At 42.1% G+C, this 509,149-nt stretch overlaps 5 protein-coding genes and 2 long non-coding RNA genes across 15 annotated transcripts; 4 read left to right on the top strand and 3 right to left on the bottom strand.

Moving 5' to 3' along the window:
• The first annotated feature begins 38,324 nt into the window (after positions 1 to 38,324).
• LOC140895255 (ropporin-1) lies at positions 38,325 to 52,160 on the top strand. The gene is made up of 5 exons (XM_073304694.1): positions 38,325 to 38,440; positions 40,864 to 40,981; positions 42,141 to 42,302; positions 50,912 to 51,087; positions 52,094 to 52,160. Exons 1-5 carry the CDS (start codon positions 38,325 to 38,327, stop codon positions 52,158 to 52,160), a joined length of 639 nt encoding a protein of 212 aa, XP_073160795.1.
• Positions 52,161 to 58,732: 6,572 nt separating this feature from the next.
• Positions 58,733 to 77,226, top strand: CCDC14 (coiled-coil domain containing 14). 2 transcript variants are annotated; one of them, XM_073305135.1, is made up of 13 exons: positions 58,733 to 58,906; positions 63,540 to 63,595; positions 64,114 to 64,189; positions 64,489 to 64,561; positions 64,653 to 64,793; positions 65,124 to 65,369; positions 65,487 to 65,581; positions 66,991 to 67,570; positions 68,556 to 68,697; positions 72,657 to 72,736; positions 73,962 to 74,180; positions 74,267 to 74,399; positions 76,102 to 77,226. In XM_073305135.1, the coding sequence occupies exons 1-13, from the start codon at positions 58,742 to 58,744 to the stop codon at positions 77,084 to 77,086; spliced, it is 2,991 nt and encodes a 996-aa protein (XP_073161236.1). In that variant the 5' UTR covers positions 58,733 to 58,741; the 3' UTR covers positions 77,087 to 77,226. The 2 variants fall into 2 exon arrangements, with proteins under 2 accessions (XP_073161236.1, XP_073161237.1); XM_073305136.1 differs by lacking the exons at positions 58,733 to 58,906; positions 63,540 to 63,595; positions 64,489 to 64,561 and having other exon boundaries at positions 64,119 to 64,189.
• A 7,806-nt stretch (positions 77,227 to 85,032) lies between these two features.
• On the bottom strand, positions 85,033 to 101,711 carry LOC140895254 (tetraspanin-7). The gene is made up of 9 exons (XM_073304693.1): positions 101,637 to 101,711; positions 99,422 to 99,610; positions 98,366 to 98,367; positions 92,828 to 92,891; positions 91,995 to 92,069; positions 89,958 to 90,053; positions 88,767 to 88,916; positions 85,758 to 85,841; positions 85,033 to 85,155 (listed from the first exon to the last, which is right to left on the bottom strand). The coding sequence occupies exons 1-9, from the start codon at positions 101,709 to 101,711 to the stop codon at positions 85,090 to 85,092; spliced, it is 801 nt and encodes a 266-aa protein (XP_073160794.1). The 3' UTR covers positions 85,033 to 85,089.
• A 19,600-nt stretch (positions 101,712 to 121,311) lies between these two features.
• MYLK (myosin light chain kinase) lies at positions 121,312 to 445,756 on the top strand. 6 transcript variants are annotated; one of them, XM_073305128.1, is made up of 32 exons: positions 121,312 to 121,620; positions 221,307 to 221,479; positions 261,337 to 261,544; positions 269,366 to 269,414; positions 277,956 to 278,121; positions 282,978 to 283,143; positions 290,457 to 290,493; positions 293,206 to 293,783; positions 295,926 to 296,129; positions 297,367 to 297,501; positions 309,051 to 309,203; positions 334,279 to 334,416; positions 339,790 to 339,987; positions 341,480 to 341,726; positions 352,307 to 352,387; positions 352,816 to 353,606; positions 365,370 to 365,486; positions 366,243 to 366,329; positions 381,028 to 381,078; positions 382,169 to 382,296; positions 386,454 to 386,607; positions 402,863 to 403,165; positions 407,589 to 407,621; positions 407,722 to 407,815; positions 409,214 to 409,417; positions 415,099 to 415,316; positions 421,098 to 421,221; positions 437,902 to 438,054; positions 439,265 to 439,388; positions 440,662 to 440,791; positions 441,768 to 441,899; positions 443,604 to 445,756. In XM_073305128.1, exons 2-32 carry the CDS (start codon positions 221,315 to 221,317, stop codon positions 443,849 to 443,851), a joined length of 5,616 nt encoding a protein of 1,871 aa, XP_073161229.1. In that variant the 5' UTR covers positions 121,312 to 121,620; positions 221,307 to 221,314; the 3' UTR covers positions 443,852 to 445,756. The 6 variants fall into 6 exon arrangements, with proteins under 6 accessions (XP_073161229.1, XP_073161228.1, XP_073161231.1 ...); XM_073305127.2 differs by having other exon boundaries at positions 121,313 to 121,620; positions 352,747 to 353,606; XM_073305130.1 differs by lacking the exon at positions 295,926 to 296,129 and having other exon boundaries at positions 121,313 to 121,620; positions 352,747 to 353,606.
• On the bottom strand, positions 272,347 to 281,528 carry LOC144930965 (uncharacterized). 2 transcript variants are annotated; one of them, XR_013636479.1, is made up of 4 exons: positions 278,260 to 281,528; positions 275,736 to 275,835; positions 273,526 to 273,645; positions 272,347 to 272,820 (listed from the first exon to the last, which is right to left on the bottom strand). It is a non-coding gene; the product is annotated as an uncharacterized LOC144930965 (long non-coding RNA). The 2 variants fall into 2 exon arrangements; XR_013636478.1 differs by having other exon boundaries at positions 273,526 to 275,835.
• On the bottom strand, positions 282,731 to 344,894 carry LOC144930966 (uncharacterized). The gene is made up of 3 exons (XR_013636480.1): positions 344,521 to 344,894; positions 285,260 to 285,319; positions 282,731 to 283,122 (listed from the first exon to the last, which is right to left on the bottom strand). It is a non-coding gene; the product is annotated as an uncharacterized LOC144930966 (long non-coding RNA).
• Positions 445,757 to 449,635: 3,879 nt separating the features above from the next.
• HACD2 (3-hydroxyacyl-CoA dehydratase 2) lies at positions 449,636 to 493,512 on the top strand. 2 transcript variants are annotated; one of them, XM_073305125.2, is made up of 7 exons: positions 449,636 to 449,809; positions 458,509 to 458,626; positions 459,099 to 459,117; positions 478,146 to 478,234; positions 485,141 to 485,262; positions 487,267 to 487,445; positions 490,191 to 493,512. In XM_073305125.2, the coding sequence occupies exons 1-7, from the start codon at positions 449,676 to 449,678 to the stop codon at positions 490,271 to 490,273; spliced, it is 744 nt and encodes a 247-aa protein (XP_073161226.1). In that variant the 5' UTR covers positions 449,636 to 449,675; the 3' UTR covers positions 490,274 to 493,512. The 2 variants fall into 2 exon arrangements, with proteins under 2 accessions (XP_073161226.1, XP_073161227.1); XM_073305126.2 differs by lacking the exons at positions 449,636 to 449,809; positions 459,099 to 459,117 and having other exon boundaries at positions 458,538 to 458,626.
• The last annotated feature ends 15,637 nt before the right edge of the window (positions 493,513 to 509,149 follow it).

Here is a 509,149-nt window from a genome sequence, read left to right as displayed (position 1 = left end):
GGAAACCATTTCCCCAATTCTTTTAGTAATTGCTACCAAAAAGGAAGTTTTCATAAATAAATGCAATAAAAAGTAGGTTGCCAGGGATTCAAATGGAGGGCCCAATTAGCCTGCCAAAACCACAATGAGATCCCATAGGGAGCAGGGTTGCTTATTGATAGAAAAACTATAAATCAGACCCTTAAAGATTGTAACCATAGTGTGGAGGGGCAGGGGAGGAAACTGTGTAGCTTTTAATAGGAGGGTGGCATGCAGAAATGGCAAGTGCATACTAATTGAGGTAATCAACGATCCAGAGCATTTCAGGGACAGTAAATAGTCAAAATAGTAGAAATCAGAGACCTCAACAGTTGTAGCGAATGCTGTTCACATCAAATCGTAAATCTCTTCCATTTAGCAGCATAGGTTTGTTTGATGGAATCTTTTCTACTTCCCAAACTGTTTTGGACATCAGAGGAACATGATATTTCTATATTTTACTTCAATCCAGCAGACAGTCTTCGAGGTTGAGGGAGGATGGATTCAGATACAAGATGTTCCTGTTGTCTTCTGATATTAAGTCCAGCAGAAGAGATAAGGATTTTAGTAGATAAATTATTAAGAGCATCAATTCTGGGTACCAAAACTACCTCAAGCAGACAAGATCAATATGACCATGGCAGCAGCTTGTCTGATCTTTCCAAATATCCTAGGAATCAGAGGAATTGTAGGATAAGCATACATCAGTCCTGGGACCACAAAATGAGGAATGTGTTCAACAAAGATTCTAGGCTTAGATGCCCTCTGGAACAGATGCTGAGGCATTTGCTGTTTGCTTGTTGTGAACAGATCTAATGATAGATGACCCCATTCCTTGAAAACAGATTTGATTAGACATTGTTTGATCATCCATTTGTGGTGTAATGGGGAAAAAAAAAGATTACTCACCTTTCTGTAACTGTTGTTCAAGATGTGTTGCACACATCCATTCCTCTGTAGGTCTTTATATGCTCCAGTGCCCAGTTGTCAGAGATTTTTTACCCTTAGCAGCACCTGTTACATCAGCCTGAGCACCTGCTGCTGTCTCATGCACATCACACAGGCATAAAGGGCTGAGCCATCCCAAACCTACTCCCCCATCAGTTCTTTCCTTCTGGAATGACTCAGATAGAGATGGGAAGGAAAGTGGGTCGTGGAGTGGACACTTGCAACACATGTCAAAAAACAAAACTTACAGAAACGTTAGTAACCATTTTTCTTCTTTGAGTGATTGCACAAGTCCATTCAAACAGTTCAACAGTTCAAATAGACTCTGTTCTCACTTTCAAATAGACAAGGCTTGGAGGACCCTTCATCCAAAATTTAACAATCTCTAGGTTGTTGAGAGATTGCATAGTGCAAGGCAAACATGTGACATGATGACCAGGTTGCCACCCTGCAAATGTCCAATACTGGCACATTAGCCACAAATGCCACAGAAGCCACCCGGAATCTAGTTGAATGACTCAAGATGCTATCCAGTGGCTCTGCATTAGCCAACTGGTAGCACAGGAAATACAACCAGATATCCAAGCCAAAATCCTCTTTGTGGAAACTGGGCTGCCCCTCATTCTGTCCACAAATGCAACAAACAATTCAGATGAAGATGTGAAGGGCTTAGTCCACTCCTGACAAAATGCTAATGCTCTTCTAACACCTAGAGTGTTGATCTGCAGAAGGTTGCAAGTGAGAACAAAAGACAAGAGGACTTGCAGCCAGAAAGAAAAAAAACAGAGAATTACCAGGAAGAGGCAGGTCTTTCATAACTGGGGACTCTACTAAGAAGGACAGGCCAGTCACCAGAGTTGATCCAAAGAACAGAATGGTATGCTGTCTCTGGGAGCTAAGATACAGATGTGGACCTGAGGCTGAAGATGATCTTACTGGGAGCAGGAAAGAATCCACTGATTGTCCTTCACATGGGAACAAATGATATTGCTGAATTCTCACTGGAACTCTTCAAGAGACTATGCCAGGCTGTGGAAGACACTTAAAAAAATGGAGGGTCAAGTGATCTTTAGTGGGATTCTACCTGTCCCTTAAGGAGGAGAGCAAAGGCAAGAAAAGATTATGATGATCAACTGGTGGCTCAGGCCTTACCCATAAGGAGGTGGTGCTATAAGGAAGGATTTGGGGTGTTCAACAACTGGGAGGCATTCACTGACAGAGAATTGTTCTCAGAGGATGGACTCATCCGTGAGTAAGGAGGGAAATAGACTTCTGAGATGAAGGTTGGCACAAATTGATTAAAAGAGCCTTAAACTAGTAATTACGGAGAAATGGTTGGGAGATGATCATGTAATCTCCACTCCTGAGTCTAATACTGAGCAGGAGGAAAATCACGTAAGAGAGGATACAGAAACAGAGAAAGGAACAATAGAGGATAGGAGTGTGGACATCAAGAGGAAAGATAGTGCCAATACCAATGACACTAACAGTCAGGAAGGAGATACTGGCAGTAAAATGGCTGTACCTAATTGGGTAAAGAAACTGGGCAAAGCCAAGCAGAAACAACTAAGATGTCTGTACATCAATGCAAGGAATCTGGGTAACAAAATGGAGGAACTAGAACTGCTGATGCAGAAAGTGAAACCATATATTATAGGGATAAGAGAAACAAACAGGAATGGAATAGTAGTCATGACTGGAATACAGGTATTGAAGGGTATGTGCTGTACAGGAAAGACAGAAGTAAAGGTGATGGAGTAGCATTGTATATTATAGATAAGGTAGACTGTAAAGAAATTAGAAGTAATGGAATAGACACAACAGAATCTGTTTTGGTCAAAATCTCATTGGGGAAGAAAGCTAACAAAGAGACTCCACTGGAACAGTGCTTGGGATCTGCTACAGATCCCCAAGATCCAATTTGGATATGGCTAGAGACTTCTTTAATATATTTAATGAAATAAATACTACGGGGAATTGTGTGATTATGGAAGACTTTAATTTCCCAGATATAGCTTGGAGGAGAAATGATACTAGCCATGGTAGGAACCAGATATTCCTGGATGTGATAGCAGACAGATTTCTTCACCAAACTAACAGGGCGTGATGCCATTTTAGATTTAGTATTTAGATTTAGTATTAGTAAGTAACAAGGACCTCAAAGAAGAGCTGGTTGTAGAAGACAACCTTCGTTCTAATGATCATGAGCTAATTCAGTTTAAACTAAATGGAAGGATGTACAAAAATAGGCTTGAAATTAGGGTCCTTGACTTCAAAAGGGCAAATTCTAAAAAATTAAGGGAATTAGTTAGAGAAGTGGACTGGACTGAACAACAAGAATCTGAATGTGGATGAGGCTTGGAATTACTTTAAGTCAAAAGTTGCAGAACCTATTTGAAGCTTGCATCCCCAGCAAGGGGGAAAAAAATCAGAGAGAAGTGTTGCAGCCCAAACATCTCGAACAGGTTAATAAGAGAAAGCAGAAATTCTGTGTCATAACCATATGGATAAGGGTGGCATAAAATCCCTCCTTTACCAGTAAAGGGTTAAGAAGCTCATATAACCTGGTTGGCACCTGACCAAATTGACCAATAAGGGAAGAAGATCCTTTCAAATCTGTGAGGGGAGGTTTTGTTGTGCTCTCTTATGTTTTGTGTTCTCACGGGACAAAGAGAGGGACTAGGTAGAAAAAAAACCTCTCCTAAAACCCTACCTGAAATAAGCATCTAGATTACAAAAATTGTAAGTAAAGCAAGGAAATGCATTAGCTTATCTTTTGTTTTTAGCTTGTGAATTTTCCCTATGCTAAGAGAGAGGTTTATTCCTGTTTTGTTTTTTGGTAACTTTGAAGTTTTGCCTAGAAGGGAATCCTCTGTGTTTTAAATCTTATTACCCTATAAAATTACCTTCCATCCTGATTTTACAGAGGTGCTTCTTTTACTTTTTTCTTTATAATAAAGTTCTGCTTTTAAGAACCAAATTGGTTTTCAGTGTTCTAAAAACCCAAGGGTCTGGTCTGCGCTCATCTTATTTATCTATTTTGTTGGTATATTATTCTCAAGCCTCCCCAGGAAAGGGGGTGAAGGGGCTTGGGGGGATATTTTGGGGAAACAGGAACTCCAAGTGGTCCTTTTCCTGAATCTTTGTCTAACTCACTCGGTGGTGGCAGTGATACCGTCCAAGGACAAGGAAGAACTTGTGCCTTGGGGAAGTTTATAACCTAAGCTGGTAGAAATGAGCTTAGGGGGTCTTTCATGCGGGTCCCCACATCCATACCCCAGAGTTCAGAGTGGGGAGGGAACCCTGACAGTCTGCAAGGAATGGAAGCTGGGAAGGATCAGTAAGAAAGCTACCTCTTGGAGGTCAGAAAGTGCATGGAAAAAGTGAGAACTACCAAAAACCAAGCAGAGGTAGAACTTGCAAAGGAAATTAAAACCAAAAGTAAAAAAATTCTATAGCCATACAAATAAAAATGAAAACAAGAAAAGAAGAAATGGGACCACTGAACACTGAGGATGGGGTAGAGATTAAAAATAATCTAGCCATGGACCACCACCCAAATGAATACTTTCACTCAAATTTTAATAAGGGTAATCAGGAGCTTAGGGTTCATGGCAGCGTGGCTAATGGAAATGAGGATATGGAAGTAGAAATTGCCACATCTGAGGTGGAAGTCAAACGTAAACAGTTTAATGGGACCAAACTGAGGGGCCTGGATAATTTCCATCCAGGAATATTAAAGGAACTGGCACATGAAATTGCAAGCCCAATAGCAAGGGCTTTTAATAAATCCATAAACTTGGGAGTCATAGCCTATGACTAGAGAATTAATAATATCTACTTTTAAAAAAGGGAAGAAAAGGTGATCCGGGGAACTATAGGCCCGTTAGTTTTCCCTCAACTGTATGTAAGGTCTTACAACAAATTTTGAAAGAGAAAGTATTTAAGGACATAGAGGTCAATGTTAATTGGGATAAAATACAACATGGTTTTCAAAAGGTGGATAATACCAGACCAACCTAATCTCTTTCTTTGTGAAGATAACTGATTTTTTTAGACAAAGGAAATGCAATAGATCTAATCTTCCTGGATTTCACTAAGACATTTGATACAGTTCCGCATGGGAAATTATTAAATTGGAGAAGATGGGAATTAATAGGAGGAATGAAAGGTGGATAAGGAACTAGTTGCAGAGGAAACTACAGCGGGTCACATTGAAAGGTAAATTGCCAGGCTGGAGGGGGGTTACTAGTAGAATTCCTCAGGGATCAATCTTAGGACCAATCTTATTTAACATTTTCATTAATGACCTTGGCACAAAAAGTGAGTGTGCTAATAAAATTTGCAGATGACACAAAGTTGGGAGGTACTGCCAATATGGAAGAGCACCCAAATATCATACAAGAGGATCTGGATGACCTTGAAAACTGGAGTAATCAAAATGGAATGAAATTTAATAGTGCAAAGTCATGCACTTAGGGACTAACAAGAATTTGTGCTATAAGATAGGGACACATTAGCTGGAAGCAACAAAGGAGGAGAAAGACCTCGGTGTATTGGTTGATCACAGGATGACTATGAGCCACAAATGTGATGTGGCCATGAAAAAGGCTAATGCAATCCTAGGATGCATCAGGTGAGGTATTTACAGTAGAGTCAGGGAAGTATTAATGCCATTATACAAAGCACTGGTGAGACCTCATCTGGACTACTGTGTGCAATTCTGGTCTCCCATGTTTAAGAAAGATGAATTCAAACTGGAACAGGTAAATTGAAGGACTACTAGGATGATCAGAGGAATGGAAAACCTACCTTACGAGAGGAGATTCAAGGAGCTTGGCTTGTTTAGACTAAACAAAAGAAAGCTGAGGGGAGATATGATTGCTGTCCATAAATACATCAGAGAGATAAATACCAGTGAGGGAGAGGAGTTATTTAAGTTAAAAGCCATGTTGACACAAGAACAAATGGATATAAACTGGCCATCAACATGGTTAGCTTGAAATTAGATGAAGGTTTCTAACCAGCAAAGGAGTGAAGTTCTGGAACAGCCTTCCAAGGGGAGCAGTAGGGGAAAAACAGGCTTCAAGACCGAGCTTGGTAAGTGGAGGGGATGGTATGAAGAAACCTCCCAGACCCCGGTGCCCCTTTTCCCTCAGAGTTTTGCCCCAGCACTACCCCCCACTCCCCAGGGAACCCCAAGCCCTCTAAAATCACCTTGCCTCAGTGGCTACTGCCAGTCATCATCTAGCCCCCTCTCACTTGGGCATACTGCAGTCTGTAAAGGCCACTCATTATTGGCAAGGGGGTCCAACCAGCTGCCTCTGCCTAACCTCAGGCTGCACGTCTGCAACCCCTGTACCTGCTTTGGCCTTTAGCAAGGCCTGCAGCCTGAGGATTTGTCAGGCTGGAGCTCCCAAACTCCTTTTACCTTTCCCCAGCACTGCTCTACTCCCAGTACCCTGAGCTCCCAGGCAGCCAGGTCCTTCTCTCTCCACAGCTAGAGAGAGACTCTTTGCATGCTAGTCCTGTAGCCCTTTTATAGGGCCCAGCCTGGCCCTGATTGGCTGCCTCTCAGCCTTTTCTGATTCGCTCTCAGCCCCAGCCCTCTTCAAGGGCTGGCTTTTAACCCTTGCTGAGCCGGAGCGGGGTGACTGCCCCACTACAGAATCCCAGCCTTGGGCTGTGACTGTCCTGCTCTAAGCAATTTGTCCTGAATTGATACTCTTGGGAGTGTCCTGCTAAAAGGCTGCACCATTATAACTCCTTGGACTTCTCTTCTCCACTCCCACTCACTCTCCTCCAAATTCAGTGTGTGAACTGATCAATTCCCAGAGGAGGGATAAATCCTTGGTAGATGTGAAATACGTGAAACCTCCCTTAGGATGGTATTTTGAATTTACACACCATTTGCTATAATCTGGTTCTTCCTAAAGGCAAAAAGATTTATCCATCAGAAGCATCTTTATGAGACGGGGTAAGTAACCCCTAACAGTGATGATTTGGCATTATCCAGAAACAGGGATGAACTCCACCAAAGGCAGGGGAAACCCTATTTCCCCTTCATTATGAACACGGCAGCCTTCCCCTACTATGTCAACAGAACAACTTCACTGTGACAAGAAATCCTCCCTGCCCATTTCAATGTATTCAAAAACGTAGGGACTTTCATTCTATTTCAGTATAGAGTTTCACTGTATCTTAATTCACTACGAAGTGCCCCAAGATACAGCCATGTCAGTGAGTGAATCTTTGGTGTTTTGTCTCTGTTGTGTATTGATGCACAACATATTTGTACTTTTATATTAATAATTTATCTAAGTGGTAAAGCTTAATGTGATGCATACCCCATTTTCATTACTAGCACAGCAGCAGTCATAAAGTGCTATACTAGCCTCTCCAATGCAAGACAAACATGATAATGCAGGACACTGATCTCGGTACTTCCAATGCAAGTCAATGACATTAGTGGAGTCACTCCTGTTTTCCACTGGTGTTAATGAAATCAGAATCTGGCCATCACTCTAAAAGTACATATAACAACAAGAACAGTCAGAACTTCAGTTCGTTTCACGCTGACAAGTCTGCGGTTATTACTGTTTATAAAAGAGCAGTTAAATATGGAATTAAATATCGATTGCAACATATAAAAACATGTTTTTATATAATTGCTATGATAAGTGTCTGCAGTTTTCTTGCAGTAGAAAACACCATAAAATTTAGAAGAATGTCTAAGCCAAAACATACCAGTCTCATTGATAGACACTGGTTTTAATCATTTTCAGGCTCTGCGAAGCTGAAATGTTCCATATCCCATCCACACACTAAAACAACCCATTTAACTAGAGAATGGCCCAAGCTGCAAAATTCAGACCTGAACTTCCTCAGAGTCTGGGGTGCTCAGAAGTAGGGTTTTGATTTAAGGCCTTTAATACTTTCAAGCATTTCTACAGAGGTGGGGGCCAGCTAAGCAAAACCATTTTTGAGCCAGGTCTGCTGGGACCACTTACATACAGCTACAGTTCTGGAGCCTTACAGTTCCACTTCTCTCATAGCATGGGATTGTCTTTTTATAAGGAAACCAGTGAAATTCACGTTTGTGGGCAGCAGATCTCCTGTATGAGTGGTACATTTTAAGGTCCTGGGACTGTATACTACTAAAAATGGATACAGCACATTTAGAGAACACATACTGTAAGAGATGGGTTCCCTGCACAGACAACCTTATTTAAAGCCTAACTTTGAAAAGCACAAGATAACCATTTTGGTTCAAGAGGCTACAGAGACAGTCTCAGTCAGGAAACCATCTTACCAGTTTAGATGGGACGCCTCAGTTATCATAAAGTCACAAGTACCATCATTTGAGCTGTAAGTCCATCATTTTCAATGGCATGATCCTACATATTAATACCCATGTGTACAAAGAGAAAGCCTGAACAATGGAGACGAGAAGGCATCTAAGGCTGCCTTGGAGTGGATGATAAATTATTTGCAGCTACACTCTATGATATGTCAGGGAAATGTCCCACTACAGGGGACCCGCACTGCCACAATGTCTGGTATTAGAGCCCATACCACAGGTTATACAAGTGCTTCCACTGCCCTTGAATCATGCACTTATTTCAAGGAACACACTAGAAAACCCAAGGCCATCCGCAGAAGTATGGGGTGGAAGTTTTCCAGCTCTATTCTAGATTCTCTGGAATACTGCAGAGGAGATTCTGCAGGTCCCCAGTGACAGGAGCCATGGAGTGGCATTCTGGGCAGGACCTAATAGGCCAAAGCCATCTTTCGTATGTTTGTAACACATATACTCCCTCATCAGGGAATAGAATTTATGCATACACCCCCCACGTCCATATACACACAATGCAAATTATTCCTATTTTTAGTACACAGATTGTGGGGAAGGTCCATGCATAGGACTGGTCTCACCATGAATATGACTGCACATTAATAATACCTTTGCAGTGCATATACACTTGGCAATTTAGATGAGTTAACCTTATTTCAGAACTTGGCCACTGATTCTAGCCACTACTATTGGTTTCTCATCTTCATAAACTAACCAGCCCAAATAAAATGATGTTACCAGTTGCAAAGATATTTCTACAGTTATGCTATAGTTTATATCAGTGATAGTGACAAGCAAGAGGTATGATTATGTAAAATATTATATCCCTGGAAAGCCAGCAACTGCTGCTTCTGTAAAATGTTCCTATTACTAACCTTGTCACAAAAACTTAGATGGGGTAGCAGGGAGCAGAATGGCTCAAGAGTCTTAGAATAGGATTAAGCCTTTCTCCTTTAGGTTACTAGTTTTAGTTTCAAAGAAGTAAATGATGACTGAAAATCTTTATTTCCTGGCAGCTATTTGGTGCCCTATGTAAAATAAGTTGTTGATCTCAGCTTAGTTCCTAGTGGCTGTGTCAATATCACAAAAAACATCATCACAGTGAAAACCCTTGCTGGCAGTCTCAGAAGAGAGGCCAAGAAGTGTATGGGCTGGAGACTGAACTACTCTTTATAGAGGTGGTGCCCCTAAATCAGGTTGTATAAACACTGGCAGAGTAGGATAAGGAAACTTGCATTGGCTATATCCATGTTGTACCTTTCTGTGCATAAAGGTTTTCAGTCTTGAGTGTTGTCAATCCAGAACCTTTCACCACCACTACATTTAATTCAAATGTTTCAGCCTGCTTCTCGAAATCCCAGTCCCGTGGAACAGGATTCACTCACATGAGTCCCATTAAAATCAATGGAACTACTCTCATGAAGAAGTCCTACTCAATAGAGTAAGAGTTGCAGATTTGGGCCAAAACCAAAAAACAAGGCAGTGAACATTAAAAAGTTATTTAAGAAAACACAGAGTACATTTTTAGCATTTATACTAGCTATTCCAAAAGTCCTTTTTAAGATGAAGTATGCATTAAAATTAAACACTCACTACCATTTTATTCCCACATGCATTCATTTCAGAGCACTTGTAGGATATTAATTTCACACATGATTGGGCATAAATACAAACCTGTTTTCCATTTTACCCTTACAAACTGTGTGCCAAAAATAAAAAGTTCTTGTCCTGAGTAAAAGAAAAATGTTCTTTTTTAAAAATAAAAAGTGAGGTCAATTTATTCCACCAATTATGCTTATGTTGTATTTACAGAAAATTTTAAAATATTCTTTGATTAAACCTTGGAAGAAAAACTTAAGTTTTTTAAAAAGTAGACTCATGAAAGAAGTCCTGATAAATCTAAAAATTACTGGCTAAAAAATATTACTATTATCTTATAGGAGTACATAAGGAGATTAATTCATTCTTATCAGATCCGCTTGAAGATCCTTTCATGTCCTTTTAAAATCTAGCATGTTTTTAGACCTCCTTTATACAAACTACACTCTAAAGTCTTCATAAATCCTGTGAGAAACCTGTACAGATACTGTATCAGAAGAATATTTCATCTGCTCAGTGCTTTGCAGTATCTATACCATTAAAAATGCACATTCTAAAGCTTATGTCACTGGACTCAGTCTAGCAACTGGAATGCATTTGCTTGAATTTCCCAAATGAATGAGTCTGACCAAATGAGTTTCCAGCTCTGTTAATATCAGAAGGACACCAATTCAAACCATGTGTAACAGGTCGGAATGAGCCTTATATGGAAAGCTATTAGGAATTATTGCAAGGTGTCATTCAAATTTTTATTTTTGAAAACAGAACTAGTCAGTGCTACTGAAGATCACTATCGGTAAGTTAGTGAGGACTAGATTCTGTACCCTGAGAGTGTTTTTCAATGACTCTCCATTGTCCCCCCAACTTTGCGCAGCCACTTCTCTCACTGGCACTGAGGGGGAAGGAGCTGTTCAGTAACTCTGCTCCCTACACCATAGCCACTTCTCTTACTGAAGCCAGAGATGCAGTGGTGGTTATTCAAAAGCTCCCTGATTTCCCCTTATACCTGACCCCACAGCTGCTTCTCTCAATGAAACTTGTGGGGAGGGGTTGTTGAGCAGTTCTTTGCTCCCCCCACTGCCTCCCATGCCACTTTCCAGACTTAGTACTGTGACCCGAGGCATTTCCTCAGTGGTTCTTCTACTCTCTGGCTGGAGGTCCCTCTTCTCCCATTGTGTTTTCTGGCTTATTAGACTTTAAGCTTTTTTAGCAAGGACCATATTTTCTTCTGTGCCTTGTACAGGCACATCATCAGCACATAAAGAAAGAAAGAAGGAAGTCTAACCAACATTTTAAAAGTGTGGGTCTTTGTCCTCTTTTAGTGGCTGGTCCACATAAGAGGTTGATGAGTCTGCAACTTCTTTCAGCTATGAATAGGGCTCTACCAAATTCACGGCCATGAAAAAAGCATCACGGACTGTGACATCTGGTCTGCCCCCATTAAATCTTGTCTTTGGCATGCTTTTACCCTATACTATACAGATTTCATGGGGCGTTTCTCAAATTGGGGGTCCTGACCCAAAAGGGCGTTGCAGGGGATTGCAAGGTTATTTTAGGGGGGTCACAGTATTGCCAACCTTACTTCTGCGCTGCCTGCAGATCTGGGCGGCCAGAGAGTGAGTGGCAGCTGCTGACTGAGGGCCCAGCTCTGCAGGCAACAACACAGAAATAACAGTGGCAATACCATACCAGGCCATCCTTACTCCTGTGCTGCTGCTGGCAGTGGCTCTGCCTTAGAGCTGGGCTCCCGGCCAGCAGCCGCCGCTCTCCAGCTGCCCAGCGCTGAAGGCAGCACCACCACCAACAGCAGCGCAGGAGTAAGGGTAGCAGTGCGGCAACCCCCCCACTCTGATACAGCAGGGCCAGAGGGCAACAGGAGCCTGATAGATGGGGAGTATATAAGCCCCAGGATGATCAGTGCCTTATTCCCTGTGGACTGAGGAGAGGTTACTACAGGTTAATTAGAGGACCTGGAGCCAATTAAGGCTCTGCCAGAGACCTAATTAAAAAAACTCTGCTTCAGTCAGACAGGAGAAGAGAAGAAGAACTGAGTGTAGTTTGGAGGAGCAGTGTTATTAACCAGAGGATCAGAGTACCGGGGAAGGGAAACCATGCCCAAGCAGGGCAGAGGGACTCCCCTAGCACAGAAGACCAAGAGAAACCCTGTCCAAGGGGAAAGAGGGTAAGAAGCCCGCAAAGCTGAAGGGGTTGGGACCTGGAATAGGGAGTGGACCCGGGTCCCTTCCCCACTCCCCTTCTCTCCCCCACCAGGGCACTAGCAGAGCCGTTAACACCCAAGAATAGGGGCAAAGGATGGCGCCCTAACCCATCACAGCAAGGAAAAGTGAGGGACCCACCAAAATAGCATTGGCCACTTGCCACACCCCGTACAGTAACCTTGCGACCCCCCTCCGCCCACAACTCCTTTTTGGGTCAGGACCCCTACAATTACAACACTGTGAAATTTCAAATTCAAATAGCTGAAATCATGAAATTTATTATTTTTCAAATCCTATGACTGTGAAATTGACCAGAATGGACTATGAATTTGGTAAGGCCCCAGCTATGAAACTTAGGGTGAAATCCTGGCCCCACTAAAGTCAATGGAAAAACTCCCATTGACTTCAGAGGGGCCAGAATTCACTCTTAATATTTTAGATCAAGCAGTAGAACATCATGCATTTAGTGCTGAAAGTCCCATGTTCAAATGACACTGTCAGCTGAAGCAAAGTAAGTCACAGATACATCAGCTATCTAGAAAATGCCACTGGGACCAATCCTAAAGTCCTCAGTCAGGCAAAACTCCCATTGACTTCAATGGGAGATTTCCCTTTAAAAGGAATGAGTCAGGATTTGTCCCATTCTAAATGTTCTTGTATTATTTTACACCTTTTCTTAATGCAGTCCAGCATCCTCTTCACTCTTTTCCTCTGCTGCCCATTGAATAGGAATATACATTAAATTGCCCATTGTGACACTTGAAAAGTTGCAGCTAGTTCAGCGCATATGGGCAATTTAAAGAGAAGAAAATTATTGTTCAGTTTCATCTGGTTCAGCTTTTCTATGCAGTCTAATTGCTACAGGAAGAGGACATAGATTTAGCTGTGATGAATTTGCTGAACAGGAATATGGTGAAAGTGTTTGGATATTTTTGTGAGGGGAGGAGCCTTCTGTCCTGATATGCTTGAAGTTGAATCCTTATATTTGTAAGTTTTTAAATACTACATTGACTGTGTCGGATTGAATGAGCCTCCCCTGAACTCCCCAAACACATCTCATTTCCCTTGATGTCAGTCTTGTCGTCTCTGCTCTTTCCACAGAAAGTTAGTGGTATCTATGGCTTTTGCTAAAGTATGATTTAGAGGTGCAGTGTTAGAACATGTTAGCTAACATGTTTTAAAAGTCTTATGTAGGCAAAAAGGTGTAGGCGATACCATGAGCTAAGCCAGTTGAGTTAATATCATTACACGTGTTAAATACTGTGTGTCTTGTCTACACTAGAATTTTCAAACATGTTAGCTATCACATTCTAACAACATCGCACTTTAAATCCTAGTCCAGACAACACTTATTTGTCAGAGCAAGAAACAGCATCAGGAATCGTGGGTTCTTTTAATGGCTCTGCTACAGATTTGCAATATAGTTATGAGGAAGTCACTTCACTATTTTAAAAACAACAAGGAGTTGTTGTTTTTGTGGATACAGACTAACACGGCTACCTGACTTTGCTATTCTGTGCCTCACTTTGTTTCTATAAAATGGCTATAACAATTCTTACCTGCCTCATACAAGTGCTGTGAAAGCTTAAAGGGGTTTAAGAAATGCATAAACTTAATTAGAATTTGACTAAACATTGTTATCTTTTAAATTATAAAACAGCTTTAATATGTCAAGCTTCTTCAATAGGTCAAATCTTTTTCAGTTACATAGCAACAAATAATTCATTCTGACTTGGTACAAAAATGCATTTTTTTCTAAACTGTGACCAAAAAAGTGTGTTAATGTAAAAGGGCTTAACATGGACTAGAGCCTTTTGGAGACCTGAAAATAAACTCAAAAGCAATCATGACGGTTAAGCTAGAGAACTTACTACTAAGCATGCATCGTACATACTTTCCATAACATTTTATCCTCTTATCATAATACTAATTGCTTCAAGGTTTTATGATGTAATTATGATACCATAATAGAGGCAAAACAATCTCTGTCTGGTTCTGTCAAGATAATGTTATGATACTAGAAAGGAGCAATGTCAATGCAAGCGAATGGAGGCAATATTACGTTGTCAAAGTGAAATGAAAGAATGTAGCTGCAGATCTTTATAGCGCAATCTTCAAATGAAATTAAAAAGAAAATGAAAATGATACCAGCGTGAGTCTACAAAGATGACATGATGTCCAAATTAAATAAAACAATGTCAACGAAATTCCATTTAAATCATGTTATGGATGAGAACAGTTTATTCCTTTGTGATTCTTTTTTTTAAGTAAGCCAGTCACAATATATGATTATAGTTTGACAATTCCACACTGAACTGCAAGGTGATCATTTGAGTCATAGTTTTAAAAAATCACCTTCCAAGGGGAACTTATGGTGCTGTTATAATTTTAAAAGAGAGTCCCGAAAGATTGCATTCCAGGGGTCAATATTTATTCACTCTCAGTGACTTTCAGAACAAGGATCTAATCCTATACCCCTTGCACACCAATTTCTATTATTATTATTTATATTGCAGTGGCAACCAGAAGCTCCAGCAAAGACTGGGGCCTCGCTGTACAAACACAGTTAGACATTCCCTGCCCAGAAGAGTTTACAATCTAAATAGTAGCCCTGGTCAGGAATTTTCCATTTAAATGTTTTTTTAAACAGAAAATGCAGTTTCCACAAAAATCAAAATTTTCCTTGGAAATTTTTCAATTTTGCCTCAATATTTCAATTTTCAGTCAGGAAAATATAAACAAAAAATATTTCATTTCAGGCAGGGTCAACATTAATCTGCCAGCTCTGATGCAGTGCCTCTTGGAAGCTGTACTCCAGGTACCGCATGACCTCTCCTCTAAGAGGACGAGGCTACCAGTCTGGACTACATCTTCCATGACACACAACAATTTCCCTTCTATCATGGTACACAATGGGAAATATAGTCTAACTGGGGACCCTGACTCATAGAGGGGATTTAGCCTTTCTGTAACCCCACCAAAGTTACGAGGATTACAATAGAGTATTAAACAGACCAGCATTTGAGCAAAATTCCACTTTCAGTTACATCTGTACTGAGGCCTTGCATCAAATTCTTTGCCAACAAGTGCTGCCTCTTTATGATAACTTTAGTCAGGCTGACCAGCTTATAAGCCAGTACCAAATTCATTCTCTTTCCTTCAAAGAGGCATTTTTATATAGAGGAACACAATCAATTGCAGTGACACCTCTCTTAAGAGATCACACAAAGGACATATGAAAATGGATTGTCTAGTAATACTGGTCAGATAAAATCAATCTGGAAAAGAGGCTGCCTGTTACAAATAGCATTAAGGCAGGTCTCATTGAATATGGATACATCCACTTACCTGTCCAACATTATTATCATAATTTTTCTGACCAAAGATACTTGCAGTTAAACAAAAAGTGCCTGATCCACAGGCCAACTCATCTACTCCTACTTGACCCTCCCATGAAGGCATCATTACTCCTGGGAGGAATTCTGCACCACTGCATGTGCGCATATTTCATGTGCCGTGCATATTTTTAATTATTTTTTGCAGAAAATAGCTTCTGCTGAAAAGTTGCTGCAGTTCTGCCTTTTGCCCACCAGAGAGTACTGTGATGCTAGAACAGAGCAGCCACTCCTGGCAAGACCCAGTCAGGATAGGGAAGAGAAAAAACCTGCCTTCTTCACAGTGCCTGTCAGGCTAGGTCAGGAGACAGGGGATATGGAGAGACAGATAGTGTGGGACTGCTGGGGCAGGGTCACAGACAGGGGCTCATAAGGGCTAATGGGTGAGGATAGACTGGGGCAGGGGCTGAATGGGAATGGAGGTACAGGGCCACAGGAGGGAGGGAGGTGCAGGGCCACATGGGCAGAGGGGGAGGGGGTGCAGAACTACAGGGGGGAAGGAGGGTGGCTGAGTAGGGGCACAGAGACATAAGGACAGGGGTTGATGTGCCTGACTGAATGGGAGAAGCTAGGGGTCAGCCACGGTCTGCATGGGGAAGCTCCTAACAATCCCTCCCTACCCCCACCCACCCCCAAAAAAACCCTGTTCCATACTTTCCCCACCAGTACCCAATAACCCTTCAAGTTTATACCGAGGCTCCTTCTCAGCAATTACTTCCCTCTCCCTCAATTCCTCCATTACCCCTGACTCCTCAAGCCTTTGCACTGCTTCTGAGGGGTGCAGAAAATATAGTTCTGTACTGTCATTTAAATGAATTATTACTCACAGTTCTGTATTAACATGCCTAGTAAGAAATCTATTTGTCAAAAAACATTTCCTGAATCTTTTTTCTTGTCTGTATTGTTACAGACATACTTGCTGACAGGTATTTTGAAATAAATTACCAAAATAATTGAAACTTGTGTGATTATATTGTGTTATTTTGACAAATAAAATATGCAGAATTTTGCAGAATTTTAAAATATTGTGGGTCGAATTTTTTTTTGGTGCAGAAATTTTATTTTTTTGGTGCAGAATTCCCCCAGAAGTACATCATGAACAAGTTGTAACATCATAATTTCTATACCAATATGAAAATGGTTTTGTTAAATGGGTATTGTGACACCTAATTTATTATGTTTTAAAGCATTTTGAGGTAACTGAAAGCAAGGTGCAAAAGATAATGATTTTAAACAAAAATAAAGACACCAGCAGGAATTCTAAGGTAACAGCCGAAAGAAGGAATGCCATGTAAAAAAACTAAGTCTTCTGTACAGCTTATCCAGCCGTATCTTCATGCACAACTCCCTGAGCTGTATTTTCAGCTTCTTATAAAATAAAGCTCTTTTAATAGTTAATGTGAATCATTAGGGGAACTTTACTGCATAAAGAACCAAATCATTTAATTTAATTATTATTCTTTTTTACATACCTATATAAGACTGTGAGAGTGCTGCTGATTTGGTGGCTAAACAGAAATAGGGTAGCTATGGTGCTATTGCTCCCTCTAGTGTAAATATTCATTATTTATTACAAATGCTATAATCAGAGTCAATAAACCTCTAACTCAGCCTGTAATAAAAAGCCACAGGTTGTCAAAGGATATAAGAAAAAGGATGCATTCCACAGCGATGATGTGGAAACAGGATCCACTTAAACTGGATTTTAAAAAGAAAATTCAAGCCAGCTGTAACTTTAAATACAACCCAGGGTCTTAGGTGAGCGTTAAATGGGCCTCCATCCCCTTTTAAAAAGTGACTGGGCCTGCCTGATAGTGATCTCAGTACTGCTGGTAATCATTGAAATTGGAGGCACCTGGTGTCCAGTGGGAAGTGATCTGCTGAACTCCTCCCCTATATCATCACTAATGTTGGGGCACTCAGAGAATGAGACAGATGAAGGGGAGTGTAAGCAAGCAGGGCATTTTACCAGATGGGACAGAAAAATAAAAATAAAAAATAAAAACCACCAAACTAAAATCCCAACGTCTTTCTGGTGGCCTGTGTCCTTTCAAAGGCTTTTATTTCACACAGACATTCAGAGGGCATTTCCAGAATTCAGAGCCACAATAACCTCTCAAGCCTGTAGTGAGCAGGCAGACAGTCCACCCTATCCCCTCCTGTCTTTCCAGCAACTACTCTTATCCTGCTAGAGAATCTGATTGGCTTGCAGTGTCCCACCTGGTCTCATTAGCTTCCTCTGGCCTGAGACCTGTGCCAAGAAGAGGGGGAAACTGGGTAGCAGTTAACCCCCTGATTGTCAGTATCCAAACTGTTCCCTTGCACCCTTTCACAGTGCAACAGGCTGAGTGCAGAGAAGACTCTGAAGATGAAGCTATGTATCTACCAGACACATCTGCAACCTGTCTAGCTTCAATCCTGTGAAGTGCTAGCAGCTGCTGAGCTCTCTCAACTCTTGTTACATGGAAAATAGCATACATAGAATCATAGAATCATAGAATATCAGGGTTGGAAGGGACCCCAGAAGGTCATCTAGTCCAACCCCCTGCTCAAAGCAGGACCAATTCCCAGTTAAATCATCCCAGCCAGGGCTTTGTCAAGCCTGACCTTAAAAACCTCTAAGGAAGGAGATTCTACCACCTCCCTAGGTAACGCATTCCAGTGTTTCACCACCCTCTTAGTGAAAAAGTTTTTCCTAATATCCAATCTAAACCTCCCCCACTGCAACTTGAGACCATTACTCCTCGTTCTGTCATCTGCTACCATTGAGAACAGTCTAGAGCCATCCTCTTTGGAACCCCCTTTCAGGTAGTTGAAAGCAGCTATCAAATCCCCCCTCATTCTTCTCTTCTGCAGGCTAAACAATCCCAGCTCCCTCAGCCTCTCCTCATAACTCATGTGTTCCAGTCCCCTAATCATTTTTGTTGCCCTTCGCTGGACTCTCTCCAATTTATCCATATCCTTCTTGAAGTGTGGGGCCCAAAACTGGACACAGTACTCCAGATGAGGCCTCACCAATGTCGAATAGAGGGGAACGATCACGTCCCTCGATCTGCTCGCTATGCCCCTACTTATACATCCCAAAATGCCATTGGCCTTCTTGGCAACAAGGGCACACTGCTGACTCATATCCAGCTTCTCGTCCACTGTCACCCCTAGGTCCTTTTCCGCAGAAAAGGAAATTACTGAGCAATATACTTTCTTCACTTATCATAGCTGTTTTCTTTCTCAACTAACTGTATTTATCAAATATAAATGCAGAGCATGCATTCATCACTGGTGATTATCCACTTGCCATGTTTGACCTTTACATCCAAACTATTTTTGAGTTATAAAGTTCAAAATAAAAAGGGTGTGCCAAATGTCTGGAAACAACCTTTGGCACCTTGACAAATCCCCAAAAGGCTGAACTTAATTTTATCCATAGTCTAAAAATAAGTTGCCCTTCTGCAGAGAACATGAATGAGAAGTTTCATCACCAAGAGGAGTTTGTTTGTTTTTTTCAGAAAGCTCAAACTCCTTGTAGAGAGGAACTTATAATAAAAAAGTGTCTTCTCATCCACCCTCTATAGCATCATACTAATGTTGAATAAGAATATATCTGCTAGATTTTCACACAGAATCCATCAAGAAGATAATACAAAACTGCATTAATTCCTTTGGGGTCCTTTAAGCAGCAGCAGCAAGGGAGACCCAGGCAATAAACAGAAGCCATATTGTCAAAGGAATGGATGCTACTGAAGCCAGTACATGTTCTTGCAGGCAGCTCTAGCATCATGAAGCTGACGATGCCCTTTTCCACGGACCCCCGCCAAGAAGGAAGCCTCTCGTCCTGCAAAATCACCCCAAATCTCTCCCGCTTGGTAGGGAAGTTTGATAAAGGAAGTTCACAGAGATAATTGCATTTTTGGCCCCCTCCCAGATGTGTCTTCACAGGAGGATGTAATGTGACCCTTACCCATTAAACCTAGCAGAAAATAATTAGTATCACAAAGGGCAAATCTCTTCAACTGATTCCTTCTACTATGCCATTGTCCACTTCCCTGTTAGAGTCTTGCACCAACTGACTGTAGCTCTTGGGCTCGATCCAGTGCCTATTAAGCCAATGGAAAGACCCCTTTTGACTTCAGCAGGCTTTGGATAACCCGATGTACTACTGCCTTTAGGGATTCAAAATTGTTATCTCAGCATATAGGTATTTTTCCCATATGCAGGCAGGTGTATGTCAGGCACTTCCAATCATCTTGTTCACACCATGCCCTGCTGCACAAGGAAGCGTCTGGCCCATTGTCTTTAAAGTCTCATAAATCTGCATTAGTTTAAAATATCTGAATATAAACTGTGCTCCTAAGGTTCTGAGTTTAGCAAAAGAACTCAGGATCCTTTCTGTGCTCTTCTGAATCTGACATTATGATGATTCAGAACAGAATACAGCATGGTTGTGCATTTAAAATGTATCAGTCTCTGCTTTTAAGGCTCCTTTTCTGTGGAAAAAGAGCTCTTCTAAAGTTTCAATGCATTTGTTTCTTCTTTTTTTTAACCTTCATGGACAAATAGCTTGTGCAAATTAGGTTATCCAAAATAGCAGCACCATCACTTGAATCTAATTAAAACCATTTGTCAGAAACATATATTATAATTCAATGAGACCTGTAAAACCAGCCAGGAGTTCAAACTACAGTTATCTTGCCCTGGGTATAATTAGAATCAGAGGGATTAATGAGCACATACAATTACACCTACCACCTTCCCTCCCTGCTCCCCCGCCATACTCACACACACTCAGGTTTTGCATTTTAGTGAAGGAACGAAAGATGTGATTGAGGGAGGAGGTAAAAAACAAAAGGAAGAGTGTCAATGTCAGATCAAGGCAAAATGATAAAGCGGTAATGTTTGGAAGATAAAACAGAAGAGTGTTCTTGCTCTAAATGAAAGATTGGGCAACATTTTGGTTTATGAAATGCTCCTAAACCTGGTACATTTAAGTTAACTTGGTAGTTCTTTTTTAGGCAGGGATGCATTTTTCAAATTATCCATGAGCATTTTAGATGTTTACTCACTAACTAAATTAATAGCAGTCATTCAGTCCAAGCAAAGAGAAAGCGTACAATAAAATGCTGCAATCATGCTAAATCATAGAAAATAGAGGTGGAAAAGACTGAATGGAATGAATGGAATGGAAAAGACTGAATGTAAAAGACTCCATTCCCAGTTAGTCCATTCCTGTGTTAAACACAAGGAGAGAGGGAGAGGGATGTGGGGTACAATGGTGGTTCTACCCGTTAGTTAGATGACCCTCAGGGTTGCGCCAACCTATGCTCTGCTTTGTGCCATAGGAAGCAGAGAATAGCTGGAGGGCAATATATTCCACCCACAACCTCTCATACTTCTGGCTCACCCTCTCCTTCCCACTGCAAGTTCCCAGCCCACCTATCACTCCTACAGTAGGGACTGAGAGTGGACAGGCAATGGTCTGCTCCAGCAGTTCTACACCAGAGAGGTAGACCACTTATACAGGAATATACCCTATTTCCTCCTACATTAAGGCCCCATTATGCTACCAGAATAGTGTAAAGGACCTTAACAGAACAAAGACTCTGCACATTACACACACCCCCCATGCAGAATTGTTCTCTACAGTGTTTTAGTGTTTCATCCAGTTTTGTTTTAAATGTAACAAGCAACGCATGAGACAGAACTGCTCACATTTTATTGTGCTGGGTCAAGTTCAAAACTGAGGTGACACACTCTGACAAAAGAATCCTATGGGGATGCTAGAGGATTCTATAGAAAATAAAACAATAGCATTGACATTTCTATAGCATAGGGGCTCTTTCTGAAAGCTCAGTTCCAGTTAATTTATTCCATCAAAAGTACAATATTTTGGACGTTAAGCTAATTCCAACAATTCCTTTTGCCCCAGCGGAGAAAGATATTTTTAAAAAAAGAAATGAAGGTTTGCTGTCATTCATGTTAATGGCAGCAAAGCCACATCTTTTAAAACTGTTATTCAGTTCATTGAAAACAGGCTGACCCTCAACAGTAATTATGATTTAGTGAACAAAGCCTGTTCTCTAAAACAATAAGCTTTCTCACTTGGCACTCTCTTTTTTTCTCTAGGGAACCTTCTATGTCCCTGCCAAAGCTTTGTGGATTTGTTCTTTTCCTTACTTTAATCACTGATATTAGAGACGGGAAAGATCTATTAAGTTCTTTAATGCACTAGGTTCAGACTGGATCTAGAATAAGCAAAGTAAACCTTGACAGTCTGTTGATATCTCCAGGGGAAAATTCCGAGTTAAACACCATGGGCCTGATTGTTCTCTCACAGTGGTGTAATTCAGGAATAACTTGACAGAAGTCAGTGGAGCCATACCAATATAAAACTGGTTTAAGTGAAAGAAAAAGCCCTGTTTAGAAAACATTATTTTCATGCCCTGGAGAATATTCATATTTCAGTTTCACATACAACACCACCAAACCTATATTACGGAAAATTATACTAGCCAATCTATGGATTCAACTGTATGAGCCAAAGGGTTAGTACCCACATGGTCAACAAACTTGTAAATCAGGATGCCCCAGCAACTGATACAGGTACATAAAATAGAAGGCCTGAAGCAGAGGTAATTCATTCTGATTCCCCTCTCACCGTATTTCTGATCATATGGGACCCTAAAATTATACTGTCATCCCTGCTCATTAGTCATTTCCTTCAACCCCTTCAGACTCTTACCATGTTACCTGGAATTTCTCATGTAGTTCTTTTTTTTATAACTTGATGCTTTGCAGGAAATGCAGTAGTCAGATACTACAGTTACCATGGGAGGGAAAAGATGCCTCAAACACCAATATTCAAAGAACACACAGTAATTTGCTGTGCAAATTGCTTTAAAGATTTTATTTGGAGTCCTTCACTGTACATAGCAGTGAGGAAAGACACATTTCTCTTAGTACCATCCCAAAGGGTTTTCAAACACCTACCAAAGACCAGCTGAAGCCAAAGCTATTACTATTTTTATACTTTCACAGCCCACAGTTCCCTGGTCTAAATGACAAAGGACTCTCCCATTTAGCTGTGTCTCTTTATTTTGCCCTTGTCTGCTATTTCTCCCACTAGTTCTATTTCACTCTCATTTTTTTGATTCAGTTCCTTTCTGTCTCTCTTTCCAACTGTGCACCATTATTACCTCTCTATTTCAGTACTCTCCCCAGCTGTGGAAAATTATCATCCTTTCTTCTAGTACTTGGCTTCATACCCTTTGATCCCTTGCCTTCCTAGTAAGCCACCTGACCCTTTCATACCTCATCCACCCACTTTTCACTCATTCATTTCCTCCCTTCCATTCTCTATTGCTTTCATCTTTTCTAAACTTTGTACACTGACTCCCCAGTTACTCTTCTCTTCAACTAAAAATGTTGATTTTTTCCCCACTGCCTGAGAAAAGCCCAGAAGCCAAAAATGCAATCTGTAATCTTACTTTCTATTTCCAGCATAATAGTTTGGTTTTGCTAAAATAATTTTTTTCTCCAGAACATAGTGACATAGCACTTTTTGGGAATAGAGTAAAGAATTCAAGGAATTAAAAGCAAAAGCTATCAGACTTTAGATTCTTTTGCAGTGTGAATATTTCTAATTAGTCTGTGTCATGATCATTTTAGATCAAATGAAGCAAGTGTGTGTGTGTGTGTGTGTGTGTGTATCTCAGAGCAGTGATTCTCAACCAGGGGTAAGTGTACCCCTGGGGGTAGGCAGAGGTCTTCCAAGGGGTACTCAACTCATCTAGTTCAGTGTTTCTCAGCCTTGGTGTTGTGACCCCACGGGGATTGCAGGACAGGTTTAGGGGGATTGCAAGTGCAGGGCTCGTGTTAGGGGGTAGCAAGTAGGGCAACTGCCCAGGGCTCCACGCCACAGGGGGTCCCGGGAAGCTAAGTTACATTTTCACCTCCAGGGAGTAGGGCTTGGGTTTCAGACAAGGCTCACAATGAAAAACAGGCTGAACTGAAATGTCACACTGAAATGAAAGTCCAATATATTCCAATCAATTTATTTTATAATTATATGGTAAAAATGAGAAAGTAAACAATTTTTCAGTAATAGTGTGCTGTGACACTTTTGTATTTTTATGGATGATTTTGTAAACAAGTAGTTTTTAAGTGAGGTGAATCTTGGTGTCTGCAAGACAAATCAGACTCCTGAAAGAGGTACGGTAGTCTGGAAAGGTTGTGAACCATTGTCTTAGAGTATCTGTGTACGAGTTTATATCATGCGTCTCTTTGTAGCTCTTTGCCCTCTAGTCTATTTTCTTTAATGACAGAGTGATTAAAGTAGATCAAAATTCTGATGCTCATCTGTTGCCAAGAGGATTGATATGACATTGTGAATCAACACATTGTAAAAATGCACCTGGCACAGGGAAGACAACAGAGAAGGGAACAAATATATCTGAAAAATCTCCATGTCCCCAGACATGCTCAGAGCCAGTCCAACAAAAGTGTGTGTTTCTGTAAACATATGTGTGGAACTGTGCAAATCACAGTGGAGGTTTTATGTATGCTTCCAACAACCCTCCACACACAAGGAGAGGCAAGTGAACTTACAATACCATTTTGTTTCCACTTGCGGTGCATAAGAAAGTAGGCAGGCGGAGGACTCCCAGCAAACCATCAGGTGCTGATGCTACTGCACCTACTGGTGGGATGGTTTAGCACCCCATAAATTCCCTAACCAGAGACAAGATCCTCCTGCTGCTCCCACTCCAGAATTTCCATCCTAATGAGTCCTGATTTCACCAGCTGGTTAAGAGGCAGGAAAGGGGGATTATAGCAGAGCTACATCCACCAAACCCAGGAAAGGAGAGGAACTCTTCCTATGCTGGTAGCAAAGGAGAGGGAGCTTTGCTCCCACAAACATCCCCTTAATTTAACCCCTGCTTAGCCTCTTCAACTTGCTGGGACAACATGAAGACAAAAGCCTCTTTAAAGTTACTGGTTTAGCCCCTTTAATATGCTGAGCTGATCTCAAGGCACATATTTCTGTGAGGTCTCTGGATCAGTATCCCTCACTTACTGATCAGAAGCAAAGGCCCAAACCTTTATGAGATTATTGGCTTATGATTTCTCGCTTGATAGGCTTATGCAAAAACTTCTGGGAGGTAACTGGCCCACCCGCTGCAGCTTTTGAGGTTTATTGTCAAGGAAAGGCCTCTCTGAGGTCAACAGAACAGCACTCTCAATCTGCTGGGCTGATGTCAATACTCAGGCCTCTCTGAAGTTAGTACCTCATCAGCTTTTGCCTTCTGGGCTGTGTCAAGGCCCAGCCTCTGAGAGGTTGCTAGCTCCACAATTCTAGCTTCCTGAGCTGGTTTCTAGGCAAAGGCCTCTGTGAGCTGCCTGGCTTAGAACCTCCAGCTGGCAGGTCTGAAGTCAAGGCATTGGCCTCAGTGAGGTTACTCCTCAGCAACAATTAAAACATATTAAAAACTAGACGCTTCAGTTCATAATTTTGTTGGTTATACATTAATGCCATTATTAATATGATTAGAGTAGCACTTAAGCCCCCAAATCAGTTTGACACCATGGTATGAAGTGACATTGCATTGTCATAGATTCTAATCTCTCTGGGGCAGGGACCATCTTTTGCTCTGTGTTTGTACAGCACCTAGCATCATGGGGTCCTGGTCCATGTCTGGGGCTCCTAGGTGCTACCACAATACAAATGATAAATAACAATAATAATCAAATTGCGTGAGAGGACTTGGCAGAGGGCGGTGGAGGGGGGGCCAGGGAATAAATGTATCAGGAATGGCTCCTTGTTCCCAATTGGACCCGTAGCAAGTATTTGTGCCTGTACACAGCGGGTGGGGCTGTGCAGGGCAGTAGTGGCCTACCTGTTGTAATTGTCAGTCTGCCATGGAGTCTCTGTCATGGTGGGGAATCGGCCCTTGTCCTGCACAGTCCGTGGTCCCACACCAGCTGCACCACAGCTCAGGCAAGCGCTGTTGGGGCTTCAGTGCCTAAGGCTCTATGGGCCACAACGTGGGGGTGGATCCCCCAATATGCACCCCCAGCTGCCTTGAACACCACATTCCTCTCAGGGCTCCAGACATCCTGCTCAGTGACCCACCCCTCCCAACTGCCCTCCTAACTGCCACAGAACCTTCCCCTACTGGCGACCTAACCCCTCCACAGACAGAGGGAAAGAGCAGCACGCTGCCCTCGGCTGCCCTATCTCTGCTCCGTGGATTTGTCCCACAGCCCCACCCTCCTCACATCATGTTTTGCTCACGGGGGGATCCCTGACCACAGGGCTGCCTGTGACACTCAGAACACAACTTGGGCCTGCCTGCACATCACTCCCCACCTATTGTGGTCATACAACTGTGGTTCTTCCAAATGTGCCAATCATTTCATAAGGGTCACTGGCAGAACAGGACTTGCTTCACCTCTTGACAGACTTATGCCAGCCTGGCCCATAGTAGTGGCTCTTGACTGCCTTAGCAAGTTCCCTGTGTCCTCTGTACTCTCCAGCTGTGATACAACATTGTGACCCCCAAACCTCAGGCTAGTGCCTGAGGACTAATGGGGGCTATTCTGGTGTGTAATAGCCCCTGTCCCCATGTATCAGTGGTCCCCAAATTTTTTATCTCATCCCCCCCCCCACTTACTCCTGTCCATGCCCCTCCCAGGAGCCAGCTCCAGGAGTGGGGCTGCGGTTCCAGGAAGGGGGGACACACACAGATAAGGGGGCGAGGCTGGGGCCACAGCTGCAGATGTGGGTGTGGCAGGGAGCAGAGCCTAGACCAAGACTAGCCCTGGCCCCAGCCACACCCTCCCCCCAAACATTCCTCCACGCCCCCCTGTGGGGGTGCACCCCACAGTTTGGGGACCTCTGCCATGCGTCCTTTGCCTCCCAACCAAAAGACCTTTTTCTAAGTGTAGAACAGAGTGGGAAATGCTCACGATTTTGGCCTCCACTGGAGCCAGTCTTGCAACAATGCGGAAGCTGCATCTCTCATGAAATTTCACCCTGCAGGGGAACGAAGGGGGACCCCCTGTGACTGGTTGCCTTCCCCAGATGATTAGGACTCCTATAGGGAGCAGATGGAGCTCTCCCCTCTCCTCTCAGAAGCCAAGAGAAGATTTTGGGTGGGGGAAGGAGCAGAAAGGGCCTAGCAACTCCTTCCTCCCCTGCTTGTGAAAAAGGGTCAGTCTGCTCTTCGTTTGTCAGCTAGGGATAGCCAAAGTACGTTCCCAGTCATTCCCCTGGCTCTCCCCCAACATGCCCCTGTGTCAGGGGCTGAGGGGAAGAAAATGTGGGAGCTTTACAGGCGTAGGCACTAGACAAGCTCTTTTCCTGGACTCCGGTTAGGAATGGAGAAGCCAGTATTGGGGTCTATCTTTTCACCTGGAGGAGAAGGGAAACTAACAGGGGGACAGATCTTCATGTGCAAGAAAGGAGGCAGATGAGAGAAAAAACCTGTCCAACTGGACATCCCCTATCAGGTTCTACTACTTACTCCACTAGGTGGAGTACTCACTGAGTGGTGAGCCCTCTCGGTGCTTACTTCTTTGTTCACAAGTGCATAGGGTAAAAAAAGAGGCCGGTGTTAGCAGCTAATGAGTGAAGACCGGGGCTTATGCATAGTCCTCATCATGCTAATAATAACTCACTTGTTCCTGCTACAATTAGTATGATGGCCATACAACTGCACTCTCATTGACAGACAAGCAGTCCCTGCCCTGCTCATCACTTTTTATCTTATGTTTATATTTACAATATTCAACATCTGTGCTGTGCAATATCAAGCTTTCGTGCTACTCTATAAGCCAATAAAACATGCAATGATTCAGTAAGGTTATAGACTATACTGTACAGTGAGCAATTATTACAGAGAATTAAACAATAGAAATAAAGAGAATTAAACAAAATGAATAAAGCCACATAAATTATTTGATCAAACAGAAATAAAACCAGAGTAACAGAATGCTATCAAGGGATAAGTGTCTCTTGCTTTGCCAACAAATATCTTCAATTCAGTTTTATTTGCCATAAATGTCTAGGCTTTGTCTCTGCGTTTCTGAGAAGCAAGAGAAAATTAACCTGTGCCCACATTCAATTACATTTGTAACCTCTCAGCAGTAATTTAAATGTTATTAGCCTCCCGTGAGTGTTTGCCCAATACTGGTAATTATTATCATTTTTCTGCAGATGCAGATATTGTATAATGAGATGTTTTAAAAGAGGAAAAAAACACAAACCTAGCACAGACACACTGAAACTTGCAAGTTCTCTCATGAAATCCTGCTTCACTGGGGCACACAATGTGTTTCTGAATCAGCTAAGTCAAGCTCAGATAGCAATAATTGCCTCTGCATGCAGCAGGAGTGGCACCATTCCTGCATTGCAGAGAGCTCTCAATGGGTCCTAAGATGGGAGAAGGAGCAAGAAGGGGATGGCAAAGGAACTGTAAATCATTTCCCATGTCCCATGGGACGTGCAAACAAAAGATAAAATAGCCCAGTCTGTATTTCCTTTTATTCAGAGCCACACAGGCTCCTCCATTTGAACCATGTTGTGAGGAGTCTGAAGAAGGTCAAAGTCTCCCTCATGGACAGCCAGGAGTCTCCTGTACCTCCCACTAGATCTACAAGATTTGGAGGCTGGACTCCTGCAAAAGGCAGGAGAGGAAAGGGCAATCAAGAAGAAATTCAGTGAGTCACAAATTTGCAGAATTTGTCTTTCTTCCAGGCTACTCCAACAGGTTTCCCCGTGAGACAGTACAATCTGGCCCTTAGTAATTAAGGCAAATTACTCTAATCAGATTCAAGGACCAGTTTCCACACTGACAGCAGGATCATGAACTATGTATTTTTCCACTGGAAAAAGAGAAAATCATATTATTCCAAAGAGCTGATGTGAATCAGTGAGCAACAAATATCACTGGTACACATGAATCCCAGTTGCCACTTGAACTACTTAGTAATTTGCAATATCCTGTATTTGAGGATGCAAAACCCATCAAGAAATCCCTCTGCAGTTATTCAGCTAGTTTAACACAAATCCATAGAATATTCTGGCTTGATGTGATATTGGCATAATTTAGTTTCCTCATATTTGTGAAACAGGAGAATCTATTTGGGAGAGGAGGGTTGCAGTTATGTCATTTAACTCTTATATGCAGCGTATTTCTTTCCAGCTCAAGGAAATAGCATTGGGGTTTAACACAGTGGCAGTGAGAGGAAGTAGGTTAGGAGGAGAGAGAAACTTCATTTTTATTAATAAAATAAACATTCATGTTTCCTTTGTAGTATAAAAGGCATAATAATAAGCATTGCCAGCTTCCTTTGGCAGTGATCCAGGGCATTCTTCTGGACAAACTTCACTGGAAGATGCAAGAAAGCAGCCTTCTGATCACCTGAAACTATGGCACAGACCCCTGTTGAATATAAAGGATGGTTACTGAAATGATAACATTCCAACATCATCTCAATGCTTAACAAGAAAAAAATTATTTCATCTTCTTGGCATTAGACACAATTTCTGTATACACGCATTACCAAAGTACTCCCCTTCCCATAACAATACAGTGCCATTACTGTCGGCAGCACTTTTGTTCACAGTCTTTTGAGGAATGGATCAGTTGAGACCTATATTTCAGATAGGACAGCTCATGCTATTTCACACTCACTTTTCATACTTTAAAAGGCTTCTTTCATTGGAGGAAGCATCCAAAACGATTTTCAAAGGAGATATGCAGTCCGACATGGGAAATACTTACAGCATTCTTGCTTGTTAACTTTTGGGCTAAAAATGGGGCATAGCATCAGAGCCAAATTAAGGCAATCTGAGGCCCAGACACCACCCACATGTGGACCTCTTCTATGACACTGTTGTTCCTTGGAGTGGCAACAGGTTTCAGTTATAATGAATGGACAAGTTCATACCTCTTAGAGCTATTGTTTTAGACTGTCTGCAGTGACAGATGAGCATCATTCGCCCTTGAATCATGTTTTCAACCTTTTCTTTGCATCCATGAATGTTAAAAAAATAATTTAATAAAAAATAAAAAATGAAAGCTCAGATTCTGATCTCATGTGACTTCAGGAGTTGGGGCCTTAGTCATCCCCACATCCTGCACTGCATGCTGGGAGTCATCATGCCCACAGGCTGTTCTGGGATCCTTTGTCCCTCCCTGGGCTGTACTGGGAGTCATCATCCCCATGGACCACAGCTCCCTGGATAAGGCCCAGTTTTACACCATTCAGTTGCAGGACTCCTGGCATATTGCCCACATTGCACCTGTCCCTTCCACATACACACATCAGTTGCTAAGTTTGGTCATCTCTTGCTGTAGCCAGCATCTGCCGCTGCCAGACACCTTTTCCTCAGGCAGCACCTTCCCTCAGGAATTTGGCCTCTTCCTCTTCTTCTCATACCTGTCTGCCTCCTGACTACCCTGCACAGATTTTAAGTCACAGACCCTCAAAAAACCAAAGAGGTTTAAGTCCACCCTTCATTGCCTATCCAAGAAAATAGATGGAAATTTCAAGGTTCCCATCCTCCAAGGTTTCATGCATCCCCTTACCTGGTGAACTCCAGATCTATTGTAAGTAACTCCCCACTGCAAACCCTATGACCATTTCAAGCCCTCCGCCTTCTCTTGGCAGCAAGTGCAGCTGACAGAGTCAGAGCCTTTGTGAGGTGGGCATTGGTTGCTAGGACACTCAGGGATTCAGGGAAACAAAAGGCCCAGTCCTGAGTCACTGCAGCCCCCATCTTGGATGTCAGCTTCCCTGAGTCACACATAGAGCCAGGTCTGACTGTCCTCAAACCAGGGACTGGCGGAGCTCCACAGAGAGGCTGAGATTCCTCAGCCTCCGGTAATGGTGAAAAATGGGGAATGAAGGGTATAGTTGGGGTGAGGGCAATTGTCATGAGAGTGGGGGGACAATGATGGGGTACAGAGTAGCTGAGGTGGGGCAATCAAAGGATGGAGGCAATTGTGAGGAAGCTGTCTAGGAACAGGAATGAGAAGAAAATTGTCGAGTGTTGGGAGTGACAGGGGTGGGGGCCGCTGTCCAAGGGTGGAGCAACAGTTAAGAGCTGAGAGTTTATTGTCAAAGTGTAAAGGGCAATTGTCAAGGGATGGGAACTTAACCCTGAACAGTTTTGGGGAAAATTTGTCAAAGGAAAGTGGCTAATTGTCAAAGAGCCAGGGTGAGTGAGCCACCAAAGGGAGGTTTCAGAGTAACAGCCGTAAAGGGAGTAAAGCTGCTAGAGAGTCAGGGTAAAGTTGTCAGATAATGATGGGCAATTGTCAAAGAGTAAGGCTGAAGGTGCCAAATGACTTGGTGGGGTATTATCATGAAAAGATTGGGCATGAGCTGTGGGATTAACATTACTGCCATGAAAGCAGAGGACTTTCTTTAAGAGACCTTTTTAGCGTCTGACTTTTCCAGCTTGGCTCCCTGGTCTTTGGCAAGCTGAAGTCATTTTGTTGGCCTTCTTTCTTGCTCCCCAAATCAGACTGACATACTGTGTAGTGGATACCAAATTGTAGGAGTATAGGGATGTGATACCAGAAGTGGTTATGTTTTAATGTTTTTTGAGGGAACACTTTTAAAGTTCCCTTTCTTCTGTTACTAATCACATTGTAGTTTATTACAACTGAAGGAATTGTTTTAACTAACGTTGACCAATGATGGTCTTCAATTATCTTTTGCTTTCACTCAGCTTGAATAACAAAAATAGACTTGTTATTTTCAAGATTTTTTTATAGTCAGTTTCAGTTTAATTCTCTGGTTCTCATGCAGGGGCTTAGTGATGTAATGTTGAGGTTCCAGCACTGAAGAAAATGTTTAAAACAAACAAAAACTACTTTCACTGATATTCAAAAAATGTGACGACAACTATATTTTAGGATTTGTGAAACTTTTAGAAAAATAAAAAACCCTAAATTTTAAGCCTAATATACCTAGTAATGTCCATTCAGATAATGCTAGCGCTGGCGAAAGAAGCCAGCCCATTTCAGTGCAAGGATGATGGGAGGAAGACATCAAAACAATGCCCCTTCAAATGAGGGAGGGGCCATAGAACCCAGAATTATAGGGGACAAAAAATGAAAAACAGGGAAGGGCTTGTAAGTCACAGGTTCAAAATGCGGGGTGCAGAGGATGACACTGAGCAGAGAACCAGCCTATTTGAAATCCTGGATGGGTAGGCAGAGCCCACCAGGACAAAATGCCCACTTTCTCAAATGGAGGAAGAACCCCAGAGCTAGGAATCAAAAAAACATAGGGGACAACAAATATTAAACAGGAATGAGAGTATAGGGCACAGGCTCAAAATGAAGGATCTAGAAGGGGACACCAAACAGAGAACCAGCCTATTTGAATCCTGGGAGAATAGATCTAAGTCCACCTAGGACAAAAGGCCTGCCTTCTCAGTTGAGGTAGCGGGTCACAGAGCCCAGAAGACCACTGATTGCATGGGACAACAAAACAGGAACAGAAGTGGAAAGTCAAAGGTTCAAAACAAGAGTACCAGACAGAGAAGTCAAGCAAAGAACCAGATTGACATCCGTAGAGACTGTCCCATATATGCATAGAAAAAAGGTCCAGTAAAGGACCTTGTCCAAAAGGACAACAACATAGCAGATGAAATTCAATACTGGTAAATGCAAAGTTATGCACACTGGAAAATATAATCCCAACTTTACAGACAAAATGATTGGGTCTAAATTAGCCGTTACCACTCAAGAAAGAGATCTTGGAGTTATTGTGGTTATTTCTCTGAAAACATCCATTCAATGTGCAGCAGCAGTCAAAAAGGCTAACAGAATATTAGGAACCATTAGGAAAGGGATAGATAAGAAGTCAGAAAATATCATAATGCCAATATATAAATCCCTGGTACACCCATACCTGAGTATTGCATGTAGTTCTGGTTGTCCCATCTCAAAAAAGATATATTAGAATTGGAAAAGGTACAGAGAAGGGGAACAAATATGATTAAGTGTATGGAACAGCTTCTGTATAAGGAGAGATAAAAAAGACTGGGACTGTTCAGCTTGGAAAAGAGATGACTAAGGGGGGATATGATAGAAGTCTATAAAATCATTAATGGTATGGAGGAAGTGAATAGGAAAGTGTTATTTACCCCTTCACATAACACGAGAATCGGGGATCAACCAATGAAATTAATAGGCAGCAAATTTAAAACTATCGAACGAAAGTACTTCTTCACACAACACATAGTCAATATGTGGAACTCATTGCCAGGGGATGTTGTGAAGGCCAAAAGTATAACTGGGTTCAAAAAAGAATTAGATAAGTTCATGGAGGATAGGTCCATCAATGGCTATTAGCCAAGATGGTCAGGGATGCAACCCCCATGCTCCGAGTGTCCCAAACATCTGACTGTCAAGGGTCTGGGATGGGACAACAGGGGATGGATCACTTGATAATTGCTCTGTTCTGTTCTTTCCCTCTGAAGCATCTGGAACCAATCAATGTCAGAAGATAGAATGCTGGGCTTGATGGACCATTGTCTGACCCAGTATGGCCATTCTTATGTTATTATGGATATAAGAGTTCATTCTTCCCCATTCAACCCCAACAATGTGCCTCAACCCTAGCCTGAAGAGACCTATGATAAAAAAAATTCAGTTTCCAGGCCTACATATTCCCTATCTTCTCTGCTGAGTGGGTTATAAATGGTACCAATTAGGGTAATTTGGACATGTATCCATTAGAAAGAGAATTGAGATCACCAAATTCATTTCATATAGGACACCAAACAGCCTTCAGATGGTAAAAGCTCTCTCACAACTGAGCTGGGCAGGATTTAAGCCACTGATCTGGAGAGAGGTATGTTTGGTGGTAGTGGTGTGAAAGCTCCAGAGCAGGATTTTCATCATCCCTTGCCCAAGATTTTAAGGAAGCAAGCCACTGAATTCTTTAAATACCTGCTCCACAAGTGGGATTGGGGAAAAAATTGCATGAATTTTTTATTCAAGAATTATTGTAGAGAAGATAGATGGAGGAAAGGAGATGTGTGTGGAAATGATGGTGTGAAGGCTAGTAAATAAATATATGGTGCTATTCCCCAGTATATAGGACCCAGATTGGGAGGAACTCTGCTGTAGAGAAAAAGAGTGTTTATCCCTATTGCAGAGAATTTATTAAATTGATAATTGTCTCCTCAGATAATAGGAAAATTGTAGGTGACCAGACTGGTGGTTTGATGCTCTTTACTTCTTCACCTGAATAATTTAGGATTAGGGCAGCATTTTACCTCTATGTTTCTACTTGCAGTATCTCCTGGTACAGTTTCAGTGCTAGAGAGTGATGTGTCTGGATCTTGCCTATTTCCAGTCATTTAAAGTCCCTTTGTATAGTTTCACTGGAGCTGCCATATGCCATTGTATGTGTTCTATTTCTACACTTTCCACAGTATGCATCCGATGAAGTGAGCTGTAGCTCACAAAAGCTTATGCTCAAATAAATTGGTTAGTCTCTAAGGTGCCACAAGTACTCCTTTTCTTTATGTGTTCTATGTTGTTATTCTGAAAGAGCCTGATCGAAAGCCTATTGAAGTCAATGCAAAGACTTTCAATGATTTCAGTTGGTTTTGGGTCAGGCCCACAGTTACTGAATACACTTGAACCTTGTTAAAGCCTGATCTTGCAGTCCTAACTCAGGCAGAGCTCCCACTAATTAAATTAGGAACACAGAGCCAGTTTCTCAGCTAGTATAAATCAGCATCACTCCACTGAAGATAAATGGAATTATGCCTATTTGCGCCATCTGAGAAACTGTCCCCATTGGGCTGCCCCCTTTTTTGCATACTTCAGGGGAAATGTAAGACATGACAATTAAATGATGCTTCTAGATTTCACAGGCAAGGGACACTGGAAATTTGTTGAAAATTTCAGGGAATTTCTCCACTGTTTGGCAGAGCTGTTCCAAGCAAGTTTTGTATTTTTTCAGAAATGTTGGCAAAGCAGAGGGAATATACCAGACATAGAACAGCAGTAAAGGTGCTTTCCATCCCACATTCCTGGTACATTTGTTAGCAAAGATGACTGGAGTTAAACCTTCAAAAATTATAATAAATACCATGAGTTAAAAGGTTCAGTGAGAGCCTGTCTCTCCTCTACCCCATTGTCAGAATCTAAGCTATAAAAAAGTAAGAGCCTAGTTCACTTCTGCACTAGAGCTGGTCTACACTGGGACCTTACCGCAGCATAGTTATGTCTCTCCGTGGCATGAAAAACTCACACTCCTGACAAACGTAGTTATACTGACCTAATTCCCCTGTGTTGACAGTGCTAGATCGATGGAAGAATTCTTCAGTCCACTTAGTTACCTCCTCTCGGAGAGGTGGATTACTTATGCCACAGGTAGCATCTACACTGAAGCGCTGCAGCTGCGTTTTTGTAGTGTTTCAAGTACAGACATACCTTTACACCAGCATAAACCTGGAGTAAAGCAGTAATGAATCAGGCCCAGTGTCTCTAACCCTTCTGGTTATGAAGATAATCTTGCAGTGTCCTTAGAGGGAAAAATCAACTCTGCAATCAGCCTGAAACAATACCTCAGAGACATGTGAATTCATACCAATGAGGCGTTAACTCTGAATCATAATGATGACAACTGAAAAGTCAATATTGTTAACTATTCCACTACTGATGAAAGCAGACAAGAAAGAAAGGTGAGGACTCATTTTGGCATCTAAGTGGATAGTTGTAGGTTTGTGGGCAAAGCTTGGAAGGGGATCTCTTTTTTCAGGCAGAGCCCTGGGTGTAGTCAAGGAAAATGAGTTGTGTCTGGACAAAGTGCAGCACTGCCTCTCACTGAATGACAAGGAGGCACTACATTTATCTGCATGGCAGCCTAGCAAAGAAAACCAGTAATATAAGTGCATTTGCAAGTGGAGAGTCAGGGCTCCCACCCCTTACACTCAGAGGCGGGAGGTTCCAGGGCTACTGCTGCGTAACTGAATTTTTTTATCCAGGTAATGTGGTTTCCTTATAAAAAAGTGGGGCTCAACTGTGGGGAACTCAGCCACAATTCTGAAATAATGTGCTCCATGCTTACACCTCCCTCTCCTTTCCCCTCCTCGTTTTTCTTGCTTCTTTCATGCCTCTGATGTTTCGTAAGCTCTCTCCTTAAACTAAACAAGGTTTAGAATGTAAATATCCAAGGCGGCAATCTGGCATAAGTGGAATATATTGCACAGAGCCTGCCATTCTTTCAAACAGGTCATGTAAAAAATAGAATCCCTCCAATGCTCATCCTGATATGCTCTCATAATAAAAAGCACAGCTCTGCCCACTCCTCTGAAACTTTTTCCAGTCATGCAAGGTGATCTAGGTTATTCAAGTCACTTTCTCTCCATTCTTTTTGATCCTCAGCCCTTTGCTACTTCTCCTACTCTTCCTAGTGCTAGACGCCACCTTAATAATAATAGTTAATTAAGTTACCCACATCTGGTTATTCCCTTCTGGTCTCCTGGTCCTTGATCTCCTCCAACTCTTCTGAGCTCCTTTTCTAACATTATATTCTAAGTTTCTAGGCTGGGATTGTCAAAAGAACCTAATGGAGCAAGGTTCCCAAATCCCACAAATATTCAATGGGGATTGAGCACCTAACTTCCTCTGGTTCTTTTGAAAATCCTAGCTCTAATTTCCAATTGTTCATACCATTCGACCTTTGAAATTGACACTTTCGTTTTTTCTGTTAAACATAGCATAGCTGGAGCCTGATCAAACACGCACTGATGAGATAACAGAACGCCACTAGCCGTCACCTTCAGCCCCCAACTAAAACCCCTCCAACGCATTATTAAGGATCTACAACCTATCCTAAAGGATGACCCAACACTCTCACAAATCTTGGGAGACAGGCCAGTCCTTGCCTACAGACAGCCCCGCAACCTGAAGCAAATACTCACCAACAACCACATACCACACAACAGAACCACTAACCCAGGAACTTATCCTTGCAACAAAGCCCATTGCCAACTGTGCCCACATATCTATTCAGGGGACACCATCACAGGGCCTAATAACATCAGCCACACTATCAGAGGCTCATTCACCTGCACATCCACCAATGTGATATATGCCATCATGTGCCAGCATTGGTACATTTGGCCATGTACATTGGTCAAACTGGACAGTCTCTACGTAAAAGAATAAATGGACACAAATCAGATGTCAAGAATTATAACATTCATAAACCAGTCGGAGAACACTTCAATCTCTCTCGTCACGCAATCACAGACATGAAGGTCGCTATCTTAAAACAAAAAAACTTCATATCCAGACTCCAGCGAGAAACTGCTGAATTGGAATTCATTTGCAAATTGGATACTATTAATTTAGGCTTAAATAGAGACTGGGAGTGGCTAAGTCATTATGCAAGGTAGCCTATTTCCCCTTGTTTTTTCCTAACCCCCCCCCAGACGTTCTGGTTAAACTTGGATTTAAACTTGGAGAGTGGTCAGTTTGGATGAGCTATTGCCAGCAGGAGAGTGAGTTTGTGTGTGTGTGTGTGTGTGTGTGTGTCCCTGGGAAAAAAGGGGGGTGGGGTGGGGCGAGAAAGCCTGGATTTGTGCTGGACATGGCCCACCTTGATTACCATGCACATTGTAGGGAGAGTGGTCACTTTGGATGAGCTATTACCAGCAGGAGAGTGAGTTTGTGTGTGTATGGGGGTGGGGGGGTGAGAAAACCCGGATTTGTGCTGGAAATGGCCCACCTTGATTATCATGCACATTGTAGGGAGAGTGGTCACTTTGGATGAGCTATTACCAGCAGGATAGTGAGTTTGTGTGTGTGTTTTTTGGAGGGGGGTGAGGGGGTAAGAGAACCTGGATTTGTGCAGGAAATGGCCCACCTTGATTATCATGCACATTGTGTAGAGAGTTGTCACTTTGGATGGGCTATTACCAGCAGGAGAGTGAGTTTGTGTGTGGGGGGTGGAGGGTGAGAAAACCTGGATTTGTGCTGGAAATGGCCCAACTTGATGATCACTTTAGATAAGCTATTACCAGCAGGACAGTGGGGTGGGAGGAGGTATTGTTTTATGATCTCTGTGTGTATATAAAGTCTGCTGCAGTTTCCACGGTATGCATCCGATGAAGTGAGCTGTAGCTCACGAAAGCTCATGCTCAAATAAATTGGTTAGTCTCTAAGGTGCCACAAGTACTCCTTTTCTTTTTACTGATGAGATGGGGAGTCTTCCGATGGACTTCATTGGGTTTTGGATTAGGCCTTTATTTCCTATTTTTAGTACAGGAGAATACTGAAGTTTATCAGATGCCATGATGCAATAAATGTTAGCTTTTTAATGGCAACCCTTGTAGTTCAATCCTCGGTCTGATCCAAATCTACAAATTCCTGTCATACATAGTCTGTAGTACATAGTATATTTACTGTACATAACACAGTACATTACATTAGATATGACTATAAATCATAATTAGCCAGATATTGTAAAATGGACAGAAATTGTCAGAAAATAAAAGTTAATAGTGATCATTTCACTTATAGAAATCTGTGTCTTTTTCATCTGGTTTTATAACATGTGTAGTATAGTGCCTTATTTGTTCTTATTTATAGCCAGCAACTGAGCCACCAAAATAGTTCACAAATTAAAACAGATCTTTCCAAAGTATTGATTGCTTTTCTAACAAGATTGTATTACTTATTTTTAAACACATTTTCGGCATAGACAGAGTATGTTACAAAACTGTTATTTTTCCCCATAGGTGCAGTAATTATGCCATATACAGATAAGCAAATATGCATCCCTCCAGAACTGCCAGAACTGCTGAAACAGTTTACAAAAGCTGCTATTCGAACCCAGCCTCCAGATCTGCTCCAATGGGCGTCTGAGTATGTTCATTTTTTCCTAACTTAAAAAAAATCAAACCCCCATTATAAAAGATTTGCTGGCCACCATGGAAAAGTTAATCACTTCACTGGATCTACCCACTGAACTCAACTTCAGTGGATATATCCATTGGAGCTACATTGATTTACACCAGTTGAAAATCTGATTGCTGCTGCACAATAGCTTTTGAGATCTACTGAGCATCTGGCAACACTGTGAAGTCAATGTGAATTGGAGGTGTTCATTTCCTCTCCAGATTCGGCTTGTCTTGTGCTCCAAAGTTAATATTTGTGAGAGACCCACACTTACCTTTTCTTTGTCCCCACTACGGCTGGAGATCTGGTATTTTAAGTGTCTCTACAGCAGGCACACTATTAATTTAATCTAGTCAAAGGTTGAGATGCTGGTGATCACTGTATGTTCCCAGATGTACAGTTGCCACTTGGAATTGAGACAGTTTAAAATGAAATTCCTCTGAAGAGTGAGTCCCCAGATAAATTCAGCACTTTAATAAATTATGGACATTTTAGAAACACTGGTCTATAACACTCAAAACTCTTCACCATCCAGGGGCAATGAGAGTAAGGTGTATATCACACGTGCACACATCTATTGTGCTAGTTCATTTTTTAAAAATGGGTTCTATGCTAATCTGGTATAAATCAGCATAGCTCAATTTAAAATTGATGTATCTATACTGATTTACACCAGGATATGACCTCATATCTTTGCAATCCATCCTCCCTTTTCTTTAGCGCGGAACAACTCTCCAGTGACCACTAAATTAGTGAGTGGCCTGATTTGAAGTGCCCCCAGAACAACAGAAAGGATAAATTGTTAGTAAATCCAATAGATTACAAGGTGGTTTCATTGTTTTGTTTTTAAACAATGTTCAGCACTGCAGCAATCCCAAACTATGCGTTAAATTTATTATCCTTTTTCAAGTTTAAATGCTGTGGGGACTGAATTACTGCACAAGGAGTTTTTCCCAGGGTAATTCAGTGCATGGAGTGGCATGAGTGTTTAAATCAATTTGACATGTAATTTGTCTAATGAACATGCCTATCCTGAAATGTCAACTCCCTCAGCTGATATTGGCATATGTGGGTGATAGGTTAAAGTGTTAACTTTCTCTAAGTAAAAAAAGTAGCTAATTACAGTTGATAAATAGACTGAACCATAAGATTTTATTTATTTACTTTTTAAATAATAGAGTATCAGGGTTGGAAGGGACCTCAGGAGGTCATCTAGTCCAACCCCCTGCTCAAAGCAGGACCAATCCCCAATTTTTGCCCCAAATGGCCCCCTCAAGGATTGAACTTGCAATCCTGGGTTTAGCAAGCTAATGCTCAAACCACTGAGCTATGCCTGCCCCCTCAGTCCTATTGTCTTTCACCTTATTCAGTATAAGTTTAATGTATTATAGCAGCGGTACCTAGCCTACTGCCCATGGGTCGTACATGGTCCAGCAGAGCACTCAGAAGGCCCACAGCCTACTTCAACACAATATACTAATGGCCAATTCATTTACATTTTGTCGTTATGTTTGCATTATTTTAGTTTACACAAGTGTGTAAATAGGTTGTTTCTGTGCACAGTATTGTCTATCTAAATACATACAAAACAAGCTGAACTTAAAATATAAATCAATACTGCTGACTTTACATCTTAATATATGTAAGTTGTGCTTAGGCTTATGTGGCCCTCCTGTACAATAAGCTTGGGCACCCATGTATTATAGCTAAAGCCGGTCTGTATTGTTTCCAGAATACTAGTTTCCTTTGGAACAACAATAAAGCATTTTGAATGTAGTGCTGTTCATTATTAAGGAGAAAAAGATGTATACTGTATGACCATTAATATTTTATTAGGAGGAAAGTTCTCTTTTATTGTAACATATTTGCTTCTATTTGATAATATCATAGACTTGTCCTAAAATTTGTGAGAAAATGTATGGTTTCTTTAAAAGATGATTTTCATTTAACGACCCTGATTCAGGAAAGCACTCTTATTCATGAAGTGCTCTTAAGCATATGCTAACATACTATCCTGAATAGGGATGGATTTACACTTATGCTTTAATGCTTTCCTGAATCAGGGCCAAAAATTAGATGTCCAAAGAAATACTATGGGCTGAATATAAAGACCATTGAAGTCAATGGAAGAACTCCCACTGACTACAACGGGAGATGATTCAAGCCCTAAAAATACCACTTATATGCAGGAATGAAAGGAAAGTTGTTTGATAGCACAGTACTTCTCTGATTAAAAGCAGTGCTGCTTAAACAGAAGCTGCTGCATCAGATAGTTGAAATCCAATTGTCTTCTATTTAGTAAGCATAAATCATATGAACCATTATGTTTAATATCTGCTTCTGTTAAAAGCATTTAGAAAGCAAGCATCTGTCTGTCTTTCTCTGTCTAGTTACTTTAGTGCTGTGGCCCGTGGTGATCTACCTCCAGTAAGAGAGCGATCAGAAAGGGTACCTTTGTCAAACTGGGCAGAACTCACTCCAGAGCTCTTAAAGGTCTTACACCAACGAGTAAGAAACATCTAATTTACTTTCTGGGGCAAATATATAGAGACAGAATATTTACATCCATATGCTATTTTGCTTCTTTAATAATGTTACGGATACTACATTTGCAGTCTGAGAAAATGTATTTGCTTTCAATGTTATCTCTGCAAATACTCTATTCAATGAATACAAGTAAAATGTGTATGGAGAATACTAATATATTAGCTGGTATCTTTGAAAAAAAATCACAGGTTTCTACCAATGAAGAACTGAGAAATAAGACCTTTAAAAATGTGACTCCTTGGCTAGATGCAACAGTACAAAATAAAATATTCCTTGAATTGTACTCCCTTTGGTCCTGATTGGGCAACCTTTTCCAATGCGGTGAACACTTACTCACACAAGTAATGCCACTGTACTCAATGGAATTATTTGCATAAGTATTCAGCAACAGTAAAGGTTATGCACTCAGGCTATATGTTCATAAAATTGAAGTCCTGCCAGATGTAGCAGAAACAATTTGTTTCCTTAACTCACACTGTTAATTATATCAAAATTTACAGCCTGGAATCATCACTGTCCTCAGTCTTCATTTCTATTTTCTATATGGATCAAATCTACAAATAGCTTTCTTAACCCTGCCTGCAAAATGTGTGTCAGACATCCAGTTGCTCCTGAAGGCTCTCTAGCATCATCAGCTCTTTCCATAAATCCAATTCAAAGTCAGCCCAGACTATTTCAAAAGCAAAAGTCTAGAACAAATCTAAGTAAAGTGCCCCAGCTGGGCATCCTGCTCTGTTAGTGTAGATTCAGTATGGCAAGGCCTGAAGCTGAACTTCAGCACCCTCAGAGTGCCCATTGTGTCAAATACTCTGACATCAACACTGTCTTTATTTTGACATAGTACCCTGGTGGTACTTACCACTGACCCAAAAGACTAATTTACTTCATGCCAAGCATAGTGCAAGGACTTTGTTAGGAACCCATTCTGTTCTTTAGATTTCTTCTGTTCTGTACTTCTTGGAGAAAATGTTCAAGCCCCTCAATGACTCTCCAGATTTCATAGTTAATAAGGGTGGGGATGTTTGGGCTGAGATTTCAGTTTAAAGAATAGCAAAACTGGAAATGAAAGGGAAAGATATTTCTTTACCTGTGATGCATATTATTATGTATTTATTTCCAGGTGAGTGGCAGACTGATAATCCATGTAGATGAACTGGCCCACATGTGGAAGGTGCTGAATCTCCCAACAGACTTATTTGAGAGTGTTATGAATGTTGGTCGTTTTACCGAAGAAATTGAATGGCTTAAGTTTTTAGCCCTGGCATGTAGCTCTCTTGGAGTTGTAAGTTTATCTACACTTTTTCATTCACGTTTCTATATTCTTTACATAGCTGATCTTGATTTAGTGTTTCGGGTTGAGATTGGAGGTTGAGCAATTGGATATTTTACCCAGGTCATGGATCAAACACACCTCCTGGCTTTGAGTTCAGCACACACCTTTCATTTTGGGATGAGGGAGTTATTTTGACCATCTGCCCTCAGAGGTCAAGGAACCAGAGCATTTATAGAAGGCTCTGCAAGAGTATTGCTCCTCCAACTGATCAATGTCATATTAGGCTTTTATAACAAGATTTATTTTCTCTACCACTGATATAGTGGTACCTGGATCCTCTTTCCCAACCTCATTATAACAGTTCACATTGTTTTACAGATGATTTGCAACAATAGGGGAAGACAGCTAGGAGTGACAGTGGCAGAGTTATAGACTTTATCTGATTGTAACATAAAGGTTTTTCTAGACACATATGTCATAACTACAAGGGAGGCAAAAAGAGGTTGTCTCCACCATAGCATCCACAATATTTCAGTCAATAGATTTGCTTTGGGTGATGGATAGCTTGGTTTATTCTGGCTTTCTGCACTGAGAGTCTAAATTCCTCCCAGTGTGAGGAAATGTATAGTTCTTTTAAGAGAAAAATTATGCACATTTGGAGCAAATTCTCTGCTTCCATGAAGGCAGAACATCATCTTGTCACTCCACATAAATTTCACCTGTTGGTGCTGAGATTCTAAAAGTGTTGGAGGGAACTTGGTACCACATCCTATGTTCTAGATTCACATTTTTCCTATCCGTTTGATCTGCAACCCTCTTGGTTTAGAAGTGTTAGGAAGTGTTCCCCATGAGGGCCCCTTGACTTTGGAACTCATTTTCCTGCTGGGTCTGAAATAGCCACATTCTGTTGGCCTTCAGGGTATGCTGCAAAATTCAAAATTTTAATGAAGCTTTGGGTTAAGAGTTTAGATACTTGTGTTTGGTATATGGTGGGGTTTCCTGCTGGATTTGTTATGATGGACATTTTAGGAAAATGTCAGGGGCTCTTAGGACCTAGGATAGGTGCCCGTTTAGATTCTTATAATTTGAAATAGGCATTAATAAATGTACATTTTTATTAACATATATTTATATTCTCAACATACCTGGAATGGCTTAATGGAGCAGCAGAACATGTTGTGCTCTGTGGAGTGGCTGCATGTTCAAATCCTATCTGATCTATTGCAGAGAAGGTGAATGTATTCTCTAAGGCAAACTTTAAAAAAAAAAGTGAGGGTGGTTAGCCATTGGAACAAAATACTTAGGCATGTGGTGGATTCTCCATCACTTGCAATCTTTAAGTCAAGATTAGATATGTTTCTAAAAGATATGCTATAGCTCAGACAGAAGTTATGGACTTGAAGCAGAAGTTCTAGGATGATCTTCTATGGCTTATAGTTAGCAGGTCAGACTAGATGATCATAATGGTCCCTCGTGGCTTTAAAATGTATCAATCTGCTTCTGAAACAATAAATATAACAGTGCTTAAAATGAGTTAATTAAACCTTTACAAGTTTTACATCAGTGGTGATTGTGTTCAATATGATCAGTCAGTATCACTAGGAATTTTTGCATCATAGCAAATCTTAAAAATCATTCCATTTAGAGATAGTTCTATTTAGAAATCCTATTTTCTGTATTTCACTTCTCTTTTGTTTCATTGGGGACCTTTTTATGAAAATGGGATATTTGTGCTTAGGCATTCATCTCTTCCTTCAGCATATTCCTCAATTAAATTCATAATATTCTAATTGTGACATTAGACTTAGGTTTTGTGCAGATAATTTTGATGTCACAGAAAATTTTGACTTCAGGTGAGCAACAAACAGTTGGAGTCAATGAAGTCCCAGACAATAAAGCTCCTGTTTTCATGCTAATGCCCCTACTAGTGAGAAACATTCACATCAGCAGAATTGTCTCTAAGTAAAAAGTTTTCCATGAGGTGCCAGTGACGCTTCCATGAATCCAGTTAAACAAAATACATGTGTATTAGTTTATTTCAAAGAAATAATGAGGGACCCTTTGTTGGTCTTAGAATAAGCGTAGGGCTGGTCATTATACAATAAATTGGCTCCATCTTGTGGGATTCAAGAGTCTTGCAACCTTCTGTGCAATATATAATATTAAACCGCTAACTGGAAAAAAAAATATCTATACTGTTAAAGGTGTCAGCAGCTCATAAAGTTCAAAACATTGTGGCCCTTAATGATGTGGTGTTCTACAAATTAGATAATTCTTTAAGATTAATTATCCCTAACCTGTTCATATATTCCTAGTGAACACTCCTGTTAGCATCAGTGGGAACTAAAGGTGGGATTTTATTGACTTTAATGAGATCAGAATTAGGCCACACTCTGGGGGGAAAAAAATCTCTAATTGCATGTTAGGATATCAGGATCAACCATTTGTATGCTTCCATATTCAACAAAAGGCTTTAACTGATAATCCTTTATAGGATAATGACTGTAACCATTTACCGCCTCCTGAGCACCCCCTCATGACTAGGGTTGCCTCTTTGGCCATTCCACCTCTATTTTCCCTTCATCTGGACCCTGTAAGAATTCAGTCTCCAGTAACCGTCTAAGCTCAAACCCTTTAATTCACTCTCCTGCAGTTCTCCTCAGGTTGGCACTAGAGTTTGTAAAATACAGAACTCAAAAGTCCAAAAAACAAACATGTTTCAGCTCAACTTCCCTTCTTAAACTCCCATTCACAGGCTTTATCTGGCTAGTGTTCTACAGGAACCAAACGTGTTCTTCATAGCTGCTCTTTCCACTTTCTCCACATAAACTCCTCTTTTCTGAATTTACTGCCAGACCTCCTGGCTCTAGCAATCTCAGCTACTCTCTCTCTTAGCCACACCCAGGGGTGAAAGTGAGCCGGTACTGGCCGGTACGGCATACCGGGAAGAACCCGCACCGGCCCGTATGCAGCCCACACTAAAGCATGGCTGCAGCAGCGGCGTCCGGAGCCCCAGGCCCTTTAAATCGCTACTGGAGCGCCAAGTGGCCTGGAAGAGCGGGTGCTGACCCTCAGCCCCGCCCCTTCTGCCCGAGGCCCCAGCCAAGGCCCAGTACCGGTAAGTGTCTGGAGTTACTTTTACCCCTGGCCACACCCCTCCCTGCAGCTTCCTGTTGCCCTTTATATTAGAATCACCACCATCCCAGCTCACAACCATCCCAGCTTCACCAGAGCTCTCATGATCTGAAGGATGTTTCACATCCCTTCATGATTAAGGTTAATATTTTTACAGCATTCAAAAATGAGTTCGGTGCTTTTCAGAAATATTTCTTAAAAGTCAAGATTCCTGGCCAGGAGGGCTTGAAATATAGTTTTATATTTCAGACCTTTACATTAAAGGTGAGTTTTTACAAATGATGAACTCTAAAAGGTTATGGTTAGTGGCACACAATGGAAAACACTGGTGCATCAAATTAAGTCCATCATCCATTATACAATTGAACCTCTCTTCATCAGAAGTTTAGATGCACACAGAATGCAGGGTGGGGGCCCCCAATGTGCAAGGTAGTCACTGTAAAAACAGTACCAACCAACCAGGCATGCTTTACACTGTATGAATGGTGTGATCTTATATCTATTGTAAGAGAGAATCCACCACAATCCTCAGTAAATTATTCTAATGATTAGTTTCCCTCACTGTTAAATTTGCACCTTATTTCTGCTCTGAATTTGTCTAGCTTCAACTTCCAGCCATTGGTCCTGATATACCTTTGTCTGCTAAATTGAAGAGTCCTCTATTATCAGATTTCTGTTCTCCATGTAGGTACTCATAGGCTGTGATCAAGTCAACCCTCAACCTTCTCTTTGTTAAGCTAATTAGATTGATCTCCTTGAATCTTTTTCTAAAAGACATGTTTTCCAATCCTTTAATCATTTTCATGGGTCTTCTCTGAACCCTTTCCAATTTTTCATCATCCTTCTTGAAGTATGGACACCAGGGCCAAATACAGAAGTAAGGCAATCTCCTTATCCCTATTTATACATCAAAGAATAATTTGCCCTTTTAGTCACAATATCACTCTTGGAACTAATGTTCAGCTAGATGTCCACCCTGACCCCCAAATCTTTTTCAGAGTTACTGCTTCCCACGATACTGTCCCCCATCCTGTAAACATTTGGTCACATTGAAACACATTGTTTGCTGGCACCCAGTTTACCAAGTGATCCAGATAACCCTGTGTCAATGAACTGTCCTCTTCATTATTTACTACTCCCCAATCTTTATGTCATTTTATCAGTAATTATTTTGTTTTCTTCCAAGTTATTGATAAAACTGCTAAATAGCATAGCGTCAAAAACCAATCTCTGTAGGACTCCTGGAGAAACAGACCGGTTTAATGAGGATTCCCTGTTTACAATTACATTTTGAAACCTATCACTTAGCTAGTTTTTAATCCATTTAATGTGTACCATTGTTGATTTTGTATTCTTCTAGTTTCTTAATCAAAATGTCATGCAGTACCAAGTCAAGCACCTAACAGAAGTTTAAGTATATCACATCAATACTCTTACCTTTATCAACCAAGCTCATACTCTCAAAACAAAACAAAAATAGATTAGTCTGACAGGTCTATTTTCTATAACACCATTGTATTCTTTAACTCTGTGTAAATTGAGTCCTATATCAGCCATTCCATTATTTTGCCAGAAATCAATATCAGACTGACAGGCCTATAATTAACTGGATCATCCCATTTGCCTGTTTAAATATTAGCACAACATTAGCTTTCTTCCAGTGCTCTGGAACTTTCCCACTGTTCCAAGACTTATTGAAAATCCACAGTAATGGTCCAACGAGCTCCTTAGACAATTTTAAATCAGCAGGCCCAGCTAACTTGCATCCAGGAGTTTTAAAAAAAAAATCTCACTTTAATAGTTGCTATTTAACATCCTCCTTTAGTTAGTGTTGGAATGGAAACTATTTAATAGTCATATGATATGACTACATCATTTTTTTCTCCCCAAACAGAGAACAGAAATATTTATTAAACATTTCTGCCCTTTCTGCATTGTTATTGACAATTCTACTATTTCCATGTAATAATGGATCCGTACTGTTTTTAGGATTCCTTTTCTTCCTAATATACTTAAATTCCTTCTTGACCATAACTTTGCTGTCCACAGATTTTGCCTTTTGTCCTTTTGCTTACCTTATCAATTTACTTCAACTCCTAGCTTCCAATTTATATTCACTGCTGTTAGTCACCTCTTTTTCTCATTTGTTATATATTTTTATTTTTTATAGCTGTTGTCACTTCCTCTCTAAATCAGGCAGGTTTTTTAACCACCATAATCTTCCTCCTCAGTTGTGCCTTTTTGTACATGTAGTAAAACCTTCTTGAACAGTTTCAAGTTTTCTACCCGCTGATTTGTCTCTTGTTTTCAGTTTTGTGAAACTGGTCCTTGTAAAAACACCAAGTACGTATATTACTGGTTTGGAATTTATTGTGCTTACACATAACAAATATAGCCAAGTCATGATCGCTTACACCTAAGCATCCTCTGATTTTTATGTCTGTGATCAATTCCTCTTTATCTGTCAAGAGGTGGTCTAATATATATTGCCCCATGTTGGATGCAACAATTTTTGAGTTAGGAAACAGTCATCTATAATTTTTATAAATTCCAAGGATGTTTTAGTACTGGTGGCATGAGACCTCCAGCATGTGTCACTCAGATTGAAGTCCTTCATGATTATGCAGCTTTTTTCCTATCTTATAGATAATTGCCGATAGAGCTGGTCATCCTGTTTTCTAGTGTGATTTGGTGGCTTGCAGCTCTGCTTCTGTTGTTCCTAGATCCTTCCTTTTGTTCATTTGTTTCCTGTACTTTCCTAAGCAAAAGAACTTTGTTTCACCTTAGCTGATGACAGCACTCATAAAAAGGTGAGGTTCCAGCTCCCCAGAGTATACTATCCTAAACAACTCTTAGTTTTTCTTGTTGTTTACACATTTCAGATCTTGCAGACAGTTTTTATTTGTTGTACTGTACCAGTCTGTCATCTTATATTGTAAACTTTTTGCAACAGGGACCATTCTTTTGTTATGTTTATATACTACCTGCCTGTAATGGGGTCGCACTCACCTCTCGCAAGTGCCCTCTGGCCAAGTGCATGTGCCTGCACTCTCTCTCTCTCTCTTTGTGGTGGGTCTTCGGTGACTCAGCCCTCTGGCCAAGTCACACACAGTCGGTGTAATAAAAGCAAAGCAAAACCCCTTCTGGGGTACAAGCCCAACAGGGGTCTCTCTCAGTGCCCTCTGTAATGTCTCCCACAAGTTGTCCCTGCTCCAGGATAGGGTAGTGCCCCAGGGCTCCCTCCCTGGCGATAAGGTCTTCACTCTCTTAGGGCCTTTCCATTAAGGTGACCAGATGTCCTGATTTTAAAGGGACAGTTCCAATATTTGGGGCTTTTTCTTATATAGGCTCCTATTACCCCCACCCCCGTCCTGATTTTTCACACTTGCTGTCTGGTCACCCTACTTTCCGTCCACAACTCTCCAGCTGGGCTGTTGCAGTTTATTTACTTGCCCTGGGATGCCTCAGTGTCCAGGCCACTTCCCCCAATGGTTAATGGGGATGGGAGGGACCAAGGCCCATCCACTATTCCAGGTGCCAACCCAAGGACCCTGTAGATAGCAGCTGTCCACTGTGTCCCTTTATCTAAGTCCCACCACTGTTCTAATTGCTTGGGCCACTTCCCCGCAGCCCTGTGCCATCTTCACCCTTACCTTAGGGCCTTGTCCTGATGGAGTCCCCGCAACCCACTCAGGAGTCCTTCTCACTCTCCCCAGCTTCTGGCAGCACTACCTCATCCAAGGTACTGCAGATCCCTCAGCCATCCACACACCATCCAGCTCTAGCAAGGAACTCCCCCACTCTGGCCCTGCAGCTCTTTTTACACTAGTCTGTTGGGCCCTGATTGGCTGCTTCCCTCACAGCCGCTCTAGGCAGTTTGGAGGACCGCTTTACTGCCCTTTTCTGGGATGCGGTGTGGCAGGGCCTAGTCCACCCCATCACACCGCCCAATGGGGTTGAGATCTCAAATGACACCACAACAAATAATTATAATATATTTCATTACTCATAACATAATTTCATAATTTACATAATTTCTTCTTTGAGTCTTTTCTTATAAATTAATTCCTACAGCCCTTAAATAATTTTTGTTGCTATTCTCTGAATTCCCTCCAATTTGTCAACCTCTTTCTGGTATTGAGAAGTATAGTGTTGCAGGCGCAATCCCACCTGAATCATAAACTGCACAGTAGGATTGTTATTCCTACATGTAATTTCTCTACATATGAAAACCACATTCACAGTGGAGTGTTTTGTGCCATCATATTGCTGTTCACCACCACCACTTTGTCATTACTGTGCTCTAGATTTGTCCTTCCCATTGAATAGCTGAGTTCCCACTCCACAAAATATTTTAGTTTGCATTTTTCCAGGATGAATTTTATTTTAGTATTTCCGTCCCATACTGATAACTTTTCAGGTCCTTTTATATTAGTTGACTTTAATGGGAATTTTGCTTGAGTCCAGATTATAGAATTAGATCTTGTTTGGAATACCTCCCACTTTTGCAGGTTTCAGAGTAACAGCTGTGTTAGTCTGTATTCGCAAAAAGAAAAGGAGTACTTGTGGCACCTTAGAGACTAACCAATTTATTTGAGCATAAGCTTTCGTGAGCTACAGCTCACTTCATCGGATGCATACTCTGATGAAGTGAGCTGTAGCTCACGAAAGCTTATGCTCAAATAAATTGGTTAGTCTCTAAGGTGCCACAAGTACTCCTTTTCTTTTTGCTTCCCACTTTTGCACTAGACTTTGACTTGGATAATAAATGCTTCCACACAGGAGAATAAGACGGAGTTTGAAAACCTCTTACACCCCCTTAACTGGTTAACCAGACCTTAAATTGAAGTGCACAGGTGCATAATCTATGCCCATTTACCTAAGGCAGGTTTGGATGGAGGGGCTGGTAATTGGCAAAGCCTTAACTCCATTCCCTAATGCACCAGCCAGCACAGAGTGTCAAAATTTGCTGCTGGTATAGGCCAAAAGTAAAGTGCTGCCCAGCCAGAGTAACAAGAAAAAAGAGAGGGAGATGAACCACAAAGGTTCAATGTCTCTTAGAGCTATTCCTGAAATGCAACCGTTCAATAATCAGCCCTCACACAAAGCTGGGCCTAAAGACAAAATCTAGCCCTCAGTGTCACCTGCAAAATAAATGTACTATTTACAATATGAATAATGTCACATTTATAATAGTACTATCCATCAAACAATCTCCAAATACTTATCTCATCTTCCAGACCATTAATAAAGAAGTTAAATAAAATAAAGCCTTAATCCCGCTCCTGGAGATCCCAGCAGACCTCTCTATTTATTCGTTACATTGTCATTTATCATTCAGTCCTTTATTTATGGCTTTTCAGACAGATTTTTGGTGTCTTTATGACAGTGTTTCTCTCCATACCAAGAAAAGTAGGCCTCTAGTCTCTTCATTGATAGTGCCAAAAGTGAGGCTCACTTATTTTATTTTATTTTCCCAATAGACTATTGCAAAAACACTGAAGATTATATGTGAGGTTTTATCCAGCGATTATGACAGTGGACCTCCACGTATTCCTTTTAGCACTTTCCAGTTTCTCTACACATACATTGCTGAAGTGGACGGGGAGATTTCAGCATCCCATGTCAGCCGAATGCTGAATTACATTGAACAGGAGGTGTAAGTAAATCTCTGTCAACTGTCAACCACAGTTAAAGCTTCCTTCATCAGAGGCATGTATTTATGCTGTAGTTATTAAACTGCAGGAAGGATGGAGAAACAAACGAGGAAGGGAGACAGTAGAAAAGAGAGGCAGAAGGTAGAGAGAGAGAAAGAAGTGAAGTGAAAGGAAGAAGTGAAAATAGTAGCAGTCATAAAGAAAGAATTGTTAAAATGAGGGAGTGAAAGTTAATTATGAGGGAGCAATAAAGACCAATAATAATGGGGGAGTGAAGAGACAGGAAAGAGGAGGAATCATTATTATTTATTGTATAGCACCAAAAGGTGTGCTAAATGCTTCAAAGGAGACAAAAAAAGATGTTGTCCCAGCACCAAATTCTTTCAGTCCAAAGAAAAGCACAGAGTTCAAATGGCAGAGTCCTAAGGATTGTTACCATTTATTATTTATATAGAACTAAACAAGTAACAAGCCCCTGTCCCAGATAGCTTACACTCTAAGGGGCACTGATTTCAAAGAAGCTTTGACAATTTACGCCAGGTGAAGCTCTGCCCCTGAAGTTACAACAGTACAATATAGCTAAATAGAGTAAAACAAGTATGCCCAGAATGACGAATGGTCATTATAGTAAATGGTATAACAATATAACATTATAGAAAATGCTTCATGGATTGTTAGGTGTATTTTGAAAAAGGGAAGCATCTTGATGTAAATAAATTAAAAACTTGTTCCAAGTGTACAGGATGCCATGGGAAAAGTCATGATCTGGGATGGATGAAAGAGACAAAGGATTCCATCCAACTCCCACTAAAGTCAATGCAAATGTTTTCATTGACTTCAACTGGAGTAGGAGGAGGGCCAAAGAGCACAGTTTGGAGAGAAGAGAAGTTTGACTACAGCACAGGGAGCACAGATTGGGTGAACATAATTAGTATTATGTTTTCTCTTACAACTATCATGAAAATCCAGGTCTCAATGAATTTAATATATATTCCATTTTTTATGCAGCATTGGACCTGATGGCCTAATCAAGGTGAATGATTTTACCCAGAATCCACGGGTCAGACTGGAATAGTGGCACAGCTTATCAAGTACTTTGATAGGAAAATGAAGAAACGTGCTTCAAAATAATGGTTACTATTAGGCCTTTCACTGTCTTTTTTCTTGTTTCTATCAATAAACAATTTGGCCAAGAAGTCAATCACAAATGTGTGAGTGTGGATTAAGAGACTGTCAGTGGAATGGAACATTGTCACAGGTTAATGATTAGAGCTGGTCAATTTTGTATTTTATTTATTTATTTATTTATTTATTTATTGTGCTGAAAGTTTTCCCTTTGAAAAATACAGTTTTGTTGAAACAAATTATTCATCAGAATATGTCAATTACAACAAAAACATTTTGCAGAAAATTTCTAAACAAAAGTTCTCATTTTGAATTGATGTTTTCATATGAAAAAATGTTCGTTTCCATTTAAAATGCCATTTGGTTTCAGTTTTCGGTTTAAAAAAAACCATACATAACATCTTAATCAAATTAATTCAAAACTTCCCATGGGAAAACTGAAATGTTTTTGAGCAAAAATTGAAAGATTTTCATTCAAAATTTCTTGCAGGAAAAAATTCCAGTTTTCCAACCAGTGATTGGAAACTAATGATTTTTCTGCTGCCAAGTAAGGCCAATGAGAGCCTTATGGAAAATTATCCTGTGACAGGGATATGGTGTTATAGCAGTATCTCATCTAATATCAGTGCTCCTGACACGGAGCATGTCAGTGCTCCTGACAAAGAGCTAGATCACTCCTGAAAGAGGTGAAGCAGTACCACCACAGTGCAAGCACCAAACAACATTCTGTCTTTCCTGCACTCCCCAGAAACACACCCACTATTACTCCCTTTGTGGATACAGCTTACTCCATCGTATGAGATTGGCTCCACTCCATGGGCTGGGGCAAAGTGGAGAACAGCGACAAGCTCTGCCTCTTCGCCATAACTACTCATCGTATTTAGGGTATTGTAAACTCCTGACGGACTACAGAGACCAATCCTTGAGCTCCCCATATAGCAGGGACAGTAATTTTGTCTGCCTTTTATGCAAGGCCATGAAAAGGGAATGAGAAAGGCTTCTTCTGTCCTAGCCCATTTGTGCAAAATGACCACAGAATCTGTCTCTATGTTTTCTGATCCTGCTCCTTAAGTTAATTGAAGTTTTGCCATAGGAGCTGGGCCTAAACTATTATTGACCTTCTGTACCCAAACTGACTTACAGAACAAAACTATTGTGTATTCAGATAACAGCTTAGATACTGAAGTGCAGCTTATTTAAAGGTCTTTTTAAAGTTTGTTTGACTGCTTGAGTGTTCTATTTGTGTTAATTTTATCTCTAAAGAATGGTCAGCTACCCACATACTATCTTGGCTAGGAGATCCAATATAAAGTATTTTAATTTAAACTGGAAATATACATATATTTTTCTTTTAGTACCACCCGCCTTTAAGGCCTCATGCTCCAGCCTAAATCCTCTGGCCAAAGAGAATGGGACTGGGCCTTCTCATAAGTCTTTCAATATTATCCCTGACTTGGTCATAGAGGACACTGTTGAGTAAGAGAGGGGCACTTCCCCCCCCGCCCCCAGGAGTGATTATACTGGCTTTATAGTACTCCGTTTCTGCAAAGAACAAGAAATTACAGTTGAGGCTCATCAAGGGCATAGCTGACTTGATCTTCTTTCTGGAGATGAGTTAGAACATCCAGCAAAGATTGGACCAAATATAAGCAAACATTTGTTATCAGTTATGAATGTGTGAGGTAACGATATATTACTTGATTATTTATAAAATCTCATGATTTTAGGGGTCTGTTTCATGATTTTTGATCACTTGTGGTTGGCAATACTGTAACCTCTAGTCACATCACCTCATTCTATTCTCCTCACTCACTTTCAATTTTAAAAAGAAATCTGGTTGCATATGTCTCTTCTGCTAATATGCATTGTAGAATACATCTCTGAAAATCATTCTAAATGAAGGGGGGGAAGAGGAAGCTGTTGTTTGTTTTTAAATAATTTAGATTAGTTCTTTCTTTAATTATTCAAGCCTTTGCATTCATGGCCATCAATGATCAGTTTGGTGGACGCTCACCCTCATGTCGAGTAGTAGTTTGGTGACTTAAAGCATCTCAGAGAAAATAGTTGCACCATAAGGTACTTGACTTTAGTTTGATAATTGCCCATCATCTTCTGTGAACATTCTCATCTTGTTCTTTGCTTTTTTTCCCTTTAGCACCTATGACTGGCAAGGTGTTAACAGGCGCACGAATGGTCCCTTGAAATATGTGTTAAGTACTTAAAGTAAACAATCTGTTCCACCTTGTATTTTTCTGTGACACTCTGAGTACATTTCCCAGATTTGAAGAAGAGCTCTGTGTAAGCTTGAAAGCTTGTCTTTCTCACCAATAGAAGTTGGCCCAATACAAGATATTACCTCACCCACCTTGTCTCTCTCTCATATTCAATTTGCGATCCGCTATAATCTGCAAACCCTTTTCAGAAGTACTATCATCTCGCCAGTTATTCCCCATTTTGTAATTGTACACTTGATTTTTCCTTCCTATGTGAAGTACTTTGTACTTATCTTTAATGAATTGCATATTGTTGATTTCAAAGCAATTCTCCAATCTGTCAAGGTCATTTTGAATTCAAATTCTGTCTTCTAGTGCTTGCAACCGCTCCCAGTTTGGTGTCATCTGCAAATTTTATAAGCATACTCTCCACTCCATTTTACAAGTTATTAATTAAAATACTGAATAGTATTGGAGCTAGGACTGACCTCTGGGGGATCTTACTAGATACACCCTCCCAGTTTGACAGTAAACCATTAATAACTACTCTTTGAGTAAGATATTTCAGTCAGTTGTGCGCTCACCTTATAGTAATTTCATGTAGACTACATTTCCCCAGTTTGCTTATGAGACTGTTGCATGGGACTGTGTCAAAAGCCTTACTAAAATCAAGGCATAACACATGTCCTGCTTCCCCACAACTAGTAGGCCAGTAACTCTGTCCAGGAAGGAAATTTGGTTGGTTTGGCATGATTTGTTCTTGACAAATCCATGCTGACTATTCCTTATAACTCTATTATCCTCTCTGTGCTTACAAATTGATTGTTTAATAATTTCTTCTATTGTCTTTTCAGATATTGAAGTTAGACTGACTGGTCTATAATTTCCTGGATCTTCTTTGTTCCCCTTTTTTAAGGGAAGTATTATGTTTCCCCTTCTCCACTCCTCTGAGACCTCACCCATCCCCATGAATTCTCAAAGATAATTGCTAATGGTTCTGAGATTGCTTCAGCTGGTTCCTTAAGTACTCTTAATTCCCTGAAGTCCTGATGCTACTGTGAAGCTCACTTTCTATTTTTTTCTATACACCACGTTCATCACCATAGTAGCCAAGTGCCTTCCAGTAGTGAATTAAGCAATGTGACTACACATCTGTCACATGTTGTTTGTTCTCTCATCTTCTCCCCACGGTAAGAAGTGTATGCAATGAAGTGTCTTTTTGTGATAGAGTTTAGAGTATTTTTTTTTAAATATACATGTTACTATGCATTTGTATTAGAAAAGTCAAGGTCAAATAAATGCATCTTTTACTTGGAGAAGAAGGTGGTGAGGTTTGTGACGGTCCTTAGTTCCTGAGAGAATTTGTTTCACAGTCCCAGAACTGCACAGCTGTTTTGTCTGGTAGAAGCAACTGTTACACTGTCCCATTTACAGTTGTGAATGGACCATAGAAATGGCATGAATATGTATTTGTCTTACTATAATTTCATTTTCCTGAGTGGGGCAGCATATCAATTGTAAAACCATCAGTGCCAGGCCTACCTTACAAGGCTATCAATGCCATTCCCTAAAAGGATCCTCCCTTACCAGCATCTAGGATCTCCTACGAGGTCAATGCCCTTCTCTTCCCTTTTCCATTCCCAGCTACTGTTTTAAATGTATCTACTGATCTTTCAATTTTTGTAAAAATATTTGATTGCAATTTCATTGTAACCTCTATTCCACTAGGTGGCACTTGTTGTCTACATAACGAGCCTGTAGCCTTCAGTTTATGATATTGTCCAAGTAAATCATCTGTTCAGTGGCAATAAATAACTGATGACATCAGATTTTATATTTATTGCACAGTCCTTCCATCTCTCATGAAAATGCATACACATTGGGTAACATCCTGCATCTCAATAGATATTAATTATACAGTTCTGTGTTTCTCAACCTTTTCAGGTTGGCAACCCTTTATTCAAAGTAAACAAAATATCACAACTCTCTACCTTACATTTACTATAAAAGTAAGAATAAAAAAAGAATCAAGGATAACAATAGTAACCGTATATAATTTATTTGTTTGTATGTGTCTGTGTAGGTTGACAGAGCATACTTGACTTTGAAATGTAAGGTGTGTGACCAATGGGGAAGTGAGATTTTTCTTTACTTTAGATTGTAATAGAATTTGTAAGGCTTTCAATTAATTGCAGTTAACTCAAGCAATTAACTCAATACAAATTAACTTGATTTAAAAAATTAACCGTGATTAATCACAGTTTTAATTGCACTGTTAAACAATAACAGAATACCAATTTAAATTTATTATAAATATTTGGCTATTTTTCTACATTTTCAAATATATTGATTTCCATTACAATGCAGAATACAAAGTATACAGTGATCACTTTATATTATTATTTGTATTACAAATATTTGTACTGTAAAGAAGATAAACAAAAGAAATAGTATTTTTCAATTCACCTCATACAAGTACTGTAGTGCAATCTCTATCCTGAAAGTGCAATTTATAAAACTTTAGAGCCTACAAGTCTACTCAAGCCTACTTCTTGTTCAGCCAATCGCTAAGACAAACAAGTTTGTTTACATTTGCATGAGATAATGCTGCCTGCTTCTTATTTTTTACATCACCTGAAAATGAGAAAAGGTATATGCATGGCACTGTTATAGCCAGCATTGCAGGGTATTTATGTGCCGGATAAGCTAAATGTTTGTATGCCCCTTCATACTTTGACGAGTAGATTGCACTTTTTTACAGTGCAAATATTTGTAATGAAAAATAATAATATAAAGTGAGCACTCTACACTTTGTATTCTGTGTCGTAATTAAAATCAATATATTTGAAAATGTAGGAAAACATCCAAAATATTTATAATAAATTTAAAATGGTATTCTATTGTTTAACAGTGTGAATAAAAATGCAATTAATTGTGATTAATTTTTTTTCCGCTTGACAGCCCTAAAAATTTGCAATGGCTCACATCAATCCGACTGCCTTTTGTGACACCCCCCAATAGCTTGCAATCCACCAGTTGAGAAAAATTGATAACTCATCATGCTCTGATGTGTCCCCTGCACCACAAGGTAAAACAACTGCTATTGCCAGAAGCTGGGAATGAGCGACAAAGAACTGATCACTTGATGATTATCTGTTCTGTTCCCTCTGAGGAACCTAACATTGGCCACTGTCCAAACGCAGGATACAGGGCTAGATGGACCTTTGGTCTGACCCAGTATGTTATGTTCTAACGGTCACAAATCTTGAATGACTTTCCCCCACCCAACATTGGTTACACTTTACTGTGAATGCAAAGAAGTATCAGTTCAACAGTGGGGCCTGTTCAAGAGAAAGTAACAACGTCCTTGTTAAAAGGAGTACTTGTGGTACCTTAGAGACTAACCAGTTTATTTGAGCATAAGCTTTCCTGAGCTACAGCTCACTTCATCGGATGCATAAAGTGGAAAATACAGTGAGGAGATTTATATACACAGAGACCATGAAAAAATGGGTGTTTATCATACACATTGTAAGGACAGTGATCACTTAAGATGAGCTATTACCAGCAGGAGAGTGGGATGTAGGGAGAGAAAACCTTTTGAAGTGATAATCAAGGTGGGCCATTTCCAGCACATTTCCAGGAGTTAACAAGAACTTCTGAGGACCCGTGGGGCGGGGGGGGGGAGAAAGAGGAATAAACAAGGGGAAATAGTTTTACTTTGTATAATGATTCAACCACTCCCAGTCTCTATTCAAGCCTAAATTAATTGTATCCAATCTGCAAATTAATTCCAATTCAGCAGTCTCTCCTTGGATTCTGTTTTCCAAGTTTTTTTGTTGTCCTTGTTGGGACAGCAACAGCCTGTTTACTAGGCGAGAAAGCTGCGCAGGGGCGGGACATTCCAGGAGGTCGAGGGCGGCGCTGCGGGGTAATCTCCGAAAGGGGCGCCAGGAGCTGGGGGCGTGGGGCTGAGGGGCCCAGTGTCCTGAGGGGACCCGGAGCGGTTAGGATTATGTGGTGAGGCAGCTCTGACTCAGAGGCCGCGTGGACCGGGCTCTGAGGACCAGACCGAGTCCCTGCCCTGCACAACAGGCAGCGAAGGATCTGGTGACGCTCCCGCCGACTGAGTGAAAGAGCGAGCTGCTCTCTGACGTGGCCGGTTAGCCCGGCTTCTCTCTTACTATTGGTTCGCTGGGCCGTGGCCTCCACCAATCCTGGCCCTGGTTTCCTGACTCCGCCCTATTCCGCAGCCCGCTCCGGCTGCCGCCGGCGCTGCGCACGGAGGGAAGGAGCCGGAAGAGGCGGGGCTGAGAGGATGACGGCTCCTCCCCTGCCGCGGCAGCCGTTGGGCCTGTCAGGCAAGTCGAGCTCAGATTGGCCGCACGGTTCTGCTCTGGGGGATGGCTCGGTAGCTCCGCCCCCAGGCTGGGGACGGATGGACGGAGCGATGGCGAGGCCGGGCGCCCTCCGGCATCACAAGGTAGCAGCCGTGGGGGTCGTTGGGGGGCCGAGCGCTGGGGGGTGGGTCGGTCTCCCCTGGAGGTTGGGGGCTGGGCGCGGTGTATTCTCGCTCTGGGATCCTGAGGGGAAGGACTGTTATGGGGGGACTGGGCGCCTTCAGCGGCGGTTTAGGGGTCGCTTTCTCTGCGGGTTGAGGGCACTGGGCGTCTGGGGCAGGGAGAGGAGGGCGTCTGGTTTCCGGGGCTCCTGGGGGCTTGGAAGGGACTGGGTGGGCTCCCAGGTCAGGGGGTGGGGACTTTCCTCTGGGAGTTACTAGGGGTGGGGGGGTGGGAGGTGACTGGGCTCACGGGTCAGGGGAGCTCTCCTCTGGGGGTCATTATGGCTGTGGGGGTTTGGGAGGTGACTGGGCTCATGGGTTGAGGGGGCTCTCTGGGGGACACTCACGGAGGTGCCTGAGCTCATGGGGGCTCTTCGCTGGGGGTCACTCTGGGGGTTAGGAGGTAACTGGCCTCACAGGTCAGAGGGGGACTCTCCTTTGGGGGTCACTAGAGACTTGGGGGAGGAGTCGGGAGGTGACTGGGCTCTCCGGTTGAGGGCTGTCCTCTGGGAGACACTAGGGATGTGTGGGGAGGGTTGGCAGCTGTCTGGCCCCACAGGTCATGGCAGGCGCTCTGGGGGACACTAGGGATGTGACAGGGGATGAGTTGGGAGGTGACTGGGCTAACAGGTCAGGAAGGCTCTCCTCTGGGGGACACTCAGGGTGGGAGGGTTTGGGAGGAGACTGGGATCATAGGTTGGGGGAGCTCTCCCCTGGGGGAGTTGTCAGGTGACTGGGGACACTAGTGGGGCTCTCTTCTGCAGGGGTTGCAGGTGACTGGACTCATAAGTCAGGGGAACTCTTTTCTAGGGGTTACTAAAGGCAGGTGTTACTGGGAGTCTAGATGAGGGATGCAGGACTCCCCGCTTGTGAATGCATGGGTGACCGAGCCTCTCCAGGAATAGCACTTAGGTGACTCTTTGGAGCTCCCCTGGTTGGTGGGGCTGGTGTCACTTCCCCCTACCCTATTACCTATTGTATTCAGTTCCTGCACAGGTGACTGCCAACAGCTGCTTTGCTTCACCTCTTGTTGGGGGTTGATTCCCAAAGTACATTTCCCTGCCTTGTGATCTGGGATATTGCAAAGTGTTACAACAGGACATCTGAAGTCTCCTTCCAACTTACTTAGGCTCTCAATCATTTAGATTCTCCCATTTTTGAGAGCCCAGGGTTGCTATCTGCCTATTTCAGAGTAGCAGCCATGTTAGTCTGTATTCACAAAAAGAAAAGGAGTACTAGGTGCCACTAGTACTCCCTTTTCTATCTGCCTATTTGTGTCAGTCTTAAGGGGACAAAACTGTGTGAACAACATTCCCGTGTTCACATCACTAATTTGCCCAGTGATGTTGGATTTTTGTATCCTAACATGAAGACATGTTGGCATGACATCACATTGCTATATGAAACTTGAGACATATTTGCGAGGTGAGGCAGATCTATGAAGATCAAGGGTAGTGTTGTGAATTTTGGGGTGGGCTTCAGCCCTTGTGTGCGTAATCCATATTTGTTGTGGGCCTGATCCTGCAATCTTTATGCCAGTACCCTCATTGAGGTCAGTGAGATTATTTACATGAGTACCACACACACACACACACCATTAGGCCCTTGCTTGAACTTGTCTTCTGCTATTAAATATTTCAGCTGCAAATATTTGAGCCATGGCAGCAGCTTATTGGTAAAAACTAGTGCTGTGCATTCAGTTGGAAAGAAGTGAATACTTTCTCCTTTGCAATATATTATAAAGCTCTTCACAGTCATGTTATATCACACCTTAAGCCTGTTACTGGTCTGGGTCTGAACTCTTATGAAGAGTCTATGGGATTTTTAATAAATGCAAGTAGTCAGGCCCTCAATTTTACAATATCCACTAGCTCCAGTCTAAGGTATTGGTTCAGTACTGACTTGCAGAGAAATGTTTTGGGGAATTACCAGCACTACTTTCTGTACCACTCTGGGTTTTTCATTGATGTCTCCCATTCAGGAATGAACTTGGCCTGATTTAGCTAAACTTGTGAAATTTGACATATCAAAAGAAGATAAGGCTGTAGGCTATAGACAGTGACAATGGTGCTAGAGGAAAGTGGAAGGGCTATACTGAAATAACTTCTGTCCACAAAACAAACTGATATGTGTCTACACGTAAACACTGACCCTGTAGTTTATATGTGGGTGGACTGCTGCATCTGCACAGAGTGTCATGAAGTCAGTGAAGCTCCATGCATTCAGGACTCTACCTGTGCATTGTAAATTGCAGGATTGAGGCTCAGGCCTGGTCTATGCTAAGGGGTTAGGACGAATTTAGCTACGTTAAGTCGATTTAAAAATGACTGTGTCCACACAATCAACCCCGTTCCGTCAGCCACTAAAGGGCTCTTAAAATCAACTTCTGTACTCCTCCCCGACGAGGGGAGTGGCGCTAAAATCGACCTTGCTGGGTCAAATTTGGGGTAGTGCGGACACAAATCGACGGTATTGGCCTCCAGGAGCTATCCCACAGTGCTCCATTGTGACCGCTTGGGATAGCACTTTGAACTCTGATGCACTAGCCAGGTACACAGGAAAAGCCCTGGGAACTTTTGAATTTCATTTCCTGTTTGGTCAGCATGGCAAACTCAGCAGCACAGGTGACCATGCAGTCCCCCCAGAATTGTAGAGCATAGAATGTTTCTGCGCTCCCCCTATCATCCCCATCCCTGAGATTATTGCAGATTAGAAGGCAAAAAAAACACACTCGCGATGATATGTTTTCCAAGCTCATGCAGTCCTCCCACATTGGTAGGACACAGCTTAATGCGTGGAGACATTCAGTGGCAGAGGCCAGGAAAGAATTAAGTGAGCGCGAAGAGCGGAGGCAGGACGCGATGCTGAGGCTAATGGGGGAGCAAACGGACAAGATGAAGCATCTGTTGGAGCTCCAGGAAAGCCAACCAGAGCACAGACCCCCGCTGCATCCACTGTACAACTGCCTACCCTCCTCCCCATGTTCCATAGCCTCCTCACCCAGACGCCCAAGAACATGGAGGGAGAGGCTCCAGGCACCCAGCCACTCCACTCCAGAGGATGGCCCAAGCAACAGAAGGCTGTCATTCAAACAGTTCGATTTTTAGTGTGGCTACAATAACCAATGTGGCCTTGTCCTTCCCTCTTCCCCCACCCCACCCAGGCTACCGTGTCAGTTATCTCATTTTTTTTTTAATTAATAAAGAAAGAATGCATGGTTTCAAAACAATAGTTACTTTATTTCGAAGGGGAGGGGGACTGGTTTACAGGGAATTAAAATCAACAAAGGGGGCGGGTTTGCATCGAGAAACACACACAACTGTCATACGGAAGCCTGGCCAGTCATGAAACTGGTTTTCAAAGCCTCTCTGATGCGCAGCACGCCTTGCTGTGCTCTTCTAATCGCCCTGGTGTCTGGCTGCTCAAAATCAAACACCAGGCGATTTGCCTCAACCTCCCACCTTGCCATAAATGTCTTCCCCCTTACTCTCACAGATATTATGGAGCACACAGCAAGCAGCAACAACAATGGGAATGTTGGTTGCGCTGAGGTCTGACCTAGTCAGCAAACAGCGCCAGTGAGCTTTTAAACGTCCAAAGGCACATTCTACCACCATTCTGCACTTGCTCAGCCTATAGTTGAACTGCTCCTTACTACTGTCCAGGCTTCATGAGCCATGGGAGCAAGGGGTAGGTTGGGGTAGGTGCGACTGCGTGGTCTGAATCTCCATGAGATGAAACTTAAAGAAGAGAATGACCTGGAGTCTCTGGCTCCCATTTGGTGCTCTAAGAGGAGAATAACCATGTCTGTCCAGGCGCCCCGATTGACCTCCCTGAGGTCTGCCAGGAACACCCAGGAAATGTACGACAGCTATCAATCCTAGTGCATCATCTGCCGCAAAGACAAAGAGTTGTGCTTTATAGCAATGCAGTACCATGTCTGCCAGCAGCACCCAGGAGATGTACGGTGACCGTGAGCTAAGTGGGCTCCATGCTTGCCGTGGTATGGTGTCTACACGGGTAACCCAGGAAAAAAGGCACAAAACGATTTTCTGCCGTTGCTTTCACGGAGGGAGGGACAGAGGGATGGGGGCCTGATGACATGTACCCAAAACCACCTGCAACAATGTTTTTGCCCCATCTGGCATTGGGAGCTTAACCCAGTATTCCAGTGGGCAGTGGAGACTATGGGAACGCTGGGATAGCTACCCACAGTGCACTGCTCTGTAAGTTGATGCTAGCCACAATAGTGAAGATGCACTCCGCCGACTTAATGCACTTAGTGTGGACATACACAATCGACTGTATAAAATCGGTTTCTAAAAATCGACTTCTATAAAAGTGACCTGATTTCGTAGTGTAGACATACCCTCAGTGGTCTTTGCTGTGTTCCCCCTCATTACTTAAAAAATATAAATTAGCCTTTTTAGACTTTATTTATTGTCTCAGATTTAGCAATCCGATGGTATTTGGTATACTTCTATTATATTGCAAAAATAATTAATTGAAATTAAAATAATATTTATTGGTGTATATTTGTGTAATAATTCAACAGGTACTGTCTTCTGGAAGGCTAACAGGAGCAGCTAAGTTAGCAAGTGGAAAAAAACAGTAAGAATTTAATCATTAATACTGTCTAGTGGTGTACCTGTAAGCATTCAAAACAACCATACAAATCAAAAGCCAGCAACTCTTTGCGTTTATTAAATGTCAGCAACTCTTTGCATTTATTAAATATTAAGTCCCAACTGAAAGATGCTGCAAGTGGCAGATCCTGCTGTCCTTGGACAGGCAAAACGTCCATTGAAGTTAGTGGGAGTTTGGACTGTACAATGACTAGAGGGAAGATTAACCCCTTTAGCAAACAACATGCCTTAGACTTCCATTTCGCATTTATGAAATATTAATTAAATTTCCCCCCTAGATTACTGAATGAATATGGGGACTAGTTATATGTAAGCTTTCTGAGTAAGGGCCAGTCCTACCCTAACATATGCTGGTAATGTCTGCTGCAGTTACTTGCTTATCTCATTACAGCATTTGGCTCTATTGTAAAGTGCAGCACATTGTGTATGTAGTTTTTTGTTATATATTTATAAGAGGAAGTAAACAGGGAATGTCTTTTTCAGGATTGGCTTAAGAAAAGCATGCAGTTCTGATGTGGGCTCTGGCTACTCTCTCTATTCCAGCGACTCTGAGGATCAGGTAATTTGAGATGAATTGGCTCCCTTATACATGCAAATTAGAAATTAACTAAAATTACTGTAACATTAAATTCATTTGATAGAAACACAATACAATCTCTCAAATATAAATATAACAAATCAGTAAAAAAATTTCATTGATGGCATGTAAATAAATATGTGACTCAAACCCAGTCCAGAAATAACTGTGACTCAAACACTTTCCAAATAGGAACTTCTTGACTTTATTTCATTGCCCTTACTGGTTTTGTGTTACAATAAATCAGTGCCTGTATTCTGACTGCAACATTCTTTCTGCAGGTTGTAACTATACATAATGGGCTTGATCGCTGTGCAGCTTTACTGCAGGATATTTTGCAAAATGAGGCCACAGGTTGTACCTTATTGAAATTTTGAATTAAATGTTAGTTCCTGTAGGTCTCTTATTTATTTTGTTGAATGGCTTTTGTTTCAAATAACATTAGGAATGGAGACGGTAAATCGAAAACCAGGGAAAGTAACTTCTGTTAAGGCTACTATCAGGCCTATACTAGCCAAAGGAAATAGTTCAAAAAAGAAAGGACTGAAGAGAAATATTCTTGCTGCCCATATTCACAAAGAAATTGGTAAGCGCTTGTCCTTGGTTTGGCCTTTACTTAAACAATGTTTTCATCCATAACTGTTTTATTTCCTCAATAAATACAAATACGTGTTCATTGTTACCTCATCTGCAGAATTAATTAATGTGGTTATAATATTGTGCAATTTATTTTGGTTTTAAACTCTGGTTTAATAAAATAAACTTACTATGGCTTGATTGTTTCTGTCAATTTTAATCAAATTAATCAATCCAAATGGGTTCATAGCATTTGATTCTTGATGTCAAGAATTTTCATGTAAACATTTGTGTTAGTTTTCCTTTAGCACTATACAAACTTCAACTTTATTTTCTATAGTGCCGGTGTCAAATAGGAAAGCAGCCTCTTGTAATACACCTGCTGTTGACAAAGAGGGAGAACTTTCCAGCTCAGTACAAAATCAGCCTGTTCAACCAATTCATGTGCCTTTTAATCAACACTCTCCTGTGATGCATCAAAAACTGTGTGAGCATGTGCAAACCCAAATGTCTCTGATAACTGGCCAAGTTCCACCAAGCTGTAATGGAATTCCTACTGTACCTGCTTACCCTGTTTCAGATCCTGGTTAGTATGAATGTTATCGTATAGTTAGACACTATTTTGGGGGTTGTTTTTAGGTTTTTTTGGCAAGAAAAAAAATCTTTAAATTTAACAATGTTAGTTTTTGTGTATTTGTTTCAGGATATCAAAGTGTTACAGCATTTAATTATCGTTTACCTACCTCCACACCAAGTCTGTCCCCGCAGCATTCAGCTAATCCTTTACTCATTCAGTCTGTAAGTACACGATTTAAACTATAAATAAACATTTAAGTTAGTGTTGTCATCTTTGTCTTATTCTGTGGCTTTCATTTCTACTGAAATCTATACACTTTCTTGGCCTTAATAGGAAATTTTCCCAAGGAAAAAGAAACTCAGTGCATTTTATGTCTCATAAAATCTGTGATGAAAGTATAGATATGGTGGTGCTTATAATATATTATGTGATGTAAAGGTGATTCACAAATATATTGTTAGCAAGCATTGCTACTTATATTGTGCCTGCAGTAGACTCCAAAAATGAGGTAAGCGGCATGCCAGTGGGGGGACTGTTCACTTCTGTTTGTTATGCTTATGTTTTTTTTATGTTGAATTCTGTGAAGTATCCATTTCCCACCCCTTCCTGAGGAGGACTGATAGTTACTGATCAGTGTAACATCCCAATCTCACTGCACTGATGATTGTGTCATTAACCTAACCTTGAATATTTTAACCTATTAAAAACCACAGTGACTAGAAGTGCTAATGTGATCAGTGGAAAGTAGTGTAAAACCCATTGTTCTCAAATATGGTTTGTGTGTTAAAGCTTTGCATTTTAATATCCTTATCTATTTCAGGGTACAACATTAAAAAACAACAACAAAGCAAACCCCCTCCTGCAGTTTTGGGAAGTGTGGGAAGAGGGTTTACATTGCCCCTATAGTCAGATTGCGGGTGCCACCATTGTTCCATAGCTAGCATGATCTTCAATCAGCACTCTATGGGATATCATCTCATTTGCTAGAAGTTTTGGACTGAGGGAAGTCTGTGCTTCACAGATCGAAAAAAACACTATGTAAAATTAAGTTATTGTTAGAAATATGTTGACTGTCTTCTTATGTTGTTCGTAGCATTCAGCACATACATTTATAGTATATTAGTCAAAATGCCAAAATACAGAAAAATATTGACTTGTACACAATGTGTTTGTTTTCCTCTGTGTCTGTGGGTACCAGCAATGAATACTAGTTATAAAGATAGGGAAAGTAAGGAAATATATCAGGAAGATTCTTACAAGCACACTGAAAATGAATTCCCACCCCAAGAAAACAGAATCCTTTTGTCCCTCCCCAATATAAAAAGATGAAAACATCAATTTAGCTCTATTGCTGAATTACAGATAACATTTAAGATCAGACCAACTAGTCTTATTGGTAATCCTAACTATATTTGCCTTTTAACTACTCCTGAACACAGTGAAAGGTCATACACTGCAGCCTGAATGAATTTGAGTACTATTTTAACTGTTTTTTAAATGACAAACAGTGAGCAACATCACATTAAATAAGATTGGCTTCCAAATGTTGAAAGAAACCTCACTACTACATTTAGGTGCCATGAAAATACAAATAATAATAATTTGTTTAATATGTATATTCTCTGTTTAGGGTGTTCCTGCTCACAGTTACAACCAGTGTGCACCACAAGCAGGAGGAACTGTGTTTTTCCCTGGAGTTTCTGTTCCTGCTTCTATTTCTTCACAGGCACGGTCTGTCACCACTGGTCCTCAGATGACACCCTGTGCACCAGTAGCTGTGCCAAATAATTCCACAGCATCTACATTTCTTCCAGCATTTTATGGCAGCGAGGTGATTTCAAACCAAGGAAATCATGAGCAACGGGTAAAGGAGGCAGACTTGATAAGATGTATACAAGCTCACCTGGCTCTCTTAGAACCACATGAAGCAGAGAGTGACAGAGTTGGTCAGAAGTACCAGAAGTTTGATCCAGCACAGTCCAAGGTCTCAGATACCAAAGAAGAGGAAACCGCTGAGGAACATAGTGAGGGTACTACCAGTGAAGAAGAGGACTTGAATGCAGTTGACATAGCACCAGTGAGGGAGACAAGCTGTCAGACAAGTTTTGATAAAGTTTTAAAGCCTAAAAAAGCAAGCCCAGAAAAAACAGCCCAAAAAGTTAAAACAGTAAAATATCTTTTGGGAGAGCTCAAGGCACTGGCAGACCAAGGTAAAAATGTTTTTATCAGCACAGTAGAATATATATCACACAGGTGCTATGCTACATGAATGGATATTCTTAGAAATCCATAATATACCATTGTGTGATGAATTATTGTAATTCAGATGTTACAAAATTACAATGTGCAATAGTTTTCTTTTTAATAGAGCTGTATGTTTTGATCTGAAGGAAGATAAAGTGAGTGTTTCAATGTGTGTCTGAGATCTTAAAATTGTTATAGCAATTAGTAAAAGTAGTGTTTTCATTCTGCGTATAGTCTGTGGGAAAGCTCTGCTCTTACACTTCCCAGAAGAGGTGATCGGGGAGTGGTGTGGAAAGGTTCTAAAAGATTTCCCTTCAGAGATCAGTTGGAAAGATGGTGGCTGTGATTTAACGGGGATCTAGACCAATGGCTCTCAATCTTTCCATATTACTATACCCCTTTTCGGAGTCTGATTTGTCTTGCATATCCCCAAGTTACACCTCACTTAAAAACTACTTGCTTACTAAATCGGACCTAAAAATACAAAAAAGTGTCACTGCACTATTATGGAAAAATTTCTTACTTTCTCATTTTTACCATAATAAATAAATCAATTGGGATATAAATACGGTACTTACATTTCAGTGTATAGTATAAAGAGCAATATAAACAAGTCATTGTCTATATGAAATTTTAGTTTGTATTGATTTCACTAGTGCTTTTTATGTAGCCTGTTGTAAAACTAGGCAAATATTTAGATGAGTTGATGTACCCCCTGAAAGACCTCTGTGTACCCCCAAGGGTACATGTACACCTGGTTGAGAACCACTGATCTAGACCATATTTCACAGCCAAATAGTAATTTAAGAAGTGCAAATAAAGAGGGGTAATTTAAACATTAAAAGCTCTACACATCTTAAAAGGTAATAGAATTTATGTTCAGCCATCTCATAAATTGCTTAATTGTGTATATATATGCAGCTGTTTTGTGTTTAATTTTTTTTCTTATAGATGATTCTGAAATATTGAGGCTAATACATGAGGTAGAAGACTGTGTTTCATTACTGCCAGCAGTAGTTGGAAGTACCAATGTACAAGCTGAAATAGCACTTGCTATACAACCTCTTAGAAGTGAAAATGCCCAATTGCGTAGGTCAGTAAACATTCAACAAGTGAGCAACCTATTTCAAAAATACGTATGGTGTTAGCTAACTTCATTGTTATAAATTGCATGTTGTAGTATAGTTACAATGTATTATTCTTAGATCACATTCTTGTTTTCTGTTGTCTATATTGTATTCACATGCAGGGGTTTTGTTTATACTATGCTTTGTATGGTATATTGCTTCTGAAAAAAATCTTTAAGGTATTCATATTTAGTGCATGGATATTTGAACAAGCTTCTTGCTACCGATGAATAGGAATGTTTTACTTCTTCCATCAGTTTTCCTAACTGAATGATGGTCTCTTGTTGAAATGCAGCACTGAGTCAGGTGGTCTATCTCTTCCATGGACTTGCTCTGTGCCTTTAGGTAAATCACTTAACCTAACTGTATTGAGTGCATTAGTCTGCCCCAGAGAGGTATAGATTCTAATTCGCACAGGATGGCATGCACTAACTGGCTCCTGTGGAACCTGGTGGCATGCACTAGAAGTTCCCTAGTGTGTGTTAATGTAGGACTGTTTGAAACAGTTTCACCTATTTGTAAAATAAAATATTAGCCTAGAGAAGAACTGTAAAGTTGAATCCACTGTTCATAAAGTGCTTTGCAATTTTCAGCTGAGAAGTGCAATACAATTGCAAAATTGAATGAAAAGTTGACATTTCAAATTAGAACTCAAATAAAGCATTTTGACTGCAGGCAACAGATTTCACAATGTTTAATATAGATAGGACAGATGTTCTCGGTGTTACCTTTGAAATTATTGTGCTTAGAGCTCCAGTAGAAGGGATGGAATTTTGAAACTGGAAATATCAATTGTGTGAGAAGTCCTTTGGAAAAGGTGAGCGTGCATCTGTCTAGGAGCAGCAGACTACAAATAGGTTTGGCAGCATTCAGTTTTAATTGATGTGTCAGTAAACATTGATTTCAGCTGACATGCTGAAACTGACACACACAAAAATTGATCAGTAACAGTGTAGGAGGTTCCCCCACCACTCCCCCTCCCCCCCAACTCCATTTTGCACCTGCAGAGATTGGGTGTCACCGGCCCTGTAACAGGTTAGAGAGCTCTCTGCAGCCCTGCTATCACGGCCAGATTCCCTCATTCCATGACAGCAGAGCTGCACAGCGATCCCTGTGCTGCTGCAGAGCAGGTGACATCCAATTCCTGCAGGTACAAAGAAGGCTGTGGTCCTGGTTGAGCAGAGACCTCCAGCCAGGACTGCAAGGAATAGTAGGAGGATGAGCACCTGGCTGCAGGAGAGACCACCTGCTGCTGAATGGCTCTTTCCCTGGGCAGGAACCATTCGGTGGTGGGGTGGCCTCCCCGGCATCCAGGGCTCATCTTCCTCCTTGTGGCCCTGGCCGGGGGGTCTCCGTTCTGCCCAGCTAGGACTACAAGCCTTGCCCACACTTATGCCTGCCAGGGATCAGGTGTCTGCAGCTCTACTGTCATCGACCCACTCACCAGCTGGCAGTGTCAGAGGTCTGACAGTGGGGTTGCAGAGGGTTCTCTTCACAGCCATGGGGCCACTGCTGCCCAATCCCTGCAGATATAAGGTGCAGGGAACGCTGCAGTCCTGACGAGGCAGAGTAGAGACCTCTGGCCAGGGCTGCAAGAAGCTGCAGGGAAGGCCTCCCTGCTGCTGAATGACTCCAGGCTGGGGATAGAGCCATTCAGCAGCAGTGTGGCCTCCCCCCTGTGACCAGGGCTTGTCTTACTTCTGGTAGTCTTGGTCAGGGATCTCTGCTGAACTAGGAGTGCGGTCTCCCATGTACCTTGCATCCAGTTGTTTTGGACTGCTCAGCTGTGCAGGGAGTCCTCTGCAGCCCTACTGTCAGTGCTGCCCCAACCCCACCCTTAATCCTCCTTAATTTCCAGTAAAAATACACTAAAAATCCTTAAAAATAAAATCATAGAATCATAGAATATCAGGGTTGGAAGGGAACCCAGAAGGTCATCTAGTCCAACCCCCTGCTCGAAGCAGGACCAATTCCCAGTTAAATCATCCCAGCCAGGGCTTTGTCAAGCCTGACCTTAAAAACCTCTAAGGAAGGAGATTCTACCACCTCCCTAGGTAACGCATTCCAGTGTTTCACCACCCTCTTAGTGAAAAAGTTTTTCCTAATATCCAATCTAAACCTCCCCCACTGCAACTTGAGACCATTACTCCTCGTTCTGTCATCTGCTACCATTGAGAACAGTCTAGAGCCATCCTCTTTGGAACCCCCTTTCAGGTAGTTGAAAGCAGCTATCAAATCCCCCCTCATTCTTCTCTTCTGCAGGCTAAACAATCCCAGCTCCCTCAGCCTCTCCTCATAACTCATGTGTTCCAGTCCCCTAATCATTTTTGTTGCCCTTCGCTGGACTCTCTCCAATTTATCCACATCCTTCTTGAAGTGTGGGGCCCAAAACTGGACACAGTACTCCAGATGAGGCCTCACCAATGTCGAATAGAGGGGAACGATCACGTCCCTCGATCTGCTCGCTATGCAGCTACTTATACGTCCCAAAATGCCATTGGCCTTCTTGGCAACAAGGGCACACTGCTGACTCATATCCAGCTTCTCGTCCACTGTCACCCCTAGGTCCTTTTCCGCAGAACTGCTGCCTAGCCATTCGGTCCCTAGTCTGTAGCTGTGCATTGGGTTCTTCCGTCCTAAGTGCAGGACCCTGCACTTATCCTTATTGAACCTCATCAGATTTCTTTTGATATTAACTGAGTTTTGCCAAGTCTAACTATAAAAGTTCTGCTACATGTTTTTGTCTATATGTGAAAGCATAGTGACTGTAATTTAGCCTATCTCTGGAGAATCCAGGAGGAATATAACTTTTAAATATCCTCTTTGTTGAACAATTGCTGCTTGTTCTTAGACATTAGTGCAGGGGAGGGCAAACTATGGCCCGTGGGCTGGATCCGGCCCATCCAAGCTTTCAATCTGGCCTGCGGGATTGCCAGCCCTGTGGCGTAGTGGGGCTAAGGCAGGCTCCCTGCCTGCCCTGGCCTTGCGCCGCTCCCAGAAGTGGCCAGCACCATGTCCCTGCGGCCCCTGGGGGAGGGAGGAGCGGTGTGCTACATGCACTGCCCTTGCCTGCAGGCACCGCCCCCCGCAGCTCCCATTGGCAGGGAATGGGGAACTGCGGCAAATGGGAGCTTCGGGGATGGTACCCGCAGGCGAGGGCAGTGTGCGCTGGAGCTGCCTGCCCCACCCCACCCCCAGGAGCTGCTGCTGGACATGCTGGCCACTTCCAGGAGTGGCGCAGGGCCAAGACAGGCAGGGAGCCTGCTTTAACCCTGCTGCATGCCATTGCCACCCCAGAGCCACACGAGGTAAGCAGCACCGGACTGGAGCCCGCACCCCAAACCCCTCCTGTAGTTTATCTTATTAACTGATCTCTAACCATAACAGCATAACAAGGGTCTAGAGAATGCTTTCCCAAAGTATGCAGAAAAGCATGTTGAGAACTAGGAGGGAGTATTATTTTCTGTGTGTATTTTTCCATTTGAAACCTATTGCCATCTTTTCTCAGGACTGACCTTTTTCCTAGAAATACCAGTGAGTTCTCTAACTTTTAAACTGCAGGTCCTAAGTAGTTAGCATGCATATGTCTTTAGACAGTCTGTTCTCAAATGCAGAAAGAATCTCTTTTCAGGATACATGCTTAATGTAAAAGTAGACACCCCTTTCCTCTGAGCTAAAATGGAGCAAAGTTACCATGATTTTTGAAAAGAGCTCATTCAGCTAAAGAAAGGTGGAAATGCAAACTTTGACAAAATAGATTATTAAAACTTTTTTTTTAAACTTCCAAAATTAAAAACATTTTTGTTACGGTTCTATTCTAATTAAATTAGCAAACTTTCATATACAAACCAATTTCGATATTCAACCTTTTGAACTTACTCTGTATTTGGACTTTCTCCATTTATGCTTTATCATTCACATTTAGGAGATTAAGAATATTGAACCAGCAACTCCGGGAGCGAGAGAGAGCTGAAAAGGAATCCAGCCTGGATTGCAACTTTGAATGCAAGTGTATATTGCAAGTGATGGTGTGGGAAATGGGGGTAAAGATTTTAGCTCCACTGAACTCAGCAGAGCACCACGCAGACAGTGGGATCCTCCTGAGCAGCTCCAGTGTAGGATTTGGAACTGTAGCCTTACTATAATAAGGATGAGACACCAGACAACTGATGGGTATAAAGCAAACCTCCTTGTATCTTGCAAAGGTTCCTACTTTTATCTGCAAACAAAGGTCACATTATAACAGAGTTTTTGAACTACGTAACTCAGTGCATAAGGCATCTGATATTAGAGTCTGACTTTAAAGTAGAAGGGCAGTTTTCCTCTATCTTCCTTTGAGAGAACTGGGCAAAAAACCCACAGCACATCATTACATGACAATTACAGCTTATCTGCTGTGAATTAATGTGACAGTGGGTAACGTTACCATGACACCCATCTAAAAATATTTTACTAAGCCCTGGGGAAAGAAGGGAAGGCAATACCGCTTTGCAAAATTATACGTGCAAGTTCAGTACTGTACTCAAAAGTACAAGTACAGAATTAAATAACTAATTTAATTGCATGTTTTAAATATAGAAAACTGCACTCCACATTCTATCACTGTGATAATGGGGACTATTATCCGCACAGGCTTGAAGTTTTAGGCCCTAGTCTTGTAGTGAGCTGTGTACAAGTGTATTGAAGTCTCTCCGGCTCTGAATGGATGTACTCATGCTCATGTCACTGCAGGATCAGGGCCTTAGATATCACTGAGCAATACCAAGTCTTGTGGTCACGTTTTAAAGAGAAAATTAATCCTTAAATATTTTATTGTAGGTAGCTTGTCATAGGATATGAGACAACATTTTTTTATTTTGATGAAAATAGTGTTGCGTTATCTTGGTGGTAGGTGCAAATACATCAGTTACAATGTTCTTTATATCTTGTCATTCCAGTACAGGATAATAGGATTTAAAGATTTAGCACTAATAAAAATCTTTCCAAATACACCACTTAAAAACATGTAAAATATCTACTGGTAGCTGAAGAGAATTCCTTCTCTACAGTTTTGATTTATGCTTATATTCACACACAACTTCTGACTGTAACATAATAGATATTGTAATCTGTTGTTCTTAATTTCTAAGAATTTGAATGATGATTTCGGCTTTAATAGTTACAAATTACATTTCTTTTGGGCATAGAAATAAAACATTTAAAAAAACTTGCTATGTTTCTCTTCCTATAGTAATTTCACTACAATCCCTGAATACGACACTCCAGAGTCAACTCAAGGAATCTTTAAAGGGCCTTGAATCACTGCACAATAAAAATGAAGAACTGCTTAAAATAATCGAAAACCAAAAAGAAGAAAATAAACAGTTTGCAAAAGTTATCCAGGAGAAAGATAAAGAACTGCTTGAAAACAAACAGCAGTATGACATTGAAGCTACAAAGCTGAAAATTGGTGCGTGTTTTGAACTGACTTGATTTTTTCACTTGGTGCTTTTACATTTAAAAAAAGACTAAATAAAATTGTACTTGGCATTTTAGAAGTGGATGAGGCACTGGCAAATGTGAAGAGCTTCCAGTTTAAGTTGGAAGCCTCGGAAAAAGAAAATCAGATCTTGGGCATAACATTACGTCAACGTGATGCAGAAGTAAACAGACTGCGTGAATTGACTCGGTAATATTGGTCACACAGTTTTTCTTCTTGACATTTCTTCCTTATTTTGAATTATTGAAACAATGTTAAAATAATACTGCAGTCTCTCCCTACGTTGTCTTTGTGTTAACTTTGTGTTAAGGTCTAGTCCTAAAGATCTTATAGCCTATCTATGAGTCTTGCAATTTATTTACTCTTTCTAGAGCCTAGAAACCCCAATCAGGGAGCAGGGCTATACTGATGCTGTACAATCAGATAACAAAGACGCAGTACCTCCTCCAGACAGCTTACACTAAAGGGGTCAGAAAGTAAACAGGTAGACAAGATAAACATGTGGGGTGGGTTGTGTCAGATGATGGAACAATAAAACTAATAATTTAGCATAAAAGCAGAAGTTTTGGCTTCCCCTTTTCTAACTTATGCAATAGTTAGAAATAACTATCATGTCAGGTAGGTCAAATGCCACATGCTGTATTCATGGGAGAAGGCAATGACTTTGTTTGTCTCTCTAGTCGTGGCTACCCAGGTGATCCTTCCCTAGGACCTGCAGCGTTTGGGAACTAGTTCTGCAGCCTGTTTGAAGGGGAGGCAGTCTCCCTTTTCTTTGTGAAAAGACCTGGAATAAATCTTCCTGAGAAGAACCTTGCAGATACTCTCCCTTGTGGGCCCACAATTAGTTTTCCTGTGGGAAGAAACGATCTCTCTCTGTTAAAGACACACTTAAAATGAAATTTATGACTAGATTTCCTTCATTTTTGAGAGCTTTAGATCCTGAGTGAAGCTGCCTTAATCACATTTATTTGTGAAGTTATTTTATGGGGTTTTTTTATGAGTTCATGGTGGCAAGGTTTGGAGCTTCACAATCTTTTGTACACCTATATTGTGTGGTTCTGATAATAGATCTCTCCAGTTACTTGACTTGTTTTGGATTATTTATATTTTACTGATGTGCACTAGGAGTTTTACTATTCAGTTGGGTTATCCAAAATTCAAATTTTACCAGCCCCCATAATAGTGTACAGTATTTTCCTTAGTGTATATACACCTTACATATTTTCCTGTCGCTATACTAACTGCTGACCACCAGATGGTGATAGCCATATGTACATGTAATGAGCTGAGTCTTCATTTGTCTTGGCATAGAAAGCAGAAAATGAGTAACTGTGATTGCCCTTGTCTATTTCTGTATTTAAATATTTACTTAAGCATTGTATACAATTTAAAGGAAGCATTTTTTCCAAATTGCTTTCAAAAGCAGACCTCCATATCTTAACACAGACTTTGAAAATCATAGAATCGTAGGACTTGAAGGGACCTCGAGGTCATTTAGTTCAATCCCCTGCACTTATGGCAGGACTAAGAATTATCTAGACCAAAATCAGTTATACTGTGTCCTCTAGTTACTTTATAAATGTTAAAGTTCTCTTGTCTTAAAGTCATTTAATCTTCTCTTCATAAGGGCACATAAGTGAGAAAGAACCTCATTGCTTGCTATTAATTTCAAAGGTACATTTCATTGAATTGAAGAATGACACTCAATAGAACTTGGGTAGTTTAAAATTTGTATTGATTTTTTTTGTGCTGTCTTGTGGAATATGAATTAGGTTTTTAAAATGATCATTGCAATCTTAAATTGATAAGTATATCTAAATATTAAATTTTAAATATGGTTTATGAAAAGTCATGATACATAGTGGATGACCTAATAAATTGCTCTTAACAGAACCTTGCAGAGCAGCATGGCCAAGCTTCTCTCTGACCTCACTGTAGACCATGTTAGACACAGACCTGAAAAAGGTCTTACAAAATCTCTTCTGGAAGACTATGAGAAACAGCTGAAACCCAACCCATTCCCTGTGAGTACTTCCATAATGAGTTACCTCAAAAAATTAGAAAGTGATCAAATTTTGACAAATACAGAACTTCAATTTTCAAATAAAACTGAAGAATTGGAAATGCCAGGTCTAGCCTGTGAAAAGTTTGTTGCTGAAGGATCTTATAAAAAAAGTACACTCTTAGCAGAGGAAATAACTGCTCAAAGAATTCTTCCTACTCTGTCAAAGCAAGATACAGAAACAATTAGTGATTCTGGGACTTTAACAAAGGAAGAACACAAACTGGATGAGACCATTTATATTCCATTGACTAGCAGTGTCTCTAAAAAACAGCCATTGATATCTGAAAGAAAAATGTGTGCACAACACCAGGTCAGCGTGGCTTCCAAGAATTTGAACTATAACTGTGGGCTCTCTGATTCTCAGAAGCAGAATGGATTTGGGATGTTGGATGATAAAAAGATTTTTGATAAAGTCAATGGGGGCTACGACTTGAGAAAGACAATAGAAAATACATCTGAAACCACAGGGAAGACAACTGAGCTGGAAGGAGACAAGCTCCTAGTAAGGCCAAAAGAAATAATTGGAACTGCTAAAGATTTTACAGACAAATCAGCTAAACCTCAGTCTGATAAATACCTTTACACTTGCATGCCACATCAAAAGGAGAATTTTCAGAAAAAAGGCACTGAAATGTCTGACTCTAGTTTCTGTACTTTTGACTGCATATCAGGAAAATCTGAATGGAGCATGTCTTCCTTCTCAACATTTACTTCACGAGATGAAGAGGACTTTAAAAATGGGCTAGCAGCCTTGGATGCCAACATAGCTAGATTACAAAGGACTTTGCAGACTGGCATTATGAAACAGTGAATGAGGAAACTAAAGACTATTTTGTTCAGATAATTGTTAGGTGGTTTTTTTTAGTAATTTAATATGATGTATTGTTTTTGGAATGTCAATATTTGTATTGTCTTTTTGTATAAAATGGCTGGTTCCTAGCAGTTAAATTATGACTGGAATTTATTTTCTTAGTTAATGAATTAAGGTGCTATTTCCCTTGTGAAAACTACCATAATTAGTGCAAGGGAAGAGTTTATTTAAAATTCCTAAATGCAGACATTAAAATTAAGTTTTATACTGTAGGAAATAAAACCTTTTTCTATTAAATGGTGGATGAAATATTCATTTGGTTTCAATATACTTTTCAAAGTAGTAAGTAGTTTATATTCAGATAAAATCTAATATCTCATTAAGATGACATGAGTCAGAAGGTGACCTCCCTGGCTTTTGTGAGAAATAGTAATAACTTGAACTTTATTTTTAAAAATGAATAGTATATTCAGTGTTACATGCTAGTGACCAAATCCAGTCAAGTGGAAAGTTAGTAGGAAGAACATCCCATCTCAATATAATGTACTTTATGCCATTCTCTTCATACAGTAGATTTTTGTGGCTAAACATAGACCAAATGCTACTCTGCTGTAGCAGCATAAATGCTAGAATAACTCAGAGCAGAATTTGTTCCAGAATCTTCATTAGATAACTACAGATGCTTGCTGAATACCTGCCCCTGGGTTTTGCAGAAATCATCATATCATGACTACAATGATCATTTTAAAATTAATCCATGTCACTTAGAACAAGTTTTTAGACTAGCAGTAAACTTTCAGCCTTCATGATATCTGAAATATATTGTTCCTGTACTACTTAGTTTGCTTGGTCATATTTGTGGTTTACAGAAGTACAAGACATGTTTTGGGTATGTATGGAAACAAATGAGTTAATATAAGGATTTCTACCAAAAAACACAATCTACATGTTTTATATTAGTATAAACAGAATTATCCCTTAACTATTGATATGATAAATTGCAGCTTAATTACTGTGGCTGACAAGCATGAAGTTGCTCATCGACTGTTGAAGATATTCTCTGATGTGGAATATTGGCTGATCAATAATAGTAGGCAAAACCTATCAGAGAGGCTGGGGTATTCTTTGATTGGATTATAGTATCAAGTTTCACCAGCAATTAACATCAACACTAACATAGCAAAAAGGAAAAACAATAACTGTGTAAGCTATGTGGGCAGTTCAGATGAGGGTACAATCAGTTCCTCACTTAAGATAAAGTAATTGATCAAGCATTAACATTTACAGCAGGATGGTAAAAGTTTGTAAGAATAAATACAAGTAATTGTGACTCATTCATTGCAACTGCATGGTTTCTACAGTAGTTTGTTGCTAAAAGCAGGGACGGAGGGTGGGAGAAAGTTGAGCTGAAAATTGATGTAATCCTGGTATCAAATAATGATGCCTCAGTCTACAGTTAGTGCAAATAGCCTACCCCAGAACTGTCTTAAAAAGGAGTACTAAAACAATATCCTTGTTCAGTAGTAATAAGCTACAATGGTGCAAATACTGCCTGCTTCCTTTTCCCTAACCATTAAGAAATAGACTCATCCATATCACAACCTGCTGAAAGTTGCAAATGATGTAACTGTATATTTTGCTGAAAGAATATTTTCCACTGGAGATCAGAAATCAAATGCAGATACGACTTGCTTAGTTCCACAAATAACTAAAGCAGTGACTTAATCAGCATGTTTATTACTGTTACTATAATATAAAATGTATTACTGGTTAATGTACAGTAAGGCTGTGATGAATGGTCAGGATCACTTTCTTTTTTGAGGACTGGAGAAAACCAAATGCAATAACTATTTTCTTACTACCTCCCTATAGCTCTGACTTCTCAAAAATAAGTCAGTGGTGCAGTAAGTTTGTTGGCTAAAAGCTTCTTAGTAGGCTACATCAACCACCATTGTTTGGTTGTATCAGTTTTAGTTTTCCCAGTGTCTCCTTAAATATTTCTAGTAGGACTTTCTGAAGACACTTTTAGTCATCATTATGGAGAGGGAGATCCTGAGGTGGCATGTGAGGTATATAAGACATATCAATTTTGAAGGTTAGAATAATGAATCATGTTGACTAACAGGTTTGACAGCAGCTTCACACATTGAGTGGAAGACAGCAGTCTGCATTCACCCCTGAAACTGTCATGGTGGTTGTCTCTCCACACTGTGGGAAGATAGTAGAAAAATCAAGCTTTTTCTGTCTGAATACATATTGTTCGAGTAGCATAGCATAAGTGATTGGACACAGATTTGCTAGTCTCTTTACAGCAGTTTGGAGAGTGGCACTGACTAAGGTGTAAAGAAGACAATGAAGAACCGTGTAAATTCATAGGTGGTATAGAGTGTTTTTTACATCTGAACTTAAATCTAGGACTTCTGCCTCACTCAGAGATGGGGAATGGTGTGCTCTCTGACTACATAAAATGGAGGGATAATTCTAACCCTCATCTTTAGATTGTACATGGTGAAAAACAGATAATTTTGATAGGATTAGGGTGAGGGCTCGCTAATCTCTGACTGTCCCTTTGACATTACATAACTTGAAAATTAGGGCTGTCAATCACAGTTAATTCACACAACTCAAAAGTAATTGTGCTTAATCAGTTCTAATTGCACTGTTAATAGAATACCAACTGAAATGTATTAAATTTTGCCACATTTTCAAAAATATTGATTTAAATTAACACAGAATAAAGTGTACAGTGCTCACTTTATATTATAATATTTGCACTGTAAAAATGATAAATATTTTTCAATTAATTTCATACAAGTACCATAGTACAATCTCTTTATCGTAGAAGATTAGGGGTGGAAGAGACCTCACGAGGTCATTTAGTCCAAGCCTCTGCTCAAAGCAGGACCAGTCGCAACTAAATCATTCCATCCAGGCCTTAAAAACCTCTAAGGATAGAGATTCCACCACGTCCCTCGGTAACCCATTCCAGTGTTTCACCACCCTCCTCGTGAAATAGTTGTTCCTAATATCCAACCTTGCCCTCCGTCCCCCACTGCAACTTGAGACCACTGCTCCTTGTTCTATCATCTGCCACCACTGAGAACAGCCTAGCTCCACCCTCTTTGGAACTCCCCCTTCAGGTAGATGAACTTTGTCTACATCCTCTGTGTAGTGAGGGGCCCAAAACTGGACACTGTACTCCAAGATGTAGCCTCACTGGTGCCGAATAGAGAATAATCACTTCCCTCTATCTGCTGGCAATGCTCCTATTAATGCAGCCCAATGTGCTGTTAACCTTCTTGGCAACAAGGGCACACTTACCTCATATCCAGCTTCTCGCCCACTGTAATTCCCAGGTCCTTTTCTGCAGAACAGCTGCTTAGCCAGTCGGTCCCCAACTTGTAGCAGTGCATTCTTCCATCCTAAGTGCAGGATTCTGCACTTGTCCTTGTTAAACCTCATCAGATTTCTTTTGCCCAATCCTCCAATTTGTCTAGGTCACTCTGGACCCTATCCCTACCCTCCAGCATATCTACCTCTTCCCCCCAGCTTAGTGTTATCTGTGAACCTGCTGAGGGTGCAGTCCATCCCATCATACAGATCATTAATGAAGATCTGGAACAAAACCAGCCCCAGGACAGACCCCTGGAGCACTCCGCTTGATACTGGCTGCCAACTAGACATCGAGCCATTGATCACTACCCATTCAGCCTGATGATCTAGCCAGATTTCTATCTGCCTTATAGTCCATTCATCCAGTCCATACTTTAACTTGCTGGCAAGAATACTGTGGGAGACCGTATCCAAAGCTTTGCTAAAGTCAAGGTATATCAGGTCCACTGCTTTCCCCGTATCCATAGAGCCAGTTATCTCATCATAGAAGGCAATCAGGTTGGTCAGGCATGACTTGCCCTTGGTGAATCCATGTTGACTGTTCCTGATCACCTTTGTCTCTAAGTGCTTCAAAATGGATTCCTTAAGGACCTTCCTACTCCATGATTTTTCCAGGGACTGAGGTGAGGCTGACCTGTCTGTAGTTCCCCGCATTCTCCTTCTTCCCTTTTTTAAAGATGGACACTATATTTGCCTTTTTCCAATCGTCTGGGACCTCCCCTGATCACCACCAGTTTTCAAAGATAATGGCCAATGGCTCTGCAATCATATCAGCCAACTCCCTCAGCACCCTCGGATGCATTAGATCTGGCCTCATGGACTTGTGCATGTCCAGCTTTTCTAAATAGTCCTTAACTTGTTCTTTCACCACTGAGGGCTGCTCACCTCCTCCCCATACTGTGCTGCCCAGTGCAGCAGTCTAGGAGCTGACCTTGTCTGTGAAGACCGAGGCAAAAAAAGCATTGAGTACTTCATCTTTTTCCAAATTGGTCACGAGGTTGCCTCCCCCATTCAGTAAGGGTCCCATACTTTCCCTGACCTTTTAGTTGCTTACATTCCTGTAAAACCCCTTCATGTTACCCTTCACATCCCTTGCAAGCTGCAATTCCCAATTGTGCTTTGGCCTTCCTGATTACACCCCTGCATGCTTGAGCAATATTTTTATACTCCTCCCTATTCATCTGTTCAAGTTTCCGTTTTTAAGCTTCCTTTTTGTATTTAAGCTCACCAAAGATTTCTCTGTTAAGCCAAGCTGGTCACTTGCTATTTTTGCTATTCTTTCTACATACACATCAGGATGGTTTGTTCCTGTGCCCTCAATAAGGCTTCTTTAAAACACAGCCAGCTCTCCTGGACTCCTTTCCCCCCCCCGCCCCCCCATCATATTACCCTTCCAGGGGATCCTGCCCATCAGTTCCCTGAGGGAGTCAAAGTCTGCTTTTCTGAAGTCCAAGGTCCGTATTCTGCTGCTCTCCTTTCTCTCTTTTGTCAGGTGGCTGAAGCATGAAGGGACATATGAATCTTTAACGCTTCTGGCACATAAATATCTTGCAACGCCGGCTACAACAATGCCACACGAACACCTGTTCTCACTTTCAGGTAACATTGTAAACAAGAAGCAGACAGCATTATCGCCTGCAAATGTAAACAAACTTTTTTGTCTGAATGACTGGCTGAACAAGGAGCAGGACTGAGGTTCTGAAGTTCAGAAGTTCTGAACTTCTGAAGTTTTACAGTGTTTTATTTTTGAGTACAGTTATTTTTTTGTATATAATTCTACCTTTAAGTTCAACTTTTATGATAAAGAGATTGCATTACAGTACTTGTATGACGTGAACTGAAAATGCTGTTTTTTACAACACAAATATTTGTAATAAAAAAGTGTACAGTGCTCACTTTATAGTTGTTTTAATTAAAGTCTATATTCTAAAATGTAGAAATAAAAAAAATCATTCTATTGTTTTACAGTGCAATTAATCACAATTTTTTAATCACTTGCCAGCCGTAGTGAAAATTAAAGTTTACGTAAAGGATGAGCACATTATTGATCAGTTTCGTTCTTGTGCTCAAAGACACCACACTGTGGTGCATTAAAAATTCATCAAAAAAAAAATCCATTGCAAACAAATGGACCATGTAAGTACACTGTGGGCTGCTGCAGAGGCTGCATGGAAAAGTCTTCCATACAGCTTAGCTGCCTGCATAGGTAATGGAATAGTGTTCTGGGGCTTTCTAATCATGATTACAGAAGGCTATATCCCTTTTCAATAAGCTTGCACAGCCACATGATTTCTATGCAGAAATTATATAAACAAAGTAGTTTATTTATAGGTATTTTGCTTTCTTCCCTCCTCCAGAACATGGAATGATGGGTGAAGCATCTGAATTAGCATTGGAGGGCCTTGTGCAAGGTAGATTAAGATCCTTTTAAGAAATAGTTCATAGCTTCCTACCACCTGCATTCCACATTGCACAAGGAGGCCATGCTGAATTCCTTACCACTAGCTCTTGCTTATGGTTAAGAAATGTCATAGGAATTATTTATTTGAGCTCCTTGCTTTAAGAAGTCGGATATTCTACATTTGGTCTACAGAATGCAGCCATATTAGAAAGTCTGCAAATGTTGCATCAGTGCCACAATTAAAAACATTGCTCTGCTTGTGTTATCTCCCTTTCCCATCTTGACTATTTAAGTAAGCTCTTCACAACACAAAGGGTCAGACAGTGTAGAAGGCCTAGTCTGATTAGGTCCTGATCTCTAGTAGGGGCTCTTGACATTACTCTGTCTTTTCAAAGGTGTGTCTAGTTTTCTAGGAGCTGGTATGTTTGCTGTTTGTTGCTGCTCTCACCCGACTACAGATAATGCCTTCCAAAACTACTTCTTTTCTAGGTATGATTTAGACAAGTGAGTGATAGTTTGACATGGTCTCTACATTGGGGAAAAAATAGTCAAAAGTGAGGTTAACAGTCAAAATTCACACCCAGTTTCAACTTTGAAGAGATTCTATAAGATTATGAAAAGGCACATTCCACAATTGGGACGTTTGTTAAGTTATGCTACCTAGCAGTTTTATAGAAATGTGATTATTTAAGTTATTGCAACAGATTGGTAATTAAGGCATGAGATGGCAGAAAGTGACTGTAAGGAATGCCAATTGGCATTCCTACTTAAGAAAAATGAAGTTAGACTAAATAGTGACTTCAGTGATTCAGAATGCTTTTAAGACTTGGCCTGGCCTTCTTATTCCTTCAAGACATTGTTCATAGTCAGATTTCAAAGTCAGGCTGATGACAGAAGATAAGGCACAAGAAATTCTATTTATAAGCAGTTTAACTGTGCAGTTCATAAGCAAAGTGGCATTGGAAGTTTGGGAACCGTTGAAGATATAAAACAAAAATTTAGGACTTTCCTCCTACTGAGTTGGTGTGGGAGGGGAAGAGGGATAGCTCAGTGGTTTGAGCATTGGTCTGCTACACCCAGGGTTGTGAGCTCAATCCTTGAGGGCGCCATTTAGGGATCTGGGGCAAAAATCGGGGATTAGTCTTGCTTTGAGCAGGGGGTTGGACTAGACCTCCTGGGGTCCCTCCCAACCCTGATATTCTATGACTTACTAGAGTACATATACATGCTCATACCAGAAGTCAGGAACCTCCAATATGCCAGGTTTTATAAAGGTTGAATGGCTTAATACATTTTTGTAAAATGGGTGGCTGGAAAGTGAATTTCCCCCCAAAATGTCCTGTTACCACTTTGCAAACAGGTGATAAAACATGCTGCGATTCACTGGGTGGGGGTTTCTAGATTGTCATAGGATACTGTAAGTAAATAATCAAACTATGTTAATACTTTTATTTTGTCCATAGAAGGCAGACGAATCAATTTGATATCCTAATTCAAGAGATTTTTCCCAAGGCAGATGTAGCATTTCTGAAGGGAGACAATGGTAGCTGTGGATTGCAGAGAGAAGCTATGACAGCTGAGCTGTCAAAGTGTCTCCCCCTCACTTTGAGGGCACCACTGTTCGTTGTTATATGCAGAGGAGGAGAGTTGACTGATGTAGTACTATTAGACAAGTCATATGCAGTTAAATTTAATCCCCTCCTTCACATGCAGTAGTATATGGCAAGACTATCACTGCAGCACTCCTCAGGGAAAGGTTTTGGTTTGTTTTTTGTGTGTGCACACGCAAAAGCGTGCACAGGCCTCCTACAACCAAACCAACAATAAAAAATTCTTTCCTCACAGTCTGTTTTGGACAGCTAGTATAACTTAAGTAAAAGAAATTGAAATAGCCCTCAGCTAGGCATGTTTTTTTTACTAGTATGTGCTATAATCCCAACAAGTTTTTCCTGAACAAGACAGTTAATTTTCCACCCTTTCATTCTAACTTTGTAAAGGCAATTGAACCTTGAGCTTCTACAGTTGATATCTACCACCTCCTACCATGAAAGCTAGCAGTGTAACAGATATCCATCGCATCTCATGAAGACAGGTAATTCTTTTAATTGTTCAATTTATGCAACATAGCCTTTTAAGCATAGTCGGATCAAAAGACAAGTAAGGAAACTCATAAAATTCATATATTAAGTTGCACAATCATTCTGAAGGCTCACAAGTTCACATAATCTTCATTAAGTAGTCTCAGTAGCATGTAGCTAAATAAGATCCCAAGTAACTGAGGGGGAAGAAAAGGGTAGAGATAAGAAATTAAGCTTAACCTTGCTAGTGTTTAAAAGTAGTTTTTAAACAATTTACCCATACATTTTAATGGACCCATTGTTGGGAGAATACCATTTCACTGCAGATGGGATCCACTAATACTACTAGACCTAAAAATTCCTTTTTTGCCACGGCACTGATGCGTAGAACATTTGTGTAGATTTAACAGAATCATAGAAGATTAGGGTTGGAAGAGACCTCAGGAGGTCATCTAGTCCAACCCCCTGCTCAAAGCAGGACCAACACCAACTAAATCAAAGTTGTCTAGTGCACTGCTGCCATTCACACGTTAGTCAAAATATGACCAGTGCTTTCTCAGTCCATAGCTCAGTCAGTCATCACAAAGCAAGGGTGTAGTGGACCAAGTTTAAAGAGACTTGCTTCTTTCACAGGGTTAAATCATTTACTATCCAGTAACTTATGTGCTAATTTAAATCTGTTTAGTTTATTCTGCCTCAGTATTTCAGGTATTGAGCCTTGTACTTCTTCCCATGTTTCGTTTGCATGAGGACCACCACCTGCAGTTTGAAGACAAGACAGGCACTACACAATGTTTACCTGTGCAAATCCAACACTTATGCAGACCCCTCCAATAAGAGCAATATGTTCTTCAGCCCACTTCTTCAGCTTTTGAATGCATCCCTGGAGGGAGGGGGGAAAGAATGTTTGCTAATTACTGCATCTGGCATGTACATTGGAATCCAGTACCCATAAGAGTAGAAAGTGAACTGCATATAAATATGGTACCCCTTTTAGAAAGATCTATTACAATGGGTACAGCAGCCCCATTGTACCATCCATAAAAGAGATAATCCAAACTTTGTTGCAACTGTAACTGATCAAGTTTTATTAAAGATATTTATCAAAGAAAAGATGGCTTGCAAGAGACAAAAAATTGACAGTAATTAATAAGGCTACAATTTCAAATATAGAATATCAGGGTTGGAAGGGACCCCAGAAGGTCATCTAGTCCAACCCCCTGCTCGAAGCAGGACCAATTCCCAGTTAAATCATCCCAGCCAGGGCTTTGTCAAGCCTGACCTTAAAAACCTCTAAGGAAGGAGATTCTACCACCTCTCTAGGTAACGCTTTCCAGTGTTTCACCACCCTCCTAGTGAAAAAGTTTTTCCTAATATCCAATCTAAACCTCCCCCACTGCAACTTGAGACCATTACTCCTCGTTCTGTCATCTGCTACCATTGAGAACAGTCTAGAGCCATCCTCTTTGGAACCCCCTTTCAGGTAGTTGAAAGCAGCTATCAAATCCCCCCTCATTCTTCTCTTCTGCAGGCTAAACAATCCCAGCTCCCTCAGCCTCTCCTCATAACTCATGTGTTCCAGTCCCCTAATCATTTTTGTTGCCCTTTGCTGGACTCTCTCCAATTTATCCACATCCTTCTTGAAGTGTGGGGCCCAAAACTGGACACAGTACTCCAGATGAGGCCTCACCAATGTCGAATAGAGGGGAACGATCACGTCCCTCGATCTGCTCGCTATGCAGCTACTTATACATCCCAAAATGCCATTGGCCTTCTTGGCAACAAGGGCACACTGCTGACTCATATCCAGCTTCTCGTCCACTGTCACCCCTAGGTCCTTTTCCACAGAACTGCTGCCTAGCCATTCGGTCCCTAGTCTGTAGCTGTGCATTGGGTTCTTCCGTCCTAAGTGCAGGACCCTGCACTTATCCTTATTGAACCTCATCAGATTTCTTTTGGCCCAATCCTCCAATTTGTCTAGGTCCTTCTGTATCCTATCCCTCCCCTCCAGCGTATCTACCACTCCTCCCAGTTTAGTATCATCCGCAAATTTGCTGAGAGTGCAATCCACACCATCCTCCAGATCATTTATGAAGATATTGAACAAAACCGGCCCCAGGACCAACCCCTGGGGCACTCCACTTGACACCGGCTGCCAACTAGACATGGAGCCATTGATCACTACCCGTTGAGCCCGACAATCTAGCCAGCTTTCTACCCACCTTATAGTACATTCATCCAGCCCATACTTCCTTAACTTGCTGACAAGAATACTGTGGGAGACCGTGTCAAAAGCTTTGCTAAAGTCAAGAAACAATATATCCACTGCTTATACAAATTCTTATGGCTGAGAATTTACTACTGTTCAAGGAACAACAATTTTTAAAGTGAGAATTATTGCATAGTTAGGAAAGAAACAGACTAAAGATAGGGGGTGGAGGGGGGAGAAAAAGTCAGAGGGTGACCTCTGTGGTGCTTAAAGGTCCTACTGTCAAAAGCCCATGTTTGGATTAGCAAACCAGAAACAGTAGCATGAACAGACATGCTAGACGTGTAGACTCTAAGCACAGGGCAAATTCCAAAGTACAAACAATGGGATATCAAAAGAACTTCAGGCATAGGAAGAGGGATGGGGATTTTGATAGACTGGTTCCCCCTACTGAAAATAGTTTTTCCATAATTATGCACTTCCTTCCACCATGCAGTTTTTATAGCTGCCTAGTCAAAGGGATAGTGGAGAAGACAAGGTGATGCCAAATTAGAAAAGATCCAACTGACTCAGTTAAGCATAGCTTTAATTATAGGTAGTTCACCAGTTTTTTCAAGCATTACAGCAGGCAGAACCAAATGCCATTGCAATCCAGCAAAGTTTCCGAGCCCACTCGGCACAAAAATGATTTTGCTGATTGTTAGCTGCTTCAAATCGCATCATGCTTGCTTCCTCCATGCATATTTCAGCCTTCTAATATAGGCTAGTGCTGAAAAGTGAGGGATATATTTGGAGTGAAGAATTTCTTTGGTATACAAAATATTTTATGTAAGAGCCATTGGCTAGATTTAGAAATTCTGGTGTCAGTTTAGTTGTGAAGCAAGATTCTACACCTCCCCTATAAAAGTCTGGATGAGGGGGGCAAATGAGCATCAGTCATTTCACTGTTAAAATGGATCCCACCACCTCTAATAAGGTTACTTGAGCAATTGTCTGAACCGACCAGGAACAGAAATCCTAAGTGTTATTTTTATTCTACTTTTATCATTATATTGGTACTAAGAGAACAAGAGTTACCTTGTCACCTTTTTAGACAAGTTCACCTCCTGCACATTCAGCCACAGATATATACTTCTGGACCTCTCTCTTTAAAGAACGGGGAAGGCCTGTTCCATGCCTAGGGTGCTAGCTTGGGACTTGGGAGGTCTGGGTTCAGTTCCCTGGCCCCTGCCACAGATTTCCTGTGTGGTCTTGGGCAAGTCACTTTCTCTGTGCTACAGTCTCTCTCCCCATTTTACAGATTTGGAGGGGGAGAGGGTAGTGGTAATTCCCTACTTCAGAGAAGTGAATAGAAGATAATCTCAATATAGTTGAGAGGTACTACAGTAATAAGGGTATACAGATGCCTTAGACAGGTTTGTTCTAAAGGAATGCTTACCTGTTCTTCTGAAACAGCCAGCTGCATTATAGACAGAGGCTGTAGGCCATAGTTTTAGTAATTTAAAGTTTCCCCACTGAAGGTGACAGGAGCACTGACAAGTTGGCATCACATGCTACCTAGTAAGAGAATTTGTTGCTAGAGCTGAGGAGTAAAGATACCTGTTGGTTAATGTTAGCAGTATCGTTGCTTAGATTCATTCCACAACTTTTCGTTACCATCTTGCAGCAGCTATTTGGAACAGCTGAACTGAGAGATCCAAATGTAGTATTGAACCAGTCGGTGTAGTTCTGAGCACCACAGCACTGGAACTGGAACGAACAACAGTTTAAGTAAGTGAAATAGTGGAATTTTAAGCAAAAAAGATTTCTGCTACAGTGATTTTTGTAACACCCTGAGCCCAAGGCAGAGCTCTTAGGAAGACTTCCAAAGCTGTTCAGATTATTACAGTAGCAGCAGACAGTCCTGGGATGACAAGTTACCTTCCAGCTGGTCTATGTAAGTGGCCTACTTCCCAGTTCTAAAACAGATAGACCTGGTCAAGTTGTTAAGTGAGACTTATTCAAAGAGTTTGTCAGAAGCCATTACTTGCCTTCCCTTTGAGTTTTTAAGCTTTGTGGAATGCCTTTTTTATGCCTGGTTGCATTATTCATTGCAAAACAATCTAACAAATTATAGCATGTTTCTTTTGACTAGATCTTCATTGAGAGAACTCCTTAGGTTATTGTAGTTATAATTGATCATCATTCAGCGAGAGAGAGAGAGAGAGTTCAGATTCTTGCCAACGTGAGGCAAAGATCTTAGATTTCTTATGCTTTTGGTTTGAACACACATTAGTTCGGTTTAGTTTGTTAAATCTCAAGCCTAGACTTGTTTTCTAACCCTTCTGGAGGAAGCAAGATTAAGTCTATTCTTATTTACCCAAAATTAGACATGTTCTAGATATGAAGAGCATTCTTTTTAAATAGGATTTCAGTTAGTCAAGTCATCTTGCTTGGTGATCTCCTGTGGGAGAAGAACTCTCCCATCTCATTCTTTTATTACAACTTGGTTACACATGTCTAATGCAGTTGTACCAGCCCCAAGAAGCTGAACGAAACAAGTAGGATCACTTCATAGTTTGAGCAGAAGCAGATTCTGTACTTGAAATTCATTAACAGACTAACCAAAGCAAGATGTAGGTCTCTTATGAAGGGGGTAAGCAGAACAAATTTGGGGGCTTTAGATTAAGAGAAAGATGGAGAGCCCGCAGAAGTGACAGCCTCCATTTTTATGTGCCCTCAAAGGCATACAATACAAAGAAAGTTATAGTGAATTCCTCTATTCATTGTAGCATAGGAGAGATCACTTACATTCTCCTGTAGGTGGTCTATTCCTTTGGTTACTTGGGATTCTCTGTTATATTTGTCAAGAGTCTTCAGGAAGCTTCTCAGTAGGTTGTCATGCAGCTGTAAGTAAAGTAGAATTGGTTATATATGCATACAGAAGAGACGTAACTGTGGACAAGTTCCTGCACGCTGCATTGTCCTCCAGAGAATCATGGAAGTACTGGACCCACATAGCGTGCTATTTCTGGCAATGTGTTTTCACCACAAAAATGGCAACATTAACTAGAAGGGGTATTAAAGAATAAGTGATCTTTGAAAGCTCACTAGGAGACCTTGTATCAAACACAATATTTGCACTTGGAACCTTTCACATGCAAATTTCAAGATCAGACATTAAATTGAACTATTAGCCAGACATCCTGTCTCTGCACTGTTAGCCATATTTAAGTGCAAGTCCCAAGTCAAAAAAAGAACTTGTTCCATAAATTTCTCCATTTTGTGTGTGTGTGTGTGTGTGTATATGTGCACATACATCCCTAAATGCTTGTTATTGCTGAACACAAGACATTAGTCATGGCACAGACCGTTATGTAGTACTGATTCAATTTCTGCTAGTAGTGAGGCCTGCTGTGGACGAGTTTCTTTGCACCCCATTCTCAGCAGTTGGTTCATTGAGCACCTCTAAGCTCTGGTTCAGAGATGCTAGTGAGCATTGTCATTTCCCTAACTAGAAGGACAATTCTTAAGCTGCTGGAAGAAAAGTAGCCATCAGTCTTACAATTAACATTATGTGGCTTATGCAGTTCGAAAACATTTCCAGCCAGATTTAGACATGGGAGCATTGTTCTTTTTAAGGCTTCTGGTTTTGCTCAAGCCCATAATGAGTTCTAGCTATTTGACTGCTCCAGTAATACAGCCAAAATATATTTTTTTCTCCATACCGCCTCCTCCCAGATTCTATTTTGCATTTAGAAATAGCAGTGGTGATTTTGGACTTACATTTAGTTGAACATCATAATGGTAAAATATGTTTTCTTGGCAGAAGATGCGATATAAACATCTTTACCATTAGTTTCAGGTTATCCTTATAACTCTAGGGAATACCAATTCTAGTTAATACTGGAGATTAAATTTTAAGATCACCCTCGCTTCCAACCATAAGGAAAACCTAGCTGAGTTCGTAGGGAAGAATTAGAATTCTGCCAATATAAAAGTATTGCTTTGTATACTTCTATTTCGACACCTTTGCATTTGCTGATTTCCCGCTTGCCCCACCTGGTGAAGAGCCAGCTGCATGCTTGGTGTTTGGTTACCTCGAGTACTAGTGCTCTCTTTGACCTCCCCTTTAGAGAGGTTTTTCTCCATACTGTTTTATAGCTTTTAGTGGGCCAAGGCTTGAAGTTCTAGGTCTACCCATCTCCCTTCTCTCACCTGCAACCTATGCTAACACCAATCACTGGCAGTCTAGCATGCTGCCACTCAACCCAACTAGGTTTTCAGACCAATTTTAACTATGAAGCTTTGTCAGAGAAACCTGTGGAACTGTAACCTGCAAGTTATTATGCTAATACTTGGTGTCCTTACCTCCCTGGTCGCAATGGTGGCTACTGGTTCAGAAACTTCAATCTCATATGCAAAGCTTTCAGGTAGATACTTCAGCATGTGGTTATACTATAAAAGAGACTCGTGATTCCATAGGTTGTTGCTCCATCTGTCCCAATAAAATTCAACCTAGAATCCTGAAGTGTAGCTGTGATTTCATGGATCTCTAGTAACAGATATTCTACGTTTGGGATTAAACTATAGTAATGTTGCTGTATGGAGAAGAATTCAGTGCTAAAAAGTAGAGTCACTCAACTCAGCAAGTTAATTTTAGAGTTTTGTTGAGCAATTAGTGTGGCTTTTTATAGAAGAACTTCTTAACCATAAATACACTTTCAGCAAAGAAATCTGTGATGCCAACTGGGGTTCCTGGAAAGGACCCTGTACTTGAAACCTCTCACATAAAGAAAGCATGGTATTTGTTAGCACTACACATACTTTAAGTTTCCACACACCTACCTTCGCTCTGTAAGCATAGGCAGAGATGCCAACTATGATTTCAATCAAGAAGATAATCAGCAGCATGCCTGTGAACTAACAATAATAATTTCAGGTAGCATTCATCTTCTCACAATGCACAGTTAGCACACTCTTGTTTTAGATTAATCCAACCAAACATATCACTAGTCAGTGTTACATATACTATATCAAGAGGCACTGGCATCTTTACTTTGGTTTTATTTTTCCTTGCATCATCCCATAGCTCAATTTTAAATGTATATAAAATTGGAAGATCTATCATAGGAAATGTAAGCCTAAGGGGCCAGCACACTGTGCATCCATCCAAGTCACTTCTGGAAGTAATAGATTATGACAAATAATAAGATGCAAGTAAGTCAGTCACAAGTAGCCAGGTTGAGGGTGTTTGAACACATCCAGAAAGATTTCATGTCAACCCATAATTGTTAAGAGCTGCTATAGTTAGTGCAACTCAGCAAATATTCTGGGGATTGTGTAATTGTCTACAGTCAGATTTCTGTCTCAACTGCAATTAAGTTTTGTGGCATATGACAGACAATATTTTAAAGTTACTAGATGGCCTTAAAGGACTGCATTGTAGGTGTTCAGTCTTCACTAAAACCAAAAAAACATAAAAAACTGTATATTGTGACCAGATGCTTAACACGATTAACATTAACAACATGGGGAGAAGGACAAAGCCCAATATGAAGAAAATAGCTTAAAGAATATTTAGGTAGGATAGATGTATTCAAATTGGCAGGGCTTGATGACATTCAGCCAAGGATACTTAAGGAACTAGCTAAAGCAATCTCAGAACCATTAGCGATTACCTTTGACAGTGTATGGAGGACGGGGGAGGTCTCGGAGGATTGGAGAAGGGGAAACATTGTTCCTCTTTCTAAAGATAGGTACTGAGAGGACTTGTGAATTATAGACTGGTCAGCCTAACATCCATACCTGGAAAGATACTGGAACTAGTTATTAAACAGAAAAATTTGTGAGCACCTAGAGCAGGGGTGGGCAAACTACGGCCCGCAGGCCGAATCTGGCCCCTGAGGGCTTTGGAACCGGCCTGCGGGACTGCCCCCCGTGGTGCTGCAGGCCCCACGCCGTTCTCAGAAGTGGCCAGCACCACGTCCCTGGGGTCCTGGGTGGGGGTGGGGAGGACAGAGGGCTTCGTGTGTTACCCTTGCCTCCAGGTATCACCCCCCGCAGCTCCCATTGGCAAGGAACGGGGAACCACGGCCAGTGGGAGCTTCAGGGGAGGTACCTGGAGGCGTGGCAAGGGCAGCACGTGGAGCTCTGTGCGCCTCCCGCCCCCCAGCGGCTGCACAGGGACGTGGTTCCGGCTTGAAACCGGAGTGGCACGGCGTGGGGCCAGGGAAGGCATGCAGGGAGCCTGCCCTGGCCACGGTGCGTGCCGCTGCCACCCCAGAACTGCTTTAGGTAAGCGGTGCTGGGCCAGAGCCCGAACCCCTCCCCCCTCCCCAACTCCCTGCCCAGAGCCCCCTGCTGCACCCCAATTCCCTGCCCAGAGCCCCCTGCTGCACCCCGCGCCCCTCCTGCACCCCAACCCCCTGCTGTCCCGCTGCATCCTGAGCCCCCGTGCACCCCAACCCGCTGTCCTGAGTCCCCTGCACCCCCATGCACCCTAACCGCCTGCCCTGAGCCCCTGCCGCACCTTGCACCCCAACCCCCTGCCCTGAGCCTACTGCTGCACCCCACACCCCTCCTGCCCCCCAACCCCCTTCCCTGAGCCCCCTGCCCTGAGCCCCCTGCTGCACCCCAGCCTCCTGCCCTGAGCTCCCTCCCCTCCTGCACCCCAGCCCCCTGCCCTGAGACCCCTCATACATCCCGCACCCCTTCTCTGTCCCAATCCCTTGCCCTGAGCCCATTCCTGCACACTGCACCCCCTCCCACACCCTGCACTCCCTCCCACACTCCAACCCCTGCCCTGCATACAATTTCCCCACCCAGATGTGGCCCTCGGCCCAAAAGGTTTGCCCACCCCTGACCTAGAGATAGTAGAATTGTAGAGGAAAAGCCAACAGGGATTTTTCAAGAACAAATCATGCCAAACCGGCCTAATTTCCTCCTTTGACAGGGTTACTGGCCTAATGGATAGGGGAGAGCTGTAGATGGGATTTATCTGGGTTTTAATAAAGCTTCTGACACAGTCCCACATGACACTCCTAAGAAAATTCAGGAAATATGGTCCAAATGAAATGACTATAAGGTGAGTGAACAACTGGTTGAAAAGCCATACTCAGTAGTTATCAATGGTTGTCTGTCAGACTAGAAGGACAGATCAAGTGGAGTCCTAAGCTGGGTCCAGTACTGTTTAAATGTTTTCATTAATGACTGATAATGGAATGGAAAATATGCTGAAGATTTGTAGATCTTTCGGAGGCAGGGGCAAGCACTTTGGAGGACAGGATTAGAATTCAAAGTGACCTTGACAGTTTGGAGAAGCAATATATAGTCAAGTGCAAAGCACAACACTTAGGAAGGAGAAGAATAACCACCACCAACTACAAAATGGGAAATAACTAGCTAGGCAAGAGTACTGCAAAAAAGGATCTGGAAATTATAGTGGATCACATACTGAATGAATACAAGTGAACAAGTGATATGCAATTGCAAAAAAGGCTAATAGTCTGGGATGTATTAACAGGAGTGTCATAAAATAGACATTGGAAGTTATTGTTCTGCTCTACTTGGCACCAGTAAGGCCTCAACTGGAATACTGTGTCCAGTTTTGGGCACCATGCTTTAAGAAAGATGTGAATAAATTGGGGAGTCCAGAGGAGAGCAACAAAAATGATAAAAAAGGTTTTGAAAACCTGACCTATGAGGAAAGGTTAAATAAAACTGGGCATGTTTTGTCTTGAGGAAAAAAAAAAAAAAAAGAGACTGTGCATGGGTCTAACAGCCCTTAACATATTTGAAGACTTAACCAAAGGACTGTGTTCAATTGTTCTCCATGTCCACAGAAGTAGTAGGACAAGTAGTAATAGGCATAATCTGTGGCAAGAACATAAGAACGGCCATACTGGGTCAAACTAAAGGTCCATCCAGCCCAGCATCCTGTCTACCGACAGCGGCCAATGCCCCAGAGGGAGTGAACCTAACAGGTAATGAACAAGTGATCTCTCGCCTGCCATCCATCTCCACCCTCTGACAAACAGAGGCTAGGGACACCATTCCTTACCCATCCTGGCTAATAGCCATTAATGGACTTAACCTTCATGAATTTATCCAGTTCTCTTTTAAACCCTGTTATAGTCCTAGCCTTCACAACCTCCTCAGGCAAGGAGTTCCACAGGTTGACTGTGCGCTGAGTGAAGAAGAACTTCCTTTTGTTTGTTTTTAACCTGCTGCCCATTAATTTCATTTGGTAGCCCCCTAGTTCTTACATCATGGGAACAAGTAAATAACTTTTCCTTATTCACTTTCTCCACACCATTCATGATTTTATATACCTCTATCATAGCCCCCACCCTCCCCCAGTCTACTCTTTTCCAAGCTGAAAAGTCCTAGCCTCTTTAATCGCTCCTCATATGGGACCTGTTCCAACCCCCTAATCATTTTAGTTGCCCTTTTCTGAACCTTTTCTAATGCCAGTATATCTTTTTTGAGATGAGGGGACCACATCTGTACGCCGTATTCAAGATGTGGACGTACCACAGATTTATATAAGGGCAATAAGATATTCTCCATCTTATTCTCTATCCCATTTTTAATGATTCCTAACGTCCCGTTTGCTTTTTTGACTGCTGCTGCACACTGTGTGGACATCTTCAGAGAGCTATCCATGATGACGTCAAGATCTTTTTCCCGATTAGTTGTAGCTAAATTAGCTCCCATCATATTGTATGTATAGTTGGGGTTATTTTTTCCAATGTGCATTATTTTACATGAAATTTCATTTGTCATTTTGTTGCCCAATCACTTAATTTTGTGAGATCTTTCTTAAGTTCTTCACAGTCTTCTTTGGTCTTAACTATCTTGAGCAGTTTAGTATCATCTGCAAACTTTGCCACCTCTCTCCAGATCATTTATGAATAAGGTGAATAGGATTGGTCCAAGGACTGACCTTTGGGGAACACCACTAGTTACCCCTCTCCATTTTGAAAATTTACAATTTATTCCTACCCTTTGTTCCCTGTCTTTTAACCAGTTCTCAATCCATGAAAGGATCTTCCCTCTTATCCCATGACAACTTAATTTACTTAAGAGCCTTTGATGAAGGACTTTGTCAAAGGCTTTCTGGAAATCTAAGTACACTATGTCCACTGGATCCCCTTGTCCACATGTTTGTTGACCCCTTCAAAGATCTCTAATAGATTAGTAAGACATGATTTCCCTTTACAGAAACCATGTGGACTTTTGCCCAACAATTTATGTCCTTCGATATGTCTGACAATTTTATTCTTTACTATTATTTCAACTAATTTGCCTGGTACTGACGTTAGACTTACTACTCTGTACTTGCCAGGATCACCTCTAGAGCCCTTTTTAAATATTGGCGTTACATTAGCTATCTTCCAGTCATTGGGTACAGAAGCTGATTTAAAGGACAGGTTACAAACCATAGTTAACAGTTCTGCAATTTCACATTTGAGTTCTTTCAGAACTCTTGGGTGAATACCATCTGATCCCAGTGACTCGTTACTCTTAAGTTTCTCAATTAATTCCAAAACCTCCTCTAGTGACACTTCAATTGTGACAATTCTTCAGATTTGTCACCTACAAAAGACAGATCAGGTTTGGGAATCTCCCTAACGTCCTCAGCCGTGAAGACTGAAGCAAAGAATTCATTTAGTTTCTCTGCAATGACTTTATCATCTTTAAGTGCTCTTTTTATATCTTGATCATCCAGGGGCCCCACTGGTTGTTTAGCAGGCTTCCTGCTTCTGATATACTTAAAAACAGTTTGTTGTTACCTTTTGAGTTTTTGGCTAGCTGGTCTTCAAACTCTTTTTTGGCTTTTCTTATTACATTTGTACACTTAATTTGGCAGCGTTTATGTTCCTTTCTATTTACCTCACTAGGATTTGACTTCCACTTTTTAAAAGATGCCTTTTTATCTCTCACTGCTTCTTTTACATGGTTGTTAAGCCACAGTGGTTCTTTTTTTAGTTCTTTTACTGTGTTTTTTAATTTGGGGTATACATTTAAGTTGAGCCTCTATTATGGGGTCTTTGAAAAGCATCCATGCAGCTTGCAGGGATTTCACTCTAGCCACTGTACCTTTTAATTTCTGTTTAACTAACCTCCTCATTTTTGCCTAGTTCCCCTTTCTGAAATTAAATGCCACAGTGTTGGGCCGTTGAGGTGTTCTTCTCACCACAGGAATATTAAATGTTATTATATTATGGTGTCTATTTCCAAGCAGTCCTGTTATAGTTACCTCTTGGACCACATCCTGTGCTCCACTCAGGACTGAATCAAGAGTTGCCTCTCCCCTTGTGGGTTCCTGTCCCAGGTATTTTTTGGAGGAATTATATGATCCTAGGTTTGATTCTTGTGGCTTTATGCTTATGAATGTTACAACCTCTCCCTTTCCTTCCTGCCTTACAAATATTCCCATTAGGAGGGGTTCTGTTTCCTGCTTAATTCCAAAGTCTCCTTTGCAGTCTGCCAATTTAATTCTTATTGGAGTAAGATGCTACTTTGGTTACCCATTGGAGTGATCAAATATTTAGAACATAGTAGTTTGCTAACAAACTAGCCACCGGCATCTAGATGCCATTGTCTGCTATAGAGTCCAGGGACCCATATTTCCAAGCCACATTTCCCAGAGAATGCTCATTTAAAAAACAAAAAAGTGATTTCCTTCAGCTTAAGTGAAGTTTGAGTATTTAGGGCCCAAACCCACAAAAACTCTGCATCTCTCCTCCTAGAGTCAGGACCTATATATGCTGGCCAGGTCATCCAATTTTGTTTACAGTGCTTAGTACTTAAGACACACTGTTCAAGAAAAATGTAAGATACATGAAAACTTTTTTGTAACTACTATTACATGTAACAGCTATAAGTTCAATAGCTGATATTTGGCTTGTTCTTTCCAAAACTAGGAGGTTTATTTCAGAAGCTGATTTGGCTACAGCTGTAGTCTGCTGCTTCTATTGATTTGAGGGACTTAGAAGGTCCTGTCTTCTAAGAAATGTGCTCAACTCCTAGTGGCATTAGTGGAAAGAGAGACCCCATAATAGGCAGGAAAGGAACTGTAGGATGGTAAACCCAGTATGTGGAGAGTGAGCAAGGAGAGGAAAGAGGTAACCTAGTACTTTGCATATTTGTTATAGACAACAGGATTGTTTAAACTACTAAAATAGCCCTGGAAATCAATGGGCAACATCAACATCTGTACAGACCACTGCGTATATTGTTCTATTGTTTTTGAACATCAGAATTGCACACTGGTTTCAATGGAAAGTTGTGCTGCAAAAAGATGTCTGCAGCATCTGAATCAACACCGTGCATGGGGGGAAAAAAAAGCTTCCCCACATAAGAGGATTAACCCAAGTATGCTGAACTCCCAAATCCATATTTAGGCAAAGCTTAAGTGTCAGGTAGACACAAATCCCACTGAAGTCAATAGGAGATGCACATCCTCAGCAATTTTGAAAAGAATCAAGTTATTCATTTAGTGCCAGAAAATGACTTGAGCAGTCTAACTTAGAATCATAGAATCATAGAATATCAGGGTTGGAAGGGACCCCAGAAGGTCATCTAGTCCAACCCCCTGCTCGAAGCAGGACCAATTCCCAGTTAAATCATCCCAGCCAGGGCTTTGTCAAGCCTGACCTTAAAAACCTCTAAGGAAGGAGATTCTACCACCTCCCTAGGTAACGCATTCCAGTGTTTCACCACCCTCTTAGTGAAAAAGTTTTTCCTAATATCCAATCTAAACCTCCCCCACTGCAACTTGAGTGCTCATGTTTGAAAAGTTTGGCTGTAGCCCTTTAGAAGCTAACTTTTTGCCATTATCCCGTCCCACTAAAGTAACTGCACTCAGCTCAGAGACTGGAGTGTTAGTTTTATATATAAAATTCAGAATCTGGGTAGCCCTGCAACTTGAATGAGCGATATACTTGTTTGTTCTCCAATAATTAGCCCTTTCACACTCATAAGCACTGGCAAGTCAGTTCCCAAACATGTTACATTTGAGATAAAAGCTTATTTCACTTCACCCTATAGTACCACCTTAACCTTCAGAGATTTGTAAACCAACATCAGATGCATCAGTGTTAGAAGGCAGGTGTGGACAGTGCAGAAGTGAGTATGTGGGGTTCAGCAAGGCACCCTCAACATATAGCCACTGCTTTCACCCTATTGCTTAAGGAATATTTCTTTAACCTCTGAAATTTACACTCTAGAGCCCACATAGACAAGACATCAAGCTAAAGATGGTTTACCACTTTGATCATCGTATGACTGGACTTCAGTATGGCAATTGCACCAAAGGCTGAGACAGAGATGATCACACCACCAACAATGGTGATAATCACAGGGACACCAGACGAGGTTTCATTCACCAACACGAAAGCATCATGGAGTTTCATCTGAACAGAGACTCCTATGCACAGGAGCACAACCCCAGAAACCTGGAAGGAGTAGGGGGAGAGAGCAGATAACATTAAAGTCTGTCAGATAGGAACAATCTGAATGATCAAAGATCCTTTATCAAAATGTAGCTCCCAATAGCCATCAGCCCACTGAAGAGACTACAATACAAGAATCCTCTTTGAAGAGATTTTACTTGTTGGTATCTCATGTTGAGCACAATGGAACATCATGCTATTTGTTCAAGGCAATAGTCACAGTAGTTTCCAGCTCTACAATGAGGCCCATCTCCAAGTGTACCATAATAGCAAGTTGCGCCTTTCATAGACTTTGGAGGGATGGGTGGGGGAGGAAAAGAGGCAGGGCATCCAAGTCTGCTTCTGGCTAGGTCTGTCTACACCTTCAACATTGAGTCAATCCCTCTTGACTACCCTAGCTTGAATGAAAGCAGCCAGACTGTGAAACAACACCTGAGCTGCACTGTGGTTGTGTTAGCAGCTAATGAGTTGGGCTAACTCCAGCTGTAGCCTGCACTGCTTCTGGGGCCAGGTAATTCAATTTAGGCCACCATGATCACACACAAGAATCCTTGAATGGAGATGGGCTTGCATTGGGGCAACACTTAAGTTAACGCTGCAGTAAAGACATTCCATTGCCTCTCTCAAGCATATGGGAATGGACAGAACAAGACTTGTTGAGAGACTCCTCTAAGCAAGATTGGTGGAGTCAGCAGTGGTCACTGACAAAGTGAACTGCAACAAGAGTTGGACTTTTGACATCAGTTGTTCTAAAGTAGTGAGCAGCTCCCATCTTCCCCATTTTAGTTAAAGGTGGGAAGGAGTGTAGGTTAGGAAAGGGATAGGGAAATGCCTCCTATTATATAACAAGGATCCCTCCAACCAAGAAAGAACCACCTTTAAACAGATCGGAGAGGGAGTCCCTTACAGTCTAAGAGGAGAAAGAGAGAAGACGACTTTTAAGAATATCTACCCTTGAGACACACACAATAGCTGATTAGGTCCTCCTCTCTCAGCATGAAACCAGACTTGTAACTAACAAAGATTCCTATTTTAAAAAAAGTAGGTTTATATGTAAGGCTATGGTAACATAGCGTCTTTCTTTACTCTTGTTGGAAAACCGCCTCCAGAATGTTGCTGTTTAAAGTTTGCGTGTGATTAACTGCTTTCTCTGGCGAGAGATTAGTTTTTCACACTAGTAACTGGTTAATTACACAAACCAAAACAAGACTTTCAAATACTCAACTCTTGGGAAATAAGCAGGTCAAGCTTTAATACACAGTTTAAAATAGATCAGCTTCATTTTCCGCCAGGCCCCGTAAAGGAAAAAAGTGCCTTCCTAATAGTCTTGAATCCTCTTTAAATCAGGTTCAGAGTTGATATAACTGGTGGAAGCCACTCATTTAACAACAAACTACTGGAGGATAAAAACTAGAAGTAGTATCCTAGACAAGCAACTAACTGAAAACTTTAAAAAAAACAAAACAAAACAAAAAAACCAACCAAACAACCACCCAGCACATCACCTACAAAATAAATAAATCCTTGTTACAGTGAATCACTCTAATGCTATAGCATCACTATTATAAAATATAGTACTTTGTATCACTACTATATATACACACACACACTAAGAGAAATTGAGACATATATACACACACACACACTCACCCTACAAACCCATAATTACAGAGCATCCAATGCAATAATAAAAACTGTTAGGAGAACAAAAAAACATCACCACCACAAAACAAAACAAAACCCACAGAACGAACAAAAGCCCAACAACAAATGACTACATAGGATTAGAAGAAACATTAAGACTTGATTAGCATTTCCTATTACACACTTCAAAATTAATCTTAACATTCATCTAGGAGTTATATATTATTATCAAACTAAAAAGGTATACATAAATAGTTATATTTTTCATTGAATTCATTAGTGTGATAAACATAACTTTTCAGATGACAAGAAGTTTCTTAAAAAGTTAATCAAGATCCAAACAGGATTAAACAAAAGATAAGTCAAAAGATAGTAAAAATCTTACCCAATAAAACAAATCAATAAAATATAAGCAAACTTTAATTAATATTAGCTTCTTGCTAGAATCTATTTTCCTCATTTTGCCAGCTAACCACTAGACCATTCCTGCTAGAAACATCACAAGAGACAGAAATAATATTTCTGATATGGGTTTGTAATTGCCACCCTTGTCAGCAATTTAAATCTAGTTCTGTTCTTATTGGCAAATTTCAATTAGATTAAAGATCCACAGGTGTAATTGTTAAGGACCACATTCTGACATGCTTATGCGCCTATTGAGTAATACATTACTCTGTCAGTACCCCCATTGGTTCCAACAGGAATACTCAAGGAATAAGATACTACATATGGGGAGAAAGGGTATCAGAATTTGCCCTTATGTACTAGCTACATCAGAGGTGGGCAACCTACGGCCCGTGGGCCACATCCAGCCTGTGGGACCATCCTGCCCAGCCCCTGAGCGTCTGTCCCCGGAGGCTCACCCCTGGCCCCTCCCCCGCTCTTCCCCTTCCCCCGCAGCCTCAGTGCTCCAGGCTGCTCCGCGTAGGAATGTGCTACTGGTAGCAGTTATGAAGAGCAATTTACTACAACACCGGCGCAATGCTCTGGGCGGCAAGGCTGTAGCGCAGCCAGCCACCATTGCTCTGTGCTGCACGGTAAGGGGTCAGGGAATGGGGGGGTTGGATAGAGGGCAAGGCAGTTCGGGGTGGTGGTCAGGGGTGGAGATGTGGATGGCGTCGGGGCAGTCAGAGGGCTGGGAACATGGGGGGTTGAATGGGAACAGGAGTCCCGGGGGGCAGTCAGGAAGGGGGGATGTGGTGGTGGGGGGCAATCGGGTTCTGGGGGCGGTCAGGGAGCGGGTGTGTGTGTGTGGAGGATGGGGTAGGGGTCCTGTGGACGCCATCAGGGAACGGGGGGGTTGGATGGGGCAGGAGTCCCGGGAGGGGAGGGGCATCAGCAGATGAGACGCAAGTGGGGGGGCAGATATGGGGCAGGGTTACAGCCTGGCACAGCCTCCCCTAACCAGCCCTCCATACAATTTCTGAAACCCGATGTGGCCCTCAGGCCAAAAGGTTTGCCTGCCCCTGAGCTACATACAAAAAGCAAAATGGGTTCCCAGCAATCAGACATTTTCCTTTTAAAGGTGCAGTGGGAAGTATTTCAATTTGTTTCTGTCTCTCTACAACAGAGGTGGGCACTCCAGGCCCATGCCACTTCCCGCAGCCCCCACTGGCCTGGAGCGGCGAAAGGCAGCCAGTGGGAGCCGCAATGAACCGAATCTGTGGACACAGCAGGTAAACAAACTGGCCCAGCCCGCCAGGAGGCTTACCCTGGTGGGCCAGATGCCAAAGGTTGCTGATCCCTGCCTTAGACTCTGATCCATCAAAAGCTAGCATGTGAGGCAGGAAGCCACTTCAGCTAGCCAATAGGATGCCAACCAGAGGGGTGTGTGCTAAGGTCCACCCCTCTCATGGAGATAAGTGGCTAAGTCCAGACTTCAGGAAGACACCTGTCTCTGCTTGCAAATCCACTAATAGGAACGGGCTGCCTAAACTGCTTCTTGCAGAAATGAGTTAGCTACTGGCCTCACTCTACACAAAATGGCTCACGGAGGAGGAGCCCACCTTATAATTTTTATCCCAGTAGTTAGAGCACTCACCTGGGATGTGGGAGACCCAGGTTTAATTCCCCCCCTTCACTACCAGAGAAGGCAGGGATTTGAACAAGGAATCTCCTACCTCTCAGGGATGGTTGAGCTAAGCACTGAACTAAAGGATATTCTGATAGGGACTACTTTCTGTCTCTCCGTTTGAACCTGTTCCATTGTAGAGTAAATAAGGAAAGAGTGGTTGGCATTGGGGGATTGGGTCTCCTACCTCCTAGATGGGTGTCCCAATCACTGAACTATTCATAGAATCACAGAAGCATTCTCACTCCACTCTTCTCTCTCTGGCCCAATGACTGTTCCCCTGTGGATAAGTACTTAAATAGTCAGGGAGAACAGAGACTGCTAGGAGTGAGCAGGCTCCAGCAGAGTCCTGGGACGTGGGACAAAGGGTATGTCTACACAGCAACTAGACACTCAGGCTCGCAGGGCTCAGGCTGATTCATTGTTGTGTAGGCTTCCAGGCTCAGGCTAGAGCCTGGGCTCTAGATCCCTGTGATGTGGGAGGGTCCCAGAACTCAGACTCCAGCCTGAGCCCGGAAGCCTACACATCAATGAAACAGCCCTGCAGGCTGGGCCCCACGAGCCCGAGTCAACTGGCAGGGGCCAGACATGGGTTTCTCGTTGCTGTGTAGATATTCCCTTAGACTTCAGCAAGAAATGGCTGGGAGTGGCCTGCTAAAGCAGGAGAGCCCCTGAACCAACAGGGAAAACAGTGCAAAAGTTCTCCAGGCAGGGAGTCTTGGGAGAGAACCTGAATAAGCAGGGGGACAAACAGAAGGGTCTGCAAAATTGTTCAGACAGGGAGGCCCGGGAGAGACCCCGAAGCAGCGGAAGGATTGCAGAGCTCTCCAAGCAAAACAGCCAGGGAATAGGAAGAGAAATGTCTGTTTGTTGGACTTTAATTTGGGACTTTTGTTTATGTTTTTCTGTGAATAAACTCAGACCTCAGAGGGGGTGTTTTGACCACAGGAAAAGTGTGCGCAGTCTGCTAAAGGGGCCTGAAATTGGGGAAACAGAGGCAGGGTACTACAAAGTGACCTTTGGCCATGAAGGGGCACTCAGGAGGTGGCTGACCCCTGTCATTGCATCCAGCTGCCTGGAAGAAGGCAACAGCGTACATGCTCAGAGGCAGAAACATAGATGTGTAGGGAACTTTTACTCTAGAAACTAAGGTGCCGAGTAAATTTAGGCACCTACAGGGTTCAGCAGCAGTTTTGTGGATCCCAGTGGAGCCTAAACCTGGGACTTAGGCACCAAACCTGAGACTTAAGTGCCTAAGCACCTTTCTGGAACAGGGCCTAGAAACCCAAAGATATAGATAGGGACCTAGTCGAATTTTCAAAATTGCCTAGCTGCCTCCACTGAAATCAGCTATGTGCCTGTCTGCATCTTTATGCACCTATGTACCTTTAAAAATGTGACTCCAAATCACTTTTGAAAATGGAACGTAGGCACTTTAAAAACGTTTACCCTGTATTACCACCATTCTAATGAACAAATTGAGAGATGGAAAAAACTGGGCTGAATATTAGGAAAATCTTCCTGACAGGGAGATAGTCTCCCAAGGATAGTCCCACTGGTAGCACTACTCGCATTCATAAAGCTAAGCACCTGCATATGTCTTTACAGGATCATGGTTCAATCATATAGCTTCTTTCACTGTCTTAGGTGCCTTCTCTGTAAAACGGGGATAATGATGCTTTTACACACATCTATAAAATTCTTTGAGGTCTATACACGAAGGGCAGGATTTTCAGAACCACTCCTCATTGGCTTAACTACATTCCCATTGAAATCAACAGTAAATTTCCATCAGTATCAATGAGAGCAGCTAGACCAATGCTAAGCACTACTGAAAATTCCTCTTCCTCCCTCCTGCACCTAGTAAGTATTATTTAAGTGTTAAATAATACTTATTAATGATGGTTAGACTGTGCCATTAGTCACAGTTTACCAAAGCTATTGCACAAATAGCTCTTTTAATCTTTCCTCATATGTCAGTTCTGTTACTCCCTCAGAGCATTTTTGTTGAGCATTTTCTCTGATCTGCCTCCAAAGTGTCAGTATCTTTATGGTTAATGAGGTGCCCAGAACTGAACACAGTATTCCAGATGTAGCCACCCTCTCGCCATAGACAGACTATTACTTCTCTGTTCTGTGATGTCATGCTTCTATGTAGACAGCCCAAAAATTACACTGACTTTTTTTTTGCTAAGATATCACATTGCAAAGTCATAGTCCATTATGCTGTCCACCATGACTGTTAGGTCTGCTTTACCCTCATTACTTCTCAAGTTTCTTCTTCCTATTGAATATTTATATTTCAGGTTATTTTTCTCTACATGTATTTATCAGGCTGTCTGGAGTGGCTCATGAACATAGGTGCCAACCTCAGGGCAGACTGTTACAGGGCACAAACACCAACTTCACTGTGTGTTCTATAATTAGATTTCACCAAGTATCAAGTATGAACTTCTCAAGCCCTATAACTGCCTTTGGCACTCCAGTCTGTCTTGCCACCCAGGCAAGCTTGCCCTTGTGGCTGATGGTCCCTTACACCAAAAATCACAATATTCAGGTTACTCCCAGTCCCAAAGGACCAGTCATTTATGCCAGGTCAATTGTATTTTAGATCTCTTACCAAAGACAACGCTTGTAGCCAATCCTGTAATAAACTAACTAAAGATGTAGTAACTAAGATAAAGAAATGAGAGTTATTTACAATGTTAAAGCAGGCAAACATGCACCCACAAATGAGCTACAATCGTAGGTTTCAAAAGGGAATAGATGCTGCTATAATAGGCAAGCTTTATATGTCCTTTAGGGCTAACCTAAGCTAAGCCGCTTGGAAACACCTTGCTTAGAAATACTGCACTCTCCAAATTCCAAGCAGCATAGTGATGCAGTTCCTTCTGGTCAGGAATTTTTATTCCCTTCACTCAGAGTCCAAACTGTGATGGAACAAGGATGTATGTCCCCTCTTTATGGGTAGGGGGGAGCAACCAACAAAGTCTTTGGTCCACTGAGGTTCCACAATGGTTCCTCTGGTGTCTATGGGCCTTCTTTTGTTGGGCAGAAGATGATAACTTTTGTGGTAAACGCATTCTTATAAACATAATATCTATTTTAACAGTGCTAACACACAGGTGAGCCCGACTGGTTTCCAGCAATGCTTTTGTCAGTGTTCATTGAGGCCTGGGGGCCTTGGCATGAGCTGGCACTTGGTCTGCCAGTGTCACAATATTAGCTTGCATTTTTCTAGCTGAATCTTATTTTGTTACTTTCTACCCATCACTTTGCATTACATTTCAGTCATCCCTATTTTTTGCAACTCTTTCCAATTTAGTATCATTTTAGAATTTAATTAACTACCTGTTTACTTCCCTTCCCGATCATTAATGGAAATTTTAAATAACACTAGAGTTATGAATTCTGCAGTACTCCACTACAGGCCTTGCCCCAATCTTGTTCTTCTTTGTTTGTTGTCCACTAGCCAGTTTTCAGTCCTCATGACAATGTTCCATTCCAGTTAGGGACTGGTCCTAAACAATGAGAGTTTATATCATATATACATTTTTATGCTATCTAATGTAGCTGAGGATGTTCTTATTACCCATATAAATGGTTAATCCTTGTTTGAGTCCCACTAACCTTTTGGCCTCCATAATATATTGTGGCAGTGAGTTCCACAGATTAATTGTGTGCTGTGTATTTCTTACTTCCATTCTAAATATGTTGCCTTGCAGTCCCCCATTTCGTCTGAAGTCACCTTATTCCGACATTAGGAGACAGGATAAATAAAACAGAGTGATTTGCCATTTCTATACCATTCATCTCTTTATCATGTCCTGTCTTATTTGTCTCCTCCCTAAACTAGGGACTCTCAGACATGTTAATATTAAAAGCAAACCATGTTAATTGCATGGAATATGGTATTTTTTGTCATTCAGCTTTACGGAAGCCAATTGAGCTGCTGGACAAAGCTGGTTCCTGGAGTGACAGGTTATATGTGTTGAGAAGAAGGGCTTCCCAACAGCTGTGGAAAAGCCTAAGGCCTCAAGGTATGTTAATAAGAGTAAAGCCATTAATACTTCACCAGTTTTCAAAATTTAGCGAGAACAGGCAAACTTTATGTCTAGCATGTGTTTTTAAACTTTGATGATTAATCACTGTTTTCAGTCCACTGTTAAATTTGCCTTAACAATGTTAATTTATTAAACATCATAATTCCATGAATGAAATAACTCATTTGGACATTCTCTAGCCATTGGGCAACATGCATTGAAATGTTTTCAGCAGAAAGCTGGGGCCCTGGAATAACGTTTGGGGAGTTGGTTTCAGAAGTTTGTTGCAATTCATTGAGAGATTGAACTGACTCCCATTTACTTCATTGGGAGTTTGATCAGGCTCTTTGTTGGTGAATTATTTTATTCTACTAATTGATCACTTCATAAAAAACACAGTCTTTGATTATAATTATTCATATTGCAGTAATGCCCTTAGACCCACTCCACTAAATGCTGTACAAACATATAGGAAAAGACAGTCCCTACCCTGAAGAACTTACAATCTAAAGAAACAAGACAAAAAGTATATGTATGGAAGTATTATCATCATCCCCATTTTACAGACAGGGAAATGAAGCATAGAGAGTTTAAGTGACTTGCCCAAAGTCACTTAGGTAGGCTATGGATGAGCTGAGATTTTAATCTGTATTTCCTGAGTGCCAGTCTGGTGACATAACCACAGGACCATCCTTACTTCTTGCTTTCAAGCATGCTGATTTGACTAGGTTACTTCTAATATCCACATCTCTATGATGGTCATATTTTTTACTGTTAATTAAGTTGTCATATAGTTGTCAATATTTCCAACTGATAAAAGTGTTAAACAGCTCCACTTTGAAATGAAACTTGAGCAGCAAAATGTATAGACTGATTTTATGGGCAATACCAGTTTTTCAGATGTTTCTGGGGCAGGATAGCTGCAATGTTTGAACTGATATATGCATTCAAAGACAGGCATCGGATGCAAGGCATACCAATCTCCCTTCCAAGAAGCAGGAAAAGGGAGCCAAGTCTCACTGAACAAAAGTGGGTGTTTGTGTATGGGAAGGCCATGAGATCTCATTGGTTTTTCCATAAATTCAGATAAACAGTCACACATTAGGATGTTTATCTGAATTCCAAACCGTTGGATGTCTTTTGACTTGGGTCCTGTATGTATTTTTGCTATCTTGGTGGAGTGTTTTGCAACATTGCAATGAAACATCCCATACTGACACAGTGTCATCACACAATCTGTGGAGCAGAGAAGGTAAGATTTAGTACCTATTTTCATCTCTTTGAGAAGAGCTTAAATATGATATTAAGTTTCTGGGATCTGCTAATAAGATATTTGTATTTAGCTCCCTTACTCCTAAATGTGAATGCAACCCTCTGAGAACTGGTGACCATGATAGCCCAGATACTCCAAGCGTATTCAGAAAATTGCCCTTGGTAACAATTTCCAGATGTTGTCAGCTGTGTTGCTATGGTACATCAGTCCCTTTTGGTGGAAAGAGTCAACTTGAATGCCTTTGCCAGATTAAATCAGAGAGATCTAGTTATCCTCTACTTGGTGGACACAGGTACCTAACTTGCATTAATGTTACCTGTAGTCAGATATATTCATCAAAAGACAAATAAACCCCAGAGCCTCACTTTTATTCTTAATACAATTTTCTAGTATTTCTTGTTAATCTTCAAGGTGAATGATGAAGTATTAGCGGCAGTTTTCAGTATCAGGAGCATTGTCAGGGAACAAATTTACGAAATGAACACTTTTACCAGATTTGAATTCCAGCTTCTCCAGAGGGGATCTATTCCAAACGTCCTGATGAATGCCAGGTCCATAGCTGCCTTCCTTCCTCTGCTAACAGCTTGTGCTGGAGCTTCATCAAAGCTGGCTGCAAGCATAGCAATGTATGCACCTGCATAGAGTAATTACTGTGGCTAGTGCCACTGTATATTAGCTTTAGTGCTCTTGTGAAAAAGCATGGATTAACTCATCTCATTCAGTTTATTACAGCTTTCTCAGTGCACATCCAGAATGTTACATACACTTGTAAAGCAATAACCATCCCCTCTAACTGATCCTTTTTTTATTTCTGGTGAAGGAGTCTTTTTTCCCTCATCGCTTCCACTGTGGAATGCTGCAAGGCTACATCCTTAGCCGCTCCTCCTTTGGGTACTTTTATTGTCAATTTCAGTACTGGGCAACTGTTCTCTGCTGATGACCCACCTTTCTACGTCACCCTCTATGTGTTTTCTGATCCCTCTGCATCCAATCTGTCTGCTTATCAGCTCTTGGCTGCGCTCGAATATTCTACTGCTGAATGTCTCAGTGCAGGTTATTTCCTTACCGTCTAACAAATGAGCCTCAAACCTGACCAGGAAGGATCACTGAGAAGATGGCTCAATGAAATCAATGGGAGTTAGGCACCTAAAATACCTTTGAGGGCCTCAGACCTCCTGGAGCATTCAGAATTTGGCCTCTTTGCTACAACTTACAACAGGTTTGTCAAGAAGGTGCTGATTGTAGTGGATGCCTGTTTCCACTAACTCATTTCTCATAATCCAACAAACATTTAGGTGATAGTGATTTATGGTCACTACTGTCCTGGGCTGGATTAAGTTCAATGACATAAAAGTGTAAAACTCCAGGCCCTGTTAACCATCCTCTGAGAGGGCCAGACCCCCATTTCAATTTTTTTAATATATATAATAGTGTATTCCTTTCTTGTAGAACTTTCAAATAAGCAAGTAAAGTTGGACCATAGTATCCTATGTGCTCTGAATCGTTCTTGCCTAGATTGTAAACTCTGAAACAGAGACTGTCAATATTGTTTCTCTTGTACAGCACTGAGCACATATTTAAATATTGACAAAAATTATAATTAATAATAATATTTTGCAATGAACATTTTTGCGCATTTAACCTAAACATTGAGATCCAGATTCTGTGGTCTAGCCAACCTGAACTCAGTGCAGGACTAAGGATAGCAGGACAGGCTTTATACCACCTCTGTGTTCACCCTGTGCTGGGGTTGGCTGGATAACTGTCCCCTGTCTTTCAGCCTTTAATCGCAGACCACACCACTTCAGGTCTCCTTCACCACCATCACGTGTTTTTGTGTTGTTCCAACCAGTACACTATTTGCATATATTTACAGTCCTCAGGCTAGCTACTCCACTTGCTTCTGGGGAAAGCAGTCCAGTCTCTCCCCCTCAGGGTTGCCTTCCTCTTAATTTATATGCTCCCATCTGCTGCGGTTGCTTTCCACCCACCCCTCCCCTCAAATTAGCTGCCCAGCTGTAGCTCTGCTCAGTTAATTGATCTTCTTCCAGTTAGATCCCAATGAACCTATATTGGTTGGGATTTGAGTGACAGGGTGCTGAGTTAGCTCCTGTTACAAAAATGCTTCAGCTGGTGGCACAACTCAGAGCAGTCTCAAAGGTGCATAAAAGTTGTGTGGAAGCACAGCACTTTACATAACTGTGTAAGTTAAACTCACTACTATATGTCATTCTGGTAACCAGGAACTGTAGGAGCACAAACTTGCCAGGATGCCTCCTGGCTTTCAGGGATGTCTCTTATACCATGACATGCCTCCCCATGACACCCAGAGATTCCCTGACGCAAGGATGGTTAAGGTGTAGCAGAGCTGAGAATCTAGTCCTGAGACTTTAATTCAAAGTGACATTAGATTACAGCAGCAATCGGTACATAAAGTGAGAGGACACAGGTAGATGCAGTATATTACCTGGGCAAGATGAAGGATGGGAAGCCCCCCCAGGCAATGCAGGGTAGGTTTAAATTAGCTGCCTTTCTTTATTGGTGCCATGTGCTTCCCTGGGGTATTGGTTGTTTTCACACTCAGTCTCCTCCCACAAAGTTCAGGGTCACTCTGAAGTCATTTTGTACGTAGGTCAGAGTTGATCATTTGGCAAAATCAGCCGCTTCTTATCCCCTCCTTTCCTTTATCCTTGCAGTCGGGGCACTGGTGGGATGAGGGAACGAGGCCTGCTGGTCAGGATAGGGAAGCAGGTCTCTGGTTTGTGAGCTAGAATTCAGCTGTGCATTCATTAATGGCTGCTGTACCAGGCTGGCAGTCACACAGACTAGCTCATTATCTCAGAGAAAGACATTTCCCATGTGTAACATTAAATATGGCAGTTGTCTCCCCTGCAACCACTAAAACTATAATAATAATTGATAAAGACATATGATTTTCAGCACTACAGTTTCTGTTGGTGGGAAATGATTACTCCTTTCCCTCAGCCAGCTGGTGCTGCAGCTTTATAGGAAACCATCTATGCAGTGACCTGTTTTATTCACAGTATAATTAATTTTCTACATATAATAAAAATTCATACTCACATATATAGATAGCACTTTTCATCTTCCAAGTGCTTTGCAGATGTAAAGTATGGAATCTTAACAGGTCACATGGGAGGCAGACAAGTATTGTTATGGCAGGAGTCATCAGGTGGCACTGTTTTCACATAGTTTTAGTATCAAGCAGTATACAGTCTTTGAAGAAATGTTATATTGCTTTAGGTATATAAAGTTTCTTTTTGGGAGAGCTCTCATGAACAGCAAGAGAGTTTGCTCTTTGCTTTAATCTTTCCAACTAGACTATTCTTGGGGCAGAGTTGCTTCCTGGGAACAAAACATTTCTGTTTGGGTTGAGGTTTCTGAAAGAGTAGATTGTCTGCATGCTGTTTATGGCCACCTCCGTTCAAGGACTGGTGCATGTGTAGTATAAATAAAACAAGTTCACTAAGAAAAATATGGATTCCACATCACTGATTTCTACTCCAGTGGGAAACCAATCTGCAAAGCCCTCCTATCTGCTACCTCTCAGCAAAGGGGTGACAGTGTTATTTTCATTTTTACAAAGATGGAACTGACAAGTGAAGTGATTTGACCAAGGCCACACTTTGGCAGAGGCAGTATTAGAACTCAGAGGTTTTCATGGCTCCCAGTCCTGTGTTCAGACCACTTAGGAGCTGCCTATCCTTAAACCTTCCTCAGTGAGTTAGACAAATCAAATTGTTTTGTCAGATACAAAACTTCTTCCAGACACAGGCATTTATTTTTATATTTACTCTTTTTATTCCCACCAACTGACAGAAGGCCAAATGATGTCCTGCAGACTGTGTAAATGATGTAAACTGTGGAACTCATTGTCAGTGGAAGTTGTTGAGGCAAAGTATTTAGGAAGATTAAAAAAGGGATTGGATATTTACATGGATGTCAAGAATATCCAGAGTTATCCTAATTAACAGTAATATTTTTAGAAGGGATATTAAACCTTGTGTTGAGAGCTTATGCCAATCTCTTACGCAGAGCTGAAGAAGAGCTCTGTGTAAACGTGAAAGTTTCTCTCTTTCACCAACAGAAGTTGGTCCAATAAAAGATATTACTTCACGCACCTTGTCTGTGTTACAAGGTGTCCTGCAGTAAGACCTATGAGGAATAGAAGCCCCAGCATGCAGCAGAAGATATGTCTTTGTATTAAATATCAGGGCAATAGACATCTCAGTTTCTTGCAAATAACATGTGGTCCTTGGGCTCCTAATATGTTGCTGATGTGACTGCCCATTGGACTAAATAAAATGCATGTTCAACAGAGCAGAATACCACCACTTTCACTTCTGTATTGTCCTGAAAAACAAAGAATTCAGGCAAATGTGCTTGTTTAGCAGTTTCATTTGTGTTTCTTGTTTTTGATTCCTCATTGTGAGCAACTGAACCATCACTTAGTCCATCCACCTTAGCTCTTAAGAATTAATTGAAGCCTTCCCATGAGCAAACTGGATGCCAAAAGCTTTGTTGTAAGAGACTTTGCAGTTCTTCAATTCCAATAGGTTATGACTTGACTGAATCAAAAAATGCTAGAGTATGAAATAAAAAAAAGAGTTTTGCAATGAGGTGTTTTGCCAAGTAAATGACTGGACTTTGGATTACTGGTTGTTATTTGCATTGTGGTAGCACTGTGAGGCACTGTTGTGCTAGGCACAGCCTATAACTAAAAGGTGAAAATCTATAACTAAATGGTGTTCTCTATCATCAAATGAGTTGGGGGAAATGTATGATATGGTTTGCAAGTACAGTTTAATTGTTTATCTTTTTCTTAATCATGGCTAGTGAACTAGGACAAGTATTTGACAGGAACTTGCATTATTTAGCTTCCAAATCCTTCCTCTAGTTTATCCCCTGAATGAATTGCTCAACAGATTAGACAATGTGTAGGACCTGTATGAACCTCTTACTCACATTGATGATCAGACATTCACACAAACAGATGCACTGACTCAATGGGACTCTTTCTGAGCCAGATCCTAACATCCTTACTCAGAATGATCAGCTCCTTTCCCCATGTGTGATCCTGATGAGTTCAATGGGACTGATAGTGGTGTATGGTACTATTCACAACGTGAGTCTGGGTCTCTGTGACTGGTCCTGTGTGAGTAGGGGATCACAAGCTGGTCCTTAAGCAGTTAAATAAGTTGCATTAAAACAAATGTAGCTTCCTCCATTGGGCATAGGAGATCTAGGATATGCTTAAGCAATTTGTTGAAGGAAAAGGAGCCAAGAGCCTGATCATGCAACAAACTTATTTTCATGCTGGTGGAGGACTTTTAGGATATGGCATAACATTCCCAACTGCTACACAGGTTTGAACTCTTGTGTGTATTATCAATAATTGCTGATGTGCTGCATGCTCTGTTAAACAATGTGTTGGGGCTAATTAGATTTGAAGCAAACTTATAAGACTTTCATGGTCTCGTGTCATTCCTAGTATGTTGATAGAGCAGTAATGAAAAGCTGTTTCAGCTGACCTAACAGGATATGAAATGTGAGTGGTCTTGTGGGTAAGGCACTGCAGTGGGATTCAGGAGATGTGGGGTCAGTTACCACCTCTGCCACTGCCTGTAGGCAAGTCATTTATTCTCTGTGCCTCTGTTTCCCAGTTCTAAAACAATGGTCTTGTCTATTTAGATGATCTACTCATTAGAGCAGGGACTGTGTCTTACTATGTGTTTTTACAGCATCTGGTTCAATGGAGCTCTGATTTTAGTGCTACTGGAACACTCGCATTAACCAAAATAATTAGTTATTTTGGTTATTCACTATATCTAGTTAGTTTTTTCTTAATTAAACTTCGGAATATCATTTTAATCTTGGAAAATAATAAAATATAGTGGTTCTTCTGGAAACCAGTCTAACATATTGTCTATTTTTATTTCAACCCATTACATGCAAATTCAGGAATGTCCACAGTTCATTGTCCAAATTTCCACATCAGGCTACTTCGATAAAAGACTTTCTGTGAGATTAAAGAGTTCCATAATAAACAAATACATTTGAGTACCACTGCAGAGTCATTCCACTGCCAATTCCACCAGCCTGTCTATAAAGAAAGTACTGCTTTCTAATGCCAAAAGAGTGAAATGCCTTTAGATTAGAATTTGAGATGCCCATTTGCCAACATTTTTGTTTATTATTTGTATTACCGTAGTACTTAGTCCTAGACCAGGACAGCATTGTGCTAGGCACTCTACAACTAAGGTAGGTTTTAATATAGTATCTTTTTAGCATCACAAAAGATCTTTTTGGTTCAGAAGCCCTGTGAGCTGACTTAAAAATGTATGCCCAGATAACGGGAAAATAATAGTCACTGGAAGGGTTTTCAACACAGTACTTGGGATATTTAACTAGACCTCATGACTGAAAGTTCTTATGATCATCAAAAGATCAACATTCCAACACATTCCTAGTTGTGATCTGTTTATTAAATGTTCCCTTTTTTGGTGCTAAGTGTGAATGTTTGGAACAATGCTACAGCTCATACAACCCACTTGACCTCGCTAGTGCATTTTAAAAAAAGAAGGAAAAAATGTGGATGCCACTGAAAGTTATAGGGGTCTGGCTTTGGAGAAAAACAGAACTCAGGCCAACAGTACAGTTAGGCTGGAACCTATCCACAACTATAAAAGAACAAGACTCTAACTGCAGAATCTTTTATTCAGAAGAAGAAAGGGAATTCATTGAAAAGAGGAACAGAGTGTGGTTTTATAAGTGTGTAAAACACATTTCTTTCACAGAAGCCCAGCTATGTCTTAAACACAGTCCTGGCTAGTTAGTCTGTTCAATTTCACTTTTACTTTAAACACAGAAAAATGTGAGTAACACATTACAGGGGCTTAGAGTTCATAGAACTTCTTAGCTGAAGTGGAATTTGCTGACAATATTCTCTGCTAAGATTAGCAGAACAGGATTGGTTTATTCTCTGGAGCTGGATTTTTGACCTGCTGTTTTTCACTGATAATATTATATGGTTTTATAAGCTCCACCTATTCTTTTTTTCTACAAAGATGATACATTGATTATTCCTCCTTTTCTTCAGTAATTTGGCAACATAAAGAACATGTTGGCTTATCTCCTAATTATTATTAACAATTATGTCTACACTTATGTAGTACCTTAAGCCCCAGTGGGGCCAGAACATGTATGGTAAGTATAGATATATATGGTCAAAGGCTGATGTGAAGCATGGAGGCAACAGACAAGGTACACAGAGAGCACCTGGTAGAAATCCCAATACTGCCCACTTTATGTGTCCGCATATGTTTGAGCATATGTGCTTCTATATTAGCAACCAAATACTACATTTAATGATAGATAAGATTACATCAGGACACACCCCATCCACTCAAACCCTGAACAGCATGGAAAGACGAAGTTCAGGGGAAATGCATTCCTTTCCCCCTTCATATTGCCTACCATACTGTAAATAACACACTTCAACATGCCTCAAGGCTTCTACTTCCATATCCAGTGGATACCCCCCAAAAATACATACCTGTTGTGGCTTTTGCTCATTACACAACAATAAGAAGAAGAAAACAAATGGGCACAGCTGGGTCCAGGTTATCAAGTTTACTAAATCTACAGAAACATGAGAAGACTGGTGTTCATAACTCTGTTCTGCTGCAACTAGAGTTACAAAATGATCAGTCAATCACACACCTCATTTGGAACCAGAAGTACACAATCAGGCAGAAGCAGAGAGACACACACACACAAAGCAAATAAAGTACAGTACAGTGTTAAATGTAAACTACTGAAAAAATACAGGGAAAGCAGCATTTTTCTTTTGTATTAAGTCAATGTTCAGTTGTAAACTTTTGAAAGAACAACCATAATGTTGTTCAGAGTTACAAACAACATTCATTCCCAAGGTGTTCATAACTCTGAAGTTCTACTGTATATACATATTGCTTCCAAAACACAGAATACAGTGAACATCCTTGGAGGGCTCACAAACTATTTAAAGGGGTACAGCCCAATTCCTATTGGGGTACAGCCCAATTCCCCAGTTTCATAAAACTTGCACTCTAATGTAAAACCCCAGCTGTACCCTCATATGCTTTTGTCTGTCCCACATTCTGTGCATTTAGGAAGTTATTCTGCCTTAACACTGCTGAGGTCACTGTTGCATTAGAGTGTAAGTTTGATGAAGCTTCCTGTCTCTTCTATCCATTCCCAAACCTCCCGGCTGCTGTAAGAAGGGGAGTCTCTACTATCGCTACTCCTGCCTCCATTTCTTGGGTCTTCTTCCCCCAGTATAAATCTCCAGTGTGCCACAACAGCAGCAGTGAGAAACTGATATGATTCTTGACAGTTTTGCAGCTTTCTCTGTTACTGCTTGGAAAACCTAAGAGCAGCAAATGAGGCAGTAGAGCAGACTCAGGAAGACGATGCTACATCGGTTCATATTTGGAAAACTATCTCCACAATCACAAAGGCTAGAAACTGTTTTGTATTTTTAAACAAGAGTTTACATTCTGCAGAAATAGATGGCTTAGGCCCTCACACTCACCAGGGAGAGAGAGAGAGAGAGACACTTGGCACTAGTGAATGGTCAAATGCATTTTTTTCAAGTCCTGAACATTCAGGGGAGCCCAGCTCTCTATGTTGTTAGGCTTTATAGACATGTCTGTCTACCTGGTGGGTTGTTCTGTAGCTTCCCAGCTCTAATTATGAGTCAGACCAAATACTGATCATATTCTCAGTTACTTTCTGGAGAAGAAGTTTGAGTGAAAAGAAGAGAGTATTAAATGCTGCCAGCCCTGAATAGATGGGTCGTGGCACCCCCTGAAGCTTGTCCCAACAAGGGACCCTAAAAGTTTCTACAGAAGCACCCCCAACTTATAATCGAAGAATATCCTCCCTCCCCTTGCCCAGTGCTATGCTGACTGTGATTCCTTTGATGCAGCTCTGCTCCTAATTACCTGATAATCATCTGAACTGCAGCCTTTACAGTTCAACCTCAATCACTTACCCACTGGAAGTGTTTAGGTAAGTAACTTCATCCTTCATTTGTTTCCTGAGCATTGCCCTACAGAAGCTGTGTAAGCTCTCTGAGGGCTTTGTTGGTTACAATCCATGGCTTGCACATTGCTGAAATATAAATGTTAGGTCAAGATGCTCTGACAAGTTTTAAATCCATCCAGCTGCTGTTTCCTAAATGTGTCCCTGGAGCAGCTGCATGAAAGATGTTTACAATTAAAAAACTGAAGTAGCCAGTTAACAGCAGTAGAGAATTACTCTACCCGGCACCATCCATTAAGTATATTGGAAAACTCATTGTCAAAAGCATGATCTCATTTAGTATCAATGCCAAAGGAGCAGAAATATTTACTTTCAGTTCATCCTGTGGCTTCTGGGGGCCCTTTAAAGCACAGGCCCACCCTGGGAGATGCATAGCTCCTGCAGGGGCTCTGGGAGGCAATGTGACTGGAACATGGGAGCACATGGCGCCTGTGCCAAGTTTAACAAGGTGCTGCATTCACTCCCTTCTGGCATTAGCCTGTTCCAAAGGCCAATGGAAAGAAGAGCAGGGTGATACCTTTAGTTTGTCCCCTCCTAGTTTGACCTGTGGAGCCAAAAGCACCAAGGGACAGAATAGAGCATCTGAGCTACACTAAGGGGGAGCCAACGCTCTAGAGCCCAGCAGGGACCTGACCTGCTGTAGTGCTGGTTTGTGGGGCTAAGTGGCTTTAGTGGCCAGAGCTCCTCCCTTTGCTGAAGGCAAACATCACTTCCTTGGTGACACTCAGGTCATGCCTTCTTTGTGGTTGTGAAGGCTAGAATTATCTTTTAAATCAAAAGTGAGATTATGGTGTAATTGCAGGACTGTGAGAGCTGAGGTGCAAGACATGTCTTTTGTGTCTATGCCCTAATCCATCCCTGCCACTGGCTGTATCCAAAACCCAGTGAAGCTAAGCCACGCCCAGGGGGCTTAGTAGAGCTTTTATGATCATTTTTGAACATCTGCACAATCTGTTGTGAGGGTGGCCTCGTTTTGGCATCCCATTTCGGGGTCCCAAGTGGGTGGAGCTTTGGAGAGTACCATCTCATTGTGGTGTCTCAAGTGGGTGGAGCTTTGGAGAGTACCATCTGTTTGTCTCCCCCAAAGCTGAGCAATGGTAGGGAACATTTTCATTTCCTCCCTATGCCTTTGGAGAAAATAGCATCTGTAGCTGTGGTTCCTGAGCAAAGGAAAGTGAAATTCAAGGTTCAGAGAAGCATGAGTGGGGATAGAGTGGCACTGGCTTCGAACACTTGGTCAAAACTGCTGTACAGATGAGAGCTCCATCCCCCAAAGGTGCTCTCATTACATAAAGAAAAGGAGTACTTGTGGCACCTTAGAGACTAACCAATTTATTTGAGCATAAGTTTTCGTGAGCTACAGCTCCCTTCATCGGATGCATACTGTGGAAAGTATAGAAGATCTTTTTATACTCACAAAGCATGAAAAAATGGGTGTTTACCACTACAAAAGGTTTTCTCTCCCCCCACCCCACTCTCCTGCTGGTAATAGCTTATCTAAAGTGATCACTCTCCTTACAATGTGTATGATAATCAAGTTGGGCCATTTCCAGCACAAATCCAGGTCCCCGTCCCTGCTCCCCGGATTTGTACTAGAAATGGCCCAACTTGATTATCATACAAATTGTAAGGACAGTGATCACTTTAGATAAGCTATTACCAGCAGGAGAGTGGGGTGGGGGGAGAGAAAACCTTTTGTAGTGGTAAACACCCATTTTTTCATGCTTTGAGTGTATAAAAAGATCTTCTATACTTTCCACAGTATGCATCCGATGAAGTGAGCTGTAGCTCACGAAAGCTTTTGCTCAAATAAATTGGTTAGTCTCTAAGGTGCCACAAGTACTCCTTTTCTTTTTGCAAATACAGACTAACACGGCTGTTACTCTGAAACCTCTCATTACATAGATGCTGGTTAGTTGGGGCATGGAAAAAAACTAAGACCAGCTCTGTGTGGGTGAGTAGGTGCATGAAAGCTCCCTCTCTTATGCCAAGCACTTGTATATGTGCATAATGGGAGGGGTGCCATTCCCTGTCACTGCCATCATGTGAATGCCTTTCCAGTTCAACAGCCATTGTGTACCAGTGGCTATGCAGATTATGGAAGTTGGGCTCTGTATATGTCTGCTTTTGTTTCTATATGATGAAGATTCAAACTAGCTGAAGAAGGGGTCTTTTTAGCCCTGCAGTTTAGACACAGCACCGCAAGAGAGAACCAAAAGAGAGGTTTCTTAGACTAGTTGTGTTACTTCCTCTTCTTATCTACCAGCAGCTAATGCTCAGCGAGATAGATGACATACCAGCAAAAGTGGTATCCAATGCTGCCCCCTTTTAAAGGATGCTCATTGTTTGTTTTCGTGCACAAAATTAATCCCAGGATTAGAATGAAGAATATGTAAGTCTCTACAAATATTATGCTGTTGATATCACTTGAAAGTAATGCACAGAATTGGTGCTTGTTTTTATGCTAGATGGTTTTTTGTTTTTTTGGGTGTAACCATGTTTAAGTGTGGAGGCATTTAAGGAACACCAAGGAGAAAACAAGATTTATAGCCTGAATTGTGTTCTGTACACTTCAAAATATCCAGGGGAAGCAATCCTTCCATCCCTTCCCTTTAACAAACAAAGAAACAAACCACAACTAAGAGTCACATTTCAAGGGGCCTGCATTTGATGGGAGCAATACCTGCACACAAGAGGAGGATTTATCCCAAAGCTGACACTTCTGTGCCCATCCACTACATGCATGTTTGCAGGATCAGACCCTTAAGTCATTAAAATTGCCAATAAGAAACAATGAGCATTCTTGCATTTATTTAAGGAATAAACTTAATATGTTTTAAAGTCTTATTTGGTAATATGCAAGTAATATTAGACAGAGGCCCTGATCCTGCAGTTGGCTATGACCCCATGACACCCATATCCAAAATCTATACATCTAGGGTTTAAAACAAGGATTGCATATACTTTTCTGAACAGGATTTATATTGTGCCTCCGCTAATATCAGTTTAAAACTTAGTGTAACTGACTTTGAACTGTAAATGGTTTATTAAAACCAAAACATCATGTCTATAAATTTAAACCTTACACAAAATTCTTCTCTCTCATAAACAACAGAATTGGAGAAGCAGCCTTTCCAAGTTTTTTCCACTGCTTTGTACCTTGTGTTGTCACACCTGTGCCAAGAGGGTGTAATAACACTGTCACAGGTGTGAGGGAGGGAGCTTGATTTGATAGTGGTTTTACACTCACAAGGGACAAGACAGCGGGAATGAGACCTTCCCCATGAATCAATCTAGCCATTTATCTCTGTAGACGTGTCTCCTTTGATCTCTGTGTGCTATCTGCTTTTGGGAGTAAGACTCCTTTCCCTGGGATCTCTCCAATCCGTTTCTTTTCTGTGTACTGCCTGATTCTTTGATCCCTGGGACAGCGCGGCGGGCTGCCTGCTGTAGGGATCTCTGAGCTGCGGAGGAGGTGTGCGCTCTGGGCACGGAGCGCTCTCAGGTCAGGCAGCTGCATTCGTCTCCACTGCACACACACAGCTTCCCTTCTCCCCCCCTTGTAGGTCACCAACGTTTGTTGTCAAAAGTGCAGCAGCCTGTCTCTGAAACTTTCCCAGCGCGTGCACAAAACCCGCCTTCCCCAGCCCAGACCCATGCACACATTTCCTAATAAGGCTCCCGCTAACGCTGAGGCATTAACTGGCCCCATGTTTCTTGCTGTTCTGAGGAGCAGGGGAGCTTAAAACCCCCCACTTGGATGGTGCAATTGAGGAATTCTGCAGGAGGAGGAAGGGAACTGGCTAAAGTTCCCTCCGAGTCTCTCGCCCTCTGTCCCCCGGGAGGCTTCCTAGAGCAGCCGCGGCAGATCGCAGTGAGTAACAACGACCTCTTCGCTCATTCATTCCCCCGGCTCTCGCCGCTGCTCCTTCCGGAGCCACCCGTTCCTATTGCTGGCTGTGGAGAGACATTGTAAATTGCCCGGCGCCGGCGGCGAGCCAGGGAGCGGGTTGTGTCTGAGCAATTCCGCCGGGGGTAATGCTCCTCTGCCTGCAGACTCGGCCTTATTGGACATTACTTCTGCAAACAGGGCCCGCTTCAGCAGCAGCATGGGCGCACGCGGCGGAGCCCAGCTCTCCGGCTAAGTGGGTGTGCTTTCAGCCGCTAGCAAGCCCTGCCTGAGATCCGGCCCGAGCTCGCTCTGAGCTCGGAGCTGCGTTGAAAGCTCTCGCATCTGAATGCGTGGTACTGCATGGCTTGATTTCCCTGCCCATGCAAACCAGCTTGCCCAGGGATTTATAAAGGGTTTGTGGGAGCGGGCTCGAAACCAGCCTGTGTGAAATGCACGGGCTGGATTTAGAGCGGGGGGGGGGGGGGGAGTATGAAAACTTTCCTTTTCCCAGCCCTCCCCTCCCTAGCTCTGTGCGAGGGGCCGTTTGGAAGCGAGTCGCGAGGTGACAGTGAGGGGGACAGACAACAGGAAGCGATATTGCAGAGCCTGAAGCTGTTTTCAGGGTAGCAGCCGTGTTAGTCTGTATCCGCAAAAAAGAAAAGGAGGACTTGTGGCACCTTAGAGACTAACCAATTTATTTGAGCATAAGCTTTTGTGAGCTACAGCATCCGATGAAGTGAGCTGTAGCTCACGAAAGCTCATGCTCAAATAAATTGGTTAGTCTCTAAGGTGCCACAAGTACTCCTTTTCTTGAAGCTGTTTTGCATCGCTTGGGATTTTGTGGACAGGGACTTTGCAACTAATTTGCTGAGCGAAGGTCAGAGCTCCTCCTTGGCTAACACACACTGCAGTGCTATTTATTTTTATATCGTCATCCTTCATACAAAGTAGCACATACTCCTAGAGCCACAGTGGATTTTGTGAATAGCTTCTTTCATACTAAGTGTATTTCAAAAGGCTGCCTGGGGCTGATTTCTTTCTCAATCTGCCATTGTGCTGTTTAAGTGGCGCACTGAGGCGGGGGAATAAAGAGATGTGTTTCGCTGAGACTGGAGATGCTGAGGAAGAAAGGTGTTCCGGATGGCAGGAGCTGCAGGGAAGAAGGCTCTTGTGCCAAGTGTGGGGGAGGGAGGAAGACAACCACAGGGGCAAATCCTCATCTGGTGTAACACACCTTAGCTCTGTTGAAATAAAAAATGCATTGAAGTCAGTGGAGCAAGGGTGATTTACCCCATCTGGGATCTGTCGCAGGATGTACCCTAGTACTAAGTGGGAGTGTTAGAAAAATACAGTTCATGCTTCAGCAGGCCCTGATGCAGACACACTGATGCACAAGAACTGGATACTTGAGTAGTCCTGCTGAAGTCAACAGGGACTTCTTGCATAAGTAGAGAAGCATGTACTTAAGCCCTTGGAAGATCGAAGTCTTGGTTTCCTACAAAATTATTAAGATCTCTCCAGCAATGGTGTGATCTCTGAAGTCCTTTCTCTTGCAAAACTCTCATAGGAGTTGTGTATCATTTGCTCAGGATAGATCTCAGAAACTAACACCTGGCTCTTTATTGGTTCTGGCCCTATATTTTTTGAGGAGGGTTTTTTGGTTTGGCTTTGTTTTTCTTATCAAAAGCTTTAGGGCTTCCCATGAAGTTCTGCATGAAAAAGGACTGCACGACTGAGCCCAGATTACCAGGAATTCATTATTTTGAAAAACAGGTAGTACAGCATATCCTCTCATCAATGATTAATTAAAAAAAAAACAAATGTCTTCTGTTTGCTAGTGGCAAAGACTTGTCTAGAGCAGATTTCAGAGGGTTGGGTTGTAATTACCACTGCAGCTACTTTCACTCAAACATCTTTTGGGTCTTTAAAATATAAAGTGTGTGCATTCAGATACATAGAAATGTTTCTTCCAATGTATACTTTGAATTTTTAAGAAATTTTTTTATTGTAATATTGTGGACTGTTAATGTAATTTTTATTGTGTTGCACAAAGCCCTGAGAGCCTCAACCAGGGTTAAATTCTATTGACCTCCTTCAGATATAATGCATAAATAGTGGGGGGAGGGAGTGGGATACTTAAAATTATTAGCTTGCTGGGGGGTGAAATTACTTCTCAGCACTCTAACTTCATGCCATAGAGTAGCACATTTGGAAATTCTTTTCCACTTAATCCTCGCACCTCCTGTCTGTGCACATCTGGCCATTAGCTTGGCATCACTTCCTGGATGGAAATGGGAATGGAACGGCATGAAATTGACTAGCAGAGTCTGGAGATCCCTGATGCAAAGATAGGTGTATTCTCCCTCTAAACTATCTGTTCCTTGTTTGTAAAGTGCAAATCAGGTCCCCAGACCAAGTATTCTGGCTGGGTGCAGGGAGATGCATAAGGAGAAATACTCCTTCCAAGGCTGAAGAGTGGTGGCAGAGTTGCTCCGGAGCCTTGAGTATGCCCTCTACAGGGGAAATGGCTGGAGGATAAATGCTGAATTGGGTTCCCCTTTACCCTGTCCCTAAATTCTTCTAAGCAAGGAGCCCCTGCTGAGCTGAGCTAAGTGACCTGCAAGGAGGTATACTCCTTCTGCAGTGGTTTTCCCCCAAAATTTGCCCTCTGCCCCTTGGTGGTGGAACCATGCTGGTCCCACCATTGGGACCCCTCTGACCCTGGAGATAGGGGTAGACTTTGCACCTAAATGTTCAATAAATTCCCAGCCTTCAGATACATTTTCCTCCTCTGGTTTTCCTCACTGGTTGGATTATTACTGTATTTGCTAAACATACTTTGGTTTGCAGGGTTGAGATCTTTTCCCCTCCCACAGCTAGGAAACTTACAAATAACTGGTGGAGTCTAGGAGTGTCTTGTGAATTGGGAGGATATTTTTCTCTTAAGCTATTGTTTATTTACTAGTAATTCTGTCACCTGGCATTTTTCTGTAATATTCAGTTTGATCCACCCCAATATTATGCTTACTGTTTCCTCCTTATCTCTATACAGGGAGAACTTTTAGAGCATTAGTTATTATCTGCATTTAAGTTTTACTGTAGAATACTCAGTATAACCTTTCCATAATGAACTTCTGCCTCAATGGAGTATGAACCTTATAGCTCATAGCTCAACCCTCTATCACTTGAGCTATAGGAGTAACTCCATTAGCTAGTACCAGTAGTAGGCTGTTTGCTACATGGGGATGTGATACACACGGTGCTAGTGTGGCTTACTGTAATAGTGCTTACTGCTTTCAGTGCAACTAGAACATGGTTTAAGGCACATCACAGCTAGGATATTATGTAAATGTGAGAGGCTCACTCCGGTTAATGTCCTTACCCTAATCTTTATGGGTCTTGTAGGGAAATCTCGAAGGGTCTGCTACCAAGGAAGTTTGCAACTTGATACTCTACTGTTACAAGCATTTGATGTGTCTCCCCCTAAGTGTACTTTGCCCCACTATATGATGCAAGAGAAAATGCGGGGAATGGTCTTGTGAGATTCCTCTGACTAGCCTGTGTAATGCTGAAGGTGAAAAAATTCCTTAACATGTGACTGTGTACCATTTGCTTAGGATAGACTCTTTATTGGTTCTGGCCCTGTTTTGGGAGGAGGTTTGGGTGGTGGTGGTTTGTTTTTCTTAGCAAGAACTATAGGATTTCCTTTGGTCAGAGATTTTACCCTTAAGGCCAACCGAGAGCCCTAACCAAGACATGCAGGCTAAATGTGCAGTGCTAGAGAGATTATACATCAAGTTACAAATGACTTTCAGAACCCTCCTAAAACTAATTGCAGATGCAAATAGGGTTGAGTATTTGGAGAGAGTTCCAAAGCACTCAAGCTGGGAGTGATGGCATCAACAAGCACTTGGAGCTATGATGATGCAGGCTATACAATAAATATCTATAGATGGGTATATGCAGAGTTTTGGGCTCAGCTCATTAGAGAGATTGGAGCCAACATTTGTATTCTGAGCCCCTCTCTGCTCCACAAGGAGCTGTTAGCTGTTGTTCAGATTCAGGGATTTGGTTTGAGCCTTAGGGTGTCTCACAGTAGAGAACAGAGACAAGGTGGGTGAGGTAATATCTTTTATTGGACCAACTTCTGATGGTGAGAGAGGTGAGCTTTTGAGCTTACACAGTGGATCTGAAGAAGAGCGCTGTGTAAGCTTGAAAAGCCGTTTCTCTCACCAACAAAAGTTGGTCCAATAAAAGATATTACCTCACTCACCTTGTCTTGTTAATATCCTGGGGCCAACATGGCATGTCTCATAGAAGAAAAGAGACCGGAGTAATCTGTAGTGAATGTATAGGCCAAGGCCACTGAATTTAGGCTATGCCTACACTTAAACTCTGCACCACTTTAGTGCTTCAGGGTAGCCTCTTACTACAGCAGCAGAAGAGTTCTCGCATCACTGTCGTTAATCCACCTTGGAGAGGTGGTAATTAGGTTGACAGAAGAATTCTTCCATCAACCTACAGCTGTCTACACTGTGGGGTAGGTTGGCTTAACTACATTGCTTAGGGGTGTGAAATGTTCACATTGCTGAGCAACATAGCTGGGTTGACTTAATTTTTTAGTGTAGACTGGCCTCAGGTCCTTTTGATACCCTAGCTCTCAGACAAATTAAACACATCCTGTAGTGTGCAGCCTGCGGTCACACTATGGGGTCTTCTTAAATCTTGGCCTGGACTCTGCAATCATGGGTGGGACTGTGGACTACAGTACATAGTCTGTCTATAATAATATCTGCATATAAATGCCTCCCCAAATAGAATAAAATACTAACTGTGAACCCATATCAAAGATGAGAATAAAGATGATGTTACTCGGCTGATTAATGAGTTGCTGAACATTAATTTCTGATTGCAAACTTGAAAGGCTGATTGATAACTTTAGGCATGGCTACACTTGCAGATGTAGAGCACTGTGAGTTAAACCAGCCTTCGGAGAGCGCAGTAGGGAAAGCGCTGCAGTGTGTCCACGCTGACAGCTGCAAGCGCACTGGCGTGGCCACATTTGCAGCACTTGCAGCGGCATTGGGAGCGGTGCATTATGGGCAGCTATCCCACAGAGCCCCTCTTCCCATTCTGGCGCTGTGCCTTGTTGGAAGGGGGCGGGAGGTGGGGGGCATTCTGGGTCCTGTCCCAACACCCCATGGTGCATCGGTTCAGATCCCAGCAATACCTGTGCTTCCGTCCACATTTGGCGCCCTCTTTCAACGTTTTTCGTACTGCGCGCTCTGTCTTCCCTTTCGGTCTGCGGGAATGGAGCCCGAACTGCTGAGGAATATGCTGATGAGTCTCGCCAGCACGTCACGTGTGGCAGTCGAGTTACTCCTTAAGATCCAAACTGACAGTGAGGACTCTGACAATGATATTGATGTGAGTAACGCATATGACACGAGACTGCTTGTGGCATTCACGAACATGCTCACCACTGTGGAACGCTGCTTTTGGGCTTGGGAAACAAGCAAGCACTGAGTGGTGGGATCACATCGTCATGCAAGTCTGGGATGATGAGCAGTGGCTGCAGAACTTTCGGATGAGAAAAGCCATTTTCATGGGACTGTGTGAGGTCCAGCACCTCGCCATTGCTCCATATTGGGGATCACCTGGCACGTGGAGGCCTGGTCACCTGGAAAGATTCACTGAGAGCACTCCACACCTGGCTGAGCAAACAGGAAGGGGATTTTCAAAATTGCCAGAGAATTTAAAGGGCAGATCTGACGGTTGGTCACCTGAGGGCAGGTCAGTAGAGTTCAAAGTGATGACCAGAATGGCTAGAACAGGCATTGTGGGACACTTCTGGAGGCCGATCAAAGTGCATTAACAGACCAGGGCATCCACAGTGGCGCTCTGGCGCTCCACTGGGGGCGCATCAAGCGTTATTCCACTCGCTGAAGTGGATTACCAGGAGCGCTCTAGCCGTGGAGTCCGGGCACTCTACGTGCCTTGCCAGTGTGGATGCGTCGTGAGTTAGGGCATCCGGGGCTGCTTTAATGCTCTAACTTGCAAGTGTAGCCAAGCCCTTTGTTCATAAAACAGGCATAAGGTACCAAGTGAGACAGTCTTTTAATGAGCTAAATCCAGCAGTTCTGATGCAGGCAAACTCCCATTTAAATTAGTGGAAATCTTGGCTAAGTTTTGTGTGTTCATAATTATTTATCAACTGTTTCTGCCTCTCGAGATTCTCAGGGACTGCTGTTTCTCTCTCTCTCTCTCACAGTGATGGAGTTGCATGGATGTAAGTGAGAGTAGAATCAAGCCCTTAATTAACAATTGAGGGCCTGATTCTCAGAGATTAGAAGTCAATGGGAGACACAGCTGCAACCCTGAAAATTAAATTTTGGAATAAATTTAGCTTGCACTTCTGTAGAGGGGGAGATTCAGTGAGAAACTTTCTCTCAGCGATTTATTAACTGAGTCTTTTCCGGTTTACTGGAATTTAAAATGTGAGCCTAATCTGCCTTTTGTTCATCCAGCTCACAGGATTTAAGGTTTTAAGAGGGTCTACAGAAGCTTCTCCTTCAAACTGCTTATTTAATTAAAGCGGCTTTGTGCATTATTTACATCTGAACCCCTCATGTATCAGAGAATCTTCCATCTGAGGGAACAGTGTTTTAGGGATAAACATCTTGAAAGGTGTCTGGTCAGTGCTTCATTGTGAATAGAATCAAGAAAAAGAAATAGACATTTGGGCCATAATTTTGAAACTCGAATGCCTACAGATTGGCACCTGCATCTGTATTTAGACACCTCCGTAGCAGTTGCTTGAGTTTCTGAAATGCTGACTTAAATGGGAATTAGGCGTACTCGGCAACTCTGAAAATCACAGGTACCTAAATGTGGATTAAGGTGAATGTGCTTAGACACCCAAACTGAGGGAACTTTGGCCTTAAAAGCAAGCTGTCACTGGCTTCCATGGGAATTCTTCAGAATAAGCACACAGAGGATCAGACTCCTCATATGATGGTATTGGTTATGCTTTAATAGTTCAGGAAATATAAGCTGGAGGCTGCAATCTTCTCCCCCCCCCCTTTTCCAGGGTGGATTTGATTTAAATCACTAGTCAGGAAGACTCAATTCGGTCATGGATTTCTACATAAAAGTGCATTCTTGTTGGTTGTTATAACCTTAATGTATATTCTTCACAACTCAGAGATAGATGTAGGTTTCATTTTTAGAAGGTACACACCATACAATTTTAAAGTGATTTATTTTGAAAACTTTTCAGATTAGTTTTACAGCCATATCAGAAAATGAATGATTGTTTGGTTATTTCATTTACCAAAGGTAATTGAAGCAAATATTTATGAAGTCATTGGGAGGTGAACTATCTCCAATTCAACAAGTTAATCATTAATATTTGGAGGATTTTCTTGCCATGCTGTATTAGGAGGAGACCATCACCAGACAGACATTTACATTGTTTTATTTAACTAAAACAACAACATTATATATTCTAGATTTTTTTTCTTCAACAGCAAACATATAATATTTTAGTTAAACATTCAAGTTTTTTAAAATCAGGTTTGTTTTTGTTAAAATTGTTTTTAACTAAAATAGTTCAAATAAAACAACAAAAATTAAATTGACTATGTCAGCCAGGTCAACATGAGAAACTTAAAATATTGGCTTCTGCAGCTAACTCAGTCGTCTTCACCTTCATTTTGCTGTTTGTTCATAATCTGGAAAAGGAAAAACAAGCTTTTCTGCTTTTTCAGGTCCCAAACAAGTTCTCAATTTGGAATGAATTAGTCCAAAGGAAAAAATATTCTTTCGACACCGGCAGAAGAAGCTACTGGTGTTAAAAGTGAGATTATCACTTCAACAGTGTCTGAATCCAAGTGCTTAAGTGACATCCACCAGTTCACTGGTGTGACTTTCTTAAAACATCATCAGCAAACATATATTTCTTGAATGGTTTATCCTTAGTTCTGAAGTTTATTACGGTTGGCATTATGGAGGGATGATTTGCTGGATGTCCATGACATCACCAGCTCCTCTTCTTCAGCAGTTAAGGTTTGACCCTGGTACCAAGTACTGAGGATATTTGCACGAAAATGAGCTGGAGATAGTGCTTGTCCCATTTGTTTTTTTTTAATGCTTGTAATTTAAATCTGTCATTGCATATTTCTCTTTATAAGATCTCACTCAGTTCCTTCCAAATTTCAACAGCATCAGCAATAAAACAGCTATTTCCCTGCATTTTGTTCAAGGCAACAGAAATAGGCTCCAGGGTACTCCGCATGTGTTCAACATTTCTCTTAGGCCCAGTGTTGAGAACTTTGGCTGTGACAGTGCCATCTCTTCTTTTTTTTTTGTTTTTTCCATGATTTTGTTCACAAACTGTCATCAGATTAGGCCAGTTCTTGATATAGTGCTCAAAACAGTCCACTACTGCGTTCCATCTCATGTCTTGTGAGAGTCTTAGCTTGGCTCCTCCCACTTTTTTCAGAGCAGCTGCTGCAAAGTGGTTGTTACAGAAGTATTTTGCAATTTCAACAACATTAGCCTTTATTTCTGGAACACTGAAGTCTTTGGCTAGGAGGTGCATCAAATGAGCACTACAACCGTATGTTATTACCTTGGGACTCTCCATTCTCTTCAAAATAATTTCTTCTCATTTTGGATACATTTGCAGCATTGTCTGTGATCAAGCTGAATACTAGACATTTGAAAATTTTTTCAGTATGTTATGGTTTTACTGCTATTTCTTGTAAGCTTTCTGCTGTGTGTACATTTCCTGATGTATCAGTTGTTTCTGAAAGGAAGGCATTCCCTTCTTCTGTTGTCACACAAGCACATACAACAGGATCATTGTGGACATTACTCCACCCATCAAGACTCAGGTTAACAGCTTTGCCCTCTAGACTTTTTGCACCCTGCTCGATTTCTCTCTCATACACTTTATCCAGCAATTTGCATGCGACATCTGCTCTGTTGAGTGGACTGTATCCTGGTCTTAATGACTAAAACATGTTAACGAAGTATGGGTTCTCAATCATACGGAAAGGAGAGTTTGTTGCATAAACCGGGCAATTTTTTTTAATCAATTACCTATTTTTGTAATCTGCCGGTTCTTATCTACGGTTGTTTCTGGGTGATGGAGATTTTATTTCTTATTGCTACAGGTAATATACTGTGGCTATGTGACAGAAACACTATCATTGGCAGATAACTTGTTCGTCTCTAAGGTGCCACAAGTACTCCTTTTCTTTTTGCAGATACAGACTAACACGGCTGCTACTCTGAAACCTTTGAAACTATAGAAAATGATGGTGATCTTGAAGGTGGATAGTCTTCAGAATCCTGTATGTTTGAGGATGGATTCTCCTAAACAATAATTAAATAACAGCATTGACTTATTTTATTACCATAGTGCTCATTTAGTATTACTCATGGCATTCACTGACACTCAGTACTGCTTTTAAGATGAAATTGTAAAAGGAAGATCTGCCTGTTTCAGCTACTTATTTTTTATCACAACTGCATCTAAAATGATAGTACCATAGAGTAACAACTATATTTTTTGCTCAAACCTGAGAATTCAAGAATAGTCCAGAAGGAAGACAGGCAGTCCTTAAGAAAGAAGTATGAAATAAAAAAGTTTACCAACCTGAAGATCCTGCATGTTCAGACATGCTCCTTTCATCATCTTCAACGCAGCTTCCTCTTGAGAAGGAACACTTCTCATGATGTTGTTTCATCCGGGCAATCAGGCCTTGCATTTCTTTGTTACGCTGTTTTGCATTTTGCACGCATGCCTGTCTTACTCACAGGTAGAGGAACATCGTTAAAATATTCCCAGACTGGGTCTCTTTTACGGATTGCTGCCATTCTAGGTTATCCCTTTTAGTGAGAGAATGGTATGGTAGAATCTCAAATCAATGAAGGCTACACTCGGAAAGACCTCAAGACTTCTGGAATATGCTGCTCAAACAGTTTCGCTTTTGTTTCTACTGCCTGTCCCTCCCTTCTCACATTTATCTCCAGACTTCTTCTCCTTGTCCAGATCTATTCCGCCCACAACAATCTTCTATTCAGTGAACTTTCTGAAACTTTGCACTTTTAGAGAGAGGTAAGGGGTTGACTCTGTTCACAAAATTGCAGAGGGACAATAGGGTTGAGGTCTGTTATGTCTCACCTCTATATATTTATTTATTTTAAAACTTTTTGCTGTTAACAAGCATTGTTACCTCTGGGGAGACACAACCACAGTTTGAGAACTGCAAAACTAGACCTCTCTGATGGTATCTTCTAGACTGAGCACTGAGTCCCATTGGGTAGATAGAAATAATCTATACAGAAGCCTGTGGAACCCCATAAGATTGGGTCCCTAATCCATGAACTATTGGCACTCATTTTCAAAACTTTTCTTAAATATTACATGAATATATTGTCTCATACTATAGAATTAGACTTTATAATCCCTATTCCATGATGAGATATCTTTGAGCTACAATGTATCTTAATTAAAACTATGTTTAGACAGGTTTTTTCCTCAAAAAGCATTTTATTGAAAACATTTGATTAATTTTTTTAAAAATCATTGATTTTTATCCATCCTGCCCCCTTCCCCAAATTTATGGTTTATAATTTCAAGCATCAAGTTGTCTTCTGAATGAAAGCAATGAGATGCATCTCTTGCCAAATGCAGTTAAGTGCTTAGTATTACACTGCACATTCAGAGTACTCTCTTACTGAATCCCTTTCCCCTTCAGTTTGCTGCCACGTGTTTTTGTATAATGACCCCAATATTGCTAAATTTCATTGCACTGTGTCTGTTCTTTCAAAGCTCTAGAGATAAGGCCAGCAAGCAAACTGCTGTTCTTGCACGAGCAGTTGTTTTGACCCTGTCACCTCTTCTGTAATTGTATTAAATATGTTTGCTTGCCAAATATTTATTTGCACTTGTGCGATATTAATTCTTCAGCCAAGAAGTGCCTTTTGAGTGCATGGGGTTTGGCTGGTTCTGAGGGCCGACGGTGCTTTCAGAATTACTATGCCATACTTGCTGATATAGTTGATGTGCCACAGGATTCAGAATGCTCATTGACTGCTGGTTTTCAGTTACTTGTTATACTATTAAAAAAAAAAAGGGCAATTAAAATAAGCCCTCCCCATCTATCCCAATTGTCGTTCATTCCGGAATAACATAATCTGTGTAAGGAAGAGGAAAGGTGGTTAAAATCCACAGAAACCCTACTCAGGGCTGTGCCTTAACTGTGTAATCTAGACCCTGGTTGAGAGCCATGCCAGTTAATTCTGTCCCTCAGGCTTCTGGCAAGCTGTCGGGATCATGATTCGCTGTTTCTTGTATGATTTACATTAATAAAGATGGGCCGATACCAGGTTTGTGTGGGATGAAGGGAGTCCATCATAATGGGGGACAATTGAGAAGAATGAGCAGGACGGTGTCTTTTTTTTTTGGTATCGTCTGTCTTGATGTTAGGCCAAATTCAGAAGTCCTCATTCAATTTTGCCTCAGTCCTATGACCTGCTTAGGCAAAACTCTCACTGGCGTCATTGGGAGATTTACCTGAGTAGTGCCTTAGGCAAAGCTGAAGGTAGGTTTCAGGATTAGGCTACTCTAGAATGAACTAAGCACATCACACAGAAACTGACCCAGCAAATATTACTATTGAGGAAGTCTATGTACAATGGTCCTTGATCACCCCTAAATTCAGTCCGTTACATCACTATTATTGCTCATTGTCATAATGATCCGTGAAATATGATGAATATCTTGTTGTATCTGGTATCGGGGTAGCCATGTTACTCTGTATCCACAAAAACAAGGAGTCCGGTGGCACCTTAAAGACTAACAGATTTATTTGGGCATAAACTTTCGTGGGTAAAAAACCACTTCTTCAGATGCATGGAGTGAATTACAGATGCAGGCATTATATAGTGACACCTGGCTGGATTTAAGGGAGGCCAATGGCCCTGTTTAGAATAATACTGTTACCAAGCTCTTATATTGTATAGTGCAGTGGTTCTCAACCAGGGATATGCGTACCCCGGGGGTACCAGAGGTCTTCCATGGGGTGCATTGACTCATCTAGATATTTCCCAGTTTTACAACAGGCTACATAAAAAGCACTATCAAAATCAGTCCAAACTAAAATTTCATACAGACAATGACTTATTTATACTGCTGTATATACTATACACTGAAATGTAAATACAATATTTATATTCCAGTTGGTTTATTTTATAATTATATGATAAAAATGAGAACGTAAGCAAGTTTTCAGTAATAGTGTGCTGTGACACTTGTAGTTTTTAAGTGTGAGGTGAAACTTGGGGGTACACAAGACAAATCAGACTCCTGAAAGGGGTACAGTAGTCTGGAAAGGTTGAGCGCCACTGATACTGTGCTTTTCTTCTGAAAGCACCTTACAAAGGAGGATTAGTGTCACGTATTCCCATTTTATAGATGTGGAAACTAAGTCATACAGAAGTAAAATGGCTTGTCCAAGATCACACAGCAGATTAGTAACTGCAGAGCTGGAAGATCTCCTGACACCCAGACCCGTACCCTATCTGTTGGACCATAATGTTTCCCAGTATCCACAGGCTACTTAATTCAGCTAATCATCTAGAGAATCTAGAACACAAAGAATTGGAAAGTAGAAAAGGCTGGGAATGTTGAACGTTCAACATAAAAAGAGAGAGAGCAAAGAGAGTGCAATTTTCAGGCTTTACCTCTCTCATATCAAGCACTTCCTGAAATTAGAATTCTCAAGGTTCCTATACATAATCATGCTATAGTGCTCCTAATGGGAAGCTATTTAGCATAACAGTGGAGGTGTAGTCATTGATGATGTTTGAGGAAACAGAACTAATATAGCATATGTATTTTTTTTTCTCATAAAGCTAGTAAACTGTCAAGGACATATCCGTTCTTGTCATAAACTGTTCTGTGACAAACAAAACTAATGATGTAGCTTTTCAGTGCTTTTTGCGTGTTGGTTTATTTAGTTTTATTACATGGGAAACACTAAAGTGTATAAAGTTTGTGGAGATACAGATTTTAATAGCTGATGGATTAGGGATCTTTGTCAAACACTTCTTGTTTTTTGCTCTGTCTATGATACAGAGAAAGTTTTACAACAAACCAAGAGGCAAAAATAACTTCTGGAGCCCTGGAAGGAAGTTTGTTAAGTTACTATGAAGCTAAACATAAGCCAGGACAAAGATTTCATAGTCTTAAAGAGGAGCTCCTTATAAATGGAGCTTTTATATGCTATCTTTTCCTGCCAGGTTCTGTTTTATCCCACAAGACCGGAAATACAACTTTGCTGATTTTTGATGAGGTATGTAACTTGCTGTCCTCTAAGACAGTTTCAGCTACGTTTGACCAGAATGAAGTGGTTCGAGATGATTGAGTGGACTGAAAAATCCTGTTTTCCTATAATGATAGGATTTCTGGATGTCTTTATTGATGTCTGTAGTTTATTCCTTTAAAAAAAAAAGGAATTGAAGCTCTTCCACCAATATGGAATCATTCAGTGGTTTTTCCTCTCTCCAAATAACTATAATTTAGTTTAGTCTAAGCTGTTGTATTTCCTTTCTTTGCGGCCCCCCACCCCCCGCCACGTTGGCCTTCCATAAACTTGCCCATTTTCTTAGTCTATAATAAAATGGGTTAAACAAAAATTGAACGCAGAGGCTGCGTGTGTGTGTGTGTGCGGGGGGCGGGGACCCAACCCAACCCAACCCATGTTTTTGAAAATGGGTGGATATGCCCAGTTATCATTAGAGTCTCTCTGAGACAATGGCCAGAGTGGGAAATTACTCTGTCTGTGCAATAACGTTAATCTGCATACTCCTGTGGTAAATCATGTGGCAAACTTTAGATTGGTTGGCAGGTTGACCCCCTGCCAACCTTGAAGGATTTTGGTAAAAGCTTGGCATCATGAAGAGTTCATGCAATATTGAGCCTAACAGAGAAATAGATTGTGACCTGTAGCATCTGGTACTGTGGCCTGGTTCACCTGGTACTGCAATCTAGATCACCAATCTCTTTCAGTGTTTGTTTGATTTTTAGTCTATATTTAGTAGTAGTCTGGATTGCTGCTGCATTGGAAAATTGCTTCTTTTGCTAATATGATGAGTAGACTGTCCTTTCCACAGGAAAGCAGGTAAAGATCAAAGGAGTATTTCTAATAGTATCATACATTTTAACTGCATGGCAGTCATTGATTAGTACTGTAATACTGTGTGGGAGCCATTGATTCATATGGTTAAGAACAATCTCTGTGTAATGCTATTCAAGGAAACCCATAATCTTGCACATACTCGCCCGCCTCCCCTCTCTATGTGCAAGACTATGAGTTTCCTTGAATAGCATTAGTTCTTAACCATATAAACCAATGGCTGCTACACAGTATTACAGTACTAATCAATGACTGACTGCCATGCAGTAAAAATGTATCATGCAATCAGAAACACCGATATATACTCTCACACACAGTATATAATACATATTTTGCATTTATGTGGTAGTTCCATTGGAGGACCTCTTAAGACTTTACAAATTAATTAATTAGTGCTATAACATTCTGAGAAGCAGGTGAGCTTTGTTTATTCATATTTTACAGAAGTGGAAACAGCCAGAAAGTGGTTTCCCTATGGTTACACAAGAAGTCTCTGGACACAGCTACAAATAGAGAACCCTGGTGTTCCTGATAAACATTCCTGTGCAGTAACCACAAGACCATCCTTCCTCCATAAAGAAATATGCTTATATCAAACGGGAAACCAGTGTTAAGCAGAAGCCTTATAGAAGTATTTGTCCGAGACAGACACATAGGGAAGATGAACTTATGTTGGGTGAAGACATTCAAAATGAATTGTGGTCCAAGTGATCTGCTAAATGAAATAAGTTTAAACAGATGATGTTGCTTAGCCAATTCCAGTTAGTGTTAACCAACAACAGTGCACTAACCAAGTAACCTAACTTCTCCAATAGTGTAAAATTACCAGTTGCTACTAGTTGTTTTTTTTTTACTAGCCTTGCATTTTGTAAACTTTGCTGGAAACATTACTTGGCTGGCATTGCTCTGCTCCTTGATCACTTTCTGTTCCTAGTCTTGTTTTCCAGACTATTTTGATGTCTTAGAACTGATATTAGCAGGGTTCAGATCAGTGTTTGTAAACTTTCTCTAACGCTTTTGGCAGCTTTTCATGTTCATGAACTCTTTGTGATTCTGTAGCTCAGCATCTTGAACAAGCTGTTGAGGGGAATGGGAAGACTTACTCTGGTAGTAATAAGCATCCATTTTGTGGTGCTGGAAAAACCATATTTACCACATTGGAATACCAGAAAATAAAGGTATTGTGCATATCCGTTTCACCTTGTCTATTGAGTTGCAAGCTCTTTCGCCCCAGGACTTTCAGGTAATCTGTATTTGTACAGTGCCTAGAACAATGGGGCACCATTTTCAATTGGTCCTTAGGCACTATGGTAATAAACATAATTAATAACAGTATCTCAGCGAGGCTGGTGATATTGCCTGTCCGAGTCAATCCTAGCATGTAAATGAGGAATTGCTGATGAAGAAACTGAGGCAGAGAGAGGTAAAGTGATCGAATGTAAAGGTGAGTCAGTGACAGAACTTGGAACCGGGGAATCCTTTTCCCCAGGCCTACTGCTTGCTAACCTGTCATAAATATAAAGGGAAGGGTAACCACCTTTGTTTCCAGTACTATAAAATCCCTCCTGGCCAGAGGCAACATCCTGTTACCTGTAAAGAAGAAGAAGCTCAGCTAACTAAGAAGCTCAGCTAACTTGGCTGGCACCTGACCCAAAGGACCAATAAGGGAACAAGATACTTTCAAATCTTGGCGGGGGAGACTTTTGTTTGTGCTCTTTGTTTACGTGGTTGTTCTCTCTCGGGACTGAGAGAGGCCAGACAGAAATCCATCTTCTCCAACCCATCCTAATCCAAATCTCCAATATTGCAACCAGTATAGGTAAGCCAGGCAAGGCGGATTAGTTTATCTTTTGTTTTATGTGAATTTTCCCTGTGTTAAGAGGGAGGTTTATTCCTGTTTTCTGTAACTTTAAGGTTTTGCCCAGAGGGGGATCCTCTGTGTTTTGAATCTGAATACCCTGTAAAGTATTTTCCATCCTGATTTTACAGAGGTGATTCTTTTACCTTTTCTTTAATTAAAATTCTTCTTTTAAGAACCTGATTGATTTTTTCATTGTTCTTAAGATCCAGTGGTTTGGGTCTGTGTTCACCTGTACAAATTGGTGAGGATTATTATCAAGCCTTCCCCAGGAAAGGGGGTGTAGGGCTTCGGGGGATATTTTGGGGGAAGATGTCTCCAAGTGGTCTCTTTCCCTCTTCTTTGTTTAAAATGCTTGGTGGTGGCAGCATACTGTTCAAGGACAAGGCAAAGTTTGTACCTTGGGAAAGTTTTTAACCTAAGCTGGTAAGAATAAACTTAGGGGGTCTTTCATGCGGGTCCCCACATCTGTACCCTAGAGTTCAGAGTGGAGAAGGAACCCTGACATAACCATTAGACAGCACTCCCTCAGTAGGAGCAAGTGACCTAAAGTGGGAACGAGAATTAGGATTACAGAAATCGGGATGTAAGATAATAGCAAACCTCAGGCTACACAGTGAGAAATCCTTGCTATATTTTTATCATGGGGGAGGGCTAATGCTTGATGATTGTTCAATATCTTTAGGTGCTGAATTGGGTAGAAATATATCCTGTATTCCTAAGGATAAAAACAATATTGAATAAAGAGTATTCCTGGGACATGAGGGTGCAGCCCAGCAGACAAAAAGTCCCTGTATTTTTTTCAAACAGCAAATTTCTGGTGAGGGGTGAGTTTATTTGCCATGGAAAATATTGTGTAGATTATACCTCCCCCATCCTCCCATCAGTAAATGTATTTCAACCCCAAGGGAACTGCAGTTTGCCTTTTAAGGCCAGAAGGAGCTATTATGATCATGTCACCTGATCTCCTCCTGAAAAACATGGGTTATAGAATCTCACTCGGTCACTCTAGTATCCACCCTAACTTCTTGTGATCTAATTCAACCACAACTATTGGAAAGAAATCCAGTCTTTTGATTTAAAGACTCCAAGCGATGGAGAATCTATCGCAACTCTTGGTAACCTCTTAGAATGACTGATTACTCTCTTTTAATTTTTAATTGTATCTTATTTCCTGTTTTGAACTTTGCTGATTTCAAATTCCATTGGATTTTACTTTGCCTTTGTTAGATTTAAAAGCCCTCTGTTATTGGATATCTTCTCTCTTTCGTACTTACAGTGGTGAGTGTCTCAACATCTTTAATGTATCTCACACCATCCCTGTGAGGTAATGACTTCAGTGGCGGTTAGGTGCCTAACTCACCTGGTGTCTACTGTGATTTTGAAAATCACAGCAATCTGCATTTTTAGATGTCTAAATTTTTATGTAAATCTGTCTCTAAGTGACTTGTCAAAAGTCACACAGAAGCCTGTGGGGAAGAACCCAAGTCCCCTAGCCCCACTGGACTATCCTTCATTAGCTCAAGCTATAAAGATCTGTGCTGTATTGCTGAATGTCTAGGTTTCAAACCCTGCCGCCAATCCATTTGGACTATGGGGTTGTCACGGTTGGACATGTTCTCTCTGTGTGGTTAGACCTTCACAGATCCCTTCAGTTTGACCTCTGGGGGACAGACTTCTGAGAGTCATCAGAATACTTTACTGCCTGAACAGCTTAGTAATAAAGTGGAGCTGTACACTGCAAAAATGAAAGTGAAATCATCCAAGCTGATTGAAATACATTAATTGTGAGAGACTATATCTTTAAAATAAACTTTCAGTTGAAGTATGTTAGAGAGAATTTGGGAGCAGGGACTGGAAATCATCCCCCTCCTGCATTAGAAACTCGTGAGGGGGAAACAACATAGAATTTCTTCTGAACTCTTTTTTCCATCAGTGAGTGGGGTTAACCCATCTGCTCTGCAGGAGCACCGGGGCCTCACACCCACTGCTGTGAGCCACCCCTCAAGATCCTTGCTGTTCTTGGGGATTCACCGTAGACCCTGTGTCTTCCCAGTAGCTCTGGGTCTCCTTAGATTGCTGAAGAATCCCTCAGAGGAGGCTGTCCCTTTAAGGCAGGATTTAGTGAGCTTAAAGTGGAAGGGCTTCTTACAGGGACTGTGCAACCTCTTGTGCAGGTTACTCATAGGATTGTGTGGCACTTGTCTCTTTATGTTGCAGTAGCTCCAAGAGGCCCCAGTCAGGGATCAGGGCCCCATTGTGCTGAGTACTCTATGCGCATGGTCGCTATCCCACATCTGACAGTGTATGAGAAGAGGCAACTGGTGGAAACAACAAGCAAATGGGGATGGAGGGGACGACAGTGTAAAAGCAGAACAATTGTGTTCGTATAATAAGCAGCAGTAAGAGGTGAATCCTCCTTGCTTTGCTTCAGCACTCCTCCTTCTAGTCTATCACCTTCACATGTGTAGATCCAGGAACTTGCTGAGACCTTTCCACGTGTTCCAGGAATGGGCCAGGGGAGGCATCCTGAGCTTTCCTATCATGTGGGTGATCTTCCACAGGTGCCCTGATGGAAAGATTAGGTTCTCTAGGTGTCTCTGTAATCATGTGGATGAGGAAACTAAGGCACAGAGAGGTAAACGATATGCCCAGGTTACATAGGCGTTAGTTGTAGGGCTGGGGCAGGATGCAGAGCTTCCATTCTCCTGAATAAAGACCAGTAGTCTAATCCTGGAAATCTTACTATGCTCATTGGCTTCTACAGGACTGCTTGAGTGAGGAAGTGCCTGTAAAGTGATCAGACTGTAAAGGGCTTTTTTCTACTTTCCATATGTCAGTATGGATGTACAGCAAAAGGATATAGCTAATATATACAGCCCAGCTGGTCAGACTTCAGTTGCCTAATCTATTGTTTTGGTTGTTTATGCTCTTGATGATGTACTAATTATCTTTAGTCTAAATCGAGAGAGGTGAGTTTTTTGTTTTTAATCTGAATCATTTTGTAGAGTTCCCACTGGAATATTTTTAGCATCGCAGTGTAATAAATCTGATAACTTTTCTATATTCCATTGTTGTATGCTGTGTAGCCATGTTGGGCCCAAGATACTTGAGACACAAGGTGAGTGAGGTAATATCATTTATTGGACCAGTTTGTGTCTCACCAACAGAAGTTGCTCCAATAAAAAGATATTCTTCACCCACCTTGTGTCTATACTGATGAAAAGTGCTATATAAGTTTTGACTTGAAAGTGCTTTTCAATGAAGGTCAGTATCCTTATTAATTTACAGATGTGGAAACTGAGGCACAGGGCGAAGTGACTTGCCTGTGATCACCGAACAGGTCAGTGGCAGAGCAAGGAATAGAACCCAGACATCCTTAGGGGTAATCTCATGCTCTGTCCACTAGACCACAGTGCCTCCAATAGCAATCTCAATTATTGCTTGACTGCAGAATGTCTTTTGTTTCATTTTGCTATAACTTTAGCTTGTTCTGTGTGGAGATATACCTTTTTAAGTATGAGATACTAATTCCTGCTGACGATCCCTTATGAATTTCAGTATTGCATTGTCTGTTGTAACAAGTAAGCCAAGGTCAGTGTCTAATGTTAATATGTTGCCATTCCGATTCTATTCCACTAACCACAGGATGCCTTTGCAAGTCACTTTTGCTTTCAGCTGGCTTCTGTTTTTCAGTTCAGTTAGGTATGGGTATGAATGTGCTGTGTGTCCTGGAGGTTGCTATGGTAATACTGTAGCAAAGCCCTGTGTTACTATTTAACATGCAAATAGAACGTGTGCTAGAATGGCTACCTTTCTGGGAGAGCAGCAAAGAATATAATAACATAGCCTTGGGGACAAGGGAAGGAGGGAGGGAGGCAAAGAAATGTGTTGGGATTGGGTTTTCTCTGAAGGAAACTATAGTTAGATCTTTTTTCTGTAGTGCTTTTCGTTGTCCAGGAATTCTAGGATGTAGGGGAGAAAATGGCGTGGGGGTGGGGGAGGACATCCTAGTTAGTTAGACCATGTCTAAACACAAAACAACACTGATGTAGTTGAAACAGTATACAACCCCTGAGTGGACAGACTTAACTTGCATACAAGGCAGGCTTATATCACTGTAGTTTAAGTTGATTCCTTACTGAAGTCAGCTAATTCAATATGAGTAGTTTTTAAAGAAATTTAAGACTGTCCACACAGGGGCATGCACAGGTTTAACTAAAAACACATCTTTAGTTGAACCAGCACAACTTTAGTGGTAATATAGACAGGCCCCAAGTCAGCCCTGTATTCATTCCAATAACCAGTATTTGACTAATAAATATCTTCCAGAAAGAAGACATCCTGTCTTGATTTGAAGACATCAAGATACCGAGAAATCCACCACTTCACTGGGTAGTTTGGTCCAAACCCTCAATTCCTTTTTTTTTTTTTTTTTAAAAGCCTTATTTCTATTTTGAATTTGTGTGGACTTAACTTCCAGCCATTGGTTCTTGTCCTGACTTCTCTTTCATCTAAAAGAGCCCTTTCGTACCTGGTATTTTCTTCCTGCGAAGGTGCTTATACATTAATCAAGTCCCCTCTCAATCTTCTTGATAAGCTACACAGACTGACCTCGTAAACCATCTTAAATGTAAGATGCTTCACCATCCAGCTCTCTAATAATTTTTGTGGCACTTCTTTGCACCCTCTCCAAATTTTCAATATCCTTTGGAGGGATTAAATGAATCTCTCAAGAGTCAAGCCAAAGCTCTTCTCCCCCTGCCCCCTCTCCCCCCCGACTCTTGTGTGATAGCAGTTACATTTGCTGAGGGGATGCAGTAAATAGGTCTGTTATGATCTTATTGTCAAATGGACTGTAATGCTGGTTACACTAGGTGATTCTCTGAAATGGTGAATTAAACCCAAATGCTGGAAGAAAAATGTTGATGCTGGATGTTTTCTGTGTCGTTAAAAAGTAAAGTAGGCTTATGGGGTTGATCTTGATTGTATGTTCTTTCCACAGCTCAACCCCTTCCAGTCTGTAAAGATGCTTGCAATCATTGACCTCTAATGACAATCTGGTTAATGTGTTGGGTTATGCTTATACATTGTGGTGATATTGTTTCCAGCTGGCTTCCTGGCAGGCAGATTGGCAATGAGACAGTCTTTGTGGTGAGGGGGGCAGATATATATGGAGCCTGTCTCAGCAAATCAGTACCAGTCAGAGTCACCCTTTCAGAAAAACAGTAGCCTTGTAGTAAACTCAGTTATGTAGCTTTACATTATAAAGTGGAATATGGTAAAACAACACAAGTTCTATATTGTTAATGGACACTTTTTTTTTTCTTTAAAACCAAGGTATAATATTTACTCATCTTTCGGCAGGCATGGGTCTGTGTCTTCCAAGGTTCAACTCACCCTAAGCACGTGAAATGCATGTGGTAATCTCAGAACATTCCATGTGGTTAATACAGTACTTCACAGAACCATCAGTCAGGGCATTTTAATTCAGTTGGCACCTCTGGCAACAACTGTGATGAAAGATCCTTGGGGGACTACATTTTTATTCCTCCAGCCTTTCGTGGGGTTATGTTTTAATCAAATCCAAGTGATTGGGGTCAATAGAGGGATTATTGGGTGAAGTGTAATGGCTTGTGATATAAAGGAGGTCAGACTAGATGATCTAAAGGTCCCTTCTGGCCTTAAATGCTATGAATCTGTGACACCAAGTCTGGTGCCCTGTCCAGTTGATGGGAGGGCTGCTCCTGTCAACATAGCTTCCGCCTCTTGGGGAGGTGCAGTACCTACACCAATGGAACAAGCCCTCTGTCGGCATCAGTAACATCTTCACTGAAGCCCTACAGCGGCCCTGCTGCAGGCCTTTCAAGTGTAGACCAGCCCTTAGCCGGAGGTCTACATCACTGAAGCATCCCAAAAGGCATTGGCATCTGGGGAAAGTCGCAGAAGACCAAGGGAAAACTGAGGCAAAGCTGCTGCAATGCCTCACTATGTCTCAAGGGGATGTGGTGGGACAGAGTCTTGTTACATTTCCTTTAATAGGTTGATCTAATTAAATCCCTAAAGGGACAGTGGTGACAGGCCCCTGAAGAGGGAGGATGTAAAATCCCCTGCCTTCTAGGGAACTGCTAACAGGTGTTGGCCTCGAAATGAACTGTTTCTCTTCCTAAAGCTGCTTCCTCTGCTTCTATCAAATGTTGATGTCTAGTCTGGCATTAATCACTATATTACAAACCAATGGAGACTAGGGGCTTTGGAGGAGGAGGGTGTGGGAAAGGGGTCCTCTGTCAGTTCAGAGATGCCATACTTTGAAAGATTGTCTTCGTACTTTAAAAAAGGCACAAGACGGTGCTGTCTAATTCTTGATGCAGTGTGCTTTTAGTGGCAGCAAGGGAGATGATGGATGGTTATAGAAAGAAATGCTTTGGTCACAACTTGAATCTTTAATAGCAGGCTTTGCTGTGAGAAAGCTTTGAGGCTGTGGTGGTTCTTGGCCAGCTAGTACTATAAATTTGTGTGATTTTTAGAGAGAACTCAATAATAATGTTGTCTGAGGTTGGGATTTCTTACAGCAAATGTGGTTTCTTCTATTGCAATACCTCACCTCTATCCAAGGGCCTGGCACTATATTCCTCTACTTCCTGAGCCAGCTTAGCTCTCACTCTGAAAACCCTCGCTCCTTGGAGACCATATTGTCAATGCTTCCATTCCCTTCTAGACCAAGAACTGCAGGCTTCCATCCCTCTCAGGACATGCCGCCTCCATGCCCGTGTGTACTATTGCCATTGTCTCTGCAGCATTCTTTGCTAGACAAAATGCTTTCAAAATGAGGAGCAACATTTGTCAGAAGAAAAGGAGCAAATCAATCCTCTTCCCAGGGTTATAAAACAACTTCATTCCTGGTGCAACTCTATTGACTTCAGTGGAGTTGCATCAGAAGTACGGCTGGCCCATTGTTTCATTGCAGTAACTAATGGCAACTCTCGAGCCTCTAATCCCTAGGAAAAGGCACACTAGAACCCTTTAGTAAGAAGGCTCTTGAGGGGAAATTTATCCCAAATCCATCTTGCTCATTTAAATGTGTTTTGAGGACCCACAGCAGTTTATAGAGTACAAGAGAGTATGAATATCTACACTGCGGAGCTAGCCTGAATCATTAGATGGAGCCAGTCACCCTGACCTGTGGGAAAATCCTGTGGTAGTGTTAGAGGCTAATATCCTCCATGGGAGAAGAAAGGATGGTGTTGAATATTACATACTTAATGCTATAGCTGTTGGAGGGGAAAAAACAAAGGAATTTTGGCTTGATCCACCTAAACCCAGGAAATCCAAGTTAAGGCTAACATTCCATACTTGATTCTTACAGTTGTGGGCAAGAAAGGGAGAAAGCTCAGTGGTATGAGGATAAAGGCAGAGGGCCCAGATCCGCCCTCAGAAATGTAAGCACAACCTTTAATTTTAGAGGAAACTGCACAGCTCAATTTGAGGGCAAAATGGAGCCTCAGAAATATCTGTTTTCAGTTGGAATCTCCAGTGTCTTGATGGCTTAACCTAGATCTTTGTTGTTCAGAGTAATTTCTTTGCATGTAATTATCTTAATAAGGGATGGGAAATAAACAAGGCTGCAGTTGGCAAGATCTCTTTCTTGAGGGATGTTTGTAACAAGAAATAAAATTTGTTAATAGATAAAGCGTAAACAGGAAGCTCCCCAAATTGGGCTTCAACCTAATCCTACACCCATAGGTGTAGAACCTGGCCTTCCCAAAGACACTCTCCCAAGCAGCCATGCATATAGATCTGCCCATGAGACGCTTGTACGCAGTAAGGGATAAGCTGAGCTGGCACTAGGCCTTTGTACACCTGACAATTCTCCTCATGTTCATGCTCTCACACACTGAGCTGTGGCAAGAAACCAAAGAGGAACTCTACTAGCTGGTCCTGGGTAGCTGTAATTATGCAGCATCTCTTGAAACCTTGGAAACAAGTGTGGTGTTCATGCTCTCACTGTTGAGAAACCTGTTGTGCAGAGCAGTAGTTTATGGAGATGACCTGTAGTGATGGATGATGAACCTTCATTTGAGAAATTGGGGTTGAAAAGAAATTGTCTGCAGTTTGTTCTACTTTTCATAGCACCTAGAAACTCTAAATTCCCCCCTTATTGTGCCAAAGAAGAAACTGGGAAGGAGGTATGTTTATTCTTTGGTTCTTGATCTCTTTTGTGAAGATTTTTTTTTTTTCAGAAGTGTCTAAGTCTCACTGAAAGTCAGTGAGACTTGGGCTCCTCAGTAGCTTAACTACTTCTGAACATTTTCCCATGTGTCTTCGATCAGAGCTAATCTGTTTGTATGATACCTCTCCCCAAATAAGTGCTATGTTAGGAGCTCCCAATTCTGCAGACTCTTGAGCATGTGCTTATTTTTAGTGAGACAAGGTGGGTGAGGTAGTACCTTTTATTGGACCTGTGTCTGTTGGTTAAAGAGACAAGCTTGTGAGCTTCTAAGTAGCTCGAAAGCTTCTCTCTTTCACCAACAGAAGTTGGTCCAGTAAAAGATATTACCTCACCCACCTTGTGTCTCTCATATCCTGGTATCATCGTGGCTACATCCACACTGCAAACAACTTATGTAGCATCATCCTGCACCGTAGAGCTCAATAGGAGTTCTGCAGTTGACTGTAATAGGAGCACAATCATCTCTGTGTGTGAGTAACCCCTTTGAACCCAATAGGGCTACTGGTTTGCGTGACTGTTTGCAGGTTGAGGCTCTTAGCGGTTAGGCCAGGGTGACTGGCAGTCTAGACTCACTTCTAGTCTTGCATCCATCACTGCCTTGTTACAGAACTTCAGACAAGTCCCCTAACCCATCTGTTCCTTGGTAAACCAGTATAATATGTAAAATGGGCAGAAGATATTTACCTGCCTCTGAGAATGTGATGGTTTAAATGTTAAAGCTTGTAACAGCATTTGAAAGGCCCCATATAAGTGCAGCCCCCCCCCCCCCCAAATAAACAGAAACTTTTATTTAAACAGTATAAGGAAGTAGTTTGCTTGATACCTGTTTAAAAAGTCTGTCCTGTTTTTGTTGTGGAAAAACTAACTGAATCTGTGTGAAAACACATTTCCTTTTGAGGACTACATCTTGAGTTCTTTCACGCTCTCAGCTTAACTGAAGCTCAGAAATAATTTAACATTCAAAAAGGGTAGATATTTCTCTTCTTTTATTCCTATTCCTCTTCCCCAAGCCACAGCATTGCTGTGCTCCAAGCCAAAGTGAAACTGAAACTGATCTGGATGTTCTAATTTCTGAGGTGGGGAAGGAGCATTTGGTCAGCTAATCATTATTGTGCCTATGGTGTTTACACCATCCTTCTTGTGTTTTCTAATAGTCTCAACATGACATACCTTAGAACACATCAAATCCAAACCAGCCAACACCACCCCACTCCACCCCACGCCCCAACTCTGAAAAAAATCAATCTCAAAAGTAAGTTAATGAAACCTACCCTGGAAAAGTGCCAGAGGCTCCATGAAATCGGCTAGGCACTTTGCTATTTACATGGAATGTGCTCTGATTCTGTAGCACTGGGCAACCATATAAAACCCTTAGATAGCTCAATAATACAGTTTGGCTCATCTCCATTTAGACATGGAGGAGTGTGATTACAGCCCATGGTTTATCATCTAGTAGTAAGTGCCATGGGGTCCATAGCTAACCCTTGCTGATCTCCTCTGATGGGTTAATTTTGAAATTGTATCTAGTGCAGGTGCAGAACTATTATATCCATTAACTCTGTTTATCACATTTGGGTGCAATCAGTTGTACAATACCAGGGCATTGTAGGGTAGAGTTGCCCTCTTCCACTTATAAACAAATCCCTAAGGAAGAAAAAATGATGGGAACTCTGATAGAAATCTGCAACTACATAATTTTGTGTGCATCTGGAGTTGCTAGCAAACTGGGTTACAAAGAAGCCTATGCAACCCTCTATATCTCTAACTTAGGAATCCTCTGAGAGAGGTATAAGCATGTGATACAGATATAGGAAGATGAATTTTTAGCAATTGAGGGAAAAACAAAAAGGCAAGCTGCTGAATGAGTGGAATCTGCATTAAAAACAGTGTGAGTGTTTTATACTTACTGTCTTAAAGATCGCTAGCTAAGAACTGAAGAGGTGAAACAAACAGGCTTGTTTGTGTCAGGCCTTGGTAGTGTGGGAGAGAATCTTTTGAAGAGTGGGGTGGGGAGTTTTAAAAAAGACTAACCCCAACAGAATCTTAGATTAGTTGAGGTTCAGTGAATGGCTTTGTTGAAAATTCAAGGGGAGAATTTAAATAGAGAAGAGCTGATAAGGTGCAGGGCATCACAGATCTGTTTCCATAGTGACATTGTTCAAACAGAGGCTTAAAAGAACAAGAATACCATCTCGGTTGAATTCTATAAGCGATACCAATTTTCTAGTGGGGGATACCATGCGTTGTTTTGTGTGATGGTTTTCCCCTCTAGATGGGGTGGGGGGGTTGTGAGGTAGACAAACAGTTGGCTTGAATGGCTACACTTTTCCCCTCAAGCCACTTAGGTTCATTCTTTCTCTCTTTTTGATTGGCATAGAATTCTTAAGGAATATCCGTATAATATGTAATAAAGTTCTACCATCTCTTCCTCTCTCTTCCCCCCCCCCCGAGTCAGTGTGTGTCTCTGTCTCTCTCTCTAATATGAAAACTTGGGAGTATGATTCAAGAAGGGGTTCTTATTTTGCTTCTTATCAATATTCCTTGCTAGTTGCATCCTTTCATCAGATGCAGGGGAAAATTAATTGTAAAGTAGCCTGGGTATAATTGTAACTTTTTACCTCTCCACTCCACCTGGCCCTCAATCCCAAAACACAGCATATCTGATGGAAAATCGAACAGTAGCTTCCTTTTCTTCATATAAAGGTCCTGATGCTCTCCCATTGATTTCCCTGGGAGCAGGCCCTTAGCACATAGCTGTTCCAAGTTACAAACATTGTGTTTTTTTTCTTGTCAAAAACTGCACTACTGCAGATTTCCTTTCCATCACAAAGTAAGCTCTGAAAATAATCATAAAACCATCAGTTATAACTTACTTCCTGCATATTTTGAGATGAAAAGCATACCAGTCATGTCTGTCTGTCTAAAATATAGGATTTAAAAAATTATTAAAAAGACTATAGCTGGTTTTGGATACACTTGCACATTTTTTTTATAACAGGCTGAATGAGCAACCTAACAAAGGAGTTCAGTTTAGTCATGGGGGATAGGGCATGAGTGAAAACGCTGTCCACTTCCTCTTTAAAGGTCTGACTTAAACTGCAGTGCTTAAAAAGTCTGGGGTAACATTCAGACATACGTGGAATTTGTCAGGATTAGAAACTCCCCACTATAATACAGGCCTGAGTTTGTTGATAGTCTGGTTGGCTCCTTTGCTGCTTAACTTGTGTTTTTATGAACTTTCTTACCAAATTATCAGGGGCAGCCAGAAGTCATTGGTGTTGCACCTGATATGAATTTGATCGCTATCCCTTTGTGATCGAGGATCAAAAATAGTTCAAAGTGGAAAATCTTTATTAGATCATTGAAGCTCTTCTCCTGCAGGACAGGGGCTAGTGCACTAAAAATACCCATGGTGAAATTCTAGGCTTATTGAAGTTAAAGGAAGTTTCGCTGTTTAACTTCAGTGGGGTGCTACTTTACCCCTAAACTCTCCTTGCTGCATGTTACCAAACAATTAAAATGTAGTACATTCACAGACCAGCTGTTGTCAGAGAAGAAATATTCCTTAAAGGTGTTTCAGAGCAGAAGGAAGGCATAAGGGATATTTTTAGATGTGCAGTGTCTTGGTATGAGTACACTTTTAAAGGAACAGGTCTAAATATCTCACCTTTATTTCTGTTGAAACTGTTTTAGGACATACATGTCTTTTAAAACAGCTGTGCAAGAAAGGTTGTCGTGAACAGACACAATCTATTCATTTGACCTTTATAATGCTGATGCCAATAGCGCTGGCTGAAATTTTTTTTAAATCAAATTTTTTTTGCAAAAATCTTTAATTTTTCAATTTTTTAAAAGAGAAAATTAGGGCTTCCTTCCCAGCACTCTTTAGTGGCAAAAGATGGGGAATTGATAAGCGTAATCCCTCCCCCTCCCAAAATGAAACCACAAATTTTCAATGTAAAATTTTTTGAAAAAAATTCAAATGGATGAAAAATGTTCTTTTTGAAACCTGTGAAAGAAAAATGACTGGTTCGTTGTGAAACTTTGAAGAATTAAAAAATGGGTACTTTACTCCTCAAAATAACTTTCTCTAGGTGACTCAGCAAGTAGAACTTGGGTCCTTTGCCCCACTCCTGCCTTCGCCCTGAGGTGTCACAATCAGGAGTCCCCTATCGACTCCTCCTCCTTTAAAGGATGACCTGCCAGCTGAATCACTCCCCTCTGACAGGAGATGGAGTGGTCTCATTGCCACTAGGTACCTCACCCACTCTTAAGGGGTAAATCAGATAAATCTGTGGGAGAATTTATGCAAAATCATTCTTCTAAGTTACCCTAAAAATCTCATATAATGCAGGGAAATGCATTTAGTAGAAGAGGACCTGTGTTTTTCTCTGTGGTGTTTCATCAGGGCAGGTTCTCCATCACAGTCAAGTCTAAATTTTATGGCATTTATAGGAGCAGGAATGGGGAGCAGCAGAGGGCTGTACCTACCAAGCTCCTTCTCGCTTTCTCTAAAAACACACATGCTGGGTGTCTGGCAAGGATCTTGCTTAGGGATCTGGACTCCTTAAAGATACATTTATTCGTCATTCCATTGCTACTTCCTGTCACAACAACATGTCCGGCTTTGTTTATACTGCTTGATATAGTATACGCTGAAATGTTAAGTACAATATTTATATTCAAATTGGTTTACTTTATAGTTATATGGTAAAAATGAGAAAGCATGCAATTTTTCAGTAATAGTGTGCTGTGACACTTTTTTTTTGTATTTTTATGTCTGATTTTTGTAAGCAAGTAGTTTTTAAGTGAGGTGAATTACACAAGACAAATCAGACTCCTGAAAGGGGTACAGTAGTCTGGAAAGGCTGAGAGCCTCTGAACTAGAGCATGTCTTCTAGGAAGGCTATCCAGGCTGGGACTCTGAGGGAGCCTAACTTTAAATATCCAAGATGACTGTCAATGGGATTTGGGCACCAAATTCCATAGGAGCCAGATGGACTTCTGTTATTAAGGCTGCCAGTTGGTCATGGAAGTAATGGATTCTGTGACTTTCCATGACTTCTGCAGTGGCCGGTGCGGCTGGCCTGGGGGCCGCCTGAGCAGCTTGAGCTGCACCGGCCGCTGCTGGGGCAGTCTCGGGCCACCCCCGCACCACCACCAGCAGCAGAAGTTTTGGTGGGGGGCTAAGGGTTGGGGCATGGAAGGGGGTGAGGGCTCCGGGTGGTGCTTACCTCCATGTGGGGGCTCCCTGGTAGTGGCAACATCCCTCAGCTCCTAGGGGGAGGCACAGCCAGGGGGCTCTGCCTGCAGGCACCCCCCTGCAGCTCCCATTGGCCACAGTTCCTGGCCAATGGGAGCTGCAGAGCCAGTGCTCAGGGAGGAAGCAGCATGCAAAGCTGTGTGGCCACGCCTCCGCCTAGGAGCTGAGGGGTGTTGCCGCTTCCACAGAGGCGTGGAGCTGGGGAGGGCAACCCCTCTGCCCAGCACCAAAGGTCCTGGGCTGCGCGCTGCTGTTGCCTGCCCCTCCCTCCCAGCACCAGCAGACGTCCTGGTCCCCCCAAGAACCCATGGCACCTCTGGGCCACCTCCATCTCCAAGATTTAGTCAGGGTATATAGTACAAGTCAGAGAGAGGTCACAGGCCATGAATTTTTGTTTACTGCCCAGGACCTGTCAATTACTTTTACTAAAAATACCTGTGACTAAAATGTAGCCTTATCTGTTACACTAGCACCTACACACCTCTTAGTCTTCGCTAAGTTAGCGACTTTGTCACTAGATTTAGTGACTTTTTTTTGTTTCCCTATCGAGAAAATAAGTGTCAAAGTGACCAGTGACAAATCTAGAGACTTTCACTGCCAATTACAGTGACGTTCAGAGAAAGACGTTGCCAATATGTATAGTCACAAAATCATTCACAAGCAGCTCAATAGTGTTAATAAAATTCTGTTGCACACCAAGTCAATGTCATTACATCTCAACTGAGCATGTCCTCGGAAGGAATCTCATTCCAGGGCTTCCTGGGCTGAGATCACTATAATCTGCAGGCGAGGAAGAGAAGTTTGTGGAGGCTGATTAAATACTTTGCAAAAGCCAGGCACACTTTGGAGAGAGCAGCATATTTGCAAGGGTTTGTTTTTATCCAAATGTGTTTTCTCGCCGTTCTTTAGTAGGTAGTGCACCCTGTGATGCAGGGAAAGATGGCTAATGAAGCGGGCTGGGCAGGGGAGGCAGGTTAGCCAATGAGGAGAGCTATGCGGATGGAAGGTGGGGTGGGATGGGATGAGACGAGGCCATGTGCCCCAATGGGGCGGAGGAGGGAAGCACCATGCCTCCAGGGATGAAGCCCTTACTCCAGGATCAAAGGTGAAGCTAGCTTGATTTCAGTTCCCCTTTACTCCTTCCCCTGACTTGGCCTGGGGTTAGCTGTCCAGCTGTTTTCAGAAATGAAACCCTGGAAGGGGGGGAAGGAGTCCGGCTAGTGGACTTCTGTTTTTAAATCTACTTTCTTGGCTCCATGCAGTGCCGAGCTCAGGTCAGGCAAATGCCCTCTTCCCCCTGGTTCTGAGCTCTCCCTTTTACTAACCTGTCGGCTCAAATCCAGGCTGGCAAGGCTCAGCTGAATTAACCAACCCCAACCAACCTGGGCTGCCAGCTACAGAGCGCCCTTCCCAATGAGCAGAAAGCGCCCTCCTGATGATGACCGTGTACTGTTGTAGTTGCTTCTGGTGTGCAACTGAATGTAGTAAGAAGAGCATGGAATGGATTTTATTAACACTTATGAGCTGCTCATAAATGATTTTGTGATTATACTTGCCTTTGGGTGTGTGTGTATGTGTGTATATATAATTCTCTGTTGAATCTCTGGAAATTTTGTTCGGTGACATTTTTGTACTCCTTTTGAGTGCTTAAACAGCTACATCTAATGACTTTTCATGGTTTGTCTGGTGAATTCCTGCTATGTGAAGTTGGCCGCCCCATTGTGCAAGGCACAATACAAACACACAGTAAGAGAGAGAGTACCTGCACCTAAAAGTGTATGCTCAAAATAGACACACAGACAAAGCGTTGGAAAAGGAAACTTTTTTGTCTTGATTTGATAGAGTGGTTAAGTGACTTGCCCAGGATCACATAAGAAGTCTGGGGCAGGTCCAAGTCCAGTGCCTAAATCACAAGACCATCCAAATCTATTACTTGATGATTTTTAAAATGTTTTAACCTCCACAGTAAAAAAAATTCTCTATCCCAAAATTGCTGGCAAGGATGTTAATTGTGAGGTTGGGATTTTCCCCTGGAATGGAACGTGCTTCTTTGCCATAAACCATCAACAAGCTTTCAGAGGGTAATAATTTTTCAGTTATTACCCATCCTGGCAGGATTTGATCTGCTGACTTTGTATCCTGTTATCAGGCCTCTGAGCCATCCAGTTCTTCTGATTGCAGTGTTGAATACCAGGATCCTGGATGCTGTCACTGGACTGATCGATATTAGCTTATCTTAACTCTTCTGAAGACCTACTGTATGATCATTAGTCTTTAAAAATGGGATGACGTTGGTCAATATTATTTTTCAGGGTTAGCACTGAAGAACTAGAAAATAAAGAGCTTTCTACACTCCTTCTTTCCCTTCCAAAAGAACGTGCATTGGCATCACTCATTACAGTTGTTTGAAATAAGAACATGACCTTCCTTCGTAGCGTGATGATGTTCTTTTTCGTAGTCATTAAATACAGTGAATAATTTTGTGAAGGAAACAGTCCTACTGAGAAATCTGACACAAAGATTTCTGAGGGGGTGGTGGTGGGTTTTTTCCTGCTTTTAAGTGGTGTGGAAAATGTTGATGCTAAAAAATAACAGATGAAATACTGATAAATGTGGGAATAATTTTATTTAAAACAGAGGCGAATTGGAAGGCAGCTGGTTTTCATCTTGTTTTGTTAACTTTTAAGGAGAAAAAAAAAAGAATTGACTGTATTGATTTATGTCCCCACTGTTGTGCCCTTGAAAAAGTAATATGCATGAGTTCTGTGTAGACGAAGCAAGCACGCAGTGTTTCTTTGGGCTTATATTCATCATAGGCTGTCTCTTCAGAAATGCAGTAGACTTTTCTCACAGGACCCCATCCCGATCCATCAAAGTAAATGGTAAAACACCCATTGTCAAGGATGATAAATATAATCCATAATAAAGAAACTTTAATCACAGAACTTTGCATTAAATGGAGGCTTGGCTAGAAGTGGGATTGGAGTTGTCATCTTGCAAAGCCTGGGTAGAATTCAGGGGTTCCCTTCTTAAGGGAAGTGGTGATGCTGATCTTTGTGGTTAGGTAAAAATTCCCCTTTAGGTCACTGCGTTTTGCCTACTAAAGCTACTCAGGCTGGGATACGGTATTCTTTCGCTTCCTGGAGTGAGGTGGTGTGCTTTTCAGCACTTGCTATCTTCCAAAGCTCAATCTGTGTGTTGGGAGACAGTGATCCCTATACAGTATCCTAACCTACCAGCCAAGTTCTGAGGCTTAATTAATTGACTTGTGAAAGCTAGAGATGAAAAGGACCCATCTGGTCCATTTCCCTGTAAGTGCAAAACTATTCTCTGAAGGACACTTTTCTGCGCTTGATCTGATCCAGGCTTAAAAGTTCCAGATGACCAGAGGTATGGTTTTGTTTTTGTTTGTTTTTTTTCCCTTCCCAGAGAGTCTATTCCACATGACTTTCAACCTAATTCTTGCCCTTTCTTAGTTACCACAAGTTACCATATATCAACCCAATTTATATCAATCCTTCAGATATTTGAAGGCTATTATGAGGATGAGGTAGAGGGCCGTAAAATGTGCTAATCGAAAAGAAGGATGGTCCAGCGGTTCAGATGTTGGCTTGAGTCTTGGGAGACCCAGGTTCAATTCCCTGATCTACCACAGACTTCCTGCATGACCTTGGGCAAGTCACTCAGTCTGTGGGTAGAGTAGCACTTCTCTAATTCATAAAGTTGTTGTGAGAATGAGAATAATAAAGGTTGTGAGGTGCTCAGAAACTGAGGTAATGGAGTCCACATCTCAGGTAAGGTATTGTATAATGATAAATTATCCTATTTATTACTTTCCTTACTGCTACAACATCATCAGTGACTTGATTTGAGGGTGGGTTCTGTTTCCAGGGAATTGATTTTGTTTTACTAGACTGTTTTTAACATTTTATTGAACACATGTTTAAAAAAAATTTAAAAATTTAATATTTTACAACTTAAAAAAACCACAACCCAACCAAACAAGTCTTCATTGTAACAAACTTCCTTTTCTCTCTCCATTCTATTTTGTATAGTCTTTTGTGTAAGTTTCTTAAATGGCCCCAGATGTTCCTTTTTGGGGAGAATTGACTTGAGTGAGTAACTCTTGAGTTATGTTGTTTTTGAAGTCTGACAAAACAAGACTACTTTCTAGTGTAGGCCAGGCTAACCTCACCTTCAAAGATGTGGAGAGACAAAAGAACAGCCAAAGATCAGGAAAGGCAGTTTTCCCCTCTGGGTTGCAGTTCAGTTGCTTGACGACTTCAGGCACAGTACACTGCCTATGACCCAAGTAACTCTGGCCTCTGGACCCTGGCCTAACCTCCCTGGCTCTGGAAAATATTTGGCTAGGTTGCTGTTATTTTGTTACTGTGTGGGAGGGAAGGATTTTTAACATCCCAAACTGATTATGGCAAAGAGCGGCAAGGTTAGGTCTCTTGTCCTTGACTAAGCAAAAGTCTTATCAACTAATGAGCAGAGAGAAGGAGAATAAATGAGGGTGGAATTGACATGTTAAGAGCTTTAGAGGTCGCTCTGGACACACGTGAACATGGGTTTCCCTTTCCAGGATCTGGAAAAGACCCAGCTGGGTGATGGTAAATCCTAGTGGGCTGGTTGTGCTAATGATGTTGGAGTGGCAGTGGTGTCCCAAGACAAGTATCAAATTGCCAAGTTATCAAGTGCTCTCGGGGGGGGGAAAAATGCTTCAGATGGGTGGCCATCTTGTTCCATCAAGCATATCCAATCAAATTAAACTTCCAAGTGTCTACTATGGATACAGTATTCCTCTCAGCTTAGGATATTGGTTTGCTGCTGTGACAATTCTGTAACTTCATTAGAAGTTGTGAAAGCCCCACATCAGCAATTCTTTTAGTCCAAGCAAACTCTATTCATTCATACCATTTGTCAACTCCTGGGAGCCACATGGAGCCAGGCAGGGAGTCTGCCTTAGCCCCACTGCACTGCTAACTGGACTTTTAATGGCCAGGTCAACAGTGCTGACTGGAGCCGCCAGGTCCCTTCTCAGCCGGGTGTTCCAGTTGAAAACTGGACACCTGGAAACCCTAGGTGCCACTGAAGGAGGGGGCTTCATTTTCTTGAAGTGGGGGAGTCCGTTTTCAAAAGTATGGGAAAACACTGCTTTAAAGGCACAATTCCATCCCACATGTTTGCTAGTGATATATTTACATAGAGGCTGGACGGGTCAAGGCCCCAAGCAACAGTTAATGAGGGACAACATGCAGTGATCACAGAGAAAAAGGATGCATAGATTTTTATTTCTTTATTTATTTTCATAAAATGTTTCCACTGGGGTCAGTCATGCATTTCTCTAGTAGTCCATTTCATGCTCTCTGAACTTTTGGATGCTGTGTCTAAGGTATTCTTGTGTATACTTCAATTTTTGTCTGTGTACCAGACTTGGTGCTGATACTCTAAGCAGCCTGCAGGAGGAAGAGATACATTTACTTTCCACTTGAGAGAGAGTAGCAGAGTGTTCATCTTAATTTTATTTATCACCAAAAGAAGTTAAATCAAGTTGATGGGACAGAGTGATGCTGCTTTGCACTCGTGCTTAGGAGGAGTTTGGAGTGACTTTGTCCTTCTAAAAAAAAAAACAACAACATTTTTGTGCTCCTCTAAATTACAGAGCACTGAAGAAATTGCTTGTAGAGGTTCATGTTTCAAGGAAGCTCCAGCTGCTAAATTACCAACTCAAAAGGCTGAATTGTACTAAGAATCTAATATTCTCTCTCTCTCTCTCTCTCTCATATCTCAAAGAAAGTCCCAGTCTTAAATTGCAGGTTGTTTTTAATAATTCCAAATTGCTATATAGTTAAAGGACTTTTGTGTTCCAATTCAGAGGAAATGGCTGTTGGTTGGTTAGAAAGTGTTTTAGTATGGAATTAAGTCCAACAGCACCGTAGTAAAGCAGTTCAAAACACACAATCTGGAAAGATTAAAATATATCCACAAAAAATAGTTATTTGATTAGAGCGAAAAAAATCTCTGCATAAGTAAGAGCAAGGCTCTGGGAGACTGCAAAGAACACAAGATAATAAGCCAGTTTGACGTTAATGATGGCAAAGTCCTATTAGAGTGCGTCATCCCATTGCAAGAATAGGATATATCGTCCCATTGACAGTCCATATCCAATATTAATCTGATACTGTTACTGATGTTAACAAAAAGGCCTTAGGAGGTGCAAAGCCAGCTCATGCTGCGCCTGATCCTAAGCCCATTTAAGTGAATGGAAAGATTTCCATTGACCTTGGTGGGCTTTGGTTTGGGCCCATGAATCCTGTTCTAGTTCTGAGTCTTTCTCTCTAAGTGTTGTTAGTTTTATTTATATTAAGGTTTTATATGGCCACCCATTGCTACAGCATCTAAACACCTTACATCTAAAATTTTTCTGCAAGTGGGAGGTGGGGATGTTTCCCTTTCATTTCTTTGCAGGCTCTTGCTTGCCTTTCATCTTGGTCCACAAGCCCCTGTGCACACCCTCAGCTGTAAAACACGTTAAGGTAGGGTTGACAGGTGTCCAGTTTTCAACCGGAACGCTGGGTCAAAAAGGGACCCTGGTGGCTCTAGTCAGCACCACCAACCGGGCTGTTAAAAGTCCAGTTGGTGGTGCTGCGGGTGTAAGGCAGGCTAGTCCCTACCTGTCCTGGCACCGCACTGCGCCCTGGAAGTCCCCCCGCCTAGGAGTTGGACCTGTTGGCAGCTTCTGGGGCACAGCGCGGTGCCAGGACAGGCAGGAAGGCTGCCTTAGCTCCCTGCTGCACCACTGAATGGGAGCCACCTGCAGTAAACCCACACCCAAACTCTGAGCCCCAGCCCTGATCCCCCTCCTGGACCCCAAACCCCACATTCCCAGATCCAGCCAGAGCCTGCATCCCAACCCCCTGCCTCAACCCGCAGCCTTCTTCCACACTCCGAATCTCTCAGCCCCATCTCCCAGCCTGGAGCCCCCTCCTGCATCCCAAACCCCTTATCCTCAGGCCCACCCCAGAGCCCGCACCCCCAACTTGAGTCCTCACTCCCTCCTGCACCACAATTCCCTGCCCCAGCCCAGTGAAAGTGAGTGAGGGTGGGGGAGAGCGAGCCACCGAGGGAAGGGGAATGTAGTGAGCAGTGGGCAGGGCCTCAGGAAAGGGGCGGAGCTAGGATGTTCAGTTTTGTGTGATTAGAAAGTTGGCAACCCTACGTTAAGGAACCCTGGAAAGGTAATGCAGTTGCATCTATTTATCACTGTTTCACGGTTAACTTCACATTTGGCACCTCCCCACTCTGTTTGTACTAGAGGGCACCCACTTAACGTTCAGATCCCAGTAATCACTTCTTTCAAGCAGAGACACATGTCTCCCTCCCTCCAGTCCGGGGTTTTAGGCTTTCAGTCCCTCTGCATTGCACTGTGGTTTCCCCAGCAGGTCTGATTGGGGTCCAACACCTGTGGCTAACCTTTCTCCAGGAGCTACAACAGTGTACCCCAGTTACAAACAAGTCTTCACAAAGCAAAATAAATTTATTCTTAGGGTAAAAGCATTACAGAGAAAACAACATAAACACCCATCAATCTTATTCCCTAGTAAGCCCAAGTCTTCCACCAATATTGGGCCCCCTCCCTTGGGCAGAAGGTCCTGTATGTTTTCTGAATCAAAAGAAGGCCCTTTATTAGTTTAACCTCAGACTTTTGATACCAAAAGCTCTTTCTTTGTCTGTTCGGTCTCTGAAAAACCCAGTTTGAACCAGTATAAATGAGTCTCTGCAGGGCATGGTACCTCTCTGGATGTCTTTTTTCTTTTTTTTTTTTTTAATTCACCTTAATTATGCCCTCCTCCCCCCCACACTATTTTTGGTTCCTGCAGGAACTGTGGTAACTCTCCTCTCCCTTTGAGGTGCATACAATTCCTGGCTCACAGTGATACGTAAACCATTCATAAACTTAATACAAGATGGTCCCCAAAGATATTGCATGTGCTTGCAATATCTGTCACACCATCTATACAGCATAGCTTTGCAGCTGCGTAGAGCTGTGTTTTGAGGTATGCTACGTTCAAACTCCATTCTGATTTGACATAGGTCATTGCCCCGACTTATACATCTGTTGTGGATTCAAAAGGGAAGAGACTGACCTAAATGGTAGACTTGTGGAAGGTTTTAAATCTAAGCTCTGCTCTATGTCCTTTTGTCCCCTGTATGTCCCAATCTCTTTCTTGCCTCCTAATTCCCCTCACCACGAAAGCTTATGCTCAAATAAATTGGTTAGTCTCTAAGGTGCCACAAGTACTCCTTTTTTTTTATTGTTCGCAGACTTTCCCCCACCACTGGATCCTTCCCTTCCACCCAAGACCTCCTGCAACGTGTGTGTCACGTCCTTGGTTGTCGTCTGGCCTTCTTCCCCCATAAGCATCTGAACCAACTCTTTCCTCCAACCCATGATGGAACACAGACGTGCATGCACTGGTGATCGTATGGCCCTTTGTGTAAGGGTATTGCAGTTTCCTGGCCCAATTTCTACATTGGGTAACCGAGCTCTAAGTTGAGTAGCTACGGGATTCTGTGGCTGTATGTAGTATCACCACCTGCTCTAAACAGTTTTGATGATTTGTTGTGTACCTTATCCCAGAAGTGGCTGCATTTCAGTGGTGGGTGTAATGATTCACATATGAAAACTGTAATACTCATAAAAAGCTCTGGAAAGTGCCCTATACGTTTCAGAGATTATTAATTCTACTGTTCTAGAAGCCATAGTATCTTCCCGGCAGGGCAGACCCAAAGATCAGCTTTGTTTTCCTGGCACTGAATTCAGCCAAGACCACTCATATCCAACTTCCCAAGAGATTGGAAACCACTGAAATGGGTTGGTTTAAACTCTAATAAGTAATTCCTTATTACCATGAAGGATGCAGTTACTGCCAGCATTGTATGGTTCCGAAAGGGGATTACATTAGCCCTTTGTTTGAAATCAAATGAGTTTACAACTCCACTTCAGAGTCTTCACAGCTCTAGAATAGAGCCAACAGAAACTGTTTAACAAGTCAATGCTTCTATGGGATTTGCACTGTTCTATCTTTAGCTTTCTGTAAGAGGGAGAGATTGTATTTTCTTGTGCTTTCAATTCACCCAGGGAAAATGATGCCGAGCATTAAAGCCTATTCAGTTTTGCCTTGCAACAGGTAGATAGCATTCATTCAAGTGCACATGCATCTATACATAATGAGTGGTAGCTTCCTCATAATGCTCCAGGTCTTTTTTATTTTATTTTTTTTAAAAGCTTCCTCTGATATGAGATGGCTTTATTTGAACAGACCAGTATTTGCAACACCCCTTTCTAATAAGCAGGTTTTTTATTATGTAGGGATTTCTTCATCCTCTAATGCACCCATTAGAGAAAGTACATTTTATTTAATTTCTTATTATTTCCTTTCTATGGTAGGAGAAGCTGTTCTCCCAAGGACCCAAGGAAAGTGGTGTCATTGATTTAGGGCAGTTTGGTGCATCTTTAGAGTGGCTGTGTGATCACCAAAAACAAAATACCCAACTCTGTTACTGAATCTCTGGGTGGCAAGTTCTCCGCCTCCTGTTCGGACCATTAGTGCTGTGCTTTTCTGCACTGCTTCTATTGAAATCAGAGAATAAGAATTTCTTAGCTTCAACTGCGATGAATTCTGCTGAAAAAATAAGACATGAGCTGTGTCCTATATAGTGTAGGGTGTTTTTTACCAGTGCACATGATGAAAAGGCTTGTGTCCAATGTAAAGGCCAAAAAGGGAAACAGAGGTGGGTGGATAAGTGCCATTGTTTCACTGAACATTTGTGTCGTGGTTCTCTTGGTCATAACTCATGGGTGGAGGAAGACACAGTGAGAGAACACCATCCCTGCCTTAGAAATGGGATACCTATTGTCCGTAGCATCTTATGTAGCCTGTCTCCAGGTATTTGGTATGTATCTCTTCTTAGTAAGAGGCCAGAAGTAGGAGAAGCACTTCAGGACTCCCCTTTCACAGGCCAGTGGTTTGGCAATGAGCAAAGAGATACATTGGCTCTAAGAAAAGGCAAATCATAACTGCCCCATATTTAGGATTGAGAGAGTGGTTCAATCCTTGATTATACTCAAAGGGAACAGTAGGCTTAGAGATAGAAGTATCAGGGTGTACTGTCAGTTAGAAATACAAAAACAAATAGGGAACAAGACATTGTTAGCTTTCTAAAATTTTCCCGTCAAAGTTCCTGCCCAACCAAAATAGATTAAGGCCTCTATTCTAGTCAACCTTGTAAGCCATAACCATTGCCATGGTATCTCAGTGCCTCAGTTTAGTCCAGGAGTGGGCAAACTTTTTGGCCTGAAGGCCACATCTGGGTATGGAAATCGTATGGGGGGCAATGCATGCTCATGAAATTGGGGGTTGGGGTGCAGGAGGGGCTGAGGGTTCTGGCTGTGGGTGTGGGCTCTGGGTGGGACCAGAAATGAGGAGTTCAGAGTGTGGAAGGGGGCTCTGGGCTGGGGCTGGGGTGCAGGGGGGGGTGAGGGCTCCAGCTGGGAGTACAGGCTCTTGGGTGGGGCTGGGGATGAGGGGTTGGGGGTGCAGGAGGGTTCTCCAGGCTGGGACCAATGGGTTCGGAGGGTGGGAGGGGGATCAGGGCAGGGGATTGGGGTGCAGGAGGGGGTCAGGGGTGCAGGCTTCAGGTTGCGCTTACCTCAAGCAGCTCCCGGAAGCAGCGGCATGTCCCTCCTCCGGCTCCTATACAGAGGCACAGCCTGGTGGCTTGACGTGCCGCCCCATCTGCAGGCACCGCCCCTGCAGCTCCCATTCACCATGGCTCCCGGCCAATGGCAGCTGCAGAGCCCCTTGGCTGACCCTAGGCATAGGAGCCGGAGGGGGGACATGCCACTGCTTCAGGGAGCCGCACAGAGCAACAACACAGATGGAGTGGGGCAAGCCCCTGGCTGGAGTGCTGGAGCGGGGCAAGCCGCAGACCCCACTCCCCAGCAGGAGCTCAAGGGCCAGATTAAAACGTCTGAAGGACCAGATGTGGCCCCTGGGCCATAGTTTGTCCATCCCTGGTCTAGTCTCGTAGTTTGTGCATTCAGTTTTTTGAGTGTGCATTAATTTCTCTTAGATATTGGTGGTCTTCTTGTAGTGTGCAGGTTCCCAACCACTGAATTAAACATGAGTGACACAAAGTACCTACAAAAGCTGGGGGTTCAAAAAGGGATCTGTGGTTTAAAAAAGCTGGCCCTTAAGCTGTTTGTACTTGACTTTAGTAAATACTTGTCTTTAGTAAAGCTTTTGATACTGTCTCGCATGACCTTCTCATAAACGAACTAGGGAAATGCAACCTAAATGGAGCTACTATAAGGTGGGTGCAAAACTGGTTGTAAAACCATTCCCAGAGAGTAGTTATCAATGGTTCACAGTCATGCTGGAAGCACGTAACGAGTGGGGTCCTGCAGAGATCAGTTCTGGGTCCAGTTCTGTTCAGTATCTTCATCAATGATTTAGATAATGGCATACATAAAGTTTGTGGACAATATCAAGCTGGGAGGGGTTGCAAGTGCTTTGGAGGATAGGATTAAAATTCAAAATGATCTGGATGAAATGGTCTGAAGTTAATAGGATGAAATTCAATAAGGACAAATGCAAAGTACTTCACTTAGGAAGGAACAATTAGTTGCAGACATACAAAATGGGAAATGACTGCCTAGGAAGGAGTACTGCAGAAAGGGGTTGGGGGTCATAGCGGACCACAAGCTAAATATCAGTCAACAGTGTTACACCTTTGCAAAAAAAGCAAACATCATTCTGGGATGTATTAGCAGGAGTGTTGTAAACAAGACATGAGAAGTAATTCTTCTGCGCTGATTAGGCCTCAACTGGAGTATTGTGTTCAGTTCTGGGCGCCACATTTCTGGAAAGATGTGGACAAATTGGAGAGAATCCAGAGAAGAGCAACAAAAATGATGAAAAGTCTAGAAAACATGACCTATGAGGGAAGATTGAAAAAAACTGGGTTTGTTTAGTCTGGAGAAGAGCAGACTGAGAGGGGACATGGTAACAGTTTTCAAGTACATAAAAGGTTGTTACAAGGAAGAGGGAGAAGAATTGTTGTTCTTAACCTCTGAGGATAGGAGAAGAAACAATGGGCTTAAATTGCAGCCAGGGAGGTTTAGGTTGAGCATTAGGAAAAACTTCCTAACTGTCAGGATGGTTAAGCACTGTAATAAATTACTTAGGGAGGTTGTGGAGTTTTTTAAGAGCGGGTTAGACAAACACCTGTCAGGGATGGTCTAGATAATACTTAGTCCTGCCATGAGCCGTCCCTGCCAGTCTTATGATTCGCACTTGCAACACTAGTTGGCAATGGGATCAAACCTGGTACTACTTGATGTGAAAACATGAGCTTCTACTGCTTGAGCTAAAGGACCCACCCTTTTAGCTTAAAGGCTGTAGCTGACTCATTGACCTCTAGGTGGTCCAACCACAAAAGGACAGAGCACCACACAGTGTAAGTGTGAGTCGCATACTAGATCCTGATCTTGCATTAAATTTAAGTAGTAGTTTAGACAAAATACAAGAAGCTTTTATACTTTAAGCCCTGGTCTACACTACGGGTTGAGGTTGAATTTAGCAGCGTTAAATTGATTTAACCCTGCACCCGTCCACATGACGAAGCCCTTTTTTTCGACTTAAAGGGCTCTTAAAATTGATTTCTTTACTCCACCCCCGACAAGGGGATTCGGCCTTGCTGGGCCGAATTTGGGGTACTGTGGATGCAATTAGACGGTATTGGCCTCCGTGAGCTATCCCAGAGTGCTCCATTGTGACTGCTCTGGATAGCACTCTCAACTCAGATGCACTGGCCAGGTAGACAGGAAAAGGCCCGCAATTTTTTAAATTTAATTTCCTGTTTGGCCAGCGTGGCAAGCTGCAGGTGACCATGCAGAGCTCATCAGCAGAGGTGACCGTGATGGAGTCCCAGAATCGCAAAAGAGCTCCAGCGTGGACCAAACAGGAGGTACGGGATCTGATCACTATATGAGGAGAGGAATCCGTGCTATCAGAACTCCGTTCCAGTTTTCGAAATGCCAAAACATTTGTCAAAACCTCCCAGGGCATGAAGGAAAGAGGCCATAACAGGGACCCGAAGTAGTGCCGCATGAAACTTAAGGAGCTAAGGCAAACAGCCACTCCAGGTCAGAGTCCCAAACATGCTGCTTCTATGATGAGCTGCATGCCATTTTAGGGGGTTCAGCTACCACTACCCCAACCCTGTGCTTTGAATCCTTCAATGGAGAGGGAGGCAACATGGAAGCAGGTTTGGGGAATGAGAAAGATGATTATTGATGATGAGGTTGTAGATAGCTCACAGCAAGCAAGCAAGTGGAGAAACCGGTTTTCCCGAGAGCCAGGAACTGTTTCTCACCCTGGATCTGGAGCCAATACCCGCCAAACCCACCCAACGCTGCCTCCTGGACCCGCCAGGCAGAGAAGGGACCTCTGGTGTGTGTACCTTTTAAAATAGTACAGCACATGGTTTAAAAGCAAGTGTGTTTAATGATTAATTTGCCCTGGCATTCGCGGCCAGTACAGCTACTGGAAAAGTCTGTTAACGTGTCTGGGGATGGAGCGGAAATCCTCCAGGGACATCTCCATAAAGCTCTCCTGGATGTACTCCCGAAGCCTTTTTCAAAAGGTTTCTGGGGAGGGCAGCCTTATTCTGTCCACCATGGTAGGACACTTTACCACGCCAGGCCAGTAGCATGTAGTCGGGAATCATTGCAGAACAATGCATTGCAGCGTATGTTTGCTGGCATTCAAACAACATCTCTCTGTGTTATCCTCAGGAAAGTGATATCATTCATGGTCACCTGGTTGAAATAGGGTGCTTTTCTTAAGGGGACATTCAGAGGTGCCCATTCCTGCTGGGCTGTTTGCCTGTGGCTGAACAGAAATGTTCCCCGCTGTTCGCTGAGGGGAGGGGTTAGCAACACGGTGGGGGGAGGCAAAATGCAACTTGGAACGAAAGCACATGTGCCATGTATGTAATGTTAACAGCAAGGTTTACCGTGAAAGAGTGTACCCATTGTTCTATAAAATGTGTCTTTTTAAATACCACTGTCCCCCCCCCCCTTTTTTTTTTTTCTCAACCAGCTGCATGTGTTTCTAGGATCACAGGATCTTCTCCTTCCCAGTGGCTAGCAAAGATTAGAAGGTGAAAAAAACACACTCACAGTGAAATGTTCTCTGACCTCATGCTGTCCTCCCATACTGACAGAGCACAGACGAATGCGTGGAGGCAGACTGTGTCAGAGTGCAGGAAAGCACAAAATGAACGCGAGGACAGGTGGCAGGCTGAAGAGAGGGCTGAAGCTGATACGTGGCGGCAGTGTGATGAGAGGAGGCAGGATTCAGTGCTGAGGTTGCTGGAGGATCAAACTAATATGCCCCAGTGTATGGTTGAGCTGCAGGAAAGGCAGCAGGAGCACAGACTGCCGCTAAAGCCCCTGTGTAACCAACTGCCCTCCTCCCCAAGTTCCATAGTCTCCTCACCCAGACGCCCAAGAATGCAGGGGGGGGCCTCCGGCCACTCCACCCCAGAGGATTGCCCAAGCAACAGAAGGCTGGCATTCAATAAGGTTTAAAGTTTTAAACTTTTAAAGTGCTGTGTGGCCTTGTCCTTCTCTCCTCCACCACCCCTCCTGGGCTACCTTGGTAGTTATCCCCCTATTTGTGTGATGAATTAATAAAGAATGAATGAATGTGGAGCAACAATGACTTTATTGCCTCTGCAAGTTGTGATCGAAGGCGGGAAGGGAGGGTGGTTATCTTACAGGGAAGTAGAGTGAACCAAGGGGGCGGGAGGGTTTCATCAAGGAGAAACAAACAGAACTTACACACTGTAGCCTGGCCAGTCATGAAACTGGTTTTCAAAGCTTCTCTGATGCTCACTGCACCCTCCTGTGCTCTTCCAACCTCCCTGGTGTCTGGCTGCGCGTAACCAGCGGCCAGGCGATTTGCCTCAACCTCCCACCCCGCCATAAACATCTCCCCCTTACTCTCACAGAGATTGTGGAGCGCACAGCAAGCAGTAATAACAATGGCAATATTGGTTTCGCTGAGGTCTAACCGAGTCAGCAAACTGCACCAGCACACTTTTAAACATCCAAATGCACATTCTACCACCATTCTGCACTTGCTCAGCCTGTAGTTAAACAGCTCCTGACTACTGTCCAGGCTGCCTGTGTATGGCTTCATGAGCCATGGCATTAAGGGGTAGGCCGGGTCCCCAAGGATAACTATAGGCATTTCAACATCCCCAACAGTTATTTTCTGGTCTGGAAATAAAGTCCCTTCCTGCAGCTTTTGAAACAGACCAGAGTTCCTGAAGATGCGAGGGTCATGTGCCTTTTCCGGCCATCCCACGTTGATGTTGGTGAAACGTCCCTTGTGATCCACCAGTGCTTGCAGCAGTGTTGAAAAGTACCCCTTGCGGTTTATGTACTCGCTGGCTTGGTGCTCCAGTGCCAAGATAGGGATATGGGTTCCATCTATGGTCCCACCATAGTTAGGGAATCCCATCGCAGCAAAGCCATCCACTATGACCTGCACATTTCCCAGGGTCACTACCCTGGATATCAGCAGATCTTTGATTGCGTTGGCTACTTGCATCACAGCAGCCCCCACAATAGATTTGCCCACTCCAAATTGATTCCTGACTGACCTGTAGCTGTCTGGCATTGCAAGCTTCCACAGGGGCTATTGCCACTTGCTTCTCAACTGTGAGGGCTGTTCTCATCTTGGTATTCTTGTGCTTCAGGGCAGGGGAAAGCAAGTCACAAAGTTCCATGAAAGTGCCCTTATGCGTGCAAAAGTTTTGCAGACACTGGGAATCATCCCAGACCCGCAACACTATGCGGTCCCACTAGTCTGTGCTTGTTTCCCGGGCCCAGAATTGGCTTTCCACCGCATGAACCTGCCCCATTAGCACTATGATGCCCACATTGCCAGGGCCCATGCTTTGAGAGAAGTCTGTGTCCGTGTCCTCATCACTCTCGTCACCGTGCTGACATCGCCTACTTGCCCGGTTTCACTTTCCCAGGTTCTGGTGCTGCATATACTGCTGGATAATACGCGTGGTGTTTAATGTGCTCCTAATTGCCAAAGTGATCTGAGCAGGCTCCATGCTTGCCGTGGTATGGCGTCTGCATAGAAAAAAGGTGCAGAACGATTGTCTGCCATTGCTCTGATGGAGGGAGGGGCGACTGACAACATGGCTTACAGGGTTGGCTTACATGGAATTAAAATCAACAAAGGGGGTGGCTTTACATCAAGGAGAAACAAAAACAACTGTCATACAGAATGGCCCCCTCAAGGATTGAACTCAAAACCCTGGGTTTAGCAGGCCAATGCTCAACCCACTGAGCTATCCCTCCCTGTGGTATTTCAGGCAGGACTGAATCTCTATTAAACTTTTCAAGGTGCCCCTGACCGACCTCACTGAAACAATTGTCAGCTGTTGATTTCACAGAGGGAGGGAGGGAGGGGGGAGCAAATGAATACAAAACAAATCTGGTCTATTTCTTGTTTTGATCCACTCCATCTATCTTTTACATCTTTGGCTGGCAGCAGATGGTGCAGTAGGACTGCTAGCCATCCTCCTCTCCTGGTTGGTCACCAGAAGATGGTGCAATAGGACTGCCAGCAGGACTAAAGAGAATGACCTGGTCGAGTCACTCCTATTTCAGTTCCTGTGCCCATGTCTGCCCAGGCGCTCCTGACCGACCTTACCAAGGCAGCCAAGAGCACCTCGGACATGATGACGATGGTTATCAGGCCTATTGCACCATCTGCTGCCACAAGGTAATGAGCTGCTGTTGTGTAGCAATGCGGTACCACGTCTGCCAGTACCCAGGAGATGTAGGGTGACAATGAGCTGAGTGGGCTCCATGCTTGCCAAAGCGTCTGCACAGGTAACTCAGGAAAAAGGACACAAAACGATTGTCTGCCATTGCTTTCACAGAGGGAGGGAGGGCCTGACGTACCCAGAGCCACCCGCGACAATATTTTTGCCCCATTAGGCATTGGGATCTCAACGTAGAATTCCAATGGGTGGCGGAGACTGCGGGAACTGTGGGATAGTTACCCACAGTGCAATGCTCCGGAAGTAGACGCTAGCCTCGGTACTGTGGAAGCACTCTGCCGAGTTAATGTACTTAGAGCATTTTGTGGGGGGGACACACACAATTGACTATATAAAAACGATTTCTAAAAAAACAACTTCTATAAATTCAACCTAATTTCATAGTTTAGACATATCCTAAGTTTACATCCTAAGCAGGGATGATCTGTGTCTTTACCATTAACTGCTTTCCATGTGCTTTGTTAGCGGTCTCCTCTAAAAGCTGGCTACTGCAGCAGTAAAAAGTTTTCTAATACCATGTTGGGCCACTGGAGACGACAAGGGAAGAGAACCACCTGCTCTAGGCCACAGCACTCCTTCCTTAAGGTCTCCCATCCAAGTGCTGACACAGCTCATCCCTGCTTAGCATGTAAATTTAAAGTATAACAGCATAATGTGATTTGGCTGCAGACTACTTGCTCCTGTGTAAGATTTTCTCAGAGCTGGTTTTGGACAAATATATCTTTTTAGCTATCAGTGCTACGTTAGCTGATATTTAAACTTAGGAAGTTTCCAGTTTCACTAATAAAAGAGTTGGGGAGATGTGCTTGTAAATATTTCAGAGTAATTGTGCTTGGCTGACTCGGTTTCTAACAGTTAATTTTTTCGATCTTACATTTCCTTTGAAATACATTGTGCCAGACACTGAACAGCATGACAGAGAAGGTATTGTAGACATAATTTTGAATGACTAGATAGCAATTTTAGTTGTATGCCCCAGGTAAGAAACTTCTCACTGTGCACTGGGTATGTATGCATCATTCAATAAAGATTCAGATGAGGTTCACATGAAATTTTAGCCACTGTTATTAGACATCCTTGATAATCATCTGAGCAGCTTACAACAAAAGTACTGGCTAGTCCATCAGCATTTGTAATGCACTTGTCAGCATACTATCATAAAGAGTGCTGGATACAAAATGAAGTATCACAGATACATGTCTATAAATGACATTTACCCACCACCACTACAGTGGGGGAGTGTAGTGCCTATCTCTATAAAAATTACAACCCATGGGGAGATCTGGTTGAACAGTTATTTGCTTTGTGTCTGACAATTAAAGCAAGGGTCTACTTCGTAGTATAGTCACAACCTTATTCTGTGCCCTACCAAAGTATGCTAAAGCCTTGGGCTGTCCTTGTGCAGACAGACGCAGCCAGATTCACATAGCATGAGGTTGCGGTGTCAGTTACACAGCGAAATAGAATTTTCCTTTAATGTAGTCGGGGGACAATTGTATTGAAAGTCCATCCACAGGGTTGTACTTGTGAGGTACATGCCCCTTGCTCTCAGTCACTTCCCAATATCAGAAAAGGAAGGAAAGCATAACTAGGCTTGCCACCTTTCTAATTGCTAGTAACGGGACCCCTGAGTCCCTTCCCCCTGCTATGTCTCTTTCCCCCAAGGCTCCACCCTTTCTCCACCTCTTCCTCCCAAGGCCCCACCCCCATTGCTTGCTCCTCTTCCCCCCTGCCCCTCCATCGCCCACTAGATTGTCTCGAGGAGCCTGCCTGCAGGTAGGAGGTGGTGCTGGCTGAGTGGGGGCTGGTGCGGGTTAATGGGCTGGTGCCTTCACCTACCCTGTGGTACCGTACTTTTGGTTCAGGTGCCATTTAGAGTTGCCAGGTCCGCAAAAATCAGGCACCTGGCAACCCTAAGTGACACCCGGAAACAAAAGCCAAAAACTGGATATCTGGGTAAAACCTGGACAGGTGGCAACCTTAATCATAACATCAAGGGAGCCAGTGAGGGTTGGATTTTCCATTCTGAGGTCATAATTTCTGGATAAAATATCTCAGCCTTTTCTAAGTGTGTCGGGCTGAAACCCAGAATGTAGGTTGTGAGCATAGAGGCTCTTATTTTGGCCCTCTACTGAAGCTTTGTAAAGAAGCCAGGATAGACACAGGCTTGTGCTTAATCTAGTGTTATGAGCTGGATGGAACCTTATTATGGGTTGAGGTAAAAAATCCCACCTACTACAAAAGAAGAGTGTGAAACCACCCAGCAACTGGTTTTTTTTTTCTGAATATTGTTTAGGGAGGGGGTGTGTGGTGGGGGGGGGGGAGGCAGAAGTCACAGAAAAACTGGCAAAGAGAGAGAGAGTGAGAGCCAAAAGGAGCAGCTAAGAGCAGCAGGCTGAGCCTGGAAGATGTCCAGGGAGAGGTTTTTTGTGTCAGGAGTACAGGCTGAAAAGGGTGCTCTTGGTGCTATGAGCAAAAGAAGCTCTTTCCTGCTATTTGATTCCCTCTGTGTTCAAAAACACAGGCTTTTGTACACTCTTTGTAAGTAAACAAAACTGCATCAAAGTCCATCAATTTCTACTTCCAACTGGAACATCCCCAGGGCCCCAAAACTTTGACTGGCTGCTCAGATCAAAAATGGGCAACGCTAGAAAGCATGTCCGAGTGCTACAAAAGTGGCGTTGAGTGAACAATGAGATGTCTACAGCAGGTTCCTAAATACTTCTCTCTTCTGCAGTCACATTTATCTTTTAAAGCAAGCTCTTCTGCTGCAAGCACTGGGTGTCAGGTCTGGTACAGAAAACTCATAAGTGCATTGTGCCTGGGAGCACTTTTTTCAGAAGGAAGAAAAAGGTTTGATGCTATTTGTTTAACTCCGCCGGAGATCTACTGTTTATAGTCTGAAATATCCTAAATGTGTTCTCAATTACCTTGTGCATATTTTAAAAGAATTAAATTTCCATCAAAGGATTTTGTGAACTGTTTGATCTTGCTGTGTCTAAAGAGCCCAATCTGACTGGAGATAATTTTGTCTGAGCACATATGGTACCATTGTAATGAATTGTGCTCATTGTGGGGGTGTGACTTCAAGGGAAACCAGTCCAGGCTTAGTGAGCTCTGTCTTTTAATGGTGGGTGTGGAATGAGTAGCCTAGGACTTGGTCCTGCAGCAGGACTGAGGTTCTTCATACTATTTGGTGATTTAAGCTTTTATTTCTACATGATTTGTAACCTGGAGGGGGATGCTCAGTTATTTAGTCATCTCTGGATGGCCTTTGCTGAGTTGTGGAACCCTAACTTGTTATAAGAAGCTGAAAATAAAAGAGGATTTGGTGCTGGTTGTGGTATTGTTTTTGTTCCTATAGGCCCCATCTGAGATTGGGACCTCATTATACTAGATACTGTTCAAACACATAGTGAGAGACAGTTCCTGCACTGCGGCTCTTACAGTCTAAAGAGACCAGACAAAGTGGGGAAGGGAAAAAAGAGGCACATAGAGAGGAAGTGACTTGTCCTAGGTCATGAAGGAGGTTAGTGGTTGAGCCGGGAATAGAAGTTGTGTAGCCTCACCCCTAATTCAGTGCTCTATCTACTAGGCCATGCTGTGTTCCAGAAAGCCAGCTGTAATACTGTAGAGGTGGAAATCAATCTTCCATTCCTCACACAGGCAAATGACATTCACCAAACAGACAAAATATTGATGTCTTCTGTAGATTTCTTGATTATCCTAACACATTTCACATTATGCAGAAATTAGATCCCAATTACATGAAATGCCTTAGAGAGCTGCTCATGCCCCCATGAAAAGCATTGACTGTTTAGAAGCAGTTCTCCTGCTGCACTGTACCATGCAATGTCTTTTGTTCTTCATTCCCTTCATTCTTCAGTACTGAGAGATCTTGTGTGAAAGCAGGATTTTTATTTCTTGGGAATTCTGTCTGCCTCCACTGCTTATTCCCCATCTGCAATCCTAACACTCTCTCTTTGGTGATCTCATCCAGAAAGGTTGGAGGGAAGCTGTCAGTATTGCTGTTCGTATTGTACCAGTACAGTTTCCAATGCTCTGCTAGAAATTTAAATTAATCTGTACTAAGTTAACTAATTTTAAAATGTACTGCACCAAATTAACTTAGGGACATGTGATTATATGCATTTATATGGCAGCTTTAATTACCAAGCTCTTACTGACATGATTGCTCAGGAAATGTCTGATGTCACAAGCAGATGTCATGTGGAAAATAAGCAGCAGCAGGTGAACTGTTAAGAAACAAAGATCCTTTTTATGCTGACATCTTCTATATTAAACAACGAGGGGAGAGAAAACCAGACACTCTGTAAAGCAAAAGCATAATTGTTTCTAAACAGAGAAGGGCTTATTTTCCAAAAATTTCACCTAGTTATGGGAAGGGCTGTAATGAGATACAGAGCTGCTTTTCATCCAGTTTGCAAATTCAGCTCCAACAAAGATGACAAATAAAAGTTCCCATTTATGAGGTTTTTGCACAAAAAATAGCTATTAGCAAAACTCTTGCTCTTTTTCATTTCCACTTTGTGATATTTGCTACCTGTCTGACTGTGTTATTACTATAAGGCTATGGAAGACTGTATGAAATTATATCAGTGGAAAATCCCTAAATCATTCACTAGAGCTTTAATATTCCTGGAATGGGAAAATAGTGACACGTCCAGGGGAAAAAAAACCAACAAAAACCTAATTTTTCAACCAGCTAGGTGTTCACTACTGTTATTAACAGAGTAAATGGGCCAAATTCATCCCTAGTGTAACTCCATTGGCATTATAGAGTGAAATGGGGATGAATCTATCCCCTTTGTGACGGTGTCAGTAAAGATGCAGCTAACAGAAATTTCCAAGAGGGCAATGGGGTTAAAACCAGGGTTGGATTGAAATCATTATTGATTTTTAATTCATACCAGTGTGCATCAGACCAGCCCTGCTACAAAGCCCATATAAAAACATAGGATCTGCTGACTCTGGATTCCACTGGAAGTCTCATATCACTGTTTTTTATAAAAGGCACTTGACTAGAACATGCCAAATTCTGGTTCCAGGGAACTGGCCAGCTCTAGGGATTTCATCGATTCATTGTCTTGATTAAGGCCCTAGAAGAAAATACAAAATCATTGCTGGTAAAATTTGCAGAGGACACCAAAAATTAGAGTGGTAAATAATGGGGACATGTCAGTTACACGGGCAAGCCAAGTGCTGAGGAGGGCTCATTTGAACAGCATGCTCTCAAGGTCATACATTTAGGAACACAGAATGTAGTCACATTTATAATATGGGAAAACTATGTCCTGGAAAGAAGTGATGCTGAAAAGGACTTACAGGTAATAGTAGATAACCAAGTGAACCTGTGGTCCCTGTGTGGTGTTCAAGCTACGAGAGCTAACATAATCCTTGGACGTATAAGCAGGGGAATATCAGTAGGAGTAGGAAGGTGGCATTAACTTTGTATAAGGCATTGGTGAGACCATTACTAGAAATCTGTCCAGTTCTGGTGCCCACACTTCAAAAAGGAAGCCAAAAGCTTGGAAAAAGTTCAGAAAAGAGCTGCAAAGAGGCTTAAAAAGGGTCTGGAAAACATGCCTTCTAGTGAAAGACTAAAGGAGTTCAGTAGAACTATTTTTTCAGAAAGAAGGTGAACAGATTACTTGATCATGGTCTACAAGTACCTGAATGGGGAAAAGATTTACAGTATCTTTAATTTAGCAGAAAAATCATGAGTGAATGTCTTTCTAAAAGAGAGCCTATTGCCTCACCAGAAATCATAGGCTTAATGGAGAAATTATTGGGTGTGGCTTTTTGGCCTGTGTTATGCAGGAGGTCATTCTAGATGATCACAGTCATCCCTTCTGCCCTTATGATCTATTAAAGTTCTTGGTCATTCATTTGAAATTAGTTCAAAGCTTCAGTTTATGGTTTATTTTATATGAGCAAAAAAACAGAGGAGTACTTGTGCTGGGTTTTAGCTCACGAAAGCTTGTGCCCAAATAAATTTGTTAGTCTCTAAGGTGCCACAAGTACTCCTAGTCTGTATCAGCAAAAAAAAAAACAACAAAACAAAAACTCACACGGCTACCACTCTGAAACCTATTTTGTATGAGGAATCTGTATAATCTGAAAACCCCTGTGAAATAAGATAATGATTTAGACCTATTTGAAGAGGACATGGGTCTGTGATAAAAAGCATCATCACAAGTAGTGTCAGGAGAGAGCCTCTTCAGAGAGGCCATGAATTGAATGGGCCTGGTGAACAATGTTGAGGATTAATTTAATTACTGTTATCCTATTGATTTACAACTAAACTTCTATGTTAAATCACTAGGCTGTCTTCCCTCAGATCACATAGTTAAGTGCTATAGCCCAGATGAGGGCTAGAATCTCCTTTTGCTTGTATTGATGTAAATCAGGAGTAATAATTATACTGAAGTCAGTGGAGATGAAGTGGGGCTAAACTGGTATAAGTGAAGAGATCAGGCCTATGGCTTAGCACAGGATTGACACAGGATCTCCTGAGTTCTAACTCCATCTCTGTGCCATTGAGCAAGTTACCTTGGCACAAAATTTTACAAGTGAGCCTGCAAAAGTCTGTATGTCTGGCCAGCACGCATGTAAGTCTGGGGTTTGCACTCAGATATACCTGGGGATTGTGTGTGCACGCATGCGCATGTAAATCAGACTAGCTTATGAAAATTTCAACCTTAACTTCTGTGCCTTTTCTGTCATCTCTAGTTGTAATTCTCATTTATAAAGAGCTGAAGATGGAAAGTTATAAGTGCAGGGTTTCATTATTATTAACTGTGTCAGCCACAGAGAGATCTATCTTTTCCCACAAATGTCATATAAAGACTGGATGGATTTTAAAATCTCCCACTTCTCCACTCACACCCAAACTTTAAAATAAAAAATAGCTTATAAAACTCAGGAAAGAAACCTACTTTATGGGATAACCATTGATAGACATTGAAAACATTGGGTACATTGTACCAAGAGAACAACTCTCTTAGACATTATTTTGAAACCCTCTTTAAGTCACATTGTTAGAAGCTTCTTTGCAATATGTAGACAACACAATGCAAGTAAAATATTATATGGTTTGAAATATTGATGTCCCTAATATATAATTACATTATTTAAGAAGTTGATTATACACAGTAGCTAAAAACAATATTGTTACTGATTTCAGAGAGAGAGAGTACTGAAAAACAACCAGGTTTGCTAAGCAGAGATTTCAAGTGAGTAATAGGGCAGTATTTCAGCCATCAGGCAAAAAATTGGCCCGTGTCATTGCTTTTCCATGCAAACAGATTTTTTTCAAATAATGGTATTTCATCAGACTGTTTTATTCCAAGACATAAATCATTCTTGGTGAAACTGAGCTTTGTTTTTTATTATTTATTCAGGTTGGAAATGGCCTCAGTATCACTCTCAGGCCCATATAAACTGAATAACTTAGTAACTCCATGGCACATTTAATAAAAACTTCAGCAAAAAGGTTTTATTGGAGACTACATCTAATGTGGACAGAAGAAGGAAGCTGTCCCTGTCAGTCACTTGGAATGGACAAGGAGGTTCTTGAAGATGAGGTGGTGAATGCTTCATGAAATCATCTTCTGTATGCAGCCCAACCTCTGCACTTCAGCTTTCATATAGCATTTTTTCCTGTATGCCTTATGGGATTTTCACTGGTGGACAGCATCTGATGTATAGATTGGAATATAATTCTCTGCTTTGGACATGACTTTGCTAAGCAAGACAGTTTAGTGCTGCATGTCAAACATGTTAATCATTGCTACTACCAATATCCCTTTCTCTGGAAGAGACTGGCTAAGTGTTAGATTCTTCCTTGTCTGTTTAGCATTTGGGACGCTGAATTTTGGCACAGAATTCACAAGCCCTTATATTTTTGAGAAGAATAGTCAAGAAGTATCTGTCAGTGGAGCCCTTCAATAGCTGGTCCTCAGATCTTTTCTCAGTAAAGTGTTTTCAGGGTCTTAAGTGAGGTTAAGGAATAAGGTGGTTTGCTTGCCCTGTCGCAGGTCCGGAATATCTCCCTTTAAAAGGAGCCCTGGGTGGTGTCATCTCTTCTTTCTTGCAATTCACCCATAGAAGAGTGCCTTAGAGATCCATTTTATAGTAGAGCCTTCCCAGCTCTCCAGAAACAGGAGAGAATTCTTTCACCCACCTCTGTATTATGCTGGGGATCCATCGTGATACTGTGGGAAGTCCCACCAAAACAAGTCCAGAACCACCATCTGTGTGCGTCAGTGTGGGGGAGAGGAGAACCTCAATACTCTGCTGTTTCCAGAAGAGAGAAAAGGCTGGAAAATGCTGTTGTATTCTGTGTGGTCTTGAGACAGATGCATTGGGAACCTGAATGTTTCCTCCACAGAGACTGACTATTGCTAACATTAGGCGGCAGCCCTCTATCATTCTGATAGATAGGGAACTGCTTTCATGGGAGGTACTGAGTGTCTATAATCAACGCATCCTACGGCTCCCTAGTTGTGTGGACACGAGTTAAACTGTACACATATGGCATTATTCCACATCTAGCTGCAGGAACACATGCTCATCATCCTGGTCACTTGCCTTTTATCCCTTTCCCCCCCCCCACCTTTGATCTTTCCCTTTTTTAGGGTGTAAGTGCTTTAGAACTGGCACTGTGGCTTCTTCTGTGTTGGGAAAGCACCTGGTAGGAGCTTCAGCAGTATAGACAGTAACTCTCAATGGTTGGGAGGAGTCAGTTTAACAGAGATGGATGGCCATACTTAAAGCACTACGCTAGAACAATCTTAGGACATAATTTGACCCCCATGGTATCAAAAAAATTGGAAACATGACCATTATTTTTCAGAGATGAACCAATTATCTAAGTCCCATTTATTCTTCTGGCTTAGCAATTGTGTGCTTAACCCCACACAGAGAATATTCAGCCTGTGACACCAAAGGCTTACATTCGTATAGGGCACACGGTGCCTGTCCGCTGTATGGGCATGCAAGAAGCAGAGAGTACTAACCACCACAGAATCGGCAGAGTAAGTCAGCTGTGGCTCTGTCTCACCTCTGCACATGCCCATGGTGGAGGGGCCCACTCTACACTCTCTCGAGGGTTGCAAAACCAGGCACATAAAACCAGGGTATACAGAATCAGGCACATACTGAGATCTCGCATGTAAAAATCTCAGCCTAAAGCATCTGAGAAAGTCATAAGCAAGTAGAAAAGGGTGGGGCTGCAATTGATGATGGTTGGGACTTGGCCTTAATCTATAGCGTGAGCTACCTGTGCATGCTGCAGTGTACTACATGAGCCAGGTATATTGGAACTTATGAACAACAGAAAGGGAGAAAAGGTTGTCCCAAGGGCAGATGTGATTGTTGAAAATGGAAACTTTATTGCGCAGTGCTCATAAAGCAAGGGAAACGAAACATTCCTTTGGTGAGATGGGGATGGAGGGAAATAACTTTACATTGTTTATTGAAAACCACTAAGGAAAATGGTTCAGGTTTGTCTGTTTACTGGGGGATGTCTGTATTTTTGCCTGGCATAGCCCAGCTCTGATTAACTGAAGCTTGGGTATGTCTCCTTTGGCCGGACTATCCCAGCTCTCTGCTGTGGGTCATGTATCCCCACAGTGCAGCAAAAAGAATGCTAGCTATCTTTAAGGGACCATGCTAAATGAACTGTAGCCCCCAGTAAAAGCCGATGAACTATCTTTTGTAATCCTTCCAACTAACTCTCCTGAATGTCTGTTTCAGGTATCCCCGGAGACTTTAAAATAAATAGGATTATACCATACAGTCCATAAAAGGAGAGAGCAAATTGTTTTGAGCACAAAAGCAAGGATTTTGAACTAAAAGCTCCCCTTCAAATTATAGACATATCAGCCTTTAAATTACCTTAACATCTTGTGTCTCATGGAAAAGAAAAGGAGGACTTGTGGCACCTTAGAGACTAACCAATTTATTTGAGCATGAGCTTTCGTGAGCTACAGCTCCTTAATAAATTGGTTAGTCTCTAAGGTGCCACAAGTCCTCCTTTTCTTTTTGCGAATACAGACTAACACGGCTGTTACTCTGAAACATGGAAAAGAAACAAGTTTAATCTGACACAGCCCTGTTCTAAATAAAGGCCTTTCAATAATTGCATTTTCCAGCACTGGACCTCTGTCCCCATTGGACCTCTAAATAAAGTCTGTATAAAGCCCATAAGGCAGTAGCTCTGTTGTTACAGTTTAGTTAATTTGACACAGTTGGTTTGGATCACTTTGCCCCTAGAAAGGCTGTGGATTAAAACTTGCAGTGAATTTCCATTTTCTCCATTATCAAACGATGTCATTGTGGGCACAAGGAAGGAACATGGATTTAGCTGGAGCAGTAAAGATTCACAGGAGTAGAAACTCTGTAAAGATTTGAATTAAAGGATAATTCCAAAGAACCTAGTGTATTTTTGCAGTGTCCAAAACTAGTTAGTTTTATTTTTCGGTGTGTGCTTTGGAGTTAGTGAAAAGTCGGGGGGTTAACAGCAGTTGACCACGCGTACAGACAGACAGGTCCTCTTTAATCTTTTCTCTTTGGCTGTGCTGTTGCATTTCAATCCTGATCTGTAATAGTCCCATTGCAGAACTATTCCTTTAAAAATGCCACGGCCTTACATGATGAAATGCAGGAGTCTTCCAGTCTTTTGGGAGTTGCAAAATCCCAGCTGCCACTTTGGGCTCACTTCTTTCTCTGAGGGCCAAGTCCTCTCCCTCCCTCCTTCGGAAACTAAAGTTGTCTTGCTTGGCATTGAACAATCCAGTTTGTGTTACCCAGGGACAATATCCATTTTGGCGTGAAATAAAATAGTGTCATTGGACTGAGTGTATCCAAAATGGTGGTTGCACTATTTGGTGTGATAGTGTAATCCACTGGCCTGTGTAGTACAGCTCCCCCCCCCCTTCTGGCTGCTCCTCAGAGGATATAAGTCTTTTACAGCTCCTGTTAGATACCCTGGCTCTTCAGCTGAAACTGTAGCAACTCGTGCTTTAATCTCTGGAGATCCTTGGTTCAATACCTGATAGCAGCCATCACGCTGGGATTTCTCTGCTCCTCTGATTTAGGAGGCCAGTGGGACTTGCATGTATTTATTATTACTTATTATTTGCATTATAATAGTGACTAGTGGCTGCAACCAAGATCAATGGAGCCGTAGTGTTCTAGGAGCTGTACATACACATAGTAACAAACATTTTCCACCCCAAAGAGTTTATAGCCTAAACAAGATGCAGGGTAAGAGAGGATCTGTTATCCCCATTTTACAGGTTGGGAACTGAGACACAGAGAGACTTGCCCACAGTCACTGGAAGTCAGTGACAGAGCTGGGAACTGAACCCAGATCTTTTAAAGTGATAATGCTAGCTCTGAATCACTGAACTGCAAAAACACAGAACCAATCCACTTTTAAGTTTGTAATGGCTGTTTGGTGGCTTAAAGTAAAACGGTTTGGACAGGTGCCAACATCAGCACCATGTTAGTCACCATTGCTGGCAGTGAGACTAAGAAATGACTGGCTCCTGAGACTGAACTAGTCTTTCTACCTTCGAGTCCCCATGTTATAGTGGAGACACACTGGTGTGGACAGTACAGTAAAACTTGGACTGCTGTTGCTCTTTCTGTACCTGCTCTGGGGATCGATACAGAAGCTGAGGCTCCAGAGTTATCAGTTTGCCACTTTTTTATGAATATTACATTTAGTTTTGTAAAAGGGGGGAAAAAACAAATTCAACCCCCCATTCCCACAAGCTATAGCTCCAAGAGATCTGACAAGAGTGAGCAGCAAGGTGAAGTACCAAACGCTCTTGTATAACCCATGAACAATTTCAATAGCACACAGCAAAACTGAAAGGAAGTGGTCACCGTGAAGTCTACTGGGTAGGTGTGATACTTGTTAAGGGTACTCCAGGTTTTGATGCACCTCACTACACGGCCCTTAGCGTGAGGAAGCCTTGTCAGTGTCTGCCATGAGTCAGCTCCCTGACTCCACCCACCACAGGCAACACAAGCGCTGGCTGTGCAGGCCTTGCTCGCTCTCTCTCTCTCTCTGCAGGTTAGCGATAGGGTACGCTCGAGCCCTCTGAGCATCACCCTGGAGAGTTCAGCCCCTGGTGCCCTGGACTCTCACAGTGTTCATAGATTCGCTACTTCCAGAGAAGCAATTACACCGTAGCTTACCAGTTTCACCTCAATTCACTGCTCCACTTGACACACAGCATGTAGATATGTTTGTAGTGAAAACAAGTACAAGTTTATTTAACAATGTATAGATTCAAGTGAGAGCAAGTAGAAGTGTTGGAAACAAATGGCTACATATAAAATGAAATCATAACACACCTTCTAGAACCTAGACATGCTTAATTAGAGACTTTCATGTCTTCTAGAGTAATGTTCATCCAAAGTCCTTCCTGCATTTTACAACCAGACTTGGCTGTGATCTTCCTCTGTCAGCTTACCTCTTCAGTAAAAGATCTTGGGTGTCTGTTTGCACCTCTAGATATATCAGAACAATCCACTGTCCTTATTCATAAACAGAACACTTCCCCTGCTGGTTATTTTTTTTCCCTGTATGATGCTTTTTTTAAACAGATTTTCCTATCTCTTAATCCGCATCGGGCTCAGTATACAAATAGGCCTACGTTGTGAGATACAGAAAACACCATGACCAAACAGGGAGATAAGTGTCTGTTGTTCCTGCCTGAAAGGAACCTGTCTGAGACATCACCTCTTGATTACCTGCCTTAAGATCATAATTTTCAGTAGAGACACAACTCCCTTAAATATTAGCCGTTCATACATTTTATACTGATTATGATGGCCGGGCCTACTGTCTCTCAGTAGAGACCTCACATGCCACCCTTTAGTGAATTATTATGCAAATATCTGATATGGGATTCCTGTAAAACCCTGTGCCCTCTGCCAGTTAGCACTAGGGGGCCCTGGGTCACAGTAGGCAATTTTGTTTTGTTCCCTTTGTACTGCCTTAGTGTGAATATAGCTGTTGCTTCTAGTGGCTCTCCCACAGGATAAGAGCCCTATACCTACTGACAGTTAAAGGAGATTCTCTCCAGTCCATTAAACACTTCACAATGCTGCGGGTATCCTAATATTCCAAGGCCAGGAAATCTCCTAACTTTGACTGAAGTTCTAATTTTAGTAGACTGCCCTGCATGTTGCAATGATGTGCTTACATGTAATATATTATTCAGCTGCTAGATATCTCTGTGCTGTGTAGAGTTCTCAACCATGGGTGGTTGCAGGTAAACAAGTAAGACAAAGCTGGAATCCAGTCCGTGAAGGAAGCCTGTTTGTAGTTGTAATTGTTCAGGAGTCTGATTCCATGTGTCACTACTCATGCTAGATTTGCAACGTATTAAGAGCCTGATCTTGAAGTGCTGAGCACTTACAACTCCAGTTGGCATCAGTGGGAGATGCAGGTATTCAGCATCAGTGAAATAGCGGGACATTTATATTTGGGTGCCTTAATTGTGATTTAGAAGCCTAACTTCAGGAACCCAGATTTGAAAACTTTGGCCATGTCTTTTTATGCTTTCTGGTACACTGACCACACAAATGTGGGTAGCTCCCTCTGTGTCTAATAATGAGTTAGTTCTTTTAGAATATTATCTCTTTTGCTTAGTCATGCTCAGAATAGAAACATGGCACTTAAAAAAATGAAGGACTGGGAAACTGGTAATAGGATACGGAGTCCTTGGTTTAAGTCCTCGCCCTGTTGAAATCAATGGGAGTTATACCACTGACTCCAGTGGGACCAGGATTTTCACCCTACACATCTGTAGTGGTGGTTCAAATCCATCTTAGATCAGCAGTGACCACAAGTTGTTGCCATCTGGTAGCTTTCCTGTGACATATGTGAAGCTGTTCAGTGGACATCACAGAAAAGCACCACAGTTGTCACCCAGGGCAAGGCCAGAGACACTGAATATGGTGGCTGTACAACTTTATCTCCTCATCCCTTGCCTGTGTGGTCCATTCAGGTCACAGTGAACACCTTCTGGCAAGTAGGCTTTTGCTTACCTGCTGGTGCTGAACATGACAGGGTAACAAGCCTTGTGGATGGGGGAGAAGTGGTAGATATCTTGATACTTTGATATCTTTGATACTGTCTTGCATGACCTTCTCATAAACAAACTAGGGAAATACAACTTAGATGGAGCAACTAAGGTGGGTGCATAACTGGTCAGAAAACCGTTCCCAGAGAGTTCATCAGAGGTTCACAGTCAAGCTGGGAGGGCACATTGAGTGGGGCCCCGCAGGGATCAGTTCTGGGTCCAGTTCTGTTCAACATCTTTGTTGCTGATTTAGATAATGGCATAAGGAGTACACTTATAAAGTTTGAAGACAATACCAAGCTTGGAGGGGTTGCAAGTGCTTTGGAGGATAGGATTAAAATTCGAAATGGTCTGAAGTTTAATAGGATGAAATTCAATAAGGACAAATGCAAAGTACTCCACTTAGGAAGGAACAATCAATTGCACACATACAAAATGGGAAAAGACTGCCTAGGAAGGAGTACTGCGGAAAGGGATTTGGGGGTCCTAGTGGATCACAAGCTAAATATGAGTCAACAGCGTAACACCATTGCAAAAAAGGCAAATATCATACTGGGCTGCATTCGCAGGAGTGTTGTAAGCAAACATGAGAGTAAGTATTCTGCTCTACTGTGCACGGATTAGGCCTCAACTGGAGTCTTGTGTCCAGTTCTGGGCACCACATTTCAGGAAAGATGTGGACAAACTGGAGAAAGTCCAGAGAAGAGCAACAAAAATGATGAAAGGTATAGAAAACATGACCTATGAGGGAAGATTGAAAAAACTGGGTTTGTTTAGTCTGGAGAAGAGAAGACTGAGGGGGGGACATGACAACAGTTTTCAAGTACATAAAAGGTTGTTACAAGGAGGAGGCAGAAAAATTGTTGTTCTTAATCTCGGAGGATAGGACAAGAAGCAATGGGCTTACCTTGCAGCAAGGGTGGTTTATGTTGGACATTAGGAAAAGCCTCTTAATTGTCAGGGTGGTTAAGCACTGGAATAAATTGCCTAAGGAAGTTGTGTAATCTCCATCATTGGAGATTTTTTAAGAGCAGGTTAGACAACCACATGTCAGGAATGGTCTAGTTATTAATTTGTCTTGCCTTGAGTGCAGGGGATTGGACTAGATAACCTTTCAAGGTCCCTTCCAGTCCTGTGATTCTCTGTCATGTGGTAAATGGAAGACATCAGTTTCCATGGCTGTTAAGCCTGTATCTTTCACAAGCAGTAGATTCACTTAAATCTCTTTGGGGATATGAGATTCTTTAGATTTTACCTCCCTTTGCTGTGGATGGACCCTTTCTCCCTCAGTTCTCTGCTGTCAAACAGCTGCTATGCAAGAATAACCAGGCTCTCAGACATCTAAATGGAATCCGTTGGATCTAGAAGGCTAGTTTGATCCTGTGAGTCACACCCTTAAAGGGAGTAATTTTTGATTCAGCTAGTTTAAAGCTTCAGAACAGACATTCAAATGTGGTGCTTGTTCTGTTGACCTCTAGGAAATAAACTATAACAATTAATTTAAACCTTCTGACTTTTACGTCTGTCTGGATTGAATGCACGGCATACATTCTTTTCTAGGCTATAGTTAAGCCATTTCTTACAGCTGAAAGACTGATGCTGCTTCTGTGTCCCATTTACCAAATTTACATGATGTGGCAAAAATACCATGTAGCATCATGCTTCACTTTGAGTGGAATCTATAATGGTGTGCTGGTTTTCACCTTTAAATGTGGTAAAAATGAAAAATTACACTAAGGAAAAGAGAGAATCCTGAGGAGACGTATTAACAGGAAAATTGTCTGCCCTGCTAGGAGTTTGCAGCTGTAATCTACCTTACATTTTAAATCTCTTACTCAGGCTCCTATAGACTTAGTAATTTGGGTTTTAAAAATTGAGCCAGGCTGTTCCAGAGTCCTTACTGTAAGTTATATATTTTTATTGTATATTAATAAATTTTGCCTATGAAATACTTTAAAAAGAGCAAGAACTTCCTGGTCAGTTAAATTTTTTAATCCGGAAACCTCAGTGTACTGGCAAACATGTGGCCAAAATTATGCTCTTGTCTGTTGCTAGGATACTGGCCTCTATACAGAACATATTTTTAAGATGACTTGGGGTATAGGGAAAGAGAAAAGTAAACCCAAACAATATGCAAGCAAATCTTTAAATATTTAAGTTAACAGATGTATTTCTACTTGAGACACTTGGGAATTTTTTTGGCTTCTAATGCTGAATCCAGGGTAGCTCTCTCTCTCTCTCTCTCTCTCTCTCTCCTTTTTTTTTCTTTTTTTTTAAACAAGCGCATAAACATTTTCACTCTGTGGATGAATTGTGTAACTTCAAGCAGATGCTTCATTGTACATTTGCTTAGGTTTTATCAGGCCTCCATTCCTATGCCTTAATTTTGGTTTTAATGCTTCTGGACTTGTTGCTTTTCATGCCTCTGTAATTCAGGATCTATCAATGTTTCTATTAAAACATTTATTTTCTGAGCTGTACAGCTAGATGCAAAAATCTCACTAAGGGCTAATCCTGCTGAATGTCAAGCACCGCCAAATGCTTAGCACTTTACATGTTTCAGTCTGCAGGGCCCAGTCTGTGCTCTGTATCCCCTTTCCATAGTCTTCATCTGTTTGGTGTCTGTTTAGGACCCGGTCTTGCAAACACAAATGCTTAACTTTGAGTACACAGAAGTCATTTAATTGAAAAGTTCAGCAGGTGCCTAAGTGTTTTCAGCATCAGAGCCGTGGACTGTAAACTTGTTGGTGCAGGGACAGTGGCCAGAATTTTCAAACCTGGAGGTGGGCCCCACAGTTTTGCGGCCTATGTAGTCTGTGGGGTTTTGCAAGTGCACAATACCCACGGCTCCCATTGACTTCAGTGGGATTATTAAAAATCACTTCAAAATTGAACACTGATTTTTAATCTTTTTTTTAAAAAACAGCTTGCCCATCTCTCAGTTTATAGAGGGATGGGGGGAGTAACAGTTGGTTTCAGGGACTGAATGATTTTTTAGAAGAAAAAGAAGACACTAGAAAATCAGCGAAAACACGTGGCTTTTCTGTGTCACTCACCTGAGCCCCAAGTAAAGAAACGGCTTAACTGCTATTAAATGTACCTTGCAAAGTGCATTCAGCCACTGACCTTCTTGATCTTGCAGGAGTAATAATATCTAGCTCTTATTAACAACATACAAGCTGTCAGCTCAAGAACTGGTTTGGGGGTCACTTGGTCTCTATTTCCATGAGCAAGGTACAGGAGGTCCAGCACCAAAGGGGTTAAAAGACAGACACTCCAAATTTAAGAGAAAATTTGTTAAAATACCCAGTGAAAAAAAGGCAACAGAAAAGAGCCCACAAAAATCCTCTACTAGCCTCTGGAAGACACCACAGAACCTTTCCTAAAGCAAGATTTAAAAGCTGTTTTAAAAATGCAGAAAGGCACCAGAAAATTTATCACTAGAGCTGGTTGAAATGCGTGACGGAAAGAGGGATGGTTCACAAAGCTTTTTTTTTATTATTATTATTTTTTTTTTCAGAGAATATTTTCCTACAATCTCTGGTTACTGTAATAATAATATTTTCCACTTCTGTGTGTAAATGCCTTCCACCTGAGAATCTAAGCGAGCTTTAACTGATGAAGCCTGCCAAAGAGCCTGATCTAAAGCCCATTGAAATCAATGGGAGTTTCTCCAGTGGACTTTGGATCAGGCCCCATGTCCTTGATCGGTAAGTAGGAATATTATCCCTGCTTTACACAGGGGCAGACTGAACCATAGAGATGCTAAGTTAGGAGTTACTCCACTATGACATTAGTTTTGATTTTTATACAACCTGTATCAACCTCTAGGCACCTAACAAAATTAAAGCTCTTTCTATGCAAATTTTAAAATCAGACATAATTACAATACTCTTCATGTACCATCACTTAGCAGACCTACAATTAAATAAGAACACAAATAATAAAGCACCAATACTGTAAACACATAACTGCATGCTTAAAGTCATGCATAAGCATAGTCCCATTGAATTTGGCTAAAACTATTTCTACACAAATTTTAACTCAGTAGGCTTACTGCCATGCATAAGAGTTAGCAGGATCTGGAACAAAAGCAGTAACTCCAAGTGCAACCTTGGTCAAGGTGCATCAGTGATGAAGATGGTGATAGAAACACAGAGACCTAATTCCCATTCTCCTGATGGAACTACTTGACCAAGGAGACAGTGATCTGGCCTAAGTTATCCATGCCTTTGTCACCTCTTGTCTGTACTACAGAAATGTGTTATAGCTGGGCATAGAGCCAACAGCCCTTAGATAACGCCAATTAGTACAGACCTCTGCATCACATCTCCTCAGCAACACAGGCTACCACACATACATCAGACCTGTTATCCACTCTCTAAGCAGACTCCTCCTAGAATATTGAGTCACGTTCAAGGGCTGAGTCTTTGACTTGAAGGTGCTCAGTGGGACTGGGCCCAGCATATTAAAAGATCTTCTGTAACTCTGGGATGAGGACCGTGGCAAACAACTCCACTCCCCGGGTACAATGGAACTTTTTGCCATAAGGCTAATGTTCACTTGTACAGGACACAGAACTTTCTTGGGGGCCCCTCTGAGATTTTGGAATAAACTCTCACTGGAGCTACGGACCATCACAAACCTCATCACCTTCTGCTCCAAGTGCAAGGATCACTTCTTTGAACTGCCTTCTCTAACATAAACACAGGCAGTTGTGTTCATTTAAAAACAAAAAACAAATCCAAACCTTACCAAAAGAAGACACTTCCCTGCACACACAATTTTCCCCCTGGGAAGAAGGTGAGAAAGAGAATAAACCACACATGACAGAAGTTAGTCATGATGTTTAATGCACTGCTGGAAGGTGCTCAAATACTATGGTGGTAAGGGAGGTATAAGAACCTATACAGAATGGAATAGACCAAACTGGAAACAGTCACAGCAGTTGAAAACAAATTATTCCACTGCTCTCCAGAGGCCATTCAAACAACAAAAATCTTCCCATCCCCGTTTTCTTTCCCCTCTTCATCCTCTTTCATATATAGGCTGGCTTCCTGGACACAGAAAAACACGTGCCAGATGTATCCAGAAGGATGGCTCTTCTACTTAGACTGCCTCCTCATGTGCTTTTCACTTCCTGTTCTAAGCTCTAGTGTAGTGTGGCTATATACTGTTGTCATGTTTGTCTTCACAATTCAGAAATCACTATAATAATAACACATACTCATGTACCCAGTCAATTATTTATCTCATTTACAATGTAGTAAATCTGGAACAGCTCCATTGGCATCCCTGGGGTTACTCCAGATTTACATAAATGTAACAGCAACTGGCCTACAGTCTGTAAAGCTCTCTGCGAATGTAAAGGCATAGTAAACAAGTAAGTTAATATTTAATGAGAAACTAAATAATAGAGCCTTTTAAAAATTAAAAACTCCGGAAGACGTTTACAAAGCAGCTGTCATCCAACTGTTGCTTATGTGGCTTATAGGGAAGCTGGAACCTGATGAGCACAGGGTGTCTGATGTCTTTTCCATGCCTACTCCTTGCATGGCAAGAAGCATTGTTTGGAATGTCTTTTGGAACTGTGAGGAATCCGTTCAAGTGTGTTACAGCTTTGTATATATCTCTTCCTCAGTTTGCTGCAGCACCATATAATAAAAATGATTCAGCAATAAAGTTTCTGTCCCAGTTTAACATGACAAGATTATTTTATTGTCAAGCCCAGAAGCCAAAGACCTTTGCAAAGACCTTTTCAGTGAATGAAGCTGCTGGGTAACATGTCTCTCTGAATCTTCCCAGATATTAAAATACAAATTCAACTGATTATTCCATTTTGCATCTGGAGATTGCAAAACTTGTGTGCTGGTTATGCTGCTGGTAACACTGAACTGCAGCTCTGCTTTGAAAAGTGACTAGGTAAAAAGGGCTATTACTTTCTTACTCAACAGATCTGCTTCCTGTCTGCTCAGAGTCCTGTCTGTTGTCTTCAATGATTAAAATAAAATTGCACTGCTTTTTACTCCTGTTAGCCCCGCAGAGCCAGCCCAACCAAGAGGGCTGGCTTTGCAGTCACCCATGATACTTTACAAACAATAACTAAGCCTCATAACATCCCGGGGATGTGGGAAAAGTACCATTATCTCTCATTTAGAATGGGGGGGGGGGCGGAGTGGAGAGAGGGAGAAACTGAGGCACAGAAAGGTCAAGTGACTTTGAGCTCCCTTTTTCTTTGGATGCAAGATGATAAAATAGCAAGGCTGATCTCCTGACATATGTTACCCTCCAGGGCACTGTAATATTGCTGAGTATTGATACTTCCATTACCAAATGAATGTGACTAAGCTATTTTCCTTTCTTGCTTCTAAATCCTTTTGATCATTAGATCCACATGATTGAATGCAAGTGGAATTAATATCACTCAAGGCCTTGCAGGCTCTTTCAATTTAGTGTCTCTTTTCTCTCATATGTATTCAATATAGGAGCCTCCTGTTGAACTGAAAACAAATACAGTGCATTTGTCTGCTTAATTCATTTTACAAGCTTCTAAGATTCTGTGCTGCTGTTCTCCAGCTAACATATGTTACGAAAATAGCATAAGATTAGATCGATTTTCTGTGGCTTTGTGTGGCTCAGGAGCAGAGAAATCACTTGCTGAATTGGGCCAATAATTGTTAAGATCAGAAGTAACTGTTGTGACTAGAGGAGCGAGACTCTCAACAGTTTCACTTTCCACAGGCTCTGCATGGATTTGTCTTATCCCACTTCGCCTTGATGTGGGTTTGCGCTCATCTTGGGTTTCAAGTTCAGACAAAAGCCAAAAATGGAAGCAAAACTTGCTGTGGTTTGGGATGGGAACAGTGACTGAAATTCTTGGAAATGTTTGCCAACCTCAGCAAAACTGGCCCAATTTTTGGATTTATAATGAACCCTTTAAATTGGATAATTTTCTCATTGGTTCTGATTTTGGTATAAGAGTTTTTAATTGTGATATCTAAAGCTTACAGAATTTAATATTTTTAGATTTTCTCTCCGTTCTGTGTGATGGTCCTTCTCCTTGAATAGCTCTGGTAGATCCAAAATAGTGTCATTCCCTGATTGCTGCTCCTCTACTGGGATGAACCATCTCCTTGAAGTGAACAGTTTGGGATTATTTTAATCAATAAATTAGGTAATGGTCCTGGGAAAAGCTAAGGTTGTCCATTGACCTAAAAAGCCAGTTCTTAAAGTGAGTGATGTAGTATGTCCTAGTGTGTTTTATCTTCGCTGCTGCTGTCCCATCAGGGACTTGAACTGATAGTCTTCAAATGTTAATTTTCCCGCAAAATTCTGCAAATTTTATTTGTCAATAAATAAATGTGGAAGCTCTTGCATGGCAGTAGGGTGCACAGGCCACTGGCTGCTCAGAGGTGGGAGATCACCCTGCAGCCCCCTTCCCCGCTCCGGGACAGGGGCTTGGAGGTGAGGCTGCACCTGATTCTGACACAGCACAAGGGCTGGGCCTGCCCCTCGCAACAGGCACACCAGGTGTGGGCAGGCAGACTCAGCTCGGCAGGATCCAAGTGTGGACCAGCTTAGATTGGGGGGATCCAGGTGTGGGGTGGGGCAGTCTGGGTATGGACGGCTCAGTGGGGGGTCTGTGTGAAGGGGGGAATCTGGATGCCCAGGGGTTCCGGGTACAGGGGCAATAGGACTCTGCAGGGGGTCCAGGTGAAGGTGTTGGGGCTCAACGGGGGTGGGGGGTGTCTGGGTATGGCAGAGTGGGGCTTGGTGGGGTGGGGGTCCACGTGCAGCTGGTTGGGGGCTCAGGTGTGAGGGGCTTTTCAGGGTGGTCCAAGGGCAGTGGGGCTCGTTGGGGTGGTGGTTTGAGTGTGGGGGGCTCAGCAGGGAGTGGTCTGGGTACAAGGATAAGGGTTCAGGTGGAGGGGAATTCCAGGTGCAGAGGGTGAGGCTTAGCGAGGTGGGGGTTTGGGTGCAGGGGCTTGGTGGGAGGGCTGTGGATGCAGGAAGGTGAGGCTTGGCAGGGGGGCTGGGTACAGGGGGAGCTCTGGATGCAATGGGTGAGGCTCGGTAGGGTGGAGGTTCGGGTGCCGGGGGGTTCCAGATGCACTGAGGTTGGGCAGATGGGAGCAGGAAGCGAGGGGTGTGAGAGTGTATGTTTGTGTGTGTGGTGCTTCCTGCAGCTAGGGGAGGTTTCTGGGGTTGGGTCTGGCTGCTGCTTGCAGGGGAGGAGGAAGTCCCACCCTCAGCCCAGCCGGGACTAGAAGCAAAGCCAAGCACAGGGTAGGAGCCACAAGACGGGGTATCCCCACACTGATTTATGTCTCCATGGGCTACTCTGGGTGCCCTAACCGACATGCCCATGCTGCTGGGGAGGGGTGCATGACTGCTCTTGCTGCTTCCCCTTGCTTCCCCGTGAGAAAGTCATTTTTCTATGTGGAAGCAAAGAAATCTGCAGGGGGACGTGAATTCTGTGTGCGTGCAGTGGTGCAGAATTTCCCCAGAAGTAAAAGCAGAAAGCAGCAGTAAATATGTTTGTAAGATGCACCTTAGTTCTACAGTCCCATTCTAGTGCAGCTCTGTTGTTTTCCTGAATGTCAAAGCAGCTGCTTACCTCTGGGCTTAAGACAGTATAGCAAATCTGAAAAGGAGTACTTGTGGCACCTTAGAGACTAACAAATTTATTTGAGCATAAGCAAATCTGTTGCTCATGCTCATGTCAGGAGTTCCATTTATGACTAATGGCACTGTTCATATAAGTAGTGACTTAGATCATTTATGAATGTGATTAAAAGTTGCAGATTCAGGCCCCTGATACTAATTATATGGAACCTATTTGATCTGATGGCTTAATGAAAAATTAACAAATACATTAAATGAATTCTGTCTGAGATGAATAAGTGCTATTGTCCCTGTTTTTCACATGGGAATATTGATGCACCGAGAGGGTAAGTGACTTGAATCAGAATCAGAAATAAAATCCAGAAGTCCTGTCCGTGTCTCCAGCTGTAATTACTAGACCATAGATGGAATTTGTCTAGATTGCTCTGTTTAGGGGTGATCTACTAATGCAATGAAAAAAAAATGCTTTGCAATGTCTCTCTGTTTGGAGCAGGGCCCATGGCATTTAATCTAGAGAGAAACCTCCGTCACAACGCTATCTCTGGTTTCAGATAACTTGGCAATTCACAATATGACTGATGCCTTAGAGGCAGTAATTGTCCATTGTCCTGTACGTGTCTGAGCAGATTTCTGGATTCTGGGTTTTCTGCCTGATAAGATATGGAATAAATAGTGCTAGGTCACTGATTCAAATACTTCACAGAAATGCGGAACAATGGTTCATGATTAATGGCTTTGTACTGAGCTGCCAAAACAGACATGCTAGCTGAGGATCTGGTAGTGTAAATCAGAGTAGCCCCATTGACTTCAGTGGAGCTGAGGATTTGACTCATCGCCTTTTGGCCAACCCATTATTAATCTATGCAACATGAGGGTTGTAAAAGTGTCATTTGCCTGCAGTTGGCCTGGCTCCTGTGTCTCACCTTTTTTTTTAAAGAAAACCGAAAACTAAATCTGGAGCATTGTAAACCCACCCCTGACAGACAGCTGTTTAATCATGATTTAAAGGCTGCCCATCAAATGCGCCAGGTACAAAATAAATCACTGTTCTGCTACCCAACATGCAAGGTACATCTTGCAAAAGCCACATCAAATTCTGTGTGATGCACCACGAATGTTGCAAAACTCCATTGGCCTCCACAGAATGCTGGAATGTGCTCAGCAGTGATGCAAATGGTGGAGAGCACAAAAATGGCTAAATAACCCAAAAAGCAGCAGGTAAGTGCCGCTGAAACTTGTAATGGAATTAACGCTAGGGTCAGGGAAAGGGTGAGAGCAAAAGGATAGGGTAAAGCTGGGAATGCGGAATGTCTCTATTTATGGTTTTATAGTTCAGACTATTCAAGTTTGGCATTCCAAAAAATGATGAAAAGTTGAATGTTTTCTTGGCAAACTGCCTTTGAATACATGCATGCTTTGGTCCTTTATGTGGGTGGGCATTAGATCTGTGCACAACTTGGTGCTGTCCGTTCACAGTGGGGATGCACACCCACAAAGTCTCATTTTGTTTTCGGAGTTCACAGAATTGCCTCCCCATATGCCTGAGATGATTGATTTTGATTTGTTTCCACCCACAACAATAAGAATAATAGTTCATGCTTTGATAGCTCCTCCCGTGCATGATCTCAAAGCTCAGGCTAATATCAAAAGCATGTGGAAATATGGCATTTCACAGGGCTAAAACACAACATCAGGACTTGGGAGTTTTGGTTTCTATTCTCAGCTCTGCCACAGACTCATTTGGATCCAAAGTTTCAAACTTTGGTACCCAAGATTAGGCACTCAGGGCAGGTCTTCACTAAAGAACTACAGCGGCGCAGCTGAACCGGTGTAGATGCACCGCTGTAGTGCTTTAGTGAAGACACTACGACGCCACTAGGAGAGCTTCTCCCCTCAGCATAATTAATCCACCTCTGGAAGAGGCAGTAGCGCGATGTTGATGGAAAAAGCTCTCCCATTGACATAGCGCTGTCTACACCAAGGGTTAGGTTGGTATAACTATCGCTCAGGGGTGTGGATTTTTCACATCCCTGAGAGATGTAGTTATACTGATGTATGTAGACCTGGCCTCAGATAAGGCCTTTTGTACCCTAGGAAAAGTGGGAGCCATAGTTGGTGCAGCTCCACCAGAGATAACGAGTGTTGTGATGAATCCACTGAGCAGCAATAGGTCAGGAGAGGGCAGCATGCTGCTCTTTTCCTCTGGCTGAGGAGGGGATTAAGTTGGCAACAGGGAAAGATTCTGTGGTAGTTAGGAAGACAGTCTGCAAAAGTGGTCACCAAGCAGGGTGTCTGTGGCCCTGTGTTGAACGCAGTTGGAGCGCATATTGGGGCCCATAGAAGCCTTAGCTGCTGAAGCCCCAACAACGCTTGCATGAGCCAGGGGCAGCTGGTGTGCTACCAAGGGCAGTGTCAGACAAGGGCTGACAACATGGCATGCTGGAGACTCCATGACAGACTGACTGATACAGTGAAAACAGGACCCTGTGTGCTTTTACCATCATGTTGCCTTATCCTGGGCTGAGCAGATCTGGGAGACATGGTGGAGAAAACACCTGAGCTTTGTCAGCACTACAGTCTCCACCATTTCTACCAGGGGAGCTGCATCAATGCACAATAGAGATAAGGACTTAGGCCTGGTCTACACTGGTGGGAGGTGGGGGGTGGGGATCGAGCTAAGTTACGTAACTTCAGCTACGTGAATAACGTAGCTGAAGTGGACGTACTTAGATCGCGGTGAGTCGACTGCTGCCACTCCCCCGTTGACTCTGCCTGCACCTCTTGTGGTGGTGGAGTACAGGAGTCGATGGGAGAGCGCTCGGAGGTCGATTTATCGCTTCTAGACTAGACACGATAAATCGACCCCGCCGGATCGATCGCTACCCGCCGTTCCAGTGGGTAGTGTAGACATACTCTTAGTGTCCTGGCTTTCAGAGGTAAGTAGAGGGCTAATAGGGAATCCCAGATAGAGAAGCATTTGCTGATATTTGTCGTATTTCAATACTGATTTAGAACCATAAAGTGATTATCTTTGTTACCCTCCTTCTCCTTTGCTTTCTCCCTTCATGCCTGAAGTCTGGAGAGAAAGCACTTGATTTTGAAAGGCATCTCAGCCAGGCTCCATTTGATACAAATTAGACAACTGATTTGTGGGCATAATAGTGTACTTAGACATTCAGTTTCTTCTAAGAAGTATTTGTGCCCACAAATTCTTCCAACAATTATTTGCACATGTAAACTTGGAGGCTCCTTCTAAAATTCGGACCTAAGCATTCCAAGGTCATCAGACTTGGATGTTAACCACATGAGGTAGAAATATCTTAGGAATTTCCTCAGCAAAACTAGAGTACATTTTTGTGGAAACCTCTTCAGTGTATTCATTTTATTTCTTCCTTATTGATTCTGGATATTGGTTAACCTGCTGTGTGCCTTTTATTATAACCTGAAGCAAATGTTGGTCTTCCAGAAATCTCCCCACAAAGGAATGAGCTCTTCTTTTGCAAACCTGAGCCAAGTCTTCTTTTCCAAATGCTGCCTCTACATTTTTTGCAGCTCTATTGGGAAATGAAACCAATTTCCTACTTTTTTTTTTCTTTTCTCTTCCTGGTGTGAGTCCCAGATTGGCTGGGTGGTGATTTTGTCTGAAGTCAGATGTTCATGTTTTCCAGATTTCTCATGCCAGTTTGAAAGCTATGAAAATTTTTTGGGGCTACTGTGAGATTTTTCAGGTTGTTCCTGGGACCAGAGATCAAACTCTTTTTGGACGGGGGAAAAATAGATAAATATGCATTTTATGGACTTTCCAAACCTTAAGGTTTTGTTGCAAGTTTTCTAAGCACATTAGTACAAAGTTATTGATAATAGCTTAATGTTTCTGCATTTTCTTTTGACATTTTCAGGTAAATTAAGGGCCTTCTGCTCATGGTGTTCTTTTAAGATTGGGCTTCATGCAATTATTCAGTTAGGGATAGTGGCCAAGACTTTCAATACGAATTTTGGGTGTCTCCATTCTTGGGTGTCCAACTATTGAGACATTTTGGAAGGGTTTGAATTTCAGAGTGTGCTGAGTACATGCTCTCTGAAAACCAGGCTTCTCTAAAGTGTCTGAAGTTGGGCCCCCAAAATCATTAGCCACTTTTGAAAGTCTTATATGGTACGAATAGATACTTGTTCCCTGTATCTTGCCTTTTTGGGATTTGGCACCCTGAAAAAGAGGAGAGGAACATCAGTCCGGTTATATCAGTGCAAATCCTTTATATTTGTAACACATAAACTGATTTACAGACCACTTTTATCTGTTTAGCCTAATGCAGTATAAGAACACTTTTAAGGCGCCATGAGTCTGCACTAGGAGTTTATCCCAGTGTAGCTATCTTGATTTTTGAACTATTTTAGCTACATTGATGTTTGTGAGGATCTTTCCTGCAGCCTCAGAGAGAAAAACACTTAGATAATTTTTCGATTTTACAACACTTTTTAATTTTTTTAATCAGGGGCATTCAGAGGCAGGTATAGGACCTGAAACATTGTTTGAAAAACTGACTTGATTTTAAGTTGACAGGTGTCCCTGTAAGGGATCTGGTTTGGAAATACTATGCAGAGTTTTAAGTGACAGCTGTAGCTGTAAGGCTTTAATTGAGATGCCATCTGATTCCAGACACATTTGTGGAGACTGACAATCATTGGCTGGGGAATCATAATGTTTAGGGCATAGAATTATACTGGGAAGTGCTTATAAACAAAGAGCGTAAGTGGGATATAGATCCCAGTTCATCTTCATTGAAGGCAATGGGAGTTTTTACACTGACTTCGGGAGTTGGATTGAGCCAATAGTGAGCTATTCATCTCATATACCCAACAGTAACATAAAGTCCAGCTGCAGGAGCAGTTTGCTAATATTGAAGTTAATTAGTGTTCGACCCTCATCCCAAACTGGTTACTGGAATAAATTTGATAGGATGATGCTAAATTCTAGCACAAAGAAACAGGGTAGTAGGTTGCTCCACTAGGAAATTTAAGCAGTTGACTGACAAAAGCTAATTTTAAAGAGACTTTCATAATTAACATAATTGTCCTTCAAGGTGAAACCCTTTCTAGGAGATTGTTGGAAGCACCAAGCAGTGTGTTGGGGAGTCAAATAGGAGGTGGGGGAAGGTTAGAGGAGCAATTTTCAGGTGTAGATTTTCAAAGGTACAAAGCATTGTAAGGTGCCTCATTGCCACTGAAAATCAATAGGATTTTGGCACCTAACTTAGATATGTGGCTGTGAAAATCTCTCCCAGATGTTTTATAATCCCAGATGCCAACAATCACAGTTTTAATTTTCTTCAAATGTTGTACATTTTATTCACATCTGTGCAAACAAATGGGCAATTGGCTTCTTTCTGACCTGCCCACTTTCAATATTGGCATCCAGAATGGTTTGTCTGGATCATGTGTAAAGGGGAAGCCGATCCATGCTGGCAGTTTGACCAACAGACAGATGGTGAGTCACTTTGCTGGGGAAAAATTAAAAAATGTTGTATAAACAATGAAACCAAAAAGAATCAGACAGTTTCTCCACTGTGCCTGGCACTGAGTGGGGAGCACCAGGCCACCAGCTGCTGAAGGAGTTTCTGTGAATGCCGGTTAAACCTTGGTTATTTATTCTTAGATGAGAGAGTCAAAGAAAATAACCTAAAATCCAATAATTTTAAAAGGTCCATGAGACTCACCAGAGGAACCTAGATGCCCAGCATATTTGAAAACTAGTTGCCCCTTGACTGTCTTGACTCTGTGCCCCACTGTCCTGTCCCCAACTGTCTCCTCCTGTCTGCCTCCCCCATTTTGTTGTCCCTGTTGTGACTAAAATTTCTTATTCCTTTTCTGTACCCTCCTGTTGTCCACATTCATCCTCTGCTGTTTCTCCTCCTTCTCACATTTCCTTCCTGCCCCACATTGGTGCCACACCCTCTTACCACACTTCTTTATCCTCTTCTCACCGTAGGTTCTCTCTGTCTGGTGATGACTTAAAACTATAGCAGGATTGGGAGATGCTGATGGGAAAGATAAAGAGGTGTCATGTGATGGTTGGGTTGAACTCAGGAACCTTTGACAGTCCCTCTTTTGAGGACTAGAGGCAAAAGGTCCCCAACACTAGAACTCTTTAATTTTGGCCATCCAGCAGTGTTACAGGTTGTTATGCTGGGCGGTCTGATGTGGGTCTTTTTCTAGCCAAACCACTGGTATAGCTAAAGGACTATCTCATCTATTTTATACTGATTACAGGGTATGTCTGATGTGCTTGGTTGCCAGAATGATAGTGTCATCAGGTAGACCCACCTGGACACCGTCCCATGGCAGGCGTCAGCATGACCTATGTTCCTGCCTCAGTTTTCCTTTGGAATTCACCTATACAAAGGAATATTGTCTTAGTGGCAAATTCAAACTGTTTTATTAATATAAAGTGCCACAGTTCAGAGATTCCCCGTTGTAAAAACCAGTTTATCTCAAATCCCCCAAGTAAAACAAGATTACAACACGGCAGCTCTTCAAACTCTTTCAGAGGTTGCCATTCCCAGGTCATCAACCCAAGAGTCATTAACTATTCTGACCCAGTTCCTTTAGCCCCTGTTCCAGGGCCCCACTCTCCAAGCCTCCTACCTGAGAGTTCCAAGACCCACTTCTCTCCCATGAGTCTTCTCTTATAGCCCCAAGTCAGGTCTCCTATGGCATAAATCCACCGCAGTGTTCCACTCAACCAGGCCTCCCTGCCTCTGACTCCTACCCCTGTTCCTGGGATCCAACGTACAACATCAACTCTCGTGTTTCAGGCTCAGCTTCTGTTAACCAGGGTAAGTCTTCTCCCTTCTCCCTAAATGTCTCTGCATGAGTTTTCCTGGAATTCAGAATGTGTTCCCCAACTCTGGCCATTCCTCAACATCAATTTTTTGCTCTTCCCAATGGCTGTCTGTATCAGCTCTCTTCTGCTGCCGCTTCTCCCTGGATCTCTCCTTTACTCCTCAGGCAGCTCTCACCTGCCCTTCTCACCTACTTAGACAAGTTAGATGTCTTCAATTCATTAGGGCCTGATGAAGTACGTCCTAGAATACTCAAGGAGCTGACTGAAGAGATATCTGAGTCATTAGTGATTGTCTTCAAAAACTTATGGGAGAGATTCCAGAGGACCAAAAGAGGGCAAATATAATACCCATCTATAAAGAGGGGAATAAGGACAACCCAGGGAATTGCAGACCAGTCAGCTTGTCAAATCAACCTAATCATTTTCTTTGACAAGGTAACAAGTCTTGTGGATAGGGGAGAAGTGGTAGATGTGGTATATCTTGACTTTAGTAAAGTTTTTGATACTGTCTTGCATGACCTTCTCATAAACAAACAAGGGAAATACAACCTAGATGGAGCTACTACAAGGTGGGTGCATAACTGGTTGGAAAACCATTCCCAGAGAGAAAAGGAGGACTTGTGGCACCTTAGAGACTAACCAATTTATTAGAGCATAAGCTTTCGTGAGCTACAGCTCACTTCTTATGCTCTAATAAATTGGTTAGTCTCTAAGGTGCCACAAGTCCTCCTTTTCTTTTTGCGAATACAGACTAACACGGCTGTTACTCTGAAACCTGTCATTCCCAGAGAGTATTTATTAGTGGTTCACAATCAAGCTGGAAGGGCACATCGCAGTCAAGCTGAAAGGGATGTTACCAAGCTTGGAGGGATTGCAAGTGCTTTGGAGATTAGGATTAAACTGGACAAACTGAAGAAATGGTCTGAAGTAAATAGGATGAAATTCAATAAGGACAAATGCAAAGTACTCCATTTAGGAAGGAACAATCGCGCGTACAAAAAGGGAAATGACTGCTTAGGAAGGAGTACTGCAGAAAGGTATCTGGGGGTTATAGTGGATCATAAACTAAATATGAGTCAGCAGTGTAACATTGTTGTAAAAAAAGCAAATGTAATTCTGGGATGTATTATCAGGAGTGTTGTAAGCAAGACACAAGAAGTAATTTCTTCCGCACTGCTCGGCGCTGATAAGGCCTCAGCTGGAATATTGTGTCCAGTTCTGGGTGCCACATTTCAGGAAAGATGTGGACAAATTGGAGAAAATCTGGAGAAGAGCAACAAAAATTACGAAATATTTGGAAAACATGATCTGTGAGGACTGAACTGGACAAACTGAAGAAATAGTCTGAAGTAAATAGGATGAAATTCAATAAGGAAATTCAATCCTAATTGAAAACATTGGCTTTGTTTAGTCTGAAGAAGAGAAGACTGAGGGGGGACATAACAGTTTTCAAGTACATAAAAGGTTGTTACAAGGAGGAGGGAGAAAAATTGTTCTCTTTTAACCTCTGAGGATAGGACAAGAAGTAATGGGCTTAAATTGCAGCAAGGCTGGTTAAGTTGGACATTAGGAAAACATCATAGCTGTCAGGGTGATTAAGCACTGGAACACATTGCATAGGGAGGTTGTGGAATCTCCATCATTGGAGATTTTTAAGAGCAGGTTAGACAAACACCTGTCAGGAATGGTCTAGTATCTATTTATTACTTAATCCTGCCTTGAGTGCAGGGGACTGAACTAGATGACCCCTCAAGGTCCCTTCCAATCCTACACTTCTATGATTCTTTGGTTCTCTCTCTCTGGCAGCTCTGACTCATCAGGCCTTTGTCCTCTCAAGGGACTTGGCCTGTTCATTCCCTCTGGGGCACCTGGCATTGGTCACTGTCGGAAGACAGGATACTGGGCTAGATGGACATTTGGTCTGATCCCGTGTGGCCGTTCTTATATTCTTAAGGGCCCACCCAGATGCCCTGTTTTAAGCCCAGTTAGAGTGAGCTGATGAGTTGCAATGCACTGGCGTCTTCTCTTTTTAAAGGGACAGTGTTACCCTGTGACACATGGGTGCACCAAAACAAATAGACTAGAGATGTTCTGAGGAGGAAGAATTTGGATCTGGATTTGACTTTGTCTAGGGGCTCAGCCTCTGGGGTTTAGGCTGAATCAAAGCTAAAGTTCAGGTTTAGATTTGGTGGCACTTGGTATCTTACAACCAATTTCTCTCAAATTTTCACTATCACAGGCTCAAATCTCATGTGAGACTTCAGCATCATCCAAACCTGGAACAGGAAAATAGGTCCCTCCCAGAGTTGCAGTACATCAGTAAGGGCAGGCTTGGACCTGGGGAGTCAAATCCAACCACCTTCCTCCTCATCCTGGCCACATGGAAGTTTGAAGGGAATCAGAGTTGGAAGTAGATTTCAAAACCATGCATTATAGGCACATATATAGAATGTTGCTGAGTAAGTCTGATAAGTCCTGTGTGAGTTGCCGCAAATCACTAGTTTACAAATACAATGTTAAGTTACGTAAACCAACTTTTTAATGCAGTAAAATATTTGACTGTACCAGCATGTGAAATAGCAAATGTATTAAAGGCACAGATTTGTTTGTGTATGTGTCAGTCCTACCTCTTTCCTCCAGCCTGAAGTGAAACCTGTGTTGAGTTGTTTGTGGAAATGGATGCTTTGAGAGCTTGGGTCTAAACAGGATTAGAAGAAATTCCTCCAATTTCCCTCATTATAGCAAAGCACTGACATTGTTAATGTCTTGTGTGTTCTATATTGGCATTCTGTGGGGCTTTTCATATGATGAATAGTCCACTTTAAGATGGCTGCTGCCTTTCCATAATTAAGTCTGTGTTCTCTGCAGGGTAATACTCTTCCTCCTGACCTAGACCTGGTGTGCTTTGTCTGTGGGAGTCTATATTCTAGGTTTAATGCATTGTATTGTAAGCAGTCAGATGACTTGGCTTTGTCTGATCCCTAAAGAGAAGGTAAATCCAGGCAGGAAGAGGAAAGAAGTGATTTATCTTTTCCAGATAAGAACAGGTACATAGTCACAAGCTCATGTTTAATGGTTTGAAAATTTGGTTTAAATTGGTGCTATTCAGGTTGTGGTTTTGGAGCTACGTGGCTCTTTGGGGTGGCTCTTCTGAAGCCTTCAGGCTTGAAGGGAGCTCCTTACACTTTGCCTAGTCTCAGGAAGAAAAAAATAGACCACAAGGGAAGTGTCCTGCTGCCAGAGACACCTGCAGGGTTATGGACAGGGTTGAGACAATCAACCAGAGGCCAGTTTGCCCTCCTAACAATGGTTGATTTATGCCCTAGAGCATGAGAGTTTATATCCTTAATAAATGTTTCTTAGCTAAAATAGCTATGAAAGTTCCTATCATGTCTCTTTGAATCCTACTAATTGCTTGGCCTCAATGGTGTTTTGTGGCAATGAGTTCTGCAGATTACTTATTCACTGTTTTTTTAAAAAAAATCTGTGACTGTTAAAAGCTCTGATGAACAATTACATGAACACCTGCTGGGATACAAGACGTAGATCTAACTTGTAAACTCTTCAGGCAGGGACTGTTTCTATATATTTTATAGCTCCTGGCATGCTGTCAGGGTTTGACAAAGAATAAATGATCACTGTTTGCCCTGGAGTAGGAATGCATATTTGGTTTGCATACATGTGCACAATTGTTGTGCCCAGGAAAAATACACTGGCAGCAAGAGCTTATGGGCTTATTCTTGTGCGGACAGATAATGAGATTGCATAGAATGTAAGTCAGTGCCAAATTCAGCGTTACACAACACAGCTCTGGACAAAGTACCAGTGACACTCTTTAAATCAAGAACGTAATTCCTTTTGTCTTAAATATTCACAGCATGACCCCAAAGCTGGTGACATTTACTCAGGGCCCAGTCCATCTTGCATAGAAGACAGTGGGGGCCTTTCCAATGATTTGGTCTCGTTTACAGACTAGAGCCCCTTTTGTGGGTTGAATATGAACTGTGTAAAATTTGTGGCTTTTTTCCCAAAACTGGAAGGAACTTGGCAGACTTGACTCTGTTTCCCTTTGAGTCTCTTGTCTGTCTTTGAAACCAAAACTTGAAGCAGCCACAAATCCCAGGCCGATGGTAACCAAAGAAAATGTTTCCTTGACCCACCTTTTATGAAGCATTATAGTCCTAGCAGTTTGGAAGTGGGCAATAGGAATTGACCACTTGCAGCAGAACCAAGAAAAGACACTGTTGGTTTGTAGTTTGTGAAACATGGAAACTAAAGTTAATCTGTATCCAGAGTTTGAAGACAAAATCTGTTTAGCTGTTCAGATAAGAAGCTGAAAACAACATAAATTCAGCATTCCAGAATGTATCCCTGCCTCCTTTATCACCCTCACATATCTAAATCCATGAGTTCACCAGAACAAAAGGAGGAGGTTTAGTAACATATCCTGTCTTTTCCTTGATAAAATGCATCTTGTCACATTAGTAGTCCGAATGTGCAAGGGGCCTTATGATAATGGTATCTCTGAGCCACAATGCAGTCTACTATCCTAAATCTAATTTATGGCTTTACTGGAAACATCTGGATTAGGTTTCATTTTGTTTAGGGTGTAAGTCTCTGTTCTAGCATTTTAACCCTCTGCCTCAAAGCTATATCCTGGATCAGCAATGCTTGTACTTGGGCTTCTGGCTGGGACAACTTGTGCTGTTCTGAAGGCTGAAAGATCAATGACCTTCTGAGGATGTTAGCTAGTGTTAATCTTAGTTAGTTTGTACTAATCTTTTCTGCCATAAACAGCCTAAAATCTGGTAACCTTAGGTTTTGTTACAGTAAAAGATTTGTGGATCAGATAAGGGTACTGCTAGGCACATTCTTCCTCCGATTCTTTCTCTCCATTCCTTCTTGCAGTATATCATAAGGGGAATTGTGGAATATAAACTCAGGAAAGGCAACCCTCCTAAAATGATTTATCAAAGGAAGCTGAGTAACATGGGAGTCTGATCCGCATCAGACTCCATGGCTGTTGACAGTTTTCCTGCCTTATCAACTGGATGCCTTGCTGGCACAGCTTGTTAAAACTGAAGCAGGTCATTAAAGACAATCACAACTTCCATCATATTTGTTTTCAATAGTTCAAAAATCCTCAGGCGGTTTCTTATCAAAAGTTCCCTGTTAAGCTTAATATTCAGTTTGTTGTTACGGCGATGCAGAAGAGGTGCAATGTTTGTATTTTTAAATTTTATAGATTGCTTAGATCAAAAGGTAAAGCAAGAACAATTCTAAAGGAAGCCTAGAATATATTTCTTAGCAGCATTGCAAAATGACTATCAAAGTGCTACAGAGAGGCAGCATAGTCTAGAGAGTTAGGCATGGAACTGGGGCCAGGAACTCCTAAATTCCGATATTCTGTCTTGCTGGGCAACGTTGGGCAAGTCATTAACCTCTCTGTATCTATCTTTCCCAGATGTAAAATGGGGAAAATATGTGGAGCTTGGAAAAATTGTTCTACACCTACTTTCTGTAGGATTAAATCTACTTGTCAGGGTGGAAGAATACACTTGCCGTTATGTACCCTGCAATTTGAAAGATAGCACATATATTTATGGAAATAAAAGGTAAAGATCAAACTAAAAAATTTACCAGAAGAAACTAAAATCCCATTTCTTTTTCAAGGGGTCCATTTCCAATGGTAGTCTCCTTATAACTTCTTATTTTGAGCTTTTCATGTACATCTCCTGTTTTTATTAGGAGGTGATGTTAGGTTTGGATGGGCAGAGTAATATTTTCTTTTGAGGGGATTGAGGCTTGTGTTTTGGGAGATGTGAGCGTGTTGAAAACTGGGCTAATAATGGCATGCTGGCTTCAATGTTAACTATGGAGTGGCTACCACTACTCCATAATGAGAGCTTGTTTCTCCAGAAAGTGATGGAAGTTGACGAGAGAAGGCTCTTATTTGCCATGTGTGGGTGAGTGGATTTTTTCCAAGCCCTGCTGACTTAACCACCTTAGAGAGGTAGTGTGGTGATTATATGCCTAAAGAACACTTTCTGAAGTTGTATAACACTATTGTAACAAAGAAGCTAGGACGTATGTGTACTATGTCCCTCTATGGATAGAATCAGAACAGCTTATCACAGGTTGGCTCCCTGGGACACAACTCCCCTCCCCAGCACCTGCGGCGCTCCCTCCCACTACTCCCAAGCACACACGGCGCCCCCCGGGCTGCATTCCCCATCCCCAGCACCCCTGGCTCCCCCAGGGCTGCCGCACCCCATAAGTTTTAGTCAGGGGTATATAGTAAAAGTCATGGACAGGTCACAGGCCGCGAATTTTTGTTTACTGCCCATGACCTGTCCATGACTTTTACTAAAAATACCCATGACTAAAATGTAGCCTTACCTATAACTAGCAGGAAATGTTACTGTTTGAAGCCTGACACATGCTGCATGACTGTGAAAGAAAGCAGGTCTTTCTCCTCCCTGACCCCATTCTGAGGGGGAAAGAGAGGGAAAGCGCAGTGTTAATCTATTTGCATTGTGAGGAGTGTTGTTTTACTCTTCTGTTCTGCTCAGCCACTCAAGACAAACTCCAGTCAAATCCATGGACTATGCAAGAACCCCATGTTGAGTTTCTCTATGGGGACAGATTCCTCTTTAGAGATTTCTAAAGGTTCAGTTTGAGATTAAGAATAACTTCACACAGGTACAGCATGGATGGATCAGTGGATAATCAGTCAGACATGTTGCTTTTTTTGGTTTCTTTTTAAATCAAGATTTTAGTAACCTTTTCCAACATGTTGGGTCGTTAGAGTACAGAATTGAATGTCAGGAAAACAGCTTCTTATAATCTAAGATCTGATGTTGATCCTTAGGCAAGTCACTTAGCAGCTTTGTACTTCAATTTCCACGTCTGTCAAGTGGCTTATTCTCTGTCTATGCCTATTTCAATGTATCTTGGGTACTTCTGGCACCCATTACTAAAGTGTCTGAGCATCTCATAGTTGCTTTTTCAATAACCCTGATGAGTAGGAAGGTTCCTCATTTGGGGAACTGAGGCACAGAGAGACAAAGTGGGTCACCCAGTGTCACATAGGAACTCTGTAGTGGAGCAGGGAATTGAACCCAGGTCAACCCCCTAAACTCTCAACTATCCTTCCTCTCACAGAGGTGCTGTGAGTCATAGTCCATTAATGTGTGTATAAGGCTTTAAGATACTCAGTTGGAAGGTGCTATTTAAATGCTAAGTACTGCTATTATTAAAGCAGTTTATGGGGCTTAGGTTAGGTGAGCTCTAAGGCTTGAAGCCGGAACCTTGGCTGCAAATCTGAGTTTGTGCATGGAATACTTGTATCATGCTGTTATCTGCTTGTATTGACTTATCCTAGCCCTACATACATTACAAGGCTGTAAATGGGGCTCTTGGCAGCGGAAGCCACGGTAGAATCCTGTGCCATGGGCCTCCAAATGTTTCAACAAGGTTCCTGACTCCCACATGCACCTGAGATTTCTAACTATAGATTTGATCTGTTGTGACTGGCTTAGGGCATATGGACAGGAGATGAGCAAAGCAAACATTCTGGATACGCTCAACAGCTGTGCAAAATTGACCTGGAACATCCTGTGTATAATCTAATCTATCAATTGTGTCCTCCAGGGTTTCTGTGTCATGTTCATCATTGTACTATCTGACCATCTGGACAGCACTGGGAAATTGTTTCCTTAGTTGCAGAGATTAATTAGCAGAGTGTGTTGTACTCCTCTATATATTAGAGATGGACTTGGACAAAACCCCAGAGTCAGGTAATCACATAGATTTTGTGGAAGTCTGGCCCTATATCTGATTTTTGTGGCTCGTGCATGTTTCTGGAAGAAATTCAACTGCAAGCAGCCCCCTGCATCCAAATGTCCTGTTTGTGTTTGTAAAGCATATGAAGGCTTCAGATGTAAAGTACATATTAAGTACAAAGGATTATTGGTGAAAATGAAAAGTATGAAGAATGGGAGAACACACCAGTCACCCTAAGAAATGCTGGCTTTGTGTTTACAAGAATCCTTCAGTCCCTATATAAGGAACGAGAAAGAAATTATTAGAGGTTTGGCCTGAAGTTTGGCTGACGATAGTTAGCTCCCAGTGGTGAAATTGAGACCCAGATCCAGATTGTAATTCCAAAGCTTTCCACAGATTGAGATGTTTGGATTGAGCTCCGGAAATTATAGAAACCTGTGAAGGGAATTCTATAATGTGTCAAGAGGGGAGTCCTGTCATTTAGTACATTGAAAACCTTTCAATAGAAGCCTCTTCTTTTTGTATATATATTGTTAATGAACTTGAACCATAACACATGCTTGTGATCCAGTTTGAATCCCACCACAGTCCTACAGGAAAGCATGTTGGAATCTTAAAGAAAAGCCTCACCTTGTATTCTGTTTGCCAGCTGGGTTTCCCTCTGGCTTCAATTTGCTGCTATAAAATAGCTCTTAGGTACAGACACCCCATAGAACCTGCCCAGTGCACTTCACATTCACTTGCTCATTTTTCTTCTAAAATAACAGCTGTGAAGAAGATGGATTTACTGCTTCCTAATCTGATGTTTCAGATTAAACATTCAAGGAGGTTCTGAATCTTCAGAGGTTGTTGCATTCTTTTAAAATACAATTTCAGCCTTTTTTAAAGACGCATACCTTTAAACTTGCATTTTTTTTCAAATTTAATTTTTTACACTGATTAAAATAGTTATATTATGTAGAATGGTTGTATATAACAATTAAATAATATATATATACATATCTCCCTGTATGTGTGTTTATTTTGTATGTCTTTCCCTTCCACTGAAACCTTGTGTAGTTAATATAGCAATAAACAATTAAAGCCTCAATCCTGTAGAGTCTTATGCCCATGCTTAAATTACAAGCTATCAGTAGTCCCAATGACGTCACCAGGGCTACTCACCTCATGTAAAGTTAAACATTGCATAAATCTTTGTAGAAGTGAGGCCTAAGAGTGTCCTAAAAAAGTAGCATTGTTAACAAATTGGGGGAGGTTGCAGGCAGTGGTTGCTGGTGGCTGAAATTGAAAATACCTATGAAAAATATACATCCTCAATAGTTGTTTAATGTTGAGAGGGACAAATGGAAGGATCTGTCCATGGGGAATGACTTTCTTTGCCTTAGTATCTATTATAAAGCCTTATACTTATTAGTTTTCATCATCTTGACTCCTGCTGCTGCACATTGTCAGTGAAATTCCTCACGTAGCCATGTGGTGGCAGAACAGAGAGGAGTTAATGTATCTAGATAGCAGTTTGTGTTAAAATATTAATTCAAATGGGATAAAGATACAAGTTTTATTGAATAGAGGGTTAGATTTTCAGCACTGCCACTGAGCTGTTGTGTGAAGATGGGGAACACGCTTCATGTCTCTGTGCCTTCGTTCCCAAGCCCATACAGTGAGGATAATGATGCTTATCTACTTTTGTAGAATGCTTTCAGGTCTGTGGGTAAACAGCTCTACCTAAGAGTTAAATGTTGTTAATTTATGAAGTGTGCTCTGCCTCCTAGAGCTTGGTTGTATTTATTTAGAGAAATTTCTGTAGCAGTCAGCCCTGGATTTGGAACACTTAACAAAAAAAAAATGAAATTAAGTCTCAAAACGTGCCTGGGAAGTACGTAAATAGACTTATCCCCGTTTTACAGATGATCACAGAGTTGAAGTGACTTGCCAAAGGTTACATAGGAAGTATGTCACAGAGCCGGGAATCAAACACACATCTGATTAGCAGAGGGACGCTGCATGTAAGAGGTGTGCTAAGAAAGGATTTGGGAGAGGAAAGTCTGGCTGTTTAGCTCTCCAGAGGATGGAGGGAGCAATCTTTCAGCCTCAAAAGGTTCCTAATAACTGCCACCTAATATGCCTGGTATTTGACACAAAACTTCTGTGCTGCTCCATAGATATCTCCTTTTGAAGTGGCAGCATTTCAGTGGAATGATGGCACTTAGTAGAACATTGTTGCCTTTTAATTACACTTAGAGGTGGCAGTGGTATTCTCTTAAAATGAGAAACCAAAGCCGTTTATAGCATCACTCTGCTCTCTCTCCTATACACAAGCAGAGTTCCCACTGAAGTGAAGGGCCATGGGACGCTTGTTGACTGTAGAATCCAGCGTGATGATTCACTGGATTTTAGGAAAGGACTTAATTCTGGGAAAACATGGTCCTTTTAGAAAAGCATTTGGTACCCATCTTGTAATCTGCATTGAGTTTCTACACACTCATTTGTGTGAGGGGGACACAAACTGGTTTTGCACATTTGTTTGGGCAAATAGGCAAGTACAGTTTGTGGGACCACATCCAGGGTTTCACACACACAGTGTTGCCAAAAAATTAAGCTTACAAAATCTTTGTATCAAAGGCTTGGGCATTCAAATTTGGCATCTCATTTTGTTCACCCCTGGAGTGAATTACAGTGCTATAGAACTTCACTGGGAAAAAGATCGGATCCTTGGAGGTCAGGTTGAAGACATCTTGGAAATCTGATCCTCCGAAGTCTGGATTGTTGGATAGGGCTTTTTCTTCCTGACTTTGCCTCCATGAAAATGATTATATATAATATAAATCCAGAAGTGACTATCACATAGCAAGACATGTGTAAGGAAAAGAGTCAGTTCTCAAATTTGGGTTCCTAAATTATACCTGTAAAACATCTACACTTACCTGCACAGATGGGTATTTTTTGTGAGCAAACAGCTCATCACGGGCGAAATTGCCACTTTACAGTCTGTTCTCCGCAAGCAGCCGTGTGTAGTTGTGCTGCTATAAAAAGTAAATCTAACTCAGACTCCCAGTCTGCCTTCCAGGCTCCCTGTTGCTCCAGGGCGGAACGAAACAGTACTGGACCCCTACCCAAAACAGCACGCATCTCCCAGTATGCTGGCACTGGTATCTTCCAGGGTATTGGAGGCATGAACCAAGGCTTCGCCCGGTTCCCACCTTCTCCACCCACCTCCTCATGAGGAGAAGGTAGTGGCTTTATGGCTCCAACTTCCCCTTGTTCAGCTACTAGTAGCCTGAGTAAGGGAGTCACTTGTGCCCCCCTTACGCCTTTGGAGGTTGTGTAGGACTAGACCATCACAAGCCATATGGGTGTAAGTACTGGCTTGTGCAGTGTTGTAGGTTTTGTGTGTACACTTGTAGAATTGTGTGTGCAGAGGAAAAGTTGTCCGTGCATCTTAGCCTTCGGGATAAAGCTAGGATCTGAAAGAAGAAGGTGCGCTAAAATTGGTTTTGTTGAGTAAGGCATCCATACAGCCTGTATAGCCAGCCCTTGCAGATGGAAAGGCACTCCAAAATACTGAATTATTAAACACAGTGGGCCAAATTTAACCCTAGTGGCACTCCACTGAATTCAGTGAAGGTAAAGAATGAATTTAGAGGATGTGTTTTGAAAGACAGACACACTTTTTTTTACAAATAACCTTCATGGGTTTTTTTTTAAAGTGAGAAGTAGCTAATTGTGAACTTCTGGCCATCTGTGTACCTTTCACTCAGTGTATGGTACTTACACACTCCTCCCCACCCGAAGCATCTGAGCGCCTTACAGTCTTTAATGTAGTTATCCTTGCAACACTCCTGTGTGGTAGGAAAGTATCACATGCATTTTACAGTTGGGGAACTGAGGCACAGAAAGAGGCTTACCTAAGGTGACACACAGTCAGTCGTTTGTAAAGCAAGGAATTGAACTAGGTCACAAGCAAATGTTCTAACCGCTGGACTAATCCTCTCACTCCACTCCTTAAGGGACTCAATAAAAATTCTATGCAGATTTCAGCAGTAGTGGTTCAAAGGTTTCTGAGGGCACCTGGGTTAAAATAACAGAATGGCTGAACCCCGTAAAATGTGTGCCTAAGTGTGGAGTTGCAACATCAGTGAGTGAAGTTAATTTGCAGGCTCTGATTTCCTCTCTCTCTCTCTCTCTCTCTCTCTCTCTCTCTCTCATATGCACACTCTCCTTCTCTCATTTCACTTCTGACTCAGAGGACGGACCTGGGAAAAGGAAATTAGTGTAATTAAATGGCTATGTAGGAAGCTGTTGGTAAGTATTTACTTATATAAAATATGTAGAAGAGAGAGACTACTGGCTGGGTTTCTTAGCATTTGCTTTTCTTGGTTTATTTTTCTAAGCAGAATATTGAGTGAGAGAGATTTGTTCCCAGCAGAAAATGCTTGAAACACATTCGTCCGCCTTGGTATTAAAGAGATTACAGTGCACACTGTGAGAATTTGTAAGGATTTGTGTGCTTTTTAGAAAGGATTAAGAATAAAAAATCTAGAATAGAAATGCTGTCTAGCTGCATCATTACACTACACACCAGAGTTTCTATGCTGGTTTATTTTTGTATTATATAGTACATATTGCAACTTTTAGTTCCAGCAGATTTTGTTTTAAAGACTGTAATCTATCTGTGAAAGCCAGGTGAAACGAAATGGTCACAATCCATCTAGAATCCCTGAAATCCTATTTAGCAGCAAGCTTGCCATACTTTTAAGAAAAAGATTTTGGGGATAATCTGCCATTCTAGAAAGTTGCTTAAATAAAAGTATAAATAAAATCATAGCACGCAAGGATCTCGATTGCATTTGTTCAGACTTGTGCTGCTTGCCAAATTCTAACTAATACTGGGCAAGCTGATTTGGTCTCTGATTGCATTTGTGTAAAAGCATCATGGAAATGCTATTTTCAGAGCAATTCCAAGAACACCTACAGTGTGAAATTATTTTTTGGGGAACTTCATCATTGAGTATTTGCTAGGCAAAAAGATTTCATAATTGGCCACTAGAAAAGGCTTTAAAATGCAAAGCTCACTAAAGTCAAACCTCTAAATGTGAGTGATTAGAGGCTTATGTTGCTCTAAAATTGCTTGTGCTAATTTACAAGTTCATAAGTCTTTGGGGAACACAGTCTTAGCCCCTTTAAACACTGCATTTAGAAAAACTTCAAACCACTTTTTATTTTTAGACCAGATGTGTGCTAAAGCATAAAAATAGCTTTTACTTTATTCAGTGGTTCACACTAACACCATGATATTTAGCATTAACCTGTTGATTTTATTTGGCACTGCACCAAGATACACTAAATCTGCAAAGGTGAGGGTAAGAATGGTTCTTATGCTTTTTTGTTCTGTTTTTATTAATATCTTAAAAACCCTCCTAGGGCCTGATCCAAAGGCCATTGAAATCAGTGGTAAGATACCCTTATGGATTCTGATCAGTTCCCTTCAGAGTCTTTCATCTGAAGATCATCTATGTATGGAGTGGTTTTCGTTCATCTCGGCTTATGTTTTGCACACAGCAGTATGTTATGCCCATGTGGAAACAATTGCTTCTGAAGCATTTTGTTCACATAAAGTAGTCCCAGGGGCTACTCAAAATATTTGAATACTATAAAATACATGAGTGATCATTGGAGGGTCGGGGGTGGGGGGGGGCTGTGTGTTGCTGGTGATTAGGCCACTAACCTGGAATATAGGAGACACAAGTTCAAGTCCTGCTCCAATGAATATTTATTTACACAAAGTGGAACAGTTTCAAGAGGAGATATTGAGAGAGACTCAACCCAGAATATTGTATAGCCTGGTGATTAGGGCATTTGTATGGGAAGGGGCAGACCCAAGTTGAAATCCTTGCTCCAGAGGGGGGATTTGAACCCGGGTTTCCCACATCTCCGGGTGAAAGGGTACAACCACCACCTCAGTTTCATTTCCCCCAAAATGATTTTTTTTCAACTTCCTGTTAGCAGAGAATTCCCCAAAAAATTCATTTTTGGTTTGACCTGAACCATTTTTTCCCCCATTTTTTCAGAACTACGAATGAACCAAAAAATCAGTTATTCATCCAGCTCTATTTTGGATATATACTGGTGTGTGTTAGAGAGGAATTGGATTAATTTTTTTAAACATTGTTTATTTCTGATATAATTTTTGATTATGCACGCTTTCTGCGCATTGTGAGGTTGATATTTAGGGTCAGATTTTGCCCTTGTATATAACTGTCTAGGCAAATAGACTGTAATATCTTCAGGACTGGGGCTTTACTCGTACTGTCCAACTAGCACGCTAGTGCTATAAAAATGGCCTTGTGTATGTTATTGGCCTATGTTGATGCTCGATAGACTTTCCAGTTGATTAGTGGCCTAATTGATTGATCAACTTTGCTAATTACTTTTGTTTCACTTTTGGGTAAAGATGGATTTTAGGCTGGATCTTTCAGAAGCACTCCATGGAGTTGGAAATCAATGGGAGATGGGTGTATGTTGAGAAGGGAAGATCATCTGGAGAAAAAAGAGATTAAAAAAAATACTAGGAAAGAGGATGATGGGAAGGAAATGGTGGATGAACAACACAAAACAGGATTTGGGACAATCAAGAAAATGAAATGAGGAATAACAAATACAAAACTAGCACCTAACTGAATATTGTATGCTGATGCCCACAAAGCACTCTAGATATGGATGGCACAAGCTGGTAGTGTTTCGCTATTCAGACAAGATATATGACTTTAAAATTATGCTAGTGATGACCGCTTTCTCTTTCTTTTCTCTGTAGACCATCTTGTCTTGCACTTAAGGCCTGACATAGAACTCAGCACCTTGCAAGATTGGGCCCTTAGGTTACAACAAAGTCTGCTTTTGCAAACCTGCTCTGCAGAACTGTCATTTTACACAGGGCAGAGCAGTGGAGAATACAATATTATGAATACTGGTGTGATGAGGGAATAGACTAGACCTCATGGGCCAAATTTATGCAGGTGTAACTCCACTTTCTTCACTAGAGTTACACTAGGGATGAATTTGGCCTATTAGGTTTTTTCTGCCCCCAACTCCTTTGATGTAGAAGACATTCTAATAATAGATCTTAATCTTTGTCCAAACAATGAACCCTTCCAAAGAGTTCACAGGTTCTCTACTGAAAACTTAGTATCTGGTCTGTTTTTGTATCCTTCTCAGGAAGGAAAAGCTAGTGTTAAAGAACCAGTTTTGTGAAAGAAAACCACTTCACCAAAGATAGCAGGACTAAAACTTGGTCTTCAGTGTGTTAGGGGTTGAATACCCTATCCTGCTAATTTACTCAGGATGAGCACAACCGTAGTCCAATAATAGTCCCATTGACTATTCATGGAGTAAGGACTTCCTCTCTGAGTAACGGTGGTAGAATCTGGCCCTTAAGTATAATCTGTTTTCTTGGATAAGCCTTTGAGTTTTTTCTTTGCAGCACTGCAGACTCAATTTAGTTGCTTACTCACAACTTGGAAAATCACCAGTTTCATGTAATAGTAGGGTGACCAGATGTTCTGCTTTTATAGGGACAGTCCCGATATTTGGGGCTACATAAGAACGGCCATACTGGGTCAGACCAAAGGTCCATCCAGCCCAGTATCCTGTCTACCGACAGTGGCCAATGCCAGGTGCCCTAGAGGAAGTGAACCTAACAGGTAATGATTGAGTGATCTCTCGCCTGCCATCCATCTCCACCCTCTGACAGACAGAGGCTAGGGACACCATTCCTTACCTATCCTGGTTAATAGCCATTAATGAACGTAACCTCCATGAATTTATCCAGTTCTCTTTTAAACCCTGTTATAGTCCTATCCTTCACAACCTCCTCAAGCAAGGAGTTCCACAGTTTGACTGTGTGCTGTGTGGGCTGTGTCTTATATAGGCGCCTATTACCCCCCACCCCCTGTCCTGATTTTTCACACTTCCTGTCTGGTCACCCTGTGTAAAAGCTAAACTCCCACTCATTAGATACCAGTTGTGGCTCATCTTATTAGTGTGGAATAATAATGGTCAAAACCTGCAGGATATATAACCAGATCTTACACCTTCACATTTCCTACTTGATCTATTAAGGATTCCCCCATCCCTAAGAACTGTTAAGAAGCTGTGTTTTAAAGAATTGCTTATATTGAAAGTATAGATCCATATTTTGCTCTCATTTGAATTAGTGCATATTCTGAATAAGTGCATTGCAATGACAGGATTTACTCCCAGGATTTATTCTGGTATAAATGATGGCTGAAGTTGTAGTGTAGTTAATCTTATACCATGATTAAAGCTGAAATATCTTAATTCCTCTTTATATGTAAGTCTGACATTTTGCAGTGTTAGAAGTTGCATGCTGTTCTTTTATAGTATCTTCACATATGTATATACGAACATAAGCACAGCCACAGCAGAACATATCAATCATCTGTGCTGTCTGGTATTTTATAATTGCCAAAACCGAGGGAGATTTTGGTTTAACACCCTTCATCTAACATATGCAGGCACCGAACCTAGCTGGTAGATTGAGGGATAGTTCTTCCTAACCACAACTGCTGAGTTCTGAAGCATTGTAGCTTGTAAGCACGAGGACTTGCGGCCTTTTCAATTTTTACCCTCAATAGTGTGATTGCATGTGTTGCCTCATTCCAGTCTCTCTCAAGACTCATTTCTTCAGTCTCTTCTTCCACCACTAGCCACTTACCCTTGCTTTCATATTTCACTTTCTAATCCTTTTAATTTAGCTTGCACTCCAACAAATAAGTCTGAATAGATTCATAGATTCACAGATATTTAGGTCAGAAGGGACCATTATGATCATCTAGTCTGACCTCCTGCACAATGCAGGCCACAGAATTTCACCCACCACTCCTGCAAAAAACCTCACACCTATATCTGTGCTATTGAAGTCCTCAAATCGTAGTTTAAAGACTTCAAGGAGCAGAGAATCCTCCAGCAAGTGACCCGTGCCCCATGCTACAGAGGAAGGCAAAAAACCTCTAGGGCCTCTTCCAGTCTGCCCTGGAGGAAAATTCCTTCCCGACCCCAAATATGGTGATCAGCTAAACCCTGAGCATATGGGCAAGATTCATCAGCAAGATACTACAGAAAATTCTTTCCTGGGTAACTCGGATCCCACCCCATCTAATATCCCATCACAGGCCATTGGGCCTATTTACAATGAATATTTAATTACCAAAACCATGTTATCCCATTGTACCATCTCCTCCATAAACTTATCGAGTTTAATCTTAAAGCCAGACAGATCTTTTGCCCCCACTGCTTCCCTTGGAAGGCTATTCCAAAACTTCACTCCTCTGATGGTTAGAAACCTTCATCTAATTTCTAGTCTAAATTTCCTGGTGGCCAGTTTATATCCATTTGTTCTTGTGTCCACATTGGTACTGAGCTTAAATAATTCCTCTCCCTCTCCGGTATTTATCCCTCTGATATATTTATAGAAAGCAATCATATCTCCCCTCAACCTTCTTTTACTTAGGCTAAACAAGCTAAACAAGCCAAGCTGTACCTGTTCTAGTTTGAATTCATCCTTCTTAAACATGGGAGACCAGAACTGCACACAGTATTCCAGGTGAGGTCTCACCAGTGCCTTGTATAACGGTACTGAAACCTCCTTATCCCTACTGGAAATACCTCTCCTGATGCATCCCAAGACCGCATTAGCTTTTTTCACGGCCATATCACATTGGCGGCTCATAGTCATCCTATGATCAACCAATACTCCAAGGTCCTTTTCCTCCTCTGTTACTTCTAATTGATGCGTCCGTAGCTTATAACTAAAATTCTTGTTATTAATCCCTAAATGCATGACCTTACACTTCTCACTATTAAATTTCATCCTAATACTATTACTCCAGTTTACAAGGCCATCCAGATCCTCCTGAAGGATATCCCTGTCCTTCTCTAAATTGGCAATACCTCCCAGATTTGTATCATCCGCAAACTTTATTAGCACACTCCCACTTTTTGTGCCAAGGTCAGTAATAAAAAGATTAAATAAGATTGGTCCCAAAACCGATCCTTGAGGAACTCCCCTGGTAACCTCCCTCCAGCCTGACAGTTCACCTTTCAGTAGGACCCGTTGTGGTCTCCCCTTTAACCATTTCCTTATCCACCTTTCCATTTTCCTATTGATCCCCATCTTATCCCCATCTTATATTTAACTAATAATTCCCCATGTGGCATGGTATCAAATGCCTTACTAAAATCTAGGTAAATTAGATCCACTGCGTTTCCTTTCTCTAAAAAATCTGTTACTTTCTCAAAGAAGGAGATCAGGTTGGTTTGGCACGATCTACCTTTTGTAAAAGCATGTTGTATTTTGTCCCATTTACCATTGACTTTAATGTCCTTAACTACCTTCTCCTTCAAAATTTTTTCCAAGACCTTGCATACTACAGATGTCAAACTAACAGGCCTATAATTACCCGGATCACTTTTTTTCCCTTTCTTAAAAATAGGAACTATGTTAGCAATTCTCCAATCATACGGTACAACCCCTGAGTTTACAGATTCATTAAAAATTCTTGCTAATGGGCTTGCAATTTCATGTGCCAATTCCTTTAATATTCTTGGATGAAGATTATCTGGGCCCCCCAATTTAGTCCCATTAAGCTGTTTGAGTTTCGCTTCTACCTCAAATATGGTAATGTCTACCTCCATATCCTCATTCCCATTTGTCATGCTACCATTATCCCATAGATCCTCTTTAGTCTTATTAAAGACTGAGGCAAAGTATTTGTTTAGATATTGGACCATGCCTAGATTATCCTTGACCTCCACTCCATCCTCAGTGTTTAGCGGTCCCACTTCTTCTTTCTTTGTTTTCTTCTTATTTATATGGCTATAGAACCTTTTACTATTGGTTTGAATTCCTTTTGCAAGGTCCAACTCTACTTGACTTTTAGCCTGTCTCACTTTATCCCTACATGTTCTGACCTCAGTAAGGTAGCTTTCCTTGCTGATCCCTCCCTTCTTCCACTCCCTGTATGCTTTCTGCTTTTTCTTAATCACCTCTCTGAGATGCTTGCTCATCCAGCTTGGTCTACATAGACTATACAAACCTAGGCAGAGTTTAACTTCTGTATTTGAGGGAGTAGGGGTCTTAATAAGTATAGCTCTGACTTTTGAATTTACCGATTATTAGTGGTACTTAAATTACAATGTACTTGAAATCACAAATACGGTTTATGTTTCTTATTTAATCACCCTTTGTTTTTTGTTTTAATTTAATTATTTGACATGTTTACCAGATACCACTAAACAGAACTGAGCACTGTCTTGTAACTATGAGTCAAGACTCCTAGTTTTAGAGATTCTGAGAAACAGTAATTTCCAGTTCTATAGAAAGTGTGAGGAGCTGGGCCAGATACCTAATGGCCCAAGTGTGTTGTGGGCTTGTGAAGGCTCCCAAATGTTTAGGCTATTATTGAATATTTAAATGAATGTTTGTTTTGATAAGATATTATATATAATAATAAGGGTAGGATTTTCAACAGTACTGAGCCTTAGAGCGGGGTGGGAAACAATTTTCCTATCCCAAATCAGTCCTCTTTCCCCCTCCCCACCCCCCAAAAAAGTAAACCAAAAATCTGAAAAAAAAATTCCTATTGGTTCAAACGAAATGCTTCATTTTGATGTTTTCAAAAATCTTTGTTTAGATTTCAACCTTTTTTCATCTTTTTTTCTTACATTTTTTTACTAAAACTTTCATTTAGAGACAAAAATCATTTTGAACCAAAAAAAACCTTTTCATTTGGAAAATGTCAAAACAGGATAGTTCAACAGTTTTGAGACAAGCTTGTGAGTTTACACAGAGCTCTTCTTTAGGTCTGGGAAAAGTACTTTCCCCAGACATGAAGAAGACAAGCTCTGTGTAGCTCAAAAGCTTGTCTTTCACCAACAGAAGGTGATCCAATAAAAGATATTACCTAACCCATCTTGCCTCAGTGAGAAGATTGTCCTTTGTGCATACCTAGGGGGCCTTTCCCATGAGGCAAAAATAGGCTTGTTGCTGATGCTATGGACTGGGATGCAGTAAAGGAATTTGCCTGGCTGTGCTCCAAGTGGTGCTTGGAGATGGGGGAGAGCAGGAGCACCCAGCTGGGGGAGGGAGCCCCTGGAGTCCCAGCTGCCCTCCCCTCCCACCATGCACTGAGGGGACTGGGCTGTGGCTGGCAGATCCAGTGCGCATCACTGCTGTGTGTGTGTGTGTGACTCTGGCAGGCTCTGGAGCACTGCGATAAATGCTCCCTCGGCTGCCTTCTTCCATCCCCTTTTCTCTGCAGACTGTGTCCCCGTCCCCTCCCAGACAAAGTGACCATAGCGGCTGCAGCCCCAGTGTAGAAAGGGCGCTCTGTGGCCAGCATGAGCATCCTGCTGCCCACACCAGGCCTGGAATACAGTTTGGGGCAGTGCTCATGCATGCCTCCCCCATCTCTGTCTGTGTATAAAAACTCTGGAATTAACAATGCAAGAATCAATCATACACATCTCTTAGTCTGCTTTTGACAAATTTAGGTGATTAGCTCTCTAGGGCAGGGACCTTGTCCTTCTGTAGAGCACCTTGCATGCCAACTGTGCTCTATAAATAGAGTTCTCTAGGATGGGATTTTCAGAAAAAGTTAAATGATTTAGGAGCATAAAACCCATCGAAAGACAGTGAAAGTTGTGTTCCAAATCACTTAAGTGCTTTTAAAAGTGTCATTCTTAATTCCTTTATTTAGAAGGAGGTTGGGGATTTTGAGGGATTGCTTCATTCTTAGCATAGGTCCCAAACAAATATGAAGTCCCCTTGAGTTCTGGGAGAACCTAATTCAAGGGCCAGTTAATTTTTTTTTTTTTTTGTGAACATGGGTGGGGAGTGGGGGGAGTTCCTATTCTTTTTGTTTTGTTTTGGTTTTGTTAAAAATAATGCCAGTGCTTGTTTATTCCTTGTTCTGTCTAATCAACAGTCATGTAATATCAACTCTTAACTATAATAGGGCATGAAATTAATGATTCACTTTGTATTGATAATTTCATCTTTAAAAATTGAGGTTGCAGAGATAATTTTCTCCACGTTGTTTCTTGTAAATTCCTGGGACAGTTGATTGACCAACACATAGGTACTGGTCAATGACCTAGCTTCCCCATTAATCATTATAGTGAGCAAACCTGTCAGGCTTGTTTTAGGATTTTGCATTTGCAGCATACATTTACTTAACAAAAATTTCTAGAAGCTTTTTCCAGCAAATAGTTGTAAGGTTTTGGAATCCTGATTGTCCCTCGCATCATCCCCCCCCCCCCCTACACCAGTAGTTCTCAAACTTGTGTACTGGTGACCCCTTCCACATAGTAACCCTCTGAGTGCAACCCCCCCTTATAAATTAAAAACACTTTTTTTATTTGTTTAACACCATGATAAATGTGGGAGGCAAAGCGGGGTTTGGGGTGGAGGCTGGCAGCTCGCAACCCTCACCATGTAATAACTGCCCCCCCCCCCACCCACACACCACTAGTTTCAGGGCATGACCCAATGAATGTCAATCCCACCTTGCTTTGCAATGCTAGGAAGCTGTCTAGGATTATCTGGGGATGCGGGTGGACAAGGAGTAGGAGCTTTATGGATATGTTTGGGAAGTAGGGAGAAAACAACTATGGCTAGAGACCACCATCTGTATTTGTATTAGAGCCAGGTTTAAATTCTGTTCTTGCTAATGGTAATGGGTGTCAACACATTTTCCCTAAAGAGTGTACACTGGGTTGCAAATAGTCTTAGCAAATGATACTCTAGATTCTTCCTCTTTCCCGCCCCCATCTTAAAGCATGCTATCGCACAACTGTTCATAGTACAGTATAGCACTGAAAAGGAAAACCATATTAAGTGGAGACAGGCATCGTCCAAATCTCTCTTTTGTCTGTTTGATTTTACCTATTATCGTTGTGAGTAACTCTTAAGGTGGACTGAAAGACTGAAAGAGTCTATAGAGAGAAATATATTTTCTTTTTTTTCCCAGCTGACTTAGTTAGTGCATTGAACAGCATTTTGTATGGCGTCCATGTCACTGTCTCCCCTATATAGTGTAGTCAGTTTTCCTTGTATTATGGATCTGTCAGAGAGCAGCATGGCACTGAAAAAGTTAAATAAAAGAGGAAAACGTGATTCTAAAACCACAAAAATTGGCAGAGGTAGATGCAGAACTTGCAATGACACTTTTGTTTTAAATGGACCAGATTTTACACTGCTGCCCCTATAACACTTGGCCATTTAAACATGCCACTGAACATGGCACTTGTGCTGCACCTTCCCAGGGGGAGCTTTGGAAGGCTCCTGAATGTGTTGGGGGAGCATGCAACCTGAGAGGGTGCAGACTGCTCCCCATAGCATGCCTGACATTGGAGAAATGGAGCTGTAACTTTGGCACTTCCCCACTTCCTCTAGGGTTGTGGGCAACCCCTGGGTTGCTGTGTTTTTTTTTTCCCCTAGCACCTTTTGAGATGGCATGCCCTCTGCATCTGTGGAAGGGCCAGGAACAATGCAGCGCTAAATTTGCACAATTCCTGCCTATTTAAGTTAAACTTTTACTGCCTAGTTATGTATTTATATCTGTTACAAGTGATATCAGAAACTGAGGTAGCATGGGTTAATAGATGGGGCACTGAACTGGGACTTACGAGACCTGAGTTCTATTCATGACTCTGCCACTGATCTGCAGTGTGACCTTAGTCATTTCTTCCCTCCTGTTATTTGTCCATCTCGTCTATTTATATCATAAGTGTTTTGGGGCAGGAACTGTGTTTTCCTGTGGGTGTGTACAGTGTTCAGCATAATGGGGCCCAGATATTTGTTGGAACGTCTAGGTCCTGCTGTAATACAAATAATGATAATTGTTCCATTTGAGTAGGGAATATTTCTGATCTCTTCTCACATTGGCAGTGTGATGTACATAGACATTCCACAGTGAGCTGTCTCTGATGGGAGAGCTATCCATGATGCGACAGCTATCCATGATGGGACTTCTAAAAATGCCATTTCAGTTGCAGTCTGGTGTAGTTGCCTCTCTAGCTTTGATCTCCTTGCTTTTTCTCGTGCATGTAGAAAGCCTTTACTTTACTTTACTTTTCTTTTTGGAAATTGAGGGTTTGGAATGCTTGCAAAATAAGTATCCCCTGTGTATCTGCAGTGTGTTTCTTTGGAGGGAGATTTGCAGATATTTCTTAAGCTCTTGAAAGCATGGTATGAAAAGTCAGACTTTCAGTATTCACATTTATAACTTAAATCCATTGGAAATAGAACTCTCTTTATGTCACATGTATTTGTTCAACGTTGACTCTGCTTTTACAGCCTATTGATTGTCAGTGTATTCTACGCCAGGAAAACCAAAGAGTCATATTGTTAAAACCAACTTTAAGTGCACTATTACAATTATAGCACAGCTGAGAAGGCTGTGCTTGTGGTTAAGGCACTGGACTGGGACTTGGGAGGTTTGCATGAAGTTCAAGACTCTCACTGATTTACTGTGTGATCTTAGGCAAGTCACTTAAACTCTTAGGGCCTCAGTTCGCCATCTGAAAGATGGGAATAATACATATCACTTTAGACTGAAGGCTCTTTGGGCAGGGATTGTCTTGTATGTACTATGTGTACATACGGCACAACCAAGCCCTGATCTTAGCAGCCCCTAGTTGCTACTGTTATATAAATAATAGTAACAAGTCAATATTTTACTTCTTGTTTCTCTTTGTCTTTGAAAGCTCTAACCATGGGAGATGTGAAACTGGTGTCATCAACTCGTATTTCCAAAACCTCTGTGACGCTGGAGCACTCACCTCTCAGCCCCTCTGTCCCAACAGAAGCACCAGCATTCACGCTTCCTCCTAGGAATATCCGGGTGCTGCTGGGAGGCACGGCCAGATTTGAGGGGAAGGTAAGAAATGCATCGTGGGGCGGTAGAGTGGCTTTTTGTTTCACTGCTCTCTCCTGTCATCTCACTGAAGGTTTCCGTTGGGTTGAAAAACGTAAGAATCTGGTTAAATATCTTGTTGACCCTCATTCTTACACGAAGTCACCCGTTGGTGAGTGATAGCTGGCATTTGAGACCTTACCATGCCAGTGGAGGAGAAAACATTGTTGCTATCTTACTGTGTACTAAGTGTAAACTTTAGGCAATCCCATCTTTCAGGAGTCTTAGCCCAGCATGAATCACTCCTCTCTGCCTCCATAATTGTCTCTAATGAGAGCCTAAGGCAGAAAACGGGCTCCTCCATTGCTGGCACAGTTCCTTCTCTCCCAAAAGTGCTTCTTTACAAAACGACAGGTTTCAAAGTAACAGCCGTGTTAGTCTGTATTCGCAAAAAGAAAAGGAGTACTTGTGGCACCTTAGAGACTAGTCTCTAAGGTGCCACAAGTACTCCTTTTCTCTTTACAAAACCTTACTTTTAAATCAAAACTAACACAGCAAGTCTTCCCAAGAGTCAAAAGCTGCTCATAATCTAAGAAAAAGAACTTGAAAACCGGCATGTAACATTGCCACCTGGCATAACTATGTATTCATCTGAAAGCAAAGCAATATTTTCAAAGTAAAGCCCAATTAATATGTACATTTGGTTATCCCAAAAGGACAGAAATCTGGAGAGATAAAAGAGGGGGGAAAAGCCTCTGAGATTTGTACAAAAAAACATTTTCCTTGAGACTTTCAGTATTGTCTGTACTTGAATCTGTATTATCTTCTCTCTGTCACAAATAATCTTCTTTTCTCTCTCTCTCATCCCAGTTATCTCCTTTTCTTTTCCATCACTCCAAATCTCACTTCTGGAGCTGTCACCCTTTTCTCTCCACTCTTCTACCCTGCCAGTTTTTGTCCTCCTCTGGTTGTGTGCTGACAGCTGTATAGTGAAATTCACTAGAATCCTAATCTTCGAAGTGGTGGGACATATCTGTCAGCACAAGGAGCAGAGTATAGCAGAGAAACAGGAACGATCAACCTACTGTTAACAAAAATGGTACTTGGAAGGTTTTAGAAAATTCATTGCTATTAAAAAATTAACTTTAAGTAGGGGGGCACTAGGGGGTGTCTGATATTTATCTTGTTTGTTGTTCAAATGAGAGCTGGTTGGAAAAAGATTTTTTTCCTGAAGACAACTTTTTGACAAAAACAAAAAATTGTTTTGGGAAAATGTTGACTTTTTGCTGCAAAACTGAAAACCAGAAATTAGTTTTTGGATTTTTGTTTAATCAAAAACTTTTTTCCCATCAATTAGCCCTAGTTTATATCTTAATTCAAAATTAACAAAAACCCATTTGACCCCCCCCACCCCTCCCCGGACTGTGAGGCGTTGACTTATGCAAATGCGTGTTCTTATTATTGCTTCCCTTGTACTCCAACCCCTTTTCCTGCCTATTGTTCTGACATCTTGTTTCAGAGGCAAACTCTGTGAAGCAAGGACTGTTTCTTTACCCTGAGATTGCACAGCATCAAGCACAATGGGGTCCCAAGCCTGATTGGGTCCTTTACGCATGACTGTAATAAAAACTAATAACAATATGTTATGATAGAGGTATATAAAATCATGAGTGGTGTGGAGAAAGTGAATAAGGAAAAGTTACTTACTTGTTCCCATAACATAAGAACTAGGGGCCACCAAATGAAATTAATGGGTAGCAGGGTTAAAACAAATTAGAGGAAGTTCTTCACTCAGCGCTCAGAGAACCTGTGGAACTCCTTGCTTGAGGAGGTTGTGAAGGCTAGGACTATAACAGGGTTTAAAAGAGAACTGGATAAATTCATGGAGGTTAAGTCCATTAATGGCTATTAACCACGATGGGTAAGGAATGGTGTCCCTAGCCTCTGTTTGTCAGAGGGTGGAGATGAATGGCAGGAGAGAGATCACTAGATCATTACCAGTTAGGTTCACTCCCTCTGGGGCACCTGGCATTGGCCCCTGTCAGTAGACAGGATACTGGGCTGGATGGACCTTTGGTCTGACCCAGAATGGCCGTTCTTATGTTCTTAATACACTGAAATCAGAGTTGGTGCACAATATTTGGCAAATTTTATTTCCTTTTGTATTTTAAATCTTCATTTGGCAATTGGCAATTTGTGTTAATTTTCCCCTGCAAGTATGGATGGTTACAGATAATTCTGTTTGACTGCAGTGATACATACATTGGAGATCAGTGGCTGTTTTTATTTGCAGGCTGTGGTCCTCATTTATTGAATAAAAAAGCTGATATTTCTGTATTTTAGACCAAAAGGATCTCATTACTACCCACAATGCACCACTGCATTTCAGGATTAAATGGTAACAGGATAAAAAAAAGATTCTTTTTCTTATATCCTGAATAAAACATTCCAATCAATAACAATAGGACTCACATCCTTAATGAGAGACAGTGGTGGGCAACCTGCGGCCCGCAGGCCACATGCGGCCCATCAGGGTAATCTGATTGCGGGCCACGAAACATTTTGCTGGCACTGACCATCCGCAGGCACAGCCCCCTGCACCTCCCAGTGGTTGCGGTTCGCCGTTCCCTGCCAATGGGAGCTGCAGGAAATGGTGGGCTGCAGGGACTTGCTGGCCGCCGCTTCCCGCAGCTCCTGTTGACCAGGAACGGTGAACCGCGGCCACTGGGAGCTGTGGGGGTGGTCCCTGCGGACGGTCAACATCAGCAAAATGTCTCGTGGCCCGCAATCAGATTACCCTGATGGGCCGCAGATTGCCTGCCACTGGACTATAACCTACTCCTCAAGGGAACTGGACCTTGATAATCTAAAAGGACTCTGCCATCTCCTACCACAGTGATCTGGCTTACTGTCAGAGTACTCTCAAAATTATTAAGCAAAGGGACAGCTCTTAAATTTTAGTTCCAGCTCTGCCACTGATTAGGTGTATGACTTTGGGCAAGTCCTTTAAATTTTTTTGTGCTTCCGTTTCCTCATTTATAAAATGGGAATGATAATGCCTAGTCCACATGTGTTATATGGACAATTAGCCATTTGGAGATGAGGAAGTGCTTTATCATTCAAGATTATTAAGACCACAGCTTTCATTCATCGAGCTACTAGTGTAGTTCATATTAAAAATTCATGATCAATTGATGATATGTTTATATTAGATCCTGCTGTGTGGCAGATTAAGTTTAAATACTTGCAGTCACAATCCATGACAGTTAAACTATGCACCATGCATGGAAAATCCACTGGTTCCATGGCTTCTGCCCACTGCTACTCTTTGCCTTGGGGAACCTTATTATGTCCCTTCCAGCTCACACAGCTGGGAGGTAGTGTGTAGTGTAGCTGTAATTGTACAACTACTGGAAATTATCATTGTGCATCCGTTCTAAATTTCCAATTTCTAAATTAGCCAGAGGCTGAGATATGAAATTGCATACTTTTTTGGATCTATATGTAATAATCAGGAGTGGGAAATAATGGAGCACATGTTCTCGTTATTAACTTGTGTAAAGAAGCTGTGCTCCATTTAATTTTTAGACAATTAAATCATTGCTTTAAGTCAACATGTTCCTGTGCGCCTGATCCATTGTTTATAACCTAATGTGGTCAGTGCCCTTCACATTTGATTCAATTTTATTATTGTTTATAAACCAATAGGGTCATATTGGTGTCTTGCTTATGGTTCTAGTCCAGTGCTGTTGGAGCACTGCAGCTGTGTGCAGTGCTGTTAGACTGCCGCTTAATAGCCCTAGTCTTTGAGATCGCAATCTGCATACTTCATACCATATGTGTACATCTTTAGTTAGTTTGTGTGATGTTGCTCTTTCTGTTACTCTGACATTTCAGGGGCTCAGAAGGACAGTATTTCCTATTGAACACACTTCAGTTTTTCTACACTAGGAAAAATAGGCTATAGACGTTATGATGAATCATTAGTGATAATGTGCTTCATCACACAATATAAATATTAAACTAGACATACATTTTAAAAAAAATTAAAAATGGCTAGACAGGAGATTTTCTTTAAAGAGTTCTTCTGCAATGGAATTTATCTTATCAGAAAAGAACATACATTTTTGAGACTCCAAGACAGGATATTAATTTCATATTCTGATTATCTTATATACTCATTAAGAGAACTTAGGAGAGATCCCAAGAGTCAAACCCATTGTTTTTCTTTTCCACATGTTTTCATCTGTGACAGTATGTAAAGTAAGTTACACAAAACGAAAGTTAAAATGAAAGTGCAAAAGTTGAAAAAAGAAAGTAGCTCATAAATCTAGGAACATGAAGTTAGAAAGGAACAGATGTTGTTGTCCTTGAAAGGAAGTTGGGTTTGTTTGTTTGGGTATTTTCCCTCAGAATTTTTGTGAAAACTGTGGAAAATTCACATGTATCTGACTATTCATCTCAGTTTTCCACATGGGAAATGCAGGCATTAGGTAGCATGTGAATAGTACTTATCTATAGAGCTTTTCTCTGGGCTATATAATAGACACACAGAGTTTTGGCCTAGTTATTTTTAAAAACGACTAGGCCAAAATGTTGCAAGGATCTGATTTTTATCTATCAGCATATTTAGTCTGTTAATCATTGGAACAGTTTACCAAGGGAAGTAGGAAATCCATTACCATTTCACGTTGTTAAATCGAGATCACAAGTATTTCTATTCAGTTAAGTGTTATTGGGTTTGATAATGTTCATTTGCATAGTAGTGACGAATAATTCTCTTCACTGTAGAAATTACTAGGTGGATTGCTTTGGCCTGTGTTATGCAGAGATTTGACAAGGTTACCGTAGAAGTCCCTTCTGGCCTTAAAATTGAAATAAGCATCTGTAAAGTGCCAATCAGTGGTATCTAGGTTTTGCTGATTAAAATCTGGTAAATTCAGGGTCCAAGCAGGAAACCATACCAGTTGCTTTCAGAACACAGCAACCCCTTCTACTACTTGACCTGAAGCAAATGACCCTACATTTCACTTTATGCAGCTGTGCGGACTATTTTCATTATAAACTGAGAGTTAAACACTTTAGTAGGCTAGCAATGTTGTCACATCACCCAAAAGTAAATGATCTTTTGCCTTATTCCTAGTTGAGAATATTCCTTTATATTGGGGGAAAAAAAACCCTGAGATATTCCATTGTAATGATTCAAAACACTATAGTGTAACATTATAGTAATAGTGTAATACATCCCTAGCATCTTCCATCAACAGAATTAAACTCTAGAGAAATATTAATGAATTAACTCCTGCTACACTCCCATGAGATCACTAAGTGTGTATCAGTATTAGAGCGGCTCAGAAAAATTCTGATTAAACATTTTTCTTCAGAATTTGACAATTTGTCAAAATTCAACTATTTCAGAGAGAACCCTTTGGAACCCATGCCTGAATTCCTGCCAACTCACCTGACTTGCTCCTTGGCAGCCTACATGAGGGGCTGCTGGGAAATATAGGACTTTCCTGGGCTCTACAGTTCCAGGGCAGTTTACCAGGCAGACTGCCCCAGTGTTGGGGGGCTCCATTCCTTTTTGAGGATAATTTCAGAGTTTTTTTCATTATGAATAATTGGAACAAAACCAATTTTGAAATATCCAAATCCTCTGAGAAATGGAATTGCCTTTCTCCACCCAGCTCTAATTGGAAGAGTAAGTATGTCTTCACCTGAGTTTAATGGTGTTTTCTACCCTGCGTACCTGGCCTGTCCTGGGGTATAAGCTAAATCTCAGGTGCTGCTTTCACTTGGGCTGGTAACCCAACCTCTTTGCAGCGCGGACATAGGCAAAATCACTCAAGGGCCCATAGACCACTAATGCCTTCTCACAATTCCCACTGATAGCCTGAAGGACAGACAAGTTCTCTTACAGTTCACTGGGAAAGAACCACAGAGCATCAGAAGTCCTAGTAACACAGATGCGGGAGCGCAGCACCAGTGAGACACAGTAATTTGAGCAGGGCTTTGTTGAGTGGCTTACTCATGCCCCAGCTAGGTTAAATCCCGGGTCCCCATCACCTTAGTTAACTCAAAGTGAAGGCATATTCTAAGGCACAGAGCGGTTAAGTTACTTGACAAAGCTCATACACCAACGTAATGGCAGAGCCAAGAATAGAATCTTGACTAGTCTCTAACCACTATACCACATTCTCTTGCTCCTTCCCTCCCTATTTTAAGCTGCAGGGTTTTGAACCATTAGGATAGAGAACTGCAGGCTTTGTTTTTTTAAACCAGGGTAGCCCACAACAGACACACTCAGTTGATAACTATATGATTTACAAAGCTAAGTGCCCATTCATAATTTTGCTCAATTTGAATAACAGATGTAGTACACCAAAAATGTATGATGAATATTTCTCCTTCTTTACTGAAAGAAATTTCAGTGGGGGTCCTATAATATGAAATGACGCAATTAATTTCTCAATGAAATTGAAGAACTGTCAGTTTACAACCAAGAAAAAAGAAACACCCCTGTATTCAGGGTAATATTAAACTCTGCATTTCACTGCTATGGACAGTTAACTGAGCAGTGCTTTGGCTGTATATATATATATTTTTAAAAGGTAATATCAACAATAATTAATTTTTATGATCCTCAATAATACTCAATAATAGCTGTGCATGGGAGGTATAGCCAAATGTGCTACAGTGCACGAACTGATTGCATTGGGGGTCAGAAAGGATTTTTTTCCCCCTTGGATAAAGCATTGCCCAGATGGGGTTTGGTGGTTTATTTTAATCCAAGCCAGTTGCCAGATTAATGTTAAATCCAATCCTATTTTGGTAATATGTTTTTTAGGACCTCTCTCTATCCAACCTCTGCTGCGGTCCCTAGGGTGAGATTTAGAGGCAGGTGACCCAGGCAACCATCTGGGTCGCCGGGCTTGTGGAGTGATGGGCTTTGGATACTGTTTTTGTTGGTGGTGACAAAAGGGAAAATAGAATGTTTGAAGTAAAATGTTTCAGTTATTCTGTATGTGGATTCATCTTTCACTAACCTCCTAGAACAGGGGTGGCCAACCTGAGCCTGAGAAGGAGCCAGAATTTACCAATGTACATTGCCAAAGAGCCACAGTAATATGTCAGCAGCCCCCCATTAGCTTCCCCCACCCCCTGCTCCCAGCACCTCCCGCCGGCCAGCAGCCCCACCAATCAGCGCCTCTCTCTCCCTCCCCACACCTCCCGATCAGCTGTTTTGTGGCATGCAGGAGGCTCTGGGGGGAGGGGGAAGGAGTGAGGGCACGGCAGGCTCAGGGGAGGGCATGGGAAGGGGTGGAGTGGGGGCAGGGCCTGTGGCAGAGCCAGGGATTGAGCAGTGAGCACCCCCCGACACACTGGAAAGTTAGCACCTGTAGCTCCAACCCCGGAGTTGGTGCCTATCCAAGGAGCTGCGTGTTAACTTCTGAAGAGCCGCATGTGGCTCCGGAGCCACAGGTTGGCCACCCCTGTCCTAGAATGTTCTGGACCTTTGTAGAATCTTGTGGAACCTTCCAGACTTTCTGAGAATTATGTTTTCCTTTAACCTCCTGGAACGTTGTTCTCAGCCAGGCCCTCACAGGTATATAAGGGGTAGAGCATTGCCAGTCAGTCAGTGAGATACAAGAATGAAGTGAAGTGAGAACCCAGCTGCAGTATTGAGAACCTTGTTTTATTGTGTAATTGTGAAAATGTACTTGTGTTTTAACACTTGAAGAGTGTAAGTAGCAACTAATAAAAGACACATTTAATGGGATGCCAGAGATATCTATCAAACTCCTAGCTATGCAACAACACACAGGTGCTGACTTTCCAATGTGCTGGGGTGTGCTCCACCCCTGACTCTGCCCCAGGTCCCGCCCTTACTCCACCCCTTCCCCCAAGGCCCCACCCCTGCTCCACCTCTTCCTGACCCACCCCACCCCTTCTCCCAAGCCCCAGCCCCCACCCCGCCTCATCCTGCCCCTCTTCTGCTCTGCTTATACAGTGCTCAGCACAACAGGCCCCATTCTTGGTTGGTCCTTAGGCAATACCCTAATAAATATGGTTAGCAGTAGTAAGATGGAGTTTCAGGACCTCCTTAGTGCCTTTTTGACAATGTAAATAAGGAGTTAGAGAGTCTCCTTCTGCTTTGAGCCACCGTCGATATGCAGCATCCATCCAAACCAATGTTGTTTTAGTGAAAGCCAAAATGGCTGCATTTGCCCGATCTTGAACTCCTATTTTTTACTGTGCTTCCAGTTATTTCAGATGCTGCTGTTTCCATCTCAACAATTAAAATCATGTGGAAAACTAGACAATAAAAATTCAAGGAGACTTAATCAGCATTATCTACTCCTACTTCACAAAATCATTTCTGATCCCAGAACACTGGTTAAAGAATCCTTTTTGTACTTCCTGTTGCTGTTGACTGACGTATCACCGTAAATCATGACTCCTCATTTCTGCAGCCCTTGACTAGAAATTAAACGGTAATTTATGGGGTTATAGTTTGAATGGTCCAAAAAGGAAAAGATGACAAAAATATACATCTTGTTGTGTGAAGGGAGATAATGTGAGGTTGCTAGTTATGATTCTGGTTTTTAGTAAGCCTCTTGATGTTCCAATATTTGGTCATATTTCAAACTCCTGCTGGATTTTGACTGTTATAGACTTATATAAAAAAAGGATTCTTATCCCAATTTAGTGCGGAAAAATGGAATGAACATGAATCTATTGTGCAATATTTCACTCTTTACAACAGTAGCAAAATGGGGTCAACATATAACATTATTAGTGAAAAGTCAAGAATGTGGGGAAAAAACACAAAAACTGAAAAGAAATTAAATTCCAAACAAGCTTAACAAGCAAAGGAGAAGTAATCAGTGTGCTAGATATATGAATAAAAGGAATAATGAAGAAGTGCAGAAATTGGTAGATATAGATGTCATGACACCACTCGCTCACTCAATATGATTGTTTTACTTGTCCCACAATGGCTGATCACAAATCTGTAAAATACTGACCAGGTCTTATTAAAGTCTTCAATCCTGTATTAATTTGAAAAGTATCATCCTTTCCCGCATGGCCTCCCTCCAAGCTCTGTTCCAGTGTATGTCTTTGTTGTGGTGGATTCCATTAGAGAGGAACTTATTATGTAGCTTTGGGCTTGCCCCTTAGAAGAAATGTTCTTAACAGCACATGAAGTATGACTGCAACTTATGAATTCCAGAAATTGTTTATTTTGGGGAGATGCGCAATTGGCTCTTTGTTCACAGTTGAAATAAGATTAAAGATTAAAGAAGAAAAACCAAATATTGGAACAATGTAAGCAGTTAATTAATGCTTGTACTGCTCCAGAACATAGTGGCTAGAGCTGGATGAGAAACCGGAACATTTTTTACAAAAAACCTGTCCCTTGTGTTGAAGCCTTTCAATTTCCACTCTCTAGCTTGTCGAGAAAAGGGATGAATATTTTGCAAAAGAACTTGCCTTGACTTTATTACTAATCTGACTTCATTATAGAGTAATTTGTCCACAGCTTTTAATGATTCCTTATATTTGCTTTCCTCTACCATTAGCAAAACATAAATATTGTGATGCTCAAATGCCCTATTTCTGTTTCAGTCTGATCTACATGACCAGTAATCATCATGGAATTTCAGTCCTGTGCAATATAGTATGTCCAGTAGAAGGATATGCATCTGTCTTTCAGTAAGCTTGGCTTGCTGAAAAGTAGAGCTATAAGAGATTTTGCCTTTCCTAAATTAGACCAAATTATCACACTTCTGGATAATACAGTTCTGCTTTGCCCAGCTAGGAAAAGAAAGTAGCCATTATAAAGGCAGTAATGTCCAGCATTGTGAATCTCTGCAGATCACCATATACGGAGAATGTTTATAATCACAAGACATCATTACTCATTATCATTTTGTTCACTCCATGCTCACTTTGGCACCAGAGACACTCCAAAACTGACAGTTTCTGCTCTTGACGTGTTATTTGGCAATGTTTGAGCATGGATGTAGCATGAATTTTGAAAAGCTGCTGGGAGAAACCAAACATCTTACTTTTTGACTTGGGACATCAGGACACCTTAGTATGTAATATGTATACATTAAATATGTGAATAATACAGAACTCAGCCCTTCAACAAAGGGAACCAGGTTGCCTTTCCACTATGAATCTTGTGTGCTGTCCTGTCACAAATATATTTGCTACTATGTTCATTCTGTGAGAGGCAGCAGCCTTCTAGATAATTGGGGTGGATGGTTCTGCTGCTGTTGGATGTATTCTGAGTGAGGCTGCTAGACCCACTGGCTAAAGTTCACTAGCTCAGCTTCAGTATTTCCTGTTTCCCTCTATGAACAGATTCCTGTGCTAAAGTGTTGAAGCCATAAAGTGAAAACACTGGTGTAGCATCCTGTGTGACTCAATATAATTGTTGGCTTTGCTGGATGAATTACAATTTGCTATTCATAATCTATCTTCCTGCTTATTATTTGGGAGTGTCATGCAATGTAAGATGCAGACTACTGTTACTGAAGGAGAGGAGAGGACGGCAGGGGAGATGGGGAAAAGAAACCCTTTTCTTTGCTTCCCTTTTAACTAGTTTAAAGCACTTCTCTCACAGTAGTATATGTGAGAAGCTGTATGTGATGAAACAAAGACAAACCAAACTGAGCCACATAGCTGGAGGGACCAGCATCAGACCAAATGGGCAATATGTGCAGTACAAGGGGACAAACTCGTGGGAAAGAAGACAAGAATAGGCAAAGGTGGACAGACAGAATAGAAAGGCCCTTACTCTGAGCTAGAGTGTCATAGACACCCTCCTCAGGGTATGTGTTTCATAAATGGGGCACCTGAATGGAGAAGGCCCTGCTCCCCTCATAGACTGGGAGGAACCTTGGGATGGAAAACAGTGAAAGCTCAACTAACCTGTGTTACCATGGAGAGGCTTGTGGAGAAGAGCTATGCTGCTTGGAATTTGCATTGTGAAAGTGGTGTATACAGTGTTGCAAAAAACGAAGAATGGGACCATTTCAGAGAGGGAAAGAGAAATGAAAGCCTGTTGTTTATTTAAGGGAAGAAAAATACACCAGATGTGCCAGACACCTGAAACTCAACCGTTTTCTGGCTGCTGTCATTAAGAGCTATATAGTCTCTGGTGAGACAAATGAGTCTACAGCTGTATTTCACTGGAGCAGCTATTGCATATGGAGGCCTGCTATGCTATATACCTAGGTTTCCTGTACCCCAATGGATATTCCAGGAGATGCCTGCTTCTATTTACTTGGGAAGGCTGCTTTATGACCGTTTGATTTAAGAGTGGAGTTTGATTAAAACATGAAAATTAGTAAGACTTTATACACTTCTTGGCTTGTGAAGGTGTATCAAATGGATAATTTATGAGCTCTGAATAATGTGAACCTATCGAGATCTATTTTCAGCACATGCAAAGGATCACTTTTTTCTGGTACTTTGACCCTAGACTGGCTGTGAATGTATTGCCATGAAAAGAGACCTGAAGCCAGTGGAGAGTCTTGATGGAGGTGTGTCTGGCTATAGTACTTACATCTCTCATTACTGTAGTATCTGAGTACCTCATTGTCTTTAATGTATTTATCCTCACAACACCTGTAGGGAAATATTATACCCATTTCACAGATAGGGGAACTGAGGCTTCAGAGATGCTAAGTGACTTACCCAAGCTCAGAGAGGAAGCCTGTTGCAGAACAAGAAATCAAACCTATGGCTCCCAAGTCTAAGGCTAATACTCTAACTACTGTGCCTTTCTTCCTACATCTGGAGAAGTACTGTAGTGAGGACACTGAGGAGATGGTATGGACTTGTTCTGGGGGGGATTCTTAAGATCTAGGTTTTTATATTTTTCTCTTTTAAAGTGAAAATAGGAAAATTCACAATCTGCATGAGAGAGAGAGTGCCTAGAAGTGGTCCATTTTAAAAATCCATGGGTTTCTAGTCTTTCCCATGGGGAAGATAGCCTCATTCTCTGTAAGTCAGTGCACTGCTGTGAACCTGAAGCCAGACAGAATCAACAATCTTTGTCTTTTGGAAATACTTTGATTTCCAAGAGGTATGAGAAAACCTTAATCTAGTGTGAACTCCATCTAATGCCAGCTTTGCGTGTCTCTATCACCTGTGCAGATTTCTGTGTGACCTAGACATAAGGAGGTAAGGTGAGGATGCACTAGTATCCTTCTACCAGTATTTCCTTTGGCTTCCTTGCTTCTGTTTGAGGATTTTAAAAATTCTGTGTGCCTTTTTATAACACTTTCCATTTCATGGCAATTCAGATTGAGGAATAGTTGGAGCTGAGCTATTGGAATACTAGTTAAAGGTCATGTCATATGCTAAAATTTAATATACACATAATATCTTTCATCTGAACATCAGAGTAGTTTACAAACATTGAGCCTAATTAAAACAGGGAAATTGAGGCCTGGATATTAGATAACCTTACTCAAGGTCGCGTAGCTACTCCATGATAAAGAGGGGAACAGATGCAGGACTCCTTTCATCCAGTCCTGTGCTGTTATGATTGGACCAAGCAAATCCCTGTCACTAAAAAGGTAATTTTCCCCGAGGTTTGCAGTAGGGTCTTAAATTTGACTGAGAACCTCAGTCACAAGATAGCAGCAATCTTCCTGTGTTGGTAACACACAGGCAAACATATAATTTGGTGCAATTATTTATTATTTGTATTAATTCATATCTAGGGGCCTTAACTGAGATAAGGGCCCCATTGTGCTGTGCATGGTTGTAAATATATCTAGAGAGTCCCTCCCTGTTTTACAGTCTAAATAGGCAAGACAGGAAAGAGTGGAAGGGGAAATAGGCACAGAGAGGAATGGTGGCTCTCTCAAGACCGCACAACAGGTCAGTGGATGAACCAGGAATAAAACTCAGATCTGAATTCATCCAATGTCCTATCTGCAAGCTCATGCTGTCCTCCGTTTGCTAGTGTTTTATTAACTTTCAAAGTAAACTCTATTCATTCTCATTCTCTCTCTCTCTCTCTCTCTCTCTCTCTCTCTCTTTCTCTCTCTCTTTTTTTTTGTATTGCCCTAGGAGCACTAGTCCATGACCAGGACCGTATTGTGCAATGTGCTATATAAACAAAGAATAAAAAGATGGTTCCTGCCACACGGAGCTTACAATCTAAGTATAAGCAAAGAGATAACAGGGGTTACAGACCTACAGGTGGGGGAGTATAAGTAAACAATGACACAATATTGGTCAGCCTGATGGGCAGTGGTCTTTGTATGCTAGCAGCCTAACTGTTACCAAGTTTTTGTAGGCATGACAACAAAGGAATAACCTGTCCATCTAAGCTTCTATATCTTGCCATCATCATAGCATTTGAATACTTCATTCATTTCTGACTCATTTACATAGTATTTCCCTGTTCCTCAGACAAGAAGCTCCCTAATTAAATTATATTTCTAGAACATATCCAGAGATTAAACTTTCTTTAGATCAGGGAAAACTTAACTTTTGTTGAGACTTACTATATAAGGGTTCAATATAGTGAAGCCAGGTTCTTGTCTTTGTAGAATTCTGTTGTTTAATCACAAAAGAATATCTTCACAGTTTATACAAGAAGGCAAATAGAAATTGCTCAAGAAGTGTGTATACATTCAAATAGAGCAAACTAGAAGAAGAAAGGTCTTAAAAGTAGAGATCAAAGAACTGTGGTGAATGTCTTTTAATTTTTATTTATTTTATGGTAGATTTAAAGTGCCCAGTTGCGTTTGGGTCCCATTTTGCAAGGAACTGTACGCACACATAGTAAGAGGCAATCATTGCTCCAGTGATTTTGCAGACAGGACAGGCTAAGGGAGGGAGAAGGGTGTTCTCATTAGCCCCATTTGACAGATGAGGAACTGAAGTACAGAAAGATTAAATATTTTGCCAAAGGTCACATAGGAAGTGTGTGGCTGAGCTGGGAACTGATTTATCTTCTGACTCCCAATCCACTATCTTAACTATAAACCCATCATTCCGCTCAATTAAATAGATTGCTGCTACTCTGTTGTTTGAAAGGGGTGACTCTTCCAAGCAGAGGAGAATATCCCTGAAATCAACTCTTCAATGTGAATGAGGCCCTTAATATCTTACTATAAAAGGTATTCTTGTTCCCTTTGCCTGCTGAACCTAGTAATGGACAAAGAACTCAAAGATACGTCCATGACACAAATTGGGAGATTATTACATAATTATAGGTTTGTTGGAAAACATTTTGTTGGGTTTGCTCGAATATCTCAATTGGTATACAGGTGACCTCAGTTAAGTGGGGCTTTATTGAAAACACATGCTGAGTGAGTACTTTTCTCCACAACTCAAACCAACATAGTTATTTTTGAGCTAACATACGAGTGTGTGTGTCTGTTGCTCTTACCAAGATCACAGAAATCTTGAGTTTGAAAGAAAGCGTTCGAGAGAGCTTGCAAGCCCATAAAATTTGTCTTGAACTCTATATGTCTATAAATATTTACTCTGAACTATTCAACTAGAAAATCAAGCTGCATCAGTTTATATTATAGTATTTCAATTAATTCTTTGACTCTTTTTTTTTAAACAGTTGTTGTCTGGCACTGTTGTATTGCTTTGAACTTGTACTGCACACAGTCCCAGCTGCTGTGAGTCTTAAATCTATATTAATGCACTAGTCAGATTGAGAACTGTATGAATAAAAGATAGGAAACTCAGCTGTTAAGGATCTCTCAGAACCATTTATTCTCTTGTAGATGCACATAATGTATACAGTGAATGCCATATTGCAGAGTAAACGTTGTGGGTCCCTTAACATTTGGGATTCCTTAAGTCTAGTTCATTCAAATCCTCACATTCTAATGATGCATCAAAACAGGTTTTTAAATTTAATTTCCTTTTTTTTAAATCAACAAACTTACAAAATACAGGTTTTAGAGTAGCAGCCGTGCTAGTCTGTATCCGCAAAAAGAACAGGAGTACTTGTGGCACCTTAGAGACTAACCAATTTATTAGAGCATAAGCTTTCGTGAGCTACAGCTCACTTCATCGAATGCGTAGAATGGAACATATAGTAAAATATATCTATCTGTATATCTATATATATATCTATATATATTTATATATATATATACAGATAAGTTGGAAGTTACCAGTTATACATACAGATAAGTTGGAAGGGGCATTGCTGGCGCATGATGGCATATATCACATTGGTAGATGTGCGGTCCATTTCCTGGACACTACTGTGCTAATAAGCGATGGTCACATAAACATCACCCTATACCGGAAACCGACTGACCGCTATGCTTACCTACATGCCTCCGGCTTCCATCCAGGACACACCACACGATCCACTGTCTATAGCCAAGCTCTAAGATACAACTGCATTTGCTCCAACCCCTCAGACAGAGACAAACACATACACGATCTCTATCAAGCATTCTTAAAACTACAATACCCACCTGCTGAAGTGAAAAAACAGATTGACAGAGCCAGAAGAGTACCTGGAAGTCACCTACTACAGGACAGACCCAACAAATTAAATAACAGAATGCCACTAGCCGTCACCTTCAGCCCCCAACTAAAACCTCTCCAGCACATCATCAAAGATTTACAGCCTATCCTGAAAAACGATCCCTGACTCTCACAGATCTTGGGAGACAGACCAGTCCTCGCTTACAGACAGGCCCCCAATCTGAAGCAAATACTCACCAGCAACCACACAACAAAAACACTAACCCAGGAACCTATCCTTGCAACAAAGTCCGATGCCAACTCTGTCCACATATCTATTCAGGGGACACCATCACAGGGCCTAATCACATCAGGCACGCCATCAGGGGCTCGTTCACCTGCACATCTACCAACGTGATATATGCCATCATGCGCCAGCAATGCCCCTCTGCCATGTACATTGGCCAAACCAGACAGTCTCTATGTAAAAGAATAAATGGACACAAATCAGATGTCAAGAATTATAACATTCAAAAACCAGTCGGAGAACACTTCAATCTCTTTGGTCACTCGATTACAGACCTAAAAGTGGCAATTTTTCAATAAAAAAACTTCAAAAACAGACTCCAATGAGAGACTGCTGACTTGCAATTAATTTGCAAACTGGATACAATTAACTTAGGCTTGAATAAAGACTGGGAGTGGATGTGTCATTACACAAAGTAAAACTATTTCCCCATGTTTATTTCCCCCTCCACCCCCGTACTGTTCCTCACACGTTCTTGTCAACTGCTGGAAATGGCCCACCTTGATTATCACTACAAAAGGTTTTTTCCCCCCAGCTCTCCTGCTGGTAATAGCTCACCTTACCTGATCACTCCTGTTACATTGTGTATGGTAACACCCATTGTTTCATGTTCTCTGTGTATATAAATCTCCCCACTGTATTTTCCACTGCATGCATCCGATGAACTGAGCTGTAGCTCACGAAAGCTTATGCTCAAATAAATTTGTTAGTCTCTAAGGTGCCACAAGTACTCCTTTTCTTTTTGCGGATTCAGACTAACACGGCTGCTACTCTGAAACCTTTCTCTGGAAATGACATCCCAGCATTGCTAGACTGTTAATAGATGTGCAGGCTGTTAATAGGCAGAGAGTACATAAAAACATAAGAATGGCCATACTGGGTCAGACCAAAGGTCCATCCAGCCCAGTATGCTGTCTACCGACAGTGGCCAATGCCAGGTGCCCCAGAGGGAGTGAACCTAACAGGTAATGAACAAGTGATCTCTCGCCTGCCATCCATCTCCACCCTCTGACAAACAGAGGCTAGGGACACCATTCCTTACCCATCCTGGCTAATAGCCATTAATGGACTTAACCTCCATGAATTTATCCAGTTCTCTTTTAAACCCTGTTATAATCCTAGCCTTCACATCCTCCTCAAGCAAGGAGTTCCACAGGTTGACTGTGCACTGAGTGAAGAAGAACTTCCTTTTGTTTGTTTTTAACCTGCTGCCCATTAATTTCATTTGGTGGCCCCTAGTTCTTACATTATGGGAACAAGTAAATAACTTTTCCTTATTCACTTTCTCCACACCACTCATGGTTTTATATACCTCTATCTTATCCCCCCTTCGTCTCCTCTTTTCCAAGCTGAAAAGTCCTAGCCTCTTTAATCTCTCCTCATATGGGACCCGTTCCAACCCCCTAATCATTTTAGTTGCCCTTTTCTGAACCTTTTGTAATGCCAGGTTATCTTTTTTGAGATGAGGGGACCACATCTGTATGCAGTATTCAAGATGTGGGCGTACCATGGATTTATATCAGGGCAATAAGATATTCTCCATCTTATTCTCTATCCCTTTTTAAATGATTCCTAAAATCCCGTTTGCTTTTTTGACTGCCGCTGCACACTGCGTGGACGTCTTTAGAGAACTATCCACGATGATGCCAAGATCTTTCTCCTGATTAGTTGTAAATAAATTAGTGCCCATCATATTGTATGTGTAGTTGGGGTTATTTTTTCCAATGTGCATTACTTTACATTAAATTTCATTTGCCATTTTGTTGCCCAATCACTTAGTTTTGTGAGATCTTTAAGTTCTTCACAGTCTTCTTTGGTCTTAACTATCTTGAGCAGTTTAGTATCATCTGCAAACTTTTCCACTCTCTGTTTACCCCTTTCTCCAGAACATTTATGAATAAGTTGAATAGGATTGGTCCAAGGACTGACCCTTTGGGGAACACCACTAGTTTTCCCTCTCCATTTTGAAAATTTACAATTTATTCCTACCCTTTGTTCCCTGTCTTTTAACCAGTTCTCAATCCATGAAAGGATCTTCCCTCTTATCCCATGACAACTTAATTTACTTAAGAGCCTTTGATGAGGGACCTTGTCAAAGGCTTTCTGGAAATCTAAGTACACTATGTCCACTGGATCCCCCTTGTCCACATGTTTGTTGACCCCTTCAAAGATCTCTAATAGATTAGTAAGACATGATCTCCCTTTACAGAAACCATGTTGACTGTTGCTCAACAATTTATGTTCTTCTATGTGTTTGACAATTTTATTCTTTACTATTATTTCAACTAATTTGCCCGGTACTGATGTTAGACTTACCGGTCTGTACTTGCTAGGATCACCTCTAGAGCCCTTTTTAAATATTGGCGTTACATTAGCTATCTTCCAGTCATTGGGTACAGAAGCTGATTTAAAGGACAGGTTACAAACCATAATTAACAGTTCTGCAATTTCACATTTGAGTTCTTTCAGAACTCTTGGGTGAATACCATCTGATCCCGGTGACTTGTTACTATTAAGTTTCTCAATTAATTCCAAAACCTCCTCTAGTGACACTTCAATCTGTGACAATTCTTCAGATTTGTCACCTACAAAAGACAGCTCAGGTTTGGGAATCTCCCTAACGTCCTCAGCCGTGAAGACTGAAGCAAAGAATTAATTTAGTTTCTCTGCAATGACTTTATCATCTTTAAGTGCTCTATTTGTATCTCAATCGTCCAGGGGCCCAACTGGTTGTTTAGCAGGCTTCCTGCTTCTGATGTACTTAAAAACAGTTTGTTGTTACCTTTTGAGTTTTTGGCTAGCTGTTCTTCAAACTCCTTTTTGGTTTTTCTTATTACATTTGTACACTTAATTTGGCAGTGTTTATGTTCCTTTCTATTTACCTCACTAGGATTTGACTTCCACTTTTTAAAAGATGCCTTTTTATCTCTCACTGCTTCTTTTACATGGTTGTTAAGCCACAGTGGCTCTTTTTTTAGTTCTTTTACTATGTTTTTTAATTTGGGGTATACATTTAACTTGACCCTCTATTATGGGGTCTTTGAAAAGTGTCCATGCAGCTTGCAGGGATTTCACTCTAGTCACTGTACCTTTTAATTTCTATTTAACTAACCTCCTCATTTTTGCCTAGTTCCCCTTTCTGAAATTAAATGCCACAGTGTTGGGCCATTGAGGTGTTCTTCCCACCACAGGAATATTAAATGTTATTACATTATGGTCACTATTTCCAAGCAGTCCTGTTATAGTTACCTCTTGGACCAGATCCTGTGCTCCACTCAGCATTAAATTGAGAGTTGCCTCTCCCCTTTTGGGTTCCTGTACCAGCTTCTCCAAGAAGCAGTCATTTAAAGTATCAAGAAATGTTGTCTCTGCATTCTGTCCGGAGGTGACATGTACCCAATCAATATGGGGATAATTGAAATCCCCCACTATTATGATGTTCTTTATTTTGATAGCCTCTCTAATCTCCCTTAGCATTTCATCGTCACTATCACTGTCCTGGTCAGGTGGTCAATAATCAATCCCTACTGTTATATTCTTATTAGAGCATGGAATTACTAAAAGAGATTTACCTTAGATATTAGGGAAAAAATCTTTCTAACTGTACAGTTAGTTAAGCTCTGGAATACTCTGCCAAGGGAGGTTGTAGAATCCCCATCATAGGAGGTGTTTCAAGACAGGAAAGTGCTATTTTACATGGTTCTTTGTGAAGGCTGTTGCATCCAAGTGCAAGTGCAGTGGAAATTTAGACAGAATACAGTTGCTGTTGGGATTTGGCCACATCTTCCAAGAGACACTGTAACTCTGTTCATTTAAATGCAGATACACACGACAGCAGGAGAAGCCACATTAAGCTAACTAGGAAAGACATTATTTTGCCATCAGGCATATCTCCTGGGCTGCTTCATGAATCCAGGTATTCTCACTTAACCCAAGTATGAGAGTTGGTTCGTGTTGTGACACCGAGACAGAAAAGCAAGAATTTTACCCATCTGTGAAGTGGGGACAGAACTAGATCTAATTCAGAGAGGTGCTGCATGACTCAAGCTTTTGCAGAGACTAGGAGATGGTCTGGTCAAATCAGTCACTGCTCTAGAGACTGGCAGAGGAAGCCTATTAATAAAGTGTAACCAGGCAAGCTTCTTGGGTTGGAAGGATTAAGAAATACTAGCATGAGCAGTACATGTATTAGTTACATATTTGGATGGTTATGGTTTTGCAGATTTTTGGTTTTTAGAATAGCTACTCTAACAGGTCACTGAAGATTTTGGTTTTTCCTACTCACTTCTGTCAGAGAATGGTAATTAAATGAAATCATAATTAATGCATTCCTATACTCTCTCATGGCTGATCAAATCTGGTGATGCTTGCACTACAGTACATTTAAGTTGAGCCTCTATTATGGTGTCTTTATTCTCCTAATTTCTGTTATAAATTTCTGTTATATATCACAATCAGTAATCCAAAGGGGACCCATTAGTTACTGTATTAAGGCAATAACTCAGTTCCCAGGTTACCACAGACGTCTTACAGGTTCTTGATGCTGATAAAAAGGCATTGCTTTACCAAAACAGCCTAACTCATGTGTTTAGTGACTGTTTTCCAGCTAGAGGAAGGCCCACCAGAAATGTTATCCATAATGCTAGTAACTGCTTCTGGGGTGCGTCAGCTGTTGGCTCTTTGTTTGCAGTACACAGTGAGGTTGATGTGTGGTGTATGTAGCTCTCTACAGGAGATGCACACTACAGAAAATTGGAGCTGTGGGAATTTAGCATCTCTCAAGATCAAGGCCATACAGATGAAAATAGTGAGTGGGGAACAAGATACAGAAATGTGTAAATTCATAAAATATATCTTCATTGCCGTGTATGTTACAACAGAGATGGGTGGCATTATGGGTAACATCTGTATTGGCACCTTCTGCTGGATAGAAGAAGAATCTGTGAACATCATTAAACTGTTAATCCAAGGCAATGGCCTTTTTATTTCGGCATCAAGAAGCTGTGAAACATAAACAGGTTGAACCTGCTCCCATTGAAGTAAATGGCACTACTCCCAAAGTAGGATTGGGCCTCTAGTAATTTGAGACTTGTAGCTAACCCACATTCCATTTGGATGAAATCTTCATATTGACAAAAAATTGCATAATCTTTTAAATCTGTCTCAAATAATATACAATAGAAAATGATTATGCTCTGCATATATTACAATTACTGATTGTCTTTTTCTTTGTGGGAGGGGTAGGGAGAGAGAGCACTCTTAAAAAAGATCACTCATGTTGGAAAACAAACATTCTTATTATGAAGTGATCATTGCTTTCTTCACGTAATCCTTGTCATTTTAGCATTGCTTTTATATAGCATCAGCACATTTTTTGAGCAGCTTATTTCTCAGTCTCAAACAATGGCTCAGAAGCGTTCTGAGATCTGTGGTCTGTTTTGCGTGATCATTCAGTTTAAATATCTAAAACTCTCCCCCCAAAAGGTAGGGTACATCCGTTTCTCATTTTGCTATAGATGAAAAGCCAATCTTGCTCTTCATTGCACTCTGTGTAGTCCAGTGGGCTTGCAAGAAGTGTAAATGGGGCAGAGAGTGACTCAAATACAATCTCTGTTCAGCTTCCTCAGTTCTTATTTAATGAAGGCCCATGACAAAATCTGCTTCATTGTTTTTTAAAGTCAAAGTAGATAAGGAAGGAAATCCCATCTTCCCAAAATTTCATTTTTCTTGTATTAAGTGTCTTACTCTCATGTCTTGGCCTTTCTTCTGGGGCTGTCTGCAAAAAATGTATGAACAAAAGTAATGGAAAATGCAGTAAATCAGCCCCTCCTGTAGAACTGGAAATGAATGAGCCGTTCCTGTTTTTCTGATGGCTTTAACAACACAGTGAAAGTCTGCCCTTGCTTTTCAGAAAACTCTCTTCCTGGGGCACAGGTTTCTGCTGCTCTGAAATGAATACTTGAAATGGCACAGTATCAGTTGGCATCATTTTAGAAGTTAAATGGGGTATGTGAAGCAATTAATAGAGGCTACGTGGGCATATCTATCCATTCAGCAGACATTAGTGTTTCACTTTTAACTCATTTATGTTCTTATTGTATAATCCTAAATGAGCCATAACAGTGTGCACACCTATGATGTTTAAACTATTCAAAATGTTCAGCACCTAATGAAATCCAATGTGTTTAAAAGGCCTTAACGCTACCAGTTGGTCCATGGGAGGTAAGCTACCTCAAATCAATCTACGTGGTTTTTTAAGACTTCAGACTCTGGAAAATCTTTCATTGACGTCAATGGGAGTTTGGCTTCAGTGAGTCCTACAGGGTTTTGTTCTGAAGCAGCAATACTTACCCTGAAAACTTTTTAGGTCTGTTCTTCTAAATACTCACCTATTCCCTGAATCTGTGTTAAAGTACTAAAACTAATCACGTCCTCCAGTGTAGTATCTCACTGGTTTGGCTCTAATGTGTTCAGACCATTCTGTGTTGGGTTTTTTGTTTGCCTGTTCTGAGCCCACTTTAGTTTTACTGCAAGGGCTCTGGGGCAGGGACCTGTTATTTGTTAGGCAGTATTCATCTGTTGTACAGCTCCATGCACATTGATACTTCTGTGAATACTAAAGTGCAGGGCCTATATATCAGTGTGAAAGGACCAGCAACTTGATGCAATGCAGGTAGATGTGGTACTGAATGGTTTCCATCAGTAGACAAGGAGAGGGAGAGCACCTGTCTCATGTACTGCACTATGCAATTCCGCTATACCGTAGAACATTGCAATGTAAAATGTGTTGGTTAGGAAGAAATACAGTTCAGTGATTATAGCTGAGTATGCCGAGAATGGGAATCTAGGTTCTGTTCCCAGCTCTATCACTGACCTTTTGTGTGAACCTGGGAGGTCACTGAAGATCTCTGTTCCCCCACCTATAAAATGGAACTAATATTTACCCACCTTGGTGAAGTGCACCTGAGATCAGATGTGTTTTATACCCCAGAAGACACTAACCATTCTGGAGCAGGGACTGTCTCTGACAGTGCCACACACATTGTTAGTGCTTGTGATGGGGGGTAGGGCTCTTCTGTCAAACCACCTTGGCTGCAGGCATTAGAACTTCTGCAGCTCTCTGCAGAGTTCTGCTGTCTCGTGGCAGGTGCAGCTTATTAACTGCACAGGGCATATAAGTGAGGCGAGAGCCCCTGTCTAGGGAGTTAAAACAGCAGAGGGAGACAGCCAAATGTCTGGGAGAAAGCTTTGGCTGAGCTTTGTAGTGTGTAATTGCTTTTGAGTTGTCAACAAAGCCAGACTTCAGGAAGGGGGTGAGTTTGGATGTTGACCAAAGGTCGGTCTGAGGACAGGGTAGGGATTCAGCCTGTTCACAATATTTCACAGACGGATAAAGTCCAGGACCCCTTAATGCTAAAACAGGAAAAATTAAAATAAAATCATCCAAGTGAGCTATTTGGGTGGCTTATATAAAACTCTCCTTACATACTTATTGATAGAGGTCAGCTAGCTAATATGCTGGGAAAGTAGAAGGACAGATGTTCCTTCCAGTGGAATGATTTATTAATGCTTTCCACCCAAAAGCATTCTTGCCATCCACCACCTCGGGATTGCAGCACCTGATTCAGTCTGTGTGAAAACAACATCCGCTGTTGTAGCAAAGTACCAGTGCTGGTAAAAGATCCATGAACTGAGCAGTGTTAGAGAAACACAAAAGTGTGCGTCTGGAAGCGTGCCTATGTCCAGTGTACTAGAAAGGTTATCACTGTTGGAGTGTACCTTTATAGTGTCATCTCCTGCACCAGCAGTGAACATTGAAGATACTTTAGTGTTGCCTGGAGATTATATGGTCTATTTTGGCATTCAAAAGCTGCAATAAAAATGTAGGCCATGGTTCAGGAGAGCATACAGGCCTGTGCTTAAGCCCCACTGAAGTCATGCTTAAGTGCTTCGCTGAATAGAGCTGTTTTCCTAAATCAGAGCCTTAATGCACTCTTATACCTCAAAGCAACATCCACGATCAGTTTAGCTCTGGAACTCCACTTTGGGCCATTGGAAATGATTCAGGGCATGTAGATGCAGTGACATTATGGTACCTGGGAAAGTGTTGCCTTATTCAAATAGCTTATACCCTGGTGACTAAATACCAAAGTCAATACATTCAGCACCTCTGGGGAAACTCTACTCCATTTCCATTAAAGAATTGTGGAAAAAATGTAGAATTGAGACAAAATGATCCACAGCTGTTGTCTGTTTTACTGTTAACAGACCATGTCTTTAGCAGATAAATCATAAATGCTTCCCTGTTGGAAATACCATAAATGCTGGATGAGTTGGCACTTTTACCATTTGTCCTTATCATATTTTTGAAACTCTGCAACCTACAGCAATGCTTTATTGTTGTGACTACTTCGATCACTGAGGCTACAAATGTCCCTGTTTTTACTGTTACTTCTCATCAATACCTACTTGTCTGTTTTTCCATCTTTTTACAATCCAAATTTGTAAACTCTTTGGGGCATGGAGTTAGAAGACTCATGTGGGGACAGTGCAGATTCAGCCACAGCTCCCAACTTATCTTCTACAAGCACTCGTGCCTGCTGCTGACACAAGGGACCTAAGACCTATTGCCTGTCAAGACTTTGGAGGAAATGCCAGACTAGTGATCTGTGAAGCACGTGGGTCCCTGTCCCTGCCCCAGCCAGGAGCAAGGAAACTGCAAGAACTTTTTGTTTTAGAGTGCACAGATGTCACCCTTACAAAGAGACGCAGTAGTTCCCAAGAGCTCTCCATCCTATTGCTGCTGTGGGCTCCCAGGCTCCCATTCCCTCACTTGTGCTCCTTAGTCATGGCCACAGCAATGTGTACACTTCAAGATGGAGTATTTTACCATTGTGTACATTACGTTCTTAGCTAAGTGATGAGAACTTGGGAGGTGCTGGTTCCCAGTCTCATGCTTCGTTTGCTAGATGTAGGTCTCCTATACATTCTGTAAATTTGCACATGTACCGTAATGCCAACATTTCTTTGTTATCAGATCATTGAATCCAAATTTGACTCCAGCCTCTATAGCATCTCCAAATGGAGCACTGCAGAGGTAATGAAGCAGGACATGAAGAATTCTTAGCACTGGGAAAGAATTTCCTGTAAGATAAACTCTCTCTCTTTTTTGGGGGGGTCCTTCTTTTCGAGAGAGAATTCTAGATCAGTGACTCTCAAACTTTCCAGACTACTGTACCCCTTGTAGGAGTTTGATTTGTTTTGCGTACCCCCAAGTTTCATTTCACTTAAAAATTACTTGCTTAAAAAATCAAACCTAAAAATACAAGTGTCACAGCACACTATTACCAAAAAATTGCATACTTTCTCATTTTTACCATACAATAAAAATAAATCAATTGGAATTTAAATATTGTACTTATATTTCTGTGTATAGTATATTGAGCAGTATTAACAAGTCATTGTCTGTACTGACTTTGCTAGTGCTTTTTATGTAGCCTGTTGTAAAACTAGGCAAATATCTAGATGAATTGATGTACCCCCTGGAAGACCTCTAAGTACCCCCAGGGATACACGTACCCTTGGTTGAGATCCACTGTTCTAGATCATCTGTACTGGTGTTAACGATGGAATAAAGACAGTAGCATGATGAAGTCATTCTTCCATGTGGTTGTCATTTCTCATCTCTAGAACAGTGATTTTCAACCTTTTTTCATTTGCGGATCCCTAAAAAATTTCAAATCGGTGTGTGGATCCCTTTGAAAATCTTAGACATAGTCTGCAGACCCCCAGGTGGAAAACGACTGCTCTAAAATATTAGGGCTCTTTACCAGAGGGCTATGGAAATCTTTGATGCACACTACAACCGGGAGTGTGGAAGTCGAGAGAATGACCCACTCCACACACACATGAATGTGTAGGGGAGAGCCACCTATTTCCTATTTTTCCCCATCTAACCAGAATCATGAATATGAATCCTCTGTTTGATTTCACTGGGATGGAAATAGACCTAGGGTTCAGACTTGTGCATTCAGGTTTGTCATGTGTCTTTTTATTCAGACCCCACCTTTTGCCAAAGTATATTGTTCTCCTGTTGTGCCCCTGGTTGACATGGTAATCACAAGGGGTTAGAAGTACTGAGCATCCACCACTTCATTGAAGCCAGTGGGAGCTGCAGATATCTCTTCACCTCTGGAAGTCAGGTTGTATGTTTCTACATAGGGTTAAGAAGAGGTAATCGTCAAATGGCACATCAGTATTTGCATTTCAGGAAAGGTTTTAAGAGTGTGCATTAGTAATGAGGAAATAGGAGCTTAGTGCCAAGTCTAATGCAGACTCTCATTCCTTCTGGCTCTTGCTACTCTTGTGTTGAATTTTATGAGTTGCATCTTCATCAGACTCTTTCCCATCTGCTGTTGTGGTGAGGGAAATGATCAAAATGCATATAGCCTTAAAAGTTTAAAGAGAATTTATGACATTTTCCCTTTTCTGCTGATAGTTATCAAGTGATATCGAGGAGGTGAGTTTGTTAGAGGTTTTTTCTTCATTGCCACCAAGTGGAATCCAGGCAAAATACATCTGGTCTGAAGTTTGTTAAACCTGTGAAAGGAATTTGACACAGTTTTGTGGACTGATGGGGTTTTTTAAATGAATGCCATGACATGCCATATGCTGACAGCCAGGAATGAAAGTGGGTTGTAGAGTTCAGCGATGCCTCACAGATGCTTAATCCACAAAGGTATATTTTGTTTGTTTTTTGGTTTTGAGAAGACGTGATTGAAGATATGTGTTGTTTTTTCTCTCACTGCTCCAGAGCATTTGAGAGGAGAACCAGATAATTGCATTCTCCAATTGTGAAGATGTATGTCTTCACAGAGTAGCATTTCAATACAGGTAATGCCCAGAGAACTGATTTATGAGGACTCCATGCATTTGGAACATAAAATCTAAACATCACCAGATGTAAAATACCAGAATTTGGCACTTCAATGAAAACCTAGGTTTACACAAAGACCAAGACACTCTCCTTGAAACATATGTACTATAGCTAATGCTTTCAAGTGAGCTACATTTGATCCTAGCTTTTGCATTAAATGATAGCTTTAAACTAGGCTACAAAGGGTTCTTGACCATTTCTTAGAAGGGGTATAGTTCCGCTTATTTGAAAAAAATACAGCATTGCTCTGATGGCAAGGTCATAGCTAAGGTACGAAACATCTTAACTTTTTTCAGATTTACTTTTGACTTGTCAGGTTCCAAATCCAGAAGGAAATTTTTAAAAAACTGGATCAAGTATTCTTGACTTATGCTTTTAGCATTAAAGTTTCAGAAGGAGCCATAACAATTTATCATGTCCACCCCCTCTATCAAGAACATCTGCTCTTTGTTTGTCAAAGTGGACCACAGTATAAACCCTACTTGACTGATCTGTACAACCAGTCTTGCAAATAGCAGCAGTGGCCAGAACCACATTCTCCCACCTAGCAAGAAAATTGGACTCCTACCCTGGATCCTCTCCAGGGTATTGACCTTGTTACCTCTAGACTAGAGCTTTGCAATGCTTTCTACCTAGGGCTCATAGTGGGAGGTCACACACGTTTCAGGTAGTCCAACACTCAGTGACTTTTTTCCTGTCAGGAACATGCTAGTACTCAGTGTCCTGCACTAAATCTCCTGTCCAGTACCAGATCTACATCACAGTTCTAGTCTTCATCATGGAGGTATCCAATGACTAGGACCTAGCTGCCTACGAGGTCACCTCCTTTTTTTGCACAACCCACCAAGAATACCATGATCCATATCACTAATGCAATTGATAGAACCTGACATGAATCTCTCAGGAGCTGGTGTAAAGGGGGCTCCACTTTTTGAGTTCCATATGAATCCATGTATCATATAGCTCAGAACAAAATACAATGCATGCCTCTGCAAAGGCCTTCCCTGAATAGCAACTGAGGTCTTCTCTACTCTTGGTTATTATTTATCCCCTCAATATCTCATAGTAACAGTGTGAGTGAGAAGTGCTGAAACTGCTCCATCCTCAGGCAAGAACGATTTCCTCTCTAACTGTGATTGCTGGTAGCTAGTGTGACAGTCCAGGGCAACTGCACCTGTATTTCCCCTCCACGGTCCAGCAAAGTCCTCCAGAGTCCACCCACTCTGGGCTCCCAGCTCCTCAGCTATCCCCTGTCTTTGGCAGTGACCTGTGTTTCTCTCCTTCCTGAGTGAGTTTTTCTCAGGTACACAGTGGCCTGCCTATATTGTGTTATTCTCAGCAAGCCAGCCTGCCTCGACAGGCCAGTATCTTCAGTTGCTGTCTCCTCAGAGGCTGTAAGCAGCATAATTACCACACAGTTCTTTCTGTGCAAGCACACTTATTCTTGAGGTGCAAGCATTACAGAGAAAACATATTAAAACATAGACATTCCTATACACATGGTAGAAGCTTACCAGAGGTCACCCAAAGTCTTATGCGGCTTCCATAGGCCAAAATCCTTCCAAACCTTCCCAGAATAAACTGCCCCCTTCTCTCCCCTTGATCAGAAGGTTCTATCACTTTGCTGGATCAAAAAGAAGACTCTGAGACAGTTTAAACTCAGGCTTTTTATCTAAAGGTCCTTTCTTGTTTGTGGGTCTCTAGAGAATGCAGTTTGAGCCAGTATATGCAAGCCTTTCCAGGTGGTGGTACCTCTCTGGAGGTGTTACAACCTGTGTGAATTTGCCTAATCACTCTTTACTGTTTGTAGCTCCTGGAGAGCTGTGGTCACCCTTCCCCATGGAGTTACATACAATCCCTGGCCCACAATGATATATACATTTAATATAATAAAATCTCCCAAAGATATTGCAGGAATTGACTTATCTGTCACATATAGATACTGCAGTGAGAAGTGCATTATAAATAAGGCTAAGATTTTGTCAGTTATTTTTAGTAAAAGTCACGGACAGGTCACAGGCAACAAACAAAAATTCACGGAGCCCGTAACCTGTCTGTGACTTTTACTAAAAATAACCATACAAGCCTTGTGGCAGAGGTGCACAGCACCGGCTGCAGCCCCCACCGCGGGGCAGAAGTGCACGGCCCCAGGGACAGGGGCGCATGGCGCTGGCTGCGGCACCTGCCACAAGCAACAGGGAAGGGGCGCAGGGCCCCAGCAGAAGTCCCCCTCGCGGGGCTATGTGGGGAGCATAGCCCCAGGTCCAGCCCCAGCCACGGCTCCAACCCTGGCTTCAGCTGCGGACAGCTGAAGCTGAAGAAGTCACGGAGGTCTGGTAAAGTCATGGAATCCGTGACTGCTGTGACTTCCGTGACTAAATCGTAGCCTTAATTATAAATACCTATCATAGTACCTCATTCACTCTATCAGTGAATAATATGTCTATCAGGTGTCTTTATTACAGTCAGTGCCATGGCATATGAAGGTTTGATGCATCTTTACAACAGCATTGTAGGTTTTCAAGCAATGTGATGATAAAGGCCGAGAGAACTAGTGGTCTTGAGTTCTGGCTTATTGGAATCATTAGTGTGTCTGATTTAGGATAAAAGAAAAGGAGTACTTGTGGCACCTTAGAGACTAACCAATTTATTTGAGCATGAGCTTTCGTGAGCTACAGCTCACTTCATCAGATGTTTACCGTGGAAACTGCAGCAGACTTTATATACACACAGAAATCATGAAACAATACCTCCTCCCACCCCACTGTCCTGCTGGTAATAGCTTATCTAAAGTGATCAACAGGTGGGCCATTTCCAGCACAAATCCAGGTTTGTGCTGGAAATGGCCCACCTGTTGATCACTTTAGATAAGCTATTACCAGCAGGACAGTGGGGTGGGAGGAGGTATTGTTTCATGATTTCTGTGTGTATATAAAGTCTGCTGCAGTTTCCACGGTAAACATCTGATGAAGTGAGCTGTAGCTCACGAAAGCTCATGCTCAAATAAATTGGTTAGTCTCTAAGGTGCCACAAGTACTCCTTTTCTTTTTGCGAATACAGACTAACACGGCTGTTCCTCTGAAACCTGATTTAGGATATCAGACCCTGTCAATTCAATCTTTTACCTGAAGTGAACTCCATGAGTTCTCTGTGCCAGTTTGTAATGAGGAATGCTGTGTTTCTTCCAAATACTAAATCTCCTCTCCAGCATTAATTTCAAAATGGGAAGTAGGCAAGCAGGGAGAGAACTAGTAGGATGGACATCCTGGGTTTGTTCTTTGAGACTTGCTCTCATCTGAGGAAACTGATGTGCATGGATTCAACCAGCATGCCTGCTGTTTTAAGGGCAGAACCTAGATTTAGAGGGCATGGACAGTATAAAAGCAGCTGGTTTGAACAAGCTGCTTTCGATTTCTGAAGTGTTGCTTTGCTTTTGTGCAGTGTCATAATGCATTAAATAACATCCTGTGCGAGACGAATCATCTGGTGTTACTTTTGTTTACTGCCAAAGATAGCAAAACTGGTAAAATTAACATGACGTTTGGATAAAAGAAAAAGACCTGCCATCAGTTTGGACAGGTGGCCTGGAAGCTGAAATAAAGCAGTGGTCAGAATTGATAGGAAGTGCAAATGGACAGATACTGCCTTCTGTCTGCCCAGATTACTTTGAGATACTGTAATAAAGGATCTATTTAGTTATATCTAGAATCTGTACAGTGTCCATCACTGTTACATGTGGTTTCTACCTAATTGAGCTACAACTTGCCTTGCCTAGCTTTCTTATGCTATAACTCTGCTATTGAATAGAATTAAATGTGCAGGCTTTACAGTGCTGTTTGTCAGAGGGTGGCAATGGATGGCAGGAGAGAGATCACTTGATCATTACCTATTAAGTTCAATCCCTCTGGGGCACCTGGCATTGGCCACTGTTGGCAGACAGGATACTGGGCTGGATGGACCTTTGGTCTGACCCAGTACGGCCATTCTTATGTTCTCTGTGCTATTTAATTACATTCATACTTTTCTTTGGGAGGGTGTGGTTGCAACGGATTACATATTTATTGAATACATTTTAGGGAATGCACTAATATTATCCTGTTGTTCATTTTAGTAATTCCTCTGTCTCAACCCCACCCCTTTTGTGGTAACTTAAGAATCCAAGAAAACAAAGTAAATCAGCTGTTTATCCTTGGAGGCAGGTATCCCAAGCAGTCTTCGATCATGTGAACAAATCACCCCTCACTGGGATTCCTGACTCCGTGCTGCCTGCCTCTTAGATCTCCTCCTGGATGAACCTCCATACCTCCTTTTTAGAACTTGGCCACCTCCTTACTGGAGAAACCCAGCAGCAGCAGCTGATTCCTCTTCCTTGTGAGGGAAGGTAGCTTATTTATGTCCTTGCCCCCTTATCCAGCGTCCCTTGCTGTAGGCTCTAACTCCCACAGCCCTTTTGGGAACCACAACTCCCAGAACTCCTTGGTTCTTAGTGGAAACTACACAGAGGACAGAAGCTGGACCATGACCCTTTCTCACAGGGCTTGCTCACTGTGTGACACTCTGTTAACAGCTATACAGGCATATAGTAAAACAATCTAGAAACCTACCAGCCTTGTTGTGAAAGATCAGAAAGCTTACAGGGGTTCTCAGCAGAGCTGGCTGGTCAGTTGCTCTTGGATCTTTTCCTTAGCCAAGTCTTCTGTGGAGGCATCTTTCCTGTAGGAGTAAAGGACAAGAAATTAGATGTGACGGAATCTTGAATAGGATAACAAGTGCTTGAGGGAAGAAGAAGGATGATAAAACATGGACTGTGGCAAGAAATAAGCCGTCTGCTATGTACGTTCCAGTTGTTAAGCTTGCCCCCAGTAGTAGCACACTGCAGCTGTTTATCGTGGTTCTCCTATGAATTCAGTACCAGTGATCAGGCTATTGTGATGCTCCAAACTGAAAGCCAGTCGAGGAGATAGCTGCAACTGCTACTGTCTACTAATAATAGATGAGCCAGCTGCAATATCAAGCTTCAGTCTTTTTTTAAAATGGTTAAAAAGTCACTGTGTACACTAGAGAATTAGGTGCTGATTCCGGGCAACAGCAGTGGTAACTCTAGGGGATTGTGTAATGTCTAGGTGAGCATATGCCTAAAAACATCAGGGCATGCTGAAAACCTTTGCTCTGTATCCCTGTTTCACTTCATGTGTTCTTCGTCCCTGCCGAGCTGAGAGCTTTCTCTTTGAAGTGTGTCCATATTTATTCCATTTAACCCCTTTGGCTTCTAAAATAAAGATTTCCCACATGGAGAACCTGGAGTGAGAGGGAATAGCATTTAACAGCAGGAGCAACAAACCTGGGGGCATCAAAGGATTTAATTCAGAGCGGTAGCCATGTTAGTCTGTATCAGCAAAAACGATGAGGCACCTTAGAGACTAACAAATTTATTTGGACATAGCTTTCGTGGGCTAGAACCCACTTCTTCAGATGCATGGAGGGGAAAATACAGGAGCAGGTATAAATACATGAAAAAATGGGAGTTGCCTTACCAAGTGTGAGGTCAGTCTAACGAGACAATTCCATTAACAGTAGAATACCAAGGGAGGAAAAATAATGTTTGTAGCGGTAATGAGAGTGGCCCATTTCAAACAGTTGACAAGAAGGTGTTAGTAACAGTAGGGGAAAATTAGTATGGGGAAAATTAGGTTTAGGTTTTGTAATGACCCAACCACTCCCAGTCTTTATTCAGGCCTAATTTGATGGTGTCCAGTTTGCAAATTAATTCCAGTTCTTCAGTTTCACGTTGGAGTCTGTTTTTGAAGTTTTTGTCTCTGCTGCTGCCTGACTGTTTACTTCTGGTTCCAAATGAGGTGTGTGGTTGACAGGTCAGTTTGTAACTCTGGTGTTCATAACTCTGAGGTTCTACTGTAGTTTAAATAGAACATGAAGTATGAAAAGCTGAGTAGGATACATAACATTTTTATGCCTCTTAGTATTGCAAAGATAAATCACAAAGCATCTCTTATTTTACGTAGGTTGAACAATCCAGACTCTTCCTTTAGCTGAGCAGTTTATACACTATGGGCTTGACGCCTACTTTAGATGCGCAAAAAGAAACGCTGAGGAACAAATGTGGTGTGCATTTACCACAGCACGACTTAACACCATATATTGCTCCAACCTTGGACCTTTAAAATTCCTCCAGTTCTGCAGAGAAAGGATTGTCTTTTTACAGGAGCTCAGTGTCATTCAATGGAATTCATGCTGCATTGTGTGACATCCTCTGCAGGACAGAAGTAATTTTAAATGGCTAGTACTGTACATTCCTGTGCAGGGGTCAGTTCTTTAAAGCCAGTATTTGGGGGCGGGGGTGGTCTGCTTGGTTTATTGCAGCTGTTACATGTGGTGAGAGTCCAGCATGTGCATGAATGTGAATTTTGATGTGGTTTTTTGTGTGTGTGTATTCTGTGTTTTGTTTGGTCTTCACAATCCAAGACACTAGCCAATATCTCCGATCCCAGACACAACCCTAGGAACCTCCATCTTGCAGTGTCCAGTTATGCCAGTTGGATGCTACAAGCTCATATGAGTTCATCAATTTAACAAAGAAATTGATATGTACCAGGCTTGTTATCCCAAGGGGAGTCTCAGACACGCTCCAAACCAAACGCACTGCTTCAGGTAGAATAAACAAACAGAATAATTAACTACAAAGATAAATTTTAAGTGATTATAAGTCAAAGCATAACAAGTCAGATTTGGTCAAATGAAATAAAAGCAAAACGCATTCTAAGCTGATCTTAACGCTTGCAATGGCCTTACAAACGTAGATGCTTCTCACCACAGGCTGGCTGGTTGCTCTTCAGCCAGGCTCTCCCCTTTGATCAGTGCTTCAGTCGCTTGGTGTGGTGTCTGTAGATGTAGGTGGAAGAGAGAGAGAGAGAGAGAGAGAGAGCATGGCAAATGTCTCTTCCTTTTATCATGTCCTTTCTTCCCCCTTGACTTTGCCCCCCCCCTTCAGAGTCAGGTGAGCATTACCTCAACGCAGTTCCAAACTGACCAAAGGAAGAGGGGTGACTCCCTCGAGAGTCTAACAGATTATTTTGTTGCTACCTAGGCCAGCGTCCTTTGTTCCTGTGAGGCTGGGCTGGGTTTGTCCCATACCTGCCCTGATGAGGTGTGAACTGCCTCTCTGTTCTTGGAGAGTTTTTGCCTGGGCTTGCTTTAAGCCATGAGGATACTTTTCGCTTTATACTCTACTTTTCATAACTATATACATGAACTTATAACCTTACAATAACATTACTATAACAATTACTATAACATCACTATATCAACCATGCTCAGTGCATCATGAGCCTTCCGAAGACCCCCAACATGACAAACTTTGCATGGGTTCCACACAGTCATTTTATAAAGATGAACATGGGGGTGTAGGGTGTTCCCCTGAGGTACAGAGCATCACAGGATGCATATAAGAATCCTGGTTGCAGCCATTTTATGTGACCCTGTCCCTTGAATGCATAGTTTCAGTGGTGTTTTGTTTTTCCTAGGGGCTATGCACCCACAGAGCTAGACACAGAACTGTGACAGTTTCATGGGCATAGAGTTCTTTCTCAGATCTTCATCTTGGTACTTTGACATATATGTTTATATTAACAAGACTTTTCAGGAAGATTCAGCAGTTGACGTGCACAGCCCAAAACTCTAAACCTGTACAGTACCATAGAAAAGATCTTCACTAATTTTTGTTGTCGTCAGCATTTTTTAATGTTTGCTGGAGAGGCTGGAGTGAAAGGCCAGGGTTTCATCAGAATTGGAGATATTCATATAAAGAAAGGACAAGGCAGTAAATAAAGGTTATAGCCCTATGCTGCAGGGTATTAGATAAGCAGATAGATTCCTCCTTGGTGTGGATGCATTATTCAAGGCAGATGTTTTTACTGAGCTCTGGAAAGGTTAGGAGAGGAATATAAAACCTGCTGCAGTTCTGGAATTGGTCCATCAGCATAAAACCCAGTAACCAGTGATTCATTTAAGGATCCCTGACACTTTTATGGCAAGGCTATGTCTTTCAGAGTGGGTCTGGCTCAGTTTGAAACACATTCCAAACCCAAACCTGAAATAAATCCTTTCAGTAGAGCAGTGCTGCAAACATTTCCCCTGTCTTCATTTCATTTTCAAACCTTATATTAAAGAACAAAAAAATAGAGCTAGCGAGGGGAATGACTTAACCCATCAAAGGGAAATCGCATGTCGCTCAATCTGTATTTTAATTTTTGGTATGGAATTTTCACAACTTCTTAGACATGCATATGTCTAAAAACATGCAGATATAATGTACAAAATAAACACACATTGAAGAAATTGAAAAAATATTTGTGTATAACTCAGCCAAATGATACTGAAGAGGTATCTGTAGCTGCCTATCCATAACTAAAGCGTTGGGTAAGAATGATCTACTGTGGTCCAAGTTAGAGTTGGGAATGCTATGACAAATAAAGGCAAAAATGTAGACTAAGGCCATGCCTACACTAGCACTTATGTTGGCAAAACTTTTGTTGCTCAGGGGTGTGAAAGAAACACACACCGTGAGCAACATAAATTTTGCTGGCATAAGCGCTCATTTGCACAGCCATGCTCATTGAGCTGGTTTTATTATGTCGACAGGAGAGCTCTCTCCCTTTGGCATAACACGGCTACACGAGTGCTCTGACATCTGTGCCACTATAAGCTGGTAAATGTAGACATGGCCTAAATCTCAGGAAAATTCTTCCAGTTAGAGATCTGTTACATGGTGTAATTGTTGCCCCCAAAAGAAGTGATGGAAGCCTATTGCATGGGCCATTTGAAGCTGAACTGGACAATACACTAGAAGAAATATTGTAGGGAACAATTTTATACTGGCAGGGAAATTGAGTGATATTTTTCCTATATCTTTAGCATCTACGATTCTATACATTCTGCAAGTGTGTGTGTGTGTGTGTGTGTTGGACATGTGTCTTGGGTGAGGTGAGGCAGATGAATTACATTTATGGACGGGATTCTCAACAGGTGTAAATTGACATAGCTAGAGTAACTTCAGTAGAGCTGTGCTGATTTACACCAGCTTAGAATCTGGCCCATTCTGGCTAAATAATGAAATAGCTACTAAAGAACCTCCTTTCTGCATACCACTCAAACAGCTACTTTTCTGAATATTTACGATGGTCTTCTTGGTCCTAAACGTGTGTGTATAAAACAATAATTTTAAATCCTGTTTCGTCTAAAATTCCTGAAACCTAATATCTCCTACCGTGTATGGCCTAACACAGGACTGGGAACCGAAACTCAATTCTAATAAACACTTTGTCCCTAATTACCTTTGGTCATGTCCCTCAACCCCTCTATGGCTCAGTTTCTTAATCCATGCAGGGGAGATCAGTCCTTCTTCCCAGGGGTGCAATGAAGACTAAAGAGTTAAGTCAGTCATAACACATTTTGAAGAGGGTCTTCCTAAATTCCACGTCTTATTATGTATTAAAAATTGGGGGAAAGGGCATTCACTCTAATTTCATAGTCAGTGGAGAATTTAGGGCCTGTCTACACTGGGATTTTTACACAGGTATAGCAGCCCTGGTACAAACCCTTGGAGCAGATACATTGCACTGGTGTTCAAAGGTTCTGACAAGCATATGCTGCAGTGGCTCAAGCCACTTCTACACCAATGCAGAATCATCTATGCTAGAGTATAGCTTCATTGGTGCAAAAATCTCTAGTGTAGCTAAGCCCTCAGCTGCCCATTCCTGCAAATGAGATGGAAAAGTTCTTTCACCTCCCCCCGCCCCCCGAATATTTAAAATTCTTGGGGGGAAAAATTGAAAACCAAATATTTTGGCCAAAACCAAAAATATTTAGATTTGGAAATGCCATGGTAGTTATGTTTGGGTGTCACATGCTCCCATTACCCTGTCATAAACAAGGCTCCATGGTTTGACTTAATCTCCCTGATGCACCACTGCCTCATCTCAGAGATGTTGGGATGCATCATGGGAGATATAATCCAAGTAGGAAGTCCAGCCCGTGGAGGAGAGTGGGAGCATAAGTCATCTGAAATACAATAACCATGAGCCACTTTGGTGGCATTTCCAAACCTAAGTGTTATCGGGTTTTTTCAGACAAACTTTTGGTTTTGGCTGAGAACTGTTCAGTTCTTGTGCATATGGTCTTTCAATGAAAGCAGACACTTCTTAAGAAAAGTGTTTTGTAGAAAATCCAGTTTTTTCATTGAAAAACAGTTTTGACAGAAATTTTTTGACCAGTCCTAATGCCATGGTTACAGAATCCAGATGTTTTAGGTGTCAAACATTGTGTAGAACAGTGGTCCTCAAACTTTTTCTGTCACAGCCCTCCTTACCCGTAATGGAATCTGTCCACACCTCCTGGGAGCCACAGTCGGGAGCTGCAGCAGGTGGCTGTGATTGGGGCTGGGAGCGGAGCGGGGTCTGTGGCTGGGAGCAGGGCTGTGGCTGTGGTTCTGGCCGGGAGCCAAAGCTGCAGCTGGTGCTGGGGTGGAGTTTGGGGCTCCGTGGGGCTCCGTGGGGCTCCCTCCCTGCCCCCCCTGGGGGCTAGCCTGGGCTCCTCTGCACCCCCATAGGGGGGAGTGCCCCACAGTTTGGGGACCAGTGGTGTAGAAGATGTTTCCCTTCTGCTACATGAATATCTCTTGATGAGCTTTCCTATTTAGGTTTTTAAATTATGGTAGAGATTTGTTTCTATGTGTTTTTGTTTATTTTTAAACAATGTTCCTGTAGCTTGAGGACCCTCTGGTGATCTTTTTGACCATGAAAGATAAACGGGTATAGTGGATGCAGAGTCTGTGTGTTGTTGGACCTTGTGCTCCATGAAATGCATGGCCACATAACGTGTAGAGAGAATGGATGGTCCAGTGCTTATAGTATTAGCCTGGGCTGTGAGAGACCTCGGTTCAATTCCTGTTCCGCCACAAACATCTTGTGTGTCTCAGGGCACATCACCTAGCTTCTCTGTGCTGCAGTTCCAAATCCATAAATGGGGATAATAGCACTTCCCTACCTTACAAGGGGTTTGTGAGGATAACTACATGAAGTTAAGAGATTCTATGGCTGTTTTTATGTATAATAGTGTCTCCCATTGCTGAAGAATTCCAAAGAGCTTTTGTAACATCGACAGACCCCGGTCGTCAGCGGGCGGGATCAAACCTGGGACCTCTGGAGCTAAATGCATGAGCTAAAAGTCACATGGCTCTTAGCTAAGGCTGTAGAGCAGACTCATTAATCTCTCTCCAAGTGGTCTCAGTGCCACTGGATGGGACAGAGCACCACACCCAGGCGGTATGTGGGTTACGCTTTCACCACAGGACCTTGATGTTGTTTAAGTAAAGATGGGCTTGGGAAAAGCTTTAGATGTTTAGATTGGAAATAGAAAGCTCCTCCGGCACATTCATTATGATGCCTACAGTGGGAAACATAAAATGTCCTGTAATGACGTACTGTATATTGAGTAATTAATGTGATGGAGTGTGGATTACCATGTTACTAACAAAAGTAACTAGGACCTGTGGAGTTAATGGAAGGGGGAAGGACTTCTGACTACTGTCAGTGCTCTAAAGTAGTTCTAAAAAAGTCTTGCAGATCGGAATGTTAGGCTCCAGCAGAAGAGAAACCCAGCTGGTGTGAAGTGGGATTGGATTAAAAATGAAAGGGCTGGTTTTGAAAGAAGAGAACAAAGAAATGAGTATGGGTGGTGCTGCTGAAAATTGTAACTAGGAGAGTGAGTGGTACGGGAAAAGGAAGCAGACAGCTGAATCAAGGCAGGGAGGAAACGTTGGAGAAATCTGGATAAACTAAGTTATATGCAACTAAATTTTGCTGGGTGGCTAAATTGGCAACCTGCTAGGAAGCACAACTTCCATAAAATAGAGCAGATTGCAGCATTCCTCCTTCTTAGTAGGAGATGGAGGTTAGCATGAGGCATTTCTTCTTGATCCATTCAGTTATTTTAAGAGTTTAAGGCAAAGGCAATATGTTTGATCAAAGAAATGGGAGCTAAATTATCAATTGGGGATTAGGGAAGGAGGGTGAAAATGTTGGAGCCAAGTTACTTTGCTGGCTGTATTAGTGTGACTTTAACACATACCAAGGCATCCCCAAAGTGGTGGCTCTTCCCATGAAGTATGGGAAGAACCTTTACCTGAACAGTTAATTTTGTGAGGAAATCAGGCATGTCTGTGATTTTTTTTCCCCCCCTGCTTCTGTGATTGAAAAGGCCACAACCTCACCTGATGTAAATGGTTTAATTGAAGTAGATGATGCTATGACAATTTATGCCAGCTGAAGATCTGGCTTAAAATGTGAAGCTATCAGTGATATCTGCAGCAGACGATGAGCTACCCACATCCTCTCCTTTCTTTGCAATAAATTGATATGGTTCTCTTCTGCAATGAACTTATGGCTACTGTCATTTTGTAGTCGAATATGCATGTCTGTGCTCGGTCACCAATAGACTGAATCCATGTAATATAGTTTGGGGGAGAAGTGTCTAATCTTTCTAGGGTCCTGTGCTGTGCCCACCACCAAAGCATCTGAGTGGCTGTTAAGGCATGTTTTCAAAATGTGGACCCTTAATTTCTCTTTTTAGGCACCTAAATAAAAGTGGGTTAGTTGACAGAGGGGTTGAGTAGCCATAGCTTCCGCTGATGCCAATGGGAGCTATAGGTGCTCAGCACCTTTGAAAATCAAGTCCCTTTCAGATGAGCGCAAAAATACCATTTGCAGTAGCAGCTGAACTGCAGGCAGCCACATTAGAAAAATTTGGCCTAAAGGCCTTGCATACTTAAATGTACAGTCGTTGCTCTGCCTTTGAATTTCTATATACTTGGAACCTGGGCCTCAGAATTCCTCATTGGTGAGTTTAATATGTTGCTGCAGGCAAATCATTCTAATGAAAAACTTTCACTGCCGAGGTTTAACATTTTGATTTGTCCAGTAGTTTCTCTGTTTCATTAGGTTCTGCCATTTGGCTTGCAAAGTTTTTTATGTGTTTAACAGTTACTGCTTCAAGAACTTTCCACAGTATTGCTCAATATCCTGCATTTCTTACTGATAAAATCACTTATGTTTTTCTTCTTCCCCTCCTCTTCCCAACCCATCTTTCTAGGTCAGGGGCTATCCAGAACCTCAGATCACATGGTACAGAAATGGACTTCCCATCACAGAGGGAGAGTATTACGTAGTGGACTGCAGCATTCGAGGGATTTTCAGCTTAGTGATCAAAAATGTGCAAGAGGAAGATGGTGGAAAATATACTTGTGAAGCTGCAAATGATGGTGGAGTTCGCCAGGTGACTGTGGAGCTAACTGTGGAAGGTAAGAGGACTATTACTATGCTGATCCTTAAATATAATCATGGGTATGATAAAACACACCCAGTAAAGGGGGCAAGACAGATGAGATTATCAAACTGACAGGTGAAGATCCAACCTGTATGCACAATGTTGATCACTGATGCAGAAGGAGCACTCGTTATTAGCCGTTCTCATTGAAAAGAGTGGCCTGAGCACAGGATTAGGGGCCAGGAGCTTCTTAGTTCTAATCACACCTGGCACTCATTCTTTCTGATGCTAGGAGCAAGTCACACAGCCCCAAATCTTCAGAAGTGTTTCCATGTTACCTTGGGGGCTGTATAAGTACAGAATGGGAAATGAGCCACAAGAATACCAGTGCAATTAATAGGAGTTTTGCTGCTAAAACCTGGTATGACATTTTGAAAATGTAAGGGGAGGTTTTAATTTAAAACAATGGAATCTTTGAACTCCATTGCATGGCTTTATTACAGTGATGTATGGTAGCATTTAATGAGATTGTATGTACAAGACAATCTGACATGTGCTTATCACAGATGGCATCCTGTATTTTAAATTTTTCTTTTAAATGGAAATCCAGATCAAGAAAAAACTCACTTAGTCAGTGTCCTGTATGAAATAAGTTAGTGATAAGTATTAAAATCCAAGTGTCCATTGGATTCACTGGAAAGCCTCCCAGTGACTTCAGTGGGAGTTGGATCAGATCCATAAATTTCCTCTTGTCATTGTAAAGATGTTGAATTGATACCAATAAAATTATAAGCAAGATTCATGAACATCGTAATTCCATGGGCAGGGGTTTGATAGCATCTTTGCAAGCAGGCTGGCTAACCTAGTGAGGAGGATTTTAAACTAGGTTCACCGGGGGAAGGAGACCAAAGCCCTGAGGTAAGTGGGAAAGCGGGATACCGGGAGGAAGCACAGGCAGGAACGTCTGTGAGGGGAGGGCTCCTGCCTCATACTGAGAATGAGGGGCGATCAGCAGGTTCTCTCAAGTGCTTATATACGAATGCACAAAGCCTTGGAAACAAGCAGGGAGAACTGGAGGTCCTGGTGATGTCAAGGAATTATGACGTGATTGGAATAACAGAGACTTGGGATAACTCACATGACTGCAGTACTGTCATGGATGGTTATAAACTGTTCAGGAAGGACAGGCAGGGCAGAAAAGGTGGGGGAGTAGCACTGTATGTAAGGGAGCAGTATGACTGCTCAGAGCTCCGGTACGAAACTGCAGAAAAACCTGAGTGTCTCTGGATTAAGGTTAGAAGTGTGAGCAACAAGAGTGATGTAGTGGTGGGAGTCTGCTATAGACCACCGGACCAGGGGGATGAGGTGGATGAGGCTTTTTTCCGGCAACTCGCAGAAGCTACTAGATCGCACACCCTGGTTCTCATGGGTGACTTTAATTTTCCTGATATCTGCTGGGAGAGCACTACAGCGGTGCATAGACAATCCAGGAAGTTTTTGGAAAGTGTAGGGGACAATTTCCTGGTGCAAGTGCTAGAGGAGCCAACTAGGGGGGGAGCTTTTCTTGACCTGCTGCTCACAAACCGGGAAGAATTAGTGGGGGAAGCAAAAGTGGATAGGAACCTGGGAGGCAGTGACCATGAGTTGGTTGAGTTCAGGATCCTGACACAGGGAAGAAAGGTAAGCAGCAGGATACGGACCCTGGACTTCAGGAAAGCAGACTTCGACTCCCTCAGGGAACGGAAGGGTAGGATCCCCTGGGGACTAACATGAAGGGGAAAGGAGTCCAGGAGAGCTGGCTGTATTTCAAGGAATCCCTGTTGAGGTTACAGGGACAAACCATCCCGATGAGTCGAACGAATAGTAAATATGGCAGGCGACCAGCTTGGCTTAATGGTGAAATCCTAGCGGATCTTAAACATAAAAAAGAAGCTTACAAGAAGTGGAAGGTTGGACATATGACCAGGGAAGAGTATAAAAATATTGCTCTGGCATGTAGGAATGATATCAGGAGGGCCAAATCGCACCTGGATCTGCAGCTAGCAAGAGATGTCAAGAGTAACAAGAAGGGTTTCTTCAGGTATGTTGGCAACAAGAAAAAAGCCAAGAAAAGTGTGGGCCCCTTACTGAATGAGGGAGGCAACCTAGTGACAGAGGATGTGGAAAAAGCTAATGTACTCAATGCTTTTTTTGCCTCTGTCTTCACTAACAAGGTCAGCTCCCAGACTGCTGCGCTGGGCATCACAACATGGGGAGTAGATGGCTAGCCCTCTGTGGAGAAAGAGGTGGTTAGGGACTATTTAGAAAAGCTGGACGTGCACAAGTCCATGGGGCCGGACGAGTTGCATCCGAGAGTGCTAAAGGAATTGGCGGCTGTGATTGCAGAGCCATTGGCCATTATCTTTGAAAACTCGTGGTGAACGGGGGAAGTCCCGGATGACTGGAAAAAGGCTAATGTAGTGCCAATCTTTAAAAAAGGGAAGAAGGAGGATCCTGGGAACTACAGGCCAGTCAGCCTCACCTCAGTCCCTGGAAAAATCATGGAGCAGGTCCTCAAAGAATCAATCCTGAAGCACTTACATGAGAGGAAAGTGATCAGGAACAGTCAGCATGGATTCACCAAAGGAAGGTCATGCCTGACTAATCTAATCGCCTTCTATGATGAGATTACTGGTTCCGTGGATGAAGGGAAAGCAGTGGATCTATTGTTTCTTGACTTTAGCAAAGCTTTTGACACTGTCTCCCACAGTATTCTTGTCAGCAAGTTAAAGTAGTACAGGCTGGATGAATGCACTATAAGGTGGGTAGAAAGTTGGCTAGATTGTCGGGCTCAACAGGTAGTGATCAGTGGCTCCATGTCTAGTTGGCAGCCGGTGTCAAGTGGAGTGCCCCAGGGGTCGGTCCTGTTTTTGTTCAATATCTTCATAAATGATCTGGAGGATGGTGTGGATTGCACTCTCAGCAAATTTGCGGATGATACTAAACTAGGAGGAGTGGTAGATACGCTGGAGGGCAGGGATAGGATACAGAGGGACCTAGACAAATTGGAGGATTGGGCAAAAAGAAATCTGATGAGGTTCAATAAGGATAAGTGCAGGGTTCTACACTTAGGACGGAAGAACCCAATGCACAGCTACAGACTAGGGACCGAATGGCTAGGCAGCAGTTCTGCGGAAAAGGACCTAGGGGTGACAGTGGACGAGAAGCTGGATATGAGTCAGCAGTGTGCCCTTGTTGCCAAGAAGGCCAATGGCATTTTGGGATGTATAAGTAGGGGCATAGCAAGCAGATCAAGGGACGTGATCGTTCCCTCTATTCGACATTGGTGAGGCCTCATTTGGAGTACTGTGTCAAGTTTTGGGCCCCACACTACAAGAAGGATGTGGATAAATTGGAGAGAGTCCAGCGAAGGGTAACAAAAATGATTAGGGATTTGGAACACATGACTTATGAGGAGAGGCTGAGGGAACTGGGATTGTTTAGTCTGCAGAAGAGAAGAATGAGAGGGGATTTGATAGCTGTTTTCAACTACCTGAGAGGTGGTTCCAGAGAGGATGGTTCTAGACTATTCTTAGTGGTAGAAGAGGACAGGACAAGGAGTAATGGTCTCAAGTTGCAGTGGGGGAGGTTTAGGCTGGATATTAGGAAAAACTTTTTCACCAAGAGGGTGGTGAAACACTGGAATGCATTATCTAGGGAGGTGGTAGAATCTCCTTCCTTAGAATTTTTAAGGTCAGGCTTGACAAAGCCCTGGCTGGGATGATTTAATTGGGGATTGGTCCTGCTTTGAGCAGGGGGTTGGACTAGATGACCTCCTGAGGTCCCTTCCAACCCTGATATTCTATGATTCTATGAATGTCCCTTTAGGGAAATCTACCACAGAAATCTTTTCTGTGGTGGCTGCCATTGGTGTTAGCACATTAACCAGAGTGATTGATGTTGGGCAAAGTGAAGTGTTTACTTACCTCTCTTTTCCCTGTGGCTGCACATTCTCACTCTGCAGCATACCAAACACCTGCTGGCCTTGAGAGAGCACAATGGACTATAATACCTGTCCAGTTGGTTATTTAATAAAAAAGCAGCAATGCTCCATGTTAGGATATAGATATTCAGGCCTGTCTGTAAAGGCCTATACTCTAAGAATTTAGGTTTATTCTTATCACTTAACTAGTTATAGAGGTATAAAAGAAAGAATCAAAATCACTTTCTGCTGGTGTAAGGGCCTTTCTCTTACTGTGACAGTCTGAGGCCCTGTTCTTAGGCTAAGGCCTTTGGCTAAGCAGCAGAGGCAGCCATAAGCTGGGAAGCGACCAGTCACATTCTCACATTCCAAACTAGTCACATTGAAATAAGGCAATCTGGAGCTGTTAGAAAGGTGATCTGATCTATCACCTCCAGAGAAAAGGAAGAGCCTAGAGGATGTAAAAGGAAGTTTAGTTTGATAGTTTTCTGTTTGGTAAGAACTCACTTACCAATAGACACAGCTGAGAAACCCTCCTGTCTTTACGGATGTAGTTGTAAAATCCTCACTTCTGTATTGTTTTGTCATTATAGTTCCCACTTTGCTATTGTTTGTTTGCATGGTCTCTATCTAGTTCTGTGTTTGTTTCTGTCTGCTGTATAATTAATTTTGCTGGGTGTAAACTAATTAAGGTGGTGGGATATAATTGGTTAAATAATCATGTTACAATATGTTAGGATTGCTTAATTAAATTTCAATAAAATGATTGGTTAAGGTATAGCTAAGCAGAACTCAAGTTTTACTATATAGTCTGCAGTCAATCAGGAAGTGTGTGGGTGGGGTGGGGGTGGGAAATGGGAACAGGGAATGGGGGTGGGGGTGGGGAATTGGAATCGTGTTTCGCTAAGGGGGGAAATGGGAACAGGGAATGGGGTGGGGAATTGGAATAATTTTTGCTAAGGGGGGAAGGGAACAGGGACACAGGTGTAAGTCTCTGTGGTGTCAGAGTTGGGAAGGGGGACACTAAGGAAGGAAACTGGAATCATGCTTGCTGGAAGTTCACCCCAATAAACATTGAATTATTTGCACCTTTGGACTTCGGGTATTGTTGCTCTCTGTTCATGCGAGAAGGACCAGGGAAGTGAGTGGGTGAAGGAATAAGCCCCCTAACACTCCACTCTAATGTGTAAGGGCCAAATTTATCATGGATGAAAGGAGGTGCAATTCCACTGGAGTCAATGCGGTTACCTGCAGAAATCATCAGTGAATATAGCCATGTTCTGCTGAAAAAAATTTGAGCTTGTAAAGTTGTTCACTTGTTTTTAGTTCAGCTTGGCAGGGCGGGGAATACATAAAATCACAAAAACTCTGCTGACATCTCTCTGTATTATTATTTATTTGTATAACAGTAGTGCCTAAAAGTGCCAATCAGTAGTGGGGCCCCATTGTGCTAGGCACTGTACAAACACATAGTGAGAGACCATTCCCGCCCAAAGGAGTTTACAATATAAATGGACAAGACAGACAAAAGGTGGCTGGGGAAAAAGGCACATAAAAGTGAAGTGATCTATCCCAAGGTCAGACATCAGAGGCACTGCTGGGAACAGAAACCATGTCTCCTGAGTCCCCATCCAGTGCCCTAAACACTAGACCACACTGTCTTTCCTGAAATGCTTTCACAATTTAATTTCTTTGAGGGGCAAAAACAAGGGTCTTTGGACTGGTAGGTGTCATTTTAGCTTCATATGCCTTAAAATGGCTGGGTAACAAAGGGCCTGATCTTGAGGGCTGCTAAGGCATCTTTAACTTCCATGGAAGCCACCTCTCAGGATTAGGCCCATAACTATGGAAACCACAGATTTCTGAGGGAAATAGCAACTGACTGTCTGCTACAGTGATAGCACCAGTTACTGGTGCTTTTATAACACAATAACATCACAAGTGAAAGGCTGCATTTTTTGAGGATCTACCAGCTATGCTCAATATATGGTTCAGTTTGATGTCTGTGTCACATGGGAAGCAGCTAAGATCAAAATGGGAATTTGGAAAGGCACATCTGCATATTAGATAATCTAAGGCTTTGTCTACACTTTTCTCTAAAAGTTGGGCAGTGTGAACGCTCTTTGTTGGCACTTTTGCCAACAAAATACTTCCACCCCCTATAAGCAGGGTTCACGTTGTCAACAGGAGAGCACCTCTGCCCACAATGAGCGATTTACACTGCCACTTGCCATGGCAAAACTTTTGTCTTTCGGAGGGGGGGAGGGCTTTTTTAAGCACCTGTGAACAACAAAAGTTTTGTCCTTCCATTGGCAGTGTAGTCAAAGCCTTACACTGTTAAATTTAAAACTCCCAGTAACATAGAGCCAGAGAAAAGTGTTAGAAATTGACATCAGTGCTACTCTCTGTTTGCAAGCTGGCCGATGTGCCTCATTTCAAGTTTCTGGTGAATAGCAAAGCCCTTCAGATTGCTGGCTTCCTGTTGAATTCCCAGGGCACATTTTACCCAACTTCATCCTATCCTAAAGAGAAAAAAAATGTTTGTCTATTCATGGTCAAAGACCTCTCATGGAAATCCTCAGAGTGCAAACTTGTTGGAATCAACAGGTTGCACAGGGGCAGAGTTTGAAATCAGTTTTCTGACATTGGCTGTTCAGTCCTGAATTCATTTATTGTTTTAAATTCATTGCAGTAAAGCACCCAAAGATTAAGGTCATTAGTGTCATACAGAAGTCTCTGTTCTAATAATCCTCCATGCGCCACTGATGTAAAATACAGAACTATTTCTTTCCAGATAAGCATATGGGACTGGTTGTTGTCTGAAAGAAACATTACTAAATCATTATGTAGCTTTCCTACACAGAGGTTTTGACTGGTACCACTCCATCTGGTATACTCGTTTTAAATGAGATCTATGGCAGATACTTATAAATCTCAAGAAGCTTCCATTGTTGACAGCTGCCATAGTTGTTTATTTCTCACTGTCACCCTTGATCTGCCCTGTTTCCCTTGCAATTTTTGTGTGTTAAAAAGTTAGTAATGTTTATTTTGTTAGTCTGTCCAGTAGATGGTGCTAAGTAATCAGTGCATTTTGTGCACTGTGTATATTTTGTCAGTACTGTAGGGTGGGTTATATTACCTTGAAAAGAAGCACACCAAAAAGAAAAGGTGACACGGACAAATACATGAATAAAAGAATAGCCTGTTCATGGGACTCTCTAATCCTGCCACTCTGAAAAATGATTAATAATAATACTTGGACTTTATAATAGAGTGTTTCATCCGGTGGTCTCAAATGGTGAATAAGAAATTATCCCTAATTTATGGATGGGGAAACTGAGCCAAGAATTTAGCTGTTAAATCCTAAATTTTGAAAATTGGCTTCTTAAGTAATTTTCCCAAAATTACACAGTAAGCCAGTGTCAGAGCTGAGAACAGAATCCAGGTTTTTGAATGTTGGACATGTAGTTTTATGCCTTCTCCACTGGAATACAGTGTGGGTGAAAGTCATGTTCTCTAATCATTAGTCAATATTAGTTATATGTAGACAGGGGTCTTTGTGACCTGAGTCACAAAGTGTGGATAGTGGATTTGTAAATTCCTAAAATTCAGGGATGGTTAGATTGGAGTTCTGTCTGGAACCCAAATCTAGTTAATAGTTAAGTATTTAACACAGGTCTGAACCAAACACAGTCCTATACTGAAGGGCATACTCCTGCATTGGTTAGAGTACAGGTAAAATAACTTGTACTGTAGGTATCTTCCACCTCTAATTTTCATGATCCTTGTTTGACAGCAGGAGAAAGAAATACAGGATTTACACAGATTTTGGTATCTGTAGTACCTAATAACCACGATAAGTCATCTAATTTGTTGTCTTTCTATAACATACAGGAAACTCCTTGAAGAAATACAGCCTGCTGTCCAGTGCCAAAACCCTTGGGTAAGAATTCTAGGCTTCATGGAGTTCTTTAAAACACAAGGTCTGGTGGTGAAGGTTGTGGAGAGACTGGAGAATTTTTTTTCCTTAAGTGACTTTGCCGTCTAACATTAGTGCTCAGTTTTATTCTGAGGGCCAATTAAAACGAGTTTGATTTCTGCTTAGCCCCTAATAAAGCTTGACCAGATTAAAAAAGCATATAGTGACCTTGGCAGCATTCTCTTCCAGCATCAGAGGCTTGAATAATGGAGGAAGGGGTGGTCTTGTTAAGGCACAAGACTGAGAGCTGGAAGAGCTGGATTCTATTCCTGTGTGGTCTTGTGGAAAACACTGCAGTGCCATAGTTTTCCTATTTGTAAAATGGGGGCAACATTACTAGTCTAATTCCCAAAGGTGCTGGAAGGCTGACCTCATTAATGATTGTGAAATGCTCAGATTCTGTGGCGATGAGTCCCCACGTAATGCATGTAAACAAGTAACCAGAATAAGCCCAAATCAGTGTGCTTCAGTGAGAGCTGTTCTGTCTGTAAATCCGTGAGAATAATATATGCAGACGATTGATGTTTGTCTGTTGAGAAGGGATGGCAGTAACCTGCTTCAGCTAATCCTGTCCCATGCCAGTTGGGAGAATATACCTATAGGAATCAATGTGTAGACAAGGACAGCTTACTCTGGGTTCACCATGGATGTGAACTCTTTCCCATTTATTTTAGGAGGGCTGGAATGATACGTCTCATTAGCCCTTTTGCAGTTTGCACTCATGAAACTGTCTTGAGTTGGTATCATTGAGATTAAGTAGTTTAATGGCCCAAATGGTGGTTCTGTAATATTATCCATGGCCACAACCAAAGAACCTGGTTGACAAGCACTTTTCTCAAGGAGGCGGTGGAAGGATTTTGGTGACAGAGGTAAGCTTCTCCTTACGACATACGAGTTAGTTTTGATACCTTGAGGATTAGGTGTGCGTGCTTTTAAATAGGGTTGCCAACTTTCTAATCGCACAAAACCAAACACCCCTACCCAGCCCCTGCTCCAAGGCCCCACCCCTGCTCTGCCCCTTCTCCAAGGCCCCGCCCCCCTTTGCTCCATCCCCCCTCCCTTTGTCACTCGCTCTCCCCCACCCTCACTCACTTTCACCAGGCTTGGGCAGAGGATTGGGGTACGGGAGCGGGGTGCAGGCTCTGGGGTGGGGCCAGGGATGAGGGGTTTGGGGTGCAGAAGATGGCTCTGGGCTGGGGCAGTGGGTAGGGGTACAGGGAGTATAGGCTCTGGGATGGGGTGCGGGCTCCAGCTGGGGCCATAAATGAGGGGTACAGGGTGTGGGAGAGGGCTCCGGTCTGGGGCAGGGGGCTGGGGTGTGGGGGAAGTGAGGACTCCAGCTGGGGGTTCAGGCTTGGAGTAGGGCCGAGGATGAGGAGTTTGGGGTGCAGGAGGGGACTCTGGGCTGGGGCAGGGGGTTGGGATGCGGGTGGGGTTTCAGAGTGTGGGGACGCTTGGCAACCCTATTGTCACTGCTGGTGTCCTTAATGCAATGCCACCCCACCCTGCCATCCCTTCTCATTAGCATTCTAAACTCCTACCTGCGTTACCTGCCTATTTACCCTTAAAGCCATGGCAGATATTGATAAAAACTGAGATTTTAGAAGGGAAATCTAGTGTAAAAGAGTGTTCTTCCATATTTAAAGTGATTCTCTCCTCCCCTGCCCCAGTACAACTGTGTGTTGGAACAAGATTTGCCCCATATTACTGCTACCACTAGCAATAATGGACTAATATACCCAGACATAACTTCCGGGGTGAGGCTGACACAAAGGATAACTTCTCCACTGCATGGGCTGTGCTGTTTACCAAACATTTATAATTAAATGGTTGTTTTGAGGTTCAAAATCCTGGGCCTGATTCTTCTTGCAATTACCTGGGGTTTTACAGTTTTATAACTTGATTGACTTTAATTGGCTTATTCCTGATTCACACCACTGTGATTGAGTGGGGAAATGGGCCCCCATAGGTTCAAACAAAAATAATTTCCCTTGCCAATGTTAGTGATCAGAACACAGCTTATTAGCATTGAGTATTTTAATTTTCCTTTTCACTATGAATCCTATTTATTTACTTTTTGGATTTCGCTCCGATTACAGCGATGAAAATAGACTAGTCAAGCAAGTGAAAGTGACTAGTTGTTCTTTGAGTGCTTGCTCATGTCAATTCCATTCTAGGTGTGCACGCACTCACGTGCGCAGTCATCAGAGATTTTTGCCTTAGTGGTATCTGTAGGACTGTCTGTGGCGCCCCCTTGAGTGCCGCACTCATGTGTCGGTATATCAGGCGCTGCCAGCCCTGTGCCTTCTCAGTTCCTTCTTACCGCCCATGGTGGCTAGTCAGAGCGCCTTTCCTTGCACCAGCGGCACCGGGTTCGGTACATGAGACACGCTCAGAGGTCTGGGTAAAGGAGACAGCATCCACCCCAAAAAAACCCTTTCTCATGGGGGATGAAACCCCAGAGCTTCCCCTAGCGGTACAGTTGTCGACCTCATCCCCGGATGAGGTGGTTGCAGGACCCTCGACGGCCAGCCTCCCGGACAGTTTTAAAGAACATCAGGTCCTGCTTCGATGGGTGGCCAAGAACTTGGGCCTAGAGGTGAAGGAGATGGCCAAGCAGGTGGACACCTTGTTCGATGTCTTCTCAGCCTCTGTCCCGGCATGTGTTGCACTACCAGTGCATGATGAGGTCCTGAAAATTGCCAAGGCCCTCTGGCGAACCCCATCGTCCATCCCTCCCACCTCCAAAAGGGCTGAAAAGTAGTACTTCATCCCAGCCAAAGGGTTCATCTCCGGGCTCACTGGTTGTCTTTGCGGCCAATGAAAAGGCCAAGCAGGGACACACCAGTTCAACTCCCAAGAATAAAGAGGCCAAAAGACTGGACCTTTTGGGGAGAAAAATTTATTCAAGGAGCCAGCCCGCAATTCCGGGTGGCAAACTATCAGGCCCTCTTGGGCGGGTACAGTTTTAACTTATCAGACTCCCTCTGTAAATTAAACGAGTCCCTCCCTCAGAGTTTGGCCTAGGAATTCAGCACCCTGGTGGAGGAGGGCATCACGGCAGCTAGGTGCTCTCTCCAGATGGCGTGGGACATGGCGGATTTGGCAGCTAAAGGTGGGCACATCGGCGGTGGTCATGAGGCGCAGCTCCTGGCTTCAGACTGCCACCCTGTCCCAAGAGATGCAGATCTCTATGCAGGACCTCCCATTCAAAGGGAATGGACTCTTTTCGGAGCAGACTGATGCGAGGCTGCATAGATTGAAGGACACTCAGGCCACCCTTCGCTCGCTGGGCATGCATATGCCGCAGTCTGCACAGAAGCAGCTCCAACTGCCCCCGCTGCCAAGGCCTTGGCAGCCTCATCGGGGTCTGCGAGGAGAAGGGATAGAGACATGAGGTTTAGTCATCGCCACCCTTCTTCCTCCCACTCACCTGCCCGGCCCGGTGAAGCATCCGGGGGGCGAGAAGTGCTCATTTTTAAGGTGCGATCAAGAGTGATGCCCCAGTCAATTCCCCGGATCCACCTTGTTCTTTCTTCTACCATCTTTGTGCCTACCATTTGGCCTGGTCGCGGGTCACCTCGGACTGCTGGGTATGGGATATAGTATCTTGGGGCTATACCCTGCAATTTTCAGCCAACCCTCCCTCCTCTTCCCCATCCCTGTTCAGGGACCCTTTTCACAAGCAAGTCCTCATCCAAGAGGTCAAGAACCTCCTGCACCAGAAGGTGGTGGTGGAGGTCCCTTGGGATATGAAAGGAAAAGGGTTTTATTCCCGCTACTTCCTAATCGCGAAAACAAAAACGGGCCTCAGACTCATTATGGCGTCACCTCAACAAGTCTCTCAGAAAGTTGACGTTTCACACGGTCTCCCTGGCCTCCATCTTCTCCCTGGATCCAGGGGACTGGTATACCGCCCTCGACTTGAAGGATGCTTATTTCCATATTCCAAGGTCACAGACATTTCCTCTGTTTCATAGTGGGCAGACACCATTTTCAATTCATGGCGCTGCTCTCTGGCCTCTCATTGGCCCCGAGGGTGTTCACAAAATGTATGGCGCCAGTGGCTGCTTACCTGAGACATCGACGGATCCAGGTCTTCCCATATCTCAACGACTGGCTCATCAAGGGCAGGTCTCGGGAGCAAATGCAGAGGAGCCTCCATCTGGTGTGTTCTACCTTCAGCAATCTGGGCCTGTTGTTAAACGAGAAAAAAATCTACCTTAACACTGGTCCAGTTAGTAGAGTTCACTGGGGTAGTTCTGGACTCCACATGAGCCAGAGCCTTCCTTCCAGAAGCTCTTTTTAAGGCCATGTTGGACCTGATCTCCCATGTAAAGAACCACCCGCTCACCACGGCTCACATCTGCCTGCAGTTGTTGGGCCACATGGCCGTGTGTACATACGTGGTCAGCCATGCTCGGCTCCATCTCCAGCTTCTGCAAGTGTGGCTGGCATCAATCTATATCCGCAACAGGCACAACCTAGAGTGGGTAGTCAGTGTGCTGGATCACAACAGGTCATCCCCTGGATTGGTGGTTGGACCCAAGGCTGGTGTTGGAGGGAGTTCCCTTTGTGACCCTGTCCCTGTCGCTGACCCTGGTCTCCAATGCTTTGGACCTAAGCTGGGGAGCCCATGTGGGCGAGCTAAGCATCCATGGCCTCTGGTTGTGGGACAATCTGGCCCTCCACATCAACATCAGGGAGCTCAGAGTGGTTCTTCTGGCCTGCCAGGCTTTCTTGCCCCACCCGAAGGGCAAGGTGGTGCAGATCCTGACGGAAAATACCACTGCGATGTATTACATCAACAGGCAGGGCAGTATCAGGTCTTCGGCCCTTCATCAAGAAGCCTTTGGGATTTTTGTGTGCAACGTGCCATTCATCTGATCGCCGCACACCTGCCTGGAACCAGGAATGTCCTGGCGGATCACCTTAGCGAGACTTTCTCGTCTTGCCACAAGTGGTCGCTCCATCTGGAGGTGGTCAGCATAATCTTCCAGAGGTGGGGGACCGTTTGCGTCCAGGCAGAACAGAAAATGTCAAAATGTCTGTTTGATCTGGGGGTTGGACAGGGGCTCCCTATCAGATGCCTTTCTCATTCTGTGGTTGCGGGCTCTGATGTATGCCTTCCCGCCGGTGCCACTGATTCACAGGGTCCTTGTGAAGATCAAGCAAGACAGGGCAAGAATTATCCTAATAGTCCCCACATGGCCTCGCCAGCACTGGTTTGGCACATTGCTGAGCCTTTCAGGAGCTGCTTCGCTGCAGCTACCTCTGACTGGATCTGCTGTCCCAGAACCACGGCAGCCTTTGGCACTTGATGGCTTGGCTACTATATAGCTAAGCATGGACAAACAGGCATGCTCGGACTGTGTTCAGTAGGTCTCGCTGCGTAGCAGGAAACACTCAACCAGAGCGACTTTCCTGGCCAAATGGTGCTGAGTCTCGGAATGGCATATCCAGGCCGAGCAGGCCCCGCTGCAGGAGATCCTGGATTATCTGCTGCACCTCGAACTCCCAAGGTTTGTCCCTGTCACTTAGCTGCTATCTCAGCTTTCCATCCTCCATTCCAAGGCAAGTTGATCTTTGCTCACAATATGATGGTACATTTTGAAAGGTCTGGAGTGTCTCTACCTGCACATCCAGGATCCCATCCCTCCCTGGGACCTGAATCTCATGTTGTCGAGGCTCATGGGGCCTCCCTTTGAGCCTCTGGCTTCCTGCTCTCTCCTGCTTCTCTCCTGGAAGGTTTCATTCCTGGTCATGATAATGTTGGCCCACAGGGTGTCTGAGATCAGGGCGCTTACTTCAGAACCACACTATACAGTCTTCTACAAGGATACGGTCCAGTTGCGCCTGCACCTAGCATTTCTGCCCAAGGTTGTTTTCCAGTTTCATACTGGCCAGGACATATACTTACCCATCTTCTTTCCAGAGCCTCATGCATCAGATCCAGAGCGAAGCTACACACTCTGGACGTCAGGAGGACGCTGGCCTTTTACATAGAACAAAGCCATTCTGTAAGTCAATGCAGCTGTTCATTGCGGTGGCAGACAGAATGAAAGGTCCCCCAGTGTCTGCTCAGAGGATTTTGTGCTGGATCATGGCCTGCATCCGATACTGCTATAAGCTGGCGAAGGTGCTTCCATCAGCAGTTGTGACTGTACACTAGGCTGGGACACAAACATCATCAGTGGCCCTCCTGGCACAGGTGCCAATCCAAGAGATCTGTAGGGCTACTGCCTAGTCATCTGTCCACACGTTATTGTCACATTATGCACTTACCCAGCAAGCTCGAGACGACGCTGGCTTTGGCAGAGCAGTGCAGCAAGTTGCAAGTCTGTGAACTCTGAGTCCACCTCCATGGACATTGCTTGTGAGTCACCTAGAATGGAATCGACATGAGCAAGCACTCAAAGAAGAAAAAATGGTTACCTACCCTTTCGTAACTGTTGTTCTTTGAGATGAGTTGCTCATGTCCATTCGATTACCTGCCCTCCTGCCCCTCTGTCGGAGTTGCAAGAAGGAACTCAGAGGGCGTAGAGCTGGCGGTGCCTGATATACTGACGCATGAGCATGGCACTCAAGGAGTTGCCACAGCTGGCCCTACAGATACTGCTAAGGCAAAAATTTCCCATGACCACACACTTGGGCATGTGCACACCTAGAATGGAATGGACATGAGCAACACATCTCGAAGAACAACAGTTACAAAAAGGTAGGTAACCATATTTTAGGTTCTTTTGTGCTGTTATTTGTATTGCAAACACGCTAGGGGAATATGCACGTGCTAAATAGTCCTACTAAGGAAGGATAGTCATATGGCCATTTAGCTCTGTCTTTCTAAAGGGCTCGCCTAATCCAGTGGATTTTAATAGAGTTATTAAAAGGTTCATCCTCCTGTTTTCTTTGCTTCTGTGTTTTACTCCTGTTTAGAGCTTTCAGAATTTGGAAAGATTTAAATCCAAAATACTCTTGAGTTATGTAAAAAAAGAAAATATTAAAAACATAGCTATTTGTATTTGGTTTTGTAAAATCTAGGAAGGGAGTGTATATATGTCTAGTAGTCTAGTGGTAATTAATATTCTCTTTTGATGTATCAGTGTTTATACATGTATGTATACATATACACGCATGCGCGCGCGCACGTGCATTCCCTCTAAATTTTGGGACTGAACTATGAGTGACCCTTTTTACAAAGCACTAGCCTTCCTCTTTAGGTAAGGCACCACTCTTGCCCAAAAATTTTCAGTATTCCTTTTCTCTGTTTAAATCCTCTCCATCATGGTCTTGTCTTACTCAGAATTCTCAAGTAGCCCATATGGCCACCATCATATCTTGGCAGCTCCTTGAACTGAGGCTGTGAGGTCTGTATTAGTGTTCTGATACCTTATAGAAAAAGGGAGGTATTGATACTTCTTATTTGCATGTGGGTAAGATGCTGTGTGGAAAATCAATGCCCCAAAAGTGGTTTGGTTTGCCAGAAATTCCAGGCTAAAAATAATCACCATCTACTATCTTCTGCTATTGTGTGGCTTGATTATACCGTGGCTGTATTCAGATAGCTCCTTTTGACATTAACAGGCATAAATTGCACTTATTTTGTCTTGCTTACAATACTGTTTTGTATTTCTAGGTTATGTGACTGTGACTGACTGTTCTCTCTCAGTGTTGAAGTGTCACTTTCTTAGCAAAGCATGTTGTTCCACAGCTATGTCATCTTTATAATCAAAGCTGGGCCAATCCTGCTAAAAGTTATTCATTATCATTAATTAGATCTTCTAAACTAATTTGTTTTGTTTCGTTTGTGCCATTTTCATGTTCACTTTGTGAACATTCTAGTGAATGAATTTCCTGGCATAAATGTTTACTAAAATAGTAAATTTTAGGTATACACGTTAGAAAAGTGGTGAAAAGTGAATGTCATTCATAATCACAAGTGATTATGTGATTATCACACTCACTGATAGGTGAAATAATTGGAGAATAATTCTGAACAGCTAACAAATATGGGTAAATCTATAGCTGTTGGCAGACAATTCACAGATTGGAAAAAAGGACTGATTTAAATGTATATTTTGTTAATTGTGACTAGTTTGCCCAGCTCTGGTTATAAGCAACCAGAATTGTCAAAAAAGGTGTGATAGTTCTTGTTGTGTGTTTGTTGGATGAGGGCACACAGAAGAACAGTGTCCAGTAGCATGAGAAATTGAGAGCAGTGGTCTCCAACATGTGGGCCTGTGATGGGTGTCTCCTTATCACATGTCAGCATTTTGTTCCTTACGTTGGCCACACGTTGCCAGCTTACTTCTGATTTCTGAACATTTTGTCCCACTGGCCAAAAATTGTTGTCTTATGCTGGTACCTTTGTAACTCAGTGTTGGTTACCACTTACACTATTTCAAGTTGGCAGACCACTGTTCTAATATGCTTTCTGAAGTGTGCCTACCCACAAGAAAAGGTTACAATTCCTCTGCTAAACTAAGGTATTCATTGCCTTTCCAGGGGGAGATTTTCTGTTCCGTCAGTGGAGAACAGGCCAAGCATCTGGGGAGAAAGTCCACCAAAGTTTGCTACAAAACCCAACAGAGTCATTGTGCGTGAAGGCCAGACAGGCAAATTCTCCTGTAAAATAACAGGACGACCACAGCCTCAAATAACTTGGTTTAAGGTATGGTTTCCTGAGGGGCTAATGTCCTTGCTCTGCCTCAAAGCTTCTATTATAGGAGGATGAAGTCTGTTGGTTCTTCTTCAAGTGCGGGTCCTGCTATGTGTTTTCCACACATGAGTATGCGTGCATGCCACACACCTGAGTCCAGAAATTCTTCAAAGCAGTGTCCCTTGATTATGTGCAGTAGTGTCCCTCATGCTCCCGACTGAGGGTATAAGAGGCAGTGTGGGTCAACACCTTTCCGGGTCCTTCTTACCACTGGATGGCCTGAGTCAGAATCATGTCCTCCTTCACTCCATGCATAACCTGTAATGGAGATTTGCTGTAAATCGTTTTTATATCTTAACTTGGTAGTTATAGTTAATATACAGTTAATATAGGATAGTTTCTCTCCTCCGCCCCCATTCTCCAGAAATCTTCCCCAGTCCCAAGACGACACCCAGAGTCTTGGGATTCAAAAATTGCATCTCCTGCTCTTGCTCCTTCTCTGTCAGTGACAAGCATCAAAGGTCCCTGTTCTGCCTGGGTGAGGTGCACATCTCTGCAAAGTGCAGTAGCTATTGATCCTTCCCACCCAGAACTAGAGAGATCCAAGAGCACTGACTAAAAAAGTTCCCGATGGAGGAGGCTTAACCAACCAGCAGAGCCCCCCCAGGCACAAGCCTTGGAACGGAGCCTTTACCGCAGAAACCCAAAGAGTTCTCCTCCAGGGCTCCTCATGAATGTAAGGGGAGCTCTCATGGGCTTCAAGACGATGACCGCATGCCGTTTATCAGAAGCCGCCCATTTCAGGATCTCTTAACCCAGGACAGAGGGAAAATCAAGCAACCCAACCCAGGTTCACTCCACCTCAGGCCTGGTGTTTGGATGGGCATCTGAAATAGAATACTCATACTGCACTCCTGCTCAGGAAATACTTATCCAAAGTAGAAAGGATTCTACTAGAGCCTGCTACCAGGCTAAACGGTGGCACTTTTCAGCCTCGGCACAACACCACCAACATTCCCTTCATAGGTGGGCATTCTGGCTTATCCTAGACTAGTTTCTCTCCTTAAAGACTTCAGGTCTGGCCCTTAGTTTGCTGTGGGTACACCTAGCAGCAGTTAGTGCCTTCCTCCCTCCCGTGGAGGGATATTCTATGTTTACATACCTGGCTACTGTGAAATTTATGAAGAGCTTGATCAGTACCTTCCCATTGGTCATTAAATCTATGCCTCAATGGGACCTTAACCTTGTCCTGTCAACACTCTCAGGTCCACCCTTTGAACCTATGGCAACATATGCCATGACCCACCTGTCCATGAAGGTGGTGTTCTTAGTGGCCATCACTTTGGCCAGAAGGGTCAATGAGGTAGGAGCCAGGATGGCGGACTCTTTATACAGTATTTCAGAAAGGGAAGGTCTCCCTTAATTTACACCCCAAATTTCGCCTCAAGATTGTTTGAGTTCTATGTCAATCAGTCAACTCACTTACCTGCAGGTCCATGAACACTGGTTTGAAGAATTTCTGTACTCAGGCGCATGGTGGGCATGTGCACCCACATGTAGATAGGGACAATACATCTTGAAGAAGCTTCAGTTACAGTAAGTAAGCGTCAGGGACTGTGATAGTATAAACTATACTACGTGTCAAGAAACCTGTGTACAACGCTGAGGGGGCAAATCTTCCCTGCACTTGCAACCCAGAAACTCCACTGAAACTAGTAGAGTCATTCGCAAGTGCAAGTGTCACCTGAATCTGTCTCATTACTCTTGTTAATGCTATTTATTATTTGTATTGTGGTAGCGCCAGCCAAAATCAGGGTCCCATTGTACAAGCCCCTGGTAAGAAACAGTCCCTGCCCCAAAGGGCTTACAATCTAAATAGGAAAAACAGACAAAGGGTGAGAAAAAAGACATATTATCGTTTCTCTTTTACAGATGGGGAGCTGAGGCCCAGAGAGATTTAATAACTTGTCTAGGGTCGCTAAGGGAGTCTGTGCCAGAGCTGGAAACTGAAAAACACTTCCTTGAGTCCCTGTCCGTGCCTTCCCACAAGGCTATGCTTTGTCTTTTTTTTTTTCTTTCGTTGTCTGTAAGAAGTTTGTATTTAGTGATAAGTGAAAAGATCCTACAGGGGGAAATGGAAATAAGCAGTCTAAATGCAGTAACAGTCAGGTGTGTTTTTATTTGCCAGTATTTTGCATATTTAAAAAAATCCAAGTTTGAAAAAGAACAGTTCATCCACATCAATATGAGCTCTACTAAACCAGCCACATCACAAAAGAGTTTGATTTCTAAAATAAAGACAGGATCAGTGGGAAATGTTCAGGTCTGGTGGTTTCGCTTCTAAATAAATAACACTAAAATTTCTGATTTTTAAGGTAATGTTAGGATTATTAGAACAGTGAAGAAGCACCAGGTTATAGTGACTTTTGTTATCTGGAAAATTTCCCTGGTTTACAACCATATTTGTCTCAGTAATGGTGGAGCTTTTGGGTGATATTTAATTATTACATTGGTTTATCCATCCCCGCTGAACAATTTATGTTTTGAAAAATTGAAGATATTTTTGCTCTTCAAAATTATAGAATTGAACATTAATTCTTTTGTCTTCCTCTCTTCCCCTGCCTTCTGCATCACGGCAAGGACTATAAACCAGATGGTAGGAAATGTAGGGCATTTTCTCACTGTTTTTTATTTCTCCTGCTCAGACAGGTTCTCTGCCAAAAATTGAACAATCCCATGAATCAGCGGAGGAAGGGGAATGTTTAAAGGGGTGAGGGGTGGGAATGTTTCATAATTGAAAGAACATATTTCCAGTTGCCGGCCACTATCATAAATCATTATTATTTGTAGTACAGAAATGCCATGGGGCATCAACCAGTGCTCAGGGTTCCACTCTGCCGTGCAAATACATAATAAAAGAAAGTCCCAGTACCAAGGAGTTTTAGCTAATCTGCATGTCATTAATCCATGTTTTATAACTTGTTCTGCCAAGTGGCAGTTTCTTCCCCTTTCTTAGCAAAGATCTAACAGCAGAGTGTTATAGTGAGACATCGTAAAACTAACATACACTGATATAAAACCACAATTTTCAGAATGAATGAATCAGATCCATCTGGGGATGCCTTATTCTTTCCTTTTACTTTGTTTATCTGCTAATTCACAAAGATCAGTCGTTCATGTTGGATCCCCAGGACAATGGTGTCAGTTGGTTTAACTGAATTTTCTTTCAGCTATGATTTTATAATATTCAGACACTAGGAAGTTATTGAGTCATCAGAGGTGTTAAAAACTCAACATCTACCAAAAAGTACCATACAATGCTGCCAGGGAAAGTACAGTTTCCATCTGTATTTAGAATAGGAAAATTTGTGGTATCTGTTAGCAAAAGATATCTTTTTATTGGTGACTAAAGAAGCACATGCTTACAATGGCTTGCTTAGTCATAGATTCATAGAATATAGATGCATAGATATTTAGGTCAGAAAGGACCATTATGATCATCTAGTCTGACCTCCTGCACAACACAGGCCACAGAATTTCACCCACCACTCCTGTGAAAAACCTCTCACCTATATAATATGCCAAAAGGGACCATTATGCTCATCAAGACTGATCTCCTGTGTAACACAGGCCATAGAATCTCACTTAACAATTCCTATGTCAAGCCCATGGCTTGTGATTGAACAAGAGCCTATCTTTTAGGAAGTCATCTAATGTTGTTTTAAAGTATCAATTGATGGAGAGCCCACCACATTTCCTGGTAAGTTGCTTCAGTGTTTAATTATCCTCTCTTTTAGCTTTATTTCTAGTCTGAATTTATCTAGCTACAGCTTCCAGCCATTGGAGATTATCTCTTTGTCTGCTAGATCAAAGAATCCTTCATTATCAGAAATTTTCTTCCCATGTAGGTACTTCCAGACCATGATCAAATCACATTTTAACCTTCCCTTGGATAAATTAAAATAAAGACATTAAGTTTAGATAAAATAGATTAAGTATTAGGAACAACTGTTAAGATAGGTAGATGTCTTTAGTCTGGCAACTTTGGCCACGACTATTTTTGAGGGCGAAGTGTCAACCAGAACTTACAATTGTGATAGGTCTTGCATTTATTTGTGCCTCAACCTTAATATTATTTACAAACATAAGAGGCTCAATTGTTGGCACAGGAATGGAAAGGGTGGGTGCCAAATATGGCTTTTATCCACCTTTGCACTCTCTGTATTCTAGGCCCTGCAAGGGTTTGCTCTAACTTGCACTCTGCTTCCCATGGACTCCAATGGGCTAAGGAAAGCAGAGAATAGCTGTACTGCAGTAGCCCAAGACCTTTTGCTCCCTACAGTCTACCCCTGAGATGCCCTCTGTGCCAGAGAGGGTCTGCACTGGGTCTCTCTGGCAGCTCTGTGCCTCTCAGGAACCTCTTTTAGGTGGGGGTATTTCTTTAGCAGACCAGCATAAAGGGGCCATAGCACAATGGAGAATTGGCCCCAAAGTCTCTGTCTGTAACTATTATTCTGAAATGTGATGTCAATCTCTCAGAAAAGGAAATAAAATGTGTTACTGCTTCAGTTGCCTATACAGTAAAAGCAGATTTTATTTTCTAAGGATACTAATGCGGATGATTAAAATTCAGAATAGAATGGAAATAAAGGGTGGCAAAATCCAGGAGAAGCAGTCTCCTGCATATTTGAATTATAAAGCTTTGAACCCAGAATGTTTGTTTATACTGGCTGGGTACTAGCCACAGAAGGTATTTGGCTGAGAGATAAGTGGAAAGAACAACATGGGACAATGGACTGCTCTCTTACCACAAGCTGCTTATTTCCATGACTGTCTCTCTAATCACAGTTATTTTGTGATCCTTACAGGGTGATATTCAGTTGCAGCAAAAAGATCGTTTCAACATGTTTGAGAAAGCAGGCATCCAGTTCTTGGAAATCCAAAATGTCCGTCTGGCTGATGCTGGAACTTATATTTGTACCGTGATGAATAGCGCTGGGAAAGCATCCGTGTCTGCAGAACTCATGGTTCAAGGTACAACAAAAAGAGATTAATTGGGAATAACACAAGTGCATTACAAAGCATTCTTTAATCATTGCTTTCAGCAAGGTCTGAATACAAGTGTTGATTCCCCCCCCCCCCCAAGATCTCTCTCTCTTTCTCTCCCCTCCCATGCCCCCCTCTCCCCTCTTTTGTGTGGAATGACATTTTGATGTATCAAAACCTGCAGCACAGTGCTACAACTAAAAACACTGTCCAGTGGCAACTGTCAAAATGTTCTCTTATCACTTCCCATAGGACCTAGCATTTTGCTTTACTTTTGTCACTTTGGAGCTTGATATTTTTTAATGTCAGCAAGTGGAAATTCTACATATGTAATTAAATACAGTAATCATACCTTTAGAGAGTGCCTCATTTGTCGGGGATGGGCAAATACTTTTACTAAGATAGTTAAGTAATTGTATTTAGCATTGTCGTAGTACTTTATTCTTTCAGTGCACTGTATGAACATTAATCTTCACAATTCCCCTTTGAGTAGTAAAGCATTATTATTATATCCATATTTATAGATGTGTGCCGAGGGGAAAACAGAGACGTGGGGAAGTTAAGTAGCTTGTCCAAACCAGCACAAGAAGAGATAAAAAGTTGAATTTAAAATTCAGGTGTTCCTACCTCCCAGCCCTGTGCTTTTTTGACTGTAATTAAAAGGAAAAAATAGATTTGTGTAAACACGTAAAGGCACGTGTGTGTGCTACATATGTCATGACATATATAGTTAATTTTCTGGGTTGATGCTCCTCATGCTTGTACACCGGACCCTCACTATAGTCTGCATCGCTGTAGCGTGGATTCGTGTATAGTGCGGTCGCGGTGATGCATCCCAAATCTAAATTGGGACCCATGGCAATGCGTTCCCCGCATTAACGCAGGACCACGCATGGATCCCGAACCCCGGGCTGTAGCAATGGTCCGGTATACCTCAACACCAAAAGCATAGGCCTCGATCCCTCGAGCTACAGTAGAAGTTCCTTATCTCTAAGGAAGAAGTAGGCTGATGCAGCTACAGGGGCCAGCTATGTGCACAAAGCCAATACATTACATATGCCCCTGTTCCACTCGCTTGTTGCAATCATTGGAGGTCCACGGGAGTCTGTGTCCCATCTGGGGAGCCATTTTGAGACGCAGCAGGGTTATGAGTGTACAAATGACAACAGGAATTGAACTCAAGCATGTACTACTTAACCTAAAAGGAGTGCTGTGAGCAAGTAGCAATCTGTGCAGCCACTGTGGCCAGCCACTAGAGAGAGCCCATTTGCCAGTGTATTACTCAGTCAGGTTTTTGTTCATTGAGCCTTTTATTAAACATGTGACTGAATCTCTGACTGCTCCCGCCCGGTTAATGGCCCTACTGTGTATAACGGACACATCTGCCTTGGGACATGATGCGGGCTGGGAACCAACAGTTCAGCTACCATTCTGTACAAATTTCAAATGCTAACTGCATCCCTAATTAAGGGGCACATTCTTTCCTGTATCAGTACGTTCAAAACAGGAGAGGACTATGGGCCCTAGGCATTTAGTAAAAAGGAGGTTACATGGTAGTGTATTTAACTTATCATCTGCTTTTACCATTCTAACCTCCCATATCTAATTCTTTAAATATCAATTAAATCAGATAGTAGGAAGTGCTGTAAAGCATTATCAGGCAGTCATACAATTGAAATTATTGCATTATTTTTAAGCAAAGCTATGTAGAACTCTTGTATAGATAATCTTGTTCCAAGAGCTTTATTCTTCCAAGTTTCCACAGTCAGGTGGAGGGTGGCAAGAATGTTCTCTTAATTGATAGGGTCATGGAGCACTCCTTTGTCTTCAGCCAGCTGAGGTTTGTTAAGCTTTTTCTGGATCTTTATCTGATTATCTTTCAACTGGGATTCAGCTTACTTTTTCAGTGAAAAATTTTGGTAACTGTTTATGGCCAGACTAATTGCAAGGTTTTGATGGGTTATTTTTGTCCTATGTACCTTTAGAGTCTTTTGTTCACTCTTTCTGGAGTGCCCTGGTTGCACCACATCTCTCATCTCTTCCCTGAGACAAGGATTCAAATGTATGGCTCACCTTGAGCATGGTTCATTCAGTATTTGCTCACCTCTTCCTTCGTCTCAGCCGTTAAATTCCTTTGTGCTGCAGTCCCAGTCACACAGCTGGCCTATAACACAGTAGCTCAACTTGAAACCTGCTGCTGATGCACAGAGGATGGAAAACATTGCCTTTTGGAGGCTCAGTATTGCCTCTGTGATGCTTCCAACCATTACCTGCCCAATATCTGAATCTGGATCTCCCAGAACAAGTGGTTGTGCACTTTTGCCAAAATGCTAGTCTGAGCCTCCTGAGAATGAAGTACACTACAATTAACTTGGAAAATTGAATGAAAACACTTCTTTGGAATACTGTCTGGTTCTGGTGTCCATGGCTCAAGAAGGAAGTTGAGAAATGGGAGAGGGTTCAGAGGAGAGACACAAGAACAATTACAGGATTAGAAAACATGCCTTAGACTCAAAGAGCTCAATCTATCACTATATTTCGCTCAGGGGTTGGCAACCTTTTAGAAGTGGTGTGCCGAGTCTTCATTTATTCACTTTAATTTAAGGTTTCGCATGCCAATAATACATTTTAACGTTTTTTAGAAGGTCTCTCGCTATAAGTCTATATATTATATAACTAAACTATTGTTGTATGTAAACAAGGTTTTCAAAATGTTTAAGAAGCTTCATTTAAAATTAAATTAAAATGCTGATCTTATGCCACTGGCCCACTCAGCCCGTTGCCAGCCTGGGGTTCCATTCACCTAGGCTGGCAGTGGGCTGACCGGGGCCTGCGGCCGGGATCCAGGCTGGCAAGGGGCAGGCAGCCAGATGGGCAGTGGGCTGAGCGGGACCGGTGGCCGGGACCCCAGACTGGCAGTGGGCTGAGAGGCTCAGCCCGCTGTTGGTCTGGGGTTCCGTCCGTCGGCTCCTGCCAGCCAGGGTCCTGGCTGCCGGCCCCACTCAGCCCGCTTCCAGTCTCGAGTCCTGGCCCTGTCCACATAGAGTAGGTACCTACCTTCTCCCTGGTTCTAGCATTCTCTTCCTCTCTCTGCACTGAGAACAGGGCTGGGGGAGAAGGAGCAGGCTGGGGGTTGGGGTGCAGGGTCTGGCCAGGAGATAGAATGAGGGAGGGGGCTCAGGGTTGGGGCAGGAGGTTTGGATGTGGAGCACTTACCTGGGCAGCTCCCATTTGGTGCGAGGGGTGCAGGTGGGAATGTGGGGGGGGGAGGTATGCAGGAGCTCCTGTTTAGTGCTTAGGGTGGGGGTGGGGATGTGGGGGGTGCAAGAGTCAGGACATGGGGTGTGGGGGGGCTGGGTATGTGTGGGGGGTGCAGGAGTCAGGGCAGGGGGCTGGAGGTGTGTGAGGAGGGTGCAGGAGTCAGGGCAGGGGGCTGGGGTCTGGGTATGTGTGAGGGGAGCTGGAGTCAGGGCTGAGGTTGTTGGGGGGGTGCAGGGCTCAGGGCACAGGACTGGGGTGTGGGGGGTGCAGGGGTGAGGGCAGAGGGCTGGGTGTGTGTGAGGGGGGTGCAGGGGTGAGGGCAGATGGCTGGGGGTGTGGGCTGGCGTCGTGGGGGTGCTCCCAGCTCCCTGCCCTGAGCAGCTCACAGCAGGGGGCTGGAGGGGATATGCCCTGATTCCACCACCTTCCCCAAGGTCCCCGGAGCGTGCTGCGGTTCTGCTTTTCCCTCTCCCCATCGGTAGTAAGGGCCGTCAGCTGATCAGCCGTAGGGAAGGAGAGAAGGAGGGGCAGGAACTTAGCACGCTGGGGGAAGAGGTGGGGGGAGGGGGAAGCTTGTCTGCCCTGCAAGGAGAGAGCAGTGGGCAGGGGGCGGAAAAGAGCAGGCTGGGCCGGGCAGGATTTTTAGTGGCACGCTGCTGTCTGTCCGGGTCCGGCAGACAGCAGCGTGTCATTAAAAATTGGCTCTCATGCTGTGTTTGGCACGCATGCCATAAGTTGCCAACCCCTGATTTAGCTTAACAAAGAGAAAGTTAAGGGGTGATTTGGTTACAATCTGTAAGTACCCACGTGGGCAACAAATATTTAATAATGGGCTCTTCAGTCTAGCAGAGAAAGGTATAACATGATCCTGTGGCTGGAAGTTGAAGCTAGACAAATTCAGACTGGAAATAAGACGCATATTTTTTAACAATGGGAGTAATTAACCATTGGAACTGTTTACCAAGGGAATGGTGGATTCTCCATCACTGACAAAAAATCAAGATTGGATGTTTTTCTAAAAGATCTGCTCTAGAAATCATTTTTGGGAAGTTCTATGGCCTGTATTATGCAGCACGTCAGAGTAGATGATCACAATGGTCCCTTGGAACCTGTGAATCTCTTAGACTATTCTGTAGCATTTTAGCCACTCTCTAGGCTAATTGGAGTAGCCACAACTCATGATCTGGCAATCTCATAAATACATTCAGAGAGCTAATTCCATAGAGTCCTCCAAGGTGTAAGAGAAATGCAGTAGAATCTTTGTTTTATGTTGTGAGTATAACTGTAACTTGTGCAAAACACATGCATAAAATGCAGTATGGATTTCTGTGTGGTAACACACAGGGTGCTTTGGAGAGGTGTCTGTTAGGGGCATTGATTTATGCCTTTGGTATTCACCAAACTACCTTCATTTTCAAAATATTTCCTCAGAAACGACACTCTAGGCCCCTCCTACATGGGCTTCTTTCCTCTGAGTCAGCTACTAAGGCTGAGTTTAATTTGCCACTCCGTGCCTCAGTTTCCCCATCTGTAAAATGGACATTTATCACCTTTGTAAAGTGCTTTGAAAGCTATGGATGAAAAGTGCTATATGAGAGCCAGGTATTATTTTTATAGTGATTTTGGGTTTCCAGCTTCAGAAACCTGAAAGGCCCTGATATTTCTGCATGTGCTGAGCACCACCCTCTCAAAGTCAGGTCACTTTAAGGTGTCTCAGGTTGGTTACTCAGAATCACTTATTACTTTTGAGTAACTGGCTCTAAATCTGTTGTAGCTTGCTGAAAAGGTATTGACAAGGCTCTTTGCACCTGCCAACCCAGCCCTCAAAATGTTTCCTAAAGAAGAAAGTTCTCCATCCTCCTCACCCTCAACTTGAACACACTTACTGACAAAGAACCATTTCTAGGCAGCTTACTTCCTGAAGTGCACTGCTGGGGCTATTCAAAGACTCTGTTGTGAGGAGGAAGACTGCAGAAAGAGAAGAGTCTTGGGCTCAGACTGCTCTCCAGTGGCAGGAAGTTCCATGGGCGAGTCCCTGTCTCCTAGGCATTCCTCCTCATCTTAACTTCTTGATTTCAGTGTTGCAAAATACACAAACAATAAGAGACCGAACATTCATTGAGCATGATAAAGTGAGTGTACATGGACTGAAAGGCCCAGGCCAGATTTCAACACCTTTACCTAGGCTGAATAGCACCGTGCTCCACCAGTGATTGCTTTCCTTTCATTGAGAATACTTGTGGAGTGAAGCGCTGTTCAACAGGAGTAAAGGTATCAAAAGCTGCCCTTAGTGGGCACTGAAGAGCAATGTAAGCTTCCAGAAGTAAATGCCAGGTGTAACATAAGTACAACCTTCTAGTAGTTCCTATTTATTTTTTTTTTTTTATAACTTGCAAGTCTACACCAGGGTGCTCAGCCCTGCTGGAGGTTTGTATGGAGTGACAATAAAAGTTCCTGAATCTTGATCACATGAGGGATACTGTGCTCCTGCTTTTCAAAAGTGAGGAGACAATCTTTGTCTGGGAGATAAAGTTGTCCAGTAGGAAGTGGTCCACAGCCAAATGAATTGTCAGATTCAGAGACAACTCCCTTTCAGGGTGAGAACATGTCCCTGATGTCTGGAGATGTTCTCTGCCCCCTCCCCCAAAGTCTGTCTCTATGTCCACATTAACTCTACACACACAGTTGTTTTATCCTGGTTTTTGTAACTCCCTGCAGACTCGTCACCTGGATGAGCTGCCTGAGATATTGATATTGACAACAAGCAGACTGGGTTCATATGCTCCTCAAGGGACACTCCCCGTACCTCCTTGATCAGTGACATACTGAAGACCTGTCCTTTTTCGCCTCCCAGTGAACCCACTGCCCTTCCTAGCACAAGTTCTGAAGCCCATCTCTGCAAACTTCCCTGTACCTTACCAAGGCCCGAGTTCAAGAAAGTAGCATTATTCAGGGCAACACTTAAACATTTGCATAAAACTCAATGGGACTTTAGCATCTCTAAACATGTGCTTAAAGTGCTTTCTTGTACTGGGGTCCAAAACTGTTCCTTATGCTGCCTTCCTTCCCTGAACTGCTGTCCTGGCTGTTCACTTTAAAAATCTGGGTCACCATGTACTGTAAACAGCGCTTTCCTGTGCTTGTAGACTTAGAGCACTGCAGACAGCACTAACTGGCACCCTGCCTTTGCGCTCTGCAGTGTTGGCAGCCCATTTATGGCTACCACTGCTTTGTGCATAAGTGTGGGAGAAGGATCTTTCCCTCCTGGCATACCCATGCAAGGACAGATGTAACTGTCACTAAATGACCCAGAATAATTGGGGTCTTTTAGAATAAGAAGAAAACTAAATCTCTGAGCAATTTGAATCCCTGGGTTCATTGTAAGCTCTGTGTGAGCTTCCATGCCAGAACATTTCTTCCAAAAGTGAAAGATTCAATATGTTGGTTTCATTTTTATGCCATTGTTTGTGTTGAATATGTTGATCTCTACCAGCCAGCTCATGCTTAATCAGGAATTTGTGGCTGGACACAGTTTACAACCAGAACACCTGATTCAGCATCTTCGTAATTACACTTTTTAGATCTAATACAGAGGATGTGTTGTCTGCCTAGGTCCACATCCTCTCTGAAGTTTCATTAAGAATTAATGAGCTGTCTCCAGCTGGAATATCCTGCATGCCTGCCTTTTCTAACCCAGAACATTTCAGTCTGGCAAAGCCCTTTAGTTTTCAGTGGGCCTTGCAGTTGCTAGATCTAGGAATATCTTAAACTGAGCCAAGACCTCTTGCCATTTCAGTTGAGCAGTCAGCACTTGTGGTTGGGAGTCAAGATCTGTCAATGAATCTGTTGTGGTCCAGTGACTCAGCAAAAAGTGGGTATGATTTAGATCCATCTCAACTTTCCTCTGGTGGCAAGCCATAATTTGGCTCCCATACAAAAAAAAAATTGACTCTCCAAAATATAAACTTTGCCAAAAGCTTTATTTTGACATTTTCAAGGTTTGTATTTAGTATAATATGTTTACTTTATTTTTATTTCAGGTTCAGATAAGACAGACCTGTATGTTCACCCATTATGGTATGTTTTTCATTCAATCCTTTTTCCCTTTTCCGATCTTTTGAAATGAAATATACTGTGGTCTTGAAATTGCAGCATGAAACTTCACTGAAAGAAAAACAAACCACCTTCTTCATTGCTTAAGTTTGAGGGTTAGAAAGAAACTTTACTCAAGGACAGATTATCTCATAATGGATTCCTCGTATCTCCTGTGAAGCAGTTAGTATCGGTCGCTGTTGGTGGCAGCATTCTGTCCGAGACAGACCACTGATCTGATCCGTAAGAGATAATTCTGATGTTTCTGGTATGACCCCACCCTACCCCCCGCAATTGCCAGGCTAGTGGCCATAGGGAAATAAGCTTCCCCAGGGTGAGAGGCTGTGCTCCTTCCCATAGGGGAAACAACCAAACCTGAGTGTCTGCTAGGGGAAGGACTGACACCCTGGAGCAAACAGCCAACAAGGGGGCAGGGAAAGGTATCCCCGTTTGTTTTTGTGTTTGTGAGACTGTTTCCTTTTTGTTTGGTGGAGGCTCACCCCTGAGGCCGATCCCAACTCCTACCCTGAAAATATGGCCAGAGGAGCACCGTTTGGGGGATGACAAACACTGTTCAGAGTGAGGCTGATTTACCCCAGGCAGGGCTCAGGCAGAGAGGGAAGTGCTAGGTCTGGCAAGACAAAGGTCTTCCACACTATGTACATTGTCTTCAAAGAGGAGCTCCAAATGTGGAATGGCTACAGTATCAACATGTGAACTGTATGAAACAAGATTCAGAGTAACAGCCGTGTTAGTCTGCATTTGCAAAAAGAAAAGGAGTACTTGTGGCACCTTAGAGACTAACCAATTTATTTGAGCATAAGCTTTCGTAGCTCACGAAAGCTTATGCTCAGATAAATTGGTTAGTCTCTAAGGTGCCAGAAGTACTCCTTTTCTTTTTGTATGAAACAAGAGGTTTCTTGCTCTGAACACTCCCCTAATTCATGCTCAGAACACTTGCATACATCATGTCAATATGGAGCAGATCTTCCTTAAAAGCATGGTACTACATGAATCTTAATTAAAAACTGAAAGTAGATGAGTAAGAAATGGGTCTAGTGGTTATTATTTCTATTTTCATACATTTAGAAAACCTCTGAAGGTTTTAGTCCTTCTGGAAAACAAATTTTGGGAACTGAACAAGTTTATACTTCTGCAGGACTAGCTTTATGTTTAAATTATTATGTCTGCTGAAGTGTAAAGGAGGGTTAGAATTCTAGAAATGATTGTTGAGATTTTCAAAGTAGTCTAGAGGATTTATACACATCTTCCAGGTAACTAGTGCAAACAATGAATATGGAATACTGTGCTCCTGCCATATACAAGTACATACTGTGCTTCTAAGTCCTTCACGTAGAAATTCCAGGGTTAGATCTGGTCAGAATGATAAATATTTTCTGTGAAAAAAGATATAAGAAATGAAAAATGTTCTCTTTCAATTTTTTTCTGAAATTTTTTAAAGTTGAAAACTGAAAGAAACATTTTCATTTAGAAGAAAGAGCATTTTTAATAGGAAAAAATGTATTCATGAAAAGTTTTAACCAGTGCTAACCAGGATGTACAAGATCGCTTCATGGAGTCATCAAGGCTCATATTAGTTTACTGAACATACCCACTAGCTCTGAGTTTTAGACCTTTCAGGATGTTGGATTTGTCTGTCCCAACACATCTGGAGTGAAATTTTTAAAAGTGCTCAGCTCTGCTGGAAGCAGAACTAGGCCAAAACTAAGTGCTTTTCAAAATTTCACCCTGCCACAATGCTAAGACCTAGGCTTCTCCTGGTAACAAGCTTTTTAACAGTAAAATTGAGCTACTCGCCAGAGCTTGTAGTGTCCTCAGGTCTCAAGAAGTAGAGCTCCTCCTCCTTTTTATCCTATGAATAGAACTGGTATGTTTTATAAACCATAACAATGTATAATCGCAAGTGCAAGCCTGATACATAGTTATTTATCCAGTCTAACCTTCTTCAGGCCCCTAGGCAGTATGGGTAAAATTTTCAAAAGTGCCTAAGTGACTTGCAAGCCTTAGTCCTATTTTTAAGAGACTTGGGGACTTAAGAGCCTAAGTCTCATTGAAAGTTAATATAAATTAGGTTCCCAAATCACTTAGGCATTTTTGAGAATTTTACCCTATCTCTAATAAGCATAATAATACAGTGAAAATAGTCAGCTGGAATTATCTACAGGAAGTTTAACTTATACAGTGTTTTGAGTCATTTATATATGTAGCCTGAATCCGTTCACACTTACACTGATTTTACATAAGTGTCACTCCATACATTTAAATGGAGTGAACTGTAAGTCTAAGACAGTGTATGTGAGATCAGAATCTGACCCATGTCATGTAAGAGAAGGCCTGAACAGAGGAATGGGATCCAGCAACTCCTGTTTTGGAATCCACGTTCTGACATTGAGTCACTCTGTGGCACAAGCCACTTACTCCTCTTTAACAGATAGGTAAATATTATTAACCGCTATCTCCCAGGGGTTTTGTGGGGGTTAACTAATTAACAGGAATTAATTCAGGGATATCCTGTGGCCTGTGCTTTACAGGAGGTCAGACTAAATGATTACAATGCTCCCTTCTGGCCTTATAAACTGTGAACATTTGCAAAGTTCTCTGAAGCTAGAAGTGCTGTATAAGTACTAATTATCACAAGCCATTGATTATATCTCTAAATAAATAATTTCTTTTCAGCACTCCAACAAAATCAACTTCCACTGCAACCAAAGCTATTGAAAATTCAGAATTCAAACTGGCAACTAGCAATGGGATTGCTAAGGAACTGAAATCCAGCAGCACTGACCTCACAGTTGAAACCAAAGAGAGGACAGCAGTAAAGAAAGAGGCCTCTTCTATCTCCTCCAAAGAAGCCAAGGACAATAGACAACGACAGCTCAGAGAAATCAACACAGAACCCGCTCAGGAACCTAAAGGAGAAGCAAGGGGATCTCGGGGCCTACAGAAAACTTCCAGCACCATAACGCTGCAAGCCATTAAAATGCAACCAGAACCAAAGGCAGAATCCACGGCCACTTCTACTGGACAGGATGAGGACAGGAAAGGGATCACACAGCCCCTGACGACAACTCGACAAACTGCTTCTCTCATCAGACAAGCTGGTCCAAGGAGTAGGGAAGCAGAAAACAGAGTTGGAACAAGGAAGAGCACAACAGAGGAGAAGAGGGAGCCTCAGGGAGTCCCTCCGCAGTTCGAGAGCCGTCCACAAAGCCAGGAAGTATTAGAAGGCCAGGAGGTCAAATTCAAAAGCAAAGGTAAAGGGATGAAAGCTCATTCAAAAAGCAAAGGTAAAGGGATGAAAGTGCTTAGGGCTCTTTTGCTGTAGATAGCATAAGGGGGAAATACTTCACTCTTCAGTGCAGGTTTCGCCTCCTTCCTAAACCATTCTGAAAACAGCTCATCTGTGGCACTCCACACTTGCACCATTGTTCCACTGCACACCATTGTGTTGCTCTGTCTGTGTGATGTCTATACAGGGCCAGACCTTAATATGGCTGTTCAGGGGAATAAGAGGGAGTAGGAGCCCAAGGCCACTCCCCTGCATGGCTGTTCTAGGGTTTCTTGCACCAAGGCTCAGGTGCAGAATGGCTGACCGTGGGCTGCGTGCCCAGTGCTCACTCCCTCCTTATTCTGCCCCACCAGCAGTTTCTTGCCTCTGTCCCCTTCTCCAGCATGCTGATCTGTGGCGCTGAATTAGTACAAGAGGATAAGTAAGCTGTACCTTTTTCAGTGCTGTAGTAAGTTACTGTCCCTTGGAGAAAGGGATGGAGTAGAGAAGGAATTGTAATGGAGTCACACTGCTTTCTCTTGGCACTTGCACATCACCCCCTACTTACGGCTCAGCCTCACTGCTTAGTCTAGCCAAGTGGTATTTAGTCAAGTGTTTCTAAGGATTTAACTACAGAAGGTCATAATTAAAAGGCCCTAGCTGAGTGTTTCCTCTTCTTCAAAAATGGATTCGATTTTAACCTCTCAGAGGAGAAAGGGGCCATGGAGGGCTTTTTGGCTGCACATCGTGGGCAATCTTTTAATCCCTTCTTTGAGGAAAATATGAGGAACTTCCATTTTTATTGCAGTTTAGTAGAAAATAATTTTGAAGCGTTTTTCTGGTATTTTAATGTAACATTTGCACATCAAATAGCTCCCTAAAAAAAGAGAGAGATGGCTTTACATTTTAGGCAGGAAAAAATCTAGTCATTGATTTCCTTTCTGATGCATCTTCCTCACTCTAGAAAAAATATATTTTATATTACCCTCCCAGTGAGTCAGGAGTGGAGAAGGTATTCCAAAGGGCTCCCTGAATAGTTTATTTTCATAGTATATTAATGCTAAGCACTTCTTTATCACTGTCTCAGAGGACTTTAGACAAGCATGAACTAGTGAAGCCTTGCACTACTCCTGTGAGGGAGGGAAATGTTCTCTCTGTTTTACAGAGGCACTAAGGCCCAGATCCTCAAAGGCATTTAGGCTCCTAACTTCCACTGACTTCTGTAGAAGTTAGGAGCTTAAATAACACTGGGGATCTGGGCCTAAGGGCCTCCCTCATTCATTGCCTACTGAAGTAAATGGGTGTCTTTCTGTTGACTTCAGGGTGCTTCCGATCAGGTCTTAAGAGTCAAGTGACTTTGTTCAGTGTCAGTGCTTCTCCCTTCTTGATATGTCCTCTGCCTTGGTCAATCTATTCTCCCTGTACTGCACAGTTGTACATGCAATAGATGCTCTTCCAATTTATTTTCTCCCATTGTTTCTGCTCCTCCTGTTCGCATCCCTCAAAAACCAGAGAGGAACCAACAAGATGTGTCTATGACATTAAGCACAGCTCATGATCTTTCACTCTTGTAACCACCATTCTCCCACATGCCTCATCCCTTGCTGAGCTGAGTCAGATAAAGTATCCAGCCTTGCAAACACACAACTGAAGGAATGGCATTTTTTCTAATTCTTGATTGTTCTGTTCCCCGTTGCCATGTGAAAGACCTAGCCAAAGAGCAGAACCTGAGTAACTACTGTAACCAATTTTACAGTAGAAACTGACAATTCACAAAGTGCTGCCAAATGCAGAAAGCAAACAAACTTGAGGGTACGGGAAGACGGTGTAACATGTTTCTTCCTCCCTACCTCCTACCCCCAATCTAGCTGGATTACAGCAATCTTAGGTGTGATTTGTAACAACACTAGAGGAACAATTTTCAGACAGACGTACGTGTGACTTTTTTCAAGTTGTCAATGTCTCTTTAAGGGATGGGTGGGGAAGGATAAGCAGTAACTGTCTATCAAAATATTTTACAATGTCTATTGTGCTGGTAAAAAATATAATAGGCAAAGTGAAGGTTTATCATAATGAGGAAATATCTTTAATGGCCCTCACCCCCATGCTCCAACTTTGCATCATCTAGTTTCAGGGAAACCAAAACCAGATGTGGAATGGTTCAAAGAGGGAGCCCCTGTAAAAGGAAGAGATGGCATCCAAATATACGAAGAGGATGGAATTCATTGCTTGTGCTTAATGAAAACCCACTTGGGAGACAGTGGGTCCTATAGCTGTACAGCCTTCAACCCCAGAGGTCGAACTTCCAGCAGCTGGGTGTTAAGTGTAGAAAGTAAGTAAGTTAGGGTGAGCCAATGTGCACTTTAATAAATAAGGTTGGGATTTTCAAAGCTGTCTAAGAGATTTGGCTGCAAAATTCCTATTAAAATTAATTCATACATAGACTTTTTAATTCCCAGCTCTGCTCTACCACCAACCTGATGTGTGATCTTGTGCAAGTCCCTTTATATCTCTGTCTCCTTTCCTCACCACTTCACCCTTTGTCTTCTCTCGTAAGCTCTTCAGGGCAGTGGCTGTTCCTCACTGTGTTGGTAGGGTGCCTGACATGTGGTGGGTCCTGATCTTGGTTGGAGCTGCTATGGCTGTGTGTAATAAAATAATGGAATATGAATGAAGAAGAAGGCAAAGACCCTGCCCACAGAGATGTGCACCTTCTGCACGGGACTCTGTTGGAAGTTGCTTAACACTTATGTAGTGCTTTGCATTTCTGAACTGCTTTCCAAATGCTAACTGATTCTGTTAACACTCTTGTGTGGTACAATAGGTAATAAGGAAAGGTGTGGAGTGAGAATTACATGGAACAAAACCTGAGAGTTTTATCTGGCACCATTTTTGAGCTTGCAACCCTTAAATATCAGGTTTGCTTGCAAGATTCTGGAGCATCTTAGCAAACACTGGCCTAAGTTTGTTTTTTTTTTCCAAGCCCTTTCTTGTATGTGATTTGAGGTTTTGTTACAAAGCTCCAGTTATGTTGATGCAACATTTCTCGGCCAGCACTGGGAATTGTTGGCTTTTAAACCTGACCACCTCAGGTTCCTCCACAGCACATTTCCTGCCTTGTCAGAATCCTATTTCCAGCATGTTGGCAAAATCCTTAATTCCTCCTCTGTTTCATTGCCTAATGGGGAGAATGGTGAAAAACCTGATCGTCCTGTTCTTTGCACTTCTTCACTTTCTGTTAATGGATTTCAGTTCCTCATGGTGGCCTGATGCTCATGGCTGGGTGTGGGTTTCACTTGCAAAACCAGAGCCTAATGCAAAGCATGAAAGGCAAGAAAAATCTTTGAAGACTATGCAGGGAGCCCTATCTTTTTATTAGTCCATGAGTCAAAATTGTTTTTACTTCCAAAAGATTCTTTTCTTTACAGCTGTGATCTTGCACATGTATCTGGAAATGATTTTGCAGTGTCATTCCGTTATATCCTCTTAATCTACTGAGTAAAACTCCCAGAGGAGTAGTTGATTTGTCAGCCCTGTATTAACAGATCCACTTTCACTTTGACTTAAAGGGTCTAAAGTTGAAGAGATGGCTCCAAGGTTTTCCAGTGTCTTGAAGGGATGTACAGTGAGTGAAGGGCAAGATTTCGTGCTGCAGTGTTCTGTGGAAGGTACACCTGTGCCTCAGATCACCTGGCTCCTCAACGGTAAGAGAACTTCCTCTGGCTGCAGAAACACATGTATCCAGATGCTCAGATACCATGGGGATGGGCACATTATAGAAACGTAGATGACCAAGCTATATGTACTGCACAGAATTTGTTAGTTTCCCATAATGGGGTATGTGCTAAATAATGAGTCTGGGTATATTAAATGTGCCATTGGGAATGTTTTCATTAAGCAATTTTGTTCTTTATTTGCAAAAAGAAAAGGAGTACTTGTGGCACCTTAGAGACTGACCAATTTATCTGATACATCCGATGAAGTGAGCTGTAGCTCACGAAAGCTTATGCTCAAATAAATTGGTTAGTCTCTAAGGTGCCACAAGTCCTCCTTTTCTTTTTGCGAATACAGACTAACACGGCTGCTACTCTGAAACCTTTGTTCTTTATTGCAATTGTGATGTGCATCCAGCAGGGGGCTCTTGTGACAAGGTTGTGTCATAATGTTTTTTTAAGTTTGGTCTTAGTAGCGGCACAACAGAGGCTTCAGAGAATAAGTTTTTAGTCTGATCCACTAAAGTTACTTATATGTACCAAAATGGCAACAGGGGTGCTTGTGAAAGGATGAATCTGGCATCATTACCCCCATGCTTGATCCCTGTCTCCACCTTTGGCTCAAATGTCTAGGTCAAGTTCACAGTACATTTTAGCTTTTGCATGCCCAAACCATAGAAAGTACAGTAAGTTCTGTGCCACTAAGCCACCTGGCCCATCAAGCTCTTTGAGACTGGAGGACTAAAGCTGACAAGATTACCCTTAAGGTGTTTATTGGGCCAGCTTCTGATGGTGAGTGAAACAAGCTCTCGAGCCTGTGTAAGCTCAAAAGCTTGTCTCTCTCACAGAATCATAGGATTGGAAGGGACCTCGAGAGGTCATCTAGTCCAGTCCCTTGCACTCATGGAAGGACTAAGTATTGTCTAGACTAGTGGTTCCTAACCCACAGGCCACTTGTAGCCAAATCAGCACAAAGCTGTGACCCTCGTGACATCTTCAGGGCCATACATGTAGTATATATATTGTGTGGATGTGGCACACATAACACATAGAGAGTGGCATATGCGGCCCACAATAGTAAATAGGCTGAGAACCACTGATCTAGGTCAGTGCTTCTCAACCGGGGTATGCATATTCCTGGGAGTAGGCAGAGATCTCCCAGGGAGTACATCAACTCACCTAGATATTTGCCTAGTTTTACAACAGCCTACATAAAAAGCACTAGCAAAGTCAGTACAAACTAAAATTTTATACAGATAATCATTTGTTTATACTGCTCTATATAGTATATACTGAAATGTAAGTACAATATTTATATTCCAATTGATTTATTTTACAATTGTATGGTTAAAAATGGGAAAGTAAGCAATTTTTCAGTAATGTTACGCTATAACACTTTTGTATTTTTATGTCTGATTTTGTAAGCAAGTAGTTTTTAAGTAAGATGAAACTTGGGGTACGCAAGACAAATCAGACTCCTGAAAGGGGTACAGTAGTCTGAAAAGGTTGAAAGCCACTGATCTAAACCATCCCTGAGAGGTGTTTTATTGGAAGTTGGTCCAGTGAAAAATATTACCTCACCCACAATGTCTCAACACTACAACAACACTGCATACAAGATTAATCTAAATGCATTTTGCATCAGAACCTTGCTTTGAGGGTTGAGGGACTTAACCCCTGCTGTATCTCACACATCATATGCACTTTGCTGATGAAAAAGAATACTTGAAATGCTGTTAACATAAAACTTGTGGATTTTTTGATAATGTTATTCCCTGATAGTACTTTGTATCATTAAACATTTTTTAATTTTTAAACTCCTACTGCCTTCTCACCACCCAAGCTGTGTCTTTTGTGCCCTTATCTCAGCTGGGACAGTGAAACCCGACTGGCCGTTCCATTTTCTGTTTTTCTGGTTCCTTCTGTAGTAGCAAGGTGCTCTTTGGATTTCTAATATTACAAAGGAGGGGAATGTTGTGTCCAAAACTGTTTACAACTATTTTGTTTTCATTTCATTAAAATATTTCTGTTCATATCAGGTTACTCTCAAAACCAGATTTGTTTAAACAAATGAATAATCCACAAACAAAACCCCACACGTAACTCTTAAATGTCCTAACAGATCCTTTTACAATTAGAGATGGGCCCATTGTTCAATCTTCTCCTGAGAATCCAAACTTCCTCGAAATTCCAGGGTCAGAAGAGTTTAGATTTGGGAGTTTTTGGTTCACGCCATCTCCGTTGAATGCTAGCCTAAATTATTCAGTTTAGCCCTTATGATCTTATCTGGTATTCACAAGACATGAGTTGATGTTTCAAGTTCTCACAGGCCATAAGTTTTAAAGGGGGAAAAAATAGCGTGCTTTGTTATCAAGTTGCCTCTCTCAGGGCTGCCTTACAGTGAGTTATTTGCACATAATCCTTGATTACCTGGCACACTTTTCAAGTCATTCAGTTTGAATGGAAGAACTCAGAAAGGTGGCAGGGAGAGTGAAACGTGACCTTGAGATTGGTATGTTCCCACAGCCTGGCCTGATCCCTTTCTCAGTAACTCAGCAGTGCTCCATGACTGTAATGGAAAAGCCCCAGTTTTATCCACAATTATAAACACATGTGAGAGAAGTTCTGACCTCTCCCACTGAAAATAACTTGCCTGTCTGGCTGAAGGCTGCCTGGGATGGAAGTACTGCATAGAAGGAGCACTCCCACAATTATCCAGCGTCAGCTCTGTCTCCTTCCCAGTCCAAGGTTCCTCCTGCTCCTGAAAAATTCCCCCAATCGTGGAATGGCATGGTTACATATAACTGCATGTGACTAACTCCCTGTCACTGCCTTCCTATAGCACCTTTCTGTCTCTTCATAGAGAGACTCTTCATTTCCAAATGCAGGAAAATGGGCAATGTCTTGTCAGAATGACCCTTGACACAGTGCTTCAGGGGTGATATGTGCAACATAAAGCCTCTCCGAATACATGAAGAAACTCCTCTTTCTGTAACTATTGTCAAAAGCACTGCTGAAAAACACACAGTCTAGAGATAAATAAATGCAAGATTGTTATAGAAAATCCTAGACTTTCAATATATTTGTACTCTCTTCTTGCCATTCTCCAGTATGTTAGATTTGGATTGACCTTCCTCCTGCTTGTCTCTTTGGCCTTCGCATACCTGGATAATTGCCTTTTACAGTTGATGACAGAGGGTGCTGTATTGTACCAAAGCAGCCTGGTTTAAAAACGTGAATCTCTTTAGAATTCACATTATACCGTCAGCAATGGCAGTTGAACAACAGACCTAGGGGCAGAAATGTTAACGTGGGGAGCTACTATTTCCTCTCTCTCCTTCACCACCACCCCTGCACCACTTTTTATCATTCAGGCTTGTTCCTAACCACCTTGACCACGTGACTTTTGACCTCCAGTTATGAGCCATCACTTATATCATGGCACCTGGGTAAAACTTCACAGAGAACCTTTATACAACTGAACTTTATCCTATATATTTTGCAACAAGAATCATGTATTAGTCTTCATGATGGCTTTTGGCTGTTGAGCTGCTTTGGGTTGTTTTATCTACAAGTATTGTTACAGTACAGTGGCAAGTGATCCTGTGTTCCAGGATTGTGTGTAAACCATTATTAATTTGTATTACATCAGTGCCCCCAGTGCACTAGGCCCTGTAGAACCATATAGTGAGAGGCCGTCCCTGCTCAAAAGAGCTTACAATCTAAAGAGACAAAGGCAGGAAGGGAAACAGAGGCACAGAGAGACGTGACTTTCACAAGGTTACACAGCAGGTCGGTTGCAGAGCTAGGAATAGAACTCAGGTTGCCAAGCTCCGAGTCCTGCACCCCATCTACTAGACAGGGGTCGGCAACCTATGGCATGCGTGCCAAAGACGGCAGGTGAGCCCATTTTTAATGGCACGTTGCTGCCTGCCGGGCTCCCATGCCATTAAAAATCCGGCCCGGCCTGGCCTGGCCCAGCCCGCTCTTCTCCACTCCCACTCCGGCAGGGGGAGAAGCTTGGTCCAGCCGGCTCCCCTGCCTCTTCCCGCAGTGTGCTGGGTTCCTGCCCCTCCTCCTCCTCTCCGTGTCCCCCACCCCGATCAGCTGATGGCCCCTGCGAGGGAGGGGGTGGGGGAGGAGCGGAGTCAGCGTGCTCGCTGCTCCTGGCAGAAGCAGAGAAGAAGCGGGGACAGGGCCTTGGGGAAGCGGGACATATCCTCTCCAACCCCCTGCCGTGAGCACCACAGACCCCAGCCCACATCCCTAGCCCTCTGCCCTGAACCCCGTTCACACACACCCAGCCGTCTGCCCTGAGCCCTGCAGCCCCGCGCACACCCCAAGGCCCCTGCCCTGAGCCCTGCACCCACCTCACACACACCCAGCCCTCTGCTTGACTCCTTCACCCCTCCCCCCCACGATCCCAGCCCTGACTCTGGCACCCCCACACATACCTAGGCTCTCCGCACCCCATACCCTGACACCTGCACCCCCCTCACATGCCCCCAGCCCTCTGCCCTGACTCTTGCACCCCCCCACCCCATGCACTCCCCACCCCATGCACCCCCCACATCCTGACTCTTGCACCCCCCCACATACCCAGCCCCTCCACACCCCATGCACCCCCCACATCCTGACTCTTGCACCCCCCACATCCTCACCCCCATCCTGAGCACCAAATGGGAGCTTCTGCACCTTCCCCCCCACACACATTTCCCCCTGCACCCCTCCCACGAAATGGGAGCTGCCCAGGTAAGCGCTCCACACCCAAACCTCCTGAAGCCCTCTCCCTCATTCTAGCTCCTGGCCAGACCCTACACCCCAACCCCCAGCCTGCTCTTTCACCCCCAGCCCTGTGCTCAGTGCACTCCCACCCTCAGCTCAGTGCAGAGAGAGAGGAAGAGAATGGCCAGAACCAGGGAGAAGGTAGGTACCCACTGTATGTGGGTAGGGCCGGGACCCCAGACCAGCAGTGGGCTGAGCAGGTCCGGCAGCCGGGATCCCGGCTGGCAGGAGCCAGCGGATGGAACCCCTGAGTGGCTGCGGGCTGAGCCGCTCAGCCCACTGCCAGTCTGGGGTTTTGGCTGCCAGGCCCTTGCCAGCTGGGGTCCCGGCCGCAGGCCCTGCTCAGCCCGCTCCTGGCCTAGGTGAACAGAACCCCAGACCAGCAGCGGGCTGAGCGGGCCAGCGGCTTAAGATCAACGTTTTATTTTAATTTTAAATGAAGCTTCTTAAACATTTTGAAAACCTTGTTTATTTTACAATACAACAATAGTTTAGTTATATAATATATAGACTTATAGAGAGAGAGACCTTCTAAAAACATTAAAATGTATTACTGACACATGAACCCCTAAATTAAAGTGAATAAATGAAGACTCGGCACACCACTTCTGAAAGGTTGCCGACCCCTGTACTAGACCGTGTGACTTCAGAGATGCTTGTTTCCACACTCTAACTACATGCATGCTAACTACATTGTGGTACCAGTTGACAATGAGGCATTTTTTAAAAGATCTCTTTTGTTGCAGAATTATCCCGTAATAGAATACTTGCAATTGATGCATGACTTCTTGATGTCCAAACCATCGTAGCCACCTGACTGTAGTTTATGGAACCATGACAGTGTTGATGGGGAGATGCATATTAAAAAAGCTGTTGTTGGTGCAGGGGATGGGCACATACTGTATTTCAACATGCATATCTTGGAAAATACTAAAGTATGTATATAGCATTTTGAATGTACTCAGGTATTGGTCCTAATACTAATAATGCATAGTACAGGAAGATTCTTATGACATTATACTCCCACAACCCTCAAGAGTAAACTGGGAGTGTCTGCCTGGGGAGTGGAAAAAATGGGTTTGCAGGTTGTCTAGAAGGCTAACTAATTTGGACACTGGCAAACCAAATGTTAGGTAGTGAAATGTGGAAAGGCAAGACTGGCTCTGATACTGTAAAGATTTGTGTGTATGATTTACTTTAAGCATGTGTGTAAATCTTTGCAGGATCAAGGTCTCTGACTTCAGTTACATCAGTATCACGTGGGCAGGGAGGCGCTCTCTCTGGTAGATGGATCCCAAAACATTTAGGGTTTTATAGGTTAAAACCAACACCTCAACTCCCATCCTATACCAATTGGCAGTGGTGATTTTGAGTAATAGAAGTGTAAGAAACTCTAATATTTTAAAGTAAAATTAGGGAAGTCCTATATTATCCAAAAGACACAAACTTGCTACTTTCATTCCAGACTCTCAGAACATACTGGTCTATTTTAATTCTCTTCTCTCTCACTTTTGATTGTGATACGTAACTGTTTATACATCATTTGGAAATGCATTTGAATGTGTTATAAACAGTATTTTAAAGTTGGCATTTCATTTAGCTTTTCCATGTACTCCCTCTGGGCTGACATTTTACTGAAGGATCCAACTGGCTATTGTGATATCCATTTTAATGTGAAGAGTGCCTTTCTCTCTGCCAATTAGACACACATTTCACCTTGCCAGAATGCTATCCATACCCAACTTTCTCCTTTATTTCGTTATCTGGTCCTGAAATATTTCTCCAGGTAGACCATAATAATGCTATGGCAAAATGGTATATGTACAATATACTAGGGAATTAGGCAGACAGACCGTTTGTTCTGAAAAGGATGCATTGGAATGCACTGTTTTGGGTATTTGGAATGCAAAGTTTCTTTCTGCCTGCAGAGCATAGAATGGGGGTGGGACCGCAGGCAGAAGGGGTGAGGAGGGGCCCCTCATTTGCTCTGGCCCAAGGCCCCGGGAAACCTTAATCCGCCTCTGGTTGTAAATGATGAGAGACCATACAGTACACTCAAGGTAAAGCATACTGTATGGATTTCACACTTTTTTTAGGTCTCCCTGATAAGAAATAATGTATGGGATAGGATCTTCTAGTCTGTAAACACCTATGGTAAATGAAAATTTGAGAAAAGGATAGGAAGGATTTCAGCTAGCAATGATATCTTCCTAGTCTGATCAGAATAAGAAAGTAGAGGAACACCAGAATCAAATAATCAAAAAGGAACAGCCATAATGACTGGTCTTTAGTAAGTGTGGTAAATAGTGGAAAGAGAAACTAACAACCTCTCTGTGTAGAGAGAAACCATTAGAAACCTTGAGCACATGGTTGTACGAAGGAAAAATATAAGCATAGAGAAAGAGAGAGTTCCATATGCAGCAATATCTCCCTCTCATGCTCATCAAACCTAAATAGAGCAGCAGTGAACAGTACAAACTTTGTTTTCTGTATCCAGTCAATCACGTTACAGACTTCACATGGTCACTGGGGAGTTGCTGACAACAACAGCACCTTAGAGCTAAATTACTCTAAAGGTATGTCTACACTGCAATTAAAAACCTGTGGCTGCCCTGTGCCAGCTGACTTGGGCTCGGGCTAAAGCACTGTTTAATTGCAGTGTAGACAAGTGGTTCTCAACCAGGGGTCTGGGGACTCCTGAGGGGCCGTGAGCAGGTTTCAGGGGGTCTGCCAAGCAGTGCCAGTGTTAATCTTGGTGGGATCCAGGGCAGAAAGCTGAAGTCCTATTGTATGGGGCCCCAGGCAATTGCCCTGCTTGCTATCCCCTAATTCCGGTCCTGGCTTTTATGTGCAGAAAACTAGTTGTTGTGGCACAGGCAGACCATGGAGGAAAAGGTTGAGAACCCCGGGTGTAGCCGGTCAGGCTTGGACTGGAGCCCAAGCTCTGGGACCCTGCAAAGGGGGAGGGACCTGAGCTTGAGGAGCAGCCTGAGCGTCTATGCCACAATTAAACAGCCCCTTAGCTCAAGCCTGAGTCAGCGGGCCTGGGCCAGCTGTGGGCGTCTAATTGCAGTGTAGACATATCCTAAGTGGTTTATGCAACAGTGCCCCATGCATATATTTCAGTGACCATCCAGCACGCCGTGCCTTTTTGTCAGCTGAAATTATGTGAAGCTTAATATTTTCTCCAAGCCACAGCTCAAGTAGACTTCCACTAAAGATCAGCTAGCCGGGTAGATGAATACATGCTATAACCTATCCCATCTGTAACTACCTCTCAGTGCCTGTATGGAGAAGGCCCATATTCATTTTGCACAAATAGGTGCAGCTGAATATCTTCACAGTATCCTTTTTCATCTCATACTGCTCCCATGAAGCATTGTTGTCTACAGTACATTTTCTGGTATTTTATCCAATCTAGTTCTGAATGATCTGAAGTATCTGCTAATTCCCTTTGGAGACTCTTCCTCTTCCTAAACTTAACAAAGTTTTCCTGCTCTTCACCCTAAAATTGTCCTATCCTGTTATTCCTAGTAATGCTCCCTTTTGCCACCTGAGCCACTTCTCATTCTCTTTGCTGTTTACGTTCTCCATCTCCTTATAGATGGTTACTTGGAGAGCTCATAACCAAGTGCTTTACGCGAGTCTGTTAATCTCTTATAAGTCAGTACCATCCTGCCCTTTAATGATTTTAATTGCTCTTCTCCAAATTCCCATCAATTTAATATCAATTTCCCAGAATTGAGGTACATGGAACTATACCACAGTGTTCTAGGAGTGATCTCACTGGAACAGCTCTCTGTCATATTTGTGTATGTAGCTCAGAATTGCTTTAGCCCCGTGATACTCAGACTGAGGCTCACGGGCTGCAAGTGGCTCTTTAATGGGTCTCCTGCAGCTCATATTATAAAATACTGTGATTCAGTTATTAATCAATCTAAGTTATTAACCAATCAAATGCTTTTACTGTGTTATTATCCAATTGTAGTTGAAAAAATAATTATATTTGATGAGTCATTTTGCTGTGAGAATAAAACATGTATAAAACAGTGATACTCAGACCTCAGTGGTTAGCGATTGTTACCCAAAAAAGCCACCGTATTTTGAATTCATTGTTTCATACACTATTTATAAATGAATTTACTATATATCAATAGTAAATGAAACATTGAATTCACACTATTGTGGCTCTTTTGGGTAATGTTGATTGCTAATTTGGCTCCTGAATCACTGTGGTCTGGGTATCACTGCTTTAGCCTCTTTTCCTTCCCATATTTCATTGCTAGCTTCTGTCTAACGTGCAGTGGTATGGCTAACATCTCATTGTTCCAAACATCTCCTTCTTGCTGAATATGCTTTTCAGATTGTTCACTCATTTTCCCAGGCTGAATCTCATTTTGATGGGTTTAAAAAAGAATGAATATTACCTTAACCTTTTAGCAAAATAATCCTCCAACTTGTGTTTTATTTTAGGACAGCTTTTAATAAATAGGAGGAAAAATTCCTTTCTTCTGGTATAAATTGCCATCAGTAAAGTAATTTTTGTTATTGTTCTTGCTGCCAAACTGTCATGGAGATTTGAATGTTATGCCCTTGGAGAAGAGAACATTTCCCTACTGGGAAAATTGTTTTTATTAGGTGTAAATCTAGACAAAGGGGCATAAGGTAGACTCTGACTGTTGGTTGTTCCACTGGGCAGATGTGGTGTTTTGTTTTGTTTTTTTGTTTTGTTTTTTTTGGTTCTGTGTCCGTGGTTTCATGAAATGGCAAGTAGTTCTGCAAACAAAGTAAGTCAAAGTTTTCTTAATACCCAAAGAGGAACATTGAAGTGCCAACAAATTTTGATTCGTTAATATGGCAAAAGAAATGACACTGTTTTTTCACAGAGAACATTTGCATGGCTCTCTTGCTTATTCATGCCTGAAGAAATGATGCCATCTTGTTCTCAGTAAACCAGATTACATACTGAATGCATTTAAGCATGCACCCCTCTGATACTGGAGTTCTTATTTTTATTACTGTAGTGCCAAGAGTCTTAACCAGGATCCCCATTCTGGTAGGTGATGCACAGACACAGCCTAGGAAGATGCTCCCTGCCCCCAAACAGCTTGGTATCTTGGGCCTCAGTCCTGCAAATAATTATTTGGAATTAACTGGATTATTGCAATTGTGGGATTGGAGCCACCGCAGTATGTAAAGCGTAGAAGAGAAGATAAAGGAAATAGCAATAAAAACATGTATAATTTGGGAAGTGAATGTTTTATGAAGTGGTTTAGGAGGTTTAGTCCTGCAAATGTATTGCTGACTCCCAAAAATGTGGTTTAAATGCTCACCCCAAACTTTTAAAGGGATAGAAAGTTACTCATTTTACAAGGTGGTGATTTAGTGGACAAATAATAGATTGAGATCATCCACCTTGGTATTGTAAAACACTGTAAGTATTACACAGCAAAACGTCAAGCTTCAGGCGCAAATGGAGTATGAAAGCAAATTGTCGTCTTTCTAAGACTGAGAGCACCAACAGAGATGGTAAAAACCTACCAGATCATCCAGTTCATGGTTGGTGTCTATAAACTCCCGTGCTTTGTCCCAACTAACGTTAAATGACTCAGACAATGATATTTCTGTCTTTTCCCTTGGAGATCCCCCCCGCAGCTGATTGAATTGTTTGTCCAGTTCAGCCTACTATTCCTTTTGCTCAGTTCCACCTCATTTTCTCTTAGATATATCCCCAAGGATGACCCTAAATCCTTCCTCAACTTGGTGTTTATACACAGCTATCAGGCAGTCTTAAACCTTATTTAAACTAGGAAACTGTATCATTGATGAACCAATATTGGAAACTAATTAAGACCAGGGAAAATAGATTTCAGTAACATTTCAGAAAGTCTGACTGAGACTTGGTGGAACTTTCTGAAACAATATTAAAGCAGTATTATCTGATCCATACTAGCACTTAAACCATTTTCAGGACCTCCTTAGGGGAACCGCTTGGTGAAAATCACATTCAGGAACAGTCAAGGTTTCTAATACAGATCAGGCTATAGTTGTCAGCAACCAAACCATTCATACTTAGATGTAGTTCTCTTACTTTTTCTTCCTAAGTCAGTCCCTCCAGTCTTCATCATTTTTGCCATCTTGGAATGCCTTCCATTTATTGACATCTTGCTAGTACTAAAGTGCTCAGTACATTATTCTTTTATTATTTGTGGTGTAGCACCTAGGAGTCCCATTCATGGACCAGGACCCCATTGTGCTAGGTTCTGTACAAACACAGAACTAACAGATGGGGTCTGCCCCAAAGAGTTTACAATCTACGTTCACACGGCAATTCCACCATCTAATTTCAGACTGGTAGAAAGTATACACAGTTGTTTGGACAAACAATAGTTGACTGTTACTTACCAACCTGACTGTGAATCTATTCAAAGATACAGGGCCAAATCCTTCAGCATTTTCTTGAGTAAGGACAGCAGGAAGTCAGTGGGAGAGTTGTCTGGGTAAGGATTGCCACACATAGCTATAATGATACTGCAGGAAAGGCCACATTCTGCCTTTGGATCCATGTGGAATGTTTCTCTTGTAATCAGAAGAGAGCAGCACATGGGCATCAGAGAGCAGAATTTGGCTCTTGTTTGTAACATGTCTACAGCCATTACAATTATAATGTGCATTAAAACTGAGCAATGTTTATGGAATTTATGGCCTGCTGAATGTGATGTGTTAAGAAATGTTCTCTTTCTTCATGCCTGCAGATGAACCAATTCAGTATGCCCATTCCATCTTCGAAGATGGGGTTGCAAAGTTGACTGTACAAGATGCCTTACCAGAAGATGATGGTGTTTATACCTGTCTGGCAGAAAACAGCACAGGACGGGCATCCTGCAGTGCTCAAGTCACCGTCAAAGGTGAATGTTTCAAAGATAAATACTCAGCTATTGCAGTAGAAATGCTCCCCGACCTGCAAGGATTTGCCTTGATTCTTTTTCTTCTCTCTTGGCTTCCATGCTGACGTGTCCATGTGTGCATCCCATAGGATATATAAAGCTTTAGTGTGCTGACTGTCTTCTTCCCTTTACAAATGTGTGTGCAGCTGCATCAAAGCTATGTGGCTGATCTTGTTAAGGCATTAAGATTCTGAAGCATAAAATAATATGCAGGGAGTAGGCATGAGTAGAAATGCTGTGACCTCACTCAGAGCAATTTTATGTAACAAGCAGCTGTGGTGCAAGGAATAATGCTGCTAAGGCTTTGTGAATGCCTGGCTTGGAGGGGACATATAACTACAGGACAGTAGTGTCTGTGATGGAAGCAAGATGAGTGCAGTATCAATAACTATCAGGCAGGGTAAGGTATGGAACAGAGGATAGCATAGTAGTGTTCATATGTACTGCCACGTCATTCCCCTAAAGTGCAGTGTTTTGAGAACCTCGTTGCCTGGGGCCAAAATTGCAGTAGCATGTGTGATGCCATAGTACAACCCCTCACATCTTGAGCCAGCGGGGCTGGGAGTTTGGCTGCATGCTTGACTCCCAGATGGAAACATTAACTTTAAATTGCTCTCAGATGGGAATTTCTGGCTACCTGGGAGCAGTGGCTCTCTAACTCAAGGGAGTCTGGGTGAGGTGAAAGGAGTGGGAGAGGACAGTGATGATGAGTGAATAGGGTAATCTACTGTTCCTGGAAACTGGGCGTGCTCGATTTGCAGAGATCAATGCTTGTAACGCTCTGGATACTGGCAAACTGAAGGAATCCCCAGCCAGCTGACCTGGTGCCATGGATGACTGCATGGCTGAATGGATGTGCACTGTATAGAACTTCCCCCATCAGGCTTGTCCCATGTTGACCTCTTGCCCTCCTACTGGGAACCTTGCAGGGAGTTTCCCCCACAACCCACTGCACAAGAACTTGAACCAGCCTTCCCTCTCACTCAGAGTCAAATCTACTACATGTCAGAGAAAGAGAGCAAGGAGTGGGTGCCCACCTCTCAATAAACCCTCCTCTGTTTACCTCCATGATGCCCAAGAGAAGGTCTCATAGAATCATAGAATATCAGAGTTGGAAGGGACCTCTGGAGGTCATCTAGTCCAACCCCCTGCCCAGAGCAGGACCTATCCCCAACTAAATCATCCCAGCCAGGGCTTTGTCAAGCCTGATCTTAAAAACTTCTAAGGAAGGGGATTCCACCACCTCCCTAGGTAACGCATTCCAGTGTTTCACCACCCTCCTAGTGAAAAAGCTTTTTCCTATTATCCAACCTAAATCTCCCCCACTGCAACTTGAGACCATTACTCCTTGTCCTGTCATCTGCTATCACTGAGAATAGTCTAGATCCATCCTCTTTGGAACCACCTCTCAGGTAGTTAAAAGCAGCTATCATATCCCCCCTCATTCTTCTCTTCCGTAGACTAAACAATCCCAGTTCCCTCAGCCTCTCCTCATAAGTCATGTGTTCCAGACCCCTAATCATTGTTGTTGGCCTTCGCTGGACTCTCTCCAGTTTCTCCACATCCTTCTTGTAGTGTGGGGCCCAAAACTTGACACAGTACTCCAGATGAGGCCTCACCAATGTCGAATAGAGGGAACGGTCATGTCCCTCGATCTGCTGGCAATGCCCCTACTTATACACCCCAAAATGCCATTGGCCTTCTTGGCAACAAGGGCACACTGTTGACTCATATCCAGCTTCTCGTCCACTGTCACCCCCAGGTCCTTCTCTGCAGAACTGCTGCCTAGCCATTCGGTCCCTAGTCTGTAGCGGTGCATGGGATTCTTCTGTCCTAAGTGCAGGACTCTGCACTTGTCCTTGTTGAACCTCATCAGATTTCTTTTGGCCCAATCCTCCAATTTGTCTAGGTCCCTCTGTATCCTATCGCTGCCCTCCAGCGTATCTACCACTCCTCCCAGTTTAGTGTCATCCGCAAACTTGCTGAGAGTGCAATCCACACCATCCTCCAGATCATTAATGAAGATATTGAAGAAAACTGGCCCCAGAACCAACCCTTGGGGCACTCCACTTGATACCGGCTGCCAACTAGACATGGAGCCATTGATCACTACCCGTTGAGCCCGACAATCTAGCCAACTTTCTACCCAGCTTGTAGTGCATCCATCCAGCCCATACTTCCTTAACTTGCTGACAAGAATACTGTGGGAGACCGTGTCAAAAGCTTTGCTAAAGTCAAGGAATAACACGTCCACTGCTTTCCCTTCATCCACAGAACCAGTTGTCTCATCATAGAAGGCAATTAGATTAGTCAGGCATGACTTTCCCTTGGTGAATCCATGCTGACTGTTCCTGATCACTTTCCTCTCGTCTAAGTGCTTCAGAATTGATTCCTTGAGGACCTGCTCCATGATTTTTCCGGGGACTGAGATGAGGCTGACTGGCCTTTAGTTCCCAGGATCCTCCTTGTTCCCTTTTTTAAAGATTGGCACTACATTAGCCTTTTTCCAGTCTTCCAGGACTTCCCCCGATGGCCATGAGTTTTCAAAGATAATGGCCAATGGCTCTGCAATCACAGCCGCCAATTCCTTCAGCACTCTCGGATGCAACACATCCGGCCCCATGGACTTGTGCACGTCCAGCTTTTCTAAATAGTCCCGAACCACTTCTTTCTTCACAGAGGGCTGGCCACCTCCTCCCCATGCTGTGCTGCCCAGGGCAGTAGTCTGAGAGCTGACCTTGTTCGTGAAGACAGAGGCAAAAAAAGCATTGAGTACATTAGCTTTTTCCACATCCTCTGTCACTAGGTTGCCTCCCTCATTCAGTAAGGGGCCCACACTTTCCTTGGCTTTCTTCTTGTTGCCCACATACCTGAAGAAACCCTTCTTGTTACTCTTAACATCTCTCGCTAGCTGCAACTCCAGGTGTGATTTAGCCTTCCTGATTTCATTCCTACATGCCCGAGCAATATTTTTATACTCATCCCTGGTCTCACTACATTGTGGTGTGTTTCCCCAAGAACCTCCCCCCGAGTCCCACATGGCAGGCATCTAGATTTCATTATATGAAACTCTGATCATTGTATTCACAAAGGCAGAGGGTTGATTTGGACCATGGGGGTCCCATTCATTGTGTATATATTGAGGGAGATGGTTGCCTTGAGTGGGGTTCAAAAATCCTAGTATATGAAGACAGTGGCTAGCAAGAGGGGAAATCCTATTCTGTGATGAATAACAAGCACAGGCTCACTTCAGCGTTAGCTCATTTACTCTCATCATTCGAATGCAAAACCTTCTGGTGCATTGTTAATGGAAAAATGCACATTAATCTCCGGGATCAGAAAAACTGTAGAGACTGCAGAACAGTAACCCTATAAAAACATACGCAAGAGCCAATGCAGGAATCACGCTGCCTCCTGTAGATTTTGGCGCTTACATTTAGGCTTTGTCATTGACCTGCATCTGTCTGCAACTGCCACTCTGAGGCTTTTTTCCCCCCACTTTCCATCTCTGCCTGGTTTATGAAATGCACAGCATCTCGGGGGGAAAACAGGAGCAGAGTTAGATGTTTGTGGGACTTACGGTAAAATCATTTAACATTTTAATAGATTTAGGTCACCCCCTAAAACTCATGACATCCCTGCTGCCATTTGGATTACATTTGCTTTCTCTGTGATTCAGATCAACATGGATTTTCATGCCAAAAATAGTCCCAAATTTTAAACTCTGATTTCAAAATCTCTTATCTTTTCATAAGACTCCCTAGCAAATACTAGTTGGTGTTAGTGTTCTCTGAAGCACTCGGTGTTGCTGGTGTGGCCACCCTAAATACTTGGTTTGCAATGGGAAGATTACAGCAGAAAATTAATGTACATACTGGAAAAGTGGAAAGTAATAAGTCCTCTCCAGACAAGACACTGCATTTTGGGATAATACCTAGTGTGTGACCCATCTCTCCCCACTTTGTATTCCTCTCTCAGGCAGTTTAAGTCCCCAGGTCTGATCTATAACTCCAGTTGTTCACATTCCCAGCTACAGGTAGCAAAGTAAATAATAGTACCATATCCTTACATACCACCATTCACCCAAGAATCTCAAAGTGCTTTGCCAATGTGGGTTAATAGTAACATTCCTTTTTACATATGAGGAGTCCCTGAAGATTATTGGCTGCGCTTTCAGAAGTGCAGAGTATTGTGGCCAAAGGGAGTTGCAGGTGTTCAGTTCTCCGAAATTCAGGCCACCGATGATTTACCCAAAGTGCACAGTGAGTTAGTGACAGAACTGAGAATAGAACCTGTTCACCAGCCCTTGCTCTAACCATTAGACTGCAGTCTCCCTCACTCCAGTGAATAGTAATAGAAAAGAAAAGAGCAATTTGATAAGCTCCCTTTGAACCTGAAATGATTGTTGGCATTGAACAATTTGTATTCAGCTCAAATCAAGCTGGAGAGGAAACGAAGATACCCCAGTACTGATCTGACACCAATGTACAGAGTTCTGCTTTCTGTAACCTGTTTCCCTGGTCCTTGGCCAAATTTCTGAATCTATGTGGAACTAAATTTCATACTGCATCACCATTTTGGCTCAGTTACCAAAATGACACTGTGATGGGGTGATCTAGGCCCAAAGACCCCCTGCTGGAGGCCTCAGGGTTCTGCCACACCCATCCCAGGAAAGGAGCAGTGGAGAGGTCATCCAACCAGCTTTAAGTAGCTGCAAGGGAAGCAGCCAATCAGGGCCCAGGAGGGCCATATAAAAGGAGCTGCAGAACAGCCCAGAAGGCAGTTGCTGCTGAAGAAGAAAGGACTGCAGGCCTGGCTGCCTGGAAGACAGCTCTGTGTGGGCATTGACCAGGGGATTGAGAGGCACCTGGCTGGCTGCAGGGACTGAGCCCAGGGAGGGCCAAAGGAAGATAGTGTCTCCAGGGAGGAAGCCCTGGGGATATGGCCCCATAGCAGGATTAGACTGATTTAAAGACTGTGGACACACTCGACAAGGGGGTGCTCACGAGAGGTGGGTGCCGACCCTGTTACAGATGCAAACATATGTTGAAAGAGCAATAACATGTGCTGTGGTCATTTGGGGAAGTATACCTGGAGTGAAGTGTCTTAAAAGTTCAACTTGGTTTTGCCCAAAAATCCAAAAAGCTCTTTTCAGTTTTATTTTTCAAAGACAACAATTATTGAATTAAAGCAAAGGCTTTCAAATAACTTCAGAAAGGCCCCATGCAGGCAGCATGTAAAGTGAGTGGCAAATAATTTATAAAAGGAAAGGCTGCCTTATATGTGCTGTTAGATTGCAGATCAAATTTAAAACTGAAAGAATATTACACATCCCATAAAATAAACAGGGTATAAAAATAGCCTAGACTTTGTCCTTTCAGACCCCTGCTGCGGTCTCTTAGTCTGTCTCTTGTTAGACCTATTACTTTTGTTTCTGTCCAGGGTAATTTCCTATTGTGGCATTAACGCAGGAAACTAACATCTCAAATCCCCTTATGGTTAAAAAGGGCCTGATCCAAAGCCTACTGAAGTCAATGTGAGACTTTCCATTAACTTCAATGAGCTTTGGATCAGGCCCATAATGACCAGTTTGGGACATTGTAGTAAAGCCTTTCTTCCCCATCATCAGTTTCAGATTATTTTGTAACTGGGATTTGCCTTATTAATATGATAGAGGGCCCAATGCTGCGAGGGGCTGAGCACGCTCACTCTTACTCATTCTAATGAAGGCTCTTAGCACCTTGTTGGATTGGGCCCATGCTCTGCACTTCCACTGCACCATCCCTATAACAATTTCAAAACACTTTACAAACAGTAAGTAATTAATCCTCCTATCATCCGATCCGTGTAAGGCAGGAAAATATTATCCCCACCTGACAGATGGGTGAAACTGAGATAAAGGAAGGTTAAGTGACTTGCCCAGGGGAGTCTATTGTAGAGCCAGGAGTAGAATCCAGATTAAGCAGTAATTCTGATTGAGAAAGACTCAGTGTGGAGAATCCTGAAAACCTAACTGCCTTTGACTTCAGTATTATATAGCTGAAATGTGATAAGGGATTGATTTCCAAGAAATGAGCAGCATGGTTTTAAAAACAAGTCTGACAAATCTTTTCAACATAAGAACCTTTTCTAGCTTTGACCTCCTCCAATGGAATGTACTGCATAGAGCTCTGTGCTAATGATTATTATATGAGGAAAACCAGATGTGTGCTGAAACCGTATAAACCAGGCTAGTCAAGCCTTCCAGTTGTCTGGAACCAAGTCATTTCCTTCTGCATTTATTGGAAATTCCTTGATTATTCAAACTTCAGTGCTTCCCTCCACTACATTTGGATTAGCAAGGTTTATATCAGGAGCGAGGAACCTTTTTTCTGTCAGGGGCCATTGACTCACAGAAAAAATCAGTTACGGGCCGCACACAGCCCTGCGGGAGCAGGGCTCAGAGGCTCCGGACTTCCCCTAGACTCTGGGGTGGGGCCAGAAATGAGGGGTTCAAGATGCTGGGACAAAGGGTTGGGGTGGGAGGGCTCTGGCTGGGGTTGTGGGCTCTGGGCTGGGGCCAAGCGATTTGGAATGTGGTAGCGGGCTCAGAGCTGGGGAAGGGAGTTGGGGTGCGGGAAGAGGTTCAGGGTGTGGGCTCTGGGAGGGAGTTTGGGTGCGGGAAGGGGCACAGGGCTGGGGCAGGGGGTTGGGGGACATGTGGGGGGGTGAGGACTCTGGGGTGGAGTCAGGGATGAGGGGCTTGGGGTGCAGGAGGGGGCTCTGGGCTGGGGGGGCATGAGGGCTCCAGCTAGGGGTGCGGGCTCTGGGGTGGGGCTAGAGATAAGAGGTTTGGGGTGCAGGAGGAGGCTCTGGGCTGGGGCCAAGCAATTTGGAGTGCAGAAGAGGGCTCAGGGCTAGGGTGCGGGAGGAGGGAGTTTGGGTGCAGGAGGGGGTTTCCACCTGGGGCGGGGCTTTGGGGTGCAGTCTCCGGCTGGGCGGCACTTAGCTCAGGCAGCTCCCGGTCAGTGGTGCACTGGGGCTAAGGCAGGTTCCCTGCCTGCCCTAACTCTGCGCTGCTCCCGGAAGCAGCTGGCATGTCCGGCCCCTAGGGAGAGGTGCGGCCAGGCAGCTCTGCATGGTATGCGCTTCCCACGCCCGGAGGCTCTATCGTTCCCAGCCAATGGGAACTGTGGAGCCAGTGCTGGGGTGGCTTGAAGTTTCCCTCAGCACCCCTGCTTTTGGGGGCCGCGGGAACATGCCGGTTGCTTCTGGGAGCTGCGCAGAGCCGATTGGACTTTTAACGGCCTGGCAACCCGAGCTTCCTCCCCGCAGCGAGGTGAGCCGGCACTCACAGCTTCAGCCCCGCAGGACACGGGGGAGGAGTGCCGAGGCTCAGGGCTTCCAGTCAGCAATGTGGAGACTTGCCACTGGCCAGATGAAAAGAAGCAGCAGGCTGGATCCGGCCCGCAGGCTGTAGGTTCCCCATCCCTGGTTTATATTGTATATATCTGGGGGTTGATATTTTGTAAAAGTGAGCAAAATGTGTGTGCAACTGCATGACTAGTTTGCTTGTGTAAATTACTGTGATTGTGTGTAAACCAGCCAATTACACACTTAAATGGCAATAGTTACCCAATTTGCACATTGAGCTGCGGAGACTGTGCATGAAAATTAGATACACAAGCATTTTCATTTATAATTGTGCACCCAACTTCTAAAAAGCTCATCTCCTTAATGCGCAGTGCATATTTACAACACATTGTGCATTCAGGTCACCTGAGATAAATTTATAGTATTTATATCCAGAGAGACTTTTTGATGCTGAAGTTGAAATATAAGGTAGCTATTTGTCAATCATGTATAACAGTACTTCTATCATTCTTCCTCTATAGGTCTCCAGTTGCTTTCAGAGAGGGAGTAAACATTATTATCCCCATTTTATGGACAGGAAACCAAGGCACAGAGAGATTGTGACTGGGACAAGGCTTATAGCAAGTCAGTGGTCCGAATCTGCTGACACGTAGCCTGCACTCAATTCCCTAGACTATGACTAGCACCAGGGTCCCACTGGTATGTGTTTCAAATACACTAACATCATAAAGCCCTTTGAAGCACTGTAGCTATCCGCTAACAAAAAGCAGGGGAACCTCTTTTCTTTTCAGTGTAGACTGGTCTAACTGGTAGACTACTTGAAATCTGGGAAGATTCTGGATCTCTGTTTATTAATATGAAATGATTTTGTTACTGCAAAGATAAAACAGTTTGCTTTGATGTCTAGGGAAATTTCCTTCCACCTTGCATTTAAGTCCAGCAATACATGAGAACCAGAGCACCAGACTGGCAGTGTACTCTGCTTTCATAATTTGGATCTCTCTCTTCCCCTGAACTTTCCATTGCCACCAACTTGGCCTCAGCATTGGCAATATCTACTCATGAGGATGGTGGCAACATAGATGCAGGCCTAAGACTTTCTTTTGGCACCATCTTCCTGGTCTGCCACCATATAAGTTCATTTTGCAGACACTCATTGTCTGCATTCTGCTTTCAGTTTAGAGTCTGCTTTCTAAAATTGCTTCTCTGGCTCATCAAATGCTGTACAGCGAGGGCTGCAGCTCTTATTAATGCTCTCAACCCCATTTCTATCCCTTGCCAATGGTTCATTTTCCCACTTCAATTCTGTTCTTTTCACCCCCACTTAATACCACCCTCTATATCCTAGTCACATAGATATTTATTTATACAGTCTCTCTAGAAAAAAGAAAAGGAGTACTTGTGGCACCTTAGAGACTAACCAATTTATTTGAGCATAAGCTTTCATGAGATACAGCTCACTTCATCGGATGCATACTGATGATGTATGCATCCGATGAAGTGAGCTGTAGCTCACGAAAGCTTATGCTCAAATAAATTGGTTAGTCTCTAAGGTACCACAAGTACTCCTTTTCTTTTTGCGAATACAGACTAACACGGCTGTTACTCTGAAACCAGTCTCTCTAGAGTAAGTGTTTGTGTTGGGTAGCCTGTAGCCTTCATAATCTGATTAGTGTAGGCATTCATTGATCAGTGGACAAGCAGATTAGAGTCACCTGAAAGCCGGTCAGTCTCTGCTGTAACCATTTTATCACAGCAGTGAAGGGACATGCTTTCTGGAAAACAGCTTGGTTTTGTTCCTGCCACTGTTCAGTCCAGTGTGAGTGGGGCCACAATACGTAGTTTAGTGGATGACAAGCTTTCAGGTAGGAGATTTTTTCCCTCTGTTTGCATTTGCTTAGTAGGTTGTTTCTTTTTACATCTTAGAGTGACCTCTCTTGGACAATAATCTTTAAACGAGGTTATCACTGATTATTCCGCAGTCAGCCTCTTTGAAGCCTAAGTGAAATCCTGCATATTTGTGTCACAGAAATATATATTTCTGCCTGAGGTACATGAAGTATAATGTTGTACTTGTATAATGTTGACATTGGTTACAGATGTGCAGAGGTGTAGCTTTATCTGAAAGCATGATTGTCTAATGTGGTGTAACTGGTAGAGGCAATAGAAGATTTTTAAGAATATACAGATCAGTCATGTTAAACATTAAAAAGTTATACTGAGCTATTAATCTAGGAAGCCTCCTTGGCCACCTAAGGCTACAGGACTAGCTGTGAAAGAACATATTTTTGTTGCCTTAATGATCAGAACTAATGTAGTCATCCATGTATTTTAGCAGTGTCTTAGTGTTAATATTCCAGCCCTCTATTTATGTGTTTCGCTTACAGCTGCAAGCCTTGTAGGATTAAGCGTCCTTTTAAACAAATTCCCATCTCTTGACACCCAAGGTCCAAACATGGAACACAAAATGCAGGCTAGAAATCAAAAATGAGGGACAAAAGTGAAACACATGAGCAAGTTTTAAATGATGTAGGACTCATTCTATCAGCATGAATGATGTTTTCTAAAGACAGTTTAATGACGTAAACAATTTCCAGGAAAAGTGGAACTAAATTTGTATGGAAATGAGGGATGTCTGTGTTCAGAAGGAACAAAAGCTGAAAAGTAGGAATTACATGAATATTTCTTGTAAAAGCTCAACTTTGTTTTTCTATGTACACTCAGTGTGTAGTTAATTAAAAAACCCATCTAAATCTGATGGTATTCTCACCATATAAGATGGTCAAATGCTGTGATTTCCTACTATTGGGACAGAGAACAGATATTATTTGCAGTGTAGTTATAGCCATGTTGGGCCCAGGATATTAGAGAGACAAGGTGGGTAAAGTAATATCTTTTATTGGTCAACTTCTGTTGGTGAGAGAGACCAGCTTACACAGAACTCTTCAGCTCTGGGAAAGGTACTCAGACTGTCACCGAATTACAGTCACCTTTGGAACAATCCTGCATTGGCAGGGAGATGGACTGAGTGCTCAAATAGGCCTTTTCATCTCTGACTTCCAGCCTCACAGAAGTGTCCCATTCTTTTGTCAAACAGTCTATGCTGAACAAAATGCAATCACCAAAATATGTTTAAAAAAACAATGTTGATAAAATATGTATAAATTAGTTTAAAAACAAGGTCACACTGTGATCATAAAAAAGTTTCCTAAAGTAGTGGATGTGGACTAGTTAACTGGTTGTAAATCAAAAAGTCATTCTGCTAAAACCATCTCTGTGAAATTAGCCTGATTTTATAAAGCTCTTCAGAAAGTACTGTTGTGCATATGGATTCAGAACAGGTGTGATATGGCTTGTCAGGAAGACCTTGGCAGGAGAAATCAATAGGAGCTGCAGGTGTTCAGCACTTCAGAAAATTAGACCCTAAGCACCTGAGAATAGGATGCAATTTGTATTTAATAGAATTAAAATGGGCTTGGATTTTAACTCTAAACCTCATAATTGTACAAACTAATTCTTTGTACTTTTAATGCTTGTTGAAATTCTAGCTGAAGCTATGAATTCACCCTTCCTGTGATATACACTGGAACGTACTTTCAGTCTAACTGTATTGAACTTCACATCCACAAGCAAATGGCTTCCCAGACCAGCCTGTGGTTATTATATACTTGTGCTCATGAGATAGCCTTGTTGCCTCTATATATGTGAGTGAATGGGAAAGAGAAAACCAATCACATGCTTCAGTCCTCTGCATGGCATCCATCCTGGTTCCCATTGCTTGAGGCCACTCATGAGACCGACTTTGACATCTACAAGCTATGCCAAACAATTACAGAACAGGTAAAATCATTAGGTGAGCAATTACATAATGGTTAAAATGGTTAGCTGAGCATTTGTAGTCCATTGGGTTAATGTAAAAAGAAAAGGAGTACTTGTGGCACCTTAGAGACTAACCAATTTATTTGAGCATAAGCTTTTGTGAGCTACAGCTCACTTCATCGGATGCATACTGTGGAAAATACAGAAGATGTTCTTATACATACAAACCATTAAAAAAATGGGTGTTTACCACTACAAAAGGTTTTCTCTCCCCCCACCCCACTCTCCTGCTGGTAATAGCTTATCTAAAGTGATCATTCTCCTTACAATGTGTATGATAATCAAGGTGGGTCATTTCCAGCACAAATCCAGGGTTTAACAAGAACGTCTGAGGAAGTGGCGGGTGAGGAAAAAACAAGGGGAAATAGGTTACCTAGCATAATGACTTAGCCACTCCCAGTCTCTATTCAAGTCTAAGTTAATTGTATGCAATTTGCAAATGAATTCCAATTGAACAGTCTCTCGCTGGAGTCTGGTTTTGAAGTTTTTCTGATGTAATATCGCAACTTTCATGTCTGTAATCGTGTGACCAGAGAGATTGAAGTGTTCTCCGACTGGTTTATGAATGTTATAATTCTTGACGTCTGATTTGTGTCCATTTATTCTTTTACGTAGAGACTGTCCATTTTGACCAATGTACATGGCAGAGGGGCATTGCTGGCACATGATGGCATATATCACATTGGTGGATGTGCAGGTGAACGAGCCTCTGATAGTGTGGCTGATGTTATTAGGCCCTGTGATGGTGTTCCCTGAATAGATATGTGGGCACAGTTGGCAACGAGCTTTGTTACAAGGATAGGTTCCTGGGTTAGTGGTTCTGTTGTGTGGTATGTGGTTGCTGGTGAGTATTCGCTTCAGGTTGGGGGGCTGTCTGTAGGCAAGGACTGGCCTGTCTCCCAAGATTTGTGAGAGTGATGGGTCATCCATCAGGATAGGTTGTAGATCCTTAATAATGCGTTGGAGGGGTTTTAGTTGGGGGCTGAAGGTGACGGCTAGTGGCGTTTTGTTATTTTCTTTGTTAGGCCTGTCCTGTAGTAGGTGACTTCTGGGAACTCTTCTGGCTCTATCAGAAGTCACCTACTACTGCAACGCTGGTTACAACAGTGCTATGTGAACGCTTGTTCTTACTTTCAGATGACATTGTAAACAAGAAGAAGGCAGCATTATCACCTGCAAATGCAAACAAACTTGTTTGTCTGAACAATTGGCTGAACAAGTAGGACTGAGTGGACTTGTTGGCTCTAAAGTTTTACATTGTTTTTGTTTTTGAGTGCAGTTTTTTTTGTACATAATTCTACATTTGTAAGTTCAACTTTCATGATAAAGAGATTGCATGACAGTACTTTGTATTAGGTGAATTGAAAAATACTATTTTTTACAGTGCAAATATTTAATAAAAAATACGAAGTGAGCACTGTACACTTTGTATTGTGTTGTAATTGAAATCAATATATTGAAAAATGTAGAAAACATCAAAAAATATTTAAATGTTATTCTATTAACAGTGTGATTAATCACAATTAATGTTTTTAATCGCTTGACAGCCCTAGTTGCTACGTGTACAAGGAGGGCAGTATTAAACAGGTCCCTGAGGTGAACTGAGAGCCAAATGGATAGTTTTGAGGCTAGGGTAATGTGAGTATGCTGCTTTGTATCTATGAGGAGCTTTCTGTACATACTGATATCCTGGAGTGGAGGCCTGGGGAGTCTAGAGAGAGAGAGAGAGAGTCAGGGGACAGTATATGAAGGTGTAAGCGAGGATATCTGCAGAAATGGCACTAGACCAGTGGTGGGCATGAGCAAAGTTGCCGGGGTGAGAAGAAAAGAAAGTTCAGGATCAATGGTTGCATCAAGTTTATGGACAGAGGAGGTGAATGGGCGATTTGAGTTTAGGGAAACTGAAGCGATGGAGGGACACGTGAGGATGCTTCTCTTGACCAACACTTTTGTCTTTGAGTCAACTAGCTAAAGGGAAAAGGCTCAAAGTGATACATGCATCAGACAGATTGTGGGGGTAAATATGGAGCAGAGAGCAGTAATGGGGGGTGCTTTGAAGGGACCCCTCAGCAGTGCACAGCCAGTAAAGAAATCTTTTGGATTGTGTTAAGGTCACTTTTGAGGTTCAGAGCTGAAATACTGCATTTCTGACTGACTAATTCTCTGAAAGTTCATGTCCACAATGCTGCTATTTTACAAATGTTTTAGGAGCTCTGGAAAACTGCTAACTGAATTCCTAGAACAACAAAGCACCAACTGTTTGGGCCCTAGAGATGGTCTCCACTATCCAGTCAAGACCTAGAATCCCATGTTCCATTGGAGTGGGGTCAGATCAGGCCAAAGATGATAGGCAGAGCTCTCCTGCCTGCTCAGCGAGAATGTATAGCTAAGGGACCACACAACGCTGTGGTGTAAAGTCTGTGGTCCCATTCGGTAAAGCACCTAAGTATGTGCTTCAGTCAATTCTTAATCAGGAAGGCCCTTATGAATGTGATTCCATAGTTTGCTGAACCAAGATTTTCATCAGGAGGAGTTGGGAATGATCAAGTTACTTATGGTGACACAGCCAACTGTGTATTAGGGAGGTCATCTAGCCTTCTGTACCACACTATCATTCTATATATGCCAGAAGTGTTACAGAAACACTAGATTTTGTGGGTGTATAGAAAGGTTTGTATCCCCCATCCTTCACTTGTGATGCTAGGTGTCTGAATTACCATCAGACCAGCTACACAGATCTCAGAGGGAGCTATATAATAATTCTTTAAAATTGAGCTCAAATAGTTTTTCTATACCTACAAATGATGTGATTTAAAGTCCGTTATTTCAGGAATTTCCAGGGCTGGAAGCGAGTTTCTTATTTTACTGAGGTGCTATGAATTTCTCATTTTCCAGTAGTCAAATGCAACCCCCATTTTTAGCCCTGCAGCACTGCGAGATATGAGTAAAACTTGTGACATTTTTATGTATAGAAAAGTTGGTACTGGTACATGACTGAAAATTTTGTGGCTCCATTTAACCCTGCAGACCTGTCACACAGCCAGTTTTCCCCTCAATTTGGGCAAGTTGCATCACCTATCTGTGCCTCAGTTTCCCCAGCTGCAAAATTAGGATAATGACAATGACCTCCTTTGTAAAGTGCTTTGAGATCTGCAGGTGAACAGCACCGTATATGCACTAGGTAGATAACTCCATACCAAATCTGATCAGAGATTGAACCAAGGGGCACTTTGAGAATTGAAATAGAACAACAGGATTGTACTAGGTCATTTGGATATTCCTTTGAAAACAAAGGCACAAACCTACTATTAGTAGAAACCTGTATCCTTAACTAGTTGCTGCAGGATGAAATTCACCTCACCCAAAACCTGAATGTTGGACTACTGTGCAGGTGGTGTGCATTGAGGTTAGGCAGGAGTAATGCACAAACCCCTTTCTGCCACCCTTGTGCAAAGTTCTGAGGCCACTGGATTGGTGTAAGCATGGATCTGCAGCCCTCCCATAGTCAGCCCTGAGCCAGCCCCAGAGCTGAGTGCAGTAAACATTTAAGGCAGCCAACCATGTGAAATTATTCTGGTAGCAGAACACCAAATCAACACAGTCCCTATGCTTGGCTTAAGTAGTGCTAAGCATCTTATGCTGCTCTCCACACCATGGACAAATTTTGCCCATAGGGTGGAAGAAACACTACAGCATCTCCAAAAATATTTATAAGACACGTACTGGCTAATGCGGTCCAATTAGGCAAGTATGCTTTTTTCCTGCATTCAGTAATTTCAATATTTTAACACCTATTTATTACCATTCTTTGAGGATCTTATTGTTTTATAAACATTAAGCCTAATACTTCTCTGAAGGCAGTGTTTATCCATTTTACAGTTGGAGGAATGTAAGGCAGAAAGAGATTAAGTGACTTACTGTAGGTCAACAGTGGGTGAAAGTGGCAGAGCTAGGGAATAAAGCCTAGAAAGCTTGTACAGTTGTATTTCATGGGAAGTATTTCCGTGTAGCTTCAAGCTAACCAGGCATTCCTCCAATTTGCAGTTGCATTGAAGATCATAGAACGTGTGGCGTGTTACTCACTCTTTGGATGGATAACCCTGGATCTTGGTGTGTTCTTAGTCCTATTCAGTTTTCAAATTAAGAACCAATTGACTGTAAGCAAGGTCACTATAATTCTATATCATCTTTACAGAACATAAATGCCAAATAAGCCAACAATCCAGTTAGTCTGGTGTCACATCTCTGATGGTGGCTAACCTAGACGTTGTGGATTAAAAAGTAAAACTTCTATAATATACCTGGAGAATTTTTTTCCTGAGCCCAACCCTTTTTTCCTGAGGGTTATTAGCTCATGTAATTTTGTCCCTGTTTAACTCCAAACACTCTCTTTTAAGTTATTCTTAAAAGTTACTCTTGTCTTGATATTCTGTGACAGTAAATATCACAGATTGAGGTGACCTATTTTAGTTTTGCTACAGCTAACAGGTCCATTCTGTTCTGTCCATACATATAGCTCCTATTGTCACTAATGGGAGAAGTGTGCCTAAATCGCCACACATCAAGACTAAACACTTTTTTAATAGCCAAATTCTGCCATCAGTTACACCGCTGTAAATGCTGTATCTTAAACTGAGGTGGCATAGGTGGTAACTGAGAGCAAAAATCCTGCCCCAAAGATCTGATATTTAAATCTGGCACTCCATTAAATGCAGGCGTAAGTGATGGGAGTTGGGTGTCTAAAGGAAACTGTCATGTCACTGGTTTCAGAATGGTAGCCGTGTTAGTCTGTATGAGCAAAAACAACGAGGAGTCCTTGTGGCACCTTAAAGACTAACAAATTTATTTGGGCATAAGCTTTCATGGGCTAGAACCCACTTCATCATGCATCTGATTAAGTGGATTCTAGCCCACGAAAGCTTATGCCCAAATAAATTTGTTAAGTCTCTAAGGTGCCACAAGGACTCCTCATTGTTTTTGTCATTTCCCTAGATCTTTAACTGCCATTGCATGTACATGCTACATAGCAGACAAAACATGGGCTTCTTTAAAAGCAAAATTGGCCTGAAGTACCCTAAGCACACAGAGATTTGATTATTTCTTGTGGTGGTTTTAACCAAATTTGCAAGTTGTGCAAAACTTGCAGAGAATGTGTTGACCACATGAATTTAGGTCTAAGACAGAAAAATGCCTTTTAGGAAGAATGAGGGACAAATTAGATGAATGTCAACCCATACCAATTTTCTATGTAATCAGCCCTCTTTTTTATTGAGTTGACAGCTGTGTTAATCTGCGACCTGCTAACAGCTGGTGATATTTACATTGGAAATAGAAAGGAGTTCCACCTTCCTGTGTAAGTGTGTAATTCCAGCTGATGGCTGAGGAGGCTGCTACAGAACTTTAACTGTACATGTGTGTGAATCTGTGTCGGAGAGATGTTAGTGGAAACTGCAGCTTCGTTGTCTGAGTTTGCTCACAAGGAGCGATTTCTGGAGTTAAGTCTTCTCTTCAGCTCAGTTGATTTATTAGCCTTTGAGCCAAAACAATATTTAAACACCATAAATGGTAAACACTGCTCAGAGAGTCCCTACCGGGGGGTCAGGCTAGGCATTATTTGTCTGCTTTGCCATATGACTCTGGCAAACAGATTCCTCTGGTATAATTAAGTCTTTTATGAGACTAAACAGTAGGTTTGCAGCATTCCGCGTACAAGGCAGCAAACACTTCATTCTTTGCATATCCTTGACTGTAACTGGCTTCAGGCCTGATCCTGTGACAAACTGAGCATCCTGAAGTTGCAGAGATTTCAGTGGGGGTTGATAGCTCTCTGCTCCTCACAGGGAAGTGGCCCTGTGTGTGTACTTTTATGCCCACTTAGAGTATTGAGAATAGAAGGAATGTTTGTTGCCACTGAACACCAAGAATATTAAAATTGCCATAGCCAAACAGACCAGTAGCCCATTTAATTGGCACTCTGTTCCCTACTCTGTTCCCAATAGCAGCTAACTAAAGTTGCAGTGGAGGGCTTTATGCTAATTATGCAAAACCATATGAAAGAGGGAATTCCTTCCTGACCTCGTTTAGTGATCTGTTTGTCCTCTGAAGCATGATGATTGATTAGACCCACTAAAAATTCCTGGCCCCATTAATATCAATGGCAAAACTCCCAAATAGGATTTTACCCATTTTTCTCAACTTTGTGTGGTTTACAAATCCTACAGATTGGCTGAAGGGAGACGGCAGCTTACCTTAAAATTCTGGAATTTTAGGGTGTATTTTTAAGGGACCAGGACTCCGCCTCTCTTTCTGATAGGCACAGTTTCTGCCTACCAAAATGGAACAGGGGCACAAGTCTAACTACTCCAATTTGTGCTCAAAATTCATTTGGGATTACCACTAGTATCCCCAGATGAACTCCCTATTAGCTGTGTTGGTTCTGCAGGCCTCACAAGAGTAAAAGAAGAAAAGGCCTCACAAAAGTAAAAGAAAAAAACTTTTTTTGGCCCTGAAATCAGCCCAAGTGACTAATTATAACATGAGAGAAGAGCCACATACAAGTCATTTATATATAGTCCCTTTTTTTAGAGTACAGCCATGCTTAAAGACTTGATATGCTAGAAGATTACTTTCCTAGGCAGGAACAAAAGGGATTGACACAAAAGTCAATATTCCAGTGCTACGAATACTGCGAACTATCGCAATGTACATTTCTAAGGATTGCTGTAAGTGAAGCCAAACTTTGTTTTTTTAGGAGATAACATTTAGCAGTTACCTATTGTAGGTAGAGACAAGGTGGAACCAAGGTGCCATCTCTGATCATGTTCAAGCTTTGAAAAAGATTGGATCCAAATCCTCCCATGTGCCTCAATGTAACTTTGGTGCCAGACTTAGGAATCAAAAGGCCATGGTCTGCTTAGTGATGTTTGTTTTTCTTCTCTCATGTATATTTTCCATATTAGAAGAGATTTGTTTGTTGCATGTTTTCAGACAAATGTCTGAATATATATATAAATAAATTACACAACTGGCATGTAGTAGGTTTACCCACTCTATAGTGCAGCATGAATTTCTCATTAATTTTCTCTTGCAAGTATTAGGTTCACCAGTGGCACTATTTGCAAATATTTAATAATAAAACAATAAATGTGGGTTCCTCAATTTACCCTTCTGTAATATGGATCTACTAATTGAAGATGCACTCAAACCATAGAGTTCTGATACAGATCTAGACTTTCCCTAAGTCCAAGTGTGTTTTGGCTAGATTTTTAGAAGTCTAGTAATAATAATTTACAATGTACAGAGATGTGGAGGTTCAATTAATGTAAAGCACTGTTGCAATCTGAAATCAAAAGAAGTGATAGAATTGCAAAGTATTATTCATCAGAGTAGGTGTTTTTATAGGCAGTAAAGAATCGGCGCAGCAGCTATAGAGAGGTGAATTACATAGTGTTGATTATTTATGCCCGCAAACAAATGAGGACAGAATAGAAATTGTATACCTGTGCATGAAAGGCCATGGATCTCTTTCCTGTCCTTTTCCAAAAATGCTAGGACCCTGCCTGTCTAGTAGGAAGTCAGAAGCATTTGAACTTTGTCTCTAATCTCTCTGGATTTAATGCACTCGATGGCTGTTCTTTTAATAAATAAAGAATTGGATGCCTGTTAAAGTGGCTTTTTCTAATCAAAAGTGAATCATTATGGGAGAGGAAACACTGTGGGAAAATCCTATATTACTCCTGCTTGGTATAAGATACATGTGGGTGTATAATGTAGCCTTCAAATGCCTCCCTTTCTGTTTCTAGTCTTCCAGGCCAAGGACTGTGCTCTTTGGACTGATAATTATGGAATCTATTTGTTTTCCCTCTGGGCTCTGCATCCTATTACTCTGTTTCCCAAGGATCTTAAGTTTTAAAACCACAAGGAAGAGATAAATGCAGGAATTGCATGATTTATATATATATATATATATATATATATATATATATATATATATAATAAAATATCCATCCACCACAGTTCATAAAGGGTTGATCCAAAGCCCACTAAAATCATAGGGAGTCTTTCTATTGAATTCAATGAGCTTCAGATCAAAACTGGTTTTAAGACATCAGCAAGAATTGTTAAGCTCTATGCATAGGAGGAAGATCAGTACTTTTAGACTGGGAATTTCAATGGAGCCTAAGGGAGTTCACCACCAAAATCTTATTGATAATCAATAGTCTCTTTGAAAATCCAGAGTTAATTCAAGGGATAGCATAGACTATACTGTCCTGCATTATTTGGTCTCCTGTATGAAGCAAACAGCTGTTGTTAAACTGGTGCCTATTTTTATAAATTACAGTAAAATATCCCAGCTGTTAAACTGATTACATTTTTAAAAACAGATTTATAAAATTTGCCTTAATGCTTCATCAGACCATTTACCCATCTGTTTAACCATCTTGATTGCTAGCACTTGGGATGGATTGTAAAGACATAATTCAGGAGTGCTGAGTGCAGCAACTATGCTGAAATTCATTAAAAAAAATAAACATCCCACAGTTCAATAGGTTATTTTTATCATCATGACAATTTTCTCATGTGATAGCTTCTGGCTTTTTACTCTTAAACTAAATCTAGGGCTGATAAAGCAACAGAACAGTGAATCAGAAAAAATGGAGGAGAGAAGTCAGAAGGATGTAGTTTGTTGTAATGCTTAACTCTAGCTGAGGTTGAGGTTACTGCATTTCACATTTGGTGCATCAAGGCTAGGAGTGCAGGCAGAAATGGGGATAAATTAGGGCCTTCATCCAAAACCTCGAACCAACCTTTGTTGAGGTTCCAGATTTTTCAATTAACTCTTTTCCCATTTGACTGCCTCTCTACCTCTGGCACCAGAAATGCCCAAAAAATGTCATAGGAGAAGTTGTTCCTGCCAGAAGTTTAGTGAGACACTGCTCTCATAAGATTTCCAGTCTGATTTCTGAAAAGGAAGCAGTTCAAAGAAGCATCTGAACTCCTGGGTTAATATGGCAGAAAGGGCTTGGGGGAAGGGGTCTGTGAGAAAGAAATCCCAAGCCACCCCAAGACCTGCCTCTTGTTGTAGAGGGTGTGCTGTCAACCCTTTGTTCTTGAGTATTATGTTTCTCTTGTCCCGGCCCCGCCCCCACCCTCCCCTTATTCAAGTGTTTGGAAAGTCACTAGTTCAATTCCCAATGCCATGTCTGTGGTTAGTTGGTGACTGGTGGTGGTATGAGTGGGTGTAGTCTGCATTTGTGGGTTGTTAAATCCTGAGATTACTCCAAGGACTCAGTGCAAGCTGTCACTCTTTTTCCAAGAGAAAAAAACTCAGTCAAAATACTTAGCTAAATATTTTCAATACACGGTGGAAACATATAGTGCCTATATACTTTCATCATAAATGGGCACGAGTTATTTATTTAACCTGTCATTATAGAGGCCCTGTTAATGTTTTATCTTTTTTCATAAAAACATCACAAGACATTTTGGAAGCATAATCTACGCAAGGTGAAATAATGTGTGTGAAACTGAAGAAAATAGGTTTTCTTCCAAAGTAAGTTAGGAAAATACTTGTGCAGCCTTGCTAACAAGTCATGAAGTATTAGAATGCAGTCTGCAGCAGGTTTTAAGTTACTGTAATGCATTATTGTTTCCAGTGTTGTAGCCATGTTGTTCCCAGGATATTAGAGAGACAAGGTGAGCGAGGGAATATCTTGTATTGGACCAACTTCTGTTGGAGAGAGAGACAAGCTTTCAAGCTTACACAGAGACTTGAAGAAGAGCTGGTCCAATACAAGATATTACCTCGTCAACCTTGTACTGCAATATGTGATTTACAAAAGGAGAGCTGGGTAATGATTAAGGCCCAGATCCTGCAATTTAATCCTCCAGCACAAGCATGCTGCATGAGTAAAGCATTCCACTCTAGCACATCACGTTGTAAAGTTGGATCCCAAAATAAGAAAGTGTGGCTTTAGACTAAGAGCCGGCGATACAGCAAGAGAACACCCATATTGTCAGAGTCTAGTGTTCATTAGCAGTCACAGCTTTGTCAGCATATCCATTCAATTTTCCTAAGCATAATTAATATCCAGTGTCTTGTGTCCTTTTTAGAGGATGGGACATTACATGGAATAAGTGGTCATGGTTTCCTTTTAAACAGATGGTGTTTAAAATCCAGAATTTAAGTCTCTAAAAGAAGACATTTTCAAGTTTAGAAATAAATGGCAATGATGATAACCTGCTTTAAAATACCAGTGCGTGCAGCACACTGTGTTTGAACAGGAATAGCTTAAAATCAGATTGTGCTTTGTAAGACACATCGTTGGTGGTGGAGGGGGGGGGGGGTTAAATCAGTTTTGTTAGTGCTGTGTGTGTGTCTGAAAAAAGTATGTTCCGGTTTCTTTGTAGTCAGTCTCTTCAGCCGTTCATTTACTGCACTCTAATTAGATTGTAAGCCCAGGGGCAGGGGCTGTTTTTTGGTTCTGTGTTTGTACAATATCTAGTACAGTTGGGTCCTGGTTATGACTAGAGCCCCTAGGCACTATGGTCATACGACTACTAGGTGTCATAATTTGAATGGGAATACTAGTTATCTTAGCCATGATTGAAAACATTTGGTTTGTTCAGTCTGGAGAAGAGAATTGTAAATGTGGGGGGCCGCATGATAAAAGTCTTCAGTACATTAAGAAGTTGTCATAAAGAGGAGGGTGATAAATTGCTCTCCTTATCCACTGAAGACAGGACAAAAAGTAATGGGCTTAAATTGCAGCAAGGGATATTTAGGTTAGCCATTAGGAAAAAAATCCTAAATGTAAGGCTAGTCAAGCACTGGAACAAGGGAGGTTGTAGAATCTCGGTCATTGGAAGTTTTTAAGAACAGGCAAACACCTGTGCGCGATGGTCTAGACAATACTTAGTCTTGCTTCAGTGTAAGAGACTGGACGAGATGGCCTGCTGAGGTCTCTTCCAGTCTCACATTTCTATGATTCTTTGATTGCACTTTTCATTTCCTATGGAATTCTCCCTCAGAACAGATGCAATTAGGAGCTATTCGAGCACTGTCAGGGTCTCATAAATGCTCACATCCATTGCTACAGAGCTGTCTTCCCTGCCATATGCGCAGTCTAACAAGCGTAAGCATCAGAAAAGTGTCATTTCCACTACTGGGTCATAAAATATAATGAGAAATTAAGTAGTGGACTATTTAAAGTAAATCTGAAAGGCTTAATACATTCTTAAGGAGAAGTTTAAAACAATATCTGTGTATTGATACAGAACATGTTTATAAGGATAGGAATGTCTCCCTAGAGGTTATAATATACACAGTGTCTTTCTTTCTGCGCCTGACGAGACACTGCTCAGCTTTAGAAATGCCCCCCAATGATATTCAGCCTAATTTTTCATGTCCATAATTTCATCCCATTTCCTCCTTATCCCACCTTCATAATTCTTCTCCCTCACTAGTTTATACCCTTTTACGCTTTCCCTTCCAGCTCTTTTATTGAGCTAAACATTGTTTAAATACCTTTATGCTTTCTGTAATGGTGAAATTCACCTCTGTGTAGAGATTGGTACAAGCCTAAGCACTGCTTAAATTCAACCTACACCTTGTATGAGATTTAAGCGGTGCTTAGCTCTCTGCACTTCACCTTAAAGTGTCAGGTATTATTGGTCAGCATTGGCCAGTCACGATGGCAGATTGCTGTTTAGATCTTGATCCTGCAAGTTGCTATGAATGGGGAGAGCCTTCCTTCCACACACAGCCCAAGTGAAGTCGTCAACGCTGCATGTGTATGGTGGGGTTCATCTGCTTGGAACAACTTGCAAAACTGGAGCCTAAACATATAATCACTCTTTTTGTTATAATTAAGACGTAATTATTTGTAGGGGTTTGTTTGCTCTTCACCACTACTGCAGATGTCCTTTAACTTTGATACAGCTTTGTATAAACAGATGGTTTTATTCCAGTGCATAAAACATGCATTTTTGTGGTGCACATTCGGAGGAGTCAATGCTGCTTACATTGTTTTTGGGTTTTGTTTTTCACATATTCCATCTGCAGTGACTAAACCAGTTTATAACATATTCTGGGTATACTGTGTAGTGCTAGTCTCTTGAAAACAGAACAGAAATTCACCTGTTTTTAGATTATACAGAACAAGGGAGTCAAAGGTTCTAAATAAATGTCCTGGTCAGTCTTAGTGGAGTACTGTTAGTAACCATGCTGTTTTCACCCTTTGTGTTCTTCCTGCTCCTTCTTTTTTAGATTGCCTGTCCCTTTCCTCCTCTTTGCGTGCCTTTGTCCTTCTCTCTGTATTTGTAAAGTGTTAGGAGATGCTGGGATAAAGGGAATTCTAGAAGCATTATTTCTCAATGTCCTTTTTGGTCTCTGCTCTCCATTTCCTGTCCTATTTCTCTCTTCCTCCCCCCTTTTTAATGGCTGTTCTCCCCCCGATCTTTATTCCTTTGTATGTGGTGCTTTGCCAGGCATTAGAAATGTAGCAGAGGAAACTAGCTTGGATTGCACAATGCAGCCGTCCTTTTCCAGCACTTCCTTTCTCTAACATTCTCCATGAGTGAAGAATGAAATACGGGGGGAGCTAACAAACCCTGGTAGCTTGTTACTGGAGATGGCCTGAACCAAAAGCATGACCATTTTACCTATGTAATGCCACTCGTGCTGCAAATAGGTGCTAGATAAATGAAGCATGGTGGAAAACTAGGCATTTCAAAAACTAAACCCATTACATTCAGCTGCAGTAGGTTTGAGTTCCCACATTTCTTACCAAACAAGCTTCAATCTCTTGCTATCCATCCCTATGGAAAAACTTCCTATACCATAAGCCTCTGGGACAAAACCATTAGAAAAGGCTCCTCTTAGACAAAAATACTTTAGGGAGAATTAGGGCAAAAATCTCTTGGATGGGAACAGACACAAAAGAAGCTGTTCTTGTTTATGGAGGGCCATGAGTATGTGCTTGTCACTGTACAAGACAACACAATCTCTACCCTCAGCGAGCTCACAAGATAAATCAAACAGCAAGTGTTCCCAAGTGACTGACAGATATTTGATGGCTTGCTATATTTGGCCACCGCCAGTACATTGGCTCCATAAATGCACTTCCTCTGAGCTTTTGAGCAGAAGTACCTACCCTTATCTGATGCATCTGTCAGGATCTAGCCAAATAAGCTGATTTCACACCATATGAATCCCTCCAGACAGACTGTAGGAGGAGTCTCCAACAATCCTGGATAATTTTTAACTAAAGGAGCTGTAGTTTAGTTATATACCCTAAAGTAAGGCTAAACATAGCTCATCCTTCAGGGCATAAACCAATTGCCTCGGGGGCAGTAAGGAATCTTTCCATCATCACACATTTTGCTGAGTGTAATACAGGAGAGGGGTGAGGTGGGTTTCCATATTCCACTATGAATTTAGCACTCATGAAAGGAACTGGATTGTCAGCTGTGGAGACAAAGTCTCTGCATAAGGACAGGTGTATTAAGGAAAATGAGTTTAAATGTCTCCATGCTATCCTGCCAATATACCTGAACTCTGAGCTGGGAGGATTGGGGGAGGGAGGACACTTCAGTCAAAACTTTCACTCAGTCTTTGGCCTCTCTTCTGAGGCTGCCAACAGGAGAGACAGCCATGTTGGTGGTGGGTTTTGGTGACGTGTATACCTGTCTAAGAACTGGACTGAGACCACCCAACTGAAATCACCCTGAGTCGAAGAGCAGCTAAAATGCATTGAGAGAGTTTCCAGTAAGAGACCTGTCTGTTTTTCCATTGATTCCACAGAAAAGAAAAGCAGCAAGAAAGTGGAAAGCACACAGTCTGTTCAGACAAACAACGCCTTTGCACCAGTCTTCCTTAAAGGCCTGACTGACCTCAAGGTCATGGATGGAAGCCAAGTAATAATGACTGTGGAAGTATCAGGTGAGTAACAAAGTATCAGCATTATTTAAAAGAAAAACCTTGGATGCTAGACCTACCAAATAATTAAAATGTGTAGTGTTTGCCTTTTATGTCTTACTGAGAGAGACTTTGTAATTAAATATAATGCTTCAAGGAGCCAATTTTAACAAAGTAAAAATTAGGGTTGTCTGGACTGAGCCTGAAGGTGGATGAACACTGTCTATTGTTAGTGTTCAGATCTGCAGAAGGATCTCTTTATTGTAATAAGCAGAATAATATCAACTCCTTGTTGTTAAACTGAAATTAAGTCTTGAAGGGCTCATAATAGCCTGTGCTGTGAACCAGACAAGATTGAACTGCTGTCAGCTGGTGCAAGATTAGTGCTGTAGAAGAGAGATCAGCCCTAGTATGAACTTTGGTAACACAAATCTCTGGCAGCTAACTTTGATCAGAGGATCTAAAATGTCATTTTATAGCTCACACCTTTATTATTTTATATCTCCAAAAGAGCTGTACTAAAAAATACTCAACGTTACCTCCTATCACAGACATCTCCATTGATATCCATGGCTCTTTGATTCCCTTACTCACACTGAGTAGTACCTTACTATTGAGCAGTCCTATTTAGTCCATATGGGATGGTGCAAGGGGTAAAGTACTGCCCAGTGTGAGTAAGGGTCTCACCTGCTTGACCCAGAGTTGAACTATTAAACAAACAAACCCCAAGCCTACCACCTTTTGGCTAAGATCTTCCCTATGGAGCAACCAACATCTCATGGAAAACCTTCTACTGGAAATAATTTTGCCTGTTACAATAATTCGAGAAGGTGACTGGGAAACAGCCTTTTGGACAAAAGTTGTCATTGTACTTTGTGCTCTCACCGGGGACCTCTCGTTTAAGCTAGCATCTGTTTCTTTTGGTGTTCATCTGCTGCTTCTTCAAGTAGATGCAGCTGTGTATTCCACTCAGGATCCAGCACACTGGAGCCAGAGAGTTTTGCCTTGCAGTACCCTTAGGAGGCAGTGCTCATTACCCCTCCCCTGGCTATATGAGGCAGCACCACCTCAACCCCCCTCAGTTCCTTCTTACTGCGTGTGGCTAGAGTCACAGCTGTGTGGTTCTTAACTTCATAAACTCTCTCTCTATAGTTGAGAGACTTTTCTAGTTGTATATAGTTAGTTCCCTTAGTTTTAGTGTTGGTTGAGATTTAGTGTGAATTACCTTTAGTTAAGTATTTCCCTAATGATACCCTCATTGTCTGTTGGGGGGCGGGGGGAGAGTAATACTCATGTACAATGCTTGCTGTACTTGGGCAAGGCCCATGTCAGGGAGTGGTGGTCAATTTGTAAATCATCCACAAAATGGACTCAGGTGGCTAGGGAACTTTGCAGGCCACATGGCCCGCTTCAACACCAAGGCCTATATCAGATTGAAGGTCGCCCTCAGGTTCTGAAACTGCTGCTGTTTTGCACTCTGGATCTAGTGCTTCACTGAAGAGATGGAGGAGCTGATTCCCCCCCTCAAGTGCACCAAGGAAAAGTTTGCATAAGGCCAATTGAGACCACTCCAGATCTCATGGAGACTCTTCTCTTCCAGAAAGAGCATGGACCCACCCAGTATTATTGCCAGCATGCAGGGTGGAGCAGGTCCCTTTCACCACTCCCCGGTACTGTGTAGGGAGGTTAGAGACCCTGTACTGTCTACTCCAGTTCCAGCTCTGGAGTCTCTGTTGTCTGGTACCTATAAGGGTGACGTCGGCAGCAGCTGTTTCCATGCTGGTGGCATATCAGGCTGCAGTGGGCCTCCTCTGCCTTTCTGTCCTGAGCTCTGCCTTGGTCCAGAACTGTTCCAAGGCTAACCTAGTTTATAGCCCTGGTGGCTGGGTGGGCGACTGAACTGCTGTCTGTTGGCACTGCACCCCCGTGTTTCCCTTCTGCATCCTGTGGAAGTGGGGTAGTGCCAGGCTCAGGACCTCCTCAGCACCAGGAAACTCCTTGTTACTGTGCTGTGCTCAGTGCCACCAGTGTTACTGGGGCAGCACTTGCCACCCTCCACTTCATCACTGTCAGCTGCATTGTTACCACTCCTGGCACCCATGGGACACTCAGCTGAAGAGGTCGCACTCCCTCAGCTTGCCCTAAGGTAAGATCACCAGGTAGATCAGTGGCAGGGACTGTTGATTTGATGCCTGGACCTGCAGCAGTTCAGCTTTCCCCTTACAGAGCCTCCAGAGTCATCCTGTCCAGGTTCATCAGTCCAAGAACAGGATCCAGCCTGCTTCAGTTAGTAGCCTCTTTTTTTTTTGTCTCCAGCTGATTCAACAGTGCCTGGCTCTTCCTTTCCTTTAGTGCCCAAGGACTTCAAGGCCAACCAGGACATTTTGCAGCACGTGGCTGCTTCCCTGGGCATTCAGGAGGAGGGACTGAAGGAGAATACCCATTGGTTGTTGGAGATCCTACAGCCGCCTGCCCTTGGGAGAGTGGTTCTCTCTATTAGCTATGTGCTCCTAGAGCCTGCAAAGATTCGTTGGAGCACGTCAGCTTTGGTACTCCCTCCTACAAAGGGCTTGAAGAAATGCTATTTTGTAGCAGAGCAGGGATTTGAGGGCATTTACTCCATCTGGCCCCAAATTCCCTGGTTGTAACTGCCATGAATGATAGAACCCGGCAGGGCAGATTTAAGTCCACTTCTAAGGACAAGGAGTAGAAAGATCTAAACCTCCTCTTCCCTGCAAATGTGGATTGTGAACCAGTAGGCACTGTTGTCCAAATAAGATTTTGTGAATTGGACGGCTGTGTCTAAGTTTGCAGAACAGTTGTCTGAAGCCTCCAAGGAGAAGTTTCAGGGGTTCGTCACCAAAGGCTGTTTGGTGGCTAAGACATTGCAGTCCACACTGAATGTCAGACACTTCGACAAGAGTGATGGCCTCAGCAGGGGCATGAGAAGGGTGTCCTTGCTGGAGAATGTGTGCATTGCTCCCAACATGCAACAGACTAAGGAGGATTTGCCCTTCAACAGCTGAGTGCTTTTTTCAGACAAGATGGACAAGACTCCACTTCAAGGATTCTAGGGTTATGTTACATTTCTGGGAGGTGTATATTTCCCGCAGTGCAAAGGTGCCACTATGGAGGTCAACAGCAGCAACAATACTGTCTGCAACACACCTTTGAGCTGCCTGTCCCTTCCCCAAGACAATGGCTCTAACTCAGAAAGGGGCATAGGTCTCAGAAGAGAAAGTATTCAGGTCCGGGTTTGGCCAGTCAAAACGCCCCTCCCCTCTGATGCCCTGAGCTCCCATTTTTACTCTTTTGTCCAGAGCAATGGTCCAAGTCATCGCCTCTGTTCAGAACTGGCTGGCTAGCTATCACAATGCTTGGGGCTTGATTACCACTGACAGCTGGGTCCTAAGCACTATCAGATTAGTCTATGCCATCCAGTTTCTCTCTACCCCACCCTCTGTGGTCAGAGCAGGAGACCTCACTGCATATCAACGTCCTGGAGCTTCAAGCCATCTACAATACAGGTCATGCCTTTCTGGACTGTATGAGGGGCTCCATGGTTCACCTACGTACCAATACCACCACAATGTATTATGTCAGCAGGCAAGGGGGAGCAAAGGGAAGCACACTCTGGGGTGCTCTGCTAAAAGGCAATCAGGTTATGGCAGTTCTGCATTGAGGAGAGTATCACTCAATAGCTGATCACTTGCCTGGTGTCCAGAATCTCCTTGCAGACCATCTCAGCAGGAATCTTTTCCTGAGTCATGGGTGGTCCCTGAAGACAAGCATCGCACAGGTCATTTAGGAGCATGGGGCATTCCAGTGATCGACCTGTTTGCTACAAGGGACAACAGGCAGTGCTGTCTGTTCTGCTCTTGAGAGGGCCTCAGTCTGGGCTCCCCGACTGATGCCTTCTATCTCAGCTAGGAATCCGTTCTCTTGTACACTTTTCCCCCCGATCCCAATCATTCCACAGGTCATCCTCCAGCTGAAAGCAGATTGAGCCAAGTTCAACCTCATTGCCCTGGCATGGCTGAGGCAGTGTTGTTTCTCCGGCCTTCTTATGCTGGTGATTCAGCCTCCCATATCCCTTCCTCTCCATCCCAACCTACTCTAAAGAAAAAGTTACTTTACCACCACACCCAAAATAATTGGTCTAATGTGGTTTCTCAGTTTCATTTGAGCCAGGGAGTGTATTTACTTGTGTTCTTTCCTAAGCCACATTCATCCCTGGAGAGCATAGTCTCCAAACATTAGATGTCAGATGTCTAACCTACCTGGACAGGACTAAACCATTTCGTGCTTCGCCTCATCTGTGTCATATGCGGATCATATCAAGGGGCAAGTGGTCTCTTCACAACGATCTCTAGGTGGATAACATCCTGTAACAAGACTGCATACAAAATAGCTTTGACTATACCGCCTCAGCAGGTAAGAGCTCATTCTATGTCAATAGCATTCCTCAGTGATGTTTCAATATTGGACATTTGCAGGGCTGCCACTTGGTTGTCCATACCAACGTTTATGAACCATTATGCCATTACTGTGTCATCCAGCGTGGATGCAAACATTGGTAGGGCGGTCTGGCAGTCCTTGTTTAGATAGGATCCGAGCCTTGCCTCTCGGGGTGGGTACTGCTTGTGAGTCACCTAAGCGGGATAAGCAGCTGCATCTACTTGAAGAGGAGGAAACGGTTACTTACTGTAACTGTGGTTCTTAGAGATGATGTGGATGTGTATTCCATGACACACTCTGTCCCCTCTGCATTGGAGCCTAGTCTTTGGGTGCTGAGCGTGAAGGAACCGACAGAGGGTCAAGGCAGCACTGCCTCATGTAGCCAGGCGAGGGGCTAGGGGCATGCAGCACTGCCTCCTACTGTTCTGCTAGGCACACTGCTCTGGTGTGCCAGGTGCGCACACACCTGCGTGGGACACACATCTGCATCACCTCTCACAGAACCACAGTTACAGTAAGAAACCATTTCTTCTGCCAGTTCTTCCCTACCTGAAATCACAATCTTTGATCACTTCCATTCTGACCCTAATAGATGATTCTGGCTTGAATCTGGGTGCAGCAGATACAGATTCAACTTTACAAGTGGGTTTTGTTTCCATGCTGATCCCATACATGGCAGTAAATAAAAAAGGAGCTCTGGCAGGGGAGATAATGCAACAAGCCGAGTTGTGTTTATATCAGATGTCTTTCAGAGTGTTTCATGAGCTGTGATCCAGGTCCTAGCACAAAAAAAAGTGCAGCACGCAATAGGTAATCAGTGCAATTTGTGCCTGCTTATGCCATGGCTGAAATGGGCCTTTTCTGAGATCCTAAGAAGCTGATGAGGTTGCGTCTCTTTTCAGTTGTGTTGATGCCTTTTATTTTTTTGGTGTTGCTCAGCTAACCCACCTCCTGAAATTATCTGGCTGCACAATGGGAAAGAAATCCAAGAGACAGAAGACTTTCACTTTGAAAAGAAAGGCAATGAATACAGCCTGTACATTCAGGAGGTATTCCCTGAGGACACAGGCAAATATACCTGCGAAGCATGGAATGACTTAGGAGAAACTCAGACCCAAGCAACTTTGACTGTACAAGGTATGAAGCTTGAAACTCTCTCAATTTAGGAAGAGCACAGAGGACGGCATTCCAGTCTGCTGGATGAGGGTCTATTTAAAGTAGATAGTGTATGTAAAGTATGTTGTGGTGGATGCTGTGAGCACTCAAATCTGTGTGTTTGGGTTAAGAGCTGTTGAGCAGAAGCAACTTCTCCATTTTTACTATGGAACTTCACATTACAGTTTAAAAACCTCATCCCTGCACACTATTGCTAAGGACAATGCAAGAATTATGCTAAATACTACTACAGACTCTGATTATCAAGGCTTACTTAGCTATGGACTTACTGTAAAACATTTAATGCTGTTTTTCTTTCTAATTAAAACACTGGGCATTTGGAAAACCTGCCCAGGAGCCAGGCATGCTGGCTTCTTTTATTATTAGCACCGAAAGAATAATGTGCGAGGAATACTTGGAATCTGCAATTTGAAAACAACCTCAAAGTCTGAGAAGACAACTTCTGTGTGATATAAATCCCATCCTTAATGTGGTTTGGGGTACAGGGCGTGGGCTCTGCCCTAAACTAAGTGCATGGGGCTTTAGGTGCCCTCAGCACCATCTCTTTTTAAAGAAAAATAGAGGGATGTAGCATGGTCAAGTCACTTAAGTATATAAGAAGCAGCCATAAGTCTTCAGGCACTCCAGTGTTGGTTCTTTCACTGGGGCCCTCGATAAATCAAATCTTCATTCAGTTTTTCCTCTGATTTTGGAGGCCCAAGTTGATGTGGTTGGTCCGGTCTTTCAAATGCACTGAGCATCGATAGCTCCCATTCGCATTATTTAGAATTATGGGGTGCTCATTACTTTTGAAATTTGGGCCCAAGATGTCTCCCTTTGGACACCCAAAAATCAGTGTTCCAAACATTGTCCTGAATTCCTTGTCTCAGTTTCCCTAAAATGGGATGCCTACTTCCCAGGAGTTATCTGATAAATTAATGTTTCTAAATGATTTGGAGGCGATGGGGCTTACTCCTTGGATACAGCAGACTGGCACCACCTGGGTTTGCAATGGCTTTGTCTGCCTTTCCCTCTCTGCCTGACCCAGGATTCAGCCTTCAGGGTTCAGCCTCATGGCAGATCTGTTACACTAGCTTGTAACAGCCCCATGAATCACATTCCACTGACTCCACCCCTGCTCCCAGCTTGTCCCCCTACACTAGAGAAATCCTCAGCTTTCCATTTAGGGCAACTTTGTAACATGGGTCTAAATCTGGCCAACAATGTGATCTATCACTGCTTAATATTAGTATTACTAAGAGTTTCATGCAAGGCTAAAGGCCAGCTGTGTTATCAGGTTCGAAGATTATACCCTAAAGTGTTCAGAATTCCCTTGTGACCCTGTGGTTACTTTGCATATAGTTATCATAGAATCATATAGTGTAGTCAGTTGGATGCTCACACTTAGGTTGTGGCCATTTCTCTTGCTTATTTTTTCTGAATCCCACATTGCTCCTCCATTTGTGCGCTGCAGAACCTCAGGACGGTATTCAACCCTGGTTCATTAGCAAACCACGATCTGTGACAGCGGCTCCTGGACAGAATGTCCTTATTTCCTGTGCCATTGCTGGAGACCCTTTCCCCACAGTTCATTGGTTTAAAGATGGGCAGGAAATAATGTCGGGAGCGGAGTGCGAGATCCTGCAAAACGAGGACATCTTCACGCTGATCATGAGGAATGTGCAGCGCCGTCAGGCTGGGCAGTATGAAATCCAGCTCAGGTATGTTCACCACAAAAGAAATACATGGTAGCAATTTTTTTGAGGTGCAGATTTGTTGTTTCCCCAGCCTGTGGAGCACTTCAATGTAGTTATTTTCAGCCCCCTCCCACTTCCATCTCCCAAACTGCAGCTGGGCATCCCTCCCTCCTCTGTCCCTTGAACAAAACGAAACCCCTCCCATTTACATCTTCCTTTCGTAAGACCCACCCCAACTCAAGGGCAAAAACCTCCCACCACTCTAGGAAGGCAAAGAGCTTCAGGGTGCCCGCTTCACAGCCTTGCATTCACTCATCTCATTGACTTACATGGTGCTGTCCTGGACAGCAAGTCTGTTATTCCCAACAGCCAGCCACGGCCTTTCAATGTAACCAGTCCTTCCCCTGCTGGTTCCTGATCTTATGGAAAGATCTGGATGGAGTTTAGCTCAATGGTTACAACAGGGGACCAAGTTCTATTCCTGGTATTGCCCCTGACTCCGTGTGTGACCTTGAGAGGTCACTTCATCTTTTGGTGCAACTCCTTACCACTTTATAAAACATGTTATAGGGGTTCATGAATGGTGGTAATGTGCTTTCTGGTCCCCGAATCAAAGTGCTGTAGAAATGTAAAGTACTATTTTGTGACTAAGAGTAGCTGGGTCCATGTGACAGGACAAAAGACTCATTTAAAGCTGCGACAGGAAATGAGGTGCATTTGAAAGACAAAAGGGGGGCAGAGAAGGAAAGAGGGGGGGCATAATTTTCTTTGTAGATGCTAAAAAAAATCATGCTTGGCCAGCAGCAGTGGAAAAGGTAATATATATATCTAATTGTGGATGTTATGGCCAAGCCTATTTGTTTACCATGTTCATAGTCCTCCCCTGCTACCTCATTGGATTTTTTTCTAATGACCCCAGCTTTTTGAGGGAATGATCCCTCTGGGAAGGGCCATTTCATATGTTTGACTCACCTTGGGGCGGGGGGGGGGGGAATGCATTACCCGACCATCTGCTTCAAATATTTTAATTTGGAATGAGAGCCTCCTTTTCCTGATCCCTCTTTTGGGCTAAGACACCATTATACATTGCCTTTATTGATCAAGATATTCCATGCTTGGGTTAATCCCCTAAAAACCTGGAAGGTGCTTTTTTAAAATTCTCTAGGATTTGCCTTTTAATCTGTTCTTAAAATTATGCCCCTCAAATCTAGCATCAACTTTGCTGCCTTTCTGTGTCACATAGAAAGTGCTGTAGCTTTATTCCCCCTTCTGATGGGGACAATCAGACCTAGAAACAGTCCCTTTCTTGTCATAAACTTAATTGTCTAACTTTAGACCGATTATTCTATGCTAGGTAGCGTACTTTGATATATTGCCTAATTTGGCTAATTTTGTGACTTTCTGTATTAAATTTTATTTAACTTCCATGGATCTTTGAGCCTGTGACATCAGGGGGGAAAAAAATCAATTTGCTCTGATTGCTCCATAGGCTACCTTTTTAGTCCAGATTAAACTGTCCACTAGTCAGACAGGAACTTCTTCAGTTCTATTCACTCTTTCTTGCACACGAAAGATTTTTTTCTACCCTATAGAACACACTGTGCAGCATACATGAGGAGGACACTAAAATTTTAAAGGGGCACAGAGGAGTCACAACGCTGATTCATTTTGGGTATCTCTTCACTGCAGAGTTAGCCTGGGCTTTTATTCGCCTAACCCCGCCTCCCCTCCATACACAAAAAACTCTCATTCAGGTTAAGTGATGCTTTCAGCCCATGCTAGGTGGTTTGACTGAGGGTGTGAGCTAGAAGCCCATATTCTGCTGTTATTCAGGCTGGTAACCCACCTTGCAGTATGGACGCAGGATTAATCATTCAAGTGCTGATAGTCCGTGACTTCTGTGTGCCCAGAAGGAAAGACAGCTTCTCCCACAATTCACTGGGAGTGGCTCAGCTTACTGCAGCACAAAATAACCATGGGGCATGGCCCCAGAAGTCCTAGTGACACACACGGGTAAAGACAGCACTAGTGAGGACACAGTAACTCAAGTGTGACTTTGCAGTGTGGCACACCCAAGCTAGGATAACTTGGATGCTGATCACCCAGGCTAACTCTGCAGCAAGGACATACCTAAAATGGAAGGCTTACCATACCATAAATATGGTATAGAATAGAAGGTACAGCTAAGTGCAGAAAATTCTGTAACAAAGCCAGTGCTACAGGAGATTTCTGGTGGGCTAGATGCAGATATAAGAAAGCATAACAGAGAGGCTACATAAAAGTTAAAGTTTATTCCCTAATCCTTTTACAACAAGAATTGTTGGGGATCACACACAGATCAGTGCACTCATTTTGTTTGTTCTATTCCATAATAAAGCTATGTTGCAATTCTTGCTGGGTGAATTTTGAAATCCCTCTTTACACAGCTCTGATTTGTAAAAGTTTCAGTTACTATTCAGAGAGTAGAAACAAAACCGTGTGCTTTAGGTAACCAACCACTCACCACAAATAATAGCCTCAGAAATTTCAGCTGGTATAAATCAGCATATCTCCATTGTCTTCCATGGAGCTGCACTAATTGACAGCAACTGAGAATCTGGCCCAACATGAATAGTTCATGAGCGGCCCACGTTCTCCTGCACGCTCGATCGTTTGTGGAGTATGGAAATACATTTATTTCCAATCTAACCATTATCTGGGGCAGTGACAGCTGAGTCTATTTTCCTTCTCTTTAACTGCATGGCTCTGGGAGGGCTAGATGCCTCTGTCTCAGTGCTACTGGATTTTATGATAGCATGTAATGGGGTGCACCACTCACCAGTAGTCTGGCACCTCCTCCTGGTCACTCTGGGGAATTAGCTCTTGAAGTTGCACACCATCACACCATCTCTCTCTCTCAGGTCTGTTGCTCCTCTCACAGCCCAGGAGCTGCAGTGTCTTCTTTGTGACTCAGCCCTCAGGCTAGGTCACTCGGCATCCCCCCCTACCGGGGGTATATCAGAGTCTTTCCTTCAGCAGCCCTAGGCGGTTTTCCCAAGCCTGTTCATTGCTTCAGGTGCCTTCAATAGCTAGTAGGGGAATCTGGGCCCATCCTCTATTCTGGGCTCCAGTTCAGGGACCCTCAGCCCAGCAGTTCTGTGCTTTACTCTCCCAGCCCTCACTACTCCTTCCCTGGACTGCTTCCTACCACTCTTGGTTAGTCCCGTCCCTTCCAGTACTAGCTCCAAACCCTCCTCCCTTTTTCCAGGGAGTGACTGCTCTCTCCCAGCAACAACCCTTGTCTGTTGCCAGGTTCCTGGCTTTATAGGCCCCACCTATTACAGCCTAGCTGAACCTGCTTACAATCAATTCCTTGCACCCTGGCTCTTCCTCCAGGTGCAGCCTGTGAAGCCTGTGGCCAATTTAACCCCTTTCAGTCCTGTGTGGGGTGGATAGCCCATCACATAGTGTAGCTGAGAAATCCCAGCTATAGAACAGGCTGGTAATGTAGTGCACCAGAAGATCTTAAAACATAGTCTATTTTTCTTCAAATGAAGTGTACTTTACCATTTCTCGTATTAATTTTATATAGCACCTTGCACAAGCCATAAAGCACTTGCACGGTGACATCCTGCCCCCCTGAAGCTGATGGCAAAACTCCCATTGACTTCAATAGGGACACCTTTAAAGAATTAGAGACTAATCAAGTGTGATATTCTATCTATCTTAGGTGTTTCTAAGATGCTTTTCTCTGAGGTTTCTAAGCACTACTAAATGTTATTCATGTCTTCCCCAATTTTCCATTTGCATTGACTACCCACAAATTCAAAAAGCATGTTAAAAATCTTTAGGCCTCTTACCGTCATTCTTCCACTCTGTTGTGTCCCAGTTAATTCACACAGGCATACAACCCAGTCTGGTTATTGTGTTCTATCAGTGGTTATTATTTAGCTCCCTTTCTTCTTCTCTTTTCTTTCCATAAATGCTAACTGGCCTAGTTGCTTACCTTGTCCCTTGGGGGTGGAATGCTGAATGTCAAGGGACAGTGGTTAAGCTGATACTATTTCTTGTTTTAAAACTAAACAGAACTCGGTTCTTTGTGCTAGCTGTGTTTGTTTTCATTACCTTAGCAATGTTTTGCTGACATGTTATTGTAAAGGGCCATAGGAATGGTATTCCACAAATTAGTATAAATAGAGGGATCGAATCGCCCGCTCCTGAGCTGTAGCCATTGAAATGGAAACAGCAGCCTGTATAGCTGCACCACCAACGCTGCTCAGTTGAGAGACAAGGGAGCAGAATCCGTTTGCTGATTCAACAGTGTAAATCAGATCCTGGTCCAGGAAGTGAAGAAAAATTGGTTTAGCCAATTAAAGGTAAGCAGTGCTTTTTAACTAGAGAAATGGAAACACCTTCCGCCCCGCCCCCGTACTCTGCCAGTGATGCCTGCTTTGATACACCTTATCGTCATCTCATCTTGCCAAAATCTCTGTGCTTCTTTACAATGCTCTCTCTTTCCTGATGTGCCTTCTCTGGTGTAAACAGGGACAACAGGAGTAATTGGAGAAGCCCCCAAATCCTAAAGCCAAGCCATTGTCTCCATAATAACATAGTCTTGCAATTATCCTCTTGCTTCTTCTGCAAATCCTCTGCTCTGCGTAGGTCACCACCCTATCCCCATAATAGTTGAGCCCTTCCCCAACATTTAAATAGAGCAGTAACAATTGCTCTTTCTTCCTCCTTAGCAGCCTCTTTGAAAGTTTGATTAGTTTTGATTACTTTTCTTTATATAGAGTTTTTGAGGGTGTGAAGAAAACCTAAGGTTAGCTCCCCCTCCTCATGAGCCAGGGATACCTTGAATTTCATTGAGTAAAGGTAATTTGCAGAGCAATTGGGATGTCCCAGATTGCACTCAGTGGCAGTTATCCTTTAGAAACAATGGTCTGGCTGGGGGAATGTGTTATTCATTTCTGTGCAAATCCTGTGCTCTATCAACATGCTCTGTGTTTTTAAGGAAGAAAGCAGTGACCTCCCCTCCACATTGTCTCTTGTCCCCTTATCCATTACAAAGTTGCCAAACCCTAATAAAGGTGTAAAACACTTTTGGCCCAATCCTTAGCTGTGTAAATCAGTGTAGCTCCTTTGAAGCTGATGATCTGGCCCAGTATGGTTAGTGAGTTTTCTTAGGGTTAAAACTTTGCATGATCTGGACGTTGTTCCCATGTAACTGCCTCTGAGCAAAGAGTTGCCAAACTCTATTCTGAATCCTCACAACAAGTGTCCCTAAAGCACCAGAGCTGCAGCTAGAGGTCAACTTGTTCTCCCTTTTTCAGTTAATTTTTAGAAAGCATAATTCACTCTGCATTCCTTGTTTCACACGCCACCACCCAGCAGGAATCTTCAACATGGCCCCTTACTTCAGCTAGCTGTGCTTTTTCTTTGCTTCCCACTTTCTGGGGACATGCAGGAAGTATCAGACCTAAGGTACAGTGAAAATATTTGAATAGATCCTGCCAAGAAATTAGCCTTTCAAGATATTTTGAACATAAAAGCTGTTCCAGAGAAAACTGATCCTACAATTAGGACAGAAGCTATTTTTAAAATCACTTCAGGCTTCACAGCTGGGGTTTTGTTTGTTTTTTAAATTCTTTGTCATTTTAAAGATAAGTCCTGTGTAATAGTGTTCTGCAAAGCAATTCTACAGAGTCCAACACTTCCAACATGGTTCTTTATAGTGCAACCATTAAACTCAGCTACAGTTAGGGACCTATACATAATTCCAGCATTAGGAGGGTTTTGGTAACTCAGCTGTTGAAATCTGCCTCTGTCTGCTGTTTAGCATATAAGATCCCAACATGAGAGAGTTTTTATATATATAAAATAAGTTGCAGGAATGCCAAAAATACATATATATATGCCACTATCAACCTAGCTTGGAGTCAAACCAGCATCCTGTATGTGAAATGCTTAGTATCCTCCTACTAATCCTCTGAGCCATCCAGTCCCTCCTACATAATAATAATTTTTTGCACTTCTATCACCGTATTAATCTGAAGATCTCAAAGCACTTTGCAAAGGTGAGTAAGTCATATTATCCCCATTTTATAGATGGTGAAGTTAAAGCACAAAGGTAAAATCCTGCCCCCATTGAAATCAGTGGTAAAAAGCACATAAATTTCACTGGAGCCAGGATTTAAGTCCGAGAATTAAAGCGATTTGACAAGGACACAGTGAAGCAGTGGCAGAGTCAAGGCGTGAAGCCAGTGGTCCCAAATCCCAGGCATTTGCTAGAACCTGCAGATCATAAAAAAGGATTTAGGAAACTGCCTCAGGATGGTTTTATCTATCTAGCTACTTATGTGGCCCACTATCACCATAGTATCCAAACACTTCCCAAGTATTTAAAAATAGAAATTGGAATAGAAATCTCTCTTCTTCTTTTTTTTTTTCCTCCATTCCCAGACTGTAGGAGAAATAGCTGGGTAGTTTATAGGACTTTTTCTTTACTTTGTTTATTTTGCATGTGTGAAGAACTTGTAGAAGGAAAGCTAAGCTGCAGTAATGAATGGGTTCTGCATTCAGTAATGAAAATGGTGAGGTCCATGGTCATTTATCTCATGTGGGAGTGACTTCCATGGTTCCTCCGGCACTGGTCTGAAGGAAGGATCTGCAACATTTCAGAGTGTTTCCATTCATGCTGAAAGCTTCTTGTAGGTGGGAAAGGAATATTATTTGTGCATCAGATGTTGCAAAAAGGTCCATTAAGATGAGCACAGAAGTAGCATCCCTAGGCTGAGAACAACAGGAGGGCTTCATCCACCCGTGCAACAAGTGCTGTCCCAGTACCATGCCTGGCTTGAAGCCTGGCTGAGAGGAATCCAGTATACTAGCAGCTTAACACGTAATGTTGGAGACTGTTGCTGTTCTCCTGTTTTCTTAATTCGCTTGCTTCCAGAGGAAGACTGGCCACTAGGAAGCAGTTTAAAAGGTCTCTAGTATCAAGCAGTGGTTTCTTTAGGATTGATTGGAACATGGGAGGCTTGTGACTCCTCCATTTGGGGAGGCTGGGCAGGCTTGGACCATGGCCCCACCTGGAGGCCTGCCTCTGCTCGGCCTCCTCCCCCTGAAGCCCCACCCAGGCTCCCCACCCGGCCTCTTTCCCCAAGGCCCTCTCCTTATCCACTCCTTCCCCCAAGTAGGGTTGCCAGAGGTCCGGTTTTTGACCGGAACGCCCAGTTGAAAAGGGACCCTTGCGGCTCCGGTTGGTACTACTGACCAGGCTGTTAAAAGTCTGGTAGGCTGTGCAGCAGGGGCCCCGGGGCTAAGGCAGGCTGCCTGTGAGTCCTGGAAGTGTCCGCCAGGATCCTGCAGCCCCTAGGTGCACGGGTGGCCAGGGAGTCTCTGTGCGCTGCCTCCACCCCCAGCGCCAGCTCTGCAGCTCCCATTGACCGGGAACCGCGATCAGTGGGAGCTATGGGGCAGTGCCTGCAGGCGCAAGGGCAGCACATAGAGCCTCCCTGGCCGCCCATGTGCTTAGGGGCTTCAGGGACCTGGTGGCCACTTCCTGGGAGCTGCCATAAGCGCCACCAGGACCCCAAACTCCCCCCGCCCAACCCCCTGTCCCAGCCCAGAGCCTCCTCCTGCAGCCCAAACCCCTCATTTCTAGCCCCACTGGAGCCGGCACCCCCAGCCCAGAGCCCCTGTACCCCAACCTTCTGCCCCAGCCTGGAGCCCTCTCCTGCACTCCAAACTCCTCATCCCTGGCCCCACCACAGAGACCTCACCCCCACTTCTGCACCCCAACCCCCTGTCCCAGCCCAGTGAAAGTGAGTGAGGGTGGAGAAGAGCGAGCTATGGCGGGAGGGGAGATGGAGCAAACGGGGGTGGGGCAGGGGTGTTCAGTTTCGTGTGATTAGAAAGTTGGCAACCCTACCCCCAAGGCTCCCCCGTCCGTTATCACGTGTCTTCACCCCCTCTCCCGAAGGGTCACCCGTGCCAGCTGACTGGCTGCTTACCGCTTGCACGTGCCTCTTCACCCCCTCCCGTAAGGTGGGGGAGCAGGGACTGGAAAAGGCAGAGTGAGGGCAGGCCCTCAGGGTGAAGAGGACGAATGGGGCCGTGGGGGCAGAGTGCGGGCCGGGCCATGGCCCAGGCACCCTTTCAGCGGTGCTGTGCTCCAAAGGTGGCAGACCAGCTGTTTGGGGAGGCTTAGCCTCTTATACCCGCCGCCCATGGATTGGACTATGTTTTAGAGCGGGTGGCAGATCTTTCATCAGGGGAGGTTCACACAGTATCTATTCGCTAGGGCCACAGGTGTTCTCTCGTCCCTTACATCCAGGAGGGGCCAGGGGTCAGAGTCTGTGATACTGGTCTGGATTGCAGTCAGTGTTCCATGATGAGTTGTGGTCATGGGCAGAGTTCTTGGAAGGAGGATTTTGTGTTTGGTGTCGTGGCTCCTGGCTTGTTCTTGGTGGCTTACAACGCCATTCCATTTGGGGGTGACCTCTGTGAAATAAGGTCATTCCTGTCAGTGGACAGTGCTGTGTTGTGGGGTTGAATTATTTGTAAGCACCCCATTGCCTGGTTACTAAAAACTACATTTTCTTTTCTTTCTTAAATAACCAAAGGCAAATTAGTAACAAAAAAGCTGCATGATGGTGATGGTAACCATTATAATTTTATAATTACCATTATAAAAATATAGCCTCCTGCTGGATCTTCTGAATTGATTCTAACCACTATGTCATACTGTGCTAAGTCACAGAGACTTGGACCATTGGTGTTGAATACCATAGTATGTTATAAATCAGGGGGTTTTGGCCCAAGAGCCACATCGGGATTGCAAAACCATATGGAGGGCCAAGTAGGGAAGGCTGTGCCTCCCCAAACAGCCTGGCCCCCGCCCCTTATCTGCCCCCTCCCACTTCCCGCCTCCTGACTGCCCCCCTCAGAATCCCTGACCCATCCAACCCCACCTACTCCTTGCTCCCTGACCACCCCCTCCTGGGACCCCTGCCCCTAACTGCCCCCCCGGGACCCCACCCCCTATCCAACCCCCCCTTCTCCCTGTCCCCTGACTGCCCTGACCGCTATCCACACCCCCGATCCCTGACAGGCCCCCAGGACTCCCACGCCTATCCAACCACTTCCTGTCCCCTGAGTGCCCCACCCCGCAGAACCTCCACTCCATCCAACCACCCTCTGCTTCCTGACTGCCCCCTGGGACCCCCCGCTCCCCGCCCCCTTACCATGCCGGAGCCAGCCACTCCACCGTGCTGCCCAGCAAGAGCAGCAGGCCAGAGCGCTGGTGGCGGGGGAGGGGAACAGCGAGGGAGGGGCCGGGGGCTAGCCTCCCAGGCTGGGAGCTCAAGGGCCGGGCAGGACAGTAGTTTGCCCACCTCTGTTCTAAAGGGTGTTCATATAAACAGGGCCTGTCTAGGAAAACGTTTTCTAGTACTGTTGAAAAATTGGCCAGGCAAACTCTGTTTAACCTGAGCTACCAGAAACTACTTTAAAATCCATATTTAAAATTTCAGTGCATAATGGGCCAAAAGGGGTTCTGTGGTGGTCTTACTCAGTAAAAGCCTTTTGAAAAGGGAAGAGCTGGGAAAAAACCTCTACGTTCACATGCACATGTCCTGAGAATGTTTCCAGAGATATATATCATCTTTGTTTAAAAATAAATCCATCCAGGAGTTTCCAGTATAGTTGGGAGTTTGTGCCTAGACTGGAAAGGACCAAAAATCCACCCACCAGTAAAATATCTCCATGGTCTTTAATCATTGGAAAGGGTCAATTTTGTGTTTTGGTATTTTTTTAAATGCCAACACAAGGTGCAGTCAGGATGACTGTACTATTGCCAGGGACGTGAACTTCAGCACTTGGAGTCTCCTAAGTTAAGTGGAGATGAGCAATTTGCAGCTAGGAGAATATTACGTCTGCTGGAGAAGCATAGTGGGGGAAGGGAAGCACTCTAATGACTTCTTTAATGGGAGCCATTTACAAAAGGCATCTGTGGCATTCCTCTGCAAAAGGAAGAATAAAGGCTCAGCACCATATATGGTGACACTTTTATGTTTTTTAATATAAACATGTACAGGCTGGAGCAATCCATGTGGATTGGGTGTGCGGATTGGTTGGTTGGGGAGGGGCAAGGGGGAATGAGACCCTGCTTTTACTCTGTTAGTGTTCGGAAAGTTAAAAGCTTGGATCTGAACATATAAACATTAGGGCAGAGTTGGAAAGATTTTAAACATTGCAAAATAGCCTCTTCCTCTGCCTAGATTTTCCAGCTTTTGTATTTGTTTTTCTTTAGCTTGTTTGTGTGGGGCTGTTTCATTCTTTAAGTGTGCTTTGGTTTTGGTTTAAGAAGGTGGGTGGGAGTGTTTGTTCATTCCATAATGCAAGTAACAGCCAATTAGCAACAGCTTTTGGAGATACCATTCATCCAAACACATAGTAACCTAACCAACTTAGCCATCCACCAGGATACTGAGCTCAGAAAAGGAGAGGGACACGCTGGTTTTGATGTATTTTAGTGGAACGCAAAGCAATTTAGCTCAGGCATATTGTTCTGGTGGGGGTGAGGAATATCCTTCTCTTCCGATTTCCCTTAAACTTTTCAGGAACCAAGTTGGAGAATGCAGCTGCCAGGTGTCTCTGATGCTGAGAGAGAGTTCAGTTTCTGGAGGAGAAATGCACAGAGAGTGAGTACAGTTCCCAGGGACTTGCATGGGTGGATTTTGTCTATTTTTGCTATGCTAATTCTCTGCCCTTCCAGACCCAGGCTGGCTTCATTTCAGCCTAATCCCCAAATGTGACCCAACAAATTGTTTTCATCATACAGTTGAAGCATATTGTACCAAGCCAGTGTAGAAATCTTTTTTTGTTTGTGCCCATATATGGCTCCTGAAGTCATCACTGATGCAATAAACTAATGGAGTGTGTTCCTCTAATCAAACTTCCCTTCTATAAACACATTTCATCCTTGCTCTGAGATTGTTTCCTGACATTTTAAACCAGCCCCTTTCCTGGCTGTCTTTCTTTTTTCTTTTGCTGATCACAGTGGTAGGGAACCAGCCAGCTCTGGAGAACGAAGAGATGGTGGTGATCATGGTGTACTAACTTTCTGCAGAATCGGTGGCTTCAGAAAGAGTGGTGGTGACACCAGACCAGCTGAGGAGGAGCAGGAAGACGTTCGAGGGGTACTCAAAAGACGAGTGGAAACCCGGGAGCATACAGAAGAAAGGCTTCGACAGCAGGAAGCAGAGCAGCTTGATTTCCGTGACATTTTGGGGAAGAAAGTCAACACTAAAAGCTTTTCTGAGGAGGAGCTGAAAGAAATCCCAGCTGAGCAAATGGACTTCCGCGCTAACCTGCAGCGGCAGGTCAAGCCCAAGACCTTGTCGGAGGAGGAAAGGAAAGTTCACAGCCCTCAACAGGTGGACTTCCGTGCGGTGCTGGCCAAGAAGGGCACCCCCAAAGTCTCCTTGCCAGAGAAGGTGCCACCCCCTAAACCAGCCACCCCAGATTTCAGATCTGTGCTTGGCTCTAAGAAGAAGCCACCAGCTGAGAATGGCAGCACCAATGCCCAAGCTCGGAACACCAGCACCAATTCTGTGGCTCAGAATGCCAGGACCAACTCTGAAGCTCAGCATGCCAAACCAGAGGTGAAAGAGGAGGAGAAGAATGACACAAACTGTGCACATGGGTGCTCAATGGTAGATGGTGGAATAATTGAGAAGAAAGTCGACAGCAAAGGAATGGCACCATCATTTACAGAGAAGCTCCAGGATACTCATGTAGTGGATGGTGAAAAATTAGTGTTACAATGTCGGATTTCCTCTGATCCCCCTGCAGCTGTCACCTGGACTCTAGACGGCAAAGCCATCAAATCATCAAAGTTCATTGTCATCTCTCAAGAAGGTAATTAAAAACACCAACTGGATGGCACACTGTTACATCCACCTCTTGATTAATAATGTTTACTTTATTAAATGCAATGCAATACTTTATTTGAGTGCTATGCCAGTAACTGACTCCAGATGCATAAGTCTTGTTATTTCAATGGCGTGCACAATGAACAGCATTGTTTGACATGTTTCCTGTAGATTCCCCTTTAACAACTTGCAGATGTAATTTTTATAAAATTGAACATCTTGCATTCTTGTTAAATGCTGTTTATATTGTTAACCGTGTTTATGGACCCCGTACATGGTGTTTATTTAAACTGAATTTAGAGGATTTATAACAATGAAAAACCAAATAACATTATTGCTGGTTTGTAAATTTTGATTTAAATCTCATGTATGTTAATTTTTCAGGCTGGTTCTAATTGAGTTCAGACTCGTGAGAGGAAGGGGGGATTGAACTGTAAAAAGTTGTTACAACTCCAAATTATAAAGCAGCCGCCAAGATCAGAGCTGGGAGATTTAATTCCCAACGCATTTAACTCAGATGTATTTAATTGATGTTATACCACTTGAAACGATACCAATGCCATGCACAATGTTGCAGCATTCCAGAAAACTAACTTGAAATGTTCAAAATTAATTAATCTATTTCACAGCTCTGGGAAATGGACCAGAATTTGGCAAAAACCCTTAAAAACAGTGGTGTCAAATTATCAGAATCATTCCTTTGCTATGTTCTGCAAACTGAATAAACAGACTGTCTTGAACTGGTTTTCTACAGTATGAAATGGGATGTTGTCTCTAGTACAACACATTTTGCAGGGGACAAAAATAGGAAAATGTAATATCAGTAACACCGAATAAAGTCCTTATTGTTTGTTGGTTTCACAAGGCACCTTTAGATGTTATGCAGAAAATGACATGGTCCTATAGAACTCTCAGCAATAAAGTGATGGTGGTAATAAGTTACTCAGCCTTCTACAGTATCTGCTCTCTTATCTATGTTTCACTGTATAGCTAACTCACAATAGTGAAACTAAATCAGAACCAAAATACCATACCTAGGTGGACCACCTAGAGTAACAAGTTACTGCACAGTGATCTGAACACAGAAGCAACTTCTGGACTCCTTTATTTTAAGCTCGTGGGAGCTAGAAGTTTTGCAGAGGTAACACTGACTTCACATAGGTACCACGTTGGTGCTCAGATACCACAGTGATGGGCACAGTGTCAGTAGCTAGATGGAGTGGAAGATGCACCAAGCGCATGACTTCTTTCCTGTACCTGAAATGGTATAATAATTTCATTGACAAGCATCAGCCCTACTTGTCAGCGGGTGTAGGCTGGTTGTAGGCTCTCACCTTAGTGCAGAACAGGGATGGTGTGTGTATGTATGTGTGAGGGGGTTGAAAGGGTGGGAAGCCAACCTTGAATAACCCTCATCCTGAGCTGAATCCCTGCTTATGCAGAAAGAAGCCCAGGTGGCACGGATTCAACTCTGGCCTCGGCTGCAGTTAGCATTCATCTCTCCTCACCGCAACCCAATGCAAAATTACAGCAAACAACCTGACAATGCAAATCTCTCTTCCAGACAGTCATTTTCCTGAATTGCACTGGAGCTGCCTCCTGGGCCCAGTTTTATGTCACAGTGCTCTTTCTGCATGAAGTTGCTTTCTTGCCCGATGGAGGTGGAGTACTAAGAAATATTAATGTTATAAAGGGGGTTGTGATGTGGTGTGGTTGAGCTAGAAACCAGAACTAGCTAGAACTCCCTGTGCTCCGGATTTTCCAGGAGAGGAATGATGCTGATGTTGGCCTGTCAGCTGTCTTGACTGATGGGTTGTTAAAGCCTCCCAGTGTAATGGGGCTGGTGCAGCAGCATTGAGTTGTGGTGCCACATGGCTGATATTTTGTCATGACCTCACAATAGAGCAAGTTCTTGCCAGGAGACTGAAAAGAAAAGCTCATGATGAGAGGAAAAGTACAACATTTAAAGATAACCACGCTGCAAGGAGTAGGAGCTCTGGCCCAGATTTTTTAGATATTTAGGCATTGGTCTGCTCAGCAGTGCCACAAATTTTATCCGCCGTTATGGAGCCTATGACTAAGGCTATGGCTACACTACCAAACGGTCTGGACTACGAGGATGTGAACAGCAGTACGCGCCAAGGTGCTGCTCAGTAACGTCCTGTGTGGATGCTGCGGGCGTGTAGTAAAAGGTTCCTAGTTCAAATTAATGTAGTCCTGTTTGGAGAATGCTATGTTAACGTGAACAGTGAACCTTTTAGTCTGCATCCGCAGCACTGTTAGTGGAGTGACAACACATCACTTAGGTGCATGCTGCTATTCACACCTCCATTGTCTGAACTGGGGAGCAGTGTAGACAAGTCCTAAGAATCATTTTCCAAAGTCAGTTGGGCACTTAGGAGTCTAAATCCCACTGAAAGGGGCTTAGGTTCCTAAGTCAGTTAGACATTGCAGTGCTGAGTGGAGCAATATCTAAATACCTCTAACAATCAGGGCCACAGCCTTTATGTTCTTGTAGCAGTGATATTATTAGCTCATTGGTATTATCTTTAACTTGCTTGGCTTTTGGAAGCTACCCACTGGTAAATTTTGAATCAATATCAGCTGGCTTTGGAGCTGGGCGGGGGGGGAATCGTACTGCTGTTCTGCAGTGAGCTGCTTCCATGCCTGCTGTGAATTAAATAACTAGAGTTTCATGATCCTCATTCAAAGCAAGTGCCAGTTATTTTGGTGATTTTTCTTTTTCCACTAATAAGGGTTTGTAAATATTCGAAGGATGTAAACACCGAGACTGGAGAGGAAATAATTAGCATGCTAAAAGGACATATAACTAGCAGCTGCAAGGTAGGTAGTAAGGAAGGTCAAATTTAGGTTGACTATCAGGAGAGAATTCTGGACAGTGAGCTCTGTTGTCCTATGGGATAATCTCCCAGAGGAAGTGGGGGACCCCACCACATTTTAAATCCAGATTGGATGTAACAGTAGTAAGTGTAGAAAGGCAGCGTGAGTCAGGGAACTGGGTTGGTAGTCCAGAGACGTGGTTCTGTTCACTGACCTGCTGCGTGGCCTTGGATGCATCATGTCTTCTCTCTGTGCCTTTATTTCCCCTGTAATCCTTTGTCTGTCTTGCCTAATTAGACTGTAAACTTTTCACAGCAGGGACCCTCTCTTACTCTGTATAGTGAGGCCTTGATCTCAGTTTGGGCTTCTAGAAGTTGCCAGAATATAAATAACAACAGGGAACAGCCCTGCACTGAGAAGGGGTTAATCTAGGTGACCCAATAGGTCTTTTCCATCTCAAGCTTTTATGCATAAAACAGCAACAGACTGGGCTATTTGCAGGTTAGAACTCTGCATTACCATGATGAAGACCCAGGTCCAATCTTTGTGGGTGGGAGTGCTGCACAAGCAGCCTGCTCCCTCTTGGCACCTTGTCCTCCTGCAGCAAGCCCTCCGCCAATCTACGAGCAGCATTTAATGGGCTCTGCAGATAATCCTGTTCAGCCGTCCTCAGCTAAAAGAAGGTTGATGCAATGGGGAGGAGCGGAATTAATAGCAAAGGGACCTAGCTCACGTTAATGAGCTTAGTTCCTGCAAAGCTATTTTTGAGTGCTAGGGTATCATCTGGCTCTCATTGTATTCAACAGTAAAAATCCTAGTGGAAGCAGGATTGAGCCTATTGTCCGATATTTCTCCCTTTCTTCGGAATGTATACTACCCTTAGATTTGATGGCAACATTTTAGTTGATGGCCGTCAGGTGTAGAAAAGGAAATCTCTAAGAAAAAATACCATAAAATGTATCCCATCATTACTGTAGCTTCATTGTGAAGCTCACAGAAATGGCACGCACCTAGTTAATGAATCAGGATCTAAGGCTGCATTGGAATAACCTACTGCCAGAAGGAGAGAGACCTTTACCTGCCCTTTTGCATAGCCCACACCTGTTCTCGTTGATGTGGGCTGATTGCTCATAAAGCATGCAGCATCAGTGACACATGAACCTGGCACAATGCCACATTTTTGCTCTTTTGAAACCAAATTAAAACACTCCAACATTACTGGAAAGCCAAAGAGGCTGCAGCATCACTTAAGTTATTTGACCTCCATGTGGTCAAATTTACCACTGGGGTAAGCACATGGAAAGTAAAGTAACATGGCCACCTGCCATACGCCAGTGATTTATTGGTTTAGGAATTGCAGGTTAAAAAGTGTGGATCTTAGACACACACACACACACACAAAAATCTCTTCTGACATCTAGGTTGTACCAGTGATCTGAACTCTTCCAGCTGAGTGTAACAATCCTTTGGAAGGAACTTCCCCTACCTTGTTTGTCCCCTATTCGTAATCAGCCCTTTCCTCTGCTAAACAACTTTCTACTGAAATGTCTTCCTCCTCTTTTGAAGAGGCTGACCCCATAAACCCTCCTTAAACCAAGTCATCCCACCAGCAGGCAGGAATGATGGGCCCAAGCTGTGAAGCTCTGAATCCAGATCCAAACTTCCCTAGACCTTAGAGGGTTACAAACCAGAACATGAGCTCCAAATCCCATTTCTGATTCTAACATCTCCAGCAAACAAGAGATAACACTCTGCTCAAGGAAAGCCTGTCAGGCCCTTGCCCTCTGTACTTGGCCCATGACTTTGTCATGGTCTAACTATTAAATAAGGCTTCCAAAATATTTCTCTAGGTTAAAGTCCATGTTAGCTATAAAAATCAAGAGCCTGGACAGCATGATATTGAACACTATCTCACAATTACAACATACTGTAGCTAAGAACACTGGCTCTTCCTTCTATCTGCCATCCCAGCATCAAAACTGTTAACATCATCACTGATTTTATTTTTCTTATTCAATTTAGGTACCTTCATACTAACTGCCTGTCTCCATGCTGTTAAAGGAATGCTTCCCCAAAGAGGAAGCTGCAAGGTTTAGTATTTTAGGGATGGGTTCATTTGATGCTTGAAGTATAATTTTTATGGGAGGGTGAGACAGGATCTCCAGTTTTTCTTTTACTAATAGATTTGATTGGCTGCTATTTGCATATGGTGGAGGTCACTGCTGGTTTTCTTTTCATAATTACAGTTTGTGCTTTTAAATGCCTGTCAAAGGTTCAGTTGTTTTAGCACTTGGGATGGGCACTTTTCTTTGTTTATCATTACTTAAAATAAATAAATAACTGATAGAAAAGATACCCAGGAGGTGGAAAATGTTACTCAGGTTAGAAATAAGTACATCTGTGTAGTTAAGAGACATTTGATTTTAGTTCACGTTGAAGTGTGAGCATGCTCCCTCTTTTTTTAGCAGGTGAGTTATTGGGGGAGTTTGAAAGTCAGTGTGGTAGATCCTGGATGGACAGATTTGGAGGCTGGATGGATCGTAGCAGCATGGAACAAAATTATTTTGACTATAAACTACTTGGGGGAGGGATTATCTTTTTGTTCTGTGTGTATAGCGCCTAGCACACTGGGGTTCCAGTCCTTGACTAGGGTTCCTAAGCACTATCACAATACTAATAATAACCCCAAGGCACAGAGACTATTAGGGGAGAAGGTGATGAAAGGAGCATTGAAGTGGGATCATTGTTGGAGAGGAGAGATGCAAAATAGGACTATGTCAGAGCTGGGTGATTTGCCTTTGTAATTAAATTCTGATTTAGTGTACTCTGCTATTTCTGCCTAAGTGCACCACCACCACTGTGGAATGATCCTGTCACACTCCCTGGAGTGGTTTACAACTGTGAATGCCAACCTCGGGGCAGACTGCCAAAAAGCAGGGCAGAGACCCCAAGTGATGGTATCTTCTATAACTAAATTTCACCAACCCAATAACAAATGTGAACTCCTGAAGCCCATATCAGTCTCACCATGGAGTTACAGACAGTCCTCTTGGGCATTCCAGTCTATCTTGCCTCCCAGACAAGCTGGACTTAGTGATAGTTGATTGCTATACATCAAAGATCACAACCTGAATCTTTTGTTTCCAGTCCCAAGAGACCAGTCACTTACCCCAGTACCACTTGCACCTCAGTTCTCACACTAAAGATTGAGAATTTATTAACTAGGAAAAAGAAATGAGAGTTATTTACAGATTAAAGTAGGCAACATATATTACACAAATGAATTTCAGTCTATGGGTCCAAAAGGTGACAGAACTGCGGCAATCTGTCTACACCACAGAATGAATGTCTTTTAGGGCTAATCCAGATTGACTCTGGGGATCTCTGCTTGTGTTTCATAGCTTCAGCCCTGTGAGAGTCCAAACAGCCAAAGAGAGAGAGAGAGAGAGATTTTCTTGTCAGCTTTTTTTATTTTCTTTTTCCAGAATTCAAGTCGATGGGACGAGCACTTTTGCATGTAGTCTCTTCATGGGCGTGCAGGGGCAATTAACAATGTCTCTGAATTGTGATATCCCACAATGGTGCATTTAGTTTTGCTAGGCCTTCTTGATGCTTAGAAGACCGTCCCTCCTGACTGAGTTCACAGTTTCCAAGAAAACATTTCCTTATAGCATATGATAAAGATATTGCAAGTGAGATTAATACATGTAGCCGTTTATAAGCATTATGTAACATCTAAACACACTGTTATAATTCCAATACCCATCTTAACCATACCTAACACAAAGGTGAAACAGACAGATTTCCAGCAATGAATTTGTCATTGCTCAGCTGAGGCCTAAAGCCTTGGCAAGAGCGGCACTTGGTCTGCCAGCGTCACAGACCCTATACACAACCTGGGCCTGAAGGATCGTTGTTTTTACCTGGGCCTACATCAGGTGACAACAATGCAGCTTGGCATTCACCAAGCAAATATGAGGTTGTGCACCAGAATTCCCATTGCTTTGTCCAGAACATAGCTCCTTCACTGCTAGTGTTCTTTTCCCGTCCCTGTTGCCGGGACAGCATGAACAATTGTTGATCTTGTTAGTAATAATGCCTTTAACAACTTCCTTGTGACTTAAGTTGCTTCTAAGTCCTCCTGTTAATCATGCATGTCTGACTGCTAAACCAGTACCTGCCAGAACTTTTTGGATAAAATCCTTCCTTTGTCAAAACAAACGAAAAATGTTGATAGGATAATTCCACACCTGTACACCACAGATTTTACCTCCCTTCAGGTGCATTTTCTTGTGCCTAGCAAATAATTGCATTTGATCCCCTATATGTATTATTCCAAACACCACAGTTCCTTTGATATATGTGACATCTTAGGCTGAAAAAATGTGTAACCTCCAGGAACTGACTGGAAACACATCATCATGAACTGGGACACTCAAGCTACCTACACCTGTATGCAGGAGAAAAAACCAACTACATAAATCTGAACACTCTAGAAAAGGTCAGAAGAAAAGCAGCTGTGGAATCTCAAATGACCATGGCACAGCTCTGCTAAAGCATCCCAAATGCTTTATGATTTCCACCCCCATCATATTGTGGTTCCAATTCCTCCAACAAAATAAAATGACCTTAGTCATAGGCTCCAAATTTTATCATCAGTTATGTTATATTTACTTCCAGAAACTGTTGAATAGTGTCAAGCCTTGTACAAACCCCTGCAGAACCCAACTAGAAACACCCCCATTCGATGATGATGATTCCTCATTAACAATTACTTGAGATCTGTCAGCCAGCAGTTCTTAATTCATTTAACATGTGGTTTATTGATATTTTATAGAGAGAGCTTTTTAATAAGAATCTCATGTGGTACTGAGTTAAACACCTTACAAAAGTGTAAGTATATTACATCTACACAATTACTTTTATCTACCATGCTTATAGTCTCTTCAGAGAATGAAATTAGGTTTGTTTGATCAGAACAAGTTTTCATACAACCGTGTTGACTGGTGTTAATTATATTCCTATCCTTTATCAGTACTTTGTCAATTGAATCCCCTATCAGTTTGTCCATTATTGTGCCTGGTATTGATGTTAGGCTAACCTGCCCAGAGTTTTACGCAGGTCATCCCACTTGTACTTTTTTAATATTATCACAGTATTAGCACTCTTCCAGTCTTCTGGAATTTCCCCACTATTCCAGTATTTATTAAAAATGAACATACTCATTCCATCAATCTCCTCAGCCAGCTCTTTTAGGATTTTGGGTGCAAGTTATCTGGGCAGGGCTGTCCTTACCCATACGCAAAGTACACAGCTGTGTTAGGCACCAGGAAACTTGGGGCACCAAATTTCCTAGTGCCCTGTGCAGCTGAGCGCTGCTCCAGCCCCTGCCCCACCCCTGCCTCGCCTCTTCCCACCCCTGCTCCGCCTCAGCCCTGCCACCACTCCACCCCTTCCCCAAAGCCCCCGCCCCTGCTCCGCCCCACCCCGCCTCTTCCCACCCGTGCTCCGCCCCAGCCTCACCTCTTCCCGTCCCTGAGGAGTGCAGCAGGGCCAGGCCTACACTCACCGGTGGCGGGAAGTGCAGGGACGCAGCCCCAGCCATGCCGCCAGTGAGTGCTGGGGGCTGGTTCCCCCCTGTCCCCCAAGACCTGGGCCCAGCCCCCGCGGAGGCCTGGGCTCCCCCCACACACACATACCCACAGAGGGGGGCTGTGTAGGGCCCCAGAATAGCTAGGGACAGCCCTGTATCTGGGCATGCTGATTTTAAAATGTTTATCCCTAGTGGATGATATTTAACATCCTCCTTAGTTACTAATGGATTAGTAAGAACTTCATCATCTGATCTGAGATTACTCCCATGGGAGATAAGGAGTCAGGGCTTTCGCTGACTAGAAGTCAGGACAAGCAATTTGATACAAGCGGTGTTGTTTGTTGGTTTGTATACTTGTTTTGTGTTCTGGAGCTTGCTGACTGTACAGCTTCATGGAAGCAATGCAGCAGCTGGAGGTATTTTGCTAAGTTTGCAGTATTCTGGTTAAACCACAAAATCCTGAAATAGGCCCAAAACCCTGGAAAGGGGTTTTGTGTTTAAACTTGAACCACCTGTAAACTGTCCGCTTACATCTTCCTTACCCTGCCACAGCACGATTACAGAGGTCCCAGTTATAGTCCCTGAAAATGTCTCATCCAAAGCGTTTGTATGAGCTCTCTTGCATGTGCACTGTCCTCAGTGACAGTGTTCTCAGTAGTGCTGATGTGTGAGCTTTAGGGGGTGTCATCAATTGGCTGATTACTGTGAACAGATCTGAGCAGGACAAAATTCATTGTGAAGTTGTTCCCTCAGCAGGGATTTGTGAGATGCCAAGATTCAAAATACCCAGCTGGAATCACCCGGCTGAGCTTTCTCAGAACTATGAGAAAACAATCTCTGTGCAGGAGGTCAAGAAGGGCTTTTGCAGAGGAAATACCAAATACTTCATTGAAAGACATTTGGCCTCCTAGACCAGGGAATTGAATATAGCCCTCGATCACGGATCACAGGCGTTTTGGAAAGTTTGGGGTTTTATTGTTTGTGTTTTTGTCCCTGTTGAACCCAATCAGATTTTTTTGTTTTTGTAGTTAAGGACATATAAATATTCAATGTTAAGTTCTATAAGGAAAGAAAGGGCAGACCAAGACCTAGACACTAAATGAGAAAATACTTTCCAGGACAGTATTTGCAGTATACAGTAGGTAACTTAGTTTATTAAAGAGGCAATGAGGTCTAGTGGATGGGGCACTGGACTGGGAGTCAAAAGATCTGGATTCTGTTCCCAGCTCTGCTACAGACTCGTGTGATCTTGGGCAAGTCACTTCACCTCTTTGTGCATCTCTTTCTCCTCCCACCCTTTACCTGTGGTGGTTTTGTGTGCTAATATGTTATCTTTTTGATGCAAGTTGTAGACCTCTCTAAATTATTGGGAATTAGTCTTAATATACACTCAGACTCTGTCTATGAACTAGAAGAGACTACCTTGAACGTTGTATGTCATTGCAAGCAGCCTGTAAGAGCATTCTTTTAATGCTTCTCCTCCATTTGCTGTTTGTGCTGCATTTTGAGTTCAAACCTGATTCTTGAGATAAATCATATGGGGGAAGACACTCATTTCTTTTCCTGTGACTGGCAGAGCCTATATACTATGTGACTAAGAGGGTCAGCCTCTCTCAGCAGAAATAATTTTCATTTTGTTCCTGGGGGGTGGGGGAAGATAGTATTTTAGTCCATTTCCCCAATCTAGCTGAGAGTCCAAAAAAAAATTCATTCTGTCCTCCTCCTCATGCTTGTCTCACAGAGCAATTGCATTGAGAAGTCTCATTACATTTCATTTTGCTTCACATCATGACATACCCTTTTAAGAAGGGGGATTTTCTCTATATGAAGAGTTCAGTTGTTGCGTCAGAGCTGAAGCCAAATCTTTGTGTATCGCTGGGGGAAGTCTGTAAATCTTCTCTGATACTCCTGTCATGGTGAGTTGACCACTTTTAAGGGAGTTTGGGCTCAGTTTCACCTGTGACTGGTTTACTTCTCAGATCATGAGAGTCATATGATAGGGATGTGTGTGACCAAGAGGCAGGCCTGCTGGGAGAAGAGGCAGTCAGTACTTAACCCAGAGAAAGAGAGACTGACCAGTAGGAGGTGCTAGGGAATGGTACAGTAGTCAGAGGGTCCAAGAGAGCTGGAGAGGCCTAAGAGTAAGTAGGACATGAGACTCCAGGAGTGATACATAGAGTATAAAAGAGGCTTGGACAATCAAGCACTGTTGGGCTGGAGGCACAGAATTTCTACCAAGGTGTGTTTAGGGGCCCAGACTGTGCTATCCAAAGAGAGAGGAAGGAAAGAATCAAGTCCTCTCTTTCACCTGAGAAAGCTGCTTGCTTGTGTTTGGATTTTGCTTTAAGGGGGCTAAGTCACTCAAAAAGCATCAAAGCAGCATATAAACTGTGGGGAAAGGGAGGATGTGCCCAGAGTTGGACTGAGTAAGTCATTGGTACAGCCTCTACCTGTTGGAAACAGACTCTTGGTTCACAGAAAATATCATGTTTTAAACAGGAAATTTGTTCCCTTGGGTTAGAATTCCATGGCCACAACAGAATTAAGGCGGAATCCTGCATTCTGTCCCTGTGACCCAATTGAAACCAAGTCTTGCACATTTTCCTCTAGGAATGCATTTGCTACACTGATACCTTTGATAGTGCTGATGTATTGGCCTTTTTATTTTTTGAGAGCTACCATTACACTTGTTCTTTGAGCCATGCCAACAAAATGAAAGTGACTTTTGCAGTATCATTTTCAAGTTTAGGCACCTATTTTAGGTTACCCATTTTCACCCTTGGGTACTGAGATGAGACCAAACCTAAAGCCTGCATCTGATCAATTTGCAGAAGTCCTGTTGTCTGTAGTCTTAGACTGTAAGCTCTTTGGGGCAGGGACCATTTCTTGGTTATATGGTTGTACACCACCTAGCACAATCTGGCCCCAGTCTCAGGTGGGGCTTTTACGTGCTGCTGTAATACAAATAATTATTACTACTAACATAGGTTTGTATCTGGCTCTCGCATGCATCTCTACCGAAAGTTCATTTTAGGTGCTTCAGTCCTCTTTTGAGAATCAAGAGTAATTTACGTATTTCAGCCTTCATATATAAGGTGTTCATCACTACAGTGAATTTGAAAATTGGCCTCTTAGTTTAATGAAACATAGCTTCTAGCGTAGAGATACCAACAACATTTAAGGAACTGTGATCTCCTACGGAACTCAGTATTGCCAGTAGAGTTTAGCCACTCTGCCCCATCCCTGCTAGCAACGCTGTGCTTTCAGAATTTGCAAAATGCAATGTCCCTCTGACCTCTCTTTCCTCTGTGTTAGGGTCACTGTGCTCACTCACCATTGACAAGGCCTTGCCTGAAGATGTGGGCCAGTACCAATGCATAGCTGAGAACGCAGCTGGGAGAGCTGAATGTGCTTGCAAAGTGTTGGTGGATGGTAAGTCCTTTCCCTGGTAGGGAAATTCCTTCAGTAAAACTTCCTCCTTCTTTCCGTATGTGCTCTTTCCCAACCTCATCCCTCACTAAATTGCAAAAAATAGCTGCCTGCTTCCTCCCTGCATTCTTTCTGTGAAAATCGTAACTTAATCCCCACAACAGACAGCCCAAGCAGAGAACCAGCAGGGAGCTGAGCACTGGGGATGCTTTGGGGTCTAATCCCTCTTTGCTCCTGCTGCCCACTGGGTTTCTAAAATGGTTTTAGAGCAGTTAGTATAGAGTGTTGCTGGGCCTATGAGGATTTGCCTCTCTAAGCTCTCTGCATTCTGTCAGTCCATTTATAGGCGATCTGAGTTTCTTTGGTTAAAAGCCTCTTTTATGCCCTTCCATCCTGAGCTGTGCAGAGAGCAGCTCAGGCGCAGCCCCCCTTCTTCTCATTGGTTAAGGAAGGCCTGTCATCCTTGGTAGTGTCCCCGTTAATCAGAGCAGTTAACGGTATGAGCTTTATCGAGTGCCGCTGCTTCTGAACAGCAGAGAGCTTTCCTTCCTTGTTTGTCCCGCTTGTCTTTGGAACTTGGCATTCCCCAGCAACTGTGAGCAGTAAATCCTGTGTAAACAATGTGCAAACCAACAGTTTTCCCCAGCTTTGCAGGAAGACCAAAAACAAATTTATGACGAATGAGGGGAATATCTTCCCCTCCCCCTCAGTTCTTAAATAAGATGAATATTTTATTATTACTTTTGTTTTTAATTTCAGATCCCTCACCTACAAAGACCCCAAAGTCTGCTGAGAAGAAGACCAAAAAGTCAAAGAGCTCGCTTCCCCCTGTACTCGCAACAGAGAGTAAGTGGTGTAGTGATTTAACAACTTCCTTTTCATTGGAATCATGAGTGCTTGAGCTTCAGTGGTACTTCCTGTGTATAGGCACAGTAATGAAGGCAGACAGCTTGTGTTGTTTCTTTAACCCTTCCATGCAGGTCATGCGAATCGAGAGTTTGTGCCTTAGGGAGAATGGAAGGGAGAGGCAACACTTTTTGACACATCCCACTCAGTTTTCAGTTCCCATCATGATGCAGTAAACTTACCACACAGATTCCTTTCTGATTGCTTTCTAAAAGGAACTTGGAAATTCTCAAGTGGTTTACTGTCACTGCAGATTCAAGACACAGTATATTTCTTGTATGGAGAAGAGAGGGTACTGCAGGTGGCCCTGTAACCTGAATAAAATGTCATCTGTACCATAGTCTGCTCTATTTTTCTCCACTTGAATGAATTGGATTATGGGGTTTGTGCACTTTTTGTTTCAAGCTAATAAGGTTCGGTTTGTTGGAGTGTTAATTGAAATGACTGTTGTCACTAGCCATAACCTGGAAAAATTCCTAGTGTATGTCATAGAATCATAGAATCATAGAATATCAGGGTTGGAAGGGACCTCAGGAGGTCATCTAGTCCAACCCCCTGCTCAAAGCAGGACCAATCCCCAATTAAATCATCCCAGCCAGGGCTTTGTCAAGCCTGACCTTAAAAACCGCTAAGGAAGGAGATTCTACCACCTCCCTAGGTAACGCATTCCAGTGTTTCACCACCCTCCTAGTGAAAAAGTTTTTCCTAATATCCAACCTAAACCTCCCCCACTGCAACTTGAGACCATTACTCCTTGTCCTGTCCTCTTCTACCACTGAGAATAGTCTAGAACCATCCTCTCTGGAACCACCTCTCAGGTAGTTGAAAGCAGCTATCAAATCCCCCCTCGTTCTTCTCTTCTGCAGACTAAACAATACGAGTTCCCTCAGCCTCTCCTCATAAGTCATGTGTTCCAGACCCCTAATCATTTTTGTTGCCCTTCGCTGGACTCTTTCCAATTTATCCACATCCTTCTTGTAGTGTGGGGCCCAAAACTCATATCCAGCTTCTCGTCCACTGTCACCCCTAGGTCCTTTTCCGCAGAACTGCTGCCTAGCCATTCAGTCCCTAGTCTGTAGCTGTGCATTGGGTTCTTCCGTCCTAAGTGCAGGACCCTGCACTTATCCTTATTGAACCTCATCAGATTTCTTTTGGCCTAGTCCTCCAATTTGTCTAGGTCCCTCTGTATCCTATCCCTGCCCTCCAGCGTATCTACCACTCCTCCCAGTTTAGTATCATCCGCAAATTTGCTGAGAGTGCAATCCACACCATCCTCCAGATCATTTATGAAGATATTGAACAAAACCGGCCCCAGGACCGACCCCTGGGGCACTCCACTTGACACCGGCTGCCAACTAGACATGGAGCCATTGATCACTACGCGTTGAGCCCGACAATCTAGCCAGCTTTCTACCCACCTTATAGTGCACTCATCCAGTAAGATGTCATTAAGATGCACTACATTTCTTTGCAGTAACAACACACTTGCATCTCTGCATATATCAGCAAGGTTAAGGAGAAAAGTGATTTTTTAAGTAAACATTAAAGCTAGTGTGGTAATATACAGTATTTTATTCCAAGTGGCACTGCAGCATTTAAAAGGAAGAGCAGCAGAACATATGATTTCCTAACATAGAGATGTCTCCCTGAAATGAACCTAAATCATTTAATACTCTAGCTCTTAAAGAAGCTGTAGAGAGAAGATTCTCTTTAAATGGAAAAATTGTGTCCTCTTCTTTAAGATGTTTCCTTGTGTAACGTGTTTCTAATGGAGCCACAAAATAATATAATCATCTGTTTAAAAAAATAGTCTGCTTTTCTGGTAAACGGACTATTTACAGCTTACTGTCGACTTGCCCAATACAATTTGATTCTGCACTGTAAGTATAGTAATGAATAGCACCTTTTGGATTGTTGATGCATAACAAGGCTGTTTTAGAGTAGCAGCCGAGTTAGTCTGTATCCGCAAAAAGAAAAGGAGTCCTCCTTTTCTTTTAACAAGGCTGTGTTTACCATGTAACCTCAAAATGTGTTGTCATGATACACACTGTGCATGAATCCTAAAAATGTACTGTAAATGCTGCTCCCTGCCTACAAATACACGTGTTCCTCTTTGAAGGTGACTTGCACATTATGCTGTATCGACTCAAACACAACAGCTTGAGAATCTTTCCCTTAGTATTCAATCCTGATCTGGGTGGAAGTTCACATCGCTCCATTGCCTTCTGTGGAGCTACACTGATTTACACCAGCTGAGTATCTGACCTTAAAGGGAATAATAAGTGTGAAGAGGGACAATCAGCTTATACTTTACCTTCAGTAGAAAAGAAATTTACAAGGAATTGGAGGGTCAGATCCCTTTGGCAGCTTTGAACATCTCAGCCTTAAGTCTCTCAAGGGGTGTGTACTCATCTTCCTGACATTCCTGTTTATGTTCCTCTGTGGTGACGTACTTAATATACAAAACCAATTCGGTCGTGTTTACCATCTCAGACATAAGCTGAAATCCCGCTCAGATAATATACTAGTAAGAATCATTTCCATCTGAAAGACAATGGACTTAATGATGGGTGTGGGTGTGGGTGTGTACCTTGTTAAAGGATCACTATTACAACTGTGAGTGTCCCTCAAGAATGCCAATAAAGTAAGAGGTCCCAGTCTAAATACAGGTTAAGTTGTGCTCTGATCTCTTCCGGGCCGTGTCACCTCCTCAGTCCTAGACTATCTGTACCCCGCCTGCAGCTGTATTTTTGGATTAACTCTGTATTGTTTTCATTGTTTGATGGTGGGTTTATTTGCAAGTTTATTGAAAACTAATTTAAAAAAAAAACACCTTCATTTCAAAGGGAAATGTACTAGTTGGTCCAATTTTATGTGAATGTCTATATCTGAACATAACGAATGTCCCACTAGCTTTGATAAGTGAATCCCTAGCTCAATGACTATTAATTGTCATTCATACTGGCAGGGAATAGTCATTCATGAAGGCAATGACATTTGATCAGGGAAAGAGAGTGAGCATGACATTGTACCCTAGTAGTTAGGATACTCGCCTAGGGACACCCAAGTTCACATCCCTGTTCCAATGGCTAATTATTTATAAAAAGTGGAAGAACTTCAACAGGAGAGATTGAGACAGACCCATACCAAAATATCTGATAGCCCAGTGATAGGATGCTCTCCTGCAGTGTGGGAGATCCAACTTCAAATTCCTTGGGGACATCAGGCAGAGTGAAGAATTGAACCTGGGTCTCTTGTGTTCTAGGAGAGCACCCTAACCACTGGGCTGAAGAGTGTATGGGAGGTTCTTCTGCTTCTCCTAACATAGCAGCAGTTGTGGAATGAAAAATACAGTGGTCCAAGATCTAGGACTTGCCTCAGTCCTGCCCAGTATTTCAGAAAAAAACCCTGTAGACAAAGCAATCAATGACATTTTTAATATTGATGATATGCTGTTCCCCCAGAATGCTACCATTGGCCAATGTCAACAGCCACCCTCAACTTCATCATTTGATTTAAAAAGAGAGTGTAATGGGTTCCCTTTGCGCCTGAATCAAGAGCCATTTTCTCATTTGGTTTGATTCTTCACTGCCTCCAGCCTTGGTTTGTCACTTGCACCTGAACAAAATGCTAACCTGTAAAATACTACCAGATCAGAATAGTGATGTATTTACATTCACTTCACACACATGTCAATAAGCACACAAGGCCCTGGAGAATAGGAAGTTTGCAGAGTTTATGTACAGTTCCTTGCACTGCTGGAGCAGTCACATTGTCAGTGGATAATGCGTGGGCCACCAATTGAGAAGCCACCAAAAAAGATATGGACAACTAATTCCCATTAAAATTAATGGGAATTGGGCATCCAGATCTCCAGTGTGGCTTTGAAAATCTTGGTCTACATCTCCAGTGTTTTATGAACTTTAACTAATCCTCATCCGCCCTATCAAGATGAATGTTGTCCTCTGTTATGGAGTGGGAAACTGAGGCAGATAAGTTTGACTATCATTTTCAAAGCTGACTAGTGATTTTTTGGTACTCAACTCAAATTGTCCTTAAAGGGATGGATTTTCAGAGGTTGAGTAGCCAGTATTTTCTAAAATTGAGGCCCCTTTAAAGTGTCCTACGTAGGGGTATCCAAAATAATTAGTTTCTTTACCAAAATAATCAACCAAAAATAAGTGCGTGATAACAGCTGGAAGCTGTTGCAGAGGGTTTCTGATTGAACCAGGGCTTAACAGTGCAACAACACAAATCCATTGTGTTGAGTGGGAACAAACTGAATGCAGGTCACAACGAGTAATGCAGTGATCCAGGCACTGATTCACTCTGAAATGGTCTTCTAGAATTCAACGCCTTCGAAACTGAGATGTAAGAGAAGAATGACACACTTGTGAGTGTCTTGAAATAAATGCCTGCTATATTCTGTAGACATATTTCAGTACACTGCTTTAATCTAAATATTAAGGAATGGTGCCTAACTCTTGTCAGCAGATGGAGTAAATGCCATTAGGTTGTATTGGATTCTCCCATCTCAACTGCACGTATTACAACTCCCACTTACACAATACATGTTGAAGGGATGTTTTAACACAGAGATTAATCAGATCAGGTGCAACTTCTCCCTCCGCTCAGTGAAAAATGCATTGTACTGTGTCAGAGAAAATATCTTGTGTATTGATTTTATTTATTTATTTGGAAAGGAACAGGCCCAGGAACAGGAACTACAGCATTTAAAAGTATTAGGTATCCTGCTGAAATAAATCTTTATACCTGCTACTACATGAAATCTGTTTGATTTCAGGTCAAACAAATGTTATGCTTTCTTTTGCTGACAGTTGTTAATAAAATGTCATCACGACACTATCCAGAACAAATCCTCTGGAAGGCTCTGGCCTTATCTTACCAGATCTGATTTCTCAGCATCACTGTTGCATGGATGGAATGCTGAGCAGAGGCATGACTGGAAGACTATGTCATAAATATAAATGTGTCAGGGGTTCTTTATCATGTTACATATTTATCTCCAGAGCAGAGAGGATTCAGAGCATTTTAATTGCTGTAGAAAAATCAGCAGTCAATGACCAAGTGATTAGCACATAGTTCTGTTAGTCGCTCTTCAATAAAAAAACCTTGTCTGAGAATCCAAGTCTGTAGGAGCCATTTTAGGTAAACGTCACATTAAAGAGCCAGACTTGACGTGTCTGGTTTGGGAGGTATATAATCAAATCATAAAACACTTCAGTTTACACACTGTTATCTATTCCTTGTCAAGATGGAATGACAACTTTTGTGAGTTATTACTGTAGTGTAAGTACAAACCATGGCCACTAATGCATATTTCTCCTTTATGAAATGAAGTGCTTCCACATCCATTTGCTGTGTCACTCTTTCAAGCTCTTTTACTTCTACATAAAAGTTGCCCAGTTACAGTCAATGATTCTTTCTTCTTCTTGTGAGGATGAAGAAACTAACTGCATCTGGGAAATCAGATACCCCTAGGTTAGGACAAAATTATGCAGGAAAAATATCAAACCCAGTATTTTGCTGTTCCAAAAGGCAGTGATTTCCTCCTAGCAGCAGTGGGAGATCTGTGTGTTTAGGGAATGCAAAATGTGTTAGCAGAGAACTGTGCATCAGAAATGGATGCAGAATTTTTACCCTAAAGAGCAAATCCCATGCCCTGTTCAAGTAACTGGCCCCAGGCACTGTGCAGATACAGCAAGGGATGGAGAAGAGGACGATTCTGTTGCAATGAGGATTGTTGTCACTCCCCAAGGGAGTGGGGAACATTTTAAGGCTCCAATCAAGCAACTCCAAGCTGCTTCCCTTGCTCCACCCCCTTTCCCAGGATGTTCGTGCCCCACCCATTGCATGCTGCCATGTAGCCATGCTGCCATGTGTTTCCAAAAGCAGGGCTGTGTTCTGGGCAGTAACTGCAAAGCATTCAGCACCGTATCTTGTACGTTGGAATAACCAGTTCATTGGTCAGAAAGCCTCTTTCCCCATAGATAGCGGGACTGGATTTGTTCCCAAGTGCAGCTGAAATCTGTTTCCTTAATATACACAATGAAGAGGACTCTTGAGCTGTAGCATTCGGATCTGGACCTGAGCTTCCCCAAAGCTCGGGGCATTTGGAGCAGAAGTTTCAATTGGGCACACCTGGGTTTTGTGAAAATGAGAATTAGTCGAATGTAAACTAGCTGAAATAAAAGTGCATAAGAGACTCAGCTTGTTGAATTTTTAATTGGTGCCTTCATTTACAATAGAGAATCCAGTTCATGTATATATAAAGCCATAGAGAAATAGTCACCTATTGTGTAAATTATTCCTCCTTGGTGCCTAGTTCACCACCATCTAACTTATGCCAGGTATGCTACTTGAATTCCTGCCAGGTTACTTTACAGTTTATGCCATAGTGACATTTTCTAACTGAGTGAACATTGGCAAAGAACAGTATTTTCCATGGGCTTTGCTTACAGTTCATCCTACATAACTGCATGTTGCCAGAAGAGGAGTGACTTCTATTAATTGTCTTAAATGGAGAGAAATGAGAAATATGTTTTTTGCAACATAGGACTGAACCAGAGAGATGCCACACACTGTAAATTTCCACTGAAATAATCTAGTAAGCATTTGAGAACTCTAGTATGTAACAGAAACATAAGACAGACTAGGTTTTCAAAAACAGGAGCATAAAGCTGGGCTCCTAAATCCATTCTTAGACTCCTTAAGTGCTGAATACCCAGCCACTCTCACTGAAGTCCCTCAGAGCAGCTGAATGCTCTGCATTTTTGAAAATCAAGCCCATATACTTAGGAGTCTAAATATCCACTCAAGAATTTGGCTTTAGGCACCTAATTCTGCAGCTTGGCCATGGCATCTTAGCTCCAGATCTTACGTAATTGAAGGCAATGAGGGTTGTAAGTGCTCACAACCTCATGGTATGTGAGGAACATGAAAACTACAAGAGCCCGACTTCTCAACCTTGCTCCCACTCAAATCAGTGGTAAAATTCCCATTGATTTCAGTGGTGTAGGGTCAGATCTGAGGAGCCTATATTTCTATTTCATGCTAGGTTTCTATATACTTACTAGCCTTGGTTTAATGTGTTGTAGGAACAGCCTGTGTCCTATCAAAGCTCTTTTGAACCAGTCTTCTCATCTACCATGGCTGTTAAGAAAATAATGTCTCCTACTATATTTAATCTTCTGAATAAAGGAGGCTTGGAGTGTGTCAGTGTGTCTTCTCTCTTCCCTGGGAAAGTCTATGTGAATTTCCCCAGATTTCTTAAGGGAGGCTGGTGAAAAAAATAATGATGGATCTGTCTTTAAATGATTTAGAAGCTAAATATGGGATTTTCCATTGAACCAGCTGGTCATTTTTAATGAGAAAATAAAAGCTATTCTAGACTCTGCAGAATGAAAAATATGTTACCCACAAATCTCTGGCCTGGATGGCAAATGAGTTATTCTGTCTAGCTTCTGTTTGTCACCAAATTTAACTCTTTGATTACTAAGTTAATAAGTATTTGTCTCCAAAGGTTGTGAGAAAATCGCTGCTTGAGAAATTGTGAACCTGGAACTGTTTAGTTTTCAACCCTTCACTACTGTTTCCGGACTATTGGGCAGGTTCTCTTGTCGCTGCTGTACTTTCCTTTCCAGCTATTTATGTATGTTCTTATATCTATGTGTCATGGATCAGCAATAAATTACAGTACCAGAGGACACCACATTATAGTCTAATCTTATACTCCACGTTCTTCAGTGGTGACTGGGTGTTATAAGCATCTATCTGTCACCAGACCACAGAGGATATGAATCTCTTACAGCCCAACCTAGAGAGGCTTGGGTCTTTAGCTTAAACTATTAGCTGCTTATATTGTTAGGTCAGGAGGTTCCTGGTGTGTCAGCCAAGATGATGGTCATAATGCTTGCTTTTTGAGTTCTGTCTCTTATTTGATATCTCTGTATATTTTTGTATTTTAAAATGTGATGTTCTTGCATGTTTGATGTAGGAGATAGAGAAGGTTGTTCAACCTTTTGTATTTTAAGAGATAAAAGTGTTGTAATGTTTCCATTTGAATGTATTTGTTGCTGATTGGTGAAAAGGTAGAAGGCCAGCTATTAGATACCAGGTGTTCCATGCCACTTTCTCTAGTTGATTATACCAGTTTTCATCCCCATAACTTTGCTTAATTTGGTAGGGAGTGTCTCTGTCAATGCTTTCATTTCTTGTGCTTTGTCTTCTGTTCTTTACTGTTATGCATAATTGCTAATGTATAATAGGGACCATAGATGGCATTTTTAATATGAAAGGTCAGTGGAATTACACCAGGAAAAATCTGGCCCAAGGAAGGAACAATGATCTTTTGGCTAGTCATGGGACTGGGACTTAGAAGATGTATATTCAGTTCCCAGGATTGTCTGTTCTTGAAGACAGGGACTGTTTCCTACTATATGTTGTATAGTGCCTAGCACAATTGGGTCTGGTCTCAAGGCTGCTATGGGCAATTCCAGTGTCCTACTGAGTAACATTTTTTTCACTTGTTAATGCAGTTTCTTTAGCATCTATCAGTGCTAAATGCAATTTATGTGTCCATTGTAGATTGAAACTGTAGCATAGCAGATTCCCAAGGTATCTCAAAGGGGAATATGAGACTGACCAAAAGAGCCTTTTACTCCTAATGGCTAGAGAAGTTTCCTACCCAGGTTACCTTTTGCTCATTTCCTTTATTTCAGGGAGAACACGATCCCCAGATATTAATCCCTGTGCTGGCCAAGGGGAGGTGAAGACTTACGTATTTAGGGCTACCCTGTGCTGCTCCAAGAGGAGCCCTGGGGAAGGCATTGTGCCTTTAAGGAATCATAAAGGGGGGAGGTGCAAGGATCCATGCTCACATCTCACCACACCTGTTTGCTCATGGTGTGGAGAGTCTCAAGCCTGTAGCCCCTGGTCCTTCCTCACCCTGAGCCACGACTGGATTACGTCCTGCGCAGCTGTGCGAGGAGATGTGCCTTACACTGCCTTACTCTGCTGTTTGGATGCATACGATCACAATACAAACACATGGCAAGGGTACTAACTGTACTCTTCCAGCATGTGCTGAAGTCCATCCCTATTTAGGGCAGCTCTTAAGCACGTGCTTAACTTTAGGCATGTGCTTAAGGCCCATTAAATCAGTGGGAGTTAAGCACGCCCTGGAAGTGCTGTCCTAAATAAGGATGTTTTCTTGAATTGGGGTCAAAGTGAAGGACAGGCTTCACCTGGACAACCAAGTGTCCATGCTGTAGTTACATTCGCTTTTCCTTTGATATTTTATGAGGGCTCAGGCTGTACAGAGAGCAGTTTCCGGGAGAGGGGACTCTGACTATTTTTAGTAGAATTCCAAAAAAGGGAAACAACAAAGAAAGAAAGGCTTCTGAGCATCTCTGCTCCCATGAATTTAACATTGCGGCCGGGGAAACAGACCAACCAAATGTTCCACAGATATCATCCCACAGAGGAATCTTTCCCTTTCAATGTATATCCTCCGGCTGGCTCAAACAAACTCCCTAACAGGCAAATCTGTCTATAAAGTTATGTAAATACCAGCCTGGTGCTGTTTACATTATGTCATTTCTGGGAGGCTGATTCATTTAGGGAGAGAATATTGTGTCCTTTTGTCTCCTGTAAGCTGGTGTTCAGCTTCAGCCCCTTTCAATGCAAATGTAAATATCAGAAGAGAGACATGTTGTCTTTTCTAAACAGCTGACGCATCCTTGAACCAAATAACTACCATTTTCCAAGAATCTCAAATATTTTAATGAAAACAATCATTTTGACCTTGTCAACTTGGTTAATGTTATTAGCTTTCTTTTTTGGAACTGTCTCCAGCAGCTAATGAGAGAAATTTGGTTATGCCCTTTGCAGGAGACATACAGTGGGAGCTGGAGTTTTCAGGGTGAGGTCCAAGAACAATGAAGTAAATTCTGTTAGTGAGAACAGATATAAGCTCTGTAATATATGCATACACTCCTCCCAAATTGCCCCAGCTTTTTCTTCCTGCCCAGGGCTATTTGTGGCTGTAAAATAAGATCAGGATCATCAGTCAGACCTTCTCGCTACCCCTACCCAGTCTGCGTTCTTTTGATGAAGTGCAGTGGCAGTCTGCACATCTACTGTTAAGTACAAGTAATGCTCAGGATTTTTTCAGCATCTCTGTGTTATACTAAAAGCAGCAATCCCAGCTGAGTGAAGTGATAGGTTTATGTTCTCTGCTCAGCTGGTACGGAAATCCTCACTGATGCGAGAGTCTTTTAAACTGCCTGAGCCTGGCCCTTAATTCTCACAGGGTTAAGCACTGTGTATTAGTTTCACTTGCAGTGTAAATTTCACAGGTGGTGGTTCATTGTACATCTTCACATATATATACACGCTGGGCATTTCCATTGATGAAGTAACTATCACTGGGTTAATTTGTGAATGAATGAATAATGTGGAATGATGTGGCTCTCTTGTTTTATGAACTGAGTGGCTGGTAGGTAGTAGGCAGAGGGAAGTGATAGATGTGTATAAATATGTATATACATACACTCGTGTGTGTGTGTTTATTGTATATATCTCCTTGAAAGTACATGAATGTGGAAAGCTAGAGATTGAAACGTAGGTAACCAGGAAAAAAATCTGGTGAGATGTACTCAGACTGAATCTTACAAAAACAAGAGAATTCGGAGATACAAATGACTCCACTCATTGCCTTGCCTGTTAGCTGGGATATAGCAGCATGTATATAGTTTATGTTGTGACTATTTGAATGTATCAGACAGAGTTTAGCATAGATCATGTTAGATCAGAACCTCGTGCCTTTCCTATTACTTGTCCTGCACTGGAGTTTCTAAAAGTTGGCCATTGAACCTTCAACCCAGGAAAGTATTTGGCAAATTGTGCTCATTCATGTTCACCGATGTCCCTTAATGTCATTCATGTGAGACTTACTACAATAAGTAGTCACTTTCACAGCTTTAAGTAGCACTTAAAGCCTTTATTGTTCTTGGAGGACAGTCAATATTAATTTCACTCTCAATTTAGAATACTCTTAGGGGACAGGGAGAATCTGATGTGCAGTGCAGAAAAAGAATAATACATACCTAGTATAAGCCAATATAGTTTAATAAATGTACATGGCACTATACAGTAATGGAGTTGAGCTAAACAAATAACAAAGGACACAATCCACTCCTCTAGAAGTCATTTGTAAAACTTGCATTAACTTCAGTGAGGGCAGAATCAAACACCACTTTGGGGTTTACAATACAAATAGAAGGCAAGATTCCACAACCATTAATGACTAGCATCTACTCACATAAGTATGTGCAATTGATAGTGGGACTGCTCACGGGAACAGAGGCTATTCAACATGGGTAAGCATTGCAGAATCAGGCCAATGGCAAACATAGTTGAACAGTTACACATAGAATCTCACTCTTTTTGTTTTACTCATACAGATTTGGGGAAAGGTGTGGGTTGGAGGGTATTTACCTGATGTAGGTAAATGACCATCCTTAGAGCACTGATGCTGTACAAGACCCAGAGGTAACTAGGCTGATGACCCAAAAAGTGATAGTCCTCTTTAAGGAGTTGTATTTCTAAAAGTATATGTCTACAGTTAACGAGACAAGGGAGTGAGGTAATATCTTTTATGGGACCAAGTTCTGTTGGTGAGAGAGACAGGTGACCTGAAGACGAGCTCTGTGTAAGATATTACCTCACCCCCTCAGCCTTGTCTCTCTAATGTCCTGGGACCGACACAGCTACAACAATACTGTACATGTCTACAGTTAAACAGGAGTGGGTCCTTGTGGAGTACGTAGTGAAATGGGTGAATATGAAATGCTCTGGTGATTCAGTTATGTTAGGGTAAGCACCCCAAAGGTAGATACCAAAGTGAACCAATAACCAGCTAAATAAGTCTCTAAGGAACAGGGTTTCTTATGGGATATACAATACTTCCTGTTTTGTGACTCAGCTGTGAGTATTATGAGAATAGACTTTCTGTGTATCACAGTACTTCTGGTCCCAACCAAAACCAATACATGGAGTGCATGTGAAAATTAAACATAATATTTTTGAGGGGGAAGTTAAACTTTTTTATAAACGAAAAGTGATATTGACCAGTTTCATTGTCCAAAATTTGCAAAATATTCAAAAAAATAAAGAGAAAAAGCATTGATGCTGAAAACTAAATTATAAAATTCTTTCTACTGAAACAATCTAAAGTGATAAGTGAGAACTTCCATCTCTGCTAATACTAGGGATTGAACTGGGGAACACCATAGCTAGAAGCTGAGTTTCCACCATTTGAGTAAAAAACCAAGACCTGTGTAACGGTGTTCCCCCCATAAAGCTTTATGGAAATATACTTATGAATGTATATATGACTAACTAGAATGTGTTTTATGCTACATATGCCATATAACACATCTCTGTAAAGGTTGTAATCTACTGAATCTATTAATCCTATTTTTATCATTTTTGTATTTGAAGTTATGAATATTGGCAGCATACTTGTTTGATTCTGAGTAGGTTTTAGTGAAGCAGTTGGTCAGCTTCCTGAGAAAAGACTATTCTCAGTAAGTGCCCAGTCAAGAAGCCCTTAAGCCAACAATGAACTTGGAGATGCCAATCCACATCTAGGCTTTCCCAGGAATGTGGCTTGGCTGGTAAGGAACTCAGTCATGCATGGACATGTGACTTGCCCAGGTGACTCCAAAACTCCATTTTGTAGCTGGACTTTGCATAGGAGAGAGGAGGGGGTCTCCACCCACAAGAGGAAGTCTATTTAAACTCCTGGGAGACCCCTCCATTTTGTCTTCAGCTGGCTAAAGAGAGAGCCTCTCCACCCACAAAGATACCTGAAAGAAACTGAAACAAAGGACAGTATCGACAGGGGGTGTGAGTGATTGCTGGACCCAGACTAGAAGGAGACTAGTCTGTAAAAGAAAGCTTACTGGAACTGGTGAGGTTTTTATCTGTATTCAGTTTTATTATTGTATTAGACTTAGATTTGCTTTTGTTATTTTATTTTGCTTGGTAATTCACTTCGTTCTGTCTGTTACTACTTGGAACCTCTTAAATCCGACTTTCTGTATTTAATAAAATCACTTTTTACTTATTAATTAACCCAGAGTATGTATTAATACCTGGGGGTGGGGGGGCAAACAGCTGTGCATACCTCTCTATCAGTGTTAGAGAGCGAACAATTTATGAGTTTACCTTATAAAAGATATATACAGCGTAAAACGGATTTATTTAGAGTTTGGACCCATTGGGAATTGGGCATCTGAGTGTTAAAGACAGGCACACTTCTGTAAGCTGCTCTCAGTTAAGCTTGCAGTTTGTGGGATGTGATTCAGACCTGGGTCTGGGTTTGCAGCAGGCTAGTGGGTCTGGCTCAAACCAGGCAGGGCACTGAAGTCCTAAGCTGACAGGGTAGGAAAGCAGGAGCAGAAATAGTCTTGGCACATCAGGTGGCAACTCCCAGGGGGTTTCTGTGATCCAGCCCATCACAGCCCTGTATTTAGCAGCTGTAGCAGACTCATATCCTGCATGGACCAGGTATAGAATGGATATGTAACACAGAGTGAGCAGTGAGTTACATCAGTAACATGAGCAAATGCTGTAAAAACTGTATTTTGTTTGCTATATACATTACTGTTTTCAGAGCTCAGAACAATAAAACGACTGCAGTTCTAATTAAATGTTCCACAGCTTCAAGAAAAAGGCTTTTTATAAAGACTGAGGGCAATACTTGCAGGTACAGAATGTTCAGTATCTGTTTAAAGGGGAGATTTAAATGAGAGAGAGAGAATGTGTTTTTACAATTTGATCTCCCATCACATTTTTCAAAAATAATGAACCAAAGGTTTCAAACATAGGTTCGGCTGCTGTATGTGTATTTAAGCTCCTAAACAGATGTAGTCTAATATTTGAAAATGTGGAGAAACCCCAGTTTCTACTGAAATCAATGAGAGCTGCAGCCCCTGTCTAGCATACAAATGGATTTAGGAACCTAAATGTAGGCAGCTAGGTTTAAAATGCCAGTCCATATTTTTAACAATGGTGAGATTCCCGGCATCTTGGAAAATGGCAAAAGCTGTCTCCATTCACAAAAGCAATGAAAAATACTTGTGTTCCGTTCCTGTATATGCCATTTCTATATCAGCACGTGAGGAGCAAATAAGAAATAGAAAATCAATTACCTAGTTTTAGTTAGGGTTTTCTCTAAACTATTCAGCAATTTGCATATTGAAAATATGTGGTGATATCCAGCATGTGGTGGATCTCAGCCATTTGTCTGGGCCAAAACCAAATATGGTGGGTACTCAACGCAGATGAGCACAAATCTCATAGGAACAGGGATGCCAAACTGCCTTAGGCACCTTTGAAAATCCCAGTCATAAATGTGTGTATTCTAAGGATCAGGTCAGACTCCTTGAAAGTGCTTTCGAGAAGCAATACAAGTGTAACGTAGATTTTTGTGCTGGAGTGAGCTCAACAACAATACTGCCAGGAATGTGACTATTTGTATAATTAAATTTGTACCTCCCAAAACTCACCTGCTAATGAACTATTTAATTTTTTTATTATTTTTTACTAGGTGAAGCAACAGTGAAAAAGAAACCAGCTCCAAAGACCCCCCCAAAGGCAGGTAAACGGCTGCATTTTGTTGCATTGTAAGCATAGGCAGTAATGCAATAGGATTTCCAAGAAAAGGTCACTCCTACCATGAAACAATTGTTTGCCTGCTTCATGTTTTCTTCTGATTAAATGGTAGGTTTGATGTTCTAGGGGGAGAATTTCAAAAGCACCATGTTCCCCATCTCTAGTAGCTCCACCTAAACTTAAGGTTGCTCATCAGTTTCTGTTAAAGGACCCTGTGTTCAGATGTTTATAACTTGGGCAAACGTTAACCGTTGAAGCTGATGTTTGCCATGGTCCAGTCTGAATTTTCATCCAAAACAGGTCAGCCAGGGGCTGCTGGGCACCAGAACTCAGAGCAGGAAGTCCATCTCTCCTGTGCCCTGAGCGCAGTGCTGACTGGTGCCCAGGCAGTGAGGAGGCAAAAGAGGAAGCAATTGAATTCAGAAGTCAAGAAGTGAGGCATGGGGGTGGAGGATGGGAGCCAGAGGATAGAAGCTGAGGAGAAAAGATTGGCAGGAGATGGGAGTACAGTGCCAGAAAGGTCCGTAACCACTAAAGCCCCTTCCCCTCCAAAATCTGGAATTGAACCAAGGAGTCCCAAATTTCTACATTCCTCTGCTGTCAGAAAATAACTGTGACACCCATTGGCAAAGTGTGTGTCTTATCTCCTTCTAGTGGCTGATCTACAAGAGGATAACAATGTGCTATTGCTGCCAGTTACTCCTTTAGCTCACAGACTTTAAGGCCAGAAGGGACCATTGTGATCATCTAATCTGACCTTTTGCGCATTGCAACCAACAGAACCTCGCCCACCCACTCCTACAATAGACCCATAACCTCTGGCTGAGTTACTGAAGTCCTCAACTTACGATGTAAAGACTTCAAGTTACAGAGAATCCACCATTTCCTGTAGTTCAAACCAGCAAGTGACCTGTGCCCCATGCTGCAGAGGAAAGCAAAAAAACCCCCAGGGTCTCTGCCAATCTGACCTGGGTCGGGGGGGGAGGGAATTCCTTCCTGACCCCAAATATGTACTCACTCAACTGTTCAGGAAAATAGAAAATATAATTCTCTAAAGAGATGGGTTTTTTTCTCAGTTCTTCCCCCTCAGATCATTCAGTTCCCAGAAGACAGAAAAGTCCGTGCTGGTGAATCAGTGGAACTGTTTTGCAAAGTAGTAGGAACGCCACCTTTAACTTGCACCTGGATGAAATTCCGAAAGCAGGTAAATTGTCTTTGATGTGTTTTAACAATGAATGATGATTAATTTGAGAAATGCCTGAAATGTTGTCTAACTAAAAGGATACATCATCTGAAAGGAGTTTGCTGTGTGAAACATTTCTCTCCTACCCTTGATACAAGAAATCCCCCTTCCTTCATTGGTGCTTCAGGTTTTCAGCTTCTCAGATGGAACCAAATGCCATTGAAAAATACTCTTGAGTAAAGAGCATCTTACAACAAAAATATCTCCACACTAAAGATGTTTGTTGTGGATATGAATGTTCCCACAATCTATTGTTGTACAGTTTCTTCCCCTTTAATTAATTAAACCTCACTGGGACTTAAGCACATACTTAAGCACTGTTCCTGAAGAGGGAAAATTTCCTGAATAAGGGCTTTAGTGAACAAGTTCAGACACTTTAAACTCAGCAGCTCAGTATGATCTCCAGCTAGCAGAAGCTGGAGTATCTTATTGGCATGGAGCAAAGATAAATATCTGCTGGAGCGGCTACTATTTATTTGATTATGAAGTTGCTCAGCGCTCTACAGTACACAGATAAAAACAGTCCCTGCCACAAGGAAGCTTAGAATATAGACCTGAGTTTGTCAAGATGATTGTTGAACATTTCATCAGGGGAATTCGGGGCTCTATATTAATGGCACAGTCTATTGCAAGTTCTATTTAAACATTTTAAGCCAGTTGCCTTTTATTCTGAAGTACCCTCTTCTGATTTTATGGAAAGGGTGTCTGGTAGCATCCAAATAATTTTCTCTCTACCATTCATTATTTTATATGCCTCTGTGTTATCTCCTCTGAGGCTTTTCTTTTCCAAATTAAACATTTCTAAACTTCTTTTAATTTCTGCAACTTTAAGACTGATTTAGGAACAAGTAGACCATTTTTATCAATATTATTTTTATTGCAGTAGCCTCAAAGAGATTCAGTGTCCTCAAAGAATCCTGCGCTACATCTTCAAAAGACAAGCCTAGGAGCTAGCTTTCCCAGACACTAAAAATCAGGGCCTGAACAGAGACGCTGGATTTATGGCTTCTTAAAACAATCTAAAACTCACTGAATCCTCCCCCAGCCTATTTTTTCTCCTTTCCTCCTTAGGACTGCAGAGATGTTAACTGACCACTTCACCTTGGATAGTTCCTTGAAATATGCATTAATTACTTACGCTAAGCAATCTGTTCCACCTTTTATTTAGCTGTGACACTGAGTACATTTCCCAGACCTGAAGAAGAGCTCTGTGGAAGCTCGAAAGCTTGTCTCTCTCAAACAGAAGTTGGTTCAAAAAGAGATATTACCTCATCCACCTTGTCCCTCTAATTCTCCTTTATCTCAGCAATGATTGGCCTGCGGTCCTTTTCCAGCTGAGTGACCCTGGCATGTAGCACAGTGACTAGAACTGGTGGGGAAAAATTGTCCGTATGACCGTTTTGTTGGTAGCATATTGTGTTCTCATAGGGACTGAAGCACTCGAATAAAATTTGAGAATCATGCTACCTACCTACAGTCCCACTGGAACCTCAGCAAATTACAGTTCAGTGTCTTGTGTGTGCATAGCTGAACTGCAGTGAATGGAGCCTCTGGGGTGGGATTTTCAGGAGTGCACAGCACTGGCTACCTCTGCTTCCACTGACTTCATCGGGAGTAGCTGTAATACCAAGCTATGCCTATGCTACAAGCGCTATAGCTCTTGTATAGCACGGGATGCATCCGATGAAGTGAGCCGTAGCTCACGAAAGCTCATGCTCAAATAAATCGGTTAGTCTCTAAGGTGCCACACGTACTCCTCTTCTTTTTGCGAATACAGACTAACACGGCTGCTACTCTGAAACATAGCAGCACAGCGACAGCTATGCCAGAAGGGTTCTTTCCATCATTGTAGTCAATCGACCTCTCTAAGAGGCGGTAACGAGCTTGATGGAAGAAAAACACCTTGAATGGAATTTAAACTGTGTTACTACTTACTCCCAAAATACTTACTTCTATTGCTAGTATTGCAGAAGCAGTTATCAGGTTAACTTCCATGGGCTGATGCCAAAGCGTGCTTTATATCTAAACTATGGGGAGAGACCTGCTCTGGCCCTCATGATTTCTTGTTCTGTAAACATGTCTGACAAGAGAAGCTAAACTAAATAGCCCTCATTTTTAATGAAACACAGAGAATAAATTGAAAAATCTCTTATCTGGCAGGAAACGGTGGGAGGAGGAAGGGCACTGACATTATGCTGTCTGCATCGCAATAAGAACACAGTGTACTACTTTTACAGTTACAATGTAGCATCAGGTTTTTTTAATTCTCTTTAATGTCTCAAGTTAATACAAATCAAAGCTGAAATCTTTTTGACATTTATGCTGAGGTTCTTTTCTTGGTTGAGTTGAGTTATATTTACAAGTACGGCACTTAACATGTTTGTGGAGTTCAGCTGTGATTTTGACTTTTGGTTTTCTCTGAAACCATCTTAAAATCTCTATCTACTCCAATTGAATTAGAATGATTTATTTATTCTATTCAGTTTGGGAACTTTAAGAATTCAAAGGTGAATGTATCAGAAGAATCAAAATGGAAGCTGCAAGGGCAACAAATACTTTCTATGGCATTTTTCTGTTCTTTTAATTTTAGAGCGTTCTAGGAAAGTCAGACTGCCCTACTAAAGCCAGGCCTGTGCTTTGTAAACTTTCCTACGCAGTTCTGCCAGCACCATTCGACTCCAACCAACAACACCATCCGCTGTTCCAGTCTAGGAAACTATTATAATAATTTGTGTGGCAACTCTGATGTGGACACATGGAGACTAGAATCAGATACTGTCATGGATGATCTGGGTCAGAATTTGAAGCTCAGCCTCGAGAAGTGAATGGCAAATGAACCAGTGTTCTTGGGGCCAAATCTTGGTTTTAGTGAAGTCAGTGGTAAAACTCCTACTGATGTCAATTTAACTAGAATGTGGTCTTTTGCCAGTTAGACACAACTTTTCAACTACATTCCCTGATCCTGCAAATGGATTTTAGCTGGTGGACCCTAACACCCAAGCAATCTCACTAATTCAAAGGGACTATCTGTAGTATAAGGAGGATTGGGCCAAATCCTCCTTATACTATATTATATTGGAGGATTGGGCCAAAAGAAATCTGATGAGGTTCAATAAGGATAAGTTCAGGGTCCTGCACTTAGGACGGAAGAACCCAATGCACAGCTACAGACTAGGAACCGAATGGCTAAGCAGCAGTTCTGCAGAAAAGGACCTAGGGGTGACAGTGGACGAGAAGCTGGATATGAGTCAGCAGTGTGCCCTTGTTGCCAAGAAGGCCAATGGCATTTTGGGATGTATAAGTAGGGGCATAGCGAGCAGATCGAGGGACGTGATCGTCCCCCTCTATTCGACATTGGTGAGGCCTCATCTGGAGTACTGTGTCCAGTTTTGGGCCCCACACTACAAGAAGGATGTGGATAAAATGGCAAGAGTCCAGCGAAGGGCAACAAAAATGATTAGGGGTCTGGAAGACATGACCTATGAGGAGAGGCTGAGGGAACTGGGATTGTTTAGTCTGCAGAAGAGAAGAATGAGGGGGGATTTGATAGCTGCTTTCAACTACCTGAGAGGTGGTTCCAGAGAGGATGGTTCTAGACTATTCTCAGTGGTAGAAGAGGACAGGACAAGGAGTAATGGTCTCAAGTTGCAGTGGGGGAGGTTTAGGTTGGATATTAGGAAAAACTTTTTCACTAGGAGAGTGGTGAAACACTGGAATGCGTTACCTAGGGAGGTGGTAGAATCTCCTTCCTGAGAAGTTTTTAAGGTCAGGCTTGACAAAGCCCTGGCTGGGATGATTTAATTGGGGATTGGTCCTGCTTTGAGCAGGGGGTTGGACTAGATGACCTCCTGAGGTCCCTTCCAATCCTGATATTCTATGATTCTATAAGGATCTGTCCTCATGGAATACTTTGCAAGATTAGGACCACTGAACTACTGGCCTGCATCTCTTGACTTTTTTGGTCAGTTTCACTCTTTGCCAGCTATTCTTACTCACTGCAGTAATGGAATTATCTACATTGCTCTCCTAATGCTGTAGTTGTGGGCTCCTACCTGACTGAGAGGTTGGGAGCGTCTCTTTTGAAAGCTCTTTAACAATTCTTCTGTTTAATTTGGCAGATTCAAGAAAATGAACACATCAAAATCGAGAATGCTGAAAACAGTAGTAAGCTAACTATATCCTCAACGAAGCAGGAACATTGTGGATGTTACACTTTAGTGGTAGAAAACAAATTGGGCAGCAGACAAGCACAAGTCAACCTCACAGTTGTCGGTAAGTGCAGAAAAAATATTGAATTATATTATAAAACACCTACACGGTGCTCTGCATGCTGTACAAAAAATCAGATAAAAACAGCACAGTACGTTAAAGAGAATGCAAAAGCAAACAGGTCCAAATTAAATTGCTAGGCCAGATCCTAAACTGGTAAAATTCAGCATATTCTAATTTACACCAACTGGTGATCTGCCTGTTATTTTGATGACACATGATATTTCAATTTAATTTGAAGACTGTTGTAATGAGAGATGGGGGAGTGCAAAATAATCCTTCTTATATTTGTTCTTGTTTATGTGTAGACAGAAGTCAGTCCTCCCTCTCCCATTAACCCTTTCCAGATGCTCACTAGGCTGTTAGTTTTAGAAAGGCCAGTTTTTGAAGGGTTGAGGCGGTTTGTATTTTATTGAAGATTACAACTTGGAAACTGTCCTGGTGTATAGTTACTTTATATTGCTATTGATTTATAAAGACAGTCTTTTTAAATGCATACATGTTTATACATGGGCTGCACAAGTTTTCTGTAAAGGTGTATGAAAAGTTGAGAGAGAATCATATGTATGATGCTTTAAAAGCTTGTTTCTGCTCTGAATAGTGACTCTGTCAAATGGCATTGTGTGGCTTCAGACTTATTACCTCTCAAGGGCTCCAGAGCAAATTTGGTTAGTTTATAGTAAAAGAAAACGTTTCTTCAAACTGCCAGTCTGGTTCTTTCCACTTTGTGCAATATCACTTGTAAGGAAGCTTCTGCTGCCCAAATTCTACCCTCAGTTACCCATTGTCTGTAATGTGATTACTCAGGTGTGTCTGAGGCCAGAATTGTCCATGCAGTTGGAATTTACTCAGCCTGTCTGTTGATGACATTGACTAGGATTCTATTCTGGTTATTCTCCCATAACTGTAGTCCTAAAAGGAGTAACAAGTAGTAGGCAACTAATATTGTCTCTAAAGAAATGCAGGTATGAGGCCAGGGATGAAATCCTGGCTCCACTGAAGTGAATGACAAAATATCCATTGATTTTCAGTGGAGCCAGGATTTCATCCCAGGGATCTAGTGAGTAAGATGTAATTTTAGTTAGTAGAATCATACCTTATGTTCAAGTATAGTATCCTGTGAAGAGTGAACACTCTGCAGTTTTATGCTGCTGTATGTATTGTGTATACAGGCCTCTTGACCATTTAAGTACATGGTTATTTCTGTTGTCTAAACCAGATTGCTGATTACATTTAAAAGACAATTGGACAGACAAGTGCAATTATTAAATAACATCGAGCGATGTGTCATATTCATTTTCCTGTTACTCTGTGAACTTCATGTAGTTATTATGTAAGTAGCAATTTTATATTCTGAGGAATATGTTGGTTTGAAAATCAGTAGTCACCGAAAATGTTGAACTCTAAAACCTTATTAAGCTACATACCAGCCTCTTCCTTCATGATACCATTGGCAGGAAATGTGCTGTGGGGTTAGTGGGGCTCCCAGAGATGCTTCGGGAGAGCTGGGTGAAGAATTCCTACAATGTGCTTGAGTTTGCCATGCTTTCTGGCTGATGACACCCAGATAAAATTACTATTGCAAATTCTCCAACTGCTTCAACTAGACTTCTAGCTGAATTAAGAACTGTACTGGACATGATGGATGTCAGAAATGTGTTGCCATCAGGATTGCTACTGGCTTGAAGAAAATGGCTTGCCAGCTGAAGTTTTGGGGGGCCAGATTCCTGCCAGTCCTGCATGGGTATCCACACTGTAGGCAGGGATGGGCACAAGGAGTTTCTTCTGCTTGGGCTCAAGGGGAAGAATCCCATTGTTGAGTGTAGTTGCTGCCCCTTGCTAGCACTTTTATGGGCACCTGGTATCTAGAACAGAGTGGAGTGACCCTGACTTCTCTCCCTGTCTATCCTACACCAGGCAACATGGCAAGACACTGCAGTCTCTCCAGGCATACAAACTGAAACAGTGGCTCCAGCTGTGCACACTCTGGGAGAACCCTGGAGGAATTCTAGCTGAGTCAGCCAGAATTATTCCTTGGGGCTCCCGTCCCAGAACATCCATTTTCTGCACCGTCTCCAGTGTGCAGGGCAGAATCTTTCCCTCCCTTAATGAGGATTTATAAAGTGGCTATAAATCTGGCTAGTGCCAGATATCAGTTTTGTTTGTCTTAGCTATTTATAATGAGGCTCTATGATCTTTGTGTGAGCTGCTTCCCTATCGGATTACAGATTAAAAATCACATCACCTTGTATGTTCTTTGCTCAAAACATAGCTGGTTAACCAAGGTACTTGCTTGGGTTCTGAATGTGTTTAGAGAATTTAGATGTGATCTGGAATGTGTGTTCTCCTGCAGGAGTGGTCCAGGACTGACCTACAGCCAGACTCCTCTAAAGAGGTAGCTGGCAGGCTTGTCTCTGTTTGAATTTTAAAAAGTAAATGACACATTAAAATTCGAAATGAAAGGAATAAGGAAATATTACTGTAATATTGTTCTAAATTTATGGACAGCTGAGCATCCATGTGCATGGTAAAGATGGCATGACATTCATATGTACAGTCTCGCACTCCAAAGGATCTAAAGAGCACTTCACAAACTACATACAGGCAGCTCCTCTGAAGTACAGCCACCTCTAAGATATTTGTTAGTCTTTAAGGTGCCACCAGACTCCTCGTTGTTTTTGTGGATTCAGACTAACATGGCTACCCCTCTGATACTTGACACCTCTAAGATAGAAAGGCAGCAACCAAAAACTGTGCATAGCACACTACACCCCAGTGGGGAAGGGGACATTTTGGTCTAGGTCACCATACCAGAGGTGCCATGGGATCATTAAGGACAGCCAGGACCTTGTTTTTAAGCCCTCTCATTGAAAAGCCCTGTGCACAGTAACCTGCAACATTGGTTTATCTGCTACAGAAAGACAAAGTACTGAGTTGACTCTGCCAAGATTCAAAGCAGAGATGATTCTTCTGTGATTCAACCCATGACTCCAGGGACTCAAACCTGTATCTTAGCCTACAGTCTGTAGCTGGATATACGAGCTGCACATGTTTTTATAAATAGCAATGGCATTTTTTCATTAACATCTGGATAAAATTTTTTTTTAAAATCTCCCCATTCCCCCTTTGATGAATCTGGCTCCTAAACTCTTATCCTGCACTGCTGAAAATGTCAGACTCAAACTTCAGCTGTGAGTATAACTGAACCGAGTAGGGGTTCTGACATTTAAGGAGTTTGAGGAGTCAAAGACTGTTTGCTTCATTCTTGGCAATGGAAAAAGCAGCTCTGGAAAGAGTCCCAGTTTTGAATTATTCTAAGGGGTTTTTTTTCACCTCTTGTGATCTGAATGAAGATCTGTGAACTAAACTTTCATTAAACGCAACTCCAACCTGAAAAAACACACAGGTATCCAAACAAATTAGGGAGACTGCTTGTGCTGGGTGATTAGTGCACAGGGCTGGAGTCAGGAGGAGTTTGAGCTTGACACTGATTCCCTTGGTAACTTTGGTGCCCTACAAGTAATAATAATACTATGAAACCAGTACAGGAAGGAAGCCACCCTAATAAAGCAACCTCTTGTCTTAAGAGATTGCCCAAAAACTACCCACAATACCTTCTGCCTCACCTGTTTTAGAAGACTACTTCCATTAAGTGACCAATTTTTTGTCTCTGGAATGGTCACTTAAGAAAGGCTTTGCTGTAATGTGGTTCTGGTACCAAATCCATAACTGTATGTTCTGGGACACAGCTCGTGATTTACAATCAACTGTGTATGTCAAATTATAGTAGCCTCCTGTTGCCAAAGTTTCATTAAAAGCATTGGTGGTGGGATGAGTATAATCTAAACCAGAATTGGTGAGGGCTAATGTGTAGTCCTTAACGCCGTAACAGGTGGCTACAGTAGGTGGCCAGTAACATTCGTCCCTCTCAGCAGTGCTTTATTTTTTAAATAAAAAACCTGTGTATGTTTTATAGAGATATTTATGGGTAAGTACATGGGTTAATATAGATGAAAATTTCAAAATCACTTAAGTGATTTAGGAGCCTAAATTCATCAGACGTTGGCTCCTAAGTGCCTAACTGACTTAAAAATGGGACTTAGGCTTCAAAGCCACTTAGGTGCTTTTGAAAATGTTACCCAACAAGTTTGTACAAGTTTGAAATTGATTATTGCAATCAAGAGAGGAAAGAATGATCCTGTAATTAAAGAACAGGAGATCTGGGCTCTGTTCCTAGTTGTGCCACAAGCTTCCTGGTGGTAAGGTGATGAGTCGCTCCTGTGCAAGCCTCCCGGCTCAATAGGAAAACTCAATAGAAAAAATAGGAAAGCCTCTCTGGCTCAATAGGAAACTTTCCATTTTTGTGTCAGAAACATAACATTCCCCTTTTGGAAAAGCGAACACCAACTTTTGTGATATTGAAGAAAGGTTGGGGGGAAGCAACTAACGACAAATCCAGGGAAAATAGTATAACTCCAGAGTGTTAATACTGAATTTTTCTACAATGTGTTTCATCTTCTCTTCACAAGCTACTAATTGGTGTTTACAGTGTTCCTGTGAGGCAAGTGATTATCCCCCTTTTAAGGATGAGGGAGCTGAAGTTGAGAATTTAAGTGACTTGCCCCAGACTGCAGAGGAAGGCTGTATCAGAGGCAGAATTAGAATTCGAGCATTTTCCTTGCCTCCAATTGCTTGTCCTTGTTATTCCTCTGGGCTGCCTCTGGAGGGACTTCTATATCCAGTGAAGAGGGCAAGTTGGCCAATGGGCCAAGAAGGGATGGTTTATACTGCCCTCTTACAGTTTTCAGCACCACAACATACACTATGGGGCGATTACAAATGCTTCATCTCTAAAACTTCGTGACAAACCTCAGCAGCCACATCAACACCAAAGATTTTTGCAGAAGGATCATAGAAATTAGAGGGAAACCAAACTTATTAGGTCACCTGAACCATCATTCAGCCAGTACTTGATTGTCACCTCTGGAACATAAGGTTTGAAAAAAGGTTGAAAAAAGGTTTGAAAATTCTTAAGAATTTATTTCCCATCATATGTATGTTGGTTCTGTTAGGCCTATAGGAGAAGGAAATGTTCTTGTGGTTAAAAGACATGTCTGGGAGTGGGTCTATCTGAATTCTCCTAGTTCTACCACAGACTTCCAGTGTGTCCTTGGGCAAGGTCATTTTACCTCTTTGTGTCTGAGTTGCCTGATCTGTAAAGGAGGGATGATCTATCTATCTTCCTCAGATAACAATGCAACTTAATTTAATTATCGTGTATGAGGCAGAGAGGTTGCCAGTGGTTTGAACTGGGAGAGTGGTGAGGGACAAGATTTAGGAGCGGCTGTAGCAAATCTCTTGAAGATTTTTAAAAAGATGGAAGGCAAATTCCAAATTGTGCCCTCAACTCTGGGTGTGGAGCTCCAGCTAAACTTATTGGGAGTTGTGCACATAGCTAAAGGCAGGATTTGCAATTTTGGCATTTGGGGCAGATGTTTTATGAGAGGAAAAGTTGTGTTCACTGTAGAGCACTTCAGCTTCTCTTGTACTGGTTTTTTTATGAAAAGAGGTTTGTTTGTTTTTTCCAGTCTAATGTTATGCTAAATCTGTGGTAAATTAACATTTGTAAGGGACAATACCTTTAAGATTATAGCACTTCTCTTCCTTGGAAAATAAGTTCCAGGGCACAGTTTTCCAAGGAAAGCAGAGAGATTTGCCATGACCCCAAAGTCCTGTCAACAGTAACATAGAGTTCAGTTATGACCTTTTATGGTTTCGATTTTCTCCCACTGATGAATTTCAAAAGAAGGCTTTGCCAGTGCTGTCGGCATGGATATTGTCCAACTGGCTTTAGCAGTATATTAAATACCTTCTCTGGCTAAACAGCCTGTGGAGTGGAATTAAATTGTTTCTTTCTGTCTGCTCTTTATCTGGCAGACAATTATTGTAATAGCTAATAATAGTATTGTATGGTAATATGATAACTGGATTTAGAAAGAAACCAAACCAATTTTGAGATCAGATAAAGAAAACCACCTCACAAATGTCGTTTCAATGCTGTCTTAGTTTGAAGAAAAACAATATCCTTTTCTTTCAAGGTCTGTGAGTATAATAATCTCTGATTTTAGGGGTTCTGCATTGGAACAGGATTGCTGCTTAAGAACTCCCTATAGCCCTATAATCTACTGGTGCACAATGAGACATATCTACTTGTTTTGGCTCAGTGTAACCCTTGGATCAAGTAGCAGAACAACTTCCATTTTCTGCTCCAGAAGTTAAAAAAGGATATGTTGCCTTGGAAATGCCTGGAATGGCATTTGTTTAATGTGTACTCTGTAAATTTGAGCCACTTTGGGAAACCAACTAGATTGAGATAGCACAGAATTCTTTTTGTGGGTGTGTCCTGAATCAGCTGTACTTATGCCACCTATAAGAGGTTGAGGCTGGGGGTCTCTTGGCCTGACGAGAAGGCTAGAAAGTCTGTTTCCTCATCGGGAAGAATTACAAGTTAAACAGCTCAGATAAGATTTCACTGAAAAGTTAGAACATAACTGTAAGTTAGACTTATAAATAACAGTGGTTTAAAGACCAACTGGTTTCACGCTATGCTCTTCTCTACACTGCAAGTGAAATAATTTAATGGGTTAATTAAAGATTATTCCACAGTGTGTTTCAAAACCTGTCTACTAAAAAGTCTGAGAATTTGTCAGAGGAAGAGGTGCTGCTGAATCCAGTTTGGGAGGGAAAGGAAATCCAAGTTAAATGTAATTTGGTATTGTCCTAGCAGAGGTTGTTATAGGTCATGTAGGGCCAGATGGTAACCTTACAATCTACTCTGAGTAAGAGGTGGTATGTAGCTGTATTGCTGCAAGAGCAGAGAACAGATTGGGACTCAAAATGAGACACTTCCTCCCCTGGTCCCATGTTGCTCTGAAGAAGGAATAAGTTACCACTCCCCCTTTCGTGGAGCAGTTTACTCCCCTCTGTGTGCCCAAACCATTACCCTTGGCTGGTGATTGGAGTGGTGCGGGAAGGAGCCAGTGCTCTTTCTATTCCTCTCCATCCCCTTCCTATCCACCCACTTACTACTAAGTTTGGAGTATCTAGTGACTAGCTTCTCTCTTTCCTGTTAGCTGGAGTCACAATCTGAGCAGGGCTAAGCAGTGTCAAGGAAGGGCTGTGACAATCCAGCACATAATTATTTTTCTACAGCAAACTCTTGTTTGGGGAGTTGTTTTCATGATATAGTTAATAAAGATTGGACGGCCCCTAGTTTCTTGAAATTAAGGACAGGGAAGAGTGGAAAACCATTCCAACGGAGAGCAGTTTTGAAAACTGTTAGGGTTGATCTACAAACTGCTGGGAGAGTGTCCTGCAGCCCAGGTCAACAGAGCTGTGTTCCCGGGGCTTGCGTTAGTGTGCTAAAAATAGCTCAGGCTCTGCAACCCACCGCCCTCCCTAGGCTCCAGAGCCCAGCTCAAGCCTGCACCTGAACGTCAAAGCAACATCGACACAGCTATGTTTAGCATGCTAGCTCAAGCTCCGCTAACACAGGTCTGCCGACCTGGGCTATAAGCCTCACTGCCAGCTGCTGTGTATACATACCCTTAGAGCCCAGCACCAGCTACTGGGACGTGTGTGCCTCGCTAAGCACAATGGAAAATGCATATCACACAAAATGCATATCACACATTTTTCTGCCCTAGGAGACCACCTGTTTTGCCTCTGTGGTAGAGCTGGCCTGGGATCAATAGCTCTACCTACTATGGGCTGTTTTAGACTATGGATGCCAGCTCCAGCTATAGAGTTAGAGCAAGTTGGTTTTTGTTAACAGTACCTGTAGTGATCATTCAACTCTTATGGATTAAGGGTCAGATTTTCAACAGTGATGTAGGCACTTAAGAAACAAAGTCAAATTGAACATCAATGGGACTTAGGAGCCAAAGTGCCTAAGTGACTTCAGAAAATGCGACGTGGGCTCAAAAGTCACTTAGGTGCTTTAAAAATGTTCCCTGAAATCTACCTTCCCAATAACCAGCTCTACAGGGTGGTGATGGAATCAGCTGGTCAGGAAATGTTCAACTCATTGTTGATATGTCAGAAAATGAAGATTTGTCAAACCTGAAACTTTTTGCAAAAAATTTTGGTTTTGAGGACATTTTTGTTGGGGCGGTTTCTCAGATCCGGGCATAATGAGACTACAATCCTAGGATAACCAGTAGCCTGGTGGTTAGGGCACTCATATGGAATGTGGGAGACCCAGGTTTATGTCCTTGCTCTGAATCAGGCAGAGTGAGTGCTCTTATCCCTGGGATATAGAGTCTCTCTCTGTGGTTCCATTAATATTCACTTAGTTTTACAAAGTGGAACAGCTCCAACAGGAAAGATTGACTCTGAGGTCCAGCTCACTCACCTGGGATGTGGGGAACGGGGGCCAGGTTGCAGTTCCTCCTCCAAATTAGGGACTTGAATCTGGGGTCTCCCTCATTCCAGGTGAGTGCCCAAACCACTAGGTTGTTGAGTATTCTGGCATGGGGCTTTCAGGGGTTTTTGTTGGGTTGTTTGTTTCCAAAAAATTTCGAAAGGTCTAGTTTTCATTCCAGTGCAGAGTGAAAATAAATGTTGAAACCTTGAACTTTTTTACAAAATGGAATTCTTGTTTTCTGGTCAGCTCTAGTGACATTTCACCCCCACAAGGATAACAGTGAAAGTGATGTGATGCATTTGCTCCAAAAATGGCCCAGAGTCATGAATCTTTTGATGTATCTTACCTGATTTTCAAAGTTGGAACAATTCTCAAAACTGTGTGAGTTTCATGTGTGTTCAGGTTTTGTTGCAAACATTTTGGACAGGTCTAGTGACATTATCTGTTAGTGCCTGGATGCACTAAACCAATGCACGGACAGCTAGCACAATAAGCTTCAATGGAAAACCAAAGAGAAATCATATGCATATTATACCTTTTAGCGGTTTCATTTGAGTTCAGGATCGTATGTCTATCAGTTTCTGCAAATGCATGTTAACTGGCCTTGGGGAGAGAAACACATTCACCTTTATTTGTGTAAACTACTGTAGTAAAGCTTAAGTGTGTTGGGGCGGCTACTCAGGGGAGATCCATTTTGAACAAGTCTGTTTTCTTGGAAGTACATTCATATGTAAGTAAACACAAACAGCAGCATATTTCTGGGTACCCTTTTCACTTAGTTCTAATTCTGTTTCCAGATCACAGTTGTGGAGGGAAAAGGAAATAGTAAATTATGGTACAATGGGAACCTGTTTGAGGTCTTCAACAAAAGGAGTCTTACGTTCTGCATGTTTGTGTATGCAAAGGCTTGAACATCACATAAAAATGAAGTATTGGTTTGAAGTTAGCCTGCCCCAGGGACCTTATTGGTGTATTAAACACTAAAATTGGAGGGCAATATAGAAGTATGCTTGACCTTCCCTCCCCATTCCAAAACACTAGGTTCTTCCTCTGGAAGCTGGTAATCATGCTAGGGGAGATTTCAGTATTCCTGAAGGGAATGTGTTTTGGCAAAGTGCTTTAGCCTCCAATGCAGACAGATGAATAAAGGATAACCTAAATCCCTATGGAATAAACTGGTGAGAAACAAAAAAGACAAATGGAGGGAGCATCTGCAAATTCTCTTCATAGTCAGGGCTAAAGTATGTCATGCAGTCTGTAGTAGAGAGTAATTTTTGTAGGTATGGTAAAATGAATCACTGAATACTTAGCAGAGCTACCCAGATAATGTCATAAAAAGAAAAGGAGTACTGTGGCACCTTAGAGACTAACCAATTTATTTGAGCATAAGCTTTCGTGAGCTACAGCTCACTTCGTCGGATGCATACTGTGGAAACACATCCAATGAATGCATCCGACGAAGTGAGCTGTAGCTCACGAAAGCTTATGCTCAAATAAATTGGTTAGTCTCTAAGGTGCCACAAGTACTCCTTTTCTTTTTGCGAATACAGACTAACACGGCTGTTACTCTGAAACCAGATAATGTCATGTGACTATACCCAAAAAATGCTTAGATTAGATTAGATCATCTGTTTTATGTAGCACAGGGGAATTAGATCTGCAGTGCATGTCCTGTAGTGGACATCGGGCGGTGTTGTGCTCCCTCTCTATTCATGGGTTCAAGGAAATTCTTCTTGCATCATTTTGTTTTTATTTGGGTTTTCTCCTGGTGGGAACAATTATCAGCGGGATGGAGCATTCTCAAGGCAATCAGATTTAGGATTAGTCTAAATTTGTCTACTAATTTGCTTCACAGCCAAGCCCTTTTGACAAGGAATGTTTGTCTTATCTCTGGCTCTTGCACGTTTTGTCCTGAGTTTTGTAAGCTATGCAGTCCAAGAGGATTGCAGCTGTCTGTTCAAGTCTTGGTTGGAGAGGTCACTAATGTAGTTGTGTCCTGACCCATTGATGTTTTTGGAGATCGTCTCCAGAGCCTCGACTTGGCTGTGGAAGCAGGTTGAGAGCCAGTGCAGAGTGCAATAGTGATGTACTCATGGCAGCCCATCCCATTGAAGAGGCAGGCTGCCACGTTCCACAGAATTAGAGCCTCTATGTTGTTTCCAACTACGGTGCAAGATACTGAATTATAGTATCCCACTCTGGAGGTGGATCACTGTGGCCAGTTCCTCCCCTTGCAGAAGGGGGCAAAATCTCATAGCAAGCTAAAGGTGGAAGAAAGCATTTTTTGTCACTTTTTGTCCACACTTAGTCTTGTGTCCAACATAACCCCATGGCTTCACACAACTTTGATGAACCATGGTAAATGCCTCTGAAAGGGCAGAAGTTCTTCAAAGTGATTTCCCTTTGCTTATCTCAGTTTGGTTTGAACCAGCTGTTCTTTATCCAGGTGCTGGTCTCTTGTAGGCACTGCAACATCTTTGTGATGAAGGTGTTTATGAGAAATACAGCGGGGAGTCACTAGCATTTGTTGGCAGCACAGTCCATGGTGTCTCAGCACCTTTCCACAAAATCTCAGGTGGATTTTGAAGAGGAGAGAGGTTAGATCTCTGTGGTATTGCCAGACACAATGATTTGTAGTGAAAAGAAGCAGCTAGGTAACACCACTCTTGGAGTTTTGTGATTGGACCCATGTACTCTATCAATGTCATACCCTGTGCTGTGTTGTATAATGTTGCTGATAGGGTGAGTGATAGGAGCATTGAGATCTATCCTCTATCCATTGCTATGAGGAGGTTGTCCAGTAGTGCTAATAAGATGGAGAAGAAGGATGGTCTTGTACTTAAGCCACTGGACTGGGACTCAGGAGGTCTGGATTCAAGGTCTTTCTGTCTGAAGCTGGACAAGTCACTTTATCTCTCTCTGCCTTGGTTCCCCATCTGTAAATTGGGAATGACAATAGTTCCTTTCTCACTCCCTTTGTCTGTCTTATTTATTTAGATAGTAAACTCTTCTGAGTAGGGCTTGGCCATTACTGTGTGTTTGTGCAGTGCCTAGCCCAAAGGGGTCCTGATCTCTGTAGATAACTATAGGTATTACCATAATAGAAATAATAAATTATAATAATACCATCAGTGCCTTGGAAAAAGTACCCTGAAATGGCAGATTGGACCTGTAAAGAGTCCCACTGCAGATTCTTGTTTACATGAAGGCAGTTTTACACCAGTCTAGCTGTATAAAGAGGTCTAAAAGTGGATGTAAATTGAATTTTTGCCCTCTTTAAGGCCCCTTTATGCTACCAGAGGATCAGGCCCTGAATCTTTAACAATGAAGAAGGGCAATAAGCCATTCTGGAGGTTAAGGTCAAAATTGCATCTGGTTTCTGATATTTTGGGGTTTAATTAGAGGTCTGCTGTATAATGATGACTCCTAGTGGAATGGTGTTTTAAGTGTTGCCAAGAAATGAGTACAGATAACCTAAATTATGAAGTCTCTTTATCTCCTTGCTAGATACTCTCATGGTGAGTGCATCTGAAAATTCTTTATCCCCATTAAAAGTTATAACCCTTTACATTCCATTTTGAGGAAAACTCTTTTTTTTTTATTGGTGAACTCAAAATTATAAAAATCAAAAAAGTAAAAGGTGCTTTATAAGTTAAACCAGTCAAAGCACAAAAGTAATGAGTATTCAACGAAGAGAAAATTGTCCCTGTTTCAATCAAAGAACTGAATATTTAGCACTAATACGGAACTAATATAATTTGATCAAACTATCCATTTTTCCTTTACACTGTCATCCCTCTGCAGCACTAGGGGATGTCACAGATCTGGCTGGGTGCCTCTTTCCAGCCACCCACAAGACTGATGTGAGGGGAATCAAAGCCTCTGAGTCCCTGGATACACAGGTGTTTTACGCTTCCAGAACCTGAATGGAATCCAGCCAGTGCCTGAATCTTGGGGTCCCTAAGCACACTCTCTCGGTGCAGAACTTCTGTCTCACACCTCCTTCTGAGAGCTGAAACCCACTGTCCAGCTGCCTGGCCCCCCTGGGCACAGTGCTAAGCCTTCAGATTCCCCCATACTTAAACACTTAATTTCCCAGAACTCCACTATGAAGGTTTCACTTTCCCTGGAGGCATGCAATATTTATGAAGATCACAGTCAGACACTGTTCCCAGAGACTAGCACATTATTGCTCTTTTACTTAATTATATAAAGCACAGGAGTGTACTTCTCATCAGAAAACACTAAACCCATGTCCCTGCCTTAGTTTCCTTGTCACTCCAGGGCATTCTTTGGGCTGGGGTCAGAGCCCCTTGGATTGTCCAGAGTCGTCCTCCTTCAGTGTGTGACATGTGAGCTGCAAAATGGAGCCTTCTTCCCCCTTGGTCAGCTTTGCCCTTGAGCAGCCTAACCCTTTCCCTTGGGAGTTCTTGGGGCCATATAGGCTCAGGAGCAGGCAGTGTCCCTGCCTGATGCAGAACCCTACATGCTGGGTTGCTCAGTATTGCCAACCCCAAGTGTTCAAAAATCATGAGTAAGGCTCACCAAAAATCACGAGAGTGGCTCTAAAATCATGAGATTATGTAAAAACAATAGATTTGGTGTTCTTTTTATTTACCGTCCACTTTTTGAGCCTTTAGGGTACCCTGGGATCACATTTTGAAGCTTTCTCCACAGCCACAAGGACTAGAAAGTTACTTTTTTTCTTTAAGAATGAAGGCTGAAATCATCATATATCCACTTGACTCTAGGAGCTGGGGCTTTAAGGAAAACAATAATTATCATGAGACTTATGACAAAATTGTGAGAGCTGGCAACACTGGTTGCTTCTCTCTCTTTTTGAGCTAGAGACAAAAATAGCCAAAGTCGTTCCTCTCTGCCCCCGTTCCTGTGTGGTGAGAGAGACAAGTTTTCAAGTGTACAGAGAGCTCTTCTTCTCTCTCTCACCCACCTTGTCTCTCTAATATCTTGGGACCGACACAGCTACAATAATGCTGCATGTAAATGGTGGTGTCCGTTACCTGTCAAGTTACTGTAAACTGTGTAATTTACCCACGGGTTTGTGGGTGTACATTGGTGTAATTTATACTCTGAGGGGAGCAGAATGGTGGTGGCAGTTTACAGAGAGAAAGCAACCCACAGAAACAAGCAACGTAAAGTATTTGTGATTGTCCCTTTGGTCCAGTATTGCCGTGGTTGACTTAGGCATAGTTCTGTGATATCTTTAAAAAAAAAAATGTTATAGTGGTTATGTAACAGTTGCGTGAGAGCCGTGAGCTTGGGTTGGGAGCTGTAAAATGCGGAATCGAAAGGAAGAAATAGGGGGGGAAGAGTGTGTTTTACCTTGCATCATCTTGTACCCTGATGCTGAATGATGGGTCTCGAAGTTAAGGCACTGGCTTAGGACTCAGTAGATAGAGGGTCAATTTTTCTCTCTGCCACTGACCTCTTGTGTGAACTTAGACAAGTGACTCTGTGCCTACGTTTCCCACCTATAAAATGGGAATGATGATCCCCCGCTTTGTCCGTCTTGTCTATTTAGATTATAAGATCTACAGGGTGCGGAGAGTGTCTTACTATGTGTTTATACAGCACCTCACACATACTCGCCTGTTGTACCAATGTATATCTTACATAGACATCTGCATCGCCACAGAATGTCTTTTTCCACCTATTCCCTTTCACCTCCCCCAGCACTTATTCTCTTTTCCTGATGTTACCAATCAACCTTTGGCCATTAATTCATCCAGATCATCATCATCATTATCTTGTAGATTTTACTTTTAAGAGCAGTCCTGAGAGGATTACTCCAGCACAAGATATTCTGCATTCTTTCAGGTTTTCTGAAGAATTTATCATAATTCTTTTTAATAAGCAATTTTAAAACAAAAGTGTCAGCATCTTTCCGTCTCAGAAAAGCATTTATCTACTTAACTTCTGAGTTAACCATTACATTTAATTTTGAAAGAGACAGGAAAAATGAGAGGCTTCTTTGTGTCATTAACCAGAGCAGCACCCAAATGGCACATAGAATCGTAGGACTGGAAGGGAGGTCATCTAGTCCAGGCCCCTGCACTTGCGGCAGGACTAAGTATTATCTAGACCATCCTTGACAGGTGTTTGTCTAACCCGCTCTTAACCCGCTCTTAAAAAGCTCCAATGATGGAGATGCCAGAACCTCCCTAGGCAATTTATTCCAGTGCTTAACCCCCCTGACAGTTACAAAGTTATTCCTAATGACCAACCTAAATCGCCTTTGCTGCAATTTAAGCCCATTGCTTCTTATCCTATCCTCAGAGGTTAACAAGAACAATTTTTCTTCCTCCTCCTTGTAACAACCTTTTATTTACTTGAAAACTGCTATCATGTCCCCTCTCAGTCTTCTCTTCTCCAGACTAAGAAAACACAGTTTTTTTCAATCTTCCCTCGTAGGTCATGTTTTCTAGACCTTTCATCATTTTTGTTCTTCTTCTCTGGACTTTCTCCAATTCATCCATGTCTTTCCTGAAATGTGGCACCCAGAACTGGACACAATACTCCAGTTGAGGCCTAATCAGCGTGGAGTAAAGTGGAAGAATTATTTCTCGTGTCTTGCTTACAACGCTCCTTCTAATACATCCCAGAATGATGTTTCCTTTTTTTGCAACAGTGTTTCACTGTTGACTCATATTTAGCTTGTGATCCACTATGAACCCCAGATCCCTTTCCACAGTACTCCTTCCTAAGCAAAAAGAAAAGGAGTACTTGTGGCACCTTAGAGACTAACTTCCTAGGCAGTCATTTCCCATTTTGTAGGTGTGCAACTGATTGCTCCTTTAGGAGTACTTTGCATTTATCCTTACTGAATTTCATCCTATTTACTTCAGACCATTTCTCCAGTTTGTCCAAATCATTTTGAATTTTAATCCTATCGTCCAAAGCCATCATGCAGGCTTTATTTATGCAACTAAGAGCTGAAGGAGTGAGCCCCTAATTGAGAAACAGTTGCTCCATGCTTAAGGTTGAAGTTTAAAAAGCCTATTATATAAGCCTGTTTGCACACATCCTATCCCAACCCATGGTAGAATTTTTTCAGGGAAGTTTTTTAAAAAATCAGAAGAGGATATTTAAACTCTGCATGTTGAAAGAAAATCTCTGTTGTTGAAACTTTACAATTTTTCATTACTGGTGGGGGATGCTACTTATAGGCCCGATTCAATGTCCATTGAAATGAATGGGAGGCTTTCTACTGAGTTCAGTGTACGTTGAATCAAGCCTTATTGCTTCTTTGTAGCTTGGCCTACAAATCTAGGCAGGAAGGATGGTCTTGTGATTAGGGTGCTAGATTGGAACTCAAGAGACCCTAGTTCAATTCCCTCCTCTGTTACAGACTTCTTGTGTGACCCTGGACAGGTTAATTATTCCCTCTGTGCCCAGTTCCCCATCTGTAAAACTCCTCACAATGCCACTCTGAGATAAAATCATAATTCTTTTTACTTGCCTTCTGGTTTTTGAGCCTTTTAGGTACACACGTTTTCAAGTTTTTTCTCTGCAACCATATAAACTTGCTTCTTTAGTGGCATGACTCCAGGAGCAGGAGCTTTAAGGAAGCACAAAACATTCTGAGACTGTCAATAAAATTGTGAGAGTTACCAACACTAACTTTAATAAACAATCTATCAAATGTATAGCATAGATCTAACTAGCTGTAACAATTACAAAACAAAAGAGGTCAAAATTGAGGATGAGTGGGCTCTGTGGATCAGGTGGGGAAATAACAATTAATGAGGGAGTAGGTAGCAGAATTAATTTGTTTGATCTAATGTATTTTTGCATGTGTGTCCCCATTTGCAGATAAACCTGATCCCCCAGCCGGAAAACCCTGTGCCTCGGACATACAAAGTTCTTCCCTCACTCTCTCTTGGTATGGCTCTTCTTACGATGGCGGAAGCGCTGTGCAGTCCTACACTGTGGAAACCTGGAACTCAGTGGATAACAAATGGACAGATCTTACTACTTGCCGTAGCACTTCTTACAATGTCAAGTCCCTGCTGGCTGACAGGGAGTACAAATTCCGGGTGCGAGCTGCTAACGTGTATGGCATAAGTGAGCCCAGCCAAGAATCAGAACTGGTAAAAGTAGGAGAGAAACAAGAAGGTTAGTCCTTACTGAGAAAAATGATTAAACTCTATTAGATAATGGCCCAGGATTTTTCAAGGTAGGTACAGCCAATTGCCAATATACATTTGCATACTGGTGATTTATGAGTGTCAATTCCTGAACTATATGACTGCTCATGCTTGATGTGAGGCATTTTTATGCTTCCATTGAATATCTGAGCAGATCAATTTTTGTGTCTTCCTAACTTGGAAAATCTGGGCCAATATTTTTCTGTCTGTTTTATGAATGCAATGAATTTTGTGTCAACTGCATTTGTTTATGTATGTTTATCTATATTTGTTAGCAAAAAGAAAAGGAGTACTTGTGGCACCTAGAGACGAACCAATTTATTCGTCTCTAAGGTGCCACAAGTACTCCTTTTCTTTTTGCGAATACAGACTAACACGGCTGTTACTCTGCAACCATTTGTTAACAAGTTTCTGTAGCTCAGGATACTTGTAGTGAGATATGGAACATTTCACCCAAGAGTTATGGGTTCAGATTTAATTCTATTTGAGAATGCTGGTTAGTGACTTTTGGAAAATGAATCGGTGGCCTCTGTCTACTTTGTAATGGAAACATCACCAAAAACATCACCACAATTAACACCAGCTGGTACATTTGTTGGCAGCCTCAGTGGAGAAGCTAAGGGCAAGGAAGCTAGATTAACCTCTCATACCTAGAGACTTCAGATCCAAAGCGTGTTAGTGAGTCAGCGTGGGAGATTTTGTGCCACAGTTGCCCATGAGGTGCCTGATCAGCAGCCAGAAGACTTCAGTCTCCAGCGCTGTGCTGTCAAACTGGCACCTTATATGAGTAGCCAATTTTTTAAAGAATTTTTGAGCCAGTTACCATTCTAGAATATTTTATTCCTGTTTTATGTGCTCTTGGGGATATTTTCCGCCACCATTCAACTTTTTTCCCTTGACCATTTATCAGCAGAGAAGTTTCAAAGAGAAGAACTGAAGCATCCTGACACTTACACTGAACAAAAGCCATATGTTCAAAAAACAGAAAAACTCAGAAACAAGCATTGTATGCACACACATAGTGTACAATATGGAGGACCTCTTTTAGGTGCTTGCAGGGCACTGAAAAGTCCAGAATTGGAAAATAAAGGAGAACAAATTATTTTTCCGTATTTCCTACTGCCTGTTTTTGGGATTTGGATTATGTGTTTCACTTCTCTCTTCCTGTTTTGAAGTACATTATATATGCAGTGCTTTGTGTTCTTACCTGGTTCAAATAAAGTCAGAGAGAGTTTGTAATATTATCTTTTAGTGAGAGATGGGGTCAAAATAACAGCACAGTGGTGCAGCACTGTAAGACCTTCCACAGCTTTTTGGCAAATATTTCCATGCAGAAGTAATTTGTTCTCTTGCTTGAGCAGCTAAATTGGCGCTATATGCATGTATTTACTTTCTCTCATTATTTAAAAGAAAATCTGAAAGGTTGATATAAATCAAGGATCAATTTTCTCTCCAAGGGAAGAATGTAGTAAGAGTGACCATAAATTTGTGTAAAAGCTGGACAGTGCTGGCTGTTGATAACAAAAATTCCCTGTGTTGGAATGCCTCCTCTCTTTGCTTGCTGGAAGAACACACTTAGGTTTGGAAACTGTCAGACTGTTCCTTTGCTTTTGTATTTCCAAAAGTTATCGCTGGTTGTGATGGGTGGAAACAACGTATTTTTTTTAATTGAAGAGAGAAGATTTTGTTATGTCTTTACAATCCCTAGCACAATGGGGCTGGAGCACCTAGCAGGTACTGCAATACAAATAACAAATGATAACAATAAGATGGGTTGAGTAAAAAACCCACTGTACAAAGATAACTCCTTGTATCAGGGAGACAGTGTAGATTAGTGATTTCAGCAGGAGACTGGAAGCCAGGACTCCAGGGTTCTGTATGTGACGCTACAACTGACTTGCACAAATTACTTAAGGCCTAATTTTCAGTAATACTGAACCCAAACAATTCCAATGGAAGTCAGTGGGAAATGCGGGTGTTCAACACACCTGAAAATCAGGACTTCTTACATTCTCATCACTGTAAATTCCTGGCCAAGTAACTAAGGCTATGCCTTCATTGCCCAAAAAGATGTGTGTCGGAGGTTTACATGAGATAATTAACATTCATTAGTTATCTCACTGTAGAATACTAGAGGAGACAAGATACTGATAGTTTTTACTGCATTGTAACTAGGGTGTGGCAAATACTATACCATCCACCTAGTTGATCTTGCCTGGATGTGTTCCGGTAAAAACTACAGAGCCTTGTCTCCACTAGGATTTTAGAGTGAGATGGCTAATGCACATTAATAATCTCACTGTAAAAACACAGCTTTTTGGGTATGAAGACATAGCTTTAGCCTCAGTTTGCCCATCTCTAAAAAGAGGCATAATGCCTCCCTCACAGAGATGTTGAGGTCCCATGGTGTTGGTGAAGCACTTGGAGATCCTCCAATGGAAAGTGCTTTAGCAGTGCAAAGTATTATTATTATGAGAGTGAAATGAGCAGGTTGCCATATATTCACCATCAGTCCAGAATCAACATTGTTAAAGTAATATAATAAGTCATAAAGAAGCAAAGTATGCATGGCCAGCTTTGGTGTTCAGTTGGTAACACTGGTTTCCAGCTGAAGAAGACATTAGCTTAGCTTCACTGAGTTCAACCATGGGGGAGATGTACCTTTTTACTAATTTAGGACTTCCACCCGTGGACCACAAGTCTTATTTGTCCAAGTCTTTGATGCAGTGATGTGCATGTTGCGTATACAGCAAGTCTAGCCTTGGGACATTTGGCAGACGCAGTTATTGGCAAAGAGGACGGGATCTGCTCCTTCATGCAGCCCTTAAAAGGGGAGGAAAATGTGACCTGCTCAATGTAATTGTGATTTCCATAGCAGAAAATCTGAGCACAGCTCCCACAGAGTGGGGGAGGGCAATCTTCCCTTGCTTCCCTGCTACAGTGGCAGAGTGCAGACCAGTCTGTCTCTGCTGCAGGTATGTAAATATCACAAACACAGCAGGGAGAGGGGGTGATGGGGTTTCTGTTGATTGGCTAAGTCCACTCAACTTGTCTGGCTACCAGTTTGCAGACTCATCACCATCTATTGGGTGTTGAGGGGGTCAAATTCATCTCTATTGTCACATAAAGATGTCTATGTAACATAACTGTATAATCTTATTACTGTGTACCTTGCCCTCCTTCCTTCGCCCATCCCTACTATTTTATTACCAGGCACTGAGTCTAGCTTTAATTGTAAAGAACCTAGAATGTATTGGGGCTCTGTATAAATAGTGTAAATCCATTGGCACAAAGAGGTTAAGTCACATGGTTAGGAGTGCACAAACTCAGTGGCAGAGTCAGATAATCAGGTCCAGCAGTTTGGAGGGGGAGCTGCCTTGGTAGTTGTGAAACATTGCAACTCACTGATCCTCAGGCCACTGAGAACCAGCATAGTCCTAAGGAGCAATTTGAAGCAGTAACTTAGAGCAGCTCTAAATTTTGCTGACTCTAACACCCGCCCTCCAACCCCAACAGCCATTATGGCTGTCATGGATTGCTGAAGCACCTCAGCTTTATGGCTCCACCCCGTTTTCCTTGATCACCCCCACTGCAAAATAGAGAATGACACAGGGCCAGTTATGCTGACTCATCACCACTGGAGGATTCCCCCACGTGAGAATCTTCAGCTGACTTCAGTTGTGTTACTTTATTTGTAAGGATTTGTGCCTGCAAACAGTTGCACATTTGGAATTGAGGTTTTATTGAAACAGTTGGGCCTAAATGACTAGGCAATTCATTTCAGATAAGCACCAATAAATGTGGGTGCTTATCTGAACTATCCAAAGCTCTAGGTTTGCAAAATTGGCAGGACAGCTTCAAAGAACAGCCTTTCTCAGAGGTTTTTGCTTTGTTTTTTGACACTTTCAGGTTTGGATGTGAGAGTAAGAAATGTATTTTCCCTATACACAGGCATTGTACAGTTAGGAGCTTTATGGGCTTAATAATTTTAATTGTTTTATTTTTCCCTTCCTCTGAAGCATTCTGATGGCAGCCTATTAAATAATCCAGTGATCCGATTCCTTACATTTTATGTGCCTAGTAGACATATAAACCAGCTGCTTTCTCTTCAAAGGATATTCTACACTGATGACAACAGAAGTGCCTGGCTTCTGCTACCAGATTTAAATTTAGTACATTGAGATTGAACAGATTTTTACTTTATATTTAGTATGCAAACCCTGTTAGCTGGCTGCCTTTTGGTCCCTAACCATCACATTAACTGTTTACCCAAAAGATCTTAATTCAAGGACTAAGATAGCCTTCTCTAAGCATATACATCCTATGCAGACAGGAGTTAATCATCTCAATTTATCTTTCTTCTCTCCCCCCGCCCCCACGCTTTTTTATAGAACCTAAAGATGAAGCTGAGCTATCCGATGATGGTAAGAAGTTCATAATTTCATCAGAGAAAATGAATCTCTACATCTTTAATACATGTAGTATGATTTTTTTTTAATAACAGTTCTTAATCCTCACTTACAGAAGAGAAAGAAACAGAGGTCGACTATCGGACAGTTACTATAAATACAGAACAAAAAGTTGCGGAGTTCTACAATATTGAAGAAAGATTGGGATCGTAAGTAGACCATTAGGTTTCTTGTTTCAGCCCTTGGAATGCTGTGTTCCTAAGGCTATAAAGAGCTAGGAGGATGCATTCTTAAACATGTATGATATGGGACGTTACCTTCTTAGCCTTCTAGCTGGGCTGCTTGTGTGCAGTAAAAAAATAGATTCTAAAGGAGTCTGGTTTTATCTCCATAAAAGCTCTTCATTCCCGTTAATTGACACTTCAAAATAGGCATCACATGTGCTTCTGGTGAGGAGAATGAAGCCCATAAATGCTAGATGATTCGTTTTTTATTCTCTGCTCTGAAATCTATCTGGAAGGCAGAAACCCACTGTGCACTTACAGCTCCATTATATCCATTGGTGCCAATGAGATGAAACCCTACTCCCTGGTGGTAGGGTAGATTCTCTGTTGACAGTGGTCGTAATCCCCAAAGCAAAAGCATTAATAGTATTGCTCATTAAAGGTCAATGATTAAGTTGGCTGTATGTGTCAGTACTCAGGCTTGTGGGTGTCCAAATCGTATGACAGGGCACACTTTGAAGGACTTGTTTTGCTGTTGGCAATCAAGGCCGTAAGGTTCTACCTCAGTATATTCTTCTCTGTAACAAAACTAGCCATCTCTTGTTGTGTTTTCCACTTGTAAGGGTTATGGTTAAGGTGGAATTGTAAGTAAGCTCACATTAGCAATTGTAGCCTGAAGTAATGCTGGAGCCCGTAGAACAGAGGTTTTCAAACTGTGAGACATGCCCCACTGGGGGGGCATGGAGGAACATTCGTGGGGGACGAGTGGCGATGCCAGGCGATGCAGGACCTGGGCCAGCCCCCACTTCGGGCAGGGAGAGAGCACAACCTCTGCCCCGCTGCCCTAGAAGTCTATTCTTTCTATGCATGTATGTGTAACTGTAATGGATGCTAATGGGAGTAATGTGCATCAGAGGGTGAAGACTCTCTCTAATTAGGGAGCATTGAACTGCCACAGGATTTTAGATACATTAGTGTGTATAGGTGTTTAGCTTGTAGTATCAGTGTCTACAGGCACAGGTGCTTATTTTTTTTATTGTGTCTGGTGATACACACCAGTCTAGCTAAGGTCAGAATTGAGCCTTCTGGGCAGATCCTCAGCTCTTTCAGATCAGCATAGCTCCCTTGACTTTAACAGAGCCACAGCCATATACACTATGTGAAGATCTCGCCTTTTGAATGTAATGTTCGTCAAGATGATTTTGCAAATTAGTATGCCCAGTTCAGTCTTGAACAGCACTTGGACTAATGGTGTGATCATGTATTTTCAGTGCAAGATTTGAGTTAACCACTCTGAAAAAGTTTTTAGTTAAGTTTTGTTTTTAGTCTTATTAGGCCATAAAATATTAAAACCATTTCATGGAAATAGTTATATATTTTCAGGGGGAAATTTGGACAAGTCTTTAAACTTGTTGAGAAGAAAACTGGAAAAGTTTGGGCAGGAAAATTTTTCAAAGCATATTCAGCTAAGGATAAAGAAAATATAAGGCAGGAAATCGGCATCATGAACTGTCTACATCATCCAAAACTTGTCCAGTGTGTAGATGCCTTTGAAGAAAAAGCCAACATCGTCATGGTCTTGGAAATGTGAGTATAACCCTTAAGAGCACATTTTAGTTTATTGGTGCCCAGCATGTGAAGATTTCCTGATACCCTGACAGATCATTAAAAATAACTTGTCCTTTTTGTATAAAATATTATCTAGTGATGAGTGACTCTTAAAAAAGGCCAGATTTTTTGTTCTGGTCACATAAATTATCCAAATTTTGTCTAAGTGTTTATCAAAGATGTTTAAGCATCTTTGGCCAAATTATTCCTAATGTATCTCCATTGATTTCAACACAATCTGGCTAAAAATTTTGTGAGCACAGTCATGAGATTTCTGTTGCATCCTGTATCTGGTTCAGTTGGTAATATTGAAGGAAGGGTACTTTTCTGGTGTTTCTTCTCTCTGCTTCCAGATGGAATGTGGAAACATAGAGGAATGTGAAAATCAAAAATAACAATTGGAGAGAAAAATTTAACCAAGTATTTCAGAATCTTCAGGTCCAGATTGGTTCTAAAAATGAGAAAAGGGTTGGGGATGAGATTGTTACTATTTATTTGGTTTGGCAATCTCTAAACATGCATTAGATAAAGTACTACCAATTCTTTATTGAAATACTGGTCAGTCATTTTTCATGGATGATGGAATGGCTGTGGAGAATAAATCAATAAATTATAGACAAGAAAGATGTGATTCAGAATGCAAACACCAAAGCCAAATTCTAACAGAATAGTTGAACTTTTATGAAAAATTCTACTCAGCACATTTATAGTCATGTCTGTTAGAGGAGCAAAAAAATGAACTACAGTATTCAACCATTGTTAGAAGGAAAATTTATTTTTTGTCGAAGGTGAGGTCCTCTGTCTGCACCCTTAAGAGAGCCTTGTGGGTCTCCTTGGCAGAGAAGATACAAAACTTGTTTATTTAACTTGTCGCAACCATCACAGTAGTACCTATAGAAAAATCTAGACAGATGATAAATAGAGACACAATTCTAAAGTGAGTTTAATGTATGCAGACAAGATCGTATAGGTCTTCCTGGCTGTCTAGCACCCAGACTGGCTCAAAACAACCTGAGCTGCCTCTAATGTCACTTCCTAACTCATGGCCCAGACTTAGCAATTAAAGAAGGGACTGATGATGCCTGTTTAGTTTCCTTAACTTCCACCCCACGACTCTCAATCCCTGCATCAAAGCTACCATCCTTCACTCCACGGACAGCTAATCAGGACCACATTCAAAGACCATCTATGCTGATTCCTGGTTGTTGAACAAAGCAATGGTGCCCCATCTTCGCACCCTCACCAGGCCTATATACACTGTTCACTTTGTGCTCCCAGCCCACACCATCACTGAAAGTGGTAGACAAGCAACATAAGAATCACAGTACAGAGCAACATGATGGTGTTATAACTATGTGATAGCTATTTAATCTATCTTGCCATCAGCCACCATAGTTAGTATGTAGATCATAGTACATATTCTTTCACTTTTGCAGAAGACAGGGCTCAGAAGGTGTCCCTGTGCTGGAACTTCTTTCGAGACGGGAATCTGTATAATACAATGCAGCTTGGAATGGAATGTTCAGACTCCACAAGCAATGGGAGCATGCATGACCAAAATGACCGTTGCATAGTTTATCGGTGCACCTGTTTAATGTGAACGCCATATTTGTAGCAGCAGCAGCAGGAAAGAAAATCAACTCTTGATCTCTGTTGATGTTTTTCCCAAAAGGATAGGTCAATTGCTGTGGTCCAGCACAGCTGCTTCCCAGTGTGGTGCGTAAAAAGGGAAAGCAAGGAAATTTTATTGCTGGCTTGATCTTCCTAGCAAAATACAGCTTGCTTTAAGCAAAGAGACCGTACCTCTACTTGTCTTAGTTACTGCATGTTCAGACCATGTGAAAGCTATTGTTTGCACAAGCATATTTCAGAGATTGAATCCTTGTTATGCAACATGGGTGCTTAAATATAAGATGGTGCATTTATTTTTGGATTTAAAACTTGAGCAAGTTAGTGATGGTTGGAGGAGAAAAAGTCCGACTTAGTTTGGAATTGGGAGCTGGCAGGCCTCATGGAAAACAGAGGCAAATGTATAAAGGGTTCTGGATAGCCTGTGTCTCTACACAACATTAATTTTCCCCTCCACCAAACCACCCGCTATTTTAAAAGATAAGATGCATTTAAATACCACAGAGTTTAGTTATTGTAGTCTGTGTTTAGGCATGATTTTAGGTTTTAAGCTAGTTTATTATTTTCCACATCAGAGTTTACGAGCCAGAGTTTTAGAAGATCTCAACAGCCAAGCAGTTCCTATTGTTCTCATTGGGGTATAAAAATGTAGCCAGATTTTCAAAAGGGTTCATCTCCCATTTGTCCACTCCAACGAAGTGGCCAGATTTTCAACGGTGCTCAGCATTTAGCAGCTCCCATTGTTCTCTATAGGAGCTGCTATATATTGAGCACTTTTGGAACCTTAATTGCAGTGGCTTGATGGGAGATAACCTATAAACACACAAAGGTCCATTGCCAGTCCCAGAGTCTCATTCCAGGCAATTTTCCTCAGCCCACCCTGGGCTACTGCTCCCAGGGGATTTTCCACTTTGCTTCTCTATCACTCCTCCATCAGAGCATCCTGCAGGATTCTTCCTTGCCCGTTTTGCTGAGTACCACCTCCCAGCACTTTCTCCCTGGAGACCCTTTTTCCCCAGCAGGTTCCTACTGCTACCTCTCCCAGGGGACTCCCTGCTACTCCTGATCCCCCTTGCTTACTGAAAACCTGGATCTTCATAGCCCCAGGTGCTGCCATGACCTCTTAATTGGCCAAACTGGGAGCACCTGTTCTACCACAAGGGCGCTGGACCTGTTTCATTTCAAGGGGGTCACCCTGAGACATGAGCTCTTCTAAAAAATCTGATCAAGTGTAGAGCCAAATTCTGTTTTTGTATGCCATTCCCATTGATATTGTACATCCAAGAAGATAGTTTGTTTCTATATGAATATGATTGAAGACTGAAAGCCATTTACATTGAATTTAGAAATAATAGTGACAATCTGACCCACTTGCCATACAGCCAGAATCCAGCCACTTGAAACCAACCAGAGTGGAAGAACTTACCGTGTGTGTGTGTGTGTGTCTTGTGTTTGCAGAGACTTTATATATTAGGTCTCTGAGTCGATCCCCCAAAATTCCAGTGCAGGATTGTTCCCTATAATAAAATGTCTAGTGCTTTATACCCTCTTGTTTTACATGTCTCCAAAGATTTCCATTAGAAGCTTTGTCCATTATCTTATCCTCACTACCAGGAGGATTGGTTTTTCCTGATATTCAGCCTAAATTTTTCCTTTTAATTTCTTCCCAAAGTGTCTGGTTATTTCCCTTTGTACCATGCTGAATAATTCCTATCTCTCCTTGGTGTATACCCTATGCAAATAATTTGGGTGGTTTAAACCTCCATAGTTACCATCGCTTTCCTTAGCCAAGATATAGCTATTATGTTCTTTTGATTGGTTCTCATAAATCAATTCCTCCAGCTCCTTAAATCATTTTGGTTGCTTTTCTCTGAAAACCTTCCAATTTGTCAACAGTTTGTTACCTGGCTTGGAGATCCAGTGACAAGCAAATCTCAGGCAATTTGATTTCCAATATAGAAGTAATCCTGTCTCTGTAGACATTCCGGTGTCCTGTGAATTGCTGTGAAAGTTGAGGAGTAAGTGCCTTCAGATTCTTTCACTTGCCCCATAAAGCAAATTTATGTTTGCATAGACTGTAATAAACCTGAGATTATTAAAGTGCAAATGAATCCCCATTCATTTGGTATGAATGAATTGTCACAAATCAGCAAGCCTATGCATTTGGCTTGGGTATATGTCAAAATGTAGTGAATATAAGATTTCACACAAGGAAGGTCCAAAATAGATTACTTACATGACCATAGTGTCTCTCTGGGCACAATCTTAAAATAACAGGTGGCTAAAGACTGCAATTGCTGTGAGATACATCCAGAAGAATATGCTTCTCGAAAGCCTGAGCCAAAGCCTGTTGAAATCAATGGAAAGACTCCCACTGACTTGATCAGCCCTTAGATGATTATACTATTGTTCTAAATGCATGAAGAAAAAACATATTCCCTCTGCCAATGCATGGTACCTGAGTTACACTTGATCAATCCACCACCTCAAAGAACCTTTAAAAACACATCCAGAAAAAGAAACAACTCTGCTTTTCTAGTATAATATAAACTGCAGGAAATAAATGAAACACCAAGAATCTAGGAAATGCAAGCACAGTTTATCTTAATGACATTATCAGAATAGCCAGAGGAATGAGGGCCGAGAACAGCATGCACGTACATCGACATGTAACACGCCTAAAAGGATATACTAGAGATAATGGCATAGACTCTTCAAAGGCAGAGCCAAGAAGAATGGCATTTATAGTACAAAAAAAGAATTGTTCAGATTAGTCATTAGGTCTGTTTTAAGCAGTCACTGAAGTATATTTCACTTGAAGGTTTTTGTCCTTTCTTTTTAATTTATAAGGTCCTTTGTTGGGAATCCTCTTTTAACTCAAATAACATGGTTGTCTCTGACAAGAAGCTGCCTGCGTTCTCCTCTGCATTTCTTGTAAAGTACAAGGATTATATTTATTTTGGAACTGCAAAGTGCTCAAAGCACATACTTTCTGAGAACAGATGCTTTCATAAACATCTCTGCACTGGTTGCTAACATATTGAACTCATAAACTATTAGAACCAAGAAACTTCAATTTCAGATATGTTTATCTGAAACTCTAGCCATTGTTTTAGCCTTACATAGTAATCCATGTAATTATTTGAGTTTGTCAAGCATATGCTGTCCTTATTGTTTCCATGTTTAATTCTCCAATACCTTTTAGTAGAAAACTGCAGTAGCTACTCTAATTATATATTTTCTGAAACCTTATAGTTAAAGCAACAAAAGGAGTACAGAGCTCCAGATGTTTCTATTTCAATTTAATACATGAGGGACGTAGAATTTCTTACCATGTATCTGACAATTTATAAACATTGAAAGGCTGCTTTTCAATTATGTTTTCCTTCTGTAACTGAAATGTGCAATTACATTTGGCAGTGAGTGTAAATGTTGCCAAATATTAAGCCATATAAAGAGTTTGCCATATTTCATTTAGAAGAGATTTACAAGTGCCAGGGTGCTTTTTCACCATTCCCTCCCTTGTTCATGTGTCACCCACAGCATAAATACAAAGTATGTCCCATCTTTGGACATTAGTCAAAGAACAAGTTGAGTAATTTACTAAGTATCAAAAACAACTAATATTTTGTTTGTTTGATCCAAGGGGATCACAAGCAGATGTCAGAGTGTCACAACCACCTTGTCCTTCTGTTATTGCTAAATGCAATGGGGGCTGGGGGCGTCCCAGCTAAGATCCTGTCTACATGGGCTGGGACTGGTAACGAAAACGGGGTCTCAGTATGGAAAAGGTTGAGATCCACTGATCTATATCTGGCACAAGGACAGGTAAAAAGTGGTGTCTATGAATATCTCCATTACCACACAAAAGCTGTGCCTTGAAATACCTTCAAAACCCTTTAGGAACTGCTAGCAATGTGAACTATCTCTGTTTGTATAATGGAAGTGTCCAGTTTACCAATAAGTAAACATATTTTTAAATAATCCAATAATCTCCCTCCCCCACCCCTTTTTTTGTTTTTTTGTTTCAGTGTTTCTGGAGGAGAACTCTTTGAACGAATCATCGATGAGGACTTTGAACTGACAGAGAGAGAGTGTATTAAATACATGAGGCAGATATCGGAAGGAGTTCAGTACATCCATAAGCAGGGCATTGTCCATTTGGACTTGAAGCCGGAAAACATTATGTGTGTCAACAAGACTGGGGCAAGAATCAAACTCATTGACTTTGGACTTGCAAGAAGATTAGGTAATAAATATATTAACTTTGTTATGTTCAAATGACAAATTGTGTGCGGCAGGAACAGTTCTATCATATTTATTGTTATGCTCTTTCACACATAAAGAGCAAATGGATACTTTCAATTTTAATCTTCTTATTTTAGAGTAACATATTAAAACCAAGAAAGAACAAAAGTAAGACATCTATAAGAGAGCACATAGTGTATGTCTGTTCTCTGAGACAGTCTGCACTGGCCTGAATACAAAATGGCAGTCCATCTCTATAGATGGTAGTGCCGTTGTAGATCAAAAGGTGAAATACACAAAAGTCAGAACAGTTGTAGAGAGAAATCACCACATTTACCCAAAATAATTTTGAAACACTAGTTCCTTATACTTGAAATAAAACATAAAATCAAGGTCCTGATCATTTGTAGTCATTTAAAAAAAACAGTGTCATGAGATCTTTAAGAATAGGACTTGTTCTGGGAAATTTCTAGCTTGGGTAATTACATTTTACTTACATTTCCACTTCACTTTGTGTTGGTTAAAGTATTCTTCACTTAATGTCCTAAACTCTTGTGTATTGTTGTACATGCTAAACAGTTGAAGTAGGGTTGCCAGCTTTCTGATTGCAGAAAACCAAACGTTCTTACACCACCTCCTGCCCTGCCCCTGCCTCACACCTTCTCCAAGGCCCTGATCCCACTCACTCCATCCCCCCTCCCTCCCTCGCTTGCTCTCTCCCACCCTCACTCATTTTCACCAGGCTGTGGCAGGGGGTTGGGGTGTGGAAGGGGTGAGGATTCCAGCTGAGGGTGCAGGCTCTGGGGTAGGGCTGGGGATGAGAGGATTGCGGTGCAGGAAGGGGCTCGGGGCGGGGCATTAGGGTGCAGGGGAGGGGAAAGGGCTCCGGCTGGGGGTGGGGCCTCTGGGATAGGGCTGGGGATGAGGGATTTGGGATGCAAGAGGGTGCCCCAGGCTGGGGGATGGAGCCGAGGGGTTTGGAATGTGGGAAGGGGCTCAGGGGTGGGGCGGGGGGTTGGGGTGCGTGTGGGGGTTTGGGGTGTAGGCTCCGGCCAGGCGGTGCTTACCTCAGACGGCTCCCAGAAGCAGACGGCATGTCTGGCTCCTAGGCGGAGGAACCAGGGGGCTCTGTGTGCTGCCTGCACCCGCAGGCACAACCCCTGCAGCTCCTGTTGGCCATGGCTCCCAGCCAATGGGAGCTGCAGAGCCAGCACTCGGGGAGGGGGCAGCACCTGGAACATCCCTGATTGCCCCTGTGCCTAAGGGCTGCACGGACATGCCGGCCGCATCCGGGAGCTGCGCGGAGCCTGGGCAGGCAGGGAGCCTGCCTTAGCCCCACTGCGCCGCTGACCAGACGTTTAATGGCCCTGTCAGTGGTGCTGACCTGAGCCGCCAGGGTCCCTTTTCGACCAGGCGTTCCAATTGAAAACCGGACACCTGTCAAACCTATGTTGAAGAGGCACTTCTATCACAATCCCCTTTTTTGAACTATTCATAACTTCCTCAAAATTTTTTTTGGACTGAAAGTTCCCATGTATGGTGTCATTCCAAAGTGGAATCATTCGGATGGCTACTTGCCTTCATGCTCTTCGGTGGCCTCATTGCTAGTTCCATTAACGAGCATCATATATGCTGGGAAGCCATACAGCAAATAGGTCTGCTAACTGAACATCAAGTACTCTTTTTATACAGTGAGTTTCTATTTTTATCTTATACTTTGCAACAGAAGGAAAATCATTCCACGTATTAAACTAGGTACGGGCAGATTATGAACTTGCTACTCAGTTTTGGGGAGCAGTTATTCATGTAACTAATCCAACTGACTTCCTTGGGGGCAATTTATGGGAATTACTGCTCACCAGTGTAAGTAATGGGTTCATAATGGGGCCCATAGTTGTGTGCTCCCCCTTTTAAATAAAATTACACATGATTCCTTTACAAAAAAACAAAACAAGCGATTAGTGTGCAAGTAATGTTTGGAATTATTGTATTCTGCCTTTAATAGTACATCTCTGTATCCATCCTTCCCTTTCCTTTCTGTCTTAAGTCACAGAGTAGTGCAAACATAATAAGAATTCTTAACAAAAATAATGTATTAATCTGATTAGGAATGAACAAGTATGCCTTCCAGGTTTAAGGTGTGGCTATGCTCTGAAAAGAGACTATGTGAAAGTGGTTGAATAAAAAGGTACCAATCTGCTTACTTTACTCACTGAAATAAAAATTGACCGGCAGTTACTCTCCTGTTAGCACTATAGAGTAAACAAAGTTCTGGGATGGTGAGCTGGGTTTTGTTCTGGTTCAAGAATCATCAGCAGAAATGTTAATTAAGTTCCAATACTGAAGTCTTTGTTGGTGAAGTGAGAGAGACTCCAACTTGACTGTCAGATTCCAACTAGCAGCTAGGAAACCCATTTACTTGTGAAGTCAGCAGATTTGATCATTGAGAAACAGTAAACATGGAACCCCAGAATGGCATTTTTACAGTAACTTTTCCAGGTAGCTTTCACTTTCAGATCACAATTAGTTTAACCCAAGATTACCAAAAGAGAGACTGGATTCCCTCTTCTCAATGTGGTGTTCGTGTAAATAGTTTTTGGATTTTTGGAAAGCATATTGCATTTACTGTGTATTTTGCACAGTGTGATGCAAAAACGTGAATTGCTGCAATCATGTCACATATACCACATTTGCAATTATGCTACATTTTTCTCAATCATAGAAGGATGGTAGCCATGGACACCAGAATTTATCTTGATTTCATAAAACGTAGATTAATTTGTGCATGCTCTTGCTTGCAAAGTGGCATTATGAGCATTTGCCTTTTTTCTCATCTGTGAACCAAACTCACCTCTGGTGTTAATCCATGGCTGAACTGTGAGCAATTTTGTCCAAATTCACGATGTGGCATATGTAGCAGTTCCTACAAAGAGAGACTACCATACTAAACAGGCCAGATGAAGGAAAATAGTGCTTTACTGATCAGTAAGACTTTCACAACATTCAGCTCAGACTTCTTCCAGTAAAAGAAAAACATTTTTTATTAGCAACAGCTCTAAGCCATTCAAGGTTGTTTTGTTACATGGTTTTGTTTAGTTCATTCTTCTTTGCAATTGCCTACTTTGACAGATTGTGAGCATTCTAATGCACCTATTTATGATTATGTTGGAACACCCACTGACTTTAATCGAAGGGGGGTTAGGACCCTTGTTAGAACTGCAATCTATTATTCTAATCCGGCAGACTTTACTCAATCAAAAGCCCTCATAAAGAGAATGGAAGTGGAGACTGCATCGATTTGCAATATAATATTATAACTTTCTTTTTAATTGTTTTCTAACCAGTAAAAATGTAGTGCATCTTAGCTTTCAGTATTTGAGCTAACTTAAATTAGTTAAAACCAGTAATCCTTCCATAGTCATTTTATGCAGATAATTAGTTCTCTTATTCTATTGTCAGGAAATACCAAAGACGTAGTGGGATATTTTCCTAACCTTTTTTGGTGTTCTTAGAAGCTCATGTAAAAAATTTGTTCAAGATAAACTTTGTGGGTTCATAGGATGTGTGTGTGTGTGTGTGTGTGTGTGTGTGTGCTAAGACATTGTTTTTTGAAAATCAATTAGTTATGCACAATGCAGAAAAAAAGGCCAGTTTCCAACTAATTCTTCAGCATTAGATCTCACTTAAATGGTAGCCGAAGCCAGGGTTCTTCCTATGTACCAAGCTTGTAAAAAATTGGCCCTCTGTGCAAAATGTATGTGGCTTTTCAGTCACTAGAAACTGACATCCTTTGCACTGGATAGCCCTGGAGGTCTCTGTTACTGCAAGGTTTCCTGAATTAGCTTGCTATCACCATTTATGAGAAGAGGAAGAAAGGATTTTTTAGTGTGTAAAATGACAAGATGAGGGGAATGTGAGTGAATTCACCATGGTAGTGCCCAGTGTATACTTGCAGGAGAAAAGGATGGTTAGTGATTAGCACAAAACTGATTCTGTCACAGGCTTACTGTGTGATCCTTGGGTAGATGACTTAACTTCTCTGTGCTTTGGAGGTTCCTGATCTATAAAATGCGGATACTAATGCTTCAAAGGGGTGTTGAAAGGTTGTATGATTAGAGTTTGTAAAGTGCTTTGAGATCTTTAGATGGAAGGAACTGTAGAAGGTCAAATTAATTATAATTTCTTAACCATATGAACTGATGATCATGCAGGAATGATAGTAAAATGTGGTTAATTGTGTCTACCAGCTGGTTCTGGCAAATAAATATATTCTGTATTAGCGCTTTGTTCTGATGGTCAAGTAAGTCCAGTTGTAGTCTAGTAAACGATTAACCTGCTGATAATTTTTTAAGTTTTTGTTTTAATTGCTATAAGGGTGCAATGCTTTGTAACCATGATTGTTTTAACATTAATGGACTGGAGTCTATTACATCTTTTTCCCCTCCAATCCCTTGTTTGTCTTTCTATTGAGATTGTAATCTCTTGAGGCAGGGACAGTCTCTCCTTCTGTATTTGTACAGTACCTAGCATTATGGGGTCCCAACCTAGGTGTTACCTTCATACAATTAATAAATAATAATAACTATAGTAGGGCAGCGGACCTCATTTGCACCAAGCACTGATTGCCCAGGTTATCTTGGAGTCTGAACAAGAGCTGGTTTCCCAAACTAAATCCATTTGCTCCAGTATAGCCAGTAAACATAATTTCTTGGTCCTTTGGGCCCACTTGCACTTGATCATTTCCTTTTTCCATTCCTGGACATCCTTGTTCCCTGCCCACTTTCTTCTTGTTGGTTGCCTCCCCACTTGCACTCTTGCTTCTTTCCTCTTCTTCCTTCTCCAGGTGTTTGGAATGGACATGGGCTAAAATGGGCACATTTGGATTTCCTAATAATTCCCTACTAAATGGCTTGCATGGTGTTTCACACCTTCCTCTAGAAATGTTATCTGAAACTGGACATATGTGTAGTACAAATAGTGGCGCGGTTGTTGCTTTTGCTGGCAATATGGCACATGTTCGCTTCTATTCTGTATAGGTTTTGTTCCATGCTCATCGCTGCAGTATCTGAGCACCTTCCAGTAAGGCATTAAGCGACCTAACATCTGTCATGTGTGGTGCTTTTTTCCCCCCTCTCTTTCTCATTCTCTACCTGGGCATCTTTCAAATTTAAACAAGCACCAGTGGCAAGGCACTGATTTTTCTCTACTGTTTTCACTTAATGAAATATTTTTGGATGCCAACAATTTTTTTTGTTCTGCATTTATTACTGTTTCACTTTGCTTTGCATTGCAAGTTGCCAAGGCTTTGATAAGGGCAATGAAAAGTCCTCCAGTTCTAATCTAGCATCTGTATTCTTTGCTGGACATGCTCTTGTGGAGCTATCTAAGCAGAGATGGGCCCACCTACCCACAAACGTTTTGGGAAAGTCAGATCTGAATCCAAACATCACTAGCTGGGCCCATCTCATATCTTCCCAGTGTGTGCTGGTAACCCTGTGTATGTCTTATTTAGAATGCAAATTCTTCAGGGGAGGAACTCTTTATTGTGTGTCTTGTGCAGTGCTGAGTGCATTTGTGGTGCTTAGCAAAGAAGAATTATTATTTGTTATTCGTTCATGAGCACAGGAAGACATGAGCTGGCCAAGCTAGTAGCAGCTCAGTCAATTATTTACCTTTTTGGTGAGGGAGTTTAATAACTAACCTATAAATGTGAGTGCAAGCTGTTAATTGTACTTTCAAAAAATATACAACCGTTAATGTTTTCCTCTTTTTTTCTTCACAGAAAGTACAGGTTCTCTGAAAGTTCTCTTTGGGACACCTGAGTTTGTGGCTCCAGAAGTTATAAACTATGAACCTATTGGATATGCCACAGATATGTGGAGTATAGGAGTTATCTGCTACATCTTGTGAGTACTCTTGCTAGTCTTGGGCCAAATCCTGGGAGCTTCTGAGCATGCTCAACTCCCAGGGACTGCAGAGGTGTATGTTCAGGATTTGAGCTCTTATGTTTTGTAATCATGAACTACAGGATGATCAATGAACACTAACATGGCCCCAGTCAGACATGTGTTTTCTGAAGAATCCCAGTGATAAATTTCAGGATTGGAGCCTTCATGAGTTTAGCCATCTACAATTTCACTTTTCATTGTGGGGTTTCAGAAAAATACAGCTTGTTGAAAGAATGTTAAGTTAACATAAGTCAGCAGCAGTCCATGCTCACTTAAAAAGACATTGTCAAAATGTCTTTCATATGGTCCTTAAATATTTATCCTTCCCTGCTGCTTAAAAGGATCTCCTTTGTGTCTTGAAATCTAAATCTGTTTCCTTGCATGTACCTTGACTTGTTATTGAAGGGTTGCTTGTGAATCCCTGGGTTGCCACCATTGACGTTACTTATCTTAGAAATCAGAGCATGGAAACATTTATGGTAGAAAAAGAATATAGGTGAATTATATGTATTTAGCCAATATACACCAATAAAAATGACCAGTTACATTTTGAGTTTCTCCAATCCTGACTATATCCTTTGAAAATCTTTAAGATGAACTAACAAATCCCAGGGATGCTGCACCAGTTTTAAAAAGATTTTTAATGCACTATTTTACATCTATCACTGGATAAACTAATTAATTTTATAAACAGTTTGTATCAACCTAATGCAAATGTGAGGTTGGTTACAGTTTCTACTTAGATGGTCTTTTTATGTAGGTGATGGATTATATACACTCACGATCTTCCAGCAGATATTTTTAGAAGAGTACATAGGTGAACAGGGTTTTCATTCTTGCATGTGAAGAGCAATAAAAATGATCTGACTCCAGCTTTGACATGTTCAAATGTGATGTTATATAACAAATCAATATAATAATTCAGTTGGGAACAGCTTCTTTCTCATCACAATATCACACTCTAAGTCTATTTATTTATGATTCTGTAATAGGATTGCTCTGTATTCTTGAAACTTCCCACTTTAGTAGCAGGGAAAGGGTTTAGTGGGTTCTTCCTGATCCGCCCACTCACTGAGACAGGTGACCCATTATCCCATCTAGTTATAAGGGAGGTAGGAGTGGTTTTCTAGTGGGAATGGATCTAGGGTGTTGGCTGAGCAGTCCTAAACCAGGAACCCGAGGGGCAGCCATGTCCGCGGAAGGTTTGAGCAGAACTTTATCTTATTGTTAATTTGGTGTTAACGCCAAAGTGCAGGGAGTGTATGACTCTGCACATTGTGTAGACTTTGCTTTAGAGTACTATATGAAAGGCACATGCTCACAGGGTCCTTTCTTTTCTTTTCTCAAATCTTATCTGCCTTTTAAGAAAATGATATTATTAGACTTTAAAATAAAAAAGAAGAATGCCTTGGTCAGATATTCAAGGGCAAGATGTGTGAGGCAATGTCTTTTATTGGACCAGAGAGACAAGCTTTCCAGCTTACACAGAGCTCTTCTTCAGGTCTGGGAAACTAACTCAGAGTATCACTGCTAAATACACAGTGAAGCTTAGGTAGTTAACACATTTCAAAGTGTCATTCACAGTGAAGTGGCCATTAACAGCTCTCCAGTCAAAAGAAGGAAAGGAAAGGGGCAGGGGGCATATGGAGAGCAGTTGGCGGGTGGGGGGGATTGTTAATGAGTTACAGATTGTTGTAATAAACTTATTAAACTCTCTCTGGAACATGCCCACTTCAGCATCAACTTTCTGGACATCATGATCAGATTCAAAAATGGAACCCTACAGGCAACTATATATTTGAAACCCATTGCTCACTACCTTCATATATCCAGTAACCACCCCAAACACACGAAGAAATCTGTTATAGACCGCTACACACTCAGATACCACAAAATATGTTCCGAGGAGAAAGTCCAGGATATACACATGAAAACACTCAACATCGCCTTTACCAAACAAGGACACTCCAGAGAAGCAGATCACATCATGGAATGGGCCACCCAGATACCCCAAGACAACCTGCTTCAATACAGAAATAAAACCCCCTCCACCCCCACATCCCTAGTTGTCACCTACCACACCACACTGGAACCCATACAGGATATCATCAAACAACTACAACTCACACTCGATGGGGACCTCCATCTTGAAAGAAGTCTTTCCTGAACTCCCTCTTCTGACCTTCAAACAACCCCCAACCTCTCCAAGTTCATCAGCAGAAGTAAGCTCCCCACAGACCAGACACACCAACTCAAAGTGGCACCAGAGCCTGACAGAACAACAGATGCAAAACCTGCAGACATCTCTCCACTGGTGTAATGATCCAACCCTGCCCACAACCCACCTTTCAAGAGCCATGGGTCCTATACATTCCTATTTCAACATGTGGTGTACCTCATCCAGTGCACTAAATGCCCCAATAACAACTATGTGGGTGAAACCAGACAATCACTACACTCTCAAATGAACTCACAGAGGAAGATGATAAAAGACAAAAACACGTCATCACCCGTGGATGAACACTTTTCACAAAGTGATCACTCTGTATCTGACGTATCAGTCCTCATCCTCAAAGGAAAGCTGCACAGCCCTTTCAGAAGAGAAGCCTGGGAGCTTAAATTCATAACTTTGCTAGACACTAAAAATCATGGACTGAAAAGAAAGACTGGATTTATGATTTATTACAACAATCTGTAACCCACTAACGACCGCACCCCAGCTGCTTCTCCACATCCTACCCTACCCCACCCCACCTGTCCCTTCCTTTCCTCTCTGTGTCTGGAGGGATGTTTTCAGGCCACTTCACCTTGAATGGTCCCTGGAAATATGTATTAACTATTTAGGCTAAACTGTCTGTTCCACCTTATATTGCAAAAGCACACTCGACTGACATAAGTTTCACCAGCATAAGTGGTTGTGTGCATAGTGGTATGTTGGCTGGAGAGCTTCTCCCTCCGACATAGCTGCTGCTGCTCGTGGAGGTGGTTTTATGATGTTGACAGGTGAGCTCTCTCCCATCAGCATAGAATGGCTACACAAGCGGTCTTGCAGCGGCACAGCTGCATCGGTACAATTGTGCCCCTGGAAGCTTGCTAGTGCAGACGTGCCCTAAGTCGGTTTCCCAGACCTGAAGAAGAGCTCTGTGTAAGCTCGAAAGCTCGTCTCTCTCACCAGCAGAACTTGGTCCAGTAAAAGATATTACTTCACCCTTCTTGTCTCCCTAATATCTTGGGGCCAACATGGCTACAATAGCACTGCATACGTTAGTCAGATGTGAATACGTTCCCTCATAACTGTTTGTTCTTCATTTTAGGGTGTGGTGGGGGTTTTTTTGGTTTTGGTTTCTCCACACTCTTCATATAGGTTCCCATGCAAACCATTCTCATGTTTGCAACATCCCAGAGACACGTTTTTAGAATTTTGCCTCTCTTTGGAAGTTCAGTCGTCTAGATTAACCTATAGTTTCATGGGTTTTTGTTCTGCATAAAGAATAAAGCTCTGTTTGCGTCAGATGATCTGGCAACTTGATTAATTTCCTGAAATATTTCATAGGATTTATCACACGTGTCTGCCCTAAACTCCTTTAAACTTTAGGGAAAAAATTGTCTTGATGCTCCACAGACACAGGGAAGATCTTTGCCTCACTGTTACATAACTAGAGTCACAAGCAGTTTGATGCAGCAGCCAGTGGCAGATGTATTTTCACCATGTTGGAAGTATAAAATCAGAGAAGTTAGAGTGGGAAAGGACCCACTGGGTCCTCATCTGGAATTCCCGTGCCCATTCCAGTGTACCAGACTCCCACCTTCTCTTCACTTCCTTCAAGACCAATTCTTCTTCAAGGCCCACTAATGCTAAACATGTCAGCAATGTACTGTCACAGCCCCATTACAAAACACACCCAACCAAAAGAAAGACGAGGAGTATAGTTTTCCACTGTGGTTTTGCTATTGTGCCCAATTTTATCTGTTTAGATTATAAACTCCTTAAGGAAGGGACTGTGTCTTCCTTAATGTCTTGTATAGAGCTGGGTGCAGTTGGAACTCAGCCAAGAGTATGTAATAATAATCAGTTAATCTCTCTCTGCCAGTGCAGGACTTTTCTCTGCAGTAGAATAAATTGGTCATATACAACCTCAAGGTTGCAATGCAGAGCCTCACTACCTCAAAAGCCTTTGGCACAATCCCTCTTGTAGTTTCTGGGTATGTCAGCTGAAGTGCAGAAGCTGCACTGTCATTGGGAATGGTGCACCCAGCTTCCCCACAGCATACTTAATTCCAGAAGCACATGCAGAGATGTGGGCGATAATACCACAGTTCTGCTTCCTCCCCAAGCTTTTTGGGCCAATCTGTGGCCTTGACGATATGGATGAAGCAGTTCTTGTGCTCTCCAGAACACAAGGACTCTGACCAGCCCAGCTTTTTTCATGGGGCACACAAAGGGGGAGAACTCCTTATTTCTTCCCTCCAATCCAGCACCAACACCAAGGATGCTCTGTCACAGTCTGATTTCCAGTGCGATATTGACTTCACTTTTAAATGTCTCAAGCAAAGGGGTTTCTACCATTTACTTGGCTGCTGGGGTGCTGAAGCGACTGCCTTTCATGTTGACCAATACTATCTCATTGCTTCCTTGTATTCTTCTGCCTGCCTATCTGTTTCTTGTCTTACATTTAGATTGTAAACTCTTTGGGGCAGAGACTGTCTCTTTCTTCTGTATTTGTACAGCGCCTAGCACAAGGGGGGCCTCTTCTATGACTGAAGCTCTTAGGTAGTACTACAATAGAAATAAATTAATAAAATTATTCCATTGTTTGATAGATCTTGCTGTTGGGAAGTTTTTCTGGACATTCATCACCTATATTTTTCCTTAATTTCCTACCATTCTTGTTGCATGTTATGTATTAATACCCCCAACACAATTTCTCTCCTTCCTTGGTGTGAACTCCTGCCATGTAACACTGATTGTGCTTGGCACTTATATAGCACAGGCCTCCAGTTAGTTTTTATTTTTCCATGCTATTCATGTTCAGTCCTTCTTAATCATCCCAAATAAATCATTCACTACATTCACTGCATAATTGTTTTTTGTTCTTTACATTTCCTCCATTGTATCCATATCTTATTGTTTGTCTTCCTGTTTGATCTCAGGTTTCAGAGTAGCAGCCATGTTAGTCCGTATCCGCAGAAAGAAAAAGAGTACTTGTGGCACCTTAGAGACTAACCAATTTATTTGAGCATAAGCTTTCGTGAGCTACTGCTCACTTCATCAGATGCATGCAGTGTAAACTACAGGGAGAGATTTTATATACACAGAGAACATGAAACAATGGGTGTTACCATACACACTGTAACTAGAGTGATCAGGTAAGGTGAGCTATTACCAGCAGGAGAGTGGGGGAGGGGGGAACCTTTTGTAGTGATAATCAAGGTGGGCCATTTCTAGCACTTTACAACAACAGTAGGAGAGGAAATAAACAAGGGGAAATAGTTTTACTTTGTGTAATGACACATCCACTCCCAGTCTTTATTCAAGCCTAAGTTAATTGTATCCAGTTTGCAAATTAATTCCAGTTCATCAGTCTCTCGTTGGAGTCTGTTTTTGAAGTTTTTTTGTTGAAGAGTTGCCACTTTGGTCACTCGATTACAGACCTAAAAGTGGCAATTCTTCAACAAAAAAACTTCAAAAACAGACTCCAAGGAGAGACTGATGAACTGGAATTAATTTGCAAACTGGATACAATTAACTTAGGCTTGAATAAAGACTGGGAGTGGATGTGTCTTTACACAAAGTAAAACTATTTCCCCTTGTTTATTTCCTCTCCTATTGTTGTTGTAAAGTGCTAGAAATGGCCCACCTTGATTATCACTACAAAAGGTTCCCCCCTCCCCCGCTCTCCTGCTGGTAATAACTCACCTTACCTGATCACTCTAGTTACAGTGTGTATGGTAACACCCATTGTTTCATGTTCTCTGTGTATATAAAATCTCCCCACTGTAGTTTCCACTGCATGCGTCCGATGAAGTGAGCAGTAGCTCACGAAAGCTTATGCTCAAATAAATTTGTTAGTCTCTAAGGTGCCACAAGTACTCCTTTTCTTTTTGTTTGATCTCACTTACTGTCCTGTTCTACTTCACTATCTTGTCCCATCATCTTTAGTTGATGTATTGACTTTGAAGTAACATGCCACAAAAACTATGGGTTGTGTGAATCATCTCCATTTATGTCTATTTTCAGGGTTTCTCTTTGCGTTTATATAACTTTTGTCTAATTGGCGCATAACCCTAATGAATTCTTTCCAGCTGTCTATATGCCATTTAGTTTTGCAGGCGCTACAGAATTTTTGTTTATTTTTACTATTCTTGGCTCTTTTCTGATGAACCCTTTTGGACAGCTGTATTGCTAACATTCAGTAACATAAAACTCTTTTTAAATTCTATTTTTATTTCAATACAAAAATTCAGGTTAAGTCAGTTGTGTATACACATTATTACAAGATGGAATACCACTTGTCTTTCTGGTACCCAGACATCTGGATAAATCAGGCACGGATTTACTGTTGCTGATTCACTTCTCCACTTACTTTCAGTAATTCAACTCACTTTATTAGTCCCATTTGTGCTATATCCTTTAAAAGTACCTGATCTCTCTGAAATCATAACTTTCCACTGTGGTATAGATTGGTTTGGATTTCCAGTACTTCATATGGAATTTCACCATGAACCCTTTTTTCAGGATCGTCCTGCAATTGACAGAACACTGTACATGTGCTCACCTGACCTTCATAATCTCATGAGACTAGGCTCTCAGATTCCATCCTTTATCAGTTCATGATTGATCATTGCTTCCATTGCCCTCTTGTAGGGCACTTGGGTTGGTAGAAAGATCTTCCTCCATTGTTCTCTTTTTGAACTGGTATGGAATGATTCCGGCACTGGTAACTGGATACACTTAGGTCACTGGTTTAATTCTGACCCAGGTCAACAGTAAAGACTTAAGCATAGCTAATTCTGAAACTGAAAGTGCACTGCATGTTCTTTAGATGCAACCAGTAAAGAATCCTCAAGTGTTGTGATTCTGTTTTTCAAAATGAAGGAGAATTAGTTGCGTTTTCTCACTTGCCTGACACTTGTGCCTTTAACCTGTTCTGAAGAAACCAACTCCAGGTCTCCATGGTCCATTGCATTCTTATTGTCTCTCCTTAGATTTCCAACACTGGAGCCAGTTAGTGCCAACTGTGATGGAGGTTGTTTTGTAATGTCAGGGTATGTTCACTAGGAAATGGACTGAGAGCATCAACTGATTTCATATTGTAGCTACAAGAGCTAAATTACCATCTGATCTCCTGTGATGTTATGATTAAGGCTATGTTTTAGCCACAGGTATTTTTAGTAAAAGTCACGGATAGGTCACGGGCAGTAAAGAAAAATTCCAGGCCCGTGACCTGTCCATGACTTTTACGATATAACCCTGACTAAAACTTGTGGGGGGTGCCATGGGTGCTGCGGGAGAGTGGTGGCATGTGGCCCGGGACCCCCCCCATGGGTGCTGGGGAGATGGGCGGCGGTGCACAGCCTGGGCCTCCTGCTGGTGCTGGGGGGAGTTGGCGGGGCTGGCAGGCTCCCTATCTGGCTCCACGCCTTCCCCCAGCCCTGCAGCAGCAGAGTTTGGTGTGAGAGGGGACAGGGGGTTGGAGCACAGGACAGGGTGAGGTGGGCTCTAGGCAGCGCTTACCTGGGGGTTCCCTGGAAGTGGCAACATCCCCTTTGCTCCTAGGCAGAGGCATGGCCAGGTAGCTCTGTGAGCTGTCTCCACCCTGAGCACTGGCTTCGCAGCTCCCATTGGCTGGGAACTGCAGCGCTGCCTGCAGGTGGAGGCAGCGCACAGAGTTGCCTGACCATGCCTCTGCCTAGGAGCTGAGCGAGGGGGATGTCACCACTTCTGGGGAGCCCCCCAGGTAAGTGCCACCCAGAGCCTGCCTCACCCCATCCTGTGCCCCAACGCCCTGTCCCCTCCCACACCCAAACTCTGCTGCTGCTGCCGGGGGTGGGGAGGGTGCGGTGGCCCAAGACTGCCCCAGCAGCGGCCAGTGCGACTCGCGCAGGGGCTGCCTGAGCTGCCCCTGAGCCAGGCGCATCAGCCACTGCAGAAATCACGGAGGTCATGGAAAGTCATGGAATCCATGACCTCCGTGACAAACTCGCAGCCTTAGTTATGATCATGTTCACCTAAGTGTACTTACTTTAACTACCTGGTAAGGCTACTAGAACCAGTGTGTTTGATTCCTTCTAACAGTTAGTCAGTTTTGCTCATTTGTCATTGGCAGTATGTTGAAAGGGTTGTAAAGTGGAACTCAGCATCCTTGAAATCTAATCATGGGAGATGCTGAGCATGGGAGGCAATGCTCAGTGAGTGACTGTGTGAGGTGTTGAGCATGCTCAATTTCCTTTGATTAGTCATGGTCTTACTGCAGGAATTACTGGATGAAATTCTATGGCATGTGTTGTGCAGGAGCTCAGGCTAGATGATCTAATGGTTCCTTCTGGTCTTAACATCTATAAATATAGGCACTCAGCATCTTCCAAGAACAGGTACATAAATACTGAGCATTGTCAAGAGAGTAAAATATCTCAGTCCTTTACTTAAAAATGGAAATTGCGAAAGACTTTTTAAACAAATTGTACTTAGGATGCCAGAAAGATGCCTCGTTAAGTAGCTGGAAAAATGTTTTCAGTAAACAGCCTGATATTTGTCTAATAGTAAGAACATGGCTTACACACAAAATTCATTTTCCTGGGCACACGCAGTTCATTTTTATCACTTAGCTTCAGCATTCCTAAAAGGAAATTGTTTCCATAACCCATCAAACCAATTGCTAGGCATTTATTACTTTAAATGGCTATTAAGAAAGGAACAATTGAGTCCCCAAGTCAAGAAGTTCTGTGTTAAAGATAAGAGGTTGTGGGTACTGCATCCATTAGCTGCCAGTTTTTCTTTGTTTTGTTTTCTGAATACATACAAAGATAGGGCCTTCCTTACAAGTATTGCCAAGGCAAATCAACTGACTCGCACTTTAAGTCAGGAGTAAAGGAATAGTTATTATGGCCGTGTAAATTCTCAACAGCATGGAAGGTCCAGCAGTAGGAAAACTTGATTGAGTTTTAAACAACAGTATTTTGAAAGCACAGAATAGAGGAGAGAGTTTTGGTTGCTTAATGTACAGTGGGCTGCTACATGTAATTTACTAAGTACAGTGAATGCATTTTAGAGCTTACCAAACATTCCTGTATGTCACCCACTCCATTTTTTCTAAAAACTTACTCTTTTCTCTCCCGACTTCCATTGGTGTGACCCTGAGCCTCCAAGCACTCTGCAGGACAATGATATTGCTTCTCCCACCATTACCCTTAGTTAGGCCTGAGAAGTTGCTGCAGAACAATGAAGTTGCTATATCCCCACAAGGCATTACCTCTACAGCTCTCCCAGCCCCTACTAGTATTGGAACTGATAAACCAGGCATGAAAAATCCAGTCTTTTGCATGGTAGCAAAAAGTCGTAATCTCACTGAAATGGGCCTGCCTGTGTCTGTCACTCCCTGAAATAATCTGTGTACTATTATTTGTGGAGATTGTACAAAGGTCACATTTGCAATCAAGTATTGATGGAGAGTGGGATTCCCCCTGCAATGACCACACAAGTATTTTTTCAAGACTAAATAGTTCAAGAACACTTAATATGAGTGAAATTATGACCCCTGCAGCAATTGTATTGATCTGCTGAATAAAGTGCTGGTTGGGAGCTAGTTTCACTTACGGTGCAGTTATAGTCAGAAAAGAGACTCTGTAACAATGATAGTGTGGCTCCAGATTTGGAATCACAGACTCCTCCTGAAACAAGATGAGTTCTTTCTGCCTCTTACATGGCCTCTGTCAAGGTTCCTCCCCCACTCTGAACTCTAGGGTACAGATGTGGGGACCTCCATGAAAAACCTCCTAAGCTTATCTTTATGAGCTTAGGTCAAAACTTCCCCAAGGTACAAAATATTCCACCCCTCGTCCTTGGATTGGCCGCTACCACCACCAAACTAATACTGGTTACTGGGGAAGAGCTGTTTGGACGTGTCTTTCCCCCCAAAATACTTCCCAAAACCTTGCACCCCACTTCCTGGACAAGGTTTGGTAAAAAGCGTCACCAATTTGCCTAGGTGACTACAGACCCAGACCCTTGGATCTTAAGAACAATGAACAATCCTCCCAACACTTGCACCCCCCCTTTCCTGGGAAATGTTGGATAAAAAGCCTCACCAATTTGCATAGGTGACCACAGACCCAAACCCTTGGATCTGAGAACAATGAAAAAGCATTCAGTTTTCTTACAAGAAGACTTTTAATAAAAATAGAAGTAAATAGAAATAAAGAAATCCCCCCTGTAAAATCAGGATGGTAGATATCTTACAGGGTAATTAGATTCAAAAACATAGAGAACCCCTCTAGGCAAAACCTTAAGTTACAAAAAAGATACACAGACAGAAATAGTTATTCTATTCAGCACAATTCTTTTCTCAGCCATTTAAAGAAATCATAATCTAACACATACCTAGCTAGATTACTTACTAAAAGTTCTAAGACTCCATTCCTGGTCTATCCCCCGACAGAAACCAGCATATAGACAGACACACAGACCCTTTGTTTCTCTCCCTCCTCCCAGCTTTTGAAAGTATCTTGTCTCCTCATTGGTCATTTTGGTCAGGTGCCAGCGAGGTTACCTTTAGCTTCTTAACCCTTTACAGGTGAGAGGAGCTTTCCCCTGGCCAGGAGGGATTTCAAAGGGGTTTACCCTTCCCTTTATATTTATGACACCTCTTAATAACAGTGACTTTGATGAGACTTAGGCACATGCTGAAATCCTTTGTTGAGCAGGAATAGGCTTAAGCACATTCTTGAGTACTTTGCTTAAACAGGGCCAGAGATTCTGCATCAATAACTTATCTAATGATATTTGTTGATGAAGCATGAAGGCAGAATAGAATCCATTTCACTCTACCAGCGGCCATACTGACTCTGCAGTGCTACGAGGAGTGAAAACTTGTCTTAGCTAGTAAACAGATCCGTGTAAAAGACAGAACAGATATTGTGAAGTAAGATATCATTTTACATTGTCACTTTTTCACACATTAATCTTGCAGTTTTCATAGGTCTTATTACACATTCATACATGTGACTTATAGTATTGTACACACTTATAAAGATGCCCTTCAGTGTAGCATCTGAGTGTACCTTACATGGTGTAAATTAAGAGAATAAAACATTTCTCAAATAAGGAGCAAATACATCTGTGCATTTTGATTTACTTCTTCCCCTCTGGGGTTCATGCCTCCACCTCACATACTGTACCTAGCTAGTTTTCCAAATGTCTATATGAGATACTAGACTCTGTTACAGGCAACTTCCAGGGGCAGTAAAATATTTAGTGGTACCTTTGTGTGAGGGAATGGGGCTACAAAGAGTGGATATTTTCCTGTTTACTTATGACTGCACAACCCTTGGGAGCAGGCTTTGTACCAAATTTTGGATGGAATTGTTAGTGACAAAGGGGAGTAAAACAACTCTTTTTGTGGGGGCTGTTAATAATTCTGTGAAAGTCTAGTATCTTTAGAATGTATGGACCGAAGCAATTCTTGAAGGATAGTGGGTCTTTCAGCACAGTTCCACTGGGCCTGATCTTTCATTCTTCAAGTGCTTTCTGTCAACAATATATTTAGAGATGACTTCACATGTTTTAATCCAGAGTGTTTTTAAAACCCAGTGAGTTCCACCTAATTTTGTTTTGTTCAGGAGCAGTGATATTATTGGAGTCTAACCTTATAAAAAGGAGGTTGAAATGGTCAGAAAGAGCCAACAAAGGCGGCTGTTTCACCCATAGATGTGGAGCATTGCGACCCTGAGTCAACAAAGCACTTGACAGGTTTCAGAGTAGCAGCCGTGTTAGTCTGTATTCACAAAAAGAAAAGGAGGACTTGTGGCACCTTAGAGACTAACCAATTTATTTGAGCATGAGCTTTCGTAAGCTACAGCTCACTTCATCGGATGCACTTGAGCGCATGTTTAATTTTAAGAACAAAAGTAGTCCCATTGCTTAAAATTATGTATTTACTTAGGTGCTTTCTGGGATCTGGGCCTGAGAGCACCTTACAGAGTTGAATCTGTATAGTACTATGGTTCTCTCTAGGTCACAATTTTAGGTGGGGTACATCAGATATTGGCATATGATGGCATATATCACATTGGTAGATGTGCAGCCTGCACATTATCCCATTATCATTATCCCATATGTGCCCCTTTGGCACAAGGGGTACCCAGATGGTGCAGCCTGCACATCCACCAACGTGATATGTGCCATCATGCGCCAGCAATGCCCCTCGGCCATGTACATTGGTCAAACTGGACAGTCTCTATGTAAAAGAATGAATGGACACAAATCAGACGTCAAGAATTATAACGTTCAAAAACCAGTCGGAGAACACTTCAATCTCTTTGGTCACTCGATTATAGACCTAAAAGTGGCAATTCTTCAACAAAAAAACTTCAAAAACAGACTCCACTGAGAGACTGCTGAATTGGAATTAATTTGCAAACTGGATACAATTAACTTAAACAATAAAACAATAAAAACTGGGAGTGGATGTGTCATTACACAAAGTAAAACTATCCCTCCCCCCCACCCCCACCCCCACCCCGAACTGTTCCTCAGACGTTCTTCTTAACTGCTGGAAATGGCCCACCTTGATTATCACTACAAAAGGTCCCCTCTCTCTCCTGCTGGTAATAGCTCACCTTACCTGATCACTGTAGTTACAGTGTGTATGGTAACACCCATTGTTTCATGTTCTCTGTGTATATAAATCTCCCCACTTGTATTTTCCACTGCATGCATCTGATGAAGTGAGATGTAGCTCACGAAAGCTTATTCTCAATAAATTTGTTAGTCTCTAAGGTGCCACAAGTACTCTTTTTCTTAATGACATTGAGTCCAAGCATACTGAAAAATAATAGCCTGGACAGAGTTGCCCTCTAGTGGTAATTGTTTTAAACAGCAGTTAGTTAGCAACTATTTAAACTAAATGGAAGACAACCTGTCTTGAAATAACATTCTTAAGTATGACAATGAGGGTGAGGTAATATCTTTATCTGGACCAACTTCTGTTGGTGAGAGAGACAAGCTTTCGAAAGCTCAGCTCTCTTACCAACAGAAGTTGGTCCAATAAAAGATATTACTTCACTCACCTGGTCTCTCTAATACCCAGGGACTGTCACAGCTACACCAACACTGCCTACATTCTTCAGAATGTTTTTAATTGAATTGTGTGCTTTAAAAAAACCAGAATTTCCATACCATAATAAATCATACCTAGCGGAGTGCAACAAAGCAAATGTCATGGGAGTCTGAGCAACTTTGATACATTAGTGGGACAGAAACTTCATCCCTTGTTCACTAGCTTGAATCTAGCCCTCGCTGGTAGTAACCAAAGGTTACTACTGTCTGACAGCGGCATAGGAGCTCTAAGGTTCATGCCCACTTCCCGACACTTGAAGGGACACCAAAGCATTCAGTGGATTATGACAACAGTATTTATATCCTCTTACGCAATAATAACAGCCTTGTCTGCTTTCATTTTTGTGAATGTCAGTCATCAGGGTAAGCACTAAGGCACGGTGGTGATGATGATATATGTTTACTTGGTTCCCAGAATGAAGAGACTCCATTGGGCACAGTTAGGCAGCTGGCGATGCACTGACCTATACTCCTGTACCCTGTCTTTCTATGGACTATTCTAGACCAGAAGTTCCCAAACGTTTTTTGCTGCACCTCCCCTTGGAGATTCCTTATCCCATATGTGCCCCTTTGGCACAAGGGGTACCCAGATGGTGCCCAGAGGAAAGGAGAAAATCCCCACATGAGCAGCCGGGGTGGGAGGAGGCTCACACACATCCCGTTTGAATCCCAGCTACGTGGAATGGCAACTTGTGTTCATTGGTTCCACCCCCTCCAGGCGTGTGAGGCCTTTGCTGTGGGGCCAGGCCCATGCACAGGGTCCCTGCCATGTTGATTTCCAGTGCAGTCATGGGGGGAGTGAGAGTGATAGAAAAGGAGGGAGTTCTCGCAAGGCTGTGCAGTTCCCATGATAGCTGGCCAGCAATAGGATGGTGGCTCAGTGCTGAGCATGCTGGGTAATAGTAACTGGGATGGGGGTGGGGGGAGAGAGCAGGGATTCTGGGACCAACCTCCCCCCCCCCCCCACCTTAGGGCACAAGGGGACAGGGTTGAGCTCTCCAGGGAATTGGACCAGCATACACTGGATACCATGAAGAAACAAGAAAAAATTAACAACTAGTCAGGTCCTTGCATCTCCTTGATAATCATGTCTGCCCCACAATTTGAAAACCAACATTCTAGACCAGAGGTGGGCAAATTATGGCCCGCGGGTCACATCCGGCCCACAGGACCCTCTTGCTCCGGCCCTGAGCGCCTGCCCCAGGAGGTTTCAGAGTAACAGCCGTGTTAGTCTGTATTCGCAAAAAGAAAAGGAGTACTTGTGGCACCTTAGAGACTAACCAATTTATTTGAGCATGAGCTTTTGTGAGCTACAGCTCACTTCATCGGATGCATACCGTGGAAACTGCAGCAGACTTTATATATACACAGAGAATATGAAACAATACCTCCTCCCACCCCACTGTCCTGCTGGTAATAGCTTATCTAAAGTGATCATCAGGTTGGGCCATTTCCAGCACAAATCCAGGTTTTCTCACCCTCCACCCCCCCCACACAAATTCACTCTCCTGCACCAGTTTGGGAGTTTGGGGTGGTGGTCAGAGGGTGGGGTGTGGATAGGGGTCGGGGCGGGAACAAGTTGAATGGGGGCAGTGATCCCGGGGGGGCTGTCAAGAAGGAGAGGGGGGTTGGATAGGGGTGCAGGGGGCAGTCAGGGGCAGGAGTTCCGGGGGCCATTAGGGAACAGGGAGGGGTTGGATGGGGCAGGAGTCCCAGGGGAGGGGGCGGGGGGAAGATAGGAGGTGGGGGCCAGGCCACAACCCCTTCCCCTAACCGGCCCTCCATACAATTTCCAAAACCCCATGCGGCCCCCAGGCCAAAAAGTTTGCCCGCCCCTGTTCTGGACAGTTCCTTGCTTCCCCCTAGTGGCTGGATTAACAGAGCTGCCCCTTTAGTTTACCATGTGCAAAACAGAGGTTTTGGAAAAATGTTTGAATCCCAGTGCTTCCTCTTATTAGTAATGAGCCAAAACTAGGATTTGAACAACCCCAATTCTGGAAAAGACTGGAGCCCGATCCATATCTGACCTCTGTGGCTTATTTCTGAAAAGGGCCGAACTTGAATCCACGGATATGAATGTTCCTGAACTTTGGAAGAGTTCAGATCAGTATCAGAACTTTGCAGCTTGGGCCCATTTCTGTTCTTGATGTTGCTATATGATTATAGTAATGAATCATTATAGGCCTTCTTTGACCTTTCCACAGCTGATTTCTAGATGCAATAATAACACCCATTGTTTCATGTTCTCTATGTATATAAATCTCCCCACTGTATTTTCCACTGAAGACATCCAATGAAGTGAGCTGTAGCTCACGAAAGCTTATGCTCAAATAAATTGGTTAGTCTCTAAGGTGCCACACATACTCCTTTTCTTTTTGCGAATACAGACTAACACGGCTGCTACTCTGAAACCTGAATATTGAGTTGTCATCACTTACATAGCTATTAGGTTATAGTGTCACTTAAAGTGTTGCTCTACTCTGAAAAGATATTCTGTAAAAATGGCATGATGAGGTGGAGCTCCCATGTTTGTGTGTGTCTCTCCCTCAGTGACAACAGATCAAATTTGCTCAGTACAAAGATATTTCTTCTAATTGCCAGCCCTGTAAATTCAACCTCACATATCAGAAACTAGCTATGTTATTTCATTCTCATGCACCATGATCAGAAATAACAGACCTGAAAGCCAAATTATGTCTGTAGATACATTTGTGCAACTCCATTGCCTAGAGTGAGGTTGCACCATTATAACTGGCCTGTAATCAATGTTTAGAAAAGAACTTTGTTGATGCATGAGAAGGGACAGGATCCAGTTCTTGCTTCTAGCTATGTTGGCCTTGCCCGAGCATGAGGAGTGAAAAGCACTAAAATCTTATTTCTGTCACTAAAGTTGGCAAATATGACTTTGACTATACACAAGAAGCAGATCTGCTGAATTACAGTATCTTTGCATAGTCATCATCTGAGGAGAACTGATCTTTCTATGTAGCAAATTATTATGGTAGCTCTAACTCTCCACTTCATCTTTACCTAACTGCTGTTGTCTTTCCCCACCTCCCAAAAATGGGGGAAGTATAAGAAAGAGGAGAATCTTTCTTTTAGCTTTGGGAATTTAAATTATAGTCCTCTTCCCATTTACTTTGCCTGTATATCAACTTTCAAGTATATTATTTTAAGTTGACATGTGACTTCTACTGATACAGATTTTCAGAGAGCAAAGAGCTGTCACAAGTATGTTGACTGTTATTTGTGCTCATTTAAAGACTGACACTGTTTTGTGGATTGTTGTTGTTTTTTATCCCCAGGGTCAGTGGACTTTCTCCTTTCATGGGAGACAATGACAATGAAACTTTAGCCAATGTTACCTCAGCAACCTGGGACTTTGATGATGAAGCTTTTGATGAAATCTCTGATGATGCCAAGGACTTTATTAGCAATCTGCTAAAGAAGGATATGAAGTAAAGCTGTTGAATTTGACATACTTTGCACTTCCATATTTAACTGAATTTGTACACCTCTTGCTCCCACGCTCTGTAAAAAAAAAAGGGGGGGGGAGGGGATACTCAAACATCTTGGGGAGCAATGAAAAGGAGCTCTGAATGCTCCAGCACTTTTGTGTCTTTTTCTTGGTCACCACAGCCATCATTCACTTGACACTGCACATACTGGAATGGAGCGCTTTAGTGTCTGCTCATTCTTTTCACTTCCTTTCCCTCAGGGATGGATACATATTCCAAATACATCCCATGGAATTGTACTATGTGGTTTAAGTGGTCATCCTCATTAATATAGTGATGTAGTACATGGGAGTTAAAGATCCCAGCATGAAATGCTGCTTCTTGATTTGAGTGGATTGCAATAGGATTTTGTTTTAATTTTCTCAAGCCCTGTTTTTAAATCTGATGCCCCTGAGTGGATGGCTTTGACATGACAATACATTTCTTATGACTCTCATAAAGTTCAGTTTCACAAAAGCCATGGTCCACCACCCTTTTTATTAATAGTAGCAAACATTTATATTAGAGTAGTGCCCAAAGGCTTCAGTCAAGATTAAAGCCCCATTGTTGTGAACACTGAACATACCTAGGGAAGAGACAGTTCCTGTCTTGGAGGCCTTACAATCCACATGATACAAAACAAAGTGTTATATACCTATAACTTATAAGCAAGTGAATACAGAGGTGAACTGTCACAGCTTTGTTAGACATATGTGTTTGTTAAATTTTATTTAATGGGTGGGATAATTAAGGTGAGGCATGGCATGAATAGGAAAGTTAGTAAGAGAGTAAAAAAAAGAAGAGGAACTGTCACTATTCATCACCTGCTAAGCCATGATCAGCAAGCAGGGTTTTGTAGGCATTGTAACAGAGATGATTATGCTATGGCTATAATGTATGGCTCTTTTTTGACAATATTTTATTAATATTTTTACAATGTGTGGCCTTCCCCACAAAAAGCCTTCAAAATCCGTTAAACTTGGCATAGACAGCGAGTGTAACAGATAGTAAGTAACCACAGCTAGTAAGCAGCTGTACCATTAAGGCTAGTTTAATAAAGTATGCAGAGATCTAGTGCTTAAAAAAGAAAAGGGGAAACAATAACATAAAAGCAAATAGGTTCTATCCTGTGTATTGGCAACACTGACTTAGTCTCTTTACATAAAAACAGGAGCCGCTTAGATTGTACTCAATGTCTTCAGCATCCTTGGCTGCAAAAAGACACCAAAAACATGGAAGCCAAAAAACTTTCCAAAGATAGGATGAAGAAATATATGGCCAGAAGAAAATGGCAGGTAATAAAGAGGGCAAGGAAGTGGGCTAGATGCCCTAATAGGTCTCTTCCATTTCTAGCTTCTGTAATTCTGAGACGTATCATTACAGAGGGCTTCTGCTGCTAATGAAAATCCAGTTGCAGCCAGTGCACAGCTGCAATAGAGCAGCTATGTTTTTTATTGCTAATGTAATAGCAGGGACAGTAGCAGAGGTGTGGGTGCATAAATGTCACAAGTGCTATCACAAGGCTACTACAAGGTTTTGATTCTAAGTAGGGATTTTCCCTGTCCCTGCGTATGAGGGTCCTTGGAGGAGGAAGCTTCTTATGCATGGAACCTTGCACCCCTCTCCACATTCACAGTAGGGCTAGGGATAATCAGGTCCCTAATGGAGCTGACCAGAAAGACACTTTTAGCGGGATTGGTTTTCCTTATCCAGAGACTCCCATCCTCTCTGGGCACCGAGATCTTTTATTGTTCTTCTCAGACATTCATGAATCCCCCATCAGATGGCTTAATTAATTTTTATTTAAATGTTTTGTCCCCGCATCTTCTGTTTCCTTGATGCTGGAGCCACTGTAGGAGCTCCATCTGGGCTGTTCTCATGGATGCAGTAGCAGATCCAGTGGCACGGATCAAATCTTTTGACCAGCTTACAAAATACTGAGCAATATATGTTCATCATGTACCTTCTACACCATATACATCCCTATTTATAAATTTTGACGGGTGCCTATACAAACCTTACAAAGGAGATTACACTTAGTATCTATACCATAGAGTCTATCATATCGACATTTTTTAGCATTTTGCATTAGCTAATATGTCATTTCAGAGGCTTGCTAAGTTAAATTCTTCTAACATGCAGATGGCACTTGCTCATTCATTTCACACTAGCTGGTTACTCATTGTGGGTGAAGTTCAGCCCCGTAGAGTGGGCCAGCACAAGGCTTATCTGCTATCTAAGCCCTATGTAGGTTTTAATATGAGGCATTCTCTGGTTCATAGGCTTTGTGCTGACCCACTGCAAAGGGATGCATTTCATCCTCTGTTAAGAACAGTGATGAACCTTGTGTCTGAATCCTTTGTGAAAGTTTATATCTGCACCTGAACTTGGCAGCTCAGGCCTGTCTCTCTAATCCAGAACAATAGAATGACTTAATAAAGAGTCTGTCCATTGACCCCCATGGGCTTTGGATCAGGCCCTAAGTCATTTGTCCACAGTCCTCCTGCTACAGAAAAGATGTGTACCCATGAGGTTAAACTCATGAGAAGCCTCTGTGTTATGTTTCAGAAAACAGGTCATGCTGTCCGAGCCATAGGGAGACTATCCTCCATGGCAATGATTTCTGGTCTGAGTGGAAGGAAGGCCTCTACAAGCTCACCCACCAGTCCTATAAATAAAGATAAAGTAGACCTGGATGGTAAGGAACTGCACTGAATTGTAAAAGGTAGTAATAATTTTATCTATACAATGTCCTCTACCAAGTCTGAACAAAGAGTTTAATGATAAAAAACCTTTTAAACTGCATCTGTCATATAAAACCAAACAAAATCCTAAAGACTATTGGAGACTAACAAAGTTGCATCATTAAGCCTGTGTCTGTGTATGCGCGCGCGCCCATCAGGATTGATCTGTTGCTCAGAATGGTTCACTGCACATTCTCGGAGGCAGAAAGTGCTAGCTGTAATGCCAAGTAATAAAGGCACATTTGTCAGCTCTACTTAAATCAGCTTTGGATGATTTATATACATAATGTGTGTGGGTTCACGATATAATATTTTGCAAGGGGTGTATTTAGTTCTCATACAAATAACAGCACTAGCTGTGTCTAGGAGTGGAATGCAGGCAGTATTTTGTGTATCTCCATGCACAATGCTGCCAGGGCTTCTCATACAAGGGCCAAAATTTTCAAATACATGTGCCTAAAGGTAGGCACCCAAATCTGTATTTAGAGACCTTAATAAATGACCTGATTTTCAGGGGTGCAGCTTGCAGCAGCTGCCATGTAAGTTAATGTGGATGGCAGGTGTGCAACCCCTCAGAAAATCAGGCCATTTTTTTGGGTGCTTACCTATGAACTTTGAGTTTCTAAGTCAGCCTAATTGCTAGGAAATGCCCAGCCTAATGGTCATAGACAAATATAAGGAAAATAACTAAATTACATTATGTTGCACTTTGCCATGTGTACACAACTCATTCTGTTTGATAATCTGAATCTTTGTCTGGCTGTTAAAGACTAGCGCAAAAGGGTGACATAGTCCCACTATTCCATTAATTTTATAGCATTAAGCGTAATGAAAAAAAAGCTGCTTTCTGCAATTGTTTGGTTATTTAAAAAACCCCAACCTCATTCCTAGGGAATTTCAAAATAACTAAGCCTCCTTTACTTCCTCTAGATGATGCTGCCAGGGCTTTCCTTGAAGCACTGGCAGAGGAAAAACCCCATGTAAAGCCATATTTTACTAAAACAATCCTGGACATAGAAGTTGTGGAAGGAAGTGCTGCTAGATTTGACTGCAAAATTGAAGGTACTTTAAATTAATGTCTGTGTCATCATTTTGCTTTCTCCCCTCCCCTGTCATTTCTCTGTATTGCTCCCTCATGCTTTTTTGCTTTAGTTCCCTTCAGCTTTGCCATTATGTGCACACTTACAGCATGGAACATGTTGCAATAATAGAATATATTTTGAGCCACTTGGTGATCTCCCATGCTTGCCATGAAAAAGAAACCAGCTTCTACAGAGCTCCCATGGGCAAGTCACTTAATCTTTCTCCATGGCTAAGATCCCTACTTCATAGAGGGATTGTAAGGGTAAATTAATTAATGTTGGTAAGTGCTCAGATACTGCAATGAAGGGGGCAATGGATGGATGGAATAGATTAGTGTCCTGTGGTAGGGCTCCAAACTCACAATGGATCAGTACTGGATTCCTGGCACTCCTGCCCTTTACTGATTTGTTTTAACAGGGAGCCATTATTGGGTCTTTACTTAGCACTTTGCTGATGCAGCAGGTAAGAGAATAGTCTGAGAACCTGTGCTCTCCTGTTTACAATAGGGAGCTGCTCATGCAGTACAGTTGTGCTGGAACTGTTTGCTTTCAGCAGTCTCAGACACTCACATTGGGATGGATAATCAGGAGGGTGTGATGGGGGCCTTAGATGTGTAACAGGAGAGGAGAGTTCTTCTCTATCTTCTTCTTCCTCACCAAATTGCTGGTCTCTTTCTCAGAGAGACAAGAGAAGAGATAGGGAAGAAGCAAATGAGGAGTTTCCTCTCCCCCCGGGAAAGGAGTAAAGAGCTCTCCTCAAGCTGGAGAGGGAAGTGCCCTGCAGAACGGGGGTGAGAATAGTGTGGAAAGCGGGGTCAAAAAAGACACATGAGGGCAGATATATGCTTCCGATTCCTTTCCTTCTGTCCCCTATAGAGATCTGTACCAACATGACTACTTTTTCCAGGCCCCCACTTAGTCAATCTGATTAATCTCAGATTGGCCTGGGTTCTATTACTGGGGTGAGATCTTCAACCCCACTGTGATCCCTTTGTGTTGGATAAAAGGGCCTGAGCAGTGTAAATGGGTTCCAAAAGTCCTGGATCTAATGTGTGGAGAATTCCCCTGGCCATGAGTATTGCAATACTGTCTTCCAAAGACCCCCTCAAAAGCCCTGGCACAGGGGCATGCTAGGCACAGGTTGGACATGCTGAGGACAGGTGGGGCCATAGCACTTAGCACTTCAGAGATTCTGAGCAGCTTTACTGCCCATAAGGTAGCATGAGAAGGCTGCCCTAACCTAGAGGCACAGCACACAATCTCATCCCTCTGGTATTTAAATCTCCGTGTTGGAGATTGTTAAGACTGCAAGCGCTGTGAATGCTTCATGTCCTAATAGGGAGCCTCAAGTCTCTCATTAGGGACCCCTACTAGTTGATGACTGAGCTGCTGTGAAAAGCTTTCTTCTTTCATTAGAAAATAGTGACAAGTCAAATTAGTGAATGCTTCCACTGTTAATTTCAAATTTTTGTTTTTTGTAGGGAAGTGGCAGCAGACAACTGTAGATATTAAAAAGTAGTTGTTACTTTTAATATATGTTCATTAGAGTTCAGTAGAACTACTCGTGTGCTTAAATATAAGCATATGCATAAATCTATGTGGGATTGGGGCCTAAAACATTTACAGGTTAATAGCATTTAGTGTCTTGGCTTATTGCAGCTGCTGTTCTTTCCCACTGTCACAGGCTACCCTGACCCTGAGGTAATCTGGTACAAAGATGACCAATCTATTAAAGAGTCTCGTCACTTCCAGATAGATTATGATGAGGATGGGAACTGTTCTTTGACTATTTCTGAAGTTTGTGGGGACGATGATGCCAAATACACCTGCAAAGCTGTTAATAGCCTTGGGGAAGCAACTTGTACCGCAGAACTCCTTGTGGAAACAATGGGAAAAGAAGAAGAGGAGGAGGAAGAGGAAGAAGAAGAATGAAACAAGACTCAAAGGAGAAGATATTTGAAAAATCACATTATAAAGACTATATCTCTAAAGCTCAGAAAACCAAGTTATTAAAAACACCTAGTGTGATACATCATTAGGGGGGAAGGTGTTGTTTTTTCAGCATTATCAGTTGATACCTGTTTGTTTTATTTATGGGCATTAAGTGGAAACAGCAGGCACTTTAAGTTGCTATGGTGATTGGATTTAGTTTAAGTAAGTCGGTTGTTGCCCAGCCTATTTTTAATGTGAAAGTATCATACTAACCTAGGATTATAACCTGCATTTATAAATACCCTATTTATTGAGCTCATTCATTTGCACCGTCACTCTCATCAACCAATACTATAGCTGCGGTGGCTCCCTGAGATCTACATTTATCTCTATGCCCAGAAATCTTTTATCAAACACACACAAAGATTCTTTTGGTCTTAATACAATTGAACCCTCCCATAGTAAAGTCATTCTTCACATAAGTTAACTATGAGGGAAGGTTACACTATAACCAGCATTGCAGTTTGCACGCTGTAATAAAATGAAACAATCTTAGTCTTTCCTCCTCTTTAAAATAGTTTCACTGTCTGACCTTTACACACACTTAGCTCTTCCAATTTGCTATTAGTGTATTACTAATTCCACTAATCCTAGACCTCCATGAGTTTGTATGAGCTGATATTTCTTTCCTCACCTTTAACCAAGTGATTCTAACTTCTCTACTTTCTCTTGAGGTGTCTGTTACCCTGGTACAGGTACATATGTCTGCTTCAGAAACAAACTGAAAATTTAAAGAACCAGAAACCTTGCAGTTGTGCTTGTCATTTTAATAAAGATTCATAATTCATATAAGTGCTGCTAGGAACTATAGGTTATTGTACATCCATTAACTTTTATCTGTGTGTGGAAACCTAGTTTAGTTAAAAATGTACTTGTACTTAATCTGGCCATTATAAAACAGATCTCAACTGATGATTAGCTGGAAATTGTCACAGATTTTTGGAGTAGCCAAAAAAAAAAGTAGTTTGGATTACAAACTTCTTTATACCAAGCAATTACCAAAGAATGTGCTTGACAGTCTAGTTTTCATCTTGAGCCTGTCAGGAAGGCTGATGTCCTCAAAACTTTTTTGCAAAAAACAAAAACAAAAAAATCCAGAAAATGTTTTTCTTCTCAAAAGTGATTAATGCACTCAGACTGAGTAACTTTCCTTTCCTCTCACACTATTGGCACTTGTTAATTCTTTTTGTTCAAGAGTAATATCAGAGGCCATACGATTATATGCATAATCCAATGAGAATACATTTCCAGTATCTGTACATCATTCCAAATGTATGTTTTTTTCCTTTTTTCCACTTTTTGTGTGTAGAGTACAACAATTTTAAATTTCAAGGAGTACCTTTAAAAAAAAACAACTTAACTTAGTTCCACAAATTAAAGTATCAAGTGTACTTTTATGCAGATGTATATGATATCAACTTTAGGATGTTTGATATTACCTAGTTTTGTGTTTTACATTATTTGCTCTTCTACATGTCTTTAAAGTAAAATCAAGGTCAACTAATGTGGATCACACAATGTTTTTTTAAATAACTGCTTAGCTCTTTGTTGCTAGGTTCAATTTGCCAGCACCAGCATGTCTTTTCCTTTTAAATGGGTAAAGAACTCTTGTTATACTAAACACAATATTGCCACTACTCCTTATAAGGAAAGGTTTTTTTTAATCTGATTTAGAGCATACAGAGTTTTCCTCACATGTTTTAAATGTGTTTAGGTAACAATGGGGTGTCTTTTGTACCTTAATAAAATATGCAAATGTTTTCCCATTTTGTTAAACCATCAGAATTGGGAGAAATGAGAACACTACAGCTGTAGTTACTCACGATTTTTAAATAAATAATACCACAAAGCATGCTGTTTGTATAATCAATGCAGACTCCAGTTTATTCACCCAGGCTGAGGAAGGCAAACAGGATCTCTCCTGATTCTCTCCTATACAGAGATCTACTTAGCACAGGAATGGGGGGAAGAAAGAGTGGCAGGGGTTATGCCTCCGATTCTCATGGTGCATCTGCTACCCGTTCAGGCCTATGGAGATAAATTAGAGCTAGTAGGAGCTGCACTAATTTACACCACTGGCTATAATCACTATGGGACCATAAATTAGAGAATTTGCAGAGCATGGGCTGGAGGAACTTCTCAATTGGCCAGTTAGGGCCAACTTCTAGCACTTTGTGCTACTTCAACAGCTCAAAATGGCTGGAACAGGAGGAGAGAATCTGTCCCAAAGTTCAGACAAGTGTATGTGTAGATTAGGGTGACCAGATAGCAAGTGTGAAAAATCAGGACACTTTTTTTTTGGAGGGGGGGGGAGGCGAGGGTTGTTGCTTATATAAGACAAAGCCCCATATATCGGGACATCTGGTCACCCTAGTGTAGATATATAAAAAAGTTATGCTCCTGCAAGCTGTGAAGTCAAGCATATTTACCACTTGTGGTTCCTTTTCATGAAAGAACGTATACAATTCTCTAATGTATGATAATAGTCCAGGCACCATGCAGAACATGCCCAAGATAAAACTCAATGTGTTCGAGAAATATTCCAACTGTTTTTATAGAAATGCATATCTTAAGCAATACTTTAACATTCGAGAAGCAGTGGTGATTTGAAGAATCAGGGCCTAAACAGACTTATGCATGTGCTTAACTTTATTCATTGAGTCAGAGACTACTCATTTACTTCAAGGTAAACATTTGCAGGATTGGAGTTTTAGATGAGGCTTCTGCTGATGCATCCACCTGCAACAGTACAGCTGATGCCTCATGCTCCAAGGCATGGTTCCTTGCACAGACTCGCTCACTTTACACCTGCTTCTATTTTCTCTGCCTCAAATTCAACTCTCCTCACTTAAAGCACAAAAAAATCCTGGAGGCTGGAATAGTGGCCACTGCCTTCTGCTACTTCCATGCAAAGACTCCATTGTATGGCCACCCCTGCTTGCCCAGAAAGAAGATATCACAGGACTTAAATGGTACAGTTCTCCAGTCTTTAGTGAATTTCACCCTCTGAAACCATAGGAACAAAAAAGAAAGCATTTTGAAAGACATTTGCCTACACCAGGGTTTTCAACCTTTTTTCATTTGCAGATCCCTAAAAAATTTGAAAGGGAGGTGCAGATCCCTTTGAAAATCTTAGACATAGTCTCCGGACACCCTGGGTTTGGTGGACCACAGTTGAAAATCACTGTTCTATGGCAACAACATTTCATAGACCCCTTACACATAGTCTGTGGACCCGCATGGATCCACGGACTTCAGGTTGAAAACCACTGGCCTACACCATTAATGACCCAACAGAGCCTTATTCCTAGACCTCACTGAAATTTCTTTACATATTTAGTTAAAGAATCCATGCTATAACTATTATTGCCTTAAAAACTGATGTTTTTGTAAGTCTTCTTTAAGGTCCTTGAGCCAAATTGCCTTTAGATATATGCACATAGCGCACTGAATTCAGTGGGAGTTGTATTTGTTTATGTGAAAGCAGACTTTGGACTTTGGATAGATGATGAAATTTTGGTCCTATTCAAGTCAATTGCCAACGTCCTGATTTGAATGGGGCCAGAGTGGCTAAGTGACTGGCATCCCAGTTACACAATACACTTGCAGTTGTAGAGTGCTGGGAGTTAAACCAGCCTTCAGGGACCACAGCAGGGAAAACGCTGCAGAGTATTTACACTCTCAGCTGGAAGTACGCTGGCGTGGCCACATTACCAGCTCTTGCAAGGCCACAAAGAGCAGTGCATTGTGATAGCTATCCCAGCATGCTGTATCTATGAGACAATGTCGTGTGTGTGCATGTATCTATACTGTAGACACTAATTTTCTCATAAAGCAGCCACACTATAAAGCACCTGTAGCATAGAAGATAAAGTGAGAACTACAGTGGGAGACTGAAGTAATTCCATAAAATATTTATAATTTCAGTAAAAGAAAGGATTTAATTTTCTCCCTTCATTGCTGTACTTTGTAAATTAAAAAATAAGAATCTGGTAATATAAAACAAATAGTTATACTAGGTCTAACGAGCCACTGAAAGTTGTGGAGTGAGATCAAGAAGAGAGATTTTACCTTTTATTTTTAAAAATTGCATTAAAAAGTCATATATCATTCTATTGAATGAATGGATTATACTTTTTTTTTAAATAAAAGAGTAACTGTGCATTTTATTCCATAATCCACATTTCAGTCCTCTGCTGGTCTCTCAAGCAGATCCACATGGGCACCTGCTCCAAACCCAGCTGAAGTTAAATGTGGGTTCTGCCCATAGATCAGACTAAGCCATTAGTGGTTAGAGGACTGGGAGTCAGGCAACCTAGAGTCTAGTCCCAACTCTGCCCTTGACTTTAAGGGCTTGGCTACACTTGAGAGTTAGAGCTCATTAAAGCAGCCCCAGGTGCCCTAACTCCTGACCCGTCCACACTGGCAAGGCACTTAGAGCACCTGGACTCTGCAGCTGGAGAGCTGCTGGTACTCCACCTCCACGAGAAGCATAACACTTGCTGTGCCCCGGCTGGAGCGATGCGGTGCCAGTGTGAATGAGATGTTGCATTACTGCGCTCTGATTGAGCTCCGGAAATGTCCCATAATCCCCTTAAGTCAAGTGGCCACTCTTGTCATTGTTTTGAACTCGCTGTAGGAATGCAGGTGTGCCCTTTCAAAGCTCCATTTCTGACAGCTGGCTGCTTATCTGCTCTGGGACAAAGGAACCATTACTGAGGAATGCTGCATGCTTTGAGTGAGTGAGAGAGAGGCGGGGAGCAGGAGGAGGTCTGCTGCTCTCTGAACTTACAAGACAGCATGCTGATGCTCTCAGCCCTGCAAAAACCCACTCTCTCTCCTACCACATACACACAACACACTCCCTGTCACGCTCCACCCCTCTCCGCATTTGAAAAGCACCCCTTGCAGCCACTTGCATGCTGGGATAGCTATCACAATGCACTGCTCTTTGTGGCCTTGCAAGAGCTGGTAATGTGGCCACGCCAGCGTACTTCCAGCTGAGAGTGTAAATACTCTGCAGCGTTTTCCCTGCTGTGGTCCCTGAAGGCTGGTTTAACTCCCAGCACTCTACAACTGCAAGTGTATTGTGTAACTGGGATGCCAGTCACTTAGCCACTCTGGCCCCATTCAAATCAGGACGTTGGCAATTGACTTAAATAGGACCAACATTTCATCATCTATCTTCTCAGGTACAACGCTAACACCGTCTTTCTCCACCCGTGCAATGCACTTGGGGTTTCTCAGCAGACTACTCTATGAAGACAAAGCATCACTGTTTCCAACTCTTCCCGAATCTGGTAATATTTGATGTTTTTTTCTTAAAGCCCCAGCTCATGGAGTCATGTGACTACAGAAAAAGCTCAACCTTCCTTTAAAAACAGAGACGTGTCCGGCCCGTGGGGTTGCAGAGCAAAGCTTAAACCATGACACTTACCACGGCTGAATCTAGAAAGAAAAGACAAAGAACCCCCAAGCACTAAACAGGGGAGGGGGGTGGTGTCATGGTTTTTCAATGCTCGGGAATGCAGGTTCCTATGACTCAGGGGGCGACACTCCCATCACCAGGAGTCCCCCCCTCACAGGTCTCCCATTTGACACCAGGCTGCCGCTTGGCGGGAGCGGGCGGCAGCTCTGCCCTGGCCCGAGCTGGCGCCGGGCGCCTCAGCGCGCAGGGCCGGGAGGGGCCCGCCCCGCCGGGCGGAGAGGGGGAGGGGCGAGGGGCAGGGCCGCCGGGCGGCGGTTACTGGGCAGGGCGACGAACATGGCGGCGTCTGGGAGCAGCGGCGCTGGCCGGGCGGATAACGGCTACGGGAGCCAGCAGCCCCGGCGGAGGAAGGGCCCGGGCGCCCTGGCCACGACCTATCTGGTCATTTACAACGTGGTGATGACGGCGGGGTAAGACGGGGCGAGGCGCGGCTCCCGCCTACTCTATCCGCAGGGTCCCGCGCTAGCCGGGGCGGACCCCGCATCCCCCGCCGGGGACGCCAACTCCCTCCCCCCGTGAGGCCGTGGTAGCCCCGGGACCCGGCCTCCTCCTGCCTAGCCTGGCCCCGGGGCACCAGCCTTCGCCCGCCGGGCCCTCGCTCCTTCGCCACCCCGGGTCGCGCCGAAGCGCTCCTCAGGGGCTGCCGCTCTCCAGCGGCTGCAGCGCTTGGCTGAGGGGCGGGTTTCAGAGCCGAGGTAGGGAGGGCAGGTGTCCGCCTTCCTCAGCCCGGAGCCCCACCTCCAGAAACCGCCCTTCTGTCCCGAGGAGAAGCTGTTCGCGGCGGCAGCCAAATCCGCCCTGGCGGGAGGTTTGGGGGGGATTCATCTTCATCGCTGACTATTTATTTTTAAAGTCAAGATATTGGATGGTCTCCTAAAAGATCTGCCCTAGGAATTATTTGGGGGTGGGGGACGCTCTGTGGCCTGTGTTATACAGGAGGTCAGACTAGATCAGTGGTTTTCACGCTTTTTTCTGGGGGCCCAGTTGAAGAAAATTGTTGATGCCCGTGACCCAAGGGAGCTGGGGCGGAGGGGTTTGGGGTGTGGGAGGGGCTCAGGGCTGAGGCGGTGGGTTGGGGTGCTGGAGTGGGGCTAGGAATGAGGGGTTCAACGTGTGGGAGGGGGCTCTGGGCTGGGGCAGTGGGTTGGGGTGCTGGAGTGGGGCAGGGTTCTGGGCTCGGGGTGCAGGCTCTGCGCTGGGGATGAGGGGCTTAGGGTGAAAGAGGGAGCTTTTGGTTTGGGGGGGCTCAAGGCTGGGCCAGGGGGCTGGGGTGCGGGAGGGGGTCAGGGAGCTGGGTTAGGGGTGCAGGCTTGAGGGTGGGGCCAGGGATGAGGGGGTTGGAGTGCAGGAAGGGGCTCCAAGTTTGGGGGCTCAGGGCTGGGGCAGGGAATTAGGGTGCAGGTTTACCTCTGGTGGCTCCCGGTCAGTGGCGCAGATGGGGTGCAGAGGCAGGCTTCCCGCCTGTCCTGGCTCCTGTCCTGGCTCCACGGACCATGCTGTGCCCTAGTGTGGAGATGGTGCTTGGGGTGGGGACAGCGCATGGAGCCCTGTGGTCCCTGTGCCTACGATCTGGACCTGTTGCTAGCTGCTTCCAGCTAGGGATTACTAGTTTTACTACTAGTTTTTACTGGCTGCCCGCAAGGGTCCCTGGGTGCTGAGCAAGGCAACCCAGTGCCTTTCATTCCGCAACCCAGTACTGGGTCGTGACCCGAACCACTGGACTAGATCATCACAATGGTCCTGTCTGACCTTGGAGTCTCCAAAATAATAAGTAAGTGATGACTGGGGACTGTCAAAATGGGCCAATTTGAGTGAGACCTTTTTTTAAAAAGAGATTTTAGGATCTTGCTGAAACATACACAGAGTGAAAATCTTCCTTTGCAAGGAGGAAGGACTTGGGGAGGGAGCCTAAAAATGAACCCTAAATAAGGGATCTTCCAGATAACTGAGACTTGGTCTGTGTGGTGCCGGGCAAACAAATCTGACAGATCTTGCTCCTTTGGAGGAAGATGCCCTCATTTATGATTAGTGCTCATGAGGTTTCAAGTCCCTCCCTTTTGTGATGAAACTTACCTTGTTACATGTTTCAGCAGGACACAGAGTGCAATGCTTATTTTTAAATCTTTATTAAAATAGTCTCATGTCAGCACACATCACTGATGGTGAAGCTGGTGGATTTCAACTTGCTGGATGATTTTACTTTCCCTTAGGCATCGGTGTACTACAAGAGGGTCCAACCCACATCAGGCATGCAAAGCTATGCATGAGAATAAATCTATTGTGAAATGTATAATGTATGCACATTTATGATATAAACTGTGATTACCTAATGGACAGAAAAATTTCTGTCTTCCTTTCTGGTATAATTAAACTGTTTGTTTCATAAATGTGTTATTATATGAGCAGTAAATAAAATACACAGCTGTAAGTCAGGAGCTCTGGTTTTCTTTCCATTTTGCTGTGATGTTCCTATATGACTTTAGCTAAATTAATCTCTCTGAGCTTGTTACTCCCCATTTTACGGATGCAAAAACACTTGCCTGAATCATGGGGCTGCTGTGAACTTTAATTCATTTGTTTGTAAAGTGCTTTGAGAGCCTCTTATGAATTTTGTAGAAATGCAAAGTTGTTACATTCACATACACACAAACTTTATTAAAATGCAACAATTACTTTCTACACCTTAAAAAACAAACACACAAGTGGGAGGATATCTGGAAGTAAATAGCTAAAGGATTAGACGTTTCCCTGCTGCCATATAATTCTTTATCACTTGTTCTAACCTCCTTTTCTGATTTTTTTGCCTAACTTTCCAGGTAACTGCACACTCATGAGGTGTGGCATGCAAAATTTCAGGAGGGCTGTTTTTGCTTTGGGGAAGCTTGTGGCAGTGGAATGAAGAAGCATAGCTCGATGGTTAGGGCACTAGCTTAGAATTTGGAATTAAAACCAAGTCCCCAGATAGAATTCCTGTGAGACCTTGGGCAAGTCTCTGTTCCTCAGTTTCCCCATCTGAAAAATGAGGATAATAGTTCTTGTGTACCTCACAGGAGGGTGTTGTGGGGATGACTATCATAAAGACTGTGAGGTGCTCAATACTATGGTGAAGGAGACTGTATAAGTACCCAAGGTAGATAATTTTATTTTTTTAATGGAGTTAGTTTCAGACTGTATAATTACATATATATTAAAGGGATGAGAGTTAAATATTTTTTAAGTACCTTACCTGTTAGTAACATCTTTTTTTAGAACAGAATGAGTGTTGATCAAAACTTGATTTTCATGTTTGTTTTGTGTTTCTCTGAACTTAGACCCCAGGGATGGGGAACCTTTTTTGTGTCATGGGCTGTTGACCCACAGAAAAAAATAAATTGCGGACCACTAACCTACTCAGGGGGACGCAGAGGCTCAGGGTTTCCCCCTTCAGTGGGCCAGATGAAATTAATCAATGGGCCAGATCTGGGCTGTGGGTTCCCCATCACTGACTTAGACAGTGAACATAGATTAGTCCCTTTTAGGCTTATTTATTAGTCAGTGTCTAATTTTTTTTGCACGTTCTCCTACATCAACACAATGCTGCATTATTGGATTCCCAAAAAAATTTGTGGTGTGGGGAGGAAGGAATTGCAGAAACATTTCTGTAGGTTGAGGTTTTCTAAATAATTTTTACTTACCTAATTTCAGTCCATATATGACCTGATGGTCTCTTTTGGCAGACAGACAAACCCCACAAAATAGAGAAGAATCTGTTAATGTTTTAATTTTGTTTTGTAACTGAATATTACAATATAAAAAAGTTTTTCCTAAAAGTGGCTGTTAAGTTGTTCTAAAGAATGCCAGTAAGAATTTTTTTTTAATGTGGCTACAGCTTTGTGGGCATATGAGGGATAATGGAGGAACTTTCATTTTAAGCTCTTTACGAAACAAAAAAGTGACAGTCTCTCTCATAAAGTGCCATGGTTGCTCTTCTATTCCTGGGGGAATTCTGTGCCAAAAAAATTGAAGTGTGCCCACAATATTTTAAAATTCTGTATATTTTATTTAAAATAACAATATAATCATGCCAGTTTCAGTTATTTTGGTAATTTATTTCAAAATACCTGTCGGCAACTATGTCTTTAACAATACTGACACACACAAAAATTCCCCCAAGAGTAACAAGATAAAAAGTTTGGGGACCACTGTCATAGGAATTTCTTTAACTCATCTCCCCCCGCCCTTACTCCTGTCTACCCCCTCGGGACTGGGAGCAGGGTCATGGCTCTGGGACGAGCGGGGGGGATGTGAACGGGGTAAGGGGGACAAGGCTGGGGCCACAGCTGGGGGCGGGGCCAAGAGTGGAGCCTCAGCTGGGGACTTGGGCATGGGGCCGGTAGCCGGGGCCCCCCGCAGAGGCTGGCCCAGGCCTCAGCCACCCCTTCCAGCCTCCCACCCCCCCGAATGTTCCTCAGCATGCCCCACAGTTTGGGGACCTCTGCCCTATGACAACCCAGTTCCTGTTTTTCTGCACCCTCCCCACCAGAGCCCAGCCAGGGGGCTAGACACTCACACCCCCTCCCCTCAGAGCCCAACCATGGGGTGCCCCCCCAGCCCGGACACCCACACCCTCCCCGAGCCTAGCTGTGCCTCCCCCCGCCGCCCTCCCTCAGCCTAGACACTCACACCCCCTCCACCCACAGAGCCCAGCTACGGGGCCTGCTCTAGCCCAGCCACTCATACCTCCTGCCTTCCCAGAGATCCAGTAGGAGAGAGAGCCTGATGCTGGGTCCTGGGCTTGTACAGAGTTTCCTGCACACGGCCTCCTTCCTTCAGGGCATGCCAGGAACTGCAGCTGCTGGGAACCCTCCAGCTCCCTCCCCCAGCGGTATCTTCTATTTGAGTTTAGGTCAAGAATAAACAGCAGGAGCAGATGAACTCTGATGAGGTTCAATAAGGATAAGTGCAGGGTCCTGCACTTAGGACGGAAGAACCCAATGCACAGCTACAGACTAGGGACCGAATGGCTAGGCAGCAGTTCTGCGGAAAAGGACCTAAGGGTGACAGTGGACGAGAAGCTGGATATGAGTCAGCAGTGTGCCCTTGTTGCCAAGAAGGCCAATGGCATTTTGGGATGTATAAGTAGGGGCATAGCGAGCAGATCGAGGGACGTGATCGTTCCCCTCTATTCGACATTGGTGAGGCCTCATCTGGAGTACTGTGTCCAGTTTTGGGCCCCACACTACAAGAAAGATGTGGATAAATTGGAGAGAGTCCAGCGAAGGGCAACAAAAATGATTAGGGGTCTGGAACACATGACTTATGAGGAGAGGCTGAGGGAGCTGGGATTGTTTAGCCTGCAGAAGAGAAGAATGAGGGGGGATTTGATAGCTGTTTTCAACTACCTGAAAGGGGGTTCCAAAGAGGATGGCTCTAGACTGTTCTCAATGGTAGCAGATGACAGAACGAGGAGTAATGGTCTCAAGTTGCAGTGGGGGAGGTTTAGATTGGATATTAGGAAAAACTTTTTCACTAAGAGGGTGGTGAAACACTGGAATGCGTTACCTAGGGAGGTGGTAGAATCTCCTTCCTTAGAGGTTTTTAAGGTCAGGCTTGACAAAGCCCTGGCTGGGATGATTTAACTGGGAATTGGTCCTGCTTCGAGCAGGGGGTTGGACTAGATGACCTTCTGGGGTCCCTTCCAACCCTGATATTCTATGATTCTATGAACTCTTAAAAGAATAAAGATCCTGTTTACATGCTGAAGTCCCTATTCATGCCTCCCTCCCACACCAAATAAGCCCCATGTGAAGGAAAAGGCCACAGAAAATTCTATAGAACCATTTCTAAATAAAAGAGCTCACCATGAGGCCTCAGAAATGCTTTAAAAATTAGATATCTAGAATTAGAAATGAATGGGAGGAGCCAAAAACAGGGCACAGATCCGTTCAGCTGTCTGGTTGGAATCCAGAACAGCTCAATGGTTGCAGCCATCTTTCACTGTTTTTGTGCTATATGTTAAAAGGTTTGGTGGTCTTAATCTGTTTTCTGGTGAATGGATGTCCAGATCAACAAAACCCATCTTTACATTAGTTAACACATGAGTGGCCATGGGAGGCAGAGTATTGGGTTGACATGAATCCTTAACTTCTCCCAGTCCTTAAGGTGGGGGGCCCTTCTAGTTGGTGTTGAGGCATAATGGCGAAGCTTACAAGGTTCCTATACTGCTACCTGTACTGTACCAGTTCAGTGGCTAAACAGAGAACTTGGAATACATCAATTTTGAGGCTTTTGCATGTATACAAAGGATAGCATCGATCTTTGAATGGGAAAGGAAGATAAAGGGAGCAATCAGTTGAGAAGCTTGGGCACAGCATAAGATCTGTGTGGGATGAAAGGAAGTTGAGGACAGAAATACTAAGTGCTTAAAAAAAGAAGCTTTAATTTTGGGCAGATTATTACTTTCAACACTAAACACATTTTAAAATATAGTCATTTATAATTAAAAGAGACTATCATTGAAATCATTGTACCTCACAGCATTTCTAAAATCATCCATCCAGTAAAGGGGAGAGCAAAAAGCAGGAAAAGGGATGGAGCTACTTTGGAACCCCATGTACTTTACCAGTTGCTTGATATGGGTGGAATCTGAGTCTGCTGTAGGGGAATCTGTTGTTGTGCCACCACGCGTAACCTGAAGCTTTAGCTCAGTTTCTCAACAAACCTGAAGGATATGAGAGAGAAACAGGCATTTACAGGTATAAACAAGACAATATCAACTTTGACAATTACTAGTTTCAAAGGGAATCCTTGTGTGTTGCAGAGGATAATCTTATTGGTATTACAGTAACATACTGGCATATTTCAAATGGCAATCTTTTGAATAGCTAAATAACCTAACTCTTTACATATAGTAAATGCTTAGTTTATTAAGGCATTGTTCCCATTTTCTAAAAATAGTGGAGATTGAAATAAAATAGCTTTTTAAATTGCACCAATAAATGCTACTCCGTACACATTTTTGGGCCTCAAGGTTCTTTTATTTGGATATTGAAAAGCCTGTGCATTATAACATTAAAAATAAAGTGTAAAAAAAAAAGGTTGATGTTTACCATTGAAGTTGGAATGATGTATGTACACAGTAACATAACATTTAAGGACAAAAAACCTCTTAAGCCTTTACTACTTCGCAAATAAACAAGGATAGTAGAAAAATAAAGAAATACTCTCACAGTTCATGCAATGTCTTCAATACCTTTCCATGTGTAAAATCATATTACATACTCAAAAAACTGTATCAGCTCTGTGCTTATCTGCACACTTAGCCTCAGTCTATCAACTAAAGGCTTGTCTACACTTGAAACAGCACAGCTGAGGCGCTTCAGTGTAGACACTATACCTACACCGACAGGAGAAATTCTCCCACTGGCATAGGTAGTCCATCTCTTTGAGAGACAGTAAGTAGGTTGATGGAAGAATTTTTATGTCAGCGTAGTGCTGTCTGCACTGGAGATTAGGTTAGTTTAGCTACATCGCTCAGGAGTGTGGATTTTTCACATCCCTGAGCAATGTAAGGTGTATTACCCTAACTTTTTAGTGTTGACCAGGCCTATAACACCACTTTCTTCTTCACATCCTGCAAAAATCAATCTTAAATTAAAATTCACTGTGTTTTTGTCTGTTAATGTTGTAGTTTATAAAGCTGTTGGTCCAGCATGGGGATACACAAATGTCTTGGCTTTTCATACATCTCTCAGCGCTGCAGAACTGAACTCCCCAGGAGCCTTGCTTTCTGCTGAGTTCACACTGCCCTGAAATTTGAGTTCCTCAGTATCTATGTCCCTCGCTGTCCTGCAGAGCATAGGATCTCTGCAGGCTTATTGGATTTCTGTCTGAGGGACCCAATGAGACATTACACACTGATCAAAATTTCAAATCAGGGAAAGTTAATGACTTGTAACAAACAATTTAACCAATTTCAGATCTTGCAGAAAAGTTCTCCTTCGTCTTTAGAGTAAACTTGGCAATTTTCCTAACAAGTTATAGGTGAATTAAAATTAGGGTTTATGATTCAACCCTGGTTGCAACCTTAACTATGGATTCATTTATAGGATACCATAATAGTCTTTCTTGGAGTATTAAAAATATTTTATTACTTTGTTCATATTATTGAGAGAGATAATATGTGGTAATATTGTACTATGTGCGTCTTTCGTCTGCCATTTGTTTTTTAATTGAACATTATGCGGGTTCTTTTTCTGTCGTGAGGACTTTACTCACCAGGTTCAGTTTACTTAGAGGATCTTCTTTACCTGTAGCAGTTTCAGATAAAACTAAGAAATTAAAAATAAAGACTGACAGGCTGTCATGTACATTGAATGGGGAGGCTTATGATGAATGGGGAGGATTACATTGAATCACAACCCTAAAATGAATGTCTTTTAAAATTTAATTTCCTATTTATATGGCAGGCTTCATAAAGCTATAGTATTGTAAGATCTCTGAACATCAGTAAATATTTATTTGTTTGGCTGCTTGATAATTACCAAGTAATTAAACCCTCTAAAAGGGCTCTATTATGTAAACTTGAAGACAACATTAATTTTAATGGCATGAACACCCCACAATAACTAAATTATAATTAAGGGTTATAAAGGGATAATTTTTGTTTTTACCATGGTGTTAAGGATATTTTTGTATGGTCAGTACTAGTAAGATATTCAAAAAGTGCATAAGACTTAACTCTTAAAAGTGATGGCTTGTATAAATTCAAACTTTGACAGGTTTCAGAGTAGCAGCCATGTTAGTCTGTATCTGCAAAAAGAACAGGAGTACTTATGGCACCTTAGAGACTAACAAATTTATTAGAGCATAAGCTTTTGTGGGCTACAGCTCACTTCATTGGACGCATAGAATGGAACATATAGTAAGAAACTTTGAAGTCTTTGCAGGATTTCAGGATGTTGGCCAACTGTTGACATTGTGCAGGATTGCTGTATGACTGTTAACTGAAACCTAGCTGATAAGGATGGGAAACTGTTTTTCTAGCTCAGAGGATAACTTTAGCTTTGCTCATTCTCAGGATATGTGCTCAATTTAATATCCCCTTCAGTCTTTTCTTCTCTTTTTCCAGATGGCTTGTTATAGCAGTTGGTCTAGTCCGAGCATATCTGACTAAGGGTAGCTACCATAGTCTTTACTACTCAATAGAAAAGCCCTTGAAATTCTTCCAAACTGGAGCTCTGCTTGAGGTAGGTATAGATTGTTTGTTTTTTTTTTGTTTTTTTAATGTTGCTGACAACTACATGAGTGTTAGGTGAGACAAAGTGACAAGCCATTGTTAAACATCACTTCATTTTGAATGATCATCTGTTAATAATTAGCACTGTTTATTTTCAGTGCACTTTACAAATATTAATGAAATAAGTCATATGCCTCTGTGAGATGGGTTTTTATCCCCATTTTACAGGTGGGTCGACAATAAAGTAATGGAACTTGCTCTATTCTACAAAGATAGACAGTGTCAAAGCTGAAATTTTATGGCCAGTATTTTTCTGGAAAACTAGATGTTAACACTTGAAAACTGCAGCAAGTAGTGGGAACTTTGAAAGACTCCCAATTATAGTAGTGTTAGTGGATACTGTTCTGATAAAGCTAACTGTTTTAAAAATGATTAAACATGAAGTATCTCTGCTATTGATTTGAATTTTCTTTTTGTTCTAGATTCTACATTGTGCATTTGGTAAGCTTGGAATTGATTTTTCTGTTTTTCTCATGAAAAAATGCTGTTTTAATTTTTTTTTAACTAATCATCATTCAGTTTGTTACTAATATTATGGAGTAAATTCCCAGTTTCATTCTTGCAAACTTTTCTGGCTTCTGAATGCAGTAGTATTAATTTCAGTTGTCTCCTATGAAAATATTATTTGGTAAATATTAATTCTAGTTGACAAAGAACTTTAGAGAAATCACAATTTTAAAATTTGGCCAAACTAAAAGTAAATAATTACAAAGAGAGATAAAATAACTTAATGAACACTTATATAGCCTTTCATTGACAGTGAATCTTGAAGTGCTTTATCAATGCAGTACAGAACTCCACAGTCATTTCCTTAATTTACCCATCTTTATGATTCTTTGTATCACTCTTCCTTTCCCAAAAACCCTTCTTCATGTAGGAAGCTAAAATATCAGATGACTGTGAGCATAATTGCAATCCCTGACTTCTACTACATGATCCAAAACAGAGTCAAGACACACTATCTTTTTAGAATTTATCTACAGGTTTTTTTGAGTTTTCTGACATTTAGCTGCAATTGGTTATCTTTGAACTGGGAGGTAAATTCCAATAGAATATAAAACTCCATGTATTTTAGATCTTATATGATCCAACGTTCTGTAGTTATAGTAGCGCAGGAGGGTCACTATAGGGAAAGGTTGCATCAATACATCTGTTTAAAAGGTGGAGCTTTCAAAGTCCTCTAAAACTTACATGGTTAGTTGGATTTCTTCGAAATTTGGTACATCTCAGGAGAGTGCCACAGGGTTAGAGAGCCAAATCTGGAGTAAGTTGATCAAGGGGTTCCAAAGATATAACCTTCCTTTTTCCCCCCCAAATAGCTCTATTTAAAAAAGCTTCTAGGTGGGCTTTTTTTGCCCAGAGCTAGAGCTCAAACTATTGATGTGATGTGGGTCAAAATTGTGTCAATGTGCGAAGTTTTACCTGAGGTAGTATATGGCACCTACTAAATCTTTGGGGGACCCAAATTAATGACAGTATTTAGGAAAATCTACATGTTTTTTTACACTATGCATGCACCCATACAAAAAAACTGCTAGAGTGTTTTCATTCCTGCCATTTTATATGCTTTAAATTCAACTCTTGTAAGTTTTGCAAAATCCTAACAATTCCTCAGATCGTTTTGAAATTTGATGTGCCATGTGGGAGTGTGGGGTAACATTAGTAGTCTAAAACCTGGTTCCTTCTGCAGCTTTGTACTCTTAAAGTGAGAGGTACTAATGACTTAATGAATCAGAGACCTCTTAGTGGCTATGAACAAACATTTCAATTAACATATCTAAGGATAAATTATTCCCAAGCCTCCATCCAAGGGTATATCTACACTTAATATGCTTCTGTGACGCCGCTGCACCTCCCTGAGAGATGGTAGCTAGATCAATGGAAGAATTGTTCCATTGGCCTAGCATCGTCTACACCGGGGGTTAGGTCAGTATAGCTGCACCTCTCAGAGGTGTGGATTTTTCACCCCCATGAGAGACGAAGCTATACCAAAGTAAATTCCTAGGATAGACCCAGCCTAAGAGAAAAGGAGACTTGGACTGAATGGCTGGAGATTGCTGCGCTTTGTGAGTAACGGGTGGCATTTCATTTTGGCGGGACTATAATCAAAGTATTTGGAGTAGAAAATTAGACATGTGAGCAAGAGGAGTAGGGTAATGGGGATGGATGGTAGAAGATGTGAGAAAGTTTGGGGACTCAGGTGAAGGAGGCCTGGCACTCCCTGCTCTGCCAGTGCATCCCAACCTTCCTAGACCCCAACCCCCTACTGTCAGATATGTACCCCACATATCTGACAGTACACCCCACTCTCTGCACTCCCAGCTCTGCCAGTGCACCACAATTCCCCTGCATCCCAGCCTGCCTACACTCCTCTGTTCTGCCAGTGCACCCCAACCCCCTGCGCCCTGTCTATGATAGTGAACCCCGACCCCCTTCACTCCCTAGTTCTGCCAGTGGAACCCAACCACCTGCAATCGAGCCCACCTGTAGCCTCCAGCTCTGCCAGTGCACCCCTCAACACTGCATGAAACCTATTAATAAATGTTTGAACATTGATTGGGAGAAATTGGAGAGTTCACTGCCGACCAGAAAAGTGTACTGTATGGCATAAACATTACAAGCTCTGAGGCCTCACTGTTTCTCAGAAATGGGGTACATCTATTGGACAGGGGTCAGAGATTCTTTCTCTCAAACATAAAACTATCAGTATTTTGGAACAGAAACCCTGCCTGCATCTTCTGTCACTGGCCCTGCCACAAACTTGGCCCATCAACCATTGTGAAACATGACCAGGAATACTGTACTGTTGTAATGTAGTTGTCCTGTGCTCCAGGCACTACATGGAGTCTGGTTATGTGTGTTTGGAGCGGGGGGAAGCTTGTGGCAATAGAAACCTTTATATACCGGGGAGTGAAGGCTTCAGAAGGACGTGTTCCCTGTTTGTGGTGTGGAAGCTTGGGTACAGTAGTGGGAAGGGGCCAGGTTGCAGGACGGAACTCAATGAATGGTTCATGGGTGTGGCTTGGGAGGTGTGCCGAAGCAAGGCTGGTGGGCACAGTTGGGATGTGTGTGGGTGCGTGTTGGGGGCAAAGAGGCTGGCTCACTATGCTAATTGCAGGACATATATACAACTGCCTAATTGACTACTCCTAACACCAACGTTTATTTTCCTATTTAAAAAAGCTAGGAAATTCATTGGCAAAAAGCTGCATTAATGTAGAGGTAAGGTTGTTTGGTGGTATGTCTTTGCCTTGCAGAATGCTGAGGTGAGCAAAACTCAAACTTCTGAAAAGCAGGAACTGCAGAGTTAAAGTTGCCCATGCACCCTTAACTGCTCTCCTTCAGCAGTGCTCTGGGACACCCCATTAACACACACATCTTTACTATTCTATCCCCACAATTGCTGAAATGTACAAGCTCTTCACTTCCTTTTACAACCCATTCACTCTCAACCACAGGATTCCATCAAACACTATTAAAGGACAAAAAGGAAAAAAAAAAAAAGGTTACCCACACAATCTTTCCTCTACCCTCTTCAAGCAATGCCTGTTATATTAATTAAATGGGCATAATCTATTCACTGTCCAACATTACAGAGTTAAATGATCTGGGGTTTGATATACAGAGACCTCAGCCTGCTTAATACTATGGCAAACACACTATACAACTGAGACCAAAGGTTAGAAATTTATTGATTGAAACACACACACGAAAAAGAATAAAAATGAAGTAAAGAGTATTAGAACTGAAACTGATTATTTAAGCAAAACAAATTAAATCAAAACCTATCAAAGGCCTTTCTGGAGACAGTGAGTAAGATAGTTTAAACCCTCTTATTCAGTCAAACAGCCCATCTTGGTAGGGTAGAAAGAGTTAGTTCTATTCAATTCTGAATTCAGAATAATAGTCTCATTCATGCCTTAGATAAAATAAACATACCTAAGAGAGAAAAGATAGGATAGTAAAGATGAGGGATGATGGCTTTTGTTATGTTCTCAGGATACAGGGTGGCTGGTCAGTCACAGATGGATGCTTTCGAGCTGGCATGTCGGCATGACAACTGTTGTTCTAGATGCTGGATCATCTCCCTGATCAGGGACATCCATCTGGTTGGTCTGGTCAGGTCCCTCTCCTTCACTGGTCTTTCTCAGTCTGGGCAGACCTGAAAGGGTCATGTCATCTCACCATCGCTGGTGCCAGTGGAAAGCAGAGAAAGAGAGAGAGAGACAGGACTGGAGAAAAATCTGGGGGTCCAGAGAGAAGCACACAAGGGAAGGAAAGTCAATGCAGGATCTCACATGTATCAGGTTGGAGTCCTCGCTCTGATGATGGTCAGGCATCGCCACTGGAGTTTCTAGGTCTGGTGTTATGGCAACAATCATTCTGTCGCAGCTGCAGTTACGGTAAAAAGTTCTCCCTGTCTTCTCCCCCAAAGTCTCTATTTAAGAATACTTCCCCCCCGCCCCCCCCCCCCCAAAAAAAAAAAGGAATGATGAGCAAAATAGTCCATCCACCAATTAGGCCTAATTTCTGGCATCCCAAATTTGGTTTCTTGATTTCCAGTGTTTTACTCCTCTTGTTTACTAGTCATAATCTTAAAATAGTCCTTTTTGTTTAAATTAATTCAGTATTTCTGTCTCCTCACATCTTTTCTTGAACAGTTTTATATGATAGATCATTGCAACAATTCATGAACCTTTTACCCATTTTTCAACAGTTGAGTTTACAGTTTGGGTAAATTTGTATGCCCAATTATAATTGGGAATCCCTCAAAGTCAAGGATGATTGTCTTTCATGGATTGTCCATTTCAGATTATCTGTGGGTCCACTGATGGCTGGTAAGGCCTATTCTGGAGCTGCAGACTCTGCCACATTGCAGACATGTTTCCCAGCAGGGTGGTTGAACCTGAAGTATTGATTTGGGCTATAGCCCGCTCTTTCTTTCACTTCCGTTTTTCCGTTATATGTAGTCGCATTTGATTCTCAAAGTGCTGAGTTCCCTGCCTCAAGCAGCTCCTCCATTGTTGTTGGTCCTGGGTTATACATAAGGCTACATATTTGTCACGGAGGTCATGGAAGTCACGAATTCCGTGACTTTTTCCACCATGGCAGGGCTGGAGCAGCTGTCAGGCCAGGGGTGCAGCAGTCCCCCGAGCAAGGGTCCCCAGGGTCCTAAAAGCAGCTGGCTGACAGCACTGCTGCAGGATCCTCCCCACTGATCAGCTGGTCGGAGGGTGCCCGGCAGGACCACCCCTTCCCTCCCCAATCAGCTGGTCAGGAGGGGGCCCCACAGCAGCCACTGGAGCAGCGTCCTTGGGGCAGGAGTACTCTGCCCCCTCTCCCCCACAGGAGCCTGCCCAGCAACTGGCTGTGGACAGCGGTCTCCCCACTCCCGCCCTTCAGAAGCCCACCCAGCAACCAGCCTGTGGACAGTGCCCCCTGCAGGAGCCTGCCCGGCAACAGGCTTGTGGACAGCTCACAGGCAGGAGCCGCAGCAGCAGTTCCTGGGACTCTGAGAGAAATCTGTCACTGAGAGAAATCAGCCCTCCACAGCAGGAGCTCAGGCATTCAGCCCCAGCCAATTGTCAGCCCCCCTGCCAGCGGGGCTAAGGCAGTCAGGTCCTCAGGGGCTGTTAGCATTGGTAAGTGGGGCTTGGGCAGTCAGCCCCTGGCTGCTGGGCTTCCACTTCAGCCCCTGGCAGCAGGAGAGAGAGTTGGGCCCATGTCTTAGTTTCTGCCCTGGGCCCAGACCATTCTAGGCCCTGGTTGTTGCTTAGCCACTGTTTAATTATAAAAAATCTTATTGAAGATTTTTTTGAAGAGCCTCTGCATAAGGTTTAGCTGGCTGAGAGAAAAAAATGGCGACGCCAAGTACACTGAAGAGGAAAGTGGCAAAAACCACTGCTAAGCAGAGAAGTAGTCAGTACCCAAAGGGAACATTTCATGTAAGTGGCGGGTTGATGTTTTGTACAGCATGTAATGTTCCTGTAGATTACACATGAAAAGGAAGTTGTGACAAACATAGAAAGTGCTTTGCATAAATGTAAGGCACAAGAGTTTGAAGCAGGCCTGAGCGACAAAGCCAAACTACAAAGAACAATGAATGAGCTATTTACTGTAAAAACCAAAGAACAGCTGCATCGTAGGACAGAAGTTTACCGACTCACAGAGGCTTTCTGTACCACTAACATTCCACTACATGTCTTAGACAACCCTGCTATGAAAAGCTATCTGGAAAGCTCCCTGAAAAACATTGGTGTTATACCTACTTTGGATCATCTCCGAAGAGAATACTTGCCAAAAAAATTTGAAAGACATGTCAGTGACCTGAAAGAACTGCTGAATCAAGGTTTTGGAATTAGTTTCATAGCAGATGAAATAACTGATGCTGAAGGGCAGCACATATTAAATATCCTGGAAGTGCCTTGTTTGTCTTTTACAGACATCAAGCTGACAAGGGAAAGGTAATTTGGAATTGAAGTCTTTGCTAATAGAGTGTGTATGTTTGGAGACTGTTAACTTTAAAACGGTGAGTCATACAGTGGTGGAAACAGTTCAGAAATATGGAATTCCTTTTCATAAAGTCACTGCTTTTGTCACTGACAATGCTGCGTATATGAACAAAACCTGGGAACAAAGCCTCAAAAAGCCTTTTCTGAATGCGGTTAACGTAACGTGCACTGCACATCTTCTCAACTTAGTGGGCGATATCTGGAGAAAAAAATTTGGAAAAGGAAATGAATTGTCATTGCTGTAAAACGTGCATTCACTGCCTTCCCTGCCCGCAAAGCACGGTTCTGTCAATCATTGCAGGGAAAAGTGCCTGCAATTCTACCTACCCCAGTAAGCACAGTGTGGAACAGCTGGTTTGAAGCTGTCCATTTTCATACCAGCCACCTGCAGGATTATGTGGATTTTTTTGAGGGGGAGTATGAATGAAGCTGTAGTTCATCTGTTGCAGATGTGATCATGTTAAATAAATCAATGGAAATAAAAGCAGATATTGCAGCAATTGAAGCATTTGCACCAAGAATAATGGCAATTCTCACAGCTTATGAAAAACCAGAAATCAGATCATATAGGGTGGTCAATGATTTGGCCGATCTTGCCAGCTGGGCAGAGTCCTTTAGTGGCACGACTGACCACCCTTTGCGACAACAGTGATAAAACTGAAGCCTACATGACTGGTTCTGAACGGTTTTGTCAACCGGCTGCCAGCTTTCTTAAAGCCTGCCGAGTGTTTGATCCCAATCAGGCCAAAGTTCTTGACCTTGCATCACTAAATGTATTTGGGTCTATTCCCATGTTTGAAGACAATGAGATGGCAAAAGCCAAGTTTTGTAGCTACAGCAGTGCAGTTTCTGAAATGAAGTGTCTTGACATTCTGGAATTTTAGTGCAACTTAAAAGATCACGTTCCAAGTCTGGCCATAATAGCTCTGAGGTGTTTATCAGTGCCTGATAACCATGTGGACTGTGAGAGATTATTTTTGTCTTACAACGATAGCTTGTGAGATGACAAAAGCTGTCGATGTACAACATGCTATTTCAGAATCATGGAAAGCCCTGTTAAAAAATGACCATTTTACACTCTAACAGTTAATCAGGTCAGTAGTTAACATTATATAAGGTTTAAATAGGCAATTTAAAAGTTCTGTAGTGAAAACTGCATTACTATGTGTACATTTCCATGATTTTCTTGTTTTTCCCACTCCCTCTCCGTGATTTTAAATAAAAATACCCATGACAAAAACTTAGCCTTAGTTATACCAGGGCCATGAGTTGATGTCAGTATTGCATTTTCTCATATTAGCCTTGAAGACATCCCTGTAGCATTTTTTTCTGCATTTGCCTTGGCCGAATTGAGAGTAGAAGATTTTTGTTTTGGCAGTCTGGAATCAGGCATCCAGACAGTGTGGCATACCCAGCAAAGTTGATGATAAATAATCATCGTCTCCATGTTCGTAATAGTCGCTTGCGAGAGGATGTTGATATTTGTGTGTCTGTTGTCCTACGTGATTTGGCGAATCTTATGCATACAGCACTGATGATACTTCTTTAGCACCTTAAGATGTCTCCTGTATGTTGTCCACGTTTCAGTCCCACACAGTAGGGTGGGATCACAACAGCTTTATAGACCATGAGTTTAGTTTTGGTTCTGATGTCGCAATCTTCAAACATCCTCTTTCTCAGATGACCATAGCTTGACTTGTACATTTGAGCCACTACTGGATTTCTTCATCAATGCCAGCTGTCTATGAGAGGTGGCCTGGCCTCCAAGATATGGGAAGTGCACAATATTCACTAGAAAGCTATCATAGATCTATATTGCTGGGGCTGGGAATTGTGCTTCAGGAGCTTGCTGATGGAGGACCTTTGTTTTCGGGGTGTTAAGTGTTAGTCCCATTTTCTGATATGCTTCAGCAAAGATGTTCATAATTGCCTGAAGATCCGTTTCTGGTTGAACGCACACTACGGCGTCACTAGTATACTGAAAATCAGTGACTGAAGTCAGCGATGTTTTGATCCTGGATAGGAAGCGGCCAAGATTGAACCAGTTTGCCATCCTTTCTGTAGATTATCTGTACTCCAACGAGGATCTTATCAGTGATCAAATATAGAGCATTGCAGCAAGGAAGATGAACAGTGAGACAGCCCTGTTTGATGCCTGTCTTAACCCTAAGGGAGCCATAGTAGGTCCATTACAGAGGATCACTGCTTGCATGTCATTGTGAAGGAGATGAAGAGTGGTGACAAATTTTGGTGAACATCCATACTTCAGAAGGATTTTCCACAATGCTTCCCTATTAGTGGAGTCAAAGGCCTTTGTCTGGTTGATGAACGCAAGTATAGTGGTTGATGGTGTTCTCTACATTTTTCCTGCAGCTGGCGAGCAGTGAAGATCATGTCAATAGTGCTTCTAGATGGTCAAAACTCTCACTGAGATTCAGAAAGAATGTCTTTGGCAAGAGGAAGAAGATGGTTCAGGAGAAGTCTTGTGAGGACCTTTACTACAGTTGCTACCAGAGAGATTCCTCTATACTTTCCACAGTCAGATTTATCTCCTTTCTTGAAAATCGTCACAATCATAGCATCTCTAAATTCATCTGGGATTTTCTCATGGTTCCATATTTTGAGAACAAAAATGTGTAGCTGTAAGGTGACTTCATTTCCCCCCTACTTGTAAATTTCTGCAGTGATTCCATCAACTCCAGATGACTGGTTGTTCTTCATCTGCATAATAGCTCTGCACACTTCTTCCAGGTATTGGAGGTATTCTGAGTTCACCTCTGATCAGGTATTGTGAGATGAAGGTGAAGACACTGTCATCAACCGCAGAGTCACTATTGAGGAAATCTTCGAAGTGTTCCTTCCAGTGTGCATTGATGGCTTCAGTTTCTTTGATCAACTCCCATCCATCCTTAGATCTCAGGGAGTTTGGCCTCAAAATTCATAGGCCATAAATAGTTTTAATGGAATTAAGGAAGCAACACATATCAGGGGTTTCAGTGAGAAGTTTAAACTCATTCAGTTTATTCAGCCATCATCTGTTCTTTATGTCACAAATTCTTTTTCAGTCCTGTGCCTTTGCTTGTTGGTGAGCTGGCTTCTTCTGCACAGAGTTGATGTTCTGCCAGACACAAAAGTCATTGTGTTTGTGATCGGTCGAGTCTTGTATTTCCCAATCATTTTCATCAAATCAGTCCTGTTGTTTCCTGCCAGAGAACTGTAGTGTGTCTTTGCAGGCACTGAGGATGCTGGATTTGGGGGCAACCCAGGTGCTGGTGACACGTTCCGGTTATCTTTCTTTTAGATTTATCAGTTTTTCGTTGAGGCGTTGGCAGAAGAGGTTACGCTTTCTTGGATCTTTGAGTGCCTTTATGCTGATTTTCTGTCTGCATTATTTCCGTTGAAGCTGTCGTTTAGGGGCCAGTCTGCTGGTCATGATCGAGCAGATGAGGTGGTGATCAGTCCAGCAGTCGTTGCTTCCAGTCATGGCTTGAGTAATGCAGGTGACTTTGCAGTTCTGGGCCTGGACAATGACATAGGCAATCAAATGCCAGTGCTTGGAGTGTGGATGTTGTGACGATGTCTTGCATTGGTTTCGCTGGCAGAACAAGGTGTTAGTGATAATAAATTCATGTTCTTCACATTTGGTAAGGAGGAGGATGCTGTTTGAAGTGATCTGTCCTACACCTTCTTTGTCAAGTCCCATCTGACTCTAGCATTAAAGTTGCCAAGAAGGATGAACCAGTCTGTCACTGGTACACCAAAAAAGACTTTATCAAGGCTGGTGTAGAATTCTTCTTTGGCATCATCATTGGCATCAAGTGTTGGGGCATACACACTAATAGCAGTAGCCTATTGGTTCGCTGCAATTTCAATTGAAGAGTTATAAAGTGTTCGTTGATTCCAGTAGAGAGCTTGTTAAGTTGGTTGACGAGTTCAGTTTTGATGCCAAATGCTTCACGTGTTCCTTTCCAAAAGAAGATACATTCACCTCCTTGTTCGTTAAGCACCCCCTCTCCTGCTCATTGGGTCTTGCTCAGGGCAGCGATATTGATGTCCATATCGACTAATTTCTTGGGCCACAATTGTGGTAAAATGCTCTGGACAATCAGTATTAGGTTGGTCTATGAGAGTCCTGACATTCCAAGTCCCAAATTAGATTAAATGATTTTGCTGATTTCAGCCACTACAAAATTATTCATCTGGATGTGGTAGTCCAGACTAGAGGTATGAGGCACCTTTTCTAGTCCCTTCCCCATGTGGGGTGAGCAGAGCAAATCCTAAAAAGAACTGCTCAGTCACAGTTACAGTTGCCAAAAATGCACTCCTGCCTCACCTGAGTTCTTAACAACCGTTTTGTAACTGCAGCTTCCATGCCAGTTTATGACTAGGAGCTCCCAGACATCACAATCCTGCTCGCATTGCCATTAGATATGGCTGAAGGACTTTGAGGTATGTGCTGGTAGGTGGTGATACCATGAAAGATGTCTGTGCATGGATTCTTTTAATGTGAAGGAACCATTGCACACCAGTTTCCCCACAGATTCTTGACAAGATCTTAATCCAATAGCAATGAGACCAAGACAACTGGAGATACTGCTGCACTTTAGCCTATATTCACCTTTACAGCCATTGAGGATATTAGTGTCGACCTCTGCCTGATCTGCCATTAAAGATCTTACTCCCAAAAGATTGAGGGCTAAACAGGTTTATCATAATAACGTCCTGAACTTGCCATGTCACAGCACCACTGGAGGGCATGTGTGGCTTTTCAAAAGGGACAACATTGCCATCTGCTGTCTCCACCATTTTCTGGTGGTGCTGCTGCTTGGTCCACGACTGCTTATTTGTCAGAGCTACCTCTGCTTATTTCGCAGCTAACATTCACTGAAGGTTGTTGTTCCACAATCCACCACTTGTGGATGTGCTGGATAACAGTGCAGCTTGGGAACCAGCCAGTTATCACAACATACTTTAATATGCACATACACTGGCCCTTGACACTATAAGATTCAGGAGGGTCCAGATTCTGGTATAGACTGACGCACCTAACCAACTCCCCAGAAAGAATACCACACATGTACAATTTAAGAACCACTCTAATCTTTTACAACTGCCTTTCCCTGAGGGTATGTCTACATTTTGAGGTGGGAGGTGCAAAAAAAAAAAAATTAACAGTGTAGCCAGGATAGTATGAATGGTGGCTTTTGATAGTGTCCAAGGATGTACCCAGAGGGTCCAGATGGGTTTGTACTCATACAGGTAGCTCGAGGAGAGCTAGCACGGATACATCTGAGTGAGCTGGAAATCACACTACCTAGCTCAAATATAGGCATACCATTATTCACAGAATACACTTAACCATCACTAAAGCATTAAAAACTGCTTATGCTCCATTTCACTGCTGACAATACCCTTTGTAATAAAAGTCCTATGCCCTGCTACTGACGTAACCTACACAGTCTGCATGGAAATGATGCCTACTGCATCCTGAATAGACAAATGCACCTCTTCTCTTTCATCAGATGCATCAGAGGGTGCAAAACAGCGATCTCCTCATATCACAGTCTCAGCTCTGTCACACACCTCAAAGTAATCCACAGATCTCACAAACACCTCAGAGCTAAATATTGCCTTCATAATTCAGTACAGCTACACCTGACGTTGATCCCATTCACTTTACCTTTAGTGCATGCAGATGATAATTGCTTAGACTGTTATATTCCCAGCTCACTACTGACAATGCTTTTTTCTAATACCTCTCCGTGCCCCCGTGCATATTGTATCCTGAATGTATACATGGAGCTCTTATCTGTGCTAACGCACTGGAGGATGCAAAACAGATTTCATCATATAATCATAGCTCTGTCACCTCAAGGTAATCCACCCATGTATCACAAACACGCCTTTACCATGCGGGTCCAACTGCTGCCTCCCTCATTTAGTGTAGGCATACCTAACACACTCCCTGCACTTGGAGTGTATCCAAATAATTCCTGTTGTTTACTGCAAGCTTCAGAGGAGCAGGTGGAAGGTGATGTGAGCAACCTTCCTTCCCCTCCCTTTTTGTCCTTTAATGGTGTTAAGTGGAATCCTGTGGGTGAGAGTGAGTGGGTTGTAAAAGGAGATGAAGAGCTTATAAATTTCAACAACTGTGTGGTTGGCAAAGTAAAGGTATGTGTGTTAGTGGGGCATACTAGGGGATAACTGAAAGAGGGGAGTGTTAACTTTGTATTTCCTAGTTTTCAGAAGTTTGAGTTTTGCTCAACTCACTGTTCTGCAAGGGGACGACACCACCAAGCAACCTTAGCTCTTCATTAACTTAGTTTTTTTTTGGTCATTGAATGTGGAGATGTATTTTAGAACTGGGCAAGTCACTGTTTATTCCAGATCTTACCAATAATAATCTTGCTTTCTTCAGTGGGACTAGTTGGGTGAGTAAGGGTTGCAAGTTCAGGCCCTAGCATATTGTCTGTTCTATACACCGACAATAACTTGCCTAATAGAAGCTGTAAACTCCATATCAGTAGTCTGGATTTCAATGCATAAGTGCTAGTAGAATGTTTCAGTGTGTCCGGAAGTGCATAGATCTACAAACCCCCACCTCACATGATGACAAGAAGGGCATTTTTGCAATTGATTCATCTTTGTGCCGAAATTTTGCTACTTCAGCATTTTTATGTGTTACTCATACAGGCACTGATCCTGCAAATACTGTACTTAAGCACCTGCTTAACTTTATGCCCTATGACTATTTCCATGGAATTGCTCACAGTGTGTGTAGTTAATATGTCTGTAAATCTTTGCAGAATCAAGGCCATAGTGTGAAGAAGCCCACCTATGCTGCTCTGCCAAATCCAGATGTTTATTTTTAAAACTAAATTACTTTTCATAAAGAAGTGGGAAATTCTGCATTCAGAAAGTTCCTCTTGTAATTTGAAATACAACTGTCTGTTTGGTTCTTATTCAACAAGCATTCAAAGACAGGGTCAACCAATAGAACATCCTTATGATTCCAAGTCCACAAAACTACAAATCTGAAAACAGATAGGTCCCAGACACCATCTAAGCATCCCCCCAAATTTAAAGTATTTCCTGATGCTAGCATCACGTCTCTGTTAATTTTCTGGTTTTAAAATGTATTTTAGGATAACCCAATATTACTATTGAAAAGTTGAATTCAAACATTGATATCTAGCAGCAGAGGGCAGTCTAATACTGTTTAATGCAATAGTTTTTGGCTTTCTGAATAATTGTTGCTCCAAAAAAATTGGGTCTATAAATGGCAATCAGTAAACCATGCATAGCATCTTCGAGAAGTGAAAAGCTAGATTTTTTTTTCAAATTAGTGGAATTATAGAAGAAAATGTCTTTAAAAGAATAGATCTCTCCCTACCCATTTGCGGGAGTAATACAGTTTCTACTTTGGACAAAAAAGACTTCATTAGAAGAAACATCTAGATTGCTTTAAAAGGGCTGGTACACTTAAGCAATCTGAATTTTTCTGTTCCAGTGAGGGTTTGACAACATTTTTTATTAAATAATAGTGGTAACTGTACAAACCCTTCCTGAATGAAACAATTGCTTAACTTTTAGCTTAATTTAGTATAAGTACAGTAGTTGCTTACAGGTTATAAAGCTGGTCCCTAATTTGAGTATCTGGTAATTTTATAGAATAAATTATTTGTATTCTGATAAGACCCTGCAGTATATTAGATATTGGACATGTGCACATGAAGGCAAAGTCCCTGCACTTAAAAAAGTTACTAGAAATTAGTTATCAGGAGGCTGATAATGTTTGGATTGTCACCAGCCACTTGATCAAGATAGCTGACTTTGTCTGACTTTCTGTCCTGAGTTGAGGAATATCCTTCTTCAGAAAACAAGCTTTTCTTTATTTTAGTAAAAATTACAATTTCTAATACCTGTTACCATGAATAGATACATTATTTCTTAACAGTATGTTAGTGTTCAGTTCTTTTAAACATGTAATTATTATTCAACAGAATTATTTTCCAGTGTCATTCCTCTGTAAAGCAAAAGGGAAGTATTTTTCACAAGCTTATTACACTTTGTACATAAGAATTATCTAGCCCAAACTGGGATTTAACAGTTTATTATCATAAATCACTGGATTATATTTAACCAATGCTGATAATTTCAGGAAAAGTGATTGCAGTTATAAACTAGTAACATTAATAACTCTCCCAGATTAACATAATTTTCTGCTGTTACCCCAAGGTGATCAAACACTCAATTGCTCTCTCTCCAAAATAATCTGCACTCATTTTAAAAATGATCCTTGTTAGTTGGAAAATTTAAAGTGAAACAGGATTTTCTTTCAGAAGTATTCATAAGGATTTATAATTCTTTCACTCCTCTTTTCTGCAATCTCTTATAAAGGCTGGTCTTTATATAATCTCAAAGCAATAAGTGTTGATTTATAAATTAAACCGTTTTGCTTAGGTGTCCAATACAAAACATCAGCACTATACTATTTGTGCTTGTTCCCCCAGGCTTCTCAAACCAGACCGATCTATAAATGGCTGCTGATAGCAGTATTCACAGTTCTTCTCAAAATGTCTCTTGGATGATCTCCAGCATGTCCTGATTTATCCCAGTTTCTCTTCATTGTGCTTAGGGGACACTCCCAGTACTCTACATCCACTGCAGCCTTTTTGCAGATAGCATCTAATTGTACTTTCTGGACTCGTATTGCATTTTGCCCTGGAGCTCCTTTCACAGAACTATATGTTGTCAAATAGTATTTATTGAATTTGAGTTGAAAGTTCAGTTTAATAGTTTATGGCAATCTGGGGATTACATGGAACACTTCCTTGGAAAAACTTTAGACTTGATTGGTCAGATGTCACGCTTGCCTTTCTCCCCGAGATTCTTCTGTCTTATGGAGCTTGCCTGCCTTAGAGTTCAGCCATGCTATGAAGTTGATTACTGTAAACTGGCTTCCAATTCCACTGAGCCGCACACTGCTTTCCCTCCAGTCTCCGAGTTTTGTGTGTGTTTAGCAACTATTCCTGTTGGTCAGATCAAATTCCCTTGCTATGTTCTTAGCTGTCTTCAGCAGGGCTTTTTTGGTGCACTTTACATCACTCTTAAAGAATCAGTTGTGGGCTTGTCTGTTTTGTTACAACTAATTTCAGTTCATCATTCATTAAATCCAGCTGAGACCATCATATGGATTCTGAAAGTTCACACAGTGGAAAGTACATCCCATGATTGCATCTTATGAGATTTTCAGCAGAGTGATTGCTACTAGCAGAATGCTCAAATGCCAAGTTATATACTGAATTACTTGCAAATATTTGACTTGTGTATGGTAAGAACTGTCTTATCCTGTGTGCCTTCAGAAATCATTGCATTGTTCTTTTTCAAGTTTTAATTCACTCTTTCAGCAGTGTCAGGATTTCAATGATTTCATTTGTTACCAACAAGTTTTTATTTGAAATTTTGAAATTTGCAAATTGTGTGGTGGTTTTCCTTGGTGAATCTGTATTAATTTTGACCATTCTAATGTGTTTGAGCTTTCAGTCTCCTTAGTTCACGTTACTCCACAAGTCCCATAAACTTATTAGTCCACAATAAAATTTTTCAGCTCTCTGTTTAAGACACTGTTAGTGTAATGTCCCAAAATATTTTCAGTGAACACAATGGCATAGTTCTGCCTTCACAAGCAGTGTTTTCACTAATAGCTTCAACTATATCCTTGGCTGTCTTTTTTCCCTTTGACATCTGGAAACCTTTTAGGGTATGTCTACACTGCAATTAAAAACCCACTGCTGACCTGTGCCAGCTGACTTCGGCTTGTGGGGCTCAGGCTAAGGGACTGTTTAATTGAGGTATTGTCCTTTGGGCTTGGGCTGGAGCTGGCTCTAGGAACCTGCAGGGTGGGAGGTGAGCTGAAGAAGAGCTCTGAGTAAGCTCAAAAGCTTCTCTCTCTCACCTACAGAAGTTGGTCCAATAAAAGATATCCTGGGACCAACACCGCTCCAACAACACTGCATATTATATATGGAAAAAGTTGATGGCACTCATTAACACCTTCCAACATAAGACCCTTTAATATCTCATTTCTGCCCATCCTCCCAATAAATATTAACCCTGAATGATTTATCTCCCAGACAGAAAAAAATAATAATGGTGGGTTGAGGAGGGAGAATGGGGAGACCCTGAAATGGGGGAAGGGGGGAAATGTGAACATAAACAGAGCCACTTGCATGTGGCAGAAGTGGGATGGGGGTACACAGCCCCTTGGATGAAGGAGAGGTGAAGGGGTAAAGGGAGTTCTTGAAATAGAGGGGATTGAGAAGGTGGCACAAAGGGAGCTGGTAGGGGTGGATTGGAGGAATGCACGGAGTCTGTGGTATGTTCATTGAGCTCAGCCTACAGAAAGCGTGTAAGGTTTGTTTGTAAGGTATTTGATAACTCTGGTGATAGGCATCCTGGAATGGATACGTTAGAATAGAGGGTAAAGTTGTGTCTGTCAGGAAGCTTCATAGGCAATGTCTCTATACTACCACTTAGGTCGGCAAAACGTATGTCGCTCAGGGGTGAGAAAAGAACACACCCCTAAACGATATAAGTTTCGCCTGCATAAGTGCTGGTGTGGACAGCACTATGTCAACGGGAGACGCTCTCCTGCCAGCATAGCTATGGTCGCTCGTTGAGGCAGTTAAGACATCTCTGAGAATTTAATACAGTAGAACCTCAATATTTACAAACACCAGTCTTATGAATGATCTGTTATAGGAATCATATTTCCCATTTGAGGGAAGGGGGGGACACACAACAAAAGTGAAGACTGAAGAACAAGTCAACATCCCTTCACATTCTGATACCTTCAGTGCATTGGCAATCACTTTGCAGTCATTTGAAGGACAAGGAGAAAGTGATGCAGTGCATCAGACTGAAATTATTTATGTGCTGTTCCTACTGTAACTAAGATGTTTCATTTTTAAAAACTCAATCCCTAAGTAGTTCATAAAATAGGGGTTTTATTGTACCAATGTCAGTTGAGTGTTTTGCAATGTGATCACTCACTTGAGCTAGGCTGGTGGGATCGGTGCATTAGTGGCTATTTGCCCCACTTCTGCCAACCGCCATGTCTGTGTGCTGCAGAGTGCGCGCGCCAACAAGACACAGCGCTTCTCACTCCACAGTGTGCACACACTGCAGCGGGGGCACCAGGAGCAGGCACATTCCACTGCCGGCACTGCTCTAAACCCCATGGGCAGGAGACGGCAGCAGTGGCTGCTAACTCAGGTTCGGAGAAAAGGGTCGAGTTGGGTTCAAAAATGACTTGACCCTCGTTGTGTCAGGTCGGGTGGGCTCAGATCCAGTTTGGGTCCAAGTCAGGCCTAGTCTTATGAACAACAGCGAGGTAAAAGAGAGAGTCTGTCGCATTTGGTATATGGATATGGCCTTGTGGTAGAGCACTTGCTCTGTGTGGCACTGCAGCACCTTTGCCTCAGTCTGCCCAAGGGAGTCTTCAGCACACTTTGGTGATGGATATGGGTTAGCTGTCTGGCTAAGTCACTGAGAATTCAAACCCTTCTAGAATAACTGCCTCCCCAAGCCCAAGTCCAACATAAACACAGACTAAAGGAATTTTCATCCCTGCTTGGCTCAGCTTTCAACCCCTTTCTTTCAGGCCTTAATGGTCCCAACAGGTCCTGGTAACAAATCAAACTAACAGTCTGTGTCACGCCTCCCTTCCCCTCCCCTCAAGGAGACTCTGGCAGACAAGTCTTCAGATGGCTCTTGGCCCACCCATGTTTCTTACACAACATGGGAACTGCTAGTCTCTTTTTTTTTTTCCCGGTCAGTCCCAAACTGAGCTGGTTCTTTCCTATTAACTACTCCCTGCAAGCCTGACAGCTCTTGCAGGTGAAGTGGGCTGAGCTGATTGAGCCCACAGCAGCTTGTTAACCCTTCCTGGACTGAATGGGATTTGTATAACCTATCAGGCTCCTAAATGACTAGGCAAACTATAGGGCTTTTTCAACCCTTTTTCTGTGTATTTTGAGCTACACAGGAGTTCTGTCAGACTGCATTTCAGAAATCTACCTACCATTAATACATGGATAACATTGAAAAGTGCCATGCCTCAGTTATTTTTCTTTCCTTAGATTGGGTGCCTTGGTTCTTTTCATCACTCCTACTACTTTGTAATGCCTGAATTAGCTTTTTTGAGGTCTGTACTGCATGTCTGATGAAAAATCTAATTCTTGTGAAATTCTTTTTTTTTTTTTTTTTTGTCAGTTCCTTCTGAACCTTTCCACATGCTTGCCTCTCGTTTCTTTTTCTAGTTCCTCACCAGTCTTTATTCATCTCCAAAGCACTTCTGGTGCTAGATGTTTGCAGTAATTTGTGTTCAGTTAACATAAGAAAAGGCATACTGGGTCAGACCAATCATCCATTGAATCTAGTATTCTGTCTTCCAACAGTGACCAATGAGCTCTCCTGCCGGCAAAATGAAACCATTCCCAAAGAGCAGCAGTAACGCATCTCCTACTGACAAAGTGCTGTCCATACCAGTTTTTCATCAGTAAAACTTTTGTTGGTCAAGGGTATGTTTTTTTTCACACCCCTAACTGACAAAAGTTTTACCAACAAAAGTGCAGTGTACACACAGCCTTGCTCACCCAGTTTGTTCCTTGGGTATTAAGGTCTGTGCCATACTCTTTGCAGCAAGACAGATTATTTCTTATTTGTATTAGGATAGTGCCTAAAGTCCCAATCAAGGCATCCCATTAGTACAAACACATCATGAATACAGTCCCTGCCCTGAAAATTTTGCAGTCTAAATTAAAGTTCATGCTCCTGTGTTCTAAAAGTTCAGCTTTACTGCAGTTTTGCTAAATAACATTGTGCTTTAGTAAATCTCTCTTTCTCCAAAATAGTAAAACTGAGTGTATTTATCAGTCCTAAAATATCTTTCAGGCATTGTTCCCTCTTCTGTTGTCCTGACTGCTTTCCAAGTGATGTCAAGGGTCTTCCTGACATGGGCTGTAACACACAGTGTAAAGGAGGTAAGTTTAAGCTACAGGAGAGAGAATGAAAGGGTAATGAGAAGGTGCTACAAAGACGCATCAGTCACTTTTCTTTAATTTTAAATATGTTCTTCTCTGCTGCCCCACATCTGAGTGGTTTATATGAGAGCTCTATACACCACAAAAAATATATTTGACTACAGTTTACATGGTATTTACATGTTACACGTTGGTGTTTTCTTTGATCACTTCTCTGTCTTCCCATGCTTAGTTTGAGTCTTACATTTTTGACACAATAATTCCACCTGTATTCAGAATATTTAGGCAAATGAAATGATGGGAAAGGGTTAATTTCTGGTATTTCACTTTACTTGTGGTGGCACTCTATATAGAGGTGATAATCAGAATGAAATAACTTGCTTCTGTTCCAAATACTATTGGATCTCATTGGTCAGAAGCATCCCAATTCTGGCCCACAACCATGACCACCATCTTGGACTTTAGGTTTTTTTGATAGCTGAAATAAGCTCTTTTACTTCCAAAATTACCATTACACCACTGGTCTGGAGTTTGATGGGGGCTAGAAGGGGTGTAATATTAAGTTTTCTAGTTATCCAACAGTAGATTCTTCTGGAAAATTCCTGTAAATAGGTGATGATTCTAGAAGAGCCAGTGAGGGATTGTCACTATGTCTTCAATTGCGATTCCCCCTTTAAATTTGTAATTTCCATTTACTAAACTTACTGTCCTAAACCCAAGATCCCACTTTTTCAGTATATCGTTTTGAACTGGGCAATGCCAAACCATTGTTACCTGAATCTTGCTACTATATCGTATTCCTTTCTACTGTGTGTCTGATCCTGCTTTTATTAAATGTAATAGTAAAATTAACTTTTGTTTTGAGTTGGAATAGGATTAAGAATTGTAGGTGTCTTTGCATTAAGCTTGCAATGTTTTCCTGAACGATATTTCTAATATTCTGTTCTTTTTACTGAGGATGGAATATTTTTCAGATAATTTGTTACATTTAAGAATCATAGAATATCAGGGCTGGAAGGGACCTCAGGAGGCCATCTAATCCAACCCCCTGCTCAAAGCAGGACCAATCCCCAATTTTTGCCCAGGTCCCTAAATGGCCCCCTCAAGGATTGAACTCACAACCCTGGGTTTAGCAGGCCAATGCTTAAACCACTGAGCTATCCTTAAGAGAATATTCCTTTTATCATAATTAGTGTATATTACAATAGGTCCCGAAAGTATGTACAAAACAAGTGGAGGAAAAGAATATGATATACAAGCAAGGTGATCAAGATAGTGATTAGCACATATTTTATTGGAATCATGATTTTGCAGATTTTCTAATAATCCTTTCCACTAGTTCATTTGATAAGCAAAATAATATTTAAACATTTTTCTTAATAAAATCCAAAACACCTATGTGAAAACATCTGCTCTTCCTCTGACAGATGTATCTGTGGGATGCAAGTATAGTAATGTTCCAGTCCCTGTTGACTCCAGCAAAAAAATAGCACCAGAAATGGCTGCCAGATTTCAAACAAGCAAAATGGGATTCTGAGACTTCAATTAGGAGCAAAGAATTAATGTTTATATTTAGATGTATCTTAAGATACGTCTACACACCACAAGTGAAAATATTATTGTTAGTTCTATAGTGCCATTGGGATGCATGGTGCCTTGTAAACAAGAATAATTATATAGAAATTATCCACATTGGAGAATTTCTTCATTATCTTGGCACTAAAATATTAAGGATTAGATTGCCTAGACTACTTTTTTAATATCCCCAAAGGTAGGGTGAGGATAGTGAAGATTCATATGGGATGCTGGCTTCAGGCATTGTAGTTAAACTACCCTGAGACAGTGACTAAAAGAAAGTGGTAGCAGGTCAGGTGAGGAGATGATCTATGGACACCAGATCCCAGATAGACATGGTGCTGTAATGTCTGGTATTTAGCGTCATGAGTGTTCATGCATCCAATGAAGTGAGCTGTAGCTCACAAAAGCTTATGCTCAAATACATTTGTTAGTCTCTAAGGTGCCACAAGTACTCCTTTTCTTTTTATGAGTGTTCTGCTTTTTCTAAAGGGCTGTCTGCACAAGTGATCTCCTTGATGAAGTCCAGGATTAAATTTACGCACCTTTATGGATTTTGTAAGACATAATATGTATATGCATGATGAGGTTTTTTAAATAAACTTCAATTTTGCTGTTGAATTTCTTGAGTTAGAAGCATTTAATATCCTGCTTTTCAGAGTGCTTGCAGATATGATAGATTCTTCGAAAGAAGAAACATCAGTACTACATTCTTCCTCTTTACATTGACCATCTAGAAACTTATTCTGATATGATCTGAAGCATGAATCTTGCTGTTAACACGTTTGTGCTTCTCATGATTTTGTTGGGTTGGTGCTGTCATGTTTATAGATATATTAACTTATAGCTGCATGATAGACTTCTGTTAAGCTTTGTATGATGATATATGGCGAGGAGGGGAGAGATTAGCTTATTTTCTTTGCGTCAGATAGGACTGGCAGTTGTTAGCTTTATAGAGAAAGTCCAGCATGTGGTGCAATATTTGCTCTCCAACAGTGATTTGTGAAGTTTCGTTACACCCTGAGTTGAGTGTGCTTGGCCTCTGTTGTTTGGTGTGTGCCAATATTGTGGTTCCAAAGAAAAAAGGGAAAGAGAGTGGTTAAAGCAAAACACTGGTCAAAAAAAAGTGTAAGGGTAATAATGGGGAGCCTTCCAGTTCCATGTCATATATTTGAATCTATGTAGAGCCGTAGAACCATGCTATCATGTGATGGCTTTTTGGTTGCCCATTTGAAATGCAACTTGATGATTTTTCTCCAGTTCCAGTGGAAAGGTGTTCATATCAGTATTGGCACCCTTATTAGTGATCTCATCAGAAAGGTCAGGAATTGATGACATGAAGACCAATATATATTTTATTTTTAGAGGTGGTATTTCGAAAACAGAATAGAATTCTATTGGATCCTTGCAATCTCTGTCTGTCTTTTATAGTATCTTGGGTGGGTAAGTGGAAGATATCAGGTTCCGAGTCTGTGACATCTTTCACCAGCAATCAAGTATACTAAAAATTACTTGAAAAGAAAGACTGCCAATTGAATAGGTTAATATCCTATTTATTATATTATTATCATTGGGACTGCAAGAGCTTTTATCAGGGCTGATAAAATAAGAAAAAGCCCACACTAAAAAGATCAAAACTCTCAATGACAAAACGCTGTAGGCCTGTAGACCATTATTTACATTGATGTAATAATACTTGCACTGACATAAAACTGGAGTAACACAAAACACTGGAGCAACTCATGTATCAGGCCCTGTATATCTATTTGGAACCCCACATTTTCTTTGTAAAGATAATAAAACAGGATTGGAAATTACCCTTATAATTAACATTTGTATAATGTTTCCTTTCTAAACACCCACCCATTTTCAATCCTCTATCACTTCCCAAAATATTCACATTGTGGACTGAAATTTTCCAGAAAGGCTTTCTGCTCAAAGATTATTCTTGGTTTTTAAACTTTGAGCAAAACAATTCAGCCATTTTGAGTATAAGAGAACCTTTTTACACATCATAAAAATCAAAAAGCATGAAGAACTCCCTTTTTCTTCTTCGCCCCCAACCTTAGGACATCTTTCATGCGTATGCATGAGGGAAAACAATTAAGGTTGGATAAATGACCTTATTTTGTCATATTTCTTGGATTCTGAACGTTAACTTTACATCCCAGCATAGTCTTTTTTTGTTTTGACTAATATAAAGATTGTCTCCTACTTGTAATTGTGCGGGTAAGCTAAAATAAATCCAAGACCTTTATTGGTAATAAATCAATTTGAAATAGCTTTTAACAGCAATTTATATCTGTGGTCTGAACAGCTTAGTTAAGAAGCTTGTTAAATCATCAGTCATATTAAGAGTATGTAATATACTTTGAACAAATATCTAGGACTGCATTCCAAAGCCTACAGGAAGAAACAGGTATTTTAAAAATTAAAATTAAAAAGAGGAGTATTAATGAGTGCAAATGACTTTTGAGGATGGCAATAGGCTGCTGGGTTTGTAAAGACTTGCTGTCCCTTTTTTGTGCTCCCCTGGATTATTTCCTTTTAAGGAAAGTAGAGGGGATGATACTTTTGCGGAATTAATCGTAGCTGTGTCTAATCGAATAAGACTCTTGAGATATTGTTTAGTAAATCAAGCCCTTGAGGTTTGGTAATGTGCCTCTTGGACAAATTCAAATGTCTAATTCAGTTAAAGTGTCCAAAAACGCAGAACGAGGAGTTCTAGCTATGATAAATAGATTTCCAGTATATCTGTCAGTAAGTAACTGGTACCTAATTCTTTGTGGTGATATAAAGAACTATCTTAGCCAAAAACGATGAAGAAAATGAATACTTAATCTGTGGCTTTGCTGCAAAGAAAAGACTGTTGGTTGAGAACAGTTTTAAAACGGTTCAGGCATGCCTTCTGCTGAACTGGCTTTTAGCATTCTTTGACCAACAGGTGTGGACTCTGGTTTGAACACAGTTCTAAGACATCATCCACATTGGTTGGTAAAATGGTCTTAGCAATGATTGGTAGAGCAGGGTTTCATGTTTCCATATACAGCTGTTCTTGGTGTAGACTGGGAATGAGAGGACTATGACTTCAGAAATCAATGGCAACAGAAAAGTTATACCATAGAATTAGATCAGAGCTATCTAGGTTCTTTTCCCCCACTTATGGCAGTATATTTAATTGCCCACTCCTAGTACCAGTTTCTTGGCACCCTTCCCCCATACTCCCACCATTTTATGCTCCTCAAGTGATAATTGATGTCCCACATCCACAGTAATCCACTCCTCCTCCTTGATTCAAGGGACAGAGATCAGAACAGCATGTGAATCTTAACTTTCATCAGGGTACATCCTTTTCCCAACACGAAATAAATAGGCGGACTTGAACTCACCAAATGCTGCTCCTGATTTGACCAGAAGGGGCAGCTATGGAATGCTTTGAAACTGCCTGTCCCTGGAAATAGGAGTAGTCTGAAATACTATTACAAGCAACATGATCATGAATAATAGCAAAATGTTTTCTAGAGTTGCTGTTTTTTCTTATGTAATGCTATCTGTGTTTGCAGTCTGAGTGTAATAAAATAACATCTTCTTTTATGTGTTGTCCCATGAGTTTTTGACAAGTGAACATATGATCAGCCCTATAATGCGAGCAAACATTTCCCCTATGCCCATATATTTTCTTGTTCCTCTTTTTGTGTGTGTGCATGTACTTTACCCAGGGTGAATTGTGTGTGTACCACCCACACCTACTGACTTCCTTTTCCTCTTTTAAGAGTTGGAGAAAAAAGGAAAATATGCACGTACCAGTTGGTGAGCTGTTTTGCTTTTGTTGTTCTACAGTCTAGTGAAATTGGGCTCACGGTGTTCACTAACAGCAGAGAAAATTCATGACATTTTTCTCCTGGAAGAAAACTGTACATAAAAATGTTTGCTGAAATAAGCTATGTATTAGAGCTTTTTCCCATTTGTAATGCAGTTTTGTGGCCACATAAGCTGCCCCATTATTGCTGTCCCTTTTTGAATTTGTGCTTCCAAATCTAAGCTTTCTTTTAAAAAAAAATTATTGTTGTGAAAATACATTTCAAAATGTGAACTGAGTGAAATTGATGCAGTGATGTCTTTCTGAAACAGTATGTCTTAGAAGAGCAAAATGGCCCATTCTTCTTGTATATTTCAATGTATTTACAGTTAAACCTAATGATGCTTTAAATATCAATGTTAACAATTTCACTGCTCCTAATTTTAGCAGAAATTACACTGGATGTAGTAGCAGAAATTGGGACAAGGTGCAGTGAGGCAGATAGTTGTCAAGTTTACTGAGGTAGCTAATGAATCCTCTCCCCCACACACACAGACACACACAGGTTGGGGGCAGGAGGGAAAAGGAGATAAATCTTTTTTTGCAGTGCCAAAAGTTTCAGCTTTCTCATTAATGCACAAAACTAAAATAGAATCCCATGCCTTCCTGGGTGCCAAAAGCTCTATTTTCTCAGATGAGGCTATCAACCTCCAATTTCCCGCCTGACAACTTCAGTAGTGCAGTTAATGCTTTTTATTACACTACGTGCATCGTGCTGAAAACGAAATATTTAGGGCAGTGTAAATCTATTTATATGGCTCCTATCACCATAGTGAATGAGCACCTCACCATTTTTAATGTATTTATCTTCACAACAGACATGTGAGGTAGGGAAGTATTATTGTCCCCATTGTATAGATGGGGAACTGAGGCACGGAGAGGCTAAGTGATTTGCCCAGTCAATAGACCATCCTCCCTCTCCTAACTGAACCTAAGAGACTCTCCCCCCTCCCCCGAGGTTGGGGAGGTGATAAGGGATGGGTACAAGCCCGGGGATTCAGGCAGTGCAAAATTATTCCATGGGGCTTTTGCACATCATTTAGGCCTAAGGTGTTGCATAGGATGGTGGGGCCATCAGTGTAGCTCATAGTGATAAGAGGTAGGTTTCCATACTTTTAAATTATATTTTCTATTTTTCTTCAGAATTTTTCACTATTGGGAGAGTATTTAGAATTAACAAGGAAAACTTACTAAAGCACCATGTTCATCTTCAAGTGAATCTTTGAATCAAATCAAGTGAATTTGTTAGTCTCTAAGGTGCCACAAGTACTCCTTTTAGTTTTGCCAATACAGACGAACATGGCTGCTACTCTGAAACAAGTGAATCTTTGGAACTCACTTTCTTAAATAAAAGCAATAAAACAAGGTGTAAGGGTGGATTATTTTGAGAACTATTTCTTGTCATGTGAGTAGTTAACAATTTATAATTTCTGAAGTTGTTGTACTGTATCTTTTCTTCCTCTCTTTAATAGGTACAGAACGAAGATAGTGTCCTCTTATTTGTTGTTGCCTGGACGATCACTGAAATTATCCGTTACTCCTTTTATACATTTAGCTTATTAAACCACCTCCCTTACCTCATCAAATGGGCCAGGTAAGATGCATAAAAGGAAGGTTGACCTTTGCTGATATTTTACTGACTTGACAGGAAAGTTTATATAACCACACAGAAAATTAGTCTAATGAGCATGGAAAATAATTGTTGGACGCATTTTTGATTATTAGCTGACAGTAACCACCTCATAGCCACAAGCGGATATGTCTCCATGTCCAGCTGTTGCTCCCCTCAGGCAATTTGTGTGCTTAAAATCTGTTAAATAGAAGTTGACATTAATGATCTTTAATTTCTCCCAACTGGAGACTTCATATCCAAAGTGATTATGAAAGAAATAAAAATTCTTGTTATACACTTAGTTTGATTTTTTTTTTTTTTTGGTGACCAGTGATACAAGTGTCAGATATTATATTTGCTTTTTTCCATAATCAGTGGTCTGTAGTGAATTGATGTACTAATTTTCTATACTAGCTCAGAAGAACAATAAGAGGGTTGTAATCCAATAGATCAGACTGATTACTTTGCAGTGAGAATCAAATGTGGACTTTTTTGGTTGCTCAGCAGTGCATAGTGAATATGAATACCAGTGTTAAGATTCTAGCTAAATGGGAGCATGGAAATTTAAGAACACTGTCAACTCAAAATCTAGCAATAAAAAATAATTTTTTGAGGTACTATGCTTGCTTCTGAGTCCTCCTGCCAAATTATATAGTTTTAAAGTAATTTTCTTTTTGTATGGGTCTTTCACACAGTAGTGAGGAAAGAACATAAAGAAATCTCAGTCAGCCTGTTACAAGTTTCTCTGTTATCCTTTAATAAACTAATTTTGGTAGCTGAACATCAGTGATATAATAAATGTGTCAAATGTCTTTGTCTTACAACAGGCTCCTATGTTATCTATGCTACAAGTATCTCTATTTTAAAGGAACATGACAATTTAAAAGAAAAGGAGTACTTGTGGCACCTTAGAGACTAACCAATTTATTTGAGCATAAGCTTCCGTGAGCTACAGCTCACTTCATCGGATGAATGCAGTGGAAAATACAGTGGGGAGATTTTATATACACAGAGAACATGAAATGATGGGTGTTACCATACACACTGTAACGAGAGTGATCAGGTAAGATGAGCTATCTTTGTATCTCGTTACAAAGATAGCTCTTCTTACCTGATCACTCTCGTTACAGTGTGTATGGTAATACCCATCGTTTCATGTTCTCTGTGTATATAAAATCTCCCCACTGTATTTTCAATTGTATTCATCCGATGAAGTGAGCTGTAGCTCACGGAAGCTTATGCTCAAATAAATTGGTTAGTCTCTAAGGTGCCACAAGTACTCCTTTTCTTTTTGCAGATACAGACTAACACGGCTGCTACTCTGAAATATGACAATTTAAAAATCACACTTCTGTCTGAAAATGTTTATTTACTATTGTTATACGTTACCCCCTTTTATAAGATGACTGTAACTGAAAGAGAGGGAAGAAAAAATTTATAGCACTCTGTGTTTTTGTCAGTTTCACTGATTCCCAGTTTTAGACAGTTTCCTTTGTTTGTAAAGATATTTTATATAGCAATAAGGCAAAATGTCTTTGTAAAAGGCAGATGTGATGGAAAATGCTCCAGCTGGCAGTGGCTCAGGGACAGGTGTTGTACCTGAAACTACTTTTAACTCTTTTATAGACAAGATTTCAAGCAGATATGGACTCTTAAGCAAGTTAACTATCAATAGCAGGTGGTTCAGAAATGTGAATTACAATTTTACAGGGTTATACTCAAATATAATTTGCAGCTTATCAAAGGCACTTCTGCATTCAGTCAAATTTGGTCATTGGTTTGAACATTTTACCTTGGCGATAGCAACATACTTTACTGTGCTCTAATCAAATACCAATTAGTACTGAAATAACAAGGCAAATATTAAATTTGTTTGTGGTGACTGAAAAGTGGAGTAACCATAACATAATTTAACAAATAATTTCACTTATAAGAGTTCTGGACTGATTTTTTTTTTTATGCCTTTCCCTAAATGTTTTGTTCTAGGTACACACTGTTCATAGTACTGTATCCAATGGGAGTCTCAGGCGAATTACTCACAATATATGCTGCTTTGCCCTTCGTCAGACAGGCTGGCTTGTATTCCATTAGTTTACCTAACAAATACAATTTTTCCTTTGATTACTATACATTCCTGATCCTGGTTATGATCTCTTATATTCCAAGTAAGTACACCATTGTGTTAGGGTTTTGTGTGAAAACAGTATATGCAAAGCTAACTGAGAAACGGAGTGATTAAACTGTATACATAGCTAGCTAGCTTTACAGGTAGCAACATACTTTTCTGAAAGTTTCTTAAAGAAAAGAGATCAGACAAAAGTAGAACTACAGCAGTCAGTATTTACCAATGTTTACCACATAGTGGTAATGGAGAAACTAGTTTTTTTTATCTATACTTGAAATATAAAATAATTGTTGTATTTTTTGGCAAATATTGACTTTTTAAATGATTTTTTTCTCTGCTGCTCTCTTTCATTTATGGGACTTACTTGTTCTGAACATTTAGTCTATAGTTATAAAAAACAATTTTATTTGTTTATTTTTTGGTTATCTCTTCATGACTTTTCCAGTAGTTAAGTAGATGAGTGGCAGATTTGCTATCCTCACAAAAACTGCAGAGCAGTGCACTTTTGCTCAAACAAAAATAGTCTTTGTGGGGAACACTGTTTTTGTATGCATCAGGGATGCGTCTTTAGCTATCTTGAGGGGGAGAGGCAGTCTGAATCATAATTTAGAAAGATATAATGTAGGTCTTGTTTTTCTTTTGTATGTGGTGTTTTAAAGTAAAAGACCTGTAACCAATACAATTATACATTGAATCTAAAATTCAAAAGAATGTAGTAATAATGCTATTGGTGTCTATTTAGCTATTTCTACAGCTGTTTTTTCTCTGAACTTTTTATTATCTATGTAGCCTTCTAGTCTATGCAGAATGATGCATCGTATCCTAAGTAAGATTTAAACTTGAGCAGTGTTGAATTCTACAATCAGCGCTTATAATCTTCTAAGTAAGGCTTCTTATGAATCTTGATGTCACAAAAGTCATAAACTTTTCCATCTGCTATGAAAACTGCATTTCATTCATTTGTGTCAGAGAATGATATATTTGGCATAGCTCCAAAGAGGCAGAGTAACTTTGGATTTATTTACATAAAAAGAAGGAAAGTCTCACTTTTTCACTTCCATCCATCCACTGGAATAGTTGGATTGTAGTTGATGGAACCAAGTGGGGTGGTGGAAACTGAGCCTTCAAAACAATTTATCTAGATCTCACCCTTAAAATAGCTCAGTTTTGGGGCAGCACTTGCCCCTTCCAATAATATGTTCTGTTTTCAGTGTAGATTCATCAGTGTATTCAGATATGTACAGAATTTTGAACTAATAATCCAACAATGCAAATAGTTTTTTTGATCACCCTGGTAGATAAGCATCAAAACATTCATGACATATGTCTGCTATTGTTCAACTTGTACTAGGTGTCTTCTTGCATAAACTTGTAGCCTTTGGTATTTTGGAAGCACATGAGAATTAAGATTCAGTTGTCAAATCAGTTTATTCAGTTCATTCTTTCTGACCCAACTTCACAAGTCTGCTGTCCCTCCACAAAAGCCCCACACTTTATGGAAGTCTGTCTAAGACTGGAGAAAATAAACGTAGGACCTATGTTTTCCTGACCCAAAACTCCCACTGAAAACTTCGGAAATACTGGGGTTACAATGACAGAAAAATTTTGAAAACTTCTCATTGAAAGTAATACAATTAATTTTCCTTATAATTGCAGCTCCACTTCATGAAAACCTTTAGTTTTGAAATGAAGGTCCTGTCAAATTAGCTTCGGACCAAAATAATTCTCTCATGAAAATCTTGATTGCTCATAATGGATCCTATGCATGACAGACTTCCTGCATTTGTTCAAGTTTCATTGGAATAATTATGCAACAATGTGTTTCTTACTAAGTAATGTATCCCTCAACACTAGTTTCCCTGGAGTGCAGGAGTATAATCTGGAATTCAGTCAGGTGGGAGACAAACTAAAGGGGGACAGGGGAGAGGATTGTGAGAAACAAAGTGAAAGAAGTCGGAGCAGAGAGTGCTGATTTATAAACAACCACCTTGAAACCTTTTTTAGTGCACAATTTAAATAGCCATGGGCTGATCTGTTTTGCATAACAAGATCTTGGAATACACAGTTGACATAATCTAGGCTGACACTAACCTTAACGGGCTCCCATGGTTCACTAGGATGAACTGATCTTGAGCTCATGTTTAGAACTAGTGTTCAGGCTTGTTTAGCTGTTCATATCATATGTGCATGATTTCAGTCTCACATTTTGTTCCCCCATTCTGCAAATACTATAATTTATTGTATAAATACAATCTTACTCCACTCTCTGACCCTCCTTCAGGATCAAAGAAACTGTACCCAATTCATTGTCTTTCTGAGATCTATTTCTCCCCCCCCCCCCCCCCCCGAGCCTTTTCTTCCTATTCTGTGTGTGCAGTTCAGGAACCTTTTCATCCTATGTGTGTGTTCAGCTCCTAGTTAGATATATAGTCTGGCAAACTCACTCTGATGCCAGTGTTCTGCTGTGTAATCTTGACTGTTCCTGCATACCTTGGAGTGAAGATCTACATTGAGGCATGCAGAAAAAGAGTGTAGTAGTTTGTCTTTGAAATAAAAAAGATCATACTGGCAAAAACTGATGCATGGTACTTGAAGTCTGTAGGGACAATAGTGTGCATCATCCACTGCCTCTCTGTTTTTCTCTATGATTTTTGATGAGAACGTGGAAAAGCAATTTATTTTCAAAGAGAGGGGGTTGACCTTGAATGTATGACTGTAAGTATGTCATGTTCAAACACAAACCTGATTTCATACTTTTATTTACATAAGTCTATTTTCTTTTCAGTCTTTCCTCAGTTGTATTTCCACATGCTACATCAGAGGAGAAAGGTACTTTCCTATACTGAAGAACACAAGAAATCTGAATAATTCCAGGTCTTTTTCAGAACTTTTCACACACCAAAATGCTGCAGACTTTCAGTAACCCAGCACATTTATATAAAATAAACCAGGAGTGTAAAAATTAAATAGGAAGTTTAAAAAAAATGTAGAAAGAATAACTAATGTGATGATTTTCTTGAAATTTCACTATGTAAAACACTAGAATATCATTTTCAGCATGCATTGCTATGAGAAATTTATGTGGCTTTGACTTTTTAGCCTTTTATGTTTCTTAAACTGAAGTCTTGTTAGCATATAAATTAATCACTTGACACCTGAAAGTTACAAAATGAGTGATAAGTTGAACCCACTAAGTGCAGTGCTTGAATTGGGATTATATTATTATTGTCATTGCTTTTTAAAAGCGCTTGACTACATGCCAGAAATTGTATGTATTGCTGTAGAGGCAAACTATATTCTCTGGAATGCTCTAAGATTTTGGCTGGGACTCCAGTAACCAAGCAGATTGTTTAAATCTAGCAAGAGAATTTCCTAACTTGAAAGGCAAGTGGGAGGGAGAGCAGGGAAGCAATTATTGAAACTGAAGGGAAATGTGATTCTCTAGGAATTTAAAAAGTACGGTGTCCTACCAGCATATGTTATCTAAAGATTTAACTGTTTATTACCTCAAGCTCTGTTCCAGTATTGTTCCTACAGAGCTGTAATATTGCTCTGAAATATTAAAACTGCCTTGAGTACAGCAGCCTCAGATCACTTTTTTGAAATACATAGGGGGGGAAAAGTGTAATTTTAACTTTTCTGAAATAATTGGGTAAAGCAATGTCATCAGTCATGGACCTGTACAGAGTGACACCAAGACGTGTCACTCGGTTGCTCAGTGTTTTCATCCCTTTATGGCTTTAAATTATCCCCATAACTTCTAACTGTTGTCTACTAGCTCATTTAACCTCTTTTGTTAACACACTTGTAAACAGAGAAGATTCAAATACATTTCTGACTTTCAACTTTAAGAATAAATGTACACAATCACAGTCTAAATATGTTCTATACAGAGCCTTTTTCCAAATTGTGTTTTGCCGCTTGAACTTAAAGATGAATAGGCAACAATTTCAGTGATACTGTTCAATCTAATTTTAATGATGCTAGTAAGCTGAACATTTTTTTTTTAAAAATGTAGTCATTCATAGAGGGGCAGTATTTCCATGAACAGATTTATAGTTACATTTGTTTTAGGTTTTTCTGAAGAAGAAAAAATCTAAATCTTTTCATTACTACTTTTTATTTTTGTTGGCAGTACTGTTCCTTGTTCCATTGAAAAAGTACAGCTGAATTTTATCAGTGCTCAAAATGGTAAAGAGCTTTCGATATGTAAATAGCGAAAGCTTATAATGCAGCAGAAATGATACCATGGCAACACTTGGGAGGGGAGAAAACCTAGAGATAATAGTACTGGTCTGTTTTAGAGAAATATAGCAGTGTGTTTGATTTACTGTACAAAATAATGTAAATGTACGTCTTTATTGACCAATAAATCTCTCCTCCTACCCCCTTCAGATTGGCTATCCAGGTTAATTATAGCCTGTGTTTTCAAATGGAGGAACCCAAATACATACATAGACACATAAATCATAATGGCCTGAGTTTCACAAGTTCTGAACACTCAGAGCTCCCATTTGAAATCAGTGGGAATTCTGGATGCTCAATTCCTTTGAAAACCAAGCCACCTCGATTTAGATGACTAAATATGGAGTTAGGAGTCTAACTTTAGACTCCCATGTCTAAACATTTTGGCCTATGTGAATGATATATGAAATGGGATACGTTAGCTATATTGATGGGAAGGAGGCTTGTACAATAGTTTTAATTAGATGGCTTTGGGTTTGCTAAGAAGCAGAGAGATTGCCACAAATTTTTGAGAATGGAGAGAAGGCTCTGTATAATTACCTATTTAGTTAGATAAGTTTTTATATTTTGGGATTTTATCACTTCTCTACCAATAACACAATACCATATATAAAGGTAATTGATCACATATGTAAATGAACTCCTACATTTTTTTTAAAAAATGGAGCTAGCATTCGCAGATGTGAAAAATACATTGTTTTGGTTATAAGAAATCTCGTCATCAAACAAAAACCTATTCAAGAATTCAGTACTCCACGTTTTCAACATGTAAAATGCATTCCTGCTGTACTTACTCAGACTTAAACTCCTATTTTAGTTGGTAGAAGTTCATCCTGAATAAGGACTGCAGAATCAGGCCCCAAGATATCTTTTTAATAACTGGTTTCTTTGTTCATAATATTAATTTTCTTTTTATAAAATGAGAATGAACATACATTCTGTGAAGTGTGTATCTGTCACTGAAATTTAATTCATTTATGTGAACCTAATAGTGGAGGGTTTCATAGGTACTTTATTTGGTATAATCTAGACAGTTCTTTTTCATAAACTGTTTACTTGACTCACATACTTTCTCCGTTCCACTGGTATCATCAAACTGCTACAGCAGATATCTGCTTCTGCGTTGATGGTTTTCATGATGTGCATAATAGTTTGTAGACAGGTTACTAACTTGTGTCCTACCGTGCTTCTTTATCCAAGTTTGTCATTACTATACATGGAAGAAACACCATGGTCCTTCCTAGTAGACAATGTACACCTGGAAGGAAATTTTGTAGAAATTTTCATAGTATAATTTACAGTAAAATGCAAACTAAAGGTGCAGATAAATTGTAATTTTTCACAATGTGATGCTTCTATCAAAGATTTTTTTTATTTACCAGTGAAGATTGGCATTTGTGTGGACCACTCTGCAAAATCATTTTAAAGTAATCTTTCAAGATACAAATATTCATGAATATACATCAAATCAGGTATATGTTGGTGCATATTGATATAATGAAATTTGGATGAAAACTGTACGTTATATACAGTCGTTTTTGTATTTTTGTATGTTGTGAAGAATAAAATTGTAATTTTATAAGTCTTTGATTTACTAAGATAATTATAAGTTAAATGTATTTTTTTTGTATATGTAGGAACCAGATATTACATGGAGCTCTGAAATACTAAGCTTAGACTTTTTATGCATGTTTGGAAGATATTTCTACCAGATGTTAATGTAGTGAAACAGTTTGTTCACTAAATATTAATTTGTGTTGTTGCATTGTGTAATAAATGGATTCTGTGCTCTTTGCCTGGCTTTGAACTACTGACCAGTGATACTAATTTCTGTAATCCAAATAATAAAATTATGGATGAAATATGGAGTGTTGGTAGTATGTAAGGAAAAAAGCATAAATATATTTGAGTATGCAATAGCAGATGGTTAATGCTTAATAGTTATTGCTGTGTACTGTACACAATATATTTTTTCTTACAGTTTGTAGGAAAATTTTTGGATTCATAACTTTTTGCACTCAGAAGATGGTCTAAACTTAAAATGTAGTAATTAACATTTTATTTTTCAGTTTTTGGAAATGTCCATCACAATGTGTTGAGAACATGTACAGGTCTTTGAATAGAATAAAGAAAAGGAGGACTTGTGGCACCTTAGAGACTAACCAATTTATTAGAGCATAAGCTTTCGTGAGCTACAGCTCACTTCCTCAGATGCATCTGAGGAAGTGAGCTGTAGCTCACGAAAGCTTATGCTCTAATAAATTGGTTAGTCTCTAAGGTGCCACAAGTCCTCCTTTTCTTTTTGCGAATACAGACTAACACGGCTGCTACTCTGAAACCTGAATAGAATAAGAGATTTTTTGCTTTTCCATTGCTATCTGCACTATCACAGATAAGTACAACTATTCTTTTAGCACAAGTAATTATGATTATTCTAAATACAATGGAATGTTCTATCAAATGCAAGAGTATTGGGAGTTCACTTACTAAATATACTGCAAAGTGTTTGCTACCAAGGCAGCTGTCTGGATATTGTCTTAATGTTTTTAACGCTTCCTCGGAGAAAGATTTTAAATAGCTGTGAAAATTAATGGAATCTAGCTAATATGTTGTAAGCCTCTAACAGGACCTGAGTAACAGTTGGAAAGTGAGTTATTCTGTTCTAGCCCTATGTTTCGCATAGGATTCCACAACTACGGTGATTTTTTTGTTTGCAAAAAGGATGAAATAAAGGACTGTTTTCATGCCCTGTAAAAGCACATGCCCCATGCATGACAGCTGTGACTTAGCACAACTAGTATGTAATTAAAAACTTCCTTTTCTAACTTTGCTATTCATGTACAGTGCTTAGGCTGAACTCTTCCCAGCTTTGTCTTAGCATAACTAATGGTCAATATTTTCAGTGTCCCCGTTCATATTTCTTTTACCAAATACAGAAAATATGGAGGCAATACTAGTTACCTAGGGTAAAATCTAAAAGCTTTTAAGTATGAGCACCCGGTTTACAGGGGAATTATTTAAAAAATAATATTTAAGTGACAGGTCATGGCAGTTGATGGCCTGAAGCTCAGGAAAAGCTCTGTGCTGGGGTAGGCATAAAATGAAAAGGTGTTGATTTCTACACAATTCCCTTTTATTTAGTATGGAGAGGGCATTTCTGGAGGGTCAGTTCTCTTTACCTTAGAGATGATTTTAGCCATCTGACTACCTGAATATTCCATTCAGCTTCCAGTAGCTCTGAAATTCTACTCACCTAAATAGAATTTTTTTTTTTTTTTTGGACAAATGAGGAAGATCTTTTCTCAGTACGATAGTAGTGGGTGAGTAAGTAGATTTTCTGCCTGTGCTGGCAAAGTTTGTGACAGTTTTTCAAGGCTAGGTCATAATTAAGCAATAATTACTGGCAGGAAGGGTACCCCTGGCAGTTAAAGACTGGATGGTTAACTTCAGACTCATTTAGTTAGTCACTAATTTCCACATAATGCCCTACTCTAAGAATTTGATGGCTACTAAAGAGCCATTGAAAACAAAATATTAACCTTCTTATATATTGAAAAATTAAGTTGGAGTGTATGCTGTCAGAGCTGTGGTATTCTCTGCACAGTGTCAGTCTTGATGTACCAGTATAGTCACCAACTGGAAAACAGAACTTCTCTCTCAACATTCCATTGGTTTATAATTTAAGTAACCTTGTCTTCATTTCTTTAAAACCCTCAGTTAAAATATGTATAAAGCCTTCCACTTGTAGGTCACCATTTCCAAGCCAAGATAATTCCAAAATGACACAATAGTTCAGCCTCTATTGTATATCATCATCTGGGTAGGTCTCATTTAATCATTTCACTGCCATTGCAGACGCCTTGGGCCCTAGTGCACCTCAGTACCTGCTGTTCTCTGCCTATGCAACAAGTCTCCTAAGGACTGTAATACTGTGTCTAATTCTGGTTGTTGCCATGGGGGTGGAGGAGAGGAAAGAGTAAGGGTGTTTAGTGGCCTGTGATATACAGAAAGTCAGAATAGATGATTTGCTGGCCTTAAACTCTGCCACTATGACATTAAATGTGTGCGCTCTCTTAGTCCAGTTCCTTGTTTACAAGCAATCCCAGCCACATGGTACTACTGGGGCTCCTTTATTGGAAGTCTCTGCAGGGGTTTCCTCATATAGATGCTGAACTGCACCTGTCCCTGTGTGATGGTCTCACCACTTCAGAGTTGAAAGCACCTAGCTATGATGGTTATGGATAAGGTTGTACAGCTGCTACCTATTGTGAGGACAGACTGAGTCAGGCACCTTTCATAAGCACTAAAATCACTAAGTATAAAAATACATTAAAAGATTAAGCTTGCAAAATCAAGCATCTGAAAAATAGGAAATGGCAGCATTAAGGTTACAACCTTACAACCTTGAATTACAACCTTAATTCAGCCCTCTTGTGTGAATGCATTACGATAAGATGGTCTTGTGGTTAAAGCAGTTGAAAGTTACCTTGCAGAATTGAAGAAATTGAATTTTTAAACTGTGTCCCTTTACATTCAGTTCTATGTTGATAATATCCACTTAAAAGCTAATCCTGCATTTCTTGTGGATTTAAAATGCCCAAGAATGCTTCATTTTGGGAGTGCAGGAACAGGCCCTTAATCAGCAAGATGATATCTATGTAGCCTAAGATTGTTCTAAGAAATCACTTTGTGTATGTTTTTCAGTTGCTTTTCATTGTTGTAAAGTTCTGTAAGTGTACACAGCACTACATACAATGGAGAAAGACAAGGGTCCCTGGTGCTGGGAGCTTACAATCTGTGACAAATGACAAAATGCCAATACAAATATGAGATGAAGAATGTTTCAGGTGCCAGAGGGCCTGGAGGAATTGAGGGTGGTGGGACTGACATAGCAAAGCTTCAAGTGAGTATTAATAGGATTACCCCAACCAGCTTGTACAGCAATTATTTTAGTTATGCTGCAAACAACTTAGATACTAAAATGTTTTTTCTTTTGCTATGATAACACAAATAGAACTTCTGGGTGTAGCTTTTTTCTAGAAATTAAGCTGTGCTCAAGAAATTCTTTCATGTTTCAGTATCTCTTCCCTTAAATAAAGGAAGCAATTGGAACCAGTTTTATCCTCCACAAACTCCACTTATTTTTAAACACAGTGACCTTTTTGATATTCTTTATAATACAGAAAAGGTGTTCATCAGTTTTAGCAGGACAAATACTACATAGTACAATGTAAAAGCACTTATTTGGTATCAAAACAGTTAAAGTCAGGAATACAGTTCACATCAGATCCAGTTGAGGTGATAGCCTTTCTTATTAGTATTCTTTTTTACGAATTGCTTGCATGATTCTAATAATTTATTATTACAGTGTACTACTTATCTTCTCTCACTATTTTATAACCACATAACAGTTACATTAAAATAAATCCACTATATATCTCTAGTATCTGATTTTAAAAAACAAAATTGAAACATGCTTGCATAATTAAATAGCTTTTGGAACCCTAAAATGTTATTAAAATGAATACTTCATTTCAGTCTAGCTGATCTCACAGTATGATACTATACAGTACTTGTGAAAATTTAAAATAACTTTTTAATAAAAATCCTGGCTGTCCGTACTTTTTTTTTCATTCCACTATTGCTGATTACCGAAATGAGGAAATGCCCTCTTACGCAATAGTTGTCTAGCACAGTGTGAGTATTTTTCTATCAGTGTCACAGACATTGGGTGGGAGAAGACAACTAATTAGGGGTCTAATCTTGAGGTAAACTGAATACCCTAAATTCTAGTGAAAGCCAATGGGAGCTGCTGGTGCTCAGCACTTCTGAAAATCAGGCTGATTATCCAGTTGCCTATGTCTGGATTTAGGTGCCTAACTTGGAAAACATTGTCCCCAAGTCTCTACCTCTGTGTACCTATCTGTTACATGAGTGCCATACTGCTACAGAGGTGATGTAAGGCTTAGTCTTGCTAAAGCACTAAGGCCTTGTCTACATTACAAAATTAGGTTGAATTTATAGAAGTCGGTTTTGTAGAAAGCGTTTTTATACAGTCGATTGTGTGTGTCCCCACATAAATGCACTAAGTGCATGTAGTCGGCGGAGCGTGTCCACAGTACCAAGGCAACTGTCGACTTCTGGAGCGTTGCACTGTGGGTAGCTATCCCACAGTTCCTGCAGTCTCCGCTGCCTATTTGAATTCTGGGTAGAAATCCCAGTGCCTGATGGGGCTAAAACATTGTCGCGGGTGGTTCTGGGCACATATAGTCAGGCCCCCCCTTCCCTTCCTCCCTCCCTCCATAAAAGCAAGGGCAGACAATCATTTTGCGCCTTTTTTTTCTTGAGTTACCTGTGCAGACGCCATACCACGGCAAGCATGGAGCCTGCTCAGCTAACCGTCACTGTATGTCTCCTGGGTGCTGGCAGACGTGGTACTGCATTGCTACACAGCAATAGTTTATTGCCTTTTGGTAGCAGACCCAGTGCAGAATGACTGGTAGCCGATGTCAACATAGTCCAGAGTGCTCTTTTAACCAACCTCAATGAGGTCAGAGAAGCCTGGGCAAACATGGCAGTGACTCAGCCAGGTCATTTCCCTTTTAAGTTTCGTCTCACGGTGAGTCAGTCCTATCGGCAGTGCAGAAGACGATGGCCAGCAGTCATACTGCACCATCTTCTCCCGAGCACCCAGAAGATGACGACAGCTAGCGGTCGTACTGCACAGTCTGCTGCCAGCAAGGTGTATAAAGACAGATGAAATGGATCAAAACAAGAACCAGTCCAGATTTGTTTTGTATTCATTTTCTCCTCCCTCCCTCCATGAAATCAGTGGCCTGCTAAACCCAGTTTTGAGTTCTATCCTTGAGGGGGGCCACTCTGTTTCTCGCAAAGCCACCCCCTTTGTTGATTTTAATTCCCTGTAAGCCATGTTGTCAGTCGCCTCTCCCTCCACCAGAGCAACGGCAAACAATCATTTCGCGCCCTTTTCCCTGGATTGCCCAAGCAGGAGCAGATGCCATAGCACGGCAAGCATGGAGCCCGTTCAGCTCACCACAGCAGTTATGACCATTGTAAATACCTCGCGCATTATCGTGCAGTGTATGCAGAACCAGCACCTGAAAAACCAGGCGAGGAGGCAACAGCAGCGCGGTAATGAACACACTTTTCTCTAAAGCCGCATTCCCTCGCAATTTGGAGATTATGGTGTTAATGGGGCAGGCTCATGCCGTGGAACGCCGATTCTGGGCCCAGGGAACAAGCACAGAGTGGTGGGACTGCATAGTGTTGCAGATCTGGGATGATTCCCAGTGGCTCCGAAACTTTCGCATGCGTAAGGGCACTTTCATGGAACTTTGTGACTTGCTTTTCCCTGCCCTGAAGCGCAAGAATACCAAGATGAGAGCAGCCCTCACAGTTCACAAGCGAGTGGCAATAGCCCTGTGGAAGCTTGCAACGCCAGACAGCTACCAGTCAGTCGGTAATCAATTTGGAGTGGGCAAATCTGCTGTGGGGGTTGCTGTGATGCAAGTAGCCAACGCAATCACTGAGCTGCTGCTATCAAAGGTAGTGACTCTGGGGAATGTGCAGGTCATACTAGATGGCTTTGCTGCAATGGGATTCCCTACCTGTGGTGGGGCTATAGACGGAACGCATATCCCTATCTTGGGACTGGACCATCAGGGCAGCCAGTACATAAACCACAAGGGGTACTTTTCAATGGTGCTGCAAGCACTGGTGGATCACAAGGGACATTTCACCAACATCAACGTGGGATGGCCGGTAAAGGTTCATGACGCTCACGTCTTCAGGAACTCTGGTCTGTTTAAACAGCTGCAGGAAGGGATTTACTTTCCAGACCAGAAAACACCTGTTGGGGATGGTGAAATGCCTATAGTTATCCTTGGGGACCCAGCCTATCCCTTAATGCCATGGCTCATGAAGCCATACACAGGCAGCCTGGACAGTAGTCAGGAGCTGTTCAACTATAGGCTGAGCAAGTGGAGAATGGTGGTAGAGTGTGCATTTGGACGTTTAAAGGATCGCTGGCGCAGTTTACTGACTCGCTCAGACCTCAGCGAAACCAATATTCCCATTGTTATTGCTGCTTGTTGTGTGCTCCACAATCTCTGTGAGAGTAAGGGGGAGACGTTTATGGCGGGGTGGGAGGTTGATGAAAATCGCCTGGCTGCTGAATAGGCACAGCCAGACACCAGGGCAGTTAGAAGAGCAAAGCAGGAAGCAGTGCGCGTCAGAGAAGCTTTGAAAACCAGTTTCATGACTGGCCAGGGTACTGTGTGACACTTCTGTTTGTTTCTTCTTGATGAAAACCCGCCCCCTTGGTTGATTCTAATTCCCTATAAGCCACCCGCTCTCCTGCCTTCCATCACAGCTTGCTTGCAAAGGAAATAAAGTCACTATCATTTAAAAAACACATGTATTCTTTATTAATTGATTATAAAAATAGGGCGATAACTCACAAGGTAGCCCAGCTGGGGTGTGGGAGGAGGGTAGGAGGGAAGGAAAGGGCCACTTTAAAACTTGTTGAATGCCAGCCTTGTGTTGCTTGGGCTGTCCACTGGGGTGGAGTGGCTGGGTGCCTGGAGCCTCCCACCCTGCGTTCTTGGGTGTCTGGGTGAGGAGGCTATGGAACTTGGGGAGGAGGGAGAGCGGTTAAGCAGGGGGTGCAGCGGCAGTCTGTGATCCTGCTGCCTTTCATGAACCTCCACCACATGCCGGAGCATGTCCGTTTGATCCCGCAGTAGCCCCAGCGTTTCCTCATGCCTCCTCCGATCTTCCTGCCGCCACCTCTCCTCACGTTCATTGACCACTGTCCTGTACTCTGCTATTGTGTCCCTCCACACAGCTCTGTCAGTGCCGGACGACTGCATTTCAGAGAACATTTCATCGCGCGTGCGTTTTTTTTTTTTGCCGCCTTATCTGAGATAGCCTCTGGGACGGAGGAGGGAGGCTTGAAACATTTGCAGCTGCTAGAGGGAAAAAAAAAGGAGTGAAGTATTTAAAAAGATACATTTTACAGAACAATGGCTATACTCTTTCACAGTGAACAACATTAATCACATTACATAGCACATATGATTTTGATACAAGGTCGCATTTTGCATCTTATATTGAGTGCCTGCGGCTTTGGTGTTAGAGATCACACATGCAGGGCCGGGCAACAGAATTTGGCTTGCAGGCGGCCATGGTAAGCCATAGTCTTTCGGCTTCTGCAACCTTCATAACAGCAGCCCCCTCCTTTCCCATACCAAGCAAAGCCTGTTGAGTTGGCCATTTAGTGTTGCAGTTTTCCTGTTAACATGCAGCAGCAGAAACCAGACTAACCCCCTCCCCACATCCAATTCTCTGGGATGATCGCTTTTCCCCTCCCTCCTCCCCCCTCCCCGGCTGGTATCAGGGAAGATCCCTGCTAGCCAAATGCAAACAGCTCAGCGCCAATGGCCCCCCCTCCCACCGCGTGGCTAACTACAGGGAGGATTTCTTTTCAGCCACAGGCAAACAGCCCAGTAGGAACGGGCACCTCTGAATGTTCCCTTAATCAAATTCCCCTATTTCAACCAGGTTACCATGAACGATATCACTCTTCTGAGGATAACGCAGAGAGATAAAGAACGGATGTTGCTTGAATGCCAGCAAACACCGGGACCATACACTGCCAGGCTTTGTAATGCAATGATACCAGATTACTTGCTACTAGCATGGCGTGGTAAAGTGTCCTACCATGGAGGACGGAATAAGGCTGCTCTCCCCAGAAACTTTCTGTAAAGGCTTTTAGAGTACCTCCAGGAGAGCTTCATGGAGATGTCCCTGGAGGATTTCCGCTCCATCCCCAGACAAGACTTTTCCAGTAGCAGTACTGGCCACAAATGCATCCCAAGTCCTCAGGGCTACTTAATCATTAAAAAACGCTTGCTTTTATAACACATATTATATTTAAAAAGGTACACTCACCAGAGGTCCCTTCTCTGGCTTCATTGGGTTGGGAGGATATTTCAGTCAGGGTGATAAAAAGATCCTGGCTGTCGGGGAGAATGGTGTTCTGTGTGCTCTCCCCAAGCTCGTCCTCCTCCTTCTCATCTTCCCCATCTGCAAAATCCTCAGCCATGGCGGAGAGTATCCCAACCTCGGAGTCCATGGACAGGGGTGGGATAGTGGGTGGTGGCCCCCCCTAGAATTGCATGCAGCTCAGCGTAGAAGTGGCATGTCTGGGGCTCTGTCCCGGAGCGTCCATTTGATTCTTTGGTTTTCTGGTATGCTTGTCTGAGCTCCTTAAGTTTCACGCGGCACTGTGTTGCGTCCCTGATGTAGCCTCTGTCCCTTATGGCCTCTGAGATTTTTTGAAATGTTTTGGCATTTCATCTTTTGGAACGTAGTTCTGATAGCTGGATTCCTCTCCCCATACAGCAATCAGATCCAGTACCTCCCGTTCGGTCCATGCTGGAGCTCTTTTCCAATTCTGGGACTGCATGGTCACCTGTGCTGATGAGCTCGCCTGGCCAAACAGGAAATGAGTTTCAAAAGTTCCCAGGGCTTTTCCTGTACACCTGGCCAGTGCATCTGAGTTCAGAGTGCTGTCCAGAGCGGTCACAATGGTGCACTGTGGGATAGCTCCCAGAGGCCAATACCTTCGAATTGTGTCTGCACTAACCCTAATTTGAAACGGCGATGTCGATTTCAGCACTAATCCCCTTGTTGGGAGGAGTACAGAAATCGGTTTTAAGAGCCCTTTATGTCGAAAAAATGGCTTCATTGTGTGGACGGGTGCAGAGTTAATTCGGATTTAACGCTGCTAAATCTGACAAAAACTCGTAGTGTAGACCAGGCCTAAGATCCTTGCAGCCAAGGTGCCAGCATTAGGTAAAAGCAAACCAAATAATCACTTGAGGTGTTTGCATTTATGTTAATGCCAGACTGCAGTGTTTTCCATTGCATCTATGCACAGACTCTGCCCACTTGATTGTTTTAAGGCTGACCTTATGTGCCATGCAAGTGCAAATCCTTCTTCTTCTTCTCTCAATTCTTAGAGACAGTGGAGTTCATAAGATGAAAGAAAGCATTATAAGTACATTTAGCTCAATAAGCAAGTTTTAAGTCTTTCTAAGATCGGTGCAGCTCACTTTCCTTGTGCGCTGATTTAGCTTACAAGATAAAGGTCAGTTATGAGTCAGGATGTTAGAAAGAAGACATGGCTGTACTTTCGCAGTGCCACTCTCTCTCTTGTTTTTTTCCTCCCGAATCATCACATGAGAAAAGGCTGAGAGAATATATAAAAGCAGCCTGAATGGAGTTTCAGCTTGTTCATGATGCAGAGTCAGATTCTGTAATAGCTTTGTGGTTCCAAGCATTATTTTGTGCCATGTAGGTGACGTCTTGATGAGGGAAATGTGACTTGTTTTTGGAAACCTTCACTGATACAGATGGCATGGACATTTCAGAGGTCAGGAACAATATTTGTGCAAACCTCAAACAACAAATGGAGCCATTAAAAACAGAGTATTTGCTACTTGCACTGGTGACGTTTACTATGTCATGTTTCCCATTCCAAGTAAGTAATGCAGTGAGCAAACATCCATCTTTAAGGTGCCCACTTGTTGTTGCACTTATTGCAACATTTTCCAGTTCAATATATTGTAATATTTACACGTAATATTTACTGCATCTGTAAACTGGGGGTGTTTTCCCCTATAAGAACCCGCTGTGACCTAATGTACCTTCATTTAGCTCAGTTACTATACAGGCAGTTCCTTCAGGGCAGCTGTGAGCTAAACAGGGAGTGTCTCCTCTGGCCAAGATATTTCTCCATGTAAAGACTTCCATGTTGGCAAACCGTGGATCTGCTGCATGTCCACTTCTCTACAGTTACAAGATATTGTGCATTTCTAGGCACTTCAGTACCTGAAATTTAAATTACTTTGTAGCTCAAAGGAAAAAGAAAGAGTCTGACAGGACTGATTTAGGAGAAAAAAATTAAGAACTGACACTATCTGGAGTTAGGCTAAATGATGACTAAGGCAGCCTGGCAAAACTATCATGGATGTTTACCAGCGGAGGCACAAAATCCACTTTTCAACATTTACTTTTGTAATAATTCAAAAAGTAATCATATTTTGTTACATGAGCAAGCAGATGAGTAGAATTCTGCAAGACTGGGCTAAGGTGTGGGCATAGCATGTTATCTAGGTAAGAATTAATAACATTTTGTACTTATGCATTATATTGTCATAATTATAGACACATTCTGAGACCTCGGAGGGTTAGGCAGGTAGTTTACAAATCAGGAAATAGAGACAGAGTATAATATGTCTTAGCAAAGGTTACTTAGCTAGTCAGTAGCTGAGGGGGGGGACTAGAACTCAGTGGTTCTTGGCTCCCACACTGATGCTTCGTATATTAAGTAAAAAGAAAAGGAGTTCTTGTGGCACCTTAGAGACTAACCAATTTATTTGAGCATGAGCTTTCGTGAGCTACAGCTCACTTCATCGGATGCATCTGATGAAGTGAGCTGTAATCACTGATGAAGTGATCTTTAATCATCCTGATATCTGCTGGGAGAGCACTACAGCGGTGCACAGACAATCCAGGAAGTTTTTGGAAAATGTAGGGGACAATTTCCTGGTGCAAGTGCTGGAGGAGCCAAGTAGGGGGGGAGCTTTTCTTGACCTGCTGCTCACAAACCAGGAAGAATTAGTAGGGGAAGCAAAAGTGGATGGGAATCTGGGAGGCAGTGACCATGAGTTGGTCGAGTTCAGGATCCTGACACAGGGAAGAAAGGGAAGCAGCAGAATATGGACCCTGGACTTCAGGAAAGCAGACTTCGACTCCCTCAGGGAACTGATGGGTAGGATCCCCTGGGGGAATAACATGAGGGGGAAAGGAGTCCAGGAGAGCTGGCTGTATTTCAAAGAATCCCTACTGAGGTTACAGGGACAAACCATCCCGATGTGTCGAAAGAATAGTAAATATGGCAGGCGATCAGCTTGGCTTAACAGTGAAATCCTTGCAGATCTTAAACATAAAAAAGAAGCTTACAAGATGTGGAAGATTGGACAAATGACCAGGGAAGAGCATAAAAATGTTGCTCGGGCATGTAGGAATGAAATCAGGAGGGCCAAATCGCACCGGGAGCTGCAGCTAGCAGGAGATGTTAAGAGTAACAAGGAGGGTTTCTTCAGGTATGTTGGCAACAAGAAGAAAGCCAAGGAAAGTGTGGGCCCCTTACTGAATGAGGGAGGCATCCTAGTGACAGAGGATGTGGAAAAAGCTAATGTACTCAATGCTTTTTTTGCCTCTGTCTTCACAAACAAGGTCAGCTCCCAGACTTCTGCGCTGGACAACACAGCATGGGGAGTAGGTGGCCAGCCCTCTGTGGAGAAAGAAGTGGTTAGGGACTATTTAGAAAAGCTGGACATGCTCAAGTCCATGGGGCCGGATGCGTTGCATCCGAGAGTGCTAAAGGAGTTGGCGGCTGTGATTGCAGAGCCATTGGTCATTATCTTTGAAAACTCATGGCGATCGGGGGAAGTCCCGGACGACTGGAAAAAGGCTAATGTAGTGCCCATCTTTAAAAAAGGGAAGAAGGAGGATCCTGGGAATTACAGGCCAGTCAGCCTCACTTCAGTCCCCGGAAAAATTATGGAGCAGGTCCTCAAGGAATCAATCCTGAAGCACTTACACAAGAGGAAAGTGATCAGGAACAGTCAGCATAGATTCACCAAGAGAAGGTCATGCTTGACTAATCTAATCACCTTCTATGATGAGATTACTGGTTCTGTGGATGAAGGGAAAGCAGTGGATCTATTGTTTCTTGACTTTAGCAAAGCTTTTGACACCGTCTCCCACAGTATTCTTGTCAGCAAGTTAAAGAAGTATGCGCTGGATGAATGCACTATAAGGTGGGTAGAAAGTTGGCTAGATTGTCGGGCTCAACGGGTAGTGATCAATGGCTCTATGTCTACATGGTAGCCGGTATCAAGTAGAGTGCCCCCAAGGTCAGTCCTGGGGCCGGTTTTGTTCAATATCTTCATAAATGATCTGGAGGATGGTGTGGATTGCACTCTCAGCAAATTTGCGGATGATACTAAACTAGGAGGAGTGGTAGATACGGTGGCAGGTAGGGATAGGATACAGAGGGACCTAGACAAATTGGAGGATTGGGCCAAAAGAAATCTGATGAGGTTCAACAAGGATAAGTGCAGGGTCCTGCATTTAGGACGGAAGAACCCAATGCACAGCTACAGACTAGGGACCGAATGGCTAGGCAGCAGTTCTGCGGAAAAGGACCTAGGGGTGACAGTGGACGAGAAGCTGGATATGAGTCAGCAGTGTGCCCTTGTTGCCAAGAAGGCCAATGGCATTTTGGGATGTATAAGTAGGGGCATAGCCAGCAGATCGAGGGACGTGATCATTCCCCTCTATTCGACATCGGTGAGGCCTCATCTGGAGTACTGTGTCCAGTTTTGGGCCCTACACTACAAGAAGGATGTGGATAAATTGGAGAGAGTCCAGCAAAGGGCAACAAAAATGATTAGGGGTCTGGAACACATGACTTATGAGAAGAAGCTGAGGGAACTGGGATTGTTTAGTCTGCAGAAGAGAAGAATGAGGGGGGATTTGATAGCTGCTTTCAACTACCTGAGAGGTGGTTCCAAAGAGGATGGTTCTAGACTATTCTCAGTGGTAGAAGATGACAGGACAAGGAGGAATGGTCTCAAGTTGCAGTGGGGGAGGTTTAGGTTGGATATTAGGAAAAACTTTTTCACTAGGAGGGTGGTGAAACACTGGAATGCGTTACCTAGGGAGGTGGTAGAATCTCCTTCCTTAGAAGTTTTTAAGGTCAGGCTTGACAAAGCCCTGACTGGGATGATTTAACTGGGGATTGGTCCTGCTTTGAGCAGGGAGTTGGACTAGATGACCTCCTGAGGTCCCTTCCAACCCTGATATTCTATGATTCTATAGCTCACGAAAGCTTATGCTCAAATAAATTGGTTAGTCTCTAAGGTGCCACAAGTACTCCTTTTCTTTTTGCAAATACAGACTAACACGGCTGCTACTCTGAAACCTGTCATATATTAAGTCTATGGGATAATTTCCCAGTGGAAGTGGTGGTAAAACATACTGTACGGAATAATCCTTTACTGGCAGGGGAATGGACTAAATGGCTTAGGACTCTCTTCCCTTCATCCTAGTGACAAGTTAGGCCTGCCTGTGAGAGTTTAAAAAGGAAAGAAATCCAAAATGCTCTGTTAGCTTTCTTCCTTGAATAGCTCTTCTGATAGCGCATGGTTGTGATATATTGTACATTTGGCTATTTTCAGTCTTAAGTCCATGTGTGAATTTAGCTTGGGTTATTTTTTTTTTTTTATTACTGAAACACATTTTCAAAAATGATCAGTGGTTTCAGGTGCCTAGATTTTCAGGTGCCCAACTTGAGTCACCTTCAAGGGGCCTGGTTTTCAAAGTGTGTGATGCTCAGCCATTTCTGACAATCAGGTACCTTTAAGTTGTCTCAGGCAAGTTGGGTACCTGAAATCAAATCACTTTTGAAAATTTAGGCCTTGTGAACTTCCTGGAACTAAAATGTAAGTTTTTATGTATTTTTCCTTCCCTGTTTCTGTCTCTGTTCCACCTTGTCTATGATAGAGACAAGTAAGGTTGCCAGTTTTGTTTGGCTGTATTCCTGAAGATTTCATCACATGACAATCTTTAATTAAAGATTACTGTTTAATTTCTGGAGACTCCAGGCCAATCCCCAAGGGTTGGCAACCCTAGAGACAAGATGTAACGTTTGCAAAAAACCACACGTGATTTAGGAGCTTAACTCACTTAAAACCAATGGACTTTAGGATCTTAAGTCACTTGGGTAAATTTTTTCTCAAGTGACTAATGGCCCCCTGCTACCCAGGTCTTCATGGCTCTATCCCAAAGCCCCCATCTTGTCCAGACAAGGACTGGACAAGACTTATGTTTGCATTCCATCAGCCTGGGTTTCTCCTTTCTTAGTCCATGGAGTTGTGTTGAAAAAAGTGGAAATTCAAAACTGAACAGGGGAATTTTACTTCTGGAGCTATTTACCTGCCAGTTCATGAATTTGAACAGGTGGTCAGGTTTACGGGACCCACATGTGAAGACAAAACGTAAATGTAATACTTTTGGGGCCTTTTCTTACTGTGTTTATACTGCCTACCATAATTGGCTCTCTCTCGTGACTCAGGCTGCTGGGCACTATTGTAACACAAATAAATAATTGCTTGCCTTTTTCATTGTTTCTGCAAAGTTGTGACTTGCAGTCTTGAATTATAGAGTTTATGAATTACCTGTACCAGGGTAGGATTGTGCTTTCAGTTTAGACAATTTGAAGTCTAGTGTGACACTAGTATCTGGCCCTTTTGCAGGAATAAGGGTTACATTATATTACTTCCAGTGCAAATTAATGCTTATGAATAATTTACCTGAAGATTGGCTACTTAGGATCAAATTATTTCAAATACCACTTCCACAAGTTGAAATGTAAAGGTTTTTCTCCTTTGAGTGCTTGCTCATGTCCATTCCATAAAAATCAATGTTTTTTTTTAAAAAAAAATCAGATTTTTTTTATTTAAATTGGATTTTTTGATAAAATGCTTTTTAAGGAAAAAAACCTGTCTAAAGATAGTTTTAATTAAGATACATTGTAGCTCAAAGATATCTCATCATGGAATAGGGATTATAAAGTCTAATTCTATAGTATAAGACAATATATTCATGTAATGTTTAAGAAAAGTTTTCTAAATGAGTGCCAATAGCTCATGGATTAGGGACCCAATTTTGTGGGGTTCCACGGGCTGCTGTATAGATTATTTAGGTTAATCTTTTTATTTACCTAATGGGACTCAGTGCTCAGTCTAGAAGTTACCATCAGAGATGCTTAGTTTTGCAGTTCTCAAACTGTGGATTTGTGTCTCCAGAGGTAACATGCTTGTTAACAGCAAAAATGTTTTTAATAGATAGATAGATGTGAGAAATAACCAGAGGTGAAAGGAAAAGTCCAATGACTTACCAGTACACTGGGGCCAGCTCTGGCCCCTGGAAGGGGCAGGGCTGAGGGGGTCGGGGTCAGAGCCAGCCCCAGCCCACCCTGTAAGGTAAGTGCCCCCTCTCCTTCTCCTCCTCCCCCCCTCCTGAGGCATACTGGCTTACTTTCACCTCTGGAAATAACAGACCTCAACTCTATTATCCCTCTGCAAAATTGTGTACAGAGAGTCAATCCCTTACCTCTCTCTAAAAGTGCAAAGTTTCAAAAAGTTCAATGAATAGAAGATTGTTGGGGACGGAATAGATCTGGACAAGGAGAAGAAGTCTGGAGATAAATGTGAGAAGCAAGGGACATATGCTTGTTTTGTTAAAATATTATATGTTTGCTGTTGATGGCCCCCATCATCACCCTACGCCTATGCCTTCCTGAGCATGGAGCAGGCAACAGCCCGCTGTGCCCTCACACAG

The sequence above is a fragment of the Lepidochelys kempii genome, chromosome 11, assembly GCF_965140285.1.
Source record: "Lepidochelys kempii isolate rLepKem1 chromosome 11, rLepKem1.hap1, whole genome shotgun sequence".
In the NCBI taxonomy this organism is placed as follows: Eukaryota; Metazoa; Chordata; order Testudines; family Cheloniidae; genus Lepidochelys; species Lepidochelys kempii.
The sequence above is the reverse complement of the archived record's forward strand: the minus strand, read 5'-3'. Positions and strand labels throughout refer to the sequence as shown.

Coding starts and splice junctions, on each gene's coding strand:
- LOC140895255 (XM_073304694.1), top strand. CDS start 38,325: ATGCCATATACAGATAAGCAAATATGCATCCCTCCAGAACTGCCAGAA. Junction 40,982..42,140: donor TAAAGGTCTTACACCAACGA/GTAAGAAACATC, acceptor ATTTATTTCCAG/GTGAGTGGCAGACTGATAAT. Junction 42,303..50,911: donor CATGTAGCTCTCTTGGAGTT/GTAAGTTTATCT, acceptor TTTTCCCAATAG/ACTATTGCAAAAACACTGAA.
- CCDC14 (XM_073305135.1), top strand. CDS start 58,742: ATGACGGCTCCTCCCCTGCCGCGGCAGCCGTTGGGCCTGTCAGGCAAG. Junction 64,794..65,123: donor CCATATTCACAAAGAAATTG/GTAAGCGCTTGT, acceptor TATTTTCTATAG/TGCCGGTGTCAAATAGGAAA. Junction 74,400..76,101: donor AGACTGCGTGAATTGACTCG/GTAATATTGGTC, acceptor TGCTCTTAACAG/AACCTTGCAGAGCAGCATGG.
- LOC140895254 (XM_073304693.1), bottom strand. CDS start 101,711: ATGAGGAAAATAGATTCTAGCAAGAAGCTAATATTAATTAAAGTTTGC. Junction 90,054..91,994: donor CCTATGCTTACAGAGCGAAG/GTAGGTGTGTGG, acceptor CTTTACTTACAG/CTGCATGACAACCTACTGAG. Junction 88,917..89,957: donor TAGACCACCTACAGGAGAAT/GTAAGTGATCTC, acceptor TGTTCGTTCCAG/TTCCAGTGCTGTGGTGCTCA.
- MYLK (XM_073305127.2), top strand. CDS start 221,315: ATGGGAGATGTGAAACTGGTGTCATCAACTCGTATTTCCAAAACCTCT. Junction 269,415..277,955: donor TCCAGTGCCAAAACCCTTGG/GTAAGAATTCTA, acceptor TTGCCTTTCCAG/GGGGAGATTTTCTGTTCCGT. Junction 278,122..282,977: donor CTCAAATAACTTGGTTTAAG/GTATGGTTTCCT, acceptor TGATCCTTACAG/GGTGATATTCAGTTGCAGCA.
- HACD2 (XM_073305125.2), top strand. CDS start 449,676: ATGGCGGCGTCTGGGAGCAGCGGCGCTGGCCGGGCGGATAACGGCTAC. Junction 478,235..485,140: donor TAACACACAGTGTAAAGGAG/GTAAGTTTAAGC, acceptor TCTCTTTAATAG/GTACAGAACGAAGATAGTGT. Junction 487,446..490,190: donor TATGATCTCTTATATTCCAA/GTAAGTACACCA, acceptor TTTTCTTTTCAG/TCTTTCCTCAGTTGTATTTC.